Below are 568,587 nucleotides of genomic sequence, written 5' to 3'. Positions count from 1 at the left end.
TGGGCCGAAGGAATTGCCGAAGGATTTGCTAATAGAGTAGCAACATCCGATCCCTTTAAGGGCCTACTGTTAATAATTGTGATGTTAATGCAATTTTTCGTTTGGAAATAGAAAACTAAATCCAGCATTGTCACATTAACACCTGCACCGAACTATATACAGACATATGCAAATCTGTTCATTATCTACAACTCGAAATCGAAACCCTAAATGACGAAAATTTGAGCTTACTTCCCACACTGTTGACAGTATCGCTTATTATGTCCATCCAGAATAACGACACTAGCATTCGCGCAACGGAGACAAACCCTATGCCGTCGATGATACCCTTTCAGCTCACTAATATCAGCCTCACAACCCGTCACCTGACACCGAGCCCTTCCCGCGGCTGGTCGCGCAGTCCGGACCCTCTTCTTTCCCGGGGCACCCTCCTCCAAAATCATCTCATCGAGCTCCGGACACGCGCAAGGAATCCGACCCGCCAAAAAATTCTCACAGGTCAACCTAGGATCCCGCTTCCGCACCCTCTCCATAGCGTCCGGCGCCTCGCGAGTCAACGGCTCCGGTGACGGCGAAACCTCCAGATTGTGATCGGAGTCAAAGGAGATGGTAAATGGATCGTCAACAGAGAAATCGAGAAGGTCTCCCCAATCCCATAGAGCCGAAGCGTCTTCGGTCATCGGATGTTGAACTTCCATCTCTGAAACCCTCGGCCTTCCCGTTGGCGATGGCGATTGTTGCAGCGGCGGTGGAAGTGATGATGTCTCCATCTTTGTGGGAAACAAAAACCAAACCCTATGTGGCAGTGGTTGGAGAGGTTGATTAATGATTAGCGTAAAAGAGACGGAAACGACCGAACACAGTAGGTGAGATGAGACACAGCTGGGTGGGTGGCGGCGGTTATCGGTAGGTGATGACTCGAAATCAGAGTAGAGCGAGGCCCTTGTTCCATAAAATGAATCAACTATGACAACATCTTCGATCCTCCTTTTTTATTAGAAAAATTACAAGGATCAGTCTTCAAGAAAAGTTGGAGCCCTCGAGTTGCTTCCTCACGCGCCGCTTGATAGATGATCGGTCACCATCATGAACATTTCAAAGCAATAATTTTCTTCTTACAAATATTAACGAGATCATAGTGCGTATGTCTAATATAAATATTAATTTAAGATTATCAATACGAGAGTGTTGAATATGGAGGGGGCGATGCGATGCGGAAGTCACCCTGTATGCCACGTAAGAAATGTAGCTTTCCCACAACTCACGTTTTAACCATTTATGCTTTTTTTATAATAAGAGTGAAAAGAAAAAGGACGGTGAACCCGTGAAAGGGAATTATGTTGTATGGATCCTATGGAGTGGAATTTGAAGAGCCTGAAAGGGCAGCGACGGCCTCCACGCATACAACTGTCACTACAACGTTATCTTTCGCAGTAAGCAACCAATCATTTTCTACACTCATATTTTCTGGCTGCTGCTGCGATCTCCATTTTACAAACGTTAATAAAATCAAAAGACATTCTATCATTTTCTTATAGATGGCATTCGGCACTTTGGGTGGATGCATGCGATTAATTCCTAAAATTGCAACCTCCCTTTTTAATCACATCCCCTTATTTTAATCAATCCATGTCTGGCACGTGGCTGTTCACAAACCAGCCACAAAATCGGATAAACTCGAATGAATTATGAGTCGAACTCAAGATCACAGATTCCTGAGCCACGACCCCAGAAGCCGCCATCGATTGGGCGACACATAATCACAAAAGCATTTTGAACCAAATCCCACTAGGAGAGAAAAAGAAAATCCTTACGATGAAAAAAGACAGCATGTTTAACCAATTTGGCAGAATTAGAAACAAACTGGACCATATAGACGGGAGGCATTCCACATCCAGAAACAGTTCCACTAGAAGAGCAAGCAACAACAGTATCTGCTTATTGCAGACTGCCCTAAATTATTGGGGGGGTGGAATTGGCCGGTCATTCCAAGGGGCATGCTTTCTCAAACTCTTGCTGCTCTTTGCGACATAAATCAAACTCGTTCGTATGGTAATACATGCAACCAGCATAAGCATCCATCTCTTTTGTGCACCTCTGGTGAAGATCTTTCAGCCTGCAGGCCAAATATCATATAATTTAGAATCTGCTATTATATGCACCTCCATGTGTCATTAGGCACATGACTCACGCACAGCTGTGTGATGCAAGTGTATCAGGTTTATTTTATAAATTTAAGAATCTTTTATTAAAAGGGTGAGATAATACCCATATTTGAAAAAACAACCTCATTAGGAAGAATCCTACATTCACAATACAACCTCATATTTTCAAAACATTCAGGTCATTCTTCCGAATTTGCATTTTTAATATCCCTTTAAATCAAATAACCCTAAATTCAAAGTAGGGTATTGACACAAGATTTGAAATCATGCAAAAAGTAACAATAGACTATGCAAATAAATATAAAGGAATCCTTGATACAAATAAATTAGCTACATAAGTTGTTTGCATACAGGTAGGAACAAAATCTTTAGGCTATGTTTGGTTTCCAGAAAGAACCAAGAAAAAAAAAAAATATATATATATATATATATATATATATATATATATATATATATATATATGTTAAGGAAAATGGTTTTCTCATGTTGGTTTTACTACAAAAAATACGAAAGAAAATCAAACATAATTAAAATTAGTTAGAAACTTGTGTATTTTAAAATTATTTAATCGTTATATAATCAAAGAAAATAAATAAAATGAATTTGAAGAAACATATAAAAATAATTTATTAATGTTAAATCTATTTTTTATTTTCCTTGATTTTTTAGTTTCTTCCTTTTTTTCCTCTCTATTTTCTTTCCTTCATACTTTCCCTCAAATTTTTCGGGAACCAAACATAGCATTAGGCAATCTATGAGACTAAAGGATGCCAAAGAAAGTATTAAGTTGTAGTACCATGTCCATTAAACATTGAAAACAAATAAGACAAGAAACAAATATGAAGAATATATAATGCCCAATATAGAAAAGAAGAAACTCATTCAAATAAAATACTAATTGGAATGATACTAAATAATTATAATACAGCCAAAGTTGAATATCGAAGAAGCATGTGAATGGAAAAAATCCCCTCTAACACCAAAGAAGCATGCAAATGGCAAAAAACTCCCACCTCCCTCCCTCCAATCACAAACAACCTATTTATCTCTCCTTTCACCCGCCAACAAGAGAAGCATGGATCTATAAAGTTACTGCCGAAATGAATCAATAAGTTCCGTGAATGGATTGTAAGTCTAAACCAATATGGATCTAGGAGCTGAGGGGTTTGGGCATGACCACATATATACTTTCAGTTGAATCCCTGATCACTATCATTAAGATGCTCCTTTTGAGTCTAATATGCTCTTCTCTAGGTTGATAAGAATCAAGCCCAGCCAATTTAAACTGGGAAGCTTCTATATCGCTAAAGTTTGTTCTCTTTGCTTGGAATGTGCAGACTGCGAATATACTAGTGGTTGGCCACTTTTTTACTCAGTATGGTATTATTCCATTTTTTCTGCGGAGTAGGGTGCAGGATGAGGAAAAGTGTTTTCAGATGAGTAGAGTAGTAGTAATGTATGGGATTAGGCTTATTGCTATTTGGCTAACATCTTAAAATAGAATCATAAATTAGAACCTGAGTTTGTTACCCCAATGATCGAGGAGCTGAGATCCAATTAGCCTAGGTGCTCAGAACAGAAGTTGGACCATAATACAAGGTATGTGAATCTTATCCTTCTATGATCAGCATTAGAAGTTTGACAACAATGTTGTTCACCCACATTTTTTTGATAGGTAATAAAAGGGGCTTGCATTAGAAGCATCTAAAAGGCGGCAAAACAAGTACACACTAAGTATGCAAATAAGGCCCAAAAAAAGCTAAGTAGTAAGGAGACGGACAAAAAAAAAGAAAGGATTTCCCCTTAACAAACAACCAATCTACAAAATCAATCAAAGACCACATTGCCTGTTAGCATTTAAATGCAGCATAGGTTATTCAGGTTTTGCACATGGGATTAATTAGGTTTCATTCACAAAAGATGGTATAGATGATTTTCCTTTCAGGCTTTGGCCAGAACTTACTTACAGGCTGGCTTCCATGGTGTATTAATAATGGTCCTCTCATTTGGATGACATGGCAGGAAAGGAATGCAAGGATTTTTGAGGATGGATAGTGAATATAGGAGGCAATCTCTCTCCTTCGGTCCCAGATGCTAGATTATGGCCATTATCCTCTTCAGGGCTTTTTTCAGTCAAATCCTTTTTTCTAGCATTATCTCAATCTTCTGGATCCCCTCAGAACTTTCCTTCAAAGTTCGTGTGGAAGTCTCAAGTTCCTTTCAAAGTGAAGTCCTTTGTCTGGTTAGTGGCACACAAGAAGGTGAATACTAATGACATGTTGCAAGTGAGAAGACCCTACAAAGCCCTTAGTCCTGATATTTGTATCATGTGCATGAGGCACGGGGAATCAGCAGATCACCTTTTTCTTCATTGTTCCTTGACAATTAGGTTGTGGCACAGGCTATTTCAGTTAGCTAAGATGGATTGGGTTTCCCCAAGGAGCATATATGACATGATGTCCATCAAATTTCAAGGCTTCGGTAATTCTAAGAGAGGGGTAGTTTTGTGGCAAGCTGCGAGCATAGCTCTAATTCGAGTTGTGTGGTGGGAAAGAAATGTAAAGATTTTCGAGGATAAAGCAACGAATTCAGAGGTCCTTTGGGACTCTATTGTTTTCCTTGCTTCCCTTTGGGCTTTCTGTTCCAAGGCATTTAAGGGGACTCCCCTTAATGTGATTCAGTTGGATTGGATAGCGGTGTGTTCTCCATAGGGATTGGCCCTTAGTGGGAGTTCTTTTGTTTTTGTGTATTTTCCTGTTTTTTAGTTGTCTTTGGTGGGAGGATTTCTCATCCTTCTTCTTGTACTTCTTTTTATATTAATATATCTTTGTGGCGTTTCCAATAAAAAATAAATAAATAAATATAGGAGGCAATTTAGGACTTGGCTTACTTCTTTTCCTCTCTCAGTGCTTCAGATGATGCCTTTGCCCATACTTTTCTGAGAGTACCAAATTTGAAACCTTGTTTGTGGTTCCAAGAGGTTGGTTGAGGAGAAAAACGAGATTTGGATACTGCTTCCAATGGGTTCTATATCAATCATGTAAATTTGAAGGGAGGTTTTTTTTTTTTTTTTTTTGAAGTAATCTAAGACAGTTAGGGATTGGAGAATTGCTCACAGGTTATTATGTATAATGGCATTCTCTAAACCCACTAGAGAGGGTTTAGCCACTGAGGTTGAGATAGTAGCCCCTTGGAGGGCATTCTACAAGCTAAAGCATTGAGTCAATCCAATCTCTAATGGAAAGAGATTCGATTATAGTTTTTTTGATAGGCAAGCAAGAAGAAATATTTATTAAGAAAGCACCCAAAAAGAGCCCCTTAAAATAAAAAATACATTGCATCCCAATATATTCTATTGAAAAAATAAAATCTCTCTCATATTTAATGCTATTTGGAAATCATTTTACGATTTATAATTTAGTAAGTAATTTTCTATTTCTTTGTTAATAATATTTATGATTAAATTATCTAGAATTTATAAATGAAAAAGTTAAATTATGTTATTAAATATACAAAAATATTATTTATTAAATAATACAAATCTATATTATTATTTTAGGTTGTAATATTCACATTTTTTTTATTTTTAGTTCTAAAAGTATATAATATTATTTTAGGTTGCATTATTCACATATTTAAAAAAAAAATCCTTTTGGAACTAAAAATTTAATTTTTAATCAAAATTTTGTGTTTTGCAAAATGAGTAGTATAAAAAAATTTGAGGAAAAACAAATGAAGAACATACATAAGAAGAATAAATTTATGATTCATATATCTCAACTTATGACTAGTATATCCTGTGCAATGGGGACATAAAAATAAATAAATAAATAAAAATTGGATATGTTGTCCCATCACTTACCTTTTTTTTTTATAGGTGCTATCCCATCACTAATCATATTCCATGTTTGGTTAAACATGGGATATAATAAATGATGAGATAAAATATGGTCCTTCAACCTTAATAGATTTTATTGAATGGGTGTGTATGCGTTAAGGGAGAGGGTTTTTTGTGCTTTCTTAGTGAGGCTTGGGTTCTTTTGTAAGGGGGTGAGTTGTTCTACACTGTATCTATTTGAGTTGCTTCTTTAGCGCCTCTTTTGCAATACACATATTACTTACTGATAAAAAAAAATAATAATAAATGATGAGATAAGTTATCCTATCTTATAGCCAACCAAACATAAGATATGACATATTATCTCATTTCTGAAAAAAGAGTGGAAAGTTCTCAGTCAAATCCCTCTACCTTGCTCTAGAGGCGGGTAGCCCTTCTTTTTTTCCTTCAAGTTGCATTTGGAATGTGTGGGTGCAGCCCAATATTGCTTCTTTGCTTGAGAGGCTAGTGGGATAAAGCTTTAACCTTGGATTTAATTCAAAAAAGGTGATGGACCTTGGCAAATAGATGTTTTTTGTGCCATGAGAAGGAAGAGACTATGACCCATCTTCTTCTTTAGCGTAAAAAAACAAGGGTTTTATAGGATTTGCTCTTTACTTTGCTTGGGGTGTCATGGGTGTTGCCTTCCTCAATTAGAGAAACTCTCCTTAGTTGGCATGGTTCATTTGTGGGCAAAAAGCATAAGAAGGTGCGGCGAGCAACTCCTCTTTACATATTTTGGACGATTTGGAATGCGAGAAATGGATTGGCCTTCAATGATAATGTGCTGTCAATCCAAAGACTCATACTTTTTTGTTTTTTCTCTTTGGTCAAAGGCTAAGTTGTTTATAGCTTATCGCCCTCTAACTTTAGTTAGTTTTATTGATTGGTTGGGCTCTAGCTAAGGTTGTTTTTTAGCCCAACCGGGTGCTTGTTTATTTGTTCTTTTTTGGTATGTTTGGCAGTGGGTGTATAGGTATTGTATACCTTGAGTCGCTCTTTTGGTGCCTCGTTTTAATAGTTCTTTTCTTACCTATCAAAAAAAAAAAAAAAATCTCATCTCAGATCCTATCTCATGTTATATCTATCCAACCAAACATAACCTTATAAGAAAAACATATTTATACTTTCCTTGTCCTAACAAAAATCCTACTTATTCAAATGCAGCCATACAACAAAATTCTCTAACCCAAAGTACTTGAAAATAGTTTCAAACATAACAAAATCACAATAAACATGACTAATCAGTAATCATTACATTACAAAATTAGCTTTGTCAAATATTAAGAGCCTGTTTGGTACTATTTTTAAAACAGTTTTTTGTTATCCAAAACAAAAAAATAGGAAAACACATTTGGCAACCAAAAAATAGAAAACTATTTTATGTTCTTAAAAACAAAAAATAAAGTGTTTTCAAATAACATCTTTTAGTTGTTTTATGAGGGTTGTTTTAAAAAATAATCATACAAATATGAGAATGCTTAAAAATAAAACATTACATATAAAAGTTATATTTGAAACATATTTAAAAACACAAAAAACGGGCTAAAAACATTTCAAGTTCTCAAAAAAATATTTGTTCTATAAAACATCATAAAACAATTTTAAAAAACTATTCTTAAAAATTATTTTCAAAAACTATTACCAAACAAGGCCTAATTTGTTTCCAAAATCTATGGCCTATTTGTTTCATGTCGTTAATCATGTACTTAAGATCAAATCTTTACTTACCCCCACCACAATCACATATTTAATGCCCTCAAATCATTTCCCCCCAAACAAATTGGTAACTGCCAAACTTTTTTAAAGTGCAAATAAGGGATTTTTGAGCAAATTTGATCAGAGTGTGAGATTATGATTTTGTCATTGTATTAGCAGTGGATCATGGGTAAATGGAAGCTGGGATGCTTTAGGTTCATTTAGTCAGAGTTAAATGACGTCATAATCATCTAAAAAGGCATATGAATTGATACAAAAGCACCCTAGTTTGGAAGGAAAGCGTGAGGATGAGAGCATGGGGTGAAGCTGGTGGTTCAAGGGGGGGAAGAAGCTACTTCGTGGTGGAGGCCAAATCATTCGAGATCTTGATTGAAGAGTTGGGAGGCAAGCTGAGAGGTTGCATTCGGGAGAGAAGCAAAGGGGTCTCCTCATGGATTAGATTCGGGGAGGCTAGTTTAAGGTGCTTAATAGATGGAGTGGAAGCTTGCTGTAGAGAGGTTTACAATAGTGTTTGGGCTTCTGGCTGGGAGGAGGGGAATGGAAAGTATAGGTTGGAGCGTCGTTCGAATGGGGCAAGAAGGTTCATCTTCTGCTCAGTTCGTGACATTGATTCAAAAAGGTACAGCATTATTGTTCCAGAGGGGAAGGGACAATATTTTGGTTGGAATTCCTTGGCTGAGAGGCTGAGAGATCTTGGTGTGACCCCCTTAGGTGGCTTGCAGGGTCCTAAAGGGTCAGAGGACTTGTTGAGGGCGAAAGGGGGCCCAAAGGTCCAATGGAGGGAGAAAGGGGTGGAGCTGAAAACATATGCAGATGTTGTAAGGAAAAACCCGGGAAGGGTAGGCCAGTCAGTTTGGATAGAAGTGGGGAAAAGAGTAGTGCGTGGAAGAATAGAACAAATGAGTCAGTGTTTGGTAAGCTGGTGGGGTCCTAGTTCAGGTCCTTGCCCTGAGGTGGAGTACGTAAGAAGTTGGGCACCGAAGCATTGGCCTTTGAAAGGGAATCTGAGGGTGGCTACGCTAGGCAGAGGATTATTGCTATTTGATTTCGAGTTACCAGGCAAGGTTGAGCGTGTTTTAGCCAGAGGTCTGAGAAACTTCAAGGAGAATGTTATAGTCTTGGAGAGATGGAACCCTGAGGTGGGGTGTCTTTGCAAGGAGCCCATTGCTAAAGAAGTTTAGGTAAGGGTGATTGGACTCCCCCTTCATTTAAGAAGCGTGGAGGTGTTTAAAAGAATTGGAGATGAATGTGGAGGATTCATAGCAGCGGATAAATCACCTTCGCATGAGATGCAATGGGCTCGGATCCTGGTGAGGTGCGTGGACAGGGAGTTTCCTAGCACTGCCCATATTGCTGTGGGGTCGGGTTGTTATTCCCTTCAACTTTGGTGGGAGTCTCCCCCCTGGTTCACGCAGGTGGTGTCGGCGGGAAGTTTCAGTGAGGAAGGTAGCTCAAGGGAAGGAGAAGAGGTTGGTGGAACACATCATGATCTCAACCGTGGAAGTCAAAGGGAGAAGGTGGAGCAGTTGAGGTTGCAGCAAGGAGAGAGTGACGTGTCAGCCTGTGGAGGCGATCCTACCCTCTGTCCTGTTGTGTTCTATGAGGCAGGGGATGCAATGGAGGGTAGAGTAGGGTCAGCTGATGGACGGGTTAGAGAGGGAGATGTGATTTCTTTGAATAAGCTGGACAGCCTTGCTCTTGGGCCAAGTATTGGGCTTAACAGGCCAGTCCATGGGGTGTTTTTGGGCATTTCTCAATTAAGTGGGGAAAGGCAGGGGCCTTTTAAAGAAACTCAGGAGGAATTGGATTGTGACTCAAGGCTCAATGTCACTTACGAGGTGAAAGGAGCGAGCTTTGGGCTTGTAGGCCCTGTCGCAGCGGAAGGAGGAGATTTAAATGGGGAAGGAATTTCGAGCCCTCGAGCTAGGGCACAATCGCCAAGCGTGGAGAAAGGCTTAGGAGATGCCGACCTTCTTGTCCTTGGGGAAGTACCTTCAGCCTCTCGTCCTAGGGCTCAGATGTTTAGCTTGGAGAGTGGAGCTTTTGTAGTAGAGGACCCTATCGTCAACAAATTGAGAGTTGCGTCACCGTCGGAAGCCTCTACGGTGACGAAAAGTGGGTCGTTGACTGATGAAGCGTTGCGCGATGAAGCTTCCAGGTATGTCGGACTACCTTCGTCTTCTGGTTTGATTTCTGAGATTGAGGGAGAGGAGCAGCTTCCTCTAAGCATTATACTGGCAGATGGCAGCAATGGGGAGATGGGCCCAGAGGGGAAGAGATCCTCGGGTGGTGAAGGAAGGGGGAATGAGTTCGAGGTTTTGTTACAAGACTTGGAAGGAAGAGGATGTCGATGGGATGATAGCTGCCTGGCGAGATTTAGCAAGTTTCTGGGTTTTTCGACGGAAGGATTTCAAGGAGAAATACTGAACTTGCTCCTAAGGAACAAGAGAAGAAAGGAGCAGAATATTAAGAAAGATATTTCGGGGTCCGCTAAGTTTGATCGTGAATTGAAAAAATTAGAGTGGTCCATCAATTACAAAGGGGCGAGGAAGGAGAAATCTCTGATTAGAGATGATGGGGATAGAATCTCGAACCTTAGATGAAGATAAAGATCATATCTTGGAACATAAGAGGGGCCAATGATAGGGATAAAAGGAAAGTTATTAAGGCTTTGATCAAGTCGCAAAGAGCGGATTTGGTGTGTCTACAGGAGACCAAAATTCAAGATATATCCAAAGGGATTGTTCACAGTCTTGGAGTGGGAAGATTCTTCGGTTGGGGTGCTATGAGTGCAAGGGGGGCAGCCGGTGGGGTAGTAGTATTTTGGGATAACAGGGTCTTGGAGTTAATGGGCATGGAGGTGGGTCTTTTCTCAATTTCCTGTCGCTTTAAAAATTGCGAAGATGGCTTCTTGTGGACCTTTATGGGAGTATATGGACCTACTATGAAACGGTATAGAGAGTTGTTTTGGGAAGAGTTAGGAGCCATTCGAGGGCTGTGGTCTGACCCTTGGTGTATTGGCGAGGACTTTAACGTGGTCAGATTTCCTAGCGAGCGCAGTAAAGAAGGAATATTGACTGGTTCTATGAGAAGATTTTCGGAAGTGATTGAGGAGTTGGCTTTAAAAGATTTGCCTCTCCATGGGGGGTTGTTCACGTGGAGTGGAGGGCTGAATGGTCTTTCAAGGTCCAAACTGGATCGTTTTCTGATTTCGGAGGATTGGGAGAATCATTTCAGTGGGGCGATTCAGTGTTCTCTCCCAAGACCAGTGTCTGATCACTTCCCAATTCTGTTAGATGGGGGTGGGACGAGGAGAGGTCCAATTCCATTTCGGTTCGAGAATATGTGGTTGAAGGAGGAAGGGTTTAAGGAGCTGTTAAAGGGTTGGTGGCAAGGATTTAATTATAGTGGGTCCTATAGTTTCATCTTGACAGAAAAATTAAAGGCTCTGAAAATTAAACTGAAGGAATGGAACTCGGAAGTCCTTGGTAAAGTGGGGGTGAACAAAGGGTCGGCTCTGGATAAAGTATCCTACTGGGATAATCAGGAGCAACTTAGAGCTTTAAATGAGCAGGAGCTAGAGGCGAGAAAGGAGGCTAGGGAGGAGTTCAAGAAATGGGCTCTAATGGAGGAGACTTCGTGGAGACAAAAATCAAGAGAAATTTGGCTGAAGGAAGGCGATAAGAACACGGGATTTTTCCACAAGATGGCAAATTCTAACAGAAGGAGGAACTGCTTGAAAAAAATTAAAGTCAATGGCACCTGGCTTTCAGAAGATCATGATATTCAAAGGGGAGTGGTGAGAGCCTTTAAGGACCTTTTATCGGATCCAAGAGGATGGCATCCTTGTTGCAACAACATTGAGTTTGACAGCATTGGGGTTGAAAAGGCAGCCAAGCTGGAGGAGAGTTTTTCTGTGGATGAGGTATTCTTGGCCCTATTAGATCTGAATGGGGACAAGGCCCCTGGTCCGGACGGGTTGTCCCTTGCATTCTAGCAATTCTGCTGGGATTTTGTCAAAGATGAGGTCTTGGGTTTCTTCAAAGATTTTTTTGAGAGGGGAAAATTCGTCAAAAGCCTGAACACCACCTTCTTAGTTTTAATCCCAAAGAAGTGTGGGGCTGAAGACTTGAGCGATTTCAGACCCATCAGTTTGGTGGGGGGTCTTTACAAGCTGCTTGCTAAGGTCTTCGCCAATAGATTGAAAAAGGTAGTGGGAAAAATGGTATCTTCAACCCAAAATGCCTTTGTTGAAGGTAGGCAAATTCTTGATGCTGCGTTAATTGCTAATGAGGTCATAGACTCCTTGTTGAAAAGAAAGGAAAGTGGGGTATTGTGTAAATTGGATTTAGAGAAGGCCTATGATCGCATTAATTGGGATTTTCTGCTATCAGTGATGCAAAGAATGGGTTTTAGGGAGAAATGGATTAGGTGGATTAGATGGTGCATATCCACCGCTTCATTTTCGGTTTTGGTCAATGGTTCTCCAATCAGTTTTTTCCGGAGCTCCAGGGGGTTAAGGCAAAGAGACCCCCTCTCTCCTTACCTTTTTGTCTTAGGAATGGAAGCCTTAAGTAGTCTCATTAACAGAGCAGTGAGAGGGGGTTTTCTTTCAGGCTGCAGGATAGGGGGAAGGAAAGGTGTCGGGAACCAAGTTACGCACCTGCTGTTCGCCGATGATACTTTGGTCTTCTGTGATGACTCTCAAGAGCAATTGGCTTTTCTAAGTTGGTTATTAATGTGGTTTAAAGCCATTTCCGGACTGCGCATTAATTTGAACAAAAGTGAGATTTTGTCAGTGGGTAGAGTGGAGAATGCTGAGTTACTGGCAGCTGAGCTTGGTTGCAAAGTGGGATCTCTCCCTTCCACTTATTTGGGGCTCCCTATGGGTGCTTCGCATAAGTCAGTGAAGATTTGGGACGGAGTGGAAGAGCGGATGAGGAAGAAACTTGCCTTGTGGAAGAGGCAATTCATTTCTAAGGGAGGAAGAATCACTCTCATCCGGAGTACTTTGGCGAGCATGCCACCCTATCTTATGTCATTATTGCGCATGCCAAGAGTGGTTAAATTAAGACTTGAGAAAATCCAAAGGGATTTTCTTTGGGGAGGGGGAGCATTGGAGAAGAGGCCCCATCTTGTTAAGTGGGTTGTTGTCTGTACTCACAAAAAGATGGGTGGATTGGGGATTAGAAATCTCTCCATTCTTAATAGAGCCCTCTTGTGCAAATGGAGTTGGCGTTTTGAGGTTGAAAGAGACTCATATTGGAAGCTTATTATTAGTATGAAGTATGGGATTGAAAGAGGAGGGTGGAGCACTCGTAGGGCTAGGGAGGGCCATGGGGTAGGGCTTTGGAAGGAAATCAGCAAGGAAGGTTTGTTACTGCTCAATAATGTATCATTCTCGGTGGGGGATGGTAAAAGGGTGAGGTTTTGGAAAGACATTTGGTGCGGGAACACCCCCCTTTGTGAGGCATTTCCCTCCTTGTTTGATTTAGCGGGTTCTAAAGATGCGTGAGTTGCGAACTATTGGGACCCAATGGGGGAAGAGGGAGGGTGGACTCCACATTTCCTTAGACCTTTCAATGATTGGGAGGTGGAGGAGGTGGAGAGACTCCTTTCATCCATTCAAGGGAAGAGGTTGGATGTTGATGGGGAGGATAGGATGTTGTGGAAAGGGACGAAAAATGAGATTTTCACTGTAAAATCTCTCTATAAGTCTCTTGCTCATAGCTGTGCAATCTCGTTTCCGTGCAATATTATTTGGAGTCCGTATGTTCCTACAAATGTGAGTTTTTTTGCTCGGGAAGCTTCTTGGGAGAAAGTCCTTACTCAAGATCAGCTCAAGAGGAGGGGCTGGATTTTAGCCAATAGATGTTGCTTGTGTTGCGTTGAAGAGGAAACGATAAATCATATCCTTGTTCATTGTTCTAAGACGAAGATTTTGTGGGATCCTGTGTTTTCTCTTTTTGGGCTTAATTGGGTTCTGCCGTTTTCGGTGAGAGACACTCTATTAAGTTGGTATGTTTCTTTTAAGGACAAGAAACATAGAAAGGTTTGGCGGGCAGCTCCTCTTTGTTTATTTTGGACGGTTTGGAAGGAAAGAAATAGGATAGTCTTCGATAATGAGGCTTTGTCGACTCAAAGATTGAAAAACTCATTTGTTTGTAATCTCTTATCCTTGGCTAATTCTTCTATACTTGTAGGCCCTTTATCTTTGTTTAACTTTGTGGATTGATTGGGTTCTTGTTGAGGGCCGGTGAGTGCTTGTGTTTTTGTTGTTTGTTTTAGGTGACTCTTGTATACTCCCTGTATGCTCCGGGTTGCCTTTCAAGCACCCTTTTTCTAATATATCTTTGTGCTTTTGCCTATCAAAAAAAAAAAAACTGTCAAACTTTTTAATTTCCTTCAATCGGCTATTATGCTTATCCATATTCCATGGTAATAATTAAGAATTTTGAAGTTCATTATTCCATGTAAGAATGCAATGACTGAAAGAAGAAACTGAAAATATTAACAATAGGATTTTCCCTGAAATGGTTGTAATCTATCTAAATTGCAGTTGACTAGAGGCTTGAGAAGTGCCCTGGACTCCTGTTAATACATTAAGGGATGGCAAGCAAGGATCATCATCATAGAGGTAAAAATCAATGCTGTAAACCTAAATCATAATGCAAATGACTGCATTTTGAATCAAAAAACTTGTACAATGTTCGACTTGAAAGTTAGTTTGATTCAACCATCATGAAATTCAAAAGTATTGCCATGAATGGTTAAGAATATTCAAACTTTTAGGGAATGTATGATTACTATATTGCAAAGAAAAATGTAGAAATTCTGATAATCCTTACAGGCCAAAGACGCAACGAGTGACTTCACGGCCTTTGTCGAGGCATTTCTCAGGATTTGGATCCTGCTTCTTGCATTTGAGGAAGGCCACATTTTCTGAGAAGCATCTTGACCCTATATGCTTTGAAGATGCCATCAGTACTGCTGATGTGGGGATCGGATGTCCCCCTGCATCCACTGTGCTCGCCATCTCCAATTCCAGAGATCACTTCTGCTCAGAAAATCAAAGGTTTTAGTAATCATTTGCATTCCATTTCAGAAAATATAAGATGCAGTATAGAACTGTGGGGAATAACTAGGGGTTGATATCTTTTGTCAAACATGAATTAAACCAGGTCCAGCCACAAGCTTCTAATCTGGGGATCCAAGTTCAGAAAATTTGAGTTGTCCAAATAAAACATCAGAACCCAGCACTCAGCTTATCACCAATACTTTTGGTTTTATACAGCAGCTTATAGTCTAAACTAGCTCAATCCCAGAGACTAGAACCATTTTCAAAATACATTCCCCTGCATGTTTTAAACGGAACAGTTACTCTTCACACTGACAGGACACAACTAAGTCAGCAATGTGCCATAGGAAACCAAGAATTAGCACTCCTCTGAATGTCATTATATGAATATTCATAAAACCATCAAATTACAGATATCTCTCACTTGTTTCAAATAACCTTCAAAGCATAGAAACAAAAACAATGTGATCTGAATCGGTTTTAAGAGCACCTAAAATTAGAGACACAAAAATGTGAATTAAAAAAAAAAATTGCAGACTCGATGTAAGATATCAAATGTGAATTTCATGAATCTGCTATTCCATAAACATGTTATTTACAAGGCAATCACAAGCTTCAGACACAAATTCAACATATGACTTCAATAAAATTTAAACTGAAGTACAGAAATGGAGGAAACATCAAAATGCTATTTCTATAACCTTCTGCATAGATCACTTTTCCCAGAAAATTTTAGAGTCAACTTAGTGAAGGGTAGAAGCAACCTTTTTTCTGAAGATTTTTTTTTCCTCAAATTGCTTCCAAAAATACTTTCAGATTCCAAACATCGGTGACCTTCACAAAATGTCTCTGCAATTCCAAAAATCTATACTATATATAAAAGTATGAAAAGTTTGTAGAATTCTTTCTTCCCAAAGTTATTATATAACTTATTTCCCCTCATATTCCACATTACACATTTATTATTTAGCTGCAGCAATCATAATAAATTCACCTTAAAAATCATAATAAATTCACTTTTATATTATTTATAATTCACTTTAAAAATCATAAACACACAATTCTACAAGATAATGTTTCCAAAATTCTGGATTGAGGTTCAGTCTGAAATCAAATCTTGTAATTCAAAATTTTCAGCAATAGCATTGTCAAGTTAAAGCATTCAAAGAGAAACCCTAGCCCTCGGTGGTCAAAACTTTACAATTCAAAATGTGCATCTAAACTGAATCTATTTTTATAGAAGAAAACATTCCCAAACAGAAAAAGACCGTCAATCTAACAAAAATTTCAGTCTTAGCTGTATTCCAAACTTGCAATTGTTCCTCGTCTGTTCAAAGAGACACCCTACATTTCAAATTTTCCAGCACTAGCATTCCCACGATATATAGCATTCAAGTGAAATCCAACCCCTTGCTTGGTTACCAAGAAAATGAAGAAAAATAAAAGAAAAACTACACTCTTCACTTTCTTTGCTATCAAAAATCCAAAGCAATGAAAATAAATAAAAAATAAATCTACAAATAAATAAAAATCGGATCAACTAAGCCAAAGAGTTATTCGAGTTTTAGGTAAAGCGTCATTTTCTGTATTCTCGAGCCCTAAATGGTGAAAAAATTACGATTCAATCTTTTTTCTTTTTCATTTTCACATTAGTTTCTCAACATCCAACAGGTTTATATCTAACCTAGAAGTCGATCGATAGATCGATTGAATTGGGAATAGAGACTGGAACAGTACCTTGAACGCAGGGATCGATCGAAAGAAACGCAGCGTTTGGAGAGAAAAAATCGAACGCCTTTCTGCAGATTGGAGACCGGTGCCTCTGACGCCAGCAAGCAAACTCCCCAGAGTCATCTGCCAGGTGAAATGGGCTGAGCTTTGGGCTGGCCCAATTTTTGACCTATTGGGCTGTAACTTGTAAGCGGGCTGATTTCTAGTACGGCATAATCCTATATAGATATAATATTATAATGAATATTTTATACATGTTTAAAAGGATAATAGAAGATTTATTTAATATGTATATATATATAATATCATATGCGATATTATACATAATTACTTATATACTCATTATGAAGTTTCATGAAAAACTTATTTTAGTAAATATCAATAATTTATACATATTATCACATAGTTTGAGATTCAATTATGACCGTTAGATCATATCCAGTTTCAATTTAGACCATCAGATGCACGGATCCAAATTGAAATATCAATAAAATATTTTATTTGAGATTTAATTTCTAAAATTTTATTAAAAATATGTGGTAATAACTTTTTTATTAATATTAATTTATTTAAATAATTAAAATTATTAATAATTTATCTTATAAAATTAATTTTAATTCATAAAATATCATGATAAAAATCAAATTTTAGTTCATAGTAGTGATTTAATCAAAATAAAGATGAATAATTAATAATTATTTATATAGTGAGAGGAAAATTGTTCTCATGATATGTTTCTTTTTTTTTAATCTCTACTAAATCTAAAAATAGAAAGGGCCACCACTTCTCTCACTCGGCCATCCACCTACTTCTCTCACTCGGCCATCAAGAAGCCCTTTTGTGAAGTTGCCCTCCAGACGAGAGAATCCCTAAAAAGGCCCTATTTTCCTCTGCCACTCTCAATCCTCCCAGGTACTCATCTAATCTTGTTATTTATTTTTATTTTTCTGCAACCCCGTTTGATTCCCAAGAAAATCCATCCCCCATTCGATTTCCGGGAAAATTCATCATCGTTTGATTTCCGAGAAAATCCATGCAAAACCCCCAAGGAAAACCAGAAAGATTGCTTTTTTTTTTTTGCTTCCTGTGTTTTCTGGATCTGTTCTAGGGGTCGCTTTGCTTTTGTGCCATTGGATTTAAATTTCACGAACCCTAAATCCACGATTTTTGAGCCAGGCTAAAAAACACAACCTTTGCCTGCAAATCATGATCAGATTTTGTATCCTATGCGCGGGCTGGACTGGTAGGAAATATCGGGAAATTTCCCGAAAAATCGGAAAAAAAAAATCGGCGATACAAACCGAAAATTCACCGAGAAATTGCAGTGTCCGGCGATTTTTTGTAGATTTCGCCTATTTTTCGCCTGCATCCATTTTTCGGCGATTTTTTCGCCGATTTTAACCGAAATTTGGCGAAATTTCTCCCATCGACATTTCGCCCCCCTCTTTCGTATCGCCGGCCACCGAAACCCGAAATTTCGGCGAAACTTCGGCGAAAAAAATGGAAACTTTCATCCTTGATCAGACCTACGGAGAATCATTCTGTATTTTTCTCCAAACGCTGCGTTTCGATCGATCTGAGTTCAATCAAGGCACTGCTCCCTGTCTCTACCCAATTCAATCAATCCATCGAATTCTTGGTTAGATACAATGGTTTGGATGCTGAGAAAATGGGGGAAAAAATCGAATAGTAAACTTCTCTCCATCTAGGGCGCGAGAATGCAGAAAAATGACGCTTTACCCTAAACTCGTATGAATATTTGGCTAGTTGATGTGATTTTATTTTTTGTTTTTTGGATTTTTGGCAGCAAAGAAAGTGAGAGAGATAACGTATGAATAAAATTGTGGTTTTCTGTTATCTTTATTCATTTTCTTGTTAGCCAAGCAGAGGGTCGGAATTTACTTCAAGTGCTTTATAACTTGGGAATGCTGTTGCTGGAAGTTTTGAAATCTAGGATTTCTCTTTGAACAGACATGGAAATATTGCAAGTTTGAATTACAGCTTAGACTGAAATTTTTGTTAGATTGACGGTCTTTGCTGTTCGGTAATGTTTTCTTCTATAAAAATAGATTCAGTTTAGACGCAGAGAAAATATGAGAAAATAATTCATTTTTGAATTGTCAGGTTTTCACCACCGGGGGATTAGGAAATACAGAAAAATGCCACTTTGCTTAAAACACTCACTGACTTTTTGGCTTAGTTGACCTGGGTTTATTTTCTTTTCTTTTATTTATTTGGAAGGAAAAGATAAGAGAAGGCAGAAGAATGAAAATGGATTTTTTTATTTTTTTGCTCTATTTTCTTGGAAATCAAACATAGGGTTTCTCTTTGAATGCTTTTAATTCATCAATGCTGTTAACCTGTTGCTGAAAATTTTGAATAATAGGGTTTCATGTTTGGACTACAGCTCAAGCTAGAATTTTGGGAACATTATCGGGTACAATTATGTATATAAATATTTTATTGAATTTAATCAATCGATGTTCAATAATTTTACCATGTGAACATAAATGTACCTGATATAAATAGAAGCCTTGAAAAAAAAAACCTCTTATTGTGATTTTTAAGGTGAATTTTAAATAACATAAAGGTGAATTTATTGTGAATTTTAAGACAAATTATTATGATTGTCATAGTTAAATAATAACTATGTGTGCTCTGGAATATGAGGGGAGAGAAAAGTACAAACTTTTCGTACTTTTATATATAGTATGGATTTTTGGAATTGTAGGGGCATTTCATGAAGGTCTTCAATGTGAAACTGAGTTTTTTTTGGACGCAACTTTGAGGAAAAAAAATAATCTTCAGAATACTCTTCACTAAGTTGACGCTAAAATTTTCTGGGAGAAGTGATCTCTGCAGAATGTTATAGAAAGAGGATTTTGGTGTTTGCTTCACTTCTATGCTTCAGTTTTAATTCTGTAGGAGTCAATCCTGTTTTGAGAAAATATGTTGAATTTGTGTCTGGAACTTGTGACATTGATTTTAATCTGAAAAACAATGCAGCTAGCTGTTGCTAGAGCAAAGAAGTGAAAATACCTTTTCCTTTGTCTTATGACATGGTGAGATCTCCTCTATATAAACAGTTAAAGCTCTGTTTTACCTGCTAAACTAGTGGCTGGATTATTATGATCAATAAAAAGCAAGGCTTAAAATAATCTCTGGTTCAACATCTCAGAAAACTGACTGAAATACATTAATTCTAGGAGTAGAGTTGAAAAGAGCATCTAAAGAAACATCAACGGTATTAATGTGTTCACATATTAGTTACAAATTCAGATATAGATGTGTCTGGAACTCAAAGACTATTGAAGGAGCAGTAGCCAAAACTATACAAAAACCAATGTGAATCTGCATGATGCCAATACCATTAATGAAAATAGGCAAGTAAATTTAAGGAATTGCAGTGGTAATGGGTGGTTGATAAAACCTTACAATGTAAACCAGGAAAGACCAACCAAAAAGGAGAAGTACTAAGACTATTGAGCATAATCAGGAAATTATCTGTGTTTCCAATAATGTAGAGCAGTGATGGATAGAAAATGGAGATAGTAGCACAAGAAGTATGGATGGGGTACTAATTAAGCATGTTAAATGTACTTTGTATTGGGCTTTATGAGGTCTGGTTAAGGGTTTTTTCTTCCAGGAGATGATGAAAGGAGAGGAGCCAAACTCAGTTACAATCTTCTACTAGGTCTCCTTTGTTGTGTTGCTTCTTTCTGTAACTATGGTATTGGCACATGTATGTCATGATCATGAATAGAACTTTATCGAGGTAGGTCAAGTTGCAACTTCCTGTCTTGCCCTCTATCTTTCATCTTCTGATTTGAAGTTCATACCAACTTATACTCATTAATACTTGCACTTCATGGTTGATCATAATTTTAGATTCCATTGTGATTTGTGAACATGTGACTGTGGAACTTAGTTAGAGAAACGAAAGTACATCTCACTGTTTCATTATGTGGATGGAAAAGAAGACTTAAAATGGTTTGAAGATTCATGGTTTATGTAAGCATTTGTTTTGTCGTATTTGGGTGAAGCCAAATCAAGTACTCAATGTAATGAGGTGGGGGTGGAGGATCCCTACTAACTATGATGAATGCAGTAACTATGGATATGATGCTTGAAATAAACCAATTTTATATCACCCTTTTATTCAAATTAGCAAAAACAATGTCCCCTTGCATAATATGGATTCCAAACATTCATGATTTGGATATGAATTAGTCGAATTACTTATCCCTCAGTCTATTAGTGAACTATCTCTCTCTCTCTCTCTCTCTCCAGAGATTGTGAAAGATGTTCCACTAGATATATTCTTGTTATTGCTTCAACTCATATTCCCCAAAAAGTGGATCCTGCTCTAATAGCTTTGAATGAATTAAATACATGTATTAAGATATGAAGGTTTCTTATTCCACAACAATGCAAGCACTTCTTCAATCTTTCATACACTAGGGCATTTCACTTGGAAAATAAAATGTTCCATACTAATAGATTTGGGTCCATAACCATGGGTTCCAATGCACAAGATCTTGTAGCACTTACCAATGAGGCCCTATCGATTAGTATTACACAGAAGAAATCAATTATAGACACTAATGCAATTAGATCCGCTCTTCATAGACAAACTTGGGATTTGCGATCCCAGGTAAGATCGGTTCAGGATCATGGGATCCTTCTCTATCAAAAAGAAAAAATCATGGGATCCTTCTCTATTATATAGGAAGGTTGTTGCACAAAATGTATTTCTAAGAAAATTGCCCCATAGATCCTATATCTATCCATATGAAGAAGAAATCATGTAATGAAGGGGATTCTTTTTTTTTTATAGATAGGTAACGAAGGGGATTCTTATTTGTACAAATGGTACTTCGAACTTTTTTTTTTTTTTTTTTGGCTAAGTAAAAGCAATTAAGAGTGCGTAAAGAAGAACATCCAAAAGTATACACAAATGGTACTTCGAACTTGGAACGAGCATGAAGAAATTAATTAGACTTCTTTATCTTTTGAGTTGTTCCCAACATATACGTTCTCTAGAGTTGTTTGTGGGGTAGCAAACTTTTTGGTTTGGTTTTGGGTTATCTGGAGTTCAGCTAGTATAGATAATAAGCTGCAGTATAAAACCAAAAGAATAGATGATTAGTTGAGTACTGGGTTCTGATTTTTATTTTTGGACAACTCAAATTTTCTGAACTTAGAACCCCAGATGAGAAGTTTGTGCCTTCATCAAAAAAATAAATAAATAAATAAGAAGTTTGCGCCTGGACCTGGTTTAACTCATGCTGGCCTAAAGATTCTGGCTATTCTCCACAGGATTTATTTTCTCTTTCTTTAAAGATTCCAGTTCCAGGAAGTTTGATTGGTTCTTTCTTGTTTAAAGCCAGGGATGGGTGACAAGAAGAAGAAGGCTGCTTCAATATTCATCAGGCTTGTCTCATCTGCTGGCACTGGATTCTTCTATGTGAAGAAGAAGAATCCTCGGAAAATGGTAGAGAAGCTCGAGTTCCGGAAATATGACCCTCGGGTAAATCGTCATGTTCTGTTCACAGAGGCAAAGATGAAGTGAAGGAGAATCCTCTTTGTGGTATCTCTCTCTGTTCTGAGTCAGATTCACTGGTGTACTACTTTTTGAAGACAATTTTCATATCAATTACAGCAATAATTATCACTGATGTTTTTTGGTTTAGCATATATTTTTTTATGGGTATTTTTTATTTAGCATATTGATTATCAACTCTTTCTTTTGTGTGGATGACTTGATCTCTTGATAGCCATCTTTCATTGTGGGTTATGCTGTTTCTAAGACATGGCTCACAGTTTGAAATAGTGAGGATCTTCATGGGTTAATTGCAGCCGCATGTCGTGGTCTCAACAGTTTTTGCTTAGATAATTATGTTTGTGTTGAATTTACATGATTGATAGCCTTGACATGCAAAACCCACTTCTTTTTAACCTGTGATGTCACCATGATTGACTTGTTTCTCCATCCATATGACAACTATTGACTGGAACCTTTGTTTTGGCCTTCTGTTATGTAACTATATTTCAAGGTTTAGCTACCAAAAGGAAAACGCTGCCTTAGTTGTTCAGATCTTCCAAAATTTGTTTCGATATTATCTCCTAGAACACTACTTCAATTTTGTCAGATAGAGTTTGCGATTGTCAAGATGAAACCTCAGTATTAGGAAAACTTCATCATCTGCTTGGCCAACTGATCTTATCATTCCTCTGTTTTCATGTTCCACCCAAGTGCCATCAATTTCCACCCCATTAGGATGAAAGCATTTGCGATTAAGAGGGATTTTATTTCAGCTCTTTCTTCCTCTGATCTTCTGTCATGTGCTATATCTGCACTAGGATGATAATATCCTTGGTCTTTAAATAGGGTGTGGGATTTGAAGAAACAGAGAGTAATGGTTTCAGGTTAGTATCGGGCCTTGTATTTCTTGGGCTCTAAGCAGGCCACCTCTCCTGACCACCCAGTTACAGCCTTGTCTTAGATCTTCTTGCAGTATCCAGTCAGGGAGTTAGCTTCTTAACTGCTCAGTCTGTTTATATTGATTTTATGAAGGCTGTAATGCATGTTAATTGGTTGGTGTTGAACAATAGCCAGAGTAGAAAAAGATAAAAAGAAGTAACCCCAAGGACTAGATGGAACTTCAGCATAACATGGTTGAACCAAGTAGGTTTTGGATCATCAACCAACAATTTAAAAGCCCTTCCAGCATCCACAAACACTGGATTGTTAGTTAGCTTGAATTTATCAAGTGTCCTCAAAAGGTTTCATATTTTTGCAGGAAGAAATATTATTCTTTTCATCTTTTTTACTGTTGGTGATTGCATGAAAAATAAATTTTAGGTTTCATTTTCATTTTTTTACTTTATTTTTATTTTTTGCTTTTTCTTTGTCCAATTGATGGTACCATAAAAATAAAAAAAAATAATCTTATTTATTTCTTTTCTTATTTGACAGGATAAAAAGAAACTTTGAGGTTGTTAAATCACATACGAAAATAAATATACGAAGCAATGGAGCTGTGATAGCAACCTTTTTAAAAAAATTAGAAACAGACATTATCATTCATCAATCAGCTGACAAATACAAGGATAAGCAATCTTTAAGATGTATAAAGTTTGGTAGAAAGTAACCAAGAACTGAAATTACAAAAAAAAAACTAACCCAACCCTCCCAAAAGAAAAAACCCGCATGTATATGAAAGAAAAAACATTGGACACTTTAGGGAGAAGGAAATCTTTAGCAAAAGATGTCATATGCTTTGCTCCTTGTTTGGCTAATTGATGTGCGATTTGGCTTGCTAAAAGACAAAACCAAAAAGAAAGAATAACCCAAGTCATTTGCAATATCTATGATTTTGTGCATCTAGCTGACAAACTTTCATGAATCTATATTCTTATTAGTCATCCAAGATATTTACATTGGCAAAACCGCCCTTTACCATTAGAGTGGATAGGGATAAAGCTTTTGTCCATCATTGAATTCTCCAATAATGTCGATATCCTACCTTGATGGTTAAACCCATTTTGGCTTGCTTAGAGAAAGCTCTCAATACTACACCTAAATGTTCTCTAATCATGTTTTTATTACTTATCTATCTAGAGTTATCCATTAAACACCCATCAGAGTTTAACTTCATTCAATCTATTGGAGGGGGTAACCAATCATTCATTATCTTCTTCAACCAACCTCTTTGGGTAACAAGCACTCTTCTAATCCAAATACTAAAAGATATAGTGGAATATTTGCAAAAGGCTTAGAGACTAAGGCCCATAGGGAAGAGTAAAAGAAAATTGAGTCTCAAATGGCATTCACCGATCTCCATCTATCCTCAAAAATCTATCTTAAAAAGATCATTGCATTCCTCTCCAACCAATAAGCCAAATCAAATATAAAACAACCATCTACCAAAGAATTTTCCTTTTGTGATGTGCTTCCAAGACCCTTAAGGCTATGTTTGGTTCCCGGAAAATACAAAGGAAAGAAAAAAAATGCTAAGGAAAATGATTTTCTCATGTTTGATTGTCTTATGAAAAATATAAAAGAAAATCAAATATAATTAAAACTAATTAAAAACTTATGTATTTTTAAATTATTTAATCTTTATATTGATGAGTTAAAATAAATAAAATGAGTTTGAAGTAACAAAAAAAATAATTTATCAACTTTTAATCTATTTTTTTATTTTCCTTCACTTTTTCTTTCCTTCTACTTTTCCTTTGTATTTTCTTTCCCTTGCATTTTCCCTCAAATTTTCCGAGAACCAAACATAGCCTAAAGGAAATTCTCAACATCTGTGTCATGCCTCTAAGAAGAATCCAATCTATACCAATGTAATAGGACAGTGAAGAAATAGAGGGATGGTTGATTCATTACTCTTCAAGCATATATCACAATGGTCTCGATTAAGAGTTTTATTATCAGGCTTTCTCATTGAAGCAAATCGTTGATATTAACTTTCTTATTTGACACAAGCCAAGCAAAAACCATTAACATTTGTTGGAACTTTCAAGTTTCAAATAGATTTAGCAGAAGCAAAAGTAGTAATAACATGATATTGAGAAAAGAACTGAAAGGGCTTACAAAAGGAACTCATAGAGAAATGTTGTGAGGGAGTCAATGACCAAATTAGAAAAGAGGTTTAATATATATATATACATGAAGCAAGATGCACATACAAAAGAAGATAGCAACTTTGTAACTCTAAGTCGATCTAGACCTAATATATTCTTGTATGTAATTCTTTTTTTTCAACTCATCACATAGTCATCAAAGTGAAACGAATTTTGATAGAAGTGGTGAATGCAAGGAGCAAAATGCTTATTTAGAAGATAGCTCATTCACCAATGGATTCAGAGAGCATAAAGAGCATGGTGGCCAAAGCAGAGATTGAACCTCTCTTTGTGGTTCCCAACTTGTGTTAGTCGTTCAAAATATATCAGCAGCATGTGTACAGTAACATTTTGCTTTCAATTTGGAAAATGAATAAAGAACTAAATAATGGGATGTAGCATTGGCCACCCAGTTGCACAAATGATACAGGAAAAGGCTTATGAATTTATAAATTAGGTTGTTTGGTAAAGGAAGGTCCAGTCTCCAAAGTCCCCCTGTTGCCATTGGGCCAATTCTAGGGTGTCAGCTGTCGAGTTGAATGGAATCCACTGAGTGAGTGTAGTCTCATCAGTCATCAGTCCTCCATTTCCATCAATCCACGCAACTGACTTCTGAGTGGTGAGCAATTGCGTGGGAGAGGTCCAGAATGCAGATGATAAATTCAGTCTAACTCTGCTCCTGCACTGCGCCTTCATACAGTCATGATACAAAGCATCCAGACAAGTAAAACAAAGACCAATAATCAAGGCACTACAGCGCACAGCGTCTGGGTCGGTATGGGTGTTTTTTTGAACGGCAAATTTTTGTCCCGACTTGAACCTGGAATCTTCCACACACCCACCCTCCATCAGCCGGGCCTCAAGGGCAAAGGTCTTGGTCTTACATCTCCTCCTTTCCCAATCCCCCTTCCCTGTAAGAACCGTTTTCTAAAAGACTTTCATGAGATTTGATTGGGAATTTGGATGTTCTAAACCTTATGGGTATGTGTGGACCCCGCATTTCGGCTCATGCGTTTCCCACTCGATGGCCAACTCGATTTTACTTTGAAAATGATTTTATATTGATTAAAAATGACTTGGAGTCGCCACTTATTTTTGTTTTATTTTTAAAAGGGTAAACAAAATAAGAAAGAAAAACCCTAAGTGTGACTCCTTGTTTCGGAAAAGGTGGTCTGTGAAAAACCGGATCGGGTTCGGGGGTCAGGTTGCTTATCGGGAAGGTACGGTAAAGACCGTAGCACCCCTCTAAGTCCCTAAAGTCGGGTCTCTACTAATAAAATGAAGCAATCATGGCAATCAACGAGAAAGTCAATGGATACCCACCTAAATCATGCACAATATGAGAATCAAAACACGTAATACAGATTGACTAGGGTGAGAGCGGATGCGTACCTCGGCCATGAGCCATACTGCGCTATCAAGAAACAGAATTAGTGCACAATTGGTGAATACAAAATATAGCTCATGCGTATCGGAGCGCAAAACGAAGCTCAAGCAAAATACACTAAGCACAACAGTTGACAAATCGAAAGAGATCGAACATAGGGCCCCCACCAAAGCCCAATTTATTACTCATGAACTAGTCTCACAAATTCCGTGTTTTAGGATTAAGAAGAATTCACTATTGCCTATGTAAAATCAAGAAGAACAGAAGATTATTTAGGAATCGAAATGGAATTAAAACTATTCAAGTGAAAATTGGATTTTTGGAGCTTATGGGAAAATTGGATTTTTGGGAATTAAATTTAAAAGATTAGAGCTTCGATAATTAAAATAAAATTTGCCAGAGAAAATAAAATAAAAAATGAACTTTAGGGAATTAAACTACGAGGGTATGGATTTTGAAAATTGAATTTGTAATAATAATAATAACAAGGAATGAACTTCGGGAAATTGAACTGCGAGAATATAGATTTTTAATAATAATAATAATAATAATAATGATAATAATAATAAATGATAATAATAATATGGATAAACGAAAGGGATTAAAGAAGGCTTTGGAATTATAAGGGCCTAAGGTGATAACAATGACGATAATAATAATAAGGATAATTACAATAACAATAAGGTTTTGAAATAATAATAATAATAATAATGATAACAAGATTTTGAAAGTCGAATTAATGATAACAATAATAATAATGAGATTTTAAAAGTTAAATTAATAATAATAACAATAAGGTTTTGAGGGTTTGAATTAATGATAACGATAATAATAATAATAATAATAAGATTTTGAAAGTGGAATTAATAATAATAATAATAATAATAATATGTTAATGATAAGATTTTAAAAGGTTGGATTAATAAGAATAAGAATAAGATTTTTAAAGGGGAATTAATAATAATAATGATAATAATAATAAGATTAATGATAAGATTTTAAAAGGTTGGATTAATAAAAATAAGAATGAGATTTTGAAAGGGGAATTACTAATAATAAATAATACTAAGATTAATGATAAGATTTTAAAATGTTGGATTAATAAAAATAAGAATGAGATTTTGAAAGGGGAATTAATAATAATAAATAATACTAAGATTAATGATGAGATTTTAAAAGGTTGGATTAATAAAAATAAGAATGAGATTTTGAAAGGGGAATTACTAATAATAAATAATACTAAGATTAATGATAAGATTTTAAAATGTTGGATTAATAAAAATAAGAATGAGATTTTGAAAGGGGAATTAATAATAATAAATAATACTAAGATTAATGATGAGATTTTAAAAGGTTGGATTAATAATAATAACAATAATATTTTGAAGGTGTGAATTAATAATAATAATAATAATAAGATTTGGAGAGTTTGAAATAATAAAAATGATAATAACAATAATAATAGTAATAATAATAACAATTGATAATAATGGAATTTTGAAAGTTTGGATTAATAACAATAATAATGATAAGGTTTTGAAAGTTTGAATTAATAAAAATGATAACAATAATAAGATTTTGAAAGATTGAATTAATAATAATAAGATTTTGAAAATTTGAATTAATGATAATAATAAGATTTTGGGAGTTTGAAATAATAATAATGAGGGATGAACTTGAGGAGGTTAAACTACGAGAATATAGATTTTAATGATAATGATAATAATAATGCTAATAATGACAATCACGATAATAACAATAATAATAGAAATAATAATAATGATAATAATAATAATAATAATAATAACAATGATAAGTTTCGAAAAATTGAATTAATAATAATAATGACCATGGTAATAACAATAATAATGGAATCTGAAAAAGTTGAATTAACAATGATAATAATAATAATAATAATGGCAATAATAATACTAATTGATAATAATAATAGCAATAATAATAATTAATATTGATGATGTCCGCTAATAATAATAGTAATAATAATAATATCTGTTAATAATAATAATAATAATAATATCTGTTAATAATAATAATAATAATAATAATATCTGTTAATAATAATAATAATAATAATAATATCTTAACAATAATAAGATTTTGAGAGTTCGGGTTAATAACAACAATAAGAATAATAGTAATAATATTTTAATTGAATAAATAATAATAATGACAATCGTAATATTTTAAAAGTTAAATTGATAACAATAATAATAGTAAAATTTTTAAAAGTTGAGTCGATAATAATAATAATAACAATATTTTGAAAGTTGAATTAATCAAGAAATAATGATAGTGAGATTTTGAAATAATAATAATAATAATATAATAATACTTTGAAATAATAATAATAATAGTAGTAATAATAATAATAATTAAATAGGTTTTGAAATAATAATGGTAACAAAATTTGGAAAGTTGAATTAATAGCAATAATAATGATAATAATAGTGATAGTAATAATAGGATAATGGTTAATAATAATAACAATAACAATAGGATAAGACTTAATAATAATAATAATAATAATAATAGTGATCCCAAGCCCTCAAGCCTAAGCCCAAGCCCAAATCCAAAAACCAAGCAACATAAAATTGGGCCTTGCCTTATCCCAAGCCCAGACCACCCCAAACTTGGGCCTAGTGCCCCAATCCAAGCCCAAGGTCCTCATCTTCATCTTCTTCCTTGCATATTCCCCCCTCCCCCCCTCGGCTGCAACATCTCCGTCACCTCCACGCGGCGGCAGCAACGGCGGTGTTCGGGGTTGTGGATCCTCCAGGCCAAGTGGACAGCCCCCGGGCTTCGGTGGCGCGAGGAGGAGGTGCTGCCACGGGTGGCAGCGACGTGGCGACGCGACGAGGAGGTGCTGCTGCGGCGGCGTCTTCGACGCTGTTGCTGCGGCGGCGTCTTCGACGCTGCTGCTGCGGCGGCGTCTTCGACGCTGCTGCTGCTGCGGCGTCTTCGACGCTGCTGCCGTGGCGGCGTCTTCGACGCTGCTGCTGCGGCGGCTGGTGCGGGCGCGCGTGGCCGGAGCGAGCGGCGGCGGCTCGGCGACGTCCAGGAGGTGCGGCCGCCATGGATCCAGCTAAACGAGCGAGCCTGAGGAGACGAGTATGAAAGGTGGCAGCCATGCAGTAATGAGGGAGAATGGGCATGGCTGCGGTGTAGAGAGAGAAGTGGTGCGCGGGGAGGAGTATTTGGACGTGAAGGATCCATGAAACGCAAAGAAGGAAAGGAAAGCGGGAACAGAGCATAGTGTACATACAAACGGGTTCACCCCAAAAACCAAACCTGTGGCCCTCGAAGTCCACAGCAAACAATGAAATATATCATCAAAATGGTGAAGTAGGCATTCAAAAATGGGAACTTACCGCGCACCAGGAAACTCCTTCTCTCTGGTTTCCTTTTTCCCCCCAAGATCTCCTCTTCCAGAACTCCTCCACGTTCCCCTCCGTGCAGTCCCCCAGATTTTTCCTCTTTTTCTTCTCCTTTTTTTCTTTCTTCTTTCTCTGTTTTTTCGCTTGCTCAGCAAGCCTCCCTCCATCTGTCACCCATCCCATCTGGCGGCCACCTTCCCATCCCATCTAGCTGCCCGAGAGCAGCCCACTCGAGAGCCTGCCGAAAGCCACCAAGAAAATCCCCAAAAAGCCCTCTGCTCCTCCGGGGGGGGGGTCTACAAATATGCCCCTCTTCGATAGAGTTCACGAGTGCAAGGAACATGAATACTGGAATGAAAAGAAAGTGTGAATAGTGAGTGGAATAAAGTGAACTCTACCGAAGAACCAAGGAGACCCCCATAGGGACACCAGTGAGACATGAACTCACTCAGGCTAAGAGACAAACATAGAGGCCTTAACCCTAAAAGGAAACGAATGTCAAAGCGCCTCTGAAGCTACACTAAGGATCCAGGCTCCCTCTAAAACGTCTCCAAGAGTGACTCGAAGAACCAATGTCAAAGGTGAGTAACGGTCGAAGCACCCTGGAGTACGAACGAGAATGCGTCTAAAGGGGATTGCCCTATGTGGACTACGAGACGAATAGGCAATAAGCACCGGGTAACGAGGTGCGGAGAGTGAGAATAAGTGCAAATCCATGGAGGTGAGACGTGCAATGCCAGAGAATATGAATGCTAGGAGCTGCGACTCTGGATGACGGGACTGACCTTAAACGCTAAACTGAGAAAAACAACGGCTTTGGAAGCCAAACCAAAGAAGCTAACTCTAAACGCTAAACTAGGAGAACGGCTCTGGAAGCCAAACAAAAAAACTAACTCTGAAACTAGACTAGAAGATAACAGCTCTGGAAGCCTAACCAAAAAGCAGACGACAAAAGGGGGATGCCCTAGACAAGCTGACAGTAGGGGGGATGCCCTAAACAAAATGGCAATAATGGCTCTGGAAGCCAAACCAAAAACTAACTCTGAATGCTAAACTAGAAGAACGGCTCTGGAAGCCAAACTAAAACGATAGTAACGGCTCTGGAAGCCTAAACAAGATGACGGTAACGGCTCTGGAAGCCTAAACAAGGTGATGGTAATGGCTCTGGAAGCCTGAACAAGATGACAGTAATGGCTCTGGAAGCCTAAACAAGATGACAACAATGGCTCTGGAAGCCGAAACAAGACGACAGAAATGGCTCTGAAAGCCTACACGAGATGGGAGAAATGGCTCTGGAAGCCTAAACAAGATGACAGAAATGGCTCTGGAAGCCTAAATGAGATGACAGAAATGGCTCTGGAAGCTTAAATGAGATGACAGAAATGGCTCTGGAAGCCTAAACAAGATGACAGAAATGGCTCTGGAAGCCTAAACGAGATGACAATGATAGCTCTGGGAGCCTAAACAAGATGACAGAAATGGCTCTGGAAGCCTAAACAAGACAACAGCAATGGCTCTGGAAGCCTAAACAAGATGACAATGATGGCTCTGGAAGCCTAAACAAGACGACAGAAATGGCTCTGGAAGCCTAAACAAGACGACAGTAATGGCTCTGGAAGCCTAAATGAGATGACAGAAATGGCTCTGGAAGCTTAAACAAGATGATAGTGATGGCTCTGGAAGCCTAAACAAGATGTCAACAATGGCTCTGGAAGCCGAAACAAGACGACAGAAATGGCTCTGAAAGCCTACACGAGATGGGAGAAATGGCTCTGGAAGCCTAAACAAGATGACAGAAATGGCTCTGGAAGCCTAAACAAGACGACAGAAATGGCTTTGGAAGCCTAAACAAGACGACAGAAATGGCTCTGGAAGCCTAAATGAGATGACAGAGATGGCTCTGGAAGCCTAAACAAGATGACAGAAATGGCTCTGGAAGCCTAAACAAGATGACAGAAATGGCTCTGGAAGCCTAAACAAGACGACAGAAATGGCTTTGGAAGCCTAAACAAGACGACAGAAATGGCTCTGGAAGCCTACACGAGATGGGAGAAATGGCTCTGGAAGCCTAAACAAGATGACAGAAATGGCTCTGGAAGCCTAAACAAGACGACAGAAATGGCTTTGGAAGCCTAAACAAGACGACAGAAATGGCTCTGGAAGCCTAAATGAGATGACAGAGATGGCTCTGGAAGCCTAAACAAGATGACAGAAATGGCTCTGGAAGCCTAAACAAGACGACAGAAATGGCTTTGGAAGCCTAAACAAGACGACAGAAATGGCTCTGGAAGCCTAAATGAGATGACAGAGATGGCTCTGGAAGCCTAAACAAGATGACAGAAATGGCTCTGGAAGCCTAAACAAGATGACAGAAATGGCTCTGGAAGCCTAAACAAGACGACAGAAATGGCTTTGGAAGCCTAAACAAGACGACAGAAATGGCTCTGAAAGCCTACACGAGATGGGAGAAATGGCTCTGGAAGCCTAAACAAGATGACAGAAATGGCTCTGGAAGCCTAAACAAGATGACAGAAATGGCTCTGGAAGCCTAAACAAGACGACAGAAATGGCTTTGGAAGCCTAAACAAGACGACAGAAATGGCTCTGGAAGCCTAAACAAGATGACAGAAATGGCTCTGGAAGCCTAAACAAGATGATAGTGATGGCTCTGGAAGCCTAAACAAAATGACAGTAGGGGGATGCCCTAAGTGATAACTCATAAAGATCAGTAAATGGGCATGACAATCGTGAAATCGACACGAGACACGGCAAACCCAAAGAGAAGGGTGTATGACCCAGTGAAAAAGCGCTAAAGGGGGTATGCCCTAGTGTGACGACTCATGAAGATCAAGAAGTAGATCGAGCAGTAAGAGAATCTGCAAAAGATCCGATGAACTCAAGGAAAGGGGTATGCCCCAGTGTGGCATGCTGCTGCAAATCTCAATCCGTGGAGAATGGCTGAACGGGACTCTACGAGTCTCGAACGACGCTCTACTGAGATCTCATATCGCTGAAAGCCCAGAAATAATGGTCAGTGAGGCGAATACAATATATCTCGGCCGAGTGATGGAAACTGTAACGGATATGTGAGAGAACGATCGCCTCCAGGGCTAAATGAGGGCAGTATGCCCCAGTATGGCATCAGATGTACCCGATCTGTCCTGGTGACCCGAGAATAACACCAATGGGACACGTAACAGATCTGATATATACCCCACTGAAATGATGACGCGGGAAATCCAGGCACCAGAGACAACTCCATCCAGGAATCACGACTATATCAAAGGGTATGAATCCGGCTGAACGACTCAAGAGAGGCTCCTCGGGGTATCCGGACAAAATGAAATCAAACATCGACCTGACGCGAATCTCGTAACCGTGGATGATCATGTAAACCAGTGGGGATCTATAAATCTCGATCAAGATGGGGAATATGCCCCAGTGTGGCATCGAGAATGTAACATGTCGAAAAATCAAATGAGCCCAGGTCATCCATGCCTGCAATAGAGTCAAACCCACATATCCAAGAGGCGTCCCTCGGAAGGAAGCATGATGACATCTAAGCATCTAAAAGCGCGGGCCTGGCTAGATGGCTCTCGATGGGCTCCACTAAGGAATCATCGTGAGGATAGCGAATGTATCATCATCTCTGCATACATCTCGCTAAATAAGGATAAGCACGCGACTCCCTCATGATCTGTAAATCTCATCTGAACGGAAATATGCCCCAGCATGGGCATCGGATGCTCGACAGGTCAGAAGAACAAATGTCATGAAATCATCCATCGTCACACATGTGACCTCCGTGAAGATCCGTAAATCTCATCTGAAACGGAAAATATGCCCCAGTATGGCATCGGGTACGCAACAAGCCCGAAGAACAACATGACATGAAATCATCCATCGTCGCACATGTGTCCTCCATGAAAGTCCGTAAATCTCATCTGAAACGGAAAATATGCCCCAGTATGGCATCAGGTGCGCAACAAGCCCGAAGAACAACATGACATGAAATCATCCATCGTCGCACATGTGTCCTCCATGAAAGTCCGTAAATCCCATCTGAAACGGAAAATATGCCCCAGTATGGCATCAGGTGCGCAACAAGCCCGAAGAACAACATGACATGAAATCATTCATCGTCGCACATGTGTCCTCCATGAAAGTCCGTAAATCTCATCTGAAACGGAAAATATGCCCCAGTATGGCATCAGGTGCGCAACAAGCTCGAATAACAACATGACATGAAGTCATCTATCGTCGAACATGTAATACTGGTCATCCGAATCCATAACTGAATCATGCACATATATCCAAGATGACCTCCCAGATGGAGAGGTATGATGGCATCCAAGCGTCGAGAAATGCGGACCTAGCTGGATGGATCTCGAGGGCTCCGTAAAGCAACGATCATGTCCACGTCTTAGTGAGCATCCAGTAAGTGATGATGATCGTGCAAGTCTGTGAGGATCTATAAACCTCTAAATGAAGTGGGATATGCCTCAGTGTGGCACCAAAGGTATGATAGGTCAAAAATCAGGTGACACCAAATCAATCATCGTCAAACTCGCGATCCCGGTAATCCGAACACAACTGAATCAGACCTGCACATCAAAGAGGCGACTCCCAGAAGAAGAAGCATGACGATATCTAAATATCAACCAGATCTCAATCACCTGTCCAAGCAGAGGCTGCCGAAGACGACATCTGATCCCATGGCCTCAGGGTGGTCTTAAGACACGGGACGTAACGTAGGCCAAGGTGATATGGTGATAGAAACGAAAGGAAACTAGGCTCAAATACCCAATGATCAAAACTCATGCCCTCATATATGAAATGCAACATGTATAGTGAACTCCATGAGCCATGGACCTAAGGATGCCTAACGTGAATATGATGTCGATAAGGAGATAAGTGAAGCAACATGAACTGATAGTGGTATGTGTAATGATGATGCGAAGTGAGTATCGAACCCAAGATGGGTCGCTATAAGGAGAGAATGAGATGTGAAGGGAATGAGATGAATCACAAGCAACGATAAAAACGACAGCGAAACAATGAATATGTGAAGAAAGGTGGTGATCGACTCAGATCAAACATGAAGTGAAGTCACATCAATAATGAATGTAATGATGGAAATGACAATGACTCGGAGTCCTTAGGAGAAGGTCACTCATCTCTCTCACAAATAGATATGACGAAACAATACAAACAACATGGGATCTTAGAGAGCTCACATACGAACCCCCAATAACGAACATACTCGATAAAAATGCCCCCCAGACATCGATATACATACTCAATGATAAAAAATAATACACACCTGCGTTTTTTTTTTTTTTTTTTTTTTTTTTTTTTCATTTTCAATTTTTTTTTTTTCATTTTCATTTTTTTTTTTTTTTTTTTTTTTTTTTTTTTTTTTTTTTTTTTTTTACATATATACAAACACGAGTACCCTGAACATGAACAAATGAACCCCAAAGATGATATCAATAACAAATGGAAACACTCCCAAGTGATAAGGTAACAAACAAACTCTCTCTGACAAGATGACCTTCTCGAACTAAGGATCTCTAAACCGGTGTCCGCGAGATAAATGGTGGAAATGATGTGACTATCCTCCATGTGATGAACTGATGAGGCTTACCACTCAGGGTGGAGAGAATATAAGACAAACAAATAGTAGATAGGATAAGAAAGAAGAGATGAATAACATAACCAATAAGATGAGATGAAAATGCAAAAGTGCAGCGATAGGAGAAGATGATGAGAAAAACATGCCCCTAGGTCCAAGGCTCATGAAACTCCCAAACAATGCATGCATACATTAAAGGGCCCCTGTCCCGGTGTGAAAATGTGAGCAAGGTGATAAGAAAGAAAGGCTATAATACGCATGTGAGGCTCAATGGGCTAGCAATGGACTATATATCATAAAGGAATAACAAGGTAATGGCTAACCGAAATGATGGCCACCCATCCTGCGACCATGGTCTCAAACATAGTACCTCTTTAGCTGATCCACATTGGTTGGCTCTGAGAATCGGTTTCCGTCTAAATCCATCAGCCATGCAGCGCCCTCTGGGGTCAACTCCCTGATGAAATAAGGTCCGCTCCAGTTGGGTCTGAACTTCCCTCTAGGATCTCTAATCAATCCCCTGATGACTTTCAAGACTAAGTCACCTACATGTAGCGGTCTGGGCTTGACCCGCTTTTTGAAAGCGCGGGCCATCTTCCTCTGATATGCACGAACATGGTCGCTGCTCTCAATCTCCTCTCATCTAGGAGATTGAGCTGATCAAATCGAGCCTGAGCCCAATCTGTCTCGGGAATCTGCTGCTCTAGTGCTACCCTCAACGAACCCATCTCAATCTCCACGGGTAGCACCGCCTCCATGCCGTATACCAATGAGTAGGGTGTGGCGCCTGTAGAGGTGCGAAAAGAAGTCCGATAAGCCCACAATGCAAATGGGAGCTTCTCTGACCAATCTCGAGAAGTCTCAATCATCCTCCGTAATATCCTTTTGATATTCTTATTCGCGGCCTCTACTGCCCCGTTCGTCTGCGGCCTGTACGCAGACGACCTATGATGTCGGATGCTATATCGCTGCACCAAGGTGTCAACTTCTGCCCTGAAATGTACCCCTCTATCCGAAATCAGCTCATGAGGGACTCCATAGCGACAAATAATGTGTGATCTGATGAAACTAGCAACTCCAGACGACGTCAATCTCGCATATGAAGCAGCCTCCACCCACTTGGTGAAGTAATCGATGGCGACCAGGATGAACTCATGACCACTGGAAGATTTCGGCGAAATCTTCCCGATGATGTCAATACCCCATACGGAAAATGGCCATGGCGAAGTAAGTGCATGCAACTCGGAGGGCGGCACGTGAATGAGATCTCCATGTATCTGACACTCGGGACATCTCTGGACGAACTGGCAACAATCCGTCTCCATGGTCAACCAGAAATAGCCGGTCCTCATGATCTTACGGGCCAACATATGCCCTCCCATATGTGGTCCGCAGACTCCGGCATGAACCTCTCGCATCACTCTATCGGCAGAGGCCCGATCCAAACATAATAGCAGCATCCCATCAGGTGATCGTCTATATAGCGTCTCGCCACAAATCACGAATCGGGTGGCCAACTGTCTCAATGCTCTCCTATCCTTGGCCGTGGCGGCCTCAGGATATACGCCGAGTCTCAAAAAGTGATATATGTCATGGTACCAAGGCAAACCATCATCTATACCTGTATCATCAATCAAACAACAGTATGCAGGAGCAGATCTCGACTCGATCAACAATGGGCGAACAGTGGCATCGGTAGGTATGGCAATCATGGAAGCTAGAGTAGCTAAGGCGTCAGCAAACTGGTTCTGCGCTCTAGGCAGATGGGTATATCTCAAATCGTCAAATCTCCCAACCAGTAGCTCCAAATACGCGTGATAAGGCCTAAGCTTCACATCTCTAGTCTTCCACTCGCCCTGAATCTGTCTCAATACCAGATTGGAGTCACCAAACACCTCCATCTGTCTAATGCCGAGCTCTAGAGCCGTCTCTAATCCCAAAATGCAAGCCTCATACTCAACAATGTTGTTCGTGGCCGGATGATGATCCGAGAATGCCAAACGAACAGATCTGGGAATGTGATCACCATGAGGGGATATCAACAAGACGCCTATCCCATATCCAGCATGGTTGGCCGCACCATCAAAGTACATGCGCCAACCCGATAGACTAGTCACAGCAGCGACATCCTCGTCTGGGAAGTCATCGTCAATGGCTCTGCCATCAGAAACTGGTAAAGAAGCTAGATGATCCGCAACAATGCTCCCTCTAATGGACTTCTGAGTGACATAATGGATGTCGAACTCAGTCAGAAGTACCAACCATCTCATGAGGCGACCAACCAGGGCGGGTCTGTCAAACAAATATCTCAGAGGATCTAGACGGGATATCAAATGCACTGAATACTCAGTCATGTAATGCCTCAATCGGCGAGTGGCCCAAACCAATGCCAAGCAATAACGCTCAATCATGACATATCTCGTCTCGTAGTCTAGCATCCTCTTACTCAGATAATAAATGGCTCGATCCTTGCTCGAATCATCGAGCTGAGCTAACATGCATCCCAAAGCCACGTCTGAGACGGATAAGTATAGGAGCAGAGGACGGCCTGGTGTAGGAGGCGCCAAGACTGGAGGCGACAACAAGTACTCTCTGATCCTCTCAAATGCACGCTGACACTGATCATCCCAAACAGTAGGTTGACTCTTCCTCAAGAGTCGGAAAATGGGCTCACAGATGTCTGTCAATCTGGCGATGAATCTGCTGATGTACTGAAGTCTGCCCAAGAAACCTCTGACCTCTCTCTCTGTCCTCGGTGCAGGCATGTCAAGGATGGCTCTAATCTTGTCCGGATCTACCTCTATGCCTCGCTCACTGACCATGTATCCCAAGAGTTTCCCAGAAGTCACTCCAAAAGTGCACTTCTTGGGATTCAGTCTCAATCTGAACTGCCTGATCCTCTCAAAGAATCTCTCCAAAGCTGCTAAGTGATCTGATCTACCTCGGGATTTCACTATCATGTCGTCTACATAAACCTCGACATCCCGATGCATCATGTCATGGAAGAGGGTGGTCGCTGCTCTCTGATAGGTGGCTCCTGCGTTCTTCAATCCGAATGGCATGACTCTGTAGCAATAAGTACCCCACTCGGTAATGAAAGACGTCTTCTCCATGTCTCTGGAGCCATCAAGATCTGACTGTACCCGGAAAATCCGTCCATAAAGGACAACATCGAATGACCTGCCGTACTGTCAACTAGCATGTCGATGTGTGGAAGAGGAAAATCATCCTTAGGACTGGCCTTGTTGAGATCCCGGAAATCAACACAGACTCTCACCTTGCCGTCCTTTTTGGGAACAGGGACGACATTGGCCAGCCACTCCGGGTACTCGACCACTGATAAGAATCCTACACTGAGCTGCTTCTGGATCTCCTCTTTCACCTGCAAGCTCCAACGAGGGTGCAATCGTCTCAACTTCTGCTTAACCGGTCTGGCATGGGGCAGAAGTGGCAAACGATGCTGGACGATAGATGGGTCAAGGCCTGGCATGTCCTCATAGGACCATGCGAAAACGTCCAAGTAGGATCTGAGCAGCTGGATGAGGCCATCTCTCTCATCTGCAGATAGATCTGATCCGATCCTCAACTCCCTAGGCTGATCTGCTGTGCCGAAATCAACAATCTCTGTGTCTCCTACAGCAGGTGAAGCTCTCTGATCAACGGGATCCAAATCGGAATCGGGAGATGAGTCATCATCTGAATCATGCTGTGCAATCTCATCATCAATATCAAAAATCTGTGATGTGGGTGAAGATGGTGCAGATAAAGCAATATCACGAGACGCAGGTAAATACTCAAAAATGCTCAAATCCATAGATGAATCATGGAAAACAATGTCAGAACGGGAGACGAACCCCGACAGAACGTCAAATGAAAGAGGTGAGTCCACAAAGTCGGACACTCCCTCAACAATGCCAACATGGCTATCAATCAAATCAACAACAACTATAGCATCCTCAGCAGACTCCAGAGCAGGGGCAGTCAGGCTCTCCTCGGTGATCTCGATGAAGGACACCCCGAAAAGATCAAAAGATGAAGCAAGCCCAGGCGGGGCCATCTCCTCGATCTGGCTCAAGCTCATCGCGAGCATCTCATCAACGTACTCATCACACGGCACGGCTCCGTCCACTACGTCCCCAATCTCGACAAAAGTCCCGTGATCATCGATCTCATCCGGAAAGCAAAGCGTCATAAGGCTCGTGCGATCTGGGGAGGGAGGAGCAATCAACACAGAAGTCGAAGGGCCAGGGGCTCCGTCACTCAACTGTAACTGCTGGACGAGGCGCTGAAGCTCGGCCTCCTGGGTGGTGCTGAGTCCTCCGATGCCCTATCAGATGGCGCACGTGGCTCTGATGCCCTCACAAAGTAATCGGCCAGGCTCATGGTGTATGGGCGGACAGGATAATAAAAGGGCGTACGAGTCAAGCGAGCCCTCACCCTCTCCCTGCGCAATCGCGCCATATGACGATAATCAGCCTCAGTGGGAATGAATCCGAGCCCGAATGGTACGCCGCGGTCCGGGAAAGCCATGAACTCACTAGGCCCGTGCTGGCGTCGCCCCAGGCCCATACCAGGAAGATAAGACATACTCCGCATAATATCGAGCACCACTGTGCTGCTGTGCTGGTCAAAGGACATGGCTACGAAATCCCGACAGAAATCCTCTATCTCCACGGTCTGCACCTCATCGAAGGTGAATCCAGTCAGAAAAAGATCGTCATCAGTGTGACTAATCTCGAGTACGGGCTCGGCAGAGATGAACCTATCACTCGCAGACTGCACCACGACAACCCGGCCATCATGAATAAACTTCACCTTCTGATGAAGGGAAGAAGGGATAGCTCCGGCTCTATGGATCCATGGTCGGCCCAGAAGCAGGTTAAAGGATGTAGGAATCCTCAAAACCTGAAACACGGCGATGAAAGTGGCCGGACCGATCAGCAGCTCAATCTCCAATGTACCCATGACCTCCCTCCGAGTGCTATCATATGCGCGAACGGTCTGAGTGAAGGGGCCGAAGTCAGAAGGAGCGTATCCGAGGGCGATGGCAGTGGCGAGAGGACATACGTTCAGGGCCGAGCCATTGTCCAAAAGGACAGATGGGACTCGGCGACCCGAACAGCCAACAGATATATAGAGAGGACGCGTGTGGTCTGAACCCTCCGGTGGCAAGTCGTCATCAGAAAAGACGATACAAGTGGCTCTGCCAGCCGTCATCATATGAATGAGTCCCTCGGGAGTAGTCGTGGTATCAACTCTGATCTGGCTCAGAGCTCGAGTCAATGCATCCCGATGAGTACTGGAGGACGCTAAAAGGCTCCAGATAGAAATACGAGCCTGGGTGCTCTGCAACTGCCTCAGAATCTCATCATCCTCTGCTCTGACCTCCTCCTGGGATGCAGAGGTACCCTCAACTGGTCTAGCTGCCGCGGCTGGAGGTGGCTGTCGCATCACTCTACCCCCTCGGAGAATATACTGGATATCCGGAGTCTGAGAAATATCAATATGTGGAGCCGAACCTCCTCGACATCTGGGACCAAGATGAACGGCGTCTGAACGCTATAACGTGTGAATGTCAGAGGCTCGAAAGTAGTAGCCTGTACAGACGCTGCCTCAGGAAATAATCCAAAGGAAGTGGGCACCTGAGGCCCTAGAGTCACCTCACTCGTCTCATAAATCTCAGCTGGCATGATAGGCTCTGGATCTGGATCGTCCCAACTCAACATATGGACATGGTCGTCAATCTCATCGTAGTCCAAGAAATGGATACCACCGGCTGGTGGAGGAACTGCATGCGTGGTATGAGTCGGTAACGGGTTTGTGGTCACACTCGGCTGACCCAAGTGTACCAAACCCTGATCTATCAGATCCTGAATAGCGTGCCTCAGAGCGGTGCATCGATCAGTCTCATGCCCAGGCCCCTGATGGTAGGCGCAATGTAAGTCCATCCTGAACTGAGGGGGAAGAGGCTGAGGTGGTGGTCTCGGAGTGAGAGCGGCCAATAATCCGGCCTCTGTGAGCTTCCGAAGAGCCTGGCTCAACGGCATGCCTATCTGTGAAAACTGTCTCTGCGTCCTCAAAGCAAAAGGTGCAGAGGTCTGCTGAGCTCGAGGCCTAGGGTGTGAAGGTGCGGGCCTCGGAGTGAACTGTGCAGCGTAGCATGGCTGTCCAGTGGCCGTATATGAAACAGGAGGCCTCTCAATGCCCTGAGTGGCATAGTAAGGTAGAGTCAATGGCTGAGCCTGATATGTCTGATCAAAAGCCGGGGAAAGTGCCCGTGGCCTAAACTGCTGAGGTGCATAAGAAGAATGAGGCTCGGAAAACTGTAGGATCGGCTGATGGCGCCTGAGAGGCCTCTGACTGGAAGAACCGATAGCGCTCACATCTGCTGGCCTCGGTCCTACGAAGGGCTTCTTCCCTTTAATATCACTAGGGGAAGAATCTGTCCATAATCCTCTCGAGATGCCGTCCTCGACATCGTATAAAGCCATGACCAACGACCCAAAATCTGTGAACGGGACCCCGACCACGTGTCTGGCGATCCTGGGCTGTAAACTCCTCAAAACCATCTGAATCTGATCTCTCTCTGATGGTCTATCCACTACCTCAGCTATCTTCCCGCGCCAGCGGGAAATGAAAGAAGAAACGGACTCCTCTGTCCTCTGCCTCAGAGCCTCCAGCTCTCTCCTCGATACATCCACGACAGTGTTAAACGAAAACTGTCGTAGGAACTCCCGGGCCAAGTCACCCCATGTCCGACGTCGTGAAGACTCCAAAGAAGCGAACCATCGCTGGGCTGCCCCGCTCAGAGATAGGGGGAATAGAGTAATCATCTGAGACTCGTCCAAACCATGAGCCCTCATCACGGTGCTATAAAGTCTAAGGTGGAGGCGCGGACAACCAATGCCTGTATATCTCTCGATCTCTGGCATCCTGAACTTAGCCGGCAAACTAGCTACCGGCATACCCTCAAAATCGTCCCAAACAACTGACCCATCTGACACTCTCATCTGTCTCATACACTGCTCGAGGCGGTCCATACGCGCATGAGCGTCATCAGCGCCGATGATCTGGACAACAGCGGGCGGAGTGATCTCAGAATGCCCGTGTAGTACATAAGGTGAAGCCTGAGGAGCCGAAGGAATAGGTGGTGGCGGTGGAGGTGGCAACGAGTCATGCGGTGTCTCATCCTGAGCCACTGCTGGTGGTCTACCCTGCTGGCCACCGATCTCCTGCCTGAGGCTGGCCAAAGCCTCCTGGATAGAAGCCATGGCGGCCGTGAACTGATCCACAGTAACAACCTGCTGATCCATACTCTGTCTCTCTGAATATCGGACTAATCTCCCCTCAACTCTGACCCAAGAAGGTGTATCCAGGCTGTGAACAAAATCCGATCCTGAAAGTCTCCTCCTCTACTCTATCCCACGAAGGTATATCCAAATGAAGAACAAAGGTCCGATCCTGAGAAAGCACAAAGAACGGAATAAGGATATGGCTCTAAGAATGTACAAAAGAAAAGGTAATTTAAGCGGGAACCAGCAAAGCATCCAAGTGAAGATGAACGGTCCGACCGTACTCAAACTCGTTCTGATCTCAGTGCACTCTCAACTGGAGACTAAACAGAGGGAAAATCGGATCCAAAACTGCGGCTACAGAGGCACGGAAAGCCCTCAGATGCACCCACGTGTAGGGAGGGAATCCTAATCAAAGGATCTACGGCTCAACCTACAAGGTGAAGGTGGCTCTAAATGGATACGGGTGGACTTTAAAATATCCCTAGCAGAAGCGATCATACCCTCCAGCGGTATGCAACCCTCTGCACGCCTCCGAAGAGACGGGGCGCTTCCATGCAAGGTGGTCATCACCTCCACACATGCACTACCTCGCATCCCAGGGGGCTTCTATAGTGAAACCTCTCAAACTCTCAACGCTCAAAAGCCAACTAAAGTGCACAGTAATGGTGTGGGTGCATCCGAAAAACCCCAAGAATTTAGAGCAGAAGAGGAAACACACTGGTTGCACGACTATCCATGAAACCTAGCTCGGGGCTATACAGGTCTTCAATGATCGGACTCCATTCGACATCAAAGTGTCGTTCTCCTCCAGAATGCTCCCGTACATCGATATAGCCCGTTGCTAGACCCTACTCCTAATCTCTGGCTCGGTCAGAGAGCAAGCACACAGAAGGTCTCACACTTGCAATAGCGAGAACCAAGATGATAGGAATGACCGAAACCAAGAGAGTTGGAGATAGGGGGATAGAAGTGGGACCCACATAGACAGACGACATGCAATCATGCAGAGGGAGGGCAGTCATGCATCATACAGTCAGGCAGAGCAGGATATATCACTCATGTACACACAAGATAAGCGAGAATACTACAATCAAGACGAATAGTGATACAAACATCATGCTCAAAGACGATCAAAATAGTATACAAGTCAGAGAATCAACATGTCAAGCTGAGTGATATACAATGGTGAGTGTATGCATGCGAAGTGACCAGAACAATCATGCCAAAATCAGAATCAATGTGCTAAGCAATACAAGACGATCAATCAACAACAATCCAACACGTCTGTGTCTCAAACGAATATATCAATGAAGCACATAAAATCATGGTATTGGAAATCTCAATCAAGACAAATCAGTCAACGTAGTCAACATGTCAAAATCCCAAATAGATATAGCATCTAAGCATGCACAAAGAAACTCTCAATGTGCAATCAAGAGACGGGCATCCACTGATCGACTAATCAAATGCCATGTTCGCTTCACTTTAGGTTCAAGCTTGACCCTCTAAAAATCCCCAGTGGAGTCGCCATTTTGTGGACCTCGCATTTCGGCTCATGCGTTTCCCACTCGATGGCCAACTCGATTTTACTTTGAAAATGATTTTATATTGATTAAAAATGACTTGGAGTCGCCACTTATTTTTGTTTTATTTTTAAAAGGGTAAACAAAATAAGAAAGAAAAACCCTAAGTGTGACTCCTTGTTTCGGAAAAGGTGGTCTGTGAAAAACCGGATCGGGTTCGGGGGTCAGGTTGCTTATCGGGAAGGTACGGTAAAGACCGTAGCACCCCTCTAAGTCCCTAAAGTCGGGTCTCTACTAATAAAATGAAGCAATCATGGCAATCAACGAGAAAGTCAATGGATACCCACCTAAATCATGCACAATATGAGAATCAAAACACGTAATACAGATTGACTAGGGTGAGAGCGGATGCGTACCTCGGCCATGAGCCATACTGCGCTATCAAGAAACAGAATTAGTGCACAATTGGTGAATACAAAATATAGCTCATGCGTATCGGAGCGCAAAACGAAGCTCAAGCAAAATACACTAAGCACAACAGTTGACAAATCGAAAGAGATCGAACATAGGGCCCCCACCAAAGCCCAATTTATTACTCATGAACTAGTCTCACAAATTCCGTGTTTTAGGATTAAGAAGAATTCACTATTGCCTATGTAAAATCAAGAAGAACAGAAGATTATTTAGGAATCGAAATGGAATTAAAACTATTCAAGTGAAAATTGGATTTTTGGAGCTTATGGGAAAATTGGATTTTTGGGAATTAAATTTAAAAGATTAGAGCTTCGATAATTAAAATAAAATTTGCCAGAGAAAATAAAATAAAAAATGAATTTTAGGGAATTAAACTACGAGGGTATGGATTTTGAAAATTGAATTTGTAATAATAATAATAACAAGGAATGAACTTCGGGAAATTGAACTGCGAGAATATAGATTTTTAATAATAATAATAATAATAATAATGATAATAATAATAAATGATAATAATAATATGGATAAACGAAAGGGATTAAAGAAGGCTTTGGAATTATAAGGGCCTAAGGTGATAACAATGACGATAATAATAATAAGGATAATTACAATAACAATAAGGTTTTGAAATAATAATAATAATAATAATGATAACAAGATTTTGAAAGTCGAATTAATGATAACAATAATAATAATGAGATTTTAAAAGTTAAATTAATAATAATAACAATAAGGTTTTGAGGGTTTGAATTAATGATAACGATAATAATAATAATAATAATAAGATTTTGAAAGTGGAATTAATAATAATAATAATAATAATAATATGTTAATGATAAGATTTTAAAAGGTTGGATTAATAAGAATAAGAATAAGATTTTTAAAGGGAATTAATAATAATAATGATAATAATAATAAGATTAATGATAAGATTTTAAAAGGTTGGATTAATAAAAATAAGAATGAGATTTTGAAAGGGGAATTACTAATAATAAATAATACTAAGATTAATGATAAGATTTTAAAATGTTGGATTAATAAAAATAAGAATGAGATTTTGAAAGGGGAATTAATAATAATAAATAATACTAAGATTAATGATGAGATTTTAAAAGGTTGGATTAATAAAAATAAGAATGAGATTTTGAAAGGGGAATTACTAATAATAAATAATACTAAGATTAATGATAAGATTTTAAAATGTTGGATTAATAAAAATAAGAATGAGATTTTGAAAGGGGAATTAATAATAATAAATAATACTAAGATTAATGATGAGATTTTAAAAGGTTGGATTAATAATAATAACAATAATATTTTGAAGGTGTGAATTAATAATAATAATAATAATAAGATTTGGAGAGTTTGAAATAATAAAAATGATAATAACAATAATAATAGTAATAATAATAACAATTGATAATAATGGAATTTTGAAAGTTTGGATTAATAACAATAATAATGATAAGGTTTTGAAAGTTTGAATTAATAAAAATGATAACAATAATAAGATTTTGAAAGATTGAATTAATAATAATAAGATTTTGAAAATTTGAATTAATGATAATAATAAGATTTTGGGAGTTTGAAATAATAATAATGAGGGATGAACTTGAGGAGGTTAAACTACGAGAATATAGATTTTAATGATAATGATAATAATAATGCTAATAATGACAATCACGATAATAACAATAATAATAGAAATAATAATAATGATAATAATAATAATAATAATAATAACAATGATAAGTTTCGAAAAATTGAATTAATAATAATAATGACCATGGTAATAACAATAATAATGGAATCTGAAAAAGTTGAATTAACAATGATAATAATAATAATAATAATGGCAATAATAATACTAATTGATAATAATAATAGCAATAATAATAATTAATATTGATGATGTCCGCTAATAATAATAGTAATAATAATAATATCTGTTAATAATAATAATAATAATAATATCTGTTAATAATAATAATAATAATAATATCTGTTAATAATAATAATAATAATAATAATAATATATGTTAATAATAATAATAATAATAATATCTGTTAATAATAATAATAATAATAATAATATCTGTTAATAATAATAATAATAATAATAATATCTTAACAATAATAAGATTTTGAGAGTTCGGGTTAATAACAACAATAAGAATAATAGTAATAATATTTTAATTGAATAAATAATAATAATGACAATCGTAATATTTTAAAAGTTAAATTGATAACAATAATAATAGTAAAATTTTTAAAAGTTGAGTCGATAATAATAATAATAACAATATTTTGAAAGTTGAATTAATCAAGAAATAATGATAGTGAGATTTTGAAATAATAATAATAATAATATAATAATACTTTGAAATAATAATAATAATAGTAGTAATAATAATAATAATTAAATAGGTTTTGAAATAATAATGGTAACAAAATTTGGAAAGTTGAATTAATAGCAATAATAATGATAATAATAGTGATAGTAATAATAGGATAATGGTTAATAATAATAACAATAACAATAGGATAAGACTTAATAATAATAATAATAATAATAATAGTGATCCCAAGCCCTCAAGCCTAAGCCCAAGCCCAAATCCAAAAACCAAGCAACATAAAATTGGGCCTTGCCTTATCCCAAGCCCAGACCACCCCAAACTTGGGCCTAGTGCCCCAATCCAAGCCCAAGGTCCTCATCTTCATCTTCTTCCTTGCATATTCCCCCCTCCCCCCCTCGGCTGCAACATCTCCGTCACCTCCACGCGGCGGCAGCAACGGCGGTGTTCGGGGTTGTGGATCCTCCAGGCCAAGTGGACAGCCCCCGGGCTTCGGTGGCGCGAGGAGGAGGTGCTGCCACGGGTGGCAGCGACGTGGCGACGCGACGAGGAGGTGCTGCTGCGGCGGCGTCTTCGACGCTGTTGCTGCGGCGGCGTCTTCGACGCTGTTGCTGCGGCGGCGTCTTCGACGCTGCTGCTGCGGCGGCGTCTTCGACGCTGCTGCTGCTGCGGCGTCTTCGACGCTGCTGCCGTGGCGGCGTCTTCGACGCTGCTGCTGCGGCGGCTGGTGCGGGCGCGCGTGGCCGGAGCGAGCGGCGGCGGCTCGGCGACGTCCAGGAGGTGCGGCCGCCATGGATCCAGCTAAACGAGCGAGCCTGAGGAGACGAGTATGAAAGGTGGCAGCCATGCAGTAATGAGGGAGAATGGGCATGGCTGCGGTGTAGAGAGAGAAGTGGTGCGCGGGGAGGAGTATTTGGACGTGAAGGATCCATGAAACGCAAAGAAGGAAAGGAAAGCGGGAACAGAGCATAGTGTACATACAAACGGGTTCACCCCAAAAACCAAACCTGTGGCCCTCGAAGTCCACAGCAAACAATGAAATATATCATCAAAATGGTGAAGTAGGCATTCAAAAATGGGAACTTACCGCGCACCAGGAAACTCCTTCTCTCTGGTTTCCTTTTTCCCCCCAAGATCTCCTCTTCCAGAACTCCTCCACGTTCCCCTCCGTGCAGTCCCCCAGATTTTTCCTCTTTTTCTTCTCCTTTTTTTCTTTCTTCTTTCTCTGTTTTTTCGCTTGCTCAGCAAGCCTCCCTCCATCTGTCACCCATCCCATCTGGCGGCCACCTTCCCATCCCATCTAGCTGCCCGAGAGCAGCCCACTCGAGAGCCTGCCGAAAGCCACCAAGAAAATCCCCAAAAAGCCCTCTGCTCCTCCGGGGGGGGGTCTACAGTATGCTTGCAAACTGATTTTAAAAATAATTTTCCATTTTATAAATAATGAAAAAACACATGTTTGATAATTTTTTAATAAAATAAAGTTTGTACAATTTTTTTTTTAATAATATATCTTAATTATTTTTTGTTTGTAATTGTTTTAAAAAATAATTATACAAATACAAAAAATAATTACAAATAAAAGTTACATTTTTATCTTTAATATTTTGTTTTCCATCATTTTCTATATTTATATAATTATTTTTTATAAATAAAAAACAACTTTTTATAAATAAAAACAACTTTTTATTTTCAATAACAAAAATTGCTATCAAATATTCTATTACTCCCCATGTTTTAGGATTTCTCTTCTTTTTTTTTAACTAAAAATTCATTTGACAGTATTTTTTAAAAGTGTTTTTAGTTTTAAAAATATAAAAACCTTTTTAAGATTAAAAAAATAGGTATTTGACAATATTTGAAAAACACTTTTAAAAATTTAGAAAAACACTTAAAATATTTTTTAAAAAAAGCACTTGAGAGTGTTTCTTTAAAAAAACACTTCAAAATTTTTCATATATTATTTTTTATTATCCTTTGTTTCCATTTCGCTCTTGACTTTTTTCTCACTCTCTTTTTTCTCTTTCACTTCCCTTTCATAAATTTAATTTTTAAAATTTTTTTAACAATATTAATGTCTATATATATTTTTTGTAATAAAAGCTTTCAATTTATTATAATATTTTCTTTTTTTAATAAAGTCATTTTGTAATTTACTATTATTAAAAATATTTTTATACTTATACAATATATTATCAAAAACACTATTAAAATTATTTTTAAAATTATCATAAAAACGTTGTATAAAAAAATATTTTTAATAAAAACACTTTTATTAAAAGCAATGTTAAACGGATTCTAAAAAATATTTATAATTTGGTAGTATTTATAACATATGAAAATTTTTATATTTTAAATATTAAAAACGTTTTTAAAATTATTGTTAAATAAACTACTAAATTGTTTAACAAAATTTAGGAAACACTTTTAAAAATCTAAAAATTTATTTACATTCCAAAATCATTTATAATATTTTTTTTTTTAAGAAAGTGATTCTCCAAAGAGTGGAAATGTTTGGAAAACATTTCCGTTAAAAACACTTGGAATAGTCGGAAGTGAGGAAGAGAAGACTGAGCAGCCTTCCTCCGATTTGATAGTTGAAGACTTGAACGACGGCCTTCCAGGTGGACCCCTCCCTCCCTCCCTCCATCATCGTGTACCATGCAGGTTTCGGATATCAATTTATCAATCTTTTCCATTTTTTTTTTTATATTAAAGTATTTTGACTCTAATTCACATCTCCAAGTCTCCGAGAAAAACAAAAAGTTCATCATGGCTGCCACCAAAAATATTGGAAGTCAAAGCTCCATTCATCAGTCTGAAAAATCAAACGTTAGAGCACGACAAAGTAATCTTAGAGCTTGTCATTAGTTAAAAATGCCCAATCCTTGACAAAGATATGATACGTTCATTCTTGTTCTTTTAATATTCTTAGTTGGAACTAGTGAGATTTTTTTGTTATATTTATTATTTATAAAATTTATGGTTAAAAAATAATTGAAAACATTTATAAAATATTTTGTAAAATAATACCCACATATGTATTATTTAATATATATATATATATATATAGATATATATATATATATATAATTATTTTATATATTGAATAATATAATAAAAAATATTCATAAATTTTAAATACTTTAATCATGAATAATACTACTACATTAAAAAGAAATTTCATGATTTTGAATAGCAAATATCGTAATTTAATATAATTTTTTATTTTAAACAAATATGAAATATTGAAAAATAACATATATTTTATTTTTTTATTTATTTTACAAATTAAGTATAAGTATAATATAACATATTTAATGGTATATATCATCGATCTCATATCCAATAAATGTGATATCCATTGATATCATATTTCATTAAAAATTATATCTATTTCTTATTCAACAAGATATTATATCCTACCATATCATGTCTTGCACAATCTAAAAACATATCTTATAAATACAACTTTAAACTAATTTTATTTTACACATAATATGTATAACATATATCTACCATTGGTTTCATGTCCATTAAATGTGATATCTAATGATATCATATTTCAATGAAAATGATATCTTGAGATATGTATTTCTTATTCAACAAGATATAATATCCTACCGTATCATATCCCGTTAATCAAACACGATCTAAAAACATGACTTGTGAATGCAGCTTTAAATTAATTTTGAAAAAATAAATTATATCAAAAAATTAATAGGTGGCAAAAAAAAGGTATTTAATAGTCTAAAAAAACAATTTGAAGATACTAAATCAACAAAATTATATAAAATAATGAAAAAAAATCCAAATCCACATTATTAGATTTTAATTTCCTAATAATAATAATAATTTTTTTTTCTATTATTCTTTTCAATAAATTAACAAAACATCATATAATTGAAGATGATAAAAGCTAGACTTTTAAACTCAACTTGTCAAAGATGGCGGCCATGCATGACTCTCATTCAATATATTGTCATTTTCAATTTGTCCCACCATTTGTTACAAGTTGATTAAGATGTATACCAGCTTGAATGATTCACATGTGCTACAAATACTATATGAACTAACATATCTGTAACTGATAAATGAACATTAAATTATTTTTGGATCGTAATTTAATTATGGAATTTTTCTCGAAGCGTTTAAAAAATAAATTACAAAGTCGGATTTGTATTTACATACACATTTCACATGTACGATGAAAAGTGAGTTGTAAATTTCTTAGGGTGTCTTGTAGAACATGTTAACTAAGACTAATACACATGCATTTGTAGCGATAATTCTTTCTAATATTTTGAATTTTCTTATCATGTGTGATAATTAAAATAAAATTTAATAGTAAAAAGAAAATTTAATAGCCAAATAATAATATGATTACTGGGAATAATAATGTTAAAAATAAATATTTAGTATTAATAGTATTTGTAATGATAACAAGAGTATTACTATTAATGATTATAATAAAAATCATCATAATAATAATTAATAATATTTTTAAAGTATTGGTGATAATAGTAGTGATGAAAAAGAGAAAATTGAAAGAAGGAAAAAAAAAAAAAAGACAATTTATATATATATACATATATGTATGTATATAAAGAAAACAAAAGGCCACCACACCTAACCAAATACCCCTTACAGGTCAAATAAACATCTGTACCAAGGTAAAAAATTAACTCTAATACCATTTGTAACGACATATACCTAACTGTGTAGATATTGTTCATTATCCGCCTAAGAAATCCCCACAATTTTACAATACGTTTACATGATTAAAAGAAATTCATACTTATGATATAAGAAGTTTTCTCCCTTATTAGGACATCACACAATTATTAGTAATTTCCTAAAATAACATTTTTTTCCCACTGTTATATACTATTTTACTATCAAAAGAAATAAATTATATGACTAAAATAGGAAACCTAAATAATGTTTGTCAACCTTGTAAAATTTTTCTAAAAAATATTATATATATTTATTTATAAAAATAATAATAAATATATTATTGTCCCAAAATATATGCGTTAAATTATTTTCCTTAAAAAAAAACACAATATTCTCCATATTTCCCTAATTTAAATATTTTTTTCATTGACCATATAACATATAGGTAGTATATGAATTGGGTAAGTTTATAAGGTCAAATAACATTTTAAGTATATAGTATATACCATTGGTATGACTAAGCCATGATATCCAAATAGTATATATATTTTTAATATAAGCTTTTGGGATATCAATATTAAAATTTAGTATGGTGGAGACTGTAAATTATTTGAGAGGTCCCAAGAATAGACCACAATCCACCGTTTTGCTACTATTAATGAATAATGATCCATACAATATCATATCCTTCTATCCATTGCTGATTTCTGCTGACGTGGACCAATGGGGGAAGAGCTGCCGGGCTCATCGTGTCAGAAACTACTATAAATTTGGAATGGAAAAAGAAAACGAAGGTGGTCGGTCAATCAATCTTTACCCACCCTTCCGGGCCTTACCCAGACGGGTATTGGGTTTCTGTCCCATTTTTTTTTTGTTTGGTATTCACATCTCTTTACCACCACCACCACCATTATCTCCACTACCGGGGAGTGGGGGAAGCACTGCTTTTTCTCTCTGTCTTTTGTGGATTGTTCTTGCTTTGGTCTGTGCTCAAGCTTCTGCATTTGCTGAGCGTTGAAATGGCTATCTGTACGCTCTCATTTCCTGCCCATTTTAGTCAGGCTGCTGCTTCAAATCCTCAGAGACTTCCTCCTCAGTGTTCCCATTTGTTCTGGGGGGTGGATTTGCAGTGCCAATCCCAGCAAAGGATTAAGGTCCGGAATATTTTTATTTTTATTTTTATTTTCTGGGTAGTCAAGCAAAGGAGGAATTATTGCTTGGGACTTAGTGTTGAGTACTGGGTTTTGTTCATTTTGTTGGATTTGATTTATTTTTTGGTGGGTTTGAATTGATTTTTGTGGGTGGGGATATATCATAGAGGAAGAACCTACTGAGATATTGATTGATTTGTCTGTTTGTTTATTTTGTGGTTTTGGGATTTTAGTTGTTTTCAAATTTTAGTTTATGATAAAGAATCATCAAGATAAATGGGTGTTTTTTAATTTTTCTTTTTAAATTATGTACAGGCCAGGAAAAGGCCAAATGGGGTTTGTGCATCACTTTCGGATAGGGAGGAGTATCATTCCCAGAGACCACCAACTCCTCTCCTGGACACTATCAATTATCCAATTCACATGAAAAATCTGTCTGTCAAGGTATTAACTGAAGGCATATGCTCAGATATATAGCTAGGAAGCTGAGATTCATATGCTCATATGGGTTTCTTCTGATGCAGGAGCTGAAACAACTCGCAGATGAACTAAGGTCTGATGTTGTCTTCAATGTTTCCAAAACTGGGGGTCACTTGGGCTCCAGCCTCGGGGTTGTGGAGCTCACTGTGGCTCTTCATTATGTCTTCAATGCCCCTCAAGACAGGATACTATGGGATGTTGGTCATCAGGTTACAATCTCACCTTCTCTGGTTTATTTTCCGTTAGGCTTTTTACCAAAAGAGACTATATTTTGAAGACAATTGTTGTTGATATGCTATTGTTTTGTTGTTTCTGAAGTCTTACCCACACAAAATTCTAACTGGGAGAAGAGATCAAATGCATACCATGAGGCAAACAGATGGGTTAGCGGGATTCACCAAGCGCTCGGAGAGTGAATATGATTGCTTTGGAACCGGCCACAGTTCTACTACTATCTCAGCAGGCTTGGGTAATTCTCTCTTCCATCTCCAATTGAATATGGAAAAATATTGAACTTAGACAAAGAGTACCAAAATTTGATATGTACTGAAGCCCAAACTTTTCCAAGTGAATGCTGTGTCAATTTTAAGCCTGTTTGTGCTATGGAAGAGTCTATACTCGAAGTACTTATTAAAAAAATGCCCACTACTTTTACATTTGCCACCGAGAAGATACAAAATTCGTTGAACAAGATCTTTGATTCTCCAAATGGAGAAAGTACCATCTACTTATTAGTTTTTGGATGACTATAGGCTGAAGATACAAGTATTATTTACCTCATATCATGCAAATTCTTCAGTAATATAGCATATTAGCTTCACATTATTGAGTCACTGCAGCAGCAAAACCACAAAGCCTAACTCTGTGGACGTTCCATCAATTTGAACTAATTTCGTCTGAGTTCAATCTTCCTTTAGGTTTTAACCTTCAAAATGTTTTGTGTGAACAGGAATGGCAGTCGGCCGGGATCTAAAAGGAAAAAACAACAACGTCATTGCTGTCATAGGTGATGGAGCCATGACTGCAGGGCAAGCTTATGAAGCAATGAACAATGCTGGGTACCTGGATTCTGACATGATTGTTATCCTTAATGACAACAAGCAGGTTTCTTTACCCACTGCTACTCTAGATGGGCCCATACCACCTGTAGGAGCTTTGAGCAGTGCTCTTAGTAGGTTACAATCAAACAGACCTCTTAGAGAATTACGAGAGGTTGCCAAGGTTAGTATTACTTGTGATCTTTAGAATAGATAAATCTTTTATACTTGTTATTATCCCAAAGTGAACATGGTTTATTTGTGGATAATATTGTTGCAGGGCGTTACCAAACAGATTGGCGGACCAATGCATGAATTGGCTGCAAAAGTTGATGAATATGCTCGTGGGATGATCAGTGGTTCTGGATCAACACTTTTTGAAGAGCTTGGACTCTATTATATAGGTCCTGTTGATGGCCACAACATAGATGACCTTGTTGCCATTCTCAAGGAGGTTAAGAGTACCAAGACAACAGGTCCAGTTCTGATCCATGTTGTCACAGAGAAAGGCCGCGGATATCCATATGCCGAGAAAGCTGCAGATAAGTACCATGGTAAGTAACAAATTACCATGCCTAATACATTCTTTTGAGGGGTGGATGGCTGGGGATGGGGGGCTTTTGTCTGTGATCATATGGAATGAAATCTTACCTGTTCTGTCTAGCATATCTGTCAATTGATTTGAGCTATTACAGAAAGTAGAATTTTTAAATTCAAAAATGGACATTTTGACACATGTAATAACAGAGTTGATAAACTTCAATTCCCGTAAAGCCTATTCTCATATTTTCTCATGAACCACCCCATTTTATGCTTTATCATTCAATAAAGAGGATAGAAAAGAATAAATAACAATATTTTTCTTTTTCACAGGAGTGACCAAGTTCGATCCTGCTACTGGAAAACAATTCAAATCCAGTGCTCCTACTCAGTCCTACACAACATATTTTGCAGAGGCTTTGATTGCAGAAGCAGAGGTGGACAAGGATATTGTTGCAATTCATGCAGCAATGGGGGGTGGAACGGGCTTGAATCTCTTCCATCGCCGGTTCCCCACACGATGCTTTGATGTTGGGATAGCAGAACAGCATGCTGTTACCTTTGCTGCTGGTCTAGCCTGTGAAGGCATTAAACCTTTTTGTGCAATCTACTCATCTTTCATGCAGAGAGCTTATGACCAGGCATGCCCTCCAATCCTATTACCATATCTTCTTAATCAAATGCTATGGTATAATATTACAATGAAAAAGGATTTTTATTTTGACTGGATTGACCATCTGAACAATTATTGGTTATGAATTTTACTTGTTGAGCTTTAGTTCATTCCACATTTAGTTGTCTTTTTAGGTGAGAAGTTGAGGTTGAGGATGTAGACTCCAGGATTGTCATTGAAGTCCTGCATTCGGAAGAGTTGAGTTGTTAGCTTAGGGGTTCCTACTCAGACCAACTCTCATTTTGGACATTTAGTTCTCTTTTTTTTACCCTGTGTTAATAATTGCGACCTTTGTTCGTTGAAGTTGTTTACCTCATAGAAGCCAGCCACTTGTCTCATTGTGTTTACTTGTACTTTCTGCGCTTATTTCAGTTCATTAGTTTTGTGACCATTATTATTATTTAGGACCGTTATTTTCTTTGGTTATTTAGTTTTCTATTAGTTCAGTTATATTTAGGCTAATTATTTATTTCTCTGTTTTGGAGATTATATACTCATGTTAGGTCTAGGCTTGATATGAGCCTATGACCTTAGTGTCCGAGCTGAGAGTTGGAGCGTTATAATCGGGATTTAATTAATGCAACAGTAAAAAATATTCAGTTGGAATAATATACTTAAAATGAAATTTGTTCTTTATTGGGTTTTCAATTGTATTTAGTTTAATTATTTATTTCTCCTTCTTGAAGGTCCATACTCTTTGTTGAATACATTCAATCAATGTTACATTAATTAAAGTACCCTTTTTAGTCTAATCTACTTATCTTGAAATTTTAATTGACAAATTGGAAAACCTTTACTAAATAACATAATGTTAGTTGGAAAACCGATTCAAAATTATAATGTTATAATTTTGTTCATCAAGAATTCTAGTTTCTGAGAAGCCTGAATATATTTTTTTTCGGCTCTTTTAGGAATTTACTTGGCATAATAGGAATCTACGACAGTCGGATTATTGCTAAATTACGTTAAAATTTTAGTTGGATTCTGCTAAGAATGTGGTCTGGGTCTCCTACTGTAGGTGGTGCATGATGTAGATTTGCAGAAGCTGCCAGTGAAATTTGCAATGGACAGAGCTGGGCTGGTTGGAGCAGATGGCCCAACACATTGTGGAGCTTTTGATGTCACTTTCATGGCTTGCCTTCCAAACATGGTGGTGATGGCTCCTGCTGATGAGGCTGAGCTTTTTCACATGGTGGCCACAGCTGCTGCCATAGATGACAGGCCCAGTTGTTTCCGGTACCCAAGAGGAAATGGGGTGGGTGTTGAACTGCCACCAGGGAACAAAGGCATTCCTATTGAGGTAAGACTCACTGAATCTCTACATATACTGATGGAAGAGCATACAAATATAAACAGATACTTGGCAATTTGTAACAGGTTGGAAGGGGCCGAATATTGATTGAGGGGGAGAGAGTTGCACTCTTGGGCTATGGAACAGCAGTACAGAGCTGTTTGGTTGCGTCTTCTTTGCTGGAACAACATGGCTTACGAATAACAGTCGCAGATGCCCGCTTCTGCAAACCATTGGACCATGCTCTTATTCGTAGCCTAGCAAAATCACATGAAGTTTTGATTACAGTAGAAGAAGGGTCAATTGGTGGTTTTGGGTCTCATGTTGCTCAGTTTTTGGCCCTTAATGGTCTTCTTGATGGCACAACAAAGGTATGAATCTAAGACTTGCCTTCATAGTTTATATTTGAATAAAACACCTCAAGTTTTGAGTTCCTCTTTCATAACCTAGTATGGAAAATTGCCATTAGTATACTTGTTTACTCCTTCAACACCCCTGTGCAGTGGAGTCCCATGGTTCTTCCTGATCGGTACATAGACCATGGAGCGCCAGCGGACCAGTTGGCCATGGCGGGTCTGACACCATCTCATATTGCAGCAACAGTATTCAATATACTTGGACAAACAAGGGAGGCCCTGGAGATCATGTCATAGACAGATACATCAGCTTTTCATTCTCTCAACATTGTACAAATATAATATGAACTCTCAGAATTTAACCTTCTTCAATATAAAGAAATTGTGTCAGCAATAAGGCTTGAAAGTGCTTAATATAGAAATTGAATCTCCCTCAGATCTCAACTCTGAATATGAATGCTCAAGAAAAAAGCGTTGGGTAGTGTTGAATTCTTGAGTCCCTACACAGATTCCCATTAAACAAAAGCATCCAAGCATCACAACCTCTTGATATTTTTTCTATCCATACAATAAATATTTGCTTGATAATGTAAAGAAGTAAAAAATGCTAAGTGTTTCAACCAAAATGGAATATTAAAAGACACCCAAAAGATATTGGGTTTCTTTTTTTGAAAGGATGCCATGATAGGACACGGTCGGTTGCTTTCACCTCTGTATGATTCATTAGTTCCCATATTTCCTCAATTCTATTGCTGACATATCCCCAACAAAAGGGCCTTATATCCTCAAAGTGATGGATAAACATTCTCTGTACGTGTTTCATGGCTAATCGATTAGTTGACTTAAAGATGTCGATTGATTAGCTCCTGAAGCTTAGTGGAATTGGGCGGTGACTTGTAAGACGGGCTTTATTGAAATTCACGTGGGCCGCCACAAACACATGTCAACGCCGTGGAGAGTGTAAGAAGATAACTGTAAGTCTCAACACGCCGAAAGAGAGAAAATTGTCCCAGAAAAGAATCCAGCTTCGCCCAAGTTCTTTGACTAGTGATCGATCCGACTGGACTGGATGTCTATCTGAAAATACGACCAGATCAGACGTCACCCGGACAGGTTTTTTGGGTATGAATCGGATTCGAGGCGAATTTGCAAAATTTTCTAAACCTGAAATATGATTTTATCTCGTTTGTGGATTGTATTATCATGCTTATAGAGGATGAGGTTGATATGAGGATGACAGTCTTCAACCTATCCTATTATCATCCTCATGCATCATAGTCATATCTAAATTTTATTATTTTATACTTTAATCATGCTTATTTGGTATCTTAATTTTATTATTCATATGATAATTTCATTTTCTTTGAATTTATATGAGATAAATTCATTTATTTTTATCATGATTGACTTGCTTTGATTTTGATGCCTTTTATGTAATTGGCTTGTATGGTCCCGAAATCTAGGTGTCTGGAAGAAATAATCTAGGTGTCTGCAATAAAATATAATCTTTAAATTCAATAGAGGGTTTTAATCCTTTTATTTGGAAAGGAATAACCTTTCGTCATATTGCAATAAGTACATTGGGCATATTAGTAGGCCTAATCCATCTTAGTGTTTGATGAATTCAATGACGATAAATGCCTTTTTGATACTCTAATTTTTTGGTAGAAAATCATTAATAATGTCTTTCACGTTTACTTTAAGAGATCAAATCGGAGAATTTCTATAATATTCAATGAATTCAACTATATTCAAGTACACACTACTATTCATGAATCGAAGATAATTATACAAGAGACAAACCTCCCAATGCAACAGTACTAAGTCGAAAATTCTTCCTCTCTACATTACCGAGCATGCATTTGCATTCTCCTCGTTGAACATCTCAAACGCCGCACTGTCTGTCCAGTCCCAACATATCAATGACTCCACAGTATTCTCTCTCGATTCATCGTCATCACTGGACTCATCATCTTTTTCTTCTTCAGTGACCAGAATCTCTACCCTCTTCCCTGTCTTCTTCTTTAGTTTCTTCAATATTTTCTCAGGGTTGATCGCCCCTGTCACTGTCGCCTTGTGTTTCTTCATGTCTGTGGTAAACTTCTCCACCCCTTGAAAAAAAAAAAAAAAAAATTAGTAGAACTTCCATGAAAATTGTTGAATTGAAAGTTGGGGACATGGAGAGAGACCTTTACACTTGGAGATGGCCTTGGCAACGCTTCTTTCACATGCATTACAGTGCATTGAGACACTGAATTCTGCAACCACCACCTGTGTGTGGGAAAGAGGATGAAACAATGCAATTTCATGACTATAAATTTGAAGGAAAAATCGAAGATTCAAAATGGGTTGAAGAAAATCTTACTTTCTCTTCATTTTTTTCCTTGTCATTTGCCATTGCAAGTGTGGAAAAGAGAAGGTGACGAGAAAGAAAATGAAAGGGTAATTCGGTAAATGTGTAGAGTTGGTTAAAGCAGTTACTTTGACCATCTTCAAATTCAAAATTTTGCAGAGATTTTCAATTTGTAACTACGTTTGGTTTTGGAAAATTCGTGGGAAAATGTGAGGGCAAAAAATTAGGAAGGAAAAGTGGAAAAAAAAAAAAGGAAACTAAAAAATAAATTCAAAATCAATAAATTATTTTTATATGTTTTTTCAAACTTATTTCACTTAATTTGCTCTAAAGATTAAATAATTTTAAAATACATAAAATTTTAATTAAATTTAATTATATTTAATTTTCTTTAAAAATTTTTATGATGAAACCAAACATGAAAAAACCATTTTCCTTAATATTTTTTTATTTCCTTAAAACTTTCCAGGAACCAAACATAGCCTAAGGGATTTCAACCGGGTCATTATATATCAAACTCCAAATCTACAAACATGTCATTGATTTTTTGTTCTTTTTCATTCAAATATGCTATTGTCTAACGTTAGGGTTTGAATTTTTTTTCCCTTCATCTTAATATCATTCTAAATCTCATTTATTACCAATATGAAAAAAAAATTGATTATAATTTGTAAATATTGTAGAAGGAAAATTTTAATGTATTGAAAAAAAAGGGCATACTCAATTCAAAATTTGAGCCACTGAAATATTTTAAGAAATGAGATCAAAATATTAAAGAAAAAAAATACATGAATATAACAAAATAGAATCAATGCAAGGATATAAAGTAATAAGATTTTTTTAAGTACTATATAAGTTTTTTCTCATTGACCGACACTTTTTATATCATATTGGAAGCACCTTAGAGCTTTTTTGGGATTTTTTTTTTTAAAAAAAATTAGAATATATTTAATAATTTTTTTTTTAAGAAATCATTCTAAAGGTATAATATTTTTTTAGAATATATTTTAATTATTTTCATTTGTTTTATGAAAAATGATTTTAAAATAAAGCATGGTAGAAAAATATTACTTTTAGGGTTATTTGATAAATAAAAAAAAATCATTCAAAAACACAAATATGAAAGAATAATCTCTTTTTAAAAAACATGAAATATAACCTCATTTGGACCAAAATATTATTCAACAATTTTTTATTCTCATCTCTCTTTGAGTACTTGTTGAATGAAAATTTTAAGGGCAAAAATGTAAAATTAGATTATATGTACCATTTTTTATACATAAAAATGATGTCTCCTCGGGTGTTATTTCATCTATTTTAATTAAATATTTTTATTTTTTAAAAACATTTGAAAACGAATGTAATAAGTTGAAAATATTTTAAATTTTGAAATATATTTTAAAAACTATTCTCAAACATTATTTTTTTATCCAACCAAATAAGATCGAGATTTATGGATCAAAGAATGGATTCCCGGGTATTAGAATGGACATGACTTATTTCTATTTCTGATCAACAATATAAAAAAATTACGATACATGGATATTATTCATCATCCTTCAGATGAAGGTACCATTAAACCTTAAATGATTCAAGATCTAGCAATCAAACTTAATATTAATTTACTACCCCACACTGTTTCCTAATCTCTCCAGCCTTTCCCGTAAGCACTCCTATAGCCGCCATCTTCTTCATTGACTTACCAAACTCGTCCAAGAAAGCCCTGGGTTTTCGCAGCTGTTGCACTGTCTTGCTGGAAGCCCTGTCTGTGAGTAATGCAGCATCGGATTGGAAGAGACCCTTATTCTGGACAAGGATATTGAAATAACTACTGTCAAACGAGCCTGAACTCTGAGGATCCATCTCCACGGTTGTTTGGGCGTTGGCTGGATTTGGACACTGTGCCTTGAGTGATTCAATGTAGGTTGCATTCAGTGAAGGGTCTGCATCGCCTTTGCCTGTGAAGTTGTAGAGCCTCCTCGAGAAAGTGCCGCAGTGGGCAAACCCAATGGTGTGTGCGCCTGATCAAGTATATATCAGCAGTAGTTGTAACAAGATCTATAGCTGATTAAGAATTTAATTGTATATATACCTGAGAGTGCCACTAGATCGTTGACATTAAGACCTTTCTTGACGAATAGTTGTTTGAGAGTGGTGAAGTCTGAGAAGGGTGAAGGTATGTTTCCATTGACTTCAGAGGCTAGAGAAACGTTTCCATCTCTTCTTCCAGTGAGAACATCCCACAAGGGGGTTCGGGACTGCAAAATTAATGTAGGAATGTTAAGGTTTCTTCTGATATTTCCTAGTACTACTGCATGCATGCAGCCAAGACTAGTTAGTTATATACATATATATATATATATATATATATATATATATATATTGATGGTGAAGTACTTACTGGGAAGGAGACAGCATCACGAGCAGCCAAGGCGAGAATATCAGCACAGGAAACCACTCCTGGGCAAGCCTGCTCAAGTTTGGACTTTATATCATTGATTTCATCGTAACCTGAGAGTGAAAGATTGGGTCTTGCATCCTTCTCAGCCTGATCAGTACCGACTCTATCCAATAGTATAGATGCATCACACCCCTGCAGTGCAGCCACAATTTCAACAAACAATGTGATGAACATCAGAAAAAAGGGACTATGCTTTTCAAATGGGTACTTTCCCATTTTATCTGAAAATGCGTAAGGGGATGATGGGCTTTATACCCTAACAAAGCAGTCATGGAACTGCATTCTAATCAGTTTAGCAGCCAGAGCAGGGTTAGCTTGAACCTTGATCCTTGTAAGGTTCCTTACAACATTCTCAGCTTGTGGACACGAGGTCTGCTTATAGAAGTTCTTCCTCAACCCATCTGCATTGCAAATTCGAACCACTCCAAATACAAGAAGAGAAACCAAGAGAATGAGAAGGCATTCTCTAGCTGACCTCATTCTTGTTGAAGGCAAGCAAGAAAAAAAACACCTAGCAAGTAATACAACAAGTAGTCAGAAGTAGTAAGAAAAGCAAAGGCACACAAGCTAAGCCCCCATTATAGTTCCTTTTATAGGCAAATCAAATCATTATCAAGAGGTTGAGAGGTCTAGGGTTGTTAGAGAGGAGAATAGATAATCACCTCAACTTGCCCTTAGCCCTAGGCTTTGCTTGTGGGTTTTTTCAAACATTCATTAAATTTTTTATGTTTTCAAAGCGATGGCAATTTTCCACCCTTGTTATTATTGTTTAATGGTTTTGAGCTCCTTCCTTGAAGTTGAATGCATGAGAATGGCGGCCTCATCTGAAGTCCAATGATCCAAATAAATAATTATAGTATTGTTCAGTACAGGGATGTGAAGATAGACCTAGATAACCATTGTCACTAGAAAATAAGAGTGACGTATACGTCACATGCTGAACACTTGACATTCAAGGATAGGAGCTGTTCCTTTGAAATCTTCTTGTTTGGGTTAGGTATTCATTTAGATGAAGGAGAATGGAGAAGCTAGTGGCCATATTCCTAGTTTAGTTCAAATCCAAACGTTTTCTTACTTAATCACGTTCATTTGCGACAGCAGTGGCACGCGGCGCCATGATTCTCGCTGATTATTATAAGGGTTGCCCGGATCAGACCCTTGGTTTCTTTGACTTCCTAAGTTTGAACGCAATTCTTATCCTAGACTATTCACACATTTTTGTATTCTGTGCCCTGGTTTTAATTAGATGGACAAAGTCTAGCCCATGGAAGTCCATATACCAGCCTGGCCTCAAACACACGAACCAATGCCATATATATTAATTAACTCCCTTCTTTGGAAAATATGTAGAGGTGTTTAACTTAATTGTAAAAAGAAATAAATAAATAGATAAAAATACATAATGGTTGAATCATTTAGGTTACGTTTGGTCCTGTAAGCTTTGAAAAAAGATACAAGGGAAAAAAAAATTAAAATTAAATAAATTATCGAATTGATTTTCTTTTCATACATAAAAATTAAATAATTTAAGAATATACAATGTTGGCCTTGGCCCTTGGGGACTGGATAATTTCACTGAGACATGCATCATTCATCCAACCTAAAACCTAGCCAAAATCTATCATTACCTTTCGGGTAAAGAAGACATTAATGCAACCGTTATACGTTGATTAGGACATATAATCATTACATAAACCTATAATGATTGATCATTTATGATGACTAAATAATTGGTCACTATGGGTAAATGAGCATTGAAGTCGCGAAAAATATTAATCACAAAGGTAAAACCAACGTTATGAGATCCCTCCCCTATAAAAGAGCATCAAACCTTGAGAACAAAAGGTACACACAAAAAGCCTATACCAAAACTCTACTTAAAAATGATCCACACTGACTTCGCCATAGGAGGGACGTGCCCAAGACAATCATTTGGTCGTGTACCAACATATAAGTTTCTAAATAATTGTAATTACATATTTGTTCATAATTTTTATAATTAAACCAAACATAAAACAAATCGTTTTCTTTGAACTTTTTCTTTCCTATCCTTAGCATTTGTTTGAAATCAAATGTAGTGTTAGTGTCATGACTCAGATTTTTAAAAATCTTAACTGAGTTTATCAATGGATATTTGAGAGTCGATCAAGATCAAAGCAACACTATGGGTGTTTGAAATGGTTGATTGCCTACTTCAAGAAAAATCCAAAATTAAATATAAGACTCTGGACGGGAGAAGTCCACTCTTTCTTATGGGCATCGTTCTGTGAATCAAATTGTAACATTTAATTGAGCTTATTGTCAACGCTGCTTGGTTTGAATTCAGAAGTTTTCCCTCTCAGAAGTCTTCGCCCTGCCTCTCACAGGCTAGCTCATATAACAAAAGGATAGTATAACATCTATATGTAAAGCTAACTAATATTCATAAAAAAAAATGATCACCTCTCAAGGACAGTTCCTCATTGTGGATAGCAGGAAAGAAAATTCGATGGAACATGACTCGTTCAGTCTCTTTACATACATGACTCGATCCGTATGCATGGTAGCAAGATCAATTGTTCCGAAATCACTCGATCCAATATTAGTTTAGTTGTTAGTACACAGCAAAGACCACATTTGATTACCCAAATTCATTGCCACAACAAGAAGAACAATAATTTTAATTAATACCAATCCAACAAACAGACATTAATTAATATTACTGAGGCCACCAAGGTTCCGGCATTAACAAGTCCACAGTGCTTCCGAATCTCTCCTTCATCTCCAGTAAGTACACCAATACCTCCCATCTTCTTCATCGATTGAGCAAAGCGCACAAAAAATAATCGGCCATGCTGTGGCATTTCTACCATCTGAGCCGACTGGGGGTTGGTGAGCAGCGTTGCATCAGACTGAAACAGGCCCTTGTTTTTGCTGACAATCTTGAAGTAATGGCTGTCAAAGGAGAGTGAGCTCTGGTCAGGGTCCATGTCTACAGTTGTTGATGGATTAAGAGGGCTTCCACACTCCCTCCTTAGTGTGTTTGCGTAATCTGGGTCGAGTGAAGGATCCGCATCCCCCTTTCCTGTGAAATTGTATAGCCTCCTTGCAATCACACCACAATGTGACACTCCAATTGTATGTGCCCCTACATAATTTTGATTCTTTCAGTAGTATAAAAAGTTATATAATGAAATAAGCACCATGATTTTACAAAAAATACATTTTTTTTTTACCTGATAAGGCTACAAGATCCATAACGTCTAGCTCTTTGCTTGCAAAGAGCTGCTGGAGAGATGTGAAGTCTGCTGTGGGTGGCGGTAAGTTGCCGGGGATATCCGAGGCAAGCGAAACTCTTCTGTCTTTCCTCCCGGTTAGAACCTGCCACATGGGTCATTGGAACTGCTTATGTAGTTCCATGGTGCTAATTACAACTGTGAGTAACTTCACAATGATCTTCTTAGTTTAAACAAAGGTTTGGTTACTTCATTAATTTACGCTCAATTTTGATTAAGCTCGGAACTTACTTGGTACGAAACAGCATCCCGAGCTGCCAGAGCCAGGATATCAGCACATGAAACCACTCCAGGACACTCTTCTTCAATTTTAGCTTTGATATCATCAATAACATCGTATCCTGACAATGACTGGTTCGGTAACGCTTCTTTCTCAGCAGTTGTATTTTTAGTTGAATCTAATAGCACTGATGCATCACAGCCCTGCAACATATATGTGTTACACATTAAAACCTGCAATTGAATTCAAGATAGAGGGAAATTAACTAAAGATAAAAGACGGGATACCCGAACAAAACAGTCATGGAAATGGAGCCTTAGTAGCTTGGCTGGCAGGATAGAGCTAGCTGCAACCTTGCTCCATGTGATATCCCTTACAATGGTTTCAACTGAAGGACAACTCTTATGATAAAACTTCATCCTCAGCTGATCTTGTCCATTGCAAACCCCAACAACTGTACAGACTACAAGAGTTAGAAGCAAGGAAACAAAGCTTGGCCTCATCTTCAAATACTAAACAAACAATTCTCAGAATGTTCTCTGTTGGTCGGATGAAGAACTAGCCACCATAGAACACCGTATATAGGCATCCCTCACCAGCAACCACCATGAGAAAACCTTGTACAAAATTTATGACATTAAGGCAACTTCTCATTTTGATAATACAACTTTGCACGTCCAATGTCCCTGCCTTGTCTTGTACTAAGGCACCCTTTCTAAGGACATGGCTGACCACTTAATATATAGTATATAGAAATATATTCGAGGAGGTGTTTTCCTCTATTATGAAAAAAAACTACATTAGTCAAATGCCTTGAACCTGAAATGATTGTAGTTGTTTGATAAAATTAATGAGCTTCAAAAATTGTTTCAAAGCTCTTCGTGGCATTGCATATGATGAACCTTTGCCATATAAATGGAAAGTCAAACACCAAAATTCATCATTTTTCTCTTTATTAATCTTAAATATCCGAATAACTTGTCTGATTGACTTTAGAATTATCATAATGCTGGGACTAGCATATAATTCAATCAATAAATGAAATTAGTTGTGGGGATCTTCCATGATTAGTTTCTCATTCATGTTTGAGAAATTTAAGGGAAAAAATCACTTTTTTCTTTCTTTTACACCCCTGTCTGGTCCTGGTTTCCTTTTCCATTGTCAATCTCTTCCATCTCTCAACTTCTCTTCTTCACCTAACCACTAATTTCTTTTTTATCTGCCAATTAAAATTTTCATCTCCCAAATTCACTCTCTCTCTCTCTTTTCAACTTTAGCTTTCCCTCTTCTATTTTTTTTGAACTAAAAAAATGCATGTGAAAAATTCAAGACCAAAATGAAGGTTGGAAAAAAAAAAGAAAAAAAAATAGAAATGAGGATGGACATAAAAGTGCATGGGCTAGAAGCAAGAGGGCCAAAAGGAAGAAATGACTCATATACGTTGAGTCACTAGAGTGGATTTGCCAGAGCTAGCTAGGCTCATAACAAAAACACAAGGAAACTAATAATATGAAAGGGAGACTTTTATTAGATAATTCAAAAGGAAGAAGCCACTGTTACAAGTTCAAACCACATAATAACACTCCCTTAAGAATTCACCACACTACACTTCTTCCTTATTTCTCCTGATTTCCCTGTAAGAACTTGGATCGCCCCCATCCTCTTCATGGACTGACCGAACGCGGTGAAGAACTGTGTGGAGCTTAGCATCTCGTTCACAATCTTAGTGGATCCCTTGTCAGTCAGTAGTGAGGCATCGGATTGGAAAAGACCTTGTTGTAGTTTTAATTTTGAGAAGTAATGGGTGTCGAAGGATTGAGAGCTTCCAGGGTCCATCTCCACTGTGGTTGTGTCGTCTGAGAGAGACTGACATTTTGTTCTCAAGAAAGCAGCATAGGTTGAATTTAAAGAAGGATCTGCATCGCCCTTTCCAGTGAAATTGTATAGCCTGTTGCTGAAGAAATTGCAGTGTCCAATGCCTATAGTATGTGCTCCTGATCAAAACCAAACACTAAGGTGTGAAACCCACTTGAAAAGTTGTGCAGATTCGTTTACAAAGCCCTTTGTTTTGTCCATGACATGGCCAAAAATAGGATTAATTCCTCTAAGGTTGGTGGGATTGCTGCTACAAAACCAGCAGGAATAGCAACAAGACTGTTTCCTAATGGAATTAATGCGTAGTATTTAAGTATATATGTAAGTTTTTATTATCTATATATTTCTATATTTTTTTACCTGATAAAACAACAAGGTCCTGAACCGTGAGGCTTTTCTTGGCGAAAGCTCGTTTAAGGGTTATGAAGTCGGAGAATGGTGAAGGGATGTTGACAAGGGTCTCAGAAGCTCGCGAAATGTTGCCGTCCCTTCGACCAGTCAGCACTTTCCAAATCTATTTATTGAACTGCAATAATCTCCCCACCATCCCTGAGTATACATTAAATATTTCTCAAACAAATGCATTATATATATGACTGGGCATCCTTTCAAGTACCATAACTTACTTGGAAGGAAACAGAATCTCTTGCGGATAAGGCAATGATATCTGCACAAGAGACTACTCCAGGACAGGTCTTCTCCAGTTGGGCCTTCACCTCCTCAATGAAATCAAACCCCCTCAAACTCAGGTTTGGGATTGAGTCCTTCTCAGCTGTGTTATTTGCGGTGGAATCCAGCAACACAGAAGCGTTCGCAACCCTAAGAAATAACCAACCAAACATCATATGCATGCTTGTAAAAATGAATGAATTTGCGAAGAAATACATGCATGCATGCATTGAATTCTACGTACGTACCCTAACAAAGCAATCATGGAAGTGCATCCTCAGCAACTTTGCAGGCAATGCAACATTGCTAGCAACACGGTTCCAAGTCATGTTCCTGATTATCTCCTCAGCGAGGGGACAACTCTTCTTGTAGAAGTTCTTCCTCAGCTTACCTCCATGGCAAACCCCAGATACTGCTACAGATATCAACAAGAAAATTAAGCCAGTCCTCATCTCTCTCTTTATCTCTCTATGGATCTATAGCTGTAGCTACTGCACCACCATGCTCCTACATTGCATCCTTATATACAAACAAATTAAGGATCTCGTGTTCTTGGAAACGTTTAATGATCAATGCTGGGAAACAGGTAAGCACCATTTTAATAATCTCAAAGACCTCGACCAATCATAATCAAGTTGACCACTTAGCTAATTAATACTGATCCGAAGAGCACAACCTGTCTTATTTTATTTTTAATTTGAGTTTCCAGTCCAAGTTTTAGTTGGAAATGATTATTTCTGAAAGTCATCCACTAGTTTGAGCTTAATTCCGATTCTTTATTTTATTTAAAATCTTAAAATAATTAATCTAAATTATTTTGTAATACATTCCCAAATAGACCATAATTTTGGTATGATACTGAAAAATAGTTCTTAAGAACTCTTTTTAAATCCATTATATAATGTTTTGTAAAATAAAAACCGGTTTAAAAATTTGAAATATTTTTAACATGATTCTTATAAGTTCAAATATTTTTTAAAAACAACTTTTATGTATAGTGTTTAATTTATTTTCAATTATTCTTCATATTTATATAACTATTTTATAAGACAACACTGCTCATAAAATGAATTAATAATAATAAAAAATTAAAATATATTATTAAAAAAACACTTCTTATTTCATATTATTAAAAATAAAAAACTGTTTTTCTAAAACATAGAGCCTGTTTGATCGATTTAAAAATAATTTTTTGTTTTTAAAATTTTCTAATGTTATTTAGATGTTATTCTTTGAAAATAATTTTTAAAAATAAAGTGAAATAAAAAACAATTTTTAAAGAACAAATAAGAATTGTTTTTATCCATTTTTAAAAACAAAAAGAAAACATGTTACCTATGATTAATCCAAGGAACTTAAACATATACGAAGGAGCAAATGTCAAAGTTTGAGGGAAGTCGTTTAGGAATGGCAATTTTACGGGTAAATCGGGTCACCCGCCCCACCCCTATTGGGATGGGTATGGGAATATCCTATTCAGGTATATAATAGGTTTGGGGAGTATATAAAAACCCAAATCAAGTTCGGGGCGGGGATGGGTTTTGTCATTAATGCCCCCACCCCATATATGAATTACCAATTTGCCCTTATAGCATTACAAAATACCCAAAAAGTCTTCCATATATATAATTATTTCTTCCTCAAGATCCAGGATTCTTTTGCTTGGAAGACAATAAGAGAGCTTTCGTTGTCTCATTTCTTCTTGTTTTCTCATTTCTTCCTTAATTACTTCTTCCCATTTCACCCAAAAAGCACAGTTTTTGCTCTAAAAACCAGAATGCCAAATTCATAGACAACAAATTATTAGGGTTTCTATGGATTCCTCATTTCCAAGTAAGAAAACCCTAAGTTTTGAGGCTTTGTTAAAAATGTCTTGTTTTTCATATTTTTCTTGTTTTAGTTTATGGGTTTGAGATTTTTTGGGTTGTTTATTTGTAGATCTATGTATTTTGTTCTCATATGTGCAGTTTGCAGTTTTGTTGTACAACAAATACTTGATTAAATATGGATGAGGAGACAACACAATATGGGTGTCGTCGAAGTATGAATCATTTTGAAAGAGATTCTTTGTAGCTTAAATATGAAAACCCATATAGTATTTATTGAAATTCCAGAGACACATGTTCTGTAAAAACATTATTCCTGAAAACACATTTGGAACGGGGATGAGATTATCAGCTTAGGGGACACCAACTCGCTCCATCCCAGGCTTGGAATGTGGATGGGAAAAAAATTATATAACCGGGACGGAAATAGGGTAGGGATGGCCCATCCCATACCCGCCCCATTGCCATTCCTAAAGTTATTGACAAACAAGACGTAGATAACAATAAAAGATTGTCATGCATCGTATTTTGAACGGTGACTTAACCGCGTTATTTGGATTTCTAATCCCACTAACCATGGGAGCAATGACGATTCGATGAGCACGTGACTCTGCTCCTGCTTGGCACTGGTCGGTCATATTATTATCATATCATAAGCTCCTATAACATCATATATTATTGCTATTATTATGAATATGCAGAGTCACGAGCCAATGACGGTGTACCTTAGTTCACACTCCCCGCTAATCAAGCTGACGACAAGTATATATATACACTATGCGTAGATACAGCTCATATTCTGGGGGTTTAATTATCAATGCATGGTGGGTTGATTAATGGTGCTTAGCTTCTCTGCAACGGAGCCAATGTCTAACCTCCTTATAATAAGACTTGCGGTGGGGATCCACGTTTTCTTTACCGCTCTCTATTTTCTTTGTAATTGGGTTGGTTGGAGCATGGTCCGTGAGTTACCACTTACCACCCCTATTATACGTAGTTTATATATAAAATTTATTTTTTAGATTATAATTTTTTTATAAACTTGTTAAATGCATTTATTTTTAAAAAATTTACTTAAAATTATACAAAATAAAGAATAAATTTATAAGATATAAAAGGGTCAAAATCTGACTAAACTTAAAAGGCACCACGTGACGAACACTCGTCTTTAATATCTTGAGAAAATAGGTAAGCTCGATAACTTAATTTAATAAATGCATCTTTCTTTTTTACGAAAAGACACAAAACTACCCAAAAGTTAAAAACGTTTAAGAAGAACCATTATTGAAGTTGTTTACCACTAAAATAATACTTGTCATTAAATGACATTCGACCTATAAAGCTAAAAAAGCATAAATAAAGGTCTTACTACATCACATAGCCAAGCCAACTCGATTTTCCTTTTCATTATCATTTTGTACTAAATCCCTGAAGAGAATCTCTATATCTTCATAGTGTTAACTAATGAAATTTGAAATCAATAATGGTTAAATATATTTAAACTAAACCCAAATTTAGGGGATTCAATTGAAATTAATCTTTTCTTTTTATGATTTTTTTTCTATTTTAGGGGGACCATTAATAATAGAAATGATGTTAGATTTGATACACTTCTTGTTAATCATTTTTAAGGTGACAAACAAAGTATCTTTTGTGACTTTTAAGGTTGTAATTTACTTTGAAGATGTGAAGTAAATCATTTTTAAGGCTACTATTAATCTATTAAGTAATAATTTTCAAATGACAAATTATTAAACTTTTAAGTCAAGGATAGTGATGGATGATTAATATTTTTTTAAAGGAATAATTTTTAAAATAAAAAGTATATATATATATATATATATATATATATATATATATATATATATAAAGATCGATAGATATTGTTCTCTCTAAGTTAGGTTGTACCGAATTAATACATTTTCCCCTTAGTATGTGCTAACTTAAAGTCCAAACCTTACTTAAACATAAATACGCTTATAAAAGGAATTAGGGTTACTCTTATCATGATTTGAGTTAGTATCTAGTTTAGCCATAAAATAATAATCAATACCTAATAGAGAGATTATGTTTGTTCCCGTAGAATACCATGAATCCTTTTTATTTACCTTTTTCATAATTTTTTAAAAAAAATTCTAGAACCAAATATAGCAACAAGGTTTTCAAATGTTGAATAAAAATCTTTACATTAATTGCATTTTGTGACATCCTGCATAAATTAATTGGATTCCTAACTACAATCTTAAATTAAAGCTACAAAAATTGGTTGTCATTTTGATCACTCCAAATTAAGGGGGAGCCGAGAAAGGCTAGGAGGAGGGGCATGGAATCAAAGCTTTCTTATAAGAAGGAAATAACTTTACCACTAAACTAGATTTATCAAATTTGTGTAAGCTTTAACATGAGAGAGAGAGAGAGAGAGAGAGAGATTTCAAGGTGGACACTTGATCGAACAGAAAATAAAATCAAGGCTCTTGTGCTTTGCTTAATATATATAAAAAAAAAACGTTCATTTATTAATACCGAAGATTTTCATAATCCTCCTATAAATTTGAACGAATGACCCTATAAAATTTCCAAATCAAATTACTTGTTTAGAAGAAAATTCCAAAAAGTAATTGAAAAGAAAAAGGTAAAAAGTTGCCATCATCAATAACAAAAAATAAATAAACAAATAAATAAATACAAAAATACAGAGAATTTCATGGGTACCCTTGTTCCAAGCAAGTCTCCCAAAATAGCTTGTTTTCCATATCCTCCATCATCTCCTTTCTCCTAACTCCACCTGAGTTTACTTCCTCCTCCTCTCTTCCCACAAACCCTCCCAATCTGCTCCCGCTGTTATCATCGCTGGGATCTCTTACCTCATCTCCATCATCAGACTCATCAACCTGATCTTCAAACCCTAGTGTAATCTTGCTGCTTGATGACTCTGCATCATCAACTGCTGCTGCATTATTAATACAGCAGATTGTCACAAGTGAGTGATCATCATCTTCTTCACAATCTTCCTTATCATCAGAGTCTCCACTGCCTTCAAAAACAAACAAGGAAGACACATCAATACCTTCCATTTGCTCTCTCTTTCTCTCTAGATCTCCTCTATTCTTCTTTACTAGTACTGGGTTATATAGCCATATATCAAAACTCGCTACTATTACTGACCTATCCATTAAAGGGCAGGGTGCGGTAGGTTCTTCCTGCATCACACTTTATTATTAATTATTATAGTATTAATTTGGGTGGGGTTGAAGTCATCCATCCATATCCTTTCAAGTTCCATGTTTTTCCACATGAAGATCGAAGATGGAAGTTGGGAGCGACTCATCCTTACTCTATCAGACATGTATATCTGAACCCACCTTCGATCGCATCAGTCTTTCATGAAGATACGGTCAAAAGTTTGCATGATTGGGGTCTTATATCTACAAAAAATTGCCATCACTTTGAGATAAAGATTATGATGAAGTTGTAAGTTGCAAGAATCAAATCACCCACCCCAGGAGAAGGTCAGTAGAAGTTTCCTGTGGAGACGTCATCTGTATAGCTGCATCCTGTCACTCCCCACTTCCTTTCTGTCCTAGACTCTTAGTGTGACCTTTCCAAAGTCTCTCTAACTATTCATTTGATAAGTATTCAAAGGGTATGTTTGTTCGAGGGAAATAAAAATAAGAGAGATGCCTGTAAAAGAAAATAGGAAATAAAAATAAAAATAAATTTAAATTAATAAATCATTGTTATATATTATTTTAAATTCGTTTTATTTATTTTAATTTTTCATATAAAAATTAAATAATTTTAAAATATATAAATTTTGACTAATTTTAATTATTTTTTATAATACAATTAAATAAAAAAGTATTTTTTTAATAATTTTTTTATATTTTTCAATAACCAAATATCACTTGTATGTTATTAATTTTTTTTTAAAATGTTACTTGCTTCTATTTTTACAATTTTTTTTATGATTTTATAAAAATTAAAAAGTATGATATGCAGATTAAATCCAAATCCTTTAAATTTAAAAAAAAAATTGGTAATTGAATATGATATCAAAACTTGATTTATCTGAGAGGTTATGAATTTAAAGTTTAAACCATCTTTTTGTAATTTACGTGTTTTTGTAAACATGATACAAATGTATATTATAGATGATACTAAAGCACCAACCATTTTTTAATTTAATAAATAGATGAAAAATTATTTAGATTTATTAAAGCTCATTTAAATCTGAAAAATAATTTATCATATAGTTTTAGTGGAGACTAAGGAAAGGGGATGGAGGTGTGTAATTTTTGGGTAGAGTGGGCGGCCACTATCTTCGGTTTTGCCGACCTACCAAATAATAAGATGCCACATTACATTCAAAGGTTGAAAAAGATAGACTAATGGCCTATTGGTTGGTGCCTTGGTGATTCTGTGTGATGTTAATTTCAAGTCCGAAGCCCAATTAATTTGGATTAGACTAGATGATGCGTTTAACCACTTGTAAAGAGCGGTGACCAACGCTAATCCTAGTGTGATCAAGGACTTGTTTGAATTTAATTTGGTACGATGATTTTTTGAGTAATATTTTTAATATACTTTATGCGATGCAGTGGGAAAACAGAATGCAGAAAGCCTAAGCCGGAGCCGGGTGGGCCAATGGCACAAGAGGGCCAAGAAAGATGTTTTTGACGGTGTAAGAAAATTAGTTTTGACTATAGTATATTACCTTGAAAAAATAAGAATAAAACTTAATATTTATTAATTAATTATTTAAATTATTAATTTAAAATTTATTACTTAATTTTATTTTAAATATTAAGATCTTTCGATAAAATTAACTCAAAATTTATTCCAAATTAGTAAATTGACATATTTATTTTCATAAATTATAACTAAACTGAAAAAGCTCGATAAAGATCATCATTCAGGTAATTAAAACAAATTGTGATAAAAAAAAATAATATGATGATATAAATTTAAGAATAAATTAATTATTTTTATTTATTATTTTAAACTAATTTTTATTTTAAAACATACCATTAAATTATTTTATCAAATATACTTAATAATTTAAATTAAATCATTAAATAACTTTAAGTTATTAAATTAGTTTACTAAACACCCACTTAGTCTCGGTGTATGAGAATTAATAGTTTGGTATTGGGTGCAAAGGGAATAAGTGGCTTGGTTGCTTGTTTGTATTTGAGCTATAATTTTGATGTTTTATTTTGTATGAATTGTGGCTATCTTTGGCTTTTAAAAATTTTGGGAGAAAATGCAAGAAGGGAAAAAGAGAAAAACAATAAAAGGAAAATAAAATAAGCGAAGGCAAATAAAAAATCCCTTAGGCCTGAAAATTCCAGCCAATTAAAAGCCATGAATATTACAAAAAGGACCAACATAAGCAATACAAAGAACGTGCCAGGGCTTTTCTTCGAGAGCACAAAAATGTAAATTTCGAATTTCTTGAGAGGAAAAAAAAAAAAAAAACCACCAAGCAACAAGCGTCACATCTATTTTCCAAAAACTCTGCCACATGTGGAATACTTTATTGGATTAAAAAAATTCAAAATTAATATAATGTGCCAGTTCAGTTATTCCACTAAACAACATGCAGCATAGCTGTAAAGGATGATAATGCATCTCCAAGCATTATAGCTCATGTTGACCTTCTTCCGCCATTATCCATCGTCTCCCTGCAGAGAGAAGCCAAGAATTAGAAAATCAGCTCTTTTTTCTGGGTTGGTAGGGAGACGGTGCCCTAGTTCAAGTTGAATCTATACGGCTAATAAGATCGGCTGTGTCCATCTGATACCATGATCCAATCAATGGGACGCTTGAATAATTGATCGCACACCAAAACCCTGGATTAAGAGGACCAAATAGCACAAGTGCACATCAGCACAATTTGGTTCAAGGCTGTGAACCAACCAAAAGTTGGTCAACAAAATGGAGAGGCTGAATAACAACGGTGGTAGTCAGGCATCAGTGACCAGCCATACAATTTCAAAATTGGTACTAGAACTCAGGGATTCTATACCATCCTAATTTCCTAAGCTTTTACTTAACAAATGCATTCTTCTATATAACAAATCTTAGGTCCTTACATGCAATTGAACCATTCAAGGAACTAATGGGTATGTAAAGCAAACCTCAAAAACTGAGAAAGCTAGGAATCTTTTCTCTCTATGGCATCCTGATGTCTCCAAGGATTGAGAGCTTCTTTAACAGCCTGAGCTTCTGTGGAACCCTCCCAAGCTAGCTTCTCCGACTCCAAAACAGTCACTTTATCATCTGCATGACATTTAAATAAATTAAAAGAAAAAAAAAACAACTAAAAGTTAAAAATGAAGATTTATTGTACTTGTTGAGGCAAATTATGTATTTCGATGAAAAAATTTTAATATGAACAAAGCCAAAGAAAGATGAAGTGAATAAGTAGCAAGAGAAGAAAAGGTAACAACTGTTCACTTCCTTCCAATCAAAAACAAGTGATTGAGGTACCTCAATCAACTTCTTTTACTTCAATCATTTAGATCATCTGGATTGAAGGGTCAAAGTAGTAGTTCTAGACCAAACCACACTTGAACCATATTCAACATTTTACGGTGGTGGAAATGATGCTTGTACTACATGACCCAAATAACGTGAAATGGCTAAAGGATTCTTGCACCAGACTCCAAGAAATCAAGATAAATTTTTGTCAAGCTGACTAAACTGTTGTTCTCTCTTTCCCAATGCTGCTAGGATCTTTTCAAAATCTTTAGAGCACTCATCAAAATGAAAATTTAATCCCTAATGAAGAACATCACATCATCAAAATCTATACCCCTGGCAGACAACCATTTTCTTCAGATCTTCTCATAAATTTTTACATCCCAATGAAGCAGTCATCAAAAATTCAATGACCTTTCCATCTCTCGAGATCAAAATCAAATTTTCATTGGCAAACACTGCCCCATGTTGTTGGATTGTCTGCCTAAGAAAATGTTTGTTTCCTTCAACTGAACTCACTAATACTGCAATTAAGGTGTGGAAATATGTTGTTTCCCAATACTGTACTTGAAAACCCTACTTTAAGTTGGAACAGACATAATTTCATTCAAGTATGGGAGTAATGAATGAATTCCATGTCTCAAAGCAGAAAACATTTTCCAACAAGGAAAAACTCCCTAACATGGATTTCACATCTCCTTGAGGAATCGAATTGAGAATAACTCATTTCAAACCCTAATATCCAGGATATTCGCATCCATGTTATTCTAATATGCTAGACCTTAACCTCAGTAGTATGCCTGACATTCACCTTTAATGGATTTCAAGTGAAACAGACACAACACCTCCTCTCAAAATTGGTTAACACTACCAACTTCTTCTTAAGATTTGTCTTTTGCCACTAGATTTGATAACCATTCAACTAATTGATCATAGTGAACAAAAAGAGGGAAAAAAAATGCTGAGCATCAATTGATGGCATATGATCTCCCTAAAACAATCATGTTTGAAGGACTCTTCCAAACTGGAACTTGGGCCATATTATATCTTGAATGGTTCCATAATCTACATTCTATGAGATGCAAGCAAACATTTTTCTTAGCAACAAGTTCAAATAATATTCATTTTTGAGATACCTCAATTGGCACATCTTATTACCTCTAAACTGGCAAAAAAAAAGCAACTGGGTTTCTTCTAACCTTACATAAACAATTGGCTCCAAAACTCAAACCCTAGCCCATGAGTTAGATCAATAAAAAAGTCAATATTATCATTTAAGTTGAAAATTGACAGAATAAATCATATTAAAGCTGGAAATGAAATTGGAGGGTTCTCACACAGAAGCCAGTCTTGATCATGAACAACTCCATTGAAGCTCCAATCAGAGTTGAAACTGCAGCAATCTTCAAGTACCAACCCAGAAACTTCATGATGTTCCTTCACTCAATACCCTAAAATCAAAGGGCTAACATTTTGCAAATAATTACAATTAGGGCAAGCTTGTTGTCAACTGTTGAAGACAGTGAGTTCACTAGAAAGAGAGAAGTAAACCATCACTACTTGGATTCTTGGCTAACATCAAACATGTGAAGCATAATGAAAACTTCTATTTCATCATTAACAGAGAAAGATAAGGTTTAAAATTGAAAGATGTTGGGCCACAAAAGAAATAACTAATTGATAAACATGAATTAGGACATAAATGGAAAAATAACAATAAGAGGTAAAGATTAACTGGTAATTGTGAATTTACATTTCCTTGTGTAGTGCGTAGACCCCACAATGGTAATGAGCTCTAACAGGGTCCAATGTAATCTTGGGATTCATAAGAATTGGAAAACAAATGCAATATCCAGCAATAAATTGAAAACAACTATAGTTGATGGATAGGCCATCTACCTGGGCTGAACTCCAGCTATAGTTGAACACAATCGCCCATTCATTTTTCATGGTCAGTTCTAAAACCATGTGAAAATATCTCTCAGAAACCTTATGAATGATAAGAGACAAGACAAGTTCTCTCTCCGACTTGGCTTATTAGGCAGGTGCATAGCTATCGTCTAGACGATTGACTCTCACCCTCATCCTAACCTTTGAAATTTAGTAACATTAGAATGGGAGACAACAACATTATAATAATAAAAGCAACACTAAATACTCTACCATGGAAAACTCAGTTTAAAAAAATAAAAAAAAATAAAAAATAAATAAAAAAGAAGGAAAGAAAAAGCAAAAAAACTTGCACAATGTATAACTTTCCATTTCTCTGCCTCTTTCTTAGGATAAGCTGCCTTAAAGACAGCAAGAACAGCAATGCCAGTCCTTAATATGAGATCCTAAAGTTAAAGGGGAACTGAGTTCTACATTTAGGCCTCAAAATAGGTGCCTGAAGCAGAGGCAAAAAGTGAGGGGACACAATGCACATGGTAGGGGTTGGAGCTCACTGTCCAGTGACCTCACTTGACCCACTTAAGATATTCATGTATCTAAAAGTGAAGTTTCCCAAAGGCTCAAGCATCTGTCCTATGGACTGCCCTGTTATTTTCTTGGAGATATTTATTGGAAAATTTATGTGGGTTCAAAAGAATAGCCATATAGCTTCTAATTCAATGTCTCGGCCAGCATATACACATAGAATGTCAGAAACTCAAGTTAATTCAATGATCAATCGGTAATTCTTGCAAGAAGAAATATAGAAAAAAGGTTTACTTTGAAATCAACAAACCATTCCTGTGTGCATATAATTTCTTCCTCTCTTTCTATTTATTTTTATTTTTCATAGGCAGAGGTTTTAGATTTCTCGGTCCCAAATATGATCCCAAGAGTTTTCTTATATTTTCTCAACAAATACTAGAATGAATAGAATTATGCAGGACGTGACAAAGGCAGCAAAAAATCAAAGAAGCATTAGAATCAAGAATGTGAATCAATTCTAGTAACATTCTCTAGAGAAAATTCGAAGGAAAAACATGGGGTAAAAATTGGAGATTAAACCTGAAAAATGCTGTAAATCTTGTGGAAATTGGAACAACTTTCCCATCTAATTTGGATTCTCTGTTTTGTTTCATTTTCTGGTTGGAGGAAAAATAAAATTTTATTATGAACCTCGTGCAAAAGAAGAAATAAAACCCAACAACGCTTTCCCCTTCTTCCTAAAATCCCATAACTAACATCTCCCCGAAATTAAACCCATCTCCATAAAATTTAAGACCCAGAAAAAGTGAAGGGAGAGAACGTAGCATTAAAACCCCTAACGAAGGAAGAACGAAGAATTGACTGGCTTTCGTGCGCGGGAAACTATTTTAAACATGTAGAAGAAGAAACCTCGTTTCACTCCATGGTTGAAGAAAAAGAAAGAATAAAATAATAATATAGATTCTAGGCATCCAAACAGAAAAAGGGAAAGGAGAGCACCTCCAGCTATGGATCTGCAGAGTTCCCGCTGGTCAGAAGGGGTGAGAACCGGAACCAAAGAGTAAAGGAGACGCTTGTTGCTCAGAGTGTGTTTTGCTCGTACAATGAGAGTGCGGGAGAAAGTGAGCGTTTACCGAAAGGAGAAGGCAAGGGGTCCGGGAAAACGAAAAACTTAGGGCTACGGTAGAGAGATTTGTAAATTTTGAGAGCGTATTATCATTTATGTTTCAAAAGAACAAAAAAAATAAAAAATTAAAAAACTCACCTCTGAAATGCTTCTAGAGAATTCAACTTCAACTGGTTTTTTAGGCTAAGTTTGTTTTGAAGAACGATTTCTAATTTTTAGTTTTTATTTTTATTTCATAATTTTTGGACTATTTTGAAATACAATTGATTAAAAAATGTACAAATTATTTCTAAACAACAAAATTTTTAAAAATAATATAAATGAAATATATTATTAAAAAAATATAATATTGTCATGTATTGCATATAAATTATTACATTTATTTCTTATTTATTATTGTAAAATAATTTAATAAAATGTTATAATATATTTATAATTAATAAAATAAATTATTTTAATACAAAATTGTAGACCCCCCATTTAGGCATGGGTCACTTTTTCCTCATTGTTTCTGCAGATCACCCTTTTTTTTAGCCAGGTGTCATTACCCTAGCGAGCCACGTGTCACATCCTTAGTGGCCATAAGGAATCAACCTCGCTTTTTAAAGCTACAATAGGACTTTGACACGTAGAGGAACTTTCTGGAAGGTGGTCCCGTGGGTCGTTAGAGCGGATGAAAGAGTAGTGGTGCTTTTGGGGGGGTGGTTGTTTCTGCAGATGTTGTTGGAGGGGCAAATCCGGTAGGGAGATATTTTTTAGGGCATTCCTTTTGACTTGGAGGTCAGGACAGGAAGGAGAGGGGGTTTTTTTTTCTAGGGAGGGTAGGCTAAGAAAAACGGAGGAGGTTTCTGGAGAGAGGGAAGACAGCATTGTGAGGAGTAGAAGAGATCTTTTGGAGGTGAGAGGAGCTTGAGAGTATTTTTTCTGGAGAGGCTACTAGTTACAGAGAAGGGAGCTTGCTGGCTCCATTGATTTTTGAGGGTAAAGCTTGAAGAAGGAGATAACAGGAGTATAGAGCAGCTACAGGTGAGTTTGAGGCGATTTTCTTGCTTACTGTGATTCATATTCTTCTCATTTTGGTTTGCTTTGCATTACTCATCAGTTTGGGTTCGATTATATACTGGAATCTCTTGATTTTCTGGATCATTTTTCCTGTTGTTGTCATTGATCTTGCTGTTATCTTTGTGGTTTGGCTTGGAGTTAATGGAACTATGTTTGTCACGACCCAAATTCCGGGCGACCCAAAATTTGGCCCGTGACCCTAGGTCAAAGGTTTGACCCTAAGGGTTTCTCCTATTCCACGTTGGCAGTCAACTAAAACACTCTGAATTTTTTATTTTTATTTTTCATTCATATAAGTCCCATAGGGTTCTCACCAACTAACAATATTTTAAACCTTACTTAAACACATCAAGATTTAATAAACATCATTGCATCCCAAAATAAAATTTCATAAAAATCCCCTTAATCAAACTAAGGTCTTATTACATTATCCATAATTCACTTATTACAAAGTCTCAATACCACAACACAATAAAAAAATAAAATCTTTCCACTAAACCGCTCCAGGGGCATCCTGAAGTCATCCCTGTCCCATCTGTGAATCCTCAGGAGTGATATCTGCATCTAAAAATATATAAAAAGGAAGGGGTGAGCATTTCCACATTGCTCAGTAGGGTGTCTAACACCTAAAGGGTTAATGGGGGATTTCTATATTTCAATAAGCCAAACATAACAGTTTACCAATATAAATCAAGTCACACAATTTAACATATAACATTATACTCAATCCCACAACATCCAATCATTAAATGAATGCATATGAACATGTGACACACAGTCATACAATGCTTTATCGTTCTCGGGCTTTCACCGAAGGATACGCGTCCGCACCCAAATATACTCCCCATTCGGAGTCTTCCCGGGGTAAACTTTTGGGTCTTTCACCCTAGGGATCTCTCTCCCTTCTTAGTTCGCCTCACACGGGCTTTCACTTTTCATCACTATTTTATTTTTTTCCATTTCATACACTTTTCACAATTTTTTTTTTCTTCATACAACCATGGTACAAATGAATGCCACAAACTCCAAAATTCCTCAATAATTTCAACAATTCCAACATTTTCAATAACCCAATAAAATAAAATTTTCACATTAAAATTCCCGAAAATATACCAATGAATTTTCGAAAATTCACACATCAATATACTTGAATTTATATCACAATTTCAGAATTTTTCAATAATTCTAATAATTCCTAATATTTGAAAATAACTAATTTTTCACAATAAAATTACTACAAATATTCCAATCAATTTTCAAAAATTCATAAATCACTAGATTTGAAATCTTTCCCTAATTCCGGAATTTTCCTACATTTCTAACAATTTTTAACAACCTAAAATAATTATTTATCAATTACAAAGAATTTCAGAAATTACAAAAAAATCCACAAAAAAGCTCAAATCATTCTAGAAAATTCACATAACATCACAATTACCTACTTAACTCATAATTATCAGATTTATAATTTTTTTCAATGAAAAATACATTAAATTTGAGTTTTAGGGTTAGTTTTCCCCTACCACAAATCTGAGGATTTGGCCGTTAAAAATGAAATCAACCACTGTAGACTTGTTCCTCTAGTCGAATAGAGCACTTCCTCCAAATTTGGGCCGAAACGGAGGTCGTTTGGCCGTCCAAACGGCCGGTCAAAGCTCCGGCGAGAACCCCAAAATTCCACAGCCGCTGCTCCTTTCTTCTCCCTGCGTTCTGCCCTTTTCAAAAACTCCTCATTTTCCTTTTTTTTTTTTTTTTTAACAACAAAGGCTTCCTACCACCAGCCCATATCTAAGTCCAATCAATTTCATATTTTTTTTTCTTTTACAATCCATTACCTTAAACGGCCAATATTCAAAGCCCAATGAATATTTTTATTTTATTTATTTTCTTTTCTTTTCTTTTGTTTATTCTAATTGTTTTATTTGATTTTCAATTTTTTTTTAACACACAAATTTATTTATTAACACCAGTCTAAAACTAATTTTTCTCAATTTTATTATTCATCAATTTAATTTAATTTTTCTTAATTAATTCTAATTAATTTTTAATTAATTCATTTTTTTTTTCGTTTTCGTTTTTCGTTTCCGGAAATTTTCAATTTCTAAACTCTTAAGAAATTTTCTACCCTAAGGCTGACATGACATAAAATTTCAACTTGTTTAATTGACCGACACAATAAAATGAAATTCACCAATCCGAAATTGACACGTGTTCTCCAAACACTTTTCTTTTTTACTTTTCAACCATCACACAAAATAAGACTTTTCAAACTAAAAATGCTAATGTGTCATAAAATACTCGGTCATTACATCCTACCCCCCTAAAAGAAATTTTGTCCCAAAATTTAAACTAGCTTACCTTAAAATTCGTAGAAAAGTTGCGGATAGTGTCGTCTCATTTCTTCATCAGGTTCTCAAGTGGCTTCTTCTATCCCATGGTGTTGCCACCATACTTTGACTGCAGGAATCACCTTGTTCCTGAACCTATGCTCTCCAACTTCCAGAATTCGTAAAGGTTCCTCCACATAAGAAGTATCTTCACTAATCTGAACATCTTGCAAGTCCACTACCCAAGTTGGATCTGGAGTACACTTCCTTAGCATCACACATGGAAAACATCATGCACAAGAGACAACTGTTGAGGCAAAATTAACTTGTATGCCACTGGGCCAACTCTCTTATCAATCTAAAATGGTCCCACAAACCTAGGGGCTAACTTCCCTTTCTTCCCAAATTGAAATATGCCTCTTCGAGGGGACACTTTTACAAACACCCAATCCCCTTCCTCAAACTCCAAGGGCCTTCTCCTTTTGTCTGCATAACTTTTCTGTCTATCTTGGGCAGTCTTAAGTTTTTCCTTGATGAGTTGTATCTTCTCTGTAGTCTCTTGGACAATCTCAGGTCCCAACAAACGACTCCCACCCATCTCTATCCAATACAAGGGCGATCTACAAGGTCTCCCATAGAGTGCTTCATAAGGTGTCATGTCAATACTAGATTGGTAACTATTGTTATAAGCAAACTCTGTCAAAGGTAAGTAATCTGCCCAATTTCCACCAAAATCCAAAACACAAGCCCTTAACATGTCTTTAAGATCTGGATCACTCTCTCTGATTGACCATTTGTCTGAGGGTGAAAAGTGGTGCTAAAATTCAATTGGGTGCCCAAAGCCCTTTGTAAACTCTGCCAAAACTGATAAGTAAACTTAGGGTCCCTGTCAGACCTATAGATACAGGTATCCCATGCAATCTCACAATCTCCTGTATATACAACTGCCAAGAGTTCATGGAATCAGTAGTTTTCATGGCTAGAAAATGGGCTGACTTAGTAAGACGATCCACAATCACCCAAACCTCATTTTCTTGCTTCTAATTCTTGGCAACCCTATTACAAAGTCCATAGTGATATTATCCCACTTCCATTCAGGTATAGGTAAAGGTTGCAACAACTCTACAGGCCTCTGGTGTTCAGCCTTCACTTGCTGACAAATCTGACAATTAGCTACAAACTAAGCAATATCTCTCTTCATCCCACTCCACCAAAATTATCTCTTTAAGTCTTGATACATCTTGGTATTCCCAGGGTGGATGGTATACTTCACCCTATGAGCATCTGCTAGAAGTTCATTTCTCAACTCCACATCTTTTGGCACACACAATCTCCATTTGAACCTCACACTCCCATCTTCATACATAGACCAATTTTCATCTATTTCACCTGCTACCAACTGGGCTTTAACCTTTTCTAAAAACTCATCATGAACTTGGGCCTCCACTATTCTCTAGATAACCATTGGTTTGGCTGATATATTGTACAAGCATGGACCATGCCCTTCCAAACCAAGACATAATTCAAAATCCTCAATAACTGCATGCATCTCAAACTCTCTCAACTCCAAGCTAGACAACTGGCCAACATTCTTCCTACTCAAGGCATCTGTTACAACATTCGCCTTTCCTGGATGATAATGAAGAGCAAAATCATAATCTTCCAATGTCTCCATCCATCTCCTTTGCCTAGAGTTCAGATCCTTTTGAGTGAAAATATATTTCAAACTCTTGTGATCAGAGTACACCTCAAACTTCTCTCCATACAAATAGTGTCTCCAAGTCTTAAGGGCAAACACCACTGCTGCAAGCTCCAAATCATGTGTTGGATAATTCCGCTCATGCTGCTTTAACTGTCTTGAGGCATAAGCTACCACCTTGCCTTGCTGCATTAGCACACACCCTAGCCCCACTGTGGAAGTATCACAATAAATTGTAAACAACTCTCCACTAATAGGAGCAGTTAACACTGGAGCAGTGGTCAATTTCCGCTTCAACTCCTGGAAAGCATTCTCACACTCCTCATTCCAATCAAACTTCACCCCTTTTCTAGTCAACCGAGTCAATGGTGTTGCAATTCTAGAGAAGTCTTCCACAAACCTCCTATAATATCCAGCCAACCCCAAGAAACTTCTAACCTCAAATACATTAGTAGGTCTTTGCCACTCCTGTACAGCTTCCACCTTGGAATGGTCTACTGCTATTCCTGCCTCAAAAATCACATGGCCTAAGAAATTTACTTCAGTAAGCCAAAACTCACTTTTGTCCAACTTCCCATACAACTGATGCCTTCTCAAAGTTCCAAGGTGGTCACCAAATGTTGTTTATGCTCCTCCAAACTCCTGGAGTAGATCAAGATGTCATCCACAAAGACAATCACAAACTGATCCAAGTAAGCACGAAATACTCTGTTCATTAAATCCATGAAAGCAGCGGGGACATTAGTTAACCCAAAAGGCATGACTAAGAACTCATAATGTCTATATCTCGTTCTAAAAGCGGTTTTAGAAACATCTTCTTCCCTAACCCTCAATTGATGATACCCAGTTCTCAAGTCAATCTTACTAAATACTTTGCACCCTTCAACTGATCAAACAAGTATCTATCATTGGAAGAGGATACTTGTTCTTCACAGTAACTCTATTCAACTTCCTATAGTCAATACATAACTTAGTGTGTCATCCTTCTTCTTCACAACAAACTGGGGCTCCCCATGGCGATGTACTGGACGAATAAAACCTTACCCAACAATTCATCTAACTGAGTTTTCAATTCTTTCAACTCAAGAGGGGTCATCCTATAAAGGGGATACTGAAATAGGATCAGTTCTGGGTATACTTCAATAGAGAAATCAAACTCTCCATGAGGTGGTAAACCTGGTAACTCATCTGGGATACATCCTGAAACTTCCTCACCCACTGGAATTTCTATAATGTATATGGGCTTCTCCTTACACGAAGGCAAACTAGAAATTTATTGATCCCTTCCTCAACACATACTGATAGCATGGATCAGACTGCGAAAAAGGCAAACTAACACACTTCCCTCCAACAAAGCAAACCTCAAATCCTCTGGCAGACAAAATATTAGCCTGCGCGATGACAATCAATAACGCTCTATACACTGTCAACCAATCCATTCCCAAAATAACATCATATCCAGTCATATCCAAAATCCTCAAATCCACATTTAGTGCTCTATCTGCCAAGGTAATAACACACCCTTTGCATATTCTATCAACTCTAGAATTCGTACTCATTTAACAACCTCAACAACTATCAAAACTTTCACTTTCATACAATCACAATACATAATTTAATTAATCATCAACTCGCCAATTAACACATACAAAAATCATAACATTACAATACACACAAACACTCACAAACATTGACCCCAAGGTATTATCGCAACCTTGGCTCTGATACCACGCTGTCACGACCCAAATTCCGGGCGACCCAAAATTTGGCCCGTGACCCCAGGTCAAAGGTTTGACCCTAAGGGTTTCTCCTATTTCACGTTGGCAGTCAACTAAAACACTCTGAATTTTTTTTATTTTTTATTTTTCATATAAGTCCCACTAGGGTTCTCACCAACTAACAATATTTTAAACCTTACTTAAACACATCAAGATTTAATAAACATCATTGCATCCCAAAATAAAATTTCATAAAAATCCCCTTAATCAAACTAAGGTCTTATTACATTATCCATAATTCACTTATTACAAGGTCTCAATACCACAACACAATAAAAAAATAAAACATTTCCACTAAACCGCTCCAAGGGCATCCTGAAGTCCTCCATGTCCCATCTGTGGATCCTCAGGAGTGATATCTGCATATAAAAATATATAAAAAGGAAGGGGTGAGCATTTCCACATTGCTCAGTAGGGTGCCTAACACCTAAAGGGTTAATGGGGGATTTCTATATTTCAATAAGCCAAACATAACGGTTTACCAATATAAATCAAGTCACACAATTTAACATATAACATTATACTCAATCCCCCAACATCCAATCATTAAATGAATGCATATGAACGTGTGACACACAGTCATACAATGCTCCATCGTTCTCGGGCTTTCACCGAAGGATACGCGTCCGCACCCAAATATACTCCCCATTCGGAGTCTTCCCGGGGTAAACTTTTGGGTCTTTCACCCTAGGGATCTCTCTTCCTTCTTAGTTCACCTCATACGGGCTTTCACTTTTCATCACTATTTTATTTTTTTCCATTTCATACACTTTTCACAATTTTTTTTCTTCATACAACCATGATGCAAATGAATGCCACAAACTCCAAAATTCCTCAATAATTTCAACAATTTCAACATTTTCAATAACCCAATAAAATAAAATTTTCACATTAAAATTCCCGAAAATATACCAACGAATTTTCGAAAATTCACACATCAATATACTTGAATTTATATCACAATTTCAGAATTTTTCAATAATTCTAATAATTCCTAATATTTGAAAATAATTAATTTTTCACAATAAAATTACCACAAATATTCCAATCAATTTTCAAAAATTCATAAATCACTAGATTTGAAATCTTGCCCTAATTCCGGAATTTTCCTACATTTCTAACAATTTTTAACAACCTAAAATAATTATTTATCAATTACAAAGAATTTCAGAAATTACAAAAAAATCCAGAAAAAATCTCAAATCATTCCAGAAAATTCACACAACATCACAATTACCTACTTAACTCATAATTATCAGATTTATAATTTTTTCCAATGAAAAATACATTAAATTTCAGTTTTAGGGTTAGTTTTCCCCTACCACAAATATGAGGATTTGGCCATTAAAAACGAAATCAACCTCCGTAGACTTGTTCCTCTAGTCGAATAGAGCACTTCCTTCTAATTTGGGCCGAAACGGAGGTTGTTTGGCCGTCCAAACGGCCGGTCAAAGCTCCGGCGAGAACCCCAAAATTCCACAGCCGCTGCTCTTTTCTTCTCCCCGCGTTCTGTCCTTTTCAAAAACTCCTCATTTTCCTTTTTTTTTTTTTTTTTTTTACAACAAAGGCTTCCTACCACCAGCCCATATCTAAGCCCAATCCATATTTAAGCCCAATCCATTTCATATCTTTTTTTCTTTTACAACTCATTACCTTAAACGGCCAATATTCAAAGCCCAATGAATATTTTTATTTTATTTCTTTTATTTTCTTGTATTTTTGTTTATTCTAATTGTTTTATTTGATTTTCAATTCTTTTTTTTTAACACACAAATTTATTTATTAACACCAATCTAAAAATAATTTTTCTCAATTTTATTATTCATCAATTTAATTTAATTTTTCTTAATTAATTCTAATTAATTCATTTTTTTTTCGTTTTCATTTTTTGTTTCCGGAAATTTTCAATTTCTAAAATCTTAAGAAATTTTCTACCCTAAGGCTGACATGACATAAAATTTCAACTTGTCTAATTGACGGACACAATAAAATGAAATTCACCAATCCGAAATTGACACGTGTTCTCCAAACACTTTTCTTTTTTACTTTTCAACCATCATACAAAATAAGACTTTTCAAACTAAAAATGCTAACGTGTCATAAAATACCCGGTCATTACAATGTTTCTCATGTATTTTGCAACTCTAGCTTGAGATTTCCTCACACGTATTAGCCCATGGATGTCACCTGAAATGAGGCTCAATACACTTATGTTTTGATTTATTTTTCGTTTATCCTTCCCTTGTTTCTTTTCTGTTTTGGCTCATTTTCCTTCCCTTTTTGTTCTTCTATTACTGGTGCGTTTGAGATGTTGGGTATCAGAGTTGAATTAGTCACTTGTTGGGTGGGCTATTCTGGTTGACGTGTTTCCATGAAGTAAAGCTGGAGGATAAATATGGGTTCAAGAACATGCCCATAGAGGATGCTAGGCCCATGGCGAAGGAAGAAAGGTGACATAGTGATTAGAGGTACCGTGAATGAGGATGGTGTGGTACATGTTGAAATGATGCAGTTTAGATCAGAAAGCACTCTGTCACAGATTCATTCAACTTGCAGAAAAACTTCATAAGCATCTAAAACCTTGGATAACCTCTTCCATGGATGGTTTTTGTGCCTACTCTCTAATTTGGAATCTCTACCATGATCACAGCCCGCCCTTATGCTCTAAGTTTCGCGAATCCTACTGCCGCTTTGTGCTCTCTGTAACGGTCCATTTGGATTAAAGGGTTCAGTTTCGCTCCAAATAGGTCTACTGACCAAGGGTTTCGACACCCAATTAAACTGAACTCGGCTAAGTCATGCAAATGCCAGAGGGCATAAAGGAGCTCACCGCCATAAGTCAACCGTGAAACGACGTCGGTTGTCTCCATGATGAGATGACAAGTGTCATTGAATTCGGGCATGGACACGTCAAAGGCAATTTCACAACCAATAAACTACGTCCACGTCATCTTCAAGCTGATATGTCTTGCATTGTTGCCTTGTCGGCCACTATCAAAGTCCTAATCAAATGTAATGATCCCATCTGAGCTTAGCAGATGAGCAACGGGATTCTTTAGTGCTCTCCATAATAAGCAGCAGTTTAGACGCATGTTGGGCACGACGGTGGCGACGGTGACGGCTTATCTCTCTTGTTTGCGCACCATGATTCGGAGGAACCTGCTGTTAGTCGCATCATTACCTGGGTTCATGCTTTTGGTGGGAAGCGAGTAGAAACGGAGAGTACTGTAGCATATAAGGTAGCCACTACGCAGCCTCAAGGTCCTATTGTTGGCAAAGTTGTAGTGGATGTTGGCTCAAGCGCAGGCATTCTTTCCATTTTTTTTGTGTTCAAGTTGGTGCCAGAAGAATACATGATCGCTCGGATTTTGTCGTTTATTGGATCAAAACAAAATTTATAACCTAATTCACTATTCTATAGCAATTTGTACCCGATCAAAAAGTGGTTTTAGTACAAACTACCGTAGTATAGTGGTATTTAGGTATCGTCCACAAGGATGGATTATTCTCGGTAATTAAGGCTTGAACGAGATGATAAGAAATGATGGTGATCAAGTGAAATTTACTTGAAATTGCATGATAAAATCTCAAGATAGCAATGTATTCGAATTGAATTGAAAATGAAGTGTAAAAGAGAAGAAAATTAATAAGATGTGAGATTCTCGGAGTTAGGATTTTCTAGAGAGCAATTTCCATGGTGAATAGATATTGAGATCTAATTTTCATCAAGTTAGATTGAAAACCTAAATTCTCATCTAAACCGATTTTTGATTTAGCTTTAGGTCTAGATCTAATTTCTCTTCAAATTAGATAATCTAATCCAAGAGATCAATTCAAATCATATATTCAATTCATCTTAAATTATCTTCCAATGATTCACACAATGCAACTATTCAATTTCATCAAATCTAGCATTAAGAATTTGATGAATCTACCTAGCTTGCATTGTAGTAATCATCCAAGACAATTTGAAGAGAAAAATCCCCAAATTTCAATTAATCAATCAATTGGATCAAATTACCTTTGCAATTCAAGCTCAATTCTCTAATTCACCATAGATCTTGCCTTTAGATCCTCCCTCCTCCGAGAAAAATGAGATTTAGCCACTCATGCTTGGAGATTTGATCTCACAAGACATGTTTGGCTACCGAGAAAATAAGAGAAACTGAAGGAAAATGGAGAATTATATGGAGAGAAGAAGTATGAAAAATTCTACAATTAGAAAATGTATCCAAAGTTAGGTTTTTCAATGAGTCCATCTCGTTTCTATTTATAGGCCAAGGTAAAAAGGACACTTGGCAACATTTTAGAGGTCTTCCGGATGCTTCTTCATCAAGGAAGCTGGAGAAAATGAATTTTCGCACGAGCCCTAGCAATCTCGCATGATGGTGCGAAGTGGAGAATGCAACAGCTTCCTTTTCGTTCTTCTGGAGCGTTTCGCATGACTGTGCGAAAATTTCGCATGGTCATGCGAAATTACTTCCTCAAAATTTCCTCTTATGCTGCAGCCACCTCCCTTCTGTCTCATTTCGCATGACTGTGCGAAAATTTCGCATGGTCATGCGAAACCGACAATTATGCTATTCCGGCTCCTCTTTACAACTTCTCTCATTTCTTCATGTTTAATCCATCTCCACCACCTTCAATTAAGCTTCAAAGCTTGGTTCAAGTGCATTTCCTCTTCCTCATGACCACATTATGTACCCTCCTCCATTCATTTTCCATTTGTCACTCCATGCTTCAAAAATCACCTTAAAATATCTCCAAAACTCAACAAAAACCATTAGTATCACTTGTAGGGGTAGTAATGTATTACTTGGGCAAATTAGGCATAATTACTACTCAAAAAGGTGTAAAACACATGAAAGTTAGTATCTAAAATATGTGGTTTTTGAGTAGTAATCAATACATGTTGAGGATGCATGTAAGCTAGCATTTCAGAGAAAATGGTCTTCATGTTATAGTACAAGATCCGCGAGATGCCGGAGGTGAAGCTTCATATAAACATGGGCTCTAATGCCAACGGATACGCAGATTATTAGCTTGGGGTTTCTGAAAAACCTAGTGACAAACTAGATGTTGATTACAGCTCCTTGCCTAGCACCCATCATGTCCTTCTCTCTACACCACACACCTTTCACAGTCCACCCTACCCATACCTTATTTCTCTCACCATGCATGACCCCAAAAGTTGTCCATAGCCTTCCTTAAAGTACCAAATTCACCCATATATGTGCATGAGAACCATGCAAATCCGGCCATCATTCCCATATCCACACCCAAGTTCACCACCTTCTTTCATGCCCACTGCCCATATCCATACCCATATTTCATAACCTCTCATGCGCACCGAACCCATTTCTTTTACACCATGTACTCGCCATATCCACTATCCATATCTTGCCATTAACCTAGATCTCAAGAGGGGTGGCACTGGCAGGTTCTTGAAGATAGCTACATACGGACACTTTGGTGAGCATGACCCATATTACAACATATTTGGAAAGGAGCTAACTCGTCTTCGTGTGGCTGTTGTTATTTCAACCATTGTAATGATTACTGTTGTCCTCTCACCTATTACAATTGTCCGACCTCTTTATCTGTTCAATTTTGGTGGGATTCTCCCAAATGACTGCAACTCCAACTGTTGCGCTCATGATTTGCATCGAAAACGGGTGAACTGTGATCGCTACTATGGTCATAGTATCCATTACACACCCCCTATTGCCATTGCCATCCTTCTCCACCTGTTTGAGTGTTACTGGGTTACCCGTTTTCTATAGCATGCTCCTCGGCTGTCACTGCGGGTTCTGTTGCTTCCTATTATTAGGCTCATGGTGAAACATCCAAGGGAATGTGATCATCACGGCCTTCTCAAAGGTGATGGGCCCTGCGTTTGAGGCCGCTAATATTCTATTAAAAGATGAGATGCGTGTTGAAGAGTTTATGCTCATTTAAGCCCTTGGGCCTCTTTCCTATACATATCCCTGCATGTCCAACTCCCTACGCCCTTTGCGTGGCCCATACAGAAAGCTCACATGTTTCAGTTGAAGATGGACTATTGGTACATCGAACACAGCAACAAATCTGAGATTCACTCCTAAATGGTCTCATTCCCCGTCTCTTTCACTCTGCATTGTTCGCATGGCCACCCTTTGGGGCCACGTGTCTTTTATTATTATTATTATTATTATTATTATTATTTACTTATTTATTTAGTTCTTCATCTTAATTTTAAAATAAATTCCTAAAGTTTCAGTTTTTCAAATAGTTTCCAATTTTTTTTTTTTTATATATATATATAAATAATTTTAACTTTTCAAATCTTCATCCTTAGTTTTTATTAGGCCTCAAAATATTAATTTTAATAAAACTTTGCTGCCACTTTTTCTTCTGACAAGTAATTTTCATCACTTCCATGATTTTAAAATGTTCTTAAAATAAGTATGAATTTATTTTCGTAATTTCAAGTAATGGAATTTATGAAATTAGTTCATGCAAAAATAAACGGGCTTTGGTGGGGGCCCCACATACATGTTTTTTATGATTGATTGACTTGAGTATCACACTTGATTAATACATTCTGCTTTATGATATACATGCGATTATTATTTAATTGTGCACTAACCCTCTCTCTTGATAACGCATTATGGCTCGTTGCCTAGGTACGCACTCATTCTTATTCTGATCTCGCTATATGCATGTTTTGATATTTGTAAGTGCATGATTGATTTGAGTATTCATTGATTTTCTCAGCGATTGCCATGACGACTTCATCTTATTAGTAGAGACCCGACTTTAGGGACTTAGAGGGGTGCTATGGTCTTTACCGTACCTTTCCGATAAGTAACCTGACCCCCGAACCTAATATGGTTTTTCACAGACCACCTTTTCCAAAATAAGGAGTCACACTTAGGGTTTTTATTTCTTATTTTGTTTACCCTTTAAAAATAAAACAAAAATAAGTGGTGACTCCAAGTCATTTTCATAACAAATAAAAATCATTCTTCAAATCAAATAAAAATCGAACTCGCCATCAAGTGGGAAACGCATGAGCCAAAAATGCGGGGTCTACAAAAATATATTTACCCATAATGATTTATAATTTAACAACTAAATAAAAATTTAGTTAGTAAATAACATAAATATAAAAATTATAAAATTTAATTTAAACATAACATATGGGAAATCAACGACATGAGATCGAGCTAATGACATTTTATACCAATAGAAACAGATAAAGAATTTGATACAGGATATATTTTGAAATTAACTTTATGTCAAAAATTAATATAATTTAGAGTTCGTTTGATAGTGATTTTATAAAACACTTCTAAAATTTTGAATGTTTAAAAAAAAATATCATTCAAGCTTTCTAAAATCACTCCCAAACGTTATTATTGACTCCAACATTTAAATTGGTTTAGGGGGCGCTATATAGTAAAGTCATGAAAGTATGGTGTTCCATTCATACCATAAACAATTAAGAAAGCTAAAGAACTTTATCCTTTCCACACGCTTGATCACATCCTGTCACTCTCTCGCATGACATCTCTACTAAATTCTCACAAGCTTAGACTTGGAGTACGTTCCGGGTCATTCACCACTTTTAGACCTATAGCCGTCAACGCTAAAGGACCAATTTCCAGTTGCTTAAATCTTAAGATTAAGGAAAAAACCACACCTACCAACGTACTATGGGTTCATTTTTTTATATTTATCATTTCTACGTGAAATATATTAATATAAATGCATACCTCCTCATGTATCATAAATTTATTTTTATATTTATTTTGTAAAATAAATTTTTGTTTATCATAAATTAAATTTATGGCTTAAAAAACTTATAAATTAATATTAATATATAATATATAAAATTAAATTTCATATATCTAATAACATAGTATAACAAAATTTTATTTATAAAGTTTAAATATTTTAATTATAAATATTTTTAAATGTAAAAAAAGTTAAAATTTTAAATAAAAATATTAGAATGTGATATAACTTTTATTTTAAACATAAAAAATAATATGCATTTCATGTTTTTTTATTCATTTCATAAATTAAATATAATTATAATATAATATAACATATTTAATATATTGTCTTAAAATATCATATTTATAGAATATATATAAAATGATATCATTATCTATTAAAAATCATATATTAGGATATGTATTTCATGTTGAATGGAATATAATATAATGTGTTATATACATGGTATTTCATTCTATCTTGTCAACTAAATGTACATTTTTAAAATTTTATTAAATACTTATTTTATTTTGAATAAGAGGGAAAGTAAATAAAAATTAGAAATAAAAAATAATAAATAAGATATATGATAAAATTTCAAATCAACTAGGATTAAATATATTTAATCATGAGGAGAGACCGAATAAGATTAATTCCATGTACTATTAAAAAAATAACAAACAATTAAAATATAACAAATAAAAAGCTTTTTGTCCTTTTAAATTTATACAATAAAAAACAAAAAAATATTTGTCCACATGATGCGTTGTCAAGAAGGAAAGGTCCATAAAGTTGTGGGAGATAATTATGAGAGCTCCAATAATTAAAAGGGACAAAATGGGCTGAAAGGGGTGTTGTTGTTGATTATTTTTAAGGCTATGAGGAGTGGGGGTCATATTTACAATTTTAAGAAAATTTTGTCCCACTTATCCCTAATCAAAAACCATTCCAGACTCCAGAAATAAAGCCGGATATTCTGTGGGCTGCTGCGTCTGTTATGGGCAGTAGCCGTGGCTGGTGGCCCCACACCCAAGGGCTGGCCCATTGGGATCCAAGGCGGCCGACAGCGCGAGCCCATGCCATCTCAACCACCTTCCGTGTGAACCAATCTTCTGATCTAATAAAAGAAATCCCACATCTACTTTATTCCCTCGTACGGACCACTCACATGCATATATGATATATATAAAGGAATTTTTGTTTTCGGGTATTACTTTTAAGTTTCAAAATTTTACTACAAATGTTGCAAAAAACACTCGATTGTTTTATCATATTAATAATTACCAAAAAAGAAAATAAAACAAAATATTTATGAGCTTAATGATTTACGGCTCAAAAACAAAAAAATAAAAATTGATGTTCAACAAGCCAATATTTTGTTTTATATGGACAATCTTTAAAATATATATATTTAACATTTATATATTATTTCTTAATTCAGACTAAGGTGATGTTTATTTTATTTGCAAGTTATTTGTTTTTCTATTTTTTCACAACTTATTATAAATTTTTTATTAAATATAAAAAGTCAAAATATATCATTTTCTTGAAATATAAAAAATAATATATTGATTTATTTATTTATTTATAATACTTAATATAAATAAAATACTACAAAAATAAATAACCTTATATTCAACACTATTAAACATTAAGGTTTTATTTAAAATTAAGTAAAAAAATAACCACCACCTAACATTGGACTTTAACCTAATAGTCCGAATCTCATATGACTTAAGGGAGTATTGTTAGTTTGGGATTTGTTCGGGTTTAAATCTCCTCATTGCAACTATTTCATATTTTTAGGTAGAGCAGTTGCCTCCCTAATCCGATTTGCACTCATAAAATGAATAAAATTATAAATATTTAGATTAAAAAATTATATTGTAAATATAATTAATTCATTATTTGAATAAGGATATATTTGAGATTGATTTAAAAAATATTTTTAATTTTTATAATATTTAAAAGATAATTTTTTTAAAATATTAAAAAAAGAAGTTAAAAACGGATAGTTCGAAGTACCTCTTGTATTTTTGGAAGGCGTGAGATTGGTAGAAAAGATTTGATGAAAAACGGTTTGGATCATGCTGTATGTTTTTTTTTTAAAGATTTGATGAAAAACGGTGTGGATCATGCTGTATGTTTTTTTTTTTTTTTAAATATATTTTTGTGGGATTATTTTAATTGGATGTCTCCAAAATCATGTAATGATTTTCCGATTACATAAAAAATTATTAAAATATATTTCACTGGGAATTAAAAGAGGGCAAAAGATTCTTGCCTGACGGCGTTCGGACGGAGTTAAATGTGAGGGCTGGTTTAAGGTGTACTTGGCGTGAAAGAGGCGCACGCGGCAAATGTTTAGCGGGAAAATAAAATATGCTTCAAGGGACAGGTTTCGATCAGAGTAAGCGAGTAGGTTGTGGTAAAAAAAGAAAGGGCGCGTGTGGGAACAGAGGGTTGAAGGAGAAGACGACAACATCGGATGGGTCATGCTGCATCTGACCTGATTAGGTGGACCGTCATCTTCCAGGCCAACCCATTCTCTTAAGCACATTACTCCCAGGTGCGTCCCGTCTTCTTCTTCCTCTAAATCCCTGTTTTTCATTTTTGGATTAGTGTTTCGAGATTCTGGAGGACTGAAGAATGCACACTGCCCAGACTGTAACTGCCGGGGCTTCTGAGGCTTCTTCTCCACAGGTTTGCTTTTTTTTTTTTTCTCTCTCTCTCTTTTATGCTTTGTTTTTCAAGAAATTAGGTTTAGGAAAGTTTAAGAGAGGGGTCTGGATGTCTGTTGTTTTTGACGATGATTATGTGTGGGTTGTGGAATCTGGCTTTGGATTTTGCCTTAACTGAGTTACGGCGAATCCTTTGGATGGTTGCTTTTGTTTCTTAATTATGTGAGTGTGATGTACTTTTATTTGAAAGAGTGGTCTTCCATTTGATTTTATTCTTATTTGGAGTTTTTTTGGGGTTGTTGTTACTTATTTTAGTATCATTGAAGATGTTGTTTGGATGTGTGTTATCCCAGTGTTAGGGCTGCTGTTTATCATACTGAATTGATAGAATTTATGGCTTAATCGATTACCCATTTTAAATGGGCTGTGCCCAAGATATTCTCTGGGAATATTTTCTGCAGGAAATTAGGACGTCTAATTTAGGTAGTTTTATTTGAAAAAAAGGGAAGGTAATAATGAGCTAGTTCAAGAATATCAATTATCTGTGCATCCTTTTAGGTTTGTTTTGATTCTTTATTTTTATTTGTTTTTGTGTAAGAATTGAAATCATATTAAAAAAAGAAGGGAACAAGGATGTATGGGTTGTCAATCAATCACAAAACTGAGAGGAGAAAGGGGCTTATAGATCTAAATGCAAAGAGGGTCAGTCAGGAACTAAACTTCCAGTTGAAGTTATTTTGACAAGCTTTATATTAGTAACAAAGTTGGCCTTTCAGTCACTATATCATATGCCAAAGAAAAGAAAAGTGAACTGCTAGCTTCAAAGCCAAGGCATGAAGCTTCCTGTACAGTGTCGATCTACATGAAAGTGGCGGAATCATCCTCTGCCAAGATATTATGGAGGGCTGGAGGACAAAACCTTTGGATATTAATGACAGCCAGAAGAGCACTAGCCTCCACCTTAATGGCAACTCTCCTAGCAAATGGTTTAAGAGAATGCAAATTGATATCAGAGCACTGATTCCTGAGACCACTTGCAATTCGATGGTCCTCAGGGTGCCTAAAGTGTATTCATCAAAATTAATCTTGATTCACCTCATGGGAGGTGAGTTTATTGTCCTAACCATAAAGAAATATCTGGGGAGGATTGAAGAGAGTGCACCTTTCCGCTCCCTATCAATGAGATAAATCTAGGGGTCAATGTACTAGTTGCTGATGTGGTTTTATGATGACCTTCTTACTTGGAAAAGCAGAGCAATCACTTTGCAAGATGATACCCGATAAGTTGGTACTGTCTTGAACATGGTTAGTTATACTGAATTTTGGACTCTCCTCTATTCTTATTCGCTGGATGGGCCACTGAAATTTGAAATATCAATTTACTTGATGACTGCCTATTTGGGCCATAGTGGGCTTTCTTCAGGACAGATTTTTACCTGCTGTGCATGCTTTGTAAATTTTGTTTCTTTTAATATAAGGGTGCAGATATATGCCAAACATCTCATCAGCAGAAGCAGTTTTAGTTAAATTTGAATATTAAATAATTCATTACAATGTTCATATTGTAAGAACTGTGGATGTTTGTTTCTTTATGCATTCCTCAGAGCAGGATTCAAAATCAGCATTCAACTTTTATTAGATGACATTAATCTAATCCTGATGTGTCACATTTCTAAGAGCTTAAATACCAAAGGACTTGAGGTGGTGTTGAAATGTTTATTACATGCAGGCAAATCTCCAAATTCTGGAACGCACAAATGAAGTTGTTATAGATTCAGGACCAAGGGAGAAGCGGCCAGATCTTTCACTTCAAATACCCCCTAGATCTGTAAATTTTGTCAATAGCAGGAGTGGAAAAGGTTTACTCCAATCTCAAGGATCCGTAAAAGGTATTTCACCTTCAAAGGGCTTGTTACGGGGTTTAAGCTTCAAAAAAAAGACTGCTTTACCTGATGGTGAGAGAAGCTCCCTCCTCAACTCAGATAGCAAGCCAACTGCAGAAAGTCCTAGGTTGTCCAACTTCATGGATGTTTTTAATTGGAAAAGATCTAATTCTCTTCCTGTTTCACATGCATCAAACTTGTCCCCTTCAGTTTCTACACCTACTTCAGCAAGGCCGTATAATGAACGTCCCAGGTCACATGTAAGTGCTCTTATTTTGCTTGGTCTGTGTCATTTCAGATAGCTATTTAAGATTATGTTTGAGTCACAAACAATTGATAGTTTGATGGAAAGATAGATTGTTATATGCTCTTTATGAAAGTAATTAACTTCCTTGTGTTTTTTGAGAAGTTTCCCAGAAACTAAGTTTGAGTGACTGTACAATTTTCATTTATACCCTATTAAATCAGTATAATAAAAAAAAAGGCATTCCTGAAGTGCATCATCACTTTTAATTATTTTCATGTCGGCCGGCCGATTTATGCACTCCTCTTAAAATGGGCAAATCTTCTATGGAATCAAAGAACTTTCTTGTCTAGTTAAATTGTTCTAACATGTTTATATTATGCAATAATAGGGAGCCTATAAAGGGGAATAGAAAGGAGAGGGGAGGGAGCTGTGGGGGTTGAGCTGGCCACTGTTGTATTGAAAGCAGGGGGAGTGCCCCAATCAGTGGCTCTAGAAATATTTTAAGAATGTAGAAGTTAGACTGAATTATGGTCTTTTGTGCAGAAAGGGCCAGTTCATATGGTGGATCCTGTGGTCTCAAGGTCCCTGTCCATACCTGGTCGAAATGTTGTCATTGTAAGATCTGTATCTTTTGCTACTCGACATGAACAGGTTCAGACTGAATCTGGTGATGGTATGTTGTGTACCCATATACTCAGATATTTCCATCCCTTATTTATGTTGCTCCTTCAATTCAACGATGGATAAATTATTGTGCCAACTCATGGGTAGGACTTGCTATATATAGTAGAAAGTTTTGACACTCACTTCTACTGATTTTTTAAAAGCTTTGGTTGCATATCTAAGTAATATTTTTGTTCTGAAAATTTTCTCACCAAGTCAAGCTTGTGATCATCCATATTGATAAACACTCAGAACTTAGATGTTTGATAGTATTACTTTTCACATTTAGGTTGGCCAATTCCTTGATTTGTGGGCCATCTTATATAAGGATTATAAATATCTATCAAAAGGCTGCCCAAATAAGTATACATGATGGTCAACTTTTTTATATCTAATCATTTCCTGGTTATCATCCTTTTCACTTTATTCTCTCTGCAACTTGTCTTGTTGGAAAATCAGATCAAATTACTCCCGTTCCTATGCAAAATGAAGACGAAGAGATTCCTGAAGAGGAGGCAGTTTGCAGAATCTGTTTTGATGTTTGTGAAGAAGGAAACACACTCAAGATGGAATGCAGTTGCAAAGGTGCCCTCAGACTTTTACATGAAGACTGTGCGATTAAGTGGTTCACTACAAAAGGAAATAAGACTTGCGATGTCTGTGGGCAGGAGGTTCAGAACTTACCTGTAACCTTGCTTCGGGTGCCAACTTCTGCTCAAAGGGATAACAGACAGGCACATAATCAACAGAGTTTAAATTCACGATCAGTAAGGTGATGCAATGTGAGCCTTATCATATTTGACTTCTTACTTCTAATATCAAGGTTTTAAAGGGTCAGTAATAACAGTCTGGACCCCATGTTGCTCAACACATCTTATGTCCTTTTTTAACATTGCATTAAGTTAGCTCAACTCAAACTTCACACTTTGCTGCCTATCCTGCTCAAAACATTTGAAGTCAGTCTTAAACCATGGCTCTCCATAAACTTACTCAGTTGGCCAAAATTATATTTAACTCATTTCAATGTCAAGCCGGTCTATCAAAACTTTCCACTAAATTTTTTTGTCAAGAGAAACTAGATGAAAATATTAATAATGGCTTATGAATTCAATTTCCTTTTGTTTCATATTATGGCCATTTATGATTATTCTGATGCATATTTAAATGCATGGTTTATGCAGTGTTTGGCAGGACTTTGTGGTTCTTGTCTTGATTAGCACGATATGCTATTTCTTCTTCCTTGAGCAGCTCCTGGTAGGCCATTTTTCTCTGAGAAATAGCTCTGAAAATAGATACATTTATCTTCTATATAAGAAAAAGGGGGGAAGGCAAATGCTTCCAGAGAAGTTGAATAATTGACCAGAATGGCTCATTTCTAGGTTCTTAAAATTTTCATTAAACAAGAATTGATCTGAAGTGATATTGAGTTGGAACAGAACCAGTTGTGGACCATCTCTTATCTGAATAGTGGAGGAATCCTCACTAGAGACTGAACTGAGATCCCTAAAGCACAGGTTTAAGACTCAAGCAAAAGGGAAAAAAAGAGTATTTGTTGATTAGATGGGACAAGTGTGTTTCTCAACAGATTAAATTCAAAGATGTTTGGACATCATCCTGAATAAATGCAAAGGTTAGGGCATATCTAGTTTCTCAAACTGAGTTAAGCCAGATCTGTGGATTGGCGCTTGCAGTTTGAAGACTAGATATATTATCAGGTATTTGACTTCTTGAGCATCAACCCACCTCACCAGACTCATCAGGCTTGTCGGCATATACCATGAGCATCAAAATTGCCCTTCATTTTATGTCATTATTTGGCTTTATATTACTATTTTCATGAGGTTTCTTGCCTTTCCCACTCTTTTTTATTGGTATCTCATGCATAGTTCCCTTAACATATTTGATATTATAGCATATACATGTATATATTAGAAGCTAGTTCCTTTTCTCTTTCTTGCATCACTTCATGTGATGCCTTCTCAACTACTGTTGAGAGTGGAAAGAAATGAACATTGTGCATTCATCATTATAGTTGGCCATTTTTAGGCTTTTAATATGAAATTTATTTTTCTTGATGACTAGCATTCATTAGTGTACACACGAAAATATGTGACATCTTATACGCATAGAGAGAAAGGCCAAACTGGTTTCAGTCCTTTGTTGTGCATATTTTTACCATGATATTCCATATAGTGGTATTAATTCTATGCCATCCATATGACAGATTCATGACATGAAGACTCAAGCAATTGTAGTTGCAGCACCATTTTCTTTTACTTTGGGTGTTTTGGCGTCTATTTTTGCAATTATCCTAGGTATGTTTGAGTTTCAGGAAATGCAGCAAGTGTTTTATATGAATCATAATTGTTAAAGTATTAGCTGTTTCACATGCAGCAATCAAGGAGTATATATGGACATATGCTGCTCTTGAGTTTGCGCTTGTGGCCATAATCGTCCATCTTTTCTATAGTTTGGTGAGTAATGCTTTGGTATAATAATTTCATGCATAAGATGATGGCTTCCTCCATTCCCATCACTGAAGTCTCATAATTTTCATTTCATTGCTCATAAAAGTAGGATGCTTTGTTCCGACTTCTTTTTGCAAAAAATAAAACAAGAGTGCTACCGAGCTGGTCAGAGTACAACAATAACATAAATGACCATTACTTCAATGTCAAAATTCACTGTTAGAATTCATTTCAAAGGAAGGCTATGGAAGTAAGAAAATGTTGATCCTGCCAATCTGTCTTTCTAATATGTGGAATGAGCTAAAATGATTTCTTTGAGGCTTTGTCTCCATTGTTTTTGTAACCATTATCTTGCTAATTTCTTCCTTTATTTCCAGGGAAAGGGAAATGTGTTTTGTTAAATAATTGGAAAATGAAAAAGGATAACTTCATGTCTTGTGGGCATGAACTGATACACGCAAGATTTTTCTGCAACTCTTGTCAGAAATTCAAATGCTTCAAATTTTCATTATGTGCAAACGTTATTAATGAATGTTTCCCAGATTTTAGTAATATTGATTGGCTTGGCAGGTTCATTGCTATTAGTATTTGTTATGTGATTTTACTAATAGAGAGACTAGTTTTGTTTTCCTTATAGTCAAAACCATTTCCCATATGCTTTCTATGCCCCTGAAATTTTAGGGATGGTGGGTTTCATTCTTACCAAAAATTTGTCCATATATCTGGTGACTAATGACTAGTTTTCATCCCTGAACTTCCGGTGGTAGATTTATAAAGGCCCTTAAGAAAAGAGGGTGAACATATATGCCTTTTTTCTCTCAGCTTTTTGCCAATAGATAAGCAGAAAAGCATATTTTTTGCCTTTTGCTGGAAGTACACGAGTCAGAAGCCTATTTCATGGACTGCACAGAAAATGAAAATTTTACTATGTTATTTTCTGCATTTAATTTCCAAATGTATGCTATTATATTTATGAAGAGTTGCTTTAGGTTCCCAAGCCTAACCTAATATGGCCAGTCTCTTTATTCTACTTAAGCTTTCATTATTACGAGGCTGTTGTATGTCTGCTTCTAAGAAAATCAGGTGTTTCTTGTTTGGTTTCAGATCATTGATGTTTGTTGACCAAAGCCTAATCATTAGCTTTACTTTGTTCTTGCAGCTTCATCTGAAGGCGGTTTATGCCATAATGCTTTCTGCAGTTATGGGTTTCGGCATAGCTATGAGCCTCAATTCATTGTACATTCAATTTTTTACTTGGCGGTTTCAGGTTACACAGAACTCCAACCCTGTATGACCAGACCTCTGAGAGGAACCACGTGCCCGGACAAAGCACTGGAGTACATATTAGCTACCCAGGCACTGTAATTATATTAAGAATTGTAGATTGTTTTTTTTTTTTTTTTTATGTATATTTTTAGTGGTCCAAGTGTCACACATGAACTTAAGAAAAACCTAAATCTGTGATAAATATGCTACTTTTTTTTTTTTTGGAAGTATTTGTCAATATTTGATATACAAAATCCAGACGTCTTTTCACTGGATGGTAACCCACCCCATGCAAAAATGCATGAAAAATTATTGAAGAAAGAATTTTCATTTGTACTTCAGTAAGGAAGTAACAAACATTTGATACACAATTCAGGAAATGGGGACCTTGCTCAATGACTAATTTCCATATGCAACATTTGTACTGTTGGAAGATGATGGATCAACCCTACTGCAACCATTTACTGTTGGTTATATAAGAAAAATACCCACCATCCTTTCAGAGATAATTCAATGGAATAAGATGAGTGCTTTTTTGAGGAAGTTATAATCCGGCTTCACCCTGGGAGCTGCATCTTTCCTTGAATTCACCTCATAACCATCCCGCTCTTCATCTAGTAAACTTAGGCCTTTTAACTGTGTCCTACATCGCTTCAGATTGGCAACTTCAAAGGGGACCACACCAAAATATTAAAAATAAATAAAAAATAAAATCTGTTGCTTGCAATATGGCATGCTCCGAATATATTATCGGATAGCCACAGAATATTCCCAGCAACACAGATGAAAAAAAATATGATACACCAAAAGCTTCTGTTCACACAAAATCATTATAACTTAAACACAAAAACTATTTCGTTAAGGATATGTACAGATCTACACACGTCTGATACGGAGATGCAGCAGGGTTGGAAAAGAGAACATTATTTAGGTTTTGTCACAGGAAGGAAGTGATTACCATCTTTTCTCATCCATATCGTAGATCTGGTTCTTTTTACATTATCCACGAACAGCTGATGTCTGTCACCAAACAAAGATGCAAGGGTGTTAGAAAATCTGGAATCAATCAACAATTAAGCTCACCAAGGAAGACCTAGGCACGAGCCAAATCAATTCATTAGTATAATTTTAATAATAATTAGTGTTCTTTTGCCACTAGAAAATACAGGTTGAATTTCATATAGAATGAATGATTAGCAAAATAGCTGATGGAAAAACCAGCATTCATTCCATTCTGATGCCAATATTCGATTTTATTAAAGTTATTTCATTTCAGCTCACCAAAATGATACCATTACTACTAGAAAAGCACCCACCTTTCATACTCCAGCTTCTGAGTGACTATCCCATTCAGTAGCAACTCTGAACTGTAAACAGCTGCTCCTGCAAGAATAAACGTAATTTTGCAACATTTTAAAAAAATCTATTTAATCAATTGTTTATAGTAGAGTAATCTATAAATGTTTGTAACCTTTTTCGAGATAAGGCTCACAGACTGCATAATCTTCATCACACGATAAAATCAACAGATCATCTGGAAATTTGCCATCCTTCAACACAGATCTGCCTATCCTCTCCACAGGCTGATATACACATTTGAACTGGAATTTAGTGTTCAAGCAAGGATTTGAAAGATCAAGTAGGATCTAAATGTGATTGAGAGATTCATGGTAAGGAGCCATAAGTAAAATCCCCAGGAATCAGCAGCTAAATTTAAAACAGGAGAAAATATAGCAAACTAGACACAACTATAGCTGGTGGCAACTATATTAGAATTATCAGTATTCCATCTAGGTTATCAGAGCACCAGCAAAGGTGATAATTAACAGCACAATAAAATATCCTGATTAAGATGCTAACCACAAGTGTCACTAGGAATATGAAAACTTCCAGACCTGTTTGCAACAAAACTGCCTCTTCATAGTCTCAGGCTAACCAGATTTTAACATTTCAAAACTGAATTCCATTGAAACAACTTCAATTTATCATTGTCATTTCATTTTATTAGTTCTTGTTTCAGCAAGTTTGGTTGTGAAGAATGATTAAAAGGCTGAGTAGGAGACAAGACTTCAGTTAAAGACAATCACTAAATCATTAACATCTAGCTGAACCATCAAAATATCAATCTTCTATTACCACCCTTAAGTTGACAAAAAGGGGCCATGAGAGGTAGATTAACCTTACTTGGAACTGTACTCAGTGATAAGAACCTAAATCTAAAGGTCAGACTTCAGAACACATACAGTGGAAAACCTATAGCCATCTAATCATGCAGGGAGTTTAAATTCAAAGGACATCCCAACATGACCTTTAACATGTTAAAACAACCAAAAAAATCAGATTTAGTTCTTAAAACATATTTTAGCATACTGTTAGGCACGTATACGACCACATCTATTGATATGAACACAATATGTCTTTGAGTTTTAACAAGGAATTTCTTGATATGCAGCAATAAACAGCACAAGAATAATAAGCTTCTGTTTGATACTGGTTCCCAACCGAGGACCAGTTTCAAAATGTCTGTTTTTTCTTATGATTCCTCACTTATTACTATATCCACTTCTTATTTACCTCCATTGAAAGCTATATTCACTTCCAACAATGACAAGTAGCAAACATGGGGACATGATTGGGGATCAGGTCATCAAGGTACAATCAGTGAACTGAGCTCCAGAGCTAGGAGTTCTATGTCTAGGTTGAAACTCAATAGATCGTGGACGTAAGATGAACCAGATTCTGAAGGTGTGGGCTTATTAAGTTGCTCAAAGCAAAAATTCCCTTGATGTTCATACCAGAGACTAGGGTTTTGATACCATCTTCACCTGGGTTAGGTGGGTGTGGGGAGGAGGGGAGGGGAGGGGACGGGGTGTGGGTGGTTTAGGGGTATGTGAGAGTGCCACACCCCATTATGCAGCCAGCTGAATGGGCTTCTTTCACAAGAGCAGGAAAAAAAACAAAAAGGAAACAAACCAGAGTTTTAGATATATGCTACTAATGCTGGAGCAGGTAAAATTAGCTGTAAGAAATAATCTAGAAGGATTACATACCTGACCATCAACTGCCTTAACCAAGCTTGCTATTATTTCTTTACCAGGCTTTGTGTTTGGAGTGATTAAGACTTTTCGACCCTGCAGATGCAATGATGTAAAATTACATACAGAACCAAGCCAATGCATCTGGTTCAACTAAAATAAGATTGAGAAATTGCCTGTAAAAGAGGATGTTGGCATGCACGTGCCAATGAAACTGGCATGCTAAAGCCAAGCTCCTTTTCCTTTTTGGCATCCCTCAGTATGTAGCCTTTCTCATCAATAAAGCATCTAGCTTGCACACAGCTCTCAAGCCATAGATGTGTCACCACTGGTTTGCCATATGCAATAGCTTCTAACATATTCCTTGTCCGTACAAATGCATCTGTTATAAAGTGTGTGGCATCTGAAATAGAGGAAGCTACAGAAACTCCCAGGCGGGTCAAAATCTGAGAGAAAAGAGAAAAAAAAAAAAGAAAAGCACAGTTTAAACACTGACATTTGCTAAAGAGTTGAAGAAATCACAACTGCCTACCTTTTTCTGCTGCTTAATTATATCATCATCCAAGTGTTGGCTAAATAAGACTCGAACGTTCGATATTTCTCTTCTCCTCCTAGAATCTTTTACTGCAGAAGTAGGCCCTGGTCCAGTGTCAGTTAAGTTATTGATTTCTTTCAAAAGGGATGTCCTTAGGTTCTTCTTGCAAGACTGCTTGACATATTCGTTACCCATACAAACTGGTGATGCAGCATTTGTAGGTGTCACAGAGTTAACTGGGGTAGTACATACTGAACCAGAGGGTTTACACATCTCCCTTAACCCAGCATTTCCTTCTCTGCCTTCAGCAGGTGATGAGGGATCTGCATCACTGTTCCCCTCAGAATGCTTAGATGCTCTTTCCCCAGTCGGATCTCTGGAAATTTTTTTTCTATTCTGATTAACAGAACTACGGTTAAGCATAGCATCACCTGCTCCTGGTTTATCTAAACTTTGCTTTAGCAATATTCCTTCAGAATTCTGGTCTAGGGAAGACAACCCCAGAGAAGCATTTGAAGATGATTGTATTTTCCTCTTCATGTCAAAACCAGAAAAAGTGCCTCTAGCTTTGCTTTTTGACCTTGTCTGCCTAGGGATAAATTGTTCAATGGCTTCTTGTCCAACAAATGGTTTGGGTGGACCATCTAAGTCTGTGATGCTATTTGCTCGACCCAACAAGTTTCTATGAGTTCTGCTTTGTTTAGGACAGCTCAAAGCATCCATTTTGCCACCATTAGATATAGCAGTTAACTTTGAATCTGATTGCTCATGATGACTCAGTTTGTCAGACTGAAGTTTGCCAGAGCCATTGGAACCAGATGTAGACAATCTCTCTTTATCACCTGACACCTTACAGGCATCAACAGCTTTGCTCCTTTTTCTTCTGTCTTTAAGTGGACCAGCCTTTCTCTGATTATTTATTTTTTCACCAGAATCATTTGATGCGATCTTAGCTCTTTCAAACTGATTTACAACCATGCGATGCCTAGTTCGACAAGCAACTGGTGTAAAAGTACCAAGCTCCTCTTGTAAACCCCGTTTCTTAACTGAAATAAGACTATGTGATGTTGCTAGGCCATGACATCCTTCAACCTCATCAATATGGCTTCTTTCCAAGGTTCCTTCTGCCTTTCTTTTCCTGGTGACTTTAGAAGGGTTTTTGCCCACATTTTCACTTCCCCTGGAGGCAAAGCGTTCCTGAGAATTTGACTTGGTCCGTTTTGGTTTTGCTTTTACTGGCTCCACATCAATCTGCTCCCTGACATTCTTAGAGCGTGCGCAACCTGAAGATTCTTTACTAAGTCTGGCACCAATCCCCTTCATTTTCTTGGATTGTCTTGTAATTACTCCTGAATCCAGAGGATGTGCCCTCTTCTGAAATGAATCCTCTTTAGTACAAGCTGAATTCTTCCTCTCCCTCTTGGGCAAACCCTTGGAATTATGGTTACCTTGACAAGCCTCATGAACATCACCATTATTAAGGGATGACCCATAAAATAAGGCTTCCATAGCTTCAGCAGCCATTTGAGTGTCAAAACCTACATTTAGCATGTCAGGCACATCCATGTCAGCACCAGTGGCTTCAAACTCTCCTCCTGAGGATTCTGCATTTAACTGCTCATCCAACTCATTTGCAAGATTCTTTTTTATTTTCATATTATCATCTTGAAATATCTTGTCATTCTCTTTTGAATTAGGCCTGACTAATCTTGGCTCAGAATGAACAAAATTCATTATTTTATGGTGGATCTTCAATTTCTCTTCCTTATTCCTGAACTCATCCACTTGGCTTCCTTTCAAGTCAGCCTGCCTGGTCTTCCGAGGTTCAGAAGAAGATATCCGCCCATGATGTTTGTGATCAAATAATTCTTCCTTTCTATGACAGAAAAATTCTCCGCCACCTTCATCCTCACGGTTATCATCCCAGTCAAAAATCTCCGATTGCCCAACTGTGTTTCTATGATTGGATGCCTTGGCCAAACTTTGAGGCCCTTTTGCACTTGAGACAGTAATTGATTTTGTTTTGGTAGTCTTCCCATGATCAACTTCTTGATCAAACTCCAGCATATTAACTTGAAGAAACCTGTCCACAAAATCAAGTGCATTGGCTTGGGATGCCTCTTCAGGCTCTTGAGAGTCAACATAGCTCAACCCTGCTGACTTGTTACCACAGGCAAGCAATTGAGACAAGTCTGTTCCTTCATCATTGCTATGAATGTTGTTAGTGGATCTGCTTTTCTCAGCAAATGTATCCTCAGTAAAAAGTTTTCTCACTGTAGATCTACTAACCCTGCATTTGGTTTCGTTCCTTAATCCCTCATTATATTCCCCAAAACAATTTTCTGGAGCAACTTCTGCCCCAACTGCTGATTGGCCTCTTATAGAAGAAATCTTATTTTCCTCATCATTTTGTTTCAAAGGCCCACTCTTGGTTCCATTAAGAGTCATAGCACGAGCTGCTAAACCAGAGGCCCGCAAAGCTGCAGCACGAACTGAAGTAAACCCCCTTGGAACAGATCCTGAGTAACAAGAAGATAATTGAAAAAAAAACTGAAGTTTAGAACAGCAGGTACTTATCATAGTGCACTTAATAAAATTAGGTCTAGTAGTTTTAGGATACTTTGTTCTATCTTCTAACATTGTATATGAAATTAAATCTGACATTGGAAATAAAGTCGATCTTGAACCATGTCTAACTAATTATGCACATAATTTAAGTTCAAGAAGCCTACTTAGCCTACAAGACGTATTTGAAAACTTCAGCAAAGCTTTAAACTGCAAGTCCCAAGGAAGGAAATGCAATAACAATGGCAATGACAAAAAGCACCAGACAAATTCATTCAAAACTAACCTTGATTCTCATGAACATAATGATGATGATATCTCTTGAATCACTAATGAGTCTGGAAAAATTTACAAAATATTAAAAAATTTCTTGGTAAGTTGAGACATTAGATGACTTTTGAGGTCCCATAATTCATTCAAACCAGACAACAAGTTGACTGAAGGGGTTGACATACAATGATTGCATGAAAGACCTAAGTTATATTATTAATGAAGGGGAAAAGTAAATACCAGGTTCAGGTTCCAGGGTGCCTTGTTCCAGCGGTGTCACAGTAGAAACATTGTGTTCTGAAAGGAAAGAAGGAGGACGTGACTACCATTTTGGATGGCCAGTAGGAACAGTAATGCTTGCAAAAGACAACTGATGAAGAAAAAAAGCTGAACACCAATTTTCATTTATTGATAAACAACTTAAAAACACACACACATGCAAAATTGAGCTTTAAGACATAAAAGGATGAAAATTTTGAAGTAATAAACAAACCATGTTGCAATGGAGTTTAGAACAGACATACCTGCATTGCACTGTTCACCAATCGAAGGATGGGGTTCCAACAGACTTCCCTTTTCACCCTGTTCACAAGCAGAAACGTGATGCACATTTTCTTTGTCTACTGGGAAAACACCTATGCTTCTCACAGAGTTATCATCAGATAAACCCTCATTATCACTCAGAACTTCAGTTCTATCCGTTCCTTCACCATCACTTTCAATGACAACTTCATCATCGAACCCATCCAATAATTGGGTTCTTATATTCTCAGTGCAATCAGGATCATCCAAAACTTGGGTTTCACCACTAAGATTCACCAATTGGGTTTCAAATGCATCTTCAAGCGGAACAGTGTCATCAAAAGGTACAGTATTTTGTAGAAATTGCACTGCATCAGCATTCCAATCTTTGATTTTCTCACCTGATTGTTTTCAAGCAAATTGTCAAAATCATAATAAAAGAACTGTCGAATATCACTCTTTCTTTTTTGTGAAATTCATACATGTGGATTCCACTACATGAGGCCTTGGTCCCACATCAAAATAGCAAAGGTGCTAAAAGCTAGCTATCTACACATTAACTCCAAAACCCTGATCACAAACCTAAAAGATGGACAACACAAAAAGGGGAACCAACTCCATTGTTTCATTAGCATACCTGAAAGAATGTAGAAAAAGAATACAAAAATAACTTTAAATGGATTTCTGCTTCCTTTCCCTCAGTTTTTATCTTTGTTTTTCTTGGAAAGCACTGGACAAAGGAAAGAAAGAAATAGGAAAAATCTCAAACTCTCCATTGGTTTTCCCTAGAAAATACAATGAAAATTATTTGATTTTTCTTCATCTTTTATTGATAGAAAATTTTTGAAAAGGATTGAATAAAAAAATTAACTGAACTCAAATTTGTAGTTTCCTTCATTTATTTTCCTTTCATTTACCCCACATTTTCTGAGTTCCAGATGGAACTTTAGAGATCCAAACAGAGCCCATAGATTCCCCAACTTTCTCTCTCCCTCCCATGGGAAGTTCATCATTCTTTTACAAAAAATCTTCCTTCTACAGCCAATGTATTAAACCAAACTCCCGACTTTTTTCCTGCTACATAACTAACACAAGCTACATATTGTGATTCAATCAAGATTCCTTCCTTCTTTTTTTTTTTTCTAGATAACCGAGGAAACTTCCACGGCCGAGCCCTTCGGACTCTCTGTGGGGGCCCAAAGTTCAGGTGCTGATCGCAGCAGCCACAACCAGCACCAGGAATCGAACCAGGACCGTGCGCCTCTACCACACATCCTGGCATTCGCCCTAACCAGGGCACCTGACGGGCTCCTTTATCATTAGAATCAAAATTTGGGCAAAAACACTTAAAAAGGCTAACATAAATTAGGAAACGATATAGGATTAAGTATAATTACCAGACAACGAAGAGGGAGAAGACAGAGCATCAAAGTTTTGGGTTTCGGAATCGGAAATATCAGCAAGAGGTTGGGTGTCGTCGATTTCGTCATCACTATCTCCAAGGGAACCCATCTCGATTTATCTGCAATTGAGATAAAGATCCAAAAATAAATAAAATTAAGATCCTAATAGAGTTATAGTAATGGAATTCATAGACTAATGATAAATAAATAAACTAATAAAAGAAAATTCGGAATGAAGATCGAAAAGTAAAGGAAAATATTAGCGAGAATCGTACCAGAGGAAGGGGGAGAATGTAGTGAGAGGAGAGAGGAGAGTGGAGGGAAAGTGAAAGTGGAAGTGGAGAGAAGAGAGAGAGAGGATTGGAGGGAAAAGAGGGAGAGTGGGGGACATATAGAGGTTGATTTTTGGAGGGAAAAGGGAGCCAATTTCTTGGGCCGATTTTACTGACATACTGCGAGTCCACAGTGGCTTTCTAACCCTAGTTTTATGCTATGTGTAACTCTTTCGGGGAAAAAGAATTAATAACTTTGGTTAAAGTATGTCTCATTAGCCAAACAGGGCATTTGGTCTAGTGGTATGATTCTCGCTTAGGGTGCGAGAGGTCCCGAGTTCAATTCTCGGAATGCCCCCATTTATACTTGACCTTTTCGCCTACCCACCCAAAAAAATTTTGAGTCCTTTTGCCCTCCGAATGGAAATTTCATTTTAAATACCTACCGATTTATTAACCGTCCATTTTTGGGTTTTTTAAAATAAAAGAACAAAAAAAAAAACACATTTAACAATCAAAAATTATTTTCTATTCTTAAAATTAAAATATTAAATATAATAATTATTTTTAAAATACATTTAAAAATATTAAAGATATGTTACTTAACATTTTGGCCTACGCACCATTTTTATTTTTTTAAGTCTTTTACTCTTTGAATGAAAATTTTATTTTATATACTATCGGTGCAACGATGATTAAGTATTAATTGTCAATATTTTTTGTTTTTAAAAACAAAAAATAAAGATTTATTTAGAAACTGTTTTTAAAATATCTTTTTGTTTTCTAATAAAAAAATATTGAAAACACATTTAATAATAAAAAACTGTTTTCTATTCTCAAAATTATAAAATAAATCAAATAACATTTTTTAATTATTTTATGTTGTTTTTATTTATTTTTTTATGATTGTTTTAAAAAATAATTATACAAATATATAGAATGATTAAAATTAAAATATTAAATATAATAATTATTTTTAAAATATATTTTAAAATATTAAAAACATTTTAGGTTTATAAATAGACTTTTATTCTATAAAAACCAAAAACAATTTTCACAAACTGTTTTCAAAAAATATTTTTCAAAATTATTTTTGAAAATAATTATCAAACAGACCCTAAAATATTTTTTAAAAACATATTTTAGTTGTTTTTAATTATTTATATTATTTTATGAGAATTGTTTTAAAAAATAATAAAATAAATATAAAAAATTATTTAAAAATTAAATACTACATATAAAATTTATTTTAAAAAATGTGAAAATATAATAAACAAGTTCAAAACATTTCAAATTTTCAAATAGACTTTTATCGAAAACTATAGGCAAAAATAAATAAATAAATCATGTTTTCTTTTTAAAACAGTTTGCGAAAACATTACCAAATAAATAAAGGAGTTTTGGGTCAAAATGACCCATTTATTAAAAAAATATATAAGATTTGACTATTTTTTGAAACTTATGTTTAAATTAACTTCTTTGGTGCCATGTAGGCATCATGTCATTAAAAATTATTTAAAAATTATTTTTTTTCATCATTTTAGTTAAAACCTTAATTGACAATTGTGACTTCATTTTTGAACTGAAACCGTAGTTGCCAATCGAGACTTTATTTTAAAATTTTTATTTTTATAGAGTATACTTTTAAGCCACAATTGCTAAATGAGATTTCAATTATAATTTTTTTTTTTTACTTTCAAATTTAATTAAAAACTATTAAATTACAATTTAGTATTGAAATTAAAAATATATACTTTAATAATAAATTATTTATATTTAAACTATTATTTCGATAAAGATAAATTTGTTATAATATAAATAAATTAATATCTTAAAAAACAACAAATTAAATATATTAAATTAATAAATTATATAATTTTATATATTATTTATACATTATATAAGTTTATTATTTTAAGATTATTAATTTATTAATAAATAAAATATTCATTTATGATATCTTTTATTCTCAAGTTTAAATATAAATAATTTATTATTTAAATATATTTTTTAAATTTCAATCATAAATTATAATTTAATAATTTTTAATTAAATTTTAAATTAAAAAAAAAACTAAAATCTCAATTAGTAACTGTGGCTTTAGTTAAAAAATAAAGTCTCAATTACCAACTGAGCTTTCGATTTAAAAATAAAATCTTAGTTGACAACCACGGTTTTAATTAAAAAATGAAGCCAATTGAAGTTTTAACTAAAATAATGAAAAAAAAATATTTTTTAATGATATGATACTTACATGACATAAAGAGACCAATTTGAACATAAGTTTCAAAAAATGGTTAGATTTTTTTTTTTTTTTTTTTACTAAATGGACCATTTTGATCCAAAACCCTAGATATAGTTGTTTCCGAGCCGCCTCCTCCCAGTCCCAATTAGGTTTGCCGCCTCCTCCCAGTCCCAATTAGGTTTGTGGGTGATGAGTGTAGTGGTTCTGGACCTTCTGGTATTAACTTGGAAGGTTTTAACAATATGACGGTTTGAATGCCAAAACATTATGAACCTGAGGTGTGATCAAATTGCAGCAATGCCCAAATTGAGGCCTTATCATCCAAGATACCCGCGTAAAAGGCTAGTCAGGACTCCGGCGGAGCATCGCTCTTGCAACACATTGCTCCTGTCATTGTCAAAGCAAGCGTTTAGAAACAAGGGGAAATGGGGGAGGCTTTCATTTCCAAGACATTTGCAGTTCTGCAAAGGAATGAACCTAACATCAACTTAAACTGCAACATAAAACATGCGGCTTGCCGATATGATATTCCTTACATCAAAATGAGGAAGCTAATAAACAGTGTATCTCCAGATAATCTGAAATTCAATACTGGGAGAAAAAGGGGGAATTTGCCTAATCATTTGTTGGCTAATACCACCAGCCCCACTAGCAATGTATAGCCCGAGCGGCTAAAACTGCATAGCTAACTCGGAAAGGAAAAAAGAATGCAACAAAAAACCAGCACAGCCACCTTTATGTCCCGATGATGCCAAACCCCAGAGCAAAATCCCTTCTGGAAGAACCCACGTGCAGTACTCCATTCATGCACATCCCCAAGAGCAACTTCAAGAAACATAGTTGATGCACCACTGATTCAAACCTCAGTTGGCTCAGCTACCCAGACATATTGCTGACACTTGAGCATCTTTTCCCAAAATACGTCAAACATTTTCAGACATTCTCGGCATACTCCTTTGGAATGAATGTGGAGGATTATCGTATGGGAGAAGACTTCTCATTTTGCCACTTCAGTTTGAACAAAATAAAAGAATTGGCAATGATGCAGGATCAAGCTCTAAGTTTCCTTTCAAGGCACCGTCTCTCTCTTCCGTCAGATGGAAAGCAGGAATTTGATGAGAGAACCTAAGCAATTCAACCCGAGGAATCTTCATACTGAAAGGTAATCTTCCTTCTACTTGAGACTTGAAAACTGCATTGTAACCCTCCACTCGCTCTAAAAGCAAAACTTCAATCCACAAATCATTTTCATCTAGAACTTCAACTATGTCATATTCACAGTTCTCCAAGTCAGAACATGTCATTTCAGCATTCCAGTTCTTGTACAATGCCCAAACCTCACCTTTCCTAGGAAAGATGGCATATTCATTCTTCTTGTCAGTAAGTTCTGCTCTTAACTGATGAGAAAAGGAAGCAGCACTAGTATAGGTCTGGGGCTTACCCTTCTTAATCTTAAATCTCCCACAAGTGGTCAACATCTTTTTGTCAAGCCACTGAATCATGTCATTTGGAGGTGAGCAGGCTTCAAGCCAAGTTACGTGCAATTTGAAATCTGGATCAGAATCAATTTTCTTAATCTGACAATAGTACTTTGGCAAACCATCCTCATCACTGTACAAGGCCCAAATCTGACCAACTTGAAACTTTTCTGGGGATTTCTCAGCATCAAAGTTGCAGAAGTCTGGCTCAGGAATTTCATAAGCTTCTGGAGTTGAAGCTACTACAGAAGCTGGATCACTACTATGGTCTTTGAGAATATCATCAGGATTGCCATTCTCTGGGTCTAAATGGGTCTCATTATCAACCTGAAACATAGATGAACCTCCTTCTGACCCTGTCATGGGCTTCACATTCTCTTCTGTAGACTTAGAAACGGAACCATTTGCATTACTAGCCTCCATCTTCAAATCTTCTTCAGGAACAGGAATTTCTTCAACGTTGGCAGGCAGAGACGCAGGGTCAAGTTCAAGAGACCCTCTTGGAACATCTTGCCTTTCCTCACCAGTCAGTTTAAAAGAAGGAATCCTGTGGGAGAACCTAAGTAGTTCACTTGGTGGGATCAAGATCGAATCAATTCCTTGCTTCAGTATTCGACAAAAAAGACAGGCAAAACCTTTTAACTTACTCAAGTACACAACTGATATTCCAACATTCTCATCATATTCTGACAAGACTTCCACATATTCAAACTCATACTTCCTATGACTCTCTGGGTCTGAGCTCCATTTTATATCCCAGTTCTTAAAAAGGGCCCAGGTCTCTCCTTTTCTTGGATGTATCTTGTAAGCATCTCTACTGCGGTCCTTTTCCCAAGAAACTAAATGAGAGAACATAAGACGATCTCCAGTGTTTTCGGACTTCCCACGTTTGAAATTACCACAAGAATATGGCAAATCTTCACTAACCCATTCAATTTCAGCCTCATCACTAGGGTCAGGCTCCAACCAGGTTATCCGCAGCTTGAACCCAGTAGAGAAAACTTTCCTGATCTGAGCATAGAATCTCGGCATTGCATCCACAGTATCATAGACAGCCCATGTCTGCCCAACTGTAAAACATTCTTCTTTCCTATCCTTGTCAAAGTCATTAAAATCTGGATCGGGGTATTCATAGAACTCTGGATCTTTTGCAGCTTTGGGGGTTGAACTTGAAGGAAAATCATTATCAGCTTCAGGACTTCTCTTACATGCATCATCCGTCACTGTTTCCTTTCCATTGTCTTTCTTAGTCTCTTTGGTTCCATTAGGCAAGCTCTCATCAAAAGAGCCAGTTCCTTTTTGCCCCGAGTCCTTCTTATCTTCTTCTACATCAGCAGCTGCACCAGCCTGCTTATTGATTTTGCATATGTTTTCTTTCAATGATACATCCTCGCTCTTCTCTTCATTGGCAGAGGATGATCCGTTCCCTTTTGCTCTTTTTCGAGGACTCATTAAGTTGTCATCATCACTTACATTTTCACTGTAGGAAACATGTTGTTTATGCCGATTAGATCGCCGGGGGTACTGCTCTGCATAACGTCCAGAATTCTGTTTAGCTGGGAGATCATCATCCTCTTCCATAACTAATTCTTCAGTGTCAGAGCTGCTTCCAGTGTCGCAACTTTCACTGGATTCCACTTCCTGCTTCTTTCTTTTCTTACCGTTCACCTTTCCTGGGGATTTAGCTTCGTTAGATCCCCCTCCTTTATCAACCTTCATATCCACATTCACATATTTCTCATTGGTTTTAGACCCACCACCAATCTCAGAAGTGCATCCCGTCTTTGAGAATGACTCCATTCTTGACTTCTCACCACCAAATTTTCCTTGAAATCCCACATTGGAAGCAGGTTTCTGAAAAGTACTCTGTGGACCCACTTTATGAGCATCCTGATTAGGGACTGGCTTCTGTTGGGGGAATGCAGGCTGACTCCAACTGGTTCCTTGTGCTGTACTTTGAGTATTCATGTCATAGGCAATGAAGGTCTTGCCACAGCTTTGACAACGCAATGATCGGTTGACGATTTCTCTATAATACTGGTATCTTACAGCACAGAAAGGACATACAGTCCAGAATGTCAGGCGGCCATTGGAAGAACCTGATGAAGCCTGCTGTTGTGGCCGCTGGTGTTGGGCATTCACACCTGCATATGTTGTAGCAGCATTGTTCATAGAACTGTTTTGAACCCCAGATTGTCTTCCAAAATTCACATTCTTATTTGCCCGCGGTTGGGTCTGATGTGCTGCTTTAGGTTTCATGCAAGCTTTACGTCTCATGTCATGCAAGGACCGTTTTTCCCGGTCCAAAAGAACTCTTTGTGCTTCCCCAATCAGCTTAAAGGCAGCTTCAGCACCAGAAAACTTGTTTTTGTCTGGGTGAAGTAGGAGAGCAAGCTTCCGGTATTGCTTCTTGATTGATGCCTCATCTGCCGTTTGCTCAATTTGAAGGACACCATACCAGTCAATCTCATTCCCAATCAATTTGTGTTCCGCAGAGCAGTGTACATCACACACAGTGAGCATCTGGGAAATATTTTCCAGATCAGGATAGAGTTGTTGGGCTTTAATTGCAATCTTCCGAGCCCCCACAAAATCCTTGTTTTGCATCTTCTTTTCAGCAAGCCCCTTGGCCCTGACAGCCTCTTCTTTATTGCAGTCCATCTCTGATCCAGAATCCAAAGAACCAGACTCAACTCACCGCAATTAAGTTCATAAGATGCAAAATGCTACTTTAGTGCCTCATTCTTAGTTGATATACTAACATACCCAAGAAAAATGCATAGCCTGCAAAGACCCTTAGAAAATTTCCATCGACTCAAGATTTTGACCTCCACCTCCAAATCAACCCTGAAAATACACCAGACTATACAATTGAAATTGAGGGATGAGAGAGTGAGGGGTGGGGGGGAGAGGATGTTGAATAATATTTGTGTACATAAGCACATGCATCTATGTGTTTATCCAGAGGCGCTACATGATACATAAGTTATGTGATCCCATGAAAAATCATAATCTGCATCTATGAGAAGTTTTCATTGCACACATGTGCCAGAAATTAAACTTTCAATGCAAAGATAATAATAAACTTACAATTCAGGACGAACATCTCAAGAAAAAAAATGAAAAAAGAAAATGAATATCCCAAATTGCACAATAATCAAACAGAGTATCTGTTCCTTTAGCTCAAGGATGCGATAACTGTGAGAATGATCAGCCAGTGGTGCTGCAGTGCCAGTCAAATGTAGAAATTAAGGAACCATTATGTTCCACAGAAGAGAGAGAGATAGTAATAACAACAACAATAGCAGCGATAATAACAATAAGGAATGATCCTGACAATCTATATGTGATTCACACACAATAAAACATAATCTAATGCCAGTGCAACAAGTAAGGTAAATAAGAATAACTTCACCTCCCAAAAAAATATTGGCAATCCATTACACATTTCTTTTCCAACTGTAACAAATTCCAACACTATTTCAACACTGCAGCCTTTCTATCAAGGTCCTCAAGTAGCCTACATAAGCCTAGATCCATCATAACTCTATTTGTAATCACTGCTAAAATGTAATCCTGTTGGCAAAGCTATTCTTATATGATATCCAGACTGATCACATTACAACACCCAACTAAGAACGCAGGCCCCATGAGTTCATAAGCTAATAGACCAATAACCCCACAAAATAACTCATCACCCTCAAAGCAGCTCTCTTTCACTCACAAAAAATTGTGAGTATGAGGCCTATAGGAAACAAGGAAAAAATAAAATAACAACATCAGCTCATAACTATTCTAAATCACTTGTTAGGAAAATATAAAATAATGGGGAAAAAGTATAGTTTAAAATCATTGCATTGCGAAACTATCACAACAAGGAAAAGCTTCCATTGAAGCTCCCTTCCTTTAAGAAGAAAGATTTCCCCCCAAAAAAAAAAAAAGAAATCTCGGCATAAAAAAGGTAAATTTTAGCATAAAGAGACTTTTCTTGCAAGGCCAACTGAAACAAACATGACAATTTTCCCAAACTTTGCCTTATTAAAACAAATAAACCAATTCACTCAGTTTTGCTAATAGAAACTGCTTCCGGGCAGCAAAAATAAACTCTGTGAGTGTATCCATGGAAATGTTACCCCATAGCTTGATAAAACCTAGCATAAGTCTCCAAATACTTCTCTGGAAATAGTTTAAAAAATAAATAAAAACTAAAAACTAAAAACTAAAAAATAGAAATAAAATATAACTAAAAAAAAAAAAGACACCATCAGTCTTTTCAATGGGTAAAACTTTCCTGCAAAACAAGCGGAACCTAGACAATCATTTGCCCCGGAAACTTCTTATTGAAGTACTTTCAGTCAAGATCATAAAATTTCATATATTGACACACGTACTCGAAATGCAACCATTAATTGGAGGAGAACAATAACTGATGATAAACACAACCTACTTAATGAATAAGAAATAGATACCCTTAACCCTAAGTATATCCACATTTGGGCAAAACCAAACTCAAACCTGCACTCGAAATACTCCAAAAACAAAATTTACCAGTCATTGGAAGTGACATAAACACACCAACGCAGAACAATGCTACTGACGAAATTTACAGAACATAAAACACAACAAAATTTTCGATAGAAATGTATAGTAACAAGGTTCATCAAGTCAAACATAAGCCTCGAATAATCTGAAGAGAAAAACCCTAGAAATAATCGGATCAATTAAAGCTAAAAGGGTTTAGGGGATAGTAATTACCTTAGTAATACTGAATAAATTAGAGTTAGGCAGCTGTTTGTTTCGCGAGAAAACAAGAAGAGAGAAAGAGAGGGAAATCTCGGAAGAGGGAAAGAATCCGCACAGCGGGAACAAGAATTGAGGAGTAGAGAAGCCCTTCAGTTTCGTTTATTTTCTCGCTGTGCCCCTCTCATTTTGTGTTGGGGTTGAGGATTTTTGTAAATAACTGAAAGTTCAGGGGTTTTTAGCTTGTTTTATTTCCGAGTTTGCCCTTGCTCTATATGAATTTTACGAACTCAGCCTGAAATTTTTTTTGCGGGCTCTAATTGCATTTTCTGCATGGGGTGTAACTCGAATGAGTTGGGTTGAACTCAGGTGAGTTGGGTTGAACTTCCAAGGTCATTTATCCAAACCACATTCAACCTAATTTTTCAACACTAGGTTTTCTAACCTGAATTCAATTTGAATTTACGAGTCTTGTTGAAAATCAACTCGAACTTTTCGATACTAGTAATGACTTTTATTTTTATTTTGATAAAGGGGTAAAAATGTCTTTGTGTTCTTCATATATGCTCATTCCTAAGAAACCCTAACTCAAGACATGTTTGGTAAAAACTGTTTTTGAAAACAATTCTGAAAAATAGTTTTTGATGTTTTGTATTTATTTAGAAACCTAAAATATTTTTAATATATTTATAATATTTTTAAATATATTTTTAAAATAATTTTTATATGCAGTGTTTTACTTTTAATTATTCTAAATATATATATAATTATTTTTTAAAATAATCCTTAAAAAATAAATAAAAACAATATAAAATAACTAAAAGATCTTATATGAAAATAATATATTTTCTGTTCTTTTAAGAGCATAAAATAGTTTTTGATTTTAGTTTTCTAAATTTTTTTCTATTTTCGATAACAGAAAATTATTTTAAAAAATAGTTACTAAATAGACCCTCAGTCTCCATTCTTTCATTTTTCTCATTTACCTTTTTTCTATGAAATATAAGAAAATGATAATAAAGGCAAGCATAAAGAAATGGAAAATAAAAGGTTACTACACTTGTAAAACATTTCTATTTCTATCCAAAAATACCCCTGTAAATAAGTTAATTTCCTTTTATAATGTGGTTGGAAGATATCTTTTCATCTACTACCTTTCCATCATATGACTTTTTCATTACCTTTAAGTGGTCTTCAATGTCTCTTTCTTTTTTTCTTGTAAAAAATTAAATTTTTTTCATAAGGTGGAAGATGTTTTTTCAAATACTGCCTCCCCATTATAATGTCTGTTTTTCTATGTTGACCATTAACAAAACTAAGTATCTTTCATATCTTCCCCTTTTTATAAGCTTTTGTTCTCCTACTATAACGGTGGTCATTGCCTTCTTCTATGTAGCCTTTCGTGTCTCTCACTTTTTGTGCAAAAGATATTTGTTTTATCCTTACAAAATGGTGGTAGTCTTTTTCGTACAAGCCCTCACTCTCTTTATCCCCACTTTAGCAATGGTGAAAACTCTTAACCTCTAGGATTTCAATCGATTTGATGCTTAAAAAATAAAGGGAAAAAAAAAACCATAAATTTTCATCATTTGCTTGTCATTGCATATTTTTGTTTGATTTTTTTGTTATGTTGGAAACAAAATGATTCAAGGTTTTTGTTTCTTAGTTGTATGATAGTTCTAGGGAGCCAAATGGCGGTTTTAGTGTTGACAGGTCCCAAATAGAACTCGATTACTCAATGCTCAAACTACTATCGGTTTGATACAAAATTTATTATTTTTTTTATTTTTTTCAACTTTTATTACACTTTTTTTAATTGGTGTTTAATTTAATTGCTTTTATTTTTAGATTTTTTTTTCTTAAGTGGTGATTTTGTTATGTTTAAAGTACTAGTTTATGATTTACGAAAGGAGGTACACATTAGATTTTAGATGGTGATTTTAACACCCTCATGTCACGAACTCAACATCACACTCCAACCAATTGTAAAGATCAATATCTAGGGCTTGAATTTGGTTTTTAAAGCTTCAATGATGCATAAGTTGCATGTGTGAATGATATGATTTCGAAAGAGTGAGGTAGATTTCATCATTCCTATGTTGGGTTTTGCTCTTTTAATACTATGTTCATTGAGGCAAATGAATGATGATTATTATTTTTTTACAAATAGTAACTCGTTTAATAATGTTTGATGTGTTTCATATTTTTATTTTGAAACAAAACATTGAAACTAATTAATGAAATATATCTTTAATAAGTTATTTTAAATTTGAAATAGAAAAATTATATGAAACAAATGGTAAACTTAGAAGAGTATAAATAGTTTCTCCAAGGAAGTAAATTTTTTAATGGGACCTTTTCGGACCAAAAAAACATAAATATAGAAAAACTACACTCAAATAGCTTCTATCATAGTTATCTTCCCAAATAAGTTTTAAAGAAAAGGTATATGAATTTGATAGATTAAGGGGGTGTTTGGAAAAACTAAATACTTATTACTTAATGACTTAAGTTGATTTTAAGTTAAATTATACTCAAGTAGTTAACTTAGAACTTATTACTTAATTATTAAGTTAAATATTAAGGTTGTATGATAAAATTAATTTCAAATTTATTTTAAATCATCAAATCGATATATTTATCATCATAAATTATAAGTAGGACAATTGAGGTTATGTAACAATGGAGATATGGAGTAATAAGAAAGATCATGAAGGTAGTAAGAGAAAATATGGATGGAAATGTAAAATAAATATGTGAACTTAATAATAAATTAATTATTTTTATTTATTACTTAAAATTGTTTTTGACTTTAAGTTATATTATTAAGTTAGTTTACAAAACATACTTAATAACTTAAATTATGTTATTAAATTACTTTAAGTTATTAAGTTGGTTTATCAAATACCTACTAAGATTTGTTGTGGTAGAATAAATAATGTATTTATATACATAAAACAATATAATATATTTTATTTATTTTGTAGAGGGATTTAGAAAATATGAGTTATATGGAAAGTTATAAATTAAAGAGATGTAAGAGAATATGAAAAGTATTGGACCGATGGTGTTCAGTAAAACTTAATACTTTTTAATTAATAACTTAAGTTGACTTTAAATTAAATTATACTTATGTTGTTGATTTAAAACTTATTACTTAATTATTATTTTAAAATTATTAAATTTGTTTTGATAAAATTAACTAAAAAACTTATTGTAAATCACAAATTGACATATTTAACATATAAATTATAACTAACATTTACCTTATTAATATAAAGTAATAATTTTTTTTAAATGCACATTAAAGTATTATAAATACATAAAATTTTATAAAATAATTACAAAATATTTATTATAAAGGATGAAATAATATTTGACTACTAAATAAATACACAAGAAATTATTTTAAAATTAATATTAAAAAAATCAAACAACATTTATATTGCAACTTACAAAAAATGAGAAATAGAATGTGACCTCTTAATGAAGAAGTAGTCGTTCGTAATGTTAATCTTGAAGCCAAGGAGAGTTAATGCAACAATGAAGGTGGAACAATCGAGGTTGAGTAACAATGAAGGTTACGGAATAACAAAAAAAATCTTAAAGGTAATTAGGGTAAATAAGGGTAAAAAAAATAAAATGAAAAAATGCACTTAAAAATAAGTTAATTATTTTTACTTATTATTTAAAGTTATTTTTAACTTTAAGTCATACTATTAAGTTATTTTACTAAACATACTTAATTTACTAAGTAAAAATAATTACTAAAACTTTGTATGTTTTTTTTCCTTAGAAATTATATTTTAACAATGTTTACATGAGAGATAAAGATAATTTTAATATTTTTAAAATAAGTAACAATCCCTTTGCCAAATTGACTTAGGAACAAAATATTAACATTTTAACTTTTTAGAAAATGTTATTTACAAGTGTTTAGGTTTTTTAGTTTCTACTTCATTCTCTATTTTTGTAATTTTTTTTCTCAAACCTTAACTTTTTTTTTTAATTCCCTTTCTTATCGCACACAAATTGTATATTAGTTTCTATCATCTTGAATACTGAAATTACACAAGGTTGAGTGAATTATTTTTTACCATACTCGATAAAATAATTTAAATTAAATTAGAAATGAAAGTGGTTAGTAATGTTCTATTATTTTAATTTTTTTCTTAAACAGTATATTGTAACAATGCTTATACTAGAGATAAGAATAGTTTAATTAAGACTTTTTAGAGTAAAATTTTATCTTATGAATTGGGATAAAGATAATAAAGTAACAAATGGAATCTTTTGGTGAAGAACTTCTTATTTATTTTAAAATAATTAAATAAATAATAATTTTGCTTGATTTGACCCATCTAATATTCATTAATATTTTATTCTAAATCGTTATTTGTAATGACCTAAATTTTTTTAAAAAAATCTTATTCATATGTAACAAAAACAAATTGTTTTTGAAAGTCAAATATTTGTGAAAATATCCACACAAGCTACTAATTTGGAAAACACGATACCTATATCATAATTACCTTCACATTTTCTATTTATTTTTTTTGTAACTCTCAATAATCATTACCACTTAAAAAATTATTCTTCCCTAAATCTATTTTTTTTCTCTAATATTTGTTGTCTTTACTTGTATTTTTTTCATTTATATTTTCCATAAATTTACTCTAAGTTTAATGATTTATTTTTCCTTGAATTTACGTGTCATTTTTTAAATTATATTTATATTACTTTTTTTATAAACCAAATAAATTATTCATGCACAAATGATTATGTTTTTGATTTATCTATTTTTTTTTTATTAATTTCCTACTATTGCCTCATTTTTCTTCTTTTTTACCTTATGTGTTTCGATTGTTTATTTAATTAGTTGCCAACAAATTTCTTCTTTTTCGTAGATGCATATTACTTTGATATTGATAAAATTTGGAATATGAACTTGGTAGAATTTGGTCAAGTTTTTTGGTCCATTTCTTTTGTTGGTTATACAAACATTAACATATGGTTAATTAGTTAATCCCAAAGCCTGCACATTAACATATATCACACACATACACCACATACACAACATACTACTAGTATATTTAACAACATAGAAAAGAGGTTAAAAATAATTTAGGTTCTAAAAAACTTTTATTATACAAAACATCATAAAACAATTTTCAAAAACTATTTTCAACAATTGTTTTTCAAAAATTGTTAAAAAATACTCTAAGTTTCCTCTAATTGTGTTTTTATAATAACAACATGAGATTAATGATACTAATGATTTTATCAAGCTTAATAGGTTCTAAGGAATTAACTCAAGTCAAATATCAAGTCATGGACAAATTTAAGTAAATGAAGACTTGAACTCATTGAAGACCCTTAAAGAACCTTGTGTAAGAATGGTTTATGGTGCACCGGGGTTAATTTAAAATTTCTATGCCCCTAATCCTTTTAAACTTATCCATATCATCCTTTTCTCAAAAATGGATGAATCCATGTTTTATACAGAACTTTGGCTAAAATCTTTTAAAAATATTGTTTAAAAGGTTCATAGATTGTTTTAGGAGGCTTACACATTGTTCCTGATATTGATTTAGCCCTAAAACTTGCAAAATCTTCAAAATGGTCAAGTTATAAGGGAATTGGTTGAGTTGCTTAAGCTCAACTAGTCGAGAGGGTAAAAAGCACCACAATTTGATAGAAGGCTATTCTAACCAGTTAAGGCATAACTTTGACAGGATAAGGATTGATCAAGTCCCTAATACCCTAATGGTCACTTGTCAAAGCATTTAATACTAAATAATTAGTAAATTGAGTCAACTAGTTACTCAATTAATCAAACTTAAACTGTGAGCCTAATAACTATTTTAAGTTTCCCTCGTATAAATATGAGCTCCAAATTACATTATGAAAATAGAAAACTTTTGTATCCATTTCTCACCTACCCAAAGAATTCTCATTGAGTGTCTCAAGCACATTCAATCCAAAACTTTCAAATCCTTTAGTGCATCTTGATCTAATCCTAGATTTCATTATATATTTTGAGTCAATCTTGCTTACTAGGATTGTTATCAAATCTTCGATATTTCATTTGAGAAACTTCAAGCATTCACTGGAAGATGTGTAGAGGATTGATTAGAATTATAATATTATCATATGAAGTGAATGCTTTGATTAAAGTCCTGGATTAATTGAAGCTTTAGGAGAGTATATATAAGTCAGAAATTGGCTAAACTAATGTGAAACAATACTTACATCATTCTTTTTATGCTCTCTATTTAAATTAATTATTAATTCACATGCTTATCATTCTTTTTCTTAATTAATTTCATTTATTAAAGTTTAATTTTTGTAAAAATTAAATATCACCCAATTCATCCCCTCATCTTAGGTCATTAACCTAGGTTGGATTAGTTAGACTTCACAATGCCCATTATTGTCTTTGTTAAATCAATTAGGTGAACCTTATGTCACAACTTGCTCAAAATAACCCTCATTTAAGCTTATATAGAGAAGTAGGAAGCTTCTTGAATCATCTAGAGTTACCTACACTAGTGAAGGAGTATAGAAAGATCTAGAAAAGTCTGGAGACTTTCACACATCCCTACACAAGGATGGAAGACAAAGGAAAGGTGTGGAGAAATGTGAAGAGTTCTAGAGACATCTTAGACTTACTTTTATACATAGGATTTATATAGGATATTCTAGATAACTCTAGAGTAGTGGGAAACCTTTTGAGGGTTCTACAGAGTTCCTTGAGTGCCTATAAATAGATAATGATCTTATAGGATATTTTAGATAATTTTAGAGTAGTGAGAAACTTTGAGGGTTCTAGAGACTTCATTAGGTGCCTATAAATAGAGGATGACCTCATTTGGACAAGACATCAAACACTTGAGAGTCTTCTAAGCCTTGTAAAGTATTTTAGTGCCATATAAGTTCCATTTTTCTAAACTCTCTTAAGTATTGGCCCTTTTGTTGTTCCTAGCGTGTTACATGCATTGCTTAGCAAAGGAAGTCGAGTTCGAGGAAAGAAGGGTAAGCTAAGTTCAAGGAATGACTAACTTATTAGCATAAAAAGCTAAGTTCGAGGAAAAACTGATTTAGCAATATCAAGTGGTTTGAGTTGTCTAAGTGTTGTATGTGAGCTTAGGAAAGGTTTAAGTCCATGACACTTAGGTCTCTACTCTCATTTCCTCTTGAGGTCACTCATTTGACCTCGTCTTAGGTCTAAGAGATTCTTGCGAACTTGTTCAATGCTTCATGAGATATTCTCATTTATATTTCCTTGTCTGGATTTACTAAGCTAGCTTAGGTTTTGGCTATGTTCGCCTTTTACACTACCTCTCATATGACCCAAATCCATCAAGTGATTCGTCTTATTGACATGAACTAGCTTATATTTGATATCTTGTGATCATACAAAGACCTGTCTTATTTTGGGAATTTGCCTTTCTTTACCATTATGTTAAGAGTGGTCCAAGAACCAGTGGGCATTCAAGCACCGTTTAGGCCGCTCAAGTGCTCTCCGCACTCATACTTAGCAGGCCGTGACAATTTGGCCTTAAGACCAGTTTTTTGTGGTTTGGGCTCGCTTTTGGGCCTATTCTTGACCTAAGCATTTGTAGTAGGCTTGGATGCAATTTTCTTCCTGAGCCTGCCCCACCTTCTCTGGTAAGATTTCTAAAATTGCGCATCTTCAACAATTACAACATCAGTCCCCCTGGTGAGGAGCTAAGGCCAAGCTTGCTCATTTCTTGTGAAATTGGCCAGACCTGAATGGTCATTTTATTCTTTCAGCTGCAACTGAGAACAGCATGTTATAACCAACATGTCATACTGTCATAGTAGGGATAATCACAGTTGACAGAAGCTAAATGCCCTTCTATCTCCTCAATTCTTGAAACCAGAAAAGAATGGATTTCTCATTTCAAATTTGAGGAAGTTTAGTATCTTACACAACTCTTCCATGTAGGGATGTGAATGGTTCCCGGCTACAAAAACTGTCACCTTATTTCTTACCTCTATCCAGCTACAACCAGGCATTTTCTTCACCCCATGATCTGTCATTGTCTTCCTAACCATTTCTGCTTCCTTCCACTGGCCACTCACACAATACAGGTTAGATAGCAAAACATAGCTCATCTCTTTTTGAGGTTCAAAAACCTTTAAATATTCCCCCAAATTTGCCCCCATCCTAACCTCACTATGTGCAAAACATGCTCCTAGTAAAGCCTCAGGCAAACTGGTCTCTGCACGACCTGTTCTCGAATATTCATCAACCAACTCTCTTGCTTGTGCCAAGTATCCACCCCGGCCAAGCAAATCCACCATGCACACCACATGCTCTGTTTCTTGGGAGAGCCCATAAACTGAAACCATTGATTCAAAAAGAGCCTGACCTTTCTCTATGAGCCCTGAGTGGCTGCAAGTCATCAGCAGGCCAATAAAAGTCACCTTATCTGGTTTCATACCAGATGCCACCATTTCTTCATAAAGCTCTAGAGCTTGGGTGGCATGTCCATGCATCCCTAATCCAAATAACATTGCATTCCAAGAAACCAAATCCTTCCCGAGAATCTCTTTAAATGCAGTGTTTGATCCTTGTATGTCTCCACACTTGGCATACATGTTCACTAAGCCATTTCCAACATAGACATAAGCATGAAAACCATGGTGGATTATGCTGCCATGGATCATTTTACCATGCCCTAGTGTTGCCAAGCTAGAACATGCATGTAGAACAGCCCCAAATGTAAAATCATCTGGTTGGATGTGATTTTCCATCATCTTGACAAAGAAGCTAAGAGCTTGTTCCCCATGCCCATTTCTTGCATACCCAGTGATCATAGATGTCCATGAAACCACATTCTTCTCGGGTGCCTGCTGAAATACAAGAAAGGCTTCATGGGTATCTCCTATTTTCATATGGGCATCAATCATTGCATTCCAAGATACCTGGGTTAATATTCCTATGGACTCAAACACCTTCATCACATCATCCTTACAGCCTAGTTTCGAATAAAAGCTCAAAATCGAGTTGCTTACCTCCACTGCCTTAACCCAGCCACTTTTAATGATAAATCCATGCATCATGTATCCATACGAAGGCTCTTGCAGTTCACACAATGCATTTACGAGAGCACTAAACGTCCACTGATCCGGCTGGAGTGAATCCTCTCGCATTTTCTTGAACAAACCCAGACACAATTCAACATCCCCACATTGCCCATAGCCAGAAATCATAATATTCCATGCAATTTCCACCTTTTTCGGCATACCATCAAAAACTACACGCGCAACATCAAACAGACCAGAGCTTGTGTAAGCAAATAACAACGAACACCATGATACTTCATTCCTAATACTCATCTCTTCAAACACTCTTCTCGCACTGGTAGCACTCAGACATTTCCCATACATATCAATAAGCGAATTGCCAACAGGCAACGAAGACTGGCATCCAGAAACAACAACTTGTGCATGGATTTTCATTCCACGTCGCAGCTCACCCAAGCCAGCACATGCACTCAGCGTCGCGGTGAAGGTGAAGCGGTCAGGCCTGGAGTTGGCGATTCTCATGTGGTGGAAGAGACAGAGAGCCTGCTGGTGAAGACCCAGTTGAGAATAGCTAGCAAGCATGGCGTTCCAAGCCACTGTGTCTTTGTGCGGCATTTCGTCGAACAGTCTGCGGGCAGAGGTGATTCTACCCAATTTCGCTAAAGCTACGATCTTGGACGTAGTTTGGAAGAGATGCGAATGCATGTGCGTAGGTATTTCCAAGATGAAATGCGAAGCAACCCATCAACTTACTTGATTAGCAACGCCAATGCTTAGCGTGCATCTCAAAAATAATGGCCCCTTTTTGAGCTATTACCAAAAGTTCAATATAAATGATTAAATTATTGCGGCGGGAGTGCTGTATGTACGGATAGTTTTGAACGTTATGTTAACTGTGCTGTGTTTTTTCAATCAAATCAAGAATTCAATTATCAAAATCAAAGAAAGGAATTTAATTGAGGAAAACCTTAGGTTTAGTAGAGGACGAAGGGAAAGCAATTGTTGTTCTATCTTTTCTTAAGTGTGTCCACTTTCCCCCTCCTCCTCCTTCCTCCACCCTTTTGTGCTTCACCCCTCTTATGCAGGGGATGGGATGAAGACTTGACTCATTTAATAAATTGACAAGTTTAGTCATTTTTAAAATAATTTAAAAATTCAAATGCTGACTCCAATGATACAAAAAATTTATGAACAAAATTAAGAGCTAAAATAACATTATTATTTCTCTTCTAAGAAATACATTTTTATGATTTTTTTCAGCAAATAAATAGGTTTCAAAGTAAATAAAATTTAATATGTTAGATTTATTAACAAGTTTATTAATTAAAAAAAATAGTTTTGAACTCAAAAACTAATTTAATTAACATAAAAAATCACAACAAAAAATTGGTTTGAAATGACGACTATTTCTTCTTTATACATAATTATACTTTTACGAGTTTTTTTTTTTCACTTGATAAACGAACTTCAAATCAAATGAGGCTTAATGCTTTTAATTTGTTAATAAATCTTATAATATAATTTAGAACTTAAAAATTGATCCACTCAATACAAAAAAATAATGGCTCAAACTTAAAAATCAAACTATTTCTTTTTAACCCATAACTATTTTTCTTTTATTTTCTTAATAAAACAATAAAATTTAAATTTTAAATAAGATGTTCAAACAACTACAAATGTGAAAAATTCAAAGTGATGAATATATATATATATATATATTCATCTTAAAAAAATATTATTAAGAAATATTTGGTTAAAAGAGATGAAATGATTCGTAAATTGTGAATTTAACCATTCTCATGTTTTTTTTTTTTTGAAAAGTAACTCATTTAAATTCTTTACTATTTCAAGTATTTATATATAAATTTTCAAATAAAATGTGATTTTTATAAGAAAATAACGAAAACATTTTTATCAAAATAAGATTAAAAAAAATGATAGATAGTTAAATTTCAAAAATTAAGTTTTCACTTATCCTTTTAATCAAATAACCCAAATATCAAATGAAAGCTATTTATAGAACGTATGAAAGATCTCTCATCTTTAATATAAAAGACACTCATATTTGTAAAGCCTATAAGAGGCTCCTTGTCTTTTATATAAAGGACACCTTAAGTTATAAAAAAAAAAAAAAACATTTCCTTTAAGGTCTTTTTTTTTTAAATTTAATTTAATTTTTATTTATTCTCTTAAATTTTCCTTATACATTTATAAGAGTTTATATATTTATCATTATTCTACTTTATAACTTGCATTTCATTTCTTTCTAATTTTATAACAGTATTATCCATTTTTTAAAAAGAGAAACACTTGAAAGAAAATCATCCCAAAAAGAGATATATTGTTGTTTTTAAAAGCATTCTAGTTCTGACACTGTATAAAAGAGACCGAAGAGTTTGCTTTGAGAGCTTAAAGCGAGAACCCATTGAGGATTCCAACAAAAAATATTCTTCTTTTCTTATTTTTATTGAAATATGATATTTTTTAAAACTATTTTCAAACCCAGGACGCCTATTATGCCATCGATTGAAAGTTGCTTTTCGAACGGACAACTACAACTTAAATATAAAAGTCACCTTTTTAAAAGAGCCCTTAAAAGACAACTTTAAATGTGTTTAAGAGTGTTTTTATTTGAAGTGTTTTAAGTAAAAGTATTTTATTTTAAAATATTTTTAAAAAATCAACTGAAAAACGCTACAAGTGGTTTTTCAAAATTTTAAAAACGTTTCTTAAATTTTATTAAACATCTATTTTTTTTTTCAAAAATATTTTTTAGGATAAAAAGCTTTCTAGAATTATTATCAAATGAACTTTAACTTGCAAATTTAGTTAATAACATAAATTAAGCTAAACTGGTTTTAGCTATGTAAACACACACTCTGAACTTCAATCAATTGAAAACAAGGATATCGGAGAGTGAGGAACCAAACCAGGTCGGTCGTAATAAGCTTCACTGCGATTGGCATGAGGCTGGTACCTCTGCTGAAACAGTTCAAATGCCCGAGCCATCAAACGGCAACTCGGCAGATTTCAGTTTGGTCTAAAGCCAATGTAAAGGAACCATCCATACTGGAAAATCTTCTGGAGCAATCCTCAAGCAACATGAATTAGAGACATAAAAATCCAGTTCTAACATTGAGAATGAGTAATAGTACGACAATACAATAACGGGCTTTACAGCTCTCAACAGGTCAGCTCTGTATAAGATCCGCACCAGAGATAAGCCAAAAATGGCCTCGTTTATTGCAAATTTGATATGAATTGCTTAAATAGTTCCTTTGGTGCTGCAATAGGGCAGGGACGTGAAGCACGAGTTAGAATAAAGATTATATGGAGTTGTTGGGTTTTTAATAAGCTTGTGGCATGCATCTTACCAGGCAATCCTGTGAACCTCTCAAACTGCTCATATGCCTGCCCAATGAACATCTCCAGCCCGGTAACAATTGTGGCTCCGGACTCTTGTGCTTCCCGCAATAGTCTGGTTATTTTGGGAGTATAAATGGCATCGAAAACAAGGGAGTAATATTTCAGAGCATGCTGCATAAAATGGATAGCCACTTCGTTAAGTCGACATTGGGGAAACACACATTTCTTATTATCAATTCTTTAAAAATATCACATATGAGCTTTTGATTATCAAAAAGACAATACATTCCACATGGAAGAGGAAAATTTACCATCTATATGCCAATGTTTGGAGAAACACATGCAAGTTAAACCAATTACTTGACCTTTACACTAGAATTGATTCTGTTCTTTTTCACATGCTTGTTTGGAATAAGAGGTTAGGAGATTGTGATTAACACTCAAAACCGAAGTTTTCTCACACTTAAGACAAGACTTTTAAATGCATTTTAAAATCTACTCTTTTAACTTAAATGTATGCTAAATCCCCAATTGAGGACTTGTGTGTTTATCTAACGAATAATACAGCAAAAAGAGAATAAAACACACAATGTAGACGATTTCCAAGGAAGGAAAGATTTCATGAAGTTGATGGAATCATGGAAGGAAACCTAAAAGTAGTGGGAGCCAAAAAGGAGCAAAAACAACTCAAATCGATGAAAGGAAGTCAAATGGAAATCAAAAGGAGCAGAGCAACAAAACAAGTGCATGAATTTGGAATTTGAACCCAAAACCTTCCAAACTGAATTGAAGAAAGCATTACAAGAGGAAACCAATACCTCCTAAATTTTGAAGTGAGGAGGTCCATTTCAGTTTTGCAAAATCAAAATTACTCCCATTTCGGTTTTCAACCAGTGGCTTATTTCAGAATTTAGAAATAAGAAGTGATTTTGAAATCAATGGCCTTGAGTTTGTTTTCATTTCAGAATTCCTAAATCAGACTTTATCTTTGTATTTGCAGGATATCGATTGTTATATTTGTAATAACAATAAGATTACGTCACATGTCTTTTTAGGGTTAGAAAACATATATAAATTCTCATTGTTAGGGTTTTAAGGGGGAATTCTCCATCTATCTATGTACTTAGTTCTGCTTAGTTTTTTAAGAATGTTTTAGTTTTCTATTATTTTCTTTTCTATTTCCTTGGCAACCAAACATGGGTAATGAGGAGGAACCCTCCACCATGTTTGGTTGATTATGTTGGATCTAGAGGATGTAGCATGAAGATGAAGAATTTAAAGGAGTTGCATTCGCGGTAAAGTCTTTGATTGGTTTATTTATATTTTTAATGATTCTAACAATCGAATCTACAAAATAGATATGGGTTGTGATTGCATAAAGTAGAAATTAAATTAACTCACCTATTTAATTGGTTTAAGAGGTTTGTTTTCCAAAGTAAATATCCAAGTTCTAAATGTGAATTGGTCTTAAGATTCAAATTTGATCTTAAATAGACTTTGATCTTAAACCCTTGATCATACTCTCTCTCTCTACAAATTTAACATTGGATTGTGAAACTCTCTGAATGTTCTCTTTTTGTTTTGTTTTAAATCATTAAATATTTTAGAAAACTTTCATTCATATTTATTTTAGATTAAGATTTTATTTAGATTCAGCAGACAGTTAATCTTTTTAACTTAAATAGCTAAACATATTAGTATTGATCTCTGTAAGCTGTATATATCTGTACATACCATAATTTGCTTGTTTCCTTAGGGATAATACCTTCCTAATTTAGGACTCTCAATTGTATATATATATAAGTATTATTCCTCTAATAAAGTATAAGGGAATTGAGAAATATCTTAGTTGAGTTACATGGTATCAGAGCCATAGGCTCAAATTCTGGGTTTGTTCTTGGGTCACAAAATAAAAGTGACCTGGTAGTGTCACTGCCTTCAGAGGGGGAAGCGAGGTGTCAAGATCGGCCGGTACCCAAAGTCTGGCAACCTGAAGCTGAACGCGTGAAGCTCACGCATCCGGACTAAGAAGCAGGACGCGTCAACTCACACGCCGGCGCGTGGAGGAGCGTAGCAGCTTCTTTTGACCTTCGACCAGTTCCATTGGTGTCGCAATCCCGTTTTCCGGCCAGGGTGATCTCGTTCTTGGACTGTGAGATTCTGCTCTTGGGACGCGTCAACGGAGTTCCTCTTTTCCTTTGACTAATCAGATCGACGGAGTTCCTCTTTTCCTTTGACTGATCAAATTTGTCACCATTGCAAGCAAAATTTCTCTCTTCGATCTCTGATCAGCTCCCTTTGCCGGAAAATCTAGACGCCGATCGAGGGATTGCGACGATTCATCGACGATTACGGAATCGCGTAACTTTCTGGGGAGGAGTGAGGAACACGAAGGAATCCTTCGTTACCCTCGCTGTTGTTACTTCGCCAGAGTAAATCTCGAACCTTCACCACTTCGACGCCGATCCAGTTGAACTGCTCCTCTTAGAAACCGGGCCGATCTGAGTTTCTCACACACTCTTCTTCGCCCACCTTGGCCGCCACGTCAGCAATCCATTTTCCCTCACAACTTTCGGGGTGAGAAAGAGAGGGAGTCAAGGATTTTATAGTTGCTACGACAAAAATGGGGGAAGAAAAATTATAAGTGACGCTTTTGACGCACGCTTTTGACGCCTTTGACGCCTTCTTGTAAGAGAGGTACTTGTCTCTTTCCTTCTTTATGGTGAATTGTAATTTCTGGTCTGAGCTGGTGTAAAATTACTTTGGAGATTGAATTTTATTGTCATGGAAGAGAATAAAAATTTTGTTGCTGATATAGTGCTTGTTGTGTAAAAAATAACTGAACACAAATTAAATGGGTCTAATTATATTGAATGGAGCAAGACTATCAAAATTTATCTGAGAAGTGTTGCTAAAGATGACCACTTGACTAAGGAACCTCCTAATGATAACACTAGAAAACTTTGGATGCAAGATGATGCACGGTTATTTTTGCAGATGAAAAACTCTATTAATAGTGATATTGTTGGTCTGCTGAGTCATTGTGAATTTGTTAAAGAGCTAATGGATTATCTAGATTTTCTTTACTCTGGAAAAGGAAATGTATCTCGGATGTATGATGTATGGAATGCCTTCCATTGTCCTGAGAAGGGAGCTAAATCCCTCACTGCATATTTTATGGACTTCAAGAAGGTATATGAGGAATTGAATGCACTTATGCCTTTCAGTCCGAATGTTAGAGTACAACAGGCTCAACGGGAACAGATGGTTGTTATGAGTTTCTTATCCGGTCTCCCATCTGAGTTTGAGACTGCAAAATCTCAGATTCTTTCTAGTTCTGACATTGGTTCCCTTTAGGAAGTTTTCAGTACAGTTCTACGAACTGAGAATGTCCCGTCTTCTCAGCACAACAATGTTCTTGCTGCAAAAGGAGGAAATGCAGAAAATGCAAGGAGGGTGAATAACAGGGGTGGAAACAGGGCATTTGAAAATCGTGGCAATGATTCAAGTACTATTGTGTGTTTTTACTGCCATGAGGTTGGCCATACCAAGAAGAACTGCAAGAAATTGCAGAATCAAAATCGGAGAATTCAAACTGCCAATGTTGCTACATCTGATATTGCTACATTTTCAGACTCCTCAGACAAGATCGTCACAATGACAGCAGAAGAGTTTGCTAAATATTCACAATATCAAGAAGCACTGAAAGCATCTACTCCTGTTAGTGCTCTGGCAGAGTCAAGTAAAACATGTCTTGTCTCCTCCTCAAACAAATGGATAATTGATTCAGGTGCCACAGATCATATGATAGGTAATCATAAAACTTTCTCTACCTTCAGAACACATTCTGCTCCTCCTGTTACTGTTGCTGATGGTTCTACCTATGAGATTAAAGGGTCTGGGACTGTGAAACCAACATCTTCTATTACGTTATCTTATGTGTTAAACTTACCAAATTGGCCTTTAACCTAATCTCTGTCAGTAAACTTACCAAAAATTTGAATTGTAGTGTCTCATTTTTCCCTGATCATTGTGTGTTTCAGGATCTTATGATGAAACCGACATTTGGTAAAGGACATGTATTTGATGGGCTCTATATTCTTGATGAGTGGGTACCTCGACCAGTTACGTGTGTCAGTATTGCCTCTCCTATTGAAGCTCATTGTCGGTTAGGACATCCTTCTCTACTGGTGTTGAAGAAATTATGTCCTCAGTTTGATTAATTTACCTTTATTAGATTGTGAGTCGTGTCATTTTGCGAAGCATCATCGTAGTTCTTTAGGCCCAAGGATTAATAAACGGGCTGAGTCTTTGTTTGAGTTAGTACATTCTGATGTTTGAGGTCCTTGTCTTGTTACTTCTAAAACTAGGTTTCGATATTTTGTTACCTTTGTGGATGATTTTTCTCAAATGACTTGGATTTATTTTATGAAGAATCGTTTAGAAGTATTTTCACATTTTTGTGCATTCTCTGCTGAGATTAAAACCCAATATGATGTGTCTGTGAAAATATTAAGAAGCGATAATGGAAAAGAATATGTGTCTAACTCATTTTAGAACTACATGAGTCACAATGGGATTCTTCATCAAACATCTTGTGTTGATACTCCTTCTCAAAATGGGGTTGCTGACAGAAAAAACAGACATTTACTTGAGACGGCTCGTGCACTCATGTTTCAAATGAAGGTTCCGAAACAATTTTGGGTTGATGCAGTTTCCACAGCTTGTTTTCTGATCAAACGTATGCCCATTGTAGTGCTTAAAGGTGATATTCCGTACAAAGTAATACATCCACAGAAATCACTTTTTCCAATTGAACTAATAATTTTTGGATGTACATGCTATGTTAGAGATACAAAGCCTTTTGTTACTAAACTTGATCCTAAGGCGTTAAAGTGTGTTTTCTTGGGGTCCTCAAGACTGTAAAAGGGCTATAGATGTTTCTCAACTGATCTCAATAAGTATCTAGTGTCAACGGATGCTGTGTTTTCAAAAGACACATCCTCTTTCTCTTCACCCACAAGTTCTGCAAGTGAGGAGGAGAATGAAGAATGGCTTGTGTATCAAGTGGTTAATTCAAGACCAACTGTTGGGCACTCTAGTGTGGTTGATTCTGATGCGTCTCTTGCTCATTTGGGTACTGTTGTTGATATTCCTCCTGCTTCAGTCAAACCACCAATTGTACAGGTGTACTCTTGGCGTCCAGTGACAACAGATACATGTTCTGCACCAGCTCCTTCGTCATCTGATCCTTCCAGTGATCTCGACCTTCCCATTAGCCTTCGAAAAGGTAAACGACACTGCAAATCTACCTATTCCATTGCTAACTTTGTGTCTTATGATCACCTATCATCTTCCTCAACTGTTCTTGTAGCCTTTATAGATTCTATTTCAGTACCTAAAACTGTTACAGAGGCCCTGAATCATCTTGGTTGGAAGAATGCAATGCTTGAAGAAATCTATGCATTGGAGGATAATCATATATGGAAACTTGTTGATTTGCCTCAAGGAAAGAAAGTTGTTGGCTGCAAGTGGGTCTTTGCGGTAAAAGTTAATCCTGATGGCTCTGTGGCAAGACTGAAAGCCAGGCTTGGATTGCTACAACTCTAGGCTTTGGTATATACAACAAAGATTAAAGATTTATGTAAATTAGGAAAATCACCTCATGAAGAGTAGATGATTTGGGATTTCAATTTTGTATAATGTGCAGGTGAGTATTTCACATGTGATCCTAGGGGCATGGGAGTTATTGGTAAATGTAATTTGGGTCAACTACCATATGTGTCATTTCCACTAGGCATGTGTTAAAAAAAGCTCACATCACTGGTAGATAATGACTTTGTATCATAAAATGGCATGAGAAACAAAATGGAATTATTTCATTTAACTGCAGTTCCCAAGCAAAATGCAAGATCTACCAGGCAGGTTTAACTAAAAGAGCAGAATTATGAGTGGGTCAATTGGTACTCTTGGAGGTGGAATGAGGTGCAAGGTAGGTGGTAGTTGCTGGTTTGCTGTTGAGTCAAAGTCTTTTGAGATTTCGGTTGAGGATGTTGGGGGGAAGCTACGTGGTATTATCTTGGAGAGATGCAGAGGTTTCTTCTTGTGGATTAGGTTTGGCGAATCCAGTTTGAGGTGCTTGCTGGAAGGGGTGGAAGTGTACTGCAGGGAGGAGAGTTTTGGGAGAGGTGTAAGAAGTTGGGAAGAGGAGGGAAGGAAATTTAGATTGGAAAGGTGCTCTAACAAGGCGGGAAGGTTCATCCTCTGCTCTGTTCGTGATGTGGAAGCGAAGAGGTTCTGTTTAGTCTTTTCGGAGGGAAGAGGGATCCTAGGGGACTGGGTTAAGCTGGCTGAAAAGTTGTGTTCTCTTGGTGTTGTTACACCCTGATGAAGCCAAGGTGGGCTCTGGCCCTATTAGTGATAGAGTAGGCAGGAAAGGTGAAGATCAGGTTGAGGTAGAGGAGGCAAGAAGGACTTTTGTTGAGGTTGCAAAGGCGAAGGCTGAAAGACTAGGAGACACAGTGTGGCTTCAACTTGGGGGCAGAGACTTGAGGAGCAGGGAGAAGCAATTGGGGCGCTGTCTAGTGGAACGGTGGGGTGGAGCAACAGCTTCAGTCCCAGATTTGGCTTTGTTAAGAAGATGGGGAGTGCGTCTGTGGAATTTGAACGAAGAAGTGAGCTTTTCGAATTTGGGCAGTGGGCTTTTCCTGGCAGAATTTGAGACTGCAGTGGAAACAGAGAGGGTATTAAGAAGAGGGATTCAATGCTTTGGGGACAAGGTGTTTCATCTGGAGAGGTGGGGACCTGAGGTAGGTTGTTCTCGGGCTGGAGTTCACGTTAATCATTGTTGGGTGAGGGTACTGGGTTTTCCGTTACACTTCTGGAACTGGGAGGTGTTTAGGAAGTTGGGGGATAGTTGCGGAGGTTTCATTGTTGTGAACGATGAAGCAACAAACTTCGTGCAGCTTCAATGGGCTAGGCTTTTAGTGAGGTCTAAGGGGAAAGACCTTCTTGGGACGTTATAGTTGGTGGTGGGTTTTTCCTATTTTGCAATCCAACTATGGTGGGAAGTGCCACCATGGGTGTGGGACCTTTGCAGGTGCAAGCACAGACTCCAAGGGATGAAGTAGCGTGTTCCAGAGGCGAAGTCAGAGCAAGGAAGGTGGGTGTTGACTTTGACTTGCACGATTTGGGTATGGTTGGGGGTGCAGAGGTAGGTGCAACAAAATATGGGAAGAGAAAGGCAATTGTTGAGGAAATGTGCTCTTTTTCAGATGTTGGAGAGATGTTAAGTGGGGAAGTGAGTGGGCCTAAAGATTACTAGGCCGAGTTCAACAAAGAGAGGCGTGGACTGGATTCTAGAGCCTAGGAGCCTAAGTTGCAGGGCTCAATTAGGATTGAGTCTATGGGCCTCAATAAGGGCCAAAGCTTGGTGGACAAAGGGATTGTTGGGCCTATGGAAAAGGGACAACCCAACTCTCCAACATTAAGCCAAAAGGGTCTGGCCTAAGCGTTTTTGCTGGAGGTTTAAAAGAGCCTAGGGCTCCTGGAGTTAAGATTCCTGTTTGGGAGCGAAGCCTCGACGAAGTGATCCTCGATGCTGTGTCGACTACTGAGGCGAGAAGGACGTCTGTAGTGGATGAGTCCCTGCTGGAGGAAGCTTCCATGTACTCATTTTTTGAGCCTCGTTCCCTTCTTAGCTCTGGGGGTCAGGGTTCTCCTTTTTCTTCTTACTCTGGGGGGGACAAGGCAATGGTGGTTGTTGGTCAGGGCCTTGGGATGCTCGATGGGCCAGCCGTTGAGGTTGGAGAGGCGGTCATTGACCCGTTGAGGGTGATCTAGGCAGATAAGAGTGAGAAAGGAGTCTCATCTTAGCTAGAATGGGGGGCCAAGGTGTGTATGGTGGAAAAGCGCTACTGACAAGAGATTTGGAAAGTGGGTTAGAGGAGAAAGAAGGGAGTGCCTCGATTTCGTGGATGAGCTTCATGACTTTCTGCCGAGGTTTGGGAATGCCTACTGAGGGGTTTGAGGGGGAGATTATGGTGCTTATGAAAAGAATGAAAGAAAGGAAAGAACTCAAGGGTAATTTGGCTGGAAAAAGAAGGAAAGTCTAAAAGATCTCAAGATCAGAGAAGAAATTGAAAAAACTTTAGTGTTTGGTGAATTATAGTGGTGCAGAGAGGAAACTACAACTTGCTTAATGAAGCTGTGATTTTTGGTTTTGAGAAGTGCGCAGGGGTAATATATTGTGCTTTATGAAGTTGAGAATTATATCATGAAAGTTAGAGGGGCCAATGATAGTGATAAGAGAAAGGTGATTTAAGTCTCAAAAGGTGGATTTGGTCTACTTGCAAGAGACTAAGATGCAGGAGATGTTGAAGAAAATAGTCTGGAGCCTTGAAGTGGGAAGATGTTTAGAATGGGGGGTTGTTAATTCAAGGGGTGCCTCCGGTGGTGTGTTGGTGTTTTGGGACAATAGGGTGTTACAATTGTTGGATGTGGAAGTGAGGATTTTCTCAGTGTCATGCCAGTTTAAGAACTATCAACTATGAAGATGACTTTTGCTGGATTTTTACAGGGGTTTATGGTCCAACTCTGAAGAAGGAGAAGGAAGAGTTCTGGGGTGAGCTAGGTTTTGTTAGAGGGTTGTGGGGGGGTGGCCCTTGGTGTATGGCAAGCAATTTTAATGTGGTTAGGTTCCTTGTGGAGTCTAGTAGAGGAGGCAAACTTACCTATTCAATGAGGAGATTATTTAAGATTATTGAAGATTTAAGCTAAGGGACTTGCCTCTGCAGGGAGGACCTTACACTTAAAGGGGTGGCCTGAATTATCAATCTAATTCTAGGCTAGATTGGTTTTTGGTCTCGGAGGATTGGGAAGGTCACTTTATAGGGGTTGTTCAGTGTGTCCTTCCTAAATCGGTTTTTTATCATTGTCCAATTTTGCTAGATGAGGGAGACATGAGGAGAGGCCCAAAGCCTTTTAGATTTGAAAATATGTGGTTGAAGGAGGAGGGCTTCAAGGACAAGCTACAGGCTTGGTGGGAGGGTCTCAATTTTAATGGGTCTGCTAGTTTTGTTTTGGCTACAAAGTTGAAAGCCCTAAATCCATTATTGAGAGACTAGAATTGGAATGTCTTTGGTAAAATTGAAGCTAATAAGGCTTTGGCTTTGAATCAAGTGGAATTCTGGGGCAAAGTAAAGTTATCTTGGCCTCTTACTGTTCATGAGTTTGAGGCTAGGAGAAGAGCAAAGGAGGATTTTAAAAAGTAGGTTCTCCTAAAAGAAATTTTTTGGAGACAAAAATCAAAGGAAGTATGGCTAAATGAAGGGGATAGAAACACTAGTTTTTTCCATAAGATGGCTAATGCTCACAGGAGGAGGAATTTGATGGCCCGGATTGAAATCAATGGTTCTTGGTTAACTAAGGAGAATGGGATTAGAGAAGGAGTGGTGACTGAGTTTAAGGTCTTGTTGTTTGCTACAGGAAGGTGGAGGCCCAGTATTAATGGTTTGTCTTTTGCATGATTGGAGGTTGTTGGAGCGGCTAGGTTGGAGGAGCCTTTTTCTGAGCTGGAGGTTTTTGAGGCTCTTAAGGGCTTTAGTAGGGATAACGCCTAGGCCTGATAGTTTTTCTATGGCTTTCTGACAACATTCTTAGAGGTTTGTGAAGGAAAAGATAATGAGGTTTTTCAGGGAGTTTCATGACCATAACAACTTTGTCAAAAATCTAAATGCAACCTTCCTTGTTTTGATCCCAAAAAAAAAGGGAACGGAAGACTTGAGGGATTTCAAGCTAATTAGTTTGGTGGGAGGGCTGGATAAGTGGCTAGCTAAAGTGCTAACCAATAGGTTAAAGTTGGTGGTAGGTAAGGTGGTCTCTAAGGCCCAAAATGCTTTTGTGGAGGGAAGACAAATCCTGGATGTTGCCCTTGTTGCAAATGAAGTCATAGATTTGATTTTGAAGAGCAATGAGAGGGCAGTGATATGCAAGCTTGACATAGAAAAAGTGTATGATCATGTGGACTGGTCCTTCTTGCTTTTAGTTATGGGTATGATGGGTTTCGGGGAGAAATGGCTTCAATGGATGCGGTGGCGTATCTCCACAACCAGTTTTTCTGTTCTAGTTAATGGGACTTCCTTAGGTTTCTTCCAAAGTTCTAGGTGTTTAAGGCAGGAGGACTCCCTCTCATCGTACTTGTGATTGCTATGGAGGCACCTAGTTGCCTTCTTTGGAGAGCTATAAATGGGGGTTTTCTATTGGCCCGTAACGTGAGGGGTTAAGGAGGTAAAGAGGCTCAAGTGTCTCACTTATTGTTCGCTGGTGACACTTTGGTTTTCTGTGGGGCTTCTCATGATGAATTTAAGTTGAGCACTAATGTAGTTTGAGGCCATTTTGGGGTTGAGAATTAATTTGGATAAAAGTGAGTTAATCCCAATGGAATGTGTGGAAAACACGGAGACTCTAGCTACAAAACTTGGTTGCAAGATTGGGAGTCTCCCATACTCTTATTTGGGATTGTCATTGGGTGCTCCTTATAAATCTATGGCTACTTAGGATGGAGTGGAGGAAAGGTTTCGAAAGAGATTGGCAAAGTGGAAATCTCCAAAGGAGAGATGATCACCTTGATTCGGAGCACTTTGGCTAGTTTGTCCATTTATTTCATGTATGTGCTTTCCTTACCTAGGACGGTCAAGTTGAGGATGGAGCAGATTCAGAGGGATTTTTTGTGGGAAGGCGAGGCTCTTGAGCAGAAACCTCATCTTGTTAGGTGGGCGTTGGTTTGCTTAGACAAAAGCAAAGGGGGGGTTGGGGGTAAAGTGTCTCTCTACTCTAAATAAGGCTCTCTTGTGCAAATGGAGTTGGAGGTTTGCAAATGAAAGAAGGGCCTTTTGGAATCAAGTGATAAGGGGAAAGTATGGGGAGGAGCAAGGTGGTTGGTGTTCCAAGGAAGTGAGGGATGGGTATGGAGTGGGCTTGTGGAAAGCAATTAGGAGGGACTGGCATGTTGTAAATAGTAGGCTCTCTTTTGTGGTGGGTAATGGTCAAAGAGTGAAATTTTGGAAGGATAGGTATGGGGCTGCACCTTTTCGTGTTTCGTTTCCTACTTTATTTGCTCTACCTGTTTCCAAGGACGCTTGGGAGAAAGATGTGTGGAGTTCTACTAAGGGAGGGAGGAGTTGGAGCCCGCATTTCTCTAGACCTTTCAATGATTGAGAGGTGGATGAGGTGCACGGGTTTTTATTAGGCCTCAATGGGAAGAGTGTTTAGCGGGATGTGGAAGATAGGGTGTTTTGGATAGAGACTAAATGTGGGAAGTTTTCTGTTAAGTCTCTCTACAAAGCCTTAGCTTTAGGCCCTCCAGTCTCTTTTCCATCAAATGTTATTTGGAAAACATGTGTGCAACCTAAAATGAGTTTTTTTTTTGTGGAAAGCAACGTGGGGAAAAGCTCTTACTTTGGACCAACTATAAAAGAGGATGGCCTTTAGCAAATAGATGCTACCTTTGCAAAATGCATGAAGAATCGATAGATCACATCCTTCTCCATTGTGCCAAGACAAGGACTTTATGGGTGTTGTTTTTCTCTCTTTTTGGAGCACAGTGGGTGCTGCCAACCACAGTTAAGGCGACACTTTTGGGCTGGAACGGGTCATTTGTGGGGAAAAAAAAAAAGAAAGGAAGTTTGGAGAGCTAGCCCCTTATGTGTTTTTTGGACAGTTTGGAAGGCAAGGAATAGAATTGCGTTTGAAGATGATGCGCTGTCCATCCAAAGACTAACGAGTCTTTTGTTTTCTTTCTTTGGAGAGAGATAAAATTGTTCATAAAAGATGGTCCTTTGACTTTAGTTGGTTTCATTGATTGGGTGGGTTCTCGTTGAGGGTGGGGTTTTTCTTGCTCCTCTGTGTTTGACAGTTGTTTCTTCCAACTAGGGAGGAAGGAGGTGTTTCTACTTTGTACACTGTGAGTCGCTGTTTTGGCGGCTCTTTTCAATACAATTTTATCTCTTTTATTTATATAAAAAAAAATAGTTTAAATACAAGAGCAAAACCTTGTTCCATATTCCAATGCTTTTCCTTGTTTTAGCAGCAATGTCAATATTTTTTTTTTTTTGATAAGTAAAGCAAAATGTATTAATAAAGAGACGGAAAGTTACAAAGTATATAGGGGGTATACAAAGCAACTACCCCCTCTCAAAGCAAAAAGAAGACCAACAAAGTCTCACCATCCCTTAGTTGGACGCTAACCATTCCAAGAACCCTATAAGGGATAGACGCTCCTCTCCAATATACAATCTAGCCCAGCTCCACAAACTACAAACAAAAGAATTCTTAAGCTTTTGAATATCTAACACTCCCCCCCTAAAAGCTAGTCTATTCATTTCCTTCCAAACCGTCCAAAAAATACACAACGGTATGGACTTCCATATCTTTTTTCTTTTCTTTCCCACAAAAAGGCCCCTCCAGCTAGTTAAGATCTCCTTTACAGTTTCTGGAAAGACCCACTGCACACCTGATAACCCAAGGACAATATCCCACAAAACTCTTACCACTATACAGTGAATAAGTATATGATTTACAGTTTCTTCTTCACAACCACACAGAAAGCAACAATTAGGAAGCTGTCATCCTCTTTTCTAGAGCCTATCAAGAGTGAGCACCCTCCCCCATGTAGCCTCCCAGGCATAGAATGCAACCTTGGTTGGAACTGAATCCACCCAAATGCATCTTGACAGAAAAACAATATCATTGGATCTGGCCACCAATCTATACGCTTCTTTGACCCTAAACTTTCCATTCTTTCCTCCCTTCCATCAAACTAAATCTTCCTCCATAGAAGGCTTGTAACCCCTCAAAGCATGGAGCAAGTCCCCTATCATATCCAACTCCCAATCGTTAAAGTCCCTCAAAAATCTTAGATTCCAACCCCCCTGACCGAAATTCTGATCCCACATCTCCTCCACCGTAGCATTCCTATGGGAAGCCATAGCGAATAGATGAGGGAAATTTTGGGACAGCCTTGTACCATTACACCAAACATCAGTCCAAAAATTGATTTTGCTTCTCTTCCCAACTATGAACCCCATGTTGTCCCAGCACCGTTTAGTTTCCTTCAAAATTTCCTTCCACACCCCTACTCCGAACGCCCCATAAGCCCCCTTTGCTCTCCAACCATGACCTTCTTGCCCATATTTCGCCGTTATCACTTGCTTCCATAGATTATCTTTATCATAAGCAAATCTCCAGATCCATTTACTAAGCAAGGCTTTGTTCAAGAGCACTAGCTTCCGTAAGCCTAGCCCTCCCTTGCTCTTGTCCGCACAAATCACCTCCCACTTAATTAGATGAGCTTTCCTTTCCACGCTTCCCCCTCCCCAAAGGAAGTCTCTTTGGACTTTTTCTAATCTTCTAGCAACTGACTTAGGCATCCGGAACAGGGATATATGATAGATTGGCATGCTAGCCAAGGTGCTTTTTATGAGAGTGATTCTCCCACCTTTGGAGATATATTGTCGTTTCCACCATGCTAGTCTCCTCCTCACTTTCTTTTCCACCCCATCCCAAACAAAAATGTCACTGATTTAGCAGCAATGTCAATATTGAGTAGTATGCTGTAAAATTAGGCCTTTATGGGAAGTTTTTGCTTCTATAAGCCTTCCACAAGAGCTTAATTTTGTTCTGGTTTACTATTTGTCTTCTAGGAGTTAAAATTTTGTGCATTTGAAGTTTCTTATTTTGAAGGTTCCGGGTGGGGGTGGGGGTTGTGGTGGATGGGCATCAGCTTCGATTTAATATTTCAATAAACAAGAATTATGTGCATAATTTCACTTTTTAAAAGTGAGATTCCATTAATCATTTATGTCAGGTAAGGCCCTTACTTTGCCTTCTTGAGATTCTAAGGTTTATCTATCAACTTTTCTACCCTGTCTTCTTTATGTTTCTTTTCTTTTTTACCGTTCACATTGTTGTATGCATAAGCAGCCCTCTCTTAACCCTAATTTTATTCTAAAAAAATCCCACTCTTTGATAATGAATCTGTTATGTGGATGCAAGTGAGTAATAGACAAAAAAAGAAAATAAATGAGAAAGTAGTCACACGAGAATATAAAATTTAATGCAGTTCAACCACGTGCCTACATCTGTAGGGAGAAAGAAGATTAATTTACCATACAGAGTAGTTACAATCCTAAAAACTTTCAAATCCCAAATTTCTAATTACACCAAAAAGAATTCACTCTTTCAATCAAAATTTTTTTCAGGCATAGAAACCTAAAGCACAAAGCTGCCTGAAACTCCAGTGAGCTTTTACTTTTGTTATCTAACCATAATTTTGTCCATAACCCTACCTTTTCTCCACAAGGCCTAAACCAGTGAAGCCCTAACTCATAATTACTTGATTGTTGGCAGCTATGTGACGGCTTGTTTTAGTTCCTATATTTCTTACTTGCATGGTGGTCACTTTCTTACCTGCATGGTGGTTTCTGAATCATATTGTCGATACTACTACAACATATTTTTCATGAAAGAAAAAACCAAGCTACATGTACAATATTTTGTCTATAGCCAATAAAAAAAACATGAACCTATAGAAAATAAATAAATAACTTGGTGATAAAGCACATCCACTTGAGAGGTGAAAGGTTTCTGTGTCACAATTGGAGCTAGTGATAAAGTAACCCATATTCTTTTAATGAAAAAGCGCACCTAGTTGTTAATATTGCTAGCAAAAGAATTACTCGCATAACATCAGCTTTAAAAACTTCATTAAAGGAGTAGCTCGTCATTCAATATGTGAAGGCAAACCTTAGAAATGGGTGTTTCATCAACCTTTGGCTGCATTCCTATAGATGTTGTATTTGCAAGGATCATACCATTCTCCGGATGAAAATTATTCAAGTCAGCAAGAGATAAAGCATCCCCTCCAACTGCATCTGCAAGTTCTCTTGCTCGTGCTGGATCAAAAAAAATAAATCTTTGATCATGAAGCAACTAGCAAAATGCGTCATTGCTAATCTAGAAATAGACATTTATTAACAAGCAATGTAATGCGAACTACATATAAACTTTCAATGTTAGACATGCATTGAGGTGCCATGCAGCCAACGCTCAGAATAACAAGCATGTAAACATCCAACAAAAATAGACTTATTGAAGCATACTTAAATTCTGTTTGGAAAGTTTCTTAAATGTTGAAAGTAGCATTTGAATCCCACAAACAACTTTCAAGGATGTTTGGATAAAGCTCCCAAATGTGGGCCTTGAGAAACCTGACATGAATTGTTTGTGTTTAAACACAATGTGGGAAACAGATTTCAATCAAACTTTTGAAAATGTCAAGATTACCCTTATTTTTCACAAAAAGAAAAAAAAAAAAAACCCCACCTTTAAACCAGAGTTTCCAAATGAAAAATTTACACCTTTTAGACAAATGCCTTTTAAAAAACTAAACAAGCCCTATTATTTCAAATAAATGTTCCTAAATCATTTTGAGAAGCAGTTTTAACTGTTGCTCACTCCAATGAGCCTTCTTACTTAGTTCTTTCCAAATTCCAGTGGAGTTGGTAATATCCCTCCAAAAGCCTTTAGGTGTCTAGCCTTTGTTCATATTCATGCTCAACATCAAACAAAGCTTGATCGTAGAAACAGTAAGAGAAACTTCATTAGATTTTTCACCAAATAAAAAGGGGTATGAGTGTTATCATACACCCTCTAAATTTTTTCTCTCCATGGATGTCACATTCATTTAAGGTTAGTCTAATCTTCCAAAGACTCATTCTTTAGGAGGAGTCTTTAGTGGAAGATAAACCTTATACTCTTCTTGATTTCTACCACCTGAGTTCTTCTATTCAAATTGATCCAAGTTCTTAACTAAGCTTTCCTTTCATTGTCCCTTATTCTAGGGAAGTAAGCATACCCGAGTCTAAGTACTTGAGAGTCCTTACCACCTACTGAACAAGAGGGTGATGATCTTACATTGCCACTTAAGGCCTATTCAAGGAAGAAACAACTAGCTATTGAACTTGAGAATGGTTAAATTGTTCAACCCATGGTAATTGAAGAAACTTCACCAAACAATCCTAGTCTTTGATGATCTACCCTTGCCTATAGTCCTAAAAAAAGGTGCTAAAAAGTGTACCAGACAATGCTAGTCTTTGATGATCTACCCTTGCCTATAGCCCTTAAAAAAGATACTAAAAAGTGTAGTACCAGCGAAAGCTTTGATGCCAACAATGTTAATTCAAGAACACAAAGATAAAACAATCACACATACGGTACATGAGGTTTTAACGTGGTTCGGCTAACCATGCCTACGTCTACGGATGAGAGAGAATGATTCCACTATACAATAGAGAATATTACAGAGGACATAACCAAATACAACTATTGGGTTCTCGAAACATTCTATGTTTCCCCACTCCTTGTATCCATACCCTACTACGAGCCCTCTCGCTCCACAGAGTACCTCCCATTCTTCCTCACCTCTCTATCCACCTCGTATAGTCTTTACAGGTCCATCTCCATCTCATAACTTTTTCCCCTCATGACCTAGAATATTTATAGAGATATTTCCAACTACCTTCCTTATTCTATAAGGAAGTCTAATATTACAATAATATATCAACCTAGAAATATTCTATATAATATTCTTTACAAAAAAGGAATCTATACTAATTAGGAATTTGGGACACTTCCTAACAATCTCCACCTTGGACCAAATTCCATGAAGTTAATCTTCAATCTCTCCTTGACAAAAACATTTTTGTATCATATCACTACGAAAGAGCAATCAACTCCACTTTCAGTGAAAATTCCTTTTGTTTTCATATTGTGTGCTTTGTGATCTTTTACTCTTCCAGAAATCTTCAACCCAAGCTCTGATACCAGTTGTTGTGCCAGCGAAAGCTTTGATGCCAACAATGTTAGTTCAAGAACACAAAGATAAAATAATCACACATACGGTACACGAGGTTTTAACGTGGTTCGGCCAACCATGCCTACATCCACGGATGAGAGAGAATGATTTCACAGTACAATAGAGAATATTACAGACGACAGAACCAAATACAACTATTGGGTTTCCGAAACATCCCATGTTTCCCCACTCCTTGTATCCATACCTTACTACGAGCCCTCTCGCTCACATCTCTATCCACCTCGTATAGTCTCTACAGGTCCATCTCCATCTCATGACTTTTTCCCCTCATGGCCTAGAATATTTATAAAGATATTTCCAACAACCATCCTTATTTTATAAGAAAGTCTAATATTACAATAATATATCAACCTAGAAATATTATTCTTTACAAAAAAAAAATCTATACTAATTAGGAATTTGGGACACTTCCTAACAAAAAGTGTACCCAATATCCCATATCCAATTCTTTTTCCTATGATAAACCTTCCACTCCATACAGAGCCTTTGTCACTCAATTAAATCCCATTGAAATCCTAAAAACAATTCAAGAGGCACTATGGGATAACAACGAGAGAGAGAATATGACTGATGAGAGCTCTTGAGAAGAAGAACACATTGAAGCTACTGGGTCTCCCTAAGGGAAAGACACCTATTAAATAAGTGGATGTTTAGTGCGAAGTATAAAGTTGATAGGGCTTTAGAGAGACATAAGGCTAGATTGGTAGCTAAAGGCTACACTCAAACACATGGAATGGCTTATCAAGAGACCTTTGCACTTATAGCAAAAATGAATACTATTTGTGTGCTATTGTCTTTTGCTACCAACTATGATTTGGCCTTTGTTGTAGTTTGATGTAAAGTAGAGAAAGGTGTATATGGAGATGCTACTCAGTTTATATAAGAACTTTGATGGGGATAAAGTGTGTTGGCTCAAGAAAGCTTTTTATGGAGTTAAACAATCTTCTAAAGCTTGGTTAGGAGATTCACTAAAGCAATGATGAAAATGAATTATTAACGAAGTCAAGGAAATCACATGCTATTCATAAAGCATTGAGCCAAAGGAAGGCTGGCAGCCTTGATAGGTTGTGTTCATTGTAATAATTGAGAATGATTTTTAAGCGATAAGCAAGTTCAAGAATCAACTTGCCAAAGCATCTTGGGATTAAAGTATTTCTTGGGAATTAAAGTGGCTCACTCAAAGAATGGGATCTTCATCCTACAACAGAAATACATCCTCAATCTACTCTAGGAAATGGGAATGTTTGGGTATACACCATCTGGCACTCCTACTGAGTCCAATCATAAATTTTTATTTATTTATTTATTTTTTTCGATAAGCAAAGAGTGTATTGATAAACGCAAAAAGCACACAAACATGCACAGGTCGTATACAAAGAGCACCGATCACAAACACAAACACACTAGGAATGGAGAATATTTATTTGCCATCTTGCGGAAGAGTATTGAAGAATTTGCCATCTTGAATATATAGCGTTGTAATTCTATATATTATAAATAAGGAGAGATTATCATTCTTCTTCAATGATATAAGCCTCCCTGATACATGTTAAAAACAATGAAAAAGAGAAATTTCAAGAATAGTTTTGAACTAGATATACTGAAACATAAGATCAGAACCAGCATAGCAATTAAGGATTGAACAACCATGTTTGATTGATGTCTTTAAATGAAAAGGAAACTCATATTCAGAGAAAATCAAGGATAGTATAAAGAGGCCTTCTAAGGGTTGAACAATCATGTTTGATTGATTTCTTTAAATGAAAAGGAATCTTATATTCGGACAAAATCAAGGATAGTATAAGAGGCCTGCCTTCATTACATAGACTCAAACTCACAAAACCTGTGACCAACAGAGAAATGGCAGTTGAAATACAAAAAATTTGATGATAAATTCAAAATAGGATGACATTTCTTTTTTTGTCCCAGAAAAGAAAATATATTATTTTTTAGTTGTACCTTTGTGGTCACCAGATCATTTTCCTATCCATTTTGATCTTGCACACATGAAAACTAAAAATTCTTCAAGATTTATCTTGTAGTTGTTTTGAATCACCGGTACTAAACCAAAAAAAGGTTCCTGACCAAAGTTCGCACCACAATTAAATTCATGCTGGATCTCAAACACAATTTCAAAGAAACCACACAAGTCTAGATAACAGATTTGCCACCAACAATTATTTTGGAATAAAAATAGGCCATGATTTTAAGAGAGAAAACATGGAAGATAAGAGATTATTAAATTTGACTTTCAAATTCAATGCTATCAGGGAAGAGAGTGAATACAGCCCTGCAACAATGCATTTGTCAAACAATAAAGTGCAGCAAGATACAAAGTCAGAGAGCTAAAACCCTACCATAAGTGCGATTGGCAATCACAACTCTTGCGCCCTTTTCTTTTGCACCAAATGCTAGTGCCTTTCCAGCACCACCAGCACCAATGACTACAAACAGCTTACCAGCTAAGGGGGAACCACTTGTACTGCTAATTTTATGTAAATCTGAAAAAGAGAAGAACAGGTTTTCTTATTGCAAAACTTGTCCAAGGAGAATTCTGTCCGACTTTTAAAACACTTTAAGCAACCTCGTAGTCCATCCTCTATAGCAGAAATAGCACCAACATAGTCAGTATTGTAGCCAAATAACTTTCCATCACTTGGTCTCCTGATAATGCAATTAACAGCTCCTATTGACTGAGATTAGATATAAAAAAGTAAATCAATCATGAATAACAATAGAAAATGGTGGAACTCCTCAACCAAGAAAGTTCACCAATTATTCCATTGGGGAATTTCAGCTGACTATAGCAAAATGAGGAGACCATCGATTACCTTTGCAACTGGACTGACCTCATCACAGCACTTAAGTGCAGCCTCCTTGTGAGGAATCGTACAACTGTGTGAAATTCAGTTACATTATTCCATTATTTAGACAAAAACATGTGTGAATTATAAATTGCTAAAAGATATATAAGAGTAATCTAGACTAAGCTTTGCAAGCAAACCTTGCACAATATAAAATGAATATAGACAACACTGGAAACAAATGAAAGTGAACAGAACCACAGGTAACATAAAGCAAGCCAATGGAACAAAAGATACCTAGGAATTCAATACTTGGCAAATTGAACTGATAATACTTATAGGCAAGCAAAACATGTGGCATATAATGTTTCAAATATAAATAAGAACTATGTTGTAACTTTAACACTTCCCAAAAGGAGATTGAACCTGAAACCAGCAAAATCAGCGGCTGAGTAAGTGTGAAAAAATTTTGCAATGTCATCCACCAATAAATGCACATAAACTCCATTAAAACCAACTGATTTGAATGCTTCATTGTATAAATGAGGTGATTTGCTGTGACTAACAGGCTTCCCAATAACTCCAAATACTTTAGTATCAGGCCCTAACTGCCTGAAATTGTATAAATTGAGGAGATCTTTGATTGTCGGTTGCCCAGGAGCTGATACTATTCCGGGCTCCAGTGAACCAAAAGTGAGATATCCACCGAATTTGGGGCAAAGTATCCGTGAAATCAAACCCCTCTCACCCATGACCAGTCCTATTACCGGAACCTAAAAATTTCAAATCAATGAATTACTCATAAACTGTCAAGGACAAAAAAAAAGAGGTAAAAAGATGTAATGAATGTATCAAGGACATTTCAATCATATGAGAATCTTTTTCTTTAATAAGCAAAGAAAGATATGTATATATAAATAGCAAAAGAAAAGGTACACCAAATCTGATGAAAAAGAAAAGGTATACCGAAGTACACAAGGCTTCAATCATATGAAAATCTCATAGAAATCAGTCATCACCAGTTCCCAGTTTTTGGCTGTACATCATACTTTTGACCAAAATATCATTATGTTGCAACAAACAAAAAGCCTAGTTGCTAGAAAACACATCATTTAGATAATCTATATGATTTAAGCAAAATAACTCACATATCAAACAAGTATATATTGAAAGTCAGACAAAAGCTTTTCACTTAATAGTAATAAGAAAAAACCATTGTCTTGTAATAAGAGACTGTGATTAGTATAGAATGTGAAATAGAATTTTATGAAAATTCAATGTCATTGTTCCAAGAAATATGTGCACTTCATGCTACATTTTTCATTCACAGATATCATTTATTAACCCTCCCTGTCCTATTATGGTATTCATAAAATCACCATACAATGCCATTGCTCAATTTCTTTCCACATTGGAAATAACTTCATAAAAGAAATTTAAAGTCACCAAACACTGGAGTGCTACATACACTGCTTACTTGAGAATGGACAGTTATCTGAAAGATGTGTGCCACATCAGTAATCTCTAAGGAAGTTGTTGCAATCTTCACTATGTCAGCACCAGTTGCCTGTATACTCACCACAAGGTTGCCAAGATCTTCAACAGATGGAGTATTTTGATAGTTATGCGATGAAACAATAACTTTGAACTTTTCAGGCTTCCTTCCATGTATGGAATTGATGAACTCATGAGCAACCTTCATAGACCAGAAAAATTATTAGTGAAGGTAATTCCTAGTTTAAGCCATTTCCAAATCCCGACCTACTTTCAGTCTTTTGTTAAGTCTTGGAAGGTTTGGTTATCTACTGTAAGTGAGCAAGAAATATATATATATATTTCTGATAGGTCAAGTGAACAGGAAATAATATGGTTCCAAACTGAAATTTTGAACTTCTTTTGGATATCCTCATAGTATATCATGGCAGTGTTTTAGCTTTCTCTTTTCAGTTTCATCGACAAGAAAACTACCTTAAGCTCAATGTCAACATAATCAGCTCCCAGTTCCATCGCTAATCGCAGTGCATCCCTTCGGCTGTTTTCATCACCTTCATACTGGCCGCCTTCCCATTTTGGTCTAGAAATATGCAGGAAATTAGAAATTTTTATACAGTAACACTCTAAAAAGGTTAAGTTGCAAGATGGAACTACATGAAATTGGCGCATCTTTATGTCCCATGGACATTGAATGGCTCTAAATGGTTCATTGAAGATATTTTTTTGTTATAGGCAAAAGAAATGTGTGTGTATATATAAATGAAAAAAAAAGTAAACCAAAGTACATGGAACATAAACAACGGGCACAGAATGGCAACATCACAAAAGAAAGAACTCAAAAATACAACTCTCTCTCTCTCTCTCTCAACAAGATCTCACCCAGCCAATAATCAAAGGCATTGAGCCTTCTACAATCTACATCCCAACCAAGCTAATAGGTTACTTAGGAACAAAGATTTCAATTTTTGATCAGAATGCTTCTCATTTTCAAACACTCTTCAGCTTTTTTCCTTCTACAATGTCCAAAAAATACATAGAGGAGCGGCTTTCCAAATCTTCTTCCATTTCCCCCCCAAAAAAAGCCATGACAGCTTAGTAGAGCTTCTTTGACTGTGGAAGGAAGCACCCAAGCTACACCAAATAAGGACAACAACTGCCTTGAAATCCTTGACTTGGCACAGCGAAGAAAATGTGGTTAGTTGATTCCCCTTCAACTTTACAAAGCTAAAATATGTTCTCCGAAGGCCACCCTCTTCTTTGAATTTTTTTTTATGGGTAAAGCAAGAGAATATTATAAAAAAGAAACGTCAACAATCCACCTCAAAGTACACAGAAAATATAGAATGGATGCCTAAAGACGCCACCAAAAGAATATAGAGGCAATAAAAAACAATGCCCCCTCAATAAGAGTCCAACCAGTCAACAAAATCCACTATAGAAGGAGGACCAAAAACTATAAACCACTTAGACCAAGCGTAGAGATTAAAGAGAAAAGAGCATTTCATCCCTTGAAAAGAATGTTCCTCATTTTCAAACGATCTACTATATCTTTCATTCCAAATTGTCCAAAATAAGCATAAGAAAGCAGCTCACTACACTTTTTTCTATTTTTTACCCACGAAAGATTCATGTCATCCTAATAGTGTCTCGTTGACCGAAAAGGGAAACACCTAAGCCACATCAAACAGGGAAAACAATAAATGTCACAAAACCCTCATCTTAGCATAGTGTGGCTAAGGATGTCATCAATGAATTCTTCCTCTGAATGACAAAGGAAACACTCCTTGCCAAAGACCACCCTCTTTTTTGTAAATGATCCAAGGTTAAAACCTTTTCCCAAGTAGCCTCCTAAGAAAAAAGGTCCACCTTTGGCGGCACTTAAGAGTTCCAAATAACACCTTCCAAAAAGAAGCTAGAGCCCTTTTGGGAAGCGTTTTCAAAAACAGTTTTTAAGAATAGTTTTTGAAAACCGTTCTCTAATGTTTTGTAGAACAAAAGTTTGTTTCAAAACTTGAAATATTTTTAACATGTTTTCTATGTTTTAAATATATTTTTAAATTAATTTTTATATGTAGTGCATTATTTTTAATCATTTTCCATATTTGTATAATTATTTTTAAAGATAGTACTCAAAAAACAAATGAAAACAACTAAAAGATGTACTTTGAAGACACCATGTTTTTAAGAATAGAAATTTGTTAATTCTTTTTTATTTTGTGGTTACCAAACATATTTTTTTGTTTCTTTGTTCTAGAGAATAGAAAATTATTTCAAAAAAAATTACCAAACAAGGCTTAAACTTCCCAGCTCCAAAGCCAAGTATAAGGTTTTGACAGAAAACTTACCATTCTTTGATTATGTCAAGATCATCTTATCTTCCTCTTCCTTGCCACCCTCCTCTCGTGCAGTCTCATAAGAAAACACTCCACAATTTCCATCTCCCAATCATTAAGAAGCCTAGAGAAGCGAGGGGCTAAACAACTCCTTTCATTTAACAAATTTCAAACATCTACCACCCAAGCCTCCTTTGAAACAACAATAGCAAATAAAGAAGGATTAGACCACACCACTTATCCTTCCAAAGTCTCTCTCTCTACTCTTTACCCACTAAAAAGGCAACTTTACAAGTCAAAAGATCTCAATCCTTCCTTATGGTTTTCCATAACCCTACCTTACACATTTCTCTCACTTCATAGGAGCACCAATCTCCTTCTTTCTCATACTTTCCACTTATAACGTTCCAAAAAGCTCCTCTATTCTCAACATAACACCAACTCCATTTACAAAAAAGGGGCTTATTAAGCATCGAGAGACTCCTAGCCCCCCAGACCACCCTTACTTCTGTCTAAAAAAATAATAGCCCACCTTACTAGATGTGGTTTTTGCTCAAGGGCTCCTCATCCCTATCGGAAATCCCTTTGAACTTGCTCTAACCTTAACCTCGCTGTCCTTCGAATGCAAAACAAAGACATAAAATAAATAAGCATACTAGATATAAATCAGGCTAAGTCTCCCACCTTTGGAGATATATTATTTTTTTCACATAGATAGCCTTTTGCAAAACCTTTCCTCTCTTCCATCCCATACCGCCACAAACTTAAAAGGAGCAACTAAAGGAATACCCAAATAAGAAGATAGAAGCGCACCCACCTTGTAACCAAACTCTAAAGCAACTCTTCTAAGTTCTCCACCCTTGCCATTAGAATTGACTTCCTCTTTTCTAAATTAATTTTCAGCCCTAAAATAGCCTCAAACCATATAAGCATCCAGCTCAAATAAGTCAACTAGTTCTGAGAAGGCTCATAAAAGACTAAAGTATCATCGACAAACAACAAATGAGAAACTTCCACTCCTCCACCTTTGTCATTCACCCTACCCTCCAACCCGACAAGAAACCTCCAATCTTAGCCCTCTTGAGCAAACAACCGAGAGCCTCCTTTGCAATCGCAAATAAATAGGGTGAGAAAAGGTCCCCCTACCTCAATCCTTGAGAGCTTTGAAAAAAGTCTAATGAAATGGCCTTAAAGAGAATGAAATACCTTATTGTAGAAGTACACAATTTAATCCAATTGACCCACTTCTCCCCAAAACTCATTTTTTTTAAAATTGAGAGCAAGAAGCCCCAATTAACATGATCATAAACCTTCTTAGTATCAAACTTACAGATTAATCCACATTCATTGTTTTTCATTAATGAGTCAATGGTCTCATTAGTAATGAGACTGCATCCAAGATTTATTTTTCCGTCACAAAGGCATTCTGGGATTTGGACACTACCTTACCCACCACCTTCTTAAGTTTATTAGCTAACACTTAACCCACAATTTGTAAAGGCCACCTACCAAGTTGATAAGCCTAAAATCCTCAAGGTCTTATACTCCCTCTTTCTTGGGAATTAAAAATAAATAAATAAATAAAATTGCATTTAGGCTCTTTAAGAATCTACCCTACTCATGAAAGTCCCTAAAAAAGCCCAAAACCTTTTCCTTCACAAAATCCCAATTGAATTGCCAAAATGCCATAGAAAAAGCCATCAAGGCCCGATGTTTTGTCCCATTAAGGTCTGAGAGGGCATGAAACACTTATTCCTCATAAACGGGTCCTCCAACATAGCTACATCCTAACCGCCTAAGACATCAAATGACAACATGTTGATGTTAGGTCTCCAATTCCCGGATTCAAGCAAAAGATTTCAAAAAGCTTGAAACACCCCATCCTTAATCTCACTCTCCTCTAAAATCCAGGTCCCATTGATTTTAATCTTGGCTAAGAAGTTCCTTTTACTATGAGCCTTAGCCATTTTGCAAAAGAAATTGGTATTCTTGCCACCCTCCTTCCACCATAACTCACTTATGCCTTTGGGAAGTTTCTTCCAAAAGAACCCACTTCTTATACTCCTCCTCAATCTGCTTCCTAGTATGTTACTCCTCCATAATCAAAACACTAGTCCCTTCCTTGGAATCCCAAAAGAACACCTCGTTCAATGCCATCTCCTTTCTAACTGTAGCATTGTCAAACACCTCTTTGTTCAAACTTCACATTAGACTTTACAACTTTCAATTTTTCTACCAAAATGAAACTAAAGGAATCATGGAAGTTGAACCCCAACCACCAAGATCTCAACAAATCTTTGAATCATTCCTCTTTCAACCACATGTTCTCAAATTTGAACGAGGAATGACCTTTCCTCACCCTCCCTTATCTAGCAAGATGGGAGAATGATCAGACATTGGTCTAGGTAAGATGCATTGCACTACCCTATTGAAAAAGGCTTCCCAACCCTCAGACACCAAGAACCAATCTAATCTCAACTGAGATTGATTGTCCATGCCACCCATCCAGGTGAAAAGATCCCCTTGCAAGTAAGGATGAAAATATCGGTAATCACGGATATATCGGTAACTTGATTTTACGGATATATCGGAGAAATATCGATGGATATTTTGGAAAAAAATTTTGGTAAGCAAAAAATTGATCAAAACTCATGAAAATGTAAAAAAAACCTCGTAGTAATGTAATTAGTATAATAGACAATTTAAAGTTGTTTTGTTGAAGAATTTGATATATATATATATATATGTATATATATATAATTAACTCATGAAAATGTAAAAAAACCTCGTAGTAATGTAATTAGAAGTATAATAGACAATTTAAAGTTGCTTTGTTGAAGAATTTGATATATATATATATATATAAAATATGATTTGCGATATTAGACATAATTATATTATGTCGGTTGTACTTGTACACTCATTATGAAGCTTCATGAAAAACTTATTTTAGTAAATATCAATAATTTGTACATATTATCACATAGCTTGAGGTTCAATTCTGACCGTTGGATCACATCCAGCTTCAATTTGGACCATCAGATGCACAGGGGTCATGATTTGATTTTTTTTTTTTTATCTCTATTAAATCTAACAATCAAAAGGGCTAGACCCACTTCTCTCACTCGAGCATCAAGAAGCCCTTCTCTGAAGATGCCCTCCAGACGACAGAATCCCTAAAAAAGGCCCTATTTTCCTCTTCCACCCTCAATCCTCGCAGGTTCTAATCTAATCATTTTTATTTTTTATTTTTGCAACCCCCGTTTGATTCCCAAGAAAAGCCATCCCCCATTCGATTTCCGGGAAAATTCATCCTCGTTTGATTTCCGAGAAAATCCATGCAAAACCCCCAAGGAAAACCAAAAAGATTGTTTTTTTTTTTTTTTTTGCTTCCTATGTTTTCTAGATCTGTTCTAGGGGTCGCTTTGCTTTTGTGCCATTGGATTTAAATTTCACGAACCCTAAATCCACGATTTTTGAGCCAGGCTAAAAAACACAACCTTTGCCTGCAAATCATGATTAGATTACCAAATAACATCTTATGTTTTTTTTTTATAAAAAAAAAAAATTGGACAAATTTTGTATCCTGTGCGCGGGATGGACTAGTAGGAAATATAAGGAAATTTCCCGAAAAATCGGTAAAAAAATTGGCAATGCAAACAGAAAATTCGCCGATAAATTGCAATGCCCAACAATTTTTTGAAGATTCCGTGATTTTTCACCTACAGCCATTTTTCACCGATTCTAACCGAAATTTGGCGAAATTTCTCCCATCAACATTTCGCCCCCCTCTTTCGTTTCGCCGGCCACCGAAACCCAAAATTTTGGCGAAAAAAATGGAAACTTTCATCCTTGCTTGCAAGGGAAGATCCCTAAGTTCTAAGTCCTCGATAACCTTCGAGAATCTCCTTATAGCTAAGGACAACTTGCAAAGCCTTCTCACTCTCTTCTTTGAAGTTGATCTACCTTCAAAACTTTTTCCCAACTAGCTTCCTAAGCAAAAAAAAGGCTCGCTTTAATTGACACCCATAATCCTTGATAGGAAGGGACTTGTCCTCCTCAACTTCAATATAAAGTAAAAGGATTTGGGAAAAAAAAAAGTCCATTGTTTGACTCCTAGATCACCCTATTGAGAACATCCTTCCTTATCAGCTTATCTTGCGATCTTTGGAAAAAAGTCCCAACAATAACTAGCTCCCAATTGTTTAAGTGTCTGGAGCAAAATGAATTCCAATAACCCGTTGCACTTGTCTCATCCTATAAATCCACCACTCAAACATCTTTTTGATGAAGCTAAAACATATAAGGAAAGAATAGACACAGGAGCTCCTTCCCACATCACCTATCCTTCCAAAACTTCACCTTCATTCCATTACCCACTACAAAACCGTATTGTCAAATAAATCTCATCCTTTCCTGATAGATTTTCATACTCCAATCTTGTATCCATCTCTCACTTCATAGAAATACCAACCCCCTTCTTCTTTCCCATACTTCCCCTCCATAACCTTTCCAAAAAACTTCCCCTTCAGTAGCGAATCATCAATTCCACTACCTAAGACGAGCTCAATTAAGAGATGAAAGACTTCTAATACCCATACCTCCTTTACTCCTATCTATGCAAATTGTAGCCCATCTCACTAAAAATGACCTCTCTAGAGCCTCATCTCCCCACAAAAAATCTTTTTGAATCTTCTCTACCCCCATCCTTACCCTTCTAGGGATTGCAAATAAGGACATGTAGTAAATAGGTATATAAAGTGCTTCAAATCAATGTGAGTCTCCCCACACTAATAATGAATACAAGAGAATTTTTCTATGGACTATGAGGGATGGCACCCTTTACCAAAGACTAATATACCTAAACATCTATGATAATGTTATGTAATCTCTAAAATCTTAGTCATCTAATTTAGTTCACCACATGCCAAAATCCCATAATTAAAGACAATTGTTTTTTCATTGCTAATTTCTTAGTGTTGTCTCCCTATAATGTTATGAGGTATCTGTATACAAATTGAATTTTGAATGGGAAATTGTCATTGTTCAGAAATATATAACCATGAATTATACCAGTAATTTCACAAATACATCATGCAAGTCTATGTTTTTGTTGGTTTCACTTTGCTCATTGTTCAGGAATTTGAAGCTTTACTGCATTAAATAATCTTACATGTTATAAGCTTATTTAATAATCAGTAATTACTTCAGAATTCAAAACTGCAGTTTCAAACTTTTATTAACTAGGTTGAAAATGTTTGAAATTCTGAACATCAACACAATAATTTAAAATTTAATTAAATAAAAAATAATAATAACTGATTATCCAAATTCAGCCAAATATAAGTCCAGTCTTCCCAATTGCTAACAAAATTGAAACTTGAAAACCAGTGCCAGTGGTGCATTAAATGTTTACGGATGATGAATTGGCTTTTGAATTTGAAGGAAAAGGGGGTAGTCGGTTAAAGTCAGGCGCAGGGGTCTGTTTTATTGCAAAATTTCCCAGAAATTCATATAATTGAAAATAAGAAGAACCAAATGTTCATAATTTATTGAAACTCTATTACCAAACCTGTAAGTGAACAGAGTAGGTAAAGGGCACTTTCTGATTAGGACTTCAAGATCTTGGCGAGGATTGAAGCGCTTCAAAGTATCTAATCGGACCTCCACAAGGTCTGCACCACTAGTTTTTGCCTTACTCATGTCCACCACCATCTTTTCAATTGTTTCCCCCATTATAGGAACACAAATTAGGGTTGAGTTCTTACTCATTCCTCCGCTTTCCATTTGAACCGCGGTAGGTATAACTAAAATTCAAAAACAACATCAAATTCAAAACAGGAGATTAAAGGAAAAGAAAATAAAAAAGCAAGGCCAACATAACGGATCTATTTCAAAATTTAAAGACAAAATCCATTTGCCTGCTGAAAAAACGTGAAAAAAAAATGGAAAACAATAATTAAAAAAAAAAAGAGTAAAGAATCCAAGAGAGAAAACCAAATCCAAGAAAAGGAACTCAAGAGTTTATATCCAGTCTCTTAGATTCGAAAATCTAAACAGATGAAAATCCGTCTTGGTTGCGGAAAAAACGCGGCAAAGGAACTGGAACTTCGAAATCTCCGATGTTATTGGAGCTATTACTGATGTTCTGAGATATTTAACACTTTTTTCCTTCTCCATTTTGCCGCATTATCTCAGCAACCAAACAAAAAAAATGAAAAAGAGCAGGGGCCGTCAAATTGCAGTGTTACCAGAGGCAACAGTGACAACGGAGCTCACAACACGGCAAGAATTTCAGCCGAAATCCTTGGTGGTTGGTGGATTTTATAGGCGGTCAAAAATGTTAGTAGCAAGGCTGTTTTCCCTATCAGCACCAAAAATGTTATTTTCCAAGGCTGTGTTTGGCTTCTTTGTTTTAAAGTTCATCTTGCCTTAGTTGTGGAATCAATAATGCCCTCAGCCTCTATCATTTATATAAAACCATCTTTTTGTTAAATATTTTAGTAGAGACAATTGATTCTTCCAAGAAAAGTAGCATTTTTCATTACGCTTCTGAATAATTGCTTTATCTGCAACAATTGTTTAAGAATAAATTGATCAAGAGGAGGCCTCGTAATTATGACTTTAATTTATTTCAACTTTGTCTAAAACCATGTCAGCTGAGTCGGGCTGCTCTGATGCCAAAGGGCCAATATCCATTCCCTTACAAATTGGATCACTGAACATTCAACCAAACCCATTTGACGCAATATAACTCACCTATCCACAAATATGAAATACATTATGAGCTTCTGAAAGACCATGGTGCCAGGATACATGGCTGAAACTGTGTAGCTGGAGTGCGAGTCAAATTTCATTCCATACACCATTAAAGTGAATATAGGGTTACATCAGCCATATCCCGTCCTCAGTGAGGTCCACCTCCGTCTCAATTCGGGCCCTGAAAGACGCAAATCAAACAACCCAGCTAGTAGACAGTCATCCGATGCCATAGATGACTAGAAAGCTTACGTTGCAAAAGATCAATCAAGCTAGAATCACATTTCTTACATAAGTTTCGTGCCAGCCAACCACAGAAAAAACCATCACATAACATCAGACTAGCAAGTAGTAACAAAGCACCCTGCTGGTTGCGTACATGCAGGAAGCTTTCGTAACTGGTATGGAACGGGGTCTGGACCGGTGAGAAATATGCAGGAAGAGAACGTATAATGACATATATATCAGGTATTAACTTAAAAATCCTACCTATACAAGGAAAGGCAAACATTCAATTTCCGATTTGTGCCTACTGAACCCTAGAGGAACCAGTTGAGGTACATAAATTAGATCAGGAAATTATACATGAAATCCAATTTGCTAGTACAGCAAAATTTACAATTCATAAGACTTGAATCAGCTTCAGACCTTTCGTTTCCACCACTGCTGCCAAGCTCCCAATTGGATCATTACCAGGTGAGCACTCAATCTTTTCTTTCTGGCCCAACTGGATCCTAGTCGGATGAGGCCTCAATCTTATCTTCCTCTACCTCCAAGGCAGATGATTTCTCAAATGGATCCTTCCCGGCTGTCCCCTCGATTTTTTCTTCCTGTGTCTCCAAGGAAGGCGATCTCCCAGCTAGATCCTTCTCAGATGATCCCTCGATCTTTTCTTCCCGTGTCTCCAAGGAAGACAAGCTCGCATTTAGATCCTTCTCAGATGAGTCCCTGATGTTTTCTTCCTGTGTCTCCATCGAAGAAGAGCTTTCAACTATACCCTTCTCAGATGAGGGTTCCATCTTTTCTTCTAGCATCTCCAAAGAAGATGAATTCCCATCCGGACCGTTTTCAGATGAGCTCTTGGTCTCCTCTACCTGTGTCTCCAGCAAAGACAGCTGTGGATCTATATTTTCAGCCATAACTACAGCCTCAGTAACATCCATTGGATCATTCAATTCAGCTTTAGGAACTTCTGGCGAGACCAAATTTACATCCATGTGGCAGACTTGGTCAGTGTCATCTTTGGAACTTTCAACACCCATTACTGGTTCAATTGCAGCATCATTCGGAACACACTCTGTATTGCCAGACTTGGCAGTTACTGGGTGCATGGGTTCCAATACAGGGGCTTGTTCTACCATAACTCCGCCAACATCCATTGGATCAGCAATTTCAGCATTAAAATCATTTGAGACTCCATCATTGGAATTAAATAAAACTTTGGGTGAAGATGCTTGTGTTTCTGAGAGATCTTTTGAATTGTGAGCCCCATCATGCTCGCTCTCAGAACATTCAACTCCAGCCATTGGTTTAATTGAAATGTGAGCCCCATCATGCTCGCTCTCAGAAAATTCAACTCCAGCCATTGGTTGAACTCCGCCATCATCTTTTGAAACAAGCTCTGTGTTGCCAACTTTAATAGTAGAGTCCATAGGCTCTAATGTAAGTTTCCCTTTATCTTCACTTCCATCACATGGAGACTTGGGGCTGCACTTGTCTTGAGAAGATTCATGAGAAGTGACTGTCTCACACGCTGATGCAGTATCAATAGGGGGTACTTCAGGAATAGCTCCAATATTATCAGCTTCCAGGGCAGTTTCTGCAACTTCAGACATAACTTTACTGCTGCATTGATCAGCTTCAGTAGGAACCATGCTTAATTTATCCTCATCAGGAACGCCACCATCCAAATTACAGATGCCTGAATCATCAGGATCAACAGGAAGAAGACCAACAACAGAATCCACTGGAGGACTTCCAACATCATCAGTTTTTACAGAACTCATAGGTGCATCAAAGCTTCTGATACCTAGAGGAGAAGATTTTGGAGACTCTTCCGATGAAGGCTTTGATCTGTTTCCTAAATTATTTTTAGCCATATCATTAAACTCTGCAGCATCTTCAGATACCAAAGGTGAATCCATCTGAATGCTAGAAGCTCTCACAGATAAGTCAACCAGAGCACCATCACGAGCAGGTGATTTCTGGCAAGAAACATCATCCACTTGGCCAGAAATGAGAGGATCAGAGCAAATGGTCTCCACATTAATTCCCAAGATTGAATTCTTTTCAATAGGTTGACTTGATTCTGGCATGTTTTCAACAGAGCCAGAAGTTATCTTGCTTTCAGGTTCACAAGCCTTGGACTCTAAGATAAGGGCATCAACTACATCAGGACTATTGCCTCTTTCTATTTCTGCAATACACGCCTTCTCAGATTGGCTTTCACAGTTCTCAGCTGGAAGGTCCAAAGCTGGAGCTCCTGCCTCTGAAGTGATTTCTGAACATATTTTCAACTCCAAACTTTGATTTTTGATCACCTCGATAGAGGTATTGCATGACACAGTAAGAGTTGGGTTATCCCCACCTTCAGCCCCAATAGATTCACTAATTTTAGTTTCTGATGAGCAAGTTTCAGATAGCCCAACAGAGGAAGAAACCGTAGGAACCTCATCCATGCTCCTTTTTTCTTCAACAATCTGCTCTGCAACTATCATGGTTTCAATGGAGCCAGCAGTTGTCTTGCTTTCAAGTTCACAAGCTTTAGCCTCTGAAACAATGGTCTGGTCCAGCAAAGGACCCTTATCCTCTTCTTCTTTTGCATCACCTTCTTTTACACACTGTTTTTCGTAACTACAAATTTGGAGGTCCAAAACTGGAGCTGCTTTTTCCAAACTTGACATGGTAGAATGCATTTTATCCTCTAAACTTTGGTTCTTATTCCCCTCAGCAGCAGTCTTACTTGATACAGGTACAGTTGGGGTGTCTCCATCATCACATTGATTTTCATGGTTGCAAATTGGAAGGTCCAAGACAGGAGCTTCACTTTCTGAAGTTGACATTGTTGAACATGAATTATCCTCCAAATTTTCATTCTTATTCACCTCAATGACTGTCTTACTTGATACAGGCACAATTGGGGCATCTCCATCATCATTCCCAAAAGGCTCACCAACTTTAGTTTCTGACGAGCAAGTTTCAGATGAATAGACTAGGGGAGAAACTTTGCAAACAACATTAGTAGCATTGCTCCCCATGATTGAGTTGTCTTCAATAAGATGACTAGAAAATACCATGTTTTCAACAGAGTCAGCAGTGATCTCAGGCTCAGTCTCAGAAACAAGGGCAACCACTGGAGGAGGATCTTTGTCTTCTTGTTCTTCTCCATCCCCATCTTTCCCAGATTGATTTTTGTGCCTGTCAACTGGAACATCCCAATCTGGAGTTTCTTTTTCCAAGGCTAAAATGGTTGAATTTCTATCATCCTTTGGACTTTCGTTCTTGGTCACCTCAGTAAAGGTTAGTCTTGGTTCTGGAAAATTTGGGGCATCCCCACCTTCACGCACAAACAACTCATCAACTTTAACATCTGATGAGCAAGTTTCCAACGTCTCAAGCCTGAGTGGAACTGTGCAAATCACTGCCCTATTACTCACCATGATGGAGCTTACATCAATAAGCTTTTCCGAATCTGTCATATTTCCAGTGGAGCCAGCAGAGACCTTGCTGTGAGATTCAGAAACCTCAGGCTTTGAAACAAGGGCTTCATCCAGAACAGCATCTTCATTCTCTTCTACTTCTGCATTACCTTCTTTACCAGATGGGTTTTCATCATTGTCAACTGGAGGGTCAACTACTGGAGTTGCAGCTACAAAAGTAGGCATAGTTGAACATGTTTCATCCTCCAAGCTCTGTTTTTTGGTCACCTCAGACAAGGTCTTATTTGAAACAGTTGGAGCATCCCCAATTTCACTTGCAAAAGACACATCAAATTTAGTCTCAATTGAACAAATCTCAGAAGTAACCTTCTTTGTCAGAGAAGCAACATCATTTGCATCAGCAGTTTGGATTGATTCTAAGGCATGGTCTACGTTGTTTTGACATGCCTGTATTTCAGTAGGCAAAGTTTCCTCCTTTGATTTCAGAGATGCATCAACTTCACTAACTTCTAAGCATACAGAAACTTTTTCCAGCAATCTGGCAGCACAATCATGGGTTGTTGATGAGCTAGCTTCCTTCAGGTTTTCGGCAGAATAATTCAATTGCTCAGTTGATTCTAGAGTCTGACCAGCTAAAACATCAGAACCATGGATTTTACATGCTTGCTCCTGGATAGTACTTTCTAGCTCCTGGCTGTCATTCTCTTGCTCACTTGTCATGGAAATGGCTTTAGTCTCCAATAAATACCCAGATTTATCAGGCAGCTTCTCATTTGATTTTGGATCCTGACCAGCACTGTCATGTGTTGTTGGTGAGCTTGCTGGCATCTTATATTGGGCAGAACAATAAGATCCCTCAGTTGATTTGAGATCCATATCAACTAAAACACCAGAAGTATGAATATTACATGCTTGCTCCTGGACAGAAATTGTCAGTTCTTTCTCTTGCTCACTTCTACTGGCAGTGGCTTGACTCCCCAACAAAACCCCTGATGCATCCTGTAGCTTCTCATTTAATTCTGGATCCTTATCAGCACTGCTTTCTGTTATTGATGAGCTTCTAGGGTGCTTGTTTTGGACAGGATTCTCTGACTGCTCAGTTGATTTCAGATCCGTACTAGCCAAAACATCAGAAGAATGGACTTTACTTGCTTGTTCCTGGATAGCATTTGTCACTTCTTTGGTCTCCTTCTCTTGCTCAGATCTCATGGCAATAGCTTGATTACCCAATGAATCTCCAGACTTATCCTGTGCCTTCTCATTTGATATTGGATCTTCACCAGCAACACTATCTGTTGTGGGCAAGATTCTTGGCTTCTTGTTTTGGGCAGAATACTCCGATTCCTCAGTTGATTTCAGATCCAAGCCTTTAGATGCTTGCTCCTGGATAGCAGTTGTCAGTTCCCGAGTCTCCTCTTGCTCAGTTCTCAGGGCAATGGCTTCATCTCCCAATGAGTCCCCAGATTTATACTGCAACCTCTCATTTGATTTTGGATCCTGACCAGCAATGCCATCTGTTGTTGATGAGATTCTTGGCTTCTTGTTTTGGGCAGAATAGTCTGGTTGCTTAGTTGATTTCAGATCCACACCAGCTAAAACATTAGAAGTAGGGATTTTACATGCTTTGTGCTGGATAGCATTTGCTAGTTCCCGAGAATCCTTCTCTTGCTCACTTCCCACAGCAATTGCTTTACTCCCCAACAAATCCCCCGATTTGCTCTGTACCTTCTCACTTGATTTTGGAACCTGCCCAGCTAAACTATCAGGAGCACCAGGAGGTATTGGACACTGTTTCTTTCCCCTTCGCCGAGGAGCTCCTGCTCCACTCTGAGCCTTCTGACTTTGCCCTTTCACTCGCACAGGAGCAGTAGGACACGGAGGGGTAGATTGAGAACTGGGAGCAACAGAAGGGGAAGGAGGAACTGGCTGAGAACTAGGAGCAATCCCCACACCAAAATGATGCATCGTTCCACTGATAACTTTTACAGCAGAAACTGGAGTAGGACCAGGAGCCACTGGCAAGCTAGAAACTGTTCCACTACTTGCTCCCACTAAGTCCCCAGATTTATTCTGTGATCCCTGATTCGCTGGCTCCTCACCAACTAAGCCACCAGGAACTGCTGGTGGTAACAAAGCCTGTTTCCTTCCTCTACGTCGGGGCGCTTCTGCTCCACTTTGAGTTTTGCGACCTTGTCCTTTAACTTGGGTCACTACAGGGGGGCAAGGGGGGGTAGATTTAGAATCAGAGGCAACAAGATGAAGAGGAGGTGCTGCCTGAGAACTAGGAGCAATTCCTACACCAAAGTGTTGCACGGTTCCACTGATACTTTTTACAGTAGTAGAAGCAGAAACAGAATCAGGGCCAGGAGTTGTTGGAAAGCTAGAAGCTGTTAGAACAGAATCCCCAGTGTTATTATGTGATTGCTCATTCAATTTTGGATCCCCCAACTTATTTTGTGATGGCTCATTCAATTTTGGATCACCCAATTTATTTTGTGATTGCTCATTTAATTTCGGATCCTGACCAGCTAAAGCATCAGGAACAGCAGGTGGTACAGAAGCCTGTTTCTTTCCCCTGCGCCTGGGTCCCTCTCCTCCACTTTGAGCCTTTCGACCTTGTCCCTTAACTTGCACAGGTACAGAAGAATCTGGTACAGTAATGTGAGAGCCAGGAGGAACAGGAGGAAGTGATTGAGGAGGAATAGCAGGGACTCCCACACCAACATTGTGCATGCTCGAACTGGTACCTTTTACAGCTGTGGGACCAGGGAAAGAATGAGGACCAGAAGCCATTGGAAAGCTAGATACATTTCCCTTCTGAGACCCTGTATCCAGTTTCTCAGCTCCTGAAGGTGCTGGATGAACCACTGCAGAAGAGATGTCCAAAGTAGCTCTTTTTGGCCTCCCACGGCCCCGTCTAGATGGTGGAGTTACCTCTTTGCTTTGCTGTGGTGGCGGCTCTACAGAGGGAGCTGACGGAGGTGGTGGAGGGGGAGGAGCAGGAGCAGGAGCAGAAGCAGGAGCAGGAGCAGGAGAAGGAGCAGGAGCAGGAGCAGGAGAAGGAGCAGGAGCAGGAGCAGGAGCAGGAGCAGGAGCAGCAGGAGCAGGAGCAGGAGCAGGAGCAGGTGATTCTGTGTTACTAGTGGCCACCACAGGCCCACTGGAATCAATTGGCAAGTTTGTCTCTACCATTTCTTCCTTCAGTTTGGGAGATTCAGGGGAGTCAACCTGACACAATTTTTCAAATTCTTCCTCTGTCCATTGTTCTTCATAGGAACGCACCTAGGTAAGCAAAAGATTAAAAAAAAAAATTATTAAAAGAAAAAGAAAAAACAGGACAAGACAAGACAAGATCATGCATAGTTGGACAAGTTATAAGTAATGTACACGTTAGAGGAATAAAATGTAATCAACCGACCTCTCTTGCTCGTTTGCCTCTTCCATACTGTTGTGTATCAAGGCCCCCAAGATACTCACCCTTCCGTTTTACACCAACATTAGATATTGCCCCAGCATTTGATTCTTCATATATTTTCATTGCTTGATAGAATACTTTCAAGTCATCATCTGTTACAAGGCGAGAAGGAAGGGGAGGTGTAAGCTCCATTCCCTGTCCAACTAGCTTTTTCCATGTTGCCTGCAGAATTTAGTTTATTTTAGTAATGCACTAGATCAGACAGCAGTCATCTATAAATCCAAAGACATTTATGCCACCCAAAGTGAAAATGAAGCATACCATCTCTGCTTCCTGTCTTTTTTTGTCAATGGATTCAAATATATCAATCTCCGACTCACTGCCAGAATATGAACATTTCAGCTTGACAATAAAAATGCCAAAAGAAAAATAGCTAAAGTATATGGAAATCACAATATTAAACTAAGGAAAACAACAAATCAAAGGCAGAACATGAAGAGCAACAGGTTACGATATTAAATAGCACACATAATTTCAGAGTCAAAAAAGGGAAAAATAAACAAATAAATAAATCTGCAAATACATAGGCTAGCAGTGATAGAAACCTCTAATCCCTATGATCCACTACATCTTAACTTACAAATAATAAAGGGTGACTTAAACTTAGAGGTAAGTATAGCCTTATGCAAACAGCAGAATGGTGAAGTATCATTTCTCTACTTGAATCCAAGTAACTGGGTAAGGATTTTCAATTTTCTTGGTCTAAGTAGCAGAAAAAATAACATTCAAAGGCTAGTATTTGTCTTTTTGAGAATCCAGATATAAAAGAATTCTTGGCACTAGTGAACGACCATTCCCATACTCACAGTATCACATAAATATGGAAAGGAGGGGGAAAAACAAACAAACAAACCCACTAATGAATAAGCCTTCCCATACACACAAGGCAAGTAACACATAAATAGGGGGGGAAAGAAAAAGTGGTACAGCTTCTGCTGTTTCATAATGTCTCAGTGTGAGAAAGCAGTTATATAAATAACATTCAGATGGATGAATAAACATGAAGCTGGAGATGGAACCTACCTGCGGGCTAAGAGATCATTCAGAGCATCATCATCTAAAACAGGCATAGCTTCCTCTTTCTTAGACTCCCGCAGCAACGACTCCAAGTATTCCCTTCTATCTTCTGCACTGAGGTTTTATTACAGAAAAATCCTTCAGTAGAACTAAAAGGTGTATCAGAAAATTTTGGAAATTTTAGCAGGAAACATTAATTTAACAAGAATACTGATGTACCTTGTATTGTTATCAAAGAAACCAGCAGTGATACTCTGATTAGCAACTCCCAGTTTATGTTCAGCTGAAGCCCTGACTTGTTCTTCCACGGTTTGGACCTTATTGCAATAAAAGTAGTTCAATATAATTCAATGAACACAGATGAAGAACAATATATCACATCATACCAAAAACTTTCAAATTCAGTGATTTCTTTAACAATAAAACCAGTGAGAAGGTTTACAAACATCCCATGTAATGTATGTACCAGTATAGCATCAAAACATTATATTTCTATTTCCTGTGAATTGCTATGGCTGGGAATGCATCCAATTGGGTTTTTTGTTTCCCTTCTCAGTGAAGGGAAGAAAATGGAAGTTGAAAGATAAATTAGAATACAAGAAAGGGGCTGACGAGATTTGGGAAATAAATACAGGAATGGCATATGAATACAATACAAGAATCAAAAGCACAATGGAAATTAGAATTAAGGATGAATTATTCAAAAAATAATATTACAAGCTGAACAAGAGCTCAGTAGTGAAAGAACTATGAGGTAGGCAATATATGAAATCAACATAACTGAATAAAAACTTCATTCTAGGAGATTTTCCACAATCATGAGTTCAGGAGATATTATATTTACAACAGTTAAAGAAAATGACAACAAAAAAGATCAATCATAATATCCCTACAATAAGAAAGCATTTGTACTCATAAAGCATGAAAACAACCTAAATATTACACACAAAAGCACAATGTAAGACACCCACATATCTATTTCCTGGAAGGCCAGAGGATGTTCTGCCACTTCAATGGTCCCACAATACATTTGTCAGTTGGTTTACAAGCCAAAAAGATGACAGCAATTTAATCTATTTTCGTTTTTCTATAGGAACATGACAAATGGAAAAGAAAGAAAGCTGGAATCTACACATTAATCTCTATGAAATATGCAAAGAGGAACCAACATTGTGTCCCACAAGGATCTCTCTGAACCCCTCAGCTGCCAATTTTGGAAGAAAAATGTTTGCTACTAAATACTAATCCAAGCATATCACATGAAAACAGATACCCAGCCAGCAATTAGAAAAATACAGCCCAAACTGTCAAAAGAAGTGAAAAAACAAAATAATATTTTTTACAAATACCCCATGCATAATCATTCCTAAATCAAGAAGATACTTATCCTACAACATAAACCCTAGAAATGTACTCACTGTTTCTAATCGAAGGACAAGAACATCCCTCTTTTGGCCAATTCTATGGGCCCTTGCCTGAGCTTGCAGATCAACCTGAGAGAGAACCAAAATGAAAATCACACTTAGGAACAACAAAAATATAATTTCAACTTCACAGACAATTCTTCAAGGGCATCTAGTTTCTGTATTTGCCTGAGGATTCCAGTCAGTGTCAAATATGATCACTGTATCAGCAGCCTGAAGATTCACTCCAACGCCTCCAGCACGGATGCTAACACAATATGTACAAATGTCAGTACTTTTGAAACTGATCAATCATAAATACATGTGTGTGCATACTCTTGTTTCTTCTTATTCTTATTTTTTTTCCCCAGATTAAAAACAGAGAAATTTTAATGAGGAAAACCCAATAAAAAGGAGGAGATTGCCTTAATGCAACAACAGCTAAGAGCACAATGTGTAAGAGCCCAGATATGGATTCACCTCAAGGAGTTCAAGCGAACAGACAGCCAATCAGTGAAATTAACTGTGAGAAGTACCATCAAATTCTTTCCAAACAGATCTCATAAAGGAAAACGTTACCCTCACTCCCAGGAGATCTGTATCTTCCTAAAAATCATGATTCCTATCATTCCAGATCACCCAAATAGTGTCCAGAAACATGTAGTCCAAAACACCAAAGAATTCATACCCACACTAGCAAACAAATCATAATGTCTGACCAAGAAAAACAAAAGAGAAGCCACAGAGGTCAATTCTTATTCTTATAAGACTAAATGTACAGATGGCTTAATCTAAGGGACCAAGGGGGATCAGGGATTATCTCCCACATGCCCTGCATTCTGTACAGAAAATTTAAGGAAGGCCATCACTCCCCAGAAGTGAGCTGACCAAGGCACAGAGATGAAACATGGTGTTCAACTCTTTGGCAATTTATCCTATGCCTAGTGCTAATTGTGAAGGCAAGCATATATAAAAGTTTGTTGGTCATTTAACAGTTTGTCAACATGAGGCCCCAAGAACATATATGTTTTGGCGAAAGTTTAGAGAGATAAACCAAACAAAGCATCTATTGACAGATAACTTGCATACATTCAGCCAATGACGATCCAAAGAATGCTGTGCCCACTCATGGGATTATTTGATTATCTTGACTAGGTTACAACAATATAGGCTCATTATGGCAGCAATGGCACGCCTGTAAGCTACAGAGGCCAGTGCCTAGCCCAGTTCAACCTACTAGGAAAGGAGTATTGCTATAGTGCAATACATGATTCACATGGTAGCCCACTGTCCAGGCCATTTCACCTTAAGACAGCTGTACTACAATACATGATTCATGTTGAAGCACTGGCAACACGGTGTCATGCCTAAAAGCATGCAACTACCTCTTCTGTTTTATACAGATGCCAACAAAGCAAATGGCTATATTGCCCCAAAACATCAACCTGTCAAGACACTGATTCTACTGCACTCTCATATGGATAACCACATTCACTACAGTCTACCTCCACCAATAGACCACAGATAAAGAAGTTGAGAACTCATTAATCATCCAGCACTAGAAAGTATTGAGTTTATCACTATATATTACGCGATGAATTACCTGAGCAAAAAAATAAAATATGGAGAATCTGGCTGGTTGAACTGCTCAATGAGGGCTCCACGATCACCCCCAGATGTATGTCCGTCCAATCGAAGGTATCGATACTGTTTCCAGTGCAGATATTCCTCCATGACGTCAAGCAGCCTAGTCATTGTGGAAAAGAAAAGAACCTGCCAAGTTCCACATATAAGCGGTAATTAAAATATCAATTCATGGTATTAAGATTTCATATTTATGGGAATAGTTCAACGAGAAGCATGACCAATAAGGTACTTGAAAAGACAAAAGCTCTGAACATGAAAAGTTATTATTCATGCTTTTTGTGCAAAATGACTTGTTAAAAGGAAAGGTGAAATGACAAAATAGCATATCATCCTCTATGGCATCACAAATCTCAAACTGCATGATGTTGAGAGGATAAGGAAAATAGCAAGACCATTAATACTTCTTTTTCTTTCCTTTTAAATTAGCATTTTTTTTATGCTCAAATCCCAACCCGCACCCCCCCACCCAAAAAAAAAAAAAAAGATCCAACACCAAGCCTCCAGCAAAGGGAGAAAGAGAAACTCAGTTACTATAATATATATCTGTAATTTCATCTAGATGCCAGATGCAGATGTGTAAGGAACAAATAATTCTTTCCAGCATTAGTGTATGGAAACAAACACCATTATGAATGAGTATAATATCAATTCCTTGGGCTCCATGAAAATTAGACACAGTGGAAATGCATACAAGTGTTACCATACCCGATGATCGGTTGCTTTTAGTTTGGGAAGTAATCGATCTAACATCTCAAGCTTCCCACAAAGTCTCACAACAGGTGGCAGAAAATGTTTAGGGATTAAATTGTCAACCTACAAAAGGAGAATCATGATGTTAACATTCCAAGAGACAGGGAAGTATCAGTTACCCTTACAGATGGAAACAGAAACTCTGTAACCCTCTTCTTGGTTCTCATAAACAATGAAGGAAAGGAAAAAAAATTCAAGGGACAGGAAGATTTCTTTTCGTATTTTTCTTTTCTTTCTCTTTCCATCCAAGAATCAAACATAGCATAAAGGAACATGGAAAGTGCATGCCTCATCTGCATGAAGCTGGCTAAGGTAAGGGTGATTGCATATATTACGTAGCTCCATAACAGAGTTGTGCACCGACCGAGCCTGATGAGATAGTGAGGTTATGGTTAGAGCACATGAAGGTAAATTTTGCAGATTATAAACACACTCATCAAATATTAATTCAAGACAGTTCTTCCATTGAAATCCAAATGATAAACTGAGAATGAATGCACAAGGAAACCTTTGAACTTCCAATTGAGCCCAGGTTTTCTTCTACCCTCTTGATCAAAAGTTTCTGATATGCAGAAGCTTCGCACCTTACAAGTCTTTCAATCTTTTCAGGTAATTCATTTTCAACCTACAAAAAACAGTAATTACAAAAGCAAAAATATCAATATAAAACAACTCACAAAATTTTATTTATCACATAAAACATGGAATAAAAAATCATGTAAAGCCATCAGTATGTGATAAATATTATGTGGCCTCATGCAGTGGATAAGGGATAAAAAAATTCACATAGTCCACCTCCATTGGATTTGGTTGAGTTAAACTTCGATGGGAGTGCTCTAGGTAACACTCGCCAGCTGGGAATTGGAGATGTGATTAGGAATCACATGGTGCAATATTGAAAGCCTTCTCTAAAATCGGCTACAGAGAGTTCAGTTTAAGGCAGAGATCTTAGCTCTTTTGGAGGGCTTATTCCAAGCCAAGGCTTTGGATCTTTCCAGTTTTTTGGTGGAAGAAGATTCTGTTGTAGTGATCTTATGGGTGTCTAAGTTGGGCAGAAGTCCTTGGAAGTACAACATATGGCATCCTTCAAATCCTAGATCAAGCTAGCAACTTGGATTGTTCCTTCTCTTGGTCCCCTCGTTCAGCCAACAAGATTGTTGATCATATAGGTAAATGTGGAGCAAGTAAATGGCTTCATTTGTGGGGGGGTTTTTTTACCCTCTTGAGTTGTACATTATTGCAGATTTTGCAGATGTTCTTGTTTCATACTTGTTTAGTATAGCTATTTGGCTGCTCTTGTTAGGTTTTTCCTTCTTTTTTTTCCTAGTTATTCTTTGTATTTTGGGAGGACTTTTCATCATTCACTTCTACTTAAAATTCATATCAATGAATCATTTTTTAAAGATTAAAAGAAAAAGGGAAAATGAATGCAATACATATCAGAAGCTCAGTCCCATCCAGAAAGATAACTCTAGAGACCAATTTAAATCAACTAAGATACCGACCTTACACAACATTCTTTTTTTGGCAAAAATTATAAATTCACATAATCAAAATTCCAACTTCTCATAAATGTAACAAGGATAAAGAAAAAACGATAATAAAAAAGCTTTCAGAATTTCACTGGGCCCTCTCAGAACAAAAATGAACTGAAAGAAATTTCCCAAGAGTGGTTGAAGCGCACAATTTTGGTATCCAGAAAAGGTAAAGAACAAAACAACACCAAAAAGCCCCAACCCAAATTCCTTGGGATTAACTGTAAAAGATTGACCATCAATCACCAATCTGACCATCTGCTTATGTATTAAAGGTGTTCACAACAAGATTACACAACTATCAAAAAGGCAAAGAGTTCAGACAGAATAAATCATAATAATTCAGATCCACTCTCCCCTGATCCCCTCAAATGCGACCAGCTTAACAAATAAGTCGGCATTTTTTTTTAATGGGAATTTTATTAATCAAATATGCGATTATAAAATATAGAATTCTAAAATGAGCATGCAAATCCAGAAATAGAGCAACAGCATCAATTCCATTGTGAAGATTCTATGATATGATCCAGCAATTGGGAATTTATGCCAGAAGTTTAACTATCTAGTTAAAAACCAAACATATTTACCGATCAACATTCAGTAAATTCCTGAATTTAAATTATGCCCAATTTTTTTATAAGTAATATTTTTTTTTTATGGATGAATTAAAACCTGAGACCTCATGTCTATCCCTGAACCTTCCACCTGAGCCAGGCCCCAGGGACAAACATTAATCAAACTAGAAAAAATGTTTACCAATCAATTTTTGCAGTAAATCTTTCAAGAATAACAGTTACAAGAGATGGGAAACAAGATTATTATGCAGTATCAATATATACCGAATATGTTAATGGAGTCTGTAAATACTTGTAAAAAGAAACATTTCTGTAATATGCTTGAACTATCATGTTAATGACCTTGTGTTTCAGCCTCCGAAGTACAAATGGTCGAAGAACTTGGTGAAGGCGGTTGATGATCAAAAGATTCTCCTCCTCGGACAGCAAGGCCTGCTCATGACAAGCAGAACCAATAATGTGAAAGTTTCATAATCTGATATGATTCAAATAAGAAAAAGGCGTGAAAATATTAATATCTAAAAAGCTCAACAATTTCAAGGCTTACTTCATCAGGTGAATTGTCACCATTACTTTCAAATGGTTTGTTGAACCATTGAGAAAAATCCTCTGATGAGTTAAAGATATTTGGCAACAAGAAGTTAAGCAGTGCCCACAGTTCCTCAAGATTGTTCTAGACAAAAGAGAATAACAGAATTGAGTCAGTGAATCACATCAAAATCAAGAAGCAAAAAGGAAGGCAGTAAACAAGCAGGAAGGTACAACCCCACATAAGGAGCAAGAAAGTCGATATCTAATAGATTGATAGAAAAAAAAAAGTGTAAGAAAAATAATCGATAAACCAAAGGAATCACGCATGCTTTTGTGCACCCTTTCATTAGCCACTGTTAATATATTTGATCTTTACCTATTAAAAAAAAATCGATAACTAAAGGAATGAGAAAAGGAAAATCAACAACCTGAAGTGGTGTTCCAGTTAACAACAATCTATGAGAGCTCTGATAATGCTTCAAATCAGCATTCAACTTGCAAGAAGCATTCTTTATCCGATGTCCTTCATCAATTACAATATAATGCCAATGTATTTTGCTTAATTTTGGCCTATCATGCTTGTTCATCAAATACTCATATGTGGTCAGGAGGACATTAAATTTTTGATGAACAATTCTTTCCCTGCCATGACAAAATAACAAGTACAGTTATGCATCCCATGACAAGGAAATATAATAAAGATAAATTTACATTCAAATGCCATTACTTGAACAGCTTGCGTCGCTCCTCCGGAGGCCCAGAATAGACAATTTTGTTTACACTAGGGGCCCAAAAGTTGATTTCTGACTCCCATCCAGATAGAACTGAAGATGGTACCACCACCAGAAAAGGTCCTCTGTCATTTTTCGTTTCCATTAGGTAACAAATTAGCGCAATAACCTACACAAGCACATGTTATCAGGTTTTCACAAATTTATATTCCAACCTTTGCAACAACAAAATTAGAAGTTTCCATCATGAAGAGTAGTATAGCATACTCAAACCAAAAAAAATACCTGAACAGTTTTACCAAGGCCCATTTCATCAGCAAGAATCCCATTCAGATGATTATTGTATAGCGAAACCAACCACCGTAGGCCATTCATTTGATACCTGAATATCAATAAAGTCGATTACAAACAAACTCAAACCAACCCCTGACAGCTAAAGGCTTTCTTATTAATACACCTCACAAGATTTAAAGGAATATTATCAATAAACAAATTAAAAAGGCAAATATCAATCAATTCTTCAAAAATAATAATAACACCATCACTAAGAACAGAAAATACATGAACAAAGCATTAATTCCAACTGCTCAGAGAAGGCTTAAAAAGGATCATGAGAAATCTGCAGGAAAGGAATCCATAAATTGTTAGGAAAATGCACATCCCACTTACTCCCTTAATTTTCCACCCTGAAGGCAGGTTGGCTGCTCAGCAATGCTCTCCTTTATACTGCAGAAAACAAAATTGTGTAAATATCATTTGAATGTAGATCTTAAAAATATTAAGAAAAGGAATTGTGAATGTAGGACAACAAATGCTTTTAAAAGAAAAAATGAAAACTGAGGAGGAGAAAGAAGGCTAACTTCAGCTAACACTAAAAAATAATCACAAAACTACCCAATCTTGAGCTACAAACAATATGACACAAAACTAAAGAAAACATAAAAGTGAAGAAATACCTATGAGCCATTAGATAGTACTTTTCATTGCTTTCCAGATAATGCTGCAAGCAGATTCACAATAGAAAATGAGAAATGAATATAAAAATGAACCCAAAGTGACAAAGAAAATTGAAATAAACTATGGCACAAAGGGCAAACTCACCTTTGCCTGATCACTTTCATCTTCATTGTCAACAGCAGTTTCATTCTTCTCAACAACATTTGCAGTTCGGTTCTCATCCATATCAACCTCAAAGTGTCTTGTCATAGACTTGGCCTCCTGTAGTTTGGATCCAAGCTTTTGAAGATATTTTTCAGTCTCTTTGAGCAGTTGCTTGACGCGATCAGATTTTGCATCCTACTCAATCATAAAAACTGTTACTGGAAGGAAAAAACAAAAAAAAAAAGTACAAGATCTTGAAATCAATAAAATCTACAAAAACAGACCATACCTGAACCATTCGCAGATAGCCCTCCACATCATTGATCTTCAATAGATTAATCTTCTCACGCTGGATTCTATCTATCTTCTCACGATGTATCCTCTCCTTTCTTTTGTGAAATTCCTTTACATATTTACTGAAACTCTTCCACCTTTCTCTCTTAAATTTAAACACATCGTCCAGTCTTTCCCTAAAGTTACAGCAATCAAGCAAGTCAGAAAACAAAACCAATAAATAAATCTCGAAAGCAAACCCATAGAAAAATATAATGGAGATCTACTAAAATGAAGATGAAATGTTAAATGTAATGATATGAATTGAACAAAGAAAGCACTACATACTTATGAACTTCTATTTCGCTGAAGAACTCCTTCTGTCTCTCCCGAATTCTCTTTTGTCGCTCTTCCTTCATTTTCTGCTCAAACTTTTCAAGTTGTTTTATCCTTCTACCATGTCTATGTTTCTTAAAAGATTTCAAGCGATCCAATTCAATTGCTATTGGTTTGAAAAAATCATTCAGAAAATCACTGCCCAAAGAAAGTGAACAGTGTCAGAAGTTAAGAATAAAATAGTAATAATAACAACAACTAAAGCAAAGTAACATAAAAGACTAGGTCCAACAAGTCATGAAATCAAAGGCTAATATTTATCTGATAATTCTAAGAACAAAACTTGGAAGCTCCCATCTGAAGAAAAACCAGGGAGTCGAATTACCGCCTGAGACGACGCTGAAGTGCTAACAGTTGAAGCTTTTTCAATTCAATAACACTTTTGGTTTTTGCAGAAATATCTTCAGATGAACTGACAGTACCCTGCATACCATGAGGCAAAAACAATGCACATGTAACACGATATATGGAAAATACCACCCCCAAAACCATGCATCCTTTTCAATAGTAGAAATAATTTAGGACATAAAAGAGGGCAAGAAACCTGTGATCTGGGAATGGCAAACTATTAGTGTAAGTCATAAAGCATGTAATTAAAATTATGTGAAAAAGTAAATGCCAAAGGATCAGGCATATAAATCTGGCCAGCCAAAGGGTCAAACATATAAATGAGGTCAACCCATTTCTGTCTCTACCTTCAAATTTAAGCACTGAGCACACAATTCATTTTTTTTCCTACTAAAAAACAAGAGAAGTATTATATAAAATTATAAATAAAGAAAAAGAATAAACTAGGGAGGATGAGAAAGCCTTCCAATGGAAGATATACAAAATAAAACCATATATGGCTAAAAAATGAATCTTCATTCCATTGATAGGACACAGACAAACTCCAAGTGACACGCATTAAGAGAATTGTGAGGTGATACAAAGTCCCCCAAGCGTCTTTCAGTGATGTCATCTTGTCCTCAAATACTATGGCATTCCTCTTAAGACATACCTCTTAAGACATAATTCACAAGAATAGCCGGTCCCCACAGAGAAAACTCCCTTCTCCTCCCAAACCCTAGGAAATAGATAACCAACATATATGGATGTCTCTTAGAGCAATCCATGCAATTCCTGCCCATGAGAACAACCTCCACTGTAACTACAGTGCAAAGCCGTGATGAAGAGAGGAATGGTAGGCAGTTAGGAGTTAGGACCAATGGCTTTATGGAGCTTCCAACTAAAATCAAAGGACTTCCAGGGGAATTGACTTCCACATATTTGTTAACACACACCCTAGCCCAATTCACAAAAAGGCAAACAGAATAAATATATTAAAGGCACTTGTGAAGGTGAACCAAAGTACACAACCAATAACAAACACCCCATCAAGACAAACCTAACCAGTCTATAAAATTACCATGATTATGAAGCCTCTATTAGCACACACCCTCACCCATAACAAAAGATTACAAACAAAGGAGAAAACAAATCAATAAACAGACATTTCTTTGCTCTCTTAAGATCTTCAATTCCTCTCCTTCCATAAAGTCTAAAAAATACACAACGGGATAACCCTTTTTTTTTTTTTGATAAGTAAACAAGATATGCATTAGAAAAGGCTAAACGCCACAAAGCATACAGGGAGTATACAAGACGGCTACAGCCTCAAAAAGAGAAAAAGGACCAAAAAAAACTACCTCCCCTTAAGTGGAAGCTATCCACTCCAAAAATCCTATAAGGGAGAAAGACTCCTCACCTAAATACACTTTGGCCCAATTCCACAAGTTACAGACAAAAGAATTCTTTAATTTCTGAATATTCAACGCACCCCCCCCCTAAAGGCTAACCTATTCCTCTCCTTCCAAACCGTCCAAAAAATACATAACGGAATGGATTTCCAGATCTTTTTCCTTTTCTTCCCTACAAATGAACCCCTCCAGGAGATTAAAGTCTCCTTTATAGTTTCTGGGAGGACCCACTTAACATCTATCAACCCAAAAATAATATCCCATAGGGCTCTAGTCACTATACAATGTAAAAGAATATGATTTACATTCTCTTCTTCACAACCACACAAAAAGCAACAATTTGGGAGTTGCACCCCTCTTATCTGGAGTCTGTCCAGAGTGAGCACCTTCCCCCACGTAGCCTCCCAAGCAAAAAAACAGACTTTAGTTGGCACCCTATCCACCCATATTCTCCTTGCGGGAAATACTGTGGCATTAGGCTTGTCTAGCAGCCTGTAAGCTTCTTTGACCCTGAAAAGACCATTTCTTCCCTGCCTCCACATAACTGAATCATCCTCCAGGGAAGGCCTATGACCCCTCAAAGTATGAAGCAGCTCCCCAACCATATCCAACTCCCAATCATTGAAGTCCCCCACAAAAACAAGATTCCAATCTCCTTGGCCCAAATCTTGGTCCCACATCTCCTCAATTGTTGCATCCCTATGCGCGGCAATGACAAAAAGATGATTGAAGCATTGGGACAGCGGAGTGTCAGTGCACCAACTATCTTTCCAAATTTGATTTTGGAACCCTTCCCAACTAGAAAAGCCAAATTTTCCCAGCACCATTCAGATTCTTTCATAATCTCCTTCCAAACCCCTACTCCAGCCACCCCACTAGCCTTCTTTGACCTCCAACCATAATCCTCTTGCCCATATTTCGTAGTGATCACTTGTTTCCAAAGGTCATCCTTTTCACAAGCAAACCTCCAAATCCACTTGCCCAGCAAGGCTCTATTCAAAGTGGCTATTCTCCTTAATCCTAGCCCTCCCTTGTGTTTTTCTGTACAGACCGCATCCCATTTAACTAAGTGAACTTTTCCCTCCAAGTTTCCTCCCCCCCATAGGAAATCTCTTTGGGTTTTCTCCACTCTTTTAGCAACAGACTTGGGCATTCGGAAAATAGACATTTGGTAAATTGGCATGCTAGCCAAGGTGCTTTTTATAAGAGTGATCCTCCCCCCTTTGGAGATGTACTGTCTTTTCCAAAGCATAAGTCTCCTCCTGACCCTCTCTTCCACTCCATCCCACATAGAAGTAGCCCTATTGGGGACCCCTAAGGGGAGACCCAAATAATGAGAGGGCAGAGACCCCACCCTGCACTCTAACTCAGCTGTCATCTCAAGAATCTCCTCCACTTCTCCAACTGGAATGATTTCGTTTTTGGCTAGATTAATTCGAAGACCCGAAGCCGCTTCAAACCAAAAGAGAATCCAGCTTAGATGAGAAATTTGCTCTTTGCTCGCCTCATAAAACACAATTGTGTCATCAGCAAAAAATAGGTGGGAGATATTCAAGGAAGTTCTACTACCACCCCGAATGTTGCATCCTGAAAGATATCCCCCCTCCACCGCTCTCCTGATAAGGACGTCGAGAACCTCCATTCCCATAACAAAGAGGTAAGGGGATAGAGGATCCCCTTGACGAAGCCCTCTAGTGCTAGGAAAAAACCCAGCTGGCACTCCATTTACCAAAATAGAGAACTTAGCAGAAGACACGCAGCTCCACATCCATCCCACCCACTTGGTCCCAAAGCCCATTTCTTGAAGGACCTTCATTAAGAAATTCCAATTGATGCTGTCATAAGCTTTTTCTATATCCAATTTGCAAATAAGGCCCTTTTCTTTTCTCTTCTGCCACGAATCTATCACCTCATTAGCAATTAAAGACGCATCTAGAATTTGTCTTCCCATTACAAAGGCATTCTGAGCAATGGAGACCACCTTACCAATCACTTTTTTGAGCCTATTAGCTAAGACTTTAGCCAAAAGTTTATAGAGCCCCCCCAACAGGCTGATAGGTCTAAAGTCTCCAAGATCCTCAGCCCCGCTTTTCTTAGGTATCAACACCAAGAAAGTGTTGTTAAGGCTCCTAACAAAGGAATTATGCTCATGAAATTCTTTAAACATCTCCATGATCTCCTTTTTGGTAAAATCCCATGCATTTTGCCAAAAGGATACAGTAAAACCATCCAGGCTAGGGGCTTTATCCCCATTCATCTCCATCAGCGCCGAATAAATCTCAATCTCTGCAAATGGGATTTCCAAACTCTCTGCTTCTTGCTAGCTGATGCAACCCACCCGAATTCTACCAATATCCGCCTGCCAAACCATATCTTCATAAAGCATCTGCTGAAACAAATTCACAATTCCTTCTCTCACCTCCTGCTCCTCTACTAGCCACTCCCCATTAACCTTAATTCTGTCCATAACGTTGTTTCTTCGATGAGCACTTGCCATTCTATGGAAGAACCCCGTGTTTCTATCCCCCTCCCTTAACCAAATCTCCCTTGAGTGCTGTCTCCAATGGGCTTCCTCCAACATGACCCATTTCTTAAAGGAGTCTTTAGCTTCCTTTTTTAATTCAGCTTCCTCCACAATCAAGATTCTCTCACTTTTCACCCGATCCCAAAAATCTATTTGTTGTAAGGCTGAAGCTTTATTAGTTTCCAGCCTCCCAAAAACCTCTTTGTTCCACACTTTCAGCTTCTTTTTAATTTCCTTCATTTTAACAGCCAATCTATAGCTAGCGCTGCCCCTGACTTCAATTCCCTGCCACCAGGTTCTAACAATGTCTTTAAACCCCTCAACCTTAAGCCACATATTTTCGAATCTAAACGGGGTTGGACCTCTTCTTATTCCACCCCCCTCTAACACGATTGGAAAATGATCAGAAATTGGCCGAGACAACCTGCTCTGAGTGACTCCACTAAACTGATCTAACCAGCTATAGGAAACTAAAAATCTGTCTAGTCTTGCCCACGCCTGATTATTAAGCCCCCCATTCCATGTGAACTCTCCCCCCTGAAGGGGCAGGTCCACCAGCTCTAGATCATCCACAGTCTCTGCAAATCTCCGCATGGCTGAGCTGATTCTTCTTTGGCTGCTCCTTTCTTGTTGAAACAGAGTGATATTAAAATCCCCACCGAGACACCAGGGATCATCCCAAAGGCCTCTTATTGCCCCAAGTTCTTCCCACATACCCTCCCTTTCCACTTTGGTAAAAGGACCATACACTCCCGTAAAAACCCAAGTAGCCCCATTTTCTATAGTCTTGAATCTACAAGACAAAGAGAAAGGACCCTCCTCCCAATCCAAAATATCCAAAACCCTCTTGTCCCAGCATATCAAAATGCCACCCGCAGCCCCCTCCGCATTTAGGGCTCTCCACTCTATAAATCTCCCCGAGCCCAGACTTCTCACAATACCCTCCGACATCTCCTGAATCTTGGTTTCCTGAATACACATTAGGTCCTCTGATTCCTTATATAGTTCTTAATAATTTTCCTCTTAGAGTTGTCATTAGCTCCCCTCACATTCCAAATTATAATCTTCAGCTTCATTGGGCAACTATCAACTGATTCCCTTTGCCCTGTGAAGGACCTTTCTGCTTATTCCCCCCCTCATAATTGACAGAGCATTCCAGCCTCTTTAGTTCCCTTTCAAACTTGGACTTCTCCAAAAGTTCTTTGTTGTGAATCTTTTCCCGCCTCTTTCTGATTTTAATCAGAAAATTCAATATCTCCTTTTCCAGCCCCTCCGTAGAAAATCCCAGGAATTGGCTAAATTTTGCTAAACTACAGTCCTCCCATAGGTCCTCTTTCTCATTTTCGGTATCTTGAGAACCAGAGTCACCAGTATTCCCCTCCTTGCCCCTAACCTTGTCTCTGTTTTTGTTGGCCTCTCCCAGCTTCCAGGATCCATTTTCATTCTCAACGTTCCCCTCATAGACTGTTAACCATGTTGACTTGTCCCCCCATAATTCCTCCTCAATTCCCCCTGGGCGATCGAAAGACTCCCCCTCCGGAGCTCGATCAGAATTAGAAGAGAGAAGAAGAGGTGTCCCCATAACCCGTTTTCCTTTAGGATGGGAAATCAGTGCATACCTTTTAGCTTCCTCTTCCAGTGCTCGGTCAGTCATCGAAAAACCATCATCCCTCTGTTCCCTTCTAAACTCCTCTGGCACCCAGCTCGACAAAGGATCCTCTGAGATGGGTCCTTTTCTGGAGAAAAATCGGCCCAAAAAACAACCTTCTCTAGGGGAACAGTTGGGCCCTCCCTTTCCAGGCCTTCCACCTCAACTAAAGAATGGCAGCCCAGTTCAGCAGCCCAACTACTAGACGATGGGCCTGCCTCTGAATCACCAGCCCAACACGGGATAACCCTTAAAGCCTTCTTCCTTTTTTTACCCACAAAAAAACCATGCCACCTTAACAAAGTCTATTTTACCGACCAAGGCATCACTCACTCTACCCCAAACAAAGAGAATACCAAACTCCATAAGTCTCGAGCTTTGGCACAATGAAGGAGAATGTGGTTTAATTGTCTCTTCCTCCTCCATACAAAGAAAACAGTGGCTCACCAAGTGCCATCCTCTTCTCTACAATTGATCCGACATCAAAACCTATCAAAAAACCATGGTAACCCATTTGTACCCAGGTGTCATTCCCATCTAGATTATATAAGAGTATTAATAACTCCTCTTCACTGAAAAAGCCCTCTAACACCACCATATATGCCACATTAAAATGTCTAAACCTCATCCTTTATATGTTAGGACACCTAATACCAAGATTCAAGTATACACATGAAAAAAAGGCAAGGATCCCTCCATTCATTTTAGATGTACAGAAAAGCCAAATTTGTCCACCCTTAAGCAACTAGTGAATTTTGCCTAAAGCCTCCTTTAGTGCCTACAATTAACTACCTAAAATATAACCTAGGAGGTCCTCCAACCCCATAGCCATTCCATTAACTCAAGATCAAGTCTCCAAATCTCTCTTCCCTTCACCATATATTATCTTATAACTAGAATATGCACTTTCCACTCCTCAAACCACCACTATTGAGTAGACTTGAGGAGAATCAATCACTAACCTCAGGAAAATGTTAAATACATTAGAAAAGTACTCTTCCCAATCCACCAAATCAGAACAAGATTTGGTCCTAAACTAATAACCCTGGCACCCAATCGAAAGAATATCCACAAGATTGGCTCATCAATAAACTCACCAACCTCCATTAGTCCATCTCTCATGAGGAAAATGGACCGCATTAAAACCCCTTCTCCTGCACCAAAGATCCTCTCACAACCCGTAAATGACACCCCAACTCCTCCCAAAAAGCTCTTCTTCCATAACTCAAAATTAAGTCACTCTTATAATTACTAAAACAAAAAGAAAGAAAAAAGCCACCCACCTTATCTCCAATAACTCCAGCATTCAATCCTAAAATATCATGAATCCACCAATAGGCCAACTAGCATTAGTAGCACCTCATTCAAAGAACTGAGACACACCTAAGCTTTTAATTCAAAGATCACAAACTTGGTGTAGAGGGATAAGGTAGGAACAAACAACAAGAAGAGCACTAAAATCACTTTACCAAAAAAAACCACAAAGGGAAATTTCCACAAGTTAGAAAAAAACCTAGCTGCATATTCTTGTGACTTTCCCCCCTTTTTTTTTAATCAAAACCCAAAATGATCTTTTCCATTAATTGAAAGGGTCAAGAAGAACGAGACACAATGTACAACTTAGAACAAGACAAGGAAATGAACTCCCTAACAAGGAACCATATAGAAAAATAACCAAGAGAAGTTACAACAATTGAAGCACTGCTTGAACAACCATTGAGTAGTTTCAAGGAGGCACGTAATCTCCAACAAAAGAGACCCACCGCTTTGCTCCTCTTTTAGCTAGCCTATCTACCACCTAATTGGCTAAGCGAGGAACGCAACAAATAAAGCATCCCAAACTCTATAAACATATTGAATATTTAGCACAATCACCTATCAGATCGCCATGAACCTCTTTCCTTTTTAGTCACCCAATAACATTCCATTTTATCTTGGAATGTTAAGAGGATTGCATGACCCAAATAAAAGATGGTCATTCAGTCAACGATGAGAAAACATAAGCCAAATTTGGTGTGTTTTCTAGAGACAAAAATAAAAGAGATGTCCGATAGGTTTGTTAGAAGCTTGGGGGTTGGTAGGAACTTGGGAGGATCTTGTTTCAGGGGCAAAGCAAATTATTTTGCCAAGACCGGTTTCTGATCACTGCCCCATTTTGTTAGATTGTGGAGGGGTGAGATAAGGTAAAAGCTCTTTTACGTTTGAAAACATGTGGCTAAGAGTGAAAGGTTTCACGGATAAAATTAAAAAGTGGTGGCAAGACTTACAATTTTAAGGGAAAACCGACCTTTGTGCTAGTTAAGAAGTTACAGGCTTTGAAATGCAGCTTGAAGAAATGGAACAAAGAGGTCCTTGCCATAGTTCTGAAAGGCGCGCCTAGGCTCGGGGCGGCGCGACGCCACCCTCCGGCGCCGCTTAAGCGCGCAAGGCGCGAGGCGGTCGCCCAAGTCGCCTCCGACGGCCCGACCAGGTACGCCCTTCTCCTCCAGTCGAGTTGCAGAGACGCGGCCAGCGGCGCCAGCCCTAATTTTTTTAATTTTTTTTTCTGGGCCCAAAACGACGTCGTTTTGGACCCTGTTCTTTAAAAAAAAAAAAACAGGCCAAAACGACGCCGTTTTGGCCTGTTCCTTCCATCCAACCCCCTTTTCTGGTCTTTCTACCACTGCCATTCTTTGCCCTAGCCTCTTCCGTGCTGGAGAAGTGAAGAAGAAGAAGAAAAAGAAGAAGAAAAATAGGGGGAAAATAGGAGAAAAATAAAGGGGAAATAGGGTGCGCCTCACTTCACTAAAGCCCGCTCCTTAGATGCGCCTTGCGCCTCAGGCTCCAGGACTACTTTGCGCCTTGAGCCTTTTAAAACTATGGTCCTTGCTAATGTGTCAGCTAGGAAGGATGTTGCCTTGGAGCAATTAAACCATTTGGATAGTTTAGAAAGGCTAAGACCTCTCTCAGAGGAAGACAAGAGAAGTCAGCAGACAGCAAGAGATAAATACAATCACTTCGCCATCCTTGAAGAAACTTCTTGGAGGCAGAAATCAAGGGCTCTATGGTTGAAGGAAGGAGACAATAATACAAAATTCTTTCATCGCATGGCTAATACATGGAGAAGGGGAAATTTTATCAATAGCCTCACGGTCAGGAGTGTACGGCTAACAGAAGAAGAGGAGCTTAAAGAGGGGATTGGGTCCTACTTCAAATCCATGTTTGAAGAAACTCAAGTGAGAAGAACTGTTGTGGTTTTAAGGCTTTTTAGAAATCTTGACTCCTTGGATAATGAGACCTTGAAGGGGCGGTTTTCAGAGAAAGAGGTAATTAATGCTCTCTCAAATTTTGGGGGTGACACAGCGCCAGGGCAGGATGGTTTTTCGCTAACTTTCTAGAAGTTCTGTTAGTGTATAGTTTAGGGGAAGTGATGTAGGTTTGAGGAACTCTATTCGCAAAATGTTGTTTTTCAAAGCCTTAACGCAACCTTCTTAGCTCCCCTCTCAAAGAAAGGTGGGGCAAGTGATGTGCAGGATTTCAGGCCTATTAGTCTTGTGGGAAGTTTTTATAAGATTATTGCAAAAATTCTAGCTAATAGGCTGAAAAGGGTGATGGGAAAAGTGGTATCGAATAGCCGGAATGCTCTTGTGGGGGGTAGGCAAATTTTGGACACGGTTTTGGTAGCCAATGAGGCGATTGACTAGAGGAAAAGAAGCTCTAGTGCGGGTTTAGTGTGCAAATTAGACATTGAAAAGGCTTACGATCACGTAAACGGGAATTTCCTTCTATCAGTTTTGGAGAAAATGGGATTTTGTCCCAAAAAGCAAAAGTGAATTTTTTTTTCTGCATTTCAACTGTGAGAATGGCAGTCATAGTCAATGGCACTCTTACATATTTCTTCTCAACATGTAGAGACTTAAGGCAGGGGGAAAAACTCTCACCTTATTTGTTTGTGCTGATTGTGGAAGTGTTCAGTGGTTTAATTGCAAGAGTTGAGGAGAAAGGTTTCATTAGGGGTTTTAAGGTAATGGGGAGAGGTAGAGAAGGGGTTAATGTCTCTCATTTGTTGTTTGCAGATGACACCCTTCTTTTTTGCGAAAATAATGGTGATCAATTGAAATTTTGGAAATGGGTTGTTACTTGTTTTGAAGCGGTGTCAAGATTGAAAATAAACCTGCAAAAAAACAAAATTATACCAGTGGGGGGAATTGAGGATGTGGATAGAGCAGCTGCGTTATTTGGGTGTAAAATAGGAAAGCTCCCTACTACTTATCTAGGTTTACCCCTTGGAGCCCCTCATAAATAGAGTAGAATTTGGGATGTTGTAGAGGAAATTCACTGCTTGGAAAAAACATTACTTGTCAAAGGGAGGAAGACTTACCCTTATTAAGTGCACTCTTTCAAACCTCCCAATCTATTTTATGTCGCTTTTTGTAATCCCAAAGAAAGTGAGAATCAAATTGGAGAGACTTCAAAGGGAGTTTTTGTGGGGACATTTGGGGGAGAGAAGGAAGATCCATTGGTAAGTTGGTCGGTTATCTGTAAAGATAAGAAGCATGGAGGGTTGGGGTTAAGGCACTTAAAGGGTTTCAATCAAGCTTTGCTAGGAAAATGACTTTGGAGATTTTCCCTAGAAAATGAGAGTTTTTGGAGGAAAGTCATTGTCAAAAAATTTGGAGAGGTTGAAGGGGGCTAGACCACTAGAGAGCTAAGGGATTCTTATGGGATGAGCCTTTGGAAAGACATTAGAAAAGGATGGGAGGATTTCCTTCTTAGAACTAGTATCCGTATTGGAAATGGTAGACACACGAGATTTTGGTGGGACATTTGGGTTGGGGATTCTAAGTTGAAGGATCTTTTCCCTACGTTATTCAGAATTGCAGCCCATAAATCTGCTTCAATGGTTGATCTATGGGAGAGGCAAGGAGTTGAAGGCAGATGTTGGAAGGTGCACTTTAGAAGATCCTTCCAAGATTGGGAATTGGAGGAGGTGACTCATTTTTTGGAACATATTTCTGCAGTAAAGGTTCAAGAAGGGGAGGATTCCTTCATTTGGAAGAAGGATGGGAGGAGAAAGTTAAATGTCAAATCGTATTATAGGTCTTTAAGGGCCAAGAATACCTTTTTATTTCCAGCCAAAGAGATCCGGGGTTCGTATGCCCCCTAAGAACTCGTTTTTTGCTTGGGAAGCAGTTTGGGGAAAAATTTTAATAGTAGACATGTTAATTAAGAGGGGTTGGTCCATGGTCAATAGTGCAGCCTTTTGTAAAGACAGCGACGAATCGGCGGACCATGTTCTGATTCATTGTGGTAAGACAAAGGAGCTATGGACTCTAATGCTATCATATTTTGGACTGGTGTGGGTGTTCCCGACTTTAGTGAGAAATCTTCTTCTAGAATGGAAAGTTAAGGGACTAGGGAAGAATAAGAAAGTAGTTTGGAGATTGGCGCCTATTTGTCTTTTTTGGTGTATTTGGAGAGAGCGAAACCAAATAATGTTCCAAGAGGAAGAGTTGTCAGACGAAAGCTTGAGGAACCTCTTTTTCCGTTCACTTCTAGAGTGGTCTCTCACTATTTTTCAGCTTTAGATTTCCCCTCTTTTCTGAATTTTTTGGGTGATTGCATGGTGGCTAGCTTTATTTCTCTCTAGTTTCTTTCTTTCTTTTTGCAGCCTAGTTTTGGCTCTTTTTGTATACTACCTATATACGTAGGGTGCGCCCCTTGTTTTGGTGTCTTCTTAATTCAATCTAGCTTTGTCTATCAAAAAAATTAAAAATTCCTTCAATTCTCATTCCTGAAGGGCATTGCATGGTTTCCTTTCTGTGTTTTCAGGATTCTTCCTTCAATGTCCCGCAATTAGTTGCCACAAGCATAACTTGTGTTGAACACTGATCTATAAGGCCAACTCTCAACACCACTCCCTCCAATCCCCAAAACAAAAGGCAAAGAAAGAGGCAAATAATCTCCACTGGTGAAAGTTTAACATCAAGAATAAGGTAATGATAATAAGGAAAATAGCAAAGGATAAGCAGAAGAGAATTGCTGATATGGTAATTCATGATGGTAAGTCTTACAAACATACCTTCAACTTCTCAAAACAAGCAGCAATTTTTTTCTCAGTTTTTTGCTCTTTTAGTAACCAATTTTGCTCAACATGTAGTCTTCTTTTCTGCTGATCCATGATCCATTTCTCTGACGTGGTGTACTTTGGAGAAGGTGGCAAATTAACTAACATTGGCCTGTCTTCATCTCCTTGTTCTGCAGATTTTTCCACCATTTTATAAGGATAGCCATTTTTTGTTGTGTCATCAATAGGAACTGCTTTGCATCCATCTGAAATGCATCTTGTTTGAATTTCAGTAACCTTGGAATCATCTGGACCAAAAATTATTAAAAGAAAATTGAACATCACAAAAGTTTTTAATAACGATAAAGTTCACTTCAGAATTATAGTTCTCACCTCGTGAAACATGCTTGATCAACAGATTAGCCTCCTTTGTTTGAAATATTTTGTGGTGATCATTGTCCATTCCTGACACAGGCTTCCAATGATCTCTCAGCAAGAATGGAGACAAGTGATTTTCAGAATGTTGATTTCCTTGAACACTAGTGTCACCAAAACTTTGAGACTGACTTGGAGTATTGTCTTTTCTTTCCAGCAAAGGCTCATGCTGAATAGCAGAAACTGGGAGTTGTCCCCTAGAAGCATCATTATGATTCCCAATTCCAGTCCAGTTAATTAGCTCAGGTTGAATCTGCCTATTTATTCCCATTAGAGAAGAGGCTTGGTTTGCCCTCCCAACTTGCAGATGACTACTCTCCAAATTGTCCTCATGAGGACTAGCAGATAAACCCATTATGCTTGAAGAATCAGGCTGAGATGCTGTAGATGGAAATGCCTGTGATTCTGCCACCTCCTGAGTATGCATGTCAGCCTCTGGTTTTCTTCTCATAGCTAAAATATGTCTTCTTTCTTCTGCAATCCCAGTAAGATTGTCTTCCATTATTTTTGTGTTCTCACCAGCTTTTGACATGGAGTCAGTCTCAAGGAGACTTCCACTAGATGAGGAACCTGGAGGAATTCTTTCAGTATCCCTAACATTACTTAGTCTTCCAAATGGCACTGGGACTTCAGGAACATTACTCGGTTCATTCAGAGAATAATCTTTTCCTTTATGGTCAATCAGCTCTTTGCGAGGCCCATCTGTAATGCCACCTGTTTTTATCCAAGTAAATAAGCAAAGACTAATACAATATACATACATGCATACACACATATATCAAATGTTAATACCTTCTTTGGGATAGATGTTCCCAAGTGCGATTTCAAGATGCAACTTCTTCGGCAATAAATTATTTCTACATGTAAAAACCAATGGTTAAGACAATGTTGCCAGAAACAAAGATTTTAAAGTATAAATTCAACTTGCAACAGGCTACAAAGACTGCTAAGTTCCACAGACCTGAATGCTAAAAAGACAAGGCATTGTGCTCTTAGCTGTTTCAAATGTTGTTCCTTGAAAGGCAGACCAGAGAAAGGAAGAGCCTGGGGAATTGGAGATTTTCCAGCATCTCTAAAAGTTGCGCTTCTAAGCATGCTCATTTCTGTAACCATGTTTGCCCCCCCGCCCTATCAACGAAACCATCATACGGTAAAAGTAAATTAAGATGCGCACACTTTTTTTTTTCATGAGATGGCCAAGATGCAGACAAAATTTCAACTAGCATATAAATAAGAGTCCAAATACAGAACAAAATAGGCAATGAGGAACATTTACTTGTTCAGAGACATCAAACCCAATTTAAGTAGAAATAAGAAAATGATTAAACAGAAATAATGACAAAAATTCAGAGACAAAGCATTGTTAGTGGACTCTACAGCATTTAGCACTCCAATATAGATACACGATTACAATATCTTCCACTTTTACATACAGCAAGGAGATAAGGATATTCAAACTAAGACTATGATACATGAACCTGGGTCTCTGGTACAAGCCACAACACACTTTACAAGATGAGATGGCTGTATATGTAGGGTGTGCCCTCTCTTTTTGGCACTTCTTAACACATGCTTTTGTTGTCTATCAAAAAAATTACCTAACAAATCTACAGCCTATGGGAGACGAAAACATACCATGATTACAGCCTCTCTAGTAAGACTACCCTCAGAAAATGCTTCTGATTAAGGAATTTTTCATCTTTTATTTAAACCTATGATACCTGCAATGGATCTCTGCTTTTCCCAGTGCTTGCCAACTTTTATTGTGACTCAATGCTATCCTGCAATGAATCTCTCCATTGTAGGAAGTGATAAAATTCAACATTGAATTTAAAACCTAAGAATTATAAAGCAACTCATTCTAGTAAAAGCAACCTCCCAATCCACCGGACTCGGAATTTCCCAGCTATAACAGACATGCTGACTATAGCACAAAATATAAAGTTGAAAACCAGGAACAACTTGCCCCTAGCTTAAGCAATTGAATAAAAGGCACATAAAGCTCGGGGAAGAAAAACGAAGAAGCATATTTTCATCATCTCCCAAGAGTTATAACAAGAGAAACATCTCTTTAAAACTCACCTTAATTAGAGGGGAATAAAAATTTTCCAATAGGCAGCTTAATTAGAGGGAAATTAGAGAGCACAAAGGAAGTAAATGCCACAAGAAGAAATGCACGGCAGCATTTGCAATGCAACTGCGTAGAAATACAGTAATGGGCATAGAACATTGAAAAGCATCAGTCAAATGAAAAATTCATGACTTTGGCCACTACATATTGAAAGTAAAGATAGAAATAAGCACTACAAACTAATCTCATCACCCTTCAAAAGCTACCTTATCACACATACACTGGCATACAAAGAAATCAGCATGACTTCAATATTTTCATAAAACCAAGACAATAATGGAAAAGAAAGGTACCTGAGCCATTTTATTTGCATTTCCTGATGTATTTGAAGTTCCTCCCTCATGATCCAAGACCTTTCCAATGGAGAGTGTTTTGGATTCTTCTTCCCCGTGATTACCTGATAACATCTGAGCTTCTATAGTTTTCTCAGGGGCACCTATTACTGCACTTCTCATTAATCCATGCTTCCACTGTTCAGCATCAACAGCATTTTTACCAGATGAGGCCTCAAGCAAAGAAGAATTCATAGCAGAAAAAGCCTCCATGTTTCTTTCTTTATGCATCTTTGCAACCAAAGCATGATTATCATAGGAAGAACCACTGAACTGCATTGAACTTGAGAATCCTGGTTCTACCACTGGATATGAACTAGGCATCCCTCCATGAATCTTTGCAGCAGCACCTGATTTGCAGTAACACATTTTGAAACATTATTACTCATCAACCAACAAGACATTCCAGAACTTAGAAATTCAGACACTTTAATAAGAAAAGTTCAAATCACAGTGAAGATTACAATTTACTTCCCTAATATTACACACTCTTAGGTGGCAAGGGATAAGGGTGGGGATGGGGAAGGCCTTAGATTCAATACCATTAATAAATAGATTGCCTATTGAAAAGAAAATATTGCATGCTGAATTCAATCAATGTCAGATCTGAACTGGAGATCGATTCTGCTCCATTTAGTTTGCAATATATTTTATACGGAAATTTTCTAAAAATGAAATTCAATTATAAGGAAACGTATTCCCTGGCAACAACTGAATATTCATGGCATATTTCCCTCCAGCTTCATGGAAAAACATCAAAAAAGAGGCCTAATATCTACTTTATCCAGAAACTTTTTCCCAAAATTATTTTTATTGAAACAAATGAAGCTGAAAGTCACATCAGGGAGCAATTCTTTCACTCACATGAAACAGAATACAAAAATCTCATTATTGAGACATTCTTTCACTGACATGATTCTGAATCTAGAAACTGCACCCCTTTGGTCCCTGTTGAAACATCTCCAAATTTTTCCAGGCCACAAAACTTTAAGGGCGAAGCTTACATGGAGACACCCTCTTTTTGCTACCCATGAAATCTCTCTTTATATTTATACATCTCTATCCACGATGTCAATGAATGCACACTAGATCAATGTATAGCCTACATGCAAGCCCTACATGTCATATTTGAGCTCCAAAAGCAACATAGACAAGAAGCACCTTCCAGTCAAAGTTTTGTTTTCACTTTGAATGACATGTCTATCACACCAGAGTCTTTGCCCCTAAAACCTATTAAATTCATCCCTCGTAATTCACTAAACAGAAAAGAGAAGAATTATATTGATAACAAAAGATGATGGCCTTGATAGCTTTTGCCAGACTCAAAATGCATGGCTTTCCGACAGATAAATCCCTAATCCTTATTTCACATTTCAACTCCACTCCTTACTTGATCCTAAAGATGGAGTAGTTGACTGCTGCATAAAAATTCTGGCATAAAATTACCAGAAACAACATTAGGAAGGTCCTTAAAACTAGAGATTTTCCAAAAGGAAACCCTATTTTATTTTGATTCCATACACCTTTGGAGAAGAGGATGTCTTTGTGTAGAAGGTAAGTTTCCCCCTTGCTGCAGTCCTACAGCATTATTTGAAGAGGAAACTTCCACTTTTTCAGGGAATTTGAATTGGGCACCCAAGGCATGGGATTGCTAACATGCCTTGAATACATTGACTTTCCCATAAAACTTTGACCCTCCTGCTTGGCTCTAAGCATTGATCTCATGCTACCAGATGATATTGGAAACTGTTCCATTTGACTGGTACTTTGAACTATATTAAGGTTAGTATTCTCACCACTTTTAACAGAAAAACTCCCAGGTGATTCCACCTTGTTCATCAGCTTCCCCTTCCTTGGATTAACTACACTGTTGCGAGTGTCAGGATGGTTCGGGTTGTCAACATGTGGCTCCATAGCTGGTGACGGATCTGTTCTCTTTCTCTTAGCATTGGATTTTTTACTATCCTTTTGATTCACCTGCTTTTCCCAATTTGCTGAATCACGCCTTTCTTGTGACTGTGAGTTGGCAGATCTAGTGTCCAAACTAGATGGACTCTCATGATCAAAGGATTTCCCACCACTCTTATGGGATACAGATCCTTGATATATATCATGGCCTGCACTGCTTGGGCCAACGGGTGGCCTGCTGGAAGCAAACGCATCAATTTTAGCCATTTCGTTTTCAGCCAAGCCTGCTTGGGTATCTTTTGCAACCCCAGCCGCCGACGATGATCCTACATAGAAAATTTTCCCCCTTTTCAACAATGGCTTAAAATGACATCCACTGATGGATGCATTTGAAAAAGGCATTTTTAACCAAGAATACAATAAGCATTTATTTAGGTACTCATTTACCTGCTAATCTTGCTGCTGAAGAATCTCCTACATGAGTTCCACCACTCGAAGGAAGGCGTGATGACTTTAAAGCCTCAATATCAAGACCATGTTGATTGATAACAGTCTCCATGGCCCTTTAAAGAGAGAATTAAAAAATAACATAAAAAATTAAAATATGTAATTAACAATAGGGAAAAAAAAAAAAAAATACTTAGACAGGCTGACTAAAGCTGCAATCAAAGGGTTTGGCCAATTTGTCTCAATCTACAACTGAGATGCTAATACAACTCACAGCTTAAAATTATGGGGAATGATCAGAGGAGGTACAAAAGAAACTACCATGAATTAAGTTTCATTTTTATTTTCATATATCCAGCATGCATATATATATATATATATATAGAGGTAGAGACTATAAACAGTTCAGTATGTAATCGAGTAGGTACAGTTTAGAGACCCATCTGCAATATCATTGTGCAGCTATTCAATCAAGGACTTGAGCTCATCATCTCAATAAAGCACTTGATTTGCCAACTCCATGTAAAATGATTATCCCCAGTCCATTATGTATGGTGTATCTTCTTCATGGTTCATCAGCCTAAAATGGCTCTAATAGTTAACACTTGGATGGACAGGTATGAATGACATTGAAAATGATTTACCTTGATATTACTTGGTATGGCATCGAATGCTCCTTCCCGCTTGATTTCATGTGTTGCAATATCTGAAACACCCACAGATGGTAAGTATGTCCATATAGCATTAAAAAGGTCAGAAAATAAAAGCCACTGATAAAACCTAAATACTGAGAAATTAAATTGCACACACCACATAGAGTTTTGTCGCCAATTTTGCAGGCTCATCAGTAGAATCTTGAATGAGCTTGTGTAAAAACTTTGCTGCCTCCAACTCAACATTTTGTTGAGACGCCATCTTTTCGGAACTTCAAACCAGTAGCAACCAAAAAATCAAATTCTGACCATTATATATGAAACCATTCAATTTTTCTCATATCTTTTGATGAATTACAGAGCATTAGAAACCATCAAATCGCTATAACAATGATTCCTATGCTAAACTTGACATGAAATCACGAACTCCTAATCAAATTCGCATAATGAAAACAATTAAGATCTCTAAATATTTCCAAAAAACCTCCCCGCCTCAAAAAACGAAAAGGAAGGTCATTAACCGGCAAACCCTAGATAAAGTCACGATTTACAATTCATCGACACAGGACGAAATATCATTGCTAGAAAAGTCACAAAAACGCAAGCGTGATGGGAAGCGTTGATACCTCCGTTACATGAGCCGATCGTGTCTCTTGCGATGAAACTCTTTGAATTTTGTTTCAGAAACTTTGTTTTCTCCGGAATGACATCTTCCGGAGTTCGGCTTTTTTATGAGAAGATGAAGATGATGACTGTGAACAAGAAAGATGGAGAATTAGGGTTAGGGTTACCCGATGGTCGCTGCCGGGGTTGAGTCCTCTCTCCTGCCCCTCGCCCTGTGTCTCTCACTGACTCATACCCTGGACTAAAGAAGCCCCTTTATACTCTACTGAATCCTTTCTTTTTGTGAACAAATATTTTATACTTCTTTAAGTTTTTTCATTCTCGATTATGAAGCATATTTTAAGTCCCACAGGTTGCATTTTAAATTTTGTGGTCAAAAAAAAAAAGAAAAAAATTACGTTTATTCGCGAGTGAGGATTAAAAATTTTAAAAAGTTATTAGCAAAATGACCTTAAATATAAAATCTCCAAAATGGGACAAAAATTCACTAAACTAAGGTGGTGTTTGTTTTTTTGGTTTTTTGCTGAAAACCATTTAGTTTTAGAATTTAGGTTATTTGTTTTTTTATTTTTTCATGACTTATTATAAACTTTTTACTAAATAGAAAAAATCAAAGGTGATATTTGTTTTTTTTTGCTTTTTGCTGAAAGCAATTTAGTTTTATAATTTAAGTTGTTTGTTTTTCTACTTTTTCATGACTTATTATAAACTTTTTACTAAATAGAAAAAACCAAAATATATAGTTTTTTCTAAATAGAAAAATAACATATTAATTTTTTTTTTACTTTTTAATACTTAATATAAATAAAATACTATAAAAACAAACAACCTAATATTTAACACTATTAAGCATTAAGGTTCTATTTATAATTAAGTAAAAAAACAAACACCACCAAAATATGTGGTTTTTTCTAAATAGAAAAAATAACACAATTGTTTTTTTTACTTTTTAATACTTAATAGAAATAAAATACTACAAAAACAAACAATCTAATATTTAATACTATTAAGTATTAAGGTTCTATTTATAATTAAGTAAAAAAACAAACACCACCTAAGAAAACGAGCAGTTAATTAAATGGATTGAGCATTTGATAAAAGTTCATACTTATTACTTAATTATTTAAATCGAATTTAAAGTTAAATTATATTTAAGTTATTAACTTAAAACTTATTACTTAATTCTTATTTTAAGTATTAATGTTATTTGACAAAATTAACTTAAAAATATTTAAATCATTGAACTAACATATTTATCTCCATAAATTATAATTATGGTCAAGAAAGTTGAGTAATAGTGAAGGTGGTAAAATAGCAAAAAAAACCATGAAAGTAGTTAAAGTAAATAAAAGTAAAAAATGTAAACTTAAAAATAAGTTAATTCATTTTATTTATTACTTAAAGTTATTTTTTACTTTAAATCATATCATTAAGTTATTTTATAAAATATACTTAATTTATTTAATGACTTCAGTTAAATTTTTAAGTTGTTAAATTGGTTTACTAAACACTCACTAAGACTTTTTTCTATCGATGAAAGTTAGATCGAGGTTATGATTCACCACCTTTTGAAATATAATTTTATTTTTTTATTTATTTGAAACAATTGGCTTATAATACTTGAGTCTATGAACAATGTGAATAAAAAAATAGGAAATTTTACATTTGTCTATAGATTATGCTCTTAGAAAAAGGATCAATCAATTAACTTAAAAAAATTCATTAAGGTAAAGAATCATGTAAATAAAATGGAAAAATCTAAACTTGACTGTAACATATTTTTATCGTAAAAATGATTAACAAAACATTTAAGTTACGAACCATGGTCTTATACAATTAATAAATAACTAGTTAGTTTGGGTAACAATAAATGTTTTTGGTTTGTGTGGTAATAAATGTTTTTAAAATGATGTGTTTCTAACTACTTTTATTATGATAAGTTTCATCAAGCCAAAACCTCAAATAATTCTATTGATTAGTTGGTAAAAGGGGATGTATCAAAATTAAGATGCATCAAATTCATATTGTTATACATTATCCCTGCATTGTATAAGAATATGTTTGATAGTGATTTTATGAAGTATTTTTAATATTTTCATTACTTTAAATATAAAAATTTTCAAATGCTAAAAATATTATAAACACTTTATAAAATCATTACCAAACGCACTATAAGAATGTGTTCGATAGTGATTATATGAATCGTTTTTAGTATTTCTAACACTTAAAAATGATTCCTACAATCATCATCAAACAGACTCTAAATGTGAGATAAATAAACACTTTAAAAATAAATAAATAAACTATGAATCAAGTTTAACTTCATACCACATGGTAACTTAAGCTACTTGTCTTTAAAGTTGCAATAAAAATAATAAATAAAAGGTATATTTCTTACTATGAGTATTTAGGCATTAATATGACCCCTTATTGTAATGAATTAACCATAAACTCGAGCCCCAACTCGTGGTCTTGTATAAGTGACATTTTGTTATTTTTCTATCTTAGCTAAACCTTAAACCATCCTATGAGATGGTAAATGGCACGATATTGTTATTAAGGCTTGTGAAGTTTATACTATTAAATATTATTCACAACTTTTATGAACGTGAAACAAAATGACTTTTTTAGAATAAGAACAAGCTCGTTTGATTAGAAGTTCTTAGAGGTACGTTAAGTTAGTTATAAAATATATCTTATTCAAAAGATAAGTATAGGAGTAATCTCGTGACTCTTTGAAAAATGGGTGTTGATTTAGGAAACATGATACTATCCTATTGATAAAAAATGGAGGTCCAAATGAAGTAGAAATTGGTAGACGAATAAGATGTGAAGCCAAGGAAGCAACGCTTCCATCATACCATGTAATGGTAACATTGTTATTATCTACTTTAGTATTTAAAAGTTTTATTATTTATTTTTTATGTTTCCCATAATCATCACTTGTTGCCAAATATAGTTAACCAACGAGGAAACTTGGACTTTGTTTTATATAACTATTTACTTATACTTTTAGTTAAAAACTAAAATCGTGAAGTCATGATCTTAAATGAGCAAATATTCATGAATAAAAAATTCCTTCACAACACAATGTTAAAATAAGCAAAATTTCTTATACAGGGAAAAATGCTTTTATGATAAGAACTTTATTTTTAATTTTGTATTGAGCTATTTTTAAAATGGTAAAAAACAATTTCATCAAAATCCACATATATAAGGAGTTTTTATCATATTTAAAAAAAAAAACGATTCTATATAACAGTTTATTTTACCACGAAATGGCAAAATATGTCTTATGTCATCTTCAATGGAAGCATGAACATCTTGTAAAAATGTTAATAATTGGAACATTCACTTTAAAAACTTAAATCCAGACAAGATAGCTTAAAAAACAAAGCTTAAGATTGTCATTCACATATCTTTTTTTATACAGATTTTTATTATGTTTTGTTTTGTTTTTATTTTTTTATTTTTTAAGCAATTGGCTTATAAGGCATTTCACAAATCGACTATGTAAATAGATTAGGAAATTTTGCATTTACATGTGTAAATCATGATATCACGACGAGAATCGATCAATTAACTTAAAAAGACATTGAGCTAACAAACCATGTAAGCAAAATGGGGAAATCCAAACTTAACTATGACATATTTATACCATAAAAAGTTTAGTCATGTATTTAAGTTACAAAACATGGTATTGCACATTCAATAAATAATGAATAATTGGTTTTGTTAATAATAAATATTTGTAAACAATATTTTCAAAATCGAACCAATTATTGAACAAAAAAGTTATCAATTCACGATTCATTAGTTAGATTGGTGGTTAAGTAATTGTTGAATCGATGACATAATAAATGTAAAATTCATATATGATTAAAATTTAAAATTATAAAAAATAAATAAATTTGATAAATTCTATGAAAATTTCAACATCTCCTCAATTTGTTGAATTTGTCCACATATTTATTTATTTGTAGAAGTCTCTATACAACATATATCTAACATAATATAAGATGTCATGCTTTCATCGATGTAAATGAATACAATATATATCAAAACATTGCTATATTACATTCATGTATAAACAATAATGGCCGGATGTACAAACATCAACCACAACACTTAAATAGTCATTCAAAGTATAACATGTCAATATTTAAGTATCCATGAAGAGTTTTTTCATATTAATAAATATAAAACTCGTGTCTTCATTTATTTCAAATATTAAGATATGAAGATTCAAAATGAACACATGGATCACCAAAGTTTTCAAAATCAACCATTTGTTTTATAGTCATGTCATTATCATCTTTATCATCTACAAAATATCGAATATATATATAAAAAAAAAAAACATTTTTGAAAAAAAAAAACTAACTATTGAAATTTTGTAACTTTGTATATTATACTAACCAATGTAAATATTTGAACTTGAACCCTTTGTTTCATTTATTGAAATTTATCCTTTTTAATGTGAAGGAATTCCATTTCTTAGAGATCTAGCTTTCCTTACTCACTTCATTAACTATAAAAATCCCACTCTCATAAATAATGCATAATCAATGGGATCATAAGTTTTTTTTCTTATAGTAAAACCTAAAAATGAAAAGCACGTATTTATTCCTAATAGTCAAAGCAAAAACTCATATTCAAAAAAGTTAATAAAGTATTTATAACAATTTTTTCGATACACGTTGTAATGAATGTATGAATGATCATTAAGCATTTGATGTTCCATTCTATTAATCTTTTTGGTATGTGTACGTTTAAGCACATTCCAAATCATCTAATATCTAGAAGATGGTGAAGTTTAACTCGATATTTGAATTACCGACTTTTACAAATTTGGTGCACCATATCCATGTAGCATCCACCATTCACATGGTTATCGTTTTCACATTAAAAATGGGGAAAAAATTAGCAAGTTTAAAAATAGAATAATCTATATTTTAAAGTGCATTGAGAAATATAAAAATAGTAAGTTCTAAAAAATAACAAACACAATAATAGATTATTACTTTATTAAAGTACATCACACGAAGAATAAACAAACTATATTCTAAAATTTTGTAGTCGATTACAAAATAGCCTCAATTCATTCATCATCTAGTGTTTGTCTTTCATTATTTTTTGGTCAATAACATATTTGACACCTCTAGTAATTTTTTCATATCCTATCAAAAGTCTTTCATTAAGTCAACAATATGCAATAAGCGCATAAGTGGAGCCATGAGCTTCATAACTATAAAATAATCATTCCAAATTTTGTTATCAAAGACAATAAAAAATTGTAACTTTACTTTTATTATCATTCGAATACATAAAGATAAAAAAAACAACTTGTTAATCACCACCTTATCCCTTGTACATGATATATTTGCTCGTGTTAGTTACAGTACCACACTACAACAACCATATTGACCTTTAGAGATGTTGTGCAATTGTGTTGCTTTGTACTTGCATAATAGTAGAAAGAAAACTATTAGGCATGATTATAGGCTTTGTTTGTGCTGCATATAGTCACAAGTTGTAGTGATTTGCATTTTTCACATTTATATGATACAGTTACACAACTTTTTATTGTTAGTCATGATTTATGACATAATTATACATTCATTTTCATTGTAGTGATGATGTGCAATGCATTGTACTTTTAGTGTACTTGTAGGTTTAAAACATGTGTTATACCTATATCTTATGATAAACCGAAAAGTATTAAAGGTCAATGCATATTCCATCATATTGGCTTTTATAATAATACGTCTAATTACCAATGAATTGGCATCATATATATGACGCATTTCCGTTGCTAATGATATTTATAATAAAACCTGTAATTTTTATTTTTATTTTTAAAGAAAAGTCTTATAGGACTATTTTATAATAGACGAAGTGTCAAGAAGTAGACGACAACCATTTGCAAGCATATGTTTGCATAAAGTAAAAAAAAAAAAAAGAAAAAGAAATTAAGTCATGTTGCAATGCATTGTGCCTTTAGTGTATGCGTGTTGTAAGATTAATGCATTTTCGATGTACTTGTATCTTAGCTTTTATATTAATGCACAGTATTAGTACATTAGTATCATATGCTTAGTGAATTGCTATATTGAACGATTCTTATAATAAAACATACAAACCTTGTGAAATTAAATAAAAAACGTTATGAAAATTAAAAAACATTGTAAATTGAAAAAAAGATTATTTATTTTTTCTTAGATAAATTTTGTCTCAATTGTGACTTGAACCTTGAAACTTCCATAAAACCATCCACAATCCATTACCACTTATATTTTTAGTGTATTTTTGTTATTAGATCAATGCATTTTTATTGTACTTGTATTTTAACTTTTATATTAATACACAGTACTAGGGCATTCACACTTCAAACTCGATCGATTGTCATTATGAATGATTTTTTATAATAAAAGCCACAAGCATCGATAACACTAATTAAATAAATAATATTATTAATACGAGTATTAATATTTAATATTAATAATAATACAAGTAGTTTTAATGTAATAAATAGGAGAAACAAATAAAAAAGGCATAGTTAAAATTATGACAATAAAAAAACTTGTAAACAAGTGATTTGTAAACTTTGATTATTTTTAATTTTTCTTATAACTTTTAGATTATGTTTGGTTTTTGAAAAATTTGAAAGAAAATACAATGAAAAGAAAATAAAGAAAAAAATAAAAGGAAAAATTAAAGATTTAAAATTAATAAAATATTTTTATTTGTTATTTCAAATTCATTTTTTGTTATTTTAACTCATCGATATAAAAATTAAATAATTTGAAAATACATAAATTTTTTACTAATGTTAATTATATTTTATTTTATTTGATATTTTTGATAAAATAGTCAAACATAAAAAAATTATTTTTCTTAAATTTCTTTATCTCCTAAAACCAAACAAAACATTTTTAAAAAGTATTTATTTTCATAATTTTTGTTTTCAATGAAAGCTAGTTGTTAAGCATGCCATGTGTCCTTTTCTCTCTGTAGACGTCACGTCACCACAAAATTTTCATACGTTTGGATATAAATCGAAACTCCTACTTAACCTCGATGAGCTTTTTTTAACCTTACATTTTGATTTTCAATTGTTTTGTTCCCGCTCATTCTCTCTCATCCCCCATCTCTCTCTCCTCGTCCTCTTTATGCCAATCGCCGAAGTCATTTCGCCGTAACCATAACCAAACATCCCAATCCTCGTTTCTGAGTTCTCATCCACTTCACCACCTCTTTGATCTGTCCGATTATCTTCATTCTTGCTCCAGAGTCGAAACCCTAGACAAATCGATCCAGCATCCATGAATCAATATCATATCTACGAGGCCATTGGCAGAGGCAAATACTCGGTAATATTGCAATTTCTCTCTTAGTTCTTCACCATTTTTTTTTTCCATAAGCTCGTTTGGATCAAATCTTCGAACATGCGTGTTTTTCTGGATTTGATAGACTGTGTACAAAGGGAGGAAGAAGAAGAGTATTGAGTACTTCGCGATTAAGAGTGTGGATAAATCGCAGAAGAACAAACTTCTACAAGAAGTAAGTTCCCATTTTATTATCTCTGGTTGATTGGTTAATTTTTTTTTTTTTTTTTGCGTTTATTGAAGTAGTTGTAGGTTAATTGTTGATCGTATGTGTTGATCTGCGTTTCATGGATGGGAATCTAAACATTGAGCTAGTTCGGAATAGTTTGAAGTTTGAGCTGTTTTTGTTGAAATGATTGGTATCTGGATATTAGATTGAACCAATTGCAGAAACGGGAAATAAAATTAGTAACAGAGTTAGTGAATGCTTTTATAATTTTAAAGTTGCTTGGCACTTTCCCTTTATTTGGTTGCCCAGAAAACTGAGGAAAAGGAAATAAAAGAAACCTTGGATCTGTTGGTCTGTTTTGCTTCCAGTTTATTTTTATTTTTATGTTGTCATGATTTTCATAAAAAGAAAATTTTGCCCCAAGTTGGATAATTGTATTCTGAAATTTCTCGTGGAATTTAGTTTTGTTTGGATCCCAATTTTTGGAAAATCTGAAAATTAAATAGTTTTGTCTTCTTCTATTTTGCTCCTTTTTATCATTAGAATGTACGTATTTATTTTTTTCCAGCCAAACAGAGCACTCTAAACATAGCTCAAATTATGGTGCTGTTTTATACTGGTAATGGTGATTGATTAGAAGGTCTCACACTGATCCCTCAGGCTGTTGTAGTGGTTCTGTGAAACTATTCACATAGGAACTATAATTGCAAGATTTGCTATAGTTTTCCCTAGGATGTTTAGTGAAGCTACTTGTATTGGTGGAGCAAGATCTACCACAGTGCCATGCTCTCTCCTGAGAATCGGGCTTAGACAAGTACTCAGTTTTCCTTTGTGCTATCCTTGTTTTGCATTCTCTTTGCTTAACTGGCCAAGTAAATGAGTAGGAATGAAGAGAATTATTTGTTGTGAATAAGAACTGCAGCTTCTAAGGTGATCTGAAATCACAAATTTGTGCAGTCATGATGGGTAGTATTCTTGCATTCTATCTTGCGTGTGCTTTAGCTGATGTGCCCTTTGTTTTTTCGAATGCAGGTTAGGATTCTTCACTCTCTAGATCACTCGAATGTACTAAAATTTTTTTCTTGGTAAGGCTTTCAGATATTTGGGAACACAATATCATGCAATGCTTGTTAGAGTGGTTTGGAAGTAGTCATTTAGTTAGATGATTACTTGAACTGCATTTGCCTGTAGAATAATCTACTATGTGGTACTTCTGGAGTGCCATTTCTTTTCTCTCTTGGAATTTCAGTTGAGTAACATTTTCTCATATTTTTTGCACATTAGGTATGAAACTTCTGCTCACTTGTGGTTAGTTTTGGAATATTGTGTCGGAGGAGATCTTATGACCTTATTACGGCAGGTGATGGTTACTTAATATTCATATAAACTTTGGATTTAATAATTAATTTTTTCCTCGAATAATTGTTATAAGCAGAAAGAATTGTGGGATTTTGTTGATACACTAAATATTATGGATAATCTGTGGTTGAAGTTGATTAGATAGGCACTACGATGAAAGGACAGAGGCATTAGATTAGGCATCCAAAACATATGTGAGTTGTTCAACATAGCAACCCCAGTAAACTAAATGCAACATGTGGATGAATATAGGTGTTCTTATCAAGTAGGAGCATCCTTTTTAAACAGTATGGACTTTACATTGCGAAATCGTGAAAACAAGGGCTAGTTGCATTTGATCAGTTTATGGCCTTCCTATGTTTACCATGTTGGATATGATTTTTAAATATTCTGTATGATTGCTCACCGAAAAATGTTTTATATGATTGCAGTTGGGGCTTTAGCCTGAGTACTGTTCCCATCATAGACATAGCAATCAACTTTTACCATTGTTTTCAGAGAAAACCTAAAATAGTTGACTCTTGTAAAAAAGAGTTTCCCTTGAAAATTCTGGAAAAGATCTTTGGGTTTTGAAATTGAAAATGATTTACAACAGTATTTTCACAGGTCTCTATCTATCATTATAATTTTCTGGAATTTAACTCCTTGAATAATTCTGTAGTACTGGTCTTTGCTCTGTGTATTGTATAAGCAATGAATCTCAGAATTTCTGACATATGTCATTAATCTGAATATTAGTGTATTCCTTAGCTATCTATATACAATTGGAATATTAATCTTCTAGTTAATGAGTTCCAGGATAGTCAGCTTCCTGAAGATTCAGTACATGATCTTGCCCGTGACCTTGTCAGAGCTTTGCAGTAAGAATACTCATTAGTATTGATTTATTATTTCCTTTGTGGATCTGCTATATTTTGTTATTTTTTCTGAGTTATTCTCTGGCAATTGTTTGTCAGGTTTTTACATTCTAAGGGAATCATATACTGTGACTTAAAACCATCAAATATCCTATTGGATGAGAATGGGCGCACAAAGGTAGCTATGTGCTATTTCTTCCTTGTTTAGTTTGGTCATTGCCAATACAATGTCTATTATATATAAACTAATTTCCCTTTTATCTTTGTGCAATTCAGCTATGTGATTTTGGATTAGCAAGAAAATTGAGTGATATATCAAAAACACCTTCTTCCATGGTGCGTTTCTATTTATTGCAACATTTCCCACATGTGCTTCATTTACTTGGGAGTATATGGGTATTCAATTTGAAAATGCAATATTTTTTTTTTAAATTTTTAACTAAGAGTTTGTTTATGTAATTTCCTTCTTATGGACTTGTCTAGTTGCCACAAGCAAAACGTGGAACACCGTGTTACATGGCTCCAGAGCTGTTTCAGGACGGAGGCGTGCATTCTTATGCTTCTGATTTCTGGGCCCTTGGTTGTGTACTGTATGAGTGCTATGCTGGAAGACCCCCCTTTGTGGGAAGAGAATTTACTCAGTTAGTAAAATCCATCCTCTCAGATCCCACTCCAACCCTGCCTGGTACGCCGAGCCGTCCCTTTGTTAATCTAATCAATTCTCTCCTGGTAAAAGATCCAGCTGAAAGAATACAGTGGCCTGAACTTTGTGGGCATGCTTTCTGGAGAACAAAATTCACATCAGTGCCTCTACCTCCTCAGCCTGCTTTTGATAATTTGATAGACCTTTATTCTAAACTGTGTCTATCCGAACGGAATGGTGACAAGCCTCTCCAAAATAAGACCCCTCCTAAATATCGTGACAGAGATTCAAAAGGGACTCCCAAACAAGATGAGAATTCTATTTTGGGATTAAAAGGTTATGAAACACCAGTTAAAGGTATAACAGGTGGACGCAGAGCTCAAACAAAGGCTACTGGAAGAGTAGCTGATGAGAAGCAGAAAGATCCTTCAAGTGCTACCGGGGGTGTGAATCTTTTAAGGCTCTCAAGAATTGCAAAATCAAACTTACACAGAGAGAATGAGAAGGAAAACTACCGAAGGCCCTTGCCAAATAACTCTGAAAATGATTCTGAGGTTAAAATTGAGAACACAGATATGGAACTTGATTTTAATGAAAACACTGAAGATGAGCCACATGATGAACCTGATGGGTCTGATACTTCAAACTTTACTCCTGAAGACAAATTGTCAAGTCAAACTCAGCATCAGGGGAAAGTGGAAGAGATGGAAGATAACACAAACCAACTAGATACTGCACATGTTGTCAGCATACCTGTCTCAGATGACTCAAGAACATTTGATCATGAATCAGACCATGTTGAAGTGGCTGCTACCCCGCCCAGTGTTAGTCCTCAGGTTAGAATCCAGAGGGTTAAAGAAGGTTCAGGTTCTGCTGTTGATTTTGATTCTTCAAAATCATCTGGTAACATTTCGCACGTGCTTTGGCATCCTTCCGATCTCTCAGTTAGACCCGTAATGCCCAGTAGAAAAGCTGATAAATTGCCAGAGACACTTCCTTCTCTTCCCTTTGATGCACTGGCAGCATCTGATTTCATCAAGATGTCCAAGGAGCAGCTTGATTCACTCAACAATAGGATTATAACCATCTTTAATGGTAACACTACCATTGCAGAGAAGCAGAATGTGATCAAATACCTTGAAATGTTGAGCAATAATGCTGATGCTGCGAATATCTTAACCAATGGGCCAATCATGATGGTTATTGTCAAAATGCTCCGACAGTCCAAGGCATCTGCTTTGCGTGTTCAGCTTGCTTCACTGATTGGTTTGTTAATTCGGCATTCTACTTTCATTGATGATGATTTGGCAAGTTCTGGAATTTTAGGTTCTCTTACTGACGGTCTTAGAGATAGGCAGGAAAAAGTAAGGAGGTTTTCTATGGCTGCATTGGGTGAGTTGCTATTTTATATATCCACTCAGAATGAACATGCTAAAGATAACAATCCACCGGAATCCCCATCAAAGGATAGCAGGTCCTCATCTGGTTGGCAGGTTAGCTTTTATTTTATTGCCAAAGCCCTTCTTATTAGTAGCTTATTTTTTATTTTTGGGGATTCTTCTTAGACACCTCCATTCATGTCTCAAAGATGATTTTCTTATAGAACCATTATTAGAGGATGTTTCTAGTCCTTTCCATATTCTTCCCTGCCCTTGTTTGTCTCCTTCCATTTTTTCCTAGATGAAAGTTTAGCTTTTCTTTTTTGAGCAGGTTTCAAATGCGTTAATATCATTGGTGTCATCAATTTTACGGAAAGGAGAGGATGATGTAACTCAACAGTATGCACTGAGAACAATAGAAAACATATGCAGTCAGGGAGGGAACTGGGCAGCTCGTTTCACCAGCCAGGATGTAATTAATAACCTGTGCTATATATTTAGGGCTGCAGGGAAACAAGAGAGCATGAGACTCACAGCAGGATCGTGTCTAGTACGACTGGTTCGTTTTCATCCTCCTAGTATTCAATCAGTCATAGACAAGCTTTCATTCAGGGACACTGTAACTGCCCTTGTCAAAGGCAGTCCACGTGAGCAGCAAATCAGCTTAAACCTTCTAAACATGGCCATGCTTGGAAGCCATATGTTCACAAACATTGGCCGGCACCTTCTGCCCTTGGTGGAGGATAAGAATCTGGTTCCTAGTCTCGTGTCTCTTATCGAGCAGGGAAGTGAGGTTTTGAGAGGAAAGACACTTGTTTTTGTAGCCCTCCTTTGTAAGAATGGTAAGAGATGGCTGCCTCATTTTTTTTGCAATGCTAGGTTCCTCTCAGCAGTGGACAGGCTGGTAAAAGAGAAGGATAGCTATGTCCAGCAGTGTTTAGATGCATTTTTGCATGTTGTGTCATCTACTATTCCAGGTTTGCTGGAGACTATAACTGGAGATATTCAGCAAATGATGGGAGGAAGGCGGCATGGCCAAATTGTTGGCCTTACCAATCGGGCTGCCCCAAAAATTAATGTTCATTTGTTTCCTGTTGTTCTTCATCTTCTTGGGAGCTCATCATTTAAGCACAGGGTTGTGAATCATCAAGTGCTGCAGCAATTGGCAAATCTAATCAAACTTGCAGAGTCACCATTTCAGGTAAAATAGCTGCAACTGAGCCTGCATTTGGATATTCATTTCCATTCCATGCTTTTTTAGCTTGAACTTTTTTTCTTTACTGGTTGTCCCAAACTAAATAGGATATGATGTTTAATGTGGATAGCTAATATATATATATATATATAATTAGTACTGCATTACTACTAATATTAGGAAACATGGAATTATGTCCAACTAACTTTGGGGCCTGAAGGTCTTGGAAAATTGCTTAGGCAAGTGGTTGCATGATGTACCCGTGCTTTGTGAAATCGGTCATAGATCAAATGGCTATAAATGATTTTGGAATAGATTCCTAGTTTTACTTGTGTGTGGGTTGGGGGTGGGTGGGTTAGTAAGGTAGGGTGGTCTTTGTGTTACTGTAGTTGTCTTGGTCAGATTGTTGCTTCTACCCATTAGGGTGTGAACAAATTGGGCACAGTCCTAACTGACATGAAAAATTAAAAGATATTAACCAGTTGACATATATTACCTCTTTCATTTAATTTCAGGGTAGGGATGACTTCCAAATAACTCTTCTGCGAGTGCTTGAGTCTATAACAGAGGAGCCCTCTGTAATTCTTGAAAGCGCTAATGTTTTCATTGGTGAAATTCTCCCAAGTTTGGCTGTTCTGTACAGGGGGAACAAAGATGGAGATGCCAGATTTTTGTGCCTGAAAATTCTATTTGATGCAATGGTCATATACTTGAATGAACCATCAGAAGTTGAGCAAAGATCAGAGGACTTGAAGTCCATATCCAATACTCACTTCCTGCCCCTTTACCCCACTCTCATTGAGGATGAAGATCCCATTCCCATGTATGCGCAGAAGCTTCTTGTGATGTTTATCGAGTTTAATTACATTAGAATTCCAGATATTCTACATATGGAGACAGTCTCCCAGTGCTTTGAATTTTTGCTTGGTGATCTTTCAAGTGCAAATGTAAACAGCGTTAAGCTGTGTCTGGCTCTGGCATCTGCTCCTGAAATGGAAACCAAGTTGCTCTCTCAATTAAAAGTAGTCAGGAAGATTGGAAACCTTCTTGAGTTTGTCAATGCAAAAGATATGGAAGATTTTCTTGAACCTACTCTTGGCCTGTGTAGGGCTTTTCTTCTACGTTCAGTAGGCAGTAGAAAAGGCTTCATCTATTCAAAAGAACCAACTCTCATATGTGATGGTCCTACTGAAGTGAGAGGTGCAGTTGATCAGCAGCAATACATAAGGGATATAATGGACTTTGGTAGCAACGTTAGTGTTTTTCTGGAATTAAGTGGCTCAGATGAAGCCAATGTTGCAGATATAGCTTCTGAATGTGTGGTTTTGTTGCTCAAGGCTGCTCCCAGGGAAGCCACTACTGGTTTTCTAACTAATCTCTCAAAGGTTAGTGCACTTCTTGAGTCCTGGCGAAGGGCTGTCTCTCACTTACTGGTGCTGCGGATGCTGCATGCTCTTGGGTACTCCTGTAGGCAATATTTGTCACATGCAATGATATTATCAATATCTATCCCAGAGATTTCAAGACTTGAAACCATTGTTTCTGAGCTTAAAAACTCAAGCATCCCAGGCGTAGCTGATGCTGCTTTGCTTGTTGCCAAGGAGTTGCAGCGGCTTCCCCGGTGCAATTGAAGTCCTGGAGGTTGCCTATTGTTTTGTTGTTCCCTGCCTTTTGTTTCAAAAGGGTCCATAATTTCTGAGTTGTGATCTACATTTATTTGCAGGGACTTCGAAGGTTAATTGAGTTTCAAAAAGTCATGAAAGACCATTTTTCTGCATTCCAGACACGGGTTCAACAGTCCTTATATTGAGGTGAGTTCTATTTTTTCTTTTTCCAACTCAATTATCACAATTTGGTCCAGATATGATTGGCCTGTCGTTGTATAATCCATGTATGTAACATCATTGACATATTCAGTTCAGTATATTTTTTTCTTGAGAATTAATGTCATTTATATAAAAGCCCCTGTGCAATTTTTATTATTTATTTATTCTTATGCATGGTGGTATGGGCAACAGACTAATTTCCACATCTTAGGATTTAGATACACATTTCCTTCAGTGTAGAAGTCACTAAATGCAGCTCCGTTATTGCAGATAATAAATATTTTGTTTTTACAACATTTTACCTTCATTCATTGATTTACATATTAATTCAATAACCTCCCTTCTTCAATGTACATATTATTTTAAAGGGTTAATTTTATTCACCTTCTTGATTTTGATTAAATACATTGATTTGAAATTTCATCAATTACTTCATTTTGATTGAGAGGGGAGGTAAGTGAAAATAATAAATGAAAAGGATAGGGGAAGTATTTGTTATTTTCACTCACCTCCCTCCTACTCAAAATACGGGAAAATTTGATGAAATTTCAAATCAACGAGGGGTCACGTACATTTATCCAAAACCTGAGGGAATATGAGTGAAATTAACCTTATTTAAATTGGGGTATGGAAGTGGGGACACAGCCAGAATTTGTTCCTTTGCTCAGTTGGTGAAAGAGCTTTTGGGTCAAGCCAAGATGCCCATGAGCAGTTCTATGAACTTTATTTACACTAGAGCAAGTGACATCTTTCAAAATCACAAATTGGCAGAATTTAATCTCCAACATGCCCTCTGTATCTAGATCTGAGTGAAGACTACCCTAGAACAAGTGACATCTTTCAAAATCACAAATTTGTCCCATGTAAACTTTGAGAGTGAAAGCACAAAGACCCTGGACTAATATATCTAACCCTTTTAGAGACCCGTGAGAACGCAAGGAACTGGATGAGGCCGGGGAGTGAAATATAATGGTTGATGTTGTCGCCACTCAATACAATTGCTGGCAAGATTCCTTGTCATTTACCGTCCATCCTAGGCTTATGGCGTGGATGGGCATGGAGAGGGTTCAGCCATTTCAGTATGTTTTTCCTCCTTCACTGCCTTTTACCTTCCATGATGCCCAGGAAGAGGTTAGCCCTCTCTGGTCGTGGCTATTGAGTTAATACATTTTCTCGTTTAGGTTCACTTAAAAGAGTTAGTAAACAATCCTAGAAATGGCTTCACTCGCGAGGAAGTTAGGTTCCTTTTGATGCAACTACATTATCGTCCAAAACTCTCTTCCAAATTTTGATGTGTTTGATTATCAAGTATTTCTAGGTAGGGGGTCAGGAATGAGCGTTCAGGGAAGGACTTCAGAATATCTTTGACTTTCTATAATACAAGAAAGGATTTTGCTTGAAACTACAAACATGCCCAACCATCGAGATAGCAGAGACAATGTCACGAAGTTTGCTGCTTGCCATAGGATTCGCAGAGTGCTGGGGGCGATAAAACTGTAGCCATAAATAACCTCAATCTAAAATTTTTTTCCTCAGTCTCCTTATATCATAATTGTATGTGGGCCATTTGACAACTGTATCCAAATTAGATTTGATTTTTGATTTTTACTTTTTCTGTTTGTTGAATTTAAATGACTGACTGGAACATCCTTTGTGGTCGATTGATGGGTCGTCATTTCGGTGGACCCCGTGATTTGCGGGGGGTCATTGTCGCTAGCTAGCGCTCCGCTTTGCCGTTTGCCTCAACGTTTTGACATTTTTGCCCCCTTAATTTGTCACTCAAGAAGCCCTTGTATAAAGGGTGGTATTGACTTTTTGACAATTAGCTAGTTATGTCCAGTGGATGCTTGATTGTCGGGGGCCATCCGTCCTCTTTTCCTTGTGTCTCATTCCCCGGCCGTACCTTAATTTTCATTCAATGGACGCCGGTTAGTCCCCTTTCTTTGGCATAAAATGATTCTAAATAGAATTAAGAAAAAGAACCTTTTTTTTAATTCTTTTAATAATAATTATGATATACAAAGTAGGAAGAAAAGGTAATCAAAATTTAGTGAAAATTTTTATATGTCTGCAATTTTCATCATTTTTGCCTAGGAAAAGGAGAAAGATTGAGGCAGAAGTCAATGGCCTGAAATTTGTTTTGTTTCTCTTTCCTTGAATTTGTTCATTTTCTTTGCTAATAATTTCTCTTACACAATTAAACAAAACTTTAATACCTCAATGATATAAGTATAAGCTTAGTTTAAAACTTAGGAAATATGCTAAACTCAAAGACATTTATTAGAAAGGGGAAATAAGTGCATCACGTGCAGAAAGGAATCCCCTACTAACAAACGCATCAAATCAAAACATACGCCTAACAATCTTTGTCTGTTTTCTCACACATGCCAACCTGTATCTTCTCATCACAATCCACTCATATCCAGCCACCTGGCACCCACACCCCACCTAGAAGCTGTGTTTATACCTTTTAATGGTTTCAAATTTTAATCATAATTTCCACCAGAAAAGCCCACAAACAGTGTCACCCGCACCCCCTTCCTCTCTCTTGGGACTTCACATTAATTACAGTCTCCAAGAAGTGGAGAGTGATTTCATTATCATTAGAATGGCCTCCTTTTGGCTTCTCTTAGTACTCATCATGCCTTTCATGCTCTCACCTTTACTATCTTTATCCCCTGAGCAACTACATTTGCAGACCTCTACTATCTCAACATCTCCAGCAGTCTTGCTAAATCCAGCTCTATCTCCTCTCCCACCATTGTCACCAGACATTTCTCCTCTTTTTCCTTCCCCTGGTGGTGTGCTTCCTGTTCCAACTGGGTCCTCCATGCCCACCATTCCTTCCAACCCAAGCCCACCAAATCCTGATGATGTCGTCGCACTTGGCCCTGATTTTGCAATCTCTCCCTCTGCCTCTCTGCCAGCTACCTCACTAGGGTCTCTCAATGCAGTGGAATCTCTATATTTAGTTGTGTTTCTGGGTCTACCGGCCTTTTGGTTGCTGTAGCTTTGTTGGGGTTGTGGTGTTGCTTACTGGAGGATTCAATTGTTCTTTGCAGGTTCCCATCTTCGTTCATGTTCATTTTTCATTGTTCGTGGTAAATATGGTTATGTAGTATAGTTAGTATGTCAAATGAGCTGTGGCATTGTGACGATAGAATAAATCTATAGATTTTTTTAGTTTTTTTTCCTTTTGTGAAGCGTGGGCAGTTGTATTTTCTTCTATATATATTGTAGAGAAATTGAGTGCAGGAGATGTAATGGTGCTTCCCCCCCCCCTTTTTTTCTTTTTCTTTTTCGTGGTTGTACAAATGGGGGAATGAATACTGGGGTCTTTCAAATGAACATAAACCAATATGTTTCTCCAGAACTCCAACCCTTAAAAACTGGCAATTTTCCCTGTATTTCTTGCTAATTAATTGCAAGTTGCAATTGTTATGGGCAGCGCGTGGATCTGTGCCTCCATTTTGGGGAAAAAAAGATTCCGTCCCAGGTGCATGTTACGCGCATCCGTGAATACTAGGTGTTAAATCAGTCACATATTCTTGTCTAAAGTTAACTTAGTAAATCTCCTTCTCTTGTGAGCATTGAATTATTTAAGACACTCCCACCACGTACAAATCTTGTGAGGAGATTATTGGTGATTTGGAAGTTAAAATTTCAACGTTTCAGCGTTTTTAGTATTGAAGTAGAAAAGAGAGACTACTTTGTGCTATAGGCCTATAGCCAAATTTACAAGCATTAAGAATGCGATACTTGTGGTAAAAACGCCTCACCAATCTTGTCCTTATCTCTCTCCTTTTCCACCTTTTTTCATAATCTTTTATGCATGTGATTGTGGGTTGGCTCATATACTCTGTTGGACTTGGCGATTAGATAAAGCAATTTTTGGTAAAGGGGGGCTTTATCTATATATAGGGTACAGCCATCTCTTGAATACCCATTACCCTACCAGTTATGGTGGCTACTGGCTATCTTATTTGAGTGCCGTGATGATGCATCCCTTGAAAGGGTAATTTGTGTAGGCCCAAAGAAAAAAATTGTAACAGTCCACAATGCAGCATGTTCCTATAATGCGCTCCAGCCAAAGGTAATAAAAAGAGAGGCTTCTTCCGCATAGCACTACGACAAGCTGAGGGGAGGGGCCACTAATAATAAACATTATTTAGAACAGACACTACTCTTAGTACAAAACAGTTCTAAGGAGAAACAACAGCTTCAATTTTAACAAGGTGAATTATAGGCTATCCTGGCATATTTCTCCGAAGGTTTTTTTTTATTTCAGAAGTGCGTTTTCATGTGTTGATTTAAAAGTATAACTGGAATGAAACTCATTTTTTCATATTACTATGAATTTATATTACTTTTGACTTGAGAGGATATTATCCTTTCCTCGGAAATACATGAAATTCTAGCCCCTTTTCGTTGTTTATTGTTGTATATGGGTTGGAAAGCCTCCCATTTTTATTTGAAGGTGTATATGTGTGGGAAAAACACAGATTTTGATGCACTTTTTGGTATTGATGAGTGGGTTTCGATTTGTGGATCAGCAATTTCAGAGTCATCAACAGCGATGCCGGCTTTAATGGTTGAAGGGATATCTACCAAGTTCCCAGGCTTTTCTGGCCGTTGTCCAGGGATACAAGTATAAAAGACCAAGAACAGCCTTGGTCCTTGGCATCACCTCAAAATCAAAACCCAAACCAACCGGCTGCAGAGGCTAGTTCACCACCCCTTCACCGGCCAGAAAAAGAGAGGAAAAAAACAAAACACAAATTTTTGTATCAACAATGTTTTAACAAAACCAGATCCAGCCCAACAACGTCTTCAATCGGAATCCAGGCCTGTTCAAATCTAGTATTTCTCCCACTAATATTTTCAAACGGTCTATATGGATGGGCGCTCATTTATTATGGAATATATATATAATAAAACAAACAGAGCAAAGAGGCATACGAACATAACTTAAACTAGATTAACTTTGATGACAAGCCTAACCAACAAAAGTGACACATGAGTCAATATAGAAGAAACAAAGAAAAACAGAAATAAACTAACAGACAAACATCACAAGGGGGCTAGGTGCCCTGTGAGCAACAGGGGAGTAGGAAAAAAAAAATTCAAAAGATTTTGGGCCAAACAAGGAACCTACAAATGAGACACTGTAGGGCGTTTTGCCGCCATATTTTATCTCACTTATTTGAGATGAGCTGTTCGATGAGATCTGCAGCATCTTGGACAGTGGCAATACCCTGGGCACTTTCTTCTTCAACACTGATCCCAAATTCCTCTTCAAGGCCCATCACAATCTCAACCTATATGGATAGAAAGGAAAATCTCTCTTAGTTACATTGATCAAGCAAACATGGTTAAAGAGTCAGATGGCTGCTGGATTTCTTTCTTTCTTTCTTTCTTTGGGAGAAAGGAAGCATATGCTGCCAGACAATGAAGATTATGTCTCGGTTAATTTTCTGGAGCAGAATGAACCGAAATCTGGTTTATCTTAGAAATCTCAAGTGCCTTCACAAGTTTTCTTTAACTTGGATCTGCACATCATGACTCTAACCAAAAAAGGGAAGTACAATTTGAAGAAAATAAATGATGATGATGATGAGGATGATCGTGGTGATAACAACAGATAGGTGTGCAATGAACTAAAATAAGATATGAAGTGAACGGAAACAAGGAGAAATGTTCGAAGGATGGATATTACTTACAGTATCCAGAGAATCAGCTCCAAGTGTTGCAAACTTTGACTCTCCAGTGACCTCAGAGTCAGCTGGCAGTGCAAGCTGTTTCCTCACAATGTCGCACACCTTATTCACTGTCTCCGGTTTGGCCTGCTCAGCATTGGAATATCTATGCTGGTTAAATTATCAAATGCACGGTAGGTTTGACAATGTAAAATGTAGCATCTCTGACAATCTCTAACATTATATGGTGATAAGAGATGGATAATGTAGTATCTCTATCACATGAAGTGACACCATTTAGATTTTACAACCCCTAAATTGATGCTTCTTTCTATGCAAAAGCAACTCATCAGATTTTCCTTATTTCGACTATCTAATCAGGTGTGTAAATCACAGCTCAGCACTGCATTTCCTCTATGATAAAGTGAAATCAATAAGTATAAGAAAACTATAAAAAGAATAGGAATATCAACTGCGCTTGATGAACCAACCAAACGCATGGAATCATATGCTACCATGCTAAATGCCAAATGCAGAATCTGGTATGAAATTCCTTGGTTGTTTTGTAGCAGCCAGGTTTCTATATTAACAGATTAATGTATAACCAAAAGTTTGAGATTTTAAATTAATTGAAGCATTGAAAGAAGAAAACAATTCATGTCAATCATACAGATGACTCAACAGAGGAGTATGATATCAGTCTTAAAGGAACATACTGCACAGGAAACACGAAGGCGGGAGGGCCCTGTCCGCAGCCTTAGAGATTGGAAGCTTTTCCCTTTGATTGGCATAGAAACTGATTTGAGACTGGAGATGGGAACCTGCTTTGACATTCAACCAGAATAACTGAATAAGAGAAGGGACGGAAAAAAAATTTCAAAATGAGGCAAGTAAAACATTTTCCCCTTAAGCAAGAAAAGGCACAAAATATTCATCATAAATTGCAGCTTATAACGTTAAGTCACATGCCTTGCCAAGTTACTGTTCAATTAGCAGTATAATAAAGTAAAACACATATTTATACAGCTCCAAACCAACAATGCAATAGTACAAAAAGTATCATTCATTCATCCAAAACAATTCCATGAAAAGAAACAACCTTTCTTAACTAAATGGTTGTACACTTGTACCATTAAGTTAGGCCATTGCGGATGCATCAATGCATGCTTGGACTTTGCTTTGAAATTAATTTGTATATACTTTTAGATTCTCTAAATTTTTTGGGAAAATGATTTGTGCTTTGCAAAAGCCCTTCAGTTAACTTCTACAACAAATTGAGTGACATACCATGTAAATTTGTGCAAAATCAAAGGCATTTGTTCCTTATTTAGGTTTGAGGTAGCAAAATAAAAGGCCTCTTTGGAGTGTATGGCATCACTCAAATTTTTAAATGAGCGAATAGTTTCCAAAATCAAAACGCTTCCTCAAGATGGACACAATCAGAAAATGCCCTTAATTTTGCACAAAATTACATCTTAGCCATAAAATGTGCACTAGGGTAGCCTGAAGAAGCTGTTTGGATCCTCAAGCACTTTTTAATACACCTGGAATTGGATCTTGGTTCTTTTAGCATCTACTTTGCCGCCTTTACCTTTCTATCAAACAATTTCTTTATAGGTCTCATTCGCATTGGGAGCCAATGCAACTCTTCGATACTATGATATAGATCAGACCGAGTTAAAAAACTATTCTAAACAAGCATATATTCGTGAATAACTTTAACCATCTGATTCGAATCCAGCAGTTAAAAAATCTTCAAAAGTAACGACGGCTAAAACCAATTTCCACAAAACTGCCATCTGAAAACTAGTTTCACCGGTTCCAGATTACTTCCCTTGATTCTAACGAGCCACGAGAGCAGAGAAAATGAGAGGATTTTTACACACAGATGAAAAACGAATACACAAAAAACACATGATCATCAAAAAATCGATCATCAAAATCAAACAGAGAAACCATTTCATAGACATTGAGATCATATCACGAACAACCAAATCAACCATTAAAATAGCGATTGAAACCTAGAAAAATGGATGATCAAGGTGTTGTTACCTGGTTTTTCTTGAAGGAGCAAGTGATGGAGCTCAAGGACATGGAAACTCCTGAGGCGGAAGCCATTGAGGGGAGGAGAGATCTGAGAGGCGAGAGATTGAGAGAGAGATGAATAAGATGTGAGAGACGGAGAGCACGAAGAGTGTGAGGGGTGGTGTTCTAAATATAACGACATTTTATAGGTGCTTAATGCTTGTTTGCATTGTTTGTATCGAAACTTCTGGGTGTTTGGTTTCGGGCGTATCGCCTAACTTTAAATGTCCTAATTGCCCCTCCTTTGTTTGGACACAAGTTTTGAGGACGGAAACGGACGTTGTTTGCTGTTTTTTCATTTTTCACGCTTCTTTTACAGATACAGAGGCCTTTCATGAATCATGCGTTTGGCCATAGAGCAAAATGGATTGGAAATCCAATGGGGAGGAAAATATAGGGTTGGGGTCTGTTTGCAATCATCGTTCAGATTACTTCGAATTAATTTTTCTTTTTTGTCACCCTAGCTTGAAATGCATTTGAAAAATATGATTTTTCAAAATTAAAAATACAAATAATTTGTACTAAAAATTATGATTTTAGTACAAATTTATGAATCTATGATTTTTTTTTTGGGCAAAAATTGATTATTTTAAGAAGTACCAATATCATATATTTTATTGGTTGAAAGAATCAATTTAACCCAAAGTTCTAACAAGAACATATAAGAGAATTTTGAGAATTTTATTGGCCGTTAAATTAAAAAAAAAATCAATTAAATTCTTAAAAATATCAAATTTATTCTTATTTTCAATAAAAATATATTCAACATTCCTATCCCTTCTATTTCCCAATATAAAGAGACTTAAAGAGTTGCGAAAATGAATAAGCTATTTATATTATTTTTCTTTCTTCCATATTTGATAGGCATGAAATTCATTGAATAGGAAAGTGGAGGTAGGTTAACTAGAAAATAGGTTGGTCCTCCATGGGACACTTCTTTCAATTCCCAACTAACTTTGCCGTAACCAATTGGCTCATCTTTCTTATTTAATATGTCAACAATTAAAATGAATTGGTGGCTTGAATCCAACAACAAATGCCCACATGTTAGATGCAACATGATGTGTAACCATAGACTTTTGATGTATAAAATCATAATTGAAGTAAATATTATCTTGATAAATAGTATGAAATCATTTTATCGATATATACTATGACTTGAATTAATTCTCTTATGATATAAATCGAGGTTTTCAAATCATCACTATCATTATTATTGACAAGTAAGATGTGTGGTATAAGATGTCACAAAAGTTCATCAACAAATAAAAGTAAAAACGTGATTTGGGGTTTTGATTTTATATAAACATAATTAATTTTTTGAACTTTTCATCAAAGATCATTAAGTATATATGTTACGATCTTACTTTCATTTTCACAGTATTTACAATTATGACATGATTTTTATTAATCAATATAACAAAAGTTTATAATAAACTCTCATTTGTAAGTTGATCGAGAATAAAAATGTGGTAATATTCTAATTTACACAAAAATACTAGCTCTTCCTAGTAATTGTAACTCTTTGTGTTCATAATAAGGGTAATTATTTTCTAATTTGCACTTAAAATATTCCAAGAATAAAATATTTAATTAAAATAATTATTCATAGACCTCAAACCACATATCATAGGAAAAATCACTAATTTCCCACTTGGCCACATGTTTATTTGTATTAGATAATAAACATGATATGAGATACAAAACTATCCTAATGAAAAATTCCCCCTTGAAACCATTGATACTAAATCATTGGAATCATTGAATCACTCAATGTATAAGGCTCAGTTTGATAATTTTTTTGAAAAACGGTTTTGAAAAACAACTTTTGAGAATAGTTCCTAAAAACTATTTTTGTAAAAAAATGTCTGTTTAGTAACCTAAAATAATTTTAACTTATTTTCTATATTTTTAATTATGTTTCAAAAATAATATTTATATGTGGTGCTTTATTTTTAATCATTCTCCATATTTGTATAATTATTTTTTAAAATAACCCGAAAAAAATAAGTGAAAACAATTGAAAATAATTAAAAGATGTTATTTAAAAACACCTTATTTCCTATGTTTTAAGAATGAAAACTGTTTTCTGATTGCTAAATATATTTTTCTATTTTTCTGTTTTGGAGAAAGAAAAAATCATTTAAAAAACAGTTACCAAAAAGATATTAAACTTTCTTCAAATATTACAGTGTTAGTACTTTCATGGGTGTAATAGGATGATATTAGCAATATTTTGTATGAAAGTGACAAAATCCTTATTATCAATAATTATTAATTTTATTTACAATGCAATGATATAACATTTCTCTTTCATCAATCCATATAAGATATGTTTTCCACTAAGTCAGATGCATGCAACACAATTTCTAAAGATCTTAAGTGAAAGTTATTTAATTGAAAATTTTCCAACATGAGTATAGTATTAACATGTTTTTAAGAAAGATGACTTCATTTTGAACTTTTTCCCTTATGGCCAAATACTTATTGTTAGTGTTTTGATCCTTTTGTAGGTTTTTATTTTCAAAGAAACAAACAACAACATTATATATTTTTATGATTTGAATTTTCAATGGCCTCATTATCAAATCAACGAAATATAACTTTAAGACAAATTTCTTAATCATATATTCTTGGACCTTGGATTTTGACCTCATTAAATGAATCTTCGATGAATTAAACATGATAGGATAAAAGAGATTGATATAACGGTAGTCTAAATTCGATGAATAAAGATTCCCATATAAAATGTCAAAATAGATCAAATGAAAATTTTAAAATCAAGAAACCTCTTTATTTCCAAACTTTAACACAAAATTGTATGAGTCAAGTCTAGGAATTGAAATTAAGTTTATAATAAAAATAGTAAAATAAATAATGTCCACTAAATCTATAATAAAACTAAAATTCAAAATTAAATATAGAGTGTCAACAACCTTAATGGTTTGCTTCCCCTTGGTTTTTTTTCAACTAAGACTTAAAACCAAAACCCTTTTTTGTGTCTTTTCTCAAGACAAATGCGACATCGTATCATACTCTTATTTTTTTTGTCATTGTAAGATGCATCGTTATCTTGTTTCTTTTTCTTACTCATACCTTTAAAGAATTCTTTGCTTAGACTTATAATGATAAGATGAGTCATATCAAGTTTTGTGCTTAAGCCTTTCATCTTCTTGAACATACATGGTGATTAGATTTTTCATTTTTCATTTTTTATTTTGTTTATTGCAATTAATTTTAGAAAGACCAAATTGTACACGAAGATATGTCATGATGAAGTGAAGAAGAAAACTTTTAAAGATTGTCATATTCATTTCTTATAATTGAACTATCATATCACTTATCTTTTTCTTTATTCATTATAAAGTGAATAAGAAACTCTCTCTTAGTGGAAAGACCAAATTGTACGCGAAGATATGTCATAAAAAAGTAAACAAGAAAACTTTTAGAGATTGTCATATTCGTTCCTTTTAATTGAACTTTCGTGTCACTTATCTTATTCTTTATTCATGATGAAGTGAATAAGAAACCCTCTCTTAGTGTATTTTTATTTTATATATTCAAAGCAAGTGTAAAAATAAAAAAATGAAGTGAACTTAACACTTTTTCTTTCATAAGATGTTTCATCATTTCTCTTGATACATGATTCAATTGTTTATGACACAAAATGGACGAATGTTCGTTAACTTGATCTCTTTTCTTAAAGATTATAATATGCACATGATAGGATGAGATTGTACATAAAGGTCTAAATTCAATGAATAAAATTCACACATAAAATGTCAAACCAAATTAAATGAAAATTTTAGAATTGAGGAACTTCTCTATTTCAAAACTTTAACTAAAAAACGTATGAATTAGGTCTTGGAACTGAAATTAAGTCTACTTCAGTTCTTTTTTCCTTAAGTAGTCATTTGCTCTCTTACTTAGTCTTTTCCAACAAAGACTTAAAACTTAAACTAACTCTTCTTTTATGCTTTTTCAAGATAAACATAACATTGTCTCATACTCTTATCATGTTTCTTTTTTCTTTCCCATACCTTTCTTGAAAGATTTTTTACTTAGACCATTAATGGTGAGATGAGTCATATTAAGTTTCTTAAGCCTCTCATTTTCTTGAACACATGGTAATTAGATCACTTATTTTCCATTTATCCTTTTGTTTATTATAATTAATTTTAGAAAGACCAATTTCTACATGAAGATACGTCATGATGAAGTAAACAAGAAAACTTTTAGAGATGTCTTATTCATTCCTTTCAATTGCAATGTCATATCACTTATCTTTTTCTTTATTTACGATAAAAGTGAACAAGAAAGCCTCTCTTAGTGTATTTTTATTTAAAATATTTAATGGAAGTGTTAAAATAAAAAAAAATTAAGTGAACTTAAAATTTTATCAAAATCATATGAATCTAGTCTTGAAACTAAATTAGGTTTATGGTAAAAATAAGAATATAAATAGTGTCCACTAAATCCATAATGAGACTAATATAAAAAATTGAACACATAATAAGACTAATATAATAAATTGAACAGAGGGTGTCAATAGCTTCAATGTCTACTTCTATTCCATTTTCCTAAGGTAATGGTTTGCTCTCCCTTACTTAGTCTTTTTTAACGGCTTAAAACCTAAGCCATCTTTTCTTTTATGCTTTTTCTCAATGCAAAAGTGATATTGTATCATACTCTTATCTTGTTTCTTTTCTTACCCATATCTTTCTTGAAAGATTTTTTTACTTAGATCTATAATGGTGAAATAAGTCAAATCAACTTTTTTGCTTTAAGCCTCTCTTTTTCTTGAACACACAAGGTAATTAATTTACTTATTTTTCATTCATCATTTTCCTTTTGTATTATAATCCATTTTAGAAAGGTCAAATTGTATACGAAGATATGTCATGATGAAGTGAACAAAAAAACCTTTAGAGATTATCATGTTCATTCCTTTCAATTGAAATATCATATCATTCATCTTTTTCTTTATTTGTGATGAATTGAACAATAAACCCTTTCTTAACATATGTTTATTTGATATACTCAATGCAACTAAAGTGAACTTAAAATTTTGCCTTTAATAAGATGTTTCATTGTTTCTCTTGATACATGATTCAATTGTTTATGACATAATATGGATTAAATTTCATTCACTTCATAATTTATTTTAGAGATTGTATACAGTATAAATTTGATGAATAAAGATTCCCTTATATAATTTCAAAACAAATCAAATGAAAATTTTAGAATCGAGAAACTTCACTATTTTCAAACTTTAACTCAAAATCATATGAATCAAGTCTTGGAACTAAAGTTAGGTTTTTAGTAAAAATACGAACATTGATAGTGTTCAATAAATCCATAGTGAAACTAATACCTGAAATTAAACATAGAATGTTAATAGTCTTAATGTCTACTTCTAATCCATCTTAAGGTAATGATTTTGCTCTCCCTTATGTAGTCTTTTTCAACTAAGATTTCAAACCAAAACCAATTTTTCTTTTAGACCATTTCTCAAGACAAAAGTGACATCATATTATACTGTTAACTTCTTTCTCGTTGTGAGATGTATTGTTACCTTGTCTTTTTTTTTTTTCTTACCCATACATTTCTTGAAAGATTTTTTACTTAGACCTATAATAATAAGATAAGTTATATCAAGTTTTTTTGCTTTAAGCCTCTACTTTTCTTGAACACACAAGGTAATTAGTTCACTCATTTTAATTTACTTTTTTTTTAATTACATTTGATTTTTAAAAAGACCAAATCGTACACATAGATATGTCATGATGAAGTGAGCAAAAAAAAGTTCCTTGCAAGTGTAAGAATTTGAAAACGAAGCGAACTTAAAATTTTATCTCAAACAAGAAGTTTCATTCTTTTTCTTGACACAATTCAATTATTTATGACACAATGTGAATGAATTTTCATTCACTTCATAACTTTTTTAAGAGATTATATTATGCATATGATAGGATAATAGAATAATAAGCTCTTGTAAATTAATTGATGATGGAATAAAAATGTAGCTCTTTGTATTGATAAAATTATAATGGTCTTCTAATTTGCACCCAAAGTTATTAACTCTTTGTAACAAATGTAACGAATTGTGAATATAATATTTCTCATACTTTTATTTGAAAAGTAACTAATTTTTAACCTAAATGCCCTTTACCATTTCAAGTATTTATATGTAAGAAAATGTTATTTTAAAAAAAAAATAATGAGGGCATTTTTTTCAAAATGAGATAAAAAAAAATAGACAAATAATTAAATTTCAAAAATTGAGTTTTCATTTACCCTTTTAATCAAATAAACTTATAAGAATTATTTGGTTAAAATTGATGAAATAATATACAAATTATGAATTGGCCTACTTTTCAGTTTTCACACTACACAGTGACATTTTTTACACTAACTCTCAAAAATTCCCTCGCTATATTCTTTTAAAAATAGTATTTTCTTTAAAAACCTACGTATAAATACTTGAAATGATAAATGACATTTATACAAAAACATGTTACTTTTCAAATAAAAAAAGTGTCACAGTGTATTGTGAAAAGTAGGCCAAATTTGGTATAGAGTCATAATTCATATGGTTTCATTACTTTACAACAAATTTTGTTAATTCTAAATTAAGAAATCCTCAATTTTATTGGATGTTTTCAATCCCAACCCAACAAATATGATTTTTTTGAGATAATAATAATAAATAAATAAATTTATCAATATATTTAGTAAAATGAAATATTACGTGAGAAAATTAAACTTGACACTTTCATTTTAATATTATTTGAAAAACATATAAAATGAATATTATATAATGACAATTATATAAATTATAAATATGTATAAAAATCTTGGATTATATTTCTAATGATTCAGACTTCTCTCTAGAACTGATTTTCATTTGAGAAAATTAATCCAAATTCAATTTGAATGCAAAAAAATAATTACTCAAATCCACCCATTATGTTGGAGGGGAAGGCCCCAATTTAAATCCCAGTATTAAGAGGTTAGAAACATTATGATTAACCTAGAGTCAGTGTGATTCTACTTTTAGAAAGTATTTATAGTATAATTCTGTTTTTTTTAAAAATCGGATTCTTTCAAATACACTTTAAAAAAATATATTTTTATTAAAAGCATGTCAAATAAAAATACTCCAAAACATAGGGCTTGTTTCCTAATTGTTTTTTAAAACAATTCTAAAAATCAATTTTTGAAAATAATTTTTTAATATTTTATAAAACAAAAATCAGTTTAAATATTTTAAATATTTTTTACATTTTAAAAATAATTTTTATATTTAGTGTTTTATTTTTTTATTACTCTATATCCTTATATAATAATTTTTTTAAATAATAAAATAAATAAAAATAATATAAAATAACTAAAAGATGTTTTCTGAAAATACCTTATTTTTTTATTTTTTAAAATAAAAAATAGAAAATAATTTTTAATCATGAAACACGTTTTCTTGATTTTTTTGTTTTGAAAACAAAAAATAATTCTAAAAACTGGTTATCAATATATTTTAGGAAGCATTTCCAATGAAATAAATTGAGGCAAGCACAATAATTTATTTCCCAAGGCCAAATGGAGCCGTGACAAATGACTTTTGGCACCCTCGCTTTCCTCTCTATTTGGCATGGGACGTTTCTGGTTGTTCGTTTATGCTTCTCCTCCTTGAAAGTGGACTCAGGGCTGATGCTACTGTGTGGCACCTGTTAGAAACTAGTTTTCCGTGGCGTGTCCTTTTGGCCTCGCCATTAAAACATACAGGGAGAATTGCCTACCGGAAAAGGTGGTCTCTTTTAATATTTCGTAGAGGACTTTAATGGGGTTAAATATCAAAATTGTCCTTCAACTAATATTTTTAAAATTCAAAATATTTAAAATACTTCACTTGATTTGTCAAAAAATTTATGATACGTGACCCCATATTTATTGTAAGTATTAACATTCAAAAATTTAAATCAAAATTTTAGGTTTAACCTTTATCATTATATATAATTTGTTATTTAAAAAAAAAAAAACTTAATTTTTTTTCAAAATATCATTTATTGTTCTTTTTTTTACATTTTTTATTTTTATTTTATTTTTTAATTTTATTAAGAAAAAAATAAGTTTTATAATTATATAATAAAAATGATGATTTTTTCATTCAAATTATCTAAAAAGAATAAGAAAATGATGGAGAATGTTTAATCATTTTTTATTTTTTATAGTAAAATAATTTTTAAAAATTTATATGATTTTTTTTTTCTTTTGCATAGTGTTTTTTTCCCTTAATTTTCATACATAATTTGTTTTCTCAATGCATCGAGTGGATGATGTTAATACATTTGATATGTTAAATATTAATGAGGTATAAAAAGTGATCTTCAAGATTATTTCTTTTATTATAAAATATAGGTACAACAAAAATATGTTACAATTACAATATAAATACACTTACATTACAATAAAACCTAATTAGGAAAATTTTGAAATTTTTTATAAAAATGATAATTTTGTATGATCATATCATATTGCACAACATACTTATATCAAAAATAATTTATGAAACCAAATGAAATACTAATTTGAATTCACGAAACTCGTAGTTTATATATATATATATATATATATATATATATATATATAAATTATTAAATAATTTCAATGCACTAGATGAATGTTGTTAATATATTGATACGATATGTTAATATCAATAAGAATTTTTAGAATTATTACTTTTGTATTGAAATATAGGTACGACATAAATGTATTATACTTAAAATAAAAAGACATTATCATTACAATATATTACAACATAATTTAATTTATTTTTGTTTAATTTTTTCATGTGCTAAATTACCCAATGAATAATTGAGTTATTCCATTTAATAGTTGTGTGTTAGTCAATTGAATATTTATATATTATTCAATTGATGAGTACTCGTAAAAAATAATTATTCATTCTATTATGGTAACAAAGTTTTTAATTATATATTTTATATATATAATGATATAATAACCTTAAGATATAATTTTTATTTATGAGATATTAAAAATTATTTTTTTTACAAGGTTCTTTAAAAAATTTCAATTTTTTTTTGAAAAAAATAGCAAATTTTTAAACAGTCACTTGATTATTCAAAAGTGAATAGCAATTTTTTCGGGCCTGATAAATGTATTATTGATTACCTATACTTATCATCATGTATGGTCCCACATCATTGACAATTTCAAATTTATTTATAAATAATATAGAAAACATATTAAAGGATAAAATTGTCCTCTAAAAATCCTTGACATGAGTGAGCCCTCCTAATAATTATTCCATCCAGTCTACCCTATTAGGTAATTCTGTCAAACATATATTTGGAATCTCTTGTTTCAAACTGTATTTTAAAAATGCTAATTTTAATATAAATTTAGAGATCATGTTTTGAAATGACAATTTAAAATTGTGGTATCTAATTTATATATATATATATATAATTGTATTTCTAATTCAAACTAATTTTAGAAAGAAAAAAAAAACCAAAAAAAGCTACTTTGAATAATATTTTGTTTGATTAGAGTCCAAGTTGTTGCAAATTTTATTATAAAATTGAACTAAAAATTCATTTGACATTAATTTTAAAAAGTGTTTTTAATCTAAAAAATATTTTTGAAAAAAATTAGGAGCTTATTTGATATCTATTTTAAAAAATAATTCTAAAAAATAGTTTTTTTAAAAGTGTTTTCTAATTTTTGTAAAACAAAAGTATATTTGAAAATTTAAAATATTTTTAAAAATAATTTTTATATCTAGTGTTTTATTTTTAATTATTCTATATGTTTATATAATTATTTCTTAAAACAATCAAATGTTTTTAGTTGTCAAATGTACTTTCTGTGTTTTTTGTTATAAATAACATAAATCCATTCCAAAACACAAATTAGGTGTTTGGTATATTTTAGGAAACAGTTTTAAAAATCTTAAAAACACTTTATAGACAATTCTTTTAAAAACACCATCAAATGGAATCGATCAATATTCTTATTTTAGTGTTTAGTCGGTTTATGAAAAATGTTTTGAAGGAAATAAATTATTTCTTCTTTTGAACCCGGATGAAGTTATCTATCAAAGTAAAAAGGAGGAATGGATTTTATAAGATTTGAAGAAATTATTCAATTTCTTTGGAAAGAAAGGTGAATAATCATGTACTTTTAATAAAGGATAAAAATATTAGTAATAACGGATATATCGGTATTTCGATTTTACAGATATCGACGGATATTTTGAAAAAAAATATCGGTAGACTTAAAATTGTTAAAAACTCATGAAAATGTAATGAAAACTTCATAATAATATAATTAGAAGTATAATAGACATTTTAAAGTTATTTTATTAAAAAATTTGATATATGTATAACATGATTTATCATATTTGATAATAATATCGTATGCATCGATAAAAATATGAATTTTATAAGTGTACATTTATTATTAAATTACATATAATATTATGATATTTGATTATAATATGTCTAATTTTAAAATATATATTAATATTAAAATTATGATTCATTTAATTCAATTGTATTAAACAATATAAAATAAATTATGATATATATATATATATATATATATATATATATATATATATATATATAATTTTTTAATATTTAATTAATTATTAATGATATTAAAAACATTATGAAGAAAATTATATAATTTTATATTTTTGGTAATCAATTAAAAGAAAATTTTGCATTTAATTATAATTAATTTGTTCTTTAAAATATTATTTTAATATTTTCTTTATATAATGAGTTTAAGTATATATAAGTTTAGTGCATATTATATAACAAGGGCAAGTTTGCCCGGATAGTAAGTGGAGTGAACCTCAAACCTTCAAATCCCCTCGGAAGCAAAAGGAGAAGGACTATAGCGGCATTGTAGTACGTTTGACTTTCGTTGACCCGCGTTGACCATACGACATATTGGGAAAAATCAAATATTCATCGCCAAAATCGTTGATATATCGCGAGATATCACCGATTTCTCGGTATTTATCCCAAAATATCGGTCCGATATTTCTCCATGAAATATCATGGAGATACCCTCCGATGCACGATATATTGCCGACATATCGCGATATTTTCCTCCTTGCTTTTAATGTCTAAAAAGGTATTTAAGAAATGGGTTTGAAACTATTTTCAAAAATGATTGTCAACCGAAGTCCAAAATCATTAAACCATGCTATATACAATTCAGAGGGAGCGTTCGAGCTCAAACGTTAAATCATAAAGGATTAGTAACAGTGAAGACGAGAAATTCAAATTTTGAAACGTTGAAAAATGCGTTGGGTGACCTTTCTCCTAAGTATTTGTTGAGATGCATTACAAAAAGCATGTGTATTGAAAAAGAAAACGACCGTTTTATGATAGGGAAAGGAATTTTTAAAATGTGGGTACCAAAAGTTCCGAAAATGGGAAAGAAATTCAAACCAGAAATGTAGGAGTGCTGGGAAAGCATACTACTATTGGTAGGGAGGAAAAATTTTCAAAAGAGAACGGACAGTCCAGCAGGTACAACCGCCCACAAGGCCACACCCAAACAAACAAGCGAACCAACGCCTTCTCTATACCCATGATACTTGACTTGCACTTCATCTTCTTCTTCACTCACTCACTCACAATTATCATACCGTTCCACCAAACTGTTAACTGCTCTCTTTTTCTCTCTCTTTCTCTCCCTCAATCCATTAACTTAAATTCTTCACTGTTGTTCTCTGCCCCCTTTCAATCTCCATTTTCCAGCCCAGTAAGTTTTTCTTTCTTTTTCTTTTTCTTTTTCTTTGGGTTGCTTTGATTTTGAGTGTTTTCCTTGTTGTCAGTACTGTTGTTGATCGTTGAATTTTGGTGTATGGGTTTGGATGAGTGTTGGGAATTGAAAAGACCCCTCTACCGAACTGTTGACAGCTCTCCTTTTTTGTCTTTTTCTCTCCCTCAATCCATTAACTTAAATTCTTCACTATTGTTCTCCGCTCCCTTTCAATCTCCATTTTCCAGCCCAGTAAGTTTTTCTTTCTTTTTTCTTTTTCTTTGGGTTGCTTTGATTTTTGGTGTTTTCCTTGTTGTCAGTATTGTTGTTGATCGTTGGATTTTGGTATATGGGTTTGGATGAGTGTTGGGAATTGAAAAGAAATGTGGAATTTGGAGCAGCGTTCTTTTTTATTTCTATAATCATGGACGCTTTAGTTTTTTCTCTTCTTTTCATTTTCATCTGGTTTTCTTGGCAACCGAATGGAGCATTAGTGGAAAGGAACAATCGTTTGAGTACTTTGCATTGTTCCAGTGGTTGATCTTTGAAATTGTGTGTGTTTTTCTTTCCTTTCTCTTATTTATTTGGCTGTAAACTTTGATCTGTTAGCAGTATTTTGCCTTTCGTTGTTTGGTTTAGTGCATGAGGTTTTGTGGATTGATTTCTACAGTGTACCCTTTCGCATTTTCCATCTTAGAGACAAAAATTTAGCGATTGCTGTCTGCAGTGTTTGATTTTGTTTTTCTGCAAAGATAAATCGCTATGGAGCTCTTGGACATTCAACCACGCGAACTCAAGTTCACATGTAAGTATAAGGAATAAAGAAAACAATGGTTTTATTTGGCCTCTCTTTGGCTGGTGGAAAGAATTTTCCTTCTCTTTCCCTCCTTATTTTTCTGAGAACTAATTGGAACCTGATGTGTGTAAAACTGGAAGATCTGACATATCTTCTCTTTCCAGTTGAGTTGAAGAAACAAAGTTCATGCTCAATTCACCTTGTCAATAAAGCCGATCTATATATCGCTTTCAAGGTGCGGATTTTCTTTTTATTTCTTGGATCATGCATTGTATTCTTCAGTAGAATTCTCAAGAAGTCTCTTGCTCTTCCTCCTGGGAAAATTTATTGTTAGGAAAATTTGGTTTCATGCCTAATATTCTACTACTTCTCATCATTCAATTAAGTATAAAAGGAAATGTATAATACTTACGGACTATGGAGAAGGGTTCCAACATGAAGAAACTCTGGTTTGCTTAAGGTGATCAATTGATGCCGGTATGATTTTAGAATCATTTTGGCAGGTGAAGACCACATCTCCAAAAAGATATTGTGTGCGACCGAACACAGGCGTTGTTAAGCCAAATGCAGAATGTGATGTCATGGGTATGTTTCTACCCTCAACCTAATCAATTATTGTCTTATGCTTCTCTCATACACCTACTAAATTTTCTCTGTGTTAAATGTGTGGCCTGTGTCATATGTTCGATCTTTTTAACCAACAAGCACAGATCAATTTAAGGGAATATTCTACAGAATAGAAGTTACAGCTACTATGCTTTATCAACAAGAAGATTATGCTGCCATTGTAGATGTATGCACCCAACTTCTTTGGTTTTGATTTTGGTAAGAACTCCTATATTAGCTATAAGGCCAACTTAAGTCGCCTAAAAGTTCAATTTTATGGTACAAAAGGTAGGCTGTTACAGAACAACGCGTTAAAAGAACAAGTTTAGTAGATTAAGGATATTAAGATGGATGGGTGGCAATACATGAAAAGAAAGCATAATGAATGGAGGCATTTGGTAGATGTTGGAGATGTCAATTCTTGAGGCAAAGACAAGGTTACAATAGTCTAGTTATGTGCAAGGACGACTGATGAATACATCAACAAGGAGTGATCTGATTAAAGTTGAACATGTCACTAGAACAAGTAGAAGGATAAAAGGAATGTTGGTTGGGAAGTCGAGGGAAAAACATGATTGCAAATGACTCAATGAGGAATATGGCCTTGAATAGGGTTGAATGGCAAAAAGAATGTGCAACCTACCATAAGTATATTAAAATTTGCTTGTGAAGTTTAATTTAGAAACTTAAGTTGTAAAATATATATTAAAAAACCTTTACAAGCAGAAAGATTGCAATTCGTCATTGTGCATTTGTTCCTTCCTATGTTGTCAAATGCAGTTTATGCATTTGACATGGTTATTATTAACAGCAATATTACCTGTATTTCATTTATGCCAGCATCAACCTTCCATAATAGAATTTTCACACTTTACCTTTTGGCCTATACAGTTACCATGCAAGCTCAGCGTGTAGCTCCACCTGATATGCAGTGTAAAGATAAGTTCCTGATTCAAAGCACAGTTGTCCCCTATGGTACAACTGAAACCGATATTAGATCTGACATGGTAAGAATTTAAGGTTGCAATTGGTTTTAGGTTGTTCTTCGTTATTTTTCTTATTGTTCTTTTGGCAGTTTGCAAAAGATAGTGGCAAATACATTGAAGAGAAAAAACTAAGAGTGGTTCTCATTGGCCCTGCTCATTCTCCTGTATTGCTACCACTTAATGGATTATTGAAGCAAGATCCATGTCATGAAATTTTTTCACAAAAAGATCAATTGCTGAGTGGAGTTGAAAACACCCCCCCAGCTCATGCGGTAAGAGAAATAGTTATATTGTCTTTTAATCTCATCTCACCCCCTCCTAACTGAAGCAGCTTTTCTACGTTGAGATTTTGGGCCCTGACTTTATCAAAAGTCCTGGGAAATATACAAGGATGTAAATGTAGTTGGTATGCCATTTCTGGGTTCACTTTTTTGCTGGGATTGTCTACCTTCTTGTCTCTGTCATTTATTTGTTATTAACTTAAGAGGAAAAATTCTATATACTTCAAACAACAGAAAGAATGTGATATTGAGAACAATAACCATTTTGTATGGGATTCTCTTTTGGGACTGGTAACAATTATTGTCTCTATTGTGTCAGGTAGCTAAGGATGTAGAGGGGTTCAAAACTGCTAAAGTTACAGATGAGTCAAGAGCAGCTAAGGATGTGGAGTCAAGACCAGCCGAGGATGTGGATGAACTGAAGTTAACACATGATATTGCTAAGGAGAACTTAGCCAAGGACATTGAGGAGTTGAATTCAAAGCTAAATGTATTAGAGCTAAACCTAAGTGAGGTCAGTCTTTTCCATCCTAGACTCTTGCTTGTAGTGCTGTAACTTTTGATTTTGTGTTTACTCGGACTTCTGGTCATGTGTTTGGGGAAAGGATTCAGGTGAGATGATGCTCACATAAGCAAATGACTGAAGAGAAAAATAGCTGGTTTCCTGAGCTATGTCTCAATCTTTGGAAGGGGGTTCATGGAGAAAAATAATTAGAAAATTGTATGAGTTATATTTTTTTAGTACACCACCCCCTCCCCCACTTAAAAAAAAAGAAAGCAAATCTGGCTGTTAGCTGCTATCTTGTTTGGTATCCAAGGTAATTTTGAACATTAATTTTCAAGAAATTTTGCAAATGTTAAATATTATTGTGGGAGCAAATATTGTTGCTTGTGGTTTGCTTTCTAGTATCGAGGGAAACTCTTTCCTTCATGTTGGTCAGAAAGCAACTCCTGTAAATGGTGAACAGGCTTACCATTTATTATTGTGCACCTAATCTTTGAATACATGGCCCAATTTCAAGATTAAGTTCATATAATACATGCAATAGGAAATTATCCCCATGCTTTTCTTTTTGCTCATATTAGTGCATCCTCTCCTTGAAGTCTGAAGAAAATTGTGACAAACTGATTAAGAACTGGTGGAATTCTCTGTAGGCCAAACTTACCATCACAAAGCTAACAGAGGAAAGGAGCATGGCCACTCGGGAGAAGGAAACACTTAAGCATGAACTAGTAAGTAATTATTTTCACCTCGTGCCCTCTATTATTTTCATCATTTGTCATGGTTAATATCTTAAGTTATGAACCCGGAAAATGGTCCCTGCCATCTCTACCTTTTGGTAACCAAAGTAACCTGATAGAATGATTATTAGAGTAACAAGCAGAGAATCTGGTTGATTATTTATTTTTACAAGCCATGCTCCTAATGGAGTTTTCTGACTGAATACTCTGAACTATTTAATTGATTGTAGGAGTGTGAATAGATATTCTCTATTTGTGCTGTATTTCTTGTTAACCAGTGAGAATTCTTTCTGTTGAACTGTCTGGGATTTTTTTATCCTTGATCTGAAATCCAAGTTCCTGTAAATGGTGGCCAAACTAAATGCCGTGGTTTTTGCAATACTTCATTGCAAAATCAATATTGCTTTACCAGGGAATGATTCTAAGTTATGTGCTCAAGTTATTGCACTGACTGTTGGTGCGATTGTCAATAAATGCATTATCTCACAGTATGGAAAATGCACTATTTTCTGTACAAATAAACTCACCCAAACTGGTTGCAAATTACAGTGGATCAGGTCTATAGGAACAGTGGATTATCAGTTGGCTAGTCACTCCAGTGTTGAGCTTGGGAAGCCAACTCTCATATAGCATAACCAGTGGATCATACTCATTGACCAGATCTTTGACAGTAAAAGATGTGTGACAGTAGTTCTGTTTAGTCAAATAAATGATTAGTAATGAAGTATATTAACACTCAAATATAATTTGTGCATTGCTATAATAAAGAGCTACATTGGCTCCTTTATGTTTTGATCACAATCTTTACACAATCACCTAGATCCATGTAATGGTGGGTAGAATAAAAACAATTATGAATTAGATGCCATCTTTGTTCCAGTTAATTGCAGAGGTACACAGCATTTACTATATTCCACACTGCGATTGCATTATGGCAGGATTGTTGATTGAAAATTGCCGGGTCCCTACTCCACTTGAATTTGACATAACTTGTATTGAGTCACCAATTTTCCTAATGACCTCCAGTTGAGCAGAGCTTTGATACCATGTTGAGTTGCCAATTTTCTTAGAAGTTTAAGTGGTTAGGATTTCAACTCACGATGTATATCAGTCTTACAACTTTTATTTTCTATTTTATTATAGTACATAGCCATCTTATTTGTCCCAAGTGCAAGAAACTTCAGAGGCTGCTTCTGATATAACCCATTTGTTATCCTCTATTTGCAGGCAATGTTGAGGAGGAAGAGTGATGTGAGAAGAGTCCGGGTGGGTTTCCCTTTCCTGTTTGTTCTGATAATTGCCCTCATCGGTATTGCAGCTGGATACCTTATGCACTCATAGAAAGAAGACTTATTTTGTACACTGTGACTGACTGCCTGGAATTTTTAGAAGGAACAAGTTTTCCTTCTCAATGATCAGACACAGGATTTTATAGTCTGTTTATTGACCGGCCCATGCCAGAATCGTCGACATATTGTGTGTGATATATAGGAACCTAGTAAAAAGTTGCTTGTAAAGAGAACTGATCTCTTTGAATAAAAAGAAGAGCCAGTTTGTAGAATGACCATTTTGAGGAGCTTTTTCCTTATCAGGTCTATGAATCATTATGAATTTCATTTGATTTTGATTACCACATATTATAGATTTCAAGCCTAGTGCATATTCCAAGCAAATGTAGAATTAGAAAACTGTATGTTCTGAAGTTTTTTGAGGATGGTATTCCATCATTCAGTTGAATTCTGGAAAATGAGTTCTTGCATCTTCAGGTTTCTGGCCTGCAGATAGTAACAAGATGGCATACTTGATGAAGAAGCTTCCCTTACTTTTATTCTTTTCAGTTATTTTTTCTCTCTTTTTCCATTTTTCTTCCCTAGGATATGGACAGGATTCCTAAAGGTTTATGTTTGGTTTTTGGAAAATTTGGTGGAAAACACAAGGAAAAAAAAAACAGAAAGGAAAAATAGTAGAAGAGAAAAGATGAAGGAAAATAAAAATTAGATCTAAGAATAACAAATTATTTTTATATGCTGATTTAAACATGTTTTAGTTTTTACTTTTCTATAAATATTAAATAATTTAAAAATACAAGAGTTTCTAACTATTTTAATTATATTTTATTTTTATTCATATTTTTCATCACAAAACCAAACCAAAGATGAGAAAAACACCTTTTTTAATATTTTTTTTCTTCTCTTACTAGGTTATGTTTAGTCCCTGCTAAATAAAATTATTTTCTTATGCTTACTTTTATTAGGGAAAATATATGAAAAAAATAAAAATTAATTATAAACTTATATATTTTCAAATTATTTGATTTTTATATAAAAACTAAAAAATAAGTGAAATATATCAAATTTTTTTCCTTTTATTTTTTCTTTCTATTTTCTTTTCCTAGCATTTTTGGTCAAATTTTCCAAGAACCAATCATAGTCTTAGTATTTTCCAGGACCAAACATAGCAAAAAAGAGTGGCAAAATAATATTGGGCTACATCTATTCAATTCTATGTACTGTTAAATGGCTGAACCAAATGCCTGCACCGTGACCAGTGTTCTTTCTATTTTTTCTGCAGAACAGAGCTTAGAGAAAGAGCATTGTACACACATAAAGTCAGTAAGGGTGACAAAGAGTCTCCAATTCATCAAAAAATAGAGGAGAAATGGACAAAAATAATGTTAGAATACATTAAACTCTTATATTACAATCCAAAAAAATAGAGACTTGTGCTGAAATGCACTGCCAGGAATAGAATCTCACTTACAATGCATCTTCACACTCAAGAACATTGTGGCTAAAGAAATACATATTCAAAACAACCTCAATCAAACCAAATTACAAGCAAATTGTCACGATCCCAGACTGAAATCTCTCAAATATTGACAAAATTCACACAGAAAGCCGATTGCATGCCCTAGCTACAAGACGTGTAATTAGTGTATGTATCTTTGCTTTGGTTTCATTCTCATTACCATTGTTCAGGATTTGTTGGTTACCTTCTCATCGCCATTGACCAAGGTTTGGTTCAGTGGGTGATCCAGGGATGAAGGGTGTAAATCCACGTCCACCAAAAACAGGTCTCATGAAGGAATCATCAAATTTTCGCCAGTAATGGTGAACAGTGTGACTGGGAGTGCTTAGGAGCATCCGTAAGCTGGTGGGGCGGGGTACATTTTGGCTGGCCTGGTCAGTTTCTGTCTCCTCCCCATTACCGATAAGTGGGACAACGAGGTATTTAGGACTGGATGGTTCAGAAGAAATCATGCTGGTGAAGGGTTTTGGAGAAGGAAGCAATAACCTCACTAAAGGCTTTGTCATCAACCCAAACACCTGCACAGAGCCAATGTTATGAAAATAAATATACCTGCCTTCTGTGTTTGAGAAAAGAGTCGAGTCTTAAATCTGCATTTAGTGTCATTTTTCTTGAAAGAAATAGAAATAAACAATTCAATGACATAAACAAACCTTAATCTAACAAGGTCAGATTGGGTTCTTAATTTACCATATTGCGACTCTCTTTTGGGGTTCTTATTTCAGAGCCTAACAGACAAATATTGGTGATATAGCAGCTTAATTCATTATTATTTATACTGTAATCAAGGTCAAATCAAAATTTAATATAGTTATAAGGCCTATATTACTTGACAAAATAATATGATGCCAAGCCAGCTGGAAATAGAAGAGTCTTAACAAAGCTATTTGGACAATGAAATATCATTATAGCAAACTGGAGAATTCAAACAGCCTAGGCCCCGTTTCAGAGTGGGTCTCTAAATTGATTGTAGCCACAAAGAGCTGAGATGTCTTACCACTGTACTGAAAAGAACAACTGAGATAGTACTGGTGATCATAATTGCATTCCCGCGCAATTGAGTATGGCCTGCCCTAGTAAACTGTATCCATCAAAGGTAAAAATAACAAAGAACTCATTAAATGTTTATATTATCATTATTACTGTTCTCCCAAGGAAACTCATGCATAGCACTAACACATTGCAATAAGACGCAGCCCTTCCTCTCCCCTTTGACCCCTGCCCCACAATGTAAAAAGTGTGCATATAACTAATGCATTTGTATGTCCATGTCTAAGTCTTTCCCATGCCAAAGTACAATTTCATCTCTACACAAAATGCACCATAATAATGGATACATATAGACCCTTAATAGGTGGTCTACCTATATTGCTAAAAATCTATGAGGCAGGTTCAGTACAACAGCATAAATTCTATTAATTTTAGCAAATCAATCTCATGATAGAGATTGGTAACTTATGCACATATATAGCATAGATGGTACAACTTAATATCCAAATGGCTTTACTCCATTGTTTGTAGATATAGTGGCATAAATCGCCCAACTCTATTGCACAAATGGTGCAGTAGAGAACAGAACAGAACTACTAGCATGATCCCATATTGCTAGGTTAGTGTTTTCCATGACATTCATATCACCCTACATGAGATTTTTAAACCATCCAATGCTGTAAACCCTTAAAAAAGGACAACATCCAATGTCTTACCTGATTATAAGCTAGTGCCATAGAAACAGCACCACGCATAAGACCAGCCCACCAAATTGTGACCTGAAGAGTAAAATTGTGTAGTTGTTTAATAATTTGATTGAAAAAAAGGTGTGCTTCAGAACCTTAAAACCCAAATAGAAAGAACTCGTACTTGCTGTTTTATGTGAATTTTCTCGCTTGATGATTTCTTAGTCAAGTTGGACAGAAAGGATAAAGGGAAAACAAATGCTGCCCTTCCAACCAGAACCAGTCCCAACAGTATCGAGCTCACACCAATTGATTTTCCAGGGCTGAGAAGGAAGAAATTTAACATAAGCCCACATATAGTACAAGGTAAAAGTTAATGTTCAGACCAGTTACATTCCAAGCAGATGCTCATGGGAACTAATGTACTTTTGATGTAGTAACCATACCTATCACTTACAAATCTCCATTTCTCAATGTCCAAGGCATCCATGCCAACATATAGAAAGATAAAAATTTCAGCAACAAATGACAATGTCGCAAAAGCATGCCTGCAAACATTTGGTAAGAACTGTAACATCAGCAACATCACAGTTTAATCAACATTTTGGCAAAATGGAATGAAGATGAATGAATTTCAATGCTTCACTTCCTGGATAATTAACATACTTGGTAGTCACTCTTGAACTTTCAGTCACATTATGCCATGTGTAGTGAGACATGACAATCCCGCAAAAGAACACTGTGAGAATGGCACTTAAATAGAACAGCTGTAAGACAAATAACAATTCCAAAATTAAGGTCCATGTGCTTATTTTGGGGCTCAAGAGTATAAATAAAGAGCAAACAGGGGTCAGGGAAGGATTTCCCAGCAAGTTGTGGGATATCTTACTTCAGCCAGCATATACGAAAGGTAAGCCATGAGTATCATGATTGCAACCTCCCGATCAGTCGAATGCCTGGAGTTTGTTAACAAAGAAAGTATGAGAATTCTCCTCAAAACTATAGCCCTTGTCTTTTCTTAGATATTTACTACTTATACAAGTGATATAAAAGAATTGTTGGTCATATAGATGATGTAGAAAGAAGCAGCATGTAGAACCCTAATGATCCAACTGATAATTTTTTCTTTTTCTGAAAAAAAAAACACTTTCTCTGTTGTAAATTCGACTAAGTCAAGACATGGTCTGGTGAAAGCAGTACAACACTTAATTACAAACCTTCCAAAATAGAGCTTTTTAATAATATATGCGCTAAGCAGTCCAGCCTGCAGAAGACAAAAAGAAAATGTTAAGAAAGTTCTATATAACCACAAAATGCAACCATATTGTTAGGTGCCTATTTACATAATTTAAGTTGTCTATCAAAAGAGAATCGTTTGTAACCACAAGCATGCACACACATGGCAGAGTGCAAGAAAGACTTACAAAAACTCCCAGCATGGTACTTGTGATAAATAAATACAAAAAGTTGCCAATGAACTGCAAGGCAATGCTTGAATCGATGTGAGAGAGGTCAAAGCTCTGGATTGCATTGAAAAGCACCACAGATGTGGCATCATTCACAACACCTTCTCCAAAAACCAGACTGTAGAGTAAGGGTGTCTCATCCTGATTAAGCACCTGCACAATTGGATTGGATAAATAAGTTGTGGAAGTGTTGTCCCTTAGAACTAGTAACAGGATCACAGCTTAGTAAGGCCATCTGTACCTGCAATGTGCAAACGGAATCTGTTGCAGAAAATATTGCTCCAAGTGCTGCAAGTCATTGAGTGAGATGAGAGAACAAGAAATGAAATTGTAATAAGAGAAAACACAAAGAACTTTTGGGGAGCAAAGTGTGAAATGAAGAGTACCGAGGTAATCCCCTATATCAAGGGAGCCAATTTTCATCTTCTTGAAAAAGTGTATAGCACCTGTGTCAGAGTAAGAAAGAAGTTGAGAAGAGAGTATAACGATAATCCACATTCATCACTGATTAACTTGTGAATAACAATGAATACTGATATTAATTTGCATTTGAGATCTCTGGAAATATGCAAGAAGCAGTTTTTCTCTTAATTTTCTTTTTTCCCTGTTCAATATGTTAAAGAAAATGTAAAAAATACATAAAATGAACTGTAGCATCAAAGATGACCACAAAACTCAGTCATTGGTAACAGCTTAAATGAACCGTCAAATCCATCATTCAGCCTTAAAAAGGGGGACACTAGTAGAATCCATCATTCATACTTAAAAAGGGGAACACAAGTAGAATCCATCATTCATCATAAAAAGGAGGAACACAAGTGATAAGAGAATTCTAGCTATCAACTAAAGCATCTACTCAAGTGTATAAATTACACCAACAGAAGTCCTTCAGATATGATTGCTTGATCCAAAAAGGTCGATTATTGCAATCACAGGAACATGCAGTCCTCATCTCAAAATAAACAAGATATGGGAATAATTAGCATGAAGCATTATTTTTATTTTCAGTTTCACCAAAAACATGAAATGACAATAATGGTGTCCTGTTAAAAAATGGTGATAGGTCCAGATATACTCTAACATATCTGTTTTTTAGTGTGATTAAATAATTAGCATTTCTCTTCCAAGTAACATATACATTTGGTCATCTAATGATCCCATAAATGATGTGTTTCCACTGGTTCTGACTTTCATCATAATACTCCCATATATCGATTCTCTCCAATCACTCGGTCCTAATTCCAAGTGTACTTCCATGGAATAACTAAATAAGCAGAAGTGAAATAACCATACAAGCAAGGGTTTTTTTTCCCATTGCCTCATATTTCAGTAATCTAAGCAAACATAAAACCTGCCTATACCCTTGACAGTGAACTCATTGCATGCATGACATGAGTATAGATAATGCCCCAACTAGGAGCATGAGCACAAATATCAATGTTTTGCCATACAGCATGAGCAAGATTTTTAAATCAGGAACAATAATTTTGACCACATGTGGCAACCCTGCTATAATTTAGATGATTTGTCATCTAATGATTTTAGTGGCAATATACATCTACAGTTCTAAACTTCTAAATTCCGCAAAGAATTTATAAACATGAACTAAAACAATTAAATACATTTAGTTGCTGACTTTACCTAATGATATGATGCCAAAAGATATCAGAGTTCCAATAGCTCCAAACAGCATGATGGTCATGAAGTTACGAAAAAACTGCTTCTTTTTCACCTGGAAGCTGTTGCAGGGAAAAAGTAGAAGAGACAAATCAAACTGATTATTATGGTCACATGCTCTTACCAGTTAACCAAAAACAGAATGCTGCTTTAACTAATATTTTTGCCGCTTATGCTAATTTAGTATTCTAAATTTGTCATTAAAAAATTAATATAATTAGTAAAAGCATGAAACATTCCTGAAATTTGAGTTGTGCTGTGCCTTATAGGAAAATGAAATCAGGACAACAAATGTATTCATGTTCACAGTGAGGTTGTGCATCCATAAGATTGTAATTTGTAAGATTCTGGGTTATGTCATTGAAGAATTTCATACACACTGGCTGAAAGAATTTTGTGTGCCCAACATATTTCCAGGAAACTCACATTTCAGAAATAAAAAAGGAAGCAATCTTCTGTTAAAGAAGTGCAACCTGCTATCATCTATACTATATATTGAACAGCAGGAAGGAGAATGTTTTGTTTGCAGGGAAGTTCTGGGGTCTACTTCTCCCAGACACCAAATGGGTCCTCATTAAACCTTCATCATCAAACTGCCTATGGACTCTATAACAGTACAGTTTCATCAGGCACTATGGATTTTGCATTGTGGCTGCTAGATGTGGTAGCTGCAAGTGGCCTACTGGCCCACTATTGTTGGGTATCAATAATGCATTAATACAGATCTTCTATCAAGATGGCAGCCTACTGACAATTTCAGTAGATTACATACTCAAGAACCAACTTGTGTTTTGTATTTCATGTTGGCATATTTGTTCACTAACAATATAATCACAACCATCTGATTGCAGAACTCTATTGTTCATGAACTTCAAAATCTGTTTCTTACTATGGTGACTCCAGCATCATCAGAGATTGCTGGCAATTGCTATTCCAATCTTTGTAACTGTATCATTTTATTTTATTGATTTAAAACTTTTTCTCCAATGTCGAAGCCAAAAAAATAAATAAATAAATAGCGTATGAAAACTTAATCCCAACGCCATGGATCATTGTCAGATCAAAAACCCAATTGCAGGTTTCTGAGAATAAGCATCTAACTGCTCTGGATAAATAAATGAATCCATTGATGATAATAACGAACAAAATATTCAAATCGAGTTTGCATTAAGAAATCCAACTTACCCAGCATTAAAAATGATAGGTGGAAGAAGATAAATAAAGAAAAGATCTTCACTGAATACTAAAATATGTGAGCTTTTTCCTCGGGTGGTTAGTAGAATAATAATTCCTGTGCACAGACCCTGCAATCAATCCACACAATGTTTGGCATCAATTCCCTGTAAACCAGGCCGAACTGTCTATCAAATGCTATAAATATACAAAACTCACAAGCGCAAGGGCTGTGATTGACTCGTTCATCCATCGATACTCCTCTAACAAGTGACCCACCACAATACACGCGCAGAGAAGCGCCACAAATAGATTCATGGAGACCACAGAACTGTGATCAGATGTAGAGACCATTCCCAATTTCATCACAACAGAGCCTAATTCAAACCCCATGGTGTCCAGCTCGATTCGATCCCAAAGAAGAGCAAACTGATCACTGTTATCAAACGTTTCTCAGTTCCCCTAACAAAGCTTGAAGTCGTAATACAAACTTCTCAGCTTTCAAATATCGACCGGACTCTGCCAAACAAAGAGGACAAAAAAAGTGCGCATTAACGTTCAGATCAGCAATTGTAGGGAGCTCAATTTTCCATATTACTGAGAAAATGAAGGAAACTAAAAGAAAATTTCTCTAAACCTCTTTTGTCGAGAAGAAAAATCCGTTTTCACAAGACAAAACACAAGATTCAAAACACTAATTTTCATTTTATTTTTTTGTTCTCCTCCATTTTCTCGCCAACCAAACACTCAGAAGAACATTTCAAAACAGAAACCGAACAAACGCACACCAAAGAAAAAAGGAAAGAAATAAAAACACTGTAGAAGATGATCCAACTCCAATTAACTCACCCCAGATTTGCAGAGTCCTGTCCTGCGATCTCCTCCAATAACTCAGTGATTTTATAGTACACATATATCTTCAAATAGAGAGAGATTTCCGTTGAAGACAACGAGAGACTGAATGGCCGCGAAATGTAATAAATAAGAGTTTTTAATTTATTGTTTTTATTTTATTTCATTTGGTGAGGCGGTGGAGCTTGAACTTTGAAAAGACTCTGACCGTTTGATTAAGGTTGATGATGGAGAGTAGCGTGGACCAAGCGTGGATGTGGTTGCATGGAATCACTACTGTCTGGCTTTTGATGCTGTGGAAGAAGATGAAGGTCCCACCACGTCATCATTATGTCTCCTAAGGACTCCATGTGTGTTCGTGGATTCCATTTTATTTTAGGGGGTGTTTGGTAGGTTTTCTTTATTATTCTCATATTTGGTTAAATGTTAAGAAGGTAGAAATTGAATAAAAATTTATTTAAATAAAAATTAAATCTAACTTATAAGTCGAATCTATTTGATAATATAAAATAACTTAAATTTACTATTTTTCTATCTTATCTCATTCTTCAAGTCTAATGCTTATCTTCTTTATAAAGTTAGAAACTCATTCATCATTCACTTCTATGCAACAAGTGATTCTCTCAAACTAAATCAATTAAATCTTTTATAATATTTAAAAAAAAAATTCAAGACTATTATTTTTTTCTTTTTTTTTGGTAAAATATAATTTTATAACTACTTAAGCATAATAAATGATTCAAATTTTTAATAAAAATAACAATTAATTATTTGTACATTAAGGTTATATGATTTTTTATGGTTAATTTTTTATTCATTGAGTATCTATATTTTTTTAGTCTTGTTATTTAATAACAAAAAAACTCTCAAAAATTATTTTTTAAAAATAAAAATAAAAATAAAAAATTGTTTTAAATTATATGAAAGGATATTATTGTAAATTTATTTCTTTTTCATTTCCATTCCTATTATTATCAAACATTAGAATGAAAACAAATAATCATTCCAATATTGCATTTCTAAGTACCAAACACCTCCTTAATTACATTTTTTTTACTAAAAATATAAAGCATTTTCTTATACTTCAAAGAAGTTGTATCAAACTTGTCTTCTTGTTTGATTTTTTATTTTCTATTTTTTAAAAATTAAAAAAAAAATCAAAAAAGGAAAAATTGCCAAATAAGCAATTGTTATTGAAATAAGAATTTTTTTTCTTATTATTAGTTGGAATGTACTTTAATGCTCTTTCCATATCTAGAAACCCCTTCGATAAAAAGGAAAATTAAGATAATCGGACAAATATTTTAACGTTACTTAGAAGGAATTTCAGGATCACGTGGCGGCCATGTGCTTAACACCGTCCGTTGATGTCCTTTAACTCGAAAATAGGAGTTAAATTAAACGTTGTATTTATAAGCATATAAAAGATGTCTGATTTTTGGATCGTTTCTGAAAACAAATTTGAAATATTGACTGAAATAATTTTATACAATTTGGAGACAAGGTTGCTGAGTTGTCAAAATTGGGTGTCTGCTAGCGTGGTGACTGGACCAGTCATACAGGAGTCATGGCGTGGTCGCTTTCATGGCTGGCCGGGATATTTGTATACTCACATCTTACGGAACTCAGCAACTCCACACGCACCTCACGGCATGCGTCATCTTTCTTCTTGGCCAAGATCATTACAGCTGTCATTGTTGGAGTTTATTTTTGCCAAAAAAAAAATACGGTCAAGTGTTGGGGTTGAGCCAACCAGAGTCAAGTCCGATATACCTTCACCGAAGCCAGGAGGACTTCTTCCCTCCACATAGGATGTCCAAATAGGTTGTTCGGGCACGTCACTTTTAAACTTAAATAAAAAATAAGGATAGCTCTAACAATTCTTTTTTGAAATAATCTCTTACCTTGTGTTTTTTGAAGGATTTATATAAAGTTGATAGTACTATCACTGTAGTGCGGACTATATGCACTCTTAACATTTCTTGTAATAATGAATGCCCTTAGGGCAACTGGACAATTATATCAGATAAAGGCGATTGACTGGTGTCGTCTGTTGACGTGCCAAAATCTCGGACCGTGCAGCTGATTGTTCATTTAATCTGTCAATGTTTGAAATTGTGTGTAACAATTAATTGACATTGATTTTTCGATGTAAATGGAGTTTCATTGGTCGTTTAGAAATCTAATATCTAATTCATCGTTCGAATGTCAGGTGTGTGGGTCGACGCTCAGACAGTAGGCTTGGTTGATCACACTTGCCAAAAATCCTAAAGACTTGACTATATTGATTTTTCGATCTGAGATTCTAGTGAGCCCAGCCTGTCAATTCCGTCTACTATTGTGAAAGAAATGAAACCTCTCACTTCTAAAGTCAAACGGAACTTATTTTGGTTCAAAGGGAAACCTAGTAAAAATCCTAATGTACCAATTTTGTAAGTGTCAAATTTTACATTTTCAAGGGATAATAATAATTTTCCTTTTCCAATAATTAGTGCGACAACAAAAAAAATGTCAAAAATTTGTCACCATAAACAACGACCAGGTGTACTGCGCTATAATTTGCCAGGTGTAAAAAATGAAAATAAAAAAAGAAAACAAAAATTTGAATTCAAAATCATTGGCGGAGTGATTCCGGAATCTGTCGCGCAAGGCAGCGAGAGGAATGCGAGGCCCACGCACGCCGCATGGTGAAAGGCTGAAAGCAACTGCAACACTGGCGGTGGGGGTGGTGGTGGCCGGCAAACGCAAACAGCCGTACTGCGGCGATCATGTTTCCCACAACAGAAAAGGTGATTTTGTGAAACAGAGAAATATTTTGGGAGTGCACGAGCATTGGCTCTTTTGCAGCTGCAGTGCAGTAAAGGGAAGTGTTGGTGGGCAAAGATGATTATGGTCTTGTTAATTAATAGGGAGTGGCTGATCTTATCATGAATCCGATGGTCCACGTAATCACTGTTGTGGTGCTACGTAGCCGGTTGGAATGGTGGGGCCCTTGTGTGTGGCTTGGTAAAGAGGGGGCACCAAACTTGCATACTAATTTTGTTGGCTTGGGTGGTCGCATGGTTGGACCCTTGACGGGATATCATAATGTCCCTTCTTTATTTGACTCTGATTTGATTTGTTTATGTGTGTTTAGTTATGTTTTATCTGCGTTTTCTTTTAATACTTTCTTTCATATGTATAAATTTTTAAATAGATTTTATTATAAATAATATTCTTAATAATGACTTTTTATCTTTAGATCCACCTTTTTTTTAAATAATTATTTTTCTTTTCACCTTTTTGCATGTCTTTTTTTAAATAAAAATAAATAAATTGGAGGGAGCTGCAATTGAATATTAATGTCCAAATATGTCATTGAATTCATTATAAGACGTGAGCAAAACTCGGAAAATAATATGATTCTTGGGTTCCTTTTACTAAAACTATGTTTCTATTTATTTTTGTTTCGAATTGGTAATCATATAATTACCTCGTGAGAAATTAGTTGCACCCATGAATTTTATAAATATTAATATTGCATTAACTTTACTCATATCAATATGCTAATTATATACGGGTCTTACCAAAAATGGATTAAGTTATTTTGGTAAATATATTCAGTTGACTCCTAACTTTTTACCTATTAATATATCTTATCATGTAATTATTAGATTTGATATATACATTTATGATGGATTATGCATTTATTAATATCACATCAAGAAGATAACTAAAAAATTTGTCACTAGCGATTGCTTACTCATCAATATTCACGTATAATGATTTTAGTATTGTTCAATTAACTAGAATTGAGTCAAATCAAAACCTCCAAAATAAGACATTATCGGATCAAAATAATTGAAATATGTTTGATGTATTTTGTTTTGAATATCCAAATATTAAATGTCACGTTTTATTTTAGCATGATTTGCTAATTTGTTAAATTTAAAAAACAAATAATGAGGCATCACGAGGGATCTAACATTCTGTTTATAAAAATTTTATTTTTAAAGAAAATAAGCGTGTTTGTTCTTCATTTGTTCTCCGTATCTCTCGTGCCCTTTTCATGTATGAAATTATAAAACAAAAAATTATTACATGTATGTGAACAAATCAAGCTTGACAATACAAGACTTGCTCTTCTAAGTGTGTTACGATTCACGTGCGAAGTGCGTGTCGATGTCCGCATTAATTAAATACAAAAATGTTGGCATTGATGGATCAATCTAGAGTCCGCCTCGATTCCCATGGATTGGCCTCAACCCAAATTTGTTGGGCTTAGAAGTTTTGGGCTAGTTGGGTCATCAGTTCCATGGGCCATGGCAAACCCCATCCAATAGTTCCTGGACTTCAATTAAGGATGTTTTTCAATTCAAGAAGTTGTAAATTATATGACAGAATAATTATTTTCTATTCAAGAGGTTCCTCGTAGACCAAAATTCGAATTTCTTTCTCGGTTTATGGAGGTGGCAGCCATTTTGTGGCTGCTAGGGTTGTAACTTAATGGGCAGTCTGAATCCATTTCAATCCAACATCTAACCCAATATGCTTAATCAGAGTCCAATTCAAACTTACTTTTCGAAGTTTGGGTTGATCCGATCAATTGAATTGATCAAATTGCATGATTCACAAGCCAACAAATTTCAATATAATAATAATCACTTTTGTGGAGGGGCAGGAATAAGAAACGGGCTGAAGCCGAGACTGGAGGGTCGGTCCTTGGGGACTATGCTGGCCCATGCTCGATCTTGGGCTTAGGCCCAAACCATGTTTCTGACCCTAGCCCATTTTTGTGGTTCAAACATTGAAAACAAGAAAAGAGTAATTTTGTCATTAATCCAAGAAAGCCTATCCCAATCCCAAATTTCATACCATAAACCCATTAATTAAAAATAATTTAATATCATGTAACTTGACATAACCTAATATCATACAAATAAAACCATGTCCTGCTCAAACACAAAAACCTAACAAAACTTAGCCGAAGGCCAAATATTAAATCACAACCCCCACCAAAAAGTAAATAAATAAAAGCCAACAACCTTTTGTACTATGGAGGAACACCCATCGGACGAACCAAATACCAAACGATTGATCATCATCACCTTTGACCAACCGTGAAAATGACATTACCTCTAATCTATCGTAATATAAGATTGCGAAAATGGTATGTCCTTGTCTTCTCAAGAAATCTATATAACCTTTAATAGATCTTCAAAGGTTTCATTTTATTAAAATAATTTTATTGTAATTTAGGGTGTCATTTTATTCAATCTTCTTAATGAATTCCTTAAAACCATTTTACCATTTTGAAATTAAATTTCTTTTCATTTTGTAACTGTTTGATTTTCTAAAACCTTTAGCAATAATATGGAAGATATTTGCTACAAGTCCCCATTGTGACCAAAATTGTTGATTAACATGTTTAGAGAGAGAGCTTAATATAAATTATATATCATCCATGTGTATAAGATGTAGTTGCAATCAAGAATCAACGGGGTATGTAAAATTACATAAGTCTACCTCAACATAGTAAAAAGAATATTATTTGCTTTTATTTTCCTAATTTGAGTTGTTTAATGTTATAGTCATATTAATTTTATGAAGATATGATATTTGATTCAAGCCAACTTATTCGATTATGCTCTTTTTGTTAAATTATAAGATAACTTTTCGAGTAATTAGTATCAATGTGTCTTATTGTGAACAAAAATTAAAAACGAACAATCTTCAATCAAAACCTCTCCTAAAGTGTCCTCTAAGAATATCAAGATTTTATTGGTTCGACAATAACAAGCCTACATCCATGAAAATTATAACAACAATCATATTTATAACCAAAATGATTAAAAGAACGAATATAACAACTTTTCCAAAAAGATTTTCCTTAACAAGTTCGCTTAAATTTTCTCTCTTTAAATTCCAAAAACATTATCTCAACGTTTTTCAATATTCTCTATCATTGAAAAATAAAATAAAAATCCACCCAAATTAGCTCATATATTGCTCAATTACAAGTCTCTCAAACAAGCCCCTAACTAACACATACACATATATATATATATAATAAACTTTATATTATAACAAAGTTTAAAAACTTACTTTCTATGTTCTTCAGGTAGTTGTTGCCATATCATCACTTTTCCATAATAAAATTATAACAACTTACACTTATAAAAACATGTAATTAGTATAAATATATGTAAATGGTAATTGTATGGTAGGATGCTCTACACAGTGTTATGCTTTATATAAAGTCACTAATTTGTCGAAAAATAATTATACATATAAGTTGCCCTACAAGTGTTCCAAGAATCCCAATCAACATGGTTATGGAATGTCATTTTATGCATATAATCTTATAGCTTCTGATTGTACGAGTTTTGACATTTATTAATTTCCTAGTTTTTTATTTTTTATTTTACACAACTTTAGGTTATGAATAATGAAAAATTGAATTATATTATCTTAATATAAAAAGATTGACAAATTTAACTATTATAGAAAAACGAGATTATGTCATAATGTACCTTATCATGAAATTGATGTAGGAGCCTTCATAGTATTTCTTGTGACATTACTACTAAGTTGAAGTCTTCAAATGTTGACTTATGTTAATACTTGAAATTCCAATAAAGAAATTGAAGGAATATTTAATTAAAGTTATCTCATCTTATAAGGAGTCACGAAGAAATTTACATTAATATGAATGATTATTCATAAGTTTTGATAAATTTTCATATTTTATAATCGTCATATTTTTTTTTTATAAAGTTTGATGGGTAATTTGAATATCAAATAAATTAATATGTAAGTCTATCAAGTTATATTAGTATACGTTGATTTTTTTTTAATTTTCATGTTTTATAAAGTCATATTTTAATTTTTTTAACAAAATTAAAATTTGAAAGTTTTTAAATTACATTGTGGGTCCCACATGTTATAATCTATTTAAAAATATTAAAATAATATGAGATATTTATTATTAAATAAACGGCCGAAAACCACAGCCACATCATGGACACCTAATCAGTTGCATTAAGTCGAATTGTAACACAGCAGTGGCGTGGGCCCGAAGCAGCTGCGCAGGCGCACATACATAACAGGCACAGGGATCATAGGCGGAGGCGTATATATAAAAAGGCATTCCTAAATGTTTGCTTCCAATCTCTTCTCTGCTCCACGCAGTGGGGAAGATAGATACAGATAGAGAAGGCAGCGGATTTTTTACAAACACATACTAAGCACTTTCTCTCTCCTAGGGTTGCCGGGTTCGTCATTGTCGTGCTTGTTCGCGCTCTCATTCACGTCCAGTTCGTGGCGCATTCAGCTGAGATCGACTCTGGATTGGTTCGAATTCCCTGGTTTCGCCATTTTCTCATTGTTGTCGTCGATTGAGGTAATCGAGTTATTGTTGTGGTTTTGGTGATTTTGAATTGCTTGTTTTTTACGTTGTCGCGTGTTTGTGTGGATTTTTTTTTTTGGTGCTAGGATTTGTGGATGTGGGTTGGGTTTTTGTTTTTGTTGTTTTTTGTGGTTTGTATTCGAGAGGCATTCGGATTGTGTGGTTTCTTTTGTGGTTGAAGCATGGAATAGTTTATCGATTTGATTGCATGGCTTAGAATTGGTTGTATTTATGAAATGTTTTGTGGCCAGAACTCTGAACCCTAATTTATGTTTTATTTTGGGTTATCTGATTTACTCGTCCTAAGTATGAGTTCGTGGGCTTTAAATGGTGTATTATGCATGAATCTATTTAAAGAATTTGATTGGGAAAAAATCTGGCAAACAATTGTTTGGCTACGTCCTTCCATTGATTCCTTGTTGGAAGATATTGATTAGATTAGCACCGTGAGGCTGAATTTCTGCTGAGACTCACTGTGGATTTATTCGAATTTTACAATTTCATCATTTGTTTTCACCATTTTTCTCTTTGATATAATGATGATAGAAAAAGAAGAAGCAACCTTTCCACTAAATATAAAGAATACTGGGTACATCAAGGATGATTCATCTTTCAAATCAAAGAAAAAAAAGGAATACAAACGAAATGAATTTAGTACACCCAAGGATGTTAGGCTAAACCCCAGTAATTGGATGAAACATTTGCACAAATTTTCATTTGATCTGCTACCTCATTAGTAGACCACAGTATCCAAGAAAATCAATATTCCATCTGATCTGATAGGGGTCCAAGATCTTCCTGGTTCACATCCTAGTCCCATGCTCCTATCTTCCCCTGAGCAAACCATGAGATGACAACTTCTGAATCCCTTCCTCCTCAGAAATTTGTAATCCCCTTAGATTTTGCCTCCATCGAGCCTTTATCAAGGCTAAAATCTCAATCTGTATAGAAAATCTTGAACCAGCTGGCTTTGATAAGGTCCTTATCTGGCTGCCTTTGTAATCTTGGAACACAAATCTCTACTTGGCCTGAATTCCTTAGCGTACATCCATCATTTTTTTTGGACGAGTGTTCATCCTTCAAAATTCACTTTAAGATAACTTGAAGGTGGGGGGTTCCTAGGCTTTACTAACCTTAACCCTACATCCTGTTTCTAGCACTACTACTGAATGTTTCTTAAAATTCATACATAACATACTAAGAGGGAGCTCCACAAAGAAGTAAGCTAAATGGCTAATAGAGACAGTGTTTCATAACGTCTCATGTGGATTCTACTTACTTTTACAAATCCAAATTTCTAGCCCAAACATCCTGAGAATAGCAAGCACTAGTTCTTTTTCAAAGTACTTTACCCTGGGGAGACTGGGGCTCCTCCTAAAACCTCTGAAGGTAATGAGCATCATCTCTCTACAATGAATGAAGCAGGACCACCATCTAAGTGAAGAGCACAATGTTGAGGGTTAAAAGCTTTAAATGCCTATCAAAGAAAGAAAGAAAATAAATAAAAGGGCCACTATTATGTGAAAGTTTTAACTGGGAGTACCTTTAGACTTCCAAATGATATTAACCCATGGAAAGACATATGGGAAAACACTGTGTGAAAGAAAGGCTAGAGGAAAATACGTCTGAGGGAAACCAAATCCAAATCCTATGACCTTGAAGTGACACAGATGTAAACATGTTGGAACTTGAGGAAGGGAGAGGATAAATAATCAGTTGTCTGATCTAATAAATCAGGATGACAATCAATGTTTCAGAAAGGGTAAGACAAGATGTAGGATCCATAACCCTCAAATATGAGAAAGGTTAGGGTATAGAAGACACAAAGGTTGGTTCTCCAATCACAGGTTTTCTAAAAAATGATTTTTCGAGCCATCTTCCATCGAAAAATGGAAAATATATATATATAAAATAAGAAGCCTTAGCAGATGGGTTTCCAAGGGGATGGAATGGACATGATGTCCATGGAGCACCTGATCACAACAGTGACATCCCATTTATATGCCACTCATATGTACTTCTAATAACACTATGTCATAGCTAATCATTGTCCCTAAGAATACCTTAAGAGTGTTCAGTCCTCTATTCCTAATGGAAACTTATCAACTTTCAAACCCCGAGGAAGAATGTCTTCTCCTTTTGTTATGATAATTGCCAATTGAGGTAATGAGTTCTCATTTTGGTTTAATGACTTCAAATTGATGATTAATTGTCAATCTTGTGTTGATTTTGATTTTTCCTGTTGCAGTTTTATTGTTATGGTTTAGAGTTGTTGTTGTTTTTGTTTTTTTTTTTGTTTTTTTTAAACTTTTGGTGGTTCTATTTGAGAATTGTTTAATTTTTATGGTTTCTTTTTTGCATTATTTGGTTCTTGAAAGTGCAAATAAAAGGAAAGAGAACTAGGGGATAAAAAAAAACAATTTATCTTGATTGGGTTGGATGGAAAATAGGAAAGAAAATGAATTGCATTGAAAATCAGAGAGAAATTTATATAAGTCATGTTCTCTATCTATAAAGGGAATAAAGTTTGGAAAAAAGTGGAGGGATTTTTTTTTTGTTTGAACTTGTTTTTCATTTTCCTTTATTTATTTTTAATTATTATTGTCATTTATTGTGTCCAAATTCAGATTTATGGGCTTTTAAAATGGTATATTATGTCTGAATTTACATGAGGAATTTGTTTATGAAGGCTCATGAAAAGGTAGTTTGGATGTGTCCTTTCATTGCTTTACCTTTTGGTGTTATTAATTCGGCCATGTATTGCGAGGCTGAATTTGTAGTGGCCTATTCCACTGCCTAAATCCTAATGGAAATCAACATACTTGCAAAGGGAACGGGATCCTGAAAACCAACCCCATGCAAAATCCAAGTAATAGCTTCAACAAAGAAGAAAGAGTTTGGATATATGGATATAAGACACCACAATTTCTGTGGTTCACCTAGAAGAGGCTACATCTATGCTGACTGCCTGCAAGTGATAATATTACAATTTGATGGAGGTCAAAATTTACCTTCCATAGGAACAGTTAAAAACCCCACTAAAGAGCACATTTCCTTACCTGCTTAAGAAAATGCTAAATGTTCTTAATTTGGGGAACACATCTTCTAGTTGAAGCAAATTCATAACAACTTCTTGAAGGCAATCCCCAAAACTTGGGCAGTCTACTTTGCTGCCTAGGTAGACAGCTGCCAAGAAAATTCTGACCTACAAAAATGAGAACCCTCTGCTTAAGAGAAAACTTATGTTCTGCAATCCATATGAACCATCTATAAAGTGTAAACTTCCTTGTCCTTGATTGACAAAGTTGGTGAAAAGCTCTCTTTCCAAAAAGCCCCACCAGAAGAGAAAAACTTGTTAATTCCAAGAGAAAGACAAGTGGTGGTTTATTATTTATATCACTTAATCTGAACAGAAACCAATGACTGTTGGCGTGAAATTATGAATCATCAATCTTAATTATACAGTCATATCATATGCTACCTATTTAGGACTTTTGCTGGGAGCTCCTTTCAAGTCCTCTAGGGTATGGGATGTGGTGGAAGAGAGATTTCAAAAAAGATTAGCGTTGTGGAAGAGGTGGTATCTTTCAAAAGGTGGAAGGTTGACCTTGGTGAAGAACACTTTGTCCAGTCTGCCGATTTACTTTATGTCTCTCTTTGTCATTCCAAGGAGAGTAGCCGCTAGACTAGAGAAAATTCAAAGAGACTTTTTGTGGGGAGGAGGTGCCTTAGAGCAAAAGTCACACTTGGTGAGATGGGCTATTGTTCAGTTGGACAAACAACAAGGAGGCTTGGGCATCAAAGATTTAACCATCCTCAATGAGACTCTCTTAGGCAAGTGGTTTTGGAGATTTGCAAGTGAAAGGGACCCTCTCTGGAAATGGGTGATTGTGGGCAAGTATGGGCAAGTTGAGGGGGGTTTGTGTTCCAAAGTTGTTAGGGAAGGACATGGTGTGGGGGTGTGGAAGGCTATCAGAGGTAGATGGGAGATGTTCAAAACAAGAACTAGATTTACAGTTGGGCTTGGAAACAAGGTGAAGTTCTGGAAGGACAAGTGGTGTGGGGATTCATCCTTGAGGGAGTCCTTTCCTAAGCTTTATTCCATAGCCTTCTCTAAAGATGCTTGGGTGAGTGACCTTTGGGACGATGGTGGTTGGAGTCTTAGGTTTACGAGGCAATTGCATGATTGGGAACTAGAGGAGGTGCAAGCCTTCTTGGGGATATTGTTAGTACACCCTTTGTTTGTGGAGACCGATGATGTCATGGTATGGTTGCCTACGAAGGATGGTGCTTTCTCTGTTAAGTCCTTCTACTCCTCCTTGGTCGATAGGAGGGTGGAACCGTTTCCCTATGGTATCGTTTGGAATTCTTGGGTGCCCTCGAGAATTAGTTTTTTTGCTTGGGAAGCAACTTGGGCTAAGATTTTGACTCTGGATTAACTCAAAAAGAGGGGTTGGAGGATTCCTAATAGATGTTACTTGTGTAAGGAAGCAAAAGAAACTAGTGACCATATTCTCATCCATTATTTGAAAGCTCATTTGTTGTGGTAGTTGATCTTTGCACTTTTTGCATTCAGTGGGTGTTGAGTTGTTTAGTTAGAGAGGTCCTTCTGAGTTGGCACAGGTCCTTTGTGGGTAAAAAGAGGAAGAAGGCTTGGAAAACTGCTTCGTTGTGTATGTTTTGAGCTTTATGGTGGGAGAGAAATAGGAGGGCTTTTGACAACTTTAAAAGCACGGATCAAACAATTAAAAATTCTTTTTTGTATCTATTTTGGGATTGGGTTAAATTGTACATTGAGGGCGGATCTTTATCTTTGTTAGACTTTGTGGATTGGGTAGGCTCACGATAGGGTGTGGTAGTGGGTTTTTGTGTCTTCGCTCCTTTTTGTCCTTTTTTCTTCGTATACAATGTGTATATTTTCTTTCTTTTAATACAATTCTTATTTACCTATCAAAAAAAAAAAAAGCTATTTTCTTGAGACTTCATTTTTTTATTGTTGAGTGACTAAAATAATCCATGCAACTCAACATTAGGCTTTTCCTTCCTAATTTTCTAGTTTAGCATAATAGTTTATGATTGTGCTGGAATGAGTTGAAGTCATTTAGTTCTATTGGAAAGCAGGAGGAGCATGCCAGCCATATTGCAATGTATTTTAGACTTACTGGTTCCAGGTTGTCTGTTTATTTGATCATTTTGTATTCTTCTTCATATTTCAATTTTTCTTTTGTTTGATAGGCTTGTCTTCATATTTCAAATTTTATTTTGTTTGATAGGCTTGTCTTCATACTTCAATTGATTTTGATTTTTGAAAAGTTGATACCATTTTTAATTGGAAATTGACCAACATTAAGTTTAGTGAACAATTGGAAATTAATCTAATTTTCTGTTTGCCATAAAAAAAAAAAAAAGGAAAATGCCTTTGCGAAGTTAGAAAACAATCTTTTATATAGGCCGAGTTCTGTAACTTTATTTCATTTAATGTTTGCTAATGCTACTGCATGCATAGTTTGGATGTGGATGTTTACTTTTATATATATATATATATATATATTTGGTGGACTCTGCTTATTATAGGGTGATCTTTTCTTATTATAGGGTGGAGACATACAAGTTGTCTTAGCCTCAATGGTATGCTCACTTGAAAGTGGGAGAATGGCAGTCATGGCCAGACTTCTGGCAGCAGGAAGTTTCTCACCTATTATAACAGGTACGATGATATTGTGTGATGTTTCTGGGCAGTGAGTGTTGATATGGGCTCATATAAGAGTAGTAGCTGAATTTGACTTTGCATTTATTCTTCCTCTGGGAAAGTTATGTAGTCCAACTGAACCGGTGAAATAGAACATCGAGGAGTTGACAAAGCCCAAGGGCTGGCTCAAGTGTCAAGGGTCTGGACAGGAACATGGGAGGTTCGGTGTTTGATTCCTCATAAAGAAAAAGTTTACCTACCAAAATAAAACATCCAAGAATTAGCTGATTAGAAAACATTCCAAAAAAAATGAAGCTGTTTTTATGGAGAATGGCAGAAGTAAAAGTGAGGGAAGTCATATTCTGTTTCAAAATTCTTATAGTGAACAGCAAGTGAGCAGGGATTAGAGGGTTCTTTATTTCATTTTTCTTGTATGCATAATGTAATACTTATAATTATAATTTATGATCCAAATGCTGTATCAGTATGGCAGGAACAAGTGTCTCTCAAAACAATAATCTGCATACTGTGTAAATTAGTTCTTTTTCATGATGTAATTGTGCTCACTGAGAATACAGTATCCCATGGCCCAGTCCTCTACAACCCCCTGTTCTCCTCGTAAACCTCTGTCCCATCCCATGCCTCCACATGCTGGACCCCACTTCTCACCCATCAAAAAAATGCTGGACCCCACTTCTCTTCATTCTTCACCTTCATAGACATGTACACACAGAATGGTAGTTTTTAATTCAACAAATGGCATTTGACTTCTGTATGTATCTTTAGTGGTTTCTCTCCCTCCTCTCTCTCTCTATATGATCAATGCATCTCTTTTTTCCTGTGTTTTGGATGTTTCTAAAATTTTCAATTCAGCAATCTTGAATAATTTTTATACTTAGGAACTTCTGAGATTTGCAGTTTATGTAGCTTGAATATTCTCAATGATATAGAACTTAGCATTTATTTACTTTTCAACTTTGGGGTGTGTGGAACTTTAGTACTCTCTGCCAGCAAATAGGATTTACTGAGGAAATCGTGATTGACCTTTCCACTTGATCTGAGATGCTATGCTGTAAGCAAAATTATTGTGGTCAGCCCAGTTTCTTTTTGTTACATCTTTCCCTCTTTCGGCAGAGGACGTCAGCCAGGAGAAATTAGCTGCTCAATACATACATAGAGAATTACGTGAGGCAGATGAAGCAAATTTGCTTGATGAAGAAGGTGATTTGATAATTATCCAGAATCCATTGCAATTCATTTATGGATTCATGTGGTTGTTTTAATTCAGTGAAGGCTTCCCTTTTATCTAGAACAAATTTTGTGTTTTTCTTTTGCAGATATGAATGTATTTGGTTTGAAGCCTATGGCTGATCCTTTGTATTTGGTAAGGTTTGGAGAATCATTGGCTGCTACAAAGGCTTTTGTGTGATAAAAATTAATTATTTTATGTTGTCTGTGATGTCATAATCCTGATTTTTATCTTGGAAAGATCCTTCCTCTCTAGTTGTGGTGGTATTTCTTTTGCTACATGTCTTCATGGAGCCATGTTGGCATGTTCCCACTGATTGTTGGTGAGCAATGATACTCAAAAAAATTGTAAGGAATATGGAGTTTCCATTAATTGCAAAAATGTGAAATGGCAGCAAAGCCTGTTGCCTGGACATTTGGAAATATATTATGACTTATGCTATGTGCATGAAAAATGCAATGCGCATGAAAAATGCAATGATCAAGTGTACAATAACTGCTGTACATGCGTGTAAAGGACAGTTCTCGCTATCTAGGTCTCTTTCTATCTCACAAATAAATCAGCATAACCTGGATGTGGACTGTTGGAGTTTAAACCAAAATGAAGCAAATGGGGTAACCATCAACACCTGGTTCAAACTTCAAATGATAACCTCTTGCAAGCAGAGAACCACTTCTAGGTTGACGCAACAAGGAGCGAGGAGCAAAAGGAACTCTATAAGTATCTCTTGAGGATTTATTTTCAATTATTCCGCACTTAAAGAAAATATCTTATAAAGTTTGTACTGTCTTCTGATAGGATAAGAAAATGGTATTTTTTTTTTTATAGGCAAATAAAATAAATATATTAACAGGGCCTAGCAAAAGCTCACCAAGGTACACAGGTAAACAAAATTAGATAATGACCAAGGTAGAATGGCTGTTGGCATATTTTTTAATTTGTGAAGTCTGGGGCAGATGCTGGTGTTAAAAATATTGCAAGTTGATGATGTGGAGCTTTTGTTTCAGCTGTTAGCCTTTGCTTCTAGGCCATATTCTGAACTGTGGCACCATGCAATCTTGTTTAGATTGTTGGAATTCCATTAGCATGATATATTTTGCAAGAATCTTTACATTGTTTCTTTTTTCTTTCCTTTTTGTCCACATTATATGTATATGCACATGTGTATGGATATGTGATGAAGGCCTTTTGCATGTGTATTTCTCTTTGTTTTAACCTATATCCCTTTTGCTTTAATGGTTTTGTACCTATCCCTTCATCTGAACAAAAAGTAGTTAATCAAAATTTGGTACTGCATTAGCTGTGACCTAATAATTAGGATTCTGTCCATGAGATGTTTTTGCAAGATGTCAGTTTATTTTGCTGTGTGTGTGTGCATGTGCTCATCAGCTTTTTCTTGACCTTATTTATCTGATTGTTTAATATTTTATTACGTGAAGGTATGTTGCAATGCCTGTAAGAAGCCAGTCAAGGCCAGCCAATATGCAGCTCATGCAGGTGTGAAATCCTTTTTCTCCTGGCAGTGTTTATTGTTGTGCCCTGATCAAGTTGGTGTTATTCAAAATAAATCCATATGCATAAATTGAAAATTTGGAGAATGTTAGATAGTGTACAGTTATTTCAGTTATTTACTTTTCCTTTTATTTTCTTATTGTATTGTGGGTCCCACTAACATGTATATATATACCCAAGTCCAATGTGTATTAGTTAACAGTTTTTCAATAACAAAAATTAGGGATTCTCCCCTTTCTCTCTTTTCACATGGTATCAGAGCCTAGGGAGAAAAACCTAATTATTTCCGGTTTATCCGTGAATCAATTCTAGGAAACCTTTCAGTGACCGTGTTTCATTCTGGTCACCTTTCCCATCTCCTAAAGCTTTTGGATCAACTGTATCACCGTCAGAAAACCCTTACCGCCGGCGAATTTTCCGGCGAAGTCCTTTTCCGACACCGACCATACCATCAAGTGCGCAAGGAGGAGATCTTCAAGTTTTGTCAAAGCACCGGAGGGAGATTCTCAGCCATGCGTCGACCACTCGCGTTTCTTCTCCGGTTGCCTGAACCTCACGCGCCGGCGTGTGGAGCACTTTCCGGCCACGCGCTTCCACCTCCAGCCTCGCCTGACACCGTCTAACCACCCTCCATCTGTGCTTGTCCCTTTCAAGCCCTACAAGTGCATTTTTTGGGGTTTTTTGTCTCCGTCGGCCCTCTAAACAGCCTTTCCGGCGACCTTCGGTGACTTCCTCTCCACCCCGAGCCCTGCACGTGTCTTAGGAAGTGTTCTTCTACCCTTCCAGTAGTGCCACATTTGTTTATCTTTACTATTTGGTCTCTCACAGTTGCGGATCCTCGGTTTTTCTTCTTTCACCCACGATCTGAAGCCGTATTAGGGCTCTCTTCAATCCAAACATAGTTCGTTCTCCAGATAAATAGATATGGCTACTAAAAGTTCCATTTTTCCCTCTGTCATATCTGGATCTCCTATGATTACTTTGGAGAAATTGGTTGGCAGCGAAAATTATTTGTCTTGGTCTGCCTCTGTGGAGCTTTGGTTTATAGGTCAAGGTTATGAGGATCACCTTGTTACGCAGGAGGCGGATATCCTTGAGGTTGACAGAGTACAATGGAGGAAGATAGATGCACAGTTATGTAGTGTGTTATGGCAATCAGTTGATCCTAAGATTTTGCTTCATCTTCGGGCCTACAAAACATGCTTTAAATTTTGGAATCAGGCGAAAAGGCTATACACGAATAACATCCAACGTCTTTATAAGGTGGCTTCTTCTATTGTCAATGTCAGGCAACAAGACATGAATTTATCTACTTATATTGGCCAGATTGCCTATCTTAAGGAGGAATTCTTGACCGTGATGCCTCTTACTACTAATGTTGGGCATCAACGAACACAGATTAACAAGTTCTTCATGGTTCTTACGCTTATTGGCCTCCATCCAGATCTTGAGACCGTTCGTGATCAGATTCTTGGCAGTTCCTCCGTTCCATTCTTGGATGATGTGTTTGCTCGCCTCCTTCGTGTCTCCTCAACTCAAACTATGCCATCTAATAACACTTCAGATTCTTCTATATTAGTTTCTCAAACTAACTCTCGAGGAGGATGCAGTGGTAACCGAGGTAGAGGCCAACGTCCTCATTGCACCTATTGCAATAAGCTTGGCCACACTCGTGATCGGTGTTATTAGTTACATGGGCAGCCTCCCCGCACTGCTCACGTGGCCCAGTCATTTGATCCTTAGCCGCCTCAACCTCCCAGTTCCTCCACATCTCAGGGTACTTCCCTCACTGACAGTGAGTATGATGACTATCTCCGCTATCAGGCCACCAAGTCAGCTTCTGTTGCTTTTGTTGCCCAGATTGGTAATGCTTCTGCTTGTCTTACCCACACATCTTCTCTTGGATCTTGGATTCTAGATTCTAGTGCTTCTAATCACATATCTGGTAATAAGGATCTTTTATCTTCTATTACTACTACCTCTGCCTTAGCTACTGTTACTTTAGCTAATGGTTCCCAAACTATGGCTAAAGGTTTTGGTTTAGCTCGTCCTCTCCTTTCCCTACCTCTCCATTTTGTCCTTTATGCCCCTGAGTGTCCTTTTAATCTTATTTCCATCAGCAAAATAACTTGCACTCTTAACTGTTCTATCACTTTCTCTGATAAATTTGTGACCTTGTAGGACCGGAGTACGGGGAAGACGATTGGCATAGGACATGAGTCTCAAGGCCTCTATAACCTCACCTTGCCTTCAACTCCTGCAGTTTGCATTTCCACTGATGCTCCCCTCCTCATCCACAGTCGCCTGGGCTACCCTAGTCTATCCAAGTTCTAGAAAATGGTCCCTCGTTTTTCATCTTTGTCGTCGCTTGCGTGTGAGTCCTGTCAGCTTGGGAAACATACTCGTGTCTCGTTCCCAAAGCGTTTGAATAATCGGGCAAAGTCTCATTTTGAATTTGTCCACACTGATGTTTGGGGTCTTTGTCGGACCGCGTTTACTTTAGGATTTCAGTATTTTGTCACTTTCATTGATGACTATTCTCGATGTATTTGGTTATTTTTAATGAAAAATCGAGCTGAGTTATTCTCTATTTTCCAAAAATTTTATATTGAAATCCAAACCCAGTTTAATATTTCTATTCGTGTGTTGCGCAGTGACAATGTCAGGGAATATTTTTCTGCACCATTTACTTCATTTATGTTCCAACATGGGATCTTTCATCAGTTTTCTTGTACTCATACTCCTCAACAAAATGGGGTAGCTGAACGTAAGAATCGACATCTTGTTGAGACAGCTCGTACTCTCCTTCTTCATAGTAATGTTCCTTTTCGTTTTTGGGGGGACGCTGTTCTTACAACATGTTATTTGATTAATCGTATGCCCTCATTTGTATTACACGATCAAATTCCTCATTCCCTTCTTTTCCCTGACCAATCACTTTATTTCCTTCCTCCTCGTGTTTTTGGTTGTACTTGCTTTGTTCATATTCTCACTCCTGGACAGGACAAACTTTTTGCCAAAGTCACAAAATGCATCTTCTTGGGATATTTCAGACTTCAAAAGAGTTATCGTTGTTATTCCTCTGAGACTCATCACTGCTTTCTCTCCGCTGATGTCACTTTCTTTGAGGACACTCACCATTCTTCTCCACCTCTGAGTCTCTTCCTGTTTCTGAAGTCTTACCCCTTCCCATTATCTCCCCACCTGATGTAGTGCTTTCTCGCCCACTTCAGGTTTATCATCGCCGTCATCGTGTCGCTATTCCTCCTTCTTTGGCCGAGGTACTTGCTGACTCACTTCCTATCCCTTCGGCTTCTCTTGCCCCGGCTCTGCCTCCTTCTGCTGATTTACCCATTGCTCTTCGGAAAGGTAATCGATCTACTCGTAATCCTCATCCCATTTACAATTTTTTGAGTTACCATCGATTATCTTCACCCTATTCTGCATTTGTTTCTGCTATATCTTCTGTCTCTCTTCCCAAGAGCACCCCCGAGGCTCTTACCCATCCAGGTCGGCAACAGGCAATGGTAGATGAAATGACTGCTTTACACTCCAATGACACTTGGGATCTTGTTGTTTTACCCTTTGATAAATCTACAGTTGGTTGTCGTTGGGTCTACACAATTAAGGTTGGCCCTGATGGTTAGGTTGATCGCCTTAAGGCCCGTTTAGTTGGTAAAGGCTATACTCGGGTTTATGGTTCCGATTATGGTGACACCTTCTCTCTTGTTGCCAAGATAGCTTCTATTCGTCTATTGCTCTCCATGGCTGCTATTCGTTCTTGGCCTCTTTATCAGTTAGATATTAAAAATGCTTTCCTTCATGGGGATCTTGCTGAGGAAGTTTATATGGAGCAACCACCTGGTTTTGTTGCTTAGGGGGAGTCTGGTTTAGTGTGCAGGTTACGCCGTTCTCTATACGGCTTGAAACAATCTCCTCGAGCATGGTTTAGCCGTTTTAGTTCTGTTATTCAGGAGTTTGGCATGTTCCGCAGTACAACAGACCATTCCGTTTTCTATCATCATAACTCTTCGGGGCAGTGAATTTATTTGGTAGTTTATGTGGACAACATCGTCATTACATACAATGATCAGAATGGTATTCAGAAACTAAAACAATACCTTTTCACTCACTTTCAGACTAAAGACTTGGGAAAACTCAAGTATTTCTTAGGGATTGAGATAGCTCAATCCAGTTCCGGTGTGGTTCTTTCGCAAAGGAAGTATGCTTTAGACATCTTGGAAGAAACCGATATGTTAGACTGTAAACCGGTAGACACTCCTATGGATCCAAATGTCAAACTTATATCAGGACAGGGGGAGCCTTTAGGAGATCCTGGGAAATATCGGCGACTTGTAGGTAAACTGAACTACCTCACCATTACTCGTCCAGACATTTCTTTTCCTGTAAGTGTTGTTAGTCAATTCCTACAGTCACCATGTGATAGCCATTGGGATGCTGTAATCCGCATTCTTCGATATATCAAAAGCACACCAGGCCAAGGTGTGTTGTACGAGAACAGAGGTCATACCCAAGTTGTTGGTTACACAGATGCAGATTGGATTGGCTCACCCACAAATAGACGTTCCACTTCCGGGTATTGTGTTTTTATTGGAGGTAACCTAATATCCTGGAAGAGTAAGAAACAAGATGTAGTGGCCAGATCTAGTGCTGAAGCCGAGTATCGAGCTATGACTCTGACAATATGTGAACTCATATGACTGAAACATCTTCTTTGGGAGTTGAGATTTGGAAAGGATGAACAGATGAAACTCATCTGTGACAACCAAGCCGCTTTGCATATTGCATCCAATCCAGTCTTCCATGAAAGGACCAAACACATTGAAGTTGACTGTCACTTCATTAGAGAGAAGATCGCATTAGGATGTGTAGCGACTAGTTTTGTCAATTCAAATGATCAACTAGCAGATATTTTTACTAAATCTCTCAGAGGTCCTAGAATTAAATACATTTGTAACAAGCTTGGTGCATATAACATATATGCTCCAGCTTGAGGGGGAGTGTTAGTGTACAATTATTTTAGTTATTTACTTTTCCTTTTCTTTCCTTATTGTATTGTGGGTCCCACTAACATGCATATATATATATATTCAAGTCCAATGTGTATTAGTTAACAGTTTTTCAATAACAAAAAGTAGGGATTCTCCCTTTTCTCTCTTTTCACAGAGAACATGGAAAGTGTGTATTGAAACAGACACCATGCAGATGAGGAATGTTTTTATATATGATGAGTAGAGGTGCACCACATATGCCACCTGTTGGTTTAGCATTCAAACTGTGTCATAATATATGAGTATTGAAGTGATGTCATATAGGGTAGAAATCAAATACTGATCATCACTCACGGGTCATCCTTTTCTTTCCCCCCTTTTATAGGCAAATCAGAGATTAATAATAATAGGCACCTAGTAACAAAAGGGCCCACAGTCCAAATACCCAGGAAGATTACTCATTGTTCATCTTTGTCTTTCTCATCATGGACATCCTAAATTAGCATCCCCTCATTTTCATAAGCATTGTATCTGTTGTCATTGCTTTCCCCATTTTCCTAAGCAGCCTCCCAAGCAAAGAAGGCCACCTTGTGGGAGCCTAAGTTCTTGACTTCTTTGGCATGGAAAAGGTCCTCTAGGATCTGACCCTAAAGAGTAATAGAAAGATTAAACCAAGAACTTCCTATCCTTGGCACACCTCTGCACCATCCTATCCTTGTAATCCATAAGTTCCTCCACTGTTTGGATCAGTTTGAGGAAAGAACCCACATTTTGTAGCTCCCAATCATAAAAATGCTGTAGAAAACAGGGTTCCAATGCACGCCTCCATCAATCTCCATCTTAGATGCAAGGGACAACAAGGGAAAGGGGTAATCCATATAACATTCCACACTACATACCATGCCAAAACTTTACTCTCCTGCTATTACCCATTACGAAGCTAGTTCTTGCATTAAACTCCCCCCAGCTGCTCCTTTTCACTTTATGCAAATCCAAATTTGCCCAGGACAAAACATATCCATTACAAGCCTGCAGCTCCATTTCCCAGTAGACCTTATTAAACAAAAACAAATTTTTATATCCAAAGATTAAATAATTTCACTTATTTTAACTCTTTTATATAATGATTAAATAATTTGAAAATGTATAAGTTTCTAACTAATTTTAATTATATTTGATTTTTTTTTTCTTATTTTTCATGATAAAACCAAACATGAGAAAATTATTTTCCTTAACCAAACATTGCATGAGTCAATTAATGGCTCAAAGAGAAGTGTATCGTCTGAAACAAATTTAAAAACATAAAGAGGTCTAAGGGTGAATAATTATTATGCCAAGAGCAACGATATTATATGTGTCTTGTGCTTTATGAGTTGCATATTATATCTAGAAATGGACTTGATCTTAGTGGGATAAGGACCTGATAATGGTACTGTGGGACTGTGTGTGGTGTTGACACAAGTTCACTGGAAGTTTTATGCTTCTGGTTCTTCCACAAAATGAGGTTTTCTTTTCTTTTTCCTTTTCCCCCCAGAACTCTGCAAGTCATTAAATCCTACAGAAGAATCGTTTTTGGAGCTTGATGGTGGTGCAGGGCAAAAAAAACCTCCACGGAAAGAAAGGAAGAAGTCATTAATTGCTGGAATGAGTATCCTTTTCCTCTTTCAGATTTCCTAGGCAAGAAAATGAGGATAGTTCAAATGGTATGGACATAGATTCCACATTAATCATCTCATTTTTAGAATCAATTTTGCAATTTTTTTCATTTTTCCATTTCATTATAGGGAATTTTTTTCCAGGTCAGAAGCTTATCATATCTATTTTCTGGACAACAATTATATAGTTCTTAACTTCTCTTAGACCAAGCTACAATGGCTGGGGAGCAAGAAAGGTTTGAATCTATGGATGCGGATGATACTGCTGCCTCTGAACCCTGCTTAGATGAGCAAATTGGAGCGGCTTGTTCCTTCACAGAGATAAAAAGTAAACCCTTTCTGCTTCTAGTTTATTGGTTTTTATTTCTTTCCCTGCTAAGGTTAAGGTTTAGTAATATTTTGTCATGAGGATTTAAATTTTATTCATTGCTTGCTGATCAACATTATCACAACTGAAGTATTTGGTAAAACTCATCTTTTCATATCATCTTGGTATTGTTGCCCTTACATACCATATAAATACAATTTATAATAAATTTATTTGTTAATATATTATTAAAATGATATAAACTGGCTTCTGATGTTTTAGAAATTGTGATTCAAATTGCAGTTTTCACTGACAGTGATCTTCATGTTGCTTTCTTCTTACTTGATACTCCAATCCCTAGGTTGCATGGACCTTGAAACAGGTCACAAATTAGACATGATTTGGATACACTAATACAGAAACTTGTGAAAAACTGACACATGGTGGAGATAATATAAATTAACAAACACTATGTTTATATTTATATGTGAAAAGTAAAATTATATGGTTGGTTTTTTCAATTTCCTTCTCCTTTACTGCTAATCCAATGCATAGTGTATATTGATATTTACTTATTGGAATACATTGCCTCTGGCTAACAGAAAACTTTCTGAATTACCTTTGTCCTAGAATAATTCCTCTATTTTGAATAAAGAATAATATTTTCTACTAAAAAATGCTCCATTTTGACTCATTGAATCTACCATCTGCTAGTCTATTTCTGAAGTTATGTATTTTTTTTTTTTAAAAAAACATTTTGGATGTGCTATAGTTTCATCCCCTTCAATCATGTCTACTTTTATGTTATCTCAGTGTTTTGAAAAGCAGACCGGACTGGCCGGTCTGACTGGTCAAACCGCCACCCGACACTTGGTCTGGTTTGGTTCACTTGTTGACCCAGGAACCCACTCCACGCATTCTCATTTGGGCTTCAATACAGGCCTCATATATTTTGGACTTGGGCAAAAGGCCTCTCTAACCTTTAGTCATGGTCTCAAGCGTCCATTTGTCATGCATTGATGAAAGGTTGAACTTTGAATTTAAAGGCTTCAATTTCTCCTGATGTTTTCGATGTGGGATGGCATTTTATGCCAAAAAATTTACATGTCACAATGCAGAGGCTCCAACCATTGACAAATATTCAAGAAGTGACATTGCAACCACTACACCAAGTGCTGATTTTCAGTAAATGCATTATTAAATAATTTTTTCATATTTATTTATGTAATAATAAATTTCAAAATAATATCAGTAAAATAACCTAATATCTTTTAAAATTGTAAAATAATATGATATTTAATATGTAAATGAAATTAAATAATATAATTCATTTTGAATAAATATTATTGATTTTAAGTCTCTTTATACATACTTAAATATTTTAGATTTTTTATAATTAGTTTTAATTTTAATAAAATATAAATTGTTTATTTATAATGTCATCGGTTCAACCACCGGTTCTAATAAGTGAACCATGAACTGGTAACTTTTCCAGTTTAATGACCGGTCTAGTTTTGAAAACATTGTGTTATTTTGTCTTCCCATTTTTCATATTGTTTTGTTTTATTTATTTGTTTTTTTTTAATAGGCAAATAATATATATATATATATATATATATATATATATATATATATATATATATATATATATATATATATATATATATATATGACAAGTGCCAATCAAAAGTGGCAAATGTAGTACACTTGAAGTGTACGTGTGAGAAAACAAAAGATGCAAACTTCAGCGGCCAAAACCCCACTTTATATTTTTTTGTTTTATTTTTTACCATTCAGTCTTAATACAGCTTTTGTGGCAGAAACTTATAACATGCAAGTTGTCACTAGGCACCCATTATTTATGGCTTCTAAGCTGCCTCTATGGATTTTTTATGGGAACAAATAATTTGTTGAAGGAGGCTTGATTTGCAATTATGACATGAATTTCTTTTTCATGTAGACATCAAGCTCCAAATATATAATGTCCACAAGATGGATGTCTCTGTGGTTGTTTCCTTTACAGAAATCCCTATCCATTTTACCACTTAACCAGGCTTGAACAAGAGGCAGTGGATTTTTGAGACATCATTTATAACAGTATAACTGTGATAAAGGTTCATTGTTTATTTTGCAAGAATCTTGAGCTAAAAGTTTACAGTTTTAGAGTATTATGGTGGCAAAACTTTTGAACACCTCTGGTCCTGCCCCTTCAGGCATGTGTGAGGCAAGAAAAATAAATTGGCAATGGAATCAGAATATTTTCTCCCTACTGGAACTAACACAACTTTTTCATTACAGAACAGCTTGTAATCATACAGACTAACACAATGTTTTATTTTATCTGTTTTTATTTAATTAATTAATAGACCTAACTTCATTTCTTTGTAATTAAGTGGAACATATGTTCTATATTTTGAATTTGGCTTGCCTCTTCCATTTTTCCTTTCCTTTAGGAAATTCAGCTTGTGTAGATGTGGGACATGTAGTGGATGGTTCAGGAGTTAGTCATGGAAATACAGACCTCTCTGCAGGTGTTATGCCTCCTCCAAAACGTTCCAAACTGTATGCTCTCTTCTCCTTTATGCTATACAAATTTCTATTATGGTTATCAACACGGCTTCAACTACATTAGAGATTGTCTACTTAAGCAAATATTCAAGTATCTCTTTCCCTGTTTCTTACTTGCATTTTCCTTCTCCTTGTTGCTCTTGATGTGTGTCAATTATGCCAAACCAGATAGTCTTTCTTCCATTGGAGCTTAAGAACTTTTTATTTTTTTCAAAATAATAATAATAATAATAATAATAATAATAATAATTTATTGATAGATATAGGAATCTAATGCAAGGAAAGATGAGCTATCCTTCAAATGAGACACAAAAAAGGGATACACTAAAACACAGCTGTCCACAAAAGAGTTAGATGCCAAAAAACACTGAACAAGAATTCCCAGGAAAAAGGCCACATGCTTAAAGAGAAGAAAATGTTTTAAGAAGGTAGAGGAGACCCCAGAGAATGCTGCTATCAAAAAGGCTCCTCTGTTGCCCCATATGTCCACTGCCTGATTTGGTAATAATGTTACTAAGTTAAGAATCCTATTTCTATGGCGCCCTCTTACCCTTATTCACTCATTGGCAGAGTAGTCAAAGATCATGGAGGCATGGCAATTATAATTTTTTATAACCCTGTTGCAATGATTCTGATGCCCTTGACAAAGCTGAATTTCACCAAGATGTGCAGCCAATTCAAAGTAGTTTGAACTAAGGCTTTGTTAAGTTAAGCAGAATGATTGGTGATTGCTATTTCAGATGTTCTTTTTAAAGGTTAACATGTAGATGATAATATGCTGGTGACTTCTGGTGCATACTTACAGTTTTGTTCCTCAATATGCCCCCCTTTTACTTTTCATGAAGTTCAGTGGGGCAACTTCCAAATATAATGCCTGGCTTTCTCTGTTCTTGCAGGAGAATAGCAGCTGATCGTCCATCACCAGCAGATGGTCCAGAAACAGCGTATGGTGTGAACAAAACCATGTGTATAACTAGTCAGAGGGCATATAACTGTAAGGACAGATTTAATTTGCTGAATATTTCCTTGCAACTTCCTAAGAAATTTTGATTTTTAGTTTTAATTTCTTTTAATCACATTCGATTTATGGACAAGACTTCAATCCTAAATTGGTATTATGATTATCCGTCATTCTTTTGTGCACTATTGCTGGACTTTTCTATTGCTGCTGTTATGATGTAAACTCATGTGGACATTTGTTCCTCATATGTGTGCTCAGGCACAGGATACCCAAAAGGTTCAATTGAAGGAAGTGAAAGGCCTTATGATCATTTGGCTGCCCATCAAAAGCCTGGGCAAGACCATGAATGCAGCCTGTCAACCAAAGGTATTTTCTGATGGTTGTGTCATAACCTGCTCATTTCTTATGCTGAATCATATTGAGAGGGGAAATATGGAATTCATTTAGCTTAAAGTAATATGAATATGCATGTTCAGTTTTATGGGATTGTGCACCTTTTGTTCTTTAGTACAGTTCTTTAATGTTATCATGCAGTTGGTGTTTTCATTTCTCAAGTCTGAGTACTTTCTGGTAACTAAATCAGGTGTTGCAGTTCCCCTTGCCACCAAAATGTATTACTCTCAAAGAAATCGTCGCCTTCGTTCTGCAATTAGTCATCTTTATTTTGCTGCATCAAATGAGGGACATTGCAGTGATATGGTGAGTCCAAAAGTGTTACAGGGAAATATAGTGCCACAAGCTTCATCTCCTAAGAACTTTTCTCATGAACAAATGGATAACCAACCTGAGAAGAAGGTTTGTCACTCATCTTTCTCAGAATGATCTAATATCTCTGTGTTTGTTATGTGGCCTGTTCTAAACATCTAGATGAATGAGTGAAAGAGGTTTCCAATCAAAAAAAAAAAAAATGAGTGAAAGAGGTTGCATTTGAAATCTCAATATACAACTGCAATTGTCACTTTCTGATACATCTGACTGTTGTATTCGCATCTCCAGAAGTTCATTTGATATTTAATCTTGAATGTCTAGTAAATGAACATCTGATTACTCTCAAGAAGTTAATCTTGCCTTCAAGTAGTAATGGCCTGCAATAAAAATGTATATGCATACTTGATTCTTTTACTTTCATCTGTGCTAGCTTTCATAAGCTTAGACCAATTATTTCTGCTTTCAGCTGTCAATAGTAAAAGGATTGTTAAGGATGAATTTGTTCTTGCATTTGCAACACCCTCTGTCACACCTCAAATGAAAGTGAAAAAGGGCAAACATGCCCTGGATGACCTAGCGTTAACCCACTACATACTCATTATCAATACAGTGTCTCCAATGCAAACGCTTGTTATCTTTAAATTTTGTAATAACGTTATATCAATAATGAAATAATTTTCTGCCAGAGAGGTGCTGTGTTAGAAATTAGTTATTCTGAAACACTAAGAAATTTAGGAGTATCACACTAAATGTGAATATGACATTTGCCCTTTGCTGATATTTCAATTAGGAGTCCAGACTCCATGCAACTTAACTATTTTCACTTCTTTTTTCTATAATTTGGTCTCCTTATATCATGAATTTGTACATGCAGGCATGCTGTCTATTGGCATTTTTGTTTCAGATTAAAATTGAACCCTTCATTCTGCTCCCTTTACATGAATACTAATATGTAATCACTAACTCAAAGCTATTTTTTCTTGAAAATAGAGAGATACGCACTTCTTACCTTCTATGCAAAATCCTGATAAAGTTCTTGTGCAAAGTTCAGAAGTATTCTTGGGTAAATCTGAGGGATGCCCACCAGCCATGAATTTCTCAAATCAGGTCCATGTTAATAATGTTTTAAGGCCTCATGCAGCTCCAGTTGGAACGATAAAAAGCAAATATCTTTCAAAACCTTATTCCTTTGCCAGCAACTCAGGTAATTTCTATTTGATTTTAGCTGTGCTTCATGTACTGAAACTCTTCCTTTGGAAACTAAGCTTAAGTTAATATAATAAACTGGTAAGATGAGTGCAAGGTGTTTGCAATTGGGTTTATGGAATTTTAGAAATCTCCATTGTTGCCACAAATTATTCTGTTCTATTTATTTTATGAGTAAGGGGATTTGGTTAAGCATAGTGTGTGTGCACATAATTTCAGTCTATCCTCTTTTTTTTTTTTTTTGATATGCAAAAGGAGAAAATATATTAGTAGTGCCTGAAAATCAATGTACCAAAGTACACGAGATATGTAGAAGTGCCATCAGGTAAGCAAAAAAGAAGAAAGAAAACCAAAAAACAACCTCCCTATCCCCACTTAGCTTAACCATTTTACAAAGCTTATCATGGTCAAGGGACAGTCATTACACTTTAGCCATTCCAAAAAGCTACATATAAAGAAAGGTTTGATTGCTTGATTTGGCTGTTCAACATCTTCAAATGACCTTCTATTTCTTTCCATCCATAACGTCCAAAACAGACGCAAAGGAGTGGCCCCCAAGCTTTCTTTATCTCAAACCATCTCTTTTTCCACTTCCAAGAATTTCAGGTTCCTACTTTAACTGTTACCCTCATAACATTTACTCTCCCCTTTATTGTAAACTGTGCTAAGGGTGTCTTTAGTGGGGCTGAGTTAGGGGCCTAAAGGTTGGCCGTAAGTGGTCAAAGAGAGCCCAAAGTCCCAATGGCCGCGCTACTCCTCAGGCCCGTAGTCTTAGTGGACTGACTACTTCAAAGGCCCATTTAGTTTCTGTTAATGAAGTGGGGGAGGATTTAAGAGTGGGTCGAGCCCAAGGAAGGTCATGTACATCGTAGAGGGTGGGTTTAAGAGAAAAAAGAGAGGGTCGTTGCTTAGTGGTTTTGGCTGAGGGAGAGAAAGGCTCGCTAAGGCTTCTTGAAGGGAGGGACTTATAAAAAAAAAAAAAAGACTTCTTGAAGGCAGGGCTCTCTTTGCAGAGATCAAGGAGACGGCGTGGTACAGTTGGGTTGAAGATGGGCGTGTGAGGCTTGAGGCTTTGCCAACATCAATCTTGACGAGTTCCTGTGTGGCGTTCACCTACACAGCTCTTGTGGTGAAGGCGAATAGGTTTCCAAGGCCTTCGCCGCTCTCTTCTTTGGGGTTTGTGGACCCAGCAAGCCAGCCGCTAAGTATGTTGTTGCAAAATGACAGTTTGTTAAGAGTATTCCAAAAATGCTGACCCTTAAGGTAAGGAGGAGGAGGAGGCTGTGGCTAAGGAGGTGGAGCCCCCTAAGGCCTTAGCGATTGCTTGTATATAATAAAAAGATGGGGTGGGGGTGGGGGGTTTGGTGTGGATAGCCTCTCCACTAATTTTGTCAATTTCAGTAGCTTCTTAGGGTTACCTATGGAATGGTTTGAAAAGGAGATCAGTTCCCTGCTGAAGAAATTGGAGTTAAGAAAAGGTTGTGGGGTCAAGGTTTCAGGTAGAAAGAGGAGTACTCCCTCGACTTCCCATTTTGAGCAGAAAATCCATAAACTAGAGTGTTCAGTTAATTACAAGTCTCCGGCCACTGTCAGGGGAAGGAGCTTTGGGGACACAGAACCTGTTTTGTGAGGATGGTCGAGAGGTTTGGATTAAGGGGGGGATCAGCTTTCTTGGGGTTGGTCGGATAGCTAGGGCAGTTGGTGTTTGCTCTCTCTTTTCCTTCTCTTCTTTTTGCTTGTCCTTTGGCTTGTTTTGTTTACTCCATGTGTACTTTGTTGCGCCATTTTACAAGCGCTTTTAATATATTATCCTTTTTTACTTATTAAAAGAAAAGTGAAAAAATTGTAGATTTCTAATTTGATGAAAATTTACTCACATCTTACAATCCTAGCCGTTCAACTCTTAAAATATCACATGATTACTTAAACAACTAGGACAGTAATAAAAATCTATAAATATTAAAATAGAGTATAGAACCCAAATAAATCAAAGAAGTGGAAGAAAACAATAATTTGAAAGCAATTTCTTTATTTAATCCTGAATGATCAACTACTTCAAAAATTCACTGATTTCTCTCCAAATACTCCAGGCTAAGCCTGACTGAGTCATTCTCCATTGTCTCTTCCTCTTCTTCATAAACCACCCTCTTAAATAACTAGAGTTTCCTTCTATCAATTAACCTAAACCCAAAAGTAAAAGGGAAAATTAAGATAAATCTAAACCCAACCCAAAAAGCATGAGCACCATGGACTGAGGCTTTGAGCCCCTGTTTGAATAGGGGTATTAGTGGACCAAGTTTAATGCAGTTCATGAAGCCATTCTTGAGCTAGAGATGCATCTGGGTGTTCATTACCTTCTAAACGTGTCCTCCAAATTCATGAAATTTTCTTAACTTGATCATAAATGTAGGTTTCCCACTTACCAACACCTTGCTTAAATTAGCAGTTAATGCAGCTGTCGACTGTTGGATATCTTGACACCAAGATTTGCTTTTGCAAGGTCAACCTTCCTCTTCTGTGAGTGCTGGGCTAACATACCTACTGCTCTTCCAAAACAATAGTTAAGAGAACAACATGCTTCCCTTCCACCAATGGATTCTCCATGTGTATCTTTAACAATATGGGATCCCTTCTTTGATGTGATATTCAGAACACTCTGCAATCTCGGAAACAGAGTTTGTATCACATGTGTTTCCTTGATGCCTGATGTTATACTTTCCTTTCTTTTTCAATCAGAACAGTGTGGCCCTTAGCATTCACTGTTGCCACCATTGGATATTCTTTGATTAGTAATATGGGTTTTTTGACTTGGATATGTTTCCATAAAATTTTGATAACATATGTTTACTGCAAGAAAGTTGATAATTTTTATTGGAAGATCTACAATCTCCATTCTGTACAATCCTCCTAGGAGCTGCCTGTATGTGCATGACTTGGTGAGTTGGGTCAAAGGGGTATTTGTTGCTGTTACAGAGAAGAGGCTATATCAATATGCCACTTTCTTCTCAATGTTTCAACACATCATAGTGTCATTACTTCATCTGTCATTACCATCAAATTGATCTCATATACCATCATAAATCCACTTATTTCTCTCTTTTTTTTCCCCATTTTATTTTGCATATAAATTTTAGTCTGAACTACTATCAAGATGAGGTAAAAATTTCTGATTATAGGCAGTGATTCTGTGGTTTTGTAGGGACTCCGTTGGGGACCATCCAGCAGCCTAATGGAAGTGTTTCTGTTACATAACAGGAGTTCTGGTGTGACTTTTTATCATGTAAAGGTGAGTTGCCTCTTTTTACGTTAATACAAGTGGTTCACACCTCTAACAAATAAAAATTCCAAAAATGTTAGTTTTTGGTTTTCTTGCATTGAAGTTGAAGCCTCTTAGTTCAAATTCAATTGAAATAACCAAATATAAGTAAAATTGCTATGCCTGCAGATTTAGATTGCTATTAGACAGATGTATTTTTGTCTTTGAATTGTCAAGGCTCTATTTGGATCACAGAAAGTGCTGGGAAAAGGGGAAAAAGTAACAAGAAATACAAAAGCTCTCGCTTGGTTTACCATGAAAATGCAAAGGAAAATCAAATATAGTAAAATTAATTATAAATTTAACATTTTCAAATTCTTTGTTCTTTATATAGGAGAAGAAAAGAAATAAATTTTGAAAGCCATATGAGGAAAATTTATTAAGTTCAATTTTTTTTTTGTTAATATTTTCCTTTTATTTTTTCTCTCAAACTTTCTAATATCCAAGTGTTTACTTATCAGAAAAAAAAAAAAGACTTTCTAATATCCAAACAAAGCATAAATTTATCTCTTTGAAAGCTACATGTTTTTATTAGTCCTAGATTAAAGATGAGTGATTATGATTAAAGCGCTTTTAGTTTGTAGTACTTTTGTTAATAGTGCTTCTATTATAAATGCATTTAGAGACAATCTCTTAGCATGTAGATATAAACTAAAAAGGTTTTTTGATAGTGTTATTAGTAATATATTATATAACAAAAATTAGATTTTTTTTTTAAAGAATCACCTGTTAAGTATCCATTTGGTAGTGTTTTTAGGAAACACTTTTAGCATAAAAGCATTTTTGAAGAAAAATCAATCATTTGATAAAATTTAGAAATTATTTTTAAAAAGTTGAAAAATCACTTGTAGTGCTTCCTGAAGAAACACTTGATAGATAGTTCTTTCAAAAACACTTCCTCTAAAAACAATTCAAATAAAAATATTACCAAACACACCCTAATTGATGATCTTGAAATCGCTTCAAGTGATTCTCTAGATTTTTAAAAATGTGCCAAACATTTAACTTTTGTAAGAAAGCAATTCCAAGTATGAAGAGCTCTAAAAATTACCTCCAAATGGGCCTCTAATTTAGCCTTTGCTATTGTTCTTTAAGGGGTCTGGTGATGCCTTTCATTGGGGCAGGTTGTGCTGTTAACAAAAAGCATAGAAACTCAAAAGTGTAGATAAGTTGTTAGTAGGCCAGAGTAGATATATTTCTTGGATTATGAATTTTCACAAGTTAATGCACAATTAGACATAAATTTTTATTTGCTTGGTGAAAATAATTTCCATAGCTTACATTCTACAGGTTCATCTTCTTGTAAAGAAAGACAATACCCAAGGTGCAGGAAAGGGACTTTACTTTTAGGTGAAGATCTTGATGTTTCGTTACTCTATAGTATCCAATTGATGAAAGCCAGCACTTGCGAAGGGAGAGGTGAGAGGCAAGAGCTAGGGAAACGTCTTTTTTTGGTTGTAGGTACTGGAGGTTTGGTGGGGTTGAGATAGTGCTATAATTCAATGAGAAATTAATTGAGAGCTGTGGACAGCACTTGGAAAGATGTCCCCAGCAATTATGCACATGGCTGAAAACAGAGGGTTGACAAGGACAGAAATGGACAACCTCTTAGTCTTAGTGCTTAGACAATTTTTGTCTCACTTCTACTATGTTCTATTGCGGCTTTTTAGTTCAGGAACCAAAAGGAAAACAGCTATTCCTGATGATATGTGGTAGGATGCTATTTGCTGGCAAATTGTCATAACTGGATATATTATATATATATATATATATATATTGTTCATGTTCATCAAATATTTTGATTTATCCCCCCACGCCCACTTATTTGTTTGTTACAGGGATTGACTGTTTTGAAGGCTATTCACACAGTCATTGTATCACAAGATAGCAAGGACGGCCGCCGCCTGTCATTTCGTAAAAATCGAGGTCATCCGCCTAAAATCAACCTTTACATTTCTGTCTCTAAACTTCAAATGTTACTATTGTTTGCAGATCTGATTTCCCAACATGTGATAAAAATGAGATAACATAAATTGCTTAGGGCTTGTTGGTTTCTGTTTTTTAAAATTGTTTTGAAAAACAGTTTTTTTATGTTTTTAGAAAAAATAAATTGTGTTTGAGAACTGAATTTTGAAAAATAGTTTTTGTTCTCAAAAACAAAAAAAAAACAGTTGAGTTAATAAAAAAGTTTTTTAGAACAAGAAAAATAAAAAATATATTTTTTTCTTTTACAATTAATAAAATGTTTTTTTTGAAGTATCTTTATATTATAAATTTATAAATAGTTTTTAGATACATAGATCATTTAAATTAAAAAAATATATTTATTTTATTAAATTTTAAAATAAAAATATTTTTTATATTTTTAAAATAAATCATAAAATTATTTTTATTAATAGTTTTTTTCTTGATTTAATATTTAATTTTATTAAAAATTATAGTATATTTTATTAAGATGATATAAAAAAAAATTTTAAAAAATTAATTTAATTTTTACAACTAATTTTCACCAAATTTGTAAATAAATTAAATAGGACATGAAAATAAATGCAATGAGTCCAAGGATCCCACTGCTGAAGATGGTGTTTGCTTGGATTGACCAATAGATTTTACCATCTATTATGCTTTGAAATTTGCATTTATGTATGAATTTTTTTTTTACCAACCATGTCCCTTCAAAATATCTCTGCCCATTCCACTATTGAGAAAAGTGTTTACCCAATATTATTACCTTATTTACAAATGACTACCCTCGCCCTTAGCCGTCTCTCATCTTCTTCAAAACTGAGAAAAAGTCACCTGTAAAACTCTCTCAAAGCAACTCCTTTTCTTTCTCTTTCATGTCCTTAAGCAAGTTTTTGTATTTGTTTTTTAATAAAACAATTCAAGAAAAACCAAAACTGAGAAATAGGAAAAATCAAGAAATTTTTTTTTCTATTTTCATTCTCGTTCCCCACTTTTCTCAGCATCCAAATAGGAAAATATAAACGGGAAAAATAAAAAAACTAACACATGATAAAAATAAAACTCAGATTTGAAATAAAATAAAATAAAATAGGGAGAAATGATGTTCTCTTTACAGTAAAAAAAATGGACAAAAAAACATTATTTTTTTTTCTCTAAAAAGTGTCATTTTAAGAACACAGAGAACAAATAAAAAAAAAATAACTTTCTTAATCAAACAAATTTTTAGTATTTTTTATTTTCAATTCTTGAAAATACCGATCAAACATACTTTTAGTGTTTTTTTGTTTTATATCCTGCATTTTTAATGTTTTAAGTATATTCTTTTATATTTATTTATATTTAATGAATAACATTATTTACTTCATACATGATATTTTTACATATTTAGCAATATAATTTAATATTTTTTATTTATAAATTTTAAATATTTATTTATATTTTTTTTCTCGTACAATGTTTCACTTTTCTTTTGCTTTTACAATTGAAAGGTTCATCCGTCATCGTATTCGGTAGCCAAACCTATTCATAGGCTTTTGACGCGACTCAAAATCAGGAAAAAAGTGTAAAGATTTATTGGTCGCTTTTCATTTTAAGTCTGCATTTTAACTGTTCGTTAAATTGCCAGTTGATGATCTCATCTTTTAACATGTGTTTCTTATACCTTTATAACAAACAGCATTCCACTAATGCTATTTTATAAGTTCGATAATATTTGGAAGCTGTGAATCTCATGCTTTCTACCATAACAATATTTTATATGGAGAGAGAGAACTCGCTTTCCCCCAAGAACCTACCATACGCGGTTTTGGTCATGACTCATGATTGTACTTCATTTTTCTGTGATTAGATATTTTCTTCATTTTAAGGCTGTGTTCCCCCCGTTTGTCCCTTTTCACACCCACATACGCATACAATAATAATAAGACATGAGACCCACTCCAAGCCTACGGGATAAGCAAGAATAAACCCTTTTGGCATGTAATACTATTTTATAGCCCAGGACGGAGGTTTTCCAAAGAATCAGAGGACAGTGTCTAATGGGGCTTTAGTGGTCTATGTGCTCATTACCCGTGTAACCCGTAAAGCCCTGATGATGATCCCAACAAGTCCTGTGGGGACTTTGATTTGACACAAACAAGATAGTCTGACAATAGTAATTAGTCATAGACACACCCCCTTCTCTCCTCAAGGGAATAAAGCCGAATTTCTAATTTGTGAAAAAAATATATATATAAAAAAAAAACACATGTAAAACAAAAATAAAAATCACATGCATAAGACAGTATTTATATGATTCAATAACTTACTTACATCTATATAATTACATGGGTATCACTATTATAAAAAAAGAATACAAAATATAACTTTTTCGATTATAATATTTTTCTCTCTACAACAATATCACACTATAAAACCTTAATTATAAAAGATGATTTCACAATGGGTTAAACGGGCTCAAAAAATTTTCCCGGGAGCACTACCCTTGACCTCCGGAGACTTATCCATGAGCGCTTTGGCTTGGGCTCGCTCTATGGACTAAGTCTCGGGTTGTCAAATCAAATAAAACAAAATTAGGCTCCATAAAACCCGAAATCTCCCATTTTTAAGTTTTTTCTTATTGAAACTATCCTTCTTTCATTTTATGAGCTTTCCACCACCCATAGAAATTACAGAAGGAAACCCTTTTTTTTTTTTTTTTGTCCCAAACGGAGAATAAAATAGTGAACAAGGCGCAGCTAAGCAATGGATGGAGATTTGACAAGAGCATAGGAAGGCGTGCGTTAATTCCAGAGGAGGTGTGTCTAGAAAGTAGAGTACTTCCATCATCCTATGCTTAATGCCAAACAGTGACTACCCTCTTCTCCTTTCTAAAATTTTTGGCATTTCCCGTTCAATGGCTTTGTAAAATTCACAGACAATCCGCGTGGAGAAGTGGACATCCACAAATAAAATACTAATAATAATTATATGGGCTGCGAAGCCTTGGGTTCAGGTGGCCCCCTCTATTGTGCTGTAGCTTTCCAGCTCATTCACTTAATGGGGTTAGACAAGTGTTATCACTATTCCGCTATTTATTTTTATTTTCCATTTTTTAAAAAAATTTAATCATAAATTTGACGCATATATTATTAATATAATTTTAGAGTCTTTTGATGTTGGATGTAATACTTGATGTATTTTTCGAAGCATAATAAAAGGACACAGGATGATGATGGCTGTCTCTCTCCTCAGCCTTCGTAATCTCTCATGGAACACGGGTCGCCCAAATGCTTAGGGCTGTTTGGTTCATGTTCTTAAAAAAAAAAAAAAAACACAAAAAATTCATCTGAGAAGGGTGTGTTTTTTATGTTCTCAAAAATCATTTTTTTTTTAAAATAATAAAAAGATATTTTTATTATTTTTTCATTGTTCAAATAATAGATTAGTTTTTGTGTTTTCTTAGGTTTTTTTTTTTTTTTCACAAAGATGAGTTACGCCCAACCCCCACTCCAAACCATTTCTTCTTTCTTAAATTATTGAAATTAATATACTTACACATAATGACAAAATTATAATTTGTTTAAGAAAATTATAACTACTATAAAATTTTCAAAATTAACTAATTTTTTTAAATTGTGGATATGAAAATTATTTATATATTTATAATATCAAGTTAATAGAAGAAAACACTTTATTAATTAAAAAAATAACTTTCAAACATGTTTTTGTTTTACTTATTTTAATTTTTATTTTATTAATTCAACCAAACATTTTATTTTTTTTAAGAACAAAAACTATTTTTCAAAATTTAGTTTTCAAACATAATTCATTTTTGAAAATACAAAAAACTATTCTTAAAAACTGTTTTCAAAAATTATTTTTCAGAACAGTTTTCAAAAACAATAATCAAATATGCCCTTAATATCACTAAAATGAAAATTTTAATGGATTTATTTATTTTTTAAAAGATATAAAAATTGTGAAAAATAAAAGGAAGAAAAGAAAATACTTAAATATAGATTAAATTTGGTTGAGCACTAAACCTAACCCACCAGGTCCACCCTTAAACCTAACCAACGGGTCCACCCACCCTCAACGAGTGCATTCAAAAGATAACAGTCTCACCACATCTCTCTCTCAAATATCTTCTCAATCCCAGAAATTTCTCTCCTCATATCATTTGCAATTGCTGTTCATCTGATGTTTATGGTTACCGGAACCCTTTAGACCTTTTCTCCAAAAAATTTCTCGTGCTTACGAGCATGCGACAGACATTTTGGTGTCATAAGCTCAATCTTTGAAGAAAAGAATGGTTTTCTTGTTTATGGGATAAAAGCTGGGTTCTGGGGTCTGAGAATTGGGAAGGAAAATGAGGAGTAGGTGGAATCGTGTGGTTCAAGACGAGTGGGTTGATGGGTTGGAGCAGAGCTGTTGGGCTCAGATGCCTGAGGAGCTGCTCAGAGAGGTGCTTATCAGAATTGAGGCGTCTGACACCACCTGGCCTTCCCGGAAAAATGTGGTCGCCTGCGCCGGAGTCTGCAAGAGCTGGCGCCGTATCACTCAGGAACTCGTCAAGACGCCGGAAGTCTCCGCCTCGTTGACCTTTCCGATTTCGGTCAAGCAGGTTTTTGTGTTTTATGATTCGTTTCTGGATGTTCATTCATTGTTGCTTCAATTTTTCTATGCCTTCTGGTTGTTTGAAGAACGAGTTGTGAACTTGAATTTGAGTTTTGGCTTGTCTTTTTTGGATACGGGAATTGTGAATTATGGGTGAATTTTTTGAGCTGAACTCCGATTCATTTTTCTTTCAATATTGAGAATGTTTTAGGGAAAAATCCCAGAACAAATCAGAAATCTCTTAGTTTGTTTCTGTACCAAACGGATTTAGCATGTCCTTGATTGTTTCAAGGCACAAGCAATTGTGGAATTCGGAAAATTAGCTCGAAATTTTAAGCTAAAATTAGTAGTAGAGTGCAGGGGATAGCTTTGGCTTCAACAACTTGCTAATTTTTCTTTAAGTGTTGTTTGATTTCTTTGATAAATGTTTCTATGAGCCTTTAAGGCTTAGTTTCATAAGATTTTCTTTTTACCTTCTCTCCCTCTCCCTTCCCCTCTTTCTCTCTGTCTCTCTGTTTGGAAAGCTTAGCTGTTCTTGAGATATGATGTGATATGTATAGGATTTATGGTAATGTTTACAAGTTAAGGGTGGGTTATGCAGAAGTTGTGGATTGATCAGAGCACTTTCAATTGTTTTGTTTGGATTTTTGTTTTCCAATTCTGGTTTTGGGTTCAGGAATTTAGTTATGGGGTGTGCAATTCTTAAACCTTCAGAATTGTCTGCACGCTATGTAACAGTTGTGGTTAATTTTGCAGCCTGGTCCAAGAGAATCTCTACTCAAGTGTTTTATAAAACGGAATCGGTCTGCTCAGACGTATTATCTTTACCTCAGTTTAACTAATGGTGAGCAGTGGCATTCTCAGTATAAGTATGGGTTTTTGTTCTTCCAATCGGATGCGATCACCAAAATTTCATTGTTCACATTTGCATTGATCTGACTGTGTTTGGCGAGTTTGGATGCCTAATTGCTTTGATTAAATGCTAGAGTTCCTGCTTTCCAAAATTTTTGGAAAGCATTTGGGGGAGAGTGGGGAGAGATGACCTTCTTTCCTTTTTAAAGTTTTCTTTAACTGAGCTTTGAATATTGACACTTTTGCTTTTGTCCGGTCTCTGTAACAGCACTAACTGAAGATGGAAAGTTCCTCTTGGCTGCGCGTAAGTGCAGACGTACCACCTGCACAGATTATGTCATTTCTCTGCATGCTGATGACATGTCAAAGGGGAGCAGCACCTATATTGGAAAATTGAGGTGTGTTCTAACTTCTTAAAATATGACCAGTTTTTGTTCTATCATGGACTCCAAGTTCACCCTTTTTTTTTCTCTCCTTTGACCAGATCAAATTTTCTAGGAACCAAGTTCACAGTCTATGATGGGCAGCCACCTCATTCTGGAGCCAAGATTATGCGAAATCGCTCCACTAGGCTGGTGGGTTTGAAACAAGTCTCACCCAGAGTCCCTTCTGGAAGCTATCCAGTAGCTCACATCTCATATGAAGTGAATGTGCTGGGTTCTAGGTGAATATTTATGCCAAGTAATTTGGAGTTTGATGTCTGAAATAAGTTAATAAATACATATATGTGGAGATCCTTTTTCCAAAGGGATTTGTGAAACTTTCCTATTCCTAGAGATGATTTTCCAAGAGATCTTACTTGTTAAAAAATTCCATTAATAGCTTCACTTATTTACAGTAGCTATCCCAACTGACATCCCATGTGGGTGTGGTGTCTGCAGCTGTGCCAGAACTTTCAAAAACCAACTAGCTAATAATAATTTTTTTTCTTTGGATAACGACCAGGGGTCCAAGGAGAATGCAGTGTAGCATGGATTCCATCCCTGCCTCAGCTATTGAACCAGGGGGAGTGACCCCCACACAGACAGAGATTCGACCCAGCAACCCAGATGTCTTTCCATCCTTCTCATTTTTCCGCTCGAAATCACACCGTGTGGAAAATTCTTTATCAGAACCATTAGCTGATAAAAAGGATGGAGCGCTGGTGTTGAAGAACAAGGCTCCCAGGTGGCACGAGCAGCTCCAGTGCTGGTGTTTGAACTTCCATGGACGGGTGACAGTTGCTTCAGTGAAAAACTTTCAACTGGTGGCTTCTCCAGAGGATGGACCTGCAGGCCAGCAACATGAGAAGATCATCCTCCAGTTCGGAAAAGTGGGGAAGGATCTATTTACCATGGATTACCGGTATCCAATCTCTGCTTTCCAGGCATTTGCAATCTGCCTCAGCAGCTTTGACACCAAAATTGCTTGTGAATGACACATGACATTAAAGGTATAAACCCGGATTTCACTAAAATGATATCAATCTACAGCGATCGATATGGTTCAGTTCAATTTCAAATGGGTGATTAGGCAAACATACTATTACTAAGAGCTGAGAAATGAGAGAACCAACCTTAATCAAATTCCCTTTCAAAAGCTTACATGTCTGCTATCATCTGAATTTGGGCATTACTAAGCCTTTCAATTTTTTTGTGGAACAGCCGAAGGTATGGTGATTGTAGAGTGGAGTGGGCCAATGCAATGAATACTCAAATACTGTTTGGGTGATATGATTGAACTGCTGGGCCTGCTAATGCCCACATCAAATGAGAAGAAGCTGGTGGGTTGTTTCAAGGTTTTCATTTTCTATTTTGATCTTTACTTTTATTTTTAGTGCTCCCAATGCGGGAAGGCTTCATGAAATTTGAAGTAGAAGTTGGGGACTTAAGAAAGATAGCCCATGCGCTGTATGTGGTGTTCCATCTTTGTACATAACAACCATATTTCATAAAGAACTACCTCTTTATTGTGTTGCTACTTTTGCAGACCCCGGAATGCAAGTTAAATTTTCCTTGGGGCCACATTTCATTCTATGATTTACATTGGAGGTTTAGTGTTTTGTGGAGGCTCGGGAAGCATTTCATTCATGCAAAATTTACAGACCCACGGTAGATGCTACCTTTTTCCCGCAGTTTTGGACCAAAGAAAAAGTGTTACCACAAATTCACATAAAAATAATCACAAAATAAGAAAATTTTAAAAATAATTTAAGTTTGTTTTTATAAAATTAGGTTTTTATTTTGTGATTTTTTTTCCTTTTTTAACTTATGCCCTTTTCTCAATCTTATCTATGTTTCTAACTTGACATTCAATGTAATTTTTTTTTAAGATTACAAAAATGGTAGTGTGGACCCCACATTTCGGCTCATGCGTTTCCCACTCGATGGTGAGCTCGATTTTTATCTTAAAAAAAAATGATTTTATTGATTAAGAAAAATGACTTGGAGTCGTCACTTATTTTTGTTTTATTTTAAAAGGGTAAACAAAATAAGAAAGAAAACCTTAAGTGTGACTCTTTATTTTGGAAAAGGTGATTTACGAAAAACCGGATTGGGCTCGAGGGTCAGGTTACTTATCGAGAAGGTACGGTCTGATGTGGCAATTAATGAGTAAATCAATGAATATCTTGAATGATCATGCACATATAAGAATCGGGACATGTATAGACAACGATTAGAGAAAGTAGGTACATACCTGGGCAACGAGCCACCATGCGCTATTAATAGAGAGGGTTAGTGCACAATTTAGAAATAATCTCATGCATGTTAGAGAGTAGGATAAATCAATCATGTATGATAATCAAATCAAACAATCAATCAATCAATCATAAAGTCGCCCATGTGGGGTCCCCACCAAAGCTCGTTTATTTTGCATGACTTAATGTCACAAATTCCATAATTCTGGAATTATGAAAAATTTATTCGTGTTTATTGAAATCAAGAGGAGCAAAAGATCGTTTGAAAACCATAGCAGAATTAAAACTATTTGAGAGAAAATTAGATTTTTAAAATTATTTGAAAAATTGGAATCTCGAAGATTACTAGAAAATTGGAGTTTTAGAGTTTATTTGAAGATCAGACTTTCAGAGATTAAATGTGAGAATGAGTGAGAATTTTAGAAATTAAATTTGAACAAAATTGGAATTTTGAAAATGATTGGAGAGTTTAGGATTTTAAATGAGTGGATAAGTGAATGAGTGAATAAGTAAATGAATGTAATAATAACGATGGTGAAATAATAAAGATTAAGTAAATAATTGCGAAAGATGGAATTTTAGGGATGGGAGATTTAAATTTAGAGATTGAAAGCTTGAAAATTTATTTAGAGATGAGATGTTAGGTATATGGATAACTGAATAAATAAATGGATGAAATAACATTAATAACGAGAATAATAATTAGACAGCGGTATATGAACAATGGAGCTTTTGAGATTTGGAAATTAGATTTGGAAGTCGGGTTTTGGAGAATTCAACTTTAACAATTAGAATAAATAAATAAATATGGAATGATAATGCTAATTAACGGAAATAAAATTTTAAAAGAATAGAAAATGAGTAGTGGAATTTTTTGAAATTGAAAATTAAATTAAGACATTGGATTTTTGAAGGATTAAACTTTAAATATGAGATTATAATTCTAATTGATGAAAATAAGATTTAAACGAATTTTAGAATTTTTAGGATTGAAAAATTAAATTAAGACATGAGATTTTTGAAGGATTAGACTTTAAATAAATAGATAAATATGAGATGATAATTTTAATTGATGAAAATAAGATTTAAACGAATTGTAGAATTTTTAGGATTGATAAATTAAATTAAGAGATGAGATTTTTGAAGGATTAGACTTTAAATAAATAGATAAATATGAGATAATAATTCTAATTGATGAAAATAAGATTTAAACGAATTGTAGAATTTTTAGGATTGAAAAATTAAATTAAGACATAGGATTTTTGAAGGATTAGACTTTAAATAACTAGATAAATATGTGATAATAATTCTAATTAATGAAAATAAGATTTAAACAAATTATTGAAAAATTAAATTAAGACATGAGATTTTTGAAGGATTAGACTTTAAATAACTAGATAAATATGAAATAATAATTCTATTGATGAAAATAAGATTTGAACGAATTATTGAAAAATTAAATTAAAACATGAGATTTTTGAAGGATTAGACTTTAAATAACTAGATACATATAGGATAATAATTATAATTGATGAAAATAAGATTTGAACGAATTATTGAAAAATTAAATTGAGACATAGGATTTTTTGAAGGATTAGACTTTAAATAACTAGATAAATATGTGATAATAATTCTAATTGATGAAAATAAGATTTAAACGAATTATTAAAAAATTAAATTAAGACATGGGATTTGAAAGATTAGACTTTAAATAACTAGACAAATATGAGATAATAATTATAATTGATGAAAATAAGATTTAAACGGATTATAGAATTTTTAGGATGAAAAAAATTAAATTAAGACATGAGATTTTTGAAGGATTAAACTTTAAATAAATAGATGAATATGAGATAATAATTCTAATTGATGAAAATAAGATTTAAACGAATTATTGAAAAATTAAATTAAGACATGGAATTTTTGAAGGATTAGACTTTAAATAATTAGATAAATATGAGATAATAATTATAATTTATGAAAATAAGATTTAAACGTAGAATTTTTAGGATGGAAAAAATTAAATTAAGACATGAAATTTTTGAAAGATTAGACTTTAAATAAATAGATGAATATGGGATAATAATTCTAATTGATGAAAATAAGATTTAAAACGTAAAATTTTTAGGATTGAAAAATTAAATTAAGATATGGGAATTTTGAAGGATTAGACTTTAAATAACTAGATAAATATGGGATGATAATTCTAATTGATGAAAATAAAATTTAAACGAATTATTGAAAAATTAAATTAAGACATGGGATTTTTGAAGGATTAGACTTTAAATAATTATATAAATATGGGACGATAACTCTAATTGATGAAAATAAGATTTAAACGAATTATTGAAAAATTAAATTAAGACATGAGATTTTTGAAAAATTACTTAAGGACCTAAGTTTTGAAAATAGAATGTAAAGTTTAGAATTTAGTAAATTCATCGAGACCAACATAAGTTAATTTATACAAAAAATTTTGTATATGGTGATTAGACATAACTAAAGAAGGGAATGTGAAATATAAATTATTTTGTGTTTCAAAAACGATATTCAATCCTAATAATTTATCTTTCAGTTATGCTTAAGTTGAATTAAAAAAAGGTAGGTAAAAATATAATAAGATGGAAATAAAAATTAAATAATAAATTAATAAATTATGAGGATTAGAGGTATAGAGATTTTTTTAGAATTGAGGCAACCAAATGAGCTAGCTCAACATGGACTTGGGCCATGAGGATGGCTGGCATGGGGAGCATGAGGTCCTCCATCAACATGCTTGGGCCTAGGCTTCTACTCAAGCCCAATATCCTTGCCATGGGCAAGCCCAAGGCAACCATCTTCATCACAAACTTGGGCCTGGTGCTCCAACCCAAGCTCAAATCCAATGCCATCCTGGGCAAGCCCAAAACACCCATTCCCCTCACAAACTTATTTCCCCCCCCCCCCTTGGGCATCACCCTCGGACGAAGCTTCCTGTTGCCGGCGGGACGAAAAGCTGGGCGGCCGTCGAAGTGGGAGGTTATAGGGCTCGCCAGGTCCCTGGCACGAGCGCCGCCGATGTAGAAGGCGGGAATGACGGAGCGGTGGGGGTGGCGGGTCTCTCATCATGATGAGAGGGCGGCGTTAATAGCTGAATTCTCAGCACGACCGGATGAGCCGTGGGCGGTGCAAGTGACTGGGGCGCCGACGGGCACTAGATCTGGGGTTGCATCACGCCTGGCGCAGTGTCGACGACACCGCAAACAAGTCCGATGAGGCCAAGATGGGCTTGGATGAGGAGAATGGTGGAGGACTCCACGATCGGCAGCGGAGGACTTGATGGGCAGGGTGACGATCGCGGGGGTTGTCTAGGAGGACGCAGAGGAGCGGAGATGCAACCTTTGGCTTCAACGGCGGCGGAGAAGGCATGCAAGTGGTGCCAGGTGAACCTCCGCCCATTACAGAAGGAGAGGAGCTTGAGGGGTTACAAGGGGTAGCCATGCATGGGGTTTGAAAGAGGATAAAGCCAACTAGATATCAGCTAACCAATCAAGGGGAAGGAATGGGTGTGTTAAAGCACCCTCATGGCTTCCTAGAGGTTAGAACCATCTTGTGGTCCCTCTATGCCTTCCCCCTTCGGCCGTTCATGCCGGGAAATCAAGTGCAATCTAAGCAAAACAACAAAAAAGAAAGAACAACATAATGAAAATGGGATTTAAGAAGATGGTCAGACCTGAACTTTCAAGGTGAAGATGGTCTTAGCTTCCTCTTTCCTCGTCCGCCCCCTCCAGAGTGCGTTCCCCTCCAGCTCCCCAGAACTCTCTCCCTCTCACTTTTTTCTCTATGCAGCTATACTTACTCTCCTATTCCTCCCGTCAGCTAGCATGGCTTCCCCCCAACCACCTTCATGGGCAGCCTTGCCCTCAGCCAGTTGCCTATGCCGTTTATCCTGTGCATGGGAAGGTCCCCCCTCCCTTCTTCCACAAATGTCATGCAAAAGGAGAAGAAAATTCTCTCGCCCCCCCCCCCCCCCCCCCCCCCCCCCCCCCCCCCCCCCCCCCTTCACTTCAAAAAAGGGGTCTACAGATAGGTTTTTATCTTAAAATTTAATCTTTTTTCTTCACTAGTTTGAACATTATTTCCCTAGTAAAAAAGGATAAAAGCATAGAAAAATAAATTAGTTTCTTACTTTTTTTAATTAATTAATTTTCAAGAAAAAATTCAAGATTGAAAGATGTATATTTTTTAATATATATATAATAGTATTTATTTTAGTTTTTCTAAGTTTTTATTTCAATTTTTAATTTTAAAAAATGAAAAGGTAAGGTTGTGTTTGGTTCTCGAAAAATTTGAGGGAAAATACAAAGGAAAGAAAATAGAGAGGAAAAGTAAAAAAGAAAGAAAAAGTAAAGGAAAATAAAAAATAGAGTTAAAGATGATAAATTATTTTTATTTGTTACTTCAAACTCATTTTATTTATTTTAATTTATTAATATAAAGATTAAATACTTTTAAAATGCATAAGTTTCTAACTAATTTTAATTATATTTAATTTTTTTTGGAATATTTTATAGAATAACCAAACATGAGAAAATCATTTTTCTTTGTACTTTTGAGGAACCAAACATAACCTAAAGAAACGTTACCCGCAATTTCTGCTTGTTGCAAAAAAATTACAACCCTCAACCAACGTGGATGCCATGTTGACAAAGGCTGATTAGATTGGGATTTACTATAGAGCCTGTCTATATCAATTCTTTTAAAAACAAGTGGAAAAAATAAGTGTTGATTGAACTAGTCTTTTGATCCAAAATGTTAATGAGACTCTTCGTTACTAGGTGTAAGGATATGCTATTTTATTTATTTATTTGTATGAATATTATTTGCTTTGAAGCCATATTGGTTAAGGGAATGATGTTCGCAAAACTTTTTAGGCTTGGAATAAATATTATGTACATGGGAGGAAGTGAGTTATTATAAATGATATCAATATCAATTCTCAACCTTAATATGAGATTCTTTACACCCAAAATAGTATAAAGATCCACTCTTTTTTGTGTAAACATCATTCGCTTTGAAACCAACTTGATTAGAGGAATAAGTTCCTTATATATATAAATTTTATTTAATCGAGTAAATGTATTTTAAAACGATGGAAGCCCTTTATACTTAAAGTGAATAACTTGTACATAGGAGGAAGTGGATTGTTACATATGGTATCAACACCGATCCTTAACCTCAAAATGAGATTTTATTCGTCTAACCTCAAAGGATGTTTATTAGTAACTCCATAATCCTATAGGACACATGCAGTAAAGACGTTGTGTCTATAGGAGGATGATTTCGATATCTCACGTCAAATAAGGAAATAATTTCATGACATTATATATAATAACCTTCTCTTAATCACACATGCATTTAAGGGAATAAGTTCTGGAAATTATATGTATAGGTTTTATTTAACTAGGTAGACGTATTTTAAGAATATAAGATAGTTAATCGTCACAAATAATATAGAGTAAATCCTCAACTTTAATACGAGATTTTATTTGTCCAGCCTCCCAAGAGTGTCTATTTGTGTGACCAATAATCTCATGGGACATAATAAAAAGACAAATCACTGCAACGAGGAGAGTTAGAAGGTGAAGTATGGAGGGTTTTTCTCTTAAAAGGAATGGACTTGCCCCTCCTTAGGGTTGGGGTCTACTTGCGTAACCTTCGATAGCTTTGTTGTGTATGGATGGCGTAGCAAGGGCAAGGTCGACATTCTCGGGCAGAGAACTTAATTGTCATTGTTTCTGCAAGTGGCGCCTAGGATACCTTGCCTTGCTTGTCATTGATTGCTCAGGCATCTCTCAGACGATGGTCAAAGGATAATTGGAAACGTTGGGAAGGGACGGTAACCAGGAGTCATCCTATCATGTTAGACTTGACGGACCCATTGTATTAGTCCACGAAGGAGGGCGGCACCCTGAGTTTAGGTGGCATCTAGCAGCGGCACCCTGCTAATCCGTCCAGACACTCCTGGCATGTGCCCGAATGGATGGAATCCATAATCTCGGCTTCATCATGGAACAAGTGTCTTCTCAAGCGGGCTTGTGTGGCGTGATACGCCAATCAGTGAGCCGCCACATCTAACCCGGGGTCTTCGTGGATAGGGTTGGTTCTCCACTGTTCCACAGACTTGGGTTTGCTAGCTATTGGCCGGCCTGAGGATGTTTACCCGATTGCACGATGGACTCAGGTCATCGTATGACTGGTCCCTCCAATGGATAAGTTTCAGGAAACCAGTAGAAGTTATTTAGCTATTGGCCGGCCTGAGGATGTTTATCCGATTTCACGATGGACTCAGGTCACCTGGTCCCTCCAATGGATAAGTTTCAGGAAACCAGTAGAAGTTATTTAGCTATTGGCCGGCCTGAGGATGTTTATCCGATTGCACGATGGACTCAGGTCATCGTATGCCTGGTCCCTCCAATGGATAAGTTTCAGGAAACCAGTAGAAGTTATTTAGCTGTGTGCCGGCCTGAGGATGTTTACCCGATTGCACGATGGACTCAGGCCATCGTATGCCTGGTCCCTCCAATGGATAAGTTTCAGGAAACCAGTAGAAGTTATTTAGCTATTGGCCGGCCTGAGGATGTTTATCCGATTGCACGATGGACTCAGGTCATCGTATGCCTGGTCCCTCCGATGGATAAGTTTCAGGAAACCAGTAGAAGTTATTTAGCTATGTGCCGGGCTGAGGATGTTTACCCGATTGCACGATGGACTCAGGCCATCGTATGCCTGGTCCCTCCAATGGATAAGTTTCAGGAAACCAGTAGAAGTTATTTAGCTATTGGCCGGCCTGAGGATGTTTACCCGATTGCACGATGGACTCAGGTCATCGTATGCCTGGTCCCTCCAATGGATAAGTTTCAGGAAACCAGTAGAAGTTATTTAGCTATTGGCCGGCTTCAGGATGTTTACCCGATTGCACGATGGACTCAGGCCATCGTATGCCTGGTCCCTCCGATGGATAAGTTTCAGGAAACCAGTAGATGTTATTTTCATCCATTTAGCAAAAATAATTTTGTGACTCAAGAATACCGAGAAATCCAGCTCAAAATCCAATGCAGAATGCAATGGAGAAACGAGAGAAGAACTACGAGGTTAATTTTATTGGAGCTTACTTCACTGATGAAAGAGTTTGTTGGATTGTCAATTTCATAGTGTTGATGGCTTTCCTTGTCCGTCTTCACGGTAATTCCGCATAGCTACTTTTGTAGAGTTGGCATTCAAGTAATTTCAAGGTTGGACAGTCATCTCAGGGTAGCAATTAAGCAATAAAGATTGTGTTGGGGACTGAACATGCCAAGCAATACTTCTTCCTTATAATTCAGCTTTTGTTTGAAAATATAATCAGTACATGGTTCCATAGAATTTGTAAGGCTATCATATCTAATACAACCTCTTCTAATAATGGGTCTATTTAATATGATGCCCTATTCACATGGATACAGTTCTACTACTACTTCTTACTAAGCCACTTGCATCTGGAGATTCTTGTCTGAACTTGATCCTACCGGCAATGATTCACCAACTTCTTCCTCTTCGTTAGGCATGTCATCCCAGAGCATCTCTGGTTGACTCAGGCTCCGAACCAACTCAGTAAATGAAGGAAAATGCTCAGGGGAGAAGAAATAGGCTCCCATTCTCTGATAAGTGAACAAGTCCACAACTCCATCCTCGCCCAGCAAATTCTTCTTTACCTGTTCGAAACCACCAGGTGCTCCTGAAACAGACGAGTTTTGCCCAGAAATCTGAACTCCTCTCTTTCTGCAAGCAGACTTGATTTGTGCGAGTAATAACTCAGGGCTAGAGAGGGACTCCTGCGGCTGGTGATCGTCTGACAGGTCCATTCCCGGTAAGATCATTTTGCATGAATTTTTTGCAAAAATTTCAGCAATCCTTTCATAGCCGTCCTTGTCAACTGTGTTGTAGAAGCCAGCTGTTAGCTCAGAAGGGTGCGAGCGGGTTTTGTACCATGAATGAACGACTGGGACCTTGCCAGAAATTGCGACGGGAGAGTTGCAGAAAACTGTAGAAGCAAGGGAAAGGAGGCTACTTCCATGAGATATTAGCTGGTTTGAGTACCAAGCAAGGAAGAAATCACCATATGGAGTCTCCCATGATCCGCCATGCTCCCTGAAGAAGTTGTTCGAGTTTGGCATCCCATCATACTGGGGGGCATCATGAGGACCACCGAGACCCCAATACGGATTTCCAGTTGCTTCAGCATGTTGCTTGAGAAGGCTGAGCATGTTTTTGTCATAACACTGAAATTCTCCAACCCCAGGGACTTTACCCCTTTTGCTTACCCTGTGATGAGAAGGATATCGAAGCTCACCATCTGGGCCTAGACCCATTGAGATGCCCTGCAAAATAGAAAATACCAGAATCCACTTTAAGTGTCATTACCCCAAATAAGATACCAGGAATATATGACAATAGAGTTGTGGGATCCAGATTCTTACTGTGATTGTTGAGCCCATGAAATGTGAGAACGAAGTCTTGAAACTCTCACAGAAGTCATGGTAAACTTGGATTGGTGTCTTTCCATCTAGAACAGGAAGATCATCAACAGCCAGAGATAAGCACTCCTTGTAATGCTGCCCCAACCGATCTGTATGGAATATATCAGGCTGCACTTCACCAATCTGTGATACCCACTGGGGAAGAGAGACTTTTGGTTGTTTGGATGCATGGAAACACAGTGAAACATGAAGCTTGAGACCCATTTTTTGAACCATCTCTGCAACTGCAAGGTAGCCAGACCAATCATATTTTCCCATGGCTTCCTTCTCAGCTATTCCCCACCAGACTGGGAGCTCAACACCATCCACCCCCATTAGCTTTAGAGCCTTCAATCCAGCTGAAACTGCTTTCATCTGATTTAGTGTATTGCAGTCGGATACTATATCCAGGGGCAGGCCAACATATAATCTTACACCATCAACCTGAAACAATAAAAGCAACAGAACAATATGATAATATCAGCATAATCAGATTTTAACAGAAGAAAGATGATTAGCTTGAATTATAGAAAAGCAAGAAACTTTAATAGTTTGAACCATCCAGAAAGCAAAATTGTTATCTTTTACTTTCAATAAGAAAGTTGAGGCATCTTTCCGATATACAGGGTTCCATATAGAGATAAGGTTTCTAACAGTGCCCTTATCTAACAATTACTAAGGTGGGACTGGTTTAGACAGATCAGATAGATCATGTCAAAATAACACAAGTTGTGGACATTTTATGACAACGGAGTATATAGGACAATTATAAATGATAACCTTGCAAGTCTCTCTCATGGTAAAGGGTTATAATCTTATCCTAAGTTTGATTGCCGAGAAAATTGGGAAAATATAGTAGAAAATTTAAACAGGGTTCCATATAGAGATATGGTTTCTAACAGTGCCCTTATCTAACAATTACTAAGGTGGGACTGGTTTAGACAGATCAGATAGATCATGTCAAAATAATACAAGTTGTGGACATTTTATGACAACAGAGTATATAGGACAATTATAAATGATAACTTTGCAAGTCTCTCTCATGGTAAAGGGTTATAATCTTATCCTAAGTTTGATTGCCGAGAAAATTGGGAAAATATAGTAGAAAATTTAAACAGTTACAACTCAGAGCTATATCTCCAAATAATAAGGACCTTTGTTTATACTTCCCATTTAAATTCAAAATACCAGAGGAGTCCTTTACTGTCATGCAAATGAACTAAAGAAGGGTACACATAGCGTCCACACCTAGGTTGGTTGCTGAGGAAAAAAGGGAAATTAAAGAACTGAAAATTCTTAAATTTCAAGCCAAATCAAGTCAAATACACGACCTTTTCCATTTCTGAAACAAAAACAATTCCAAATGTTCTTTTTCATTTCCCTCGATTTTAATGGCCACCAAACAGATGGAAAGGGATAATCAGCGGAGAAAAGCAAGCAATTTCTGGAAGAAAGTTGCAAAAGAAGATATAAATTTCAAACCGAACCTAAAGACTTGATGTTCTGTTTGCAAATTTGAATACAAATAAAATTTTCATTCTCGAAGAGGAAAAAAACCTCGAGTGATCGAGCCCAAACAAATAACAGACCACATAAAAATCATTTTTTTTTTCTTTTTTCTTCCGTTTCCCAGCAACCAAACAAAAGTTCCTAAAAACAGAAAAATAAAAACGAACTTACTGGCTTGGATCTTCTAGCAGAAGTAGACACATCGCCGGAAACTTTCTCAGATCGGAGAACTTCCGAATGGACAGCGTTCAAACTAAACCGAAAACCATCCGTTCTCCATCTCTGGGAATGATCAAAACAGATCCTAGTCGTCCGAGAGAAACCCTGAGCCGCCGGATTATAAAATCCTAGCTTCCTGTAAGCCAAACGTGCTCTCCCGATCTGAGCCTGAGAAGTCCCAATCACCGAAACCTCCATACCTCAAAACCTAACTTTTCAAACCCCAAAATCTCACTTCTCGATCAAATAAACGAGAAGATGAAAACCAAAACAGAAATTCCCAAGGAATGAAAATTTGCAGGAATGCTAGTCGTGGAAGAAAATGAGGGGAAAACGTAGGAGAGAAAATCGGAATGTGAAGACAGGAGAGGCGGAGCCCCGTAAGTTATATACAGAAGGATAGACACAAGAGGGGCATTTTGGGAAAAATAAAAAAGTCCTTTAAGATCCGCCGCGTGTCCTGTTCGAAAGTATAAAATTCTTCTATCAAAAGTATTTTTTTTCTTTTTTTATTAATTTTAAACAAAATTATAGAATTAGGTTTCGTTTTCTGTTTCCTTATTTTTAAAACTAGTTCAAATATATATTATATATTAAATATTCACTAATAAATAAATAATTGTCTTAAATTATTAATAGTCAAAATTGTGGAATTATTTTTCAGTTTTTAAATATTAAATAAATTATTAAAATTGAATTAATAAATTATTCAAAAATATTTTTAAAAAAAATTAATTTAAAATTATAATAATATTAGTCAAATTTGGTGGGAAAAACATTTTCCTAGACAAGTGGGTCAGGTATTCTTAAGAATGGGGCGACCACAGGGTCTCTCTGTGGGTGCGAAGAGACGTGGTGTATTTGATGAGGTGGAAAGTGAGATTCCAAACCGAGTCTTAGCCACCATTTATTTCACAAGTTGTAAATGAATAAATGATGATGTTCTGGATTGGCTTCACACGTGGCGCTTAGTCATCCTGACTGTAGAAGCCTGCTGACTCACGTCCAGGTGGATCTTGATTGGCGGTGCGTGTTCAAAATAGATGGAGGCCCATGTGTATGGGGATCTAAACAAAAACTTCACCATCCAACGCACCACTGGCGCCTTTTAATGATTTGATTCTATCAAAAAAATGCCCTTTTTTTGTGCGTATTGTGAAATTAAAATTTACTAGAAATTAGGATATGGATCGAGGCTTTTTTAAAAAAAAAAAAACAAAAAATATAATAAAAATAAAAGGTGTTTCATCACCCAATTTCAAAATTCACTTTGTAATTGCAAATCTTGTTTCGAGTGTTCGAAATCATCCTATGGATTTATTTTTTCAATTGAGCTTAGATTTTTTGAAATGAGAATTATACTATCATTCTAAAAATATGGTTAATGGTTATTTTATGAAGCGTTTTTAGTTATAATATTTAAAAAAAAAAACACATAAAATGTGTGATTCATAATAATTTTAGAAAAGGGTTTAAACTTTTTTAATATTTTAATGATAAAAATTTCTAAATGTTATATACATCATAACCAATTTTGGGATTCACTATTAAACGGGTTAGAGATTTTTCTAAAACTATGGTTAACTTCTTTTTAACCTTAAAACAATTTAATAAATAAGGATATTTTTATAAGTATATAGAAATTATTCTTCAAATATGTATTAGGGATTACTTTTTCATTCTACACTTGTTATGAAAAGGCAATCTTTCTGTTCTTAAAAATTTTGTTTTATTTTTAATAAGGTATGGTTGTGTGAGTCCCCCCAAACAAAGGAAATGCCAAAGTAGGAAAGAAAAGCCAGAGAAACTATAGACCCAAGCATTGAGGCAGCAGTGGGCTTCTTTAATGTTTTGTTTCCTTGTTTTTGGACATGGGTTCCCTGAAGAAGCACAGCGCAGACGTGCCTAATTCTATACCTGTTCAATGGTTGAGTTGTTTGGAATAGGCAATTGAAACGTATAGGAATATGGTATTGTGATTCAGTGCCTGCCGAGAGGGTGGGCAACCGTCCAGTTCCACTTGGCAGTGAATGGATTCGGATAATACCCATTTTCAATTATTTGTGGCTCCACCATGACCACATGCGGCCGTCACCTCTCAATCATTCTGTATTGCTGAGGCTTGTGGAAAAAGGTGCCACTTCATCCACCTAGCCAGGCCAAACCCACCCATATATTTTAACATATTGTTGTCACCTCATAACTATACATATACGTGTCTTTTCTCATGCCCCTCAGGCCTCTTGTCAAATTTGAATTATCAAGATGAGAAGTCCAAGGCCATCCATTGGCCACCTGAATTAGACCGAAAATCATTTTTTAAATGTGGCTGCAAGAAGGACTCTTTCCATACCCATCACCCAATAATAGTCTACCGTGCCTCCCTCCCTTTGCCTCCTTCTCCTTCCCTCCCTCTCTCTTTTAATTTTTGAATGATACAAGATGTTATCTTCAAAGACCACTTTCAACTCTCATACAAGGCAAGAAATAGTGGCCTATTTTTAGATACTTGCTTCACAAGTTTAGAGAATTGAAGTGAAGACAAATGATGTAGTCTATAGACTATGGATAATGTTTTAGCAATGCGCTGTGGCTCATGTGATGTTCCTTTGCCTTTAAGTTTCCTCATTGATATTTAATATTATTTTCTATAAAATTAAAAAGACGTGTGCCTTAGCTCGATTGTTACAATAAAATAACCTTTGATAAAATACTACATATCTTTAAAATTAAAGGATAATCATGTAAAAGTCTACAATTTGAAAAATATGAATCAATTGAGAATCTAAAAATGAGAAAATCATTGAGAATGAGAAAATCATGGAGAGTAAGAAAAAATAACCCATTAATCATGCATTAAAATAATAATTTTAGGCATTCTTTCAAGATTACCTTTCGGCCATAAAGGTGGGTTGTCACCAAACAAAGTAAAACTTTAAGTGATTTCGGTCATTGTGACCGCATCCGGTCGCAATCCTATTCCTTCTCATCTATTTTAAGTGTTTTCGGTCATGGCGACCGCGTCCCTTCCTTTCCTTTAGATTTAGGTGACTCTAGTTTTTGCACACTTTGTCCTCACAACTTCATATTTCATCCTATTTTCGTATAGTAGACATATGGTTTTTCCCTTTGTACTTATTCTTATACTTTTTGGTGGTTCGACTGCTACCCGACTTTGATATTGATTTTCAAGTCACTTTGGAGGCTTTTCAGGGATAGTATGGATCCACAATGTAACTTTAGAGGCATCATAGGAGTTTTATTTTCTTGCTTGATACATTTTAACCCTCTTTTTAAGGTTTTAGAGCCCCTTTGTTCCTGTTTTAGTTTGAGGGAGATCGAGTTACACTAAGACACTTTTGGGATCTCTCTTGTTCTTCGGTAGAGTTCACTTCATTCCACTCATTGTTCACACTTTCATTCCACTCCATCACTCACATTCCTTACACTCGAGAACTCTACCAAAGAGAGGTATATTTGTAGACCTCAAAATTTGTCTCAAACTCTTTTATTTTTATTTTTGTTTTTGTTTTTGTTTATATATATATATATATATTATTTATCTTAAGACTTTTGGTCAATGATTATTTGGTTTATTTATTTTAACTTTTAAATCCAATTTTTGTTAGAGATTTAATTTGAGTTTTTTTTTTCATCAAATCCCCACAATTCATTTCAAAACAAAACCTTAACCTTCTCATTTATATCCGATTTTTCTCACACCTGCCTCTCCGGTCTTCTCTTTCATTTTTCTTCTATTTTCTTTCTTTCTTTACATTTTATTTTCTCATCTTTCCCATTTTCATACCCACGACACTACCCCTCTCACTATCGGCGACACCACAGCCGGCGGCGCCACTACCGGTGGTGTCACTACTAGCAACGCCACTGCCAATTAGCAATCTCCTTCAGCCACACTTTTTTCTTTCTTTCTCTCTCCCTCTATTTTCCTTACATCTTTTTGCTTTCATTCTCTCAGATTTTCTAATATGAAATATTGCGTCCATGGTTGCCTCAAAGAGCGTTCATCCCTTTCTGCTTCTAGCCAAGTGACTCATGGTCGCCATGCCGCTCAACTTTATCGTCATCCTTTCTACCATCGTTGTTTGGTTTCAAGGTGAGATTAATGGTAAAAAGGAAGTTTCCATCTTGATTTACATAGTAATTGTTTTGGGCTTGAATTTGGGTTCAAGTCTACTTTCAATATTATTTGGGCTTTGGTTTTGTTGGTATTTAGATTGCATTTTTAAGTTGGGCCAGCTTTCTTAATTGGACTTGATTTGTTTATTTAAGATGTTGGGTTTGCATAGTTATTCATTTAGGTTGCTAACTTATGTAATTTGGGCTTGCATATTTTGGATATTAAATTGGGTTTGATTAAAATATTTTCAATGGGTTGTGACATTTCTTGTATTTTTTTTATATTTTGACACTGTGTTGAGAACGGGAAAAGCAAAATGAGAGCAGTTAGGGTGGTTGAAGCAAGGTATGGACATAGACAGAAAGTTGGTGAAACCAAATTTGGGATAAAAATGATCACTGGCAGCTTGAGAAGAGAGGGGGGAGATGGCTCTAAATTCTCTCAATCTCTTGGTAATTTTTTTTAGCTTTATTTGGGAAGTTATGGAGAACCAATGCTAATGGGATTGCACTGTAAAGTTGTATGTTTATCCATATCCTCCTATTTATTTATTTATTTTTGTATATATTGGTTTTATTCTGTGTTATTTTTGTATATACAGTTTTTTTTTTTTTTTTTTTCATGAATGCAAATATCAATTTTTTTTACTGTGTATATTCATCAATTTGTGCACGTATCCTTGTAAATATCTTACTTTTCTTTTGATTTATTTTTTGTGTGTTTGTTTGGTAAGCATGGATTTTATTATTAGTGTGCACGATATAATGTTCATTTATTTAATTAATTTTATATTTTATATTGTTATAAAAAAAAAAAACATAATTTTTTTATTATATTTGAGATTATTATTACTTTTTTAATATTTTATAATAAAGCCGAAGATTTGGTTAAAATATGATATCATTTTTCTAATAATAAATTTAAAGTCATTTTCCTAATAAAATAAATAAATGAATACTTTTTTATTTATAACATCGAAGCAATTCTTATCAAATATACTATTTTTTTTTTTTGTCTTTGCAATTTTGAAATCCTATTCCTTGAAAAGTGGCTTTTTTACTTTCAACAAATATCTTCTTTTATTATTATTTTTTTCTTTTAACGAAATTGAAATATTGTATTTTAGGAAATTTAAATCACCCTTTTTATATACAAACTTCAATTATTCTTTTAATAATAATGAAAAGAAACTTTTTTAATATTTTATAATAAAGCCGGAGATTTGGTTGAAATATGATATCATTTTTCTAATAATAAATTTAAAGTCATTTTCCTAATAAAATAAATAAATGAATACTTTTTTATTTATAAAATCTAAGCAATTCTTATCAAATAAACTAATTTTTTTTTCTTTCTTTGCAATTTTGAAATCCTATTCCTTGAAAAGTGGCCTTTTTTACTTTCAACAAATATCTTCTTTTATTTTTTTTTTCTTTTAACGAAATTGAAATATTGTATTTTAGGAAATTTAAATCACTCATTTTATATACAAACTTCAGTTATTCTTTTAATAATAATGAAAAAATAAAGGTTAAACTTAAATGAGAAAAACACCCAAGAGGGGGGTGGATTGGGTTTTTCAAAATCTTTTTCAACACAACAAATTCAAGCACAATAGAAGCAAAAATAAAAATGTAGAGTTAAAGAAGCAAATTCAGATTTTATAGTGGTTCGACACTTCCTTGCCTACGTCCACTCTCTTCAATCTCCTAATCGAGTGAGGGTTTCACTAACTTGACCAAACATTCAATCTCTTTTACATTTGGATTTTGGTTTCAATGGACTCTTACACAATCTCTTCAAGTTTCAACTCACTTAAAGGCTTTAACACTCAATTTTTATAAGAATGAATCCCTCAACCTAACTCAATGATAGCTCAAATACAAATCAAAGTTAGGATGAAACACAAAGGTGCACTAAAGGATATGCAAGTGTAGATTTAATGCACCAAGAAAGAAATGAGAGCTTTTAAGGCAAAAACAAGTGGATAGACAATTGAATGCAAATGTTCTCTATATCATAAATGAAGCGGAGCTCTCAATTTATAAGTTTTTAACCTCGGGAGCCAAGAAAAACAAAAAACAGCCTTAACCGGTTGAGCTAGGGGTCAATCGGTTCACTAGTTGTTGGAACATTTAATGCTTTGACAGGTTACCGTTGCCTCAACCGGACCCCAACCGAAGGTCGACAAGGAAGGAGGATACCTTGATCAGGAAGGAAATACTACTGAATAAGAGATAATGTTTTTAACATTCCTCGATCGAACCTCGACTAGACAAGGGCAATCAGTCGACCGATTCCCTGGTCGGTTGAGTCAGTTGTCCAGTGCCTCAACTAGTTCAGCCTTTTGGCTGACCGGTAGCCCTAGCCAGTTGAGTCGATTGGCCAGTGCCTCGACAAGTTCAGCCTTTTGACCCTAAAAACCTATTTTTTTCAATTCTTTTCTTTTCTAACACTTAGACAAGGTCTTCAAGTAAATTAATATGTCAATTTTGAAACATTTTGCCTAAAGCACATTTAATAAAACTCGGGTTTTAATGAAATTGTAATTTTAAATAATAAACCGAGTTTTCAAATATGCATGAAATGATATGTAAAACCTAAGTGCACTCAGGTTTGATGAAATTACATTTGTTTCCTATGATTAAAGGTCTTCCAAAAGTCTCGATTTTGTATACATTAGGTCATTTGATGAATTTTCAAATTAATACCTGAGATTCTTTACAATTCAAACCAATTAGTAATTTAACCATGGTTTGTTATCATCAAAACCTGATTAGGAGAACCCTTAGGCTAACAAAAAAAATTCATACCCTTTTTTTTTAATATAATGATACAAAGAATTTTGATTAAGACATTTTTCTAAATAATTTTGTAAAAATTCTCTTTTCTATTAAATAATTTTTTATTATTAAGAAAGTTGGATTGAATTTTAATATTTTTGTAAATAAAGCTATAAAAGTCTTTTTTTTAATTAAAAATTCTTTTACAAATAAAGTTATATATATATTTTTAATAATTTGTATAAGTTACTTTTCTTAAATGAAAATAAAGCAAAATAATTTTTTAAATAAAATTGTAAAAAATCATTCATTTATAGTAAAAGCAAGTAAAAATAATTTTTGTTGCCGAATTGAAATTTTGTAATAAATTCTTTTGATAATTGCAAATAACTTTTTTTAAAAAATTAAATACAAATGAAATTTGAATCAAATCATTAATTGAAAATAAATTGAAACTTCTTTTTTGTAAATAAATAAATCAAAATCACTAATTCAAAATTGTTTTTAATAAAATCATTTGAAATTTCTTGAAAACTAATTCTTTCAAATATTTTTTTTTCTAATTAGTTCAATAAATCAATTTTCATAATTCTATTGTCATTTGTTTTGTACATTCTTATAATTTTATTTTGTCATCATCTTTGTGTATATTGTTTCATTCTTTAAATCTTGATGTCCACGATTAATTAATTAATTGTCATAATTTATTTAATTCGTTTAGTAGAGACCGTATGTATATGGGCTTAGAAGGGTGCTACAACTAACAATTGTACCTTCCTAATAGGTAACTTAACCTTCAGATCCAGATTCGATTTTTGTAGACATATCTTTTCCAAATAAGGAGTCACACAAGGTTTTCTTTCTTATTTTGTTTTCCTTTTAAAAAAAATAAAATAAAAATATGTGGCGACTCCAAGTCTTTTTTAAAAAATCAAATTTTTACCAAATAAATAATAAGTGAGTCTCACCATTCAAGTGGAGACGCACGTGAAAAACGCAGGTCCATAGTTTGCATTAAATTTTTAAATATAAAATTCACAATTCTCATCATATTATATGATATTTAAAAAGAATAAAAAAGAAATTAATATTTTTTAATTAAATATGTAAAAAAAACACAACACACATTTTTGTTTAATTAAAATTTAAAACCATTAAAATTGTTTTTATTTTTTTAATAAATAATGTTTTTATAAAGTACATTATGTGCATTTTTTTGGCATATTATTTAATGATTAATGTCAAAATCATAACAACGACAATAAAAAACTAAATAAGCCGATGTATTATGTTACCTATAATAACACTTTCACTAACATTATTATTTTTAGATAAAAATAATATTATTATCGTCCGTAACATGTTTGAAGTAGTGTTGAGTGATGTAACAATTATATATGCGAGGTCTAATTAAGTATAATTGTCAAATTGCCTTGAATAGGTGACAACCCACTTTCAATGGATTGAAGAATATTTTTAGAAAGTTATTATTTTAGTGCATGATTTGAGGATTATTTTCCCCAAAATATATTCTCCATGAAACCCAATTTTTTAGGCTCTCAATTCATCCATATTTTTCAAACAGTAAACTTTTACATGATTCATAAAATGATATATAAAATTAGAGGACATTAATAGAAAGAGAGAAACCCAAGAAAACTGGTTCAACTCTCAATACACACATCTCTAGCAAATAAGGTGAAATATGGGTTAGAAGTTGAGGGCCCCTGTCACCATCCAGGTGGGCCAGGAGGTCCTGGTGGGCCTCCAGGTGGGCCAGGAGGTCCTGGTGGGCCACCAGGTGGGCCAGGAGGTCCTGGTGGGAAACCAGGTGGGCCAGGAGGTCCTGGTAGGAAACCAGGTGGTCCAGGAGGTCCTGGTGGGTCTGGTGGACCGAAAAAGGGTCCCAGAGGCGGACCAGGCGGAAGAGGAGGCCCAGGTGCTAGCGGAGGAGGTGCAGAAGGGGGTGGGGGAGGAGGCCCAGGTGGCCCAGCCGGCTGGGGAGGACCACCGAAGCAGTCTTGCAGTAGGCAGCAACAGCACAAGAGGTAGAAGCTGCAAAAGCATAATACAAAGAGTAGGTTATGAAGAAAATTTTCCGTAGTCTTCGCACAAATTAACGCAATGATGCCGAGTTTTCTCACTAGATACAGTATTCAAATTGAGATGATTGTGAAATCTGTCAAAGAAACAATTTAGAAAATATAAAATACGTTGTAATAAACAAGCTTTGCCTAAAGAAGTGAATAATCAGCCATGCACTTGCTAGGTTACTGGTAAAAATCATCAATCTCACCTTTATCAAACCCCAGTTGAAGAAACCTAAGGGTATGGGAGAGAGTGACTCCATTATGTACAGTCGGGGTTTTGATACTAACGATATAAACAGAGTAGAAGATGAAAGGAATGATACTAACCAAGAAGATACAGTGGAGCACAAGCCATTAACAAAACCACCGAGAAAGCCCCCTGGAAATAATGGACCAGGTGGACCGGGTGGACCGGGTGGCCCTGGTGGCCCGGGTGGTGGTCTCATTTAGCCTTCCCAAAATGCAAATTGATCAGCCCTTTCAGGTGGTGGTGGTTGCGAAGGAGAAAGAGAGGTGTGCGGTGGAAGCTGAGATGAGGTAGATTTTTTGTATTAACTGTGTAAGTGTGTGTGGGTTGAAGGTGTAGGGAGATTGGACTGTGGACATTCGCAATATATAGAGGGGAATGGTGATATGTCCATGTGTAGTCTTTTTGATGTTTGACCAGCTGACAGGTTTTATACAACACTCTAGGTTTTGGTTTTGGGGATCTGCCTTTCAAAAGGCAACCGCTCTTCCTCTTCGACCTACTGCTCTTCCTTTTTCTTTCGCCCAGATAGAAAGGTTGTTAATAATGAAGTTAGATGGGCATGCCACTTTGATTGGTGTGGCAACTCATTCAACTCTTTCCAACAGTCAAAACTGCTTCTCACCTTACGTATCGTTCCTTTTTTTCTCTCTTCCTTTTATGTCTTGTTGGAAAGTCTGCTCAAACAGTTGGATTCAAAACTTGGCATTAACCACTTCCTTTTGCAGTCCCCTTTCACTAAAACAAATAAATCTAATATTAAGATTCATTTCTTGCCCTGAAACGGAAGTGTCTGAAGAAAATTATGCAGTGACTCACTATCAGAGTTTGGGAAGAGGCCGCGCTGATAAACCATAGGAGTGAATTTTAAGTTTGCCTCTGAGAATCACGGATTTGATTGGTAGTTTCCACGAGAAAAAACCTTCGGGGCACGATGGAAAAAACATTAACAATCATTCCAGTGCAGACGTCTTCCATCACTTTCTTCTTAGTGCCTTGACAGCGAAAGAGTGCACTTTCCTTTCACAAAGTGTATTGGCCAATTTAAATCAGGCTCAAGGATCCGCACTGGGGCAGTACAGTTCTGGTCCATTAACAGGGCCTAAGATCTTGATTCTTGGGCCAGTCTCAGTAGTTACATTACTAAGGAAAACAATACCCTACCGTGACGAGAACAGCATAACCCTGGCTATATGGATCCACTGGAATTCAGAACTTGGAAAAGGTAAAAACAGACAGTATTTCATTGAGCTTGGAAGACAGTAGCTGAATTCAACAAGTAACAGATTTAAAGGACAACATCAAACACAAGATTGGGTTCTCGTGACAAGTTTATTAAATTTTCACTAACCTAAATAGAGTTTTCAACACAAAGGGATAAATAATAAAAAATATACAATACTTGCGAATCTTCTCAACATTCCAAAGGAAAAAATATAACATAAAATAGAAAAATGAAATACAAGATATTTTACCTCTCTGTTGAAGTTGACTGGCTGGCTTTCCCCGCTGGAACTTAGGACACTCTGGATCCGCTGCAGCATTTGCAGCCTCATGAATTGATTCTCAACAAAACTAGAAATAATATGTTACATGCCTTCTTTCTCTTTGACCCGAGCAGAATTCTTATCTCTATGAGAATCCTTTGGTTGCTTTGACTGTGTATGCCCATCACCTGCCATATATTTTTTTCTCCTTGGAGCACCTACAGCAGCAGGATCAACCAGTGGGCCTGACCACGTTTGGATGGGTGCTTTTGAATATGTGAAATTGGAGGAACTGAATGGGACATCAGGAGGATCAAAGACTGGATCAAGGTGGTGTGAAGAACCCAATGGGTAGCCAAGGGTTCCATCCTGGTGTGGGGGAGGAAACTTTTCACTCTTGCTCTTGGCATTTGCATGAGTTATTAGACGTCGCCTCTGTTTAGAAATGGAGATATAAGACAGCAATCAAAATCTACAAACTACAAGTATCAGAACCAACTTGATCAACAAAATTATATGGAGCCACATGATGAAAAACATGTAAATACACACTTGCCAGCAGTATGAACATTTAACTATGAAACCAGTTCATATACCTCTAAATTAGCAAAAGAAAAAACAAAATTCTTTATGCATTTCTATTATAGATGTCTAGCAAAGGTGTTGGCTAATTGACTCATGAAGGTTGTGGGAAGAGTAATATATAACCATTAACTTGTTTTTGTAGAGGGTTAACACATTTGGACAAGATTTTTATTGCAAATGAGGCCATAGATTCAAGGTTGAAGAGCTTAACTAGTGGTGCTATTTATAAGCTGAACATGGAGAAGGCTTATGCACACACATGATAATTAAGGTTTCTTAAACTTCTGATGAAAAAATATGAGTTTTGGCCAGAAGTTGGTCAACTAGATTACATGGTGCATAACTTCTGCAAATCTTCAATGTTAATTAATGGGATTCCCGTTGCTTTTTTCAGAGCACAAGGGGTTTGAGACATGGGACCCCCCTCTCTTCCTATTTGATTGTTTTGGCTATACAAGCTCTCAGTTGCCTTCTGAAAAGGGCTACCAAAGGGTGCTTCTCATCAAGCTTCAAGGTGGGTGGGAGAGGTGGTAAGGGTGGAGGTGTCTCATCTCTTATCTGCTAACAATTCTCTTATTTTCTGTGATGCTAACTATTAGCAAATTTAGCATCTAACTATTATATCTTTCTCAGCTTTCTGGCTAAGATCAAGTGTAGTATCTGCTCTTATACAAGAATAACCTATCAAAAATAAAAAGTTGCACTCCCATGTGGCTTGAGGCAGTTAGTTATAACTGACAGTCAACTTGAAGAAGTTTGGGTCAGGAAGGGTAACTAATGTGGAGGAGTTGGTTTCTACATTGAGATGTGGTAGGGGAGTTCCTCGATACTTAGATCTTCCTTTGGACACCCCAATAAATCTTTGAGTGGTGGCAGAAGGGAGGTCTCAAAAAAGGCTAACAATGTGGAAGAGACAATTGCATGCAAAAAATCAAACAAGACTTCTTGGCAAGTGGAGTTGGAGATTTGCCTTTGAAAGGAAGCCTCTATGGAAGACGGGTTATTGTAGTTTTGGGAAGAAGAAGCAAGATGGTGTCCTTGTGGCGTGAGGAATGGATTTGAGGAGGGGCTGTGGAGGCAATTGGAAGAGGGTGGGTACAACTAGCTTTCATTGATAGAGGATACTACCATTGAAATAAACCCAGAGTGTATTGGTCATGAATCACATCAATTAAGGCATGTACATCTCTTCATGCCAGGCACTTGCATCTTTTTCATATCCTACAGTATGGTATAAAACAAAAATGTACTTTTCCACAATTTTGTACTAAAGTAATGGACTGCAAGGCATCTAGTGGAAAATATTACTGATCTAAAACTAATTTTTCCCAAGAAACTAAAAGAGTCTCAACATATTGATGTGATAACAAATAACCTAAGTATGAAGAAATGTTGCTGAAAAGAATAGCATCTGACATACATCAAGATTGGCTTGCAGCTCAGCATTGGCTTCTGGAGCAGGCATTGCCCTTACAGCTCGATCACGTGTACGAGTTTTCTTCACTCCATCTACATTAGCTTTGCCAGCAGCTCTCAATCTACAGTCATGAGGTTTGTCTCCATCAAATTAGAGAGGGAGGAAAAGATGCAAAATAAGTAGAACACAAATATATGTACATGCATATTCATGAAACGTCATCTTATCAATCATACAAGTAAATGACAATGAGATCAAATAACTAATATCTAAGGGGAAATTCCAGTAGATGGAAGGGAAGTTAAACCTCTAAAATCTTTAATCATACAAAACAGACACAAAAAACCTATTAAATAAAGAAATTCTTCGTGAGGTCAAATTATGAAAAAACCATTTTTTAGTTATGTGCTAGAGATATCAAAATGCTGTTGACAATAGTTTCCTTATCAAATTTCTCATTAGTTTATTTGTCTTATTGTTTCTAATTGTTGGACAAAATCCAGTTCTCCTAGCATTTGAATGACAATATAAGCCTTGTTCATATGACGCATTCCAACTTTTCTTCAGAAATCTAAAGTCAAAGGAATAAAAATACCTTGATCTGAAAATTCTACAGTTGGATAGATATATTAAGTTCCAATCAATTGGTAGGTGCATTTTTAAACTAAGGATTGGATCCTCCAATCCTATCCCCTCACATCCTTCAGGGTACATTTGATTTGCTAACGTCTAAACTTGAGAATGAAAATCATACTTCCAAAATAAATTCCTGAAATGTAATGATTATAAAATTTATTTAGTTTGGTTAAATTTGAGAATTTTAAATTCCAGCCAAATTTTATGTCCCATAATGGCATTTTATTATCTTGGAAAATAATGTAAATTTACATGGCAACCACTCAATATTAGTAAAAATAATGATTTTAAAAAAATATTTGTAAAAGTTGGATCGAGTTATAAATAAAGAAAAACTAAAAATAAGTTTTCCACCTACCTTTTATCTTCATTTTCAAGGAATGAAGAAAAAAAAAAACCAAATCTTACATAGAGATGAAATTTTATTAACTTTGATAGACACCATATCTAAGAAAATTAAGGCTTCATTTGTTTAGAATGTTCTCTATTTTTCTTTTCTTTTTTAAATTAAAAAAAATGCAAGTGTGAACATGTTTGAACACATTAATCCACTTCCATTTTCTAGGGAAGTGAGTTAAAAAAAGGTCAACTGTGAAAACGCTAACATCTAGTGTATTAAATTTTTTTTTGTGAAAGTGAAATGTTTTCTAAACAATTATCACTTTCCTCAAGCAAACACACTTTCAAGAAAAGAAAAACATTGGAAATATAAGAGTCTATTTGGCAACTATTTTCAAGAACAGTTTTTTGTTCTCCAAAACAAAAAAACTGGAAAACAAGTTTGACAATCAAAAATCTATTTTCCCTTTTCTATTCTTAAAAAAATAGGGTGTTTTTTAAAACATATTTAAAAATAAATAAATAGGTTAAAAACATTTCAGATTCCAAACAGACTGGGTTCTACAAAACATCAAAGAATAATTTCCAAAAACTATTCTCAAAAATTGTTTTTAAGAACTGCTTTCGAAAATAGTTACCAAATAGGGCAAAAGTGTTTTCAAAATTAAAGTTTTCTTTATTATTAATGGCATTCCTTTTTGGCTTTTTCCAAAGATTTAGAGGCTCAAGACAAGGGAATCTTATTTCTCTATTTATTTGAGTTAGTAATGAAGGTCCTCAATTGTCTTCTTAAGAAGGCTAGGGAGGGAAGGCTACTTATCAAGATTTAGGATGAGAGTGAGAGGTGGAGAGGGGGCCTTTTATTTTCTAATGATAATATTGTTTTTTATGAGGCTTCTCTACATCAAATTGTTCATTTAAGTTGATTGATCATATGGTTTGACCCATCTTTGAGCTAAAAATACACTTAGAGAAGAGTGAGTTCATTCCAAAGGGAATAACGAATAACATGGAGGAGTTGGCCTTTTGAGATTGGATGAAAGGTGGGAGAGCTTCCATCTACTTACTTGGGTTTATCTTTAGGAGCCCCCTTTTAAATCAATGGCGGTTTGGGGTGAGGTGCAAGAGCAGTTTCGCAGAAGGCTAGCAACATGGAAAAGACAATATCTCTCCAATAGAGCATGTTATCTAGCTTGTCCATCTATTTTATATCCTTATTTAGCATTCCTAGGAAATTCAAATTAAGGCTAAAGAAGATTTAAAAGGTAGGGCATTAGAGAAAAAAACGCATTTAGTGAAGTGGCCAATTATTTGCACAAACAAGAGGAAGAGGGGCTTGGGTGTTAGATGTTTTTCTTTGCTTAACAAGGTCCTTTATAAGTGGAGTTTGTGATATGCATCTGAAAAGGAAGTTCTCTAGAAGCAAGTTATAGGTGGGAAAAATGGGAAGGAATAAGGGATGTGGAGTTCTTGCAAAGTGAGAGATGGATATGAGGGTGGGTTAAGGAAAACTATCACGTTGGTCAATAGATGATTTCTTTGTAAAGTCGACGAAGAATCCATTGATCACATCCTAATTTATTGTGCCAAGACAAGGATTTTATGGCAGTTTTTGTTCTCTTAATTTAACTTATCTTAGGTGTTATCTTCCACCATCAAAGAAACTCTTTCAGGTTGACATGGATCCTTTGTGAGAAAAAGGTGAAAGAAGGTACGGAGAGCCCTTCCTTTGTGCATTTTTCTTTACAATATAGAACGAAAAGAATCAAAGATCATTTGAAAATTACTGGTAGCACTTTATTGCCAATAAATAAATAAATAAATAAATCTTTTTTTAAAAATAAAAAAGAGATGAAAACTAGAAAATATTTTCCACACCAAACCCAACCTAGAACTTTACAAAGTTATATGCAACAAACATGGTACTCTTACATTTGCATATAAGATACTCATTTCCTAGTTGAGATATGAGTGAACCAAAAAAAGCTCAAGGATTTTAACATCTCTTTGCTTATTAACTCAAGAAACATTTGGTGTGCTTTTGTTGAGGCGCTTTTTGTCGACATATGCATATGTTGCGTGCTTATCAAAAATAAATAACTAATAACTCAAGAAACGGACTTTACAGTTTGGAGTTTCCCAATCCTCCATCCAAATGTACTCTAAATTTTAGTAGTTATGTCACCTTATAAGCAGAATGTCCAAAATGAAGTGAAAAAAACAACCAGAAATTGAAGCTAGCACAATTAAAAACTGAAATTGTCCACACACCTTCTGGCTTCTTCATCCCGTAATTTAGCATCCATCTCCTTGCTGGGAGGATATTTTGGAAGGCTGGAAGGCTCACAAGCATAAGGTTTGGTTGTGAAGAACTGTGAGGCAGTAAACAGCAAATCACAGTGAAAAATATTTAATAAATGATCAGGGGATAACACAATCTAACCAGAAAGCCATGCAGATTAAATTCTAAAAGAAAATCTATCCCCAAAATAGGACCATGTGAACTCAGTTTCCAAGCTAAAACCTATACTTCAAATATTAGTTTTCCTAGAAAATACACCTATATCAACACTGTGGAAATTGACCAAAACCAATAAGCTAACCTTTCTATTTGTTATCAAAGGCTCATTCAGCAATCCAAAAACCTAAGTTTAGGCTAGATTTTTCCTTCCCTTCTCTCTCTCTCTCTCTCTCATTTCTTTTTCTTTTTTTTTTTCTGTTGATCAGAACCAACAATTCATTGAAAATGGATTTGAAGGTGCAAGAAAGGTGAGCCGTTCTTATAGTCACCACAAAGTCCTCAATTCCAAAACAAAGATCCAAAAGGTAAATTAAATCAGGCTTATTAAATTTCATGTACAGTGTTGTGTGGTTGTAATATTCTTAAAAGTAACTCAGAAAAATCAAGAGAGAGAGATCCAGAGTAACTTACACAAAGAAGATATGTACAGAAGTTCAATGTGATGTCAGTATGAAAAAGAAAAAAAAAATCCTAGAAGTACCTAACACAAAAAATGCAATTACAAAAGTTCAATGCAGTGTCAGTATGAACAGGTATGGCAAAGCACTGAGTAAGCTCTCTGTATGTTGAGGGGCCTGTGTTGCATTTATATAGTATTGAATACTGGACAGATAAATATGATGGATTAGAATGATTCATGAGTTCACGCTTTGCAAATCTATATAAACAAGAAGTGAACAGGGATTATTGAGCTTGGAGGAAGTTCAACTACAGCTTGAGGTTAATTCAAGTCCAAGATTGAGCAGCCAAATAAATTGGCTCAGGTTAACTATTTACTTCCTACACTTCTATATTCAACCTTTTCACCAGTGGTGGAGATAGAAATTTATTTCTGGGAGCCAAGAGTAAAAAATTTATTCTAGAGGGACCAAGATACAAACAAAAGTTATTGCTTTAGCCTGATGGTAGCTATTTTGATAACCATCTGAGGGTGGGGTGGGTCTACTTATGTTATCACTGTGAAAACATAAAAAAATTGGCAAACAATCTTTCTGGAAATTGCTTTGCCAGAAAAGAAACTAATCAAGCAACCAGAATCACCAGATATTCAAAGTCCTCAAGTTACAGGGTAAGGTTTGTAGACTCATCCAAGGGGCCAGAATGGTTTCAACCAATGTGGGACTACTTAGCAAAAAAAAAAACGGGTATTGCCAGTATGGCATGTAGCTAAAACTATGTCAGACATTACTGACAAAATCTTAACAAGGGGAAATAAGAATGGGAATCCAAAAGCCCTATTTAGTATTCCAAACCATCCTTAAGCTTGTATTTCCATAACAAGATTCAACCATTTTCCACGATTAGCTTTGAAATATGATGCAGTTTTTGATATTTTTAATTGACAGTGTAGTTAGTTAGTTCTGAGAAATCCTAAGTTTAAGGAAGTCCAGAATTTTGGGTTGTACCTATAACTAAAGAAACCTCAATGATAAAAGCAATCACATGCTTCTAGAAGATGCCTATTTTCCAAATACCACCTACTATATTCAGACAAAATAGTCCAAAGCCAAAAATAAAAAAGAGAAAAAAAAAGGGGGGGGAGCTCTCTATTTAACCATCTTTGTTCATGAAATGCAGATGTACTATACACATATATTCATACATGAATATATGATAGGCAGATAAAATAGAATTATTAGAGCACATTAATAAATGAGCAAAGTCATGCATTGCTAGGGCTTTAGAATAGAGATTCCTTTTTTTGGTCATTAAATGGACCCAGCATGAAGGCTAAAAGTATCATTCGATAAGTATCTTAGTTTGAAATAGACAAATAGAAAAAAGAATGTAGCCATATAGAGCCCTATATTGCAAAAAGAAAATTAATGCTTGGTGAGGAGCAAGACAATCTGATAATTGAATATAAAAGCTCACTTCACTCCTCAATGCAGCAGTGGCAGTTTGACGTTCAGCTGGATCAATTGCAAGAAGTGTCTCAATTAGGGGCAATGATGATGCTGGAAAATCCTTAAATGTCTCTGCTATGCATCGCTTGTATGATTGTTGAGGCTTAAATATGGTTGCATGCGGCAACTTTGATTTTTTCCAGTATTCTTCAGAAGGAGAGCCACATAGCTTAAATATCTTGTGTAGCTGCTCCACCTGAGCACACAAAAGAAATTTTTTAGCAGCAATAGAAGCAGCTGTACTCTTGTTTCAAAATTGGGTCCACCACAAACACCTAGAAAATTCAACAAACCCTTGGAACTGTTCTCTTTCTCACATAACTGAACAAGCAGCCTGCGATTTAACGATATGCACATCAAGATATTACTAGAGCATATAGTTTACATTCAAGACCAACATCAAATGCCAAGTAGATCCCAAACCATGTGCCTCAAAACGTAACACATGTAAAGTTGAAAATGTTTGCTTTACACAAATATGTGAAACGATATAAGCTTACTTACTACATTTACCCTGAACTCTAAAGAAAAGGTGATGATTGACAACTCCCTGTCTAAAAAGTATTGGGATGAGGAGAGTTGAGTATTGAGTAGAGAAGAAATCAGGTCCCTCCTATCTAGAAGATGGAAAAATAATGAGCCCTTCATAGACGATGACTCCTATGATATCAATAGTGGGGACTTCCCCAAAGTTTATCATTCATGAAAATGTTCCTGCTAAGAAGGGTATTTTTTTGGGGTATGCTCAAAGCTTTGATTTGGACTTTATTTGTGTTTCAATATTAAAATCTTAAGGATTTTAGAGGTATAAATTGCTATCTCATAATTCTACCCAGGCTTCTTGTTCTTGTCACTTAAATTTTAAAATTTTGTCGTAGGAGAGGAGGCGTTCTCCCTTATAGGCTTCTTAGAGTGGATTGCTTCCACTTAGAGGGAGGCGATTCTTTGTCTTTGTTTTTTTGAGGCTTAAGTTGCCTTGTATACTTCCTGTATGCTTTGCGGCGTTTTGCCTTTTTAATGCATATCCTTACTTATCTAAAAAAAAAAATTTAAAAATTTTGTCCCTTTACAATTTTGCAGGGAAGTCTGCTCTATAACCCTATGAATTATCTCCAATATTCTAGCTAAGTACAGTTTCCAAATTTTTAAGCAAAAGGTATTACAATATGATAGAAAAAGAACTATACGTTCAGCCACATCAGTCTATCAACATTACAATCATAAATAGTGTTATTAACAATTTCTCCTTAATCTTCTTAATCCTTTCTAAGTCCTTTAAAATCATCTCTCCATTTATGAAACTTAACCAAACCCTTCTCTCAAATTTCATTTTCAACCTTCTCTCCTTTTTAATATTATCAGACTAAAAAATACAAATATCCGTGTTTTTCTTCATTCAAAGTGAGAATTTTCTAACTGATCTAAGCTTGCACAGATTTCCAATAGAGGCGAGAGAGTGGATACAGTAATCGCCAATGGCATATTCTATTTCTTTTCATAAAAGAAAAGGTTGATCTGATTTGGAGCAGGTGAAAATTATCATTTTGCCAATCAGAACATACTTTTACAACCAAAAATGAACAATACAAGTGCATAAGCTGCTGCAAACACTAAAAGCAAGAATAACCACCTCGCCATAACAAACAGCCCAAATAATGCAACTAAAAGTTCAAAGCAATGGAACAACTCATTTTAAATATATATTGTTGAAGTTACCTCGGTGCGACCAGGCATGATAGGCTTTCCGGCCAATAACTCAGCTAGAATGCAGCCAGCACTCCAGAGGTCCACACCTACACCATATTCGGTGGCCCCAAGAAGCAGTTCTGGTGGCCGATACCATAGAGTAACCACTCTACTAGTCATGGGCTGCTTATGATTAGGATCAAAAGTAGAAGCCAGACCAAAATCAGCAATCTTGAGAACTCCTCCATTGTCAAGAAGAAGATTTGACCCCTTAATATCACGGTGCAGCACATTGCGATTATGACAGTGTTCTAGCCCTGATAATAATTGATGCATGTAACATTTGACCTGCCATGTCCAAACATATAATGCACGCAAAAATAAATAAATAAATAAAAATAAGAAATAAGCACCCAACTTCAAAATGTTTATCCAACTGATAGAAAATTACCAATGACATGTATTTTGACTTCAAAATGTTTATCCAACCAATACAAAATTCAACCAATTATATGTATTTTCAAATAAGCACATAAAAGCCGGTAATAAAAATAACCGAATCCAACCTGAGGTTCTGTGAACTTGATCCCTGGGCTTGCAGCAAGTCCAGCCAAATCATGCTCCATATACTCAAATACAAGGTATAGACTACAGGACATCCTTGAAGTCACTAAACCTTCCAATTTTACCACATTTGGGTGATCCAACCGTCTTAGAATATGAATCTCTCTAGCCATGAACTTTACACTCTCTGGCTCCAAATTGTCGAATCTTACCTTCTTCAATGCCACAATTTTCCCTGTCAAAGTATCCCTAGCTTTGTATACGTTGCTATATGTGCCTTGCCCAATCTGATCAATAAAAGATTAACACAATAAGTATCAGTGGCCAAGAAAGAAAATAAGAATGCAATTCTTGGCGTTAATGGTAGTTTTTTTTTTTTTAATAGCTATATTAGGAACATCTTTTTCTAAATAACAATAATCTTAATAGTCTAAATTATGGTTTTTCTATCCTACATTTTCTCATCAACCAAACACAAACCATTGGCTCCAAAACGGTTCCACGATTAGAAACTAATAAAGCCTCACCTTATCAAGCTTCTCAAACGTATCAGCCCGGCGAGGCGTCCAGCCATTGATAGCCTCGCCCGCGGCCGCTGAGAGCCAAGACGGCCACCCGGCAGCCACCTGCTCGCCGTGAACATTCTTTGGAGGATTGCTCAACCTAGGATTCGGCCTCCCCGATCGCCTCCTGGAACGCACACTTCCCTCCTTCTCCTCCTCCTTGCGATCACCGCCGTTCCTCACCTCCTCCTTCTCAACCCTAACCACTGCTACCGTCGCTGCTGCTGCCTCCGCCGCTGCCACATCCCTGTCTTCCCTCCTCTCCACCACTCTCTTGGCCGAAACCTCTCTTCCAAACACGCACCCCATTTTTCACCCTCATTTCTCACCACATTTTCCCGGCATCCAAACACTCCCACCACCCAAACCCTAATATTTCTCAAGAATCAAACCCTAGGTCCTTTTCCCCGACAAAGTAATGATTTGTTTAGCAAGCGCAGTCAAAAAAATGAGGCAACAAAAAAGAAAAAGTTGAACAGTGAAATTCAAGTAGCTTTTTTAGGGCTTTTTTTGGGTGGTGTGATGGTGGAGATTGCTGATCTGATGTTAAAGAAGAGAAAGAAAAAAAAAGAAAAAAAAAATAAAAAAGTTTGAGATTTATCTGAGGTTCAGTGAATTGAAGGACTTTGAAGAGAGCTATATGGAGTGGATCTGCTTCCACTTTCTACCTTCTACTTTCTCACTCACTGGTCTTTTTTTTATTTTATTTTTTATTTTTATTAACTCTGTGACTATGACTGTGACTGGCTCAGCATGAGGAAGATAGTGGTAATTTCCCAAACTGTACCCAACCCAACCGCACCCCATCGCCGCAAGTCAAAGCCCCTCTCTCTCGCTCCTAACACGTATCCAGTGAGGAAGGCGGTACTTGTTTATCCTGAACCAACCAATGAGTGCTCGCCACTTCTCTAAACCTTCTCACATGTTCTGATGGGGTCCACATCCAGGGGAACACACGTTACACACCCCTGTTTCCCTCTGTCTCCTAATATTGTCGCCCAATTGCATTGTGACACGTGGATAGGTTTTTGGAACATCTAATAAAATTAGGAAAGAAATTCTCATTAAGCTTGATAGTTTTAATGGTAAAAAAAAAAAAAAAAAATTAAATTGGAATGTAAATGTTAAGGAGGAGTCGAGCATGACTCGTGAACTGCACTGCAGTGGAGTGACTACAAAGCTTCAATTTCTCTCATGTATTCTATTTGATTTTGACTGATTCCAATATTTAAAGACTTGTATGAATTGTTTTGCGGGTATTTTATTACTTCTATGGATGTTGTTTTTGGCAGCAGTCTGAAATTCTTTGATTTCTGCCCCTGTTGAGATTTGGGCCAACGTTATTTAATTGAATAATTCATTGAGATGTGCTGTCAAATTCTACTAACTAATTTCTGTTAAAAACCTTATCTTATATTACAATCGATGTCTTCAAAATAAATGTGTATTTAATTTCAGGAAAATACTAAAAAAAATTATATTTAAAAATAATTTTTTTACCAATTTTGATTTTATTATGAAAAATACTAAACAAAAGCAAATAAAATTATAATTACATAGTTCGATAAAACTCAATACTTATTATTTAATCATTTAAGTTAAATTTTAGTTACATTATAAATTTAAAACTTATTACTTCATTTTACTTGTTTAATAAAATCAATTTAAAATTTATTTTAAATCATTAAATTAACATATTTATCATCATAAATTATAAATAAGACAAAAAAAGGTTGAGTAGCAATGGAAGTTTTAGAATAACAATGAAATTGTAAAGGTATTATTGAGGGTAAAAAAATAAAATGAATATGTATATTTAAAAATTAATTAATTGTTTTTATTTATTATTTTAAAGTCTTTTTTTACCTTAAATCATATAATTGAGTTGTTTTACCAAATATATTTAATTTACTTAATTAGCTAAATTAAGTTATTAAGTCGCTTTAAGTTGTTAAGTTAGGTGGTGTTTATTTTTTTACTTAATTTTAAATAGAACTTTAATGCTTAGTAGTGTTAAATATTAGGTTGTTTGTTTTTATAATATTTTATTTATATTAAGTATTAGAAAGTAAAAAAAATCAATATATTATTTTTTCTATTTAGAAAAAATTACATATTTTGACTTTTTCTATTTAATAAAAAGTTTATAATAAGTCATGAAAAAATAAAAAAATAAACAACTTAAATTCTAAAACTAAATTACTTTCAGTAAAAAGCCAAAAAAAACAAACACCACCTTAATTTACCAAATAACTACTTATGAAATATTTGTTATTCTTACTTAATTTTAAATATAACTTAAAATTAAATAGTACTTGTTGGGGTTAAGTATTAAGTTTTTTTTTTTTTTTTTAATATTTTATTTTTATTGAGCATTAAAAAGTATAACAAAAAAAAAAACCAAATATGTAACTTTTATTTATTTATAAAAAGTAAATATTTTTGTTTTTTTATTCAATTGAAAATTTATAATAAATCATGAAAAAAAAAACTAAAATCTAAAAACAAATTACTTTTAATAAAAAAAAAAACTAAAAAAAACAAACACCTCTTACTTTTGTTTTTGTTTTATATCATATTTAAAAAAAAAATCATAACATTACTTTTGCGTTGTCATTGCAGACAAAATATTCCAAAATAAAATTTAATTTAAAAAATAAATAAATGATAGTAAAACATCGAGATCCATTCAAACTTTAGAAAAATAAATAAATAAACTGGGCTATATTTCAAGATCTCGTTAATGCATGCCGAGGAAAAATCATTTATTTGAGGACCAAAAGTAAAGGCACTACCCTAAAGAAAGGGGGGAACATGTACGTGGCAGCATAAAGTCGTGCCACTAATTGCTCTTAGTAATTATGATATCAATTCATACGCATTTGAGTTGTCAGGTTGGTTTATTTCAGTGGGGTTGGGTGCCTGCCTTCTACCATAAAGGTCCATGGCCCCTCTTACAAGACATATTGAATTGGGGAAGAAACATTCATTAGGGCATGCAAACAAAAGTTGTTAAGGTAGGTGAGCTTGCGTTTGACTCTCCCATGGAATATGTCTCTCAATGATGATAATAATTTTGGAGGTAGGTTACATAACAACATGTCATTTCAATCTTTATGCGGAAAAATTCTTTATAATATGTTTGTGATTTTTTTAATCCATCGGAGTTTCGATTTTGAATTTTGTCCGATTGATACCATTGATACATATTTTGTCCAATCTTCTAAGTTTATTAAGAGTTTTTATCAATTTAATTAATATTATTTGATAGCTTATTACTTGAGAAACAACTTAATATATAAGTTGGACAAATATTATTTATCGTAAATTTTTTTTTTTTATATTTAATAAATTTAGATGTTAAATTTTAAAATTTGTGATTTTAATTTCAATTTTAGCTTTTAATCAAAATAAAAACGAGACTTTAATCTTATTTTAATTATTTTTTACAATGTATCAAGTCATAATCTTTGATTTTGACAAAAAATGACAGCATTTATGATCTAGCGGTTTGAATTTGTGACGTTTATCTAACTTAGATGATGATATATATTTTCCTATGTGTTGGTAGCTAAATAATAAAGTAACCATAATAATTAGTAGATGGCACGTTGTCGGACAAAATGGGCATGGCAAGGGATACAAATTTGGGCCCACCAAATAGTGAGCATGAAATGAATTGAAAGACATGGACTATTTATAAGAGGTTTTATTAATAATTTCAACTTCCTCATGCACCATGATGTTCGATGCTTGGTCGGGTCCGTGACGCACCTAAAAGAATCATTAAATATTTTAGAATTTAGTATAGATTATTTTCAATTAAGAGATAGAATTTTTGTTGTTTTTATTTGAATGTAAGATTTGAATCAACATCTGATAGATTATCTAACCTCGAGCAATCTTAATTATTAGTGAGGGTTCGATTCGTTAGCTGGTATTTGTTTAATCATTCAAATGGTGACTGACATGTCACGTCATTTGCTCGGAAATATTTGTGATAATGGAGTTCTTGGTACAAGGAGAAAGAATGGTATAATCGTATACATAATTTCCTATTAATTAAATCAAACGAGTTTGAGGTCGGGATTCAAAAATTCACCTTTGGAAAGTAAGGTACAACTGTACAAGTAGGTCCGATAAAGAGTTAAGGATTAGGTGCCTTCGCAATAGGTATGATGATACAAATGTTTGAGGATCAATTTGGTAGCTATGTGACAACTATCTAACACTGTAGCTATCTTTTGAATAAAGTTTGAATTCATATAACCCTTTTATTGGAGGGTGAATGAATAAATCAAGTTGTGATTAATATTTAATTTTATTTATAAATTATTTTCTTATCAATATTAGGTGATGAAACAGTCACATTTTAGAGTTTGTTCAAGTGTATTCGGTTATTTATTTATTTTTAAACAATAAAAGATAGTACTATGTTTATTTTTTTAACTTAATTTTGAATATAACTTAATACTAAATAGTATTAAGTCACTTATTTTTTTTAATATTTTATTTTTATTAAATATCATGAAATGAGGAAAAACCAACGGCTTATTTTTAGTATTTAGAAAAAATTAAATATTTTGAATTTTTCTATTTAATAAAAATTTTTAAATAAAATATAAAATTGAATCAAAATTTATTATTTTTTCTCCACTTTCTTTTCATCTATTTGTTTTTTCTACCTTAACCCTTATATTTTTCATTTATTTTTTCTATAACCAAACATAGTTTTTTTTTTTTAAGATAAATTTCAAAAAATAATTACACTTTTTATACAAATTTTATTACAATTATTTATTTATTTTTAAATAGCAATTTGTACAAAAAGAAGCACTTAATTGATTTTTAAAAGATTTTGACGAATGATTGAAAAAAAAAAGGGAAAAATAAAAAAAACTTTTGTGGGAGACAAGAAAGATGACTAAGTATCATTCAATGTAACAACCTCTATGATTCAAAGCCATCGTTAAATCCAAGTAATTGTTATTAAAAACTTAAAATACAATCCAAAGATATATTCAATAATCCCATAAATGGCCTCTCATCAAATAAAATATTAGGATATTTAATTAAAAGAACCATTAAAAACCTAAATTTGAAAATCTAACCCATTATTTTTTTAAAATTATATTTAGACAAAAATGTCCTTACTTTTTTTTTTTTTGTAAAAATAACTATTTATTTTAAAACCCATATATAAATACTTAAAACAGGTAAGGATATTTATGTACAAAATGAATTATTATTTTTTTTTTAAAATGTTAAATTCATAAATATAAAAGGATTATTTGTTTTATTTTAATCAATTATTTCTTGAATATTTTTGTAAAAAATAAGACAAATTATAAATAAAATATTTTTTACGATTGTAAATATAAAGACATAATGCATCATAACATAACATAATATGATTGAATAAAAATTGATGTACAAACACGCAATGCACACATCGGCCTACTTTTTTTTTTTAATAATTCCGGTCACGCTTAAATCATGATTCATGAAAACTCCTGCTGTGATGTAAATTCCATCAAAGTGCCACGTGTAGATTTGTTATTGCACCGTGAAATCCATCGTCTCAGACAAAACTGAAAACCCAATCTGGGTCCGTGGAACCGGAGTGTGGAGAGTGGGCCCAGAAAAATCTCCATCTCGAGGAACCCAATCGCAGTCCGCATTTCCATTTTTATCTTCTCCACTTTCCAATGGGCACTCTTGGTTCGACCACCACTCTCTCTCCGTACTTCTCCTCCAAGCTCTCCTTTTCCTCTTCGTTTCACCGGCTCCGCTTCAGCACCTCCAGATCGTTCCTCTCTATCTTCAGAAACCCTAGCTTTCGTGCGAAACGCAGTGTTTCAACAGACACTCGTCTTCAAGTCAGCGCGTCGTCCACGCTTGGTGCGTGTTCTCTTCTCTCTCTTTTTGTTTCTGAATTGTATGTCTGTGCGCGGTTATGTGTTGTGTCGTACCTTTTTTGATGGCTGTTTGGTTGCTGAGAAACCGAGTGGAAGAGGAGAAAATTGAGATTGATATCGTTTATGTTTAGCGACCGTGTTGAGTGTACTATTTGGATTGGTTTGTTGAATTTTTACGCTTTGGTAGAGGGCAGTGACTGAGGTTTTGAATTTTTTGTCATTTTTTTTCAGCAATCAAACAGTGCATTGAAATGTAATTAATCAAATTACTGGTGCTTATGCTATTTTGGAGTCATTGATTTGATTAATCAAATTAATTAATCTGTTTGAAATTACTGAAACAGTGCATCGAGGTTTTGAGTTTATTTTCCTTTCTTTTTTTCAGCAATCAAACAGTACATTGAAATGAAATTAATCAAATTAGAGGTGCCTGTGCTATTTTGAAGTTATTGGTTTCTAATACTGATTTTTTTTTTTTTTTGATTTATTGGGTGCTGAAGGTGCACCAAACGAAGAAATGGAGACTTCTTCTTTTGGTTTGGTTGGAGAGAATGACCTTCTGATTGTTGGACCTGGTGTTCTTGGGCGCTTGGTAGCGGAAAAATGGCGGGAGGTATGACTTGAGCAATTAACCAAATGAATTATCCTTGTCTGGGATTTTTATCTGATTATGTCAGATCTTATGTTTTATTAATTCTATTGACTTGCCCAAAATATACGCCATATCCACATTGTCTGTATTTGTGATTCTCATGTTTGTTTTGGAATGATTTTTATGGGACAATCTGGTCAGTAACTGTCTGTTCTGAATATTGAAGAAAATTTGGGGATTGTGTGATATCTTTGGATTTATACTGCAGAAACGTTTATTTTTTACTAGTGTGAGAGTGAACACTCAGAATTGATTGTTTTCTTTTTGAGCAGGAACATCCAGGATGTCAAATTCATGGTCAAACTATGACTACAGATCATCATGATGAATTGGTTAAAATGGGGATAAATCCATCTTTGAAGGGAGTGAAAACAACTCATCAGTTTCCATATGTCATTTTCTGTGCTCCACCCTCCCGCACCTCAGACTACCCTGGGGATGTTAGGTAGGCACAAGCATCATTGATATGTACATGTCTGTGTCCTTAAATTTAGCTTTGAGTGGTTCTCAGGCCTCAATGTGAAAATTATTCTTCACCTGTTGATAAAATCTCGTGGAAGGGTTACTAATGGTGTCTCTTCTATGAGAGACATTTTTAAACAGGCAAATTCTATGGTTGAGTTGTATATTTTCTGCAAGGTTTCATAAATCGTCCAGAATGAATCCCGCTTTCATGTATGACTCACATTCTACCAACAAAAATGTAAAACATGGTTTATAGAAAGTTGTGAACTTGAAATTTACCTACACTGGATGGCAATAAATATCAAGACATTTTGAGTCAACCTGTACCTGTATGCTACAATGATAAATTTCTTTTATGAGGAGCTTCATGAGGAATAAATGCTGATGGAAACATGTTCACATGGGATGCTTCAATGGCACTGTAATTTAGAATGTGTTTTCATCTGTGTCAGGACTTTTGGTTGCTACTCTATTTTTGATCTATAAAAACCTATTCTGGAGCTATGTTTGATTTTAGCTGAGAATGGAAGATTTAAGTTTCCTTGAATACCCTTTAAAGAATCACTGAATTAATCTGGAGCTATCTTTGATTTTAGCTGAGAATGGAAGATTTAAGTTTCCTTGAATACCATTTAAAGAATCACTGAATTAATCTGACATAGATGGTTCCATTATTGGTATGTATTACTATGGCAGCAGCATTGTTTGAGAAACCAGGGTCGTTTGGTTTTGGAAAAAAAAAACAAACATATGGGAGAAACAATAAAAGAAAAAGAAGAAGAAACATACCATTAATCCTACCATCTCTCCCATCCCTAATCCCTAGCTTAGGGTTTTAGGTAGACAATCTGATTTGGAGGTGGTTGTGGAAGAAAATACAATTTTTTTTTTGTGTATCACATGTATCCGTCTCACTGTATACGTGTGGAGAGGTTGTTTATTGAAGAGCTCAAATACGTGGGATTGGGTGTCAATATCTAATTCAAAGGTACTCACTTATCAAAAAAAAATTTATCTAATTCAAAGGTACTCATGGATAATGGGAAATTGAATCTGATAAAAAAAGATAATGGGAAATTGAAGTTTTTCTGTTTGTGCATATTTTGGTTATGATGTCTTCTGCTGTCTGTATCAAGAATCAGTGGAAAATAAAAAGTTCAAATGTCCTCTGCAATTAATGTGCATTTGTGGTAAACGGTTTTTATTGTCAATTCCATTGGTTCTTATGAGATTGGTGTTGTGGATCCGGTTGGTCAATCTAATAACAAAATGTAGAGGCAAAAGTAATTTGCCTTTTGAACTTACACTAATGGTTTTCATCGTGAAACTATGAGCAGGTTGGCTGCATCAAACTGGAGTGGTGAAGGTTCTTTCCTATTCACATCTAGTTCTGCACCATTTGATTGCAATGACAATGGATCATGTGATGAGGTGTTACCATCTGTCCTATAACACTAAATGAGTTTCTCTGTCTAATTTGAGATATAGGCATATCTTCTTAGCTTATGCTTCCAATTTTCTGATATGTTGAATGTGTGACTGTTATTCGTTCCATTTCCTCTTTCTTTATTCTATTCTTTTCTTCCTAATCCATATGAGGCTTAGGAATTCTGTTATGTTAGAACAATGGTAAATCATACCCGGAAATCAGAAAATTACATATACCTTAACATGGCTGAAAACAACTCTGATCTTCCCTACGTTTTTGAAATAAACTCTTTTCAGTTTTCATGCAAATTAGAGCAGATTATAATTATTTTGTCTCAACATAGTTTCTGGAATATGTAATAGAAACAGTTAGTAGATGGATTCCTTGTGCTTGAAAGCACATAGCACATAGTGATTGAGATCAAAATTTTATTTACTTAATTTTTTTTTTTTTATGTTTAACAAATTTCTCCATCTAATCTATATTGGCAAAATCAGAGGACCAGGAGTCATGGTAATAATCTCATTTTGTATCATTTAGACCTGTTAGATTGAATACCTTATATATATTATTTTGATATTTACCATAACAGGGGCATAAATATCAATAAAAGGTTTATTAGTCATTTACTTGAATTATTTTATCACACAAAATTCAAATAGTTTACAACTGGGTGTAAGAATACAAGCCCTGGATTACTGTTACTCCTGAATCTTAGGGAGGTCAATCTTCATTCAGAAACCATGTGGAAGTTGTTGTAATTTGCCAAAAGATGTATTCTAATAGAAGAATATGTCAATTCAATGGCTTTTGTTTTGACTTATTAAAATAGGAGTCACTGTTTATTTCAGAATTTACTTCTTCATTTTTCTTGTGTTTCATGCAATTTTCTCATTTTTCAAGTGTGTTAATGTTCCGCTGCATAGCTATGCAGGATGGTCCTGTAGTGCCAATTGGGAGGAGTCCTAGAACAGATGTCCTTCTAAATGCAGAAAAAGTAGTACTGGAGTTTGGTGGATGTGTTCTTAGATTGGCAGGACTTTACATATCCTTTCAGATACTTGAGTTGTGAGATTTACATCTATATTTGTAAGAGAGATTTCAGGGATTCATGGAGGAAATTATTATCATATTCTTAGTAACCTTAACTATTGGCACAAAGCAGATAGAGGTGCACATGTTTATTGGTTGGAGAAAGGGACTGTTGAAGCCCGCCCTGATCACATCCTCAATCTTATACACTATGAGGTGAAGTGCCCATCCTTGTGTCTTTATTTATTACTGTTCATGAGTTTTGGATAAATATAATTCAATTCGTGTGGATCCCTCTCCTCTTTTTTCATTATTTTTATAGTACAATACCTTGAAGGTTTGAAATACGGTCTCTTCAATCTTGTTCCTTGTATGGCCATTTTGTTTTGCGATTATAAGTCTTTTCTTCTTCTGTTTGCTTGCACTCTTAAAATATACATAGGACTTATCAATTGCTACCGTTTCAGTGGAATCTTGAATTTGGTAATTGATGAACACTTCTATAACAGGATGCAGCTTCTCTAGCAGTTGCAATTTTGAAGAAGAAACGGCATGGTCAGATTTTCTTGGGTTGTGATAATCATCCCGTATCCAGGTTTTCTTCCTCACTGTTATTTGAGTATTGAGAAATCTACCAAATTTACAGATAAATATTATTATATTAGCTGCTTCATATATGTCTGCACCTTGTAAATTTCCTTGCAGGCAGGAATTAATGGACTTGGTTAATAAAAGCGGGAAATTCAGTAAAAAGTTTGAGGCTTTTACAGGTATGCTTCTTAATAATAGGGAAAGCAGATGCACCCAAGACTTCATAAATGACCAAGTCAAAAAATAACTATCCTCAATGTTTATCACTTGTTCAGTATTTTATGATCGACAATGTCTGATTCTTTGATATTCTGAAAAAACCTAGTTATTGACGCGGTTGATTCTTTGCAGGAACTAGTGATCCTTTGGGTAAGAGATTAAACAACTCAAAAACTCGTGAGGAAATAGGATGGCAGCCTAAATATCCAAGCTTCTCGCAGTTCCTTGAGAGTATCTGAGTAACTGCTGCTTCTATTTTGTCTTTGGATTTAATCCAAGTACGGTGCAAAAAGCACATGGGTTGCTTGAAGATGGAGTTGCTGACCTTTCTTTTCTTGGCTTACACGGCAAAATCCTGCTGCAGCTAAAAATGTGTCAATAGTCAACATGTAAATGTGATCACTAGTTACCTTGTGAAAAAATATCGTTTGGCACACATATAATTGTCCCATGGACATTTGCTTGAGTTCATAATTCTTACCTTGTCTAGGATACGCTTTACACCCCTTGTTTCTCTATATGTTTGGCTGTTGATTTCTGGCTCAGAAATCACGTGAAAGAAGTAAAAAAAAAAAAAAGGCTCTATATTAGAATTTAAAAAAAGAAAAAAAAAAAAAGAATCTCAACCTTGGTGTATGGATACAGGGTTTGGATTGTCTTTCTTTATGTATTCAATCTTGGGTTGGTGAGATAATAAATACCTAATGTGTTTTCATCCTGGATTCTAAGCGACAGGAACAGCAATAAACTAGTAGCATTTGATGCCTTGGAAGAACTGCCAAATCAAAGTAAAATGTGTTTTAACATCCTTCCAAAACCACCCTCCATGGCTGGAGATATCTGAGTATCTGATGAATTTTCTTACAGGAATCCAATGAAGAGAGAGCAGTCTGCAAATAGTCGTTCTCTTGGTTATTTGTCAACTAGGGTGCAGATACCGGTAACCTTATTAGTCAACTGTGATTAGTTTGAGTATTGAAAGTTTCACCAACAACCCAATCGCTTCCTTATTTCCACCCTCCTTTTGAGAAAAACGAAAGGAAACTAGAAACAAAGGAATTGACTAGAACAGAAATAAGCGTGTAGATTATTTCTAAGTATGAATGGATCTTTAGAAGGAAATTTCTTTGAAGATTCAAAGTGTGAAATTTCTTTTGAAGTCATGTAGCAAAATCCAGTGAAAGTTTACCTTCACCTCGGATGGAAAATTTAAATATTTAAAGACTCTGGAATAAAAAAAAGACGTTTAAGTCAACGACCTCCTATAAAACTATGGTGCCATCTCCACCTCCCTTAATATATTTCATTCCCTCTCCCATCATTTGCAAAGCAGCTTAGGAAACAAGAAGTGTCGGCAACTTGAGACAGAGAGCGTTGTTTGGGGATGGGGAAGTTGTGTTGCATGGACGGTGATGATGGTGGCATAGATCTAACAGGGATTGTCTTGGTGGTTGTCTTGGCTCTTGCACTCATGGTTGTTTGCACTCCTCGTCCACCCCGCCGATGCGGAGGTGTTGCTGTTGTTTACAAACGTTGCTGTTGACTTATTTCTATGCTCCCCTCTTCTTTTGGTCTACTCTCCCTTTCAATGTATCCACTTATGGATTTTCTTTATGTTTATTTCTGATTCACCATTGATGGATTCACCAGTTCATCAAGGCTTTGTGTTTGATTGTACCTATGCTCAGCTTACCATTCAATAAGAGACTTTTAGTCTATTTTCCCTTTTCTTTCTCTTACTTCTAACACTTTCTGTTCTTTTCTGATCCAGCTTGTTGGTTTGAGATGAACCGTATTATTTATATATTTTTTGTGGGAGGAAAAGTGTGAGAATTCATTTATGAAAGGGAGCCCCAAAGGGGTCAAAGGTGGGGAATGCCAAAAAGATGCCACTCTCTTGGATAAAAGGTAGTGGCAGCCAATTGCCATTTTCAGAGTTGATAGTAATCGATCAAAACCTTAAATCAGCACATGGGTAGATGCTGTTCTTCAAAATACACCCCAGTTTTGCAGGATCCAAAAATGCCCTTTTAATATTAGGTCATTTGGTTCTAACCTGCACAAATATATTTTGGATTATTTTCTTCATTTAATTGCAGTCTTCTTTGGCTTCTTGAGATTATTGTCTTTAATAGTGAACTACTACTGCAACTTTTGGATCAGCTATCTGATTCCCCATTTCCATAATACCCTTGGCTTCAGCCACCTCTATTTTCTTCTTTTCTTTGGTCAGAGTCTCCACTTCCTCTGGTTGTAAACTTGGCTCCTCAATTTGCAGCAATTGAGTTTTGCCTGTCGTGTCAGCTCTGTTCGTTTTCTTCTTCTTCTCTCGTTAGTGGAAATGGGAGTTTGCCTTTCTTGCTTCATTGGCCTGAGACGGTTCTGCTTCACCTTTCCTCTTCTTAGGGATGATATCTTTCTCCTGTTTCTCTACTGATTTCTCTGCCATATACTCAGTTGTTTGCCCATTGACTGAATCAGTAGCTGGGTTATGAGTCTGTTCATGGGCAAACGGGTGTCAAAGTCAACAAAAATATTAGCAAGGCCAAATTATTCAAAAGCAGGGACTGGGATAAAATTCAGACCTTGGCAGCAGTTATTAGTGGCCTCATTCCTTCCGATCTTTGTTCCTACATTTCAATCTTTGATTTGCCTTTAATTGACCCAACAGAGTGACCCAATTCTCTGCCCTCAAGATTCCCCAACCAGGCTTCAAGCTACAAAAGAGTTCCACATAATAAGAGGTTCAGGAGAAACAAAAATGCATCAGATAGGGACTTCGCATCTTGTATTAACTTTGCTTGATTTTCTAATCCCATAGTGTTATCCTGGTTATCTCCAAGAGCATCGAATGGTCAATGCAGCCTTGGCAGCAAGAGATCAAGAAGTCTTCCCCTCAAGTTTTGGGGCTGCTTGACCAATCAATGATGCATGAGAGATAAGACCATATTTTGCAGTGGCATGTCTTGTCTTTAGAGCTCTGAAAAGGGCCTTTTCTGCACCAAGAATTTGAACTGTGCTGCCAGGTTGCTTAGCAAGATTCAACAAACTGCCTCCATGGGCAATTAGGTAAGCACCAGCTAACTCCCTGACAAGAGCCGTTAGATTTGGGGCAATGGTGTTCATTCTGCTTTTCAGATGGTCATAAAGTTGAGCTCTATAATCAGCAAGAGACAACACCTGATCACAGAGGTCTTTGATATTTTATCAAATCTAGGTCACAAACTTCAGTTCCCATAGATATCACAGCTGCCTCTTTTAGCTCTGTCTTGGTGTCTTCTGGCAATATCTGCAAAAATTAACCCCAGAAAAGGTCACAGGTTTTAACACAATTTGGTTTGGCTACTAGACCTTGCAATCTCATACGAAAGAAGACTCCTGTAGGCCAAAACAAATCCAACAGGTTATAATTACAATTACAGAATCTCTCTAAAACATCATCATTTTCTTGATGAACAAAAAATATGGTCACGACTACATGACAGACAGAATGTTGTATCATGACCATCAAAAACTATCAAACAAAGAGACCTAACCACCACGGATGTGGAAAAAGGTGACAACTGATTTGTTTTCCTATCTTAGTGGTTAAGGCAAAGGAATCTAGCCTCCTTACCTTACAGAAATCAAGTTTCACAGCATTCACATGGTTACCCATCAACTTCACTGCCTTGGCATAAAGGATGTTATCCTGTACAATCTTAGCAAGCTCTGGAAAATGCCATCCATACCATTCTCAAATTCTCATTGCATAAGCATTCAATTCTTTGTCGAGATCATCCAACAATCCAATAGCGTGAATAATCATTGTATCCACCTACAGGAAGTCCCAGAAGAAAAAACACCCGAGTCATAGCACTGCATAGCTACTCATTGCAAATTAAATGAATATGTTGTCAAAGTAAGTAGCAAAATGAAATCCAGAATTGCCTTACACATGACGATCAATAGGCATTACTGAAATGAAATAGAAGAATCCTTGGTCACTCCAGATAAAAGGGCAAAAAGAGGACAGAATCCTAAATTTTACCATAAAACTCCAATAACATGTGTCACTTGAACCAATTCAATTCAACAAGATCTTCCCAAGGTGGGATTTGGTAAAACTTAATATTTAATGCTTAGTAACTCAAGATGACTTTAAGTTAAATTACGCTAGGTTGTTAATTTAAAATTTATCACATAATTTTTGCTTTAAGTATTAAGGTTGTTTGGTAAAATTCACTTAAAAGTTTTTTTAAACTATTAGATTAACATATTTAACCTCATTAATATTGAGTAATGAGGTTATGAGAGAGAAACATAGAGGAAAGAAACATAAACAACCAAGACAAATTATAGTTGAGATTTAGAAAAAAATATTTATTTTAATTCAATACTTTGAGTCAATTTTAAATTATGGTATTAAGTTATTTTACCAAACATAATTCATGCACTTATTATAATTTGAGATTTAGAAAAAAATATTTATTTTAATTCAATACTTTGAGTCAATTTTAAGTTATGGTATTAAGTTATTTTACCAAACATAATTCATGCACTTAATGACTTAGACTAAGCCATTAAGTTATATTAAGTCATTAAGTCAGTTTACCAAATACCCCTCTAAGAGTTGGCTTTTAGTCCACATATTATTCTGCCAAATTAGATATATATTGTTAGGGCCATCCATTGAGATTTACACTTCCCATATACCAAGCAATCCTCTTAATTCAGCCACAAGTGCCATGATAACAGAAAGGGCATATCATGTCTCATCTTTTCCAAACACAAAACATGTTTTTGCAAACAAATTTTGGGTACAAATGCAAAATTTTAAGGGCCAAATGTTTAGTGATTTCACCTTATCAGGACTGAACTTTAGCTTGTATCTAGACAAGCTTTGGAATAAACCCAAGCTCATTGGAGCCAAATCTTGAACTGCTAACCCGGAAATGAGTTCTGTCAATTGACTTCTCACTCCTCTCATCAGCTCCACTACAGCATTGTTGTGAACGCATTCTATTTGCTGCTAAAAGAAAAAAAAAGAGAAATATCTTCTCCTCACTTGTATGAATGACAGAGAAGAGTGGCTGATTACAGTTAGAAACTTACAAAATCTAGGCATAAAATAATAAAAATACTATGATACCGGTGTCTCTTTTATTGCATTTCCAAGTTTCAAGTCAGCTATAGCCAATGTTTCACCATCATAGTGTGCATGCAAGAAGTTGCAAGGACCGTTTCTGGGCTTACTATTGATCAACAAGGTTGCTGCTGACAAAGCTTCAGACGTATTCTTGAACTTGCTAAAAGCTTTCAACTTCACCATCCAATGTCAATGTGCAACCATACAATCTTCAGATCATGGTTCAAAAGGGAAGAGAAAAGGAGCTCAACAATATGAATTCATTACAGTACAGGAAGATCAGTAGCATCAAAGTGAAGAAATGACCAGAACAGAAGGCAGACTTATATTTATTAAATAGCATCCATTACATGCACTTCTTCCTATCTAAGAAGCTCTAAACATTCTAAAGAGTCAAGAAATCGTGCTTCTACTTCAAGGCTCAAAATATTTGCTAATTTTAAAATATACTCTCCATGATAATATATAGGTATTCACTATTTACCAAAATCCGCCCCAAAACTACTTTATATTAATAACCCCAAAGAGAATATCAAATGTCTATTTTTGAAACTCAACATCAGAAAGCATAGATGAGTGACCTGTCTAAGTCGACTCTGATGTGGAAAACTCCTTCCACAAGTCCTGCAATAGGAAATCAAACTGTTGAGAGGTCATATAACATCGAAAAATGAGACATCAAGTTTACTAAGGTAACATTTGTTTGGAAGGAAAATACTTACAAACAAACTTTTTGCCAGAAAAAAGATACAATTTGGTTCTAAACATAATCTTCACCAAAACCAGCTTCTTTTCCCTACAACAACATAAGAGCCTTGGGTTCCTATTTGAACTTTGGAGATTTGATTCCATTCCTCACAATTTCCAAGATCCAAATGAAGCAAGTTTTTCCAACACCTTTTCCATAGAAGCAAGGCCTTAAAGACAACATATGAAACATAATTCAATGTTAATTACCTTAACTTTGAGAGCTTTCCTTCGTCCAATACTTTAAATAGAGCAAACCCTGCGGGGGTTTCAAACAAAACGAGCATCTTGGAACCTCAGGGTGTGACCCGACACAAGTTACACAAGCCATTCTGTTGAGGCCTCGTATTCCCAATGATCCACGTAGTTGCCAAATGGATGGACGTACGATCTCAACTGAGATTCCTGATTCAGCTGCTCCTGCAAAAGACGTCCGGACACGTGTCCGGACACACCCTCCGATGGTTTTGTCAGCCATGGAAAGAGAGATAAAAGCAGTTGGCACAGTTGACCTTTTACTAGGTATCAAAAAGCTTACCTTCTCCTTTGCGCGAAGGTTTGTATATATATATATAGTATTTGGAAATTCTCTCTCCTCCATAAATGATGGAAGGCTTTTTGGTTTACCATGATGCCACTAGGTGGTGGCAGGGACATCCTCATCCTACGAACGACTATCAGAGATTATGGGAAGTGACTTGCTGTCACTTCTGTCTTTTCACTCTGCAGGTATTGGAATATGAATTGTGACAGGGTGTCAGAATGACGTAGTGAGTCATGCTTGGTTTGATCGGTGATCCGGATGGACATATCCGGATAGAATATGAAAGGTCGCCGGATGAGTAATGGCGGTGGTCCGGATAGGATGTTTTGCGAGTCCCGTGTACTTTTATTTCAGAGGGTCCGGATAGGAGAGCGCGCCACGTGTACTCTCGAGGAAATCCGGATGTGGATACTCCGGATAGGATCACGTGCCACGTATCGTCAGGGGACGTGTGCGACGTGTCATCAGGGATGGGTCCCTACACATTCCATAATCTAAAAGCACCATATTCTACAATCTGGTCTATTCTGAAAATGTGGGCTACTTTCCTCATGTTATCCTCGTAATCCATTAGTGTTAACATAGGCAAAGCTCAAGTCTTCAATGGGAAAGCCAGATGAAAATTTTAGATCGAAAACAAAAATTAATAGGTAAATACACAAATCAAAGTCATGGTGTTACACTTGTACCTCCACTTGGTTGCTGGGAGAACTTTCCTTTCCTCCGTTTTCTCGGCAACCAAACGCAGGACATGGTTTAGGAGCCGCTGGTGGTGGATATTAGGGTACTGGATTGAAAGGTAATAAAAAAAGGAACTATAACATTAGAATAGAGACAATTCCCTATTGAGTTACCTACCCTCTGGCTTTCACTCATTTTCCCTTGTTTCTCACCAGCCAAACTGAATATGATGAGTTACCTTACTCTGTTTTTCGTCTCCACAAACTTGCCACAGAGATGAAAACAAGGAATGGTCTCCACAAACTCTGCTAAATTAGGGTTTAGTGTTCCAGGGTTACACTGTATTTCAGGGTTTTATTTATTTATTTATTAAATAATAAAAGAAATAACATGACAAAATTTTTGAGTTTGTTGGTTACTATTTTGAAAACTGTTATAGAAAACGGTCTTTGAGAATAGTTTTTAAGGACATATTTTTGTGTTTTCCAAAAAAAAAAAAATTGTGCTTGGAACTGAATTATGAAAAACAATTTTTATTTTTTTATTTTTTTAAAAAACATGAGTTAATAAAAAAAATTTTAGAATAAATAAAACAAAAAACATGTTTAAAAGTTTTTTTAATTAATAAAATATTTTCTTTCATTAATTTGATATTATAAATATATAAATAATTTTCATATGGATAATTCATTTAAATTTTAAAAAAAAATTTATTCCATTTTGAAAATTTTATAGTAATTATAATTTTAAAAAATAAATGATAGTTTTGTAACCTTGTGTAAGTATATTAATTTCAATAATTTAAGAAAGAAGAAAGGGTTTGCGGGTAGGGGTGTGGTGGTTGGGTGAAACTCACATTTGTAGAAACACAAAAAGCAACTAAGAAAAAAAAAAAAAAAAAAACACGAAAAATAATCTATTATTTGAATAGTGAAAAAACAATGAAAACATATTTTTATTCTTCTCAAAAAAATGGTTTTTGAGAATATGGAAAACATAAAAAACAAAAACACACATTCTTTCCCAAACAAGATTTTTTTATATTTTTTGTTTTCAAGAACAGAAAACAGTTCTTAAAATAGAAACCAAACAAACCCTTATTAACTATTTTCAAGAACATTTTTTTGTTTTCTAGAATAAAAAAATTGGAAAACATGTTTCACAATTAAAAACTGTTTTCTATTTTTTGTTATAAAAAACAAAAAATAGAGTGTTTTCAGAAAACATCTTTTAATTATTTTTACTTATTCTTTTGAGTCGTTTTAAAAAATAATTATATATATATATATATATATATATATATATATATATATATATATATATATATATATATATATATATATATATATATAGTTGGAGACATAAATATTATTTTTAAAATACATTTAAAAATATTAATAACATGTTAAAAACATTTCAGGTTTCCAAATATACTTTTGTTTTATAAAACATTAGAGAACAATTTTTAAAAATTATTTTTCAAAACTATTTTAAAAAACAGTTATCAAACAAAGCCTAAGAGTCTTTTTCAATATGTTTTTTAGAACAATTTCCTCTTCTCCACGACAAAAAGCACATAAACTATTTTGGACAATAAAAAAGTGTTTTCTATTTTTTATTCTTAATAATATAAAATAAAATGTTTTCATAAAATGTCTTTTAGTTATTTTTTTTTATTATTTTCACTTATTTTAAAAAAATTATTTTAAAAAATAATTATACAAACATGTAAAATAATTAAAAATAAAATATTAGATATAAAAATTATTTTTAAAATACATTTAAAAATAGGTTTAAAATATTTTAATTTTCCAAACATACTTTTATTTTACAAACAATATTTCTTCCCATGAAAATGTTGCAAAATAAATTGCTTTATATTTAATTAAAATCTTATCATCCAAAGTTAGAAATTACTCCTTTTCTATGGGTCCTTTGAGAGATCACAGTTTCCATTCCACACTACTCATGGGTCAAGCTTGTTACTGGAGAACGGCGAAACTCCCATTCTATGTACAGTCAAAGTTCTACACATTTGAGACAATCCATATCCAGCACTGCTCTACTACTGGATTGATTAATTTTACACTCAGAGGATAAACAGGCATATACATGTATAGAGTTGGTATTTTGTACAGATTTACACATTGCATCATATTGTGCAAGGGAACCATTCCCAAACCTCATGTTTGGGAGCTTTGACATGACCAGGAAGTTGTTGTGGGACTAGGGATAGAGATCTGAACGCGCAAAACCTCATGAATAGCTCCTCGGTGAAGCACCCAAAGTACCTCATCCTCTTTTGCAACGTCCCTCAAAGAGACACGGCGACAATGAGATTCGTCCCGCAAGCGGAATCCATAAAACCACCTCCCTAGCTTCCACCATTTCACGCAGACTTGCCGCTCTGAAATCTTGCAGCTTTGAATTGCTTCCATGACATGCTCAGCCTGCAAAATGTCGGAGTATCGAAGAGTGTGACCAAGGCTTCTAACAGATGTAAAACCAGGATGTGTTACCCATCAACAATTCAGCCAGCAGTCTTTTTTTTTTTTCAATAGCCAAATGGAAGATACATAAGGGCTTCTAACATGAGCTACAGACTCTAGAACAGTACTCCTCGCAGGCTGGTGCATGGGCATGGACACGAAAACAAGAAAGAAAAAGAGGCTGTTGCTTTGTTTATCAGACATGCAAATAGGCTCATGCAGTCATGCTCATTCTTTCATCACCTGCCCAACCCAAAAACGCATGTCCCATAATGCAACACCCAATTAAGGAACCTAAGATACAACCAATCCCTGCCCTTTCTATAGGGATTGGTTGGGGTACAATAGTTCCTACTAGAGGTGAAATATGTATGATATTGATTTGCTGAATATTAGCTACATAGAGATTAGCCCTTATCTGCTTTAGAGATCAGAATATGAAACTTAACTCCTATCTATATTCTTTAATTTAACATATGCCACCACCTATGACAATATTCTAGAATGAAAGAAGCAAAACTAGGCAAGGGCGATTGGTAAAATATGGAAATGAGAATGAATTCAAAAGATAGATGGTACATGTGGTTCATGGCAGTACTTACCGGCACTTTAAGCCATTGAATGCAATATTGCAGGCCAACCAAGTTAATCAGCACACTAAGCTTTGGTTTGAAAAGGAATATTTGAACATCTTTAAATCCAAGCTGCCTATCTCTCAGGCCCACAATTGCTTTCAGATGATCTCCAACCTCAAGTGATTCAGAGGAGGAATGACTTTCCACAAACCCAACAACATCAGTAGCTCTACCAGCCATCTCATGGTGCCACTTGATGTAAAAGCTCTTCCATCCCTACACATTTAAATTTTCAAACAACAATTTGAACGATACCAGCAAACCACATGATGGGAAAGAATAGAGTGTAGTCTGTCTTCTAAATGTATTGAAAGGAGGTGGATTGGAAGAAGGAGCCTTTGGACATTACAGGGTAATAGTAGAATACATTGTGTCTTCTATGGTATTTGAAGCATAGATATATCATTTGAAATGTAATCAGTACAAAATTAAAGATACGATTAACTAAGCTTCATTAAACCCCACACCCAGCTTTGTTCATGCTTATGGTTTTCAATTTTGTGAATTATGGTCATATTACTCAAATCCACATTCTTCCAAATTTAAAAATATTGACTTTTAAGAATCCAAATTCTTCTATCATTCCTCCAAGATTCAGTGTATTTTGACCAAATTTGCATGTCATTTATCCCAATTTTGTGTTGAAGTAACAAAAAATTACTAGAAAAGCTGTGTCATCCAAATTTTAAATCCAGAGTTTTCCAAATGGACCAAGTTTGTAATCTTTCTTTTCCAGCACAACCTTATTCAAATTGGTGGCTGTCTGGATCCTTGTTCAGTGGTTCAGCAAAGCAACTTCTAAACCCATGCTTATCCTACAAACAGCCTCAATTCAAAAGCAATGAAAAACCAAAAATCCCAATTCAAATGCCTGGTATGAAAGAATTGAATGGTCCGATATAGTCCTAATGTACAAAGACCCACTCCTCTAACAATTCAAGCAAACTAATAAACTACATGTTATATTGAGTGATTCGTGTGGCTGCTGAGAAATTGTGGGAAAAGAAAATCCATTTTCTTTTTCATCATATTAGATCCCAGAATTGGAACTAGAAGTCCATAAATGCGACTATCAGAGTTTCCAGAATTGACTCACATTTTCCATTTCCCGGATACCAAAACAACACAAAAACATAAAATCCCAAATTTCCTCACCTTTTCTTTTCCTCAATTTTCTCGGAAACCAAACAAACTGCAATAAGGTTTAAAAATGCCGAAAGAAAAAACTCGAACCTCTTTAGGGGGGTGAAGCTCCGAGGCTGAGGATTCTCCTAACATACACTTGACAGACCATCTATCTCTGCACAGACGCTCCCATATAGGATCCGACCCCCATAGTTCCCGCCAAGACCTAGAGCAACTTCCCAGAGAACATAGATCCGATGCCTTCCCAACAAAAAAAAAAAAAAAAAAATCAAATATTACATTTGAAGAAAGGGAATAAAGAAAAAAAAAAAAAAACAGAAACGAATTTTTTTTTTTTTTTTTTAAAAAAAAAAACCTGGAGGGATGATGCAATTTTGAGGGCAATATCGTAGGGGAGTGAGTTGTGGATCCGATTCCACTGGTTCATGCTTTTGGGAGTCAGCCCTTGTTTAGGGTTTGAAAATGAAGAAGGGATCAGCCTCCCGGAATCGTTTATCCCTTTTCAACCTCCAATCTGTATGACGTGGCCTGAAACTACCAACATCACCACGTTAAATATGCCACGTCACCATGATGTATGCAGATGGCAGTAGCGCCGGCCATCGAGTCAGTTTAAAAGTTGTCTCGGAGTCAGGCTAGGATGACAGGCAGCTGTCATCTGAAGCTGACCGACAGTTGAATCATCTCAAGGCCTTTTTGTCCACTTGGTTTCTATTTAACGGCATCGCTTGTATTAAATATTTAAATCCCAGTTCGAGCTTGGGCTGGGCTAGGCCCAACTTGTAATGGGCCGAAACTGCTGTAACCAACTCAAAGCCCATCACAATTAGCAAAACATTTTGTTTTTGTTTTAATAAAATAAAAACACTTGCTAAGAAAAACATTCTTATCACTGAAAAAATGGTACGAAGGGATGAAGAAAAAGCAAAAGTAGAACCAAAAATTTGGGAAGATGTCAAAGAATAAGATCATTTTATTCTCTTATTATTCTTTTATTTTGTGTCCCTGTATACAGACCCAATCCAAAAGCACCTACATTACAGACTTCTCTCAGCAATCGCCTCAAAAACCAGAAAGGATACTCAGCTTTCAAAATTCTATGCCCCCTCACATTTTCACCTTCCCAACTTCTGAACTTGTAGCCTTCCAGCTCTCTCCTCCTGGCTGCCTCCTGTCCTGTCTTTAGCAGGAGGAGCTGAGCACACTGGCACAACTGATCGGATGTTAACCGCTGGTGCCATGAAACTACTACAAGGCCTCACTCCAGTGTACTTCGCTCCTAGTGTTGGCCTCGTTGACCAAGTAGGAGCTGCGTACCTGGTTGGTGGTGGAGCTGATACGAATAAGCTCGAACTCATTGGCCTGGGCTTTCGGATGGATGATGCATCACTGCTTCTGATCGTCACAGGAGCTGCAGAAGGTCGTGTATAAACTCTGGATGATCCTGGGTAAGTAGCCATGGGGGCATTTTGGGATCTGCTATTTGACTGCAAATAGTCCAAGAATTGCTGGTTTTGTAACCACAGATTAGCTTCATCCGAGGCTCCTGCACTGGACCTGGTATCCGCAAACCTGGGAGATGTCCAAGCAAGTGGTTGAATTTGGTTGGTTCCTAATTGAGCAGAGTTTCCAGCACTGTTTTCCTCTTCTTTTCCCTGCAGCGCCTCCTGGATAGGTTCAGAATGACTGTTAGGAGAAATGGGACACTTTGGAATTTCAACTCGAGAGAGCCCAGATAAATTGGAGGGGAAATTAATTTTCCAGCAACCGGAATTTGCATCAACATTCAGCCACTCCTGTTCCACTTTGGGTTTTTCCTCTATCTCTTGAATGGTAACTTGGGAGAGATTACTAACAGGGACTGGCATTGAACCATTTGAGAAATAAAGAAATGGACCAATTCCAGGACTAGGAGGGGCTGGCTCTTGCTCCCTTGGTAAGAAACATGGCCCATGGTCTGGCTGGAATATGGACCGAATAATTGGAGACATCTGAGGTCTGGGGAGAGTGGTTGGTGCAGATGGAAGAGCCAACAGGTGGTTCTGCTGCTGGGATGCCCTCTCTTTGGGCCAAGATTGATGTGCCAATTGAATAAGAGGAGCAGAATGAGACCAGTCCCTGCAGTGCGTAGAGTACAATGATATGGCATTGTCATTTGGCATCAAGTCCCTCCTACAAGGTGTAGAACCCTGTCCTAGTAGCCCGTCTCTTTGTGCAGACTTGTTCGCCTCTGGTGGTTGTAAACTAGCAAGATAGCGGGCAACAGTGACTTGCTCCAGTTCATCATTCCCTCCAGACTCTAAAGGAGCGGAAGAAGTGGAAGAGCTGGCCTGAGACACTGCACAAACACCATGACAAGTGTTAGACTGGATGACTAAGGCAAACAAATGAATACATTTTGTTAATTCCTTTTCAGAAACTATTCCACTGCTTATGGATTTGGTGGGCATTAGAACCATTAGAACCTGCCCTTGAGACAAAAAAAAGGGGTGAGTGTGGACTTTCTGGAGCATGGCACTGTTCATAAAGTGTTTGGAATTTGATCAAGAAGAATACCATGACAAAGGCAGCCAAAATAAGAAAAAATTTTGAGCATTGGAAGTTCCTGAAACAAACAAACTTTGTATGCTCATGGCCACAGCTCATTTTCCTTTCTTTTCTTTCTGATGGTTCCATGCTGAGTAACTCATGCCCATGTTCACAATCCATTCAAAACTTGTGCCGGATAGCTTTCATAAATAAGTCCAGAGGACTCTGAAGACTGAAGAAGAGCAAAGTAAATGGGAAAAAAAACATACATCGTTTCAAGGCAGACCAAGCAGCCATTGCTGCATTTTTCTGAGCTTGCTTTTTGGTTTTGGCTGGTTCTCCTGTAAAGCTCATTTTTGCAATATCCACTGTGCAAAAGAAAACAGGAATATGGCCTGGTCCAGATCGAACAGTGGTATAAACAGGAAGTTTCAACCCAGCTCTGTGCGCTGTCTCTTGAAGCAAGTTCTTGTAAACTCCAGTTTCATCCTGTATCATAGGAAATGATAAAAAAAAAAGCATAAATGACTCATGCAATCAGTTAGGGAGTGATTTTTTGAACCCTTCTCTAGAAATGAAGAATGGAATAAAAAAAGCATAAATGACTCGTGTAATCAGTTAGGGAGTGATTTCTTGAACCCTTCTCTAGAAATGAAGAATGGAATTTCACCCAACCTATATATGTAGCTATGGAGACACAAGGGAATAAGTTTTGACATTTCTTTCAGTTTTTCTACTTTCAACAGATAGTATTATGTGGTAATGAAGCACCAACACCGTTATAGGAAGATATATACTCCACACTTTTGCAAGTTGGAAAGAGGTGGGAGGTTGATCCATTGGATGTGATCTTAAGTTTATCGAGTATCTTGTGGTAGAACTTCAAGCTTGGCTTGAGAAGATCTCCTGCACACATCTCTTTTGAGAAGATCTTCTTTCTAGGCTTGCATTTGCTTATGAATTTATTCCCTCCTTAGACTTGACAGTTTCCAAACTTGTTGAACTTTTGGGTGGCTCGAGTTCCTTCATTCTTCTACATTCAAATCCAGCCACCACATCACTAGAAAAATACATTGCATTCCTCCAGTTTTATACTACTTGTCAGTCCATTATATGTGTGATTCCTCAGACTAATATCAAGAAACACCTTGTCAAGAGTAGTAAGCAAATAATGTTTGATAGAGAAAAAATACTTAAAGGCAATTTATAAAGGCCCAATTAAATGACTGGAGAAAGGCGAGTTACAAATAGAATGAAAGGGAAGGAATATATGAGTTTAAATCCGTACCAGAACTTTTGCAGCTAGTGCTTTAGAAGGGCCATTTTTTGAAAGCACATTAAGTGCTACCTCTGCTGCTGCATGTTCAGCTTGTCTCAAAGTATTGCAGAAGGTTGGGCTCTCAAAGACTTCGCCGTTGAAGTTAACTGTGGCTTTAAAGCGTGGGGCATGATCTGGTCCTTCCCTAATGCAGGCATAGGATGGCAAGTTGAAGCAGCTTCTCTGTGCTAATTCTTGCAACTGGTTCTTATACATCCCTGTGATAACAAACAACCACAAGGGGAATCTACAAAAAGGAAAAATAAATAAATAAATAAATAAAAATTATTCATCCAAGAACAGAATAATGAAGGGAAAAAAGTATGCAATTCATTAATTTTCAACAAGAATGATCTAGCTGATCCACATGAGATCTCAAACCCCATAACCATTTTTTCAAAAGGTGGTTCATTCATAAATGGATCATCCTCAGAATTCTTCTAAATTTAAATTTTTCCAAAAAGAAAAATGACAGAAAAGAAAAGAGGAGGAACAAAATCCTGTAACAAGTTAAATAAGAGCTCATAGAATAATAACAAAAGCTGTGTTAACTAAGTGGGTTGCTAAGCCAGAAAGTCACAGTGCGGACAGGAAATCACGCTGAGTTGAGCAAAAATTCAAGAAGTTTGTACATAATAGTATTAACTGTAACAAAACCAATCCAACCCCAGAACCCAGTATTACAGTATACCCAATCTGGACTGGGTAGAGCTGATGAATTACCATGAAACCGTATCAAACATCTCAGCATTGAAACTTGCCAACATGATATAACCATTTCCCATTTCCCATTTTAGGGCTCAGCAATTCAGTTCTTCCCGGAAAAGAGAAACCCAATAAGCAAACGCCCAATAAAAATCAACCCAAAACCAAAAGAATGCAAAAGGAAAAGAAGGTATGAATCATGTGATAGTCTTAATTCAGCTCATTTATCAAGCCCCATATGCATTAATCAACCACCCAGTGAATTGAACCGACAGAGTATTAACTACTTGTATTGAATTGAAGATATTTAATAGAACCCCATTTAAAATATTTTAAACCCACCTCGATCAGATCACCCCAAAGACCAATACAGGCCAAAAGTTATTCAGATCAGAGAAACCCACTTAGCAATTACTTCAAACACCAAAAGAGTCTCAACTTATAAAACAAACAAAGCTAAAAACCACTCCAAACACTTACCTCAATGGAAAACACAATCAACCTCCCTCCCAAAAATAACCAAAACCAAAACCCAGAAGAACAAACAGCAAAAAAAACCAAAACCCATTTCCCAAACTTCAATTCAAAGCTTTGTATGCAAATTGAGAGGGCAAAACTGATCTTACCACTGTAACCTCATAAACCCAGTGATGGGTCCGCGGCAGGAAAGCGACAGCATAGTGACCGGAAAGCAGAAGTCTGGTGAAGTGGGTAAAAAGTGAGGATCTAGGAAAGAGAATGGGAGCTGAGAAGATCTGAACAACAAACTGAATTTCCACGCCCTTTTATGATACCTATCAGAGTCTGTTGTTGTTGTTTTCGTTTTTGTTCTTGGTCTCTCTTATTTTCTTTTCTAGCTATCGTTTTCTCTTTCTACTGCTACTCCTTGTGCTGACTGTTCCGAGTGTTTCACTCATACTACGATAAAAGCACTCTGCTTTAACATCAGCCATTATTGCATATTAAGTTTGGGTGGTTTTGCTAATTTACACCTACCGCACTCAAACTCAAACCCAAATTTTTCCCACACAGGTCTAAGATCATAGAAAACACACACTCCCACTTGATTCTAAGGCCCAAAATTATGAAATAAGAATTTTCTGAAGTATAGAGTAATGATTTAGGGAGAAGTAAAGAAGTGGTTGTGGCTTGGGCCGTGTATTTAAGGCTTTCTAAATGGGATTGGGAGAGACTGTGGGTCATCAAAATTTTGAATTTAATGTTAACGTAAATATTTTGAAATTGGTCACGCACCATGAAAAGAGAGTGGACTTTGGACCGACCTTCTAATAAATTGCATGGAAGCAAAAGACAAAATTCGTAGTCGTACTCGCGAGAGTCATACAAGCATCAACCACGTTCTCTTCGATGGAAACGTGTCCCTCTTGGGTTGTTCGGCCACTACCGTTAAAAATTAATTTATTGGATTTTCTATGCCCAGTTTATCCTGATATGGGAGTCAAAGGCCAAACTAGTCCCATCAGGGACTAACCTAACAGCATACATTAGAGTCACTCACGTAAGCTATCATTTTAATTTATTTTAAAATTTAATAATTAAGGCATAAAAAAAAATTACTATATCAAATTTAAAATTTTTTGAAAGTAATTTTAAAAAATTTAAGATAAATTTACATTTTTTTTTTATATAAAATGTTTCACTTTTATATGAAAATTCAGATTTTAAAAAGAAAAATAAATAATGAAATTAAAAGATTGTTTGTTAAAATTTAATATTTATTATTTAATAATTTAAGTTAATTTTAAGTTAAATTATATTTTAATGGTTAATTTAAAATTTATTATTTTCTTTTTATTTTAAGTATTAAGGTTGTTTGATAAAATTAACTTAAAATTTATTATAAATTATTAAATCGATATATTTATTTTTATAAACTAAAATTAGGGTAAAGACGATCGAATAAGAATGAAAGTTGTGAATAACAAAAGAGATAAGTAATAAGGATAAATAAGGGTAAAAAGATAAAATAAAAATATAAATTTAAGAATAAATTAATTATTTTTACTTATTATTTAAAATTATTTTTTCATTTTAACTTATTTCACCAAATAAATTTAATTGACTTAATAACTTAAATTAAATTATTAAATCAATTTAAATTATTAAATTGGTTTATTAAACAGAACTTGATTGTATTTTAAAAAATAATTTATTTCAAGAAAGTTTATGATTAATGGGCAAAAGTTAAAATTAAATGCATTTTTTTGTACTTTAAGCACTAAGCTAACATAATGCCTTCCAAAGTCAATCCAATGACTTAAAAAGTCTATTTTGCCATTGTCTTAAACTTGAAATTCATATCTTTTTTTTTTCCTCTATGAAAGAAATCTTGGTCCATAAATGCAATATAGTAATCTTATTCCAACCCACTTGATCCTAGATTAGGTTTCAAGAAACCCACTAATCTATAGATTAATTTTCAAATGGTAATTATTCTCATCCTTTTAAATAAATAAGTAGTCAATCATTAAAGGATAAAATTTAAAGAAAGTGAATGGTCATAATTATACAATTGATCATGCAATGATGATTAGGGACCAACACTTTCTTAGAAAATAATTAAAGAAAAATATATAAACTAGTTGACTATAACCTAACAACACTTGACAATGTTCATTTTAATGGAAGGGAGTGTTGGATAAAATTTAATACTTATTATTTAATAATTTAAATTGATTTTAAATTAAATTATATTTAAATTATTGGCTTAAAACTTATAACTTAATTCTTATTTTGTCTCATAAAATTAACTTAAATTTTATTTTAAATAATCAAATTGACATATTTATTTTTATAAATTATAATTGGAATAAAAGAGATCGAGTAACAGTGGAAGTTGTAAAATAACAAAAGATATTATAGAAGTAATTAAGGCAAATAATGGTAAAAATGAAAAAAAAATAATAAAGATGTGGATTTAAGAATAAATTAATTATTTTTATTTATTACTTAAAATTATTTTTTATTTTAAGTCATATCATCAAGTTATTTTATCAAAGATGCTTAATTTACTTAATGACTTAAATCAAGTTATTAAATCACTTTAAGTTATTAAATGGGTTTATCAAACACTCACTAAATTTTGACTGAAATGGAATTGGGATAAAAATGTCAACCTGATTTAAATTTTAATTGGGCTTGTTTTAAGCAACCCAAGCACATTGAATTATAAACTCTCATTCATAATTTGATTGTTGTCTTGCTTGAAAATATCTTACAATTATTTGATTGATTAATTAATAAATATTATAAGATTCTAGATTTCTAATTAAATGGATGTTATTCATAGTTTTTTTAATTAAATCAAGGTTAATTAGTAAAACATTTAGTAAAATAGATATTAATTTTATATAATATTAATTAATTTAAAAATGAAAAAAATTATAAATATGTGGAAAAAGGTGGCGCAGTGGTAATGATTACGTGGCAATTACTTCGGAATAAAACTTGTAGCTAATTTGTTGTAATTTGGTTGAGTCATCCTTCCAACGGCCTTTTAATTGTACAGCCAAGGCCTTTTAATATTTGTTTTTTATTCACCCTTTAACAGCATGAATCGATATTTTACTAGCATAATATTTCATATCAACACGTTTGAAACCAATGTATTGCTTTTGCATAAGATCTGAGGGGAGACTATGCTAACAATGAAAATATGTTATTGACTCCAAATATATATATATATATATATATATATGCGTGTGTGAGTAGCCTGAGGTCAACACTGTCCAGGGTTGGCATTCTTATCCTTCTTTTCCTTCTTCTCCTCTCTTTTCTATTTATAATTGTGGTTATTGACTTGATTGTCAAAGGATGATCTATTAGAGCACCCAAATCTGGCACATCCTTATTGAAGATGCTAAAATTCTTGAACTAGTTGAAAAACTAGAATATGACAAAGCAAAGAAAAAGATCATTTTTGTAGGGGCTTCCTCGTGTGACCATGTGACAGGCCACATTTGCTTCACATGACATCTGTCTATCTCTGTTTGAGCAAGCATAACCAGAGCGGAATGTCCAATCCGGCCTATGAGTATCAGTAGTCGGTTACATTGTGTTCTTTTTAAGATTGCATGGTGCATTTCGAATAGGTTTTCTATCCCACTCCCACGAGCAATCATTCTCATCATGCCAAAAGTACGCTTGATGGGACATCACCCTGTCTCCACATACTACCTACTATAGATTGCACCATACCGCCTATAGACTGAGGTGACAAGTGAACCATCAAGTCACCCCTACTAGCAATCCCTGTCAGTTGCCTAAAGGGTGATAATTGCTCTGTCATCAACTGTGCTGTCATCATGACTGCGAAAGTCAAAAAACCATCTTAGCACAGATGTGACACCGCTCCAGACACTATAAGAGCCCTCCTTCAACCCAAAATCAAGGTACGCGCGCAATACAAACTCCTTCTTTAACTCCAAAAAGAGGGCAATATCTCGAGTTGACATTAATCATCTGACTTGAGCTTCAGAAGGTGTATTTGGGCTTCTTTTGCAGGGAAGAAGAGAGAAACACCGCTCCTAGTTGATTAGGTTTCAACAATTTTGAATATGCCTCTTTATTAAAAAATATGATGTGAAGAGAACTTTAATGGAGGAGGACCTCTTTCTCTTTGGTTGGAAGAAGCTATATATAGAGTTTTCTTTATGGGTTTCTTATGAAATTTCTTACATTTTTTTAAAGTTTTTTTTCCTTTTTATAGGGTTGATAGCTCTACGAGCCTTGGAACCATCATTTTTTACTATTCTCGTGCTTGTAGTAGTTTTTTTAATGATAGACAAATTTTGTGTTTCTTTTTAGTCAAACCATCAAGTTAGGTGATTTTACTAGCCTCCACAAAAAGGGATACTTTAGAACGCTCAAGGTGGGGTTTGTTAAATTTTCTTCACCTTCACCTATGTTTGTAGGAAGGCACTAGGGGAGTGTAAAGCTAGTTAGCCATTGGACTCATGCAATAATAAGGAGAGTTATATAAAAAAGGTTTAAAGAAGAACATTTATTGGAAAGTTTTGTTCCAATAATTGTGCCATCTATGGAATCAATTGGTGGAGAAGCCATTTTCCAATGAAAATGACTTAGAGAAAATGTAGCAAATAATGGAGGAAATGTAGCATGTGGTGGTGAAGGGGCTCTTACCTTAGAGGAGTAGATTAGAGTGACTTTGGCTCAATTAGAGGTGTAGCAAGTAAAGCATCACCTCTAATACAAAGCGTTATAACAAACCATAGAGTAGATGCAAGTCGAAAATGAGATTTCCTAGTTACTACTAAAACATTAATAAATGGAGACTGGTTACCCTTTTCACATTCAAGAACAACCACTACCATCAGAGCAAGATATTAATATTGAGTCCATAGTGAAAATAATCTTTATTGTTTCTTATTAGAAATCATCGAGCCGCATTGGAGATATCATAGAAATATAGTTAGCATACTATAAGCTAATAGGCACACATTGCTCTACTAGCACCATCAATAGCTAAGGTATTTGGTTGTTTGGTTAGATCATTCCACCATTAACTTATTTGATTCTAGATAGCCTCATATGGATGTCATTTTCTCATGATATCATGGCATGAGAGGTGCTAAAAGGTCTTTTTATGCCCAAGTTTAACATGTTTGACAAGACCATTGATCCTTATGACCATATACTGTATTTTAAATAGGTCATGATGCTAGAAGCCTCTAACGAACTATTATTGTATAAGATTTTTCCAAACAACTTGCATGGTCTCACCATTTCATGGTTTCATGGATTGTTGGAAGGATTCATCAATTCTTTCAGAACCTTGTGTGAAGCATTTATGACTCAATATCGATGTTCAATTTGTCCCAAAGGAGAACCTAATTCATTGTTGGAAATGTGGATTAGCCCTAAAGAAATGATTTATTAGCTTATTAAGCATTTCATCCCCAACCTCAACAAGTCATTAAGACGATATAGGCATTTTTAAGAGCTTTTATGCCCATTTCAACACTTATTTTCTTTTCAACTTCGTGTAGGTCATTGAAAGGAAAACCCTTCTAGCAATCTCTAAAGTACAATTCAGTATTCCTTTAAATTTGAGAAAATCACTCTTAGTCATGATGAAAGAAAAATTAGTTGTGACATAAAGTGATTAAATGCTTGATAAACAAAGAATGTATAAGAGTTTGATAAACATCAATACTAAATTGTGGCCTCCATATATAAGGACAAAATCGACATATTAAAAGAATTAGAAGTTTTCTTTTATTTTAATGTAAAAATAAATATTAATTAAATATATTATTATATTATTTAATAACAAGTTCTTGCTATTTTATTTTCATTTTTTATTCTACAAAAAATATTTTCATTTTCCATCTTTCTAAATTAATTTATATTTATATATTCATAATAATAACATGTTTTCTTTTATTTTCTCGTTATAACTAATATCACACTCTTATACTCGAAATGTTTTTAGTGAAACTATTATATCAAGAAGTATTTTTTCAAAAAATATTATAAGTATTTTTTTAAAACTATAAGTAATTTTTAAAATTTTAAAAATATTTTTTGAACTAAAAATGTTTTTTAAAATCACTATTAAACATACTATTAATCTATGTAAGCTGTTAAGAAATATTGAAAAAGGGAAAAAAAATTACTAATAATTTTTTTTCTTATAATTAAAATTTATATATTTTAAAATCATTTAATCTTAAAATAAAAAATAAAAATAAAAATCATTTATATATTTATTTGTATAAAAGCGTGAAAATCCAAAAAGTTAAAACATATCTCCTCCTATCATATCCACCGCCTATCATTTGGATTCCACCTTGATTAAGGCGTAGAGCAGTTGCCTGGTCACGACATGGAAGGCCACTCGCCTTCATCATCTGCCTCACATTTTCGATTTTCCTCTCTCTGCACCACACTTCGCCAAAGCCACAACCATTTCTCCAAACTCAACTCTCTTTCACCTCCAAAAATGTCTCTTTATCTCTCCTCCAATGTACTCACTCTCCACTCTCCGAAGACCAGAAGCTTCAGAAACTGTTCTGCTTCTCAATTCATCAACCAGGTAACTCCAGCACCATATGCTATAACACGTTTGCCTTTGAGTTTATCACAATCGCCTAAATTTAGTAGAGAGAGGTTTCTACCCATTACAGCTTCAATCACCCCAACTGTTGAACCAACCCCATCTTCATTCAGAGGCAAAAACGCAAGCGAAATCAATGTGGTGGTGGTGGGTTCAACTGGGTACATAGGAAAATTTGTGGTGAAAGAGTTGGTTAGTAGAGGGTTCAATGTCATAGCAATTGCAAGAGAAAGGAGTGGGATTAGAGGTAGGAATAGAAAACAGGATACCTTAACTGAGTTAAATGGAGCTAATGTGTGGTTTTCAGATGTGGCTTCTTTAGATGTTCTGGAGAAGTCTCTGGAGAATTTGGGGTTGCCTATTGATGTTGTTGTCTCTTGCCTCGCTAGCCGCACTGGTGGGGTTAAGGATTCATGGAAAATTGATTATGAGGCCACGAAGAATAGTCTTGTTGCTGGGAGGAAACGTGGGGCTTCTCATTTTGTATTGCTTTCTGCCATTTGTGTGCAGAAACCCCTTCTTGAATTTCAGCGGGCCAAGCTGAAATTCGAGGCTGAATTGATGAAAGAGGCAGAAGAGGATGATGGTTTCACGTATAGTATTGTGAGGCCAACAGCTTTCTTCAAGAGTTTGGGAGGACAGGTTGAGTTGGTGAAAGATGGGAAGCCATATGTTATGTTTGGGGATGGAAAATTGTGTGCTTGTAAGCCTATTAGTGAGCAGGATTTGGCTTCATTCATTGCAGATTGTGTACTGGAGAAAGATAAGATTAACCAAGTTTTGCCTATTGGCGGGCCGGGGAAGGCCTTGACTCCGTTGGAACAAGGGGAGATGTTATTTAGACTTGCAGGGAGGGAACCCAACTTCTTGAAAGTGCCAATTGGAATAATGGATTTTGCTATAGGCTTTCTTGATTTTCTCGTCAAGATTTTTCCTTCAATGGAAGATGCTGCTGAGTTTGGGAAAATTGGTAGGTATTATGCAGCTGAGAGCATGTTAGTTTTGGATCCAGAAACTGGAGAGTATAGTGCTGAGAAAACTCCAAGCTATGGAAAAGACACGTTAGAGGAATTCTTTGAAAGGGTGCTCAGAGAAGGGATGGCTGGTCAGGAATTAGGAGAACAGACAATTTTTTAAATGCCCTGTTCCAGTTGACGTTTGTAAATTCAAATGCTCAAATGTTCAATCATTTTCCTAAAATTGTCTAAGGTATGCAGGTTTTTCTCTTTTAATTGATCAGTATCTTGTATGAGTTATAAACTAGATGTTTTTGTAAAGTTTTCAGTCATCCAAACTAATAAATTTGCATTGTAAAATGCTTTTTGACCACTAGTTTGATGTTTTTCACATTGCCCTAATTGTAGAAGCTCTCTCCAATGTGTTGAAGTGAGCCTAAATCATTCTCACTGGTTAGATTTTGATGTCTTGATACTCAGTTGAGTCCTTGCAATTGTTGTAATTACTCAGCCTCAGCATGGCAATGTAATATCCTCTATGTAAGTGAACTCAAGATTTAGATTCCATGGATGTTGACAACATTGCGATAAAAATTCAGTAAGTTCAACTACTATTTAAATTGCAGATAATGTAATTCTTATGTAAGTGTCATATTCTATCAAAGGATGCCCCACTCTCTTTCTGTCTAGTTGTTTAGTATCATAATTGTATAACGGAAACAGAACTCTTAACGAAAGATCATTTTGACAGAGCTGTTGATATAGTTGGTTTGTGGGAATACCGAATACATAGTTCAGAACAACAGCTCAAAACGGCTGAGCTCCAGGTCTGGCATTGCCACTTTCAGGCCTGGATTGGGAGTGAGGTAGGTTCTTGTGTCAGTAGTAATTTGCATACATTCTTGATGAATCTCTTTCAAGTTTAACCCCATTATGGTTGGTATACTAGTCTGAATTGTTAGAGTTTGGATAATTGTGGGTTAATTTTCATTATGGGATTTTGTACTCTTAGAAAACCAGTTTATGGACTGGCTAGATTGGAGTCTTAGGACTCTTGCAAATTGAGCTGTTTTTTCCAGCAGTTGTTTGAATTCCTCAGGCCTTTTATTCAGATTCAAATCTGTAAGTGATGCAAAAAATTTTGGACTGTAGAAAACATATACATGATTAGAAATTAATCTAAAGAGAGATTAAGACCTATTTGGATTGACTTCTGAGAAACTAAAAGTTCTTTTTTAAGCTCAATAGGAGCTTCTATACCCATTTGGGTGATTTTATTGAAAGAGTTTATAGCTTAAAAAGAACTAAATATACGTGTTGCTTTTTAAAAATAGAAGTTCTTGTACAGGAAGTTATCTCATGTTTAATGAAATTTGTATGATATCATTATTGCCGTTTGAAAATTATGGGTTTGGCTTCAACTTAAGTGTTTAGTTATGGGGAAAAAAATCCAAAGAAGGCTTAGGTTTCATGCTTCACATCAGAGTGAATTTTACAGTGCAGGATATGGTCATAATAAATTTGCTTTACCCAACTGAAATTTTGTTATGGTTAGAAAATTGGAAGTAAAAACATCTTATTCCTTAGGCTCAAAGCACCAAAATATATGTGATCTCCTCCTATTTCTTGGTTAATTTAAATTCTAGTCTTGTTCAATAAGGCCATTATAGTAGCATTGCATTCTGGTATCTTCATAGACACTGATGTACAGACAGTGTCAAAGCCTGCTGTTTTGGCTTCCATATGACTTGTTTAAGTGATGGAAGTCAACTTGTACAAGACAGTATACAGTTCTTTTGGTTCTGCAGTTCATAATACTACTATTTCCTTTCACTTTAGTTAGTGATTATGGAAGTTGAGCACCTGCCTGTATCCTTATTGAATTATCTTGTCTGACCAAAAACAAGGGTTATTGAATGAGCTGGGCAGGGCTTGGTCCCCATTTGGTAGTTTTAACCGTCCTTGATGGCTCTTGCCTGCATATTATTTGGATGGGCGAGACTCGGTTTCTGTTTGTCACATTTCACATGGTAGGCCACTCAGTCTAGCTGCCGCCCTTTCCTGTCTGATTTGTGTCCTTAGACATGGCATGTTGGTGGGTTCAATTTTGTGATAGAGTTGTTCTCATTGCCTGCTTGTACCCAAAATAGTATTGGTAGTCGTTGGGAAGTGTCTCAAATTTCTAATTAGTGTAAATTTCTTTTTATAAAAAATATTGTATAAAATATTTTCTATATTGATACGTCATTATAATATTAGACTTTCTTATAAGATAAGAAAAATTATTAGAAGTATTTCCATAAATATTTTAGGTCACGAAGCAAAAAAAAATTGAAAAAAATTATGAAATGAAAATGAGATTGTGAAGATTATATTGAGGTGGATAAAAATGAGAGACACTCGATAAAACGAGAGACGTTCAAGGTGTAAATACGAGGAGTGAAGAAATATGGAATGTTTTAGGAACCCAATAGTCTTATTTGTATGCTATAGTGAAATGTTTCTCTCTCATTCGTAGATGTAGGTATGGTTAATCAAACTACGTTAAAATCTCATGTACCTTTGTGTAGATTATTCTATCTTTGTCTTCTTAAACTAATATGTTTATATTGAAGCGATCATTAGCACAACAGTACCAAAAAAACATTAATGGATTCCTTTGACTAAGGAAAGACGGTTCCTTTGAATTGAACATATGCATGATTATGATAAAGAAGTCATTGCTTAATTTTGATGACTCCTGCCTTGATGCCAAGACCGAAGATTATAGGCGAAAGCAACATTTATAACATTTCCTACACGAAATCCACAAAGATCGAAATACGTGTTTCATAATTGGAAATGGATGTACATTATGGATACAAGAAAAAAATCAATTCAGTTCACACGACTACACATGAATCCTCTTAACACTTAAAACCACAGAACCAAAGCTAAGGCTTCAACACATCACACACATTCAATTGCCATGTTTCAGATATCTGCATACACTCGAAACACTATTTTCTGATACGAGAGTAGAGGGTGAAAAGAGAGAGCCAAACAAGCAAGACGAGCAGAATAGATGCGAACAATGCAACAGCAATCGAGCCCCCCACATGGCGACAGAACTTATCATAAGTGTTGCACACCTTGTTCCAGCCCACATGAGAGTTGCCTTTCAATCCGATGTATGCAACGCCCCCTGCTGTGCCTGTGGCCGAAGCTGCCAACCCCAGCATCAGCTGCACCCACAGGCATTGTGAGTATATTATCAACAACATCAATAAGATGGCAGAAAACTAGACAAGCATGCTCTGTGCTAGACTGTTATCTGTGTAGTTAGAGAAGTGGGTTGAAAGGAAAGGCAATTTTGAGAGGAAAAGGCCTTACCACATCCCAGATTGCTAGATGGAGAATGGTCTTTGTTGAGCAACTTGGCTTTGATATGAATATAAAGGATGCCAGCGTAGTGATGATGCTGTAGAGGCCAACAACTGAGAGTGCTGCTACAAAGTATCTGCATAGTGACAACTAAAAATCAGACGATGAAAGCTGGAATATATTTAAGAGTATATTTGACAACGATTCTAGAAAGCATTTTTAGTTCAAAATGTATTTTGAAAAAAAAAAATCATAAAATTTAGGAAACGCTTTTAAAAATCTGAAAAATCGGATGTGGTATTGAAGAATCATTTGTAGCGTTTTTAGGAGAATCGATCATCTCCTAAAAACACTTGCAAAGAAAACATTTCGAATAAAACATTGTCAAAAGTATTGCAAGTAACTAATGAAGAGATTATAGTGATTTTTTTTTTTAATATATCTAAAGTTTGGATAAAATAAAAATTAATATAAACCACTCAAAAAGCTAAGCTATGTTTGTAATTGTTTTTTAAAACAATTTTTTACTTTTCAAAAAAAAAAAAAACATTTTTAGCAAGTAAAAAATAGGAAACAATTTATGTTCTTAAAAATAAAAAAATATGGTGTTTTCAAAAAATATCTTTTACTAATTTTTCAAAAACTGTTTTAAAAAATAGTTAAATAAATATGAAAATTGATTAAAAGTAAAGTACTATATATAAAAAATAAATTTTAAAACATATTTAAATGCAAAGAAAACAAGTTAAAAATATTTAGGATCCTCAAATACATATTTGATTTATAATACACTAAAGAACGACTCTTAAAAATTGTTTTTTAAAACTATTTTAGAGAATAAATTTTAAAAATCATTTTCAAAAACTGTTTTCTTATCAAATTAAGCCTAACATTATTTTTAATTTTTTTTTAAATTCAAAATTTTTTAAGATACACTTTATAAACCAAAAAATTCAATCACGCCACAGTAATATTTACCTCTACTTCTATTAAATTAAACAGCATCCCTATAATTAAGATGTAGAAAGCAACTTAGCAACTTTTCTATGTGCTTTCGTAGTTACAGAGAAAGCTCTAACTTGGTTTATATGAAACAGGAATTAAAATTAACGTTAGAAATATTGTTGAAACGTTAAATTTTATTTTTATTTTTTTATGGACAAAATATCTAATACTAACACCTAACATAAAAGGAAAACGGTCCTGCGTGAGAGACCCAAAAAGTGGCTATTTTGGGCTTATTGAAACTGTTTTTAAAAACAGTTTTTTTTTTTCAAAAAATAATTATACAAAATGATTACAAATAAAATATGTTTAAAATATATTTAAAACTAGTTCTGAAAACACTTTCAGAACAAAATAAAATTTTAAACAAAATTTTGTTCTACCAAACATGATTTTCAGAACTGTTTTCAAAAGCACTTTTCAAATAAGCCCAAAATTTGCACTCTTTGAGTTTTGAATCATTTTTGTGAGTGGATGTAACTCACATGAAAGCCGGCGAGTTTTGAAATTTGGCTTTATTAGACACAAGAACAGGGACACCCGGCACAGCAATGAGCTTAGTCTGCATGCTGGTCACCATTACCACGACCGACGCCACCGCCGACCCAAGCAACAATATCCTCAGAACCACATCCAAAGCTGAGTAGCTCGCCGGAGGAGGGGGAGGTGGAGGGGGAGGGGGAGGGGGAGGCGGAGGCGGAGCCTCGGTCTCCAACGGAGGAGGAGCCGGCTTCTCAGTATCCACAGACGACATGGCGGAGGAAGGTGGCTGGCAAATATGGGTGTGAATGGTAAGTTTGTTTAGTAGATGGAGGGGGAGACAAGGCACAGAGAACCAATATTTATATATACAAATACGTGAATGTGAAGTGGGGTTGCTGGTTGGTGTTTGTTTCCCACACGCTACACCGGGTTGAATGGAGAGGTTTTGTCATTTTTTTTTCTCTGAACATATCGTCTATTTGGAAGAATTGACTTCTCTGGAATCTTCGCAGCCTCCTTGTATTGAATCTTCAGCCTTCCATAGCCACCATCCACATAATTTTTCCCTAGTTGTGGTGGTTTTTTCTAGTTCATACGGTTTTGAAATATGGAAAGATGGTTGAATGCGGCCTCAAATATTAATTTCAACTTCGAATTTGAGAAAAATTGACAAAATTTGAAACGAATGAAGGGCAACATAGGTCTTATCCAAGACCAATGTATTTTTAAAAAAATTATAATATAAAAAATAATTTTAAGTAAAACTCGCATTTTCAAAAGACAAATTCAATATCAAAATGAACCCGACTTTTTAAAAGATGAATTAAATTAAAAAAAAAATTGGAATCGTCAAAGAAAGTGAAATCATCTTTTGAAAGTCAGGTTTAGTATGAAAATCATATATATATTTTTTTAAATCATTATATTTTAATAATATTTTTTAGAAAATAATATTTTTATTAAAAAAATAATCCCATCATCAGTATGTTTTTTAATGGTTTTTTGTCAGCGTGTATATATGGAAGTCTGTATAAGTGAGGTGACTAAACAACCAACGCACCATTATTGCATTCTTCTACTATTTTAAAGGTCTCATTTGAATGCTTTTAAAATAAGAATTTAATGCCTTCTTTTACTTTTGAGGGCTTTGGCACTCCACATCGTGTCAAATGGCCCCACGTTACATCCATCTTAACCCACATGGAAAGTAAGAGTTTGTTTTGAGATTAATTTTGATTATTATTATTATTATTATTATTATTATTTTATAAAAATCAATTATTAATAAGTGAATGTTTGGATTTTTGAAGGTTATGTTTGGTGTGTGCAAGATTTTCTAAAGTGGGCAATTTTTTTATCTATTTTTCCATCCTTTACCTTTCTTTTTCTTCTGCTTTTAACTCAAATGATTTGATTTGATTTGATTTGATTTGTATTATAATTTTTTTTTTTTAGCCAAAGTGGGCCTTGATGATCTGGATTCCAAACCAACCAAACCTACCATTCCTAACGTCATCCTGTGTAATGACTTGTGGCTCAAATCATTTGATCATAAAGAGACATCTACCTATCCATGTATCTATTTATATCTCATTATTTTATATCTAATTCTATTTATTTGTATTTAATTTTATTTTTTATATCTCAATTTTATTCTTCATATTTTTATTTAAATTATGTTTTCACAATGTAAGTACTTTTAGTGAAAATATTTTCTTTAAAAATATTTTTTGAAGAATTACCTATCAAGTATTCTCTTATAAGTAGTTTTTTAGATTTTTAAAAGTATTTTTTAAAATTTGTAAAATAAATTTTTTTTTTCAAAAATACTTTTTAAACTAAGAGTACTTTTGATATTTTAGAAAACACGTGTTTAATATTTTTAATACTTGAATAATAAAAAATTTTGAGAGATAGAAGCATTAAAAATGTTTCTAAAATCATTGACAAACAAGTACTAAGAATTGATGAAATTTTGAGTGATAGAAGCATTAAAAATGTTTCTAAAATCATTGACAAACAAGTACTAAGAGTTGGTGTGTGTTTGACAGTAATTCTAAAAAGTGTTTTTAACATCAATAAAAATTTTCAAATATAAAAAATATTAGAAACACTTCTTAAAATCACTATCAAATGCACTCTTAATATATAATTTTCCTAAAAACACTTTCAAATAAAAACATTTTTATTAAAAATACTTTCAAATAATAATGGAAATATTTTCTCTAAAAACTTTTATAGAAGAATTACCATTAATGTGTTTTTTTCTTAATATTATAAGTGATTTTTAAAATTTTAAAATTTTTAATAATATCTAATTGTTTATAAATAAATAATAATAATTTTTAGGTTAAAAGTGCTTTCTAAATCATTGCCAAATAAATTCTTAATATATTTTTTTGAGGGATGGAGATAAAATAAATAAAAAATTGTGATAAATATCTCTTTGATATCTTACTATTTTCGTTTCTTAGAATAAAATCAGAAGATTTCATCGTCAAACAAATTGACGGGATAAGGAAAACACTGTTTGGCATCCACACACATCATAATCATAATAATATAAGATTAGTGCTTATCCACTAGAAGGAGACATTAGAAATCCTAGTCCGTGTAAAATTACAAAGTTACCCATCTGATCACATGCGCCTTTGACTCGGCCTTCCGTGTCTAAGAGTCATTTGACAGCTGTTTGGAAGAAAGGAAAGCAAGGGGAGGAAAATTTTGTTCCCATTTGCCTTGTGGTGGCAGGTCACGGAAACGAGAAGATTGGTGAGCAAGAAAATGTTGAAAAGGGGATCAAATCGATATCGAGATGGGTTTGATAGAGACAGACGCGAATGGATTTATTTCTAATTTCTTGTTTATTGTTTCTCAAATGAACACCTAATCAGTGATCACTGCATTGAATTGATTGACCAAACCATTACATACATCAACATGACCTATGTTATATCAATCCTTCCCCTATTAAATGCCCCCACCAGGTCAACTTGAATAATAATCATAATTATTATATATATATATATATATATATATATATATATATATATATATATATATATATATATATATATATCAAAATGAAATTATATGTGAGTTAAGATTTTTTTATATCGCAAAATCGTAGTCGATAATTATGGTCTTATCACGTTATTTAAAGCTGTTATTACAGATTAACAAATAGGTGAGTAACAAAAGTGATTTTAATTATCATCTTAGGTTTTCTTTTCTTAAAAGTTAATTTTTATTTTATTAAATATTTTGATTCATTTTTCCTAATTATCACCTTGAATTTTTCTTTTCTTAAAAGTTAAATGTCATTTTATTAAATATTTTAATTTATTTTTCTATGCATAGGTTTTAATGAAATTAAATTAGATTAATTTTGAAATTCACAATTTTGTTAATGGTTCATTGATGGAGTGAACCTGCTACACTTCACACTATTATAACAATTCAATAAAAACATCTCCATACCCATCACGAAGGAATGCATCATACCTGAAGTTATGAATATGGAGATTTTTTTTTTTTTTTTTTTTTTTATATGGAAAATCATAACTTAACATTATGAATGAATTAGTCTATTTTCATAGCTTGAAACTATGATACGATTTATGCTTTTATAACTTGAAGTTGTGAATAAATAAGTTTTATAATCTAAAGCTATAAATAAAGAAATTTGTTGATTTCATAGCATACATTTATTGTTCTTATTGTTATTTTCATATTTTGCTTGAAATAGTGTTCAAATTATCATTTTTTTTTATTAATTTTCAAATAAAAGTAATATGATAAGAAATCATTTTATGATTTACAATAGCTAAAAGATTATAACATTGAGTTACGTCAAAATGTTATAAATTTGCTATAACATGAATGATATATATATATATATATATATATTAAAAAATCTATATTATTTTAGTTTGTCATTCACTAGCCAAACTATAATATATATATATATATATATATATATATATATAGATATTAATGTTCAGTTTGTCATTCAAAATTTCGTATAACACACATAAGGATAAATGAATCATTCATGAATTAATTGTCATGTGTGTGCAAGAAAAATGGAGGTTGAAATAAAAATAATTACAAATGGTTCACATTGTATCACATAATAGAAATTAGTCCCATAAAAGGAGAGGAACAACAAAGAATGTTACAAAGACTGAAAATTCATATAGTAAAGAGGACAATGGTCTAAGGTGTTATTTTTATAAATAAAAAATAAATAAAAAATGAATCATAAAGGACTAAATCAAGAAAAAGAATTGGTTTGAAAAGAAAGGTGATAACTTATCCTTTATATGTTTTGAAACCAATTTAGTTCATATTCCTTCTAAGAGGTAAGATTTAGGTACCACAATTCATGTTTCAAATTCTATGCAAGGATTCCTTACAACCTGGAGTCTAAGTAAGAGAGAAAAGTATATAGAAATAGGGAGTTGGCTAAAATCTAAAGTTACAGCTATTGAAACTTTAATTTGAAATCCATAATTAGTTAATAGTTCATTGATGGAATAAACCTACTACGACTATAAATAGATGAATTCTTGGTTCCTCTTTACATTTTGACAATTTAGTAAAAGTATCTTCATCCCATCACTAGGGATTGCATAACAGGGGGATAGGAAAGAGAAGATAAAATACGAAGGAGTTCAAGATGGCTACTTAAAGAACTTCAAATCATATTAAAGTTAAGAGTATAAATCAATGTACGATTTTTATTTTTTATTTTTACATATCTGTTTAAATTCAATATTAAATGCCAGATGAAATTAATTTTCCAACAAATCAATCCGGAACAAATGAAAAGTTATTTTAAAACTAATTTAAAATCTTAAAATGAAATATTGGAAGAAATTATCTAATACATGGATGTGATGCAACCTTAAATCATATGAATCTTCAAAATATTATCAAAATTTTATATGTAAAGAATATTTAATAACGTGAAATTATCTTAAGCTTCAACCTTATTAATAATTATTATTTTAAGCTTTGACAATTTTCCAAATTTGAATCAAGACTTGGCAAGGCAATGAGTGGCTTTGGTTTTAGTTTAATGTATTGGTCTAGCTAGTGGCATGATATGCAGGCATACAAGGTCAAATTAGCATTCAATAATGCTGGTATAGTTATCACAAGTACTAGTAAGAGTATTTCAATTTAATGTTTATGTATTTTTCCTTCTTTTTTTTTTTTATCCTTTTTTAAGTAAGCACCAAAATTTAGAAGATAAGAAGAGTAATCTACTTTTGAAAAAAAAAAAAAAAAATCTTCTAGTTATCGAGTTTGATAATTACCCTATCTTTAAATTAATTCAAATTGATTAGTTCACATCTTGTGACCAAAGAGTGCATAGCATTAATATTGGTCTATTTATTGGTCACTATGTATTAATGTATACATAGTGACCAAAGAGTAATCTATTTATTGTCATAGCGATGTTTCTTAAATAGATAAGTTATTAAACCGATAATGGAATATCAATCAAGTTGCTTCGTTGATATTGGTTTAAAACTAGTTGTCACTCATTCATTTAATTTATTAATTTAAACTCGAGAAACAATAACCATGATTGATTTATTGTTAACTCACTTCTACTAAAAGATAAATAGTTACTGTAATAGGTAATGAAAATATATACAGTCGTGTTGAGTTAATGTGTACAATGTCATCATCTTACAAAAGGATATATTCTCTTGTTATCGAATCTCATTTGCTTCTACCTTTATATTTTGATCTCATTTATTTGTATCATCGTTTAACTGACTAAAATTTCATCACACAAATCCATCAAGTTAAACGAGTAATTGGTAGAAACATCAAAATCTTCCGATATCTTTTTCTTCAATGAAACTTATTTGTCTAATCGTAGCAACATTCATCAATGTCAATCAATTCAAAATTTATTATTGTCTCCTCCTTCCTTTTAATATAAGGTGAGTACATATAAAAACCAATAAATCTTACATAAAGATTTCTAACGTCTCTTTGAATTTTAAATTGATGAAACAGGCTAGCCTCGTTATGAAGTCGAAGAAAAAATAGTATGAAAGGGTATCGTGCTCACATTTCAGCGGTAACTTGCGCAAGAAAACAGCTAGGCCCATTCGTGTTGTCACACGTCCACACCCAAAGTTTGACTCCCACGAAACGACACCGCATTGATTGCTTCAACAGAACCCGTACCCGAAATCCGCGGCCCATTAATCTCGTCTCAACGACGAACCATTTTCATACATCAATCTACTAAGCCTCGTCTTTCATATATAAATAGTCGCATTTTTTGGTGTTACGTAACTTCAAAACTTCTAGTGCCTTTTAAAGACATATTTATTACAAAAAGGGAAAATTTGAATGTGTGATTTGTACTATACAAAATATTCGAAAACCTAAACGAAGGTATAAATAATTGAATCAAGGTTACAAAAAATAAAAAATAAGATACAAATAACGAGATCGAGTTCGGTATAAAATAATGAAACTTAAATGTACGATAATAAGTTTTCTTATTATCATATTGTAGCAAGATCTATAAAAAATCTTTACATTATCGTATAAGTTTATATTAGGTAATAATTTCAGTTCTTTCTTTCTAAATCTCGTTTAATAAGATAAATATAATATGAGATAGAATATGTTAAACTTAAGTTAAGATATAGGATCATGTATTAAAATTTTATTTTTATTATTAATTTTTATTTTTGTATGTTACTTATTTTGTAAAAAAAAAATGTTATAAAATAAAATTTGTGACTAAAAAAAGAATTAAAAATATTTATAAAATATATTGTAAAATAATATTATTAAATATATGTGAATTATTTTTATACATTGAGTAACATAATATAAAAAATTTATTTACAAAATTTAAATATTTTAATTATGAATATGGTTATGGCGATAAAAGAAATTTATATTTATTTTAAATAGAAAATATTAAAATATAATATAATTTTTATTTTAAATATTGAAAAATAATATATTTTTTATTTTATATTTTTTATTCATTTTATAAATAAAAAATAAATATATTGTTTAATATATTATATTTATTGGATTTAATATCTAATAATATTATATTTCATTAAAAATTATATTATAAAATATAATATTTTAGGATATATATATATATATATTATATTGTGTCGGTAATTAAACGGGCAGCAACTAAAAAAAATTATGGAGGAGAGGACTGTTATCCCTTTGACCTATTTAATTCCAATTTTCAGCGAGGCAAGTCCAACTGTGTACAACAACGCACTCCAGGCTCTCTTTTTACCTTGAGTTGGCAATTAATGTAGTTATGGAGGCCCCATCCACACCCAGTTGAGTCTTCCTCTTCCTAATACGGCCAAAGCCCACACTCTTCACTTTCTCACCTATCCCTTGGACCTCTCCCCCCCTCTTTCTCTATTTATACTCTCCACACAAGCCCTTCACTTTCTCACCTTCCTCCTCTTAACTGCTTCTTCCCCCTACTCTGTAAAACTACGAGTTTTCCCTGAAAATGGAGGTAGAAAGCAAGACCAGCTTTGGAGGGATGGAGAGCAAAAGCAAGGAAGTGAAGGTGGTGACCGGTGGGAAGTTGAGGCCCTTTGACTTGGTTTTGAGGGTGGTGGCCTTGGCTCTGACTCTTGTTGCAGCTGTTCTCTTGGGGCTTGATAAGCAGACTAAGGTGGTGTCTTTGCAGATCCTTCCAACCTTGCCTCCCATGGATGCTCCGGTCACTGCTAAGTGGCGTTACTTATCTGCCTTTGTGTAAGCTCTCAGCGGCCCTCCCTCTTGATCTTTGAATTCATTTTCGTGGAAAATTATTTGTGTTTGTTTTCTTTCAAACTACTTGTGTGAAAGACTCAACGATGGTTGATGGTCATCTAACAGTTTCTGTTTAGGGAAAGATTTGCATGAATCTGTTCAAGAAAATGTAGGAATATGACTAGATTTTCTGGCCACATTGGCTAGCTCCTTTTAAGGAAGCCCTTTACCTTGAGCATTAACTTTTTGCCCGAGTTCCTACATGGGTCACTGCAAAATCCTCACTGGGTTTCACTGCAACGGCAAGGCAGTAAATCCAAGAAAATTTGTACTAGAGAATCCATGTAGAATGTTATGGGTTGCCAACTCACAAATTATGGGTACGTTTGTTTGATTTCCATAAAATTTGCGGCAAAAGTTTTTTTTTATGTTTTTCAAACTCATTTCAATTATAACCTCCATTATATACAAATTAAATAATTTATATATATATATACTCACTAACTTTAATTATATTTAATTTTTTTATATTTTTATAATAAAATTAAATATAAGAAAATCATTTTTCTTGATATTTTTTTCTTTAATATTTCTCAAAAATCAAATCCAACGTAACCTAAACTCTTTCTTAGAGTAAATTATATTTGAAAAATATATGAAATATATCCTATTGAAAGATCTTAACGTGTTATTAATTTTGTTTATATGCAAAAGGAACATCACCCATGGAACTATTTTCCATGTATGGGTATATATATCTTTAGATTTTTATTTTTATTTTTATTAAAAGGGTTTTTGAAGTTTCAATTTTTTAAATTTAATCTTTCATCCTTTTTTGGTTTCATTGGGCAAAAATGTCTTTATTATTTTCTTATAAAAATAACTATTTCTTACAACATATACGTAAATACTTGAATTGAAAAAAGGCATTTATGTAAAAAATGAGAAAAAAAATAAAATGAGTTATATTCATAATTTGGAATTATTTCATCATTTTAATCAAATATTTCATCTTTTTTTTTTGTTTACTGACGTCACTATATTAAAGAGGAAACTCATATTGTCCACACACTAGTTCAATGCTAACACTAAACACGTTATAGACCTACCAGCAGTTAATGTTGAAGGTCAAACCACTATTGATCATGTTAGTTGGGAATTAAATGTATATACCAACCAAACAGGGCCCCATATGCCATAATAAGGCCATATAATATAAGAGGCAGCCAGGCAGCTAGCTGTAATTTGGTGACAGGGATTCAAGCTTCTTCTCCATAAAAGGCAACCGTGTTTGAGGCTTTGTTCTTCTTTCTATGGTTTCTGTAATAATTAATATAATGGATGGATGTTTGCTAGGTACTTTGTGGTCTCAAATGCCATAGCATGTTCCTATGCGGCACTGTCACTGTTGCTTTCAGTGGGGAACAGCAAGGGAAACAAAGGGTTGGGGTTGGCGATAACTGTGATGGACCTAGTGATGGTGGCGCTGCTCTACTCCAGCACTGGAGCGGCGGGGGCCATAGGGCTGATGGGGTATGAGGGGAACTCGCGCGTCCGCTGGGGCAAGGTCTGCAACGTGTTCGGGAAATTCTGCAACCAAGTGGCAGTTGCGCTTGGGCTGTCTTTTTTTGGAGGACTGGCTTTTTTCTTGCTGGTTGTGATGGCGGCTTTCGCCGTCAATAAAAGGCATTGATTGAGTAGAAATGTAGACGGTAATGTGGGGTTGGATCATGGAATCGTGGATGGACGTTGTGTTTTCTTTTGTTTAGTTTGGATTTGGATGTTTTATGAAAATGTGAAGGGATGGTGTACTGTGGACTTTCAGGGATTCGAATTTTATATAAAATAAAATAAAATTTTAAAAATGTGATTTTTATTTCTAAAAATAGATATCTTAAATTTTAAAAATTTCATTGTGATTTTTGAAGATACAAAATATGAAAAATCTAAAATCGAATACGGAGCACCAAAGACCGGTGTATTATTATGTTTACAAAGATTTTAATATAAGAATTAAAATTCTCAAATTAATTAATCTTTTGAGAATGAATAATAGATAAAAATAATTAACCATAACGGACACAAAAGATTGTATATGGACAACACACCTCATACAAAATGCGAAAATAAAAAATCATAATATCTAAGACCTCAAATCATTAATCCACTATATATGAAGTCGTAATACACAGTTTCATCAAATAGACACTACATAAGATTTATTTTTCAACACCTATACCATGATCTAAGTCCACGATACCTTAAATGTTCTAATAGGTTCGCCTCAACTCCTAAGCTGATGTAAGTCTCTTTAACAACATAAAATTTGTTCTTAACAGTTTTTGCAAATAACATGATAAGTTAGGATTTTCTCGAATGAAAGGAAACAGAATTTTCCTATAAAATAAAATCTTAAAATTTCTATTCAAAAAGAAAAAAGAAAACCGACAATCTTTGAAACGAGTGAGCACACTTAACCACCACTTGGTCAAATGATCAAACGCTTGACCATTGGCTTTAGAAGTGGTCTTGCACATTTTCAAAAATTAAATAAATCATTTTAGCTCCAAAATAAAACTTCTATCCCACCCATACCATTTAAAAAGCTAATTTATCTTATTCAAGCATTTTCAAACTTGCCAACGACATTTTGATTGATTAACTGACCACCTCAAATCTTCAATAAAAAGTAAGTTAATACCTAAAAGGTTTTTATACTAAAATGAAAAAAGAAAAAAAATCTCCAACAAACAATATAAAAACATAATGCCCTACCAATAAATTTATTTTTATTTTTTCATAATTATATAGAAGTTTTTTATTTTAAAAATAAAAAATAAAAGATAATATCTAACCAAGTTTGTATTTATGAATAGGGTTGAAATTGGAGTTTATGGGGTTTGGGGACAAAACTTTCAATTGATTAGGACAAAAAGGTTGTCTTTATTCAATGACATAACCTACCAGGGAAGGTAAGAAATAGTTGAATTAATGTAAAGGAGGAAATTTCTTCCCAGCTTATTTGGTCTGAGTTAAGGCAATGTTTGGTTGCAGGGAATATTTGAAGGAGCTGATTTTTCCATTTTTTTTTTCTTTTTTTTTTTCCTTTTTTGAAAAGGGATTTAATGAAAGAAAGAAGAAGTTGTTTTACTCATAGTAGTTTTAAATTACTTTAGAAATTTAAATTTAAAAAAAAGGGAGAGGGAAGGAGTGATGATGCAAACGGTGGAAATGTCATATGTGTACAGAGTCGGCATGTGCTTGTCCTTGGTCCTGCAACGATGGAGCCACCTAACTGATTCCCTCTCACCTTATTTTTTTTTCTTGTGACATCTCCTATCCCACTCCCACAATCAAGGCCATGGGAATCAAAACGGAAGGGACCACAGACACACCAAAATATATAAATAAATAAATAAATAAAAAGAAAATCAGAATGGGAATCACAAAGTTATGATTAGAGGAGCCGTACCATTGCACCGCATTCCCCTCGTCCCTCCTCTTTACCCCCACATTTCTCACTCCGCTCGTATGCGTGTGTATATATATATATTCCAACACTTTCCTTAAACATGCCCCAACACCACCAACAGGCAACAACCACCTTTTCTCTCTCTTTCTCTCTCTATAATAATTGGAAGATGAAGAAAGAGGGAGAAGAGGATGATAGGGACTTGAGTAAACTGATTCTGGCTGACACTGCCTCTGCAATTCCACCATTATCGCAACAGCCACCTCCCATGGCTGAAGGGATAGCGGACTTCACCTCCACCTCCAGAAAACGAACCAGAACTGAAGCTGGCCAGGAAACAGAGAGAGGGAGGAGGGAGAAGATGAGCGACATGTACGCGCTTCTCCAAACCATGGTTCCCACTCTCTTCCCTAAGGTTGTTAATCTTGGGCTACCATACCCTGTTCTTCTTTCTAGGTTTTTCGATGATCCTTCACAGACATTATTTTTGGGCTTTTGGTTTTTGGTTTTTGGTTAGGCTACGAGGGTGAAGATCATTTCTGAAACAGCCGAGTACATTAAAGAGCTTGAAAGGAGGAGAGATAGGTTGGAGGAGATGAAGAAGTCCATAGGAGCAGTGGCTGCCACACCCATATTGGTTTCTCAGTGCAGCAACCCAGATTCTTCCCTGCGAGTCACTGTCTCCGGCAACGTCGCCTTCTTCGGGATACAGTCGGTGCGAGCTCGACGGGGACTGGCCACTCAGGTAATCATGGTGTTCGAGAAACACGAGGCCCAGGTCTTCGCGGCAAATGTAGCAGTAAACCATGGCTTGTTGATGGTAACTGTCACGGCATTTGTGGGCAATAATGGAGATGGCGTTATTGACAAGATCATCAGAGACATTCGGAATTTGTAGTTTTTTTTTCTTCTCCTCATCACATAGTGTTACTGTATAGTGACTTGGATCTTTGATTTTCTTGTCTATGCTAAGTGTTGACACAAAAGAAGACCGACATGATTATACAAACGCATGGATATCAAGTCAGGTTTTTCTTCCTTCTTCGTTCTCATTTTCTTGGTATACAAGCACGAACAAGTTGAAGAACTTTGATTGGATTGTAAAATGAAGTTGTTTGTTTATCAGAAAAAATGAGTCAGTAAGTAAAAAACGCTTGATTATCCATGAAAGGGTGTTGGTTTAGGTTGGGATAATGTTTGAGATTTTTGGTACGGCCAAAGGATGACACAGAAAGAGTGACGTCGGTTCTGCAAACATAACATGGATAGTAGTTGTAATATAGGGAAGTGATAACTCGGAACCTAAACAATACGAGAATTGTGATGGAATGAATGGTTTAAGATGACAAGAAACATGAAGGCGTCTAGAATCAGTCCTCCAAACCTAACAGGAAAGGAAAAAATCAACCAAAAATGTTCCTAGGAGTTCAGGAAGAAATTTGGTTGAGATGTATCAGGAGCCTTTCATAAGAAATGTTTTTCCCAGATTGGTTCAGTGATTCCCGATTGTCCAATGCCGAGAAGGAAGATCAGAACCAACTCTGGTAAAGCAGCAAAATGGATATCCGTTCCTCTTACATTGAATTGAACCACCAAAATAGCACAACCAAAACACTATCATAGTCATCCGGTAAACCACCGGATTTAAAAATTACACTAGAACAAATCAATAAGCAATTGGAAAAAGAACGGTTAGTAGAATGAAATACATCCAAAAAGGAGATAAATAATGTTTCCATCGTGATCAAAGAATGCTATTGAAGCTTTAGAACTTCCAATTTTTTTGTGAAAGAAAGCGGTTGTCCAAGTGCTCTATCTACACATGATAGATGCTGCTTCTTTATCTATGATCAAAAGAGCCAAGACTTTTGGGTGTCAAATTCATTCTCCAGCAACTTGGTAGTTCAAGTTAGAGCACCTTCTTTTGATAATTCTTCCATGCTTACACTCAACTCTAACCCCATGTTTTGCAGACGACTAACCATGACAGGTATATCAGTTATCAAAGAAGCTGCCAATGCCTGGTCAGAACAGAGAGAAAACCATGTTAAGCATATGGTTCTATCTTACATGTTGAAAGAAAATTGTATTTGCATTGTATCCCATCTTGGAACAGCAGTTGCTGAGCGTCGAGGCTTAAATGGAACATGTTTGAAGACGAAACGGGCCTGAAAGTTAAGAAAGTACTGAAACCTTTGACAAGGCTTCGAAACCATGTTAAGCATGTGTTTTATCAAACATATCGAAAGAAATTTGTATTTGCATGGTGTCCCATCTTGAAACAGTAGTTGCCGACTGTCAAGGTTTAAATGGAACACTAGTTTGAAGACAAAACAGGCCTTAAAGTTGAGAAAGTACTGAGACCTTTGAATAGGCTTCTACACTAGCAATAACATTACATCTTGCAACCGAGGAGAAGAAAAAAACAACAGGTCAAATAAGAAGGTTTGAAAACAAAGAAAGGTAAGTGACCCAGCATTTGGGTAAGTGTTGTTGGATTGTGTAAATGACAATGTAAACAACCCAGCATGATGACAGAACAAGGAAAATCTAAAGGATGTTCTTTAGAGATACAAGGCTTTGTGATAGTCAAAGGATGAACAATGAACTAAAGGACAACCAGTTCAAGGGATCAATCCCCATGAAACTGCACACCAACATACTATGACCATATGAGCTCTGGAAATATGTCCCAACAAAGGTCAAAGTGAAGAAACTTTTCACCGGATAATAAATTTACACCAGAAAAGTTAGGTTAAACACCTATGACATAGGCAGTGGCTACAAGACAGTCAATGAGATGATTTTTTTTTTTCTTCTCTGTAAGTTGAATTTATATTGAACTCAGAAAGTTTTTGGATTCAATGCAGATCAAAGGCAAAACCAAGTATACATTATCAAATCCCCATGCCAAATCAGAACTCCTTTTTACATTGATCTTGGAAGTGAAACACATTACAAATCATGAAATTCAAAAACAAAAAACAATGTTGATAGAAGCATATACCTTCCTGTCCTCCTCTTTTTGACGCTTAACAACCTCCAAAGACCACTCACTTATCAGTTTTTGAAGTTCAACCAGGACACCAGCTCTCTTTGCCACAGATAAATTCTGGGATAGAAAGCTATCATTATATCTCAATGGCCCCAAGAGAAAGAATGCACAGTATTCAAGAAAAAGGACAAGCCTGAACTCTATATAAAATACCTTTTTTCTTTCACTTGCAGTTCAGTATATGCAATCATATTATCTAAGAACATCAACAATTTCGCATCTAGATGGAAACAAAATGACTCCCTCTACTAGCAAGTTCAAAGATTAGAATGTGCACCTCATAGAACATCTGAGTGAATTATATTCCCCACAGTTTGTCCAACAATATTACTCAGTATGATAATTAGCAAGAAGAACTTAAGCAACACTAGGGTCTAGGGGGCTTTATCAGGAAGCTAAAGCATCACTGTTTCACTTCTATTAGAAGGTACAAATGTTTGGTACTTCCTAGTCTAAGAAGTTAATGGTTGTACTACAACCTAACATAAGCTACTACTATGATATTTCATTGACTTATGGGCACAGAGAGCAATTATCCCTACTGTCTATCTCACAATTTAAGCCATGAACAAAATAATAGACACCTGAATGAGGAGTTGAATGATGGAAGCAGCATTATCAGGCTTACGTTCAAGTAGAAAGCCCTGTAAAAGAGAAAAAAAGTCAGATATTAAACACACCAAAGCAGCAGCAGTTTATGCGTGTCTTTAGTGCTGTCAGTCCCTCATCTGAAGAGTGATTCCTCATTTTCCTTGTGAAAATTCCAACAACTATGCTCTAAAAGTTTTGAATTTTGCACTTAGCTCACCCAAGGTTATAGATATACATAACAAATTACCTTAGCACATGAAAATCCAGTCCTAAGAGAATGCTGCTTCATCATCTCTGACCTCAACTTCTCAATTTTCCATAATGATTCAGTATCTCCTACAAAAGAGGAATTCAAAAGGCTTTGTAAACAATAAATGGACCTAAGCATAAGGGAAAGCATAACTTCATGGAAATTGACATGACTCATTGAGATGCCTCTTTCTGTGACGTGATGACAAAAGGAGGAGCAATCAGATCAAGACACTTTACAGGTAATATATCAGGAATCACTAAAAAACATCAAACCAAAGTTTCAAGACAGTGCTCTAAATCTAGAAGCAAAAGGTTGAATTCTTGAAAAAAAGGTTAAACACATTAATGCTAAGCTAAATTAAACTTCTAAGGAAGTTCATCAGTGATTTTACGAAGAACATATAGCAGTCTATCCTAGAGTTTCCTTAAAACTGCAAAAACAAAGTAACACATGATAAAACTAATACTAGAACAAGAAAAAAGAAAGCAACTGAACAACTAAAGTATCCTAATTATAGATAGATGTGGCATGCCATCTATGTAATATTTTTATCTATCAAAAAATATGCCATCTATGTAATATTTTTATACAAATAAACCCTAATAGAACATGGCTCATGGTTTATAACTAATATTCTGTAACATTATCCAATAAATAACATATTTTTTGACAGATTTTGTTTTTTTTTTTCCAATAAATAACATATTGATCAATACAGCATACCATTAGACATAATATAAACATATATCCACACACATTCATCACACGACCAAACTAGAAATTAAACCATTACACTACCAACAAATTAAAATAGGCCATTACCACTTATGCAACAAGGTATAAATCCCATTGCCTGATATACATTGTGAGCCCAAATCCTACAATTAAGCTTTTAGGAAAATTGGTTGTTTAACATGGTATTAAAGCCTCATTTGACGGGAGGTCATATGTTCAAGCTTATCCACATATATATTTCCCGGGAAAGTAAGCCCAAAAGAGGCTGATTATGGTTGTTTGACAAATCCCAAATAGGTGAGAGAGTTCATGCAACCAAACCCCACAACCTCGCATGATATGGCATGGCAAAGATACCTATAAATCGTATGGTTCTCAACACGATAAATAATTACTTATGTCATACATAAATACATGCATACTTACAAGCATACTGATAGGCCTCCTATACGTTATGTGTATAATTGAAAAGGGAAGAGGAATATACTGCCACCTGGCAGTTAGTTGTAACAGCGTGAGTGGAGGTTAGGTCACAGTTGGATACGGGCTGAGGGGAAGGTTTAAATAGAAAAGGAGGGGGAATTACAGCGGAGGAAAATATTGTAGATCTGGTAGGGATTTGAGGTCCAATTTGGACTCTTGTTTCTTGAAATTCTTGAAATTCAATAATAATTCTCCATTAGATACCTATGAATTTGGTATCAGAGCATCGATCCAGATGGCTCAGAAAAGGAATGAAGGTCGCGTGGATTGTCTAGAGAAGGAAGTTGGAGAAATCAAAGAGGAGATGCAGCGCTTACCAGGAATGGAAAAGACGGTGATGGACCTTGCTCAGAACGTAATGCGAGTGCTGCAGTCGCTGGAAGAGACACAGAAGGCAGTGGCGGCATTGTCATTAGGGCGGAACACGACGACTGCTGCTCAACGAGAAGATCGGGCAGGATGGATCCCTGGAGTTGGGGAACCCAGTGGGGGGGGGGGGGGGGGGGGGAATGGCGTCAGATGAGATGAGGCGAGGCGGAAATGGAGAATGGCGCGGCAGCCGACGGGTGGAGATGCCTGTATTTACGGGAGAGAACCCGGACGGCTGGATCTTCCGGGCCGATCGCTACTTCGCAACGTATGGACTCACGGAAGAAGAGAAATTAGTCGCTGCCGCGATGAGCTTAGATGGGGACGCACTCTCTTGGTACCAGTGGACTGATTCGAGGGAGGTGTTTGGGAGTTGGGAAAATTTGAAGAGGCGGTTGTTGCTTCGCTTTCGTCCGACTCAAGAAGGGAGCCTTTGTGAGCAGTTTTTGGTGGTGCAACAACAAGGGACAGTGGCAGCATACCGGCGGGAATTCGAGATTATGGCGACTCCATTGAAAGGGATTTCGGAGGAGGTAATGGAAAGCACGTTTATGAATGGGCTGCTTCCTGAGATCCGGGCTGACCTACGTCTACTGCAACCATATGGGCTGGGCCACTTGATGGAAATGGCCCAAAGAGTTGAAGATAGGAATTTAGCCATGAGAGCAGTCCGTGAACCAAATGGCCCAAATGGCCCAAAGAGCACCAAAATGTTGTCATCTGCAAATCGAGGTGAGTGGAAGATTGGGAAAAATTTTCAGACTAGGGCAATGGCTGTCGGCGAGAAGACGATGAGCCAGCGACGTGAGATTCCGATAAAGAGACTGACAGAATCAGAGCTTCAAGCCCGTAGAGAGAAGGGGCTCTGTTTTAAGTGTGAAGAAAAGTTCTCCCCTGGTCATCGCTGTAAGAAAGAATTACGGGTGTTGTTGGTGCACGAAGATGAGGAGGAAGACGATAACCAGTTTGACGATAGAGCAACCGAAGAACCTGCACTTATCGAGCTGAAAGACGCTGTGGAATTATCTCTAAATTCCGTGGTCGGTTTAACTACGCCGGGAACTATGAAGATCAAAGGGACGATCGGGTCAAAAGAGGTAATCATCCTTGTAGACAGTGGAGCTACCCACAATTTTTTATCCCTTGAATTGGTTCAACAATTAGCACTTCCATTAACTACAACCACGAGTTACGGGGTGATGATGGGAACCAGGATATCCGTGAAAGGTAAGGGCATTTGTAGAGGAGTTTGTATTTCAATGCAGGGGCTCACCGTAGTGGAAGATTTTCTTCCACTTGAATTAGGCAACACTGATGTGATTCTAGGAATGCCTTGGTTGGGGACCTTAGGAGACGTGAAGGTAAACTGGAAGATGCTAACAATGAAGATCAAAATGGGGAAGGCAGTGTTAGTGTTAAAGGGAGACCCGAGCCTTAGTCGGACTGAGGTATCTCTAAAAGCAATGGCTAGAGCACTGCAGCACCATAGCCAAGGGGTATGGGTGGAACTCTGTCAGACTTCCACCACTTCGGATTTGAGTGAAGAAGTACAAGAGGTCCTGAAAACAGTTAAAGAAGTATTAGCTCAACATCAGCAAATTTTTTAGCCGATAACAGGGTTACCACCAAGTCGTGATATTGATCATGTCATTCAATTAATTCCGGGAGCATCTCCGGTTAATGTCCGACCCTACCGGTATCCACATATTCTAAAGAATGAAATAGAGAGATTGGTGCAAGAGATGCTGGAGGCAGGAATTGTTCGGCCTAGCTTAAGCCCATTTTCTAGTCCAGTGTTGTTGGTGAAAAAAAAAGATGGAGGATGGAGGTTTTGTATAGATTACCGCGCCCTCAACAAAGTTACAGTCCCGGATCGGTTCCCCATTCCGGTGATTGATGAGTTACTTGACGAACTTCATGGCGCGACCATTTTTTCCAAACTAGATCTCAAATCAGGTTACCACCAGATTCGAGTCCGGCAACAAGACATCCCCAAAACGGCATTTCGCACCCATGAAGGTCACTACGAGTTCTTGGTGATGCCTTTTGGGCTAACCAATGCACCAGCAACTTTCCAATCGTTAATGAACCGTATATTTCGGCCACACCTTCGGAAATTTGTGCTCGTATTTTTTGATGACATATTGGTCTACAGCAAAGACTTGAAGGAGCATTGTGACCATTTGCAAAGTGTGCTGTCCATTTTGGTGAACCACCAACTGCACGTCAATGGAAAGAAATGTCTCTTTGCTAAACCACAATTGGAATACCTGGGCCATTTGGTTTCTGCCAAGGGGGTTGCTGCTGATCCCAACAAGATTTCAGCCATGGTAGAGTGGCCCACACCCAAATCCCTTAAAGAATTACGAGGATTTCTCGGATTGACTGGATACTACCGTCGATTTGTAGAGGGATATAGAGCTATTTCTTGGCCTCTCACTCAGCAACTCAAAAAAGATGCTTTTAATTGGAACCTAAAGGCTGAGGTAGCCTTCCAAAAATTGAAAACAGCTATGACAACAATACCGGTTTTAGCTTTGCCCAACTTCAGCCAACTCTTCATTGTAGAGACGGATGCCTCGGGGTATGGTTTGGGTGCCGTTTTGATGCAAAGTCATAGACCAGTAGCTTATTTTAGCCAAGTCCTCACAACAAGGGAACGACAAAAGTCCATATATGAAATAGAGTTGATGGCTATTGTCTTAGCAGTTCAGAAGTGGCGTCATTACCTGCTTGGTCGCCACTTTATTGTGCGAACGGATCAAAGTAGCTTGAAGTTTCTACTAGAGCAAAGAATAGTGAATGAGTCGTACCAAAAGTGGGTCGCAAAGCTGTTTGGGTATGATTTTGAAATTCAGTTTCGGCCGGGAATAGAGAATAAAGCAGCTGATGCCTTATCTCGCATCCCCATTTCTATGGAGTTAGCTGCCCTCATGGTTCCCAATCGCATAGACACTTCGTTGATCAGTTCACAAGTTGAAGCTGACCCGCACCTTGCTAAGATTAAACAGAGGCTGTTGGATGATCCGGATGCTTATCCTAGGTATTCCTTGGACCATGGCATTCTCCTTTACAAGGGGCGCCTAGTCCTTCCCAAGGCTTCACCCCTTGTTCCAGCACTTCTTCAAGAGGGCCATGCTAGCGTGGTTGGAGGGCATTCCGGGTTCTTGCGGACTTACAAACGACTCACAAGAGATTTCTTTTGGGTTGGCATGAAAAATGATATCAAAGAGTTTGTGGAGAAGTGTCTAGTATGTCAACAAAATAAGACCCTAACTTTGTCGCCTGCTGGATTACTACAACCACTGCCTATTCCAGACAAAATATGGGACGATGTGACAATGGACTTTATTGAGGGGCTTCCTAAGTCTGAGGGTTATAACTCCATTTTAGTTGTTGTGGATCGATTGAGCAAATATGCTCACTTCTCACTGCTCAAGCATCCTTTCACAGCTCAAACGGTGGCTGCTATATTTGTTCAGGATGTTGTCAAATTACATGGATTTCCTCGTTCCATTATTAGTGATCGTGACAAAGTATTTCTTAGCCGATTTTGGACAGAGCTATTTCGGCTGCAGGGTACTTCTCTCCGCCATAGTACCGCATATCATCCGCAAACAGATGGACAAACGGAAGTGGTCAACCGTTGTGTGGAGACATACCTTCGATGTTTTTCATATAACAAGCCTAGACGTTGGTCTACATGGATTTCATGGGCAAAATACTGGTATAATACCACATTCCACTCCTCCACTAATACAACACCGTTTCGAGCAGTTTACGGGCGAGACCCACCACCGTTGATACGTTTTGGATCAGATTCCACCTCTATTCTGGTAGTGGATCAGTTATTGCAGGAGCGTGATCTAATTTTAAATGAATTAAAGGATCATCTCTGTTGTGCCCAATCCAAAATGAAGTCATCTGCAGATGCTCATCAACGTGCAGTCCAATTTGAAGTTGGGGATTTTGTCTATATAAAGCTTCGTTCGTATCGTCTTCGTTCCCTTGCCAAGCGACCAAATGAGAAGCTCTCCCCACGATATTTTGGCCATTACAAAGTAGTGCAGAAAATTGGTCCAGTGGCGTACAGGTTAGAGCTTCCTTCTTAGACAACTATTCATCCAGTGTTTCATGTTTCCTAGCTCAAGCGGGCTCTTGGTTCAGCTGATTTGTGTCAGCCACTTTCCCCTATTCTTGCTGAGGATTTGGAATGGCTTGTAGAGCCTGATCAAGTTTTAGATATTCGCCAATCTTCCAATAACAATCAGCTTGGTATTGAAGTACTTATTCAGTGGAAAGGACTTCCTCAGTTTGAAGCTTCATGGGAATCAGTTGACACAATTAAAGAGCACTTTCCTGACTTCCACATTGAGGACAAGGTGTCTCTCATTGAGGGGGGTAATGATAGGCCTCCTATACGTTGTGTATAATTGATAAGGGAAGAGGAATATACTGCCACCTGGCAGTTAGTTGTAACAGCGTGAGTGGAGGTTAGGTCACAGTTGGATACGGGCTGAGGGGAAGGTTTAAATAGAAAAGGAGGGGGAATTACAGCGGAGGAAAATATTGTAGATCTGGTAGGGATTTGAGGTCCGGTTTGGACTCTTGTTTCTTGAAATTCTTGAAATTCAATAATAATTCTCCATTAGATACCTATCACATACACATGTACATAAATACCCTAGCTTGGGTTGGGATGGTGCCTGTGGTACTCAAGATGCCCAAAAGAACTCGAACAAAAGGAAAACAAAAGAAAGTAGCAGAAACCTATTAAAGGGTCTACTTAGTTGCCATATGATTTTTCACTATATTGATAAATCAGGCTTCTTATTAATATCCCATCCCACCAACCACTACTGCAAAGAAAAAAAAGAGATATTCAAAGATGGAAATATTTCATAAAGTGCACTTAAAGTAAAAGTGAAAGAATAGAAAATTTGTAAAGACCTATTTTGGCTGCAAATTCCATCCACGTGTCAAATGTAGTTTCTCGCAATTTTACTCCGGCCTTGACAAACTTTTTTGAGTACATAGAAATTAATTGCCAGTTATCTGTATTGTAACAAATGCTGCAATTAATCAAGACAAAGACAAAATCAAAACCTTATTAAACACAAAACAAACCAATGCAATGGAAGTTCATCAAATTTTATGCACAGGACAACCATTGCACATGAGTTGAGGTGAGTGGCTTACAAATTTTAGCAAACAAAACACTTCATATGGACTAGCTAAACAACTCAACACATGGAAACACGCCATGTCTACATATTTATGCACAAGAAAGTGCTTTCTTGTGCTTGATATCATCACATGAGTCCTATGTGTGGGTAATCAATAATGTAACTCAGTAATACACTGCCAACAGAAGGCACAAACAGCCTTTCTCAACTGCTTGGCAGCACACAGCTTAATCCGTAAACAGTTACATTGATTTGGATAAATTCCCACCATACCAAAGTTAAAGTTGAAACTTGAAATTTATCGCAGCCCCATCCCACTAAACCATAGGAAGGTGATATTTCAGAAATCAAAGTTCATCCAATGAGCATAGTAGTATAGAAGTTTTTACTATAGGAAGAGTATGGGAAAGCAAAAAGCACGAAGCACCTCTTATGATCAATGATATACCTGAAAACAATATCAGCTGTACCAGATTGATACGGTAAGTCATTCCTTTTCAAAAGTTTCATAACTTCAACCATGAGACCAACATCATTATGCTTTTTAGCATATAACTGCAGCCACATAACACCAAACATTTAATATATGCAAAATGTGAGGTGTAAGAAAACTCAAATCACCTTATAGAAAGTTATGACATTAGTACCAATAAATGATGAACAGATCCAATACTAGGCGTCAGTCCATACACATTATGCTTCCTCAACGTCCTCTTTCCTGTGCATATATCAAATATTAATTATTTCAGCATAACTTTAAGATAAACTCTGAATTTAACTTTGCAATATTTCTAAAGCAAAAGCTTTGCAAGGACAAATATACAACAATCATACTAATGGAGAACAAGTTTTGCTAAATGGATCTTACAAGTTTAGGTGTGAAAATTTAGATTCATGCAGATACCAATGGTTTTGTATGTTACCTTTCTTATGAGATAAAATCAGAAGTTTGAACATTTACGTGATATCCCACATCGGATAAGGAAAAAAGTTCATAATGTTATATGTGTATAGACTCCTCTTCACTATGTAGATGTATTTTAAAACTGTGAAGGCTCCTTGTCCCAAAGCGGACGATATCTACACGGTTGGAAGTGGGTCGTCATGAAGACATTGTGTCTGCAACGGGAGTGATTGTGATATCTTACATTAGAGAGGAGAAAAAGTTTCTAATGCTATATATGTATAAGTTCCTCTTAACCATATAGACATGTTTTAAAGTCATGAGAGTTTTTATGGCTCAAAGCAAATAATATCTACATGGTTGGGAGCAAGTTGCTACAATGTAAATCATGCTTGTAAAGTCATTCACTTCCACACTAATGTTTATTTCATAACTCCGAGTGAGGATTTTGGAATAGTTATCAGAAATTCCGTCATCCAATCCCAATGGTGCTCATGTATTTTTGAGAGTATGGCTTTCAGTTTTCTTGGCAAACATTAGGTGGTTCTATTTTGGGCTGTCACCATAAAATTCCAACTTACTGACCTCCTTTTGGAGAGGCACCTTCTTGAGAAGATGTACCAGCCAAGATGGTCAACTATTTGTTCAAAGGAAAGGAAGAATACTTTGGGTGGTCTGAGTGATATGTCAATTTCAGGACTCTCCTTGATAAATGGTTGAGGAGGTTTGCAGTGGCACAAAACATTTGCTGAGAGTTAATTTGGATAAAGTTTGTAGTAGGGACACTAGGTAGAGAAGGGATATGCTTGGAGGGATAAAAGTTTTCGCTCTAATGCTAGTTTGGTTATGGGTGATGACCTTAGGATAAATTTTGATTGGATATTTGGTATGGGGATTCGACACTACTATTTATTTTGTACTTTTGTTCATATTTCCTTGAACAAAAACATTTGGGTGACTGTTTTGGAATGTGCGGGGTGTAAGTGGTCATTGAAGTCCTTGTCTCATGAGGATCTTTTATGATTGGTATCAGAGATTGTGGTTCTTTTCATGCAGAGAATTCAGCTGATGGAGGTATGCAGAGGCCATCAGGATTGTTTGGAATGGGGGTGAAATAAGGACAAGATTTTTTCTGTTGAATCATTTTACGGGTCTTAGACTCATCATCGGGTGGCTCTTCTAATGGAAAGGAGGTGTGGGCCTTGAATGCCCCTTCTAAAGTGGGTTTCTTTGCATGGAAGGCAGCCAGGGAGAAAATTGAGTTGTTAGAGCTTTATGTCAGTAGACCAGGGACAAAAAAAAATACATACACCACCTAAGTAAGAAAGGTCTTTTCTTAGAGCTTTATGTGAGTAGAACAGGATTCCTTTAGAATTGTCAGTTCTGTCTCTTGTGGATTTCATCGATTCTCTAACAAGTTGTTATCTTTGGTGTGCTTCTATTTTCTTCTCTTGCTACTTATGCCATTTAGATACACCTTGTGTAGTTGGGAAGCAAACCTCCTTTTTTTAGGCACTTTTAACAGATTTCTTTTGCCTATAAGACAGTAAGAGAGAGAGAGAGAGAGAGAGAGAGATGTGTGAACATTATGCTTTCATATCCTTGATATGCATGTGTAATCATAAGATGCAGCTGCCAATTTAAACCCAAGCAACAGAGGAGATAATACCCATAGAGGTGTGCTATAGGGTTAAATTGGAGGCTGCTCCAACTGCTTGAGTGAAAGCAAAATCAAGCGAAAAAACTTATGTGGTATTTGCTTTTCCCTGTTTCTTACGGCTTTAGAATGATCTAATTTCTCTTCATGTTTCCTTCTCTTTGGGAACCCAAAAGCAGGTATGAAACAATGCATGAGTTACACTAAAAGAAAGCAGTGCGTGAGGACAGAGGTAGAGAGGAATATTTTAGGTGACAATCTCCCTATTCTCCAAGAAATCGACAAAACCGCAATTAAATTTTATAGAAGATAATAAACATTATGAGTCAATTAGAAGTTCATGGGCAGGACTTTGATTGCATAGAAATGGATAACGTAACCTCCTAATACAGTTATTGGTTGTTTAAACAACAAATCATAATCAAGTTGATCCATTGTGTTTGACAGGATTTAGAATGAGCTGAATGCATTTTCTGTTTACAAAAGTTAAAAGAGTTTCTTTGTTTCTAACAACATTTGCTCAAAAAAGCGTCACAAGATTTCAATCAATGATCTTGTTTCTATTTTATCTTGATCAATATGTAATGCCTCAATATTATGTTACCATTGATTATGCTTTGTGGCTTTCCACCCTTTAATATATTTGTGCTCATTTATCAAAAAAAAAAATATTATGTTACCATTGATATGTGGGAACAACCAATTAAATTTTCCATTAGCATCAAAACATCCTCTTAGTGTTACCTTACTAATCAACATGTCCCATAGAGGCAACAATGACATCAATATCACTAATTAAAACAAGGATCATCTAAACAACTGGTAAAAGAAAACGGATAATCAAAATAGATGCTCATGACAGAAGCAAGTCAAGTTCAAAACCATGAATGCATTCATAAAGCATACCAAAGTCCAAGGCCCCTACACGAGCACATGCCTTAGCGACTTCTCGGCAAAGATTGCAGTTGAAATTCTCATGAATGCGGAGATTTGACAGCCTCTGTAACCAAAAGCAGAGTGTAAAACAGTCAACAATTAACAATTTAGCTCAAATGAAAACCTATAAAAATAACTTAAAGCCGTGAGATAAGACTAACAAATCTTCGTAGGTTCTGCAACATATCGAAGAGTAGTTTAATGTCCTCATGATTTTCACACTTTTCAATAAGGGACCACAACCAAGCATTAGGTGGCATAGTTTGAGCAACCACTGACTTGAGCATTTTATCATACAGCTCCTTCACAGCCTCTATATTCAATAAGACAGAGCAAGTATCAACATCTCATATTCAAGAACAACCTTGAACAAACCAAACCAAGTGAAACACAAACCCGTTGGACCGACTTCCACGGAAGAAAAGGACGCCCTCGCCGTTAACATTGAACACATAGAATGTTGCTCTATGCGTTGTCGAATGATCCCTGCGCATTTATGTTATATGTAACAAAACTATTCATCCAAACATATGCTGAGGAAAAATGTAGTACCACAAATGAAATCAAAATCGGAATCTTGAAATCATATTCAAAAAAACAAAAAATCTTCAATCCAGTGAGCCTGTCAAAACTACTTGATAAGTGAATCATTGATTTCAAAACTCAAAATTTCAATTTCTTCTTCCATCATTTTCTCAGCAACCAAAACCGAAACTTAAAAGTGAAAAAATGAGGAAGGTACCAGAGAAAGGAAGGGATTGGGAAGAGAAGGCAGAGTGAGGCCGCCATTGTTGACGAGAAGAGTGAGAAGGAGCTTCAATTGCTGGAACACCATGAGAGAGAAAACGATTAGAGTTGAGAAAAGTCGGTGCTCTCAAAACCCTAACGAGTCCGCGGGCTTTTGAGCCGACTTGCATGTTTAGTCAGGCGCTTTGTGAGTCGGGCTCCGTCTGGGTGCAATAATCAGGGCTAGCGAAGAAGAAAGAAAGAGATATATCTGGGTGGAGCAACGGTCCAGGGTCGTTCACTGCACCTGCAATTTTTTGGCACGTGGCGTTTGGCAATTTGTTAGACAATTCTGTATATTATTATTATTTATTGATATTTCTGTTCGTAATGTTTGTCAATTGGCAAATGAACAAAATCGTAAAAAATCTCTTAAATTTCATAAATAAAGATGCTTAAGGATGTTTGATAACAATTTTGAAAAACATTTTTCATAAACTATTTTTAAAAATTGTTTTTTTATGTTTAATAAAAAATAAAAAATAAAACCTGATAAACTCAAATATTTTTAACCTATTTTTAATATATTTTAAAAATATTTAATTAAAAAAACCCCTTATTTGACAACTTAAAATAATTTTAACCTAATTTTAAAAATAATTTTTATATTTAATCCTTTATTTTTAATTATTTTATATATTTGTATGATTATATTTTAAAATAAATTTCAAAAAATAAGTAAAAATAAATAAATATATTATCTGAAAAATATTATATTTTTATTTTTAAAAATCAAAAAGAGTTTTTATCATTTTTAAACATGTATTTTGTTTTTTTATTCTAAAAAATAAAAAATTATTGTCAAACAAGTCTTTAAATACTTGTGTTTCATCGAGTGATGAAATATCTTCGTATCAATTATGTAGCAACTCATAACAATAGGGAAAAAAAACATACAATTTTAATAGTAGATCTAGAAATTATTAGAAAAGAAGCAACTGGATTTGGTATGTGTGACTAAAACTTTAGATAAATTTTAGATAAAAAATATTTTAAATCTATTCAGTCAAAAATTGAAACAATGAATTATTGTATTTACTCTAAGTCTCATAGTGTGTGAATTAAACCTTTAAAGAAAAATAGAAAAGAAAGTGAATCATAATAAAAAAGAGAGTAGTCAAAATCTAAAGGATAATCAAATTTGATTTCCATGTTAGTGATTTTTCTTTTTCTTTTTTTAATCCTATAATCATTGTAAAAAATAATTCAAATGCATTAATAAATTGAAAATAAAATTAACTCTTCATTCTCATTTTTTATTCCAATGTTTCAAATATAACCTCCATTCATTGATTAGTGTTGTCAAATCCGAACAATTGCATAGCAATACAAAGAAATAGGATTTAGCATGAATAAACAAGGCCTTAGTGAAAGTGCAGGCATATAAGTAACACCAATTTTATCATACAATCGTTAGCCAACACTTTGTTTATGGTATCGAAAAGCTACTAAAAAAATATTTCCAAGAAATAACTTTTTTTTAAATGAAAAAATTACTTTCACTAATCAATCCTTCCCCAAAATACTACTTATTTGAAATAACTTACTGTTTTTAATTTTAATTAAAAGCTAAAAGTCAATTTTTTAAAAAATAACATTGATATTATAAAAAATGCATTTACAATAATAATAATAATAAATAAATAACTTTTTAATAAATCAAAATAGAGCTTTTAACAAAAAAACAACATTTTCTTGATTTTCATATCATCATAAGTTCTTTAAATAAAATGAGTGACAAAAAATTTTATTGAGCTTAAAAAACGGTTTTTGACTACTCAAAATCCACTCAACAGGAGCCATAGTCCCCAGTGCCTTGGGGCCAGAAAAGTTGACAAGAGGAATCAGGTCCAACTTCAGTACATGCTGCATGCATCTTGTTAGAAAGCAATTCCACAATGTATCACAATTTCATCAACAAAGGAATATGTGCGTACATGTAAAACACCACGAGGACACCATGTTGTTGAAGACTCATAATTGTCAAACACCATGACCACAATTCATGTAGGTAGTCTATATCAGGAATCTGTTGTTCCCCTAAACTAACATTACACTATATAATGTATACATCAATCCACTTAGTTTGTGGAGCCATATTTTAAATCCATATGTTTGGGGAAGAATAATTTGATAAAGATTTATGAGGCACACATACAAATTATGTAATGGTACTCAAAATCATTAATTGGAAAACAGCTGACAAATGGTTTGACCCACCAAGAGAAACCCACTCCGCTTTTTAGCCTGGGGAAAAAGCTTTCTATGTGCCCACCTGGTTGGACACTGTCCTGAAAGCTTAATCTAGTCATTGTGGTAGAACTGGAGGAGCAACTATGCGAGTGTTGTATGATTTGCAGTGGCTGCATTTCTGCCCAATTATGTGGTAGAAAACTTCAGTAGTGTCGTTGCAGTCATTGCAGAGGATCCAAACCTGCAAATCAACTTAAAATGAACATGGAGATGTTTTGGTTGATAAAAAAACTGTCTAAGAGACATAAAATTGATCCTAATTTTTACTTGGGGAAATAGGTGGTTTCTTCCCATGTTGAAACTCTATTTTTTATCTTTCCTTTTAAGGTTGTGGATGAGGTAGAATCCATCAAGGAACTATGGCAAGATAATAGTTGTACTTATACACATCAAATACCTTTCCATAGATATAATTATCAATATAACAGGAGTTTTAATCTCTGCTGAATATCTAGATTTGGAAAGGGTGATTCCGCCGAGACAAAGACCTTCACAAGCAGAGGCAGGTTAATAAATGAAAAGAATGATAAAAAGAATGAACCTTCTTGTGTTGGTAATCCTCAGGCATGATAGTTGCTTCAATCTGACAAAAAAAAATGTTTACAAGTAAAATTATTATGGTATGGTATAAGCTAACAAAACAAGTAGAAGCACAACCACAACCAAAACTGATAAACAACCCAACCAAGATAATTGAAGGGATAAAAAGTTATGATATGGTATAAGCTAACAAAACAAGTAGAAGCACAACCACAACCAAAACTGATAAGCAACCCAACCAAGATAATTGAAAGGATAAAAAGAAATTTAGTTAAAGCAACTGAGAAATATTTTATAGTAATATGCAGACCTGGATGTTGGTATTCAAACAGCCACAATCCTAATGAGTTAATAGAAAGTTAAAAGTTCCACTTGGAGGAAAAAAAAGGAGGCCATAGCGGCAAGTGAGGGGAGCACTTCCTATATTGAGGAAAAGATTTTAAGTGCTCCCTACATTGTGGATGAGATTTCATGCAGACCCTGGAAAAAATAGGTATTGATCCTGACCATCTCTCTATACTTGTTTCATGATATAAAGTAGTGCATAATATCAACCTTTGTATAATTTTCCTGAATTTGATTTCCAGATTTTCATTTTAAAATTGCATGATTATTTGCAAGTCAACAAAAACAAAGTCTGAATGACCTAAGTGTGTGCTTCCAAAACAAACCTACATGGATCGGATATGAATTGAGTATGCACATGGCTTTTTAAGTTCTTGTCCCAAAATTTCACCTTTCTAGAATTCAAAATTATTTGTTTCTGGGAGACTGTTGAACATGCATTCAGATGCAGGTTAGCGTCATGGACTAAGGCCTTTCTTAAGCTCATGTGAACCCTACATTAAGGGGGACTTAGGCCTTTCCTATTTGTTTCTAGGGACTTAGGCCTTGATGCCCCTCTTGGCAGATTATTTGGAACAGAGCATCAAGGGGGACTTAAGTGAGCTTAGTGTCCTGGACTTAGGCCTTTCTTAAGCTCATGTGTGACGCTAGACAACTCAAACCACTTGATGTTGCAAAGTCAGCCTTTCCCCAGTCTTAACGATCAACGAAGACAACACTTAAGAAAGGAAACTTTACAATGCTAGGAAGTTCTCAATTTGCTTTGTGTCTTGGTCAAATGAGGCCACCTCCTATTTATAGGCATCCAAGGAACTCTTTGGAACCCACAAAGGTTCCAATTTATCCCAGAATTCTTTAGAATGCTCTATACAAACTCCATATACAAGTATGTACAATATGACTCTGGAACTCTCTAAAACACTCTACTCATTTCCCATGTCTTCCATCCCTTGTGTAGAGATGTGTGGGTGTCTCTAGACTTCTCTGAAATCTTCCACACTCTTCCACTAGTAGTCAATTGTAGTTGGCTCCAGGAGGTTCCAAAAGTTTCCTGCTCTCTTGTATAAGCTCAAGGAAGGGTCATTGGAGCAGGTTGTGACACTAGAGACATTTACTTTTATGGCTTCTGGTGCAAAATGATTCGTCGCTGCAGCCAATTATTTTTCTCTTTTTCAAACATGAGATGAAATTATTTTTCCTCTTGTTCCTAGATAAAAGGCATTTTATCACCAAGAAAATCAAAGCCTTCCTTCTTTTAGAACTTAACCATATGATTTTCCAATGCAACTGCTGATGAGTTTCAATTTCTCTTTTTCTTTGAATATTTTTTTTTTAAATTGAAAGTCAAATGACTGTTAATCATTCAACTTTTGCATCACATTTGGTGAAAAAGTAAGTGTATTTTTTTATAGCAACAACCATGACAATGTCATCACCAAAACAAATAAACAAAATAAAGGAGTGCAACATTAAGTATCCCCACTGACACTTGTCACAAAAAAAAATAATGCAAGCACATTCACCCACCAAATTTTTGAGATATCCAATCATTTGTATAGTGAACAAGCCCAATAAACATGTAATCAAAGCTTAATAAGAACACACAAATTATGAAGAAGAATTAAGGCGCTCCTACAACTATATATCATACAATAGACATAAATTTAATAAGCCCACCTCTTCATCAATTCTCTTCCAGGTTCTAGTCATATCTCTTACAGACTTGGAGCATATTGGACAACAGTATCTAAATAGCAAACCCAACACATGTTAAGAACATTATAAAACTATTTCAACATGTAGATAAACAGAATAGAAGGAAAGAGATTCAACATATATGTGGATGCTTACTTGTCATGGCTTACCATCTCATTGTAACATTCACAATGCATTGTGTGTCCACAAACCATGACTGTGGTATCCTTGAGTGAGTCAAAAAGATACTAGGGAAACACAGTGTGGAAGTGTCAGAACAGTACCAACTTTTCAACTTTATAGAAATAGTTGAATAACCTATAAGACTACAACACAAACCTCATAACATATGGGACAGTGATGCCGCATGGAGTTCTCGACACACGAATGATTATCACGAAGACCCACCGAATAGCAACATCCTGTGATCTTATAAAACATTAACAATTGAGTATAAACTATAACAAGAAAAAAACACGCACACACACTCTCTTTTAACAGTCAGAATTGGCAGTGGTTGGTTCCATAGTTTGTAGTCCCATTAATTATCAGGTTATATTTCATCTTGAAGAAAACACAAGGACTGGTTTAAAATGACCTTAAACATAATAAATCTTCTAAAATATCCAATCAACTCTTGCCTCATAATGGAATAATATATTAGGAGGAGACTCCTCACATGGGTATGACACAAATGATTATTCCAGTAGAATTAGATGGATGACAAATGAACAAGAAATACCAAAACAATAATGAGTTTGAAAAGATACTTTGGGAATGAATAAAGGAAGTATTGGGTAAGTAGACCAACGTATTAGGTGGATGACAAATCAACAAGAAATACCAAAGCAATAATGAATTTGGGAATGAAGAAAAAAGTGTCAGGTCAGTAGAACAAAGCACAATTCAGCATCATTAAGATACAAATTGCCTAGAGTTGAGAAAAATCAAGAGAAGAACAAGAGCTACAATCCTGAACATGACAAAAAACAGCTCCAAACCCACCAACTAGCTAAATAAAGAAGCAAAGTATAGAAAATAACATATCATACATATCATTGTTGTAGCCACAACAATAACCTATTCAGTGTCTTCAAGCAATGACTTACCCCAAACATTTTCCATCACAAGGATGAAAACTCTAATGCAATAAGGTCCTTTACAAGAGAGTACATAAGAAGATAGAGAGCTATTATGCCCAAAGTTGGCATTGGAGAAAGGGTAAATCCATTATCGGTTCTAGGATAAAGGCAGGTCTGAACAAATCCATGAGGTAATTTTCCTGGAAATAGCAACTGTATGTCATAACAAAAAGGGTTTCAAGTGAGAATTTTAAAATGGCAACATGACCGAATTTCTTTAGAAAGTAAGTACGAAAAACATGGTATACCAATTACAAAAATAGAATAGCATAAAAAAGGAAGATGATAAAATAGAACTGGCATTTTAGACATAAGTGGTAGAATTGAGATTGTTTCTTGTGGTTGGAGCCTTTCCTTCTGAGTGGTGGCCAGCTCCAACAGGAATCATTCATGCATGAAGACCATATGGGAGGTAAGATGCCTAAAAAAATTTAGAAACGTGGGAATAATGAAGTATGCCTATATCACACATTGATCAGCAATATCGATTCATCTACAGAAAAATTACCCATCCACTCGCAATTGGTTGAATCAACTACCATCATTGGTATGCTTCCATATTTAAGATTTCACATAAGAAACAAGACTCAAGAAGATTACAGAAAATATCACTTTCACCTAAGCCTTAAAGGTAATGTACATAGAAGCAAAAAATTTAAGACCATGTCTGTTTATACAGTGTCCTAAACTTTATTTACTGCCTAAAAATTCAATTCCCAGGGAACTAGAAACCAAAGGATGGTGGAAGCTAATAAAAATATGAAATAATTAAGTTGCAAAACAAAACACAGAAGATTGCAACCTTCTGATCTACAGAAAACAAATTAAGGAACATAAGAAAAAGAAGAAGAAAGGAAGAACTAGCATTGCTATTGTTTGACAAGATTGTTGAAAAAAATATACATCAACTAAGTTCATCAAAATGATAAGTTTAAATGTAAAACACAAAAGTAGTGATTCATACCACACTTCTTGCAGTGAAAGAATTTATCACAACCTCCAACTCTGATTGAAATATTATAATTCAGATCAGAACAACATTTGATATAGCTAACTGGAAGACATTTATAAGTCATCTAGAAACAGAAGAATAGTCATACTCTGCTCACTAACCTACAAATCCCACAGTCATCACAGTGAAACTGCCCTTTCGTAGTCTGCAATGAGTGCAATAGTGCTTAGCACAGAAGAAAACATAATAAGACTACCAAAGATCATATCCAAATTTCAAACCATCATCTGACTACATATGAAGCTAAAAGGTGAAGTAATCAAGAACTCTAAAGAGGCAAGATAACAATAATTATTTTGCTTTTATCAATATTTTGATGGCTCAATATGATCATGTTGCATTACATCATCATCATAGAATTTGCACACTTCACAGAAATATTCCCCCATATTGACGCCACAATTTGTACAAACTTGAGCAACCTGAAAATTGCCAAAGGTACCCTTGTAACCAATTGTTATTTTGAATATAGTCATAACAAGGAAGTTTATATTTACAAATCCACAAACAGACTCACAGGCTGCTCTGTGTCACAAACTGCACATATCACCTGAAACATCAATAAAAGTTCTATGTCTCTTCATTGCTGATTTGAGCAATCCAAAAATGGAAATAGACAAGTGAATAAACATAAACTGAGAGAAGAATTTTTTGTCTCCTGAATTAACCTACTTGTTTAACATCATGCCGAACTAGTTCGTGCCGATCAAAGGGGTTTCTCAACATGCTCTAATGAATCAAATAAGAGGAAAAAAGTTAAAACGAATATCCATATCAGAAAAGGGTTCATATGTTTACAGTTTGAGCTACACATATACAACAAGGATTTAAAGGATTTCTCAACATGCTATAATGAATCAAATAAATGAGAACAATAAAAAAGACCCAGATCAAAAAGAAGGTCTAACTACCGTGGCCTCGTTGTGACAATGGCGGCAAGGAAAGATCTCGTTGCAGCAGGGAGCACGAATTCTGCATCTTCTTCTGTAATGCTTGCACCTATCAAAAACCCATTAATCAGAAATCAAAACCCACATTTCCCAACCACCAAAGAATACAATAAAAAATAAAGTTCCGTTTGGTGACTGCGAATTAACAAAGTCAAACGAACTTCCAAATCTCAAAATTCATCATCATTCAAGAATCTAAAAACCCAAAAAAGGCAGGACAAGGAAAAACCCTCCACCCAACTAAGACCCGGAAATCTGTTTTCCTCCTTTCTCAGCTACCAAACGGAGATACCATACGAGAGACGAGAAAAAATAAAAAATAAAAAACGAAAAACGAAAAGTACCCAAAACCCATCTTCCCAAAATCAAGACGTTCATTAGCAGAGCCTTCCATGAGGTTTGGAAAGAAGAGCCAAGGAAAAGCTCAACCAGAAGATTTGCCTGATTTGGAAAAGATTGGGTTGTTACTGTTGTTGATGATAATGAAATGGATAGAATGATGTGCTTTTAGTTTATATTTATTCCCATTCCCATAACTCATAAATACAATAATATATTCTTATTAATTTATTATTATAATATAGAAATTACTACTTGTAGCAGTAATGGTGAGAGTAAATAATGTAAGGGGGGGAGGCATCGGCGGAGGAGGAGGAGATAAGGTGGCGTGGTGCAGTGACTTGGGGGGAAAGCGACAGCGCGCCGTGAAATCGGCGAATTGGATTCCCGAATCCCCATAACCCAAAAGCCAAAAAAGCAAAAGCAAAATGTCTTTTGGGCATTTCATCGAACAGTTGGAGGACTCGTTTATTTTATTCTTGGCTTGCCCCGGAGTCGAGAGTAGCCTCATGTGGCACCTTCGTACCTTGTCTCTATTATTATCTCACTTCTCATTCCCTTCCAATTTCAGTGCATCACATGATCGCTTCTAGACTTCTCTGGTTGACTCATGGTCCTGTTACAATTTTTAATTTTTTATGTCATTCATTTCATAGCAAATAAAAGAAATGAAGAATTTATTGGTTCTGACTTGAGTGAGTTTGCATCGTTTAGAAGCCATCAAAATTTGAAGACCTCATCAGTCGTCACTAATAGGAATCAGTTGATATCGGGAGTGGGGTCAACCTGGACGCAGCCCAGCCCAAATCTCAACGCTGCCTTCTTTTCAAGCGCAGTGGTCTGCCTTCTTTCACAATTCTCCGGATATGGACGGCGGCATTGATTCATGGTTGACGCCACCACCCCCGGGGCTTCTCAGGAACTGTTCTTTCCCACTGACGTCTTCTACCCAAATTCGTAGCCCACATTAACTGAATCAAAAATAAGAAAAAACAAGCTACACAAGTATGTGATGATCTTTTGCCACGTGGATAAATAGAAAAAGGAAAAAGGAAATTATTTTAAAATTTTTTATTTTATTATGAGAACTATTTTAAAAAATAAAATATAAGAAATTCATTTATTTTTAAATTACCCAAAAATACACACCCATGCCGACAAGCCCAACAGACGCCATATTAACCTTAAACCCACAACGGAAAAACGGCTCCTCGTAAGAAATACGCACCAAAATAACACACCCATGCATGCAACCGCTCCTCCAACAGAAAAAACCAAGAAACAAAACCATCAACCTCTCTTCCTTTATCTCCCTCACCATCATCGACCCTCTCCTTACTCCGATTTCTTTCTCTCTCCCTCTCCCTCTCTGTCTCTCTCTTAATCTTCACAATAATGGGCTGCAGAGAATCAAAGCTGGATGTAGTCACCGGCAATACCATCTCCCAGAGCAAGAAATCCAATGCCGATCCCAAGCGCATTGCCCCACCGGAAACCCGACCCGATGATAAGAGTGGTGGTTTGGAGGAGGCGGCAGCAGAGGGTGATGATGCTGTGATGGTGAATGGAAAGGAGGGAGAGACCAGAGAATTGGATAGGGAAAGGGAGGGTAACGAGGGGGAGGAGAAGGAGAAGGAGATGGAGAGATCCATATCTAGAGAGTCACCAAATCATTATTTCTCGTCCAGAAAGGACAATGAATCCATCGATGCCATTGCTATTGAAGAAAGGTCCGAGTATTCATCGCCACCCAATGAAGCTGCAGGTAAGGAGATTAATGTGTTCAGCAAGGAGACAACAGAGGATAGTGTTGAGGAAATGAAAGCCGAAACAGAGAAAATTAATGGTTTGTGGCCTTAAAATTGACAATTCAACTAAGCCTTATATCAATGGCTCTGCTTGTTCATTTAGCTTTTGCATGTACAGAAGAAGAACCCAGAGACGTGAAAGAAGAGAATTTTATCAAAGAATCAGAATTGGTGACACCCCAAACAAAGGTTTTGAGCATTGAATAGAAAACTGCTAACGCTCGTGAGGTATGAGTTTTCTTCATGACTTGCTGCAAATATGTTCATCAATTGAAGGTTACTGATTGGGGTTTAGGAGAAACTGAATGAAGAGAGGTGTTTGTTCTACAGGAAAATTTTACTGATTCGTCCAAGGAAGATCAGAATGCGAAACGGGGATAGACATTGATCACATTAAGTTACTCTCTGGATTTTACTTGCTGTTTATTCAGTATATCAATCATTTTTTTTTTCAGATCAATCATGTAGCCATTGCAAACACATTGTTGATTTATTCTTAAACTTTCTGGTTTAATAAGAAATAGAATTCCACGCTTAAAGCTGTTCGGTAATTTAAATTAAAAGATGTTAGAATCACTTCCCAATGCTTGAAAACAAATCTTTCACTTAAATCAAAAGTCTAGCGAGAAATCTTTAAAAAATTATTGACTCCGTTTGGTTATCGAGAAATTTTAGGGGAACGTGAGAAAATAAAATAGAAAAATTAGAAGAAACAAATAAATTTAAAATTAATAAATTATTTTATATGTTATTTAAAATTTACTTTACTTATTTTAATTATTTTATATAAAGATTAAATAATTTAAATATATATAAGTTTTTAACTAATTTAAATTTATATGATTTTTTTTTTTTTTTTTCATGTTCTAACCAAACACAGGTAAATCATTTTTTTTAATATATTTTTTTTCCTAAAAATCAGTTAAAATTATTTTTAAACAATCCACTAAAAGGTGATTAGAAAAAAATCATTTTTTTAAGTGATTTTCCTAAAGGTTATGTTGGATTCCCAAAAATGTTACGAAAAGAAAAAAAACATCTTAAGAAAAATGGTTTTTTATGTTTAGTTTCATTATAAAAAATATAAAATATAATTAAATTTTATATATATTTAAATGATTTATGAATCTTGTTATAATAAAGATAAATAAGTAAAAGTCCATTTGGCACTTATTTTTAGTGAAAGTGTTTTTACTGAAAATGTTTTATTCAACAATATTTTTATGAAAAATGCTTTTACGATAATATGAAAAAGTGATTTTAATAATATTTTTTTATGATATATTGTATAAATACAAAAACACTTTTAATAATAATAAATTACTAAAAATAATATTTATTACAAAAAAAATATTATAATAAACCAAAAACTTTTATTATAAAAATATATATAAACATTTACTATGTTATTAAAAAAAAAAAATGAAAGGGAAGTGAAAAAATGAAAAGGAGAGTGAGAAGGCAGCCCAAAGTTTAAAAATTTTCATGTATTCTTGTAAGACCCTTTTCCACTATCTTTGTATTTTTTTAAAATACTTTGTGTTTTTCAAATGTTGTCAAAGACCTATTTTTTACCTTAAAACAGTTTTAAGTATTCTTAGAACTATAAACACTTGTAAAAAACACTAGATTTTAAAATGAATTTAAAAATAAATTATTAAATTTAAACCTTTTTTTTTTTCCTTTTATTTATTATTTTTATTTTACTTCATTTGCATTTTCCAAAAAAAAAATCCTAACCAAACATAACCTAAAAAAATTATTTTTTTTAAAGCAATTTGGCTTCCACTAGTAAGGAAAAGTCTCCTCACAGAATTTCCAACTTCAAATCAAAGGAAAGGTGTTTTAACCCGGGTGAGATCACACTGGGGCTTTACTAGGGTTTTGTGTTTGCATTTTTCCATCACACCTGTCCAACACAACAACAGAAAACGACCCAAATGTGGCATCCATGAGCATGAGGTTGTAACAAAAATAATCAGAAAGCATTTCACTTTCATAATCATAGTATTTCATATTAACATGTATGATCATGTACACATTTTAGCAACTATACACACTTCGCTCTCCTTCCAAGCCCAGGCCTACTGCAACGATATTCATCAGTTGATCTACAACTGCTCTAGACAAAGAATTCCACCGGGTTATTTGACCCCCCTCAGCCAACTTGTAAACCATGCTTCCCTAAAAATCTAAACAGAGTTGCCCCCATTACCTGACCTTGTGTTCATATTTATTACAGACACGGCAGGATCCTTTGACAATCTAAAATTTCCATCAGCATCTGTTGCAATGTACTCATTTACAAGAGGGTCCATCACTATTCTGCATGAGTTCCATGACTCGGAATGTAATATAACACCATAGTACTCTAAATGGTCTGCAATGCTGTTCCCTGCCACCGACCTGCATAAAATTATCGAAGTAGAGAGTCCTTAGAAGCCTGGAAGATCTAAGGTTGATAAAACTCTTTCCAACTTGCACAAATTTCCATTGACAAATTCATCTTCTCGAATGGCAAACTGTCAATCTAAAGCTCCACTTGCTTTACAGAGAATATGGATGAAAAGACGAGAAAATTTTAATTTCTTTCTCAGCAACCAAGTGGAACAACTTAAATCTTTCAAAACCCTGAATGACTTTGATCAGATGTTTGGACTTTAAAGCTTCATAAATTCCAATAAGCATAAAAACTTTAATTCAATTCGAGAAATGATTATTTAAGCAACACTGAAGCAAGAAAACTTGATTGATACTAAGGTTGCAGAAGAGGAAAATGCATACCGGGAGCAGGTTGGGTCTTCACCAGAACCATCACATTCCTTTTCCACTGTATAAACTAGACTTCCCAATCCAATGTTATAAAGCCATACCTGCAAATTCAAAGAGAGGTTCTTACTATGATTTATAAAGCTAAATGGAGAGTAGACAGCCACAAGCAGATAATAAAATATATTTTTGCCTGATTCCACCATTAAGTGCAAGTGGGCTAATTACTCAGATTCATTCTCTGCCTTCGAGAGAAGGAATAACAAGCTCAGCAGCAATTATGTTCAAGTTAAGTAGCCTACCCTGCTAGCATTAGATATCACAGTAAAAGATCTTTTATTTGGATATCACTCCATTTTGTGCAAATTAAGCAAAATTAACACAGAAAATACCATGAGAAAAATCAGCAAGCCAGCAGCAAAACCATTCACAGAATTCAAATTGGGGGGGGAGCAAGGCATGCATTTAAAAAAAAGGGAAATAAAATTAGAAGGTTAAAAAGTCTTTGTCAAAATTCAAGAATTATTAAGGGAAATTTTCATGAAGGACTAGGGCTAATTCAATATTTCACAAATTATTAAATTGTATGAACTAAACTCAGCTTATACATGTTTATTGAAAAACCGATTTGCCATTTATGCCACTCAACTAAAGAGTAAAAGACTTACGTCACAACGAACTATGCTAGATTTCAATAGGAAATCCTACATAATGTCCAGTCAGAGACCTATACAGATTCTTTGAACTTCGTATCGGGATAAGTTTGCAGATCTAATAGTTAAGTTAAACATAATTCACTTTAGTAGGCAAAGGATTACCTCTCTTGGAAAATGGTGGTAGGTCTTTTGTGGGAAATAAGAATAGTATGGAGGCAAATGGGGAACGATATCATGTTCATTTGTGACCCGAATTGTATTTGGAACAAGTTCGCTGTAGTATGACACAAAAACTGCATTGCCAATGCGAGGTTGTCCAAATGTCATAACCTGAACATTCTCAGCTTCATGATTAACCTGAAATAAGCAAAAACACCCATTTAACACAAAACCAATTAAATATACAAATGTGCTTCCTAATTATAACAGACATAATACATAAACAGAATAACAGACATCCAAAATAGACTAAGAATAGTGAGAAGTGAAAATTCTGAAACTCCAGACATGATTATCCAGGAATTATCGTCTACCAGGAATCAATAATGAAAGATGACATAAACAACTCAAACTTTAATAATGAGAACATTGGATATTGTTTTAATTGCTCAAAAACAGAAGGCCCAGTAACAAGATATAAAAGAATCCCAGTCATTCAGAATTTCCATATAGTAGGGCAAGGTATGCCACCTGCAAGCAAATGCCAGAAAATGTGAAATTTAATGCACGATGAGCATTTTTGGACTTGACAGCTTGAAATGTATAAATAAGTGAAAAGATCGTGACTGAATTGTAAACACACCAGGCCACCACATCCACGTCTGTACACATCAGCTCCTGTGTGTTTTTACCATAACCATAACAGTAGTTTAGGAGAAATCTAACACAATATACCATATTGTTCAGGGGCCACTGAAATGATGATGCTAACAATGATAACAATGACAACAATAATGCAATTATGTTGACACTCAAGAAATCACGCATAGATGTATAACATGAAAAATACACTTTCAACGATATCAAGAAAGGCCTAATTGTAATTACTATAAGATCAAGTCCGCAGAAGGAAGCCATAGCACCCCCCATTGAATGCCCCGTCACCATGATGGGCACGTTCCCGTATATCTCCCTTGCTCTTTTAACAGCATTAAGAACTCCAGGGCGAATAGTTGTGTTGTGGTAAGCATAATAGAATCCATGGTGCACCTAAAACAATGAAAACATTAATAATGGTTACTCTGGCAAAAAATTAGTTTGACACTGAGAAACAGATTCTCTGAAATACACACCATTGCATCAGGCATGCCAGGGTAGTTTAAATCCAGCTGTTTCCAGTACAGGTCTTCCACCCAATTTTGTATGCTGTACAAATGCAGCCAATCCCTTAAACAGTAATCAACTTGAGCAGATGATAAAAATAATGGTCATAGATATGAAAACTATAGTTCCATAACAAAACTGAACTGATTTGGGTTTGATACATTGTTAAGAAAAATGATATAAAATATTTAGTTTATTCACATGGCTCCCTTACAATAATATTTATATTATTCTATCAAACATTCTTATCTATCATTTCCTTAGACCCTGTTTAGATCGAAGTCTGAGAAGTCAAAAGTTTTTTTTCCTTTTTTTAAGCTCAATAAAAGTTTCCAGGCCTGTTTGGTTAATTTTGATCAAGGAGTTTATGGCTTAGAAAACAGCTTAATCTGGAAGCCATGGAAATGTTGCTTCTGTCAAAAACTCTATTTTGGCTTATGCAAAAAGTTCTTTCATGTGGCAAAAAGTTCTTATAATACCAATATTACCTTTACAAAATTTTAACTTAGGCTTCAGCTTCAAGTTAAAGCCAAAAATAGTAAGTTATCCCAAACAAGACCTTAAAATTGCATACTGTCGCTTTTTGTGTCAAGGATTATCCAGTCACCAGTCAGACTGGATACTGAAAGAGTTGTACTCATAACCAAACCCCCTTTAGGATTCAATGAACGGTCCAAGTCCAAAAAAGTTACTCAAGAAAAATAACAAGCCACCAAATATTCAAACCTGTGTTCCTGAGTGCCCCTAAATGCGATTATGACAGCATTAAGATCCTGTGCTACACCAACAAACGCCTGCAGTTTACATTTGTAGTATTATCATAATTTAAGCAATAAAAACCCAAAAAGGTACTTAATGGACAGGTCTAGGTTATTATCCTGTATAGTGCTATGTTCAAGAAATGTACCTGCAAGCAGTGCTGGATATCAACAACTAACTCTATTATTTCAAATCCCTGTTTCAACATAGAGGAGCAATGATAAGTAGGCCAGTCATTAGACTGAAAAGAAACAACTTCTAGAATTATTTAGCATGTTACCCACTTAAATTTCTCTTGTAATTAGCTGAATACAAAATATTGGTATCAATCAAGTACCTCAGTCATATCATCACATCTTGAGCACGTCCAAGTAAACAGCTCTGTCAAGTCTGACATGTAAACCTGCAAATACAAAAACTTTAAAATGGCACCCCTCATTTGAGATCATTTTCCCTTGATTCCTTGTCCTGCTCGGCACCTATACTTACTCGATATGCTTTCTGGAAGGCCAAAGCCTTGTGATTCCAAGATGGTGCATTTGAGACTAAAGGGATTTCCTTTGGTGGGTGGTTCACTTGAGAAAAAGGTTGCATCTGATGAAGTGATTGACAGTGTACGAGGATAAAGAGAAATAGGGTCTTGGAACTAGAGCCTTATCTTCCTTAAATAGGCACTATTTGGCAAGTGGTGTTGAAGATTTGCATCATAAATAGATTTTTTGTGGAGGAGAGTTACCTCAGGAAAGCTTGGGGAAGAAGTGGGAGATTGGCGTTCTTGCATTGTAAGAAAAGGGTTTGAGGTAGAGTTGCGAAAAGTTATTAGAAGAGGAAGAAGGGGACTTTAGAGCAAGATCAAACATTAAGATGGGAATGGAAGGAAGGTTAAATTTGGAAGGATCACTTGTGAGGTGAATCACCTTTGTGTGTATCTTTCCTCTAACCGTACTCTGTAACTACTTCAAAAGATGCTTTGGATGCAGATGTTTGGATTTGAAGACAATTCTTTGATTGAGAGTTGGAGAGCATGAAGTCACCCTTTCCAAGGCTTTAGGAGGGAGGAGTCCCAAGGAATTGTGATAATAGTTTAGTTTGGAGGAGCTCCAAAGATGGTAAGTTCCAAGTTAAATCTTTTTTCTTTATGAGAAAGTTCTAAGTTAAATCTTCTTATCCCTCTTGGGAGCAAGAGCATGATATTATCATTCGTGCAAAAGAGGTTTGGGCCATAAAAGTGGTTTCCTTGCTTGAGAAGCAAGTTAAGGTAAAATTCTTCTTTAGATCAGGTCCAACTTAAAAGAAGAGAATCAGTGTGTTCTTTGAAGAAGTGAACAAGAATCAGCTCAGCATGAAGACTGCAGGATTTTCTTCTCTCTTTTTTTTGTGCTGCTTAGGTGATTCTTTCTTTGGTAAAAGAGACCCCATTGAGTTGCACTGAGAGTTATGTAGGTAAAAAGTGAAGGTATCTACATAATCGGTGTTCATTTTATAGATGTGGGGCAAACAATCCAAGAGCTAAAAAGGTTCTTCATAGGCGCTTTTCTACCTTGGTTAGAAAAGCCCCTTGATACAATATGTTTGACTATGCTAGATTCATTGACCAGTTGGGTCCTTGTTAATAAAAGGGTGCTCGTTTTCCTTTTCCTCTGTGCCTTTTGGCATCCTTTGTATAATTCATGTGTATTTGAATTGTGCTCTTTCTTTTGTTTTGTGTGAATTTATCTTCACCTACTCCAAAAAAAAAAAAAAAAATGAATATTTTCAATGAATATCAGGATTGAATGACATGGAACTTTAAACCCATGTCCTCATTCACGGGTTAGAAAGTTAACTTTGTAAAAAACTTACTGCAGAAGCATACTCCACTAGTATAGTTGCAAGAGTGTGATTGTAATGAGCCAAAGAATGATCCTTGTGCTTGAGTTTAAGTTCTGCAATGAAGAAGAAAATTTGGACTGCAATCAACCATACAATCTATAACAAGCTTAACCAGTTGAGCTAGATAAATCCATTTTATATCAGTGAACTTTGCGTTTCAATCACTATAAAAGCAAGAGAAACTATGGCTGCTTTCAGTACCGTTGACCTTGCACCCATATATGGATAAACAAGGGTGAAACATGACCTACACCTATTTGAAGTAGGATGCATGTCCACGTGAGGAATTTTAGACAAGGGTGATACAAGGGAATGCAATTTGTTTTACTTATCAAAAAAAAAAAGGGAATGCAATCCGTTTTGCAACCCAAACCACTGCTACATGACCGCACATTCATGATACCTTAATGGTGGCATGTAAACAGAACCTTGTTCTCCCTTCCAAGGCAGAAAATATATACTGGTTATTTGTTAACCTCTCTTTTGATGTCCTTTCATTTAAATGACCTTTTGCAACTCTGCAGGCACCAAGCAACCTCTTGAAAAAATGCTTAAACCATCACTTAGACCTATGATCTCAAAATATCAAAGCAATGGAAAATGCTGAAGATAGCTCCAGGAAGAAATTGACATCTTCCCCCTTTTTTTCATCAGCATTAAGTAATTCCATCATTTTCCTCTCATCCCCTCATTTTTCTACTTACTTGAATGCAGGACATCAGACTTCCTAATTCCAAATTTCCCATAACCCCGTAGCATCCAAAGTAAAGCAGAATTTACCACAATCATCTCCTAATACAACAGTTACACATTGTTGGTGACCTATGACCATCCAATTTACTTCCACATCAACTCAGCCAACTAGACTCAATAAAAGTAAAAAATAAAAAATAATCTGATTAAATCAATCAATTAAATACCTCGCCCATTGGAAACTGCAAACAGACAGAGAATCACAGCCACCTTCAACCAGGTCCTTTCTTCCATAATCTGCAGCCCACACCCAATTAATTAAAAGTTCAAACAGAAAAAGCAAAAAAGACAAAAATTCAACGTCATATTGGATTTCTCTAGGGTTTGATACATTGTCACCCCCAAGGGCCCCAACACATACATCTTGATCATATCTACACCTCATCGATTAGGGCAAAGCTCGGAGAAACAAAACATAATTCTGCAAAATCGAACCTGGTAAACCCCGCTGTCTAGTTCGAATCTGCGGAACCGATGGAGTGACGTTGTTTTTCCGGCCACCGTACGGCGACGTTTCGATTTCTCCGCTCCTCCTTTTGTCTTTGTCTTTCCTGAGGAGGATGGAAAGACAAGTGTTTTGACTGATAGAGGAAAGAATGAGAGAAAATAATTTTTTTCTTCGTTGCCTAAATGGCCCCGGTAGCTCCTCTTTATTTCCCTCCATTTCTTGCTTTCTATATTGGGATTTTGGATAGAAAGTGAGGGTATTATTGTAACTTGGTGATCTTTTTGACGTGTAGGATATGCATGTGCTGGTGCAGGTAGTCGTTTCATGTGGGTTAGGTGGAATAGTGGTTGGGTCTGTTTCGGATGCCTGCACGTGCATTGCACGTGTCTTTTGGAAGGCCGATAGTTGGGCTTACTACACGACACGTGTCCTTTGGAAGGCCACCTTACAATGGCAATTTTTCTTACCAAATATACCCAAAAAAAATTTGGCGCTGAAGTGGAGAGCCTTGGCTTAGAATGTATCCCATTATTGCCCATTCAACATCTCACCAAACAAAATGCCAAATAAAAGTTTAGAATATAATTGTTATTAATTATAAGAGAAAATTCATTTAATTTCTATCTTTAACTGTTTTTTGACACAAAAGATTATGATTTAGTTATTATATTAAGATCTTATAAGTTTTTCTTACTCAAATCTAATAATATATCATGTGATTTTGGTTGTCCCTTGACTTACCCCCAATGGGATAAACATCGAAGTAATCCAGATGGATTTAAGGCCAATTTGAAGAGCCTTTTTTAAAACATAAGCGAGGTTTAAGGTATGGTCAAATATACTAGTCCTGTACCCCGATAAACTTCATTTATATCAATTTACTAAATTATCTTTATATATTATCTTTCTCTCTATATGTATATATACAAATTTATCATCCTATAAAATTCCAAAACCCCTCATTTTAACCATAGTCGTCTTTTTCTATTTTCCATGGTTATATATTTTCTGGTTTCGCTCTTAAATCGACTTCTTCGTTATATGATAAGATCCATCTCAATGCACATCTTTCTCTTTGTTTTGAAAGTGGAATAAACTAAATCTTTCTCTCAATGACAACAATTTTCAATGTGAGGCTTCAATTGCATCTCATTGCAATTTTCATGGTGAAGCTTCATCAACATCGTGTCAAAGTCTCTTCAATTCTCATGGAGCCTTCATTTGATTTGTATTTTAGAGCAATTTATAGTCACTGCAATGTTTTGTAAGTCTTCTATCTTCTTATTACATGTATACTTATGTGTAATTTTTTATGGGATAAATAATCATGTCTTGCCTTAAGTTTGAGTTAGGGAATAGATCTGCAATTTCTCATAAGGGCGGACTCAAAAGAAGAGTTGGTAGATGAGAGTCATTGATCTTATTGACGGTAAAGTAATGAGTTGCTAATGACGAATAAACCTAGACTTGTGGATTTAGGTAACAAAATGAAATAGAAAGTGAAAAATGAAGACAACCACGATGATTGATGAAATGAGTTGGCCTTGTTAGTGGTGGAGCAGTGAGTTGTTAATGGCGGATAGATCTAGGTTTATGGATTTGGATACATTAAGGTGAGACACCTATACAACGAGTTGTTGATGGCAGATATATCTAAGCTTATAGGTACAGGTACATGAAGGTGAGTCACATATTTAAATGACGGATATATCTAGGCCTATAGATTTAGGTATATTAAGGTGAGCCACATAACGAGCTGTTGATGGTAGGTATATCTAGGCTTGTAGATTTGAGTACATCGAGATGAGTCATCTATTTAAAAGGCGTTAATGAGATTCAAGGTTTTTTTTCTTTTAACTTCTTATTTGATATGAAAAGTGTTCGACGAAATTTAAGGTTATAAAAAGGCAAATTTTTGATAGCATTGCTAATAGGGACATGGAAATGGAAAACTTAAACTTGTCATCGCTTAACCTATAATCCAATTACAATTTCCCTTATATTCTATGATCAAGATACTAACATAAAACTTTTTTTTTTTTTTTTTTGCTTTGGTCCTTTGTTAAGAGAGGAACATCTATTTTCCTTTTAAATCTCTTTTGTTTTATCAATCTTAGGGTTGATGACACAAGCCTAAACAAAAGGTTTAGAGTATTGATGTCTTTACTTTATAATTTATTTTAATATAATATATTATGCTTAAACAAGTTTGTGATGTCTCACATCGAGTAAGGAATAAAGTTTTTGGGGTTATATATGTATAGGTTTCTCTTAACCTTGTAGACACGTTTTAAAGTTGTAAGGACCCCTTTGGGCTAAAGACGGATAATATCTACACGATTGGGAGCGGGTCATTATAAAATAGTATTAAAGTTGATCCCCGACCCTAATGTGGGGGTTTGTTTGGACCCATGATGGATGGATGTTTGTTTGGTCTCGCAAATCCGTGGGATACAATGAGGACATTGTGTTTGTATAAAAGGGAGTTTGTGATATTTTACATTAGATAAGGGAAAAAATTACTATAGTTATATATGTATAAACTCCTCTTAACTCTGTAAATGCATTTTAAAACCAATAAGACTTTTTTTGGGATTATAGTAGACAATATCTATATGGTTAGGTGCAAGTCATTACAAAGCCACTATTAACTTTATTATACTTAACTTATTGAGTGTATAACAAATCGTACATTAGACCATTTGATTATTGTTGATATTTACATTGCCTTACTATGCGAGTTGTGGGCCTTTCACTATTGTTCCATACCCTATCATCGTCTACATCCATGATGTAGCCGTCTAGATGGTAAGACACTTGTTGAGTGGCTAGTCTATTTGGACAAAGGGTAGCAGATGAACTCCCAGACGAGCGGGCAATGAGAATGGTGCCTAAGATGCCTCCAAACATTAACTACACCAACCAGTAAGCCTTGTTTGACGCAATCATTATGAGACTAAAACACTAGTCTTTAAGGCTTATAAAGGTAAGACAACCATTATGAGTTGACAATCATTGACATAGTAATGCACAATCAAGCGCAATTAAAACTCTATTAAAACACTTGAGGAGACGTTACACTTAAGTAATAATAAATAGCCACCCATGGGCATAAGAAAAGTATGTTGTCACTATTCCAAAACAACATTTTCTTACTCAAGTCTTCTTTCTTTCTGATTTTAAGTGTTGAAAGAGCATGCTTGAAACCCATCCAGACACTCCTTTGTGAAGGTCGGACCGCCTTCTATGCCTTGAGAGTTGAACGAACCTTACCCTTGTCATCCATGCACCAACACGAGTGACTTATAACTCCCCTATCATCGACTTAAGCAACAATTGATGTGTCAAAAATTAACTTCCATATATTTTTGTTAATTCCTTTGTTACACGTGTTTTCTTTCTCTAATATTTAGCAAATTAATTTTGTAGTTTTCATTTAATTTATTTATTTATATGTAAGTACCAAATGTGCATTAGCAACTATTTCGTATCTTATATAAAATCAGATTATAGAATCATTATTTCAAACATACACAAGAATTGGCTTAATAGTTGCTAAATCGCATGTACCCTAGGCAACATGCATGGGTATATTTGTTAGGGATGTCAATGGAATGAATTTAGGATAAGTTTGTCTTATCTCATCTTCGTCTTGAAGCTTAATATACACTATAAACTTGGACCACACATGGGATAGGGAGAGTAGAAAAAGGAAATCCATGCTCATTTATCGGAAAAATGTACTTTCAAGCACACCATATGGCATTATAGTTGCATTGCCAAACTAGGATGCATTTTATTATTTTCCAAAAACAAAGTTTGCATTAGATTTGTTGTTACTGTCAATAAAAATACTATTTTTATAACAAGATTGAAGTATGTAGAGACTTAAGAGTCCAAAAAACCTATAAAACAAAATTGACTTCAATAATCAATAGAGGAGGAACCACCTATTGATGTTTGCAATGGGGTTCATTATGCAGAGATTCACAGGAATGCAATAATGGCAACAAGATCTTGTTGCATTGTATGACAATGGATTCCAATGATAGTGGCAATTGCGTGATGTTGGGTTTTGAACCATGTATTTGATATGGATGGTCGCGAAATGGGAGCTGACTACGATTAACAATGATTTGCAAAGGTAGATTAGTGATGAAAAAATGGGCAAAGTTGTGGTATTAGGAGATGGAAAAAGTTATGATGATGATTATTGGACAAGGGAAATAATTAAGGTAGGAGGATGGTGACCATAATCGTATAATGACTAAAACTTTTGAATATATTAGTTGATATAAAAATAAGTAGGAGTATATACGTAATTTTGTATATATTTCAGTTAAAACGACAAACTCAATATAAAACCTCATATTTTCTCTAACATGACTTAGGATTTAAAGTAAAATAATAATAATTATAAAAAAAGAATTTACATCTGTCTCGAGAATACATTTTTTAGATTTGTTGTTATTAAGAGCGAGTTAGAATAGGTCATTCATATGCATCGAGGATTTAAGCTCAATCATGAAATTCTCTTAAACAACAAATAAACATTTTAAGATAAACAAAGAGAATTCCAAATGAAAAATCTAATTTTTCTTGTATCATAAGTATAATATGATTTCATCAAAAGAGGAGTAACATCGATAAAATTTTCACATGCCATTGGGCACATACTCCATCATTTGTTTCACACGCAATTAACACATGATAACACATATAGTAAAAATATAGTATAATATTATATTAACAACCAAATATTATCAAATCTCCCAACATTTTATTTTTATAATCGAACCAAGCTTACTACATAAGATGCATGGACCACTCTAGTGCATGGAGGGTCCAACAATCCAAGCCCTTGGGCCAAGGGCTAAGCCCCTCCGACCGCCGGAGTGCCATGGGCGGGAAAGAAATATTTCATGACCCATGGCGGGAACTCTAAACGGAGAATCTCAGTTTCCCCGTGCTGCCGTGCAACGAGTATAAATATCATTTCATTACATGTCCTTATTTCCTTCTTAGAAAATGCGTAGTGGCTTTTAGGTCATTCTCTCTTTCTCTCCCTATTCCTCTCTATTTCCTTCTCGTAACTCTCCTCGTTTGTATACAAAGAAACCCTCGGATCAATGGCGAAACCCTCGAAATCGCAGGCTTCATCCGATGAGGCCTTATCGAATGGCTCAAACTCATCCGAGGAAGAGCAACTGAACGATCAGATCAACGACGAAGAGGACGAGGAGGAGCTTGAAGCGGTCACGAGGACTGCCATCTCTGAGGACGAGGATGAAGAAGCCGCTGACGGGGGCAACTCGCCTGCCACAGAAGACGATGCTGCCGGCGATAGCAGCGACGGCGAGGAAGACGAGGAGGTAGATTTGCAATTACGTTCTTTTTGACCCGTTTTACACGTGTCTCTGGTTTCTGTTTGGTGGATCTTTTCGTGGTTGCTTGGTCGCAAGGGTTTTGGTGGATTTCATCGCTTTAGGGTTTCACTCACTTTACTATTTGTTTGGCTGGTGAAGAAATTGAGGCGGTTGTGTTATGTGTTGTTTCGGTTTCCAAAAAACGGTGAATTCTTCCAAATCGAGCAAAATAGTGAAATCAAACGCATTGCGTGGGAGTGTTGCTGCATTGGTTCTGAACAATGAATTTCCTAAATTTAAAATTTAAATTATTTTATTTTCTTCATTTCTTAGCAACCAATTGGAAAATATGTAGAGGTGCTGTCATTTTGGTTTGCATGGATGTTTTTCCATGTTAGAAATTTGAGGGGTTTGTGAGTAGCTGGTGTTGATTTGTGACTCCGCTTCTCTTCAGGGATATGAGAGGGTTGTGATGTTTGAATTGCCATTTTTCACCTAGTCAGGTACCATTGGTTTGCTTGCATGGCAAACCAAGGGAAACTAAAGGTCTATCAAGTCTTGATGTTATTTTTAGGTTTTCTTAGTGGAAAGCTGGTCTCAATTAAGCCAGGCTCAGTTGAATACTGGTTTGTTCCTAGGCTGCAAAAACAGAGATGTAAAATTTCAATTTCTGTTATTTGCTGTGTATTCTCAGCATCAACTATAGTGGTTTCAACATCGTTTGCTTTAATCCTGGATCCAGCATTGCCTTGATTTTTGAATCCTTTAGTGTTAAACTGGTAACATTTTGCCTTGTCCGGGTATAAGTTGATGAATAACGCTGTCAGGATATGTTTAATATGACTTTTTGTCCTTTTATATATCATTATTTTTTTGGTCCAAATTGTAGGATGGAAATGCTGTGGGTGGCACTGAAATTAGCAAGCGTGAAAAGGCCAGGCTTAAAGAAATGCAGAAGATGAAGAAACAGAAGATCCAGGAAATATTGGATGCTCAAAATGCTGCTATTGATGCCGATATGGTGTGTTTGTCATACATACTTGAAAGACTCATTTTCCTACATGTTGTTGGCTTTGGTGTATTCAGTCTATTGAGTGTGATGGCCATAATCATTAATGCCTATTTTAATTGGCAGAACAATAGAGGGAAAGGACGCTTGAAGTATCTCTTGCAGCAGACAGAGATTTTTGCTCATTTTGCCAAGGGTGATCAATCCACATCTCAGAAAAAGACAAAGGGAAGGTATAAATGATGTTCATCTAAAGAGTAAATTTTCTTGATCTATCATATATGCTTTTTTTTTAATGATTATATGTTATTTATTAATATTTTTAAAGAAATCAGTCCTTGCTTCTTTTAATCCCAATTTTTTTAGTTAACACAATCAAGTCTTCTTATTGCTGGGATTATTTTGATCCTATTCTGTTGCCTTTTTCAAACCATACATAGCTTTCTGGTTGTTAAAATTATTCATTTAAATTGCTCTAACATTTAGCCACTATGGACTTGGAACTAATTTGATGTGGCTTGAAACTGAAATCAAGTATTGCTAAAAGCTATACAACGATCTATACCGCAAAGTTGTTGGTTAGGCTTTGATTGTTCAGGTACAATGAATGTATTGTAGTTTAAATGGGTTAGACCAAGCTTAGGGAGGATATGTGCAAATCTTGTTAGCCTATTGGGTATTTTTCATCCTCTTTGTTATGTGTGTATCTTTATAATCTTATTGCTAATATTTTGCACTTTATATAGCAATTGTATCAGGATTGAATTGTTTGGACTGGCTAAATGAAATCCAACTTGATGTTAAACTTCTGTCCTCGATCCTTTTTATTGTCATTTTTAAGCCTGGATAAACACATAGGTAGTTTGGTAAAAATATTCAATTCTACCTTGGTTTAATGATGGCTTTCTCCTCCTTTATTCCCAATCACTTAATTTAGGGGTCGCCATGCATCAAAAGTGACTGAAGAGGAAGAAGATGAAGAGTGCCTGAAAGAGGAAGAAGATGGTTTATCTGGGACAGGAAACACGCGGCTGGTGACACAGCCCTCATGTGAGCTTTCTCTCTGTCTTGGTTGATCTTTTGCGAGGATTTTCTTGCAGAGTAAATATATCTGCATAATGATTTTTGATAGACTTGAGCATAGAATGCATGTTTTTGATTGTTACATGACTTATGACTCCCTTCTGACCCTCCCTCTTTTGTGTTTTCTTTCCAGTGATCCTTTTTAGGATGTTATTTAAATCATCATAGATATGTTTAGGTACCATATCACTTTGTTGACATAAGTATGATGTGGATATGACCATATGAGATCCCACTGGTCTATGCTATTTGTTTTCCATGCATTGCTTTGCCTTGGGCTTTCTGGCTTTCATCTTTATTCTTATTGTCTTCTGTTGACTGGTCTAAATCTTGGTCATAGAATTTTCCTTTGGGTTAATTGGTCACCAACTGTGATGCACCCGAGCCTGATTCTAGCTTAAGGGAATTTTTAATCCATGATTCTGCAATCACCCAATTTTGCTGGGTTTTGATAGCATGCTGACCATTGACATTTTCATATAAATAAAATATATATTGTTTAAATTAATGCATATGCTGCCATGAAAAAGGCATTGTCCCTTTAGATCTTGCTGTTGTTTAAGATGCATTACAGTTTTTAAAAGGTGGTTATTGTTGTTGTCCCCCCCCCCCCCCCCCCCCCCCCCCCCTTTTTTTCCTCAGGTATTCAGGGAAAGATGAGAGATTACCAACTTGCTGGCCTAAACTGGCTCATACGGCTGTATGAGAATGGCATCAATGGAATCCTCGCGGATGAAATGGTATGCATGGAATTTGTGCCTTTTGGAATTCCCCCCCTTTCACTCGATTGCATCGGTTGACTTTCATCTTATGGTTAAACCATTGTCAAATTTGTTGTATGTTATCACAAGTGATTTTTTTTTTCTATAACATCTCTTATGTGTTGTTTTATATAATCAATTTACTTTTGATCAATCAGAATATACTGACAACTTGGTATTCCTACCACCAGGGTCTGGGTAAAACATTGCAAACCATTTCTTTATTGGGTTATCTGCATGAGTTTAGAGGAATAACTGGTCCCCACATGGTTGTTGCCCCAAAATCGACTCTTGGCAACTGGATGAATGAAATTCGACGTTTTTGTCCAGTTCTGCGTGCTGTGAAGTTTCTTGGAAATCCTGATGAAAGGGTGTGTCATTCAGGCCCTGCTTTCAGAGTAATTCTTTTTTTATTTACAGTTTTCCACTGCACTTTGCTAACACTTTGTCTCTGCAGAGGCATATACGTGACAATTTACTGGTTGCTGGGAAATTTGATGTCTGTGTCACTAGTTTTGAGATGGCCATCAAAGAGAAAACTACATTGCGACGCTTTAGTTGGCGCTATATCATCATTGATGAAGCTCATCGAATCAAGAATGAGAATTCTCTTCTTTCAAAGACAATGAGACTATATAGTACGAACTACCGCCTTCTTATCACGGGTACACCACTTCAGGTACTAATTAAATATAAAAAAACATATATATTTTTCATTGGCATAGGAATTTGTCGAATTTTCTGTCATTCCAAATCTCGTATGAGGATTACTTTTAAATGACCGTCAACCTGATATTTAAGCTATAAATTAGCTCTTTAAGCAGGTAAAGCTAGGTTTGTAATTAAATGATAGAACTTCACTGATAGGTGTTATGCAACCATTAGATTGACTCTATTCAACTTCCTTTGGCATTTTTTTTTCCTTATGGCCTTGTGAACTTACCATCTTTTTAATTCATGCTTGTGCTACCTTGGAGGTTTGTGTTTGGTTTCATTCTTAATATGTCATATCTTTTTTTTTCATGTTATTCTTGACCATTTTGTTGATATCTGAATAGTTTTCCATGACCTGTGCTTATGTAGGGTCCCGTGAATAAGCTTCATTTCCATATTCCCATTTTTAATTTGGATTCCTTCTTTTCTTGTTGGACTTAATTTAATGTGTCTATGAAAATGGTGTAGCTCCAAATCTTGAAGTAGGGTTGTAGCAACTGTAGCTGATTTTTTGTTTCTCACTTGTATGCTTCTGGTATACTGCGTTCACCACTTTAGTTTGGCACTCTTTATATATACACATACTCTTATTTGCCTATCCAAAAAAAATTAAAATAAAAATGAAAATGGTGTAGCATGTGACATCCTTGCTATCTTTTGCTATGTGCAGAACAATCTTCATGAACTATGGTCTCTTCTCAACTTTCTACTGCCTGAGATATTTAGTTCAGCTGAGACTTTTGATGAATGGTTCCAAATTTCTGGAGATAATGACCAGCAGGAGGTTGTTCAACAGCTTCATAAGGTAAACCCAGACCTCCTAATTTTTTAGCTCTACCTTATTTCATCTCATTTACTGAAATGGTTTCTGTATTTCTGTTTTTTAGGTCCTCCGGCCTTTCCTCCTTCGGAGACTGAAGTCAGATGTTGAGAAAGGCTTGCCTCCAAAAAAGGAAACAATACTTAAAGTAGGCATGTCTCAATTGCAGAAACAGTTCTACAGGGCTTTACTACAAAAAGACCTTGAAGTTGTTAATGCTGGTGGAGAACGCAAACGTCTTTTGAATATTGCAATGCAACTGCGTAAATGCTGCAATCACCCATATCTTTTCCAAGGTGCTGAACCTGGACCTCCTTATACGACAGGAGAGCACCTTATTACGAATTCTGGTAAGCTCTGCCTTCTCTAAATATATTGAGTTAAGCATTGGGTTTTATGGTTTATCAAAGACGATCAACCCTATCTCTTTTGTACTTATATGGCAGGTAAGATGGTTCTTTTGGATAAGCTACTTCCAAAGCTAAAAGAGCGCGATTCTAGGGTTCTAATATTTTCACAGGTCAGTTGCTGTCTGGAATCAAAATCTTGAGTTATGCATTCAGATGACTCCTGCAGACCCTTTTTTTGTATGCCTGTACATTATTCTATAACCTCATTTTCATTGTATTTAATGTTGTATTTTTGTGGATGGGGGACCTTCTATTTAAAATTCAGATGACAAGGTTGCTGGACATTCTTGAAGATTACTTGATGTTTCGAGGATACCTGTATTGTCGAATTGATGGAAATACAGGGGGAGAAGATCGTGATGCCTCCATTGATGCATTTAATAAACCCGGAAGTGAGAAATTTGTGTTCTTACTGTCAACTAGAGCTGGAGGTCTTGGTATCAATCTTGCTACTGCAGATGTTGTCATCCTTTATGACAGTGACTGGTGAACATTTCTCCATTTTTTTTTTCTTTTTCTTTTAGAATGCTAGGGAATTGTTATATTATTTACCAATCTGGTTGATCTCTTTATTGCACCGTAGGAACCCCCAAGTTGATTTGCAAGCACAAGATCGTGCTCATCGGATTGGTCAAAAGAAAGAAGTTCAAGTGTTTCGATTCTGCACAGAGGTTCATTTTGTTCTTGTGTTTTGCATTAAGCTATCTGAAGATATCATATATAAATGCTTATTTCTTCTTTCTGGGTTAATTATCAGTATACCATCGAGGAAAAGGTGATTGAGAGAGCTTATAAAAAATTGGCACTCGATGCTTTGGTGATTCAACAAGGACGGTTAGCAGAGCAGAAAAGTGAGCCATTTCTGCATTACAAGCTTGCTTTGCACTATGACATGCTAATTCATAGAACTAGAACCACTAACATTTTGTTGTTTTTGTGGGCTTTTGCAGCTGTGAACAAAGATGAGCTACTGCAAATGGTCAGGTTTGGTGCTGAAATGGTTTTCAGCTCCAAGGATAGCACAATTACGGATGAAGACATAGACAGGATCATTGCTAAAGGAGAAGAGGCAACAGCTGAGCTTGATGCTAAGATGAAGAAATTTACAGAAGATGCCATCAAATTTAAAATGGATGATAGTATGTGGATCCACTATCCAGGGCTCTCACTCATTATTTACTTATCTACTTTTGAAAGTTATGGGGCTAAAATATAATTTAACATTTATCCTGCTTTGTTCAGCTGCTGAGTTGTATGATTTTGATGATGAAAAGGTAGAAGCATTTTTATTCTCTTGCTACATAGGCTTAATTATTGTTTTCCCTTGATACTGGTTTTAGGCACATTGGATAATCTAATAAGTATTGATTATCTATTCTTTGCTTGCTGTTGATGTTGAAAAGGATGAGAACAAGTTTGACTTCAAGAAAATTGTCAGTGAAAACTGGATTGAGCCACCAAAAAGAGAGCGGAAGCGGAAGTAATTGTGAATTTTCAGTTGCCAACTTATGTTATAATTTTATGTTTTTCATTATCATTTAAGACATGTTTCCATTTTCTTGTCCTTTAAGTAGTTACTCAGAGTCTGAATACTTTAAGCAAACAATGCGGCAAGGTGCTCCAGCAAAACAAAGAGAGCCTAGAATACCGCGCATGCCCCAGCTGTAAGCATCTCTTTGAACTGATTGCTTTCTTGGATTGTAGTTGATGTTTTCATCTGCTTTATATGTTTTGCCTCTGTTTTTAGGCATGATTTCCAATTCTTTAACACACAAAGGCTGAATGAGTTGTATGAGAAAGAAGTGCGGTACCTCATGGTGTGTAATCTTTCTTGCCATGTCTTGCTGCTTTGGTGATCCATAACCTACTCTGTATGCACACTTTATTCATTTTTGTTTCTATTTTTTTTTTTTTTAAATTTCACAGCAAACACATCAAAAGAATCAGTTAAAAGACTCCATAGATGTGGATGAACCTGAAGGTATTTTAATTCTTCTCTTTTAAGATGCTTCCTACTAATCTACTACCCTTTCGGTGAGCTCACTGCTAATTGAATATTGAATATTTAGACTTGGGAGATCCCTTGACTGCCGAGGAGCAGGAAGAAAAGGAGAGATTATTAGAAGAGGTGAGTAGACCATCTACTGTAGGGTAGGATCTGTTTTGGTTTCTTTTCTAATCTTTGACTTTTGGTGAATTGTAGGGATTTTCATCATGGAGTAGAAGAGATTTCAATACTTTCATTAGGGCTTGTGAGAAGTATGGCCGGAATGATGTAAAAAGTATTGCTTCTGAAATGGAAGGGAAGACAGAGGAGGAAGTTGAGAGATATGCAAAAGCCTTCAAAGAAAGATACAAAGAATTAAATGGTAAGTGATATTTAATTCTGTGCTATTGTAACCTTACAGTTGAGATGAATGTTTGGAGTAGATATGCTGGGAAGTTTATTTTATCTTGTTCCTTTCTTTCCTTTCCACCTTTTTGTTTGCAGTGGGGATGCTTGTTAGTACATGTTGGCACTTCATAATACCTTGACTCTCATGTACAGCAGGCCTCTCATTCCACCTTTAGCTCATTGGCTTTCTAGTACTTGTTTATTTCCAAAAGGGGGAAAAAATTTAGTTATGTTAGGATGAAAAGAAGTTCCCCTCCCCAACTTATTTTCACCCCTTCTTGAGTTGGATCAGGTCAAACTGCAGTGGCATCCAGCAGTTAAATTGCTTGAATTTGTTTTCCTGGTTTCAAGAGAGAATTAACTGGATCAGATTAGTGACTCGCTGGAGTTGGATCACCCAGGCAATTTAGATGTTTGGAACACTGGTTGATATATTGTCAGATGCATCTTACAACATCCATTTGTTTTTCATCAAAATGGTGATTTTTTCGTCTGCTTTTAACCATTAAATACAATTTCTCCAGATTATGATAGGATCATCAAGAACATTGAAAGAGGAGAGGCTAGAATTTCTAGGAAAGATGAGATCATGAAAGCAATTGGGAAGAAGTTGGATCGCTACAAGAATCCATGGCTGGAACTAAAGATCCAGTATGGGCAAAACAAAGGGAAGTTGTACAATGAAGAATGCGATCGTTTTATGGTGAGAATTGCAATCATCTCTCTAGTTTGTTTGATACAAATGTTGGTGTGTTTTTGTTTGACGATTGATCTTCCGAGTGTATTCATGCCTCCATACTTCATGTAGATATGCATGGTTCACAAACTTGGATATGGGAACTGGGATGAGCTGAAGGCAGCATTTCGCACTTCTCCCTTGTTTCGTTTTGATTGGTTTGTAAAGTCTCGCACAACCCAAGAGCTTGCAAGAAGATGTGATACCCTCATTCGATTAGTGGAGAGGGAAAATCAAGAATTTGATGAGAGGGAGAGACAGGCACGGAAAGAGAAGAAGCTTGCCAAGGTATGATTATCTTACTTTGTCCTAGATGTTCCTGTATTTTATGATTATTTACACTCCTTTTGGATTTATTACCTAAATAATATGTAATTGATCAAAGTTCATCTACTCAACTCCTGAAATTTCAGAACATGACACCATCAAAGCGTGCCATGGCAAGGCAGGCAACTGAAAGCCCGACCTCTGTAAAGAAACGGAAACAACTGTTGATGGATGACTACGTGAGCTCGGTGAGTTCATCTTCGTGCTTTGTTTAATGTGGCATGAGTCTCTCTTATGAGTTGACCATCAAGTAACTGACTGCTTAATGGTTCTCTTTGCAGGGCAAGAGGAGGAAATGATATTTGAATGATCAAAATTTCCATTTTCTTATATTTTGTTAAGTTAAAGTATCATGGTATGAAGTTGCATTGGGGTTCTATAATTCTATCAGAATCTTCTCATTTTCGTTTTGGAATTGCTACCCAGGATCAACAGAAGCCATAATCTCACTGATGTGAGGGTTTAGGTGTATTTAACTATGTAGTAGTTATAGTAAGATGTATAAAACGAGGGTATTGAGGTTACTTTTGAAACCTCCAGTATTTTGTTTATTGGAGGGGATTTTGGTTAGTCTGTTAACAAACAAATTGGCTTAGCTGTTCAGGAGGGTTATACTTAAAAGATCCAACCTTTTCCTTGCAAACATTGATGCAGGGAACATGTTTTAAATCCATGTAATCTAGCATGAAGTTTTATGGTAATGCCTAGAAGATGATATAAACACAATGTATGACCACTGTATTTCCACATTGGACCTTAGTAATTCTGAGTTTCTGAATGGGCTAATGATTTTTACTTTTACGCCATTTTCCTGGGATGCCATTCTATTCCTTGCGTGCTTTAGGCAGAAATTACTTTTCTGGCATATGCTTCAGTGAAGCTTTATTTCTGGTAGTCCGCCTGTAATGCCCCCCTTCATTTGCTTGCCTCCTTCCAGTCCAGAATGTCTTAACTGTGCTAAGTCATCTTTTAGGCTTGGCTTCATCCTGGAACCTGGGGTTTCTAAGATGAGTCGCATCTCCCCTTCTCCCCTTCTCTACTCTCTGGTGGAGAAAGGCCCTTTGCGCATACGGGTGAGCCTGATGGTACGGGTATCAGATGTGGCAGAAAGTACCCTGGTTAGAATCAACCCGCAGAAATGCCCGGTCAAAGAAGGGCTTGTTAGAACTCTGAAGAAAGGCCTTGCAAAGATTAGGATGTGTACAACTGTCGTTTCTGTCTCTGATCTGTTGGGGTGAGTGAGCACCGGGGCTGGGGGATTGTTGTGGTTCACCTGATGAAGCGTGTATGCCTTGATCAAACCGCCACTTGGTTAAATCATTTTTGGAAATTAGAATTGGATGATTAGACATTCAGTATTGTCAACTCCTGTGTTTTCAAAGATGGATAATGTGGATGTTTCTTTTTAGGAACTAAATGTTTGGTAAACCAACAGTAGTAGTACTTCGTGTCTACTCCATTGGCGGTGGGTGCTTCTGATCGTCTGTTCTGGGTTGGAGCAGGGTCTGTTTTCAAAAATAATTTAGTCCCACTGCCCTAAAGCCATTGCCTGTCCAGGTTTGAACTATCATTGCACAATAATTGTATTAATAAACTTCACTCCCAGAGCAGTATGATTGTGGTTTATAAACATCTTTTCCTTCTAAAACAACCTCTCTTATTTCTAGTGGGGCAAATGCCTCTTAATATTATTGATGCAATTATGCTACATATTACAGGAAATAAAACGGGTGAAAGGGTTCCATGTAGCGCATACGAAATTGAAACTGTGACCTTATTAGTCAGAGGGAAAAAAACCCATCATCATAATCATGATCAATTGCAAAAAACATCATTTGACAGGAAAAGAGATGGATAGGAAGAGGGGTTTATGTCATAGAGAATAATAATAAAAATAAGAATAATAATATGATGATGATGATCAAACCTTTTTTTTGTATAAGCCGAAAACACAGATGGACTGGACTCAGAAATCCATACACGATGGGAATGTAACAGGGAATAATGAGACACCCAAACCAAAAGCCACTAAAGTTTCCCCCCGAGATATAAGGACAAGTACAAAAGGGGCAAAAATTAGACATCGTCCCACCACCTCTTCTGAATCATCAACTTCAGAAAAACCCTAAATACATAGATTAACATGTTGCAGATAATGCAGAGGTCACCAGTGAATGCCCAAAATTACAATGCTGCTCCCATTTTCCCTATCCCTTCTTTGACTGCCTGCCTCTCTTCTTCCTTCATCACATAACTGGAATGGAAGATGCATTCCATTTCATACCTCTGAGGGGGTACTGATAATTATATAAGACAAGCAACAACAGTCAAAGTTGGATACAAGAACCCTTATTCTCCGGGTGAAAATGGAAACCAAGACAGTAAAAAGATGATATATATATCTGCAAATTTTCTTCTGCTCCTGTATCATGATCCTCTGAACCATAGAACAATTCTTCTCTACAAGACCAGACAGCAACATGAATTGGTTTTCACCCCAATTACCCATTTGTTCCGTCAAAGCTACCAACCACATTTGCTCGCTTTTTCTCTCTCCAATTCTCTCCCCACACTTTTGCCTCTGCAACTGCACGTTCTCTATCTAAATCCCGATTTCTTGGAGTTTCCCTTGCTCGCCCAGAACTTATGGGGATGTCTCTCTCAGTGTCCCTAGCTCGTCCAGCACTTATGGGGATGTCTCTCTGAGATTCCTGTCGCTCTAATTCATCCAAGCCCCATTTCCTCCCAGACCCACCACCAGCTTCACTCCTGCCTAAGTCTGTGGCAGTGCTCAAATCCCTTAGAGGATCTCTCCTCCTGAAATCAGGTGAATTCTTATGAGTGGAAGGGGAGCCAAGTCGGCCACCACGTCCAGGATTATCTGGGCTATCCAATCCATCTGGTAGGCTCCTCCTGTCATCCTTGCTCCTAGGAGTAGAGGTACCAACTCTATTACTCTGAGCAGAAGCTGCATTTGGGTCATAAGTTTGGGAGGCTAAATATGTGAGCGCAGTCACAACATCCCCTATTAGAGGTCTTGTAGCTGCTTGTTCTTGCAAACACATGGCTGCAACTGCTAGAGCTTGGTAAAGTCCTCGCATTGGATAACGGCCTTGCAGTAGTGGATCAGCCATCTTAGGGAACTTCCTACGGTCCTTGAAAAGTGGTCGTGCCTACAGATTCATATCCCACAAAATAAAGGGAAAAAGAAGAGAAATCTTGTATAATAATAAATTGAGTATATGCAAGCATCACCTTCATGGAAATTGTTAAAAAGAAAAAGTACAATAAAAGCCGATAAATTGGGAAAATGCAGAAAAGAAACACTTACCCATGCAACAAGGTTATGCTCACCAGCAGCCCGATTGTTATCAATAGCTTTACGCCCTGTGATAAGTTCAAGGAAAACGACACCAAAACTATAAACATCAGACTTCAGAGTAAGTTGGCCAGTCATAGCATATTCAGGAGCGCAATAACCATACGTCCCCATCACCCTTGTGGAGACATGAGTTTTATCACCAACAGGTCCCAGCTTTGCAAGCCCAAAATCTGATAATTTAGGATGATATCCCTCATCAAGAAGGATGTTGGAGGATTTTAAATCCCTGTATATGACAGGAGGGCTTGCTTTATCATGCAAATACTCCAACCCTTTAGCTGCACCAGCAGCAATCTTCATCCTTGTGTTCCAGTCCAGAGGCTCCTTGTCTGGTGGAAGATCTGAAGACAGGCAGCAAATAAAGTAATGAAGTGCGATTTCAGAAAGTGGACTTATCTAATCAAACAATGTGAAATTATGAATGATTTTGGGAAAAATTGTGCAAATATGTTTTCCAACAAAACTCAGTTTCAGTGTAACTCTAAGCATTAGGGTATTTTAACATTTTCAATCCATGAAGAAAATCAATGATTAAATAAGTGCTGCTGCAATAGAATAAAAACTGAAAAATACTCAGCTAGTTGTCAGAAAGCATGACAAATTGTCTTTATTCAGAAAGCAGAAACAGTTTGTTGGAGACATGGGTCATTTAGTCAGATTCAATTGACTATTCTTATACAGGCTTGAACTTCAAAGAACAAAGCGGCTGGGAAACTTCATTAATTGTTAAACTGTTCCATTTGTGCATTCATGAACACATTCACTTCTCTAAAAGCCATCCTTGCAACATGATGAAATAAAGGTGATCTGAAACAATAGAACGCTTTATGTACAAATACATATGGCACATATTATTGGCTCCACAAATTTGCTCTGTTTCTCTGCCTTGGTTTCTCTCATATCTTTCATACTCTATTGGGATGAAGTTGTTAAAAGGTTTATAGACCAAAGACCAGTAAATAAAATCATGGAATAAAGTCTCCAGCATTTTCTCTATAACAGGATTAAGGTTTTTAATTCTCTGAAAAGACCCTTGTTCCCAGTTCAACCTGCCCATCACTTGTTAAAGAAAGAAACCTTCATTAACAGTCTCTGGTGTTTCTGTTTTCTCCCAGAGATCATTTTGCCAATAGCCATCATTTTTCCAAGTCAAGTTAAGTAACTCCCAGATTTCCACTGGCTATGAATGTGAATTAAGTCTGGAACCTGCTATTACCCTTTTGGTGGGTAGAACAATTACAGGATACTAATATCAGCATATGATGTTTTTGTGACCAACAACCTATTTTGATGCTTAGGTTTTTTTTCTTTATTTATTTGATCTCTTTTCTGGTTAGAAAAAAAAAAAAGATTCAGCAATTATTTCTACCATGCATAGTCAATCAGGAGACATTGGGAGATGATTGATCATATTCATCTACTTCCTCATAAAGCAGAAAATTTTCTGCATTATGGTCATATGGTGCTTCATATAATATATATACAAAACATTATCCAAAGTTCATGTCATAAATTCGGACAAGAGTTCTCAAAAGGTCGGTTTTATTGTATGACTAGAATGACAAACATTTTGCAACCACAGTTTCTCATCGTCTCACCTTTCTCAAAATACCATGACTGGATATCATTCTAGTGTAGTGCCCAACAGAGAAAAAAAGATAGAAATTTCTTATAAAAGCCAAAAAAAGAATAAAAAAATAGAATAATAAAAAGATAAAAAGTCAGCTTACAAAGAGTTAGGTCATGTATGTGTAAATTTTATTTCTCCCAAGCAGGAACACGAAGAATACTACTTGTAGACATGAAAGGAAACACGCAATATTAGTATCCAACAGTATGAAAGAAAAATCCTACTATCAGCAACCAATTTTAAGCTGTTGGCATGAGCAGAAAGTTACAATTTTTTTTTCCCTTCTAATATGCAACAGAAAGTTACAAATTATGCTTAAAAATATAACAGAAAATTCCATAGCAATCAAATGATTGAATCTGTGGTCAGAATTCAGAACTAGTCATTCTAACTTAAAAATTGTAGTCTGATGTCGTACAACCTCACTTCCATGCTAGGCTTTTCTTGTTTTTCTTTTTTAATATAACTTTTTTTATAGGATCCATACTAGGATGTTAATGATCATTTAATATGCTTTTGAACTTTTATGTATCAACTAAAATTTTGCATCAATAGTATTATCAAAATAAATTCACACAATATATAGCAGATTACATTGAAAGTATCCACCATGTTAAGATGCATTAAAAAAAGTACTTGCACCACTAAAATGATTTTAGTATCAATATTATTATCAAAATAAATTCACACAATATTTAGCAGATTGCATTGAAAGTATACATCATGTTAAGATGAATTCAAAAAAGTACTTGCACCACTAATATGAACCACATCAAGATTTTTTCAAAAAAGGTTATTTGCATCATTTATTCTTTTAATGCTTTCATCAGGTTTTTTTGATAACCACTACCTTACAACAGTTCTTGTTGATCAGTTTTACAAAGTGTTCCTACTAGTTCACTCCATTTTACAATGCCTTCACACAAACACACACACACAAAGTGTCAATTATTCTTTTAGTATCATGAAAGGTTACAAATGGTTACTAATATTTGGGTCATGACTATACTACCACAAGAGTTACTACTACAACTACTTCAAAGAATTGATGCTGCTGCTGCTACTATTACAAAGGGTCATGCCTGCAACTACAACAAAGAGTTAATACTACTACCATACAAAGGGTCATGACTACCACTTCAACAGAGAGTATCACTAGTGCTACTTCAAAAAAGTACTACTATTGCAAAGAACTACTAATTCAAAGAAGTAGTACCACTAGTACTTCACATTAGCACTACTACTCCTTCAAAAAACTGCCACTAATTCAAAGAAGTAACTGATATTTCAAAGAATCACCACCACTGCTTCAAAGACCTACTACTCTAAAGAACTACTACTACTGCTACTACTTCTACAAAGAACTCCTTCAAAGAATTGCTAAAAGTATTACCAATCCTACTACTACTACTACCACACCAAATCTGTAGTAGGCCAAATTTGATAATTAGTACTACCAAGCTACCACTGCTATTGTGCTAAACTCTTGTTACTGCTAGTGGCATTACACCAAATTACACTACTATCATGCCAAATTTCAAATGCTGTTACCATCACTGCTACTGCTAAAAGAATATTGCCTGAAAATCCTTTCAGTTCAAATTTTCCATCAACTTCCCAACAGAATTATCTAAGTTAAGCTTGATCTTGACTCTGGAGGAGTCCACATTTACCCACTCTTGTGAGAGGGATTTGAAGAGCATATTGCCTTCCATTGCCAAATAATAAAATGTTAAAATGTTCTCTCATGCACATTGGTTATCAGATCCAATAGATCTTCAATAAGCTTTAAAATAGCTTGCAATTCGAAATATTCCCCTCATCTCCTTAAGTTGGTGAAAATGCTCCCATCGAAAACCTGCAAATGTTATACAGGGGTTCTTCAACAAACTATGCTAAATTCTTCCAGAAGGTTCAAGATTTATGTGTGCTTCGCAACTTCAAGGCCAAATCCTTTCACAAGGTTTTTGAACAATTACTTGAAACTCCAAAAAAGACCTTCAATAATTGAACATGGGGCAATGTTTTTTCTCTTTGATAGGTAGAACAAAGTAGTACCTATGTGACAATTGGAACTTTATATACTAGAGCTCTTCTTCAACCATTGCATTTGTGGCAATCTATACAATGGGAATGGACAATCTTGTAGGTCAGACTTTTTTAATCGTTTTAATTTTAATTTCACTAATTAGCTTTGATCTTGGGTGTGTTAATAACTACACAGCATCATTGACAATATTTAGGTAACAAAAATTTATACTGAATAAATTCAGTGGAAGTGTGTAAAGAAACAAGTGCACAGTCAAATGGAATCACCACAAATATCCTCTCCCATGATCGCATAAATTATTCCTATTCAACCTCCAAGAGCACCCAAGGAACAAAAGAAAACTTCTGGTCAGAAGTATTGTTGGCCAAGCATTTTTCATAAACTGTCCCTATTCCTTCATCATTCTAAACTTTGGAGAAGCAACATGAAGATAACACCCTTATAAGTTGCATTATTTGCACCTAAAATGGTAACCAAAAAAAGCCTCTGACATGCCAGTATATCAGTTCAGTTATATGCTGCTCATGCATGGATTTATGATATTGAGCTTGAGTCCACTTAAAAAAAGCACAAAAAAATAAATCGTATTCATAAATCAGGTTTAATTATATAAATGTTTGAACTAAAGACCTTTCTTTATAAGGATTTAACTCAATTGAAAGAGGTATATATAGACACACACTAATACGATAAGTGCATAAATGCTTGCAATAATTCCAAAAAGAAGGAAAAAAACCAAAGTCAGTCCAGAACCAACAGTCAGAAATTATTCTGTGATGTCATATAAACAACAATTTTATAATTCTAAGAACCTATTCTGTTTATCTCAAACGTCTAAGGTCTTAGTGGAGAAATAAAAGGCTAAGAAACAAGCTCAAGATAAGCATTCCTCCTGAACATGCAAATCAAGTTTCACACTAAATCAAATGACAGCATGGTTAATCTACATGCAAAAATAGCAAAACTGTCTTTTGTTATTTATGGGTTAATAACTAGTCCACAAAAGGCAGGCAATCTAACCATGTAAATGATCCTCCAATGATCCCAATGGCATAAACTCATAGACAAGCAGACGTTGGTCCCCATCAGCGCAATAACCAATCAAGTTAACAAGGTTTGGGTGATGTAAGAGGCTAAGCATGAGAACCTCCACCAAGAATTCTCTATTTCCTTGAAGGCCATTTCGGTCAAGTTGTTTCACAGCAACTACCTGCAAATACAATAATTCATTGAACCAAAAATAATTAATGACCAGATGAGACACAGTGATTAACATTATTCAGCAATCCATATTCCATATATAAAAGATTAGGCAAAACAATGTGAAAATTTGTGCGTTTATTTACAGAAAAAAATCTAGCATATCTAGTATAGTGACTACAACTGAACATTTAAATCAGTTGTCTTTCAATGAATATGCTTCATTTATGTATAATTATGGACCTCTATATTCAACCAATCATCGCTTACTTGTCCAGTGCTCTCTAAGCGACCTTTGTAAACACGCCCAAACCCTCCTTCACCCAGCAGAGACTCTGGCCTGAAGTTCTTTGTGGCAGCAGCAAGCTCCCGAAACGTAAATGTTTGTGCGGCAATATGTGCTGTTGGTCCATCTTTTGGAACTGCAGGTTCCTTCTTAGAATCAGAACCGCTCCGAGATTTTGATTTGTCTACATACATAAGAGGCAAATAAAATATTTTAACATGGACTAAAATACATACAGGCCATGATACTAGAATTATAAAATATAATTTAAAGTCCAAGGGCATATAATTTTTAAGACTACTAGAAACGGAGGTTCAGAGTCTACACATTGTGAGTTTACTCAATAACCTTTTAAAACTAAAATGAATTAGGCATGAAGTTCACTTGGCACTGCAATTCAAAACCATAAACGTGCTCTATTCCTCGGATTTCTCAGACATGAAAAGTCGAATTGTTAATTTCACATGTGGATTGGCCATAATAAGAAGTGGCATGTATCTTAACCATCTTCACATAAAAGTTCACATTTCTCATATTTGGTTCCATCTTCAGCAGATGGCGTCCAAGTCAAAATTTTCAATTGGATTAAGTTTATCAGCATCTATGTCTGTGGGACTTTCTACAATTGGCTAATTAATAATCACAAAATATTAACAAAAGTACAAAATGTTTAGAATTTCTATAAGAAAGAGCAGATCCTCAAAACAGTTGTCGACGGCATAGCACTAGGGCAAAAATTAAAAAATATGAACAATAAGCAAATCCAAACACCAGCACCCCATCATTCAGCAGTGACAGTTCAAGCTAACCAACCCCAATTTAGCAATCATCCACTTCACAAAAACTACTAGAGATGAATCAGATCAAAGTAACAGTAAATCATAACAACAAAACACTGAAAATAAAATTTAGAAAACACGAAATTCAAATTCAACACAGTTAAACTATACCCAGAAAAAAAAACCCCCATAAAAAATTAAAAAGAAAAAAGAGCGAAAAACAATTCCAAGAAAAGAGGGTTCACCTGAACTAACTCTGGTCACATGATGAGACTGAGCAGATGAGCCGTCCTTAACTGAATCCTTCTTGGCCACTTCTTTCTTCACTCCATTACCCTCCTTGTTGGATGATCCAAAACAAGGAAAACACCCACCCATATCAAATCGGACCCAAATCGAACAAACCCAATAAAGAACAAAGCAGCTCACCTCTTTCAACACCCTCCCTTCATCATCTCCTCTCTCACAACCCCCCACACCTCAAAATTCAATCACCCACTCTCTCCCTCTACAATCCTCACTACTCATTCAACGCTTCTCCGCCGTTCCTCTCTCTACTCTATCTCTCTAGCATCAAACCCTCCATGCCTGCGAAGAAGCAGATCAACAAATCGAAGAAACTGATGGTGGTGGAAGACAAGGTAAAGAGGAAAAAAAATATGAATAAATAAATGAATGCGGAAATAAAGAGAGTTTTGGGGGCTAAAACCGAATTATCTTAATAATGGAGGGTTTTGTGAGATAATTAGGTGAATAATGTTTTGAAAATATACGAAAAGACACTGTAGTCTCCGTATTTACAATTTTCGCCATACCGTGATATAAGGAGAAATTACAGCTCGGTGAGAATGATGATGATGGTCGGATCGTGGGGCCCACATAATTTTTTTGGCGCTGCGCTTCCACACTTTGTGATGGACATTCTTAACACATGTTTAATACTATTTTTTCCTTTGGTAATGATTGCGTACGGTCCACCCCTGCTTTGGGTTTTGCAGAGATCTTCCTTCTCCGCCGTCGGATGGGGGTAGTTTAAAGCTGTGACGTCCACCACACTTGATCCAACGTCCAAGATTTTTTATAGTTTTTCTAGAAAATTTTTAATTTTATTTTAAAAAAATTGGGCAATAGTACCTGTACCATGTGATACTTATTTTGTCCCAACAAATAAAATATATTTCTAATTTATTTATTTTAAAACATTTACATAATTTTGAATAATTCTCTTTGAAAAGGTAAACTTTAGAATTTTTCTACATGAATTTAGGAAGGGTTTTTAACTTAAAAATTATTTATTTTTTAAATAGTTAAAAATTTATTTATTTATTTTTTAAAAAGGTGTTTAATGATATTTAAAAAACATATTTAATAATCCAAAAAATTAGATGTAATATTGAAAAAAATCACTTATTGCGTTTTCTAAAAACAAAATATTTTTAAAGAAAACACTATAAAACTTAAATTTGAGTGTATTTGATAGTTATTTTGTAAAATATTTTTAACTTTTTTAAAATTCAAATGATAAAATTTTTTAAATATTAAAAATGTTTCGTAAAATTTGTTAAATGAACTCTTAATCATCTACCCAATAATGCAAAGGGTATTTATAATTTTTTTTAAAAATATGAAATTTAATTTTGGGTGGCATATTAGGTGCAATGTAATGGATGAAGTAAAGTTTAGATGTCAATTATCCCCTCAATTTTCAAATAAATTATTTAATTGAAAATATTTATAGTGAATTTTTTTAATAATGGTGTTTCAATTTTGAAAACTTTAAGGACAAAAATTATCAATTTCCCTTTTTTTTTTTACATATTTCTTCAATGAATGTATTATAAAATTGATTTCATGGCCATTTAAAAAAAAAATTATTAAGCTTAAATTTGCATAGCATTTGAAGTTTTATCCAAATATTATATTAAATAAAAAATAAATAAAAAAATAAAAACCTTGGTGACTTAGAATAGAAGAAAAATAATTCAGGCTTGGATCCAAACCAAAAGGGATGAAATATTGATTAGGGCCTGAGCACAAGCTCTGCAGATTGCAGTCCACAGTGGCTGGCTGCCTCGTGGGCAAGCAACAAGGTTAGATGAAGATCCCCACCCCCCACACCAACTATGTACTTCTACAATTGATTAGGGATTTTAAAATTATTACAATAATTTTAAAAATACCCGAATTTAAAAAATATGGAAATAAAATAATTATCTTTTGAACAAATAACTTTTTTTTTAAACGTCATATTCTAAAAAATTATTATTTTAAATATATATATATATATATATATATATATATATATATATATGTTTTCAAAATCTCCACCTTTGATCCAATGCCCTGGCATTACCCATTTCCACTTCAAAGCTAAACGCATAAGGATAGGGCTTGGACCACTCTCCGCCATTTGGGGGCGATCCATTAGTTTTAAAGCAACCACAATTTTTATGGATGGAGCCAAAACAAACCCATCATCCTCGACTATTAAGGAAAAAGGGGTATATATATATATCTATAAAAAATTAGGAGAAAAGCAATACAAGAATAATTTTGGAAGTATTAAAGAAAAACAGAATATTATTTCATTTAAAAGTATTAATAGTGTGATATATATTGAACTTAAATTTTATAAATATAATTTTTTTTTTAAATTAGCAGTTTAACATGATATCAAATTTTGGTTTAGCAGGAGGTCCTCAAGTTGTCTCTCCATAATTTGCATTTTTTTTATTTTTTTATTTAATTTGTAACTTATTTGACACGAATCTAAATTATATCTATATTTTCATATATAGATATGCATATTGAATCTAAATCATACGAAGTTAAACTCTTATGAAAATTAGCAGTTTAATAATTAATAAGTTCATTTACATAAATGTGAACGATGTGTGTATAATTTAATTACTATAACATGGATTAAGGCCTAATTGTAGTAGGTGCCAAAGCACCCAACCCATGGAAAATTATGTATAATTATTTAATAAGAGTGTGATTCAAAATGGGCCAACCTAGTTCTTCTAGTGGGTAAAGTTTCAAAATGGACATTACCAACTCCCTTTTTTCCCCTTTTGAATTCAAAATCCCCATTAGGGGTCACATTATTGCTTTCCCCTTTGTCACATCATCCCTGAATTGGAGAAATTTGAATGGTGAAGCATTTTTCTCAGTGCCCTGGCCTCGAATGTGAAATCTTCTTAGAATTCTTCGGCCCATTATACTTTCTCAATCATTCTTCTTCAATGAAATGACAACTTTCAATTTCTTTCCCCCCCTATATTTAGGATCAAAAGGAATCAAATTGTGGTCAAAGAAATGGGGATACCCCGAGAAGAGATGTGATCCATTCTTTCCAAGGTTGGGGAGAATTGGTAGATAGAGCAGTAAATAGATTGATTTTGCAAGTTGCCAAAGACCTATATATTATTGTCTTCCAATAGGGGGCCATCATGCATTACTTTTATGCAACTTGGTGTCTTGATTTGGTAGTCTGCTGACCTAACCTACTCAAACCCACTTCAGCCCCTTGGTTTTATACTATATAATATATATATATATATATGTACACATTCTCTCAATATAAAACATACTTTTTCTTATCGTATACAACACTCTAACTTTTGCTTGATATTTTGGAAAAAAAAACTAAAAAAAGAAAGAAAAAAAATGTAAAGATTATGTTTGATTCAAAAAGTACTATAAAAAAATGATTTTATTTCATTTGGCTGTAATTAGTAATTACAAAATAAGAAGAAAAAAAAATAAAAGTAATTAGAAATTTATATATTTTAAAATTATTTAACCTATATTAAAGAGTTAAAATAATTGAAGTAGTTAATTTATTAGTTATATATATATATATATATATATATATATATATATATATATATATATTATTTTATTTACCTTTTTTTCTTTATTATATTTTTTCCCTATTTTTCTCAATTTTTTGAGATTAGTGGGCCATTCCCTTGACTTGTATTGATGAGAGTTTGACGCCATGAAAAATAAAACAAAAAGTTGTTGAATTAACCAATTTTTTTATGTCTACCAATTGAAGTATTTTGAAATGAATTGATTTTTGTTGGGAGAAAAATTTTAAGAATCAATCTTCCTTTTGTATAGTATAATTTAACTTATTTGAGTCAAAGTAGAGATATACAAAACAATCATAAAAGGAAACTTGAACTAAAATTTAACTTAAAGGAAAGTGATTTCTCATGAAAAATATAAAAATATTAAATATAATTAAAATTAATTATAAAGTTGTATATTTTCAAATTAAAGAATTAAAAAAATAAAATAAATTTTAAGTAATATATATAAATAATTTATTGATACTTTCCTTTACTTTTTTTTTTTTTTCCTTACACACAAATTATATACACACCCTTTTTTCTTTTTTTTTGTTGGTATAATTGGCTCAAGGCATGAACAAAAAAACAAAAGGGGGAAAAATATTCCAAAGCGTGATTAATGCGGGAGGAAAAGGTGGCTAAGATAGTATAATAATAGGGGGCCTTTATAGATATATTTATGTATGGAGATGATATCCTCTGTCTGACTGCTTTTAAGTACAAAGATGCTTGGAGTTTAAACCACACAGTATGTCTGAACGCCTGAATCTGATGCTCTCTTTTTACCCCTTCGTTGAGCCACTGTTTGGTTGGCTGCTGCTTCCTAGAAAAAAATGCCCATTTTTTTCAACTTCTTTTAGGGCACGATTTTCCAAGAATTTACCCATTTGACCTTTGAAACTTCTCATTTTGGCTTTCTTCTATATCGTACAATTAATTTTTAATTTTCTTTTTATCATCCATTTTTATGGAATTACCCAATTAATTATTATTTTTTAATGAAACTTTAATCAAAATCTCTTTTTTCTTGGAAAAGTGGCATATTCCGGTAAAAATTTTCAATTTAAAAAGTGTGAAAATAATTAAAATAAAATAAGGAAAAAGAAAAGAAAAAGAAAAGGAAAAGGAAAAGGAGCCGTTGAGAGTTGAGAGGAGGACTTTCGGAGAGGGAGTAGACGGCCGACTCGGCCGTTGAGACGCACCATTCCAAAATTTCATTTGTATTTGCTTTCCCTGAGCGAGTATTCGGTGCTCCCTTAGTGACAATACACGTGTCCACAAAGAAAAAATATGATTCAACCGCTGAAGCGGACGGTTTAGATCATCCCAGACAAATCTGATGTGAGGTGGTGATGAATCTTCCATTTTAAAAATGAAACGTGGCGGTCTACCTTTGGAAACTCTCCTCCGAATGAGCAGGATTTACGTGCGAAAAGTAGGCGGCTGAAAGACCACCGTCCAACCAATTGAATCTCGAAACGTGTAGCCGCGGGTGGTCATCGTTGACCAGTTTTTGTTTTCGTACTTTCTAGAAGTTTCTTTCTTTTTCATCAAGGGCCGTCCAAAGAAGGTGATTGGATGGAGGATCACACGGTCGATAAACTTAGATTCTGTTTTGGGGTTGCCATGTGGATGGCATATTCGGTAGACCAATCAGGAAGCGTTGATTGAGTTGACCATTGCCTGTGATGTCAGTCAAATGTAGATGATTCTGGAAGGATGGTGACACTGCCACTTACATGGCCTTCAAAGATTCTTCGTTTGGCTCCCTTGCCATGGCTGATGGCCCATTACTATTATAAAAATTAGGAAAGTGAAGAAGGAAAGAGAAAATTAAAATAAAATTTGAAATTCTCCTTTTAATCTGCTTGGGTTTTGGGTTTTGTTAATGGTAAAAAAAGTTTGACACAAATTTTTTAATAAAAAATTAACTTAAAACACTTTTCATGAGTTTAAGTTAAGTATTAATGAGTTTGAATCAAATTCGTATCGACTTACATAATCCATATAATAAATAGATAATTTTTATATTAACCCGTGTAATAGGAATTTTGATTCAAATTGACTCATTGAATAATCCTCTTATTAACCTAATTGTATTTTAAACCATTTAATCAATATCTAACTCATTTTAAATTTGTTTTTAAATAAATAGGTTAATTAGGTTATAAACACATTTGATTGAGACATTAATCATATAGATATATACAAGATTTTACTAAACTTGATTATTAAATAAGATAACTTGATTATTAAATAGGTTTAATGGGTCACGAGATGTACAACTTGTTAATAATTAGGTAGTATTTGATTTTATATTTTTGACACGATTATTATTCGTGCCGAGTTTGGATTGAGCTATATAGTAGAATATTTAGGCTTTGACATGACACAAATATGACTCACTAATACGAATTATCACCTCTAAATTCTATGATACAAATGAAATATATATTTTCTTAATCGAATTTTTACAACAAAAATAAGATCATCTAAAAAATCGTGGAAAGTTAAGAATAAGGTAAAAGAAACAACTACTACTTTCTTAAAAAATTTGCATTTTTATTTTTACCATTTTTTATAACTAATATTTAAATGGAGATATAAATAACATCTTTTAGTCTCTTAAATGCAATCCATGTTTTAGTATCTTTACCAAGGAATTGATATTTTATATATAAGTAGAAAATTTTCATGTTTGGATGCAAATCGAGGTTAAACTAATAGGATAATAGGATAATCGTTTACGTATTTAAACTAATAGTGGCTAAATGTATTTAGTCGGGATGTTCAAAAGAGATAATGAAATTTAACCCATAAATTTATATTATTTCCAACATTATGATGTCTTAAATTCTTTGCCCATTAGGCCGAAACATGGTTTAAGGAAGCATATCATATGTACAAATGATACTAGCCCAATAAATCCTACATAGTTAGGAGGAGTCCGTAAAGTGATGATATTTAATTTCATTGTGTTTCACGAGATTGAGAAATCGAGGGTAGGAGGAAGTCATTTATTATCCGTTCTAAGTTTAATAAGTCCTTACAACCTAAAAATAGGTCTTTATGGTTAAAGAGCCCATTGTAAACATAGAATAAGAAATTTTTTCCCTTAATTAATTTGGAACATCACAAACATGACTAAGCACCAAACAAAATTTGACAGACATTTCAAATTTCTAGTAATTAAAATTTTGTATTTATTGAGTACTAAAATCTATTTTCCAGAAAAAATTAGGTTCAAGTGGCTAGGAACCAAACAAACTTTGAAGTTTTTTTAATACTAAGAGTCCAAACAAAGCCTAGCCTTCATCTTGGCTGTAGCTGATTTGTGCTATGAATAGAGTATTAGACAAATCATGATGTTTATCATTGATCAAGATGGGTAATCTGGTAGCTAGCTAGGTAGGTATTCGCTTAGTTGAAAGTGTTTCTGAGTTCCTCCAAGCTGTTTGATTTGTTTTTCCTTTAGCCAAGATTATGGGCAATCAAAAGAGATTTCCCATTGAATGAGCCTTTCACATTTGCTTTAAAAAAACAAGTTGTGAGCAGACAGTAGAATTAATTAAGCAATTTGGACAAAGCAAATGGGCCCATAGGCTTCCTAATTGTGTGGGTTTGATCACCTACTAATGGGCCCATTTACTTAATTAGAGTTATAGAGCTTGACCAGACAATTAAGAAAAACCTTTCCACAAATATAAGGTAAGCATGCACACATGAGCATGGTGAGACTACTTGGTAATCTCCTTAGATGAACACAACAGTCGATCCGCTTGATTCACATGCTGCTCCCTCAAGGGCCATAGATGAGCTGAATTACCTTGGGGATCCATCTAACAAGAAGCCCCAACATTGCAGTATATGGATATCTTGATGAAGAAGACCAAAAAAAGGTTTTGCCCTACAGCCCAGAAAAAAATTATTCCTATATCAATGCTTGAGATCTTATGCTGTCTTATTTATAGCACTGGCTAGAGAGTGAGCCATATATTTAAGTATATGCCATAATATAGTGTATAGGAAAACCCCCCATTTGTTCTTGAGATTTTGAGAACCTCTCCTAAGTGATTATCGGTATTCTGTGAAGAGTGACAGATGAGAAAAGTGTAGTATGGAAGAAAAGAATTCAACTTTTATTTCCCACCACAACAAAGATGGATAATGATTCCAATAAAAAGAGGAGAATATATAAAACGTGAAAGAAAATGGAGAGGAAATCATTGTCTGTAAGTGAAAATTCTGTCTAATTTTTTTTTTTTCATAAATATTCACCATGTTTTTACAAGGGTCTACAATGTACATATATCAATCTTGACCCAAAAATTCTGAACCCCCGTGATTGTCTTAGACTGTGTGTATATATATATAAATATATGAATTGGTGGAACCAGGAAACCATGTGGTATGGCTCAAATCAATGACACTATAATTGGAACCCCATGTGAGAAAGTGGTTGGAAACTGCTAGAATTGCAGAGGTCTATCGTCTGATTTGAATAATGAGATGGATGTGGAAGGAGATAGTCTTCAGCTAAGTGATTTCAATGCCTTAATGGGTATAGTGACAAACAAAGAAAAGGCAGGTTCAGGCGGTCCATGGCCATGGAGACTGGCTGGACACATCTGCAATGAGGTCCACCACAGTTTTGTTGTTCCACCTTTGCATTTCCCTACTTTGTATTCTTTCATTTGTTATGTATAGGCGCTGGTGGTGCTTGCTTTATAAACATTCCCTTTAATTTTCCTTTTTTTTTTTTTTTATAATAATTATCGATTATTCGGAGAGGAAATTGACAGAAAGTTAGTTGATTGATATGATCACTTTAGGGATGGACCCTATGTATTAATTCTTGCGATGGAATCAGTTCAAATATGACTGATTTTCGTATCTTCATCTACAACTTTTGTGGGGTTTACACTGTAGAAAGATAGGAAACTGATCAAACAAGCACAATGTGCCTGATAAATGTGTATGATACTAACCAGATTTACAAATATTTTCAATGGATGTCAGAAAAATAGAAACATTTCTCATCATGAACAGATCATACATACCACAAAAAACACATGCACATCTAAGATTGTGGAAGGAATTGAATATGAACTACCTTTCTCTATTGTAAGATAAAATGGAATCAATTCCATCAACATTTTACAAAGGTGAATATTTCGTCTTAGCCTGTCTGGAAATGGAGGAATACAAGAGTGCTTCCAAATTAAAGTTGGGAGCATACATTTTCTCCTCTCCCTTTGGCATCTCATGTTGGTTGGATAATTGCTCAGGAGCAATTTAATTAATTTCACTATAATTTCAATCAAATGCTAGCATTTGGATGCTGCAGTGCTGCCACAATGAAGACCTAAAGATGCCGCGCTCTACGGCCGGCTACTGATCATCAAGGCAGTGAAGTTTGGTTTGATGTTCCTCATGCTAGTGTCTGGCCAAATCCCAGATGGTAAAACCCTCATATATAACAGGATAATCTCGCAATCTATTCCTTTCTTTCTTTCTTTCTTTTTTCACTATGAGGTTGGCTAATACGTGAAGGAAATGAAGTCTTTTTGATCTTGAGTTCCTGTGTGGTGCAACTCTGGTGATGCTTAGCTATCTAAACTGCATCAGTACTGATTAGATGTTTGTTCTTCATTCATGGGAAAGAGCTAGAAAAGGGAATTTTTCGCTTGCGTGAAAGAGCTTACACTGTCCTGTAGCTTTAGGCAAGTATGAACATTGCGGAAACTGATGAAGATGGGAAATTGATGAAGATAATCATAAAGCTTAAAGGTTCCAACGTGCGTGATGCGTTTGAGCTAGCTTTTCTTGCCTTGGTCATAACGGCATCTGAGGGGCCGGTCCGGGTGGATCAGGGATAGCTAGTCAAATGTATGGCAAAATCATGAAGCACAAGACTTTCCATCGTCATGATTAGTAGTTTTCATTATTACTTTTGGTAACCCCTCTTGAAAAACTTCCCTAATTCTGGATGTTATTTGCTTAATGCTACCGACAGTTTGTTGGGAGAAATCTCATGGATGGCAGATGGAGTCCATGCATGTCTTCGTCTTTCTGTCCATATCTATACAGCTTTTCTAGATAGTAAAAGTTCAGAAATTCTGAAAGAGCCAGATTCTTCCAGGTTTTCGCTATCTTCTTTACATCCTCAATCAAATAAGCTCGTCATGAGCCATGAAGAGGACAGCTTTCAGGGGAAAATGTTGTAACCTGTATATACATATTGCCGTATGTTTATACAAAGAATATTACCTCAAAGACAGATCACAAATTAGGTATCCTCGAATCAATTTATTTGGACTTGATTTAGAGTATAATTTGAAAGGAATGGATAGGAGTTGATCATCAAATTCTAGCTATCCCAACTGGGGTACTTTTTTTGCCCTTTGGATATACACATAGGATAGCAATAAACATTATCTGTGAAAATGTAGGTAGATGGTTGGTTGAAAATTGAATTAACCAAGGCTTTATGAGGTGTTCCGAACCGGGTTCTTCGATCGATGGTAAACAGCTTACTGGATATAGATAAATGCCATTTTGGAAAGGCTCGGCGTCACACCCCATTATAAAGAATTTGCACCTGGAATTCCAAGGACAGGCACTAGACAAATCAAATAACCTTATGAATGACTAAATGGTGGATCCTACCGACAATGCCAAGAATCAGTCTGGATGGTGACAAGGCTGATTCGATCAAAATCCGACAGGTTAGTGGGAGTTAAGTAGCTTAAATATTCAAATGTTCTCCGAATGAGCACCTCTGAATATCAAATTACTCAGGTGATTTGCTTCCTCTTCTGATTGATCAGACATGTTAATTATCTAAGGTTTTAGGACACAAGCTTTTGAAGATCATTCACATACGATGGAACAACACTAACAAGAATATACATGTATATAGGACTTCTTGTATGAACTCTAGTTTTAGTTGTGGAAGAATATATTCATCTATTGGAATGATCATTTCAATTTGGGCCACGTAATTGCTGGGGAATTTCAAAGTTTATTCAAAAGTGTGCGTGACACTCATCTATGCATCTCATAATCTTTAGCTTCATCTTGTTAATTGAATTAATTAAATTAGTTAAGACATGATTAAACTCCAAACAGAAATCAGCACGATCAAGATGATATTAGTATGTGGATCGTTTCTCACGCAATTAGATCGATGGATGGACGGAAAATTGAGAGGATGATCATTTGGAAAACCAATCAGCTCAAATGCTGGTGATCTTAGGGCATTAATGGCCGAAGTGTTTTTTTGTCTTGTACCATATATAAGCATATTCATATGCCACTACACGATTATGAAAGCATGATATTCCAATTTTTTTTGTGGTTATGGAAGCGCTTTCCAAGTTTAAATACAGAAAAAGTAAGCCTTTATATGGGAAAAAGCACTTAAAATTGATTCACAATGGAAGCAGAAGTCATTCTTATTCCAGTTTCAATACTATAATATTTAAGTACACCGTTAAATTATATTTATAGACTCTATAGATCGTTTCAGGATACAACCTATATACTCCTCAAGCCGCCAGTTATATAGGGAAAAAAAGGGCAAAAAAAGAGAGCTTTGATACAAGTTGATTAACCTTATTATAGGCTTTAGTATTAGGTGGCTAGCCAGCTTCCTCCATTACCACTAAAGCCATATAGCTCCGGCTTCTTTCAGCATTTTCTTAAGTGAGCCATTGAGATGAAGGGTCATCACAGTATTTGCAGAGCCCACAAATTTTCCCCCAATGAACACGGCCGGAACTGAGGGGTTGCACCCTAGCCTCATCAGAGCCCACTCCATTTCTTTCCCTCTGGAGTCCTCGTCGAGCTCGTGGATTGCCGGACTAACCCCTTGTTCATAGAACAATCTCTTGATGGCATGGCTCATGCAACAGGAACTCTTACTGAAGATCACCACTGCCTTTTGCGACGCCAACTTCCCAACACGATCCATCGAAGAACTATATATATGTCTATAGGTTAGAAAAAAATGCGTAGTAGTTGTATTGAGACGACAATTCGAATGTAGTTGCCCTATAGGCTTGAAGTAGAAGAACAATGGTGGTTATATATATGAATTGAGGTTGTTGGTGGATTAGATGAAGTTGTGATGGGAATGGAGGGATGCTGGGCTTATATATACGCAGACAGATGACAGTGGTGCATTGCATACTTGCATTGTTTAATGTAAATGAAGAAAAGAGGATGAAAAGGTGAAAGGTTCCTTCAGATATTTGGATTTGATGCCCAAAACACCCTTGATTTGATAGCTACAAACTATGCCTTAGAATCCACAAAGGGTTTCTGTACAAAATAACCAATGTTCCGGACCCTGCCGAAAGTGGCCATGCTAAGGCAACAAAAAGAGAAGGAAAAACATATACATGTAACATAGGGATACCAAAAATGCCTTTGAATTTATGATATGTAAGGGTGGGTGGGGAATGTCAACTTTGGATAGTGTGTCATGAGAAGGCTAGTTGCTGTGCCACCACACATATATATGTGACGCGCAGATACAGTTGCAAGTATGGCTAAGATTTGCCCCATTTAAAGTTGCCCACATTGGATTCAGACTGTAGGGTGCATGAATCTGGTGTAGGTGTAGGGTCAATTTCCCTGGAAAATTTCATCAACTTTTTCTTTTCAGAAAGTCAGTAAAATTTTTTACATGGCCACCAACGTTCCTAACATAACATTGAAGCAGAAGGTGTTCGATGAATCTGATGTTTGAGACGGGAATCCACAAACAGTACTGGAAACGTAACATTACATCGCTCCATATATCGGATTGGAAACAGAAATCAATTCATGGATGAAGAACATTGATATGAAGTTCATGATTATCTGAAATGGCCCCACGATCACGCGTACATGTTACAGATAGATTGAGGATATAATATGGACACACATTTTTTGGTAGATGCCAACATGAAGAATATCGCGAGAATCGCAATCAGTACTAAAAAGATCACGTTGCAGAATAACCAAAATGATTAAAGAAGAATACACATGAGAATTAGGCTATGGAAGATTGTATCATCATCATCATCATCATCATCATTTTTATCCTTTTGTTCGTATAATTGAAATGATTATGATCTGTACTCATGTTTAAATGCGAGAGAATTTTTGATAGAGTTATTCCCTCTCACTTTCACATATGGAAAAGCAATAAAAGTGAGAGCATTATATTTGTTCCTCAGCTTTCTTTCCCTTTCTTTAAGAGAAAAGGAATATGAGCTAGGGCAATTTGTACAGACATGTACCTCACCAACCTCTTAACATAATCCACCATATGCCACGGTCCGTCCTCGCGTTCTCTTTTATCTTATGCGCGTAAAAGTTGACATTCTTCCTTCAACTGGCACCACCCATGCTCCTAATTATCTTCTTGAACTCTCTCGTCTGTGCGCATACACATGAATCTCCTATGCCCATGTCTCTCATTCTCTTCAAATTTTCCCATAGACATCAATATTAATAAGTAATTAAACTTCGATCTTTTTTCCCAAAATTAAAGATGGTTATGTCCTGTAGTTGTTCAAGGAAGAAATTTTATGAGTCTAATAAAAAAACCCTAAAAATTACTTTACAGTTCTGCATCTGATGCATGAATGTCTATAACCACACTTACATAAAAGGAGGTTGATGGGAAACAGATGGTCTCCATTCTTTAGAACAAGCATAAGTTCATCTACCCATCATATATATTCTACAAAATTCAACTTTGTCGATATAGGAATAATCAGAGATAAAAGGCCATGCATGCATGCATGCATTGATAAGTACGGCAATTGTGTTACGGTCAAGTAACCCTACAAAATGGCCCTTGGACTCCCATTTGAGCCGGTTATGGGTGGGGAATGGGTCCTTGGTATTGAGGTCGCATGCTTTTTCTAGGTCATACCTTGGGATGGTAATAGGGTGGATTCGGGACGGACCGCCCCCATTCCAACCCTGCCCCGTTTATTCAAAACAATTCTCATCCCCATCCCATTAAAAAAATTAAACGGGGTGGGGTGGGCGGGTATGATAAATTCTCGTCTCATTTAACTTTTTTTTTTTAATTTAATTTAATTTTTTTAAAAACTACATTTAAAATTTTTAATTATATTTATATAAATATATTTTATAAATAATTAAATTATTATATTTTTTTATAACTTATTTTATTAAAAATATTTTATCATTATTTATATATTAAAAATAGTAAAATAAAAATTAAATTAAATTAATTTTAAATTTTAAATTTAATTTTATATATAATCGGGTCAGGTCGAGACGGGGTGGGGCGATACCCAAACCCACCCCAGGTTTTTTAAAAAAATTTCAAACCCGTCCCAAACCCGTTTATTAAAATTAAACGCCATCCCATTAGGGACGAGGCGGGGCGGGTACCCGAAAAGACCCGCCCCATTGCCATCCCTAGTCATACCATTAACATTTGAGAATCTAAAATCAATTGACACTATAAAGAGTATATATGCATATAGAAAGATATGCATACTTTTAGCACTACCATATATGGATAGAACAATCAAGATTCCCCGATGACGAATTAAAAGTGGGAAAAAAAGTGGATGAGCTTTTGCATTGACATGATTTTTCTAGAGACTAATGTATGATCTCTGAGTCTTCAAGAACTTTATTTATGCATACATGCTTCTACAATGCTAACAAATCTATTTTTTTTTAATCAATTTAGTTTATTGATCAACTAAGAATTATGTTATCTCCATGAACACACTCCTCATTAAAGACTAATTCCATGAATTCTTTGTCATGAAATGATCCATATATAGCCCACCCAAAAGGCCATATTATAAGATCTTAATGGGTACATATATATATTCATCTAGTATACAACTTTACATAAAATAAAAAATAAAAAATTGAATGAAATAGTGAAGATAATGTTGGGGACCTTATGGCATCTGTCTCCTCTTTTCATGTACGGTCATTCTCTGGTATGGTATGTGTCCTTGAAAAGTGGAAAGTAGCTTTGCTTTGCTTGGCTTGGCTTAGGCTTAGCATTGATGAGTAAAAGATTTCATCCCCTCAATGGTTGTGCCACAACCAAGAAAAATGTAGTCCAATGGATCTCATCCAAGGGTTGTTGGCTGAGATGTCATGTTGTTGATGACTTATGGCTTATGTTACCAACCATATGTCTTTAACTTATTAGTAAATGTTTTTTTTTTCTCTCTTTATTTTGGCTTTCCGGCTAGCCATATATTCTCTTTATTCATTTGAATCGAATGGGAATCTTGTTACATATAAAGGAAGTGTGTAGGGGTCCCAAATGGATAAATCCAACTGTTTGATCCAACTCAGCAGATGCCTCCAAGATAGGTACAGGCCCCAAAAAATGGAAAATGGACTAGTAATTCAAAATATTACAAATTCCCTTACTTATGGAGCAATAACCCATTAGTCATTACAGCTGATTCGATTGGGTTGATCTCATCCTAGGGGCTTCATCATAGTATATATTTTGTAAATGATTGGCCATAATCGTCCATATACATAAGGACAAAGCCTAATTGGGCTGCATGTCCTTGGGTTTTTGGGTCATGGAGTTGCTAGAAATGCATGCACTTAAAAGGAATGTGGAGTAGTTTTGGTGGAAAAAGAGAAGGAATTTGGACAAAGGAAAGAAAAAAAAGTTGACAGACACCAGGGAATGTGTAGCCGTACCATCGACGCCTCTTCATTTCCGTATGCAAAGAATCGTTGATGTGCAACTTTTATTCCATATAGTGCGACGAATAGTTCATTGCATGCCCAGTAATGATCAAGAGATTTGGAAATAGACCGAAATATCTATTAGAACATTCTCCTTTTTTGTTTTCTTTTTCATTCTTCACATGGACAAATTTTTGTTGGTTAGAATGCTAATCCCACTAGTATCTTCATCGTTCACTATAAATAACTTCCATTTGGACCTAAAGCTCCACAAGCAAATCCCTACAGCAAGTGTCTCCACCACTACTCTACAAGGCTCACATTTCTCCCAAATCTTTTCTCTTCAGTCTTGTTGATCCATTACTTCTCAATTGCCTACTCTTCCTTCCATTTTACACACCCCTTGGCACATTTTCTTGGATTGAGAGTAAGTAGTGCAATGGAGAGGGCAGTGGCAAGGTTGGCATCAGAGAGGCCAGTGGTGATATTCAGCAAGAGCTCATGCTGCATGTGCCACACCATCAAGACCCTTTTCTCGGACTTTGGAGTTAACCCGGCCGTCCACGAGCTGGATGAAATGCCGAGAGGGCGTGAAATTGAGCAGGCCTTGGGCAGGCTCGGGTGCAACCCCACGGTGCCAACAGTGTTCATTGGTGGTGAACGGGTGGGTGGAACCAATGAGATCATGACCCTTCACCTCAATAGATCCTTAATCCCCATGCTCAAGAGGGCTGGTGCCTTATGGGTCTGAACCATAACTCTCTAATTATCACCATAATAATGTCATCTTACTTCAAGTTATAAGATGAGATGAACCCCTATCGTACGAGGCAGCATATAGTGTGACTGTTTTGTATAATACTATATGTACTACTAATAAACACTCTATATCCTATATATATATATATATATATATATATATGTACTGCTCACTTTTTTGGTACTGTGATGTAATATTGTAATGTAATGTAAGGAAAGGTAAGGTAATCTCTCCTTCTGGTTTTGGCTAATAAAGTTGCACTTTTCGTTTAAGTCTTGATTCTTCTTATCTAATGTGCCTTTAACTTGGAAATGCTACACATTTTGGATTTGCTTGGGGATTGTTTGGATTGATGAGGATTGGGTAGGAGGAGTTCTATTTGTACTCCACTTTCATCCTTAATTCGCATCTCACTTTCTATTTTTTATTTTTTATTCAAATATATGTAAAATTACCCATTACTTTTAAAAAATTTGAAGTGAGAGGATGAGATTAAGAGAGCGAAGAAAGTAAGGGATGGGAATGGAAAGCAATTTAGGGTCATAGTTTTGGGTGGGATGGATGGATGGATGGTTTGAATTGAACAAAAATTGTCCAAAGAGGGTAACCAAAGACAAGAAAATCCCATTCCGAGCTAAGAGTACAATATTCCAATTTCCAAACAGAGAAGAAAGGGCTTATTGGGCTGGACTGAGGCCCATGGAATGATGAGCGCACTAAGTGAGGATCCAAGTTCCAAGCCACAAAAGGCCCAATGCCGCAGGCAATAAATGCAAATCAGGCTTTGCCTCGGCTCTCTCAAACGCCACCCCCACCACGACGCCCGCCTAACGGCCATTTCACTGTGCTGTCACTGCCCGGGCGTAATTTAGCCTCATCCCCAATCATTCACCCCTCCCAGCACAATAACAATACCACATAAAAACAAGATGCTAACCTGCGCCTCGCTGTCTCACTCTGTACAACACACTGCTTAAAATAAAAAAAATAAAAAAAACGTTTTAATATATATTTTTTTCTTCTCCCTACAATCACTTCTACTTCTGCTAAGGCCTAATGCTCTAAACTCAACTCCGTGATTTTCTCGTCATTTTCTTTTCTTTTCTCGGAAACCAAACAGACTGTACGTCTTCCGTCAGGCCTTTTTCTGGAGGTATTTCATATGCATTTACGGTTGTTGTTTTCGTCTCTCTGTTTTCGGATTTCAGTTCTCGCTTTTTAGTTTTTTAGGGTTTTGTGACGGTAATGCAGCTTTTTTTTCGTTACTTTTTAGGGTTCTTTATGCTTTTCTTGATTTTTTTTTTGAAAGATTTGACTTGAGAAGATGTTTGGGTTCTCTCGGAGGCGGATGAAGCTGGGAAGGTGAGTTTTTAGCTTTAGTGTTCTGTTTTTGGATTTTATATTTTGTTTTGATAATGTGGGTGATGTATATTGCCTTGGTAATAGATTGATTGGTAGAGGAAATTTGATAATTTTCTTCAAGCATTTAGGATAATTTGTCATGTTGGACTAAATCTTGTACTTTATGCCTCTTTGTGCTTTAGTTAAACTCTGTTCCCCACCAAACACTCTATCAACACTTCAAAGATGGTTCTAGTGATATTGGAACTCAAGTAAATTGAACTAAGAGATAATAATACACCAATAGACAATTCTGGGTTACAAATATTTAATAAGAATTGATTTCACTTATACAGCTTCTACTATAGAAGTAAATGAACAGAACTGATCTTTCAGAGAGAGATTGACTTCTGTGAGCTAGGACCGGTTTAGTTTAGTTACTTTGTCCTTATATTAATGTTATGTTTGCAATATTTTAGTGCTATGTCAAATGGACAACTTTTATTCAGCTTTTGATTATATTCATTGGTGCTATTCTAATACTTTGCTTTTCAATAGTATAATAGAAAGAGTTAGTTTTCTATGCTGGAGTTCTGATGTCATTAGTACCTTGTCTCAGATTGAAAGTTCAGCTTGCAGACTCTGCTCAGGGAACTAGAAGTCCTATAAAACAGTCTAAGCGCACTAGCAATACGAATAATGTAAGGCATTTGACTTGTCTGGGTGCAGTTTTGCTCAGTAAGCATGTGAAGTGATTTCTCTTAATTTTTCAGGGAGAATCAGGTGGACGTGCTAGTGGTCAATCCGATGAACTCAACTGTCAGTATTCATCGGATGCGCCTGAGGCGAACAACACTACAACTGGGAAATCTGAGAATTGGATGGTGCTGTCAATTGCTGGGGATAAGCCTACGCCTCGGTTCAATGTAAAAAACTGTTGATATCTGATCCTAGGTTTGCTATACATAATAGTTTGATTAAAGTTGTATGTCAAAGCTATTCTTCCAAACTGAAACCTTTATTTTGTTTTCCTAAATAGCATGCAGCAGCTGTAATTGGGAACAAGATGGTAGTGGTTGGTGGTGAATCTGAAAATGGATTATTAGAAGATGTACAGGTAGAGGAATAGTCGTTCACTTTGAATCATTTCATAAATTCTTTCATCTCTGTTCTCTCTCTTTTTTGGCATCCTTTGTATACATCCAGTGTATTTTGGTGTATAGCTTCCTTCTCTTTTATTTATAATAGTTTCTTGCTTGCTTATAAAAAATAAATAAATTCTTTCATTTCTTGTAATGTAATGCTGAGGATTCTGTATATCTTTTTTCTTTGTTCAGGTGCTTAATTTTGATAGATTTACCTGGAGTGCTGCTTCGTCAAAGATTTACTTGTCACCTACCAGTCTACCACTGAAGATCCCTGCATGCAAGGGTCATAGTCTGGTATAATTATCAATCTTATTGTTAAAATTGGATCTCATATTCTGTGCATATTGCACCCTAGACAGACATTATATACAGACAGACGGGTTGGTGAGTGCTGTAGAATTGGGTCTTGATGCTGTTGAAGGAAAAAAAGCATCAATGATTGATGAATATCAGATACTAGTTGGTTGGTTGATCTAGCAAGAGGATATGTGAGTTGTGACCATATATCAGGTTCCTCCCAACCCAAGCCTTTATCAAATGGACTGTCATGTTTTCTCCTGAGCCAAATGCCTCCAATGTGGAAGCCTTTGTGACTTAAGAGAGTTTCGTGGACAGTGGAGTAGATGTTTAGCCATAGTAAGTGCTATGGATTTGGCCTCCCCAACAAAAAAACATGTAGAAATGATTGGCAAAAATTAGATACAAGCTGATTCATCGATCTTAGTGGGGGATGGTGAGTTTGACAATATATATCATATTCCTCCAAACCAGCCTTGGCAAATGGGGAATCATTTTCTTAAAAACAAAATAAAATATAAAAGGTTGCCCAAAAGGGTGTGAACAGTAGTGCACCATGAGTAGATAATGCTTGCCCCACAAGGACAAGAAAAGAAAAGAGAAGCACCTGACACAAACCACAATGCCAGGTGAACAAACCTGGGACAGCCCACCCTACCAAATGATGAATCATCCCTTCTCCAGAAACAAATGCATGGAAAACTCATATATAAGAGAGTTTCATGGAATTGATGTTTAGCATACTATAGAGAGGAGATTAAACACCATAAAAGAAGAAGAGAAATATGTTGAACATCTTCCAGTTATCATCCTACCAAATTTAACAGAATCGTTATAGCAAAAAAAAAAAAAAGGCAAAAAAACCAGCAGGAATATGAGAAGAAATAGAAGGCAAATAATTTCCCTAAAATTTTCAACCTTTCAATAAAATGCAAAAGTAAACTGCAAGAATTTAAAAAAAAAATATATAGAAAGGATATGTGTGCCACAGCAATGTATAGATTGTATTAGTTAATCTGCATAAGCTAAAGTTATATGTTGTTTCTTAAACAAACACATTCGTAATTACTCAACGTATTCCTTGAAGTTAGTTACCCCATTAATGATGATGTTTTATCTTATGGCTTGTGGCTTGTGGGTAAAAAAAAAATTGGAAGTACTCCCCTACTGAAAGTTGTTTGTTATTTTCTATGACTAGGTATCTTGGGGCCAGAAGGTTCTCTTAGTTGGAGGAAAAACTGAACCTGGGAGTGAAAGAGTTTCAGGTTGATTTTATATGTTTTGCATGTGTGTAATTGCTTCTCTTTCCCCATTTTGTTTCTCAGTTGATGTGAAATAAACCTAACTCTCTTTTTTTGCTTTTGTAGTGTGGGCATTTGACATAGAAACAGAGTGTTGGTCACTAATGGAAGCAAAGGGAGACATACCGGTATTCTCTCTTTATAAATCATCACCATTTTAATAATGCTCAGAACATAGTCATACTTTGATGTTTACTTTTGGTCAAATAAGAAAATTAATGAAATGAATAAGGTTGAGGGAAACTTGGTTTTATGTCACCACCTCTTTTACCACAACCTTCAACCTAATCTTCACCAATATCTTGTAAAAGCTTGCTAAAGGTTTTGTGCACCTGAACAATTAGCATTTGAGTTTCTTTTAAAAAACTTGGCATTTAGGTTTCTTTCAGAACAAAAATGATAAAGGAGTTTCTTAAAGACCAACATGAATTGTTCTCCACCACATTCCCACATTTGTGGAAAAAAGCCAAAATTAACCAGCCTGGGCTCTATCTTATGGTCTCCCTGCCAATTCAAGCCAAAAAGCGCCTCTACCTTCTCTTTCTATTACTTATCAAAAGAGAACAAAGAAAAAGGGAAAAGGGAAAAAAAGAAAGGCCTCATCGTCTTTCTATTACCTCTTTTTTTTTTTTTTAAGGAGCCCCTTCTTCTTCTTCAAAGGGTCTCTCTCAAGATAACTCTTTGATGCATCATTAATGGATGGAAAATCCAATCTATCTAGCATTAGCCTCTCTTCTCTACCCCTTCAACAAATATCCCTTTAAAGGATCCAACCCTTTGAGCATTAGGACTTTGTTTTTATCCCACTGGGCATTAGTTTTATTGGTCTTATTCTTTCACCATTAATACTGATATATATACATATAGATACACAAGCACACACATATGAATATTATTGTTTTTTTTTCCTTTTGTCACTAAAAAGCTATCCGTTATGCACTCAGGCCTGAGGTTGGCTAAATTCAGCTCAAGTTGGAGCTCAAACTTAAGTTTTGCTCATTTAACAACCTAGTACAGTCAACATGAGCCTGGGCTAGCTAAATATTTCAACCTTGAATATGTTAATTTCTTCATCTTTTGTCGCTGGAGTTAAAAATTGATCGAGTGTTTACATGAATAGTCAGTGATAATCAAAGTTTATGTGTTGCAGGTTGCTCGCAGTGGTCACACTGTGGTCAGAGCAAGCTCTGTCTTAATCCTATTTGGGGGTGAAGATTCTAAAAGAAGGAAACTCAATGATCTACATATGTTTGATCTAAAGTCTTTGACATGGCTCCCTCTTCATTGCACGTAAGCGGGTTTCAGTCAACTGTATTGAATTTCTCACTAATATCTTTAAATATTGTCTTTCTACTAAAATATTTTGAATTTTTTTTCTTTATTATATGCCATATCTCCTTATGAACTATTATCTAAGATTTGGGGTTATGTATGTACAGAGGAACGGGGCCCTCCCCAAGATCCAATCATGTGGCAGCTCTCTATGATGATAAAATTCTTCTTATTTTCGGAGGAGGATCAAAATCTAGGACTCTGAATGACTTGTACTCTCTTGACTTTGAAACGGTTTGTAGAGCAACCATTCTTCTGGAGTTTATTGTCAAACAACTTTATTTCTATAATGATGAAAACTTACATCTTCATTAGTTGATTTTGATATGTGGATTTTTGTCTCAGATGATATGGTCAAGAATTAAGAAGAAACGAGGATTTCCATCACCTAGAGCTGGTTGTTGTGGAGTTTTATGTGGAACTAAATGGTATATAGCAGGGGGTGGAAGCAGGAAAAAACGTATGAGCTAGTAGCTAAAAAGCAAAATGTTTGAACTTTTCTAACTTGTTTTTTTCATTTGGAATATTTGAAATTAAAGCATATTTACAAGCTCATAACTTGCTTTTCCCAAGATGCAACTTTGAAAACATTTTAGCTTCTAGTTGCTAAGGTAGTAATACTAGATTCTTGTCTTTCCTGAGCAATTCATGAGGCTGGAGATGAGTTAGGCTAAGGTCATTCCTCTCCTTATGTTAGGGAATAGCCAAACTTTTGTATTGTGCTTCCAGTGCTTCCTATTCCTAGAAACAAGGTCAAAGCTCTAAATTCTTTTCCTGTCAAGCTTTTGTATTATGAAACATTAAATTCTTTCATAAAATGGTGAATGCCCATAGAATGAGGAATTTCTTGTCTAGGATTAAGGTTAATGATTGTTAGCTTTTTGATGAGGAGGATAAAGTAAAGGGGTAGTAACTCAGTCCTTTGATAGCCTCTTATGGATCAAGTGAGTGAAGACCAAGTATTAGTGGGATGTTGTTGGAGACTTTAGGCAGGGATTATGTTGAAGCTTTTGAGGTTCCTTTCTTAGAGGATGTTTTGTCAGTTTTGAATTCAATGAGTGGGGGGAAAGCACTAGGGCTAGATAGTTTCACAATGGCATTTTGGCAACACTATTGGGAATTTGTGAGGCTTGAGGCAATGAATTTTTTAAAGGAGTTCTATGAGTTTGGATCTTTTGAAAGAAGCTTAAATGTCACTTTCTTGGTGTTGATCCCTAAAAAGGAAGGGGCAGAAGAATTGAAATATTTTAAGCTTTATAAGCTTGGCGAGTTGTTTATACAAGCTAACTTGCTAAAGTTTTGGCAAGTGGGTTTGAGAAGGTGATGGGGTTGGTTGTTTCTACTTCTCAAAATACTTTTGTTGAAAGGAGACAAAGCTTAGATGCAGTTCTAACTGCTAATGAGGCAATTGACTCAAGGTTGAAGAATGGTTTGAATGGTATGAAACACAAGCTTGACAAAGAAAAGGCTTATGATTATGTTAGTTGGGCTTATTTGCTAGAAATCCTTTAGAAAATGGGGTTCAATAAAAATGGATTGGTTGGATCAAATGGTGCACCTGTAGAGCTAGATTTTTTTATGTTTGTGAATGAAACCTTGTCGGCTTCTTTAGAGCAAGGATGAAAATATTGGTTTTGATGGATATATCAGGAAATGATATTGGATATTTTGACACAAAAAAAATGCACTTGGTGAGATGGGAGAGGGAGAAATGTAATGGGGGTTTAGGTGTTAGAAAGTTAAGGTGCAATTAACTAAGTTCAGAGGTTCGCCTTAGAGAAAGAGTCCCTTTGGAAATAGGGTATTGCTGGTAAGTATGGGAATGATGAGGGGGTTGGTGCTCTCGAGAAAGTAGGGGTGGTTTTGATGTTGGGTTGTGGAAGACCATCAAGAGAGGTTGGGGGAATTTTAATAGCAGAATTTCTTTAGGCTTGGGCAATGGCAGAAGGGTGATGCTTTGGAAAAACAAATGGTTTGGTAATTCTACTATAAGAGAGTCTTTCCTCTCTTTGTATTCCATGGCTTTGAAAAAGGATACTTGGGTGGCTGATCTATGAGATCACAAGGAATTTGAATGGTATGCATTGAAACCCTTGCTTTTCAAGGAATTTGACTGATTGGGGGATGAAAAGGAAGGGTAAATTTCGAGTCAAATCCTTTTACACTATTCTAAATGGATGGATGTAAGGAAGGGTAAATTTTTAGTCAAATCCTTTTACACTTTTTTGAGTTGGAATATTATGGTTCTAACTAATTTTTTTTTTTTTTTGGCATTGGAAGCTTCTTGAGAAAATGTTTTTACTTTGGATCGATTGCAACAGAGGGGTATCTTTGGTGAACTGATGTTTTCTTTGTAAGGTAGACAAAGGATCGGTAGATTGCGCCTTTCTACATTGTGCCAAAACTAGGGCATTATGGAGTTTGGTATTTTCCTTGTTTAGGGTTGTGTGGATGATGGCAAGTTCAGTTGTAGAAATCCTTTTAAGGTGGCATGGTTCTTTTGTTGGTGAAAAACAAAAGGTCTGAAGGTTTGTCTCGCTATGTGTATTTTGGAAATTATGAAAGGAGAGGAACCAAAGATCATTCGAAAGCAAAAAAATGTGTAATCAAATGCTGAAACTTGCATTTCTTTATAACCTTTTGATGTGAGTTAGGTTGTACATGGATAAGGGTTCCCTAATCAGGTTAAATTTTATAGATTAGTTAGGGTCCTCATGATGGGGCCTTTGTTTTTGTTGCCCTTTCTTTTGTGTTTTGCTTTTTAAGTGTTCTTTGTATATAACCTATGTACTTTGGTGCGCTTTTGCTAGGTGTTCTGATGAGGATGAATCTCCAAGTATACATCAAGATGGGAGATTAGTATTAGTTGCAATTAAAGTAGGATTAGTTTATTGGAGTTAAATTAGGAGTAGCTAATTAGGTTATATGATAATTAGATTTAGAGTCATAATAGGTTATTAAAATCCAAATAGACTTTGAATTTCTTGGAGAATCCTATAAATAATGCCAATTAACGTAAATCAAATTAATGGATCGATGATTAATAATATTATGTTTTTTTTTGTATTTTCAATGGTGAAACTCCAGTGATTTTTTTCTAGGTGAGACACCTAGAAAGCCTTAGTGCAACTGTAAGATTTCTATCCCTTCTTCTCCTTATCCTTTTTCTCTTTATTTTTTATTTTATTTTTCTCTACCATAAACTTTATCCCTTGTTCCTCTCCTTAAACCCTAAAAAACAAAAACCCTAACCCACCTATTTGATTGTAGGCAACCAACCTAAGGTTGTCCTACATCATGTTCTTAATTTATTTATTTATTTTATTTGCCTATCAGAAAAGTTCATAGCTCCTTTTCTAACCAGGCCCCCCTTCTGTTCCTGTATTAGTAACAGTATAGCAATAGGTACATCATGTCTTCTGGTCGCTCCATTTTAATGAGTTCTTCTCTTAGATACATGATAGAGGTGTTTTTTTTTGGGTCTGGTGTCTCAAATGTATGCATGCCCCTGAACCACAAGTGATGGCTGGAGAATGAGTAAGGCTCGGACCTTTCCAGTTATGTAGCTGTAACCTATTTCCCTGGGAGAGCTAGCTACTAGGAAAGGGATAGTGGTCATACATCCTAAGAGAAGGTCCCACCCCTTAGCTGATCTATGACCAACCATGCAGCTTCTAGTGTTTGTTTGTACAAAAAAAATTCAGTTTCTTACATCGGATTTGATTCAATTGAAACTAAATAGCTGACTGCTATGCTATGTTCCAATTCTGGTTAGCTCACAATCATACTATGGTGGTTGACATTTTCAAACCTTTTGTTCCTATATCTCCAAGATTCTTGCCCTCAAAATTATTCACTCTTGGTTCAAGTCATGAACTAACTTATCTCATAGATGCTCCAGGATGTTGACGACCACCTACTTAAATGGATTCTTAGTAACTCACTGGGAGGGTTCAAGCCACTTCCATCAAGGTAGTTTCCATTACACAAAGGTGTCAAAAAATTTACTATCAGATACATTCAGAAACTTTTAGGACTGTTTCTATGTATCCAGTTGCCATTAGTACCATGGCGACTGCAGGGTAATAATCACTCATAAAAATGTTAGTGCTCCCGGCACCCAGTAATCTCCCCTTCCAGTCTTGAATCGTGAATATGGTTATGAATTTTTGTCTTGGGGATAGGCTTTGTTGCATGTTACTTTTACTGTTGCAATCATGATTACCTGTGCCAGGAACTGGCAAATGACACCCATATAGGTGTGCTTGATACTGATTTCACCACGATACAGTTGTCATTTAACCATTAAGTTTTCCCATCTCTCTGGTAAAAAAGAAAGTTCCCTATCTCTAATCGATCTGTTTTTATTTGTGGTTGATGTTTGAAAGTTTCATTTCTTGATGTTGGATTGAAGCTCTCTTGAGCTTGCCTAAAATATGTGTTAAGAACTTGTTTTACTCCTAATGGTTTTTATTTTTATTTATAACGTTTTGCTTTTCTTTTCCAGGACATGCAGAGACCTTGATCTATGATGTGTTAAAAGTGGAGTGGTCTGTTATTGCAGGACCAACTTCTTCTATTACCACCAACAAGGTGAACTATGTCGATTCTGGCCTTAATTGTTCTATAGAAGTGTGAGTTTAAGTTTCATTTTATTACCCTGTTGTTGTGGTTGGTGTTGGCTATTGGACCTGAATCGTCAGTCTGATTTTTAGAAAAGAGAGTTTACTGTCGCTCACTTTTGGAAGGTCAATGCAATTTATATTGACTAGTACTGGCAAATGTTTCTTACTTAATTGTGTAAAATATTATGCCACTTGTACTTTTGCAAGTGTGGGGAGCCAAATAAATCAGGACTTTGGGGGTATGCATGATTTTACCCACTGAATATATGAGGGGAAAGAATGTTACAAAAAGGTAGCTCTGAGATTTAAGGTCTGATTCTTTTGTACAGACCAGGTCACCAACATGGTGGGATTTTGCATTATCCATCTGGTCTGGTTTCAGATGTACACCAAAATCTTTGTTGATTCCTTGAGTCCCAACCCAGTTGGCTGCCTTCCTGATTTGTCTGTCCATTTAAAATATAAAAAATGAAAATCAAATTTACATTTTGTGGATGACATTGCCAGATAGTATGGGGCTGCTGGCTATTTTCCAAACATGGCCTTAACTTCTTACTGTCATGTATATGACTTTACTTGTCTGAAAAGATTTTCAGACACAACTGGTTCAGTTGGTAGCATTTTTCTTACTGGGCATTGGATATATTCTCATTTTGTATTGTTGCTTGGCATCTAAAGTCTGTTGTTTCCCAGGGATTCAGCCTAGTGCTTGTGCAGCACAAAGAAAAGGATTTCCTTGTTGCATTTGGGGGAACCAAAAAGGAGCCATCAAATGAGGTTGAGGATATAAATTTATATTTGCATTTTTTCAGAAGCATTAGCTGATATTGTTTTATGTTCTGTTACAGGTTGAAGTATTAATCAAGGAAAAGAATGAAGTATCCATAAGTCGGCGGTCTACCCTGAATAAAGGTTCAGAACTTTTTCTGTCTGAGAATCGTTCATCATCTGCAGGATTGGCTTCTCAACTCGGTAATGGTGCTCCCCAGCATCCAGTTGAATCTGTTGTGAGGCAAAATCTAGCATCTGCAATTGAACAGCATGGCTCTGGTAGGAAATCTCTGTCAGAGTCCTCACTTGTTGATCCAAATCCTGCTCCTGGCAATGTTTCACTCCGCAAGCAATTTCATAATGAGGAAGAGTATAACACAGCTGTTAAGACATTAAGGAGTCTAGAAGATGAATGTTATTCTTCACAGGTAAGTGATAACTCTACTAATATTGTTGTATGTTCATAATTATTCAAAGGCAGGAATGCATTAGTAAGTTCAACATTGCATAATTTCTTTGAAAAAATTTGTTAAGCTAAATTTTGCATATTCTCCGTTACCATAAAGGTTTTGTTGATTTTCAGGCAAGTGAACACAGAATGAAATTGTTTGATACTGGAATCCATGGTAGCCTTGCTGGATGTAAAATCAACGTGGACGAGATTCCTTCTGTATTGGACTCAGAAAACTCAAATGCATACAACCAAGGAAATGGGAACCTCCTAGTTGATAATGATGATGAAGTATTCCCAGAAAGTCATGGTAAATCAGTAGCACTTTCGGCACCATCAAGCATATATCAATTGTATGAAACAAAAATGGCTGCCCTAATAAGAAAGAATGGAATTTTAGAAGGACAGTTAACAGCTGCATTGGCAAGCAGAGAAGCTGTGGAGAAAAATTTATCCTCTGTTCTCAAAAGTAGACAGGAAATGGAGAAAAAACTGGCTGACACATTGAAGGAAATGGAGATGCTGAAAGAGAAGTTGGGAGGTGTAGAGCTAGCACAAGAAGAGGCCAACAACCTGTCCAACATAGTCCACTCTGACAATGTAAGGCTTGAACATGATGTGGCTTTCCTTAAGGCGGTTTTAGATGATACCCAAAAGGTTTGTAGCATCTTGCAAGTTGATTGAAGTTGGTGACTTGTAATTTATAAAATATCTGGTGAACCATTTTATGTAAGCTTATTGGAAATTCAATTCATTTCAGGAGCTTCATTCAACTAGAGGAGTGCTTGCAGGAGAGAGGGCAAGAGCATTCCAACTGCAGGTATGGTTTTGAACCAAAAAAGAGAAAAAAGAAAAAGAAAAAAAAAAGAAAATGAAAAAAGTGAGGGAGAGAAGAAAAGATGTGAAAGAAAATGAAACTACACATCTGGCTGCTTATATCATCTTTTGACAAAGCTTGTCATACCAATATTCCAATACTTGATAAGTTAGTCCAAAACTTGACTGAACCACCCCAGTTTTATCCAAATTTGAGAACTTCAAGATCATGGACGGTATCCGTCAGCTAAAATTGATAAATTCAACCATTTTTTAGTTCATTTACCACTTTTCAAGGATGCTATAAAAGGTTAGTGAAATTTGTACTACCTAAACATTTTTATGTTATTTTAGTGAAACATCTTATCAGTTATTTACGTGTTGAGTTGTTTGAACCTGTCATTTTTCCATGTGTTCAAATGGTGCAAAAATGGGAACCCCTGACTAAATCTCCCCTGGAGTTGAGTGATCAAAGAAAGTCATGTACATACCAAGAGTAGCCATGTTTTATGTGTTCATTACATAGTGACCAAGCAGAACAAGTGAAAAATGAAAAATGACTCCACAATGACCATCTCCTCTGCAGATTATTTCCCTCTTCTATTTAAAAATGCCCAACTAACTGTTAGTTGAGTTCATAGTTCATATCACAGTTCACAGCTTGACTGTTGTGGAACACGGTCTGTGACATATTAATCCTGAACAAACTACCTTGTACTTCATGCCCTAATATCAAATGGAGCCTAATAACAACCCAGGTTTATTCATCAATGTGCAGGTTGAAGTTTTCCATCTCAAACAAAGGTTGCAGTCCATGGAGAATCGAGCGCCAACTCCCAGGAAACCTTTCCACGTGTAGTATCAAGAAACATTTTGTATGAACCTGAGGAACTCGATCTTGTGTACATATTTATATATTTGCTGAATCTACTTACATGGTTGCTCAGATGTAATAAATTTGCTTCCATGCCTGTATTGTAAATCTCTGGATGATGTAGCTGTAAATGTAACTACATACCAATCCATTATCCGTCAGCTGTATTTTGTAACATTGCCTATTTGTTCAATGAATTTAATCTTTGTAGGGCTAATTGGATGTAAGATGATCCATTTTGGAACTAATGTTGGAGCAATGACTTCCCAAGTTAATCATTGTTTACCCAAATACTAAGAACAACTTTGTACCTTTTCGATTAAAAATATGTGATCCATCAGATGATCACTTGATACCATTATTTGCTCCTTACAATGCATTCAATGACATCATGAAAATTTTGATAAAAATGTTAATAGCACAATTTCTTGTTTTGGATTCTCTGACAAGGTGGATATGGCAGACAGGGAGATCGATAGCCCAGCTTTCAGGAGTGGAAATCGCCGTAGTTGTCATGGCAATGGGGCAGTGGTCACAACAAAGCAATCAACAAAGGTGTAGTTCCCCTCATTTTGTCAAATTTGACAAAGGCCTCCTTTATCTGTTCCTCACAAAAGCTCTGCCTCTTCCTGGTCTCCATCAGCATCCTCAACTTCATTCTCTTCATCTTCTTCAGGTGCATCAGGATCCACTCCCTAAACAAATAAAACAAAAAAAATTCACCAGTTTAGACCCAGGCACAATCCAATTGTTTGATTCATCTGCAAATGCAATTTAGTTTTCTTTGAAGCTTTGAATTATTACTAATTTTTTTGGGACTTAATTACAACACCATATTTCAAGAAAAAAAAGAGTGGGAAACCGCAGAACTTGAGAAAATTGTGTCTAACAAACCTTCATCTGTTTCTCCAAGCGCTCTAATCCTTTTTTGGCAGCTTCATTCTGTGCATTTATCCTAGAATGCAATAAAAGAACAATAATACCTATTTAGGGTGAGGGCATGAGAAACAAACATTTTGTTTTAATATTCCGTTTTTAACTTTCTGTTGAAGGCATGGTAACATATTGCATAGGATTCAGGCCAAAAGGAAAAACTCAGGCGTGGATTGCACATGTTGAGCAAGACAGAAAATTGAAATACATCTTGGATAAGGTTTAACCTCAATGCAGACTGATAATGTGACAAGGCATCTTGCAACATATTTGTAGCAGCAAATACTTGAGCCAACTTGACATGAAGAGAATCGTCCGCCCAGTCCTTGAGATATCTCTCAAGCAGAGATATAGCATCCCCAGTTCGGCCCTCCATGACATGGAGCTCAGCTAAAGCTAGTGCAGCTCCAAGATAACCAGGTTCCAATCTGAGGGCTGACTCATAGAACTTTTTTGCCTGCAAAACCAAAAGTTTAGGGCAAATTCACATCATTGTAAAGTTCCAGAAAGAGGTTCTGATAGTTGAACCTAAACTCAAGTATTCCCCTGAATGCATTGAGGATAGCACATAATATCATTGATCTTAATCCTCATGTCAATATAGAATATATTAATGTAACATTTTCTTGCTCATCAATGTATAAGCACAGGAAAATAGAAGCATACCTATATGAAATGGCATTACCAGATTATAACATATGAATCTTCATTAAATCAAATTCTTCAGAAAAAACAAAAAAGGGAGCTTTAGCTTCCAATTAAAAAAACCTCACCATAAGACATCCATAAAAATTTGTGTATGTATTCAAGCAAGCATGCATGCGTGAGCGTCAAAGTGAGAGATTCTCCCAGATTAAATAATTAAACAATTAAAGAAACTCACCAATAGAAATGCATAAAACCATGGTTTCATGCATGAGCACTAGCTTGAGAGAGATAGAGTGAGTGAGTGAGTCAGAGAGAGAGAGAGTTAAATATGCTATGAAACAAATAAATGCAGATAGCCACTGAACATACACTGGTTGTTTTTCTAGTTTGAACATTTTTGCTTTTATTAAGAATGATCCACACTATATGGAAAGGAGGATTTTGAAATTGAAGAGGCAAGCCAACAAATCATTGACCTTCCTCGCAGGTGCTTATTTTCACTAAAGCAGATAAACACTAGTCAGAGCACACAAGCAGCAATGCATTTGAACAACATAAAGTTGCCCCTAAAAAATTGTATTCATATAAATCTTTTAGGCATTTCAAGGAGGCAACTAAAATTGAAGGAAAAATCCATTGACCAGCATCATTATTTGTAGACTCAAACCCTCAAGAAAAACCGAAAAAGAAAGAAAAAAAAATCTGAATCAGAGGAGAGAATATAGCACAGACACATCGGACTAAAACCAGAACCAGCAAGGCTTCTCCCAACCATATTTGGTCAGCTTCATAGATGAAGGATAATCATAAACGGCTGAGAAAATTTATGACAGGCTCTCAACCTGCCATGAAACTTGATAAAGATGGTATGCAAGCAGGGAAACCAACTGTACTGATTATGCAGTTAAACTAGTACAGAGAAGGGAGTAATCCTATGCAAATTTCCTAGGCAATGAAAGGGTATAGTAAGGTGGGTAGAAGGCCCTTTTGTAGGAAACTGCATTAATCCCTTAGGTATTTGGCAACCTTATGACAACTCATGACATTATTTTTTTTTTTTTGATAAATTATGACAACTCATGACATTATAAAACCACATTTGGCACAATATTACTGTTAGATATCATATTTAATCAATGTACTCTAGAGAAGTATGAACCATTCAAAATAAACATTTGACAAACTATTTTGTTACAAATTTGGGGGCAATCTCTGCCTCTGAAATAAGTTGTCAAATATTACCTTCTCTCTGCCACCAGAGTTACTAGCATGTACATCCCCAACTAACTTTAAAGCCTTTGCAGATTGAGGCATGGCCTTCATTGCCTCCCTGGCAACATAAAGAGCCTCTTTGATTTTTGAGAGTGCCAAATAAGAACGAACCAAACCTGAAATTACAATGAGCTCCCAATTATACAAGGCCTCCATTCTCTACAAAATGTTTGCAAGGAACTAGTTGAGGGCCAATGGTAGAAATAAGAAGTATGTCAACAGCAAAGCTGAAATAATAGCTAATTAATTAACCTTATGACTTTTCATCACAAATCACACCTTGATAGGAACGAAGATCAGGTTTCAATTCTTGAGCTCCCCTGAAGGCAACTACAGCAGCATCTGGCCGATTCATTGATAGATACAGGTTACCCTGATAATTTACAAATTACTCCCATGATCATTGGGTCTCAAGAGAAACATAAGAAATTAAAATATCTAGAATGTATATAGATGGATGCATTCCATCACTTTGAAAAAAAAGATTTAACCATCCCCCGTCTTTATCAGGTGTGAAGTTATTCCAGTACCTTCATGATATAACCTGGTATATGCCTCTCATCAATTCGGATACTCTGGTTGCAAAGATGGGATTGTGAGATAAATTATTAGAGAAGGGAAACAATCCACAACACTCCAAATTAAAAGGCTAACCTTCTCAGCATAAGACAAGGCACCTCTCTCTTCTTTCCTCTCCCACACCACAGACAAAGCCACAAAAACTTCAGGCCTTGTAGGATCAATACTCAGCAAATCATGCACCAACTTGTTCAGCTTTAGATGATCAGACTTTATCATCAGAAGCATTGCATACTCATCCATATAAGTGATAATATGTGGATCAATTGATCGAGCCTGTAAAGACAACACTTTAAATATATCTATATGTATGCATACAAAGAAAGTGAATAGTTGCATTAGCATAAGAAACTAAAACTACAAATTACCTTTTCAAAATTCATTATGGCCTCATCATTCTTTCCAATAATGGCTTCAACCTTCACAAAATTGTTTATGAATTAGACAGAAACAGATGCTTTGGTTGAACTAAAACCAACCAACCAAATGTAAAATTTAACATCAGTTATCAGAATGAAAAGGCAGCCTTTTTGCCATCAATTTAACATACAAACATGATGTATCAGAGACATTTTTCATCATAATTGATAATACCATGAATTTCAAGGGTTTTACTGGTTTTACTCCTAATCATCCTCCAATCACATCCCACATAAAATTTCCACCCAGTTAAGCCTTATGTCCTTGTCTTTTTGGTAGGGATATTGCTAATTTTTATTTGCATGCATGCACCTACAGCTTAATGTTACACAAAGATTAGAGGATGGTTTGTTTATGGTTTCTTTTTAAGAGCTTGAAGTCAATAAATTTATGGACTCAGGAATCCATTTTGGACAATTGAACCTTCTCAAACTACTAGTGGTATCACTACCATCATGCTCCCCAGTGGGGAAAAGTCTAGGATTTAATTCTCTACTTGGATTGGGGGTGGGGCTACTGTATGGGCAAGGATGATGGGTTCTCTTAATATGATACACTAGATAAAGACCTATTTGATGAGTATTATTTAAGGGGGCAGAAGTATAGGAAATGATACACACATACGATACTTGTAAAAGAAGATTGATATTTATCTTCAGATGTTACAAGCCAGGTTGATCCGCCTTTTAATTTCAAGAATTAAGTAAGCTTTAGAACTTAGAAAAGTAAACATTTAGAAGAGCACATGTGACAAAGGATCATCACAAGTGACAATCTCCTCCATAAGCAGAGAAGCAAAAAGCAAATACCATTCAACTTGAAATGCATATCACAGTATTTTTAGTCAATCAAGCAAATCCAATGTGGCAACATATGTACAATTTTGGGATACTGAATGAATTTGGATTCCTTAGGACTATTCCCAACCTTTGCAATTTCGAGCAATATGTGTATATTATTAGGAAAACGTTGTAGAAGTTCTGTGAAGAGTTCCAGACCACCTGCTTCCATAAAAAGGACAGCATAAAGACAGAAAAAACCATTATTATCATGGATAATAACTCAAGTAGACAGTGCAAACAAAAGTCCAAAATTAGAAAACTAAATCTAGGATCAAGAAAAAACCCAAAGCAATAAACTACTGTAAACCTAAAAAAAGATAAGGTCGCAGCCCCAATATTATTTTCTAATGCTTCCCCTTTCCATTCCTTTGCTTTTGGTTAGAATACCAGTAATGGTAATGCCCTTGCACAACTAGACGGTGATTTTGCATGAACAATAATAGTCTGACACATAAAGTGACGTTGCACCATTATGACAATAGATAAAGCTCAGACTCTGTAAATTTCATCACACAGAATGTGTATATGAGGACAGATTATATTTATTATAGTCTGTGCATCTTTGGAGGAATGGCAAGGTTTTAGGTTTCTGCCCCCAAGAAGCACCATAGCAATTTCAGGCTTTTCAGCATTCCTCTGGAGATCAGGGTCACAATGCCATAGAGATGTACAGGAAGTGTCAAATGACAACACAAGAATGATCCTTTGGACAAACTTGGTATATGTATGTGTGAATATGAGCCAATCTCCACCAAAAGGAAAGAAAATGATCATTTCAGGCTTTTGGATACCCTTGATATACCCATAGTTAAATCATACCATGTACCATTTTTCTATTTTTCCATATTGTGATATAGTGCATAGATAACACTACCCATAAGCCCTGTATAACTCTCCCATGACAATACCATCAAATTAAATGTTTTAAAAAGCCAAAGGTGGTCTTGAGGCATTTTGCCTAAATGAGGCAAGGCATAAACCTTGAGGCAGGGCATAAACCTCACAAAGCATAAGCACTAACTTAAATAAATAAATAATAGAGAAAAGAACAAATAAAAAAAATTGAAAAATACTAATAAAATTCTATGAAAACTGAATAATAAGAAAAATAAAATAAAATTCATAATAACCAAATCAAAATTGTTTGTTATGTCAATAATTTATAATGCAATTCCTCTTTCTCTCTTCTAAAATCTAACTCTTCTTCATGGCTTGATCATATAATCTGCTATACTATCATCACTGTCACTATTAAGATCCTCCAAGTAATCATTATCATATCCAATTAATATATTATGCCCCCATTAGAGTTAATATTCATGCAGTCTTCTTTTACATCCATCAATTGCAACAGGGTTTTTTTTCCTTTATCTATTAATAGTAAGATAATGATTATATGAGTTCAACCACTACAGCAGCTAACAACTCCTTTAATTTTTATTCTCGCTCTCTTTTTGTACCCTCCATTTAAAGACTTAAATAGGAAGCTAAGGGCCTGTTTGGTTGGTGTTTTTGAAAACTGTTCTGGAAAACTGTTTTTGAGAACAGTTTTTAAGAACAGTTTTTGGTGTTTTTAGAAAAAAAAAATTATGTTTGGGAACTGAATTTTGGAAAACAGTTTTTGTTCTCAAAAACAAAAAAAAACATGTTTGGCTTAGTTAATAAAAAAGTTTTTTAGAATAAGTAAAACAAAAAACATGTTTGAAAGATGTTTTTTTTTTTCCCAATTAATAAAATGTTTTCTTCAAGTAACTTTATATTATAAATTTATAAATAATTTTTATATATACAATTCATTTAAATTAAAAAAATTATTTTATTTTGATTTATTACAAAAATATACCATTAAAATTAATTAAAATTTATATATTTTAAATTATATAATCATATGAAAAAATTAAAATAAGTTTGAAGTAGTATATAGAAAATAATTTAATAATTTTGAATTTTTTTTTTTTTTTTTTTTTTTTTACTTTTTACTTTATTATAATTTTTCAATCATATTTGCTTTCATGAGATCGAAAGGTGGGAAGAAGGGAAGCAAAAGAGCAGAGGTCCATTGTCATCAACTGGATTTAACCGGGCTTTGGAGTCCGGATGAGAGAGAGAAAGAGCAGGTCTAGAGAGAGAAACGGCTCTTGGTGATTCAACACCTCCTCTTCTTCTGATTCTCTTCCTTTTTCCTTTGTCTCCTACATATCTCCCCCATTGCTCACTCTCACCGTTTTTTTCCTTCTTTTTTTTTTTTTCCATTTTCCTTGAGGTGTTTTACCCGTCAAGCCTGGATTTTCCCGTTTGATTTCCATGTCCTTAAGCAAGGTTTTTGTTTTTTTATTTAATAGAACAACCAACTCAAGAAAAATCAAAACGGGAAAAATCAGGAATTTTTTTGTGCTGGAGAAGAGGAAATATGAGAACGGGAAGAAGAAAAACACGGAGAACAGATGGTTTTTTTGCGGTTTTTTTGTTTTGTAAACAATAAAAAAACGGGGAAAACACCATTTTATTGTTCTCTAAACAGTGCCATTTTGAGAAGACGGGGAACAACAAAAACAAAAATGACTCTCTCAACCAAATAAGTTTTTGGTGTTTTTTGTTTTCAAGAACAGAAAAACAATTCTTGAAAACACCAACCAAACAGACCCTAAGCCCTTATTTTGTAAAACGTCTAACTTTATCCTTGGACCAAATATAAAACTTATAAAAACTATACCAAAGCTCGACAATAGCACAAAACCCATTAAAACCATTGAATATTGAGATTAAACATTTTATAAAATATATACTAAAAGCCTACAAAGGCCTTAAACCCTTAAATTCATTAAAATCCTTTGAATAGTTGAGGCTTAAGTTAAAGCCTCAATATTGTGTGGCTTAAGCCTCAATTACCCTGTATTGAGGCTATAGCTTCAAAGCTTATTTGCGAAGTTGCCTTGAGGCTCGATAGCCTTTTCAAGCGTTGCTCAAATTTCATGCTAAAATATAGAAGCAAATAATATCCTCAAAACCGGAAGGAGAAGTATCTTACCTTTGTAATCATTTGAAGCAATACAACATTGTGCTTCAACATAACGCTGCACAGAAAGAACAAATTATTAACAATTTGGAGTAGAAAAAAAAAAACACAAATGCATGAATAAACAATACAACTCTAAGAGTAATCATATCAACACTAATTTCCAATTGCAATTAAAACAATTTTGAGAAATTAGGCACCCATGTGGCAACTGCCAGGCACTCCCCAAGAACCAAGCATGTGGACCTAAACTTATTTTGTAATTGGACAGTGACCAGGTATTATGCAATTAAATTGATTCTTTTGACATAAAATAGCAGTTAACTTATATAAGTAGCTGAACTTGGATACATAGAGTAAGCAAAAAAATGGCTATCCTTTCCACCTGACAAATGTGGAAGTTTCAATGTAAATGCTGACGACTCTCAGATTAAATTAGACTGGTATGCCGAAGAACCAAGTCCTATGTAATCTAAAAAATGGAGTTCTCTAAAGTGGATATGCATGAAAACTAGAAAGCAACCAGATTCTTCATGTAGATGAACATCATCTAATGTTACATCTAACCCCTCAAAAATCTTCTTATTTCTTTAGTTCCAGAGGGGCCACAAATATTGACATACAAAAGAATCATACCTACAATACAAAAAATAATCAAAAAATCTCGTTTATTGCAACTTGCACTTACTTGCAGCCAACGACTCGAGTCAAAATGATCAAATGGTGGCCTCCCACTTCTATTTGGTGTCTGGAATAAGCAGTCAAGAACATTAACAGATATCAGAACAATGTAAAAGTTCATGAAACCATGAACTATGCAGAACCACAACCTAGGGAAGAAATATTAAACCTAATACACAACAACATCTTTTCACACACTCGACAAATCTGTGAAAGGAATTCTCTAACTATCAATAAGAATTTAAGTTCTCTTACAAAAATCGCACAGCAATAAATAGTTAAATGTCTGTATTTATGAGCTACAAGCTACAATATTTAGCTTATGCAAAGTAAATGATGATTCAAGACTTCAAATTAAACTTAGGAACTTCTTGTATATAGTGTAAGAACATCAACCTGTTGAACTCTTATATGCCACCTTTTGATCTTACATGTGTGTAAGAGAAAACTCAACTCAACAAAACTTTGACTTACAAATAAAATATTCATAACAAATAAGTGGCATAGATAATATTTGCATGATTAAATACACGATAAAAATCAACTGATTAGTTCCATGAAAATGGTTTCGCCAACAAACCTGAGGAAACAATGATAGAATATCTTTTGCAGAAACTCCTAATTCAGCTAAAGCAATAATAGCTTCAATGACATAAGGACAATGCCTGTCAAAATTCCACCAAAGAAAGAAGAGGAAAACTAAGTATCTAAGATTTAGAAATGTATCAGATCAAGGAATTCTGGCAATGGGCAATCCAATTAGACAAACCTCAGACACTCTTTGTAACAAGCAATAGCAGCACGATTCTGTCTAGAATTTCGATGAAGCTTACCCATTAATAGGTTCATCTGCAAATTTCTTGCTTTGCTTGGAATTCCCTCCATCTGTAAAATGAATAAATGACCCATATCATTCAAATGAAAAGAAACTAGAATCAATAAAACCAATAGCAGTTAAATTGGAAAGAAAAACTTCATAATTGTAAAAATTCCACATAATGAAATATTAATCTTCATCCAGTAACAAAAACAAGAACCGTCTAACAAATCATATGAATAATGATATATCGAAGTTCCTTAGCACCAAAGTATTTTGAGTAAAAAGGAATGAAACAAAACCTCAGCAAGGGCTGCTACGTTCTCATTTATTGCACAATGACACGATGCAATTTTGAACTTCACCTGTCATGGAGAAAGAAACAGTGAACCAGATAAACTATTTAACCTTATAAAAGAATTTTAAAATTAATAATTGGTGCAATCCAAATAAGCCTAAAAAAAAGAGCTGACCACACAAGGAATGAAACCAGTCTACCTCATTTTCGTTAATTGCTGAAATGTTAAAAGAATTTGGAGAAGAAGACCTGTTTGATGTTGACAATGAAATTCTAGTTGTTGAATTTTGTCTGGGAATAATCTTGTAGTGTTGCAAGGCTTGCTTGTATGTGTGCTGTCAGAAAGTTATGATGATAAGAATTCTTGACTAAACGACTAAAAAATCCCAGTCAATCATGCACAAATACAAGTTCAACAAACCACATGAATAACAAATGAAATGAAAACAATGTCAAACAATGAGGATGAAAATATTCCCCAACTTATCAAAAGGTTAAAATGAAACACAATAAATTTCTCCATATTTTTCCACAATACATGATTTTATAAACATGAAGTTCATATTATAGCAAAAGAATGCACTGCACAGTTATATAGTCCTGCACTGCAAAGTCCTAGATGAGCTAATCCGAGAACAGCCCAAGATTTTTAAGCCTGATACTGTATCAATGTCCCAAGCGCCCCTAATAGTAAATAAAGAATCCAGACCAGCAAAACCAATAATTTGAAATATGAAATACCCAGGAGATATTCAATTATTTTAGCTCTTACAATTGCTCTCCGATGCTCTCTTTCACGGAACAAAGCGTCACCCAGAAGCACCTGCATCGGATACAACATCAAACCATTCCATCAAATTCTACAACAAAAGAAGAAACCCAGATGCATGAATTGCAAAAATTAAAACAACAATTGAGAAAAGAAAATGAAGACAGACCAAGCTTTCAGCCTTGATGTGGGGACTGGTTTCGGGATTAACAGCAGAGGAAGAAACAAGAAAACAACCCTGGGCGATCATGAAGAAATAAAAGTGAACGTAAGTTTGAAAAATGGGGGAATGATAAAGGGCAGAAAGAAGAAGGAGATAGTACAAGCATCTGAGCAGAAGTGTAGAGGCCGTGCTCCATGAGGGTTGTGACTTGATCTCTGGGAACATCCATGGCCGGAGAGCTTGCAGACTTGCAGTGGGTTGTGTGTTCTTCACACTGAAACCCCAACCCCGCTCTCTTTTTGAACACCCAAAAATACTCGCTCTTTGCCTTTATTATACGTCTTTTAAATTAACTTTTATTCTTTTAATTTTATATTTAAAAATTCAAAATTATTTAAAATATATATATTTGAAAATTGATTGATTTAGACCGATTAAATGTAATTCATAATCGATTTCATATTAAAACCATTCATTCAAAGCAATTGAAATATTATTATTATTATTATTATTATTTTTTTTTTTTCAAACATAACTGCACTTTGTGGTTTATAATATTAGACATGTCATTGATACGTGTGAGATAAATTGAGATTGAAGGAAGCAATTTGGTTCATAGAAAAAGGGCTTTTGATCAACAACATAACCCAAATGAAAGCGGCCCAAGACAAAGGGTTGGGCCTTAGGTCCATATACAAATCGCCTTTCAAGTTTTAACTCCTCTGTAGTCGGCCTTACAACAGCTACGCTGCGACCAACCGTTAATCTGGAACGAACGATGGAAGCGTCGTCTCCCCGAACATCATCGTCGTCATCGTTGTTGTCGTCGTCGTCGCGGATGAGTCGAGGCAAATTCGTGAAGAAGGTGATGGCGCCGGCAATCGAAGGGAAGTCGTGTCCGATATGCTTGAGCCACGTGGTTGATCGGAGAGCGGCGGTGATCACCGTCTGTCTTCATGCCTACTGCTTCCGATGCATTCGGAGGTGGAGTGATTTGAAGAGGAAATGCCCTCTCTGCAATGCTCACTTCGATTCTCTGTTCTACCGCATTAGCCTCTCTTCTCAAACCTTTCTCAAGGAGAAGCTGCGGCCTCTCGCGGAGGGTGGAACGGTCAATTTTGGAGGTGAAAATGCCGCCCGAAGGTGATGTTTGATCTTTAGGCTATCTGTTTGGTTACGCTATGTTTGTCTGAGGAGAAATTAAAAGAGCGCTAACACTTCACTCTTAACAATTCTAAAATTTATATTTTTCCAAATTTCTTTTTCGTTTGAGATGCTTTCTCAGCAGCCAAACAAATTATATGTTCAGGTTAAGTATTTCATCTATTCTTTTATTCTGTTATTTCTTTTGGTTTTGATGATAAACGATTTTTTTTTTTTTAAGTTTCTTGGCAACCAAACAAGGGGTAGAGTTTCAATTGGTTATCTATTTTGTATTCGGATTTTGAGTTTCTATTTATTTTAGGGTTATCAGAAGATATTGGGATGAATCAAACAGTGATGGCAGGAGAACAAGGCCTTTGCCATGGCGGCGATCTTTTGGTAGGCCAGGATCTTTGCCTTCCGATGTTGTTGCTGAAAGAATTCTTCAGTGGCGTGCCAGGTACTGCATGAGGACCTATAATTTCAAATTGTCTTCCTCAAAAATTGTGGTCGTGTTTATCTACATTAGACTTTCTATTCCATGTATTCATTTATGGAAGATTTGATGATACTTGATAATTTACGTGAGACTATTAATTTTCTGTAGCATATACAGCCAAGGTATGCAGGCTGTTCCTTTTTCTCCCAGGAATCGTCTTAAACAGGTATGCTTACTGGCCTCAACCATACAATCATTCTGGCTCTTTATTTTTTCATATATCTTGAAATGAAGTCATTGGTTTTGCTAGCACTCCAATGGTATATGTTCATTTAAGAAAATGAACCAAAAATGCTAGCATTTTCTTTTGTCCTTATCATTTTGGTGATGGCTCCATCTTACAAATTCACCATATGGAAATATTGAAATTATAATTTCCTCAAATTATTTCAATGTTCAGAACAGGGCAAGAATATTGTTTTCGAAACATTTCTAGAAGTTTCTGATTATCAATTGAAATGAGTTACTGTTAATTCTTTTTGGGTGGATTAAAGGCTACACAGCATGGAATGGCGACTCTTCCCCTCTCTGGGGGTGAGTTTCCATGCATTTCTAGCGTTTGAGAAGTTTCTAGGTTTAATGTCCTACATCTATGGATATTGTAGCTAATTTTCAATGGTTGACATAAGGCTTTACTGAATTATTCATGTTTGCATTCAGGAAAGAGGAAATGACTTCAGTTGAATGACTTGGTTGCCATCTTATTTTTGCTCTTGTTCTTTTTACTTTCAGAATATATCAGGAAATAGCAGTGCCAAAGAAAGAATACTGCAGAGGATTGAACCATGGATTCGAAGAGAGCTGCATGCTATTCTTCATGATCCAGATCCAGCTGTTATTGTTCATGTTGCAACCTCGCTTTTTGTCTCAAGCCTTGAAGAGAGCACTCCTTTAGGATATCTTGGTGGTGAAGATGACTTTCTAGCACCTCTGCGATCTTTTCTGCACAACCAGACTAGTACATTCTGGCATGAACTTAGGTACGTAAATAGTTAAATTTAGACCATCTAGTGTTGGATATGTTCAGCGTTTTATGTGGTTGTGACTTAAATTCCATGGCTCCTGCATGCCATTTAGATGGAACTAGCCCTCTCTGGGGTGGCAGTGGGGGGTGACCTAAATTTCACAATTCCTGCATGCCATTTCCACTGAATTAGTCCTCTCTTGAGTGGCAGTGGGGATGAGGAAAAGTGAGATGTAGAATAATGGCTTCTCACCTGAATGAACAATTTGTAATGTTAATATGTTTTGGTTCTGCTGGTTATTTGTTCAAATTTTTCACTGAAAAAACTGCATTTGACCCGTATACTAACTATAAAATTTGGGAAAAGAGGATGTATAATATGGCATATGTAGGGCAATCATGTAGGCTAGCATCGTTGGTTATCAAAAGATTATGCATCTAAAGCCACAGATCTTTTGGGGGATAGGTAGTTTTGTTGCTGGGATCAATTTATCGATAGAGGCACATGCAAATGTAATTAAACCTCTGGTTTCCTCTGGACACTGACCGTTCCTTTTAGTATATCTAGTTGAGGCTTCTGGTTTCTTATGAATGATATTTAGGATGTCAATACAAAAGAATGTAGAATGTAACAACACTTTATTTACATTATCTACCACTACTATGCTTCCTTTTTTTATCTTCTTTATTTGGTAAGAATATTTTTGGCTTGCTTGTTATTGTCATTTTCTAATTTATTTTTTTTCCTCTTAAATGTTCTTCAGTTGTTTTGCAGAGAGCACATTTAACATGGAAACGTATGATGCAGTGGTTAAATATGAACCATCGGGTTAAGTGTAGAAGAAAGAATTCCCTGCATCTCTTTGTTTGTTCATGGCATCCAGGGTGCTATGCTGGCATCAATGGCACCTTAAGGTTTCATGTGCTTTGCCTGTCTCAGCTTTGAAACCCGTCTCATTGAGTGGAGAGTTCATACTTTTGTATGAATGTTGCACTGGTGTTCTTGAGGTTTTAGCAAGAGCTGTTCATCAGTTTTGAGTAATCAGCTGATCTATCTTTAGCTTAAGGATGGGGGTGAGGCGCATATGCCTAGCATGAAATTTGGAGTTTACTAACGTGGTTGAAATGCCCTAGATGATGGGTCGAATGAAGATCTTATCAAGGTTGATGGAAATAATTGAAGTGGATATATATTCATCAGCGAAGTAGGAGCAGGAAGGATGATTCCCTGTTAGCAGGGTGCTCATTCAGCAGAGCGCATATTCAGCAGCTTCCGTGGAGTTGGCAGCTCTTCAAGAATGACCAATTCAGGCAGGCCAAAGGTGTTATCCCGAGCTGGAGATCACATATTATTGGATCTTCTCAATTTTATAAGGGCATTTAACCCTTTTTATCAAACAGAATTAATCAGTAATATTTGTATCTTTGCATGCACAAGCTCAACCTTTGGATTACTGCAGGTCCTGAGTGCAGTTTAGACGTGGGAGGACAAGACAAATGTCATATGCGGAAATGATTCTAATCATCAGTATCTCTGCTTACAGGCTGCTTTGGGACCCCAAATATGGTACATAAGATCTCATGGGTGGGAATTGTTATGCTGCAGGAAAAATCATGTTTTTCTTTTTCTGTCATCAATCCCTTGGCAAACTCAATGTTGTATTTGTGGTTCACAAGATTGCATTTAGCCGTGCCAAACATTCACGCGTGCAGGAATGATGCAGTGAAATTAAGATGGGTTATAATATATATATATATATATAAAAAACAATTCTGCTGCATCTGATATAGTTGTTACCATGTAGCTGTACACTTACGTATAATTTAAAATTTGTGTATAATTTAAAAGTTTTCAAAATATTCTCCATGTAGAATACCTGCAAAAAATTAATTTTAGTAAAAAAATTCATCAATTATGCTCCTAAGTTAGAAGATGGGTTTTTATTCTAAATAGTGTAAAATTATTTAGGACAGTAGTTAAAAGTTTTAAAAAAAAATTATAAAAAAAAGGCCCTTTGTTTTCGTGTTTACTAAATAGTTGCATTGATCCATGCTTGGATATTAGAAACATATTCTGCAGGTCTGGAATCTACAATTCTTTAACATTTAACATTAGATGGATACACACGCCCAATTCTCCTCAGTCCTCACAAAAAAACCAGCGATACAGAAAACATTCCATTAGGTAAAGATACAATCCCACAAATTACACTAAATTTGATGTTAGTACAAGGGGCAGCTCCTAGCCTCCTAAAGTATCTCATGCCTTTCATTCTTCTTCTGGCTCTTCCTCTTCTTGGAGAAGATTTTCTCTATTGTCATGCGCCCAGAACCCACGCACATCAATTAGCATGCTGGCAACAGTTCCACCCTGTTTACAAGCTAGTAGATCAGCCAATGTAATTCTTAGCTCGTCAGCTGGCTTCACCATATCCCAAATTTCATCCCTAACATCCTCAATACATAGTTCATAATTGCCTCCCTCAATCCATTTCTGGTGTACATCCCTGTTTCATATCCAGTACAAAAAATTTCAGTCAGTCAATTTATATGAAGAGGTTATCACTGAAAACTGCAACATGCTAACCCAAGGTTCCAAATGTATTGAATAAGATTCTCAAATTAGGACTCATGTCTCTGGTAACTTAAGGCTTGTAGAGCTTGCTTAGAAACAACAAGCACGAAAATCCAGATGTTTTTTTTGTAGGAAGATTGTATCAGGTAACATCTCAGCTTTAGGATGCTCCCCTTCTTTGCTTCCATATTTTGCTAAAACCGGGCATGGTTAATAAGATGATGGATAAGTATGTGTTCTTTTTGACAAACCTCCTCCTTAGTCAGAAGTTGAATTTCAGACAGTGTCTCACCTGAAAAGCGTGTGAATATCTGCTGTTGTGAGGTATCCCCGTCCATGAAGATCGAGGCACCGAAACAAATATGTTAAACCTTCTGGCGTGTCTTTATTTTCAAGGGCCAGAACAAAATCAAGAAAACTTTCAAAATCCATCTCCCGAGCATTACCCCCTCCACTTTTGCCACGACGAACGTGCTCATCAAATGCTATTGGAAGCAGAACAAACTCAAAGAATCAAAGGTGATCAAAACAAAACGCACTGACACATAAAACATGGCATGAAGTAATGCACTGGCACAGAGTTTGGACATCCATAGAAATGAAATTTGATATGCAAATCCATCCTCGAGAAGAAAACTGCTGCAGAATATTAAAGCTGGCCTCAGAGTATCATGTCCAGAAGAAGTAAATATGTCACTTTTTAATATCCTTAAGACTGGTCAAGTTTGGGGTATAACTAGGTCATTTTATAACCTAAGGAAACCAAACAGATTCATTTTTAAATGAAATGCAGAACATAATAAACTTGTAGCTCCTAGTTTAATCATATGAAGAAAATGTCATAAAAGTGACGGAATATTGCTGCAGATAAAATAGAAAATACAAACAAATCAAGTAATAAAAGAGGAGGTCACAGATCAGTAATAGATGATGGAAGGATTATCACTGGGAAGGAGGGAGGGAGGGGGAGAGAGAGAGAGAGAGCAGAATGCACCACCCATAAGAATAAGAATGAAGTTAAGAATGAGACAACATCAACTGATATTCAATTGGTTACTTCATTCTGTGATAACATTTCTGTGCTTAGCATAAGAAAAACACCAAAGCAATCTCTTTCTCACTAGTCCAATTAAAAAGAAAATATTTTACTATGAGAACACTTGATCAAACAAATAATTATAGAAGGCTGGCTCAATTTTATTTTTATTTTTTTTTTAAAATAGCATTAATTTTCAGCTTAGAAGACAGCATGCAAAGCCATGTTGCTAGTGAGCTTGAACTCCATTAGGATCAATGATTTGTCTACTAAGGTCACATTCCAATTCCTACGGAAAACAACCCAGGACAGGTTATGTAGGGATGGATTAGCACAGGACATTGTTCATAGTTTCTAATCCATTGAAAAAATAAATGAACAAGAGAAGCATCTGTGCAGTGCCATTAGTGTAACTTTTATGCAGCTCACTGTTTCCAAAGTTTTATTTTATCTTGAATAACCTAGTTATATTGACAGGTAAAGAAACAGAAGCAATCAGAAACCCGTGTCTCCATTGATAGCAAAACAAAAGAGCTCTCTAAGCAATTAAAGTGCTTTTCAACAGAAGGCAACTAATGAAAAATCAAATTAAAAAAATGCAACAGATAGACTGCAATGAATGCATGAGCAATGGAAAATAACTGAATCAACTCCAAAGAATGCGGCAAGCATGGTTTGTGGCATGCATGGATAGTTACCTCTCTCAATGAAAATTTCAGTTAATGTTCCATCTGCATATTCTCGAAGCTCTTGCTTGCTCAATGTTCCATTCATATCTTTATCGAGTGCAAGAAACATATCTGCAGAAAGAGCAAGAGTGCAGTCAGCTACACCAATGATGATGACAGTTGTTATAGATTGCTAACCATAAGGAATATTGAGTCACTTTTCTATGTATTGTCTCATGTGGTACCCTATCAATGTATATTGGAGAAGGTTTCTCAACCTCTGTTTTTGATCAGATGTAAATTTGGGAAGGATTTCTCATCCTTCACTGGTGCTTCTAATCCATTTTAATAAATATCTGTTTCTGATCAAAATAAATAAACAAATAAACCATAACTGATATATATCTTCAGTGAGACTAAACGCATCAGACAAATGCATTAAACTTGCATATGACAAGCATTGTCTAATTTGAAGGAACCTAATATAGTCAATTCAACAACAGCAGGAATTGAGGAAAAAAGAGACTGGGAGACTAAATATATGAAACACAGAAATCCAAAGCACCCACCACATATTCGTTGGGCAGATGTCAAAGAGAACCAGTTTTCAGCTTGCTCGGTATCAGTGACTTCTTCCTCACTTTCCTAATATCAGAAAAGGAAAAAGGAATTAAAGATAAACAAACAAAACAAAACAAATAACAACAAATTCAAAATACATAAGGTCAGCTCCAAATCAAGACACAAACTTCTTGGATCAGATAAAACAAAATAGAAAACTAGCCTACGTCAATAAGATTGGCATCTACTCTATACAAATAATTTTCAAGAAAGTTATTATTTTTTTCAGTCATCAAACATGAAAGAAAACAAATTTTCAGTGGTTTCTTCTCCACTATATACCGTTTCCATTCATTTAATGGTAATTTTTCTTAAAAGATCAGCCACAAGTTGTTTTTTCTATTCCTTTGCCATGTGAAGAGAAGCAAGCCCACAACAGTTCTTGCCTTGTTGCCACAGCCAATCATCATTTCTACTAAGCATTTTGCCCCACTGGGTAGGAGGGGGTTGGGGTTTGAAGGAACCAGATGGTCCAGATAAGATAAAGAGCACGAAATTGTTCTTGTAAAGAAATGTTGAAAACAACTTCTGCCAAATCTTCAAGAAAATTTTACCAGTTGAAGATTACTAATATAACAAATTAAACATATTCTGCCAGTATTTTTTTAACAGGTTTCAAAGTAGACAAACGCAGACTTGATATTCCCAGTTTAATTAGCCTCACAGAAACAGCTCTGAAGCTAAAAAAACACCTTAAATTGAAACAACAGAGTATTAAGCCCTTATGAGTTACTTTTTGTGTGTGGGGGTGTCTGTGTTAGGGTCACAGTGGTGACTGTAATTGCCAAAGCTGTTTTGGCTGCCTCCACAGTTTTCACTTGTTGATGCCCCATGATCGGCCTCAAACTGCTGAAGAAAAAACAAATACAGCTCTGGCAATAATAACACCTTTCTCTTTCATGGCTAGATTAAGAATTCATAACAAAAAAAATGAAATATTAGGGCCTGCATAGCAACCAAGGTGAATGCACCAGTCACTTAGCAACCAAGGTGAGTGTGCCAGTCATTCAGGACTTTTCTCTAAGAGGTAAAAAAACAAGAGAACTAAAAATTGGTATGCAATTTTCACACAGAATAGACATTCAGTCAGTCAATAAGATCCCACAAAATAACAGGGAAAAGAACACTATTAAAGTGATGAAACAATACATTAATGACAGATGGAAACAGTCTAAAACATTAACATTTTCTAACTGAAGATTGTTGGTGATAAAGCAAGAAAATATTCACATAAAAAATACCTGGTGCAGTTCCATTAATTCCTGGAGACAGTTACTAAGCAACACCTTCTTTATGCAGGCTTTTCCTGTAAGCAAAACAAAGTGTTAATACTTTTGACACCTGAAGATGAAATAAAGAACATTTCACATGCCTGAGAATATCAAAGAGGAAAATCATCTTCAATAGGTCAGATAAGGCCAAATAATAGCCCCTGTGTATTTGGGGTGCAGCCGCCTTCTTTTGTTAGGTGTTTTTTGGTAATTCCTTTCTTTACCTATCAAAAAAAGGCTGAATGATAGACAATCAATTTGATAGGAATCAAAGCAAGCAGTGCTTGAAGACAAAAACTGCAGTAAATTTCAGAAGGAAATTATTCACACCTAAACCCCCTTGATGTTGAAATGTAATATACCAACTCCACTCCACCTCCCAAAAGGAAAGCAGAATATTTCATGAGTTCTCTTCCACCAACACTAAGCATCACCATATCCTCCATCCTCAACTTACACTTCTCTACTAAATGCACAAGCGGATATTTGCCATCATTTCCCTTCCAGTCTTTTAGAAGTTCAAATCAGTTCAGATTCCATTTCACTTTTGCTATCAAAAGGGAATTTACTTATAAAGTCCTTGAGGTTGGGCTCAAGGGGTAAAAGGTTGGAAGAGTTTGTAGAAGGTTTGAGGTTCTAGTCCCAATGGGACAAAAATTTACCTATCAAAAAAAAAAAAGACAGTTCTTATGGCAGGAGATCTAATGAAAAGCTAAAGAGTGTCAGGGAAGTCGAATATAATAAGATTGAGGAAAATAAACAACTACAGGAAAAAACAGTGTACCGGTAATATTGCAATAAATATAGATTTTCTTTTTAATATATATAGGAACTAAAATACTATGGAAACCTACTCTACTACAACTTTTTTTTTTGATAGGCAAACAAGAATATATAAAAAGTGTCAATCAAAATAAAAAAGAGGGGGGTGCACCTCAAGTACACTGAAGCTATACAAAGGATGCCAAAACAAAAAAAAAAACAAAACCACATCATACATGCACACAATCACACACTCTCCCACTATCTAGCACTTGCACAATCAATAAATTATAACAAGGACACATCTTGAATAGGATACAACTAAAACTTAATCATGGCAAACCTCGTCTATGAGGATCACAAAAGAAGAAGAATTTGTGCGCAGCAATGCGGCAGTACATTTGAACAAAGGCTGCAGGCATATCCCGTAGTTGTGCCAGATTGGGAATAAGTCCTCGTATATAGGCCTCCATTTCCTGAAAATAAAAATGAATACAAATTTCATATATAAGAAAACAGTGCAGCATAAGTTCGCATGGAAACATTTTATATTAAGATCATATTACAGAAGAAGAACCAGTGTCCCATTTAGGAAGATTCAGAGCCTAAAAGTGTAAAAGTACATACATGGGGTTGAAGGAAGCCATCAGAATCCTCATCAAGCTCACTCATATCAATTCTGGCCTGTGTAAGTGAAACCTAGACAATAATAAGAAGGGAGTCAGTGATTTCAGAAAGATAACTATATTTGACTCCAATGATGCTTGAATTTTTCATAAATAAGAAAAAGAAAATAAAGAATATTGTTATGGAAGATGTAAAAGATAAGCAACCAAAAAAAGCAGAAAGATTTTTCTTCTTCTTCTTATTTTTCTTTTTTAAAAAAAAAAAAGAAAAGAAAAAGAAAAAGGCAATAAGCCAAAGTTCTAAAAAGATTTGCAAAAATGCACAAATCCTAAGAGAAAATCTAAAATCAGAACTCCCAGAAAATCCTATTGACCACCAACCACCAACCAGTAGGCAAAACTAGCCTCCCCAATACATTAAAAAATGAAGGCTTGTCTTATGAAAAATCATGCTATTTATTTCCTGTCAGACAACCAGAATGAAGTGCAATAATGTCCCCTGAAACTTTGACCCCTTCCATCACCAGGCACTGCATGTCTAAGGCATCAAGACTTTTTCAACAAATCAGTTCTACTAAAGCAGAATTCCACAGAACTGAACATTAGCTTTAAACATTTTTTTTTGATAGACGAACATTAACTTTAAACATGATGCACCAATTTGGACCACCCATCCCCAAGAAACTCAATCAATCAACCTTAAGAACCCCTATGCACAGTAATCTCAACCCACCTCCCCACCCCCAAAAAAAAACATGTGTGCACACACACACACACACAAATGCCAACCTTAATGACAAAAGATAGAAGGCTCTTTTATCCATGCCCAAGTGAACACTTCAAAAACCTGAAGTATAGCCATGAGCACCTCACATCTCCTTTTTATGTAAGTGGACTTACTTGCAAGAAGAATATTTGGAAATCTAGATGGACAAGCTTAAACAGAAAAACCCAGTTCATCCTGTTCACTAGAAAGTTGGACAGGACCTTGTAAGCATTATTCACAAAGCTTATTGGCCAACAATTTTAGGGCATTGACTTTATAGTATGACCACATTCAAACAACACATATATGAACACACACAAGAAAATCAAATAGTATTGGTAACATCAGTAGAATCTAAGATCTGCCAAAAAATGGAAAAAAATAACTTCAACTGAAAGACTAAGATAGTAATAATAAAATATAGTAATTCTTATATAAAAAATATGAATTTACCTTCTGTCTTAAAAATTACTTTTAAATTTTTTTAAACTTGAGGTAATAAAAAATTTTTAATACCTCAATTTTTTTTAAACAATTTCTAAAAGCCATTATTTTTTTTAAAGTAAACCTTAAAGAGTTCTTGCATTTTATAAACAAGTTATTATCATTTTCTGTTTTTGAAAACAGAAAACAAAAAAGTGTATCCAAACAATACCTAAATAATTTAATATATATGTTTTACTTCCAGTATGAAAGCAAAAAGAAAATTCTCATCATAAATGGCTGTGATTTTCTTCAGCATAGAAGAGCAAGACTCACTGTGCGCATCACATAAAGGTAAAAGGGAAGAATGGCAATTCTTCCAGACTCATCTTTCTCAAACTTCATGAAATTGGAAGGGCTGAAAAAGCGTCGACACTTAGGGCCTATTTGCTCCGTACAAACAGAGGCAATGTGGCAAAAATCTTCATAATTCATCTATAAAATGGCAATCAAGACATTATTAGCATCACAACAAGATCAAGAGAAGCTACAATGCTATAAATTATGGAAGACACAATTTAGACGTTATAATGCTATAAATTATGGAATACAAAAAATAAAAAAAAAGGAAAAAAAAAGGGCAGAAAATTATATTACATAAAGTTAAGTGCCCATTGGTAGCAGAAATGAGAAATGATTTTGAAAACATATCCTGAAAATGGATCATTTTTGGGAACCATTAAAATAAAATTTGATCAAGTACATGATATACATTGTGAGTTCAAATCCTACAAGCTTAAACTTTTAGGAAAATTGGTTGTTTAACATGGTATCAAAGCCTTGTTTAATGGGAGGTCAATTGTTCAAACTTTACCATTGCATGTTTATTTACCCAATTTATTAAGCCCACATGTAAGCTCAAAAATGGAGGCTACATGTGAAGAAGGATGTTAGAGTGCATGATATACATTATGAGTCCAGATCCTACAAGCTTAAGTTTTTAGGAAAATTGGTTGTTCAACAAACATTTTTAGCAATTAAAAATGATCTAAAAATTAACATGGCCATTGTTTTCATTGTAATTCTGAAGAAACAATTTCCATTTCTACTATCACACATAGCCCTGACCTTCTGATGGAATTTGATCAACTATGATTGAACACTAGATTTTTTTTTTGGTTTTTGATAGGTAAAGAAAAATTGTATTAAAAGCGCACCTACCAATGGGCGCACAAAAGATACACGGTATATACCAGGCGCCAAAGGCCTAAAGAGAGAGAGGAATACAAAATTAAAAATCCATGCAGCTAGCAAGCAATCCAGAATTCTTGACTAAAATAAGTATTTATATCGACATGAAAATAATTTATAATCCACATTTTTACAGCCCCTAATGAATGTCATTAAACAGCAGAAATGTATTAAATCATAATACGGGGTAGTTTCTTTCTGAAATACGAAAAATACTCTAAATTTGTGATTATATAAATTAACTATAATTAGATGTTAGATAGTGAGTAATCAGTGGCATAAAAAATATTTATAAAAAGAAGAACATCTCTACTCTATAAAAAAGGAAAAGAACAAGGCCAATCTACCACATGAAACACCGTACAACAAAACCATGTTTGAATCAAGAAATTACCAGATAACTACATATATTGCCCAACAATATCTAAAATATTAATATGGAATAACCTTTAGAGAAAAATCAATTAGAGAATCACAATTGAGTTGAAATATTTGAATAAAAGCTGGATTTGTATGAAAAATGTTAATATTATTTGATGTTGCAGAAAATAGATCGAGATAGAAGCTAAGACCTTTTCAGCATTTGTGGCATCATCAATCACACAATTTTCTCTTAAGCAAACCCACATTGCATCTAAATCATCAGCATTTAATAAAAGATCCGATTGTTTCTGCACAAGGAAGATATAACTTGAGTCAGATACTGTTAAAACCAAATTAAACTAACAATCAAATGGTCAAATAATCAACTACACTATGGCAACCAGATTGATGTTTATATCAACCAGTGACCAAAAATTTTAAAGTTATATCATTTGTAGGTCAAAGAGACCCAAACTAGGGTAGGAGTTTCAGATGCCAAAAGTGCATTTACGAAATACTTAAACGATTAAAACTAGTATAAATCAGCAAACCTGGCAGTAAATGCAAACCATACCCTTAAAAAACGATATTTTGCCAGCCTCTGGACCCGGTGACTGATGGACCCTTCTTCAGGTTTCTAGACCATGGGAAAACAAGAATACAGATAGAGGTCTTAAGTTAGAGTATGAATAAGGAGCAAAAAGGACAAATTATCAGAACAGAAAAATAGTTAAATTTCTACTGTTCTGGAGGAAAATTCTCTTACATTGCAAACCAATGCCAGAACATGATTAAAAGAAAATCAAAATAAAATATGCATAAAGAAAAAAGATAAACTGTCATAAAAGGAAATAGTTGAAATTCTAAAAGTAGTCAGGGAATTCTCTCATTAGCTTTTTGTACGTAGACTATATTTATAATTCAAAATCTAGGATGCACTGATAGGGATTCAATCCATGGCTAAGAAACTCTCATATTTAGTCATGCCCTATATCAATAGTAATACACAATCTTTTAATTCAAGTTTCAAGCAAGCAATTGTAACCCTCACCTTTTTATAGAAACTTGGGATTGAGCCAGCTTCAGCACTCTTTTGTTGCTTCTCTTTAAAAATGTCAAGCAAGATTCTTTTCGTCTCAAGTTCTAAAAAGAACAGTAATGTAGGCAAATGAAATGTAAGTAAGAACCAACAATTAACAACAAATTAACATAAAAACCTTCTAAGTCATCAATCAAGAAGAGGGGACAGATCTACAGGGTGCTTTTTTAATTGAGATGCAGGACTCTTCTTTTCCAGAATAACAAAACTCAATTGTGGTTCACTGGTCATCATGAAAACAGGGTTTTATCACAAGTCATATACGAGTCTTACAGTTTATAAGTAAGAGGTGAGGAGTCGCGGTTATAGAACTATACTGTTACCTAACAGGAGAGATTCATGCAGCCAAAGTCCTTGATTCACATAGTAACAGAACAACATGTAACCCAATCTCCACTCAATGAAACCCTTTTCAAAAAAAAAAAACTATACTTCATCCGCTAAACCATGGTTATTTCCTTGGGATCCACAATAGCATAAATGAGTACTTAGTCAAATGGTTCTGTAAAGCAATAAACCTTCACAAGGGATTACTGGAGGGAATTGTCAAAAAATACACAACATCAGATCCACATTACCATTTGACCAACAATGGCTACCAAGACATCACCAGCCACAACCGAAAATCTTCAACAGCCTTGACCTCCTCAAAATGCCATTGGAGGAAACAAAATAAAATAAAATAAAACAAAAGGAAGCAAAAAAAACCACCAGCATTTTGTTTTTCTGCATATAAAGCATGGGAAAAGAAAAACTCAAAGCTGTCACACAAAAACCCTAAGATTCAAATTCTACTTCCTGCTACTTTTCCTGCATTTCCAATCAACCAAACGAAAGAAATTCTCCCATACACATAAAAAATATTTTCTTCTAAAATTCCAAAATTACATTTCAAATTCAGTCCAGCCATTCACAACGATCACAACAATGAGGTCCAATATTGCACACCATTAGTTTCAAACACGAATAATCGAACAATTTTCAAATGAGTAACGAGTAATTAGACATTAATTACGTAATTACAGATAAATGAAAGAAGATACAGACCCATCAGTGCTTCGGATCCGAGTCCGGTACCGGATCCGATGAACCGGCGAAGGTTCCGGACCCACAGCATCGACGACGCCGGCGGGATCTTCCGCGTCGGGGCTTCGTGGCCTTCGCCATCGCTGGACCCACTGTACATGGCGAGTCACTATTCTTCGAAACCGAATCACCTCGGACGAGTCTCGTGTTTAGCCTTCAGATACGACACCGTTTTGGAAAAAAAAACCCCTAGAACCAGAGACATTAATGATTAAAAAACCCTAGCCATGCCCTCATCCATGGGCGTGTACGGACACTCCGGATTCGAACAGGGGCTTTTCTGCTAGTATTAAAGGGTAAAGTTTAAGTAAATTGTAAACATACACCCTGATATTTGTCAAAATAACAGGAGGTCCCCACATTTCTTTGGAAAATATCCTTTTTGCCCAGTGATTTTTTAATCCAAAGACCCACAATATTATAAAATAAAATAAACAATTTGATTAAAATTCGTAATTAACGAATTTCGGCTGAAATTAATCATTTAATATCATTTATTAATGGGTAGTTTTTGAATTGAAGCCTTCAATGCAAGCACATCCCATTTTGACCTATTTAATTCATCATATTATATTGACTATGGTTTGCTTTGAATTTAATCATCCCATGATTATGATACAATCAAACCATATATGGTACAATTATTCTCATAATTATTTATTTTAATTTTTAAAACTTATTCATTATCAAAACATAGCTAGATTCTAAACTTTAAATGAATTAAATAAATTATAACTCTATTAAATAAATCGTGGTATTTAAGTTAATCTTATGACTTTTTGACGTGACGATTCGAATATCACTCATCAATACATTTATATAAATTTTTTGTTAAACGAAACTTGAATGATATTTAAATCTATTCCTTAAAAATATAATTTTAAATCCGATTTCTCGTTTTTAAAATTTAGTGGGAGTGTTTTGAAGTTCTTTCAAACACCAAGTATTTTCTTTCACACATCATGGTCACGTTACACTCGATTATAACATAATAATAATATATATCGATTTACTATTTTTTATAGTATTTATAAGTTGAACTATTTAAATAGGGTGAACAAATAATCCTCAAATTTTTATGTCATAATGAAATATCTTAAATTAATACTTTTTAGGTCTATCTCAAATTGATCAATAGGATTTAATTAGATGTTTTGATTAACCTTGTGAAAGTTTATGCATATGATAATCCAAAAAATATACAATCACAATATATATGGAAATCAACGGTAAAAATTATTTTAATCTTTGTGTATGTAAAAATCGTGGATCTATAGATTGTATCAAATATCTACTGAATATGAAAGTTTTCATCATGAATCGATAATTAGATATCAAAATATTTTTAAATTTAATGTATGTAAATCATTTTTTTACCTACTTAATAAATAAGAATGACAACGAGACGGGTTTGTGATGAATTATCCACATCCCAGCTCCACCTTATTTATTCAAAATAATTTTAATCGGTATTTTATACAATCACAATATATTTTAACCTTTGTATATATATGAAAATCGTGGATCTGTCACAACAAATATCTACTAAATATGAAAGTTTTTATTACAAGTTAGTAATTAGATAACAAAATATTTTCAAATTTAATGAATGTAAATCACCTTTTTACCTACTCAATAAATAAGGATGACAATGAGACGAGTTTGGGATGTATTGTCCACGTCCAAACTCTACCGGATTTATTTAAAATAATTTTCATCCCCACTCTATTAAAAAAAATTAAAAGCCGTGAATTAATGTCAAGTCAGCTAAATCCTGACTTCTGAGAGGGCAATGCTCCCCCAAGGCCCACAACTGCACTGGCACATAACCCAACACAAATGCTGGCCGGACAGACCATTTTGGGCCTTTGATTCTGATGGCAGGTGAGGTGATGGCCTATGTTTCAGCATGAGCCCCACATTTTACACTAGCATATGGTCAAATTTTACCCCTGACAAACTTTTCATTTCTTTTTCTTGTACTATATCTTTCAGACACAGTGGAGAAAAATTCCATTTTTGTTTTGCTAATGAATGAGCTCTGTCTAATCCAACACCCCATTTATATTATCCAAACCCCATCAACTTTATGAACAATTTTATTTTTTATTTTTTTTGAGATTTTCTTTCAGAAAAAGGAAAAATCACAATGGATAAAAACTGTAAACGCTGAACTGCAGGGATGGAAAATGGATACAGCCCATTGTGGTCAAATAAACTACCTTGGTGGGCCTTCCACCAACTACCATAATACCCAAGGGTAAGGAAATGCTCTCATTCTTTTCTTTAACTAAATAGAGAGAACATTTATGGAGCTTTTTCCACATATTATTAATTCTTGTTTTATACTTGTAAATCAAAATATTATACTTTCTTATGGAACATCAAAATTTTAATAAAAGCCTTTAATTGATATTCGAAAAAAAAAACTTATTTTATGTTTGATTGTGGGAAAGTTTAAGGAAAAATGTAAAGGAAAAAAAAGTTATAAAAAAATAAATTATTTTTATATACTATTTCAAACTCATTTTAATTTCGTAACTGTTAGATATAAAGATTATATAATTTAAAAATATATAATTTTTTTTTATTAATGTTAATTATATTTTGCTTTCTTTTATATTTTTCATAATATAATTAAATATGAGAAAATAATTTTCTATAACATTTTTTTTCTTTTTTTACTGCTTTCGGGGAACCAAACAAAGCCTTAATTTCCCTTTTATTGCTTTTTTTTTTTTTTTTCTAATCACATCTCATTCTTTTATGAGATCCAAACAAGGCTAAGGTTACTTTCATGGTATGCACAAAATGACACAGCAAGTACTTCAATAGGGCAAACAGTAAAAATGAGAGATTCAAAGCATGTACCACTATAAACCAGAGAATGAAATATCATAAATTTTGATGTTAATTACAGGCAGGCAACCAGAGTTGGTCAAAAAAATCATGCTACTTCTGAAGTTTCAAGGTCTGGAAAACCATTTCTTTGACAAGTAATAATCACAGAACAACAAATGAAAGATTGAATGGGGCCAGAAACATCATTTTTTTTGCAGACTTATCATAGTAAGAAAAGCCAGATCAACTTTCTTTGATTCCTTTTGTATCACCATCATGTGTAGCAAGTGTGGATGGCATCTGATCTGCTGCCCCGCAGCCATTTCCAAGAGCCAGTAGGAAGATGGCAGAAAAGGATACTAATAGTTTGCATTGCCTCGAACTGTTCATCATGTATGGTCAACCTAGCCTAATAAGGCCAAATGCAAACTGCCTTATCACAATTAAATTTTGATCCAACATGTGCAATCAGGGTTAGTGTCATACCCGGTATTTGACTTGAGGAAGATCAAGATTGTGTCGGTAGAGGGCTTTGCACAACATTATCAAGAGGTAGGAGGAAGAAGGTGGGGAATTGTTTCAGTGTGGGGTTGGGACAGGGGTTTAATGCAGTGAGGCCAAACCACGAATGTGGTGGTGTTTATGCTTTTGTGGCTGTGGCAGAGGAAGGTTGTAGCTCAAGACAGCCAAAGGAAAAAAATAAAGAGCAATAAAAGGAAGGGGGAAGCTTAAAGATCAACCACTTGCTGAGACAGTCAAAGAGAGCAGATCCTAACAACATGCTGTTAGAAGTCCACATTTCCCAACAAAACCTCTATCTCTCTCTGTGAAATGGGCCTCTTGTATCCAGCATTCAGAACTGCACAAGATGACAAGCTTCTTTCCACCAATCCCCTTGTGCTTTACAGCACAAGACAGTACAGAACAAACTCAGGAAAACATGCAAGGTAAATAAATATGAGAGAGAGAGAGGGAGGGAGATACTTACAGCTCAAGAGCATTACCCATCTCTTCCCTATCAGAGCCCAACCAGTTGCATACCTACAAAAAGAAAGCAAGAAGAGAGGAAAATACAAATGCCCATTTTGCCAAAACAGATAAACTTATCTTTCTTGCAAGAAAACTAAGAACATATAAACCAGGGAAACTGGGCACCTGCTGGACGGGCTGAGGCAATGTCTCATTGGTTCAGCTGTCATGACCCCATATGAGGAAGAGTCCCATCTCTATATACAAGAATGGGAACTCACTCTCTTCTTTCCAGATCAGATGACAAAAAAGAGGCAAAAAGGAAGATAGGTGAATTGAGGGAAGAGACTTGGAATTGATAGCCGGATCACTACCTTTTCTTTTGATCCCCTTCAATAATGATGTCTTCCAGTACTAGTCCAATTATGGTCACTTTCACTCCTGTCCACACCCACATAGTAAAATCCGCTCATTTACAGTTGGTAACAACAGCTCACATGGGCATTGATTTTTTGGTAGGGAGATTCCAGAGTGGTCTATATGCATCCACAAAGACATCTTCATGAAATTGTGCATATGTAATGCTCTCTTTTACCTGATAGAAATACTTGCTGTAGTCAAATGCCCATCCAGGCTCTTGCTACTACCATTCTGCCTGAGGTACCTGAAATTTGAAGTACAAGAGACTGATTATGAGACTTATGTGGAACCAATGCTGGGACATAATCAACATGGCTTCTGTCAGCAGTAAGTGATAGAGTAGTGACTTCTACTTGAATTTTTCTACTTGTTTTGGGAATCACCCTCTGTCTCCCCCCACCCCACTCCCCTCCCACACACAAAGCCGAGTAAGTTTGGAAGAAGGACAACTTGCTCTTTAGCAATGGAGATTCATTGTCATGTCCAATAAGATGCTGGGCATTGAACAGCTAAGTGGGGCACCTTGACAAGCCAATGAGTTGTCTGTTGATCTCTGGTTTAAATTTCAGTAGCATTGGTCCTTACCACATTATCTGTCTCCCAAGTGGATACTCAGGATCATCCAGTTTTCATTTCTGAGCTCTTGTCTTGCGCACACAATCGAAGTGGTACGAACTGTTGAAATGTCATTACACACTAGAGGATTTTCAATCAAGGAGACCACCTGATCTCGGACTTCCTTTACTGGTATTGAAATCCTGAGCCCTTTTTTCTCCAAAATCTGGTCTTGAGTTGTTGAGGTCATCATTATTGGCATTTTATGAATAAGATGGATCATTCAATTAAGATTCTTTAAATTCTTATATTTCAGGCTATATGGTTCTTCTGCATCACAGGTTCAATGTTCAGGTTTGTTGAAGGAGACACAGAGCTTTTACCTGATGTTGAAGCCGTATGGAGCTATAGTTGGAGGTGCTGCGGGGGTGCTTGCACTAGTGGCAGTAGTTGTTGGATTTGTATGGTTTTGCAAGTTACAGTGTAAAAACTTCTCAAACAAGAACTCAGAGACAGGTTCCTCAGATCCATCTGCACCAGGTAAGGTTATTCACTGGGTTAAAATATGGAGGATGTATTATATTTCTGCATACCTGGATAACATTTACTAGTTTTCTCCCCAACATAAAAAGTGGAATGGAATAGGAGAGGTGGACCCAGCTCAGCTGCAGCCCCGCCTCTATCCGGACCACAGGGAGCAAGACAGTTCACAATGGAAGAATTGGAACAAGCTACCAAGCAATTCAATGAAAGCAATCTAATCGGATATGGAAGCTTTGGTTTGGTTTATAAAGGTTTCCTTTCTGATGGGACTATTGTGGCCATCAAAAGGCGTCCAGGCCCTCCTAGACAGGAATTTGTTGCTGAGGTATAGTTAAATTCCAACATACAACTCATGTTCCACTCATTAATCTAGTTCTATATTATGTGCATTGTGATATACATGTAAGTGCTCTCTCTCACACAATGTTCATAATAGGAAATGCCAAATCAACTAAGAGCCTAAATTATTTCTTCTCTTAGGCATGGAGGGCTCCCTTAATGCACAAAACCCAGTTACTAGTCAATACCTTTTGCTATAACAAAAAGAAAAGACTAACTGTTTTTCCACCCCTGAGAAGATACAATTGGGGGGCATCTTTTAGCTTAGTTTTATCTCATAGAGCTCTTCAATATTTCATTTCATGTTAATTAGCAGCAAACTGATCATATAAGTAACTCTTGAGAGCTCTAGATTCAATTATGTAGATAACTAACAGTTTTATGTTACCAAGCAGGCAACTAATTTGTCAGAGATTCAACACCGTAATCTAGTTACTCTTCTGGGTTACTGCCAGGAAAGTGGATCACAAATGTTAGTTTTTGAATATCTACCCAATGGCAGCATGTGCAATCATTTGTATGGTAATGACTTGTGAAACTGCTTCTGAATTATTATGCAGCAAGACATGTCACTGTAGTTCACTGTTTGACAGATACTGGGCTAGAGGCAACAACAAAACTAGAGTTCAAGCGAAGGCTGTCCATAGCTCTAGGGGCAGCCAAAGGTAGATGTGAAATAATATGATTGCGGTGTGCTGAACTAATTAAAAACTAAGGAAAGATAAATTGAAGAAAGTGCGTTTCTTATTGCAGGTTTACGTCATTTGCATACTCTAAAGCCTCCCTTAGTACACAGGAATTTCAAGACGGCTAATGTCTTGGTTGATGAGAACTTTATTGCCAAGGTTGCAGATACAGGGGTTTCACGATTACTTGAAAAAATAGAAGATGCAGGTCCATCTCAAACACCCAGTGTCAATGTTTTCCAACATCCAGAGTAAATTAATTCCTTCTGAATGTATTTTATTCACTTAATCTAGAACATATAGCTTTCACCGATGCTTAAATTATCATTCATGTCAATACGTAGGATAGAAGAATCAAGAACTTTCTCTGAGATAAGTGATGTATACAGCTTTGGAGTTTTCCTCTTGGAGCTTATAACTGGACGGGAGGCCTTATATGATGACTCCTTTGGATCTGATGAAAGCTTATTTCAATGGGTATGTAAGAATAATTTCTATAGTGTTTTCTCTTCAAATCAATTCCACATTACTTTGGTGTCACTATGTCAGGATTTTCTATAAAAAGATATTTTGTCAGTGTTTGATGCAAGAAATTCAGATATTAGATGCTGAGCCTCTGTGTTGTGTGGGTCACTTCAGATGTTCTTTTTAATGTTTCTTGTAAGATTTTATTAAGTTGCTTGATTTTAGACATTGAATGAATTTGCCTGCCATGGCAAGCTTGAGGCAGGTTGTTTTCATAACCCTTCTAGGAACAAATCACAAAGAACTTCACAGGCCACAGCTCAGTTAAAATTGCATTCTTCTTTTGTTACACTTTTATTCAAGTACATTAAACCAGTAGCCTTAGGCGTTCATTGTTTTCTAACTTTGTGAAGGTGGAAACTCGTCTGAGTATAAATGATTTTGTGGACCATCGGCTAGTTGGAAGCTTTACCATGGAGGGAATGAAGGACTTGATCAAGCTTATGTTGCAATGCATGAGTCTTTCAGGAAAATGGCAACTGAAGATTGAAAAAGTTGTGCTTGAGCTTGAAAGGATTCATGAAAAAGAGATGGCTCTGACCACAGGCACGGACGAGGGCACTACTAAATTTACTTTGGGGAGCCAACTGTTTACTTCAAAATGAAGGGAATCATTAAAAAAACATTTGTTCATGTTGGTTATGTTTTAAGTCAAGCTTAAGCTTATTTATGCCAAACAACAGCAGCTGGCACTGGTTTGATCAGTTTGCATGAGTAAAAGAAGGCAAAGGCAGCACAAACTACTTTATATGTGGGGATATAAACTATGGACTCATTTGATTGATGATGTGAAATACCAACCTTCTATTGGGTAGGCTAGCTGGGGAGCTTTAGCACTTTAGCTACAATGACATGACTATTAGTAGTCCCACCAAGACACCACATGGCCCAGAAATCCCAAAAAAATTGACACAGGGGCAATTTTTATGTCGGTTGAATGCAGAGAGAAAGTATGAAAGAAAAGACACAGTGACAGAAAAGATTGTCATTTAGTTGCAGGTTTTCTGATTCAAGTCTCTATTATTCTACTCCACCATCGAATATCATGGCATGGAACATTGCAATAATGCTATAATCTGTGCGTACGTGCAACAAAAGAATCATTAAGTTTAACCTCTATTGCTTCCTTGCAACTTGCAGATATGGCTATATAGACATCCTTAGCATATGTTTATATGGCCAAGCATCAAATTTTAAGAACTTGAAATGAAAGTAGAATGTAAATATTGAAATATCAAACCAATCTTATGTACATCTCACACTCAAAAGAAGGATACCGAGAGGAGAGAACTTGAAGATGGGATATGCGGCTTCGGTCTTTCATCTTAAAGACTCGAATATAGAAGTCCCTGCATAATAACATTACATGTGATTTGTATTTCAATCTTGATACTGGACCGCAATCAGCTCAACATGAAATAGTCTTTGTTGAAAACAACTTCAAATTATCAGTCTTATAATCTCAGTCACGATACTAAAGAGCAGTTCTGTTCATGAAACAGACAACTCAATCTTAAAGATCCAATAGAGCACCTTTAGTACTGAAAAGACTTGGTGAAATGTAATTAAAATATTCTATCTTTACTAAATCGCAGTAATAAAAAATTAAAAAAAAAAAGTGCATGGAGACAACTGACTGGTCCTGGGAAAAGAATGCATGGTTCTTACAATTTGATAGGAAAATGGCGTGCAAACATCTTGATGGAGCTTAGAGAAAGGCTTATAAGCACTACAGAAAATCCTTTAGATTCAAAACATCAGAACACGGTGTTCCAAGAGGTACCCTTCTCCAGGTTTGCATTCATTTATTGATTTTTAACTGCTCTGTCAATTTTGGCCTCTGCCTAGAGTACTTTGTTTGGCAGAATACTGTGTGCTGTGATCCCCAGTCTTCCTGGTTTCAGCACATTTAACCCGGTTTCAGGAATTTTAAAGCAGTTTGATCGACTCTTTATGGTTCAGTGAACTCCTGGTCTGACTCCTGAAGCCAGTGAAAAACTCAACAGCTGGCAGAAATGTCCACAAACTCATAGCACACCGATGCTTTGAAAGAGTACATCATGCTGGATCATGCTGGAAATACTAAAAGGGGGGCATTATGAACATACTGAGCAAAGATCACTTAATCAGGTGACTTACAGATAGGTTCTTTCAGTCCTCTCACCAATCCCATTAGCGACATGCCTCTTTATTTGATTGAATATGGCACGATGAAGAGCACTTAATGGAATGGTGCATGGGTCCTTTTCCACCTCTCCCTAATCCCACTAGAGACAACACATTCTCACCTACATCACTTAACCAAATGACTTTTGCATAGGTCCCTTTCCCCTCCTCACTAATCCCATTAGAAATGCTAATTTTTATTTGATCGAATCCTCAGGTATGGCCGAGACACAATAGTTCTATTGTTTTCTGACAGAGAAATTCCTAGAAATAGAAATACCCTTTTTCCTTTTAAGGCACCAGAGCAATAGAATGGCCTTAAGGCCCTTACTACTGCTGCAGGCCAATCCATATAGATCAACCAGAAAGAACAGCTAGTTCCTTCTGTTTTACACTCAAACCGCAACCAACTAAGCAGATAAAGGCAATCCTTGGAGACTATGAATGGCCTCACCCGACTCATAATCCAAAAAGTTCCATCATAAGTGCAAGTCAATTAAGCCATTTCAATAGAAAGAAACTGAAAAAGTGAAGGATGGTCTTTAACCTCAAAATTCCTAATCACCAACAGTCACTTCAATGATTATTTACTACTTCATTTGAACTTTAAACTCCCAATTCATGGATCATGATCACTCCTTTTTTCTGTGTCAAATCCTTTAGTAAAGTCTATCTTTTACTATCAAGTCAATAAAGATGATGCTTCTTCCAAGATAAGCATTTACATGACCAAACATAGTACATGTGCTTCCTAGCTGTAATATCCCCCAAGATTCCCTGTCCCCTCTTGTTGTCCAACTGAGATCCAAATTGAATTGGGCAGTGGGTACCCATAAAGATTTCAGTCCCTACCCATATCCCTCTTTTTTGGTCATTTTCAAGGGAGTACTGTAACTCCCAAGGGTTTAGATACACAGACAAGATTACACAGCAAAAGCTAATTAACTGTGCTTTCTACAATTATGCTTTCATACTTCACTGATTCATCACAGAGAACAAATTCATTGAGGTTTGACCAACACCCATAAGATATGATTATAGATTTTGAAAGATTCATGGATCAGGGTTGAAGCACTTGAACTATTGAATAATGAAATCAAGTACAGATCTCAGTGAAAGAATCATACATGGGCTCACAGTTTAAGAAAGAATCATACATGGGCTCACACTTTAAGATTTTGGCAGTAGAATATGGTACCTGAAGATGAGTGAAGTGAGATGGGATTTGCAGCATCTGGTCAACATGTTCGACTGGCTTTCAGGAAAAAATTCCACCGCATAAAATCACTAGGGTACTTTATTTAACGGGAGGTACGACAAGTAAATAAAATTACTACAAGCATGAGAATTCAAGATGGACTTCCCAAAAAGTTTTGGGTATGAGCTGTAAGTACGGTAGTCTATCAAGAAAGGGCATTCCATTGGCAGAGGAGACATGGACTGGAAAAGAGGTAAATTTATCTCACCTAATGTTGTGGAAAATTCGTATGTTCTTGTACATTCTCTCTACTCTTTTCTTTCAAGTTCTCATAGAAACTTCAGTATACAATCCCAATCTTTGACTCGTAATAATGACTTCTTTATGGCACATTCACATGCAGACACGATTTAGTTGTCGGCACATTCACATGAAGACTATGAAGAACGAACCTATACAAGATTTAGTTGTCCAAAATATATGATGACAAAAGAGAAAAAAAATGATGTCGATAACTTTTTTAAAAAAAAAATAAAAATAAAGAAAAGACGTTTTAAAGGGTTGAGTGTTGTTGGAGTCTCAAATATCTGGTCAACCCCATAAAGTGTCGTAACATCCCATCCAACATGAAACAAGTAAAAGTCGATAATTACATTTGACCTTTTACAATAAGAAAAAGTATAAAGCCAAATGTTAACTCTTTCTTTTGTGGATCGAAGTTTTAAATCTTTATGTTTTATGTATAAAATCTTGCAACAAGTTATTTGGCTGCATTTTTTATATTCACATTAGTTGTGAAAAAAAAAAGAACCGTGAAAAATCAAAGTTCTTGAATATATAGAGATTGAACTGTTGAAATTTTTTTATATGGACTAATATTAATTGAATAATTTGTATTTGTAAAAACGGGTTAATGGATAGTTTATTGTATAATGAGTCCAATTAACTAGTGATCACATTTTAGATTGAGTTTTGCATCTTTTGAGTAAAAGCTCGGTTGAGTAGCAAGTGTAGGCTATGGGTCTCATTGAAGCCCATTATGGGAGGAGCCCAATGAGAATCCAATATTGAGTTATGCTAAGTCCCTTCTCTAATCTAGATAAAAGGTCTTTCTGTTTTTCCTATAAAGTCATCATAACTGTTATCAAGATTATAGAGAGGAAGATTTGGTTGTAACAATCAATCACTTTTTTTTTTTTTTTGTGATAACTCAAATAAGTATGTTCTTTATAGTGATTTTCTATTATTAGTATCCTTTAATCATGTATGATTCATTTATGTAATTATGTAAATATTCTACATGAACATGAAGCTCCTCCACATCCATTAAGAACATCATCCGGGACTGTTAAACCTACAAGTCATTATTCTCCATCTTTGTATTATTTGTTATTAACTGATGATGGTAAATGGAAGCAATTTTTTTTCCTTGTGGCGGGTCACCATGATGGAGTTGGGCCTTATAAGAGTGTTAGGTCCAACAGTGAGAAGTTTACAAACAATGGTTTGTGATTTGACAATTTTCTGTCAAACATTTTTCTTTCTGTGCCACAACTAAATTGCAAACACTTCACCAGTTTGAATCTTTCCACATATACAACTAACAGGCAATAATTTTCATTCACACATCAAATAAGAGGAAAGAGGAGAACAGCTGACCGTGAAACCTCAAGTTATTTAGCATCTCACGGATTGCCAAAGAAGTGGGAACCGATCCTCTGTTGATATATTGGTATAGACTAGTCTCTCAGTAAATTTTACCAAGGAGAGCACTCAGTATCCATACAAAAATTTAAAGCCTTGCAAACAAAGTTTGGTAAATGATCGTTGAACTTGCCTAATGCAACCAAGTCAAATGCTTTTGTAGAGTTTAGTCTACTTCCCAGTTGAGTCTCTCATGACTCACAGCTCCTTGAGCAGGTTAAATGGATAAATTTCAAAGCAAGTAACATAGTTTTGTACTACTGTTTTTATGAGAATATTGTTTCATTACGAAAAAAAAGTGAAAATTTCAATTATAAAAGCATTTACCCTTTTGTGACAAATTATTTTATCATCAAAGTATTTATTTTTATGATGATAATGCTTAGTTATAAAATAGTAATAAATAAATAAAAGTGATATTAGAGATTTATATATATTCCATATTGAATAAATATCATCACAATAAAATTTGCTATTTTGTACTTATAAAAAAAATAAAATTGATTTCTCATTTTTTACATGAACAATTTTGTTTATAATTTATATTTTTTAAAGTCTTTTTAGGAAAAAAAATAATAATATTGTTTATATGCAAATAAGAAATAATAATTTTATAAAGTTTGATTTGAAAATTTTAATTTTTTTTCTCAATCTTTTACTATTTCATTGATATGATCATAGAAAAGAATCATAATTCGAGAAAAATGTAAAGATAATTATAATGTTGAATTCAATTAAAAGTATAGTATAATTTTCTTAATATCAATTGGTTTATACATGAGATGACAAAAAAGAGTGGTCATAGAGTGAAAGGTTAGGAGTTTGAATCACAAAAGTTACAAGTTGATACTATAATTATTAAAGTGCTAACATGTCTTCCCTATAGACTTATGATAAGTGTAAGAGTGTTTTAGAAATTGACCAAGCTCTATAAAACACTCCTACAATATAAACAACAATCACTAAAGATACACTTTCTTGATAAAACTTTTGTTATAAAACAATAAATTATAAACTCATGATAGGTACAAGATAAAATTGGGATAATACCAGGGTTATATTGTTAATAATAATTAATACATTTGATATATACCTAGTTATTGTTAGTTCTTCTTAGTTATATTGAGTTAATTTTACCGATTGAGTTAATGTTTGCTGGTCCTCTTGGGATACTAAGATTTCAAATAAAAGGTTCTTACTAGCTCCAATTTCTAACATTGCATCTATTTTTAATTCTATGGTTTATAATTTAATCATTATGTTATTCTTCGTCACTATCTATTTGATGTTCATTTATTAGGTTAATTTTTACTTGAATTTTTCTACTTTGTTTATTTGGTGGTTTTTAAGTTTGCAAGTATTATATGACCTTCTTGACCACACAAATAATATTTATATTGTCTTTTTCTTTCTTTGTTTCTTCTTTTTTTTATCTAAAACTTTCCAAGTTTTTTATATCTTGTTTGAAAATATCGTTTTTTATAAAAAGTTTTTGACTTTCTTCTTAAGAATCTTTTGTAATAGTTGGGTTTTCTAAAGTTATATTCTCTACATCTTATGTCTAGATTCTCTCATATGCAATTTTTTACAAAGTTGTTGATTTATATATATTTTTTTATTTGACTTCTTTTTCCTATACTTATGCATTCTCTTTCTAACCAATTTTTTTATAAACTCCGTTCTAGTAATTATGTAAGGAGAGTTCTTATATTTAGAGGTTGAAAATTCATTTCATAATATAATTCCCATGGGTCCTTGTATTTTTAATATATATTTATTTAAATATTTAGGTGTTCTATCTACTTTGACAAGGATTGCATATTTCCTACGTTTTTGTACAATCTTTTTTATATAAGACAAGTTACACAATTTCAATTGTTCTAATTTATGGATGTATATTACAAGTTCATTTACATATTTTTGAGTTGTTCCTAAAAATCATAATTTTATTAAATTTATAAATACTATTATGCTAATATTATTAATAAGTTTGTTAAAATTGGTTCATAATAGCTCTATTTTTTTTTTACGTATAATTATATTTTTATAAATGTTTTCACTATAAAAATTAAATTTAAATTAAGTGACATTTTGAATTGAATTTATTAATGAGTTTAACCATTTTTAAAAATAATTTGGAACTCAAAAAATAGATCTAATCATTTAAAAAAAATAAATTGATATATTATGTGTCATAACTTTACTGTTTCTCCTATACAAATAAATATATTTTTTGAATTTAGGTAAATAAATTATAAATTAAGTAAGACATAATTAATAATTTAAATTATTTAATGATTTTTTTTTAAAGAATAAATTTGAATTCAAAAAACCGATTTAATTAATTGCATATTAAATCAAAACATTCTAGAATATTATGTTTATAAACATGTATTTATATATTAAAAAATTAAACTTTATTCATTATTTATTTCAATAAAATATTGTTAAAAATTATTATTTTAAATCATTATTATTCATTTTTAACCAAAAAAAAAAGGAAGAGGTTAATATCTTCTAACATGTACCGAAATAATATTTTTCTTTTATAAAAAATGTAATTTATTATAATATTATTATTTATGTTTTACCAAAAATTATTGATTTTTAATTTATTTGAAATTAAAAAACTATTTTCATTTTTAATAAAACTCGAAATTAAATTGAATCTATATTATATAAATCGAATTTACAATATTTTTACAAAACTAAAATAAAAAGTTATTTTTAAAAACAACTAATTCAAAAAAGTTTTTTATTTTTTATTTTTAAAAACAACTTGTCAAACATTTTTTATATATATAAAATACTAGATTTTTTTTTAATTTAAAAATATTTAAAAAAAATAAGTTTTAGAAGGTTAAAAGATCGATTTTTATTTTAGAAAATAAAAAATTGTTTTTGAGAAATTATTTTATTCAAACTTTTGTTTTTTATTTGATTGTGGAGGGTAAAATAGATAGCCGAAGAGAAAAGCATTTTTATTGTTGTTACATGTTTGAATTATTAAAATATTTTTTTAAATAATAAATGTTTTCATTTTTTCTAAAGATTGTTTGTAAGGCTTTCGTAAATATTCAAATAATTCAATAAAACACATGGCGCCTCTCGGCTTAACGACTACTTTTGAGTCTGCTGAACTGACAGTATTAACGTATAAAATCAGTTGGCTTCAAAAAGTGAGAATACGTTGAGCTGGCAATATCAACGGGTGAAACCAGTTCAAGAAAACAGGTCTCAGCTCTCACGATACATGTGAGGTTAACGGCTTCAAAAGTGAGGTATGCTGAGCTGGCAATATAAACGGGCAAAACGCCAATGCAAGAACACAGCTCGCTTCACAAGTGAGAGAATGCTGAGCTGGCCATATCAATGTATAAAAGCTGTTCAAGGACACGGCACTCAACTCAGAGCTCTCGTTCTCAACCCCTCTCTTTCTCTCTATGAGCTTTTCTCTCTTAAAGCTTCCTCGGAGGTAAGTTCAAAACCCTTGTTCTCTAGAGTTTCAATTACTTTCCTTACTCTGTTTCTTCAAAGAACGAAATCTCTCTGAAAAACTGATTATTGATTCCTGAAAACCTTTTTTTTATTGGTTTTTTTTCATGAATAAAAGATTTTATTTTCATGAGTTTTCTGGGCATCCAAACAGATGTTGTTTAGATTTGATTGCTTTTTCATATATGTTGTTTTTTTTTTTTCGAGATTTTCCATTCTCTTTCTTTTCATGAGTTTTCTCAGCATCCAAACAGATATTGTTATATGTTTCCTTTGTGATATCTCTATTTTCTTTAGATTCTCCGAGGGAAAAGACATGCTTATGTTACTCTGCATCTTGAAATGATGAAACGACATCTACGATTATTTCTCATTGTAATTATGTTCTCGACATTCATCACTTTGCAAGCTTCGGCTATCGCATATCCACGAGATTGCATCTCCACTTTTTGGTTCTTGATTTTTTTGTCATCTTTTGATTTTTTTTTTTCTTTTCATTTTATTGTTGGGAGATTGATTCTTAACTGTTAAAAAAATAATTTAACCAGTTTCAGCTTTTACGGTTCACAAAAAGGGTACTGGTTCTTGTACTCTTGATTTTTTCCTCGTCATTTTCTTTTAAATTTCTCTAGAAAATTGAGATAATTTGCACTACGTGGTGATTACTAGTTATTGTAATGCTTCATTCCAATTGTTTGGTCTCCAAGAAAATTTCTGGAATCTTAGAAAGCGAAACCTCCACTTAATTGGACCCAATGGTTGGTTGAGTTTAGTTTTTTATTTCTCTAAAACAAGAGTAGCATAGATAACATGGTTCTGAATTGATTTTTTTTTTCCACTCCAAGAGTAACATAGATAATATGGTTCTTAATTGAATTTTTTTCACTCTTTCTTTTCCTTAGTTTTCTTTGCCAGCAAAGATCTTTATGTTCTTTTCTTGAGGGGAAATAACAGAATGGTTTTCTCTCCAAATGAGGTAACGCTGAGATCTTCTATGTAGCTGTGAATGGGGCTTATATAATATTGTGGGCAATCATAGTGGGGTCTACCAAAATGGATGAATGCCCAAAAGTGATCGAGTGCTACATTGGATCAAAACTAAAACTTTTTTTCAAGAGTAACATAGATAATATTGTTCTTAATTGAATTTTTTTTCACTCTTTCTTTTCCTTAGTTTTATTTGCCAACAAAAATTTCTATGTTCTTTCTTGAGGGAAAAATAACAGAATGGTTTTCTCTCCAAATGAGTTAATGCTGAGATCTTCTATGTAGCTATGAATGGGGCTTATATAATATTGTGGGCAATCATAGTGGGGTCCACCAAAATGGATGAATGCCCAAAAGTGATCGAGTGCTACATTGGATCAAAACTAAAACTTTTTTTTTCAAGAGTAACATAGATAATATGGTTCTTAATTGAATTTTTTTTCACTCTTTCTTTTCCTTGGTTTTATTTGCTAGCAAAGATCTTTATGTTCTTTTCTTGAGGGAAAATAACAGAATGGTTCTCTCCAAATGAGGTAATGCTGAGATCTTCTATGTAGCTATGAATGGGGCTTATATAATATTGTGGGCAATCATAGAGGGGTCCACCAAAATGGATGAATGCCCAAAAACGATCGAGTGCTACATTGGATCAAAACTAAAACTGTTTTTTCAAGAGTAACGTAGATAATATGGTTCTTAATTGAATTTTTTTTCACTCTTTCTTTTCCTTAGTTTTATTTGCTAGCAAAGATCTTTATGTTCTTTTCTTGAGGGAAAATAACAGAATGGTTCTCTCCAAATGAGGTAATGCTGAGATCTTCTATGTAGCTATGAATGGGCTTATATAACATTGTGGGCAATCATAGTGGGGTCCACCGAAATGGATGAATACCCAAAAATGATCGAGTGCTACATTGGATCAAAACTAAAAATGACTAATTAATAGGCTAATAATCCGAAAAAACTTAAGTGATTCCCTTCTTTTCACTTTCTGCTGTGGCAACTCTTCAAGACTTGTACAAGGAACTGTAGTTATTGAACTACCCACTATAGTTGGACAAGTGGAGATCATATGCTTGGGTCCATGTGTTGAAGGGAGTCCCATGTTCTAAGTCTATTATTATTTTCATGCAATGTAACATAGGTCCTTTTTAACACAAGTCCAATGTCATTTTTAGAATGGTTTTCTCTCCAAATGAGGTAATGCTGAGATCTTCTATGTAGCTATGAATGGGGCTTATATAATATTGTGGGCAATCATAGTAGAGTCCACCAAAATGGATGAATGCCCAAAAGTGATTGAGTGCTACATTGGATCAAAAATAAAAACGACTAATTAATAGGATAATAATCCGAAAAAACTTAAGTGATTCCCTTTTTTTCACTTTCTGCTGTGGCAACTCTTCAAGACTTGTTTGTTCTTTGCCCCAAGGCGAGGGTTTTGTGGGATCTTGTGTTTTCTTTGTTTGGTGTTAATTGGGTTCTTCCGCTTACAGTTAAAGACACTCTCTTAGGTTGGTTCGCTTCCTTTGTGGACAAGAAGCGTGAAAAGACTTGGCGGGCAGCTCCTCTTTGTTTATTTTGGACGGTTTGGAAGGAAAGAAACATGATAGTTTTTTCTAATGAGGTTTTGTCGATTTAAAGAATGAAAAATTCTTTTGTTTATAATCTCTTCTCTTGGGCTAAGTCTTGTTTAGAAGTAGGACCCATTTCTTTAGTTAACTTTGTTGATTGGTTGGGTTCTTGTTGAGGGTTGGTGAGTTGCCTTTTTGTCTTTTGTTTTGTGGTGACTCTTGTATACTCCCTATATGTTTCGCGTTCCCGTTTAAACACCATTTTTCTAATATATCTTCTGTGGGTTTATCTATCAAAACTCTTCAAGACTTGAACAAGGAACTAAAGTTACTGAACTCTACCCACTATAGTTAGAGAAGTGGAGATCATATGATGGGGTCCATGTGATGAATCATGGAAGGGAGTCCGATGTTCTAAGTCCATTATTATTTTCATGCAATGTAACATAGGTCATTTTTAACTATGTGCCCAATTTAGATGATATGTGGAAACCACATGTTCTCTCATCTCTGCAGTCAGCTTCCAGGACTAAACCTTGGTGGACATATTGTTGGAGGCCAGCTCCATAATTTTTTTTTTTGATAGGTATTGAAGGCCATCTCCATAATCTCCATAATTTGAAGCAACTGTAAGAGATTATGTTGATTGAAATTTAGGTTTATGTAAATTTATGTGGGTTTTATTCACTAATTATTTTTCAATCTATGTTTTCTATTAGGATGTTGGCTTCAATAACATTCAAGGTGAAATTCCATACGGGTTACTCCCTAATGCCACTAATATATGAGATGCTTGATTATAAGTTTCTATTAGATTTCCTAATGTTTTATGTAGTTTATTTGTGATTTCTTTTCTATGAATGCAAAAATTTGGCATGCAACAAATTTAGTCAAAATATTCCCCATTCCCTCATTTTATTGAAAAATCTTCGACATCTGTTAATTGTTTGTCCTAGTACCGCCCATTTTAATGGTTACTATAGTTGGTTTACACTAATGACTCATAAATGACAATTATATATTTACTGGCCTGCAGAATCTAAAAAGAAGCAATTATTAAGTGTTACGTGGTCGTAGTGGGTTTTCTTGGAGATTATGACACAATGATAAGCCTTCTTTACGTGGATGTCTTGTGTATTAATATTCTATTGTGGATGGAGTTGAAACTAATTGGCAGTTGCTTGTATAATTTTATTACTCATTAAGAAATCATAATGTTTATACTTATAAAAAAAAAAAAAATCATAATGTTTACATATAATTTAGCCTCTTCTATTGGTCTGTTATATCAGCAAAATTTATATGCTTTGGAAATTGCACCATATTTGGATCTGTTGTCCCAAGGATCTATCATACAATCACTTTACTGGGTCTGTGATCTTCTTGTTGGTCTGTAGGCATTGCAATCTTTCTCATCACTTGGTGTTATATGTTTCTTTTATCAAAAGACTTGTTTCTTTCTTACCAGGAACATCCATGGTAACCATTCTAGTGGCATCATCCCAATACAATTTCAGTCAACACCAAATTTATGGTTGGTGATCATAGCCTGAGTAATGTTGTTGCTTTTAATCTGCATACACTACCATATCAGATTATGCTTTGATAATTTTTTGCCTTTATCTCTTATTAGGTTTTGGGAGAATAGGTTCCATCCAAGAGGCAACTTATTCACCTTAGGACTTCCCTTTGGAAACTAAGTAAAATATTAATAGCCCACCAACAATTGAATCAAGTGTTTTTAAGAACTAACTTTTTAGGAAAGTTCATGAGCACCAGAAAAAAAAAATCGGATCCTGGAGGAAAGCCCTCATAGTTGATGGAAGAATTCTGATGGTAAGTTGCATGGTGCTCCTACTTCTTGTCCACATTTAATTGAGCTTGTGCACAAAATCACAAAAGCTTGGAGAGCAAGTGAAAGTCCATGGTATTATCTTCCAATTACTACAATCAAAGGTAAAATTTTATTAGCCTATGTATATGCTTATTGATGATCTATAGTACTGTTATATATCAGCTATGGATTGTTACCTTCCTGATTTACCTTCCTTCCTGGTTATTCAATGGTCTTTGACTACAGTAGACGAAAGTCCACAATTCCTTGCTCTCAATCCTCCACTGATGTTTATGTGTCAAGGCAGATTCCCACTACTTGCCATGTCAGATTTGAGGAAATTTCTTCCAAGAGAAGTTTCTTCCAGAATCCCAGCAAATGCAAAACACACTATAGCAAAGGTTCAATCAGCTAGAAACAACAATTCTTTGGGGTTTCCCTCAAAAGTATCAGGCTATTATGTAGACATGGACCATGTTGTCCTTAGTTTACAACTTCGATTGTTGTTGCAAGCATGATTGCAAACACTAGTACCTAACCATGCCAGCTTCATCCATGTGACTTCAGTTCTTTGGGGTTCCTTATTATATATAGTCTATTTTGATCTTCAGATTTTGAGTGACGAATTATGAATCTCAAAAAAGCTTCATTTAGCCAAATCCATACGATGACATGATGGTTCTAGAATTATATGTTTTAGAGTTGAAAACTGTGGTTAGATACTTTTTTTTGTTTTTTTTTTCAGAAAGACAAATTGGTTATATTGATTTAATCAAAGCAATAAGAAAAACTAAAGAACACATGGATATGGAAAAAATTGGAGCAAACATAGGTTCCTTGGTTATGATTTGGGTGATGTTCTACAAATAACTTCTTATGAGTTAAATTTCACCAAGAAATCAGTGTGTCATTTTGTATCTAAACAGGAGATGAGTAGTACAGCAATAGTTACTGGTAATCATTATATGTTTGATCATCATTATATCTCCTAATGAAATATTGCATGTTGATTCTGATCTTATCTAATATTTTACCTGTATAATTGCTGGTCAACCAGATTGTTATGGTGACTGAATCCATTCGAGCTGCACTAGACTCTAAAGTTGCAAAGTTGCAGGATTGTGTATGATAGTCAACCAATGGAGTGGTGAATCAGAGGGATAACTTCATAAATGATCTTTCTGTTAGCTTGGCAAGTGGACAGGTTCTATCAGCTGAACTCCTTAAGCTCTGTTATGTGTTCTGCCTTTTTTGTTGCTACTAGAAAGAAACTATTGTATATCACATCATATAGACCAAAATGGTGCATCTTGTTGAAGCAAGTGGTTTGCCAAGTAGTATAATCAGGTATAAATGGAATCTTTTCTTATCTCTAATGCTTGTGTTACTGATCATGTGGGATTTTATTTGTGATTTCATTTTCTATGAATGCAGAAATTTGGCATGCAACAAATTTAGTCAAAATGTTCCCCACTCCCTCACTTTAAGGAAAAATCTTTGACAATTGTTAATTGTTTTTCCCGATACTGCCTATTTTATTGGTTACTACGGTTGGTTTATATTATAATGACTCATAAATAACAATTATATTCTTATAGGAATCTGAACCACGATTCATTATCTGGACCCATTGGCAATGTGTTTACTGGCCAACATAATAAAAAAGGAATGTATATTTATCGGCCTGTAAAATCTAAAAGGAAGCAAGACAGTTATATTATTAGGTGTTACCTAGTGGTAATAGGTTTTCTTGAAGATTATGGCACAATGATAAGCCTTCTTTATATGGATGTCTTATGTGTTAATATTCTGTTGTGGATGGAGTCAAAACTAATTGATAGTTGCTTATATAGTTTTATCAGAAATCATAATGTTTACATATTATTTAACTTCTTCTATTGGTCTGTTCTATAAGCAAAATTTCTATGCCTTGGAAATCATACCATATTTGGATCTATTGTCCCAATGATTTATCATACAATCACTTTTCTAGGTATGTGGTCTTCTTGGCCCTCTCTGTAGGTCCCTTCATAGCAATCTTTCTATCAACTGGTGTTATATATTTCTCTTATCAAAAGACTTGTTTCTTTTTTACCAGGAACATCCATGGTAAACATTTTATTAGCATCATACCAAGACAATTTTAGTCAATAGCAAATTTATGGTTAGTGATAATCGCCTGAGTAAAGTTGTTGCTTTTAATCTGTGTACACTGCCATATTGAATTGTGCTTTGATAATTTTTTATCTTTATCTCTTTTATATTAGGATTTGGGGAAATAGGTTCCATCCTAGAGACAACTTATTCACCCTGGGATTTTCCTTTGGAAATTGAGCAGAATATTAATAGCCTACCAACAGTTGAATCAAGTGTTGTTCAGAACTACCTCTTTAGGAAAGTACATGAACACAAGAAGAAAAAACCAGGTTATGGAGCAATAGCTCTTTTGGTTGTTGGGGAGGAATTTTGTTGGTAAGCTGTGCAGTGCTCCTACTTGTTGTTCGCATTAATTAAGCTCATGCACACAATCACAAAAGCCTGGAGGGCTATGAAAGTCCACAGTATTATCGTCCAACTACTACAATTGAAGGTGAAATTTAGTTAGCTTATGTATATACTTATGATGATCTATAGTACTATTATATTAGTTGTGAATTATTATGATGATTTATACTTATTCTTGCTCTCAAATTATTCTTCACTTGTATTTTTCTTTTTTCATTTTCAAAATTTACCATAAAAATGAGTGCATTAATCCTCTCCCTTGTTTTCTATAGCTACTCAACAATCTCAAGCAACATAGTAGGCATAAAGTCCCTAAACAGACAAGTTTATCCATTTATTCTTATTGTACTCTCTCATCTCTTCCTCCTCATCATCGTCGTCATCGTCATCATCATCATCATCATCTTCATCATCATCATCATCATCATCTTCATCATCCTCATCCTCACTATCATTTCATAACTTAAGCTTTAAGGAGCATGCTCTAGTTCTAGTTCTTTTAACCTCATCATCTTCATCGTCGTCGTCGTCATCATCGTCATCGTCATCATCGTCATCATCATCATCATCATCATCATCATCATCATCATCATCATCATCATCATCATCTTCATCATCCTCATCCTCACTATCATTTCATAACTTAAGCTTTAAGGAGCATGCTCTGGTTCTTTTAACATACTTTGTGTAGGATTTTGGATTTCTCTAATGGTAGATGCAACACAAGAACCTTCCACAAATAGGTTAAGTTCTCATATTTAAGAATTTTATTTCTTATTTATCTTTCTTCTATTTTTGACATTGTCATGGAAAATTAGGTTGTTTGTCTTTTCTTGTTCATCTTGTGGAGGTGTTCAAAGTTCTTCGATGGTATAGTTATCACAAAGTTAATGGATAAATAGATCACGTCTATTATCTTCTTATTTTCTTTTTTTTTTGTCTTCATTCTCTTTCAAGCTTAACTATTAAACAACTTGCTTTTGGTGCAAACATCTCAATGCTTAAAAAGTTTTGGTTCCAAGGTATGACTTTTTTGCTTTATAATTCAAGAGCCTACTGATAATGCATCAATTGACTTCCTTGATGTAGGTGTGATACATTAACAAATGATGTTGACACAAGAACCCTTATTGAACCATTTGATTTTAAATGATGCAGTTGGTAGAGAAGTCCTTGTTAAGCAGGTTTTATTTCCATATCTAGGAATCTTTTATTATTTATTTCTCTTTTGTTTTTTCTCCATTTGTTTTCTAAATTAACCTAGATTGCAGTAATGCCTCTACCAGTGTGTTTTATGCAACTGTTCAACCATCTTAAGAAGTGTGGTAGGCAAAGGTAAGTTCGATTTACATATTCAATGTTATTCTTATATATATTTATGCAACTGTTCAACTATCTTAAAAAGTGTGGTAGGCAAAAAAATCCCCAAAAGGTAAGTTTGATTTACATATTCAATGTTATTCTTATATGTATTTTTTCTCATAGAAGCAATTATCATCATCTCCATAATCATTACCATCATCCTTGTTGTCATTGTTGACATTGAAGCTGTCTTTTTTCATTTTCTGAATTACATCATTCGAATGATAGGTTTGGAAACTCTTAATTAGTTGTGATTGCAAAAATTGGAGTAAGCACAAGTTCCTTAGTTGTGATTTGGGTCTTGTACCACAAATAACTTCCTATGAGTTAAATCGCCAAGAAATCAGTGTGTCATTTTATATCTAAACAGGAGATGAGTTGTATAACAATAGTTGTTGGCAATTGTTCTATGGTTGATCATCATCATATTTCATTAGGAAATATTGCATGTTGATTCTGATCTTATCTCATATGTAATATATAATTGTAGGTAAAAAAAAATGGTATAGTGATTGAATCCATTTGAGCTGCACTAGACTCTAAAGCTGCTGGATTGGGTATGATAGTCAGCCACCGGAGTGGGGAATTAGAAGATAAGTGCATAGCTGATCTTTCTGTTGACTTGGTTAAGTGGACAGGTTCTATCAAATGATCTTTCTGCTGATCTTTTTGTGTTCTGCATTTTTTGTTGTTGCTTGAAAAAAAAAAAAACCATTGTAAGTCATGTCATATAGACCAAAATGACCATAATGGTGCCCAGTTTGCCGAGTATAATCAAGTATAAATGGAATATTCTCTCTTTGATGCCTATATTGCCTAACATGTGGATTTTTTATATTTATTTTTACATTATAGGATAAAATATACATATTTCAAGGACCTTTTTTGGTGATAGCCAATTTAGTAGCTAGGTTAGTTTGATGTTGCTGTATGCATTTGGAAAGTGACATACTTTAATCATCAGTCTTAGTATGTCTAGATGATTCAGTCAAGCTATTTAGAGCCTGATTTGGCATTCCTAAACATTCTATTTAGTTTAGTTATTTGAGTGACTAAGATTTTTTTATTGAACAGTGTCTAGCTTGAGATTGCAACTCTCAGCTTGATGTTTTGGTTTTTCAAATATGTCTAGTTAGTGTGGGATTCATGGTAGAGAAGCTAATGGATATTCTTTTATTAATAAAAAGTAGTGTAAGTGCAAGAAAAATCTTTCAAAATTTCCAGTATTTTGTTGTCTTTCAATCAATTTCTATTTGTTACATATTGGTCATTTTTTTTTATAATCATTCTTGGTTGTGATTAGATACCTCACTATTGCTTTCCATTCAATTTGCTACCAACATTATTTCAAACATTATTTTTTTATTTATTATTTTTTTGATGAATAAAGAGACAGTATATTAATAAAAAGAGGCACTTCAATGAAGCACCTTACCGTATACAGGAAGTATACAAAGAAAAACCTTTACCCATGGCCTAACCAATCAACAAAATCTACAACGGAAGTGGGGCCAGAAACAAAAAAACCCCTGGACCACGCCCACAGATTACAAAGTAAAACCGATTTACACCCTTGAATCGAATGCTCTACATTATCAAAAGCCCTACTGTTTCTTTCCTTCCAAACAGTCCAAAAAAGGCACAAGGGTGCTGAACGCCACACTTTCCTTCTTTCCTTTCCCACACAAGGCCCTAACCACCCCAATAACGCCTCTCTTGTTGAAGAGGGGAGCACCCACGAAACTCCAAAGAGAGAGAAAAGTAAGCTCCATAAATTTCTGGCCAACCCACAATGCAAGAGGATATGATCAATAGATTCTTCCTCTACCAAACACAAAAAGCATCTATTAGCCAAGGAGAACCCTATTTTCTGAAGACGATCCAATGTTACGGACTTTTTCCACGTGGCCTCCCAAGCAAAGAAACTTACCCTTGGAGGCACCAAAGAATTCCAAATGATGTTTGCAGGAAATTCTTCACGTCTTTCCGGATCCAAATCCTTGTAAAGAGACTTAACTGAGAATCTTTCGTCCTTTGCCTTAGTCCAAATTACTTCATCTTCCACATCACTGTAAACCCTCCTCCTTTGCAACCTCAAGAGAAGGCGTTCCACCTCGATCACCTCCCAATCATTAATTCTCCTAGAGAACCTAGGAGCCCACACCCCCCCTCCAGAATGACTCCATACATCCGCTACCCAAGCCTCCTTATCCAAGGATATAGCATATAGAGAAGGAAAAAGAGAACACAACTTATCATCTCCACACCACTTTTCCTCCTAGAATCTAATCCTCCTACCATTTCCCACAGAATAAACCAAATTGTTACCTACCGCTTCCCACCCTCTCCTAATCGCTTTCCACAACCCAACCCCATAACTTCCTCTCACAACACAAGACCTCCAACCACCCTCTTCTTCCCTGTACTTTGCACTTATGACTTGCCTCCATAAAGCTTCCCTTTCCACCGCAAAACGCCAACTCCACTTGCATAGGAGAGCCTTATTTAGCAACGCCAAGCTTCTCACACCCAAACCGCCCTTTCGTTTATCTGAGCAAATAATAGACCAATCCACTAAATGAGGCTTCCTTTCCAATGCCCCACCACCCCAAAGAAAATCCCTTTGGATTCGCTCCAATCTCGAACTCACGCTTCTTGGCATCTGAACCAGAGACATACAATAGACAGGCATGCTGGACAGAGTGCTCCTGATCAAGGTCATTCTGCCCTCCTTGGAGATATACTGCCTTTTCCAAATAGAAAGTCTCTTCCTCAACCTTTCCTCAACTCCGTCCCAAGTAGCCACCTCCTTGAAGCGAGCCCCCAAAGGAAGACCCAAATAGGTAGAAGGAAGCTTGCTGACCTTGCATCCAAACTCAAAGGCCACCTCCTCTACATTTTCCACTCTTCCCACCGTAATGATCTCGCTTTTGTCTAAATTCACCTTCAACCCTGACATTGCTTCAAACCACATAAGTAACCAACTCAGATAGGACACCTGATCAGTGGAAGGCTCACAAAAAACTAAGGTGTCATCCGCAAACAACAAGTGAGTGATCTCCACTCCCCCCCTCCTCTACCACTGAGATTCCACCCCGACAAAAACCCCCCCTCCTTTGCCCTCTTCAACAAGCAACTAAGAGTTTCCATGACAATCACGAACAAGTAGGGGGAAAGGGGATCCCCTGTCTCAAACCCCTAGAACTTTTGAAAAAACCTGAGGGAGTTCCATTAATCAGGACAGAGAAACTGACAGTCCCAATACACCACTGAATCCAGCTGATCCACTTAGCTCCAAATCCCATCCTTTCCATCAACCAAAAGAGAAAGCTCCAATTCACATGGTCGTATGCTTTTTCAATATCTAGCTTGCAAATGATGCCCCCTCCCCCACTTTTCTGCATTGAATGAATTGCCTCATTCGCAATCAACGAGGCATCCAAGATTTGCCTTTCCTCCACAAAAGCATTTTGGAACTTGGACACTAACTTATCCATCACCTTTTTAAGCCTATTAGTTAACACCTTTGCTAACAACTTATAAAGTCCCACCAAGCTTATAGGTCTAAAGTCCTTGAGGTCTTCGGCTCCTCCTTTCTTAGGAATTAAAACCTAAAAAGATGCATTTATGCTCTTGACGAACTTGCCCTGATCATGAAAGTCCCTAAAAAACCCCATCACTTCCTCCTTCAAAAAGCTCCAACTGAATTGCCAAAACGCCATTGTGAAACCATCAGGACCAGGAGCTTTATCCCCATTGAGATCCGATAGAGCACCAAAAACCTCTTCCTTAGAAAAAGGAGCTTCTAACATAGTTGCAGTTTCCCCTTCCAAGACCCCAACCTGCAGCCCATTGCACCTAGGCCTCCACTCAGCTGTTTCTGACAATAAGGAGTGGAAAGCCTGAACCACACCCTTCTTAATGTCATTCTCTTCAGAAACCCACGTCCCATTTATCTTGATCTTCACCATGGAATTGACCCTCTTGTGAGCATTGGCCATTTTATGAAAGTATCCAGTGTTTTTGTCTCCCTCCTTCAGCCATAGCTCTCTCGACTTTTGCCTCCAAGCTGTCTCTTCCATTAACACCCACTTCTCATACTCCTCCAAAGCTTGCTTTTTGGAATTCTGCTCTTCAGTCTTCAACACCCTATCCCCTTCTATTGAATCCCAAAACATCATCTGCTTCAAAGCTGATTCTTTTCTGGCATTCACGTTCCCAAACACTTCTCTATTCCACACCTTCAAGCAGGCCTTAAGCGCTTTCAACTTTTCAGACAGCGTGAAACTAAAGGAACCACTGAATCTGAATCCCACCCACCAATTCCTAAGTAAATCCTTAAAACCTTCTTCCTTCAGCCACATATTCTCAAACCTAAATGGGGTAGGCCCCTTCCTCGTTCCTCCACAGTCTAGCAGAATTGGGCAGTGGTCAGAGACAATTCTAGGTAAAAGACTTTGAATTGCCCCACTGAAATAACATTCCCAATCCTCTGAAACTAAAAATCTGTCCAGCCTTGACTGAGTCTAATTGTTCATCCCACCCCTCCACGTGAAAGACCCCCCTTGCAGAGGGAAATCCCTTAATTCCAAGTCGTCAATGATCTCCGAAAATCTTCTCATTGCAGACGACAGTCTTGATATCCTGTTCCTTTCTCCCAAAAACCTAATGACATTAAAATCACTCCATAAACACCACGGGTCCTGCCACAATCCCCTGATTGTCCCCAATTCCTCCCAAAAATCCTCCCTCAACCTCCCAATAGCAGGGCCATACACCCCTGTAAAGACCCAACAGAAACCATCCTCCACATTTTTAAATCGGCAAGAAACCGAAAAATTCCCAATCTCCATTTCCAACAGTTCTAGAACTCTAGTGTCCTAAAAAACTAACACTTCCCCTGCCATACCCCGAGAATCAAGAGCTCCCCACTCCAATGATCTTCCCACCCCCAAGGACCGAACCAGACTAGACGACATTCTTTGGATTTTGGTCTCCTACAAACAAACCAAATCCGCTCTCTGAGTCTTGATTAGAGATTTGATAAGCCTTCGTTTATCTCTATCATTTGCCCCTCTCACGTTCCAGGAGATAATTCTTAACTTCATTTACCCTCAGAAACTGACCCCCCACTCTCTCTAAATAGAGTTCTTCCATGCCCGGAACTTTTAAAATTAATGGAGCACTCCAACTTTTTAAGTTCCCTTACAGACTTTGAGGTTTCAACCTTGACCCTTTTAGCCCCATTCCTCTGATTCTTCTGGTCCTTCCTCATGATCCATTTCTTGAGCATATTTAAAATCTCATCTTCACATCCCGTGGTTGGCATGCCCAGAAAATCACTAAACTGAGCAAGACAAGAGGATTTCCATTCCTCAACTGACTCCGTTCCACCCACAGTCTGCCTCAAAGAGTTTCTTTCATCAAAACTTGTCTCTCCGACCAAAACCATGGCCATTTCCTCTCCGGAACAGACCGCCTCATCCTTTCCGTCAGCCAATACCATGTTCAGGGGGCTAATGTCCCCCTCCACTCCACCCATCTCCGTCGCCGATCCACAGCCGCGTCTTCGAGCCCCATTCGCCGCTCTTTTCTGGCAAGAAAGAGAAGAAGAAGAGAGGGTCCGCACCCCCTAGACCCTTTCGCCGCTCTTTTCCGACAAGAAATAGAAGAAGAAGAGAATGCCCGCACCCCCCGAGACACCAAAGGAGAGGGAGAAGAGGAGTACCTTGATGCTTCAGCTTGGAAAACCTCGTCAGCGCCTGAGTTCCAAGCAACCGGCAGCTCGAACCACTCCAGCGGGACAGTCGCTGCTGCGCGATCGTCCCCCGCGATGAGCCCTAGCGGGTTCTCCACCTCCACGCTGCCCCCCTCACTTAAAAGATAAGGGCCCTCGAGATGGGCCCGGCCCAATCCTCCCCTTACTTCAAACACAGGCCCATCTCCCTTTTCAACTTGTTGCCTCTCAACTGGCTTTCCCCCACAGGCCCGCTTACCCCTTAGAGTCCCCTGTCATCTCCAAACAGGCCCTCCTGCCCCCGCCTCCAAAAACGACCCCGCCTGCAACTCCCTTTTGGAGATGGCTGTCCAATCTTTCACCGAAACATCCACTCTTCCCTCCAGAGCTTGACACGTCTTCTCTACCAGTCTGCTCCTGACCAAGGTCTTTCTCCACTCCCTTGCTCGCGCGTGGATCACCACCATCGTCACCTCTAGACTTCGACTTCGACGACCCTTCACTGAAACTTCTCGAAACAACCATTGAAAATTTCGGGAGGACTTCCCACCATAACTGGATTGAGTAGCACATAGACCCAATCACTAGCTGCAAAGAGCTGGGAAGTCTTCTCCCGCTCGATCTCACTAGGATCCTAGCCCACTGCATTTGGACCGAATTCTCCGAACCTTCGTCCACTTCTACGAATCCCCCACAACAATCCCCGATTTTAATGAGGACTTCACGGCTCCACAAATGCAAAGGGAGACCCAATACTCTCACCCACGACTCCTTGTAAGCCTCCTCCTGTACCAAGCACCTAGTCTCATAATGCCATCTATCCAAACTGATGAGTCTCCCCCTGAATCTTCTAGCTCCTCTCATCAACACCCTTTCTGCCTCCAAGACATCCTCAAACTCAAAGAGGATCAAAGACCCCCCAAAAACATGCACCTGCATGCCACATCTCAACTGCCAAGTGCTCCTTGCCCACAACTCCAACACCTGAACCTCTGAAACTAAAAAAGGTCCCTCCTCCATCTTCCCAACCAAACACCTCCTAAGCTTTTCTTCTCTGCCTTGCACAACTCCTTCTCCAATCTGCAACCAAATAGTCTCCTCCTCCAAACATTCATTCTTTTTTACTACACTTGCATATGACATCCTCTCACTTCCATTCTTCCCACTATCAGCCTTCCGGCTGTTCCCAAACACAGCCTGTGGCTCCGCATTTTTCTTCGAAAAAGGAACCACCCCGAGTGCCCTTAAATTCTCAGCCACTATGAACCATCCCCCATGGATTCCTTCTCCTTCTGGGAACACCAGGGAGAAGCTCTTTTTTTCTGCTGTGACCACCTTGTAGAAGATGAACCTTCCAGCCCCATTCTCCCGGCATTCCAGTCTAAACAACCTTCCATTCTCCATCCACCCTTTGCTCCACCTTGGCAACTCAACATCTCTGCAACAAGCTTCCACTCCTGCCAGAAGGCAGCTTAGACTGAGCTCCCCAAATCTGACCCACCTGGAGTAACCTCTTCCACGCTCCACTATGACCCCTCTCATACTCCTTCCAAGCCCCTCAATGGAAATCTCAAAGGACTTGGATTCCACTGCAAACCACCGTTTTCCTTCTTCCCTCATTCCTCCCTATTTTTTATTATTATTACTATTATTTCAAGCATCTTTGGAAAACATGCTAGCCTCTAGTGGTATGGTTTGTGCAGATTTTTGAAGCTTTTGATTAGTGCACTTCTTGAATCTAAGAATGACATTTTGTTTTCTTTTTCTTTTGTTTTAAATTGTACAATAGGAAAGTTGGGTGCTATACCTTCGCTATGTGCCATATATAGTTGTTTACAACTATAAGGTGGTATAGAGAATGTAAAGTTTAATATATAAGTTAAATGCCTTTTGAATTAGAATATTTTATTCTTATTTCTATTTTTTGCATTGTTATTATTATTCCACTTTTGACTTGATCATCATAAAGCCATGTTTTACATAGGATTTGAAAATTTGAAGGTCCAATTCAAAGATTTGAAACATTTGCTAACAATTCAATAGTACATTTTCCAACACATCCATTAACTTTATTTATGTAGGTGTTTGAGGCTCTCAAATTATACCGTTGGCTCGAAAATCCTATCAAATAGTTTCGGTTTCAAAAGATGTTGTTGGAGCAAAATAACTTATCGAAGAAGTTCAATTTTCATATCTAAATATTTCTTTATGTGTTATTCTTCACTTGTTTTTTTCTTTTTGCATTTTCAAAATTTACCATAAAAATGAGTGCATTAATCTCTCCCTTTTTTCTACTGCTAGTCAATAATTTCAAGCAACATAATAGGCATAAAGTCCTTAAACAAACAAATTTATCTATCTATGTTCAATTTTATTCTTATTGTACTCCCTCATCTCTTCCTCCTCATCATTTCATCATCATCATCCTCACTATCATTTCATCACCATCATCATCATTTCATCATCATCATCACTACTATCATTTCATCACCATCATCATCATCATTTCATCATCATCATCACTACTATCATTTCATCGTCGTCGTCATCATCATCATCACTACTATCATTTCATCATCATCATTGTCGTCATCATCACATCGGTTAAGTTCTCATATTTAAGAATTCTAAATTAGAAAACTGTTTTGTATTTCAAGGAATATAAAACTATTTTTAAGAGCGATCATGCATTTTCCGAAATGAGTGGACTAGGAACTAGGCAGGAGTTGGCAAATAAACTGGGCCTGGACCTGGGCTTGAATGTTCGTGTTGGGCCTCGTTAAAAGGCTGTTTGGGCCCTTCACTTTTTGGCTAAACCAATTTTAGTCTTTAATGTTTTTATCTGGGAAAAGTGTGTTTCAATACTGTCATATGAAAAAAAATCACAAGAATCCAAATTTTATATGAGTGTGTGAAAACTGAAAAGACGCATTTTCCAATATTTTAATACAATTATTTTAGTATCTTATTTCTAATTTTATCTCTGAATCTCCATTTTCTCAAACTTTTGGAGACAGATGAAAGGAGTTTTTTCATGCGCCAAACTAAAACGACGTCGTTTAGGAAATTGAAATCCAATCCGTTAATAAAAAGAAGTGAAATTCAGTTTACCGCTAATTTGTTTCGAGCCGTAGAGCATGTCTTCTTCCCTATCGATATGCTTCTCTCCAGTTTCGCTGGCTCGCCCCACCACCAGGAAAGCCAATCCCAAAAAGCTCCCTAGAAACCCTAACCCTAACCCCAACCCTAAGATCAGAAAAAGAACCGGAACCAGGACCGCCAGTCCCAATGAAGTTCTTCCTTACGGCGACCAAGCCACCACCTACACTAGCCTCCCTCCCAGAGAAGACTTCTTCACTACTTCCCTCAACTCATCTTTCCAATCCTCCACAGAAATTAAACTCTCCGACTTATCTCCGCCCACTATTGAATCCGAAATCGACAAATCTAGCCACGAAGAGGATGTTTTTGACGAGCAATTAGGTTTTGATTATGGAAAATTTGAGTTATATGAGGTTAATTCCGATCCTGAAGAGGAGGATGAGGATGAGGATGAGGATGGTGAGGGACAAGTATTTGTTGGACATGGTGAAATGGTGAGTGTTTTTAATGGCGAGGAAGAAGAGAAGGAGAAGGGGTTACCGGCCGTCATGCGATGTTTTGATCGGGCGAAGATTTATGTAAAGGCTGGGGATGGTGGGAATGGAGTGGTGGCTTTTCGGCGAGAGAAGTATGTGCCGTTTGGGGGGCCTTCGGGTGGGGATGGAGGGAGAGGTGGAAATGTGTATGTGGAGGTTGATGGGTCTATGAATTCGCTTTTGCCTTTTCGGAATGGCGTGCATTTTAGGGCAGGGAGAGGGAGTCATGGACAGGGGAGGAATCAGAATGGGGCTAAGGGGGAGGATGTGGTGGTCAAAGTGGCACCTGGGACTGTTATTAGAGAGGCTGGTTCTGATGGGGTTGAAGGGGAAGTGCTTTTGGAGTTGTTGCATCCAGGGCAGAGGGCCATGTTGCTGCCTGGTGGAAGGGGTGGGAGAGGCAATGCATCATTTAAGTCAGGGACAAATAAGGTGCCAAAGATTGCAGAGAATGGTGAAGAGGGTCCAGAAATGTGAGTTTTTTTTTTTTTTTCTCCTCTCTCTCTCTCTCTCTCGCTCTCTCTCTCTCTCTTATTTTTAAATAATTGAATCTGGCATTTTTGAGCAGTTCATTGGATAATGTAGGTTATAACAAATGGGATGAGTTCTTAAAAACATAATCACTAGTCGAATGAATATTTTCTCTTGCCAGAAAACTTCCAGTACAGTTACAACAATGGTGCTCAATTCTGGAGGTTTTAGATTTACTTTAATGTGCAACCATGACAATTTTATTCTCTAAAGCTAGGCTGTGAATTTGGTACCAGTGCTTGCTTATTATGAATGATCTATTTAATCTAGCAATTTATTTCACATTGCAATAGGCCTGCTTGACCATTCTCAATGGAGCCAAATGTTGGTTTGCCCCCCAAATTTCAAGCCCTGATGTACCATGCATTCAAATATCAACAATTTAAGCCCAAAGAGGCAAGTGTCCCAAGTTTATGGGTGAGAACTAAAATTCAAGCTCTTTTACTAGTGGAACTCACATGCCACCTTGCAAAGGTCACATGCATGTGTAGAAAACCATGCAAGCGCTGGTTTAAAGGTAGATTTTATGGTTAGCATACGGGATCCCTGGTGCCCTTTTTTCTGGCTGTTACTTGTTAATGCTAGATTTAAATAATTGGTAGATCTAAACTAACCCCAAATATTAGGAATGGGGCTTATTTGTGAGCTTAAGGATAGGTAAAGCTTAGCAGTAGTTGTGCATTTCCTGCATTTTGTGGCTCTATGTCCTCCTATCCAACCCCATTAAGGGTGATTAATGTGTTTCCATGATATGCACATTCAGAATAATGGTTTTTTTTATCAGGTGGTTGGAGTTGGAGCTGAAGCTGGTTGCAGATGTTGGAATAGTGGGTGCTCCAAATGCAGGGAAAAGCACACTTCTCAGTGTGATAAGTGCTGCTCAGCCAACAATAGCAAATTATCCATTTACAACCTTACTTCCAAACTTGGGTGTTGTTTCATTTGGTTATGATGCTACAATGGTTGTAGCAGATCTGCCAGGTTTACTTGAAGGAGCACACAAGGGTTTCGGTTTAGGTCATGAGTTTCTTCGGCACACCGAAAGGTGTTCTGCACTGGTATTAACTTTCTGTTGGAACTAATTTATTTTTCAAGACATAGCATTTCTGGTCCAATGATTAGAAAGGCAGTTGTATTAGTCTTTTGTCATTGAATTGCATGTCATCTAATTATGTGAACTTATGAAATTACCTTCTGCAATCTTCCTTCATCAATCTTTTGACTGGTTGCAGTAGTGACCCATACCTGTTATTTAGTTTTATCAATAGATGATATTATATCTGACGTTGCTACTGTAACAAAGTCTTAGAGGTAAAATACATTTAGTCACAATGGAAGATTCTGCTTTATGCTTGATGTTGGTTAAGAAGCAGAGGATTGAAAAACTGAGCTTCTGAATGTTAATTAGGTGATGACACTAATAAATCCACTATTTAAGATTAATTGTTTCAGCAATTCCCTACATGAGCTCAAAACTCTATGGATCTCTTCAAGCCAATGAAATTGAATTTTGCATTACTGCTCAATTTTGTAGTTGTTCCAACAAACTTATGCTCAGTTGGGAAAACTTTTCCTTGACCAGGCCAAGTTTATGCAGGGAGTCAAGGTTTGACATTTCACTTCACACATCTTTTCCTGCTCTTACCATATGCTTCTTTGGCCAATTTGAGCCTGATTATCTCTTCCTATGCATTTGTAACTTGTTAGATGAATTCTATTTTGTGTTTTGGAAAAGGAAACCATGTAAGAAAAGCTTTATAGAATCATAGTGCTTTAGTCACATAATTCAAATTCCACCTGCTTGATTGCCTGAAGAGTTCAATAACCTGTAATCTCCAGCTTGAAGCATGGTGTGCACCACGAGATTGCCCTTTGTTCATTACTCATGAGTAGTAATAATTTTCAGCTCCTCTTGCGTTTTAAGATTAGCTTTCACCTGGTTGAATGTTCTTGGTATCTTTCTAAATATCTCTAAGTTGATTTTGGTGTTAGATGTTTGTCATTTGGTATATACTGTTTCTTTTATCTTATTAATTTCTATTTAGCCCCTTCTACATATTTCCTGTATACTGTTCCAAACTTAATAATCAATTTGATATTTTTGTCATTATATGTATGTTTGTGTTTATATGAAAGCTATTGCAGTCTAATAGAATTCCTATTCTTTTCCTGGCTTAGGTACATGTTGTTGATGGTTCCTCACAGCAGCCAGAATTTGAGTTTGATGCCGTTCGTCTTGAGCTGGAACTATTTAGTCCTGAACTTGCTGAAAAACCTTACGTAGTTGCTTACAACAAAATGGACCTTCCAGAGGCATATGAGCGGTGGCCATCATTCAAAGAAAGGCTACAAGCTCGTGGGATTGGAACTTTTTGCATGAGTGCGGTGAAAGGAGAGGGCACTCATGAAGTGGTCTGCGCTGCCTATGAGCTTCTAAGAAACAGAACAGAAAGCAATAAAGAAGTTGAAGGTCAGAATTTTATCTTAATTTCCTTTCTAATCTATCTTGTCTGTCTGAGTGATGGTTCCAAGTAATGTAGTTGGTTAGCCCTTAAATGATACATGAGGCAAGGATAGAATATTGTATCACAGGTTTCCGTTTGTTTTGGATGTGAAAATTATATTTTATTGGTCAGTTGCTGAAAAAGTTATGAATATGCATGTTTGCCTCCTCTTTTCATTTATTATTGCTTTTTAGTGATTATATAATTATGTGCAGTGAATTTTTTTTTGGAATATTTGTGTCAAAGGGACAAGATAATCCCCATTGAAAAAACAACCCCCACTTATTGAAAATTATAAATATAACCTCAATTTGATATTTTTACCACTGCACTTTTTTTCAAAAAGTGCTTGGACGTGAGATGGGGATAAAAAAATTGATGAAGAGCATTTTAGTCCAAAAAATGTTATATTTCAAGTTTCCAAGGAGGAGGTTATTCTTCCGAATCTATGATTATTTTTCCCTTTTAATCAAATACCCTTTTTTTCCTTCCTTTTAGTAAGTAATGAAAATCTCATTAAGCCAATGAAGAAAAGGGTACAGCTCAGAGATGAAAACCAGAAACTAGAAAATGAGGACCTCCTACAACTTGAAATAATCAATAAAGTCTACAAAAGAAATATCTTACCAGCCATCTATACTGATTCCATACCTAGCATGGAATTCAATGCAAAGGGTTGCAACTTGAGTAAAAGATTCCTCCATCTTGTCAAAAGGGTTCCTATTTAGCTTCTTTCCAGATGCACCAGAGAATGTTTTGTGCGGTGATTTTATATTCATTTTAAGTGATCATCAATAGGAATAATGCTAGTTTTGGAATTATCATTATTATTTTTGGGATTAAATTATCTAATTTCAAGTACTAAAATTATCAAATAATGACTTGATTTTTGTTTGTAGTCTAATGCTTTTTGTCCTTCATATTTGATCCAATGCTATATTGACAATTCCCCTCTGATTTGGGTTGGACAGATCCAGTGAATTTGAACCATGTTGCCGATATGCTACATAAGCAGCGAAGTGCCTCTATTAATGAGTTTGAGATCTTTCATGAGAAAGGTTCCAATACTTGGCATGTAGTTGGATCTGGGTTGCAACGTTTCGTTCAAATGACAAACTGGCGGTTGGTTGACTTCTTATTTTGTATCTCTTTCCCTGTCTTTGTTATTCCTTGAGTCTATATTAATGTTACTGCACGAAGCATAATTTCAAATTTAAATTGAAGATCACATGATATTGAAGACACATTTATTATCTTCCTTTCCAGTTTTACAGTATTTGTCTTCTTGTGACCGTAAGGTGGGGTTTGCAAAAATTTGGGTTCAGAGTGGATATGCCTATTAATCAAGTTTGGTATAATCCAGATGGAATTATAAACAGGGAATACTTTGTTGAATGCATAGTAGTTGGCTTTTTTGGTTAATTGGGCAGAACAAAGTCCACCTGAAAGCTGGGATTTAGGTTGGACAAAGTGGGATTATTTGGATATTCCTTGCTCAAGGCCTTTCTTAGACAGGGAAATCTTGTAATGCAGTTCTTTTTGTGGACTGGCCAGACAAGATAGGGTAGAAGAAAAATTGTGACTCTTGGGTGTAGAGTTGTAAAATACTTGGACACAATATATTTTGTGGTTAGACATATAAGATATGGTTAAAGCGGATAAACGGATGCTCTTATTAATAACATCTAAGTATGCTCATTTTGGTTTTTGAGTAGGATTGTTTCCTGTTGCTAAATTACCATTGGACTAGCTTTATGCATAATTCTGATTCCATTTCAAATCACAATGCCATTTTCTTCTTCTTTGTTCACACCACATCAGTTGCTTTAGGTTTTTCCTTTGCTCGGACTAAGGATGTGTCCAGTTTCTATTTGCATGTACAGCACAAATAACTTGATACTACTTATTCTTGCTATAATTTTTCCTTCAGATTCAATTTATTTCATGTCTTCTGCCATATTTGGTATATTCATCAAATTATTCCCCAACCTTTAAGGCACATTATAGTCTTCAATGTGTTTCCAACTTATATTAAACTTGCATGATGTGCATTATATTATGCTCCACCTGGCAAATAGTGCATTATAACTCCATATTTTGTCCATTCTGGGAAGAAAATATTACCTTTCTGGTGATGCTGATTCATCTCACTGATATTCATAAATGCCTATTTTGGAATAGATATATAGAATCTGACAGAAGGTTCCAGCATGTTCTGGAGGCTTGCGGGGTGAACAAGTCTCTCATCAAACTTGGTGTCAAAGAAGGTGACACTGTGATTGTTGGAGAGGTTTGTCCATGCAACTTTAAACATTTTCCTTCTCACTGTTTTCGATTTTATGTCTATCTTGACCTCAGATACATGGGTAACACAATGCTAGCATGAAAATTTTGTCATGACTCATTGCAAGATACCCTTCAAAGGCCATTTATTCTGAGTAAAGCAGAGACTCAACTTTGCCCTCTGCTGGAGGGGGCACATCTAGCCCTGTACTTTATTCAGATGGTATCTTGCAAAGGCTTCTGTAATGATGATTTATAAGAGAGTTGAATACCCTGATTCTTAAAATAGAAAAGAATAACAAGAAAGATCTCAATGGTTCAATATTTGTCCAACTCATGACTGCTTGCCTTGTAGCTCCCATTTACTCGTTTTTATCATTGGTATAATTCAAGTGACAATATGTTTAGTCTTTTCCTCAGATGGAGATGGTGTGGCATGATTCCGCTGATGGTAGTGGTTCCTCAAATGTGAGGAAGGAGTCAACAGATTCAGCAGTCAAATGGCCTCAGTGGAAGTAATCAGGTATAATGTGATTTTATTTATTTTTCATTTTCTATGTAAAGATTAAATAATTTTAAAATATATAAAATTTTAACAAATTTGAATTATATTTAATTTTATTTTGCATTTTATATAGTAAAATCATTTTCCCTAATATTTTTTTACCACGTTTGGAGCCAAACATGATCTTAGTACCGTAGTATCTCGCATGTATAGTAGTATCACATGAAGTGATGCAAAAATAATAATAAACTTTATAATTGAGAAGTAGTTAATACTTAAAAAAGAAGACAAATTTAGTTATGTAATGTGATTCTTAATTAAATACACATCATGTTGGGTATAACCAATTACTGTATCATAATCATAATGTATACGGTAAGTTCAAATTTGCAACTTCCCATGACTAAAATGTTAAGCATGTAAACCGCTTCAACTTATTTTTATTTTTTAATATCTAAATCTAAAAATGTAGAGTACTTTCCCTTTGTTGTTGAAGGGTCATGGGTTGTAGTTGGAAAACAATTTTATTTCTTTGTATTTTTTGAAAAATATTGTACTCTATACTTGTAATAATAGCATTAGTGGTTGTTTAATAAAATTGGAAAATTAAATATTAAAAAATTTTAATGTTAAATTATATAAGTGTTGAATTAATAAAAGTAAAACAAATGTACGGTATCATTTGAGATTTCAATATTGAATTTAATTTAATTATTTAATAATTAGATTAAATCTCAAAATGATATGATGATTTTTAAATATATCAAACCCGCTAAATTCTATGATATCAAATTTTGTTCACCTTCGTTTATATTTTCTAATATAAAATATTTAAAAGATATAATATTCACAAAAAAAATAAAATTAATAACAATATATTTACTTTTAAACCAAAATGGCAAGAATGGTAATTATATAAAATAACATCTATTCCTCGAAATAAATAATAAAGACTTAGGTGGTGTTTGCTTTTTTGGTTTTTTGTTGAAAACAATTTGTTTTCAAAATTTAGGTTGTTTGTTTTTCTATTTTTTTATATGATTTATTATAAACTTTTTACTAAATAGAAAAAATGATATATTGGTTTTTCTTTATTTTTTAATACTTAATAAAAATAAAATACTATAAAAACAAACAACCTAATATTTAATACTATTAAGTATTAAGGTTTTATTTAGAATTAAGTAAAAAAACAAACACCATCTTACTAAGATCATTAATCACCATGCAATAATATTTAACTAAGTTTATAACTCTAAAATAAACTAAAATTTCAAAATTCTTTAATAAAAATTAATCCTTATAAATTAATTAAATAGAGACAATTAAGAATTTTAGTTTTATTATGAGGAAGAATTAACCATGAAAAATTTTATTAAAAAAAAAAAGCAAAATTTCAAAACTTTTTAATAGAAGAAATTTTTTTTTTTTTATATAAATGAATTAAATAAAGCTAATTTAGAATTCTAATGCTATTTATACAAGAATTAATAATAAAAATTTTATTTTAAAAAATAAATAAATTTCAACGTGAAAATAATTTAATATACATTTCATAAATTAATTAAAATATATTTTGTTATATCATAATTTTAATTTTACCATGTGAAGTAATTAATAATAAAATATTTTTATTAAAAAAAGTTAATATTTAATGAAAAACATAATATAAAGAGTTATGTAGGATTCGTAATAATATTTCATGGGCAAATGTTATGAATTTTATGTAATAAATTGGAAATGTTTAAAATAAATATCGCAATTCCGTAAATTGTTAACATGTAAGTTATATGTTGTTTTGTAAAATTCTGCAATATAATATCTCAATCTCATAGAAAGTGAAAGAATCAATATCTTAGTTTAGGAAATTTGAAATAAGGTTAAATATGGGATTAAAATGAAAGTATGAAAAGTAATATCATAAATAAATAAATAAATAAATAAGGGATGTTATGTTATTTGGGTAAACTAGGTAAAAGTGTATTGTTTATAAAATAATGCATTTAAATAATAACTTTATTAAAAGTTCAAATTTGTCTTTTATTCTTTTTTCCTTTTTAAACCGATTAAGTCATTTGTTTTTTTTTTTTTTTTAACACAAGTCATTATTTTTCTTTTTTTCTTCATTTTTCCTAGAAAATAATCCACATTATTTTTCATTTTTCTTTATTTTACCTAGTAAATAATCAACCTTTTTTAAATTTCATTTTTTTCACTTTAATACCTTTTCATAGTTATTGATCTTAATTATTTAAAGACACTTTAAACATATAATAATAATAATATATAATAAATAATTAATGAGAAAAAATAAATGTCAAATAGGTTTAGAATATAAGATTTTATATATCATATTAAATAAAATGTTTATATATTTTATAAATCTTATTATAGATTAATTCAAAATACCTTCATCATATTATTTTTTTTGTTTCTATTTTTTACCCTTTTTTTTTTGCTTACAATTCTTACTTGAATATAGTTTTAACTTTTTTTTTTTAGTTAAAATGTTTAATATATGTATTTGAAAAAGATAAAAACTTAATTGTGGTTTTAGCATTTTGCTTTATTAAAATTTTAAAAATTTTATGCATATAAAATAAAATAAAATATATTTTTCATAAAAATTGTATTTAATCATTTAGGTTAAATTTCTTTTAAATTTATTAAAAAATAAATTTTTTGTATAATGAAGTTGCATGTTAATAAATATAACTTTTGAAAAATAAAATCACTCTTATATAAATATATAAAAGTAAGAGTACAATATATTAAAAGTACCACGAAAGTGTGTTAAAAATAAAACACTTTAGTGTTACTTTTTTTTCATAAAAAAAGTGATAACTTTTTCATAAAAGAATTATATATATATATATATATATATATATATATATATATATATCATGGTTGTGTTGATCAATGCACAACATTAGTACACAAAAAATTTAATTTTTAATAAAATTAAGAAAAATTAATATAAACGATTAAATATATTTTTTTTTATGAAAAATGTAAATAAAAAATTTTTAAATTTTAAAAATCAAAATGTTATTATCACAACCAATTCATTTTATTTAATTTAAAATATTAAACATTTTAGCAAAGAAAAAAATTAAATCCTAAATCATAATTGTGATTTGAGTTAGATAAATTATTGTATCCTAAATCTCAATTGTTATTTGAGTCAGTTAAATTTATAAGCAAAAAAACTAAAATTGTAATAATTAATTATGATTTTCACATAAAAATTTAAAATTTTAAAAATACAAATAATAAAATAATATGATAATATAATAAGATTTATAAAATAAATAAATATTTTATTTAGTATCGATATAAAAAAATTTATGTTCTAAATCTTTAAATTTTTATATCATGTATTTACTTTTATATTAAATTTATTATCATTAATTATTTATTATATATTATTATTTTATGTTTAAAATGTCCATAAATAATTAAAATTAATAAATATAAAAAGATGAAATATTAATAAAAATTGAAATTAAAATTTTTTTTATCAAGTTAATATATTTTTAAAAACAAAAGCAAAAAGAAGATGGATATTACAGAGGAGATGAAAAATAAAAATGAAAAATCATGTGGTATGGTGATTGCAATGCATCAAAGTTATTTAAAAAAAAAAAAAAAGGTAATGGTAGCTCATTTGTCTTGTCAAACTAATTAAAAAAGAAAAAAGAAAAGGTAAACAAAAACAAAGTGATACTGTGATAGTTGGCTATAAGAGAAGAGGACTTTAAGGTAAGTTTGGAATATTGATTAATTTTAGGGGGTGTTTGGTACGTCGGAATAGAGAATGAAAATAAATATTTTGTTTCCATTTCTATTTCTTAGTGGATATAAATGAATTTGATGATTCCATTTTTAGCATTTGGATGAACTCAGGGATGCAAGATTGTAATGATTATTTATTTTCATTCCAATGTTTGATAATAATAAGAATGGAAATGAAAAAGAAATAAATTTACAATAATATCCTTCTATATAATTTAAAATAATTTATTTTTATTTTTATTTTTTAAAAATAAATTTTGAGAGTTTTTTTTTTTGTTATTAAATAATAAGATTTAAAATATATATATATACTCAATAAATAAAAAATTAACCATAAAAAATCATATAACCCTAATGTACAAATATTCAATTATTATTTTTATTAAAAAATTGAATAATTTGTCATGCTTAAGTAGTTATAAAATTATATATATATATATATATATATATATATATATTTAAATTCTCAAAGTTAGCAAATGTTTTTCCTATTTCCAAAAGAGGAAATAAAAAAATTCAAATTTCATTCTAATTTTCAACAAGTATCATATCCAATAAAATTCATAACCTTAAAAAATTAGAAATTAGAAATTGAAATTTTTTTCTAAATGTCGTGAAAAGTTTGATTGATTCAATTTGGGAGAATCACTTGTTACATAGAAGTAGAAGTAGATGATGAATGAGTCTCTATTTGCAAAGAAGATAAACATCAGACTTGAAGAATGAGATAAGAGAGTAAAATAACAAATTTAAGTTGTTTTATATTATTTAATGAATCAAAATGTCACCTACTTTTGATGAATTCAAATCGATATTTGATTTCTATTTGAATAATTTTTTATTCCATTTATGTCTTTTTAACATTTATCCAAACATAGAAAAAAAGGAGAAAATGAATGAGATATCTATTCTCACCCCCTAGTGTACCAAACACCCTCTCCGGGAATGTCACACAACAACTGCTACCTCAAGTGCAGGCAACATTGCTTCAGAGCAAGTTACTATATTACGGGAATCATCCTCTGGTCGTCGTGTGAAGCAAATAGCCAGCAAGCTCTATGCTTTGTCTCGGCAGGTACACGCTCGTCAGTTAAGTCAGTTATTCGGGTAGCAAGCGGATTAGGAATTCCACTTTCCGGGAAAGCAGAGAAGATCACAACAACTCTTTAAGATTACGGTTAGCGGGACATCTCAGAGAATTTCCTTGTTCGGTCGTTTCCGTCCTTCAGTTCTTGAGATTATGTATTTACTTTTTTAAATAATTAATAAAATTCTGATCGTGAAGGTTGAATTAATTTAATATTTTAAAATATTTTAAAACTAAAACTTATGAAGGGTTTCAAAAATTACAATAAAATCTTTGAAAATAAAAATTTATATGTTATACTAATTATAAAAATATTAAAAATTAAAAATCAATTTTAATTTTAATTTTCTCCCATATCTCATTTTAAAATGTTAAATTTAAAATACTAATCATTAATTATTATGAAATAAAAAACTTATTCTAAATTAAAATCTTTTCTATATTCAATATATGTTTTAGAAATTAAATAATACAATGGTAAGCGTCTTCGAAGTTTTGATATAAAAAGAGTGTGTTCATATGAAGAGATTGTCGTTTCATTAGAGTAAGTGGTCATGATTAATGTGTGTTGCATACTGAAATCGTGAGTTAAATTCCCAATATCCTCAATTAGCATACATTCATTCTCTTACATTCATGGGGGCAATGAAGAAAGTTTGCCACAAGTTCTATTGCATTATATAATGTCAATTCAAAAATAATAATGAACTTTATATTAAATTAAGAAGAAGATAAATTTAGTTATGATATGTGGTTCTTAATTAATTACATATCATAATGCATACTTTTCTCCTTGTTGAAGGGTTATGGTTTGTAGTTGGCAAACAATTTTTTTTTTTTTTAAAATATATATTGCACTGTTTGTAATAGCATTAGTGAATGATTCAAACTCAACTTTTTTAAAAAAAAAATAAAAAATAAAATTATAAAATTAGATATTAAAAAATATTTTAATTTATAAAATAAATTATTGTGAGATTTAAGATAATCATTAAATAGTCAAATTAAATTCAATATTTAAACCTTATCATTTTATAGTTAAAAAATCATTAGTAATTGAAATATATATATATATATATATATATATATATATATATATATATATATATATATATAAACAAGTCAAAGTCCACTTAAATAATTCCATGTAAATGAAGTATATAGATATGATGAAGTGGAATTCAAACCCGTTAAATACTATGATGTCAAATTTTTATTAAATTCTTGATATAACTTTTTATTATTGTCGTAGGCAAATATCAAATCATTCCTATCAAAATTTATTCTTATTTATTTATATTTTTTTAATAAAAACATTTTTAAAATATAATATTAACAAATATATATATATATTGTGAACCTTAGTAATACTTCGAAGAATCGTGGCTAGTAAATTGAAAATGTCTAAAATATATATTGGAATTTCAATAATTTTCCCCATAAATTAATAACATATAAGTTTTATAAAATTGTTTTATAAATAGGAGTGAGAATCCATATCTTTTAAATATGGAATTAAAATAAAAATATGAAAAGGAATATAATTACAAAGATAAATAAATAAGTGTTCATTTAGTTATAGAGTTTACTAAAACACTTGTCATTTACAGGAAATAAAAACATTTACCTCATTGAAGTGGAAATACAAACTTTAATTTTGGAAGCATCAAATTTCAGAACTTCAACATTATTATATTATTAAGTAATAACCAAGATTTTTAAATAACAGTTTACATAAGGATTTCTTATGTACAATTTGCTTTTTCAAACAATTAATTAAACTTTGACCATTACTATAAAATTAATTTTATATCTGAAAATATTTTAAAGCAAAAATTTAAAAAGGGTTTATAGTATAAGGGTTGAAAATAAAATTTTATATGTTATTTTTAAATATAAGAATATTAAATTTTAAAATTATTTTTAATTTAATTCTCTCCCATTATCTCATCGATTTAAAACATAAGATTTTTTATATTTAATATTAGTATTAGAAATAAAACAATTCAATATAATGATAAGTTTGGACGAAGTTTTGATATTAAAAAGGGTGTGTTCACATGGAGAGACTTTGCAATGGTTTGAGGATCAAATGTGTTACATTAATATGCCCATACACGCATATATATATATATATATATAAATTGACTTCTAAATAATAGATTATGTATTGTAAATTTTATTTTTAGTTAAATAATTAATTATTCTATTTGTTTCTTATAAATATAGTAACATTTACGTTTACATCATGAATTAAATTCTCAATATCCTCTATTAGTATAAAAATGAAAATATTGTAAATTATCTCTTTTTCATATTTGAAATAATATTAGTGAAGCACTAATGGTAATTTTTCATATCTTTTTTATGACTAGCGTCCATTCTCTTACATTCATGGAGCAATTCAATTTATAATATTTATTTATTTATTTTTAAACTAACTTCTAAGTAAAAGATTGTAAATTATCTTTTTAGCTAAATAATTAGTTATTTTATTTGTTACAATATTTATAATATTTATAATGTTATAATATTAATAATGAATGAAAAATATTAATAATGTTCAAGATGTTATAATATTTATTTTTTTTTTTTAAATTAACTTCTAAGTAAAAGATTGTAAATTATCTTTTTAGCTAAATAATTAGTTATTTTATTTGTTTCCTTATAAATATATAGTAACATTTGTGTTTATTTTTGTAAATTAAATTCCCAATATCCTCTATTAATTTATAAATGAAAATATTGTAAATTGTCTTTCTTTCTCTTTTTTTTTCAGTTAATTTTTCATGTTAATATTATCATGTGTGGTTTTAAAAAACTTTCCTCGTCAATAATTTTTATGACCAGCATGCATTCTCTTAGATTCATGGAGCAATGAAGGAAATTTGCCACAAGTTCTACTACAGTACGTTCAAGTGATAATGGAAATCATAAGAATTGAAAGAATGATAAAACAAAAACAAAAAGAGTGGAAATAGTAAGAATAGAGAGAAAACAAAATGGAACGGTAATCTTGGGAATGGGGGAATGTTTTAATGTGGTTCAAAGTGTGGAGTAACGAGACCATAACAACAATCATCAAATTATATTCTATTAAAGATTTGAGATTTTAAAAATATATATATAAATTAAAGATTTATTCATCAAAATTTGTATTTTTAATTCCTACCAATTATAATATAATTATCCATATTTATGTTATATATATAAAGTTATGGAACTTCACAAAAGTTAATGAATTGTGCAATAAATTTGAAATATCTAAAATAAATATTTAAATTTCAATAATTTCTCTCATAAATTATTAACATAAAAGCTCTAATCATTTGAGAGATTATACAAAAATTTCACAAATATAAGAGATATCTAATTAGGTAAAATAAAAATTAATTTCAACTAAAAAATTGATAACGAGTCTTCGTAATATCTCAACTTACGACCTTGGTATTGCTATATTATTAAGCAATTATTAAGATTTTTAAATAGCAATTTAGATAGTGATATATTATGCTTGGTTTTACAAAACCATTAATTAAATTTTGGCAATCAATGTTTTGGTAATTTTATATCTAAAAACAGTTTAAAGCTAAAATTTATGAAGGGTTTCAAATATTATAATATAAGGATTGAAAATAAACATTTATATGTTATATTATAAGTAATAATATTAAAAATTTATTTTTCTTTTTAATTTAATTTTCTCCTATATCTCATTTAAAATGTCAATATAGAATACCGAACTTCTCTATATCTAATATAAGCTTTTGAATACAATGTATAACATGGTTGGATTTTGATATAAAAAGGAATATCATTTTGGTTGGTGTGAGAAAGTATTCATGATTAATGTGTGTGACATGTCAAAATCGTTTGCTAGATGTCAATAATTTTTTTTCTCATTAAAATATTAGAGTTTAAGACAAGCTTTTTTGTTTATAAGAATTAGGCTATCTTGATTGGAAAATGCTTTATGATGGAAAAAAATATAGAACAAAATAAGATACTATAATAACATTTATATTTAGGTCATGCATTGAATTTCCACTGTCTTCTATTTGTATGTTAATAGAAATGAAAATATTGATCATTTTACTAAAATAATTTATTACTATTTTAAAATTACCTTCAATGTCTCATTTACCGAATCCACTATCTCTTATAGTCATTTTGCAATAACAATTTATGTATTACTTAATTTTTATTTATTTTTGTTATTTTTATAAGTGCATTAGGTAAAACTTGATTTGTTGGATATAATATCAAATATAACAAGAGGTAGAATAAGATATTCTATCCCATGTTTAGTTAATAATGAGATTTCTCACCTCCCATTTAATCTCACATTTGGTGAGGTGCAATTGTGTACCATAACCTTGGTAAGAAAAATAAAAGGGAAATAAGCTATTTAATGTTCAAATAAATTATTTTTATATGATATTTCTTTTTTTTTTTTCTTTATTACATTTTGAAAACCAAATATAGCCTTGTTAAAGTATGAGATGATGCAAAAATAATAGTAAAAAGTAATAATAGACTTTATAATTAAGATGTGTTTAGTATTTATAAAGAAGATAAATTTAGCTATATTATGTGAATCTTAATTAAATACAGATTGTGTTAGGTGTCGTAATCATTATGTATAGTAAAACCTTATAAAATAATAGTAACTATTTCAGTGGGGTTATTGATTTCTCAAAAAATAAATAATTATTAATTTATAAAAAATGTTATATTTCTACTATAGAGTACTTGTATATGACTGACTATTACATCTAAAAACAACGAATGTAGTGGAAAGTTAATACATAGAAGTTTAAGAGACTAAAAAAAAATTGATAAAAAAAAAAATACAACTCCTAAAAAAGGGGTGTAAAACTTTAATGCCCCAAAAGATGAAGTATATATATTATGTATTTTATTAATTATTAATTTATATATTATCTTATGCATTTAGTGAAGTTATTAATTTAGTATACCGACAAAATCAATTGGGTTGTTTAATAAAATTAGAAAATTAAATATTAATTATTTAATGAATGATATTTTGTTAAAGAATTAATAATAAAAAATGTATTTAAAGAAAATTCAATTTCAACTTGAAAGTAATTTAATACAAATTTCACAAATTAATTAAAATATATTTTCTTTTTAATTTTATCAAAATTTTAGTTTTACCATGTGAAGTAATTAATAATAAAATGTTTTATTGAAAAAAGTTAAAATTTAATGAAAAATGATAAAAACAAAAAACAAAAAACAAAAAATTCCAATACATTTATCATATTTTGTTTTAAGTGGTTAGTAAGATTTTGAAATGATTTAAGTCTGAAAAGAATTTGAAATTTATGTTAGGTTTAACACTAGAATTTATCATTTCTTTTTCCCTTGTACCGTTTTTAGCTATTTAATTCCTACTAAATTAGAATATAATTATCCATATCTATCCGATATATAAAAAAACTGATGGAAAATTTGTAGTAATATTGGTAAAAGGTTTTGTATTTTTTATTTTATTTTAAAAGTAGTAATTTATAAATATATTTACACATTAAATTTATTTTCATGTTTATCAAATCATGATAGCATAAAAATAATATATATATATATATATATATATATATATATTATTTTATCAACCAACATAGAAAATTTCAATAAGCTTTATTGAATGACGAGCAATAATAATCTTCAAACTCAAATGTTATAATATACATATATATATATATATATTAAAAATGACTTGTAAATAAAAGATTATGAATTGTAAATTTTATAAATATAATATTTAATTTTAGGTCATAAATGAAATAATTTGAGAAGTGGTACACAAATTTTATGAATTGTAAATTTTATAAATATAATAGCATTTAAGTTTAGGTCATAAATGAAATAATTTGAGAAGCGGTACACAAATTTTTTTTATAAATAAGGGATATCTTATTAGGTAAAATCAAAATTAAATTCGACGAAGAAAATTAAGAATATGTTTTCATAATCTCTCAATCTAATTAAAAAGGTGAAAGAACATATGGATAAAAGAAATTTTTACGGAGAGAATAAGAGATACAAATATTTCACTAGGATGAAGAGCAACTCTATGATCATCAATATTATTATATTCTTGAATAATTATTAAGTTTTTGAATAAAAAACATTAGTTTTTTAAAACTAGTAATTAAATTTTAACTATTTGTGTTTAAGTAATTTTGTATCAAGAAACAATTTAAATCTAAAATTTTAAAAATGTGTCAAATATTATGATATAGGATTTGAAAATAAAGATTTATATGTTATAATAACTATAATAATATTAAAAATAAAAATAGTTTTTGAATTTAGTTTTCTCCTATATCTCATTTTAAAATGTCAATTTAAAATGCAAATGTTTAGCTATTTTGAAATTAAGAACTTAATTTAAATTAAAAAGCTATTTAATATAGACTTTAGAAATGAAATAATACGTGACCATGGTAAGCATGGTTGGAGTTTTGATATAAAAAGGTTGTGTTCACGTGGAAGTGGCCGACATTTTGTTGAATTGAGAAAGTGATCATGATTAATGTGTGTGGCATGCCAAAATCATTTGGTTATTGTCATGAAAATTGAAGCAAATTAAAACAGTGGAGTTTAAGACAAGCCTCTTTGCATTTTAGAATTAGGCTATCTTGATTGGAATATGCCTTAAATAAAAAACAAACTATTAAACAAATTTGAATAAAATAAAAATATTTTAAAAGTTAATTATAGTAATCTATATATATATATATATGTTGGGTTGGGTTATTTCCTTCTTGTGGAGGAAAGCCCAAAGCCCAAACATTTAAGGCTTCTTAGGCCTTAATGTATAAAAGGGAAGAAGAAACTGTTTTCTCTTCTTTTTCTTCATCTTTGCAGCCCTAGGAGGAGAGTAAGAAGAAAAAGGAAGAGAAAGTTAGAGAGAAAAAGAAAAAGAGCCACTTAATTTTTGAAGTTAGAGAGAAGAAAAACGCTGATTTCTTTTCTTCTCTTTACTGTCCAGATTTCATCAAACGGCCGATCCTGCTTCGTGTGTGGTCCGATCGACCTGAAATTTGAAGGAGAGATTTTCAACTCATTGATCTCTAATCTGAACGGTGGAGATCGGATTTGGAGTTCCGGAAGGTTGTTGTTTCAGTCCGTGAACAGTGCGTCTTTGTTGTTGAATTTCTTCTCACCCGGGCAGTTTTGATCTTCAGCTTTGATCGAGATTAATCCGTGGTCTGATCGAGATGATTTTTGGTTAGCACGTTATTAACTCATTGATCTTCATTTTGAACGGTGGAGATTGGATTTGGAGTTTGGAACAGTGGTGATTTGTGTCCGGGAACAGTGACTCTGTTTTGGTGAGATCTCTCAATTGTTTAATGCAAGTTGTTTTGTATTTGCCAAGACTAATTGTCTTGAGATATGGCTGATGTAAATTTCTAGTTTCATCTAAAGAGAATTGTGTAACCCATTGATTATATTAATGGAGGGTTTAAGTGGCCTAAGGGTCCCGTAGTTTTTATTTCTCACATTTGGGAAGATTTTCCACGCTAAAAATTGTTGGTGTTCATATTCTTGTTGCATTGGGTGAATTGTTGTTACTCTATTAAATTGATTCCTATTAGGTTCTCACAAGATGGGATAAAATCTGGTTGTGCATTGTTTGCGTTTATCCCATCAATATATATATATAAATAACTTCTAAATAAAAGATTATGTTTTGTAAATTCTCATTTTATTTGATTAATTAACTATTCTATTTGTTTTCGGTATAAATATATAGCAACACTTATATTTAGGCCATGTTATCACTTATGGTCATTTTCCAGTAACTATTGATATATTACTTTATTTTATAAGTTCGTTATGTCACGTTTAATTTCTTAGATATAACATCAAATAGAATTAATGGTAAAATAAGATTTTTTTTTCAATATTTGGTTAACAATAAAATAAAATATATTATTTCATCTCTTATTTTATCTCATGTTTGATCAATAATAATATAGAATACATGATAAAATAAAATGATTATTTATTCATTTTCTCGAATTCGTTGATTTAATTATTTCATTTCCTTGTCTCTCTTTAAATTTAAAATAAAAGTGAAGTTGCTATTGTTTACAATAACCTTGGTAAGAAAAATGAATGCTATGTTGCATGGTGAGCTGGGTTATCGGCCTTAGGACCATCATAGTTGTTATAATGAAATAATTGACTATTTACTAATTCTAAGATCTAAAGATTTTTCTTACTTTGATGATCAAAGGTCTATCCAAGAGTAAGTCACATCTAAAGATTGATTTAAATCTAAAACCTAAATTTTGCAATTGAGTTTAGATGTAAAAAATTTATAGAATTAACCTTAATCCTTTGTTGTTTCAACAATTAAACAATAGATTCCTTTCATTCGTGCCTAATTGATCAAAATGGGTTATCCAATGATTAAGGGAAAACCAAGCATTATCATAAATAAGTTAAATATCGATTGCTTCTTAATTGAGACAAACTACAAAAAGAATTTAATCATTAGATCTAGACCTCAAAACAAAATTTTGGATGAAAATTTACAACTATTTTATAATTTCTTAAATCAATCCTCCATTTTGCTTGCTCATTCCTTGGGCCAACCAATCATGATGGAGATTTTTTTCTTAGACGTCGTGTCTGATCACAAGAAAATAAAAGAAAATAGAAGGAATAAAAAAAAATGGAGGGAAAAGTACAAGTAAATTCAAATTCAAATAAATTTGAGTTTTAATAAGATCAAAAAGTCGGAATCTGAATTCTCTAAAAGTCTCCCATTCCTAATTAAAATAACCAAGAAACATGTGACAATCCCTATGCTATTACCCTAACAAGTCATATAAAGTTACAAGTGATAAAAATCAAGGCAAGATTACATCGACGTGAGTAAGAGTTCAAAAGAGAATCACATCAAAAAATGATTTGAAAGGCTAAAGGAATTTCATTTGGCTTTAGGAAAAATGATGGTGACGTGTAGAAGATTTAAAGTGAAATTTTGCTTTAGTTTCAATACTTACAATATAAAATTGATTTGAGTTTTGTGTAGAATGAAGTGATTTTATTTACAAAATCAATTTGGGCCTTGGAGAGATCAAAATTTCACTTTTCAAATAATGTAAAAATCAACGTTGAGTTTAATTCACATGTCAAAATCAATTTTTGAAAGTGAAATGCCAAATTTAGTTGTTATCGGAAAACAAAATTTAGATTTAACCTATCAAAATCATTTTAGAAATCAAAGTTGGAATCCAAATGTTGTTGTCCTAAAAATGTTTTAACAATCGCAGAATCCATTTGACTTCCTTTATATCTCTTTCTTCCATCCAATTTAGTGAATTTCAATATTGATTATAGCTTAGCTCTTTTATTTAGGAGCTTTCATAACAAAATTCTATGAATTATAAAATTAAAGTAGTGTTTATGTTTTGGTTGAATAGAAAAAATCAAAATATTTAATTTTTTTTTTTCAGTTAAAAATAACTTATTGACATTATCCAATATAACTAAAGTGAACTTATTATCAATATGTTCAATTTAGTTATGTTGGATGATGTCAACTGATTACTTTTAACTAAATAAAAAAAGTCAAATATTTTAATTTTTTTTATTCAATACAAAAACAAACACCACGTAAGTGTACCTTATATATTGACTTAATAATCCTAAATTTTCACCACATATGGAAAAATATATCATTTTCAAACGTTTATAAAACTATTTTTTTATAATTAACAAAATTTGGCATTATACACCCATGTAAAAATGCTTATTTTTTTCTTTTCTTTTTTCCTTATAAACCAATATATAGTGAAATACACTCCTCATAAAGTCCCATTTTTTTTGTCGGTCTAATCACTTTATACACCCATGTAAAACAAAATATAGGCTATGTTGTTATCATTATTCAACAAAGTATGCTCAAATCATATTTACCTTAATAGTTCTAAGTCATAACTGATAATAATCTTAAGTCTTTAGAGGTTAGTATAAAATCTAGAATGTAGAATGAATTAAGTCATGTTTAGAATAAAGTTGTTAACCTTTAAGTAGTTAATTTAGCTCTTTAACATATTTTTTTGTACCTCTCTTTTAGACCTCCTTTAATTTCATTCTTATTCTTAAATTTGATTGATAAAATATTAAAATTCTTGCATATTGATATGATTATATATGTAATCAAATTAACAATATCAAATATTTTTCTTTTAGGTATGTTTACATCTTCCTACTAAATAAATTACAAAAACATTTCGAATTTGAGAAAACGCTTAGGATGACCATCAGTTTTGGAGAGTTTATATTTTCCATTTTCCTATGATTTATAATTTTCAATGTAAAACCGATAAGGGTAGAGATACAAAATTTTCTTTCATTTTCCTTCGTACCAAACACGTGCATGGACGCGGCTTCAGCTTGTACAATGTACAGTAGAGTGTTGTACGTGGGGAGGGAGCAAATCTCGTGGGTAGTGCAGGGAACATGGAAAAAAGGACGTGTCAGGTTCACTCTCAGCCGTCCAATCTCAATCAACCGGTCCTTAATGAATCTTTGACCACCCTTTATTCTAGATTCGCTTTCACTGTTCCCCCCTCCCCCACCTACGCCCTCCTAACACATTCCCAATGAATCTCTATCGTACATCTAACCTCGTATCATAATACGGTGCTCCGCGATTTACGTCCAATATTCGACACGTGCCTAGTACAGTCCCCCAATATTATAATATACGAAGATCACGTCGTCTGCCATCTCAGCATCTCCAAATAACGTGTAAGGTACAGATGATAGACACGTTTGAGAAGTGGGCCCAGGGAAGAGGAGAGGATAACGTGGCAACAGTTACCAAGTGTGACATCTGTGGTCTGAGCAGGTTGGGTGGGTGGGGTTTTTTTAGATCACGTGGCTGGAGTTGATTGGTTGACTTGGATTAGAAGAATGAGGTGGGCGTGGAATCCGGTTCGTGCCGGCTCCTGCTCAGCCCTATGGGTCCTATGAATATCTCTAAAGATTTTATTTGGAATGAGAGGAATTTATTTTTTTGAAAAAAAAAAATTAAAATAAAAGAATAAAAGAATAAAAGAATAAAAGATTTTATGTGGTAGGGCTATGGCTGTAGGTGAGACTTTAGGGTTATTTTGTGGCTATATATTAGATCTACAGTTTTGACAAAAATAGTGAATTGAATTTTAGATTTTCCAACTCTTACCATGTTTCGTTATGGAAAATTTTAGGAAAAAAAAAAAGCTTTTACTTAATTTTAATTATATATGACATTTTAAATATTCTTGTTAGTAAAATCAAATATAAGAAATTACTTTTATTTAATATTTTTTTTAATGTTTTTTGAAAATCAAATTTAACCATATATTTAATAAATAAACGTTTTTTTAATCATTTTTCTCATATTTTATATGATTTTTGACATTCAATAATTAGCCAAATTTTTTATAATTTTTTTTGTCCTGATTATCTTACTAGATTTTTAATAGTCTTATTAAATTTAAGTTGAAAAATAAATAAAATTAAACTATAAAGAAATCAAATATTATTATGGAATTAATTAAAAAATAAATAAAAATTTACACTGCTTTTAATTATTGGTCGTATTTTACGGAAAGTGTGGTTAAATTTGACACGAAATGGTTTAAGAAATAAAAAGATTCTGAAAAGAGGGAGAAGGAAAAGTGAAGGGCTGAAAGCATAGGGGGAAAGGAGGGTGATTCACATAAATGAATGAATAAATAAATAAAAGGGTCTAAAAATAGGGAAATTTAAAAGAGGGTGGGCTATATGATTGAAGAGCGGAGAGGGACACGAGCGTGTTGAGTGTTGACTGAAAAAGCCAGACTCAATCCTAATTCCTAAGCTTGTAAGCTCTCTAACCTTCTCTTACAGCCCATCTCTGTCTCTCTCTCTCTTTCGGTCATTCTCTCTCACTCACGCTCGTTCCCGTCAAAGTCCAAAGTCCTAAGAAAGACACCATCTTTTTCCCCAAATTCCGGGCGACCTTTAAACACCAAGACAAAAGTGTGTGCATTTTGTGTTTGGGGAATGTGCAAAATTCTATATCTCACCATCTCTACACTTCTTAACCTCACCCCCCCCAAAAAAAAAAAAGAGTGATGAGGGCCCCCACCCACCACTCCCCTCAACTCATAGTTCTTTCAATTTTTATTTTTACTTTTTTGTTTTTTTTTTTGACAACAAAACTAATCCATTTTAAGTAACTCCCTCTCACTCCCCACCACCCATGTCCTTTATCAAACTCCACTCCTCCAATCCAACTGGCTCTCACTTCTTTTAAGATGGGGCCTTGACTGACCCTTCTTACTCTTCAAATGCCATATTTTCAGAGCTAACCTTCCATCCAAGGAAACACTAGTACCCCTCACTTCCTTCCTTGTCTCATTAGGGATGCTTTTCTTTTCTTTTCTTTTCTTTTTACATGGAATTGATAGAAATTTGAGAGAGAGAGAAAAAAAAAAAATCATCCCATGTGAAATTAGGACATGGGTGTTCCTGTTGAAATTACTATGTCTTCAATTAAAGAAGATGGGGATTGAGTGAACTAATGATATCAATATCTATGTTTCTTAAACCCCTTTAGTGGAGGAGTCAAGGGTCATAGATTCTGAGTCCATCTAATGCTGAAAAGAAAAGGATATGATAAAGTAGTTTATATAAAATTAAATTATAGTTAAATGATGAATCATTTTGTCCTCTCCCACTCCTTGTATTTGTCTCATCACCATCCTCATATGTTTCCCTTTCTTCATTTGTTTAGGTTTATTGGAAGCATTATAAAATGGGTGTGGGCCAAGACAGTGCCAGTGGCAAAAGCATTGTGCAAATTGGAAAAGCTAAAAGAAAAAAAAGAGGTTGACCCATTTGATTATCACTAGTTTATGTTGTTCCCAAGGCCATTTTGGCATGTGAAGCCTAATCAGAAGACAATAAATTTAAAATCTTTTCCTATTGAAACTGCTAATTTAAATGGATTAGTCCCCACTCATTGTTTTTGTATGGGCAGTTTTTTGATTCATTTTGCTTTTTTTCCCAAGTGTTCTTTCAGCTCTTGATTGCACTTTTGACTATAGCCTTTTCTATTCACTTTTGGAGATCAGACAGAGGCTTCTTGTCCCCCTTAATCAAACTTTACACTGAATTCTAATCACTCAAAAACTCAGAAAAAATACCCCCAACTCTTTCCAAGAACTGTTCATTTTTCTCCAAAGCAAAAAAATATGATCCTCTTGGTGGTTAATCCATTCTCAACTTCATTTTTTTTACATTGTTGGACTATAAATAGAACCTCAGATGATGACCAAAAAAAAATACCCTAAAATTTCAGAAAATGGGACAGACCAAGCAGAGGTTTCTTGAAGTTTCCTGAGGTCTTCTAAAAGGTCTCTCTGCATACTGACAGTTGGGTACCCAAGAATACCATAATGAGACTATGGTCAAATTCTAGAATTGGTAATGCATAAGATGAAAACCATATGATTTCTACTATAGGGGAGCCATAATGATAAAATCACAATGTGAAGCCAGCCCTATAAAAACAGACAAACAAAAAATGGCCAGAACTTTGACTTATGTAGCCCTTTATGAAGGGACCCTTTTGTCTTGGAACTCTGATGTGGGGTTGTTTCCATGATACAAGACAGAGCACCCTGAAAAACCTATCTTTATTTCTTGGATAAATTTCTGTTTAGTTGGAGTAACCTTAACTGCTCCCTTTGAAAACCATGTACTTCCAACAAATTTGTTTGATTTATTTAGCATAGAATGCGGAAACAACATGTGCATATAGGGGTGGGTTCTTCATACAAAGACATATTCCTATTACTGCTAAATTTTCAAATTCAAATGTAGTTTAATCCTACCTTTCAGTTCATAGTTCCATAGCTCAATGGGGTTGATGGGGGTTTAGCAGAATTCTGAGTTGATCAACATCTTCATTTAAATTAATCGGGCTTTTACCCAATCCCAATAGCCTGTACAGACATGATCAATCCCTTAGCTCATTAATAATCAACAGCAGTGCCCATCCAAATGCATGTCTATGAGTTGATTTTATGAATATGAATCAATCATATCCCGTGAACCATGGACTTTCAAATCATGGTTACTCCTTTAATAGAAGAGAAACAGAACATTAATTATAGACACTTGTTGGAACTTGGGGACTATTGTAAAGAAAGAAAAGCAAAACTCAGAAAAAGGGCAGTTAGAAAACCTTCATAATAAGTTTTCTTTTTTTGACAACTGTAGGGAATCTTTATTTTTCACCTATTAAGTTACCGGGTCATAATGATTTGAATTGAAAGACACTTGGATTTAATAGAAATGAGAAAAAGAAAGATTTTTTAAAAGTGGGTGGAAAGGGAAGGATGGTGTTTCAATGAATGACATCTGCAATGTCCTTTTCCTTCTCCCCATGATCATATCAGTCTTTAAAAGAGTTCCCAGAGCTTCTTCACTCCTCCATTCACAATCACAACATTCCACTTCTCTGACCTTCTACACTTCCCTTTCCATCCATAGCTCCAATACTTTCTTTTAAATTTTTTTCTTCACTACACCTTTTAAAGTTTTCAACAAAATAGCAATGTCCAGTTCCAAAACCCTGGATAAACCCTTGAGAGGCTTGGATCCAAGCCTGGTCCAAGCTGGGTTTTCTCTAATTCAGAGGAACACATCCACAACTCAACCCAATGAGAGAAGAGGAAGGAGAAAGCAGGCGGAACCAGGGAGGTTTCTTGGAGTGAGAAGGCGACCATGGGGGAGATATGCTGCTGAAATCAGAGACCCCACTACCAAGGAGAGGCACTGGCTGGGTACTTTTGATACTGCTCAAGAGGCTGCTCTTGCTTATGATAGGGCTGCCCTTTCAATGAAGGGTACCCAAGCAAGAACCAACTTCATATACTCTGACAACACTACTTTCCACTCTCTTCTTACTCCTTTTGATGTTCAAACCCTCTTACCACCATCACAATTCCTCACTGCCAACCACACTAAGCAACCTTCCAATCATAACACTTCATGCCACCCTCATACTTCTCAAAGTGATCAGACCCCTACCCAATCCAATAATATTGAGGTGTGTGCTCAAACTTCATATGAGACACCACTTAGTAGTAATAACAATACTAGTAGTTTCTTCTTCTCCACTGATTCTAACTCGGGCTACTTGGGCTGTATAGTTCCTGATAACTGCTTGAACCCTCCTTCCAGTGCCACTGGTTTGAACCACAATAACAGCAATTCCAATACTTCAAGTGATCAGAACTTTTGCTCAAAGAGCATGAATTTCCCTGAAACTGAGTTACAGTGTGGTGGTAGCAATACACTTCCTATAGATGCTGTTAATGCAGCTAGCCCTGGAGATTTTCCAAGCTTTGATGAACTCAGTGGGGGATTCTGGGGCAATGAGCAGTCGTGGGAGCTGAACTCCAGTGAACTCTCGGCCATGATCAACAACCCATTGATGGTGGAGGATGGATGCATGGGAGCTTTGTATCCAATGATGGACAACCCCACTTATGGGGTAATGTCTCAAGCTGCAGCTTCAGTGACTTGCTCTCCATCACTTCCTCCTTTTGGTGATGTGGTTGACTTGGGCTATTCACTCTTTTGAAGGCCGGTAGGAGTACATCATTCAGAAAGGGTACTAGTCATTCCCAATTACATGCACTTGTCTTTTCTTATGTTTTTGGGTTCTTTTGCAACTCTTTCTGTTACTGTAATTACACCAAGGACTTCCCACACTGGTGTGTGGGGGTGTGGGGGGGAGTGGGTGTGTGCGTGTGTGTGTGTGTGTGTGTCAGAGAGAAAGAAGGGTTTGGAAAGTCTATTTTGGGTTCTGCAAGACATAACGAGGGCTGTTTGAGAAAAAGATGCATTTGGTAAGTTTCAGGGAAAAGTAGTGTAATCCATTTGATTGTAAGCTGTCTTCTTCAATATTAGACATGGAGATGTTGGAATGCATGCATGATGTCTCTCCCTTCCAGGCTGCTTGCCTCTTCTTTTTTCTCCATAAACCTTCACCAAGGACCCATGCAAGCACATAGGTTCCTATGGAACTGCACAAAATCATGCGTCCATGTAGCCACTCCAAAATAAATAAATATCATAAAATCATTAAGCACACCATAAAGATGAGACATATGGGTCAAACCAAAGTTTCGCTATTGATTTCATGGTTTTAAGGATTAACAAAGAGGTGGAGCGCTTGATTTGTGTGTCTCATCCTGTCAATTTGAAGAAAGAGGAGTAGAATAATAAACTTGGTCCAGGTGTTTTCTTCTTTGAGTAGTCTATATTTAGACTCTCAATGCATTTTGATCAAATTGTGCCATCTTTTTTGGGATTATTCCTTTCCAGACTTTGATTTTTATTTTTTTTTTAGTAAAGATGAAAGGTTGAGCATTTAGTCGCATAGCCGATAAGATAGCGATGGCAAAATCATGACCTAAATCAAAATCAAAATCAACCACGCATCATCAGTATTCATTTAGATGATCTGCAGAGGTCCATTGGTGGCATTGATCCTCATGATGTGAAGTTTTGGTGGAGCAATTGGTCAGTGATGACCATTGAAGCATTCTCCTATCTCAAAACTTGAGGATGTGAACCAACTGAACAACAGATTAATAGGGCAAACCCTAGTAGCATCATATAAATAAATCCAACAGTAAATCATCTCATTGCGTTCCTTGCAGTTTACCTACCAACTTTTTTTATCCGCCACCAATTTCTATCTCCAATAGATAGCAAGGATTGAACCCAATTAGTAGTGTCGATTCTCAACAAGAAATTGGCAAAATATGGCTCCAGAAATTATACTGATAGATAAAAAGTGCTTCTTCATCTAGTTGCTGCTAGATACAAATACCCAATCCGCAGAAGAAGTGTCTATCCAGAATTTAGAAGTTTGGTCTGTAGATTTCATTTTTATTATGTATTGCACCTGTCAATAACAAATCTGTATGAAAAAGCTGAGTGACACGCTTTTTATAAGCAGGTGTGATGATTCTAAATTTCTACAGGAACATCACCCTCACAAGCTGATAATATTCAAAAGTTCAAGAAAGGAAATTCCCTATTTGCTGAAGGCTTGGGAGAAGCAATTCAGCATTTTGGCATATAAAAGTAAAGCTTACAAAGTTCCAATCTTACAAATAGATGGACGAATAAAAGAGGGGAATAATGTTACAATGTGTTTTTCTTCACATTTTTGTATTTGATAATCATAATAAATTTATCAAGAGAAAGTCAAGCAATTCACTTCTCACAGCATATATGTATCTTATCCTAAATAAGGTAGCATTGTTATGCCCCCTTGGAGTCTCTGAATTCCTTTTCTTTTTCACAATGAAACCCTGACAAAAAGAGGGGAACATAAAACACCTTCAAATTCATTTTTAAGTCGAATTGGAAGCTTGTTCCCAAATCTAAAGAGGAACTACAAAAAGTAGCCATGAACACACGTCACTGTAAAAGGAAGGAACTCTATGGGACTGATCTTTTTGGTTTTGAAATAAGATTAGGGCACAAACAAACACAACAGACTCCAAAAAAATTGGAGAGGTGGATGCGGATTTGTCTAATGGGGCAATGGGATTCTTTCGTGGTTATTCAGAAGCAAGGTGGAAGGCTATATGGGTTTTGCTAAGACTTTTGGGGGTTGAATATGGCTTATTCAAGATGAAAGAGATGGCCATATGGAGATTATATGAACACAATGACCAGAGCTGACGTGTGCTAGATCTAAATTGTGGAACCATGATAATTGAGAAATGGAGCCTCCTATTTGAGGACTTGCATAAAAATATAACGTTTCATGAAAATTGACCAAAAAGAGGGATAATGAGGAATTGCTTGAAATTTTTGCTTAGCTTGCAGTATGAGCTTCCGAACTACTGCTGCCAGTTGAAGGACCAGAACTCTGAACAGGCTGTTGGGTACTAGAATGACCAGGCCCACTCTTTGAAAAAATTGAACCAACTGAACCACTAGATGTACTCATAGAAGATGACATTCTGGTTGAAAGAGATTCCTTGCTAGATCCTGAAATAAGTTCTGGCCTCAAATCCGAAGATGAAGACGATGGTGCAAGTGTACCCATAGAAGATCCCACAGGGTAGGGAGCAACTGGCATATCAGCCAGAGATGATGCAGATGGACTATAACTCAGTGTTCCCATTGGGTGATCAAATTTGCATGTGGGCCCAAACTTGCATATTCCACGTTGTGCATAGTGAGTGCATTGGGGTGCACCCTGATAATCATATAAGAAGGTCAGATGCATGACAAGACAAGAAGATATTCAATTAACACACGCATGTATAGAACAAATGCCATGAAAGTGAATCAGCATATTGGTTGATTAGTGAAAATAACTGAAATTTTGATAACCCAAATAAACATATGGTAGATGCAGAACCTCCCATAACAAGCATATTTTAATGCTAAAAATTTCATCACCAGGGATGTGAAGACAACATGTTAAACACACACACACACACACACACACACACAAAGAGATGCACGTTAAAAAAAATATGTAAGGTAGCATAAAGAAATAATGAAGGGAAAAAAAAAAACCCAAGTTAACAATGAAGGGAGAAAGAGGAGTGTGTGGAAAGTGGAGCTAGAAAAGATGTCATCCACAGAGAGCAAAGATTACCATAAGAAGATATAATAATGCAATAATATCTGAATAAGTAAACTAATCTAGCATGTCTTAGCATATCAGTTAGCATAAAAGTAGAAACCGAAGTAATAAGGGTAGTTCCATATGGGGCAGGCCTTATAAATATAATTAAATGTTGTATATGTGGATGGCACAATTATATCATTAACTTTTGTTGTCTTGGTCTTAATTATGCAAAGATGGGAGACATCAGGGAGTACATTGCCAATAGAATTAGAACAGGGTAACAAAGGGGATGTGCTTCAGGACAAGCAAAGTAGAGGACAACCAAGAAACCATGAAATCAACATATCATCATAGCTAAGATAATTTTGAAGTTGGAAATTAGAAACCCAGGGAAGACAAATTAGAAATTAGAGAGGGGAAAAGCAGTCTCATTCAGAGATAAAATAGGGGAAGCTTCGCTACTCTCCTGTTAAATACCTCCAGTTAACAACAAATGCACTTCATCCACTCATCTCCACACCACAAAATTATTGACACCCACCATCGAGTGTATCCAAGCCTAAAATTATGATTCAGCTTTCAGTTTCCATCAAGTTTTGGAAAGTGTCAAATGTATAGGGAAACAAAAACAGAGTACATGGATAAGATGGTCAAAACTCAGCTAATCAAAGCTGATCTTTGAACATTCAATATGATAATCAGCATTGAACAGTTTGCACATGTCAAACCTGCACATAAGCAACTATGAGAGCAAGTACCAAAATTTACCTGGGATTTTATTAGAAAGCTGGCTAAGCATCTATTTTTATGACAATGATTATACCTAGGTGGCAACTCTATGTGCATGTTTATGCATCCTTTTGGAACATGGAATGTTTGATCTCATGCATTCACATGTGTATAAGAACCACAGCATTGTTCTCAACATCAGAAAGCACCCTAGATTATCACATAATTATGAATCTGAACTTTTAAATGAAGGCACAACAAAGGATTTGCACAACAAAAAGAAATGCTTATTGACATCCAATTGGTGTTGACACATATGGATCAATGTAATATAAAATAATGATCAATGAACCAATCAGTGATAAAGCCAAATATGACTCCATATTATTTTTTTTTTGATAGATAAATATGACTCCATATTATATACCATCCATATTGCTTGTTCACTAGCAATAAAGAGCCTTGCTCTTTGGCACTCTCTTTCTTTGGTGCACATTAATAGATCCTTGCTCATTTAGTAGATGCCTTTTGGTATTTCTTGTTTTGATGCTGTGTATACTACCTGTATCCATTAGGTATGCTCCCTTTCTTTAGCATTCTTTAGTACATCCTCTGTTTGTTTATCAAAAAAGGAAAAAATAATAAAGAGCCTTGCCCTTCACAGTCATTTTTCTTAATTTAAAGTAATTGTCTGAATCATTGGCATTTATAATGCCACTCTGCATTCTTCTAGAACTAGAAGAAATCCAACATCCCTCTCTTGTTCCTAGACAATGACGTAGAAATGGGAAAAGGAATTAAGTTTTCAAGAAGAATGAGAAGAGCAGTCTTTTACTTTTGTATTAAAAATTAAACCCTCAAGTTTTATTAATCCTCTCCACTGTGTGCCTTGTACACAAATTCAGTAGAAGAGGAAGGCCAAATGGGCAGATTATAGAAACATTCTCTGCCTCATGATTCCCAAGCCAATTCACAAACACGTCAGCTTTGCTTGTTTTGACTTGCAAACAAGAGACAATGTTGAAAGATTTAAAAGATACAACAAATTCACCATGACAGACAATGAAGAATCAGATAATGACAAGGATAAGTACACCCAATAACTACAAAATATTCCTGAACAACCAACAGAGGATTTCATGCTCATTGCATCTTTGCATGCAAAAATCTCAAAGAATGAAGGCACTTCTTTATTTCTTTCTTTTGACAAAGAACAAGGATCACAAAGTCTTTAAGAAATAAAATTGGAAGCTTTTAACACAGGAAATCCTTTTTTTTTTTTTTAAGAATTCACAAAGGATGATGAATTCATGAGTGAGCTGACCTTGTGGGCTTTGAGAACCATGAACTCAGATTCTAAGTTGATGGTGCTCTAGTTGATGCCCTACCATCATGCTATGCAACTTATTGCAGCCACTGCTAGTTGGAAAGCGATGGGTGAACTTGAGAATTGACTAATCAACAATGAGATTAAGCGTTTCAAAACGTGAGAAATCTTCAGGAACAGAATAAGGTTATATCATCAGCAACATCCTTTCACCCAAAACAAGAAGAATGATGCTTAATGATGGCATAATGCAAATATTCAACTTGTCAAAGATATATTTGACTTGAAGGCTATTGAAACATGATTATTGGACCAACAGCCGAAGGCAAGCTATCCAATAGAAAAGAAACGCTCTCTGAAAATATAAAGTTGTATGATCGTGTTTGTACACATGTCAGTTCTGTATCATCGAACAATTTTCACCTTCGTCCTCTTGACAATACCCAAGAACACACCACCATAAACTCATTCAGTAAGTGTGACTTCAAAGGTGAGAATACCTTTTTTCCTCATTTCTCTTTTTGTCAGTCATTTCATCTTAAACATAACTATGAACTGCAAGTATTCTTTCTTTCAGTTTTCTCACTTTACTTATTCTCTTATTTTATTTTTCCTAATCTTCTCCGGTTTATTTTAAGCTGAAACCCCATCTCTCTAATTTTTCTCAACCTTTGAGGAAACTATAATTTCCTTGGTAGATATCTAAGAATTTCAAATGCCAGTTTGATTTGTTCTCTTTGTTTTCATTTCTGTCCTCTTTAAACTATATTCTCCCATGCCTTCTCAGTCAAAACCCATGAACTAGATTTCTCTCAACTTTAAAGCATATTTCACACTTCACAGTGACGATTAGCCAACACTGAAGTTCATCCACCTCCAATTGAAAGAGATGATAAGACAGCTACTTAAATTGCTCTTCAGCAAGCTGTTCAGGCAAAGCCTTCATACCCAAAAGATGGAGAAGTGGAGGTGATGTATGAGTATACGCTCAAGGCTAATCTTCATGCAAGTAACACACTTACTAGGAGGAGCAGACAGGATGCAGTTTGGGGTCAATGAAGGTAAAGAATGCTTACTTGTAGCACAGAGTCCTGATGATGTTGAATTCAACCTCGCTTAATGCATATTTTCTATGTAAACTACATTGGAATAAATGCACATATAGAACATACTTATTTCCCTAATATACATCACCAAACATGAACAGACAAATAATTGCTGATTATTTAAATGAAATATCAGCTTTTAAAGATGTGTAAATTACTTATCAACAACAAAATCAAAATTTGCACCTATCATAAATTTCAGAAATTAGCAACTAGATCCTATTCATATCCTTCATGCTGTAGCCATGACTGCAAAAATTAATTTTGCATTCTAGTACTTCACTAAGCAGCATTCTTCTAAGCTTGTTCAAGAGGTGCACTTGTTTGTTTATCTAACTAGTGTGCCCATAATGGATTCTCATATTTTATATTTTTTGTTTCTCCTCTCGGACATATAGAGCTTCCCAGTAGCGAACATGTAACATCCTACATGAGGGATACCAATGTGACAATGGAAAATTTCAACTACTGCAACAGCTGACACATATGCCTACAAGGTAATTTGAAACTAAAACAACCCAGACCTCAATTCTAGCTCTCTTATTCCATGGATGAAATACACAATGAAACAGATGAAATGGCAGAATTGGAAGCAGAAATGGTTATCAGATGTTTCTATAACACTCATGAATGTGTGCACGTGTACACACAGGAAGTAAAAGGATTCAAAACCATGAATCGAATATCACCTTATTTATTCCTTCATTTTAATATTTCAATAGTTAAAGTAATAGTGAACTTCAAACTTAGTCCATCTTCATTAAAAAAAAAAAAAGCATCCAAATGCAAAAGGGTATATAAGGAGATGCTTACTGGACGGAGAGGAAGACCCATCGGACTAAGGACACAATTTGTTTTTGGTGTATCCCATTCTGGTGGATGGTGATATTTACATGAGGATCCAAATTTGCAATCCCCTGTTCTCATGTAATATTGACATTCAGGTTGGCCAGGTCTTTCTGGAAATATCTGCTCCTTCTGGCTACTGCTTGAAGGACCAACAGAAGAAGGTAAGGGTGTATAAGGTCCTGTATAGGCAGGTGCTGAAGGAGATAATGGTGTTAACCCATACATCTGGCCTGATCCAACAGTAGGTTGAGTACTTGGAGAGGCTACTGGACTGACAGGTGCCTGTGCCAGGTGGGTTAACTAATAAAAATGCATATATTTTGCAAAAATCAAGGACTAAAAGAGGGAAGCTTTCAAATTCACATACCGGGTAATGACTCCAACCCGGAAAAGGAACCATTCCTGGGGGAATCAACACAGGACTGTAAGGCCCATGGATATATGAACTTGGTAACAGTGGAGGCCTTGCGACTACTAGCCCATATTGTTGAGATGAAGGAACTGATGGAGACTGCACCGTGGGATATAAAGTGTGTGCTGGTACAGGTGCAGGCAGAGCTGCAGGTCCTGGAGTTGACAGTTGTATGCTATCTGGCTGTGGATGATGGAATTTACATGTTTCACCAAACTTGCAAAGTCCTGTCTTCACATAGTAGGAGCACTCTTTTTCACCCTGTAGCAACATATCAAGCTTTGAGCCAACTTTACTGCAAACTTCAGGCTATGTGATTCCAATAAATCTAACATTAACAGGATAGATTAAAAAAAGTTGAAACAAACACAGACCGGACGCAATGGATATCCAAAATAGTTTAGTGTCACAGGGCTAACAGTTCCTCCTCCCTGTCTTGGATGGTGATACTTGCAAGAAGCACCAAATTTACAGGTCCCTGTCTTCATATAAAACTGCATATAGAACAGGAACAGAATAGTCATCTACAAAGGAAACTCATACTTCATCGAATGCAAAAACAAATAGAACAGAAACACAACCACAGTCAGCAAAATAGAATTTCTGCTTTCAATAGAAATTAGAAGAATATCTAAGAAACACATCCTATAGAATATCAACTAGCAATTTTAATGAATGTACATTGTCTGATTCAAATGTCTGCAGATGTCCCAAGTTTTAAAGAAAGCAGAGTACCTGGCATACTGGTTGGCCCACTCGCTCTGGGAACTCCCCTCCACCAGGTCTAACAGTTCCTCCCACCTGGCCAGTATTTCTCACTCAAATTTAACTTATGAATATCGGATTTTCAATCACAAATATCATACATAGAGATCTTATTAAGATGGATATATAAAATATGAAATGAATTGGAACTCAACCATATTGATCAATCAAAATGCTGGAATTTTACATTCGATCACCAAATCTAATATTGAATCCATCGCAAATCAATCAAATTACACTACAGAACCAATTGACCCCGATAAATTGAATGATCACAGCAAAATAGATCAAAATTTGAAACCCCTCGAATATGCCCTAACTCAAAACCAACAAACAAGGGTGTTCCAAGACTTACCCCACCACGATCACGGGGATGATTGAACCGACACCGCGCACCATACCCACAAAAGCCCGTCTTCAGATAGTAGATGCAGTCGGCCTCGTCGGGCCGCTCCGGGTACGCCTCGCCACCGCCCCCCAATCCCAACTGCCACAAAGGCTCTGCATTCCCCCCAAATCAAGATCAAATTCAATTCACCAAACCCCACATTTCACAAATCACCATCGCATGCCCCAAAAAGAAACAAAATTTCCCCAAAAAATAAACCGAAATTGAAATGCCGGACCAAAAAACTCACCTTCCAGCCCGGTTTCGGCCACCGGCCCCGTCCATTCCTGCGACGGATCGGACGGCGACCCCTCCATTGCCGGTGCCCGACCGTACCGGTCCATTGTACGGTCTCCAAGGGCGAATTCACACCCTCCCCCCCCCCTAAAAACAAAAACTAAAACGCTATGCTTCAGCTGTTTCGGAAGTTTCTGGAATGTCCAGTAAAGCCGAAATGGAAGGTTTGGATCAAATGAAGCGAAGCCCGGGGAGAGAAAATAGATGAGGAAAAAGCTTAGAATTAGGGGGGGATTGGGGATAGTGAGGTCCCTGTGTATTGGTGTGAGTGTGTTTTTGTGAGCCCCGTTTTCAAAGCGTTTGATCTTTCTCTCTTTGGGCTTTGAGAGGGGTGGCTGTTTTTCGTCTCTTTCCTTGTGTACGCGCCAAACATGGGAGATGTTGCCTCCTACTCGTAATAATATCACCCCCGCCCGCCCTTATTCTCATTTTTCCTCATCACAATATTTAAATAAATTATTTATCATTATTTTGAAAATCACCCCGTGAGTCTCATAATAATTATGAATCATGCTCCATTTTCCCAAATCATACCCTCCACCCCACTCTCTTCTACATATCTCTCTTACGTAATTTTAAAATTTTTATTTGCTCTATTTATTTTTTTTCCTTTCGATGATCATGAAGTTGCTCTACACCATTCATCAATGATGATTTCCATACTCACATCTTTCATATTCAATGGGGTGACTTCTTTGCCTAACATCACCCGCATGTCATTTTCTTTCCCTTTATATCCTTCAATCGAAACGTAAAAGATGGCTTTTTAAAAAAAATATATTCATGTTTTATAATTGGAATTATTACTCCCTTGCACCCTCTTCCCTTGTCCTCTGCCTAAATTTTAAGAAAATAACACCCCTATTCTTAGCTCCAAAGAAAAGAAATTTGATTTGAGTTTCTTTATCATCTAACCTATTATTATTATTTTTAATTATATTTTATGGAAAAATAAATAGAAAATAAATTTTGAAGCCCATTAATTCTCTCCATTGATGACACGCCACGTCCCATCATCCCACAAAATGGAAAAATCACAGAAAATCTCCGCAACTAGATACGGACACAAAGGGGCGTGACGCTTTTCCATCCACCAACCAACGCTTGCCACGTACCTTCAAAGTCCAGACTAGGGTCTTCTCGCTTAACCAGTCTCCGCCTTCTGAGAATTTTCAACTGTACTCTTTCCTTTCAGAGAGTCCGTTTCACGAACCAATAACTCGTACCGTTTCTCTCCTCTCTTTCCCACGGGCTATATCTGCGAGTGGGAGAATCGCGTGGAGGTTGTTTCCGTTGCATTCCGGTTGTGGTAATCGTGCGCTTGAATCAACGGTTGAGATTGGCAGTCTGGACGTCGGACGGCGAAGACGCATCCCACGTCAGCGTCAGCACAGTGATGGGCTACAGTTGAGTTGGTGTGGCGTAGTAGGTAAGAAGTTCATGAATGCATAATTATCAGAGGAAAGGGTAAAGACCGGCGACCGGCAGTAGCCGGTGGGAGGGTCGTGGTATTATCAACGTGTGTAATCGGAGTCGTCGAGTAAAAGAATGGTTTGACTTGGACAAGCCTTTTTGGACAGTGGTAAGCGCTTTTTTAAGATTTGCTGCATCGCGTGTTTTGGCCTGAATCGCCTGATGTGCAGATGCACTCGCGCCTTACCTGATCCCCCATTTGTCGGCGTTCACCCCCTTGCCCTCGCACGTGCAGATTGTAAATTTATTAGATATTTTTTGGGTAATATTCTGGGTGTGACGTGGGAGGATGCATGACCGGAGCCATAGAATAGAAGCGTGGCCCACAGAATGGCATTGGTGGTTAGTCTGGCTCACTCCCTCACCGACTCTGGCTCTCCACCATGCTTATCCTGGACCAAAGAGCATGCGATTAAAACTCACCATTTTGGAAAGTGTCGTATGTGGCGTGGGACCAGGGCCTATTCCCACGCGCATCCCATTCTTCTTCTACATCTACAAATGACTCCTGAGAGTGGTTGCTTTCGTTCTTGGACTTTGTTTTGTTTTTTGTTTTTTTTTTTCCTGGACTTTGGCAGAATATTTGAAATATTAGCGAGGGAAAATAAAAGATTTAAATTGGTGGAAAAATTGATTATTAATTTAATTCAATGTTTAGTTGAGAATATTGGACGCAAGGTGAGTGGGAGGGTTGTTCGGAGTTGCTTTTCTGGGTAGCAACGCGCCTTTTTGGCCACTTTCTCTCACGAAGCGCGTGGTCTTCACCACTCTTTCCTTCCCTACGAAACGCATCGTTTTGCCTCTGATCTTTTTCCGGAGGAACGCACCGTCCTCCATGGCCCATCCTTCAGCCGAAGGGCCGAAGCCATTTCTTCACTTATCTTGCAAAGAGGGAATGCTTATGGCAACGGCAAAGGACAAGTTTGATTTATCATCATCATCATCATTATTATTATTATTTTGGAAAGATCTTGGATGCAAATGTTTTCCGGCACGACAAACAGAGGTTCTCCTCTGGAAAACCATCCCACGGCGTTCAGCCCCAGCTGGTACCGATTCATTCTGCCCTTAATTTTCTGTTTGGCTGGCAAGAAACCACGGGAAAAACACACCCATTATTTTTTTTTCTAAAGCTCATCTACTTGCCACCCGTGACCCACCTTACTAAATCTTAGAACATTTGTTGCAAAAGGTGATAAATTTAAAGAAAATTGTGAAGTGAAGAACATAGTAGTTGTGATGATGGAGAAGGGTCATCCACAGGGGAAAGAAAAATGGAGGTTTATATGAGGTGGGGTTAGCAGGGAAAGAGATTCCCATTGCTTAAGTACCATGTCCTATCACCTATGCATCAACAAATTAATTGGTTGGTTCGGATGTCTTCTCCTGTTCATTTACACTGAGCTTGGAGAAGAGAAGTTTTCCTTGGATTTGGATTATTGGTATGTTGGTTCGAAAGTATAAAGAAAAAAAAAAATGTTAAGAAAATAATTTTTCATATTTTATCTATGAAAAATAAAAAAAAATAAATATAATTAAAACTAATTAAAAATATGTATTTTAAAATTAATCTTATATTGATGAGTAAAATAAAAAATGAGTTGAAGTAAAAAAAAATAATTATCACTTTTAATCTATTTTTTATTTCTTTCACTTTTTCTTTCTACTTTCTTTGTATTTTTTCCTGCATTTTCCTCAATTTTCGGAACCAACTAGTCTTATGTTCAGTCATTGAAACATTGATCAGGAAAGACTTAGCTTACAACATCTTCCAGAAAAGACAGTCTTGCAGAGGCTTGAACCGGGGTTGGGCCGGACGAACCGACAGTTCAACCGCCAAACCGATGAATTGTTCAACCGATTCGATTCTCTCAGCCATTGATTTTGGGCTTCAATATGGGCATCTTTCAATTTTGGATTTGGGCTTCAATACGGGCATCTTTCTAATTTGGATTTGGGAAAAAGGGTCCATTGTGGGTCAAGGCTCATTGATAGGCAATGGTTGAATTTTTTATTTGAAAGGCCTCTCTTTCGCCATCGATTTCTACATGGGATGACATTTTATCCCAAAAATGTCCAAAGTCCAAAGTGGAGGCTTGAACCATTGACCAAAGGCTGGTGCAAGTGGAACTACTAAATCAAGTGCAGGTTTTGTTAGTGGTGGCACCATTAGTTCAATTTATCACAATTATTTTTGTGATAATAAATTTGAAATAATATAAATAAAATAACCTAATATCTTTTAAAATTATCAAATAATTGATATTTAACATTTAAATAAAATTCAATAATATAATTTTTTATTTTTAATATACATTTTTATATTTAAAAAGTTTACAAAATTTTGATATTATAAATTACACCACACCTTTTTTGAAATTTCATTTTTTTGGCGATGGAAACCACTTTGTTTGACAAGCCTGCGCTATTCAGGTGCTGGACGCCCTACTTGCGTACTTGCCGCCGCAACGACAACGTCTTCAGAACCATTTTCTATTGCAATTCCCGCATTTTGAAGCCAGGGTCCAAGGCTTCGTTTATATGGACTAGGGTTTTAGCACGAGCGGAAGATGACGATGATGGTGGGCTTCCTCCGCAAAGCCCTTGTACTCCAGGTGAGGTTTACTCTCTCAGCTTCACCAACTCCACAAAGCCTGCCTTATCTTCACCACCACCTCTACCCATTCTCATCTTCATCCGAAGCACACTCATTCACTGTGTCTCACCTCATAAACTCATGTGGCTTCTCCCATAAAGCGGCTCTATCGGCTTCCAAATACTTGCACTTTAAAACCCCAGAAAAACCCAATTCGGTCTTTGCCTTCTTCAACAGCCATGGCTTCTCCGAATCCCAGACCTCAAAAATTGTAAGGTCACAACCTCAACTCCTCGTATCCGACCCAGACAAATCCCTTTTGCCCAAACTCCAATTTTTCTACTCCAAGGGCGCTTCTAACCCTGACGTTGTCAAGATCATAGCCTCTTGCCCAGTCATCATGAAACGAAGTTTGGAAAATCAAATCATCCCATCCTTTAATTTCTTCAAAGATTTCTTTCAATCCGAGGAGATGACAATGGCTGCTGTTAAACGCTTTTCACGGGTTCTAATAGTTAATCCCCACATCTGTGTGGAATCTAATATCAATGCGTTGCAAGAATCTGGAGTACCCAAATCTAATATTGCCGCATTGCTAAGCCTCCAGCCTAGGGCATTCATGGTGAGACCAAATCATTTTAGGGAGATTTTGGAGGAAGTAAAGAAAATGGGGTTTGATCCTTCAAAAACAAGGTTTCCCACAGCAGTCCAAGCAATGACAGGGATGTCAAAATCAACCTGGGAAAGGAAGATTGATGCTTATAAGAGGTGGGGCTGGTCTGAGGAAGATATTTGGTTAGCCTTTACAAAGTCACCCTGGTGTATGATATATTCCGAGGATAAAATAATGGCAACAATGGATTTCTTCGTCAATAAAATGGGGAGGGAGTCTTCTTTGATTGCTAACCGGCCCTTTCTCATCGGGCTTAGCTTGGAGAAGAGAATTATTCCTCGGTATTCAGTTGTTCAAGTTTTGTTGTCTAAGGGTTTGATTGATAAAGACATTAGCCTGGTAGTTCTGTTTGAATCTACTGAAAAGATGTTTCTGGAAAAGTTTGTGAATGGCTACAAGGAAGAAGCCCCTCAGTTATTGAACTTGTACCTGTACCAGGAAAAAGTCAATCTTTCAGGAAAAGCAAGAGGGAAGGGGTAGTTGTAGAATGTCATTGGAATTCAAAATTTTCTGCACCTTCCCCTGTGTGGGTGATTCTGCTGAAAATGAGTTGGTTCTTCGCCTATACATTAGGTACTTACTGCAACTAATTCAGATTTATTTTATATGCAATCTTGCTCATCTCAAGTTTTCACAATGAACAATGATTTACATTTACAGTGTCTTACTTCATGAACTCATGAGGGTTCTCCTTCCGAAAAGCTGCCAATGCAGCTTCCAACGCCCCCACTCAGTCCTCATCCTTTCCACAAGCCAGGGTTTCTTCCAACCCCAAATCTCCCACTATTGCTTCTCTTCATAAAAGCTCTTATACTTGCCACCCATCCACCCTAGAACATTTTTTGTAAAAGCTGATAAAATTTAAAAGAAAATAGTAGTTGTGATGATGGAGAAGGCTCATCCACATGGGAAAGAAAAATGGAGGTTTATCTGAGGTGGGGTTAGTAGGAGAAAGAGATTCTCATTGCCTAACAACCATGTCCTATCACCTATGCATGCGTCTGAGGGTATGATACAGCTATAAAGGCAGTGATGGATTTTTTTAGTTCAACTAATTGGTTGGTTTGGATGTCTTCTCCTGCTCTTTTACAATGAACTTGGAGAAGAGAATTGTTCCTTGGGTTTGGATTATTTAAGTTCAGTCTTTGAAAGATTGGTCAGCAAAGACTTCAGCTTACAATCATTTTTCATTTTTTATAAAGACAGTCTTTGCAGAGGCTTGTGACTGGTAAGGGAGGAAGCTCCTTACTTGGGAAGCTACCTGGGGTAGGATTCTGACTTTGGATCCCCTTAAGGAGGGTTCGAGGATCCCTAATAGATATTACATGTGTAAAGAAGATGAAGAAACGAGTGATTATATTCTCCTTCATTTCACAAAAGTACGGAATCTATGACAATTGATTTTTGCTTTGCTTTGTTTGGTGTACAGTGGGTGATGCACTCGAGGATTTCTCTTAACTTGGTGCGGTTATTTTATTAGAGGAAAAAAAGAAAGGCTTGCTCCTTAAACAATTAAAAGTTCTTTCTTAAATCTTTTCTCGGATCGGATTAAATTGTACATTGGGACCGTTCTTTGTCGATCTTAGAATTTGTGGATTGATTAAACTCTTATAGGACACATTATTTCGTTTTTGTGTTTTTGTGCTTCTTTTTGGATCTCTTGATTGCTTTGTATACATCGTGTATACCTCTTTGATTTGTAATACATTCCATCAAAAGAAAGGGAGGAAGCTCCTTGATTCTAGAAGCTATATCAAGGAAAATGGATATTCCAAAGTTACTTTGATATGGGCAGCAGTAGGACATGCACAATTGGAACCCAAAATGATCTGCAGTTCCCCTGTTGTATGGCTTACTCCTTGGTCTAGAACTCAAATTAGGTGACAGTATTGATTGGAACTCCATTGTCACGCTTGATATTGCTTGTCCACTTATCCATCACCTCCTTCCAACTGATCTCTACCAAAACTGCCGCAGTTTTCATATCAAAACTGGCAGATTATAGTCTGTACTTTAAAATAATTTCTGTTTTTTTAATTTTTTATCAGTTTGGTTTATAATTTTAAAAAATGAAGTGAAATAATTTAAAATTCAAATATTGAATCTATTAATATTATAAATTTATAGATAAAAATTGTTTTATAATGATTGTTATTTTTTCTTTCTGCAAATAATTATATTTTTATAAAAAAATTTCACTAGAAAAATAAACTTCAAATCCAATGAAGGTTTTGTATTGATTTTTTAACGAGTTTAACAATTTTCAAAAATAATTTAGAATTTAAAAATATATATAATCACTAAAAAATCTCTTACAAAGATATTAATATCCATATTTTTTATATAAAAAAATATAATTTATGATTTTTCTTATCATATTACTATTCATGTGTTTATTAAAAACTATTTATTTTTAATTTATTTGTAACTACAAAACTATTTTCATGAATTAAATTTAATGAATATCGTATAAATTAAATTTATAATGTTTTTATAAAATCAAAATAAAATAATTATCTTAAAAAACTATTTATCCAATAAAGACATGTTTGGATATTGTTTTCAAGAATAATTTTCTATTATATTAAAAAAAAATGTTTAACAATTGAAAAACAATTTTTTAAAAAAAAAAACAGAAAACTAAATATTTTCTAACATACTTTTTTTTCAAGATTTAAAAAAAAAATATACAAATATATAAAATGATTAAAAATAAAATATTAGCTATAAAAATTATTTTTTAAATTTAGAAATATTTAAGATTCTAAAACAAATTTTTGTTTTACAATATATTAGAGAATAATTTTTAAAAATTATTTTTTAAAACTGTTTTAGAATAGTCATCAAATAAAATCTATCATAAAAAAAATTAAAATTAAAACGGGGCTTGACGTTGGTTTGGAAAGTTTTAATTTTTTTTTTTTTTTTTGTATAAATTGTATTTCTTCTAAAAAAATTATTATTTTTCATTTAAAAATGGTAAAAAAAAAAAAATCCATTTATGTATAAGATATAAATTTGAATTTATATGTATTTGTATTCATATCTCAAACAAATTCAGATTTATCCGGAGGTTTGAAGTTGGAACTTAAAAAAAAAATGCAACTTAAAATGAGCACTGAAAACCACTTGTTTGACATGCCAGCGGAAGCCGGCGCTGGACGCCCTAGTTCTGCTTGCAAGCTTGGCCGCCACAACGACGTCGTTTTTCAGAAGCATTTTCTCTTGCAATTCCCGCATTTTGAAACCAGGGTCCAGGCTTCGTTTATATGGACTAGGGTTTTAGTAAGAGCGGACGATGAGGATGATGGTCGGCTTCCTCCGCAAAGTCGCTCTGCTTCAGGTGAGGTTTACTCTCTCAGCTTCTCCAACCCTACAAAGCTTGCCTTTTCTTCACTTCCACCACCACCCATTCTCATCTTCATCCAAAACACACTCATTCACTGTGTCTCACCTCATAAACTCATGTGGCTTCTCCCATCAAGAGGCTCTATCAGCTTCCAAATTCATCCACTTTGAAACCCCCGAAAAACCCGATTCCGTCTTTTCCTTCTTCAACAGCCATGGCTTCTCCAAATCCCAGACCTCAAAAATTGTTAGATCACAACCTCAACTCATTGTATCCGACCCCGAGAAATCCCTTTTGCCCAAACTCCAATTTTTCTACTCCAAAGGCGTTTCTAAGTCTGACGTTGCCAGGATCGTAGTCTCTACCCCAGCCATCTTGAAACGAAGCTTGGAAAATCAAATCATCCCATCTTATAATTTCTTCAAAGATTTCTTTCAATCCGAAGAGATGGCAATGGGTATTGTTAAACGCTTTGCGCGGATTCTACTGTTTGATCTTCACACCTATGTGGAATCTAATATCAATGCGTTGCAAGAATTTGAAGTACCCAAATCAAATATTGCTGCATTGCTAAGGCACCAGCCTAGGTATTCATGGTGCGGCCAAATCAGTTTAGGGAGATTTTGGAGGAAGTAAAGAAAATGGGGTTTGATCCTTCACAAATGAAGTTTGTTCTAGCAGTTCAAGCAATAAGAGGGATGTCAAATCAACCTGGGAAAGGAAGATTGATGCTTATAAGAGTTGGTGCTGTTCTGAGGAAGAGATTCGTTTAGCCTTTTTAAAGTTACCCTGGTCTATGGTACTCTCCGAGGATAAATTAATGGCAACAATGGATTTCTACGTCAATAAAATGGGGTGGGAGTCTTCTTTCATTGCTCGCCGGCCGGTGCTTCTCTCGCTTAGCTTGGAGAAGAGAATTATTCCTCGGTATTCAGTTGTTCAAGTTTTGTTGTCAAAAGGTTTGATTAATAAAGATATTAGCCCGAGAGTTCTGTTTGAATCTACTGAAAAGAAGTTTATGCAAAAGTTTGTAAATCTCTACAAGAAAGAAGCTTCTCAGTTATTGAACTTGTACCAGGAAAGGAAAAAGTCAATCTTCCAGAAAAAGCAAGATTGTCTCCCAGAGGGAAGGGGTAGTTTTAGAATTTGTACACCCTGAATCAAAAATTTTCTGCACCTTCCCCTGTGTGGTTGATTCTGCTGAAAATTATTTGGTTCTTCACCTTTATACATTGGTACTTACTGCAACTAATTCAGATTTATGTTATATGCAATCTTGATCTCATTTGGAAGTTCAATCTGATCTCATATTGTTGTTTTGATAGGCAATAATGTTCAATCTGATTTTATATGGTTTTGTGAGGAAATCGATCATCTTTGTGTTTCATTGGGAGCATAAGTAAATGAAGCCAATGATGTAGCTGAAGATTGTTTGTTTCAACTCTGAGAATCCTTTCAATAACATGGCTTCTTTTGATAGCAGTGGGTGGTCGATGAATTGACGAGACGCCTTGCCTTATGAGGTTTCTATAACATTTACCCTATTAGCTTCTTGAAGATTTGCATAAAGCTTATTATTGGTTTGGAATATTGGAATAGTTCTCCTATGAACCAGAAGGAATTTCAAGTATCGATTATGACAATATTTCATTTCTTTTATAAGACGGTTCTTAGGAACTAATTTCTCGCTTTCTCATTCAAATCTGAATAGAAATGTCTTCTAAGCATTTCTTCCTCAATTTCAAAGTTATTAGCCTATATGACCATAATTTGGTTTATATAGATGTGTAAGTAGAGCTCCCTTAGAGGGAGAAGCTTCTTTACCTTATACACAAGTTTGTTAACCTAGCTAGAGCTTCCCTGGCTGCCCTCGCATGTTTCTTATTATAAGAGATTTATGGCATTGAAGGTCGACCTTTTGTAAAATGGTATTGACGATGATCTGGTTTGTCTTTCTAGATTTCTTGAGGGAAACTTTAAGTCAATTGAACCATCTTCATGCTTGATTATATTGGCTGGTTTCATTGAAATAAGGTCTTGTTGGGATAGGCTTGGCTTGCAATCTTTAATTTTCGCTAAACAAGTATTCAAAAAGGATGTAAAAAATTTAACATCCTAACAAATTTTTTGTCTTGTGATCTTTCTCCTGCTGGCAAGTATCGATACCTGTCTCCTAAGGAATTTTTCTTTGCTTTCATATACCAGACCAGGAAGCAATCCTCGAAGGACTGCAATTGGAAGGAATTAGCACTCACCCTAAACAACCGCAGAGAAGGAAAACAACTGGCCTTAGATGATGGAGGAAAGAAAGAGGTTTGGTAAGCTTGCTTGCAATCTTAATTTTACTATGGATACTTTAAAGGAGAAAAGCAAATTGTTTACCTAACTTCCTCACTCCAGAATCTTGCAAGACTCCAAAAAGATCGACAAATGCCTTCTTATGAAAGGGAGAGAATCTTCTTCTAAGCTAGCCTTCTACTTTAACTAACTATTACAGATGAAATAAGAGTGTTGTTGCATTAATGGAGCTTTATCTCAAAGATCACTTTAATCCTAGCCTTTGCCTTTCTATGAAGCAGCTTAACTGAAATAGATCCATTCGACTAACTCTCAATTTTGACCATAGGATATTTTTTTTTCTAAATTCATGTTAAAAACAAGATGTATCAGCCTCAAAATGGGTTTTTAAACTCGGTAAACTTAAGGCTATGTTTGGTTTCCATAAAATACTAAGGAAAAAAATGTTAAGAAAATGATTTTCTCGTGTTTCATTTCACCATGAAAATACAAAAAAAAAAAGATTAAATATAATTAAATTTGTTAAAAATATAAATATAATTTTAAATATTTAGTCTTTATATAATAGAGGGAAATAAGTAAAATGGGTTTGAAAAAGCATATAAAATTAATTTATTTTAAACCTATTTTTATTTTTCTTTATTATTTCTTTTCTTCTATTTTTTTTTCTTTCACATTTTCCCTTAAATTTTTTGAAAATCAAATGATCTAAGTATTTTTAGAAAGAAAAATATTTTCCCAAAGGCTTTCAATTACAACGATTATATACATGCTAGGGATTATTTTCATATTATCAAAATGATAAGATAGTTCATAGTTGGTTGATTTAAATTGGTTAAAAGACTGGCTTTTCTAGGAGGGATAATTAATTGACATTTCCTAAAGAGTTAAAAAATCTTTTGAATAAGTTTTGTAGGAGAAATCAAGGAGTGATGCTCTATTTTCATACATTTTGTACCATTCAATGAAATTGGATTATAGGAGAATATTTATTTGTAATTCTCTTTTGTCTTCAATATGAAGATTTGTTTCCTTTAAAAATTTGTCAAAATAATATTTATTTGTAATTTTCTTTTAACTTCAATGATTTGATTTTATTTGCAACACTTAAATTTTATCATATGTCACCTTTTGAATTACACTTGACATATTGTACGAGATTCCACCCAATATTTGAGCATGACTCTCTCCACATAGAAGTCCCTCTTCAATGACCTTATGCTCAAAATCATCCCACAACAAATGTGTCATTTGGACGACACGACTCTAAAAGAAAATGTTGCACCCTCACATGTTTGATGTGTAAAATCCATTACTTTTCAAGCCTAAGCTTTATTGAATTGAAAAGCCATAATCTTGGTGACCAATTTAGCAACAATTTAATCCCCCAATTTTTATTTTTTTTGTCTATAATTTTTTTTTTCTCAATAATTGAAGGAATCTAAGAGGACATGTTTTATCATATATTCAAATAATCTTTTCCAATTTTACATGTCTTATATGATTTGAAGGAATCTAAAGGAGCATAAAAGAAAATTTTGTTTTCAATTATATTCATGCAATTTGATTGTTTAAAAATATGAAAAATTATAACAAAATCTAAAATGATGCTTAGAAGTTCGTGGTGAACGTATTCGTTGCAATACTAAAATTTATGAGTGCTAAAGCAGAATAAGCTCTGTCCATTAGGAAATGATGTGGTGGATTAGAGAAAACATGTTTAGGCCTACAAGAAGGAAACAAAGCAGAGATCAAAATAGAACTCAATAATGATAATTACATAATTATAAAGGAAATAATAATGGGGTGTGAATAATGGTCAAACAATTTCCTATCTGGAATCGACTTTTTTAATTTAATAAAAGTTACTATAGAAATTATAGGTTTATTTGAGAATCGTTTTAGAGAATAATTTTTTGTTTTTTAAAATTAAAAAATAATAAGAATACATGTTTCGTATTTAAAATTAGTTTTTATTTTCTAATATTTCCGTACTTGCATGTCGGCATGAAGGGGAGCCGTTCTGTTAAAAACTTGGCCATCACAACGACGTCGTTTTAAGAACCATTTTCCTATGCAATTCCCGTATTTTTGAAGCTAGGTCAGGCTTCTTTGACATGGACTAGGGTTTGGGTATTACGATGAGGATGATGGCCGGCTGCCTACGCAAAGCCCTTGTGCTCCAGGTGAGGTTTACTCTCTCAGCTTCACCAACCCGACAAAGCCTGCGTTTTCTTCTCCACCACCTCTACCCATTCTCATCCATTTCCACTTCTGGGAAATCACAGTCTTTCACTGTGTCTTACCTCATTGACTCATGTGGCCTCTCTCATAAAGATGCTCTGTCAGCTTCCAATTCTTCTCCTTGAAACCCCGATAAACCCAATTCGGTCCTTGCTTCTTCAACAGGCATGGCTTCTCGAATCCCAAATCTCAAAAATCGTCAAATCACTACCTCGACTACTCGCATCCGATCCCGACAAAACCTTTTGCCTAAACTCCAATTTTCTACTCCAAAGGCGCTTCCAGGCCTGACGTTACCAAAATCGTAGTCTCTACCCAGGATCTTGTATCGAAGCTTGGAAAATCAAATCATCCCATCTTTTAATTTCTTCAAAGATTTTCTTCAATCCGACGAGATGGCAGTTACTGTTATTAAACGCTTTTCCCGGATTCTACTATTTGATCTTCACACCTATGTGGCATCTAATATCAATGCGTTGCAAGAATTTGGAGTACCCAAATCAAATATTGCAGGATTGCTAATGAATCGGCCTATGGCATGAAGAAAATTTAAACAGCATAGGATCACATGTTGACATTTAAACATGCATAGAACGGCAAAAACGGAAACGTTCACCTTGGTTAATTTCGTGAAAGGCCATTTCTTCCTCTTTTCTGGTACTCAGGAAGCTCCTCCAGTGCTTGATGGTGGAGAATTACGGGTTAATGAGCTCTTCTCTTCTACACCCAGATTCAGTCCAAAACGAGAGTGCGTGCTCTCTTTCAGCCAAAGGAGGAAGGAGCAGGAAGCAATCCAGAGAGAGAGCCTTCCTCCTTTGGCTGAAAGAGAGCACTCACTCTCGTTTTGGACTGAATCTGGGTGTAGAAGGGAAGAGCTCATTAACCCGTAATTCTCGCACCATCAAGCACTGGAGGAGCTTCCTGAGTACTAGAAAAAAGGAAGAAATGGCCTTTCACGGAATTAACCAAGGTGAACGTTTCCGTTTTTGCCGTTCTATGCATGCTTAAATGTCAACATGTGATCCTATGCTGTTTGAATTTTCTTCAATTGGTATCAGAGCAGCATGGATGACATATGAGCTGCAATTTTGGGTTAATTTTGGGTTTCCCGTTTCCTGTTGTGGAAGCCATTTTTTTGGAATTTTATTTCTCGTTTGATGTTGATTCTCTGTTTTCAAACCCGATTGTTGTTGGAAACTTGTAGAGAATATTGTTTGGAGCAAAACCCATCATTTTATTTGTTTTTTGGAGCTTGTTTGGTGGGATTTCGAAAATTAGGGGCTTGCTTTGGTTCTTCCTATTATGCGTTTTTGTGCAAATTTTGCGATTAGATTGAAGGTTTGATGTGTGAGGATGGAAATCTAAGCGTTTTTTGTTGGAAAATGCCCAAAATTTTGGCCGAAAAAGAAAAAAAATTTTTTTCTCCTGCACCAGGCCGTGTTCAGCTGGAGAAGGAGATGAATAGTGACGTAATGACGTCATCATGACGTCATAAAAAAACCAATTTTTTATTTATTATTTTTTTTTTTTGCCTTGGTATTCTTGGATTGATTATGCATATGTTGGAATTATTATGCAATTGTTAAAATTGACTTTATTGGGACAATTATTATTATTATTGTTCTTTAGTATAATTTTTTCCTTGTATCAATAGTGTTGTCCTATGTCAATTTTGTTAAATATTTCAATTTATTGTGGCAATTTATAACATTTGTGTGATTGCCTATCGCAATTCCAAGTGTGTCAAGTTGCGCAAATTGAATATTTTAGTTTATCATGACAATTGTGAACATTTGTGTGGTTGCCTATCGTGATCCTATATGTGTCAAATTGTCTTTGTTGAGATATTTTATCTCCCTCTTTTGATTGTTTTATTATTGTGATAACCAAGGTCCATACGGGTATTGTGATTGTCCTATCGATGATTATAATATTTGGTAGGATGTTTGGATTGGTGAAGAAAATTAATTTTATATTATGAACCGTACTAATTTTCTTTGCCCTTTCGGTAATAAAATTAGTGCATCTTGGTTGTGATATTTAATTGGTTGTCCTTACCGTCGTGGAATTTTCAAAATTCCAAGTTGTTGCTAAATTGAGAAATTTTGGAAACTAGCAAATGCATGATTTTGTAGTAACATGCATATTGCTTAATTTTGCTATTTTCCAGCTACTAGCAATCCTGGTATTACTCTGCAATTGTCTGCCATCATTCCTCCTTACCAAAATTTTTTGTGGGGTGAAGCCTTAAGGACTGCGGCATATATTTTGAATCAAGTGCCCAGTAAGTCTGTGCCTAAGACACCTTATGAGCTATGTTCAGGAAAGAAACCTAGCCTTCACCATTTCCATGTTTGGGGATGTAAGGCTGAGGTTAGGCCTATAACCCATAGTCAAAGAAACTTGATCCTAAAACATTAGTGGTTTCTTTGTTGGCTATTGCATTGGATCAAGGGGTTCCAGATTTTATTGTCCATCTCATACCACCAGGATCATTGAATCAGACAGGGTTGTATATTTTGAAGATGTGAGCTCTGTTGATGAAAGATCTAGTGGTATCTGAAGTTTGATAGTATTATCACCCAAAATGGTTTTAAAGAGAATACAGTTGACAGATGCATATATTTGAGGGTTAGTGGGAGTAGTTACATATTCTTGTTTTATATGTTGATGATATACTACTCGCATCAAATGATTCTGACTTGTTGTTTGGACAAAGCACATGTTGTCAACCATTTTGACATGAAGGATATTGGTGAGGCTTCTTATGTTTTGGGCATAAAGATTCTTCGTGATAGGGATAATGGAGTGCTTAAATTGTCTCAAAGAACCTATATTGTGAAAATATTGAAGAGGTTCAATATGCACAACTGTAAATCTACTAAAGCGCCAATTGTGAAGGGTGATAAATTTTCAAAGGCTCAGTGTCCTCAAATGATGATGGGAGAGAGGAAATGAGAATCATTCCTTATTCATCTTTAGTTGGCAGCCTTATGTATGCTCAAGTATGTACACGCCTGATATTGCTTTTGTTGTGGGCATGTTGGGTAGGTACGTGAGCAATCCTGGGAGTCAACATTGGAAAGCGGCTAAGAAGGTCCTTAGGTATTTGCAAGGAACTAAGGACTTAATGTTGACATATCAGCGCACCAGCTTACTTGATGTAGTTGGGTTTTGTGATGCTGATTTTGCTGACTGCATAGATGATAAGAAGTCCACTACGGGCTATATTTTTATGATGGCAGGAGGAGCTGTATCTTGGAAAAGTGTCAAGCAGACACTTACAGCATCCTCAACTATGGAGGCAGAGTATGTGGCATGTTATGAGGCTTGTTGTCATGCTATGTGGATGCGGAATTTTATTTCAGCTTTGGGAGTTGTTGACTCCATTTCTAGACCGCTGAAATTATTTTGTGATAATTCCGCAGCTGTTGCTTTCTCCAAGAACACTAGGAGTATTTCTCGCTCCAAACATATTAATGTAAAGTTCTATTTTGTTAAGGAGAAAGTGACATCTCTTATTGATATTGAACACATGTCCACAAAAAGTATGTTGGCGGATCCATTAACAAAAGGCTTACCCATAATTGCGTTCTCAATGGGGTTGTTGGAAGCCTAGGTTGTATTAAGTTAGTGGGGCCATTTTTTTGGTATTGTAATACTATGTTATTATTGAAAGGATTGCTATTATTGTATATTTCCCTGTGAATCAAGCAATGAAGCATGTATGATTGCTTTTGGCTATTTATTTTGATGAGATTCTATGGGACATTGATTTATGATTATGTGTATGTTGTAATGTTTGATTATGTAGTCCAAGTGGGAGATTGTTGGAATTTTTATGTGTGGACTTACATAATCAATTTAATAATGTCATAAATCAGTGTTATTTATTTTTGCATTGTGGTCCATAATGGGACTGGACACATATTGTTGCTTGATTTTTTATGGGCTCACCTAATTCACTTGACTGGCCCATTAAGTCAAGTGGTGGTCCAAATAATGTGTGTGATATATATATGAATATTTTATTTATATACATATATATATAAAAGAAAAGGAAGGGCTCTCTCTCTCCAGTAAGCTCCCTGCTCCTTCCTCCTTTGGCTCAAAGAGAGCACGCCTCTCGTTTTGGACTGAATCTGGGTGTAGAAAGGGAAGAGCTTATTAACCCGTATTTCGCACCATCAGCACTGGAGGAGCTTCCTGAATACCAGAAAAGAGGAAGAAATGGCCTTTCACGGAATTAATCAGGTGAACGTTTCCGTTTTTTGCCGTTCAATGCATGCTTAATGTCACATGTGATCCTATGCTGTTTAAATTTTCTTCATGGCATTCATGGTGAGGCCAAATCTGTTTAGGGAGAATTTGGAGGAAGTAAGAAATGGGGTTTATCCTCCACAAATGAAGTTCGTTATAGCAATCCATGCAATGAGAGCGATGGGAAAATCAACCTGGGAAAGGAAGATTGATGTATATAAGAGGTGGGGTCGGTCTGAGGAAGAGATTCGGTTAGCCTTCATAAAGCTTCCCGGTGTATGACACATTCCGAGGATAAAATAATGGCAACAATGGATTTCTTCGTCAACAAAATGGGGAGGGAGTCTTCTTTGATTGCTCGCCGGCCCTTCTTATCTCGCTTAGCTTGGAGAGAGAATTATGCCTCGGTATTCAGTCATTCAAGTTTTGTTGTCAAAGGGTCTGATTGAGAACGACACTAGCCTGGTAGTTCTCTTCGAGTCTACTGAAAAGATGTTTCTGCGGAAGTTTGTGAATGGTTACAAGAAGGAAGCTCCTCAGTTAATGAAACTGTATCAGGAAAAAATCAACCTTTCAAAAAAGCAAGACTGTCTCCAGGAGGGAAGTGGTGATTGTTGAATGTCCAGATTATCAATCCAATTTTTCTCCTCCTTCCCTGTGTGGTTCTTCATATTTATGCATTAGGTACTTACTGCAACTAATTCAGATTTATTTTATATGCAATCTTTTCTCTCATTTGGAAGTTCATGTAAAATTGTTTTTACAAAACAGTTTTAAATAATAAAAAACTTTTTAAAAACTGTTTTTGAGCTTAAAAGGAAAAAAAAAACAACAACAAAACGTTTTTAAAAATAGAAAATAAAAACTTGTTTGGGTAAGTTATTTTAAAATAATTTTTTTGTTTTGGCTTATAGAAAAATTGTAAATTCAATTTATATTTAATTGAAATCTTTTTTTAAAAAAAAATTAATTACAAATAAAATAAATAAATAGTTTTTAGTAAAATGAATAGTGATATTATATAAATCATAAATTATTTTTTTTATAAAAAATATGTTATTTTAATATATGTTAAGAACAGAAAGATATTAATATTTTTGTAAATTTTTTATTAAAAATGAATAATAATAATTTAAAAATAAACAATTATTAATAATATTTTATTTAAAATAAATAATAAATAAAGTTTAATTTTTTAACATGTAAATAAGTTAGGTTTTCCTTAGGTGCACATATTTAATATTCAATTATAAATA

The 568,587-nt window shown here is 35.3% G+C and overlaps 46 protein-coding genes, 5 long non-coding RNA genes, 2 other non-coding genes and 4 pseudogenes across 92 annotated transcripts in view; 26 read left to right on the top strand and 31 right to left on the bottom strand.

Moving 5' to 3' along the window:
* Positions 1 to 1,578, bottom strand: part of LOC117914960 (squamosa promoter-binding-like protein 7) — an 11,441-nt gene extending 9,863 nt beyond the window's left edge. Inside the window, exon 1 of the mRNA XM_034830491.1 lies at positions 232 to 1,578. Coding sequence (XP_034686382.1) covers positions 232 to 770 — 539 coding nt within the window. The 5' untranslated portion in view covers positions 771 to 1,578. The remainder of the gene's footprint in view (positions 1 to 231) is intronic.
* A 213-nt stretch (positions 1,579 to 1,791) lies between these two features.
* Positions 1,792 to 16,683, bottom strand: LOC117914965 (NADH dehydrogenase [ubiquinone] 1 alpha subcomplex subunit 8-B-like). Of its 3 annotated transcripts, XM_034830495.1 has the most exons (4): positions 16,577 to 16,662; positions 15,604 to 15,688; positions 14,610 to 14,818; positions 1,792 to 2,116 (listed from the first exon to the last, which is right to left on the bottom strand). In XM_034830495.1, exons 3-4 carry the CDS (start codon positions 14,795 to 14,797, stop codon positions 1,984 to 1,986), a joined length of 321 nt encoding a protein of 106 aa, XP_034686386.1. In that variant the 5' UTR covers positions 14,798 to 14,818; positions 15,604 to 15,688; positions 16,577 to 16,662; the 3' UTR covers positions 1,792 to 1,983. The 3 variants fall into 3 exon arrangements, with proteins under 3 accessions (XP_034686386.1, XP_034686385.1, XP_034686387.1); XM_034830494.1 differs by lacking the exon at positions 15,604 to 15,688 and having other exon boundaries at positions 16,577 to 16,683; XM_034830496.1 differs by lacking the exon at positions 15,604 to 15,688 and having other exon boundaries at positions 14,610 to 14,815; positions 16,577 to 16,667.
* A 669-nt stretch (positions 16,684 to 17,352) lies between these two features.
* LOC117914966 (50S ribosomal protein L33) lies at positions 17,353 to 22,448 on the top strand. 4 transcript variants are annotated; one of them, XM_034830500.1, is made up of 2 exons: positions 17,353 to 17,482; positions 21,961 to 22,448. In XM_034830500.1, the coding sequence occupies exon 2, from the start codon at positions 21,963 to 21,965 to the stop codon at positions 22,140 to 22,142; it is 180 nt and encodes a 59-aa protein (XP_034686391.1). In that variant the 5' UTR covers positions 17,353 to 17,482; positions 21,961 to 21,962; the 3' UTR covers positions 22,143 to 22,448. The 4 variants fall into 4 exon arrangements, with proteins under 4 accessions (XP_034686391.1, XP_034686390.1, XP_034686389.1 ...); XM_034830499.1 differs by having other exon boundaries at positions 17,354 to 17,482; positions 21,957 to 22,448; XM_034830498.1 differs by lacking the exon at positions 17,353 to 17,482 and adding an exon at positions 18,080 to 18,161.
* A 30,295-nt stretch (positions 22,449 to 52,743) lies between these two features.
* LOC117914961 (probable 1-deoxy-D-xylulose-5-phosphate synthase, chloroplastic) lies at positions 52,744 to 57,920 on the top strand. Its single transcript, XM_034830492.1, has 10 exons — positions 52,744 to 53,095; positions 53,408 to 53,536; positions 53,617 to 53,781; positions 53,891 to 54,041; positions 54,522 to 54,793; positions 54,890 to 55,163; positions 55,483 to 55,790; positions 56,841 to 57,122; positions 57,200 to 57,484; positions 57,617 to 57,920. The coding sequence occupies exons 1-10, from the start codon at positions 52,961 to 52,963 to the stop codon at positions 57,764 to 57,766; spliced, it is 2,151 nt and encodes a 716-aa protein (XP_034686383.1). The 5' UTR covers positions 52,744 to 52,960; the 3' UTR covers positions 57,767 to 57,920.
* Positions 57,921 to 59,311: 1,391 nt separating this feature from the next.
* On the bottom strand, positions 59,312 to 59,867 carry LOC117914468 (heavy metal-associated isoprenylated plant protein 19). Its single transcript, XM_034829816.1, has 3 exons — positions 59,835 to 59,867; positions 59,659 to 59,740; positions 59,312 to 59,580 (listed from the first exon to the last, which is right to left on the bottom strand). The coding sequence occupies exons 1-3, from the start codon at positions 59,865 to 59,867 to the stop codon at positions 59,312 to 59,314; spliced, it is 384 nt and encodes a 127-aa protein (XP_034685707.1).
* Positions 59,868 to 61,300: 1,433 nt separating this feature from the next.
* On the bottom strand, positions 61,301 to 62,830 carry LOC117914962 (peroxidase 24-like). The gene is made up of 4 exons (XM_034830493.1): positions 62,539 to 62,830; positions 62,224 to 62,415; positions 61,915 to 62,080; positions 61,301 to 61,843 (listed from the first exon to the last, which is right to left on the bottom strand). Exons 1-4 carry the CDS (start codon positions 62,761 to 62,763, stop codon positions 61,440 to 61,442), a joined length of 987 nt encoding a protein of 328 aa, XP_034686384.1. The 5' UTR covers positions 62,764 to 62,830; the 3' UTR covers positions 61,301 to 61,439.
* Positions 62,831 to 64,946: 2,116 nt separating this feature from the next.
* Positions 64,947 to 68,774, bottom strand: LOC117914467 (annotated as a pseudogene).
* Positions 68,775 to 75,480: 6,706 nt separating this feature from the next.
* Positions 75,481 to 80,235, bottom strand: LOC117914967. 2 transcript variants are annotated; one of them, XM_034830502.1, is made up of 4 exons: positions 80,046 to 80,235; positions 77,971 to 78,096; positions 76,289 to 76,430; positions 75,481 to 75,832 (listed from the first exon to the last, which is right to left on the bottom strand). In XM_034830502.1, exons 2-3 carry the CDS (start codon positions 78,059 to 78,061, stop codon positions 76,306 to 76,308), a joined length of 216 nt encoding a protein of 71 aa, XP_034686393.1. In that variant the 5' UTR covers positions 78,062 to 78,096; positions 80,046 to 80,235; the 3' UTR covers positions 75,481 to 75,832; positions 76,289 to 76,305. The 2 variants fall into 2 exon arrangements, with proteins under 2 accessions (XP_034686393.1, XP_034686394.1); XM_034830503.1 differs by lacking the exon at positions 75,481 to 75,832 and adding an exon at positions 75,839 to 76,000.
* A 6,958-nt stretch (positions 80,236 to 87,193) lies between these two features.
* On the bottom strand, positions 87,194 to 88,528 carry LOC117915390. Its single transcript, XR_004651379.1, has 2 exons — positions 88,361 to 88,528; positions 87,194 to 87,397 (listed from the first exon to the last, which is right to left on the bottom strand). It is a non-coding gene; the product is annotated as an uncharacterized LOC117915390 (long non-coding RNA).
* An 8,753-nt stretch (positions 88,529 to 97,281) lies between these two features.
* Positions 97,282 to 104,230, top strand: LOC117914240. Of its 3 annotated transcripts, XM_034829483.1 has the most exons (9): positions 97,286 to 97,502; positions 99,210 to 99,435; positions 99,574 to 99,623; positions 100,154 to 100,283; positions 100,733 to 101,045; positions 101,455 to 101,527; positions 102,498 to 102,588; positions 102,668 to 102,747; positions 103,901 to 104,230. In XM_034829483.1, the coding sequence occupies exons 1-9, from the start codon at positions 97,449 to 97,451 to the stop codon at positions 104,033 to 104,035; spliced, it is 1,152 nt and encodes a 383-aa protein (XP_034685374.1). In that variant the 5' UTR covers positions 97,286 to 97,448; the 3' UTR covers positions 104,036 to 104,230. The 3 variants fall into 3 exon arrangements, with proteins under 3 accessions (XP_034685375.1, XP_034685374.1, XP_034685373.1); XM_034829482.1 differs by having other exon boundaries at positions 97,288 to 97,502; positions 99,210 to 99,623; XM_034829484.1 differs by lacking the exons at positions 102,498 to 102,588; positions 102,668 to 102,747 and having other exon boundaries at positions 97,282 to 97,502; positions 99,210 to 99,623.
* Positions 104,231 to 104,324: 94 nt separating this feature from the next.
* Positions 104,325 to 112,767, bottom strand: LOC117914239. Its single transcript, XM_034829481.1, has 11 exons — positions 112,613 to 112,767; positions 112,332 to 112,456; positions 110,937 to 111,335; positions 110,653 to 110,709; positions 107,575 to 110,096; positions 107,219 to 107,488; positions 107,058 to 107,138; positions 105,479 to 105,590; positions 105,324 to 105,390; positions 104,966 to 105,027; positions 104,325 to 104,672 (listed from the first exon to the last, which is right to left on the bottom strand). The coding sequence occupies exons 2-11, from the start codon at positions 112,444 to 112,446 to the stop codon at positions 104,518 to 104,520; spliced, it is 3,840 nt and encodes a 1,279-aa protein (XP_034685372.1). The 5' UTR covers positions 112,447 to 112,456; positions 112,613 to 112,767; the 3' UTR covers positions 104,325 to 104,517.
* Positions 112,768 to 112,895: 128 nt separating this feature from the next.
* On the top strand, positions 112,896 to 112,967 carry TRNAP-AGG. The gene has a single exon. It is a non-coding gene; the product is annotated as a tRNA-Pro (tRNA).
* A 2,295-nt stretch (positions 112,968 to 115,262) lies between these two features.
* On the bottom strand, positions 115,263 to 121,218 carry LOC117914573. 3 transcript variants are annotated; one of them, XM_034829951.1, is made up of 3 exons: positions 121,088 to 121,218; positions 119,099 to 119,179; positions 115,263 to 118,995 (listed from the first exon to the last, which is right to left on the bottom strand). In XM_034829951.1, the coding sequence occupies exon 3, from the start codon at positions 118,991 to 118,993 to the stop codon at positions 115,865 to 115,867; it is 3,129 nt and encodes a 1,042-aa protein (XP_034685842.1). In that variant the 5' UTR covers positions 118,994 to 118,995; positions 119,099 to 119,179; positions 121,088 to 121,218; the 3' UTR covers positions 115,263 to 115,864. The 3 variants fall into 3 exon arrangements, with proteins under 3 accessions (XP_034685842.1, XP_034685843.1, XP_034685841.1); XM_034829952.1 differs by having other exon boundaries at positions 115,263 to 119,195; XM_034829950.1 differs by having other exon boundaries at positions 115,263 to 119,179.
* Positions 121,219 to 128,740: 7,522 nt separating this feature from the next.
* Positions 128,741 to 131,125, bottom strand: LOC117914176 (pentatricopeptide repeat-containing protein At2g36980, mitochondrial). The gene has a single exon (XM_034829403.1). The coding sequence runs from the start codon at positions 130,832 to 130,834 to the stop codon at positions 128,963 to 128,965; it is 1,872 nt and encodes a 623-aa protein (XP_034685294.1). The 5' UTR covers positions 130,835 to 131,125; the 3' UTR covers positions 128,741 to 128,962.
* Positions 131,126 to 133,046: 1,921 nt separating this feature from the next.
* Positions 133,047 to 163,441, bottom strand: LOC117914459 (bifunctional 3-dehydroquinate dehydratase/shikimate dehydrogenase, chloroplastic-like). Of its 2 annotated transcripts, none has more exons than XM_034829808.1 (11): positions 163,311 to 163,441; positions 162,632 to 162,866; positions 155,201 to 155,306; positions 154,701 to 154,928; positions 153,659 to 154,005; positions 153,260 to 153,323; positions 153,013 to 153,121; positions 152,786 to 152,929; positions 148,298 to 148,446; positions 133,504 to 133,666; positions 133,047 to 133,413 (listed from the first exon to the last, which is right to left on the bottom strand). In XM_034829808.1, exons 2-11 carry the CDS (start codon positions 162,844 to 162,846, stop codon positions 133,370 to 133,372), a joined length of 1,569 nt encoding a protein of 522 aa, XP_034685699.1. In that variant the 5' UTR covers positions 162,847 to 162,866; positions 163,311 to 163,441; the 3' UTR covers positions 133,047 to 133,369. The 2 variants fall into 2 exon arrangements, with proteins under 2 accessions (XP_034685699.1, XP_034685700.1); XM_034829809.1 differs by having other exon boundaries at positions 154,710 to 154,928; positions 163,311 to 163,440.
* LOC117914460 lies at positions 136,305 to 137,821 on the top strand. The gene is made up of 2 exons (XR_004651283.1): positions 136,305 to 137,306; positions 137,539 to 137,821. It is a non-coding gene; the product is annotated as an uncharacterized LOC117914460 (long non-coding RNA).
* Positions 163,442 to 164,249: 808 nt separating the features above from the next.
* On the bottom strand, positions 164,250 to 199,626 carry LOC117915044 (chromatin structure-remodeling complex protein SYD). Of its 3 annotated transcripts, none has more exons than XM_034830593.1 (32): positions 199,401 to 199,626; positions 198,932 to 199,078; positions 198,766 to 198,827; positions 198,122 to 198,237; positions 197,563 to 198,000; positions 195,728 to 196,116; positions 194,265 to 194,431; positions 194,096 to 194,160; positions 193,262 to 194,017; positions 192,884 to 193,176; positions 181,237 to 181,334; positions 180,864 to 181,049; positions 180,532 to 180,712; positions 180,243 to 180,437; positions 180,098 to 180,141; positions 179,811 to 179,867; positions 179,427 to 179,523; positions 179,138 to 179,310; positions 178,839 to 179,052; positions 178,427 to 178,552; positions 178,222 to 178,311; positions 176,278 to 176,394; positions 176,058 to 176,138; positions 175,725 to 175,832; positions 174,976 to 175,145; positions 173,562 to 173,640; positions 173,388 to 173,462; positions 172,189 to 172,286; positions 171,976 to 172,083; positions 171,214 to 171,271; positions 170,896 to 171,114; positions 164,250 to 170,759 (listed from the first exon to the last, which is right to left on the bottom strand). In XM_034830593.1, the coding sequence occupies exons 2-32, from the start codon at positions 199,034 to 199,036 to the stop codon at positions 164,553 to 164,555; spliced, it is 11,172 nt and encodes a 3,723-aa protein (XP_034686484.1). In that variant the 5' UTR covers positions 199,037 to 199,078; positions 199,401 to 199,626; the 3' UTR covers positions 164,250 to 164,552. The 3 variants fall into 3 exon arrangements, with proteins under 3 accessions (XP_034686484.1, XP_034686483.1, XP_034686485.1); XM_034830592.1 differs by having other exon boundaries at positions 198,932 to 199,046; XM_034830594.1 differs by having other exon boundaries at positions 192,884 to 193,134; positions 198,932 to 199,046.
* A 6,880-nt stretch (positions 199,627 to 206,506) lies between these two features.
* Positions 206,507 to 219,084, top strand: LOC117914279 (serine/threonine-protein kinase RUNKEL). Of its 3 annotated transcripts, none has more exons than XR_004651253.1 (12): positions 206,507 to 206,771; positions 206,872 to 206,961; positions 207,988 to 208,040; positions 208,240 to 208,315; positions 209,113 to 209,174; positions 209,271 to 209,349; positions 209,448 to 209,507; positions 209,655 to 211,307; positions 211,525 to 212,394; positions 212,904 to 214,029; positions 214,112 to 214,199; positions 218,768 to 219,084. XR_004651253.1 is itself a non-coding variant. In XM_034829533.1 (11 exons), exons 1-10 carry the CDS (start codon positions 206,724 to 206,726, stop codon positions 214,017 to 214,019), a joined length of 4,107 nt encoding a protein of 1,368 aa, XP_034685424.1. In that variant the 5' UTR covers positions 206,507 to 206,723; the 3' UTR covers positions 214,020 to 214,029; positions 214,112 to 214,374. The 3 variants fall into 3 exon arrangements, 1 of the variants encoding a protein (XP_034685424.1); XR_004651254.1 differs by lacking the exon at positions 218,768 to 219,084 and adding an exon at positions 215,533 to 215,726; XM_034829533.1 differs by lacking the exon at positions 218,768 to 219,084 and having other exon boundaries at positions 214,112 to 214,374.
* Positions 219,085 to 219,174: 90 nt separating this feature from the next.
* LOC117914281 (acyl carrier protein 1, chloroplastic-like) lies at positions 219,175 to 222,106 on the bottom strand. The gene is made up of 4 exons (XM_034829534.1): positions 221,963 to 222,106; positions 220,627 to 220,731; positions 219,935 to 220,057; positions 219,175 to 219,532 (listed from the first exon to the last, which is right to left on the bottom strand). Exons 1-4 carry the CDS (start codon positions 222,026 to 222,028, stop codon positions 219,410 to 219,412), a joined length of 417 nt encoding a protein of 138 aa, XP_034685425.1. The 5' UTR covers positions 222,029 to 222,106; the 3' UTR covers positions 219,175 to 219,409.
* An 11,418-nt stretch (positions 222,107 to 233,524) lies between these two features.
* LOC117913931 (vesicle-associated protein 1-2-like) lies at positions 233,525 to 239,335 on the top strand. Of its 9 annotated transcripts, none has more exons than XM_034829059.1 (9): positions 233,525 to 233,794; positions 234,547 to 234,599; positions 234,755 to 234,825; positions 235,094 to 235,175; positions 236,088 to 236,203; positions 236,272 to 236,454; positions 236,783 to 236,977; positions 237,619 to 237,696; positions 238,933 to 239,335. In XM_034829059.1, the coding sequence occupies exons 2-9, from the start codon at positions 234,557 to 234,559 to the stop codon at positions 239,044 to 239,046; spliced, it is 882 nt and encodes a 293-aa protein (XP_034684950.1). In that variant the 5' UTR covers positions 233,525 to 233,794; positions 234,547 to 234,556; the 3' UTR covers positions 239,047 to 239,335. The 9 variants fall into 9 exon arrangements, with proteins under 9 accessions (XP_034684950.1, XP_034684951.1, XP_034684947.1 ...); XM_034829060.1 differs by having other exon boundaries at positions 234,522 to 234,599; XM_034829056.1 differs by having other exon boundaries at positions 234,465 to 234,599.
* A 1,009-nt stretch (positions 239,336 to 240,344) lies between these two features.
* LOC117914730 (sodium/hydrogen exchanger 2-like) lies at positions 240,345 to 247,469 on the bottom strand. The gene is made up of 15 exons (XM_034830186.1): positions 247,355 to 247,469; positions 246,725 to 247,024; positions 246,518 to 246,636; positions 245,297 to 245,394; positions 244,042 to 244,101; positions 243,897 to 243,943; positions 243,614 to 243,808; positions 243,407 to 243,453; positions 243,079 to 243,145; positions 242,856 to 242,956; positions 242,636 to 242,737; positions 242,374 to 242,512; positions 242,220 to 242,282; positions 241,511 to 241,594; positions 240,345 to 241,031 (listed from the first exon to the last, which is right to left on the bottom strand). The coding sequence occupies exons 2-15, from the start codon at positions 246,896 to 246,898 to the stop codon at positions 240,702 to 240,704; spliced, it is 1,626 nt and encodes a 541-aa protein (XP_034686077.1). The 5' UTR covers positions 246,899 to 247,024; positions 247,355 to 247,469; the 3' UTR covers positions 240,345 to 240,701.
* Positions 247,470 to 254,478: 7,009 nt separating this feature from the next.
* On the top strand, positions 254,479 to 280,662 carry LOC117914501. 2 transcript variants are annotated; one of them, XM_034829844.1, is made up of 14 exons: positions 254,479 to 254,738; positions 260,340 to 260,451; positions 261,568 to 261,654; positions 261,771 to 261,817; positions 263,122 to 263,179; positions 269,741 to 269,854; positions 270,067 to 270,189; positions 272,622 to 272,730; positions 273,633 to 273,730; positions 273,956 to 274,063; positions 274,281 to 274,492; positions 275,396 to 275,609; positions 278,811 to 278,897; positions 280,218 to 280,662. In XM_034829844.1, the coding sequence occupies exons 2-13, from the start codon at positions 260,370 to 260,372 to the stop codon at positions 278,861 to 278,863; spliced, it is 1,305 nt and encodes a 434-aa protein (XP_034685735.1). In that variant the 5' UTR covers positions 254,479 to 254,738; positions 260,340 to 260,369; the 3' UTR covers positions 278,864 to 278,897; positions 280,218 to 280,662. The 2 variants fall into 2 exon arrangements, with proteins under 2 accessions (XP_034685735.1, XP_034685736.1); XM_034829845.1 differs by lacking the exons at positions 254,479 to 254,738; positions 261,771 to 261,817 and having other exon boundaries at positions 260,363 to 260,451.
* A 4,307-nt stretch (positions 280,663 to 284,969) lies between these two features.
* LOC117915401 (tubby-like F-box protein 3) lies at positions 284,970 to 288,346 on the top strand. The gene is made up of 6 exons (XM_034830980.1): positions 284,970 to 285,498; positions 286,248 to 286,335; positions 286,612 to 286,741; positions 286,828 to 287,007; positions 287,289 to 287,775; positions 287,987 to 288,346. Exons 1-5 carry the CDS (start codon positions 285,244 to 285,246, stop codon positions 287,758 to 287,760), a joined length of 1,125 nt encoding a protein of 374 aa, XP_034686871.1. The 5' UTR covers positions 284,970 to 285,243; the 3' UTR covers positions 287,761 to 287,775; positions 287,987 to 288,346.
* An 8,007-nt stretch (positions 288,347 to 296,353) lies between these two features.
* Positions 296,354 to 299,644, bottom strand: LOC117914344 (inactive beta-amylase 9). The gene is made up of 3 exons (XM_034829646.1): positions 299,238 to 299,644; positions 297,519 to 298,001; positions 296,354 to 297,419 (listed from the first exon to the last, which is right to left on the bottom strand). Exons 1-3 carry the CDS (start codon positions 299,481 to 299,483, stop codon positions 296,523 to 296,525), a joined length of 1,626 nt encoding a protein of 541 aa, XP_034685537.1. The 5' UTR covers positions 299,484 to 299,644; the 3' UTR covers positions 296,354 to 296,522.
* Positions 299,645 to 302,327: 2,683 nt separating this feature from the next.
* LOC117915130 lies at positions 302,328 to 303,989 on the top strand. Its single transcript, XR_004651368.1, has 2 exons — positions 302,328 to 302,756; positions 303,265 to 303,989. It is a non-coding gene; the product is annotated as an uncharacterized LOC117915130 (long non-coding RNA).
* A 3,753-nt stretch (positions 303,990 to 307,742) lies between these two features.
* On the bottom strand, positions 307,743 to 308,960 carry LOC117914255 (cuticle collagen 1-like). 2 transcript variants are annotated; one of them, XM_034829505.1, is made up of 2 exons: positions 308,627 to 308,960; positions 307,743 to 308,264 (listed from the first exon to the last, which is right to left on the bottom strand). In XM_034829505.1, exons 1-2 carry the CDS (start codon positions 308,743 to 308,745, stop codon positions 307,940 to 307,942), a joined length of 444 nt encoding a protein of 147 aa, XP_034685396.1. In that variant the 5' UTR covers positions 308,746 to 308,960; the 3' UTR covers positions 307,743 to 307,939. The 2 variants fall into 2 exon arrangements, with proteins under 2 accessions (XP_034685396.1, XP_034685397.1); XM_034829506.1 differs by lacking the exon at positions 308,627 to 308,960 and adding an exon at positions 308,506 to 308,618.
* An 853-nt stretch (positions 308,961 to 309,813) lies between these two features.
* LOC117914254 (probable serine/threonine-protein kinase At1g54610) lies at positions 309,814 to 320,939 on the bottom strand. Its single transcript, XM_034829503.1, has 7 exons — positions 320,216 to 320,939; positions 319,691 to 319,975; positions 319,155 to 319,472; positions 317,407 to 317,634; positions 315,282 to 315,382; positions 312,039 to 312,156; positions 309,814 to 310,468 (listed from the first exon to the last, which is right to left on the bottom strand). Exons 1-7 carry the CDS (start codon positions 320,558 to 320,560, stop codon positions 310,136 to 310,138), a joined length of 1,728 nt encoding a protein of 575 aa, XP_034685394.1. The 5' UTR covers positions 320,561 to 320,939; the 3' UTR covers positions 309,814 to 310,135.
* LOC117915484 lies at positions 311,239 to 311,327 on the top strand (annotated as a pseudogene).
* Positions 320,940 to 325,921: 4,982 nt separating the features above from the next.
* Positions 325,922 to 331,063, top strand: LOC117914075. Its single transcript, XM_034829257.1, has 9 exons — positions 325,922 to 326,152; positions 326,670 to 326,782; positions 327,094 to 327,266; positions 328,624 to 328,717; positions 329,650 to 329,760; positions 329,874 to 329,963; positions 330,257 to 330,342; positions 330,453 to 330,517; positions 330,690 to 331,063. Exons 1-9 carry the CDS (start codon positions 325,960 to 325,962, stop codon positions 330,794 to 330,796), a joined length of 1,032 nt encoding a protein of 343 aa, XP_034685148.1. The 5' UTR covers positions 325,922 to 325,959; the 3' UTR covers positions 330,797 to 331,063.
* Positions 331,064 to 332,035: 972 nt separating this feature from the next.
* LOC117914074 lies at positions 332,036 to 337,052 on the bottom strand (annotated as a pseudogene).
* A 2,587-nt stretch (positions 337,053 to 339,639) lies between these two features.
* On the bottom strand, positions 339,640 to 342,513 carry LOC117914403. Its single transcript, XM_034829748.1, has 4 exons — positions 342,283 to 342,513; positions 342,015 to 342,167; positions 340,749 to 340,997; positions 339,640 to 340,107 (listed from the first exon to the last, which is right to left on the bottom strand). The coding sequence occupies exons 1-4, from the start codon at positions 342,352 to 342,354 to the stop codon at positions 339,841 to 339,843; spliced, it is 741 nt and encodes a 246-aa protein (XP_034685639.1). The 5' UTR covers positions 342,355 to 342,513; the 3' UTR covers positions 339,640 to 339,840.
* A 367-nt stretch (positions 342,514 to 342,880) lies between these two features.
* Positions 342,881 to 347,558, bottom strand: LOC117914402 (double-stranded RNA-binding protein 2-like). Of its 2 annotated transcripts, none has more exons than XM_034829746.1 (4): positions 347,106 to 347,558; positions 345,745 to 346,021; positions 344,726 to 344,945; positions 342,881 to 344,265 (listed from the first exon to the last, which is right to left on the bottom strand). In XM_034829746.1, the coding sequence occupies exons 2-4, from the start codon at positions 345,988 to 345,990 to the stop codon at positions 343,043 to 343,045; spliced, it is 1,689 nt and encodes a 562-aa protein (XP_034685637.1). In that variant the 5' UTR covers positions 345,991 to 346,021; positions 347,106 to 347,558; the 3' UTR covers positions 342,881 to 343,042. The 2 variants fall into 2 exon arrangements, with proteins under 2 accessions (XP_034685637.1, XP_034685638.1); XM_034829747.1 differs by lacking the exon at positions 347,106 to 347,558 and adding an exon at positions 346,498 to 347,052.
* A 5,740-nt stretch (positions 347,559 to 353,298) lies between these two features.
* On the top strand, positions 353,299 to 355,175 carry LOC117913865 (divinyl chlorophyllide a 8-vinyl-reductase, chloroplastic). The gene has a single exon (XM_034828958.1). It carries the CDS (start codon positions 353,348 to 353,350, stop codon positions 354,713 to 354,715), a length of 1,368 nt encoding a protein of 455 aa, XP_034684849.1. The 5' UTR covers positions 353,299 to 353,347; the 3' UTR covers positions 354,716 to 355,175.
* A 2,123-nt stretch (positions 355,176 to 357,298) lies between these two features.
* Positions 357,299 to 359,705, bottom strand: LOC117913970 (CASP-like protein 1D1). Its single transcript, XM_034829109.1, has 3 exons — positions 359,388 to 359,705; positions 357,907 to 358,033; positions 357,299 to 357,758 (listed from the first exon to the last, which is right to left on the bottom strand). The coding sequence occupies exons 1-3, from the start codon at positions 359,654 to 359,656 to the stop codon at positions 357,534 to 357,536; spliced, it is 621 nt and encodes a 206-aa protein (XP_034685000.1). The 5' UTR covers positions 359,657 to 359,705; the 3' UTR covers positions 357,299 to 357,533.
* A 7,127-nt stretch (positions 359,706 to 366,832) lies between these two features.
* LOC117913980 (CASP-like protein 1E2) lies at positions 366,833 to 368,995 on the top strand. The gene is made up of 2 exons (XM_034829127.1): positions 366,833 to 367,170; positions 368,524 to 368,995. Exons 1-2 carry the CDS (start codon positions 366,920 to 366,922, stop codon positions 368,858 to 368,860), a joined length of 588 nt encoding a protein of 195 aa, XP_034685018.1. The 5' UTR covers positions 366,833 to 366,919; the 3' UTR covers positions 368,861 to 368,995.
* A 1,754-nt stretch (positions 368,996 to 370,749) lies between these two features.
* LOC117914755 (basic helix-loop-helix protein A-like) lies at positions 370,750 to 371,678 on the top strand. The gene is made up of 2 exons (XM_034830213.1): positions 370,750 to 371,054; positions 371,157 to 371,678. The coding sequence occupies exons 1-2, from the start codon at positions 370,809 to 370,811 to the stop codon at positions 371,535 to 371,537; spliced, it is 627 nt and encodes a 208-aa protein (XP_034686104.1). The 5' UTR covers positions 370,750 to 370,808; the 3' UTR covers positions 371,538 to 371,678.
* A 506-nt stretch (positions 371,679 to 372,184) lies between these two features.
* LOC117914754 lies at positions 372,185 to 385,773 on the bottom strand. The gene is made up of 11 exons (XM_034830212.1): positions 385,551 to 385,773; positions 385,205 to 385,294; positions 384,970 to 385,121; positions 384,779 to 384,872; positions 381,959 to 382,029; positions 381,760 to 381,866; positions 381,076 to 381,197; positions 374,533 to 374,621; positions 374,279 to 374,338; positions 373,647 to 373,751; positions 372,185 to 372,660 (listed from the first exon to the last, which is right to left on the bottom strand). The coding sequence occupies exons 1-11, from the start codon at positions 385,723 to 385,725 to the stop codon at positions 372,544 to 372,546; spliced, it is 1,182 nt and encodes a 393-aa protein (XP_034686103.1). The 5' UTR covers positions 385,726 to 385,773; the 3' UTR covers positions 372,185 to 372,543.
* Positions 385,774 to 387,485: 1,712 nt separating this feature from the next.
* LOC117914614 (E3 ubiquitin-protein ligase MIEL1) lies at positions 387,486 to 394,486 on the bottom strand. 2 transcript variants are annotated; one of them, XM_034830013.1, is made up of 12 exons: positions 394,397 to 394,486; positions 393,493 to 393,580; positions 393,254 to 393,310; positions 393,099 to 393,131; positions 392,926 to 393,003; positions 392,683 to 392,726; positions 392,534 to 392,574; positions 390,767 to 390,849; positions 390,584 to 390,675; positions 390,410 to 390,479; positions 388,389 to 388,430; positions 387,486 to 388,028 (listed from the first exon to the last, which is right to left on the bottom strand). In XM_034830013.1, exons 1-12 carry the CDS (start codon positions 394,423 to 394,425, stop codon positions 387,903 to 387,905), a joined length of 783 nt encoding a protein of 260 aa, XP_034685904.1. In that variant the 5' UTR covers positions 394,426 to 394,486; the 3' UTR covers positions 387,486 to 387,902. The 2 variants fall into 2 exon arrangements, with proteins under 2 accessions (XP_034685904.1, XP_034685903.1); XM_034830012.1 differs by lacking the exon at positions 394,397 to 394,486 and adding an exon at positions 393,876 to 394,094.
* Positions 394,487 to 395,177: 691 nt separating this feature from the next.
* Positions 395,178 to 396,205, top strand: LOC117915475. 2 transcript variants are annotated; one of them, XM_034831078.1, is made up of 3 exons: positions 395,178 to 395,635; positions 395,797 to 395,906; positions 396,009 to 396,205. In XM_034831078.1, the coding sequence occupies exons 1-2, from the start codon at positions 395,266 to 395,268 to the stop codon at positions 395,883 to 395,885; spliced, it is 459 nt and encodes a 152-aa protein (XP_034686969.1). In that variant the 5' UTR covers positions 395,178 to 395,265; the 3' UTR covers positions 395,886 to 395,906; positions 396,009 to 396,205. The 2 variants fall into 2 exon arrangements, with proteins under 2 accessions (XP_034686969.1, XP_034686967.1); XM_034831076.1 differs by having other exon boundaries at positions 395,178 to 395,716.
* Positions 396,206 to 397,641: 1,436 nt separating this feature from the next.
* Positions 397,642 to 404,398, bottom strand: LOC117914657 (lipase-like). The gene is made up of 11 exons (XM_034830081.1): positions 404,246 to 404,398; positions 403,978 to 404,047; positions 403,028 to 403,110; positions 401,523 to 401,588; positions 401,334 to 401,381; positions 401,153 to 401,220; positions 400,396 to 400,468; positions 400,151 to 400,312; positions 399,266 to 399,460; positions 398,463 to 398,551; positions 397,642 to 398,084 (listed from the first exon to the last, which is right to left on the bottom strand). Exons 2-11 carry the CDS (start codon positions 404,042 to 404,044, stop codon positions 397,871 to 397,873), a joined length of 1,065 nt encoding a protein of 354 aa, XP_034685972.1. The 5' UTR covers positions 404,045 to 404,047; positions 404,246 to 404,398; the 3' UTR covers positions 397,642 to 397,870.
* A 4,883-nt stretch (positions 404,399 to 409,281) lies between these two features.
* Positions 409,282 to 418,642, top strand: LOC117914634 (ISWI chromatin-remodeling complex ATPase CHR11). Of its 3 annotated transcripts, none has more exons than XM_034830045.1 (25): positions 409,282 to 409,630; positions 410,514 to 410,645; positions 410,760 to 410,866; positions 411,571 to 411,683; positions 412,359 to 412,456; positions 412,669 to 412,848; positions 412,935 to 413,156; positions 413,862 to 413,996; positions 414,079 to 414,361; positions 414,458 to 414,531; positions 414,687 to 414,907; positions 415,005 to 415,092; positions 415,179 to 415,272; positions 415,372 to 415,560; positions 415,664 to 415,688; positions 415,818 to 415,901; positions 415,993 to 416,085; positions 416,169 to 416,238; positions 416,348 to 416,402; positions 416,491 to 416,549; positions 416,625 to 416,790; positions 417,341 to 417,519; positions 417,625 to 417,840; positions 417,966 to 418,067; positions 418,161 to 418,642. In XM_034830045.1, exons 1-25 carry the CDS (start codon positions 409,388 to 409,390, stop codon positions 418,176 to 418,178), a joined length of 3,246 nt encoding a protein of 1,081 aa, XP_034685936.1. In that variant the 5' UTR covers positions 409,282 to 409,387; the 3' UTR covers positions 418,179 to 418,642. The 3 variants fall into 3 exon arrangements, with proteins under 3 accessions (XP_034685936.1, XP_034685935.1, XP_034685937.1); XM_034830044.1 differs by having other exon boundaries at positions 415,664 to 415,695; positions 415,825 to 415,901; XM_034830046.1 differs by having other exon boundaries at positions 409,283 to 409,630; positions 415,664 to 415,695; positions 415,825 to 415,901; positions 415,996 to 416,085.
* Positions 418,643 to 419,762: 1,120 nt separating this feature from the next.
* Positions 419,763 to 427,851, bottom strand: LOC117914635 (serine/threonine-protein kinase PBL27). The gene is made up of 5 exons (XM_034830048.1): positions 427,452 to 427,851; positions 426,412 to 426,611; positions 425,962 to 426,151; positions 421,211 to 421,602; positions 419,763 to 421,052 (listed from the first exon to the last, which is right to left on the bottom strand). The coding sequence occupies exons 1-5, from the start codon at positions 427,582 to 427,584 to the stop codon at positions 420,381 to 420,383; spliced, it is 1,587 nt and encodes a 528-aa protein (XP_034685939.1). The 5' UTR covers positions 427,585 to 427,851; the 3' UTR covers positions 419,763 to 420,380.
* Positions 427,852 to 438,494: 10,643 nt separating this feature from the next.
* Positions 438,495 to 439,212, bottom strand: LOC117915008 (monothiol glutaredoxin-S10). The gene has a single exon (XM_034830548.1). The coding sequence runs from the start codon at positions 439,039 to 439,041 to the stop codon at positions 438,733 to 438,735; it is 309 nt and encodes a 102-aa protein (XP_034686439.1). The 5' UTR covers positions 439,042 to 439,212; the 3' UTR covers positions 438,495 to 438,732.
* A 3,851-nt stretch (positions 439,213 to 443,063) lies between these two features.
* On the top strand, positions 443,064 to 443,807 carry LOC117915046 (monothiol glutaredoxin-S2). The gene has a single exon (XM_034830597.1). The coding sequence runs from the start codon at positions 443,215 to 443,217 to the stop codon at positions 443,524 to 443,526; it is 312 nt and encodes a 103-aa protein (XP_034686488.1). The 5' UTR covers positions 443,064 to 443,214; the 3' UTR covers positions 443,527 to 443,807.
* Positions 443,808 to 444,542: 735 nt separating this feature from the next.
* On the top strand, positions 444,543 to 456,668 carry LOC117914293 (acyl-CoA-binding domain-containing protein 6). The gene is made up of 17 exons (XM_034829560.1): positions 444,543 to 444,688; positions 444,845 to 444,897; positions 445,496 to 445,577; positions 445,650 to 445,802; positions 445,916 to 445,993; positions 446,214 to 446,318; positions 447,520 to 447,586; positions 447,689 to 447,750; positions 448,773 to 448,912; positions 449,062 to 449,188; positions 449,300 to 449,414; positions 453,462 to 453,547; positions 454,273 to 454,356; positions 454,428 to 454,778; positions 454,934 to 455,458; positions 455,562 to 455,621; positions 456,396 to 456,668. The coding sequence occupies exons 2-17, from the start codon at positions 444,860 to 444,862 to the stop codon at positions 456,474 to 456,476; spliced, it is 2,154 nt and encodes a 717-aa protein (XP_034685451.1). The 5' UTR covers positions 444,543 to 444,688; positions 444,845 to 444,859; the 3' UTR covers positions 456,477 to 456,668.
* A 117-nt stretch (positions 456,669 to 456,785) lies between these two features.
* On the bottom strand, positions 456,786 to 467,224 carry LOC117914294 (anaphase-promoting complex subunit 7). The gene is made up of 18 exons (XM_034829561.1): positions 467,090 to 467,224; positions 466,936 to 467,004; positions 466,770 to 466,820; positions 466,198 to 466,332; positions 466,002 to 466,064; positions 465,652 to 465,767; positions 465,463 to 465,547; positions 464,890 to 464,949; positions 464,214 to 464,259; positions 461,271 to 461,344; positions 460,292 to 460,342; positions 459,999 to 460,199; positions 459,875 to 459,919; positions 459,624 to 459,717; positions 459,315 to 459,460; positions 457,652 to 457,881; positions 457,386 to 457,446; positions 456,786 to 457,186 (listed from the first exon to the last, which is right to left on the bottom strand). Exons 1-18 carry the CDS (start codon positions 467,156 to 467,158, stop codon positions 457,100 to 457,102), a joined length of 1,683 nt encoding a protein of 560 aa, XP_034685452.1. The 5' UTR covers positions 467,159 to 467,224; the 3' UTR covers positions 456,786 to 457,099.
* A 434-nt stretch (positions 467,225 to 467,658) lies between these two features.
* On the top strand, positions 467,659 to 471,303 carry LOC117913965 (E3 ubiquitin-protein ligase Topors). Of its 3 annotated transcripts, XR_004651191.1 has the most exons (6): positions 467,659 to 468,072; positions 468,395 to 468,532; positions 468,680 to 468,737; positions 469,304 to 469,551; positions 470,300 to 470,857; positions 470,996 to 471,303. XR_004651191.1 is itself a non-coding variant. In XM_034829104.1 (5 exons), exons 1-5 carry the CDS (start codon positions 467,708 to 467,710, stop codon positions 470,367 to 470,369), a joined length of 870 nt encoding a protein of 289 aa, XP_034684995.1. In that variant the 5' UTR covers positions 467,659 to 467,707; the 3' UTR covers positions 470,370 to 471,303. The 3 variants fall into 3 exon arrangements, 2 of the variants coding, with proteins under 2 accessions (XP_034684995.1, XP_034684994.1); XM_034829104.1 differs by having other exon boundaries at positions 468,404 to 468,532; positions 470,300 to 471,303; XM_034829103.1 differs by having other exon boundaries at positions 470,300 to 471,303.
* A 258-nt stretch (positions 471,304 to 471,561) lies between these two features.
* On the bottom strand, positions 471,562 to 482,354 carry LOC117914737 (probable serine/threonine-protein phosphatase 2A regulatory subunit B'' subunit TON2). The gene is made up of 12 exons (XM_034830193.1): positions 482,044 to 482,354; positions 480,949 to 481,040; positions 480,472 to 480,534; positions 480,107 to 480,205; positions 478,620 to 478,778; positions 477,096 to 477,167; positions 476,812 to 476,944; positions 475,677 to 475,741; positions 474,384 to 474,459; positions 473,845 to 473,946; positions 472,403 to 472,595; positions 471,562 to 472,042 (listed from the first exon to the last, which is right to left on the bottom strand). The coding sequence occupies exons 1-12, from the start codon at positions 482,180 to 482,182 to the stop codon at positions 471,805 to 471,807; spliced, it is 1,431 nt and encodes a 476-aa protein (XP_034686084.1). The 5' UTR covers positions 482,183 to 482,354; the 3' UTR covers positions 471,562 to 471,804.
* Positions 472,165 to 472,284, bottom strand: LOC117915491. Its single transcript, XR_004651402.1, has one exon. It is a non-coding gene; the product is annotated as a small nucleolar RNA snoR104 (small nucleolar RNA).
* A 2,596-nt stretch (positions 482,355 to 484,950) lies between the features above and the next one.
* Positions 484,951 to 492,501, bottom strand: LOC117913840. The gene is made up of 3 exons (XR_004651170.1): positions 492,325 to 492,501; positions 487,251 to 487,398; positions 484,951 to 486,556 (listed from the first exon to the last, which is right to left on the bottom strand). It is a non-coding gene; the product is annotated as an uncharacterized LOC117913840 (long non-coding RNA).
* LOC117913839 (probable serine/threonine-protein kinase PBL15) lies at positions 486,498 to 489,958 on the top strand. 5 transcript variants are annotated; one of them, XM_034828901.1, is made up of 8 exons: positions 486,498 to 487,059; positions 487,184 to 487,407; positions 487,500 to 487,735; positions 488,145 to 488,271; positions 488,328 to 488,414; positions 488,503 to 488,686; positions 488,825 to 488,912; positions 489,314 to 489,958. In XM_034828901.1, exons 2-8 carry the CDS (start codon positions 487,254 to 487,256, stop codon positions 489,563 to 489,565), a joined length of 1,128 nt encoding a protein of 375 aa, XP_034684792.1. In that variant the 5' UTR covers positions 486,498 to 487,059; positions 487,184 to 487,253; the 3' UTR covers positions 489,566 to 489,958. The 5 variants fall into 5 exon arrangements, with proteins under 5 accessions (XP_034684792.1, XP_034684790.1, XP_034684789.1 ...); XM_034828899.1 differs by having other exon boundaries at positions 486,499 to 487,059; positions 487,209 to 487,407; positions 488,780 to 488,912; XM_034828898.1 differs by having other exon boundaries at positions 486,500 to 487,059; positions 488,780 to 488,912.
* An 8,812-nt stretch (positions 492,502 to 501,313) lies between the features above and the next one.
* Positions 501,314 to 505,968, top strand: LOC117914699. The gene is made up of 3 exons (XR_004651301.1): positions 501,314 to 504,082; positions 504,186 to 504,508; positions 505,513 to 505,968. It is a non-coding gene; the product is annotated as an uncharacterized LOC117914699 (long non-coding RNA).
* Positions 505,969 to 514,546: 8,578 nt separating this feature from the next.
* LOC117914698 (GTP-binding protein OBGC, chloroplastic) lies at positions 514,547 to 521,078 on the top strand. Of its 2 annotated transcripts, XM_034830142.1 has the most exons (7): positions 514,547 to 515,633; positions 516,476 to 516,749; positions 517,226 to 517,297; positions 517,870 to 518,161; positions 519,167 to 519,317; positions 520,377 to 520,485; positions 520,899 to 521,078. In XM_034830142.1, the coding sequence occupies exons 1-7, from the start codon at positions 514,660 to 514,662 to the stop codon at positions 520,995 to 520,997; spliced, it is 1,971 nt and encodes a 656-aa protein (XP_034686033.1). In that variant the 5' UTR covers positions 514,547 to 514,659; the 3' UTR covers positions 520,998 to 521,078. The 2 variants fall into 2 exon arrangements, with proteins under 2 accessions (XP_034686033.1, XP_034686034.1); XM_034830143.1 differs by lacking the exon at positions 517,226 to 517,297 and having other exon boundaries at positions 514,571 to 515,633.
* Positions 521,079 to 540,414: 19,336 nt separating this feature from the next.
* Positions 540,415 to 541,717, top strand: LOC117915097 (ethylene-responsive transcription factor ERF086). Its single transcript, XM_034830663.1, has one exon. The coding sequence runs from the start codon at positions 540,510 to 540,512 to the stop codon at positions 541,539 to 541,541; it is 1,032 nt and encodes a 343-aa protein (XP_034686554.1). The 5' UTR covers positions 540,415 to 540,509; the 3' UTR covers positions 541,542 to 541,717.
* Positions 541,718 to 542,987: 1,270 nt separating this feature from the next.
* On the bottom strand, positions 542,988 to 550,826 carry LOC117914693 (zinc finger CCCH domain-containing protein 34-like). Of its 2 annotated transcripts, XM_034830137.1 has the most exons (8): positions 550,392 to 550,826; positions 550,109 to 550,254; positions 549,724 to 549,789; positions 549,363 to 549,482; positions 548,944 to 549,249; positions 548,541 to 548,858; positions 546,619 to 546,748; positions 544,103 to 544,184 (listed from the first exon to the last, which is right to left on the bottom strand). In XM_034830137.1, exons 1-7 carry the CDS (start codon positions 550,483 to 550,485, stop codon positions 546,644 to 546,646), a joined length of 1,155 nt encoding a protein of 384 aa, XP_034686028.1. In that variant the 5' UTR covers positions 550,486 to 550,826; the 3' UTR covers positions 544,103 to 544,184; positions 546,619 to 546,643. The 2 variants fall into 2 exon arrangements, with proteins under 2 accessions (XP_034686027.1, XP_034686028.1); XM_034830136.1 differs by lacking the exon at positions 546,619 to 546,748 and having other exon boundaries at positions 542,988 to 544,184; positions 550,392 to 550,822.
* Positions 550,827 to 554,354: 3,528 nt separating this feature from the next.
* Positions 554,355 to 556,812, top strand: LOC117914215. 2 transcript variants are annotated; one of them, XM_034829446.1, is made up of 2 exons: positions 554,355 to 555,753; positions 556,610 to 556,812. In XM_034829446.1, exon 1 carries the CDS (start codon positions 554,482 to 554,484, stop codon positions 555,658 to 555,660), a length of 1,179 nt encoding a protein of 392 aa, XP_034685337.1. In that variant the 5' UTR covers positions 554,355 to 554,481; the 3' UTR covers positions 555,661 to 555,753; positions 556,610 to 556,812. The 2 variants fall into 2 exon arrangements, with proteins under 2 accessions (XP_034685337.1, XP_034685338.1); XM_034829447.1 differs by lacking the exon at positions 556,610 to 556,812 and adding an exon at positions 555,841 to 556,218.
* Positions 556,813 to 558,337: 1,525 nt separating this feature from the next.
* On the top strand, positions 558,338 to 559,757 carry LOC117914181 (annotated as a pseudogene).
* The last annotated feature ends 8,830 nt before the right edge of the window (positions 559,758 to 568,587 follow it).

Source organism: Vitis riparia, chromosome 5 (genome assembly GCF_004353265.1).
Source record: "Vitis riparia cultivar Riparia Gloire de Montpellier isolate 1030 chromosome 5, EGFV_Vit.rip_1.0, whole genome shotgun sequence".
Taxonomy (NCBI): Eukaryota; Viridiplantae; Streptophyta; class Magnoliopsida; order Vitales; family Vitaceae; genus Vitis; species Vitis riparia.
This window is presented reverse-complemented; position numbering and strand designations above follow the sequence as displayed.

What these genes read in the sequence shown, in the direction of transcription:
- LOC117914075 (XM_034829257.1), top strand. Translation starts at nt 325,960, where the DNA reads ATGGGCACTCTTGGTTCGACCACCACTCTCTCTCCGTACTTCTCCTCC. An exon ending in TAGCGGAAAAATGGCGGGAG is followed by an intron (nt 326,783 to 327,093) that starts GTATGACTTGAG and finishes CTTTTTGAGCAG; the next exon opens with GAACATCCAGGATGTCAAAT. An exon ending in GATAATCATCCCGTATCCAG is followed by an intron (nt 330,343 to 330,452) that starts GTTTTCTTCCTC and finishes ATTTCCTTGCAG; the next exon opens with GCAGGAATTAATGGACTTGG.
- LOC117914279 (XM_034829533.1), top strand. Translation starts at nt 206,724, where the DNA reads ATGAATCAATATCATATCTACGAGGCCATTGGCAGAGGCAAATACTCG. An exon ending in AGAACAAACTTCTACAAGAA is followed by an intron (nt 206,962 to 207,987) that starts GTAAGTTCCCAT and finishes TTTCGAATGCAG; the next exon opens with GTTAGGATTCTTCACTCTCT. An exon ending in ATGAGAATGGGCGCACAAAG is followed by an intron (nt 209,350 to 209,447) that starts GTAGCTATGTGC and finishes TGTGCAATTCAG; the next exon opens with CTATGTGATTTTGGATTAGC.
- LOC117915475 (XM_034831076.1), top strand. Translation starts at nt 395,266, where the DNA reads ATGGGCTGCAGAGAATCAAAGCTGGATGTAGTCACCGGCAATACCATC. An exon ending in CGAAACAGAGAAAATTAATG is followed by an intron (nt 395,717 to 395,796) that starts GTTTGTGGCCTT and finishes TTGCATGTACAG; the next exon opens with AAGAAGAACCCAGAGACGTG.
- LOC117914962 (XM_034830493.1), bottom strand. Translation starts at nt 62,763, where the DNA reads ATGAGGTCAGCTAGAGAATGCCTTCTCATTCTCTTGGTTTCTCTTCTT. An exon ending in TCCATGACTGCTTTGTTAGG is followed by an intron (nt 62,416 to 62,538) that starts GTATAAAGCCCA and finishes GCTGCACTGCAG; the next exon opens with GGGTGTGATGCATCTATACT. An exon ending in CGATCTAGTGGCACTCTCAG is followed by an intron (nt 61,844 to 61,914) that starts GTATATATACAA and finishes ATACTTGATCAG; the next exon opens with GCGCACACACCATTGGGTTT.
- LOC117914730 (XM_034830186.1), bottom strand. Translation starts at nt 246,898, where the DNA reads ATGGGGTTTGAATTAGGCTCTGTTGTGATGAAATTGGGAATGGTCTCT. An exon ending in TTTCGTATATGCTGGCTGAA is followed by an intron (nt 242,957 to 243,078) that starts GTAAGATATCCC and finishes TTTGTCTTACAG; the next exon opens with CTGTTCTATTTAAGTGCCAT. An exon ending in AGTTCAAGAGTGACTACCAA is followed by an intron (nt 242,738 to 242,855) that starts GTATGTTAATTA and finishes AAATGTTTGCAG; the next exon opens with GCATGCTTTTGCGACATTGT.
- LOC117914693 (XM_034830136.1), bottom strand. Translation starts at nt 550,485, where the DNA reads ATGGACCGGTACGGTCGGGCACCGGCAATGGAGGGGTCGCCGTCCGAT. An exon ending in ATCCCCGTGATCGTGGTGGG is followed by an intron (nt 549,790 to 550,108) that starts GTAAGTCTTGGA and finishes AATACTGGCCAG; the next exon opens with GTGGGAGGAACTGTTAGACC. An exon ending in TTGGATATCCATTGCGTCCG is followed by an intron (nt 549,250 to 549,362) that starts GTCTGTGTTTGT and finishes ATGTTGCTACAG; the next exon opens with GGTGAAAAAGAGTGCTCCTA.
- LOC117914255 (XM_034829505.1), bottom strand. Translation starts at nt 308,745, where the DNA reads ATGAGACCACCACCCGGGCCACCAGGGCCACCCGGTCCACCCGGTCCA. An exon ending in TGCTCCACTGTATCTTCTTG is followed by an intron (nt 308,265 to 308,626) that starts GTTAGTATCATT and finishes ATGCTTTTGCAG; the next exon opens with CTTCTACCTCTTGTGCTGTT.
- LOC117914754 (XM_034830212.1), bottom strand. Translation starts at nt 385,725, where the DNA reads ATGCAAGTCGGCTCAAAAGCCCGCGGACTCGTTAGGGTTTTGAGAGCA. An exon ending in TGCAGAACCTACGAAGATTT is followed by an intron (nt 384,873 to 384,969) that starts GTTAGTCTTATC and finishes TTTTGGTTACAG; the next exon opens with AGGCTGTCAAATCTCCGCAT. An exon ending in AAAAAGAGGAGGACAGGAAG is followed by an intron (nt 372,661 to 373,646) that starts GTATATGCTTCT and finishes TGTTCTGACCAG; the next exon opens with GCATTGGCAGCTTCTTTGAT.
- LOC117913931 (XM_034829059.1), top strand. Translation starts at nt 234,557, where the DNA reads ATGGAGCTCTTGGACATTCAACCACGCGAACTCAAGTTCACAT. An exon ending in TGCAGAATGTGATGTCATGG is followed by an intron (nt 235,176 to 236,087) that starts GTATGTTTCTAC and finishes TGGCCTATACAG; the next exon opens with TTACCATGCAAGCTCAGCGT. An exon ending in CCGATATTAGATCTGACATG is followed by an intron (nt 236,204 to 236,271) that starts GTAAGAATTTAA and finishes TTCTTTTGGCAG; the next exon opens with TTTGCAAAAGATAGTGGCAA.
- LOC117914966 (XM_034830500.1), top strand. Translation starts at nt 21,963, where the DNA reads ATGGGTGACAAGAAGAAGAAGGCTGCTTCAATATTCATCAGGCTTGTC.
- LOC117914737 (XM_034830193.1), bottom strand. Translation starts at nt 482,182, where the DNA reads ATGTACAGTGGGTCCAGCGATGGCGAAGGCCACGAAGCCCCGACGCGG. An exon ending in ATCTGCCCAACGAATATGTG is followed by an intron (nt 473,947 to 474,383) that starts GTGGGTGCTTTG and finishes CTCTTTCTGCAG; the next exon opens with ATATGTTTCTTGCACTCGAT. An exon ending in TGAAATTTTCATTGAGAGAG is followed by an intron (nt 472,596 to 473,844) that starts GTAACTATCCAT and finishes TGCTTCCAATAG; the next exon opens with CATTTGATGAGCACGTTCGT.
- LOC117914657 (XM_034830081.1), bottom strand. Translation starts at nt 404,044, where the DNA reads ATGGAAGAAAGGACCTGGTTGAAGGTGGCTGTGATTCTCTGTCTGTTT. An exon ending in ATATCCAGCACTGCTTGCAG is followed by an intron (nt 401,221 to 401,333) that starts GTACATTTCTTG and finishes TGTAAACTGCAG; the next exon opens with GCGTTTGTTGGTGTAGCACA. An exon ending in ACCACCATTTTCCAAGAGAG is followed by an intron (nt 398,552 to 399,265) that starts GTAATCCTTTGC and finishes TTGAATTTGCAG; the next exon opens with GTATGGCTTTATAACATTGG.
- LOC117914698 (XM_034830142.1), top strand. Translation starts at nt 514,660, where the DNA reads ATGTCTTCTTCCCTATCGATATGCTTCTCTCCAGTTTCGCTGGCTCGC. An exon ending in CCGAAAGGTGTTCTGCACTG is followed by an intron (nt 516,750 to 517,225) that starts GTATTAACTTTC and finishes TCAATTTTGTAG; the next exon opens with TTGTTCCAACAAACTTATGC. An exon ending in AGTTTATGCAGGGAGTCAAG is followed by an intron (nt 517,298 to 517,869) that starts GTTTGACATTTC and finishes TTCCTGGCTTAG; the next exon opens with GTACATGTTGTTGATGGTTC.
- LOC117915401 (XM_034830980.1), top strand. Translation starts at nt 285,244, where the DNA reads ATGAGGAGTAGGTGGAATCGTGTGGTTCAAGACGAGTGGGTTGATGGG. An exon ending in TTCCGATTTCGGTCAAGCAG is followed by an intron (nt 285,499 to 286,247) that starts GTTTTTGTGTTT and finishes TTAATTTTGCAG; the next exon opens with CCTGGTCCAAGAGAATCTCT. An exon ending in GTGAATGTGCTGGGTTCTAG is followed by an intron (nt 287,008 to 287,288) that starts GTGAATATTTAT and finishes GATAACGACCAG; the next exon opens with GGGTCCAAGGAGAATGCAGT.
- LOC117914239 (XM_034829481.1), bottom strand. Translation starts at nt 112,446, where the DNA reads ATGGGTTCCCTTGGAGATAGTGATGACGAAATCGACGACACCCAACCT. An exon ending in TGAGCCTTATCTCGAAAAAG is followed by an intron (nt 105,391 to 105,478) that starts GTTACAAACATT and finishes TTATTCTTGCAG; the next exon opens with GAGCAGCTGTTTACAGTTCA. An exon ending in GATATGGATGAGAAAAGATG is followed by an intron (nt 104,673 to 104,965) that starts GTAATCACTTCC and finishes TCCCCTTTGAAG; the next exon opens with TTGCCAATCTGAAGCGATGT.
- LOC117914240 (XM_034829482.1), top strand. Translation starts at nt 97,449, where the DNA reads ATGCACACTGCCCAGACTGTAACTGCCGGGGCTTCTGAGGCTTCTTCT. An exon ending in TTAAATTCACGATCAGTAAG is followed by an intron (nt 101,046 to 101,454) that starts GTGATGCAATGT and finishes TGGTTTATGCAG; the next exon opens with TGTTTGGCAGGACTTTGTGG. An exon ending in TCTTCCTTGAGCAGCTCCTG is followed by an intron (nt 101,528 to 102,497) that starts GTAGGCCATTTT and finishes TCCATATGACAG; the next exon opens with ATTCATGACATGAAGACTCA.
- LOC117914635 (XM_034830048.1), bottom strand. Translation starts at nt 427,584, where the DNA reads ATGGGTGGGTGTTTTCCTTGTTTTGGATCATCCAACAAGGAGGGTAAT. An exon ending in TGTGACCAGAGTTAGTTCAG is followed by an intron (nt 426,612 to 427,451) that starts GTGAACCCTCTT and finishes TTATGTATGTAG; the next exon opens with ACAAATCAAAATCTCGGAGC. An exon ending in AGCATAACCTTGTTGCATGG is followed by an intron (nt 421,053 to 421,210) that starts GTAAGTGTTTCT and finishes ATGAATCTGTAG; the next exon opens with GCACGACCACTTTTCAAGGA.
- LOC117913965 (XM_034829103.1), top strand. Translation starts at nt 467,708, where the DNA reads ATGGAAGCGTCGTCTCCCCGAACATCATCGTCGTCATCGTTGTTGTCG. An exon ending in GGTGAAAATGCCGCCCGAAG is followed by an intron (nt 468,073 to 468,394) that starts GTGATGTTTGAT and finishes TATTTATTTTAG; the next exon opens with GGTTATCAGAAGATATTGGG. An exon ending in CCAGGAATCGTCTTAAACAG is followed by an intron (nt 468,738 to 469,303) that starts GTATGCTTACTG and finishes TTTTACTTTCAG; the next exon opens with AATATATCAGGAAATAGCAG.
- LOC117913865 (XM_034828958.1), top strand. Translation starts at nt 353,348, where the DNA reads ATGGAAGGCCACTCGCCTTCATCATCTGCCTCACATTTTCGATTTTCC.
- LOC117914403 (XM_034829748.1), bottom strand. Translation starts at nt 342,354, where the DNA reads ATGAACCAGTGGAATCGGATCCACAACTCACTCCCCTACGATATTGCC. An exon ending in AAATTGCATCATCCCTCCAG is followed by an intron (nt 342,168 to 342,282) that starts GTTTTTTTTTTT and finishes TTTGTTGGGAAG; the next exon opens with GCATCGGATCTATGTTCTCT. An exon ending in TTCAATGGCTTAAAGTGCCG is followed by an intron (nt 340,108 to 340,748) that starts GTAAGTACTGCC and finishes GACATTTTGCAG; the next exon opens with GCTGAGCATGTCATGGAAGC.
- LOC117914344 (XM_034829646.1), bottom strand. Translation starts at nt 299,483, where the DNA reads ATGGAGGTTTCGGTGATTGGGACTTCTCAGGCTCAGATCGGGAGAGCA. An exon ending in CTGCTAGAAGATCCAAGCCA is followed by an intron (nt 298,002 to 299,237) that starts GTAAGTTCGTTT and finishes TTATTGTTTCAG; the next exon opens with GTTGATGGTGTAAGATTATA. An exon ending in TCATGGGCTCAACAATCACA is followed by an intron (nt 297,420 to 297,518) that starts GTAAGAATCTGG and finishes TCTATTTTGCAG; the next exon opens with GGCATCTCAATGGGTCTAGG.
- LOC117914965 (XM_034830494.1), bottom strand. Translation starts at nt 14,797, where the DNA reads ATGGCGAGCACAGTGGATGCAGGGGGACATCCGATCCCCACATCAGCA. An exon ending in ACTCGTTGCGTCTTTGGCCT is followed by an intron (nt 2,117 to 14,609) that starts GTAAGGATTATC and finishes TTTGGCCTGCAG; the next exon opens with GCTGAAAGATCTTCACCAGA.
- LOC117914634 (XM_034830045.1), top strand. Translation starts at nt 409,388, where the DNA reads ATGGCGAAACCCTCGAAATCGCAGGCTTCATCCGATGAGGCCTTATCG. An exon ending in GGGTTCTAATATTTTCACAG is followed by an intron (nt 414,532 to 414,686) that starts GTCAGTTGCTGT and finishes TTTAAAATTCAG; the next exon opens with ATGACAAGGTTGCTGGACAT. An exon ending in ACGGTTAGCAGAGCAGAAAA is followed by an intron (nt 415,273 to 415,371) that starts GTGAGCCATTTC and finishes GGGCTTTTGCAG; the next exon opens with CTGTGAACAAAGATGAGCTA.
- LOC117914294 (XM_034829561.1), bottom strand. Translation starts at nt 467,158, where the DNA reads ATGGATGTTCCCAGAGATCAAGTCACAACCCTCATGGAGCACGGCCTC. An exon ending in CAGCAATTAACGAAAATGAG is followed by an intron (nt 466,065 to 466,197) that starts GTAGACTGGTTT and finishes TCTCCATGACAG; the next exon opens with GTGAAGTTCAAAATTGCATC. An exon ending in CATTATCAGTCTGCATTGAG is followed by an intron (nt 457,447 to 457,651) that starts GTTAAACCTTAT and finishes ATTGCATTCTAG; the next exon opens with GATAAATGCACAGAATGAAG.
- LOC117914614 (XM_034830012.1), bottom strand. Translation starts at nt 393,925, where the DNA reads ATGGAAGGCTCTGCTAATGAACGTCTTGATTTTGGGAAGATGGGTTTT. An exon ending in TTCGGCATGATGTTAAACAA is followed by an intron (nt 393,132 to 393,253) that starts GTAGGTTAATTC and finishes TTGATGTTTCAG; the next exon opens with GTGATATGTGCAGTTTGTGA. An exon ending in GAGATGGTAAGCCATGACAA is followed by an intron (nt 390,480 to 390,583) that starts GTAAGCATCCAC and finishes TTTGCTATTTAG; the next exon opens with ATACTGTTGTCCAATATGCT.
- LOC117913980 (XM_034829127.1), top strand. Translation starts at nt 366,920, where the DNA reads ATGGAGGTAGAAAGCAAGACCAGCTTTGGAGGGATGGAGAGCAAAAGC. An exon ending in CGTTACTTATCTGCCTTTGT is followed by an intron (nt 367,171 to 368,523) that starts GTAAGCTCTCAG and finishes GATGTTTGCTAG; the next exon opens with GTACTTTGTGGTCTCAAATG.
- LOC117915044 (XM_034830593.1), bottom strand. Translation starts at nt 199,036, where the DNA reads ATGGCGTCTCAACAAAATGTTGAGTTGGAGGCAGCAAAGTTTTTACAC. An exon ending in CCATACCAAGTAATATCAAG is followed by an intron (nt 198,238 to 198,765) that starts GTAAATCATTTT and finishes CTCTCTTTAAAG; the next exon opens with GGCCATGGAGACTGTTATCA. An exon ending in ATGCAAATAAAATGGCTCAG is followed by an intron (nt 194,432 to 195,727) that starts GTACCTTTCTTT and finishes TTTCGTTGATAG; the next exon opens with GGCGGGGGGGCAAACATGGT.
- LOC117914281 (XM_034829534.1), bottom strand. Translation starts at nt 222,028, where the DNA reads ATGGCTTCCGCCTCAGGAGTTTCCATGTCCTTGAGCTCCATCACTTGC. An exon ending in GCCTTCGTGTTTCCTGTGCA is followed by an intron (nt 220,058 to 220,626) that starts GTATGTTCCTTT and finishes AATGCTGAGCAG; the next exon opens with GCCAAACCGGAGACAGTGAA. An exon ending in GAGCTGATTCTCTGGATACT is followed by an intron (nt 219,533 to 219,934) that starts GTAAGTAATATC and finishes CTATCCATATAG; the next exon opens with GTTGAGATTGTGATGGGCCT.
- LOC117915046 (XM_034830597.1), top strand. Translation starts at nt 443,215, where the DNA reads ATGGAGAGGGCAGTGGCAAGGTTGGCATCAGAGAGGCCAGTGGTGATA.
- LOC117915008 (XM_034830548.1), bottom strand. Translation starts at nt 439,041, where the DNA reads ATGGATCGTGTTGGGAAGTTGGCGTCGCAAAAGGCAGTGGTGATCTTC.
- LOC117914176 (XM_034829403.1), bottom strand. Translation starts at nt 130,834, where the DNA reads ATGCATTCGCATCTCTTCCAAACTACGTCCAAGATCGTAGCTTTAGCG.
- LOC117914293 (XM_034829560.1), top strand. Translation starts at nt 444,860, where the DNA reads ATGTTTGGGTTCTCTCGGAGGCGGATGAAGCTGGGAAG. An exon ending in GCACTAGCAATACGAATAAT is followed by an intron (nt 445,578 to 445,649) that starts GTAAGGCATTTG and finishes TTAATTTTTCAG; the next exon opens with GGAGAATCAGGTGGACGTGC. An exon ending in ATGAATGTTATTCTTCACAG is followed by an intron (nt 454,779 to 454,933) that starts GTAAGTGATAAC and finishes GTTGATTTTCAG; the next exon opens with GCAAGTGAACACAGAATGAA.
- LOC117914254 (XM_034829503.1), bottom strand. Translation starts at nt 320,560, where the DNA reads ATGGGGTGCGTGTTTGGAAGAGAGGTTTCGGCCAAGAGAGTGGTGGAG. An exon ending in TCATGCCTGGTCGCACCGAG is followed by an intron (nt 317,635 to 319,154) that starts GTAACTTCAACA and finishes TTGTGTGCTCAG; the next exon opens with GTGGAGCAGCTACACAAGAT. An exon ending in CGGGATGAAGAAGCCAGAAG is followed by an intron (nt 312,157 to 315,281) that starts GTGTGTGGACAA and finishes TCATGACTGTAG; the next exon opens with ATTGAGAGCTGCTGGCAAAG.
- LOC117913970 (XM_034829109.1), bottom strand. Translation starts at nt 359,656, where the DNA reads ATGTCGTCTGTGGATACTGAGAAGCCGGCTCCTCCTCCGTTGGAGACC. An exon ending in CAAAACTCGCCGGCTTTCAT is followed by an intron (nt 358,034 to 359,387) that starts GTGAGTTACATC and finishes GTCACTATGCAG; the next exon opens with ATACTTTGTAGCAGCACTCT. An exon ending in ATCTAGCAATCTGGGATGTG is followed by an intron (nt 357,759 to 357,906) that starts GTAAGGCCTTTT and finishes CTGTGGGTGCAG; the next exon opens with CTGATGCTGGGGTTGGCAGC.
- LOC117914459 (XM_034829808.1), bottom strand. Translation starts at nt 162,846, where the DNA reads ATGGAAAGCGGAGGAATGAGTAAGAACTCAACCCTAATTTGTGTTCCT. An exon ending in GATTGCCAATCGCACTTATG is followed by an intron (nt 148,447 to 152,785) that starts GTAGGGTTTTAG and finishes TTTTTGATCCAG; the next exon opens with CACGAGCAAGAGAACTTGCA. An exon ending in GAGGTTCACAGGATTGCCTG is followed by an intron (nt 133,414 to 133,503) that starts GTAAGATGCATG and finishes GCCCTATTGCAG; the next exon opens with CACCAAAGGAACTATTTAAG.
- LOC117914215 (XM_034829446.1), top strand. Translation starts at nt 554,482, where the DNA reads ATGACGATGATGGTGGGCTTCCTCCGCAAAGCCCTTGTACTCCAGGTG.
- LOC117914573 (XM_034829952.1), bottom strand. Translation starts at nt 118,993, where the DNA reads ATGGACTGCAATAAAGAAGAGGCTGTCAGGGCCAAGGGGCTTGCTGAA.
- LOC117914402 (XM_034829746.1), bottom strand. Translation starts at nt 345,990, where the DNA reads ATGTATAAGAACCAGTTGCAAGAATTAGCACAGAGAAGCTGCTTCAAC. An exon ending in CACTAGCTGCAAAAGTTCTG is followed by an intron (nt 344,946 to 345,744) that starts GTACGGATTTAA and finishes CCTATGATACAG; the next exon opens with GATGAAACTGGAGTTTACAA. An exon ending in TTGGTCTGCCTTGAAACGAT is followed by an intron (nt 344,266 to 344,725) that starts GTATGTTTTTTT and finishes GTGTTTGTGCAG; the next exon opens with TGTCTCAGGCCAGCTCTTCC.
- LOC117914468 (XM_034829816.1), bottom strand. Translation starts at nt 59,867, where the DNA reads ATGGCAAATGACAAGGAAAAAAATGAAGAGAAA. An exon ending in AGGAAAAAAATGAAGAGAAA is followed by an intron (nt 59,741 to 59,834) that starts GTAAGATTTTCT and finishes TCCCACACACAG; the next exon opens with GTGGTGGTTGCAGAATTCAG. An exon ending in GGCCATCTCCAAGTGTAAAG is followed by an intron (nt 59,581 to 59,658) that starts GTCTCTCTCCAT and finishes TTTTTTTTCAAG; the next exon opens with GGGTGGAGAAGTTTACCACA.
- LOC117913839 (XM_034828899.1), top strand. Translation starts at nt 487,254, where the DNA reads ATGTTGAAGCCGTATGGAGCTATAGTTGGAGGTGCTGCGGGGGTGCTT. An exon ending in AGCTCTAGGGGCAGCCAAAG is followed by an intron (nt 488,415 to 488,502) that starts GTAGATGTGAAA and finishes TTCTTATTGCAG; the next exon opens with GTTTACGTCATTTGCATACT. An exon ending in AATGTTTTCCAACATCCAGA is followed by an intron (nt 488,687 to 488,779) that starts GTAAATTAATTC and finishes GTCAATACGTAG; the next exon opens with GATAGAAGAATCAAGAACTT.
- LOC117914967 (XM_034830502.1), bottom strand. Translation starts at nt 78,061, where the DNA reads ATGAAGTTTCTGGGTTGGTACTTGAAGATTGCTGCAGTTTCAACTCTG. An exon ending in CATGATCAAGACTGGCTTCT is followed by an intron (nt 76,431 to 77,970) that starts GTGTGAGAACCC and finishes AATGTCATGCAG; the next exon opens with ATGATAAAGTGACTGTTTTG.
- LOC117914501 (XM_034829844.1), top strand. Translation starts at nt 260,370, where the DNA reads ATGGTATGCTCACTTGAAAGTGGGAGAATGGCAGTCATGGCCAGACTT. An exon ending in CCTCCAAAACGTTCCAAACT is followed by an intron (nt 272,731 to 273,632) that starts GTATGCTCTCTT and finishes CTGTTCTTGCAG; the next exon opens with GAGAATAGCAGCTGATCGTC. An exon ending in ATGCAGCCTGTCAACCAAAG is followed by an intron (nt 274,064 to 274,280) that starts GTATTTTCTGAT and finishes TAACTAAATCAG; the next exon opens with GTGTTGCAGTTCCCCTTGCC.
- LOC117915097 (XM_034830663.1), top strand. Translation starts at nt 540,510, where the DNA reads ATGTCCAGTTCCAAAACCCTGGATAAACCCTTGAGAGGCTTGGATCCA.
- LOC117914961 (XM_034830492.1), top strand. Translation starts at nt 52,961, where the DNA reads ATGGCTATCTGTACGCTCTCATTTCCTGCCCATTTTAGTCAGGCTGCT. An exon ending in AATTACGAGAGGTTGCCAAG is followed by an intron (nt 54,794 to 54,889) that starts GTTAGTATTACT and finishes ATATTGTTGCAG; the next exon opens with GGCGTTACCAAACAGATTGG. An exon ending in AGCTGCAGATAAGTACCATG is followed by an intron (nt 55,164 to 55,482) that starts GTAAGTAACAAA and finishes TCTTTTTCACAG; the next exon opens with GAGTGACCAAGTTCGATCCT.
- LOC117914755 (XM_034830213.1), top strand. Translation starts at nt 370,809, where the DNA reads ATGAAGAAAGAGGGAGAAGAGGATGATAGGGACTTGAGTAAACTGATT. An exon ending in TTCCCACTCTCTTCCCTAAG is followed by an intron (nt 371,055 to 371,156) that starts GTTGTTAATCTT and finishes GTTTTTGGTTAG; the next exon opens with GCTACGAGGGTGAAGATCAT.